The sequence below is a fragment of the Clytia hemisphaerica genome, unplaced genomic scaffold (assembly GCF_902728285.1).
Source record: "Clytia hemisphaerica strain Z4C2 unplaced genomic scaffold, Clytia hemisphaerica genome assembly, whole genome shotgun sequence".
Taxonomy (NCBI): domain Eukaryota; kingdom Metazoa; phylum Cnidaria; class Hydrozoa; order Leptothecata; family Clytiidae; genus Clytia; species Clytia hemisphaerica.
Genome location: NW_027104325.1, coordinates 69601 through 491132, shown reverse-complemented (window position 1 = coordinate 491132; position 421532 = coordinate 69601). Strand labels below are relative to the sequence as shown.

The following is a 421532-nucleotide window of genomic DNA, read 5'->3' as shown; positions in this document are numbered from 1 at the left end:
AATGATAACAGAGCTTAATACTAGTTTGAGTAAAGAAAACGATTTCAGTTAATTTCATACTCAAAGTTTCATGCCATCCAGGATGGCAATCTTCAGTGAAATCTTTGCTTGAAACTTAAGAAAAAAAGAAATTTTAGCTCCGCGCTTTTATAATTTTTACAGAACATTTAGGTTTCAGCCTCGCATATATAAAGCGTGTAACAGAGATCCGTTTACAGCAGTTTTCATAATCAAGCTTGATGGAATTTCTTGTCCTCTTATACGTCCTTTTTCTCCCTTTCCCACTCATTAGAGATATGGTCTGGCTTTGTCTATAACAGACCCATATCTAAATTTGTCGACTATCACACTTTTTTATTGAAAGTATTTTGGGCTGGGACTGGGACTGTTGGAGTTGGATTTTTTTTGCTTATACCAGTATAATATCACAATATAGGCAGACACTGTCCTGATATGAAATATGTGTCTGATATGAAACGGGAACACTTATGTAAAAATAAAACCTTTAATATACAGTAACTATTATCTTTACATTTTAGTCGGTCTTTGGTCATCCAGAGGTTGTTGGAAGATCAACGAAACAGAAACGCAGATCTCATGCGAATGCAACCATTTAACCAACTTTGCCATCCTATTGGATGTTACTGGTAAACAGAGCAATCCATTGGAATTGAGAATTATGACTTGGATTGGTTGTGGAATCTCACTTGCTGGATTGTTTTTAACGTTACTTTCTTACACCATCTTTAAGTACGTATTTAACCGCTACAGAAATTCCTTGTTTTTATTTCAGCCATATGGTCTGGTTATCACTTTTTATTGTCGATTTAATTCCTATAATAAATTAAGAATGATGCTCGTGTTCATTAAGTTTTTCTGTGGTGAAAACTTTTATAAATTCACTGATATTAACGTCGTCAGCTCTGGAACATTGCAAGAGCGTTATAGTGACTATATAGTTAGCTTCAAATAGTCCAAAATTCTAAATAAAACGTCAATGTATAATCTTTAAGTTTCATTTGATCCCTTCCGTTGCATAATTTTGTAGAAGTTTTTATAACACAGTGTTTCTTTTACCTTTCTCGAACCGAGTTAGTTCATTTTTCATGATTCTAATAGCGTTCACGAAACGATTGTACCGATCTCTATTAGTAAAATCAAAAAGTGATGCAAGTGGATCTGGGTACAAGATTAAATACATTAACCTTAATCTACTTTTTTTTTACCATTAGAAAATTACACAAGAAGCTACCTCCAAAGATTTTGATATCATTAGCACTATCTCTCTTCATCCTACTCATTGTATTTTTGGTGGGTGCAGAACGAGGTTCAGTTGTGACATCGAAATTAGGATGTCAAATTGTTGCTGGTATTCTTCATTATTTCATGTTGACCACTTTCTTATGGATGTTGATTGAAGCCATCAACTTGTATCGTAATTTCGTCAAAATCTTCAGATCAGGTGGTGATGGGAAATTCTTCAAGAATTCTTCACGCATAGCATGGGGTATGTATCTCATGTTTTATAATTTATCTTCACAACGTCTCACAACACCTCAAGGGCTTTTGATTCATAGTTCGAAATTTTTGGGAAATAAACTTTCTGACCCACTTTGAAATTGTATTTATATCAATCGCATATCATTTTCACTGGCTCAAGAATACTGATAATACAGTTGACACTCTCTAATTCGACGTTCTAACATTTGATACAATCCATTATTCGATAATATTGTAAGTCACCGTCAACAAGAAGCTCTCATAAACGCCGATCTATTATTTGATACTCAACCTTGTTCGATGAAAATCTAACGACCCTCGGAAATTGTATTAGAGAGCGTCAACTATGTTTGTCTTTTTTTCCCAGGGATTCCACTGTTGATTGTGGTGATCAACGGAGCTGTCGAACCAGATAACCTTGGAAACGATCAATTGTAAGTGAATTTCCAACTTTTTGTTTTATTATCAGGGACTGTCACAGAGTGAACTTTTAATTCAAAGTTGATTTGATGATGTTTTCTAGACTACAGTCTGAATCATTGCAAGATATCCTTTTTTGGGACCGTTGTCTCGTATGTCAGTTGATTTGATATTTTACATGATTTTACACCCTGAACTTTAACAAACTAGAAAGAACAAACATGTCATAAGAACCCTTAGTCTCAACATTGTTCTCATTTTTCTTTCAGTTGTGTCATTCTTGGCAACAGTTTCTATTTCGCATTGTTATTGCCAGTCGCTTTGATCCTGTTCATCAATTTCATCGTCCTCATCATGGTGTTACGTTCACTATCCAAAAACCAAGGCTCCAAAATCACTTCAACGCAAAAACAATCATTAGCAACTCAAACTAGAATCACATTGGCATGCGCTACACTCCTTGGATTAACTTGGCTTTTCGCATTGTTAGCTATTGGCGATTTGAGCTACATTTTCCAACTACTGTTCACTATTTTTAACTCGCTGCAAGGGTTCTTCATTTTTGTGTTTTATACGCTTTTAAACACAGATGTTCAAAAAGAATGGAAGAGGGTGTTTAAAATGAAAGATAAGGAGCAAGGGAACTCAAGTCAACCTGTTGTATCGACTCTAAATCGAGAGAAATATCACGTGAAAAGCAGTCCTAGGGTTGGCAGTAAGTATACCTACTTTTGATAGAGTTCTCAGGGGCAGTGGCGTGGTGGCAGGGGGGGGCAGGGGGCCAGGCCCCTCCAGCGGAGCCCTTTTGAGAAGGGGCGCCCAAAAATAAGGGACGCCAAGAAAAATTTTTCAGGCGCCCATATCGAAATTGACAAATAAAAAAACAAAAATGGCGCCCCTCATCACCTCAAAAACTCAAAATTTTCATGCTCGCTTCGCTCGCACACTACCTTTTTCGTGTTCATAATGAGCGTATAGAGAGGGGCGCCAAAAACAAAAAATCTTTAAAAAGGGCGCCATATTTGCATTGGCCACCCCAGAGCAATTTTCCCACCACGCCACTGCTCAGGGGTTCTTTATTATGAAGTAAAAAGATATCTAATTTTTGAATCAGATATTTTGACTCTCATTGAGCTTTCAGACAAGGTTTAGACTCTTTTTAAATAAGACTCGTGATGAGACAAACAAGAACATTTGAATCAGTGTACGAAATGAGGAAAAGTCAATACATTGGCCTCCCTCCAAATTTTAATATGTTTCCTGTTTAAATAAAAAAGGTCGAAACCTGGATGCAACCTAAAAAAATTCTAATTTAACCTGGTTATGAATCTACAAAATAGCTCTTTTTCGTTAGCTTTTATCATACTGTGTCTCTCATATTTTATCAACACCTTCTTAAAAGTAAGGTTTTCTAACGGCATCCCCCCATTTGCAATGTGATAATAAAAAATGACAATAATTCCCTTTATTTTTCAGTATACGGTAACAGCGATACTCCACCCGATGAAGAGATCGACCTTTGTAATTGTAATGTGATAATAAAAAATGACAATAATTCCCTTTATTTTTCAGTTTACGGTAACAGCGATACTCCACCCGCTGAAGAAATTGATCTTTCTTCGTCAACCGGTCATTTAATCAAGCAACGACAACATTACACAAATCCTACGTATGACCAAACGGACAACAGCAGCTTTAAGAAGTGATTAAAAGGTGCGTTTTTGTTGGGAATTATTAAGTGTGACATGGAATGAATGCTTTGAACGTCGGTTGACAATCGTTGTTTTAAGCTACGTTAGTTAAAGGTCGTGGTTTTTAGCTAGGTTACTATTAAAAGCCATATCGCCCCCTATACGTATATCTATATGTAGACTGAAAGAAGAATCTCAGATATGAAGCCTATTTAAAACGATTAGATTTTTATATATTGTAATTGGCTTATGGAGTACCGTTGTTGTAGAGTTTACACTTGGGTAAGTTCCCCCCGCTAATTAATTTTTCGAAAATTTTCCACACGGGACACCTTTATTCCAACCCCCCCCCCCTGGCCCTTGCTTATTAAGTTTTGAGATTTTTCCAACCTCTCCCCCACGCGGCTATTAGGTACCCGAGAGTAAACTTGTGACCTTTGCTGGTTATCTATGTTAGGTGTATTTTACTTTTTAAAAATGAGAAAAAATTTTTTATAGGATTTAAATATTTTGTAATAGATCATGCATGTATACAATATTTACATTAAAGAAATTACCTATAGTAAATTTCATTCAATCCCAGGCTCCATATTCTTGAAGTGTGTTGAACATCAAATACTGTAATATTTCCAAAATATGTCAATAAATTAGTATAACTGATTTTTCTTCTACACAAATGGCCAGAACAGACTGACATATAAACTACATGTTTTCTTTTTATAAGAACATCCGAAACTTTCGAAGCATTCGGATGTTCTTAACTTTTTGGGTTTCAAGCCTAAAAATTTTCTTTAAAAAGTTCTTATTTTCCTCATTTTGTGACAATTTTGACCCATTTTCCTTAAAAATTGGATGTTTTCGAGTCCACAAAGCCTTGTGTTCTTAACTTGTTCTTAGCATTTTGGCCATCGAAGCCTTATGTTCTTATATAGTTTGTTCTTATAAAAAAAGGTGTATAGCTGTTTTTCCTTAACTACACAACTGGCCAAAACTGGCTTACATATAAACTAGTGAATTAATTTTTTTAGAGAGTTAAACCATAGTTATTATTTTCTTCTCAAAATGATGTCATCTTCCATTGATTAAGGTTTCTTTGTAAAGGAATAACGTTCGTTCCATGGTCATCTTATGATCATTTCTTGATCTTCGCTACGCTGTGCTTGTGTTTCCTTTGAAAGTAAGATTAAAGTTATAAATTCTTTTGATAGAAAAAACATGGAGGTATAAAGAAAAACAGGAGTTGAATTTGTCGAATGGATGAATTTTAGTCTAGGTTTTTCCATGGAGGTATAAAGAAAAGGAGTTGAATTTGTTGGTAATTGATCGTTAAAGTCGTTTGATTTCTTTTATGAAATGTATCAAAAGAAATTCTAAGGCTTCGTATCGTATATTAGAAGGGTAGAAATCTTCAATACTGATAGTTATAATATTCAGAGTAAAGTCGAGTTCTACTAAAAAGTCGTATTTCATCGGGTAAGTCTTAGAATTCATTTTGATATGTTTTATAAAAGAAATCAAACGACTTTAACGATCAATTACCAACAAATTCAACTCCTTTTCGTTATACCTCCATGGAAAAACCTAGACTAAAATTCATCCATTCCACAAACTGGCAAAGTGTTGTTATATGTCAAGGTTACCAATTCTTAAAAGACAAATCATTTTCAAAGGGAAAATATTTGGACTTACCAAACTACTGTGACAATTGACAGCAGCAATTCCCAAAAGGGAACAAATCTTTATGCAGAATGAATTGATACAAGCTGCCACAACGCAGAAAAATAGTTCCTTTCTTTTTTGCTTGAACACTTGACAAGCATTATTGTGTCCATCCTCTTCTTTCAAAGCCATCACTATTAAAGGGAAGGTATACAGGGTGTCCGGAAACTACATATATAGAAAGAAAGTTCTTGTGTGTGTTTCACTAAATTTGCATTTTTATCAGTTTCTCTCTGTGTCATATTAATTTGGGAGTTTCTAAACATCGACCAGAAATGACGACCACGACCAGCAACCACGACCGGCGAACAGATAAATTTGCGTTAACGAGTTTATCTGCTCTCTCCACCGTAGAGAATGTCTAAATCAAGTCCTCAGAATACTAAAAAGTGACATTTGAAATAACTTGTCATTTTCTTGACAAGTGACACTATTTAACAAAAATATTGACAGGGCCATTAAGTATCATTTCTGTAAGTTTTGTAGCACCGAATATTTTAATTATGCTGATTGAGATGCCTTTAGTATGAATAGATAGAACTAGTCAGTAGGAAATAATTAGGAAGGCCAGTTTTAGAGATATGAATCTAATTAATTATTCTATTGTCTTTGTGCTGACAAAATGACTAATTTCGACAGAAATAACAATCTGAAGATGAAATACAAAGCTTCTCAAACCGATTTCAAAAATTTTGTGTCATTAATTATTTTGATGCTGATAATACAAAAGGATAGAAATTGACACCATAATCAAGCTCCAAGAGCGTCGAAATGGTTGTTTTAGGCATTGGGCACGTGGCTCTAAATAGATGAGACAGAGGTGAGGTTGATTTTCAATATGATATATTCAGGAGAGACGCTCTACGTTGGAGAAAGGGAAAAAACTCAATAACCCAAGTTTATCTGGTCGCTCGTCGCGGTCGCCGTTCGTGGGCGCCATTTCTTGTCGATGTTTAGAAACTCCCTATTAATTGTCATAAGACATCTTTTATGAATAACTTTTACATAAAACAATTCTCAATAACTTTAACGTCATGAAAATTGTAAAGAAAGTTAATTCTTTTTAATCATAATGACTGTTGTGAAAACAATTAATTGGTTGGTATATATTTTCTTACATTTTGTTAAACACACGCAACAACCTTCTACTCAAAATCATGTTCGTGATCGATACTTTTTTCCGGACACCCTGTATTTAAAAATGTATGGTAGGATAGCAAAACTTTCTCTTTTTTTTCTGTGTACAAATGCGTAGACAACACGTGAATGACCGCCTCACAAGTTGAACTCACTTACTCAAGGCTTGGGGACACGAGAAGGTGTAATGCAACATGCTCTATCGCCCCATTACCACCCTTAGAGTGACTATTTTCCCAAAATTTCAGCAAAAACTTTCAAGAATTTATTGATTATGGTAATTCTGAAAACCTTACAGAGATTCAATTACTTTTTAAAATTTGTACCCCTTCGAGGGACTTTCGAGGATGTGAAAAAGTGACCCTTATGGCTCGCACATTACCCGCAACCAATTTTTCCTAGGTACCCCCTCCCCTTCCCAGGGCAAAACTCACCTGTATTACTTGAGCATGTAGTAGAGTGAAAATCTCTCAGCTTGTGTGCCAAAAAGATATTAGACACAAAAATAGCTATGATCAGATATAACGAAACTCCGAACTGAAATTAAAAAGATATTTGTGGATGAAATTTATGACATAATAAATAAAGTCTGTCTCAATATAAATTAACTGCATTGGAGACAAAAAACGCTGTAACTTTTGATAGAATTAGAATTAGATACATTTTGTGTTCGTTAAAAAGATAATCCGGAGTGGAATATTATCAAAAAAGATTTTAAAAATGGAAATACGAAGATGAAAAAGGAAGAAGAAGAAGAAAATCAACTTCTTGTAGAATGATTCTATGATTTTCAATAAAACATCTAAGCTAATATCAAATAAAAAAATTCAAAAATTGATGACGCAATTAAAAATGACGTCGTTGTTTTTTGAAAAAAACTCACTCATCTTTTTCATATACCTATTTTAAATGTCAATTTTATCAGTATGCTAAAAACCGGCAATTATGTTAAAAGTATTCTTTTTGGCTTTCAGAAAATCAAAACAGAGTTGAAAAATCTTTATTCGTTCAACTGTAAATGCTATTTTAGAGTGCTTTTTCACTGGTCAGCGGTAATTGTAAAATTTTGTGATGACGTCATTAATCCAAATTTTTTTCTATGAATTCCTGGTAGAACATTTCTGCCAACTTCCAAGTCCATAGCTTTCCTAGATCGAAAGTTATGCAACGGTGGCGGGTTAACGACCCGGGGGGGGGCACTCGATCTGAAAACGACCATACGTTCGGCCCAAAATTTGGCTTCTAAAATCGGACCCTTACAGTGCAGTGAATTTCTATGAAAAATCATACCATTACAGTGCACTTTCTCAAAATTTCTCGCCCGTAAGGACGAAAACTTTTGCAATTTTCCAAGAAAATGTGGAATTTTTCATCCAAAATTGACCAATTTTGTGCCAATTTTACCAAAAAATTAGCCTTTTATCACAATTTCCTACCCTTACAGTGCAGTTCAGTGCAGTTTTGTAATCTCCTACCCTTACAGTGCACTAGCTGAGTTATGAAAAAGCTAACCTTAAGGACCGAACGTCTGGTAGGTCATTTACCTTGAGTGCCCCCCCCCCCCCCGGGTTAACGACTTACCATTGTCCTAGCTCGCTCATTTTGGTAACATGTAATGGCGCTCGTCACACCACTTATCAATAACTGGAAAAATTAAAAAATGAATGGTGAGATTTCTGGCTTCACATTTCTGGCTTTCACCTTAATATGGTTTGGATTGAATGATTAGAAAAATTTGTAATTTGATTAAAAGGTTTTGCTTTTTTATAAAAGAGTGATATCGTTTGCTTACTCATCAATTTTCGTTCGCAAGCTTTTTTACATTGAACTGACACGGATGTGGAGCAAAATTGGTCAAAAAGAGAAAACAAAAAACACTTTTTGCTTATATCAGCATAACATAACAATAGGCAGGCACTGTGTTCCTCTTTCTGACAACATCTTACTCCAAATCCGTGTCAATTCAATGTGAAAAAGCTTGTAAATTAAAATTGATGAGTAAGCAAACGATATCACTCTTATTTAAAAACAAAACCTTTAAGTATTCGTGGACTTACCAATACACAATTTTCGATAACGAGATAATCCAGTTCATGGAATACTACTTCGAAATACTTTTTGTTACGTGCATAAAGCACTATAAAACATATCGCAATCAAAAGTTGAGAAAATGCGAAAACTCCAAACGCAGATGCAATATTACTTTTTAGACTAGCCATTGCGTATCAAAATTTATAACCCTACTGCTGAAAATTCGTTATGCATTTCTTGAGTTGTTGGCTAGAATGAGATCTAAAGAATTTCGATCTTTTTAATTTATACGCTTTCCTTAGTTTCGATGGCCAACAATACTTGTAATAATTAAAATACTTGACATAAAAAGGGAAGTCAGGGCTAATTGCTGGAGATATAAGACTTGGGCAATACGGACAATATTTTTACAATGAAGTATTATAATTTTGATCCAATTAAAATAGATCTTTAAACGAATTTCAACCTTTGGATTCAATCGGTGATTCAATTCTTTTTAATCGTTTCCAAGACAGCGAGAGATATATATAAGAATGTGCTGAATAATCTTGGAAATAGAAAAACTTTGTTTTAATAACCTCTTGGAGTATTTTAAAATCAATACACACATACTGCTTGCCTTGATAATTTAAGAACGTTGTATTCCGATATATCGCATGGGAAATAGCTTTTCGATTGAAATAACTAGTATTTTAGAAACAAATTGCAAAATTTTGAATGAAACTCTTTTAAAAAATTCACCTTTTGTTAAACTCTAAGCATAAGGAAAACTTATTTTTCGTGCTTATGACTTGGACCTCAAAAAACAATCTATGTCTCGATGTCCTTTGGTGACCGTTCAATGAAATACTGGCTTGGCTCTAAATATTTTTAATTTTGAATGCAAGTGTTTTTCCAATTCTTGATATGCGTAAGTCAAGATGACGTCATATTTTTTAACGGAAGCACCCAAAAAAGCCGGTTTTTGACCTCTGTGTTTCTATTTTTAGTAACAGAGAGAGGTCAAATCCCGGCTTTTTTAGGGTGTTTCCGCTAGAAAAATGACTTACGCATATCAAGAATAGGCCTTTAATATTTTGGGTTTGATACAGGGGTGGAGCCCACAGATCTGTAAAGCCCGAAGGTCTAGATTTGCGGCTTTTATCGAAAAGTGAAGCCTAGGTTTGGAAGGATTTCCTACCAAAGTCACGTTACTAAAACATGCAATTTCACCGGTTTGAGAGATGTGAAATAGCGTCTGTCGGCTACTTTTTTTTATCTCGCGCTCCGAAAACAATTAAAATGTTAGATCCTATCCATCGGCACGAAATTTAAAAAGTCAAATTTTTGCTTCACTTTTTTTTGCTGGAGAAAGCTTAGTTGCCTATCTAGCCCTTCGGGCTTTACAGATATCTGTGGTGGAGCCTCACTATGTATTGATCTATCCATAAGTCTTAAAAAATGGAATCTTTCTTTCGATGTAAATTACTAAAGTGTCTAAGTAGTGTCTAAGTAGTGCAGTAATAGAGCATCCGACTACGGGGGTTCAACCCTTAGCCGGGTCATACCAAAGATTCTCAAAATGGTACTTGATGACTGACTCTCTACTTGAAGCTCAGCAATTAAGAGAAGGATCGAGGTTAAGTAGAGAAATCCCTGGAGAAGGACTGGCGCCTCCCCTACCTTCGGGTAGATAGCTATCGAAAGAGGAACCTTCGGGTCGACTCTTACTGCGGTCGCATACTTACTTACTAAAGTATCTAAAAAGTATCAAAATGTGGCGAGAGTTCCTAATGCTTAGAGGAACTTTACAAAAAAAAATTGGAAATTAGTAATTTCTTAATTGATTCTTATCTGATCATTATCACTAATTTAGTAATGGATATATTATAAAAACATTATAATAAAGGAAAACAGTAATACCATGCCTTTATAAATTGACTTTCACACCCCTGTCTCACGGCTCCGGTGGAACATTTTTCCTTAGTGGGGATAAAAATTACTATTTAATCCCAGTGGGGGTATAAATTGGGTATAAATTCTATTGTTCCAAGGTTAAAAAATCCAGTGGGATGGGTTTGGAGTGCAATTTTTAAACATTTAATTTCGAATGGGGATGAAATAAAAGACAATTTCCCAGTGGGGCTGAAATTGCAGGGTATTTTCCCACCGTGGACGAAATTGTTGCTAAATGTTCCAGTGGGGCTGGGGTCCTAGTGGGTCTGTGACACAGGGGTGTACTTTCTTTAGGCCAATTTTTTACTCTTTCAGTTCTAAAGTTTCTGAATTCCTCGAGTACAAATATAATGCAAATTAACTGAGTTATTTTCTTTACTACACTTTATGCAATTACCGACTGCTTAAAAATACTCTTTTAAAGTAGACAGAAAAGCTTATAAAGTAATGCTTTAATTTGGCTTACAGTAGTAAAAGCCTATAGAAATGCCTCCTTGGGAGACCGAAACTGAAAGGTATCTATGCTGATATATTGCTGAAAGAAGGGGAATCCTGTAAACAAAATAAAAACAGGAATCAAATGAATATCAAATAAAATACAAAGATACAAAGGCTTTGAAACTTGATGAGAAATTCTAGGGACTTTTTTTTGATAAGGTTATTTTTATAGCCTTTATAGCTAACACTTGATAAAAATGCTTAGGGACTTTTTTTGATAAGAGTATTTTTATAGCTTACGTTAACTCAACCTTTCCAGCACGCATTTTTTTTAGAAAAATTAATTAATTAAAATTAATTTCCTACTTTCTTTTTGAGATCTAAAATTTCAAACTGACATAAAATCATGTAACTTGAGAGTCAGACAATGGTTTTGGTACCACAAGACGGGTGTTTTTATACTCTTTCTGAAAGCATCCTGTCTACACCCTTTTAAATTAAGTGGTTAAAAGTTATAGTTTAAAGTCTGGGGCTATAAATATTTGAAAATTTCGAACGTGTAATTCGGGTTTGAAGGGTATATTCAACTCTTTTTTCATTGTTAGAATTATAATCATCCTAACTTGTTGGTTCCAAGAAGAATCTTTGGTGCATAAAGAAAAAACCCTAGAGAAGAATCTTTCACCTCGTGTCTCAGTGGCCATGCGAGAGTTTGCAGAATTTTTCTTTAGAATAAAGGAGCTAGATGTGAATTGGGATTGAGATCGCCTGTTTCGAGGGTGGGAATTTCAGGATATAATTAAACTTCTAGTTGGTGGATTCTCCATCTGATTGGGATAAGAGCTCATAATGGGGAAATTTTACGGTTGGGATAAAATACCAGAGTATTCTCTTGCTGGCGACAGTCGCAGTATTGACCCTCTTGAATCATTATAACACGGAATTGTCTTAATAAATGTATACATGGAATATCATATTCTTAGGATAATAATTTCATATCTTCTTCATCTTTATCAAAAATCTCATCAACAAAATTAAACAAATTTGCATCTTCTTTTTCTCGCCTTTCTTTCTTCATTTGTCTTGGATGGTTCATTGACGGAAATCCACGCCTGTGTTGTGATGGAGTATTCGATTGTTGATCATTGTCATTGTTATGTCTTAAGAAGCTGACAATCTTTGGTAAACATTTGAGAAGTGCTACACGGCAGTATTGGTCTGAGTCTTCCTTCTCCTAATTTGAAAAAAATTAAATAAAAAAGGGGGGAGATTATGTACACTGAAACCAATAGACGCGGGCAATAAATTACGAACATCACTGGCCTCGTATTCAAACTATTTCCATGGTGATCATATCCCTTGAGACATTAAATAATTTTTTTATGAACAGAAAGTAGTTGTATTGTAATAAAATCCGCTAAGAGTTAATCACCATGGCAATAATTTCAAAACGAGGCAACTGATGTTTGTGGCGTAATTTATGAAAATAGACCTGGAACCAAAAGTGTAAAAAAGATTAGAAAAAGCGAAAAAGTGGGAAAATATCGTCTTTTCTTCAGGACATTATGTGAAATTCCCAGCTAGTTTTGTTTCAACGTTTTTATAACATTGTTGGACAATTTAAACCCTTTTTTAAAAGACGTCAAAACAACGTTGCGTGTTAGCTGGGATATTTTACATTATTAAATTTCGTAAGATTCGTATACAAGGTATACAAGGTACACAAGGTATACAAGGTATTTCTCCAATGATAAAGTAGTTGCGATCTTATGTACAATCCTGCTTGGGACATTATAGTTTTAAATGCTATTACTAATTAATTTTGAAAGCTTTCTTAGAAAGTTAAACTCTAGGAACCACTATTCGTGGTTGTTTAACAATAAAAACACCTCTATGGAAAAGACCTGATCCTCCAAACCACTGGAAAATTTAGCTAAATTTTCGTCCCCTTTGGGAAAAATACCCTATGATCTCAGCCCCACTGGAAAATTGACTTTCTTTTCATCCCCATTTGAAATTCAATGGAAAAAATTGCACTCCAAAACTATCCCCGCTGGATTTTTTGGCCTAGGAACAATATAATTTGTATCCCCATTGGGATTTCGATAGAAATTTTCATCCCCACTGTGGGAAGAAGTTCCACCGGGGCTGTGAGACAGTGGTGTATAAAAACGTAGGTCGATTTTTGGCAATAGATTTTTACCTGAGATATGCGTTGGAACTCATTAATATTTCGTTTCCCATGTCCACCACCAAGAAAGCATGACGTCATTTCAATCAATATCAGGAAAATGACCAAACCAAATGAAAATTGATTTCTGAAGCTAATCAATGTTACCATAGCTCTTTTAGAATTTTGAAAGTGTTAGATTTTTCTGACAACTTAAAAAGAGCGAATGGCCAGATTATAAACTTAATATTTATACTGTATTTTGTGATAAATCTAGGCAAGAACCTATATTTACTATTGTATTCGTGTATTTTGGCAAGAACATTTTGGTAGGAATATTTTAAATAAACTCTCCAAGAGCGAGGGTTTAAAAAAAGTTCAAGTATTATTGGAAAGTTTTAATATTGTTATGGTGTACACCTATCATCACATTCAAGATTTTCTCAGCAAAAGAAAGAGCCGCAAAGATGAGGATAAAGATACCAAAATGACACAGTAGTAAATTGCAGTTCGACAGCCCGACCGAATATACAACTCTATGCAACTCTAGGTCACTAGTTCTTTGCAGTCCCCTATTATTTTTTAGTACCTACATAGTAAAAGTATAGCATAACCAAGATACACCAATACATAATTTTCAATATCTGAAGAAGACGTTTATAGTGCAACTTTCAGTATACACGGGTATTGATTTTTCAGGTGAGATGGAGTGTTCTTGTCACCTTATAAGGAACATTTTCAATAGGAGAGATTTTTGCGCTTCTTTTTATGATAGATGTCGAATCAAAAAAATCCTCTGTGTCCTTTTATAGTTCCATATGGAACCTGCCATTGATTTTCAAGTTAGTGATTTTTGAAAAGAGTTCTGTCAAAAAGTAAGATATATTATCTAAAAAAGTTTTGAAACACTTTTAATCTTCTTGAAGTCTTGTTTAGGGGATTCAGAGAAATCCTGATTGACATGGGCTTGACTTTTGGATTGTTTGAATGAGGAAATCTTCTTCTTTTCAAGTCTCGTGTTTCCTCTTTTCACAGTGTCTTCTTTTGGAAGGTTCTCAAAGCGATTGACGTTTATAACGTTGTCCGAAGGTAACAAAATTTTCCACCTTACCATATTTGGGAAAATATGTTTTTCTTTTTTTTTCTCCTGAGTTTTAGGTTCAGTTTTGGCCTCATTCTACATTTTATCGGAAGTATAGTGTGTAAAAAAACTTTAGGGTGTGGTTTTCAAGTTAGCGAGTTGGCGTGTAAACATAACTAAAATATATCATATTGTACCGGATAAAATGCTACACTTTTTCTCAAAACACTTTATTTTCAATATTGATGACTAAAATTTGACTAACCTCTTTCGAGGGAACCAAAAAATGAGACAATCAGGGAAAACATTAGGCCAAAAGAAATTGTTCCTCGCTCGAATTGAACTTTGTAGTTCATCTATCTGTCCAATCTTTTCAGTCACTTAAATAAAACCCTAAAGGTCGTGAGCACTGTCAGATTCATAAAAAAAGCAAGGGATAGTTGCGTTCCATCAAATTTTATTCTTACCTAGGCTGCTGGCATCCACTAACGGATTCGTGCTCCTTATAGACTACTACCTACTTATATACTACCTGGGATTTTGTAGAGGTCTGCGATTCAGACTAATTCTTGCCAGAATTCTTCATTTAAAGAAGTATTTGTCAGAACGTTTTGATACTTGATCCTTCAAGCCATCTTAAAACCTTTCAATTTAGAGATTTTACCGTATATGATTAACTATAACTTTAGGCTCATAACGTCCGTTTCAATTACTTTGTACCAGAGTGTATCTCACGTTCATCACTTCGTAGTACACTCTGTGCGCATTGTCTGTTTGATAGAAAATGTCCCGTACGGAAGACCTCTGCGATGAAGTATGATTTATAAATAACAGCACTTCTCTCATTGTATCCTCTCACTCACAAACACTCCATCGCAGCGGTCGGTTTGAAAAATCTCAAATGAGAAAAAATAATAACAGACCACCTCTACGGCGATGAATTTTGAAATTAGCCGTAGATACAGGGTCTGTGTACAGGCAACGTTCGAATGAGAACCAATGATATCTACCATTGATACTATCAATTCGGCTATGGTTGTTGGCTATAATAGCTATTGGTAATACTCCACCTGCTGGGCCGATCATTGTTATGTTTTCGTTGTGTTTATACGCTTTTCATTTGCTATGAAATTATACATTTAAGCAATTTAAATTCCCAAAAGGCAGACATTAACTCAAAAACAAAAGTACTTGAAATTCAAAATGTCTCATGAGGTGTAAACAAGACAATTATCATTGTGAATATGTGATTTTATAGCAATGAAATCTGTTTGAAAACGAGGACAACAATAAATTTATGCATCTCGAGAAGAGTGTATTGCCCGGGGGGGTTACTAGGGCAAGATGGGTTACGGGGATGCTCCGCTGGTCAGGGTACCTTTTTTAACCTCTACGAGTCCCAGGTAGGGTCGCAAAAACACCAAAATAGAAAAATCAGTCCCTCGTAGGGTGCCTATTTTTGGAAAATTTGGGGAAAAAGTAGAAAATTTGACAAAATTTTGGAATTTCAGTCCCATTCAGGGTCACTTTTTTCGCAAATTTCGAGTCCCACGCAGGGTCAATTTTTCGAACCTCAGCGGAGCACCCCCGTCGGTCAACAAGGGTAGTACCCCCCCGGGGTGTATTGGTCATTTAAAGTGATAGAGATGACGCGTTCTTTAGAAAAAGTAATAAGATTACTTTATTACATGTTAACGACCAACCAAATCAAATAAGAGCTTGTAAAAACTCCAGCTTGTCCCAAATCAACTTGGGTGGTTTGACAGAAATATAAGTTACCTTATTGGTATATATTTCCGCGTGTTACAAATTTTCGCGGGTACTTAATTTCGCGAGTTTTTTGGTCAATTTTCGCGAAATTTAATACTGTTTAAATTTTTCAAAATTACAAAATCGCGAAATTAAATACACGCGAAAAATTTTTTCTTAGTATTTTGTTAGTATTTTTACATCAAAAACGTTGTGTTTCAAGCAAAAACAGTCTTTTTCTTGGTTTATATGGTTTATATTCCCACTTTCTGAAAATACCTAGTATATAGTGAATCGCGAAATTTAATACACGCGAAACACGTTTTTTCGAAAAAATTTCGCGATTCGCGAAAATTTGTAACACGCGAAAATATATACCAATAAGGTAGTTTTGTGGTGATACAAACATGTAAATCCAGGCTAAATTTTGTATTTTCTTTGATTTTTTACATATCAAATCCTATCGTTTATTTGACATTTAATCAAAGATTAGACAATATTGGTATCATCGATGGATAGTAAAAATAATGAATTGTACCACGCTGTTCCATCAAAAAACCATACAGGGGAGTGGACGAACCTTCTCAAGTCGAAAAAGAAATTATTAAATGTGTCGATACCTCTGGAAAATGGCGAAATTTGCAAAAGTACCCTTGGAAGAGTTTTTTCGATACGTTATTGGTATTAAATTTCATGGGTTATAAAACTTCGCAGGTAAGTATACTTAATTTCGCGAAATTTAATACCGTTTAAATCTGTTTCAATCATAAAAAATCGCGAAATTAAAAGCACGCGAAAATTTTTCAAAATACAATCAAGGTCATAATATATTGAGAATTTTGGCTATTTTAACGTTTTTCAAGATTTAAAGTTCTGGCGAGAAAGTCGATTTTTGGCTATCTTTTTAATTTAATCGAATATTTCAATTTGGGAGGGGTTGGCAGACTTCCAGGCTATATTCTGAGTCTTATTGGACTATTTTTAAACTTTTGGATCCTCAGATCCTAAGGTCCTAAAACTCAGAGTTAAAACTCTACCCTTCCAACCTACTTTAGAGCACTTACAAATCGATTGTGGTTCAAAAACTTCCCGGTGGATTTCCCTTTTTTCTCAAATATTATGACCTTGATTGTCTTTGAAAATTAAAAATGCCGATTTCTGCTCTGCGGGGGGTCTAAAATTAGGAGAAAACCCCAAAAATTTGAAAATAACCCTTTTCCGACCATTTTGAAGCATTTTCAATAGGTCAAAATCAGTTTTTGGTGAAATATTTCACTTTTTGATAAGGTCCCGTTTACAGAAATCTAAAAATGCCAATATTTGAGAAAATTTCCAATTTTTTAAAAGTTTTTGGCTGTCAAACCGAAGAAAGGGATATTTTTAACCGGGAAATATGACTTAAGTTTGAAATTAGACCCCCAGCAGAGCAGAATTTGGCATTTTTGATTTCCAAAGACAATCAAGGTCATAATATATTGAGAATTTTGGCTATTTTAACGTTTTTCAAGATTTAAAGTTCTGGCGAGAAAGTCGATTTTTGGCTATCTTTTTAATTTAATCGAATATTTCAATTTGGGAGAGGTTGGCAGACTTCCAGGCTATATTCTGAGTCTTATTGGACTATTTTTAAACTTTTGGATCCTCAGATCCTAAGGTCCTAAAACTCAGAGTTAAAACTCTACCCTTCCAACCTACTTTAGAGCACTTACAAATCGATTGTGGTTCAAAAACTTCCCGGTGGATTTCCCTTTTTTCTCAAATATTATGACCTTGATTGTAGGTCGAAAATCGAAAATACTTGTTTTCCAAGTTACTATTTTTTGGTATGTTTACACCCAATACGTTGTGTTGCAAGCGAATAAATCAGTAATTTTTTTGCTTTATTTCCACTTTTGAAAATGGCCAATTTAGTGAATCGCAAAATTTTGTAACCCGCGAAATTTCCGTCACACTTTACATATTGCCATTTTCCATCAGTCAGTGTGCAAAATTTCATGAAAAAAAATATAAAATACAGCTCGAGTCAAAATAGTAGTCATACTATGTAATCTCTCCCGATGAGAATACTTTTTTTCGATCACAAATTAAACCTTGAGATTTGATGACTGAAAATATTTAATTAAATGTATCCGAAATTCGTACACAAGGATCGAAAAATTTAAAAGAATGCGCTTGACTTTCGACGACGACTCGATCTCGATTTCGGATTTTGCTTTTTTTGGCTGGAATTTTACGGATTTTCAGTATTTCCCTAAATTTATGCTTTAGATTTAAGCATCCCCTCAAGCATTTTTCAGCCTTATTAAGCTTTCGACCTAAGCATCTCTGAGCCTGTTTTCGGATTTTTGTATGCTTATAAAAAAAAAAACATGTAATATAAGCTTGGACCTGTATGTGGCATATTTATCCCATTATAATGGGATCTGTGGCTCTAGTTTTACGCGAGCTACTTACGAAGTCTTAAAGGTACGAAATTCTTTTACGTGAAATTGCCGAGATAACATCATAGATTTCGGTTAGGAACTAAGAAAATTCTGACTGAATCAGTTGAGCCGTAAATCCAACGTCGTAAAACCTTGCTAACGATGGATCTCTTTTTGACGGATTAGTTCGAATAATACAAAAAAATCAATAGCTTTTTAATTATCGTGAAAGATGTAAAATTCTTGTGCTGCAATCGAATCTTTTTTCATACTTTTTACAAATCAAAGTCATCTTTATATAAATGGAGTTCCTAAAAATAATGAAGTTTGTGATAATAAAGTGGTAAGTTTCTATCTACACAAAAATATACTAGAATATGAAAGAAAAACCGCTCTTAAAATCGAAGTAATCATTTTTGACTGTTAAGAGAATGAATATTAAGGGATGTCTTTCACAATCAAGACTTTACAAAGCGACAATTTAGATCCTGCATGTTTTTATAAAAACCTCAAGCCTCGGAATACTATTTCGATGTAAAATATGATTTTTCTTAGAAGCAAAATTCGTTCTTATAAAGGCCCGATATTCTTTTTCTGTTATCATGTCCGTTTCACTTTTCAGAACGTTATAAAGTTAATTTTAAAGCTGGATTCTTTTTTGTACTGAATTGTATAAGGAGTAGCAGGGGACCAGGGTCGTTGGAAGAAACCCTTAGAACTTTATACGATTTTCTGAGAAAGTGCTGAAATTCTAATCTCCTCCCTTTCAGGGAATAAATTAATGCGAGGAGAAATTAATGCGGAATTGATTAATGCGAATTTGGCCCTTTTTCGCAAAATTAAATCGACTAAAAACAAGATGAATAAATAAAATTATATTTTGTTGGAATTTTTTTAGTTCGTTCTGTATATATCTTGAAAAGGAAAAAAAAACATTCAAAACACTATTCCGAATTAATCAATTCCGCAAAATTCCTGGGCAATTCGCATTGATTTATTCCACAAAACATAAAATTTTTTAAGGGTCGGTCGCATTCATTTATTCTCGCATTATTCCCTTGAGGCGAGGCTTCTCTCAAGCAAAATAAGAGCGAAGAGCGAATGATCTTTTAAACCATCACTCCTACTCATAAAAGATGCCCGGAAAACCAAACCTGCGACGCATTACATCATTCAGGACAATTTCAAGCACAAAAGAAAAATCAGTATCTAGAAGTATTAGTTCCAAATTAAAAATATCATGAAATACTTTAATCCTAATAATTTAGAATTACTAAGCATACATTAATTTTTGTAATAATTTTAAGATGAAAACGAAACAGCAATTTATATTCAAGAAGTGCAAGTCAAGAAAATTCAGGGCAAAATGAAGTAAAGATCTTATGTGTCAAATCAGCACCTACAGTCCTATTTAGATTGTTATTATTTTCAGCAAAACTCTTTATGGGTTGCTTTTCAGAATCTCAAAATTATAAAATCTTAAAAGTGACGGTCGAACCACCTAATTTTTTCAAGTTAATCGAATACAGAGTTTATGAAGAATATATAAGTAGAATGAAATTAGGCAGTTCTACAGCACGTAATCATAAGCTAAGATTTGAGTTTCTAGAATTCTTGTTGACTCAAAATACAAGACCTAAAAATAAACTATAGTAATAAGATAATATCAAAGATATCTCATATCCAGTAGCTTTCAATGGGTAGAATTAATGTCCACAAATAACCAGCAACAAAACTCTCCAAAACAAAATACCAGTAATACCATAATACTGTCTTTTTTCTGAGAAGCAAAAATAAACGTCTTAGGTAGATGAACACGATGTAAAAGTGGTAATTATAGATTCGATATAGCAGCCGTAATAAACAAAATCATCAAAAGATATCAAGACTTCATGAAGTAGTTCCTTTAACAACAACAATTACTAAATGGTCTTCGTTCAAAGGATCAGCACCAGCATTTGGAGCGGCTTTCAATAATTGTTGCTGTGAAAATTCACACGGTGGAAAAGCATGAAGCATACCAGTCTCCTCAAGTTTTCCTTCTGGACCTTCAGCTGAACTCATTAGAATTACACCTGCTGCTTCTTTCTTTTTAAAGTAAGTCACCAAACTTTTCAAAGGTCTTCTTTGATACGATGCTTCAAGTTCAACCTCATCACCTGTGGGTAAAGCCAAAAGCATGCAATGGCCACCAGCACCTGACTGTTGCACACGTCTAGAAACTTCATCTAACTTGGGTTGATCTAATCTCAATCGTTGGGTGATGTTAAGAATCTTTATGGCAGGTCCAGCACCTGTACCAATGCCACGCAGGTAAAAGTTAGCAATATCAGGATTTCCACCGATCAAATGCATACGGACAGGGAATGCACTATTCTTTAATGCAAAAGCTCCTTTCCAAGCAACAACAAATCTCTTAGCAATATCAACTAAACTTTCTTGTGGTTTTGATGAATCATAAGGCTCAACTGAATTTGAAACTGGTTTCTCAGGTTTTTCTGTATTTGAAGATTTTGAAATCTCTGATATGGATTTTGGATGATTATCAATGGGGGTCTTTTGTGGACTGGCTCCTCCTGGTGGGGTATTACGTCCCCTTGATTCATTTCTGTCACCATTGATTGGGCTACGACTACGTGTCCTACTCCTCCTGCGATCAGAACGATCCTCTGAATCTCTATCCCGGTAATTATTACCATTGCTTCCTCCTCGCCCTCTGTAAGTAGTGTAATTGCTTTGATTTTCATTTCCATAACGATTGCCTCGGTTGTAATCACGGTCCTCATTACGATTATCAAAATCACGTCTATCCCCTCCTCGATCATCATTACGTTTGATTTCAGCATAATCAATCTTTATCTTACGTTCAGGGCCCCCCAAAGGAAATCCTCTCATTTCAGTATAAGCTGCTGAAGCAGCATCAATACTCTCAAATTCAACAAATGCATGACGGTCACCTTTAATAAAAGTAACATTTCGAAGAGCTCCAAATCTGTCAAACTCACGAGTTAGCATGTCAGCATTACACCAACCACCAAGGCCTCCAACCCACAAGCGTGGAGAGGGCATGGTTTTACCATAACCAACTTTAATTGGTCTACCTTTGATGTCACCGCCAAACATTTGGTTCTTAGCACAGGCAGCAGCATCAAGCTCAAGATACTTAATGAAAGCATAAGGAGGGATCCCATTTGGTGGTCTCTTAACATCAATATCATCAATGGCACCATATTTATCAAAGATTCTCATAAGCTCCTCTTTCGTAATATTTGGCTCTAAATTTCCTACAAAAAGAGTTCTGGTGGCTCTAGGATTGATATGATTATCATTGTTAAAGCGGTCTTTTCCAAAATCATTTCCTCTCCCTCCTCGGTTAAAATCATTTCTATCATTAAACCGGTCATTATTCCTGAAGTTGTTACGTTGAAAATTATCTCTATTTTGATAGCCTCCACGGTTGAAGTCTCCACCTCGGTAATCATTACCATCAAAATCAAAATGCAATGTTCTATTGAATGCACTAATTTTCATACGTCTCTCCAAACAAAATCTTTTAAGTTCTCGAGCTGCATCTTCTTCACCAAATGTGATATAGGCCTTTCGGTTTTGATCATGACCTCTAACAAGAACATGTATAATGTTTCCAAACCTTTCAATTTCTCTGAAAATTTCTTCCTTGATTTCACGATCAGTAGCGTCAAAGGGAAAATTTCTAGCAATAACTTCACTTTTATTGGATCGATCACGTCCAGAAAATTGTCTGTTGTTGTTGTAGCCATCATAGCGTCCAGAGTTTCGGTTTAGAGAGGAGCTCCTCCTATCTCTATCAAGTTCAGGCGACGACATAATTTTCGATTCTTAATAAGTTAAGTAAAATTATTTTTTCATCTAAAAAAGATGCACAGATTTTAAATTTATTCTTCCACTTTCACGACAAATCAAAGCTGAAAGACAATGTGTAGCTGTTTGTAGATCTTCCAAGCGAAGCAGGTCACTTTTGAAATTCAAAATGGCGGTACTCAATGGAGTATGGAGTTTACACACGGTCCGATTCGGGTAAATAGTTGGGAGAAAATAGTAATCGGTCAATGAACTCAACAGTTTTTACGCATGCGCATTTGTCTTATCTCTAAAATTGAAATGAAAATTTGAAATAGCTGCTAATGACAGACAAGAGAGACCTGACAAAATCATCCATTTAATCGAAGAACGCAATTTTAATGTCAAAACTATTATACTTTTTATCATTTCATTGTAAAAATAAAAGTAAAAAGGGAAAAACCAGGACCGGAACCACTTCTCAAAAAGGGTGGCATTGCATACTTTTAAAAACGTTTAAATTTAAATGTGATTCATTCGTATAGCCGCTGGCGCTGCATTCACTAACGGATTCGTGCTTCTTTCATCTTATATACGCTGGTAGAGGTCTACCACAAATCTTGTATCCAGCTACCTTGTACCACTGTCCTATTATGGACGTGATAAAATCGTATGTGCTATCAAAATCGTATGTGCGAACTAAGGGACTGGGGACGAGTTTAGAGGCCTGACCTTCAAGACTAGGTTTAATGAAACATTTAGCTGCTCTTTTGGGTCCTTTTGTGACTTTTTAAGGGAAATAAAAATAGCTTAGTAGGGTTGAAATAATATAAGTTCCAAACAATTCTTTACATGTTAACATCTTTAAGCTAACCCAGTACTCCAGGTATGTGGTAGATTTTTCCAACGGTAACTTAGATTTGACTGGAGATCACGGTTCAGTCTTAGGTCTTAGAGGCAAGGGTAAAGGGGTGAAAAGACAATACAGAGTTTACATCATCAAAAAAATTCTTCCAAGTTCAATATTGTACACAATAAACCAAATTATTATTCAATCGTTATTTTAAATACAATTTCTACGTTTTCTCCAAGTAAATTGGCGTAAATATTTAGTATTGAAATTTTCAAAGGCAAAAAAATATTCATTCAAATTTTAAAAGAAAATAAAAAAAATCTAAAAGCAAAAAAAAATTGATTAAAGGTCTAGAATAGCTATCATAGAATTATAATTATATGACAAGAATATAATAAAAAAAATGAAAATTTAAGAAAATCAATGCACAAAAATAACAAAAACAAACTAGGAACAAAATATTCAACAGACACGAAAAAAATATATAACAAAAAAATAATAAGATAAAATTTTGGTGAGTGACTAGCGAGTAAAACACGTATGAGTGACAAATTAAATTAAACATACACATATTCAACTAAACTTTTATTCGATCTGGTTAGTATTGTAGAAGTAGAAGGGTTTTAAGCCTAAAAATGTTCTAAACATGTTCTTATATTCACCATTTTTCGAGAATTTTTGTCCATTTTTTAAGACATCAGGTGTTTTAGAGTCCACAAAGACCTAAAATGTTCTTAACTTGTTCTTAAGATTTTGGCCATCGAAGCCTCATGTCCTTATATAGTTTGTTCCTATAAAAAAAACGTTTTAAAGTTAAGATGTTTCACAAATTAGTTTAGCGCATGACATGTGTTTAATTTGCTAAGTGCAATATAAGGGGAAGTGAAAAATAATATAAATTGTAAAAAGTAGTAAAAATAATAAGAGAAAAAAAGACAATTTGATAAATATCCTACAACACCAGAATAAAAGCTAAAAGATTACCAGCGATGATGCGCGCGAAAATGAAATACACGCTTTTTTTTATAAGAATGGTGTAAATCCATTGTAATTGACAATTTGATAAATGACAAATGCTTTAAAAATTGCATTCTTAGCATGAGTGGCAAAATTCCATGATGGTGATATTCTTAGCATATTCTTAATTTTTTGGCCATTTTCATCATGGACATTCTTATAAAGTGTATTCTTATAAAAAAGCGCTGAAAACGATTTAACTCTTCAAGCACTAATTAAAATCTTTGTTCACTCCCACTCCCGGAGATACAAACAATAGTATGGGTTAATAACTTCAGCATTTTACAAACCATGACGATAAAATGGGAGGGTCATTCGGGCGAAGAGGCTTTCCAGGGTGTTCCAGGGCCATAAACACACGAAGAGTTAAATTTTGTACCTAACATGAACAGTAATTTAAATTTACGAATGAATATTTGCTAAGGCTACGTTCAGATGTCGAAAATCGTTGTTTACTCAGATCCTTACTACATGTTGTGTCAATAAAAAATGTACGGTCCCAATTTTTCTGAACAGTACTGAACGAAAACCTTGCATCGGATTGTTTAACGATTCATAAAAATCCTTATTCATTTAAAAAGAAACTCCCGATTTTACATTAAAACATTCTTATTTCTCTAACGCAATATCATCTAGCATCTCATTCAGTATCTTGTTGTTTTTTCTTCGATTATGCCATCTTCAAGCACACCGATTTTTTTTTTTGAAAATTGTTCTAATCTCTTATTCCGTCATGGTATTTCTCCGTCGAATGTCTAACACACCTTGATCCATTTTCTCCTCTCTTTGTGGCAACAACAAAAAAAAACAAAAACCAAAACCAAAACTCCAAAGAAGTATGATGGGGTACAAGAAAAATGGGTTATGCGGTTTTTTTTGTACGTCGTTTTTTTTAAATTCACTTTATGTTTCGTTTGAGGAGGAAAGAGGGGTTGGGTTCTCCATCATATACTATACTTCAAGGTTTCGTAACTTCAGTGTTTCGACTAATGTGGAAATGTACGCATAGCCAATTGGAGCCTTTACGCTGCCAAACACGAGTTTCTTCGTTTTGAACGGTATACGGTTGATTGTTACTAAAACAAACAAGACAAAAAAATCATTATCGAAATCAGATAAACAGATCGAGAAAAGGCAGATGTGAAAACTATTTTCACCTAGGTCTATTTTCTTAAGTTCAATGTCCTGTAAAATGAGAAGGTAGTATTTAACGGCCTTGAAATTTGCACGATCTGAAATTAACACGAACTTTTCTGCTTTTCAAGGAAACAACAGCTGGTTTTAATTAAGATGGTTTTTATTAACAGGAAATTTTTCAATTCGTGTTAATAAAATGACTAGTAATATTCGTGTAACAAGGTATAACAAAATAGTTCCGAATGTGTAAAGCCCAAAAGTGCAACCCTTGGATGGGGGGGGGGTGAAGCAGTCGAAACCACCTATTTTTCCATTCAAAACGCGTGGTTTTCACACAAACACCGGATAAAAAGTCAAATATATCATAAGATTTCGAAAAATATGGGGCATGAAAACAAAGTGGGCCACTAGATTCAATCTGCAATTCTAAATGTGGCGCAAAATCTTAGGACGTCACCTTTTCTTGCTCTGGGAAGGTTGAAACCGTGGACACCTTTCCCCGAGATTTTACATAAAGTCTCTGACCGACTCAAGACAAAACCCCGATAGCTTTAAATGGTTAAACAAAATTACACGAGTAGACTTACTGGTCGATCTTTTGTGTGAGACGAATGTAACTGATACACGCGGACTCGTCCGAAAGCAAAATGACGTGCGGTGAGAGAATGGTCGTGTTCACAGGCGAGTTCGATGGTTTCAAAACTGTTAGAAATGTTAAAAAAAATGTTTCAGATGATGCTGATTTTCATAGACAAAATTCCCGACAATTTCAGAAATTGGGAAAATTTGAAAATTCCTGACCATTTCAAATTTCCAAACATTAACAGACCAAAGGTCTGATGCAACTTAATTAATACTATAATTGAGGGGCTTTAATTTGAGCGAGCAAATATCAACTCGAAAATCGTAAAAGGGTGAGATGTACATGGACGATCTCTAGAGGACATTTATAAGCAAAATGTTTTTCTCTCACCCTCATTTTTATGTCGTTAAAACAGGGAAGTTAAATAGGGGGACGCTAAGTACACGTCTCATAGAATAATTTCTCTCAAGGTTAAACCCGTAAAAAACTCAAAATANAAAATTTGAAAAATAAACCCTTTTTCCGACCATTTTGAAGCATTTTCAATAGGTCAAAATCAGTTTTTTTGGTGAAATATTTTCCTTTTTGATAAGGTCCCGTTTACAGAATCTAAAAATGCCAATATTTGAAAAATTTTCAATTTTTTAAAAGTTTTTGGCTGTTTAAACCGAAGAAAAAAGAAAGAAAGGGATATTTTTAACCGGGAAAATGATTTAAGTTTGAAATTAGACCCCCAGCAGAGCAGAATTTGGCATTTTGATTTCCAAAGACAATCAAGGTCATAATATATTGAGAATTTTGGCTATTTTAACGTTTTTCAAGATTTAAAGTTCTGGCGAGAAAGTCGATTTTTGGCTATCTTTTTAATTTAATCGAATATTTCAATTTGGGAGGGGTTGGCAGACTTCCAGGCTATATTCTGAGTCTTATTGGACTATTTTTGAACTTTTGGATCCTGAGATCCTAAGGTCGTAAGTCTTAAGTCTCATGTTAAAACTCAGAGTTAAAACTCTACCCTTCCAACCTACTTTAGAGCACTTACAAATCGATTGTGGTTCAAAAACTTCCCGGTGGATTTCCCTTTTTTCTCAAATATTATGACCTTGATTGTAAAGCCCTATTTTTTTCTGAGGATTTCAAATTCAATTTTTTACAGTTCAAAATATCAGACAGTCAAATTTATCTATTTATCTTATGTAGTTTTCGAATGTGAATCTGAAAGTATAGGTTCTTTTGCATAAGAACATCCAAAATTTTATGAAGCCTTAGAATAATCTTAACTTTTTTTAGTTTTAAGCCTAAAAATGTTCTTAACATGTTCTTATTTTCACCACTTTGTGAGCATTTCTTTCCATTTTCTTATGAAATTGGCCATCTTAGAGTTCGCAAAGCCTTGAAATGTTCTTTACTTGTTCTTAACATTTTGGTCATCAAAGCCTTATGTTCTTATATAGTTTGTTATTATATAAAAAACGTGTAATACTTACTTCGATGTCCATGATTGTTTGTATTACACCTGCTACACGAGCACACAGGTCCCAAACATAATACGATGGAACAATAACTATCTTCCGCACATTTCGGTTGACATTTCCCTGTAAGTCCTGGACCCCAGTAACAATTTGCTAAGAAATCGAAGGCTTCTGACGTGGCATAGAGGGTTGAGAAAACGATCAAAAAGAATAACACTTGTTTTGACATGATTGATTTTCAACTCAGGCAATATTCATCAAATTAATGAATAAGGATCGTAGGCTAGATTTGTGCTAATGTTTATCTTTTTAAAATCTCTTCTTTTATATGTTCCAAATGGGAAACCAGCATATGCTTTAATTCATAATATCAGCTTAAAATTTCTCTTGGAATCTAGAGTACTTTCCATTAGATTTTACAAAAGGGTGATATTCTGGCAAGGCTTAAAATCCTTCCTGGTTTTGCGGCTTCTAAAGAAGTCTTATGTGTTATGAAAAGTCTAGACCAATATCACCGGTGTCACATTAATTATTTCGGCTTAAGTCTAAAAACCATATTGATAATAAATGATAGCTGTCCTATTCTCATTTTAGTTTAAATACGGAAATAGGAGATTCGATTTCTTTGACTATAGTATAATTTTCCCAAAACAACAAGTAAAGTCCATTCGCACTGAAGTAAAAAAACTCCGTTATTTGATGATTTTTCACTCCAACGGCCAACCTTCTACCTCAAGGGCAGAAATCTTGGCGGGAATTTAATTTGGTGGATGTCGGATTTTTAAATCTGAAATCACTTCACTCTGATTTTGCTTCACATTGATATCGGGAGTAAATTGTGAAAAATCGAACATAAAAAGAAAAAAATTAAAATCCGCCGAAAATTGCTCTACCCTTCCAACCTAATTTGGAGCACTTACAAATTGTTTGTGGTTATAAAATTTCGTGGGAAATTTCTCTTTTGTGCCAAGTATTTTGGAAATGATTGTAGTGTAGAACTGGAACTTGTTACTTAGATTTAAAATATTGATTGAATAATGGTGAGTAGAAAAAATCACAAAATCTTCCACCGTTAAACGTAGGCGAATACGAGCCCCAAAAAAACGAATCTTCCCTTACTATTCCATTTATAAGAGCAACTTAAAGGTTTTGTTATTAAATAAGAGTGATATCGTTTGCTTACTCATCAATTTTAATCTACAAGCTTTTTCACATTGGATTGACACGAATGTGGAGCAAGATTGATCAGAAAGAGGAAAAGAAAAACATTTTTTGTTTATACCAGCATGATTTAACAATAGGCAGACAATGTCCTGATATGAAATATGTGCCTGATGTGAAACGGGAACACTTATGTAAAAACAAAACCTTTAAATTCAAGAACAGGTTGTTCCCAGATCATAATTATTAGGTGGTTAATTCAAACCTTCGGAATAAACTTTTAACCAATTTTAGTGGATCGTCAATCTTCTTTTTATATAAACAAGAGTAATTTTACAAATCATAATTTTTCCATTTCATCCATAAATTGGGCCATCTTTTGGAATCGCTTTGCATCTGTAATCGAACTTTCTTTCTTGGCTGAAAATTAGGAAAAAACAATGTACGTCAAATTCAAATACATCCGTCTTGCAGCTCCCCGAGGGTAAAAATTTCCATCAAAATAACCCCGCCGGGGGGGGGGGCAGTCAGGAAAATTGACCGACGGGTATGTGCGGCGATTAAGAGAGAAAAATTACAAACTTTTGCCCGAAAATCTTGATTTTTTGCTCAAATAGAGTTTAAAATTTGAAAAAATGCACTGTAAGGGTATAAATTTTACCGATTTATTTCTGCATTGTAAGGGTGCGATTTTAAAAGCTGATTTTTTCGCCGCACATACCGTCAGTTGGTAAACCCACTGCCCCCCCCCGGGCGAAATACCAATTGAGAGAAAAATTATATTGCTCCAAGCTCCATGAAATCAAAGTCAATCTTCTAGTGGGGCTGAAAATTTAGGGTTTATTCCCACCAGGGACGAAAACTTGAACAAATTTTCCACCAGTTCTGTGAAACGTGTTCAAATGGAATTTTCTTGGCTTTGGCTGAAGCAAAGTAAGTCATTTTTGGGTTCGTTGGAAAGCTCTTTCCAAGATTTATCTTTTCAGAGTGTAATCAAATTTGGCGGCTGCCAAAAGAGTCATTCATAAATGAAGGAAATTTAGCGCTGCGCAGTACTGAAAGAGTTAAGATAAACGTATCCAGCTTGCGCAATATACTGCGGTACTTTTCAAATAACTTTCAGAATCAGGATCACTTCACACCATTCCCACATAATGGCTAAGTGAGGGGTCTACAAATCTAATCAGTGGGAATAATTCCACAAAGGGTTCCCTTGGGTTGACCTTATCATGACCTCAAATTCATAATTTCCCCCTCGCTTTATAAATCAATACAATTATATTCTTAAGGCATAAAAAAGAAGAAAATTTCCATTAATTACGGGAATAACTCAGACTTTATGAAGAAATCAAAAAATTGCATAATCGACCTCTAGATCTTTCGAAAGTCTAGAAAAGGCTTAAAAACAGTCTAATATGGTACAAAGTCTATTTATTTTATGATAGTTGATGTAAAGGCTTGGGGACACGAGAAGTTTTTTTTCGCGTTGGTGAAATGCAACATGCTCCATCCCAACAACACAAGAAAAAAGTGCGTGTCTCATGGTTTCTTTTTTTGTTTCGTGGGACAAAAAGTGAAGGAAATACCCAAACAGACTCCAACAGACCCAAAAGACACGCTGATTTTGTCCCTGGGACAAAAGTGAGTGAAGGACAAATGTTATTAAAAGAAAAATGATGTGGAGACACGAGAAAGCGTTTCAGATTAGTGGGATGGAGCATGTTGCATTGCACCAATGCAAAAAAATTTTCTCGTGTCCCCAAGCCTTAAGTATTGTACATGTTTTTTTTTTATAAGCATAACGCTTATAAGCATATGAAGGCTCAGATTTGCAGAATTCCTAAGCATAACATGAGCATATATGTCAGCCTAAAATATTTTTCAAGTGGTCATTTTTATCTGTTTAAAAAAGGTTTGGTAGAGGTCAAGTAAAAAATAAGACATTCCACGACTAGCTACATTTCACTGCTCCCAAAATCTGAACAAATTTTTACAAAATTTCATTAAAAACTTGGCTCGGGGTGAATCATAAGCATGATTCTTAAGCATATAATAAGCATAAACTATGCCTGGATGCTTTGAGAACTTAAGCATACACGAGCCTGATCAAGGGGCATACACTTGCTTATAAAAAAAAACATGTATGGGGTTTTGTTATTTTGAAACCGTGATATCTTATGTAGGTTTACGCCATTTACGCCAGGATTATATTTTGTAAGTTTCGCAAGTTTTTCAGAAAATTCGCAAAATGTAATGCTCGCGAAAATTTTAAAACCGAAAGATTTTCGACCGATTTTAAAGGTTAAATGCGTTTTTCGTAGAAGAAAAATTTAAAATTCGCCGCTTTAGGTGAATTCACGGTGAAAAGCTGCAACCGAAAAAGTTCTCAGATTCTCACCGTGAGTGGAGATTTTCATCTCAAAAAAGTTGAGTTTTCTTTTAATATTTAGAGGTAAGTTTCTCAACAGAAGACGGCACCGGGCTGAACCAGAGGGGAGAGCAACTTTTGAATTTAAAAGTAAACTTACTCCTATGACCATGGTTATTCGTATTACATTTGCTGCACGAGCATACGTGTTTCCCCTCACTCTCACTCCCCAAACACAATACGATGGAACAATAACTATCTTCCGCACATTTCGGTTGACATTTCCCTGTTAGTCCTGGACCCCAGTAACAATTTGCCAAGAAATCAAAAGCCGTTGTTGTAGCGATTAGTGTGGATGCTACGAAGAATAAGAAAACCAACGATTTCATCTTTATTGATATTTCCTGTAGAGATAAATAGAGTCATTATATTTAGAGTGGAACGATATCATGCTGGAAAAGTGAGCGTAGGAGCGAGGTAAGCGTAGGAAGGTAATTTGTCGGCTTATTTTGCACTCTCCTACCAACTTTTTCTCGTTCTCTTACGCAGCTCCTATTTTGGTAAACGCCCGCCGCACTTACGTTCCAGCCCTCTGACACGATCAATTAACAGAATAGTTTTCTAGTCTACATTATTTTACGTGGATTACCCAGGAACCGAAAACTTTGATCAAGATTTTAAGACAATCTTTCGATTGCCTTTCAAAGGGTCAACAATCAGCTGTATCAGCAATGTTTGACTAGAGTGAAACATTTGCAGGAGTAGGGATTTAAATCGGTTGTCCTAGATTGTGGCAGTGAGGCCATTGGGTATATTCAATAAAAAATTACTCCAAGATTCGTGAAATGAGTTACAAAGTTAATTTTCAGTGAACAACCCTATCTGGTTAAAAGTTACCCCTAATAGAACATAATCTAAGACGAAGAGGAAAATACGCAGCTTTATAAAGACTAGAATTAAATGTTTTTTTCTTACCGTTGGCAAAAACGAAGTTGTTTCAATTTGTTTCGTCGTTTTGAAATGATATAAAAGAATAGTTGCTGATAAAGTTCTAACATTTCTAAATTTTTATTACCCCTATAAACTTAACTTGGTTCCAGGCCACTAAGCCAATTAAATTCTAAGGTCTTGACTTTAAAACACTTTTGGTATCAACGTAAGGGGAAGGAGGCTGGGAACTGAGTTGGTTTCTTGAACTGAAAGAAAATTTTACTCATAAAAATCTCGGGTTTCTAAGTCAAGTGTTTTACAGTTTACTGCTAAAAAGATGTCGCAAATATAGAAATTTAAGATTTGTGAAAATTGACATCTCAGTGAAGAAAATAGCTGAGGTTAAAAATATTAAAGGTTGACAGGGAATTTTTCATTTGCCTTTCTTATTAAAGCGAAATAAAGAAATTTTATCGGCGATCCAAAAAATATCTGAAATCTGATTGGTTAAAAAGAGTACAATATATTTTGTATTTTACATGTACAAAATATAAATTGCCGAAAAGATGTTGTTGCATTGTAGCGGTAGCAGCAATCTAACGTCACTTTTTCTCAAAAGTGCCCTGCGCTTTTTTCCAACACAAAAAGTGCATTTTTTAGGGCCACCGATTAACCAGCTATCAGACATTTGCTCGTACAAAATGGAAATATTTCACTCGTTCCGGATTTTCCGTATATTTTCTTCACCTAAAGGCTCGGGAAATATTGTACGGAAAGATCTCGGAACTCGGAATATTTCTCATATTGTACTCGCAACTGTATGTCCGATAACTATTACTTATCACACCGCCAGAGAAAAATTCCCGGGGAAAAATTATAGACCCATCAAAAGCCTTTTTCTACCCTAGGGAGGGGTATAAGAATATTTTTATATTTTGTTGAAAAGGGTAATCACTAATAACTTCTTCAACATTCAAGTTCTTTAAGTCTGTTACTTATTTTGATCAACACTTAAACACTTTTAAAATGCAGAATTCCCACTACGACAAAGGAAATGTTAGATTTTATCGTCCGAAGTGTAGGGTGATGTTTACGTCAAAGTTTCAAAAAAAAAAAAAACTGGAGTACATATTTACTCGACATATGTAAAACGTTTCAGGAAAATTTACAGTGTGAATTAACTAATGTTGAAATTACTCATAATTTAGTTGACTAAAAAAAAACTTTTTGAAAAGAATTTTTGAAGAAGTTTACCCAAGTCATTTTCCTCAAGAAAGCTCTTAAAAAGTCGCTAAGAATTGGATAATTTTTAAGTCGCTTACTCATTGGTTAGATAAAACAAAAGAAAAGCGCTGCGAATGAAAAATAGAATGCAATTATGATACATCTTATAAAAATTCCAGCCTATACATCAATAAGAGTGACGTCATATTGAGCCCTCATTTTCAAGTTTGGTGACCCCAAAAATGGGTAAATTTTCAGGGAACTGGCGCCAAGCAGGGTAAATAAAGAATCGTACGGGAAGCATAAAATACATACGACTGTTGAATGTCTCTTGATTCACTTCACTAGTTGCGAGAGCTTTAGAGCACATGTGGTTGTGGTCGGTATATTGTGTGTAAAGTCAACCATAATCTGTAATGTTCAAGGATTCAAATCGTATTTCTGCTGAAAAAGAAGACACAACAAACTAGACTCGTACCCAGTGCTGCTTGCACCACTTTTTGATTTTACTGATGATGGATGTTGGTACAATTAGTTCTATTTATACTGAGACGATTAATTTGTCTGAGACGAGCAATTTAGAAAATGAGCATTATGGAGGAGTGTACTTTTCATTCATGTTTCAATAAATAGGATCTCCTTCACAGATCACATATTTTACAAACTTCTCGTCTCAGACGATTTTTTCGTCTCAGTATAAATGGACTTATTGTTAGCGAGTATCTTTCGTTAGTCTGAATCGCAGACCTCGATAGATATACTACTAGAAACACTTTTCGCTAGAAGATGAATAAGGGCCATCAGAATTATCAAAAAGCGAGCTAAAGAAACTGGATACGAGTCTGACAGCAAACTAGACTTAGATTCAGGCACCAGAAATGGAAAGGAAGGCAGGGGTGTTGTCTCCCATAGGCTATTCACTATTTCGCTGTACAAGAGTAGGGAAGATAGAAATTCGACAAAAATAAATGGTGGTTTTTGGATTAATCTTTCAAAATTGAAGGAGAACAACTACCATTCAAACGCTTCTTATAATAAATCTATCAACCCTTAACCACCCGGTCAGCTTTTGAGTTGTCATGTATTTTACAAGGAAAATCACTTTCGATGATGGCATCAAAAACACAAGTGTACACTTTAGTTATTTGAATGCTAAAAATAGTTAGCATTCAACCTCAGAGATCGGGCTTTTCCAGAAATAGTCCGTGCCTCCCCTGTTGAGGATATCGGATATCTACTAGTAGGGGAAAAAAATACGATATCCAGGGGTAAGCATCTTTATAAGAGAGGATATCCAGGGGGTTGAGCATATTTTTAAGAGTGGATATCCAGGGGATCTTTACTAATAAAGTAGGATATCCAGGGGGTTCGATGCTTCGAAAAATCAATATCCTCAACAGTGGGGGTAAAATCCTTTTCTGGAAAAGCCCATTCAGGGTAATATCTCTCATATGAAATAGAATTTTGACGGGGATTTACTCAATTTACTTGGAGGAAACCTAAAAATACGGTGCGCCGAGAAAAAAATTCCCTTGTAAATTCATCACCAGTCCCCCCAACAATAACTTTCCTCCTTTTTTCATTGTAGATAATTATTCTTCTTAAACAATGGCAAACACGATATTTTCGGTGCTGGCTTTTATATTATGTTGTATGACGGTGACGTATGGTGAATCTCACTGGCAAAAAATGGCCAAGAAATTCGCTGAAGTATTAAACGATGGTAAGGTTTACTTTCAGGTGGTAGTTACCCGAAATTGAAAAATTACCGAAAAATTTATTGATTTTTGTTTTTTGGGTGTTTTCAAATCTACAACCCTTCCTGAGAATGCCCAAGTCATATCTCATGTATTTGGGTCACAGCAAGCATTTTTGTGTACCAGGTAGTCGAAAACCCCCTAGCAACCAAATTTTAATTGGTTGCCATGGTCTTATCGGTCAATATACTTGTGGCGTAGCAAAATAGCACGATAAAGAAAACTTTTTTAATAAAATTCATTGAAATAATATCATATCTACCATCATATCTAAATAGAAAGAATTTCTTATTAGACACTCAAGAGTGTATCTGGTTTTAAGAGTGCACACCAATCAGTGAGTGGGGCAAAATCCCGAAAACTTTTTATCAAAAAATTTGAAAAAGAAATGTGTCCAAAATGGGGCAAAACCGCGAAAATAATTTTTTTCCGACCACGAAAATCAATTCCTGCTGAAGTTAATTCCCTTAATGCAATGAAAAGACTTGCTTAAGACTTATAAGAATGGAGTATTACACCCCTGTGTCACAGACCCGTTGGGACCTCAACCACTGGGAAATTTAGCCAAATTTTTGTCCTGGTGGAAAAATACCCCGAAATTTCAGCCCCATTGGAAAATTGACTTTCATTTCATCCCAACTCAAAATTGAGCGTTAAAACTACACTCGAAAACCATCCCACTGGATTTTTTAGCCTTTGAACAGTAGAATTGCTATTGGGGTTTCAATAGAATATTTTAGAAAATTTTTTTTGCTGGGCCAGATAAATTTGATAAAAAAAGTGAAAACTAAAAATTTAATTTTATTCATTATTTGACGTTTCGGTGTCTTCTTTGCACCATGATCACAAGTATAGTAAAAAAAATCATGACACCGAAACGTCAAATAATGAATAAAATTAAATTTTTAGTTTTCACTTTTTTTATCAGAATATTTTAGGAATTTTTATTCCCACTGAGAAAAAAGTTCCACCGGGGCTGTAAGACAGGGGTGTATTAATAGATATTTGTTTGGATCTTACCAGGCTCTGGATGCAAGGATAGATACGAAGTTGGTCGTTGTCAATCTTACATGCACAATGGTTGGTGTGAGAAGTATCCCAAAGTACGAGCAGCTTGTAAAGCCACATGCGTCTGTAATCGAGTCTTGGTTGAGGAGAAGCACAAGGAATAGAAACAGAGATTGTCGATTGCCAGGATAACGCCAGATATGAAGTTTTATGTGAACGATTTGGTGGTGATTGTTCAACATCAGGAAGTTTGGGAAAATCGTTGAGAAGACATTGTCCAAGAACATGTGATTTGTGCTGTAAGTACCTTTGACTCTATTTCTTTCTAATTCTTCATTTTCTTCTAATTATACCAATCTTATTTCTTATTTCCCTCTCTAACGACCAACTCCCTCCCCCTCCAGCGAAGCTTTTTTGACTGACTAAATTTTACTTTCTGATTATTTTTGATGGCGTTCAGCGAAGTAGAATTTTCACTTTCGTTTTCAAGAATTATATAAAAATACCAAAACAATAAAATGTATTTCAAAACCATATACCATAACCAAAAAATAAAGTCTGCTGGGGTACTTACTCTTGTCTCCCGAATAGACGTCCGAATAAGCAGGAGGGGGTAGGAAAATTTTTTAAATTCTAATATGCGGGGGATGGAATAAGAGGGGGTGATTTGAAGACAGAATTTTTTTAAACTGATTTCAATTTCAACAAAAAAAAAGAAACTTTAACAAATGAACACGTAAAATAAGAACCAATACTAACAAAAAGGAAAATTTTAACAAGTTTAAGGTCTATCTACACTGTAATAAGATATTGAATTATTCGAATTTAATTAGCGGAGGGCGGGGGGTCTTAATAAGAACGGGGGGATGGATTTTTTTTTGCTTAACAATTAGCGGGGGGCGTCTATTCGGGAGACAAGAGTAATAACTATCAGTGTCATCCAGTCGTACCAAAAAGCCACATGTAGTCCCCCGGCTAAGTACCATGTGACTGATCAACTGTAATTTTTTTCTATTTTAGAACTTGACTTTGCTGAAAAATCAATAAATGGAATAACGTGGCTATGCATAAAATTTATCAAATGTATTTAATCTATCACATTTTTCTTACAAGATAATATAACTCAAGCCTCAAAGGTTTCAATATTTTCAAGTCTGCTAAATTACGTGGGTTACGTGCGTGTCGTGGGTTCGTGGGTTCGTGCCATCGTGGTTGTTTGTGGGTTAAAATGTCTCGTGGGTTCGTGGGTTCGTGGGTCCAAAAAAAATCACGTGGGTTGAGATTACTCGTGCGTTCGTGGGTTCGTGGGTCCAAAAAAATCACGTGGGTCAAAAAATTCCAATAATTTTCCAAAAATAAAAAATAAAAATTCATATGGGTCATCAGGTATTTTTTAGAGTAGTCGAAAACACTATCTACGACCTATAGTAAAGCAAAAATTGTAAAAGTTTAAAATTGAAAAACTTCCTCATTGTTTTTCGTTCTTCTCACCCTATAATTAACTCAATAGTTTTTATGAGAAGAAAGAGCGAAATGGAAAATATCAAAAAAACATTTCCAGCTGATCTGATTTTAATATTAATATTTCTACCGCTGACCTTAAAAAAACGACTTCCATCGAAAGCTTTATAATATATATAGCCCAATTAACGTCACTATGAGGAATCTTATTTTTATCTCCCTTTACGGTTTACCATGTTCCTCCTACCACACAATTAATACAAGAGGTCACAGTCTTTTAAAAGAATCGTTTAATTTATACATTTCCTGGGTATTTATAAAAAGTCATGTCTATTGGTTATAACATTAACAATTTTATTAACTTAGCTGAAATAGGGTCCTTCGGAAGGTAAAATTGCGCAAGGGTTTCAAATATCGAAACACGCGAATCGCAAAGAAATTTACAAAGGAAATAATTGAATCATTATTAAGTGTTTTAGGGTTTTAGAAGATGATGGATTTAAGAATAGATATAAAACAGCGAAATGTAAACAATGTTTACAGTTCTCGCTGCTTAAAATATCATATCTTATACGATCTTACAGTATTGGGATTTTTAGGGATTGGGATTTTGACCCACGAACCCACGAACCCACGAGACATTACCCTGAGTATCAGAGGTTAAGTTTTCAAAGAAAATAGTAACCTCTGAAGACAAATAATAGAAATTTTATCGCGCATGTGTCAATCTAATCACTGTAGAAAAAATCAAAGATGAAGAGCAAATATTACCATATTAATGTCTAGCAGACTGTATCAGTATGCAGTTTACTATTTACGAATTCCCCAGAAACCTCCAAGTGTAGTTGAAATGAGTTTATTTCGAAAGAAATCTTTTATATGATCCCCAAATGTATAACAGTAATTACTAAACTTTTAATCATGGAAATGTCACTTTAATTGAATCGAAATAATAGACAGACTTTATGTTAAATGATTCTCTATCACTGACTCTTTTTACAAAGCATTGATGACTCTTTGTAAGTTGTGTTTTCAACGACGGGAATAAAAATATCGACTATGACGCTCATCCAAGATCTTGGATGGTCGTCATAGTTACTTTTGTCTTCGCTGATTGCGCGATGAATAGAATCTCGATTCGTCGGCACAGCGTAAATATATGATTTTGAGCTGTGCTTTTCACGGTAACGAGACATTTCAACCCACGTGATTTTTTTTTTGGACCCACGAACCCACGAACCCACGAGATATTTTGACCCACGAACCCACGAACCCACGAGACATTTTAACCCACAAACACCCACGAGGGCACGGACCCACGAACCCACGAACGCACGACACGCACGTAACCCACGTAATTTAGCAGACTCAACATACAGAGACAAGAAATATGCTGAACAAGCATTATCATCTAAATATCATCTTTTTTGATTGTGTCCGGGTATTACTTTGCCTGTACCGGGGCCTGGAATTCCCTAGTTATTTTTCCGAGTTATTTTGCATGTGACGTCACAATTTCAGTTTTTATGACGTCACCACAAAAATGATAACTCGAGTTTTTTTCGAGCTTTTAACGGGGCTCCCCCAGGGCGGGCTGGTGTGACACGTGAATGAGCCTTTTTTGTGACGTGAATACGTGAATTGGACTTTTTTAGCACGGGGAATACGTGAATTGGACTTTTTTAGCACGGGGAATACGTGAATTGAGATATCAGCGTGAACGTGAAAATAAGAATTTTCAACCGTGAATTCGTGAATCGAGATTTTTAGCGTGAACGTGAAAAGCAAATCATTGTCTGAAACTCTAAAAATATATCTAAGACCTCGATACGCTCGATACCTAAATCTGTAAAAATTTCTTGCTTGTTTTGCTCGCATAGTCTTGGATTAACTTATTGTCATATTAAGTTATTGTCATGGTAAAGTCATTCAAAGGAATCAAAACTTTATAACATTAAAATTCTGAAAGATATAAACAAATATTTCCGTTATTTTTTTGAGGGCGTATTTTTTCATATGCCAGACCTGGCAGATCTGGTGAATGTGCAGTAGGAATTGGAGATTTAGGCGAATGTTATGGTGGAGTTAATGGTGCTGGTGAATGTGAATCAAAGATTGATGGTTCTGGAGGTTCTGCATCAGGAGTTGGTAATTCTGGTGAATGCAATGGTGGAGTTGGTGATTTTAGTGAATGTGCATCAGGAGTGGTGGTTCTGGTGAATGTGCAGCAGTAGTTGTTAGTTCACCAGGATTACCAGCTCCACTATTGTGGAGTTTTCAACTGGTTACCACTCGTTACCTTGTTACCACCTCGTATACCACTTGTTACCACCTCGTATACCACTTTTAATAACAATGTAATTGCACTATCACATGTGTCAAATATTTAGCTCTATTCCTTTCCTATCTTGGAACCTCTTCGGAACCTTGGGAATCTACCATTTATCACTATCTGTGTATATATGATATTTGTGTTCTATATTTCTGGGAACCTTGGGAACCTGCCATTTATCTCTATATGTGTATGATATTTGTGTTCTATATTTCTGGGAACCTTGGGAACCTGCCATTTATCTCTATATGTGTATGATATTTGTGTTCTATGTATCTGGGAGCCTTCGGAACCTTGGGAACCTGCCATTTATCTGTATCTGTATGTGTATGATATTTGTGTTCTATGTATCTGGGAACTTTCGAAACCTTGGGAACCTGCCATTTATCTCTATATGTGTATGATATTTGTGTTCTATGTATCTGGGAACTTTCGAAACCTTGGGAACCTGCCATTTATCTCTATATGTGTATGATATTTGTGTTCTATATTTCTGGGAACCTTGGGAACCTGCCATTTATCTCTATATGTGTATGATATTTGTGTTCTATATTTCTGGGAACCTTGGGAACCTGCCATTTATCTCTATATGTGTATGATATTTGTGTTCTATGTATTTGGGAGCCTTCGGAACCTTGGGAACCTGCCATTTATCTCTATATGTGTATGATATTTGTGTTCTATGTATCTGGGAACTTTCGAAACCTTGGGAACCTGCCATTTATCTCTATATGTGTATGATATTTGTGTTCTATGTATCTGGGAACCTTCGGAACCTTGGGAACCTGCCATTTATCTCTATATGTGTATGATATTTGTGTTCTATGTATCTGGGAACTTTCGAAACCTTGGGAACCTGCCATTTATCTCTATATGTGTATGATATTTGTGTTCTATGTATCTGGGAACTTTCGAAACCTTGGGAACCTGCCATTTATCTCTATATGTGTATGATATTTGTGTTCTATGTATCTGGGAACTTTCGAAACCTTGGGAACCTGCCATTTATCTCTATATGTGTATGATATTGTGTTCTATGTATCTGGGAACTTTCGAAACCTTGGGAACCTGCCATTTATCTCTATATGTGTATGATATTTGTGTTCTATGTATCTGGGAGCCTTCGGAACCTTGGGAACCTGCCATTTATCTTTATCTGTATGTGTATGATATTTGTGTTCTATGTATCTGGGAACTTTCGGAACCTTGGGAACCTGCCATTTATCTCTATATGTGTATGATATTTGTGTTCTATGTATCTGGGAGCCTTCGGAACCTTGGGAACCTGCCATTTATCTCTATATGTGTATGATATTTGTGTTCTATGTATCTGGGAACCTCTTCGGAACCTTGGGAGCCTGCCATCTCTGTAAACCAAATATATTTCATGGCTCAAAATTCGATTGCTTGTTTTAGGGGTTTCCACTGACTCATGGACCAATCAGAAGCCTCTCAAGTCTCAATACTCACCACTGGATGACCCACTGTCAGACTGTCAGCGTCAGATCCAGAAGTAACCTTGTGGAGCATCAAGAAAAATGTTCCAATCTTATTTAAATTTACATATGAGCTGCATTTCAGTTTATTTATTTCTATATTAGAAGCCATTATTTCCTAAAAAAAATTCTTTTTGAAAACAAGAAACTAAAAATGAAAGTGATTTAAGGTAGAATTTTCACTCATAAAGCTTTATGAAAACTTGAGCAAAAACTATAAGATATGACAGAATGTTGAAAAAGGTTTACAAATTAAAAACACTACAAAGTTTCTTTGGTTTGAAAGTCTCCTGACCACTAAAGCAAAGCGCAGTTTCTACCAAAACGGACAGACAGAAGGAAACACGGACAAAAAAATAGTGAGACTCTCTTTAAAGGCCCACTCGCTAGCGCTGGGCCAAAAACTAAATTTTTAATAAAATGAAAAGCTTATGCTGAAAAATATTTGTCGAAATGTTTTTTGAATCATAACTTTCATAATTTTTATTACAACATTTTTCGGTTCAGTTATTAAAATTTTCAACGAAAAATAACATTTCTGCCAATTCTAAAGTGCTAGGAAGCCAAATAAAAAATCAGTCTTTAGAAAACATCTTGAAAACAATCCTTTGCAGGGAACAATTCGGAACAACTCAGATTAACTCATAATTGCCACCGCAGGAAGCCTAAAGCTTCCGAGGATGGCATTCATAGCTTTACGCATTTAAGGAAGTTGGGCAAACATCTCATAATTTTGCGTTTGCGTTTGTTTGCGCGTTTTTCAGTATTTTAGTTCCGCTTAACGGTAGCATTCTTATCTTTACGGTCTCTCTATTGTTTTATCATCATCAAAAAGACTTTTCCGGAGTTATTTTGATCTGATTACCCATTTTGAAATCTCAGTTTGTCTTTTTCTTATCCCTGGAGGGTTAATGAATCTAAGGAAATTCCCTTTTCTGGGAAATTCCCTTTTTATACCACATGTAGTTATTAAGCGCTCTTCATAGGTTAAAAATATTACTCGACACAAAGTATCCGAACAGTTATGTTGCTAAACGTGTACATCTATATTATAATACGCTTAAATCGGACCTCTCCCATTCTCGCATGAGGCTTTTTCGCTAGCGATTTTTAAATACACGGCAATTTTTTTCGCGCCTTTTTGATTGTATATTCAATTCTATTCGCCAAGTGCACTTCCATTCAAGAGAGCACATTTCTCCTTGATGGAGAAACACAACTGACTGTGCAATAGCACTATCAGCATAATTTATAGTTTAAAAAAAAAAAGTTTATGTCGGTTATGAAATAATTTTGATTCACATGGGAATACGTCGAAGATAAAATTTGAGTTTTCAAAAAGACATCATATTTATGATTACCCTTGAGATTAATAAAGCTCCGATGACATTTCCCTTCTATTTGATACTCTGATAAAAACATTTCAATTTAATGGACTTGACAATATGAGAAAAGTTGATGACTTATTCCCAATTCAATTATGAAATTTTTTAATCAATGTTTGCTATTTTTTGTTCTATTGAGATAGCAAAATGAAAACGCTTTTACTTACGTATTGAGTTTAATTGTTAAATAATTGTTGAGAGGTATTGAAAAAAGGCACTCTTTATATTCCACCGTAAAGCACTGTGGTCTTTGGAGTGATCGGTGTTGCCAAGTACCTCTAATACTGAATTTGAATTTCTATTTGTTTTTTATCTTCATCCTTGCGTGAGGAAAATAATAGTCTTTCCTCTCCCAAAAACCCAAAAAAAAGCACGTTTAAAGTATGACCGATTTCTCGCGAGAAATTTTTAACTCAATTTTCACCAATATTTGCATGAGCATTATTTTTAGCGAGTCAAGAACATTATTGTTTGAAGGTTTTCAACAAAAGAAATTATGACAAATTTATACAATTTAATAAGGAGAAGAAAAATCAAAATTCAACTAAAAATATTTTCACCATATTTTTTAATGTGCATTAATTTTAGTGTCCCCTTAAAAATTTTAAACATCAATTTTTACGAAAAAGGCCTAAATTTAAGAACATTTCTTCTCGCAAAATAAGTACATTTGTATACAAATCCCTACAAGTTTCTGAAAAATAGAAAAGCGAGCGAAGCGAGCGTATTAAAAGGAGTAAGAAGTCGTCTCGGACGACGCCGGGACGGCTAGTTAGTAAAATAACATACCAAAAACCAGTAAGTCATATGACTCTGGCTGGGCTGTTCTTAATTTTATATATGAGTTTTTCAGGCTTAAATGTTAATATTAATGAAAATGGAAACCTGTACTTGTCAGTAATTTCTGAAATCTGAGGCTCAGAAGATTCTTCTTTATTTGTTCTTAGGTTTTGGTTTCAGCCTCGTATTCTTATGAAATTGTTCTTATGAAAAAACGTGTAAGACAAGGCACGGATGTCACTCTAAGTAGACTGTATATCACTCCCTTGACACATTTGTTAGCATTTGAAAGAATTTTGTCTCAGATGAGAGGTCACTCTTAACAAAAATTACTGTAGGGCCAAGATCATTCCTTTTGAAAGCAAATTCAACTCTATGTGTTCGTTTTGCTGCGGTGGCACTTTAATGAAAGTTATGGCTAGTTTTAAATATACAGTATATCGCTACAATTTCACATTTATACAACCACTTAAAATAAGTTATCTAGAATTTACGAGCTGAAGGAGTTATTACTCGGTGTTACATCTTTTGGCTTAACTCTTTAATGAACCAACAAAGACTAATTGTCCAATTGTGAGACAAATTTTGGTTACTGAGAAGGGGTATAAACAAACACAGTCCTTTAAAAAATATCGAAAATTTATCAGTTTTAAATACAACTCGGAATAACTCGGAGTAGGGACGAGATGGAGTTTTTACAAGCTCTTATTTGATTTGGTTGATCGTTAACACCAGTAATATAACAATTTTGTTACTTTTTCTAAAGAACGCGTCATTTTCATTACTTCAAATGACCAATTATTAAATGTATTAAAGGGCGCGTTTACACTGGAAGGTTTCCTTAACTAAATTCATCAAAGTTAAACAAAGACATTTATGATGGATGAATACACTAAAGTCTGTCCACATATAATTGGCAGTGAAAACAAAAAAGGCTGCAACTTTTGATACCTTTCGAATCAGATAGCGTTTTTGTTCTCGTTGAAAAGATAATCACGAGTGGAATAATTTCAAATAAAAAAATCTGATTTTATTTTGAAAAACGAAGATGAAAAATGAAGAAGAAAAAAATCAACTTCTTCCCTATTTGAGCTTTAAATACTAATTTCACAATAATGGAAATTTAATCTTAGCTTATCTTCATTGTGAAAAAAATTTTCAAAAATATTTATTCAGTCAAAAGATATTGACTTAATTGTGCAGCTCATTGACCTCAAAAAAGGTAACTTTTTGCTGTTTTTTACTGTTTTTTGGTCCCAATCAGGCCAAGACTTTTCTCCATAACTTTTGACTGAATAAATTTTTTTGAAAATTTTTTTGACAATGAAGATGAGCTAAGATTCACATTTTATTATTGTGAAATTAGTATTTAAAGCTCAAATAGGGAAGAAGTTGATTTTTTTCTTCTTCATTTTTCATCTTCGTTTTTCAAAATAAAATCAGATTTTTTTATTTGAAATTATTCCACTCGTGATTATCTTTTCAATGAGCACAAAAACGCTATCTGATTCGAAAGGTATCAAAAGTTGCAGCCTTTTTTGTTTCCACTGCCAATTATATGTGGACAGACTTTAGTATATTGAATAAACTAGTTATTACAGTTCTTCGTAGGTTCACGAGGTCTATTAATACAATAATGTAACGGTTTCCTTCAGCTTCAATAGATTTTTAGCGTTTTATCCAGGAAAAATAGCAAAATAAAGCGAAAAAACAGATGGATAGATCAAAAATTGTTATAATTTCTGACGTCAGAAATAAAAAATGAGAGAAATGATGTCAACACATTTTTTTGGATGGATATACATATAATAGAAATCAAATATATTTTAAGATGAAAAATCTGAAAAACAGTGAGCAATGACCAAGAGGAAAAAGAAAAGGCAAACATGAAAACTGAAACCCTGCAAAGACCAGTGTGAAAAACTCTAAAAATGTCCAAAAATACGTATTGAAAAAACGTGTCTAATAAAATATAGTAATAAAAAACACAAAAAAAAAAACGGAAAACTTATTGAAAACTTTAATTAAATATTACAAATAAAATTTGTGACTTCTGCGTCAGCAGTGGTGTTAACGAAAGGCGAGTGTCTCCGGTGCCTCCAGGACCTCGAGCCTCTCAAACACACCACAGCTGACCGAATCAGACTAAAAGAAATTTTTCTTTTTACATAAAAATATGTTTCCGAAAATGAAGATTTATTTTTCTCACATAGAAGCTCGCTCAAACGGGCGTAAAATCGCTTAGTTTCTGTGCTCATTCCACCGTTGGCAGAAAAAACGAGTGGTGTAAAAGTACCGTTTTCTTGATCGAGTATGCGATTTACATACTTTCTTTTCTTCTCTTTCTCCATTTGCTTCATTACACTAGCAAGATTTTGGTTTTGGTAACTTCTGGCTGAAGGGGAAAAAACCCTCACGTCAAGAAATGCCTTCTGTTGCCTCTGCCAAAATCCTCTTAGTGTAACATCAGCGCGGAGTTCAGAGTCATGATCGAAACGTTTTTGAAGAATTGGTTCCTTCTCAACATCTTTGCAAACAATTGCAGATAGATTAGCCGTTATGTTAACCAATTCATTGTGCCGCATGTGAATAAAACGACCAACCTTGCACTGTAGTGAATGCTCGACGCTGAATTTGGAGCCGCAGACACAGTCGCTCGGTAGATTTTTCATCTCCCAGTTATACCGAAGGTAGATTGCATCGAAGAATTCTCTTTTTGTCAATGAGAACTCTTCTGACTTGATGGGGAGTGACGACAGCCATGCTGATGCACCGTGTGCACTGGCGATTTCGATTGCTCTCAGTTCCATTGGTGATGAATTTAATTTCAAGAGTTCGAGTTTTCTCTTGTTGAACGACAGTTTTGATTCGGTATTTGGAATACTGGTTTCGGTTGATGTAATGATGACTTCGTTCTGGTTTACGATGTTACGAACAAGATTCTGAGTGACTTTGATAGATTGTTGAAATTCAAGATCGCACATCTCGGTGACATTGATTATTCCCAAGCCACCCATCTTGACAGGCAGAGAAAGAAGCTGTCTCTCATGATCATTACAGGTTCTTCCTTCACATAGAGCGGGGATAAAATGGTGTCGGATGATATTTTCTAAAGGTTGCAGCTCTTCTTTGATGTTTGGGATGGTTCGGTTGACATAGTTGAACTTATGTGCGAACCCTGCTGTAAAAGCACAGTATGCTGATTGGGGGTATGCTTTAGCGATCTCGGAAAGGACTTTCAGTTGCTTGACCCAATCTTGAGCGAACTTCTTAACGTACTCGGATTTGAATGTTTCGGTTCCAACAACTGCACCAAGATGACGCTTTCCGTCTTTTGTGATTTTGATGCTGGTATCTTTAAATATGACTTTAGCTAGTTCATATTTGTCCGGTTTTAAGACGAGCCAGGATTTTGATCCTTTTGGGAAGTATCCGAGGTATGGACCGACGTTTTGAAGCATTGTCCACCATTTCAGGAGGGATTTCAATTTACCAGCTGCTGTTAGATCGTCGGCATAAGCAACCTGGTTGATGTCACTCGAATTGATGTTTTCCAGTAAAGGGACTAAAGCTAGTGCGTAGAGGGGCATTGCTACCGGATCTCCTTGAGCGGTTCCTCTGAAGAAATGATTTCAAACCCACCGGAGAGGAACAATCGTGAATTCGATGAGTAAGTGTTGCCGATATATGTAGAGATTTGAGGGCAGATGATCTTGATGTTGTGGATCATCACCCGGCGATTTATACGATTGAATGCGTTATCAGCGTCCACCAATAGTATTCCATCACAATTCTCTTCTTTGAAAAGGATGCCCATGGCATGAACTGCAGCCTCACATCCGGATTTCTGGCCACCACATAGCTGAAGATCACCAACACTCGCTAAAACGTTCGGTTTCAAGACTGTCACGACGGATTTGCCGATCAACCGCCTAAGAACTTCACCGATTGCGATGGGTCTAACTCCAGGGTTCTTGTCCAAGGGGATCAATCTACTGGAAAGCAACGGCTCCAGCGAACCATCTTGCCAAAGTTCAGGCTCATGACATAACTTTCGCGACATTTTTGCGATAGCATCACAAAGGTTTAAACTATGGCTTCCGAAGGAGGCAGATGTCAGAATTCTTCTCCAGCCATCAGCGTCCAGTGTTGAAGGACCAGCTGCTCCCTTCAATTGACAAGCTAGCTTCTTTATCAAAGAGCCATCGATCTTCTCGAAAATGTACCCCTCGACTTTGTCGATCGGACCTTCCAGTAGGTATTCTTCATGACACTCTTGTCCATTTGGGTGTTTTGTTTGGAGCGTTGTCAGCGTTTCTTTGGTGAGGTTTAAAACGCCACTTGACTCGATGTCGTCGAGGAGGCGGAGTGCAGGAACGACTTTACCTTTGGTCATTAAATCGTGGAAGTGTTTCGCTTTTTCTTCAAAAGTACGGTTGCCTTGGCGGAACACAAGTTGAGTTTGGAATCAGAGCGTCGAAGACACCATTCTTCCATTGCTGAAATCTCCATTTGAGTGCATCAGAGTTATCTTTTGACTTGGAATTTCGACTTGGTTTTTGTAGAAGAAGACACCGCAATATCATTAGAATCTTAAGGGAAAGTTTCTTTTGTGGCGAGTCATTGACCCATTCGTGAACCAGACGGGTCATTTCATCGATGATATCGTTCCCAATTTTGCCTGATGGGAGCATAAAGAGGTTCCGCTTCCACTTTACGCACTCTTCATAAGCTGAATCGATGATTTGGGTTAGCTCAGAGTAGGTGTGGTCAGCCCATACTTGTGGCTCGTTCGATCTTACGATTAGGAATGACGTCAAATCTTTCGGCGTCACTACTTTTTCCGTTGACACTGGAGCGACTTCGTGTTTCTTCGAACAACTTTTTCGATGTCTTGTCCTGCCACTTTTGGTTCGAAAGATAGTCCCACATATGTCGCATGCATATTCCTCTGCAACCGGCGGAAGCATCGGCTGAGAAGTGGGGAGAATTTTGCCTTCCTTTGGTTCCTCTTCCTGTTGTACAGCATGCCTTGGGATCGAAAACATTCGGAAAAACGATTGTCCTTGATCCAATGATTTCGTCTCGGGGAATACGGATATCTCGACTTTCTTCTCGGTGTTTTTTGTTGGTGATTTGGTTGACATGTCGTCTTCGCTGCATCCACTGGCCATTTTCTGCTTTCGATGATGCCGGTAAAGAAAGAAAAGGCTGGAATGGAGGCAGCAACACTTCGGCTAAAATGGGTGGTCCCCCAGGAGCAAGTCCTAGTCTTCCAGCAGAGCCCGTAAGAGCCAAGAAGAATAAGAGTACGTTGATACAAAAGAGACCAGCTTACAAGAAAAAGAGGGTAAGCTTTACGGAGCGGTCACTTTGTATTGAGAGAGAATCTAACAATCAATTCTCTGATGATTTACCGATAAAAGCAGATCTTACAGCAGCGTCCGATAGTGATGATGAAAATGAAATCCAACCTCTGAAATCCGGCGTGGTTTTCCGTCGTTACGGAGTCGAATTTCTAAGATCTTCTTCGCATCTTCTTTCGCAGCACAACCGTTACCGCCGCCATCTTGTTAACACATTGTTCATTTTCCTTTGAAAAAGCGACGTCACAATGAATTTTCCTGACGACGGGCAACTCTGGGCAGTGTAGGCCCGTCGTCATGCAAAAAGAACCAATTGCATTGTGCAAAAAGCCGTGTAGCCCGCTTTGAAAAAGTAGCCCGTTAACAATATAACATGTTAATTGATTTTGCTTAAGGCTTCTCATTGGTTCATTTTTTATTGAGAGTTCTAATTTCGCCTGTGATTGGTTGATATTGATATACATATACATTACTGATTACTTGAAATCCGTAAACATAGTTGCTGTAATGGTTGTATTCAATCAGCCAATTCGATTGACTTCAAAATATGCCAATTTTGCCCTGTTTGCCAATTATTTTGCATTCGATTGACAAAAATTTGGCAAAGTTGGCAAAATTGGAGTGCCATAAATGCCTAATAAAAAAGAAGTGGTGAATCTGGCATTCTTGGCAAATTTGGAACTTACCTCCATACGTCTCCATACAAAACACTGTTCCCACGAGATCTGTGTTCTATTCGCTCCAATTTTGCCACCTTTGCCAAAGATTTTGAAAAATAGAAGACCTTCCAATGCTAAAGCAAAACAATGCGATCGGCAATTTTGATTGGTTAAAAAATCGTTCACTTTACAAACGCTGACAGAAAACTGCTGACTAAGCATCACAAAACGGAAATCATAATGGTGGCGAAGCGATGTACAAATTTGCCATGAAGCTGTGATCTTTTGACATTGAAATTGTGAATTTGGCAAAGTTGGTGAGTATGGCAAATTTGGAAGTCAATCGAAAGGGCTGAATATAACTGCATTCGCCTTACACATCAACAACACTGTTTGCACTGGTTGTGTTCAGACATGAAAGTTTAAGTTTAAGGTTTAAGTAGTACTTAGTTGATATGGGAATTAAGAAATGCAACGACTTAATTGTTATTTCATCTTTTAGATAGATTACATAAGAGAGGAATCCCCTTTTGAATGTCAAAACAACTTTCTTCTCTCTCTATCACTATTCATCAAAAATGGATTTTTTTGTTGCGGAGTATGGGAATCTCCATATATATCCATGATATTCTCATTAAAAGCCCATTAACTGCCTAAATTGCTAGAGACGCTCCGAGCGTCGCTAAGTCATAAATTTCACGTTCTCTTTTCATAATTTACAAAAGGAGCATGCTTTTCACTTGCGAATACTGATTTCGTCTATTCAGAAAACTGTGATAATATCGTAAAAACGTTTTTTTTAAACCAGAGGGTGATTCCTTTTTAAACTTTGGTTTAACTTATGAGGAGCGTGCTGCTAAATACTACGGTGGCCCACAACTGCCACGTCAAAAAAGAAAAGCCACGGTGAATAAAAAAATGTTCACGGCAAATAGAAAAGTTCACGGCAAAAAGAAAAAACGTTCGCGGCAAAAGAAAAATGTTCGCAGCAAATAGAAAAGTTCACAGCAAAAAGAGGAAAACTTTCACGGCAAAAAAGAAAGTTTGCGGCAAAAAAGAAAAGTATAAGAAGAATCTTACTAAAAGAATCTTACTAAAAAGTACACTCAAATAAAAATAAAGGAAATATAGAAAAAAGCTAGCTTGATTTCTTTTTTTTATTGCTATGGTCCAGGAAAAAATGGCCAAAAACCCACCTTGAACGGAACTTTGTGAACCATGGTTTTTTAGCTTCCTATGTACCTATAGATTACGGTTTGGGATGGTTTTCAGGCTGAATAGGTGATAAAACCCTAAAATTTGACTTAAAACGGGGTCTTTTGCTCAATCAAGGGTCCCCCCTTTACTAGTCGATTTTTCAAAGTGCTCAAAAGAACAAACTTTTGTGTTAATCTGATAGAGCTCGAAGTGCTGAGCAAGAAAATGGGGTCATATGTTTGGTTTTGAACATCCGTTGCGGAGCTAGGGACCGCCAAAGTCGTCAAAATGGCCGTTTTAGCCCTTTTTCTGCTGACGTCAGCATTTTTCCTTCGAATTTTTAGGCATTTCTGACACTTTCGCTCGATAGCCCTGAAAGAGTACTTCAAGAAAATGGTATGGTTTGTTGGGTTACAAATTGTAGATCTCGAGATAATCCAGTTGGAAGTTCTTTGAAAATTGCAATTTTTTGCTGACTCAGCACTTTTTATGGGATTTGTAAGATCTATAAATGGAATTATCTCGAGATCTACAATTTGTAACCCAACAAACCATACCATTTTCTTGAAGTACTCTTTCAGGGCTATCCAGCGAAAGTGTCAGAAATGCCTAAAAATTCGAAGGAAAAATGCTGACGTCAGCAGAAAAAGGGCTAAAACGGCCATTTTGACGACTTTGGCGGTCCCTAGCTCCGCAACGGATGTTCAAAACCAAACATATGACCCCATTTTCTTGCTCAGCACTTCGAGCTCTATCAGATTAGCACAAAAGTTTGTTCATTTGAGCACTTTGAAAAATTGACTATTAAAGGGGGGACCCTTGATTGAGCAAAAGACCCCGTTTTAAGTCAAATTTTAAGGTTTTATCACCTATTCAGCCTGAAAACCATCCCAAACCGTAATCTATAGGTACATAGGAAGCTAAAAAACCATGGTTCACAAAGTTCCGTTCAAGGTGGGTTTTTGGCCATTTTTTCCTGGACGAAAAGTTTATTCCATTCCAACGACCATTCTTGGCTGTTTCCGGTGTTGGTCAGGAATGATGAAGCCTTGTAAAAAAGCAGTAAGTTTTTTAATATTTTAGATTACAGTTTACATAAATGAAAAATCACCCAGCTTTTTTATCCCAATTAAAACAAAGCTTTTCTCCAATTGGAACTCGTTTGGGAAAAAATCACTCAATTTGTGTTTTAAATTCGGCATAATAAGGCATTTACTTCTTTTGAAGAAGTTAACGAAAACTATCAGGGTTTATTTGTCAATGGTTTGTTTCAATTTGAGTTATATCTATTGAGACAAGGTGAAGCGTGATGCTGCAGATCGAATCTGTGTTTTGACTGAACTCGCCAACCTTTATGATTATAAAGGATCAGTCTGTTTTATGCAACAATTATTTTTGAATTCAAAATCCCATGAATGTGCTAATGTTTTCATCTTACTTTATATAAAATCTTTGCTGTTATGAAGTGTTCATTACTTTCGAAAATGAAAAAAGAAAGGACGGAGCGTCTCATTTTTCATTCTTTTGAAAGATCGAAGATAAGCTACCGATATCATTTTTTGTAGAAATGATTATTTTCTATTTTTGTGTAGCTGAAAACATCCTGATATCTCGAGGTATCTTTTGGGTTCATAAGGTATGAAAATGTTACCAAAGGGATCCCAAAGGAATGAATCTGAACGGGATCTGAACTTATTGATCTGACTTCCACGTCAGTTCGGTATAGTTGCAAGGAAAACCGGTTAGCAAGTCCCCTGCTGACTAACAAAATCCTTCCGCTGGCCCATTTTCTTTTTCCCGTGAACTTTTCTATTTTTCGTGGCTTTTTTTTTTGCCGTGAAAGTTTTCTTTTAGCCGTGAAGGTTTTCTTTTTGCCGTGAGAGTTTTCTTTTTTGCCGTAGCTTTTTTTGTTGACGTGACAGTTGTGGGCCACCGTAAAATACAAAAGGAATATAAAAGAAACATGTAGACTTAATTACTTTAAACCTTGGTCTGAACACGACCACTGTTTCTAATTTTTTCCTCAGATCATTCGTGTTTGAAATAGTAAAACTTTTTGTTCATTGCACGTATATCCTTTGTTTATGCTTCCTTAATAAAATCTTTTAAAGGCTGCTCCTACCCTACCTTTAAGACAATGGAGCTTATGACTTTTAATTAAGAAAAATCAAATGAAAGTGACAAAGCAATGCGGTTAACCTTTTGTTGCGTGCACGCTTTTATTATTAAACATAAACGATTTTATTACTACAGTTTTACTAAGGAAACCTTCCAGTGTGAACGTGCCCAAAGTATCTTATACAGACTATCTCATCTATCGGACTAAGGGTGTAATTACAAAAGTGCGCAGCTCAAAATTACAAAAGTGCGCAGAAAAAATACAAGACTGCACAGAAATTACAAAGCGCTCCCAAAAAAATACAAAACTGCACATAACATGGGTTAATAAGGTTTCCATAATAGTTTATAATCGACAAATACATGTATTTGTAGATCACAAATCTACAAAATTTGATAATATTTTCTATAAAGTTTCCACAAAATTTCATCATCGCCAGCACTAATTTTCTTCATTTCTTCAATTCTTTGAATTTCATTTTTCTTCAAATTGACAAACGCTTGAATAAACTCTCCACCAAGCTCTTTGACAAACAGCTCGTCTTCTTGTAAACAACGCAATGCCTCTTCCAATGTTTTTGGAACATCAAAATATGGGCTACAATCGGGCTCATTATAGATTCCACCAACATAAGGAGGGTCTGTGAGCTGAAGATTCCTTTTCAATCCATCCATACCAGCGATTAGCAGACCGGCTGTGATCAAGTAAGGGTTGACTGCGTTTACTGGAGGACGGTATTCAATATAAGAGAAATTTTCTTTGTTAGTAATCTTGACACGAAATGCCACAGTACGATTATCATTCCCCCATGCATTATTAATGGAAATCGTTGGATTGAAACAATCCTGTCTTGGGAATTGAAAGTAACTGTAAGAATTGTATGTCGGCATGGATAAACATAACAACGCTTTTGAATGTGCTTTTAATCCAGCTAACCAACTTTTACCTTTCTCAGAAAGCTGACCCGGGTTTGCTGAATCGTAAAACACGTTTGTTTTCTCTGTGAGATTCCAGAGTGAATGATTGAGCTGGCCATTAGAGTGAAATCCGTTTATGAAAGGTGTGGTCATAAAAAGAGCTTCGACCCCCTCGTCTCTGCATATCTCTTTGACAATAGACCGGTATCGAATAGCGTCATCGGATCCTTTGAGTCCAAAACTTGGTTTCATGGTAATCTCATAGACAGAAGGTGCAAATTCCATATGAAACTTCTCTGGGAAGATCCCGATTTTATTCATCGAATCCATGATTCGGCTTCCAACGCCAAATCCTTTTTCATTATACAATGTGGCTGCATAATTATCAGTTGCATCCAACAATTGCAATGTTTCTCTATCTACAACAGAGAATTCATATTCAAATGCAGATTTCATTGTGAATCCTAATTGATTCAATTTCTCGAACTGTTGTTTGCAGATGGATCGCGTGTGAATGCTGGCCGCATTCAAATCACTAAGAGTTGTACTCAGATCACACAGAACAGACGCTGTACCACTTTTCCAAGGAAGTTTCTGGAATGTCGATAAATCAGGATACAAGGCTCCATTACCAAAATTCGTTCCCTCGTCCAAGACGGTGTTACTGACATATTTACCATCAAAATCGACGCAACCGATAGGCCCCAGTGGAAAGCTGAATCCTTCTTTGATATTTTCCATGAAATAATCAACATGGAGTAATACCCCCCTTGATATGCTGTTGATATCTTCTACCTCAAGACGGACGAATTGAATTTTCTCTTCTGCAATGGATTTTGAGATTTCCTGGCAAAATTCCTCCTTTGTTTTTTTTGTGGTATCCATTTTTGAGTTTGCTGTTTGAAAAAAGAGATCTGATAGCATTAGAAAAATATATAGTAGAAAAATCATATCATTAATGTTGATTTTAATGAGCTCCTGTTAAAAGTAAAACAGAATTTATTTATTATTTTTTTTATTTTTTATTAATTGTATTTCAGGCACTTCCATATATCTCAATGGCTATTCGTCCTATTTATAATAAGTAAACTAAATAAATAAATAAATTATTATGTAAAAAATTATATATAATTTTCAATTTGCAAAAATAAACGTACGACCAAAAGTTGATTCACTCAATTGAGATCAAAATCATAAATTGAAGCTTGGATAAAATTGTACAACTGCCCTATCTGGGCAAGTTGAAATACAGAGCTATATATCTCTTCAGTGAGGCCTATTCACTTCTAAAGATATAACTCTGCAGGCAAGGCTTTGAACTCGGAGAAATTCTAAATGGTGGAGACTAAGTATAGTATCAGACAGTATTATATATGAAATTAGAAATAATCATTGCTTGGGATATGGACAAAAGTCTCGTAATAATTTTGTTTTGTTCGTTATTCGTTCAAGAAAATATTGCCAGCAAACTACCCCAAACTATCCCAAAACAAATACTTGGGTGACGCAGTACAACCAACTTAGTCAGACGATGATGGCATCCAAAAGTAAGCAAAATTAAAAGTCAGCAGTCAGACTGAAATTTGTAAAGTTTCTCTCAAATCATATCCTTTCTTCTCAACATGAAGGTTTAGGATGGGTTTACACTGTAGGGGAGAATCGATTAACACTCTCTTTGTCGATAACAATTCAGAACATAAACGAAACAAAAGCTCAAAATCACTTTTACGAATTCTTTTATAAACATAATCGATCTTCCCCTCGTTATTGTCATTGTTAAAAGAGGTAGATTTGGGTACCCCTTAAGACAAAGGACGTGATGAAAAGATCCATTAAGTTTTGAAAAGAAATCGTGCAAACGATTTTTCCAATTCATTTTAAATATGTAAAAAACTGGAAAATAATTTAGATGACGATTATCCCAGCTGGCACACAACGTTCTTTCAACGTTTATATAATGTTCACAACATCCATATAACGTTAGATGAACGTTAAAACGACGTAAATGACTACGCAAATGACTTTTTTGATCAAGCTTTACTACGCAGCATGAAATTGTATAGTGTCCAAATTAGATTAGACGTTTAGATATAGAAAAACCATATTCGCATTCTATAATAAAATTTGAACCTATTAGAAAGCTTATGGAAAATTCATTAGGCATTGCGAAGGAATCGTGATGGAATCCAAAATAATTGTGGTATTTCTATTGTATTTCTTAATCTTATCTCTCCTAGATGTAAACCCACCTTCTCTATATAAAAATTTTTCTACATAAAAAGACAATACGGGGGTGATTTGCATGAAATTGTTCCAAGGGGTTGGCAAAATTCTCAAAAAAATTATTTTCAAAATTTAACTTCTTTTTGTGTTTTTGTATCCTTTAGGGGTCAGGTTTTAAGAAATAAAATAGTTTCACACTTTACAAGCTGTTTTCATGTTTTCAACTTCGCCCACAGGTTTTTAAATTTGTCCCCTCAATTTGAAGAGAAAATTGTAATTCAGAAACAAATAACTTTTGGGAAATCTTAACTAACCTTTTGACATAAATTTTTAATTCTAAAATAGGTCTATCAGAGTCTGTGTGGGTATTTGTAGTATACACCATTGCACTAGGGGGGAAATCAATCTTTAACTCTCAATAACTTTCATTTATACAACAAACTTAAAAAATCTTGGATATCTAATGAAGCAATATGGTGTAGATTTACCAAAATTTCAGCAAAAACTTTACATCTAGAGCCTTTCGGGCTTTATAAATCTATGGGTGTTTCCAAAATATAGATCCCTAAAGTTAACGCATATAAGACTCAAAACAAAAGAATTTCGTCATATCACGATAATTATGAAGATTTTTTTGATCAACAACAAAAGAAATCCATTAACTGAAACAAACTCCCTTAATGGTAAAGGACCTTGTACATGACGAGCCCTATTTCCATTGTTTTCAAGAAGCTTTTTGGTCAGCCTAAGCTGAGCATTCAAATAGGTAAAATTCGGTTCTTCCATCATAAGACGACAAAAAAAAAATCCGATTTTCCGATCTCACTTTTATTTCTAAACTTTCTTCCGATCGGGTTAACTTTTTGGGTACTTTTAGCGTGCGTTGTTTTTACAGATCATAATGTAGTTTCAAGATGGCGGCTCAAGCGATAGTCAGATGTGATAAGTCAGTGTAGTACCAAAGTATTTCTAGTGTAAATCTGTTGCAAGCTTCAATTTCTGTCATTTATTTTTTTAACTCGGCAAATCAAACACATGATTTTCATCAAGGGGATTCTTTTTCTACATCCTTTGAAGGTTTAAAGCCGTTTGCTCAAGTTTTTGTTTATGTTGAATTTTCTGATATATACTTTTTATTGCTGCTTTTTAATAGTTTTTGCAATAAAAACATATTTTTCTTGTTTGCCTCTAGGGGGATTGATGGTGTTATAATGTTATTGGGATTTGATAAAGTTTACAAAAGTACAGCTACTGTATAAATTTGATATAAAGACTGGATGCAATCGTGCTTTTTTGGACTTGGACGTGTTTGTGATAAAGTCGAATCGCAAAAAAATGTTTGGTTCCCGTCATTTCTACTTTAAAAAGTGGGAGTCGTTCGGCCGGTCAGTCGAAAATATTTTTCTGTTAAGAAGCAGCTATACATCTTGTTGAAAGGGAATTCGTGTGGACTGATCCGAATTTTAAAATTGAGAAACCGTGGATAAACTGGTGTTTTCGGTTTACTCTCCATTAGCATGCGGCTCTCTACTTCGATTTGAAAACTTTTAAACACAGAGCGTGCAGAGGTCGACAGTGGAAATCCAGCAAAGCAGCGGAAAAGCTTTCCGACTCTCCAGCTCTACCTGCTGACCGTAAATCAGATGACGGGAACCAAATGATGACATCACATCTCCTATTATTTGACTTGCAAAATTATGACAAATGGTCTTTGGAATTTGATCATTTATAATTATATTAATATTAATATATACAGTTCTTGTTGAAATTGATCAAACTATTTTTCACGCAGTTCCGGACGCAGATTGTGTTTTTCTAACCTTTTTTAACCTTGGCACACATTTTGACTGAATGATGGAATGGAATGAATGGCGATAACAGTTTATAGATATCTCTTATCAGACTTGCCGAAAGCGGGCTGCCGTCAAGTTACACAACATGCACACTCTCGCCACAACTTGCACAGCCATAACAAACAGATAAATCTGGTCTTCATTTAACATTGTTTTAAAGTTTAAACAAGATTCGCACAAATGCGACTAAATATTTCCCCCTTACGCTTGCAGATGGACTCATTGAGTTTAAAGCCCGAAGGGCTAGAGTTCAATCTCTAACCTTTCTCAGGCAAGAAAAAGTGAAAAAAATGCGCCGTACTTCAGTAACTTTCGAATTATTTATTATTTAAAGGTCTGATTGTAGCAGTTTAAGATTTTGAAAAAAATGAAAACTCGACCCCAGGCCCAAAAATCAAAATTTTCAAAAAAGAAATATGGTTTGTCCAGGGGGGGGGGGTCAAGCCTCAGGGTACTAAAGCATAGCCTAGAAAGGGTACTTATCTAAAAAAATTTTTGACTCATACCACCCACCCATATAAGTACCCGGGTACTTAATGACTTTTCCCTTCTAGACCCTATACCCACCCAAAAAGTACCCGGGTACTTAAGGACTTTTCTCTTCTAGACCCCAAACCAACCCAAAAAGTACCCGGGTACTTAAGGACTTTTCCTTCTTAGACCCTATACCTACAAAAAATAAATTTATTACTTATTAATCTTTCTCAATTCTACACTCATCAAAATTAAACCCACCCTTATAACTGTTAATTTTAATTTTCCTTTACTATTAGCCCAACTAATAAGCCAGGCATAATTTACAGTAATACATTCGGGTATATTGATTGCCTTATTTTTTAAACATGAAAACAGATGAAAACAATGTAAAAGCACTTTTTCACAATCTTACAAAATCTTAGAACAGTTTTAACAAAAGATCTAGTTTCTGAAATATCTGGAAATATAAAAAGTATAAACCAGAGTAAATTAGCAAAACTAAACATAAAATAAGAAACTAATGTAAACTAAATATAACCAGTTGCAATTTATAGACCCAAGTAAAATTCACTTTAAAAACGAGAATCTGTAACACTTTTAATCTAAACTCCATTTGTTATACTTCATTGTGCTTTGTTGTGAGTGCCCACCCAGAATGTCTTAGAGAAGTTATTATCAGGTCAAAGCATGCAATCAAGCAACCTATTGTGGTAAATAGAAACAAAATAATATAATACGAAAATGGCTAAAAAAACAAGAACGTTTCTAAACAGGTTTTTTTAATAAAGCTGAATAAAGAAGTAAACCCACAACTATACTGTAATAACGTAAGAAAGCTTTTGAAATAAAAGAAGCCAAGATAGGATATAAATCAGAATTTTTGAGTTTTCTACTTTACCTGGTGGTATCAAAGTGTAGAAATCTGGCCCATGTGACTATTTTGGCAGAATTTAGGTGACATTATCTCGAACGTTCTCGAACGTTCGAACACTTTGTTTTGTTATGATATGATTCGAAAGTACTTAGTGCTCTGTTTACATTGAGAGATCAACCTTGTTCTCAAGTGATACATTGTTTCTTTTTTCTTAACTAGCTACTCGGCAATCATAATGAATGAGGACTTAGGTATTCATCAAAATGTTGTACAGTTACAGTATACAAAAGGCAAAATATTATTTCCCAATTAAAACGCAGGAAAAGCCTCTTCAGGAGCTTTGCTTTCTTATGGGCTTCTGATTCACAAGCTTCTGATAAAAGATTCGAACGTCTAGGAAACTTTTCGAATGTTTTTGTAGTAGAAAAGAAAAAATGTAAGAGAGAGAGAGAAAATATATCAGTGAAAATAAACACTCAGAAGGAGTTCATTACATCACTATTTCACGTGAAAACATAATAGAATAGAAGGAAAGGGAAACACTCAGATGGAGCTCGATCAAAACAAACAAAACAGGACCTTGGCTTTCACTTTCACTAACACTACAAAACTTTTCCCTAAATTTCTTTTTCTTGGCAGGTCTTTTTATGTTTTGATATTACATCAACAATATAAAACAATTTAAAACTTTCTTTTCATCGATAATATTTTTATATGGCAGAATCATGTTTTTATTTGTTCTTCGGGGTTGGTCTAAAAAGCAGGGTAGCCAATTGGGGTAGCCAATTGGGCTAGGTTGTGGGGTACCTAAATATTTTACAGACCAGAATAGAAATACCGAAAATGAATGCATAGAACCACATTTTACTGCGACCAGGGAGCACAAATCTGATTGATACTTAGATTGATAATGTATGATTACAAAGATAAACAAAGATATAAATTACCACGTGTTAATGCACGAGGAGTAAGAAATAGAGCTTCATTATAATAGAGCTATTTCAAAAGACTTTTTGTACCTATTATAAGCTGCCATATTAAAAAATTTTGAAAGGAATTAATTGTTTGAAACATCTAAACATGATATAAATTAAACAATAGATTCAATAACAAAGGATTGTTAAGATATGACAAGATTAGAGATCATATGGCCCAAAGGCGATTCCAAAGCTATTATCATCGAATTACAGCTTCACGGAAATAACAATTAAAAACATAAATAAAATCTAAATCTAAAATATTAAAAACAGTTTTGTATATATTTTTTATTCGGGTCTGTAAATTTTCAAACGAAGCCAAGAAGGAAGACAAAATGGCGCCAGGTCTCTTGAGAAGTAACAAAGTTCAGTACCTTTGGAAAAAAGGCTATTGAGGCTGAAGTTCGAAAGGAATCTTAAATTTTATTACATGGAATCATTAACAAGATGTTGTATAGTTATTTCCACATGAAACCAGGTTTCAGATTTCAAAAGTTTAGGCAAAAAGAGGTACCCCATAACCTAGCCCAATTGGCTACCCCATTGGCTACCCTGCTTTTTAGACCAACCCTGTTCTTCGTGTCAAATTTTATGCTAGAAGTAACTTATTTTTAACCATCCAATGATGGAATAAAAATGTCACAGGTTTTTAACAATACTTAAGTCTCAAAGCCCTTAAATTATCTTGAAAACAAAATAAAACTCACCAGTACTCACCAAAATTGAGTCAAGGTACTTATTTTACAAAGAAAATTCACATAAGACCCACCCAATTAGTACCCGGGTACTTGTTTGATTAAACAAACTTGGCTCCCCACCCACCCAAAAAGTACCCAGGTACTTATCAAATTTTTTTTGGAAAAACACCCACCCCACCGGCTATGCTTTAGTACCCTGAGGCTTGACCCCCCTGGTTTGTCTCTTAGCCAATCAGATTGCTTATATTTTTCAAGTTCAGGAAAGGAAAACAAAATTGGAGTTATGGAGCCAAAAAAGGGGAACATTCGATATATGGAGGTTTTTTATATGAGTTTATTAGGAGATTTTCATGCTGCCAACGAATTTGTTCGAGTTAAGGAGACGTTCGAGTAATAGAGGTTCGAGTTATGGAGACTCTACTGTATTTAAAAAAGTAAGCTCATCTCCAGGATAAGATACTTCGAGCATTACGATACGCTTATAAAAAAGTGTAGGCTAAAAAAATAGAAAAAAGGGCTCGGTACTGAAAGGGTTAACAGCATACACTCTTTTTTTATAAGAACAATCAGGCTTAGACTGAAACAATAGGTCTATTATTCTAGACAATAGAAAAAATAAGAACAAGCTTATAGTAGGGGGAAATTTGTAAAATCGCTCGATTTTTTTAGTCAAAGCACTTGTTATACATTTTTGGAAAGCTAAGGGGTAGGGGAATCAAAATAACTTGGGTGCCAATTTTTTTTCGGACACTTTGGTGTGATTTTCGGACAATTACGACGGTCTAGGGCAAAAATCATAGGGTCAAAAATTAATGAAAATTTTAGCTTGAGAAAACGGAGACCTGTTGTATATTTTTGGAAAGCTCTCAAAAAATTAAGATTAGTGATATATTGCGAGTATAGGTGATTTCTTTACCTAACTCGAGATATTAATCCTTAAAAACAGTGTTTTACAGTGTTTTTCAGCCAGAAACAGCTGTTTTGTCCAGTTTTTGCGTTTTCGGGAGCTCAATATCTCGAGTTAGGTACTGAAATCACCTATACTCGCAATATATTACTAATCTTAATTTTTTGAGAGCTTTCCAAAAATATACAACAGGTCTCCGTTTTCTCAAGCTAAAATTTTCATTAATTTTTGACCCTATGATTTTTGCCCTAGACCGTCGTAATTGTCCGAAAATCACACCAAAGTGTCCGAAAAAAAATTGGCACCCAAGTTATTTTGATTCCCCTACCCCATAGCTTTCCAAAAATGTATAACAAGTGCTTTGACTAAAAAAGTCGAGCGACCTCAAAAAAACGAACAAATTTCCCCCTACTATTAGGCTTAACTCAAATTTCATGGTTCTTATAAAGAAAGAGCGTAACGAGGGTTCATAACAAGAAAATGTCAAAGTGAGGAACGTTGCATATTATTGTAGTCATGTGTTTTAAAAATTACATGTAAACCTCAGATTAAAAGCACAAAATGTATATTAATATATATATATGTATATAATGTATATTAAAAAATGTATAACAAAAGAACAGTAAAGCTAAGTTTGTTAAAAATCAAGGAAACCAGCACAAATGGGATAGGCCAAATCAGCAGTTTTTATTGGAATCATAAAGGCAAAGGTCAAACAATTGCATTGTGACCGTTTTGTCATTTTTTTGGCAATGACTTCTTTAAGAAGAGATGCTTTATTCTATCGACCTCTTTGTCAAGAATATATGTCAACCTGAAATATCGGACAATAGTTTTTCTATCGACTTCTTTTATTTGTCGAGAATGTAAATCAATCTGCTCAAGCAGAAAAGGTTTATATTTTTGCCGTGTACGAAATATCGGACAATAGTTTTTCTATCGACTTCTTTGTCGAGAGTGTAAATAATCAATCTGCTCAACAAGCAGACAAGGTTTGTTTTATCGACCTCTTTGTCGAGAATGTAAATCAATCTGCTCAAGCAGACAAGGTTTATATTTTCGCCGTGTACCTCTTTAGTGATCAAGCACTGTTGTTTACTCACACTGTTGGTGATCAATGCTTCCTTAATCACCAGCACACTGTATGGCACTTTTAGGAGAAAAAGAAAAAAAAAAAAATATTGCATCCAAAAATTTCAAAAATCCTTAGGAAAAAGATCCCTGAAAGTCACTTTTAAAGCTGTCTGACTGTCTGAAAAATAACCAGAGAGAAAGTTTCCAATTCCATCGAGTTGACAAACAAAACAGTCCAGAACATGCACCACATGGTGAGTTAAAAATTTCCTCAATAAAAATAGCACATTGATTAATCCTGACTAAAGGTTTTACACTATAGACAAGAGTTCCGCCTCACTGCACAAATCGATCGGGAGAGGCGTGGGCGTTATTAAAGGGGCAATCCGCCACCACATAACACGGTTTGTTATTGTTTTTCTAAAACTCGATTACTTTTAGGGTGCATAGGGGAATTTCCAGTTGAGGCGGAGTGATCGAGATAAAAATATCACGTGACTTTTGACGGGAAAAAAATCAAAACAAACTTATGTGGTGGAAGGCACAAAAAATTATCTTCCTTTCTCAGAAAAAAGCTATCATTTTGTTTCAGCTGAAGGTAACCTGATAACAGCTGTTCATAATTTTCTTACTTTTCACAACAAGAATCTTGTTGTGCGCCAGAAAGTCAAAAACTGATACGGCGCCCTATTCATAAACACAATCACGCAACTTTGTTGTCATCCCCAGTCCTTATAGACGAACGCGGTCCTTACGATTTTGAGATTGCATTTTCGTCAGATCGTATGTTTTCACCCAGTGGGTTCGACTGACAATTCCTGCATTAAAAGCCAAGATGCAATATGTTTATTAAATACACGCTCACAGTATCTCTAGTCAGAGAAAACAATCACACATTCAAAAGTGTCTTTAGTTTAGTCAGGAAAACAACCAAAACACGTACCAAAACAATCACACAAGTTTCAAAAGTTTAGAAAATCCACAAAACCTCTGACCTCATGAATGTAAGAACCAAGAATTAAAGACTTTGTTTTGGGGTCACTCGGTAAACAAATCTCATGTAACTTGTTCCAGAGACATTGTCCATATAAGAGTTTGTATTTCAAACCAGTGTGGAAATTACGGCTTGTGCGCCGGATATCTCCGGCGTAGATTCGAGATTTGAGATCTGCTGCCATCAACTTTTTCCAGTTAAGTTGGCGCAGCTCCGGCGTAACATTTCCCTTCTTTCCAGACTGGATTTCAAAGCAAAAATATTTCTCGTACTGCCCATTTTTCTCATCAATTCTTCAACTTGAACCAGTTTCACATCTCAATAGAATGTTAATACCATTTTGCCAATCATTTAATGTCCAAAGTTATGGGGATGTAGCGTTTTCTTCATGTCAAGCAAATGTCTCTGAAATCTTTAAGTTGGTTGGTTTGGTATTCGAAAGAGGTAATCCATGGATATCTTTGTAATCAATGATGAAAAACTCTTGAAATTACTGATGATTACAGTTGAAGTGTTAGCCTCACATTTCATGTAATTATTGGTCGCCAATTAGATGAAAATTGTATGTTTTTTGTTCGTCAGAAAAGAGTTATAACTTTTAAAAAGCCAAGAGTGAATTTTCGTCCATCTTGTATTTTGATCTGAATTATTCGTGTCTTGATTACTCAAAAACATGCGCGTAACATCAAGGTAAATCCGTGCGATTTTGTCTGAATAACTAAGGCAAATGAAAACAAAAACAAACTTCGCAATGTGGTGGCGGATTGCCGCCCCCTTTAAGGGCGCAAAAAGGGCGTAAGTAGCCAAGGATCGGAGAAAGGCCTTTTTAACTAATATTTCCCCTTATAGCGGGGAAATATTCAAAAACACTGCCAGTGCTTGGCACAGAAGAGAGGACTCCCAGTTGAAATTAATTTCTACACCGCTACCCTGTTGAATCTATTTATTATGGTTGTGTGTTTATTCCGCCAAGGCGGTAAATCAATCGCCCAAATTCATAGACCAATCAAAAGCGAGTTTAAAGCAAAACGGGGGAAAAATGAGCTTCCCCGCATAGTTATGAATTTTAAGTTTTTAGTGTGGTCGTGTTACAAAAATACAGGCTGTTTGTAGGAAAAAAATATGATCTAGCTGAAACTTTCTCCAGACCTTCTCTATAGGATACTTATACCTCAGGAAAAATTCCCCTAAAATCCCACTGGTGGAACATCCCTTTTTTGGGACATTTCTATTTTCCCCAGGCAAAATCCTAAGGGCGAAATTTTTTGAAAATTTCAAACTTATTTCCAGACAATATCATGTATACCATTCGAAAGCTCTCGAAAAACTATACAGAAGACTTTTAAACGGTTATAGCTGATTTCCTTACCTAACTCGAGATATTTCATGCGCAAGTTCCACTTTTCGCCACACTTTGGTCAAAATTGACCATAAACAGCGTCTTCTGCGTGAATTATCTTGAGTTAGGTAATGAAATCGGCTATACCCGTTTAAAAGTCTTCTATATAGTCTTTCGAGAGCTTTCGAATGGTATACTTGATAATGTCTGAAAATGAGTTTGAAATTTTCAAAAAATTTCGCCCTTAGGGTTTTGCCTGGGGAAAAAGGAAATGTTCCAAAAAAGGGATGTTCCACAAGTGGGATTTTAGGGGAATTTTTCCTGAGGCATAACCATCCTATAGAGAAGGTCTGGAGAAAGTTTCAGCTAGATCATATTGTTTTCCCGTAAATTATGCTAAACGACCCCACTATTTGCTTTCGATTATCATTTGCAAGTCTTCAAGATGGTTGTGTGCATGTTGTGTAACTTGACGGTTACTAAACTACAAAATTTATTTACCCAGACTGGAGGGGCCATCCATATAGTATATACGTAAACAGTGAAGGGGGGAGAGGGGGTTCAGCAAAAGCGTAAATCTATTGTTTAAACAAAGTCATTTCTATTGTTCTCTGCGTACAAGGGGGGAGGGGTGTCAAATATTTGGAAAATCTTTGCGTACGTACTATATGGACAATGCTAAAGAGAAGTATACTTTGAGCTTCTCGTGGGGGGGGGGTTGGAGGAGCTCTCAGGCTTGTTTTACATAATTTTAAATCAAGTTAAAATCAAATGTTTCACATTTTGTACATTATTCAACATATTTAGTCTACTCTGTTCCAGTGCATCTCTTACATCTGTTAACCCACTTATTAAAGCTATCTAGCTAAGCTCTATTGGCTGACCTTCCAGCCTCGGCTGGTTTATTTTCTCTTGAAACTTCGAGAAAATTGAGCTGAAAAGTACCACCGTGCTGTCTGTTATGTTATGATTCTCTATCACCGAATCTTTTTAAAAAGCATTGATGACACTTTTGAGTTATTTTTTCAACGAGGGGAATAAAAATATCAACTTTCAACTTCATCCAAGATCTCGGATGGTCGTCATGGTTACTTTTCTCTGCGTTAATTGCACGCTGAATAGAATCTTATCTGGCACCCGATGTAGAAATTTTCTTCCGACACGCTAAAGCTCTGAAGGTCGGGAAAATTTTCAACATCTGGAAGAAATACATTGCGGAATTTCGCCTGACCGCGTAATTTTTTAGAAAAATGGGCCCGAGTGCAATTTGGACAGGGAAGGTGTCATGGCCGACAAAATTTGGGTCAGAAAAAAACTTCAAAAGGTTTCACGAAATAAATTCAAATACAAAACTTTTTGGAGAGGAATCATGCAAAATATTATCATTCTTTTCACAAGGAGGGCATGTAGAAATACTCAAATAAGTATTTTTCCTTCTTTAAACTGATCACAGAAGCAAAAACAAAATAGAAATAACATTGTACACAAAAAAGCCTGAAAGAAGAGAAGAGTCATAATCAGCATCTATAATAACACTAAAAGAAAAACTAAAGCTATAGAAAATGAATATTAACCCTCAATGAACACTTTTGTGAAGTTTAATAAAGATTTTATCCAAAAAACTTCAGTTCTGGAACACTGAAGTTTGTCGGTTGTCGGCCAGTGGACAACAGTTATATTTGGAGGACGGTCTAAGATAGATAACAACATGAAAGTTACTGATAAAAGCCTAAGCCCCATAGGAACATACCTGCTTTAGTTTCTTTGGTCTTTGAATGGTATAAAATTTGAGAAAGTGCAGAAAAAATCAGCCATCATCAAAACAAACAAAAACAAAAGTTATGATTATCAACTTTTCTGTGGTAGAAACACATTTTTTGGGTTGGTGCACATACAGAAATTACACTGGATACTAAAACTAATATTCAGGGAGTGATAAGTACAGTTAAACTACAAAAAATCCATCAAAAGAGAAACCAAAAACAACCATAACAGCACACATTTTTTGAAAATTACATCAGCCATGTTGTTTGTAATTTTTGCCGACATACTCATGACGTGGTAACTAACGACAGTGATTTGACGGTCTTTTTGAGGCGCCAGATCTCAAAAAAACAATTTTTGAGCGTTCAGCACGGCCCCGAAAATGAGGGCTAAACTTATGTCGGCACATCAATGGATGACTATTATTTCTCTTCGATGGTATATTGGCCCGCTCCTTTAGAGCTTTAGCGTGGGCGGCCGCCAATACGCCATCGGAATATCAGATAAAATAGAATCTGGATTGGACGGCACAGGTCGATATATGATTTCGGCCAGTGCTTTTCACGGTATATCCGAAGGACTTTATCCTTGTTTGTATGTTTTGGTAATGATCCCTTTGGCATAGTTCTCACCATCTCTAAAATCTTAGATACTAACTTTCGAGAAATCTAATACTATAGGGTGATTGACTTGGTCCTCAGAGCCCTGAGGGTACTACCCTTGTCGACCGACGGGGGTGCTCCGCTGAGATTCAAAAAATGGACCCTACGTGGGACTCGAAATTTGCGAAAAAAGTGACCCTGAATGGGACTGAAATTCCAAAATGTTCTCAAATTATCTACTTTTTCCCCAAATTTTCCAAAAATAGGCACCCTACGGACTGATTTTTCTATTTTGGTGTTTTTGCGACCCTACCTGGGACTCGTGGAGGTTAAAAAAGGTACCCTGACCAGCGGAGCATCCCCGTAACCCATCTTGCCCTAGTACCCCCCCCCCTTCCCTTGGCCTCAGAGGTTGATATTTTCTTTGAAAACTTACTCAGGGTAAACAAGGACAAGTCGCGGGGAAATTAAATGGTCACCTCATGGAATTGGTGAGTAGTCATGGAGGTTGATAACTGGCAACTGTTACTTTCAGTGAGATCCCCTCCCCTTTCCCCATTGGACAAATTTACCAGTAGAGGGAAAAATATCCTGAAATTCTGATCCCCACTCGGAAAATAGCTTAAATTTTGGGATTTTTGACTTTTGAGCTTTAAGCATGAAAATGGGGATTTTTTCATTTGTACCAATGACTTACAAATATAATAGACCACCAAATTTTTTTTTAATCTATTGTTTTCAAAAAACTGCAAAAAAACATCCGTGTTATGTCTTTTCACTGGATGTATAAAAACAGCTATTCAATTACTTCGGTTCTCTGTCGGAGAGATTTTTTTCAAGGAAAAGCACCTTTTTCAATTTTCTCGGCATATAATATAGTGGGTAATTTTCATTAAAATAAAGTTGGAGACATCGAGGAGAGGGGATCAAGAGCGACCTTAAAACAAAAAATGGAGTTGAAGTATTGATTTTTTAGAAAAATGTGCTCTTTTTAACCTTACAAGTTGTGTTAGACTTTCCCTTTTATCTTTTTGTCTGATCGTGCATGAGACATGTGGATTGTAGAAAAGTTGACTGTTTTGGAAACACTAAATCCAGTAAATCCAATACGCTATCTTTATGATGCCTATCAAACTTTTGATTCAAAAAAGATTCCAAGTATCCAAGCTTTATAACTTGTGAAGACATCCATTTTTGCTTTGATTTCTGCTCAATCAATCCTCCTCGCGCGTGCCATATAATTACTGCCGTAGCGGCCTTAATTTGAAGGGGCTAAAAAAATCACAAATACCCATAAATTAGAAAAATGTAAGAAATTTTACAAAATGTTGCAAATATCTATGTCGAAAATACGAAAGGCCTGCTGCCTAAAAGTGGTCTCCAGAAAGGCTGAGATAGATAGAGAGACTCTAGAAAAGATAACAAACGTGGGTGGCATAAAGACTACCCAAAGTGACAAATACCTCAAAAAGGACACGCCAAAAATTAAAGGTAATGTGCCACTAGAAACTGAATGTATGCCAGAAAGGAAACCTTAACACTGGAAGAAATATAGGTTCTGGCTGGCTAGGAATATAAACGAAAATTCAATTGGAAAAATAGTTGTCAGTCTTAATATTTGTAAATCGTTGGATCATGGAGGTATAAAGAAAAACAGGAGTTGAATGTGTCGGTAATTGGTCGTTAAAGTCTTTTGATTTCTTTTATAAAATGTATCAAAAGAAATTCTAAGCTCGCCCGATGAAATAAAATTTTTTGGTAGAACTCAAGTTTGCTCTAAACATTCTAATTATCAGTATTGAAGATTCTAGCCTTTTTATATACGAAAATCAAATAAAACTAGTCGTATGCGCAGCGTCGCACGCTGTGTGTCCCAATCCAGTGAATCACTACACTAAAAAAACTCTAACGGAAGAAAGATAGCGGCCAATTTTAGGAAAATAAAGGAGAAAAAAGATAACATTGCATTGCAATTTTCAACCTCAATTAAGTAAATGGCTTAGAAAAGTTATATTTTAGATCTTCTTAGCCATCGTGGCTAGCCATCGTGGGTGGACATTCGAGGGTGACTTTGAAAAGTTTTGAAAGTGATAGGGAGCCGTTATTGTAAACATAAAGCTTTAAAGAGCATCTGAATAAGAATTCTTCAAAATGAAAATTTAAATTTGGGGAGAAGGTTGATTTTGACCCATCCAGCTCCAAACTTCCTGTATTGAAAATAGTATCTTGGGGTCTCAAAGTTAGTCTAGTAGTAGGATATCTATATAAGGTGCAAAAAGATGATGGTTCGACGGCATGAAGAGAAGGCTTTGTAGAGCTTTGTTAGATTTTCGAAAACTTTTTACAAAACGTTGTAAACACACACGTTTTAGCGTATTAATATATAGATTAGAGAGACAATTTCAAAGTGAAAGTTTAAAAGACCTTCTTACCACATACCCTTGAATGAAATAACCAATTTTACATATGTCACAGCATACTTCTCCTGTTTCTTTATACCTTCATGGTTGTATGTACTTTCTACTTCTGAGGCAGAGGTGTGCTTTCTATTTCTAAGACAGGGGCATGATTTCTACTTCTGATGAGAAAGGGTTGTGCTTTCTATTAATGAGAAAGGGGGGTGCTTTCTATTAATGAGAAAGGGGTGTGCTTTCTATTAATGAGACAGGGGTGTGCTTTCTATTAATGAGAAAGGGGTGTGCTTTCTATTAATGAGAAAGGGGTGTGCTTTCTATTAATGAGAAGGGGTGTGCTTTCTATTAATGAGAGGGGTGTGCTTTCTATTAATGAGACAGGGGTGTGCTTTCTATTAATGAGAAAGGGGTGTGCTTTCTATTAATGAGAAAGGGGCGTGCTTTTTATTAATGAGACAGGGGTGTGCTTTCTATTTCTAAGACAGGGGTGTGCTTTCTAATTCTGAGACAGGGGTGTGCTTTCTATTCACAGGCTCAGGTGGTGGAACTCATTGGAACTGGTGGAACTCACTGGTGGCAATGATTTGGGCATTGTTAATACGCATCTTTGAGCAAAAAATCAGCAAAAACTAATGATAAAATCTCGAGAAAATGCCTAAAAAACAGTTTTTCCGGCATATTTCCGGCATTTTCGGCCGGAAAAAATTTTTTCTCAAAAATCGGACTCGGCCATGTTTTGGGCATTGTTATTAGGCATCTTTGAGCAAAAAATCAGAAAAAACTAATGATAAAATCTCAAGAAAATGCCAAATAAACAGTTTTTCCGGCATATTTCCGGTATTTTCGGCCGGAAAAAAAATTTTTCTCAAAAATCGGACTCGGCCATGTTTTGGGCATTGTTAATACGCATCTTTGAGCAATAAATCAGAAAAAACTAATGATAAAATCAGATACGATATCTAGAAAGTCATAAAGCCAGCATCTCCGGAAGTTACCCATCTGCTAGCCGAAGAAGCTTATCATCCGCCAATGGAAGAAGAAGTGATCAAACCCAGAGCTGATGGCATCATGGTGGAGACTGAATTAAAGAAGCTTCTCATTGAAGAGTCTACTTTTCGAGATGAGATCACCGATGCTATCCAAGAAAATTCACCAGATATTATAAAGAACTCTTTACGGCTGATCAACTCAAGCACCGAAAAAATCAAAGAGCTACGCCTTCAATATCGGTCCATCCACAAAACCATTGCTGCATTGATGGATCCCAAGGTATACCAAACAAATTATCAACCGTTCTACACAGACATCACACATCAAGTGGTAGTGTATTTGCAACAATTGAACATTCTCACTGAGGCTCATCATTCGGCAGAGGTTTTTTGAATCTCAGCGGAGCACCCCCGTCGGTCGACAAGGGTAGTACCCCCCCCCCGGGCTCTGAGGACCAAGTCAATCACCCTATAGTATTAGATTTTCCAAAAATAGGCACCCTACGAGGGACTGATTTTTCTATTTTGGTGTTTTTGCGACCCTACCTGGGACTCGTGGAGGTTAAAAAAGGCATCCTGACCAGTGGAGCATCCCCGTAACCCATCTTGCCCTAGTACCCCCCCCCCTTGGCCTCAGAGGTTGATATTTTCTTTGAAAACTTACTCAGGGTAAACAAGGACAAGTCGCGGGGAAATTAAATGGTCACCTCATGGAATTGGTGAGTAGTCGTGGAGGTTGATAACTGGCAACTGTCACTTTCAGTGAGATCCCCTCCCCTATCCCCATTGGACAAATTTACCAGTAGAGGGAAAAATATCCTGAAATTCTGATCCCCACTCGGAAAATAGCTTAAATTTTGGGATTTTTTTTTAAGCTATTGTTTTCAAAAAACTGCAAAAAAACATCCGTGTTATGTCTTTTCACTGGATGTATAGTCTAGCATGCTAGACGACTTAACTCAGTAAAAAATAGGAAGTAGAAAACTTGACAGGAGCATCAATATAGTCGTCTAGAATATTTTGTGCACAAAAAACTTTTCATAAAAATTCTCTTTTTTCATGTTTTTGGAAAACATTTCCAGGGGGTCTTGTTGGTTTGTTTTGGTTTGTTTTTTTTTCTTTCACTTAGAAATTCTCATTGGCTGAAATTTGTATTTGTTTATATATTTTGTTGTATATGATTGTTTTCTCACCCCGCACAAATCTGCGGGCCCTGCTGGAACTCCCGTAAGCTACGGAAACCACCTTAGCCCAGTCGTTTATTTTAACCATATCCCGACATAAAAATTTCCCGCTTTCAACAAAAACGTTATAAACGACTGGATTCCCAGTCTACTGGATGTATAAAAACAGCTATTCAATTACTTCGGTTCTCTGTCGGAGAGATTTTTTTCAAGGGTGAAGTATTGATTTTTTTAGAAAACGTGCTCTTTTTAACCTTACAAGTTGTGTTAGACTTTCCCTTTTATCTTTTTGTCTGATCGTGCATGAGACATGTAGCTTGTAGAAAAGTTGACTGTTTTGGAAACACTAAATCCAATACGCTATCTTTATGATGCCTATCAAACTTTTGATTCAAAAAAGATTCCAAGTATCCAAGCTTTATAACTTGTGAAGACATCCATTTTTGCTTTGATTTCTGCTCAATCAATCCTCCTCGCGCGTGCCATATAATTACTGCCGTAGCGGCCTTAATTTGAAGGGGCTAAAAAAATCACAAATACCCATAAATTAGAAAAATGTAAGAAATTTTACAAAATGTTGCAAATATCTATGTCGAAAATACGAAAGGCCTGCTGCCTAAAAGTGGTCTCCAGAAAGGCTGAGATAGATAGAGAGACTCTAGAAAAGATAACAAACGTGGGTGGCATAAAGACTACCCAAAGTGACAAATACCTCAAAAAGGACACGCCAAAAATTAAAGGCAATGTGCCACTAGAAACTGAATGTATGCCAGAAAGGAAACCTTAACACTGGAAGAAATATAGGTTCTGGCTGGCTAGGAATATAAACGAAAATTCAATTGGAAAAATAGTTGTCAGTCTTAATATTTGTAAATCGTTGGATCATGGAGTTATAAAGAAAAACAGGAGTTGAATGTGTCGGTAATTGGTCGTTAAAGTCTTTTGATTTCTTTTATAAAATGTATCAAAAGAAATTCTAAGCTCGCCCGATGAAATAAAATTTTTTGGTAGAACTCAAGTTTGCTCTAAACATTCTAATTATCAGTATTGAAGATTCTAGCCTTTTTATATACGAAAATCAAATAAAACTAGTCGTATGCGCAGCGTCGCACGCTGTGTGTCCCAATCCAGTGAATCACTACACTAAAAAAACTCTAACGGAAGAAAGATAGCGGCCAATTTTAGGAAATAAAGGAGAAAAAAGATAACATTGCATTGCAATTTTCAACCTCAATTAAGTAAATGGCTTAGAAAAGTTATATTTTAGATCTTCTTAGCCATCGTGGCTAGCCATCGTGGGTGGACATTCGAGGGTGACTTTGAAAAGTTTTGAAAGTGATAGGGAGCCGTTATTGTAAACATAAAGCTTTAAAGAGCATCTGAATAAGAATTCTTCAAAATGAAAATTTAAATTTGGGGAGAAGGTTGATTTTGACCCATCCAGCTCCAAACTTCCTGTATTGAAAATAGTATCTTGGGGTCTCAAAGTTAGTCTAGTAGTAGGATATCTATATAAGGTGCAAAAAGATGATGGTTCGACGGCATGAAGAGGAGGCTTTGTAGAGCTTTGTTAGATTTTCGAAAACTTTTTACAAAACGTTGTAAACACACACGTTTTAGCGTATTAATATATAGATTAGAGAGACAATTTCAAAGTGAAAGTTTAAAAGACCTTCTTACCGCATACCCTTGAATGAAATAACCAATTTTACATATGTCGCAGTTGGCTTTCTGGTTCAAAAGAATACACATTCTTCAAAACGACCAGAGTTCAAACCGGGACAAAGTCCGGACAAAGTATAATATAAATATGTTTTGAAAAGTTTTGAAAGTGATAGGGAACCGCTATTGTAAAAATAAAGTTTTAAAGAGCATCTACTGAATAAGAATTCTTCAAAATTAAAATTAAAATTTGGGGAGAAGGTTGAATTTGATCCATCCAGCTCCAAACTTCCTGTATAGAAAATAGTATCTTGGGGTCTCAAAGTTAGTCTAGTGGTAGGATATCTATATAAGGTGCAAAAAGATGATGGTTCGACGGCATGAAGAGGAGGCTTTGTAGAGCTTTGTTAGATTTTCGAAAACTTTTTACAACACGTCGTAAACATACACGTTTTAGCGTATTACTATATAGATTAGAGAGACAATTTTAAAGTGAAAGTTTAAAAGACCCTCTTGCCATACCCTTGAATGAAATAACCAATTTTACATATGTCACAGCATACTTCTCCTGTTTCTTTATACCTTCATGGTTGTATGTACTTTCTACTTCTGAGGCAGAGGTGTGCTTTCTATTTCTAAGACAGGGGCATGATTTCTACTTCTGATGAGAAAGGGGTGTGCTTTCTATTAATGAGAAAGGGTTGTGCTTTCTATTAATGAGAAAGGGGGGTGCTTTCTATTAATGAGACAGGGGTGTGCTTTCTATTAATGAGACAGGGGTGTGCTTTCTATTAATGAGAAAGGGGTGTGCTTTCTATTAATGAGAAAGGGGTGTGCTTTCTATTAATGAGACAGGGGTGTGCTTTCTATTAATGAGACAGGGGTGTGCTTTCTATTAATGAGAAAGGGGTGTGCTTTCTATTAATGAGAAAGGGGCGTGCTTTTTATTAATGAGACAGGGGTGTGCTTTCTATTTCTAAGACAGGGATGTGCTTTCTAATTCTGAGACAGGGGTGTGCTTTCTATTCACAAGCTCAGGTGGTGGAACTCATTGGAACTGGTGGAACTCACTGGTGGCAATGATTTGGGCATTGTTATTAGGCATCTTTGAGCAAAAAATCAGAAAAAACTAATGATAAAATCTCAAGAAAATGCCAAATAAACAGTTTTTCCGGCATATTTCCGGTATTTTCGGCCGGAAAAAAATTTTTTCTCAAAAATCGGACTCGGCCATGTTTTGGGCATTGTTAATACGCATCTTTGAGCAATAAATCAGAAAAAACTAATGATAAAATCAGATACGATATCTATGGTATACCGGCAAGAAAGTCATAAAGCCAGCATCTCCGGAAGTTACCCATCTGCTAGCCGAAGAAGCTTATCATCCGCCAATGGAAGAAGAAGCGATCAAACCCAGAGCTGATGGCATCATGGTGGAGACTGAATTGAAGAAGCTTCTCATTGAAGAGTCTACTTTTCGAGATGAGATCACCGATGCCATCCAAGAAAACTCACCAGATATTGTAAAGAACTCATTACGGCTGATCAACTCAAGCACCGAAAAAATCAAAGAGCTACGCCTTCAATATCGGTCCATCCACAAAACCACTGCTGCATTGATGGATCCCAAGGTATACCAAACAAATTATCAACCGTTCTACACAGACATCACACATCAAGTGGTAGTGTATTTGCAACAATTGAACATTCTCACTGAGGCTCATCATTCGGCAGAGGTCAATGCTGCCACTCAGATCTCAGCCAACCAAGCTTGTCTTTTAATTGACGAAATTGATCGCACAATCACTTACCTCAACGCAAGCTGCACTTGTATTGCAACCCTCCTCAGTAATGAAGAACTCAAGCAGCGTAAATCACACATTGAGGAGCAATCCAAAGAGCTGAAGGAAATACCATCAAAACTTCGTGAACTACTCAGCCTTCGTCCGGATATGGAGAAATACAGCAGTTTGAAGACAAAGTATGAAGCACTCATCAAATCGAGAGCAGCATACCACGCACGTAAAGATTAATGATGAAGTCAAACTTAGAGAATTCGACAAGCTTGAATCGTTCAAGAAGAGCCGACTTAACATCAAACTGCCACAATTCACCGGGTATGATTCAAAAATTGACTTTTATACTTTTATTGATGAGTTTGATAAACTTCACTCCGATTCTGTACCCAAGTCGCTTCAGCCAGAGTTTCTCAAGAACAGTTACCTCGATAAACAACCCTTGGCTATTGTTAAAAGTCTTGACAACATCAAAGACATATGGGATCGCCTGAAACAAATCTTCGGTGATAAGGAGGTACTTTTACAACACAAACTCCACGAATTGACAAAGAATCCAAAGTTACTGAAAGATTCGATTAAAATCATAGACTCTCTGAGTAAAATAACTAATACAATGAGAGATCGCATGCAACTTGCTGCGAAACACCATATTGAAAATGAACTTTTTTATAGTAACGCATTTTCTCAAATCGTCAGCAATCTAGGAGATAGCAGAATGATGAGATGGCTACAACTTTCGTGCCAATCTCCAGAAACTGGGAAAAGAAAATGGAAGCAAATGATTGATTTCCTTGAAACTGAAATGGCGGTGCATCAGCAAAAGGCTGCCATACAGATTGCGTCCAACCAAGCTCCAAAACAACCTTCCAAGAAACAACCATCATCCTTTGGGAATCACTCAAACACTGGTGGTCAATCCAATGGACAATCTGGTCAACAATCAAATGGACAATCTGGTGGTCAATCAACTGGCCAATCAGGTCAACAATCAAATGGTCACCCTGGTTATCAATCAAGTGGGCAATCTGGTGGTCAATCAGGTGGTCAAGCAAATGGTCAATCAATCACTGAATGTTTTGTGTGTGGTGCTACTGATCACGTGCAAACCAATGGTCCAAATGGGACCAAACTTGTCCAATACTTTGCATGCAAGAAGTTTGTGGACATGTCATCTGCTGATCGTTTTCAATTTCTTCTTACAAATGGTTTTTGCTTCCAATGTCTCTACCCTGGCGCAAACGTCAACCAAGGAAAACATCGAGATGGGAAGTGTCAGCATCAGTTCGCTTGCAAAAACTTGTCACACAACAGATTCCCAAGAACGAAGCATGTTCTCGTGTGCGACGAGCACAAAAATGATCAGCACAACAAAGACGTGCTTGAACACTACAAAGCAAGATGCATCCTGAAACAACCACTTCCTACGTATTCAAAGAACATCAGCATCTCCCATTCGATCTTCAAATCTCAACTCATCAAACCTTCACCAACTGACGATCAACATGACGCAATTTTCATCCTTCAACCAATCAGGATTGAAAATTCCAACTTCACCATTTTCTACGATAACGGTTGTAGTGATTTTATCAGTCGTTATCAATCCGTGCAACGTCTTGGTCCATCAAGAGCAAAACAAGTTTACGATGGTACAATCCATATGAAAGGAATTGCTGGCATCTCAAGTCCAACCAATCATGGTATCTATGAAGTCAACTTACCTCTACGAATTGGGGGTAATGCACTGATGACTGGACCTTGTCTCGATCGAGTCACAAATACGTTCCCTATGTATCCACTCAATGGGGAAGTTTTCAACGACATCAAGACAGCTTTCATTACGAATGGAGGCAATGCATCAACACTTCCAACGGTTCCAGAGAAGGTCGGTGGTGATGTCGACTTCATCATTGGTATCAAATATCTACGTCATTTTCCAAAGCCCATCTTCCAAATGCTATCAGGTCTCACCATCTATGAGTCATCCTTCGAAAGTAACGATGGTTCCTTTGGTTTGATTGGAGGACCACATCAGGTATTCAATTTCATTCACCAAAATCAATTAACCAATTTTGTCACCAATCAACTCAGACTCTACTCCTTTGGATATCACGTCAATCCAGATGTCCGTCTTCTAGGCTACAACAATCATTTTGGAGATGTCCAAGACGATACAACAAATCCAATGCACTTCTTCAACTCTGTTGAGGAAGCCGGAAGCTCAATCACTTATCGATGTACCAAATGCAGAGACTGCTCAACCTGCAAAGAATCACCCAACGACATATGTAGCATCAAAGAGGAGGCAGAGCAAGAGATTATCAACAATTCTGTCACGGTCAACATCAAGGAGAGAAGTTCAACAGCAACCCTTCCTCTCATTGCCAGCACAGATCGTATTCAACCAAATCGTGGCATCGCTCTTCAAGTCTTCAATCAACAGCTCAAACGTCTGGAGAAAAACCCTGATGACAAAGCTGACATCATCAAATCTGAAGAGAAACTTCAATCATTAGGGTATGTTGATTATGTAAAAAACCTTTCTCAAGCAGACCAAGACCTTCTTCATCAATCTAATATCCAGAACTTCATCCCATGGAGAGCAGTCTGGAAAGAAAACTCTGTATCAACACCTTGTCGCGTTGTTTTTGATGCTTCGATGCCAACCAAGAGCGGTTTTTCCCTAAATGACATCATCGCTAAGGGGAGAAACAATATGAACAAGCTTCTCAACATCTTCCTTCGGTGGAGGGGATACAGATTCGGATTCCACACAGATGTGCAAAAGATGTACAACTCGGTCAAGCTAGACAAATCAAACTGGGTTCTGCAACGATATCTCTGGAACGAAACACTTGATTCTACCAAACCACCAGAACAAAAAGTTATCAAAACTTTAATCTACGGTGTCAAATCATCAAGCAACCAGGCAGAACGATGCTTACGGGAGACAGCCAAGCAATTCCAAAATGATCACCCTGACATCTACAGAATCGTATCAGAGGACGTTTATGTGGATGATTGCTTATCAGGTGATCAGACTCTTCCCAAGGTCATCAACACTGCAGATCGACTCGAAACTGTTGTAAACAATGGTGGCTTCACACTCAAAGGTTTCACATTCTCTTGCCAAGATCCAATCAAAAAGCTTTCCAAGGACAGTCATTCTGTATCAGTTGCTGGACTCAAGTGGTACCCAAAAGAAGACACCCTATCAATTGATGTTTAGGATCTGAATTTCGCGAAAGTGTATCGTGGTCGAAAACCAACTTCAATCTCTGACATCCCAACCAATCTAACACGCCGACAATGCTCATCCAAACTTGGAGAATTATACGACATCTCAGGCATCGTCACACCTTTCATTGCAACAATGAAGATGGATATGCATCAAATCGTCAAGCACAAATTTGAATGGGATGATACCTTACCTGACAACCTCCGCAACATGAGGGTATCACACTTCGAAATGATGAAAGAGATAAAGACCATCCAATACAAACGCGCTATTGTACCAGAAGAGGCTGTTAATCTCAACATCGAAACCCTTGACTTTGGCGATGCCAGTGAATATTTGGCATGTTCAGCAATTTACGTCCGTTTCAAGCTGAAAGATGAAACATACTCATGCCAACTCATCTTCGCAAGATCGCAAGTCTTAGAGGAAACAACCCAACCAAGAGGAGAGCTCATGGCAGCCCTTCTCAACAGTCATACTGGCCAAACAGTCAAGCTAGCATTTGGAGACCGTCATAAATCGTCAATCAAATTCACCGACTCTCAAATTGCTCTATACTGGATCTGCAACCCAAACCTTGATCTGATGAAGTGGACAAGAAACAGAGTCATCCAAATTCTACGCTTCACTGACCGGTCTCAATGGTTCTATGTCAAATCAGAAGACGTGATTGCCGACATCGGAACTCGCAGATGCTCATCTGTCGACACCATCAATAAAGAATCAGACTGGATCAATGGATACAGTTGGATGAAGTTACCTTCTACACTGTTTCCATCCCTATCAAAGGACAAGATCCAACTCAGTGCTCAAGAACGTCAATTGGCTTATAAAGAATGCAAGCCAGAAGCGAAGTCATTCTTTTCATCTTCAATCATCATAGCAGATGAGGTCGCTAAACGATACAAGCTTTCAAATTATCTCGTTGATACAAACGCCAGGAAATTTTCTTCTATTGTACGTATCTTGGTTATCATTCGAAAATTCATCAAAACTCATCTCAAGATCTCATGTTAATATCGCTATGCGGAAACGTCTTGGAATGTGGAAACCACTATAATATTCATAGCGTGATCAAATCAAATAAATAGAGCTATTGATGCGTTAAATAAACATGATCGTCTAATACTTTTTCTTTTTTCTCTCTCAGTCTCTTTAAACATTGTTGGTTTAAGCTCTTTTCACACTTGCCACTTTTGTTTCATGTTTTCCTCCTGTTAAAGGAAATATTGGTTAAAACGGCTTTTCTCTAACTTTTTCAGTGCTAAGATTTTCCAACCTGAGATCACAATAACGATCACTCTCTCTCTCTCTCTCTAATTCGAATGATTTTCTTTATTGATCGCTCTCTCTAATTCGAATGATTCTCTATACCGATCTCACTCTTTCTCTAATTCGAATGATTTTATTCTCTCTCTCTCTTTCACTAGTTTGAATGGTTCTTTTTGTCAATTGACCACTCCTTCTAATTCGAACACTTAGAATGAAGGTTTCCGCATTACAGAATAGCATATAGGAACACTTAGAATGAAGGTTTTCGCATTACAGAATAGCATAGGAACACGTAAGATGAGAGTTTCCGCATTACAGAATAGCATAGATATACTCAGAATGAAGGTTTCCGCATTACAGAATAACATATATACGTTGAATAATGGTTTCCGCATTACAAAATTGCCTGGAATAGTGGTTTCCGCATAACAGAATACCCTGAAATGATTTCCGCATAACAGAATAATCTGGAATAATGGTTTCCGCATAACAGAATAATCTGGAATGGTGGTTTCCCTATAACAGAATAACCTGGAATAGTGGTTTCCGCATAACAATAATATGAAATGATGGTTTCCGCATAACAGAATAACCTGGAATGGTGGTTTCTCTATAAAAGAATACCCTGGAATAGTGGTTTCCGCATAACAGAATAACCTGGAATAGTGGTTTCCGCATAACAATGATATGAAATGATGGTTTCCGTATAACAGAATAACCTGGAATGGTGGTTTCTCTATGAAAGAATACCCTGGAATAGTGGTTTCCGCATAACAGAATAACCTGGGATAGTGGTTCCGCATAACAATAATATGAAATGATGGTTTCCGCATAACAGAATAACCTGGAATGGTGGTTTCCCTATAACAGAATAACCTGGAATAGTGGTTTCGCATAACAGAATAACCTGGAATAGTGGTTACTGCGTAACAGAATAGCATAGATACTTGTAATAATGGCTTACGCATCATAGATGTACCTGGAATAACACACAATAACGGTTTCTACAGGATAGCATAGAAAAAGCCAAAAGGGATGGTTTCGATGTAAGAAAAATAGTCTAGACATGATCTGAAAAGGCTAGAAAATGTTCAAAAAACTGTTTTTGAATAACAGAATATGTTTAGATTATGTTCAGAAAAAAGGTTTCTGCATAACAGAATAGTCTAGAAATGTCTAGAAATATGGTTTCCGCGTTACAGAATAGAAGGAGGAAAGGAGAGTGGCTTAGAAATTCAGACCTGTTAAGATGTGGGATGTTAAAAACTTCCATCCACATATTTTTCCGACGGAAAAACAGGAGACTTGTAACTTGAAAAATCTCTCAGAAGGGGCCTAAGAAATTTACTGAAAACTAAAATATTGATAATTCGATTTTCACTCCACTTTTCAATGACTGTCACGAGATTTCTACTCCCTCAAACGTTCAAAGAAGTCTTTCGTGATGTACCGAAATTTTACTACTGAGACAGGGGTGAACGACAAAGGAAGAAAACAATCTATAACTGACTAGTGTAGATAGGCCTTTATGTTTCGTGATCAATCATGAGTGTTATTTACTTTTCATTATAAAAGGAAGAAAGTGTTGTGTAAACACAATTGATCTTTTTTTTTAGGTTTCCACATTCCATGGAGTTTCCGCGTAGCAATATTAACATCTCATCACTTCGCCTGAAACGTCTTCAAACAAAGATTCAAGATGATGACTTAGAAGAAGCAAGGAATTACCTCTTCAGAAAGGCAACATTGGAAGTCAACACCTTTGTACCTACGAACAAGGTGAAGAAAATCTCGGAAATGAAAGATGGTATCTTGTACTATACAGGACGAATTCTTCCAACAGATAACGTCACGATTCTTGGCAATGCAACAAATGTCATGAAGGATCTAGGAGCACTTCACTTTCATGTACCAATCATCGATCGACATTCACCGCTGGCATATGCCATTGTAAACGACATCCATTGGAATCATCCGACAGCCAACCACACAGGAGTCGAAACCACTTGGAGATATATCCTTCAAGTAGCATACATCATTGAAGGAAGATACCTCGTGAAACAGATTCGATCCTTATGCGCCAAATGTCGATTCTTGATGAAACAACAACTTGATGTATCTATGGGGCCCACGTCACTAGACAGTCTCAACTCCCTTGATGAAGGGAGTCAGCTTCTCAAGGGATGTAAGTCAATGCAACTCAACTTCCAAGACATCAAGGCCAAGATTGAGGCAAAATCATCTATCGAGTTCAGCACCTGCCCAGTTGGTGGACACAACTTCCATGGTCGAGTCGAAAGAAAGATTAGAGAAATTCGAAAATCATTGGAAAAATCTGTCCACCTTGAAAGACTCTCCTTGATGCAATGGGAAACCCTTGCAGCATCCATCTCCAACTCAATAAACAATCTACCTTTGGCAATAAAAAACAAAGGTGATTTTGAATTCGCAGACCTCATCACTCCGAACAGACTCATTCTCGGGAGGAACAATGACCGCTGTCCAACCGAACCTCTGTCAATATCAGATGATTCTGATAAAATCATCCGTTCCAATGGGAAAATCTTCAACGCGTGGTTTGAGTGTTGGTTAACCTCGCATGTACCATCATTGATGCACCAACCTAAATGGTTTAACACCGATCGTGATCTACAACCAGGTGACGTTGTTTTGTTCACAAAACAGGATTCTGCCATCGCTTCAACTTATCAATATGGTCGTATCAAATCAGTAAATCGTGGTCGTGATAATGCCATTCGTGATGTTGTGGTTGAATATCAGAATAGTAATGAGAATACAAAGCGTTTAACGACACGTGCTGTGAGGACTTTGATTTTGATATTGCGAGCTGATGAGATTGATTTATCAAAGGAATTGTTCAAATTGAAATGATTTGCAAACTTTGCAATTTAAATGAATCTTCAAATCCTAAATGTGATTTGCTGTTTTATGGAAAAATTCAAAAATAAAATAAAAATTATTAAAATTTAACATATTCAAGAAAAATTTATTTAATACATTTATTTCAATTAGTATATTTTCAAGTATTTTCAATACTCATATAATTTCTATTAGTATTTTTCATATCTGTTGGGGGAGTGTAACGGCTAAGCCTTTTCAGTTCAGTGTTTTGCTCATCATTTTTGGCATTCCCTCACATTTGTTCAGGTTTTCTCTGTGTTTCTCATTTTTCTCGGTTTTTCAGTTTTTCTCATGTTTTCTGCATTTTCAGTGTTTTTCTGTTCTCAGTGTTCACCATTTTGGATTCTAATTTGTTCATTTATGTTAATTTATTCAAAATATGCATTTTCCCAATTTTTGGTTTTGGTCAGTAATTTATACATTTTTATCATTTATCAACTTTGACCTATGACCTAGAATTTATCATTTTGTAAATTACACATTTTATAGAATTTGCTATTTAAGCAAGGACTTTCATTTTCACATCAGTTCAACAAAAGATTTCATGGAGTGAACATCAAATTTTTCTAAGTCAACTTCAAACAAGACTCAGTCACATAACTTATAAACTTTTCTCTCATCAATATGAGTTTAGTTTATTAACTTTTATCACACCACTGCCTGGATTATTCCAGCCTCACACTTCAGGCAAGCTGGTAAGTTTTTTCAGCCATTTTGTTTTTGTCGGCCATTTTGTTTTTTTCTTTCTTGATGCTTTGCATCATGAGGCATTAAGATTAGGCTACGACTAGCTTACTTTATTTCAACTAATACTATTCAATCAATTCATCAATCAATATTCAAATTTATACATTCAAACAGGCTTATACTTTAGTTTTTACTTTAGACTTAAGCTTTTTCCTTGTGATCAATATTTGGTATTTTTTCAATTTCAATTTTCAGTTTGAACATTATCATCACACATATTATAAACACTTGTGACCGCTTCCAATTTATTCATCCCCACTCCGTGAATCCCTACACACTACAACCCAGACGAAAATGGAATCAACCAAGACGTAACTTTGTCGTAAACGACGTCGTGCTCATCAAAGACGATTCGATTCAACGCAATGATTGGCGACTCGGTCGTGTTACTAGCGTAAAGACAGGAGATGACGGCAACGTGCGCAGTGTAGTCGTGCAAACGTCGAAGCGCAAAGAATACGAACGACCAATTGCAAAGATCGTTCTGTTAGTTGAAAGCAACGTAATTAACGAATCCCCGTCAAGGAGCCATATTCAATAATCTTTGTATGAGAAGTGAATGAACTGAAATTCACTAGTATTTATTGATTGCGAATGAACTGAAATTCGCTCACGATGTTGATTGATTGCTATTATGAATAAAAGTATGTCATAGAGGGCACATTGAACTTGAATGTTTCAATTGGTTTATGGTATACAAGAAAAGATAGTTATCAAAAAATTTTGTCAATACATTTATAGTATTTATAGGTGAAAATGAATTTGTCAAGATTTTGTAGAATCTTGAGGGGAGCCAGATGTTCCCGCATTGAGTGCGAGTAGGCCTCCACTCTACGCGGGAGTATATGGTTCTCCTCCGTAACGTATTTTATATTTCTCAATGTTTCGTGCGCTTCTATTGTCTTGTTTTATGTATTGTCTTTGTCTTGCCTTGTCCCTTGTGAATTTGTATTGTGACGTCACTTAATTGGATTTTATAGGCGTTTTAAAATGTTATTTCTCTGAATGTCGTTTATTGAACTGTTGTATGTTGTTGTGAGTGCTGTGAGGGTGAAGTGAAAGAACTATAGTATTTTAGTAAGTATTTTCTATGTTTGTGTACATGCTTAGTTCTTTGTTGGGCTTGCGTCTTCTGTGTGTGTTCCAGTGCTTCGTTTTCAGTGTGCTTCGTCTAGGTTTTGTTTGGGGGTTTGCGTCTTTTCTGTTTGCCAGCCTTTCGTTTCTTTTGGGTCTAACTTAGGATATTTTCAGTTTCTTGTAACTAGTTTATGGCAAGTTTTCTAACTTCTAATTTTGTGCATTTGTTTTAGCGTCCCTGAAATATATGGTCAGAATATACTCATCGGGGTCAGTGATATATTCCTCGCTACTGCGTTAGCAGTAACATTATCTAGTAAGGCTCATATTACAACATACCCCTATATTCGAATTTGAAGAGAAGATTAATTAAGAAAATTTGATCTCATTAAATATATAGCCCATTGCTTAAACATATACGTTTACTAAGCAAACATTTACTATAGTGATACCATCTGAACTATTGTCTCTATGGTGATTTCCGAATTCAAAAAAAAATTACTTTTTGAAGTATTATACACTTTGAAATAGTTATACCTGTATTTAATTTTTTGAGGCCGATGTTTAGTGATCAGATCAAATTTTGTGGTTAGCATAATAGTGTGGTGATTGAGTTTTAAAAAGTGTGACATATAAAACTTTTAAAACACAATACACGTTTTTTTTTATAAGAACATCCAAAATGTTTGAAGCGTTCGGATGTTCTTATTTTCACCATTTAGTGAGCATTTTTTGACCATTTTCTTAGGAAATAGGGTGTTTTTGAGTCCACAAAGTCTTAAAATATACTTAACTTGTTCTTAACATTTTGGCCATCGAAGCCTCATGTTCTTATATAGTTTGTTCTTATAAAAAAAACGTGTAGTTGAAACGAGCTTCATTTTAAGCCAGCAAATACGAGAAAATAAAAATTTAAATTCGACAAAGCAGTTTTGCAGGTTGCTTGGATAGTCTTAAGAATCCACAAACACAGAATATAAATACAAGAAAAAATTGAAAATATTCTTTAAAGAAGTCAAAACAAAATTGCGAACAAGTTGGCTAGTTAGTTCTTTACTTTATCCTCTGCAAAACAAGAAATACGTAGTCGGAAGAATAACTATTACTACTGAGACGATGAACATTAAAAAGATTGGTGTAATTATCGTGGAAGAAAACCCTGTTATTGGTGGTAGCAAAGAATGGTGGCAAAAACATTTCCAACCAAGATTCAATGAATTCAAATATATTAGTCAAATGGAGGTACTGTATGAGCCATTATTTGTTACTGAAAATCCGTCTATCCTTGGACAAATTCCCTTAGAAGATTATGCAGGATTTGTGATCACTGGTTCAAGTCACAGTGTGAACAAGGATACGGTTTGGATAAGCGAGTTGAAGAAATTCGTCCGAAAAGTGTTTGAATCTGGAAAAGGGAAAATTTTTGGAATCTGTTTTGGCCATCAACTGATTGGGAAAGCTTTTGGGTGTACCATAGGAAATTGTGATTATGATGGTCATATATTTGGAGGTGAGATGGTGAATGTCACAAAGGAATGCCAAGATATGAAGGCTTACAAAAACTGTTTTGGTGATCAAGATAGCTTTCTTATATTTGAGGCTCATGGGGAGGAAATACAAGATCTAAGTCGAGAAGATTTTGAGGTGCTTGGTTCATCTAAAACATGCAAATACGAACTAGTTAGATGGAGTTCAAATATAGTCTCAATCCAAGGCCATCCAGACTTCTCGGAAGCATTTGTCCAGGAAAGTGTACCAGATTTGATGCAATTGGGCTTCATAAATGAAAAGAAAGTCCGACATTTTGAAGAGACATATACCGATGTTGATCGTAAGAAGATTTTCAAGATGGTCGTACTATTTCTTATATCTGATTAGGCGAAGAATCGAATGTTTTCCTGTATACAAGATTTGTTAGAGATTTTTTTGGGGAAATTCAAAGTTTGAATTTTTTTAATTTTTTCGGGGGAATTTTAGATTTGGGGGTAGTTCTACATTTGGTTTCTTGTGATATCTTTAAGCTGCCAACATCCCAGCTGGCACACAACGTTGTTTCAACGTTTATTTGACGCTCACAACGTACATATAACGTTAGATGAACGTTGAAACAACGTTGTGTGTCAGCTGGGATATCTTTATGATATGATAATATTCTGTTGTAAAAGACCATGTCTATAATCTTTGTAAGTCTTTTGACAAATGGAAGTAGCCCGAAGTAGTACTTTATTCTTTTTTCGAAATTTTCATGAGGAATGTTTTCATGGTTTTTCTGCGTTTCGAGCTTCTACCGAGGGTTCTAAAGATTTTATATAGATCATATATTAATCTTTCAACTCTTATTTGAACATTTCGACATCAAGGGCCATTTTTTTTTCTCGAGTGTTATTTTTATCATTTATCAAGTTTGAAATATCTAGGGAAAGCTATTTTGATTGAAAAAAAAAACAATACAAAAATATGCCTATCTACAATATACGCCTACTCTCTGACTTTGATATTGACATAGTATTGACATTTAGTTTCAAGTTAAGATCATTCCTTAAATGTTTCACTGAAGCAAAAAATTTATAATTTTTTGATCAATATCCACTCTAGACTAGCTGTGAGTTTGATCATAATATTCACACTAGACTATAGCTGTGAGTTTGATCATAATACTCACTCTAGACTAGCTGTGCTCTAATCCAAAAGACAAATAAACCAGCCGAGGCTGGAAGGTCAGCCAATAGAGCTTAGCTAGATAGCTTTAATAAGTGGGTTAACAGATGTAAGAGATGTACTGAAACCAAGGAACTTCTATAAAAATAAAAATCTATTTTTATAGAAGTTCCTTGCTGAAACAGAGTAGACTAAAAATGTTGAATAATGTACAAAATGTGAAACATTTGATAACTTGATTTAAAATTTTTTTAAACAAGCGTGAGAGCTCCTCCAACCCCCCCCCCCCACGAGAAGCTCAAAGTATACTTCTCTTTAGCATTGTAGCACTGTTTCTATGACATCAAACAATTAAGCTATAGTTCATTACTATAAAATAAAAGAGAAGCATAGTGTAATTAAACTTTTTGTTAATTTCATTCCAGTCAGTTATGATACATTTTTTTCTGTTGGATGTAGACAATATCCATATCTTATCTAGAAATAATAAATAAGAAGATTGTTAAAACGTCAGAACCAAAATAAAGACTCGAATAAAGATATCCATCAAATATACATAGAAAATGTACTTTTTGTTTTACTTGATAAAACTCCAATAACACTTTCAACTAACAAGCTACAAACTTTAAGTCACAAAGCGCAAACTCCAGAAAAACACAATTTGCATCAAAAACTTTGCAAAACGTAATTCATATTTATAACATTTCAACAGGAACTGTATTTTGGTAGACTTGGTCAAATTACAGAAACCATTTGTCAGTTGTCTGCAAGGCCAATGAGGTACGTAAAAACTGACTGCTATTCAGTCAAAGCCAAAATTTGGCAAGGTCAGAAAAACATATTTGCGTCCAGAACTGTTGAACAAATTGTTTAGTTTTTTAATTATTCAAAGTCAAAAAGCCATTTGTTGTAACTTTCTGCAATTCCATTAAAAACAAGTGATACATTCTACCTGAATGACAAATGAACACGTGAACAATTCCTATGATTCAATTCCGAGAAAAGTTGGTAACAGACGAACGGACGGACAGACGAACGAACGCAGGTTAATTTATAGGACCTCCAGGTAGGGTGGTCATCGAAAAAATGCTCTGTTTGCGTCGCAACGGGTGTTAAAAATGCATGCGGGCGGACGGCCAGTCAAAAACATTCCCGGTTTTTTTTTAATCACGCCAGTAACTCAGGGGCGGGTGGTAACGCGAGCAAAACAATTTTTCGATGGTCGTCCGAGCAATTGAGAAAAAGCTATACTTTAAAAGAACAAATTGCTCTTCCCAGATTTTTTTCCACATCTCCGCACCGGAAAATCAGCGGAAAATTTGATGCGGGCGGGTGACGCGAAAAGAACAATTTTTCGATGACCGCCTACTCTTAGGTTCCTAATAAACGGGCCCCCCCCGCTTGTTAATTTTTGGAAAATTTTCCAACCCCCCGGACCTTATTAGGACCCCCCCGTTTATTAATCTCTAAGAATATTTTCAGCTGTCAAAGAGAAGGCCCCTTATTTTGCTCTAAATAGCCTGATTTTAGCCTATTTGTACCTTATTTTTGGGTTTCAGAAGTACAATTTCCAACCCCCCGGCAATTTAGGTCCCCCCCGTTTATTAAAATCTAGAAAATTTTCCAGCCCACCCGTTTATTCGAACCCCCCCCCCCCCGTTTATTTGGAACCTAAGAGTAGGTCCAAAAATGTGACTGATCATTGTCCTACTTTGCAATTGAAGCAAAATCACAAAATCTTGCAAAACACAATTTGCATCCGGGGCCGTCCATATAGTACGTACGCAAAGATTTTCCAAATATTTGACACCCCCTCCCCCCTTGTACGCAGAGAACAATAGAAATGACTTCGTTTAAACAATAGATGTACGCTTTTGCTAAACCCCCTCTCCCCCCTTCACTGCGTACGTACTATATGGATGGCACCTCCAGTCTGCGTAAATAAATTTTGTAGTTTAGTACCGTCAAGTTACACAACATGCACACAACCATCTTGAAGACTTTGCTGGTCGCAAATGATAATCGAAAGCAAAACTTAAAATTCATAACTAGCTCATTTTCCCCCCGTTTTGCTTTAAACTTGCTTTTGATTGGTCCATGAATTTGGGCGATTGATTTACATAACCACACGACCATAATAAATAAATTCAACAGGGCAGCGGTGTAGCAATTAATTTCAACTGGGAGTCCTCTCTTCTGTACCAAGCACTGGCAGTGTTTTTTAAACTTTGAAACAATGTTAAATGAAGACCAGCTTGATCTGTTTGGTATAGCTGTGCAAGTTGTGACGAGAGTGTGCATGTTGTGTAACTTGATGGCAGCCCGCTTTCTGCAAGTCTGATAAGAGATATCTATAAACTGTTATCGCCATTCATTCCATTCCATCATTCAGTCAAAACGTGCGCCAAGGTTAGAAAAGGTTAGAAAAACACAATCTGCGTCCGGAACTGCGTGAAAATAGTTTGATCAATTTCAACAAGAACTGTATATATTAATATAAATGTTCAAATTCCAAAGACCATTTGTCATAATTTTGCAAGTCTAATAATAGGAGATATGATGTCATCGTTTGGTTCCCGTCATCTGACCGACCCTGATTTACGGTAAGCAGGTAGAGTTGGAGGGTCGGAAAGCTTTTCCGCTTCTTTGCTGGATTTCCACTGTCGACCTCTGCACGCTCTGTGTTTACAAGTTTTCAAATCGAAGTAGAGAGCCGCATGCTTATGGAGAGTAAATCGAAAACACCAGTTTATCCACGGTTTCTCAATTTTAAAATTCAGATCAGTCCACACGGATTCCCTTTCAACAAGATGTAGCTGCTTCTTAACAGAAAAATATTTTCGACCGACCGACCGAACGACTCCCACTTTTTAAAGTGGAAATGACGGGAACCAAACAATTTTTTGCGATTCGCCTTTATATCATTTATCACAAACACGTCCAAGTCCAAAAAAGCACGATTGCATCCAGTCTTTATCAAATTTATACAGTAGCTGTACTTTTGTAAACTTTATCAAATTCCAATAACATTATAACACCATCAATCCCTCTAGAGGCAAACAAGAAAAATATGTTTTTATTGCAAAAACTACTAAAAAGCAGCGATAAAAAGTATCAGAAAATTCAACATAAACAAAAACTTGAGCAAACGGCTTTAAACCTTCAAAAGATGTAGAAAAAGAATCCCCTTGATGAAAATCATGTGTTTGATTTGCCGAGTTAAAAAAATAAATGACAGAAATTGAAGCTTGCAACAGATTTACACTGGAAATACTTTGATACAACACTGACTTATCACATCTGACTTTATCGCTTGAGCCGCCATCTTGAAACACTACATTATGATCTGTAAAACAACGCACGCTAAAAGTACCAAAAAAGTTAACCCGATCGGAAGAAAGTTTAGAAATCAAAGTGAGATCGGAAAATCGATTTTTTTTTTGTCGTCTTATGGAAAATTTTACCTATTTGAATGCTCAGCTTAGGCTGACCAATAAATACCACATTAAATTTAACTTTACTTCCTTGTTTATTTAGCTTAAATTATCTTACATAGTTGATTTTAGCGCTCCAAATATTTATCTTACGTCAAGTAGACGTCAAGAAAGCATATAAAAGCTTTCAAGTATTTAAAACATCACATAGCTTGTTGAAAATTTAGTTACTAGTTACACTCTGATACAGGTTGGGTTACACAGGACAGGTGGAACGGCCATACAAAATGAAGCTTTTAATTTTGATACTGATTGCAATGACATGTGTAAATGAAAATCAAGCCATAAGTAAGCTTTTTGTTAATAACTTTACGATGGACATATACTAGGTATCAGGTCGGTGTCTGATTTCGTGCTGAATAAACAAAAAATTGTTTTCTTTTTCTCTCTCTGACCAATCTTGCTCCACATCCGTGTCAATTCAATGTGCAAAAGCTTGTAGGTTAAAATTGATGAGTAAGCAAACGATATCGGTCTTATCTAAAAACAAAACCTTTAAATTGTCACAATGTTTTTTGACAACAAAAATCTTGAATGAATCGGATCAAATTTGACCCTTATAATCCACATTCAAAGGAAGAGAAACAACTTGTATGTCAGCTGAGCAGTAATAAGGTGCCCCTCCCGCAACCTTGTTCCCTGCGCATTATCAGCTTCTTTATGCTTTACTATATGACGCTAGAGGGTATTCTCTGGCGTCAATAAGTAACGTAAATAAAGCCTAGGATACACAGGGACGAGGTAGCCCCCCCCCCCCGTTCATTGAAAATCTTTCAAGAGCCTCCATTGCAAGGCTGTGTTATATGCGACTGACGGTTAGTTTGATTTGTCTGAATCCTGACTGGCTAAGGACGACGATAAATCAACACTTCTACCGTTCTCAATTTTGCAGGTCAGAACAGTTTCGTTTCCGTCACTCCGCCGCCCTCAAAAGGGCAGATACATAAACCTCACTATTAGGCAGCTCAGAGTACCTGTAACTAGTTATGAAATAAGTGCACGGAGGTAATATTTTCTTGCCTCTTTTTTATTCAGATTGCGCGGATGATAGCCGCTTCAAAGTTCTTTGTGATAGATTTGGGCCAAATCAATGTACAGGGAATGCACCAATCGTCAAATCGATGAGAAAGTATTGTCCAAAAACTTGCAATATATTTGCGTGAAAGATACAGCAGATGTTCCAATGGAATCTATTTTACCTTAACTTTAACTTCAGTAAGAGAATGTGTAACTAACGACGGAAGACGTTCTTCATAATGTTGGTTACGGACCGTTAGCTTTCTCTGCTACAGAATCGTTCATCTCTTCAATTTAATTTTATACACCCTAGCATTTGTACTTTAAAACAAGAAGCCTGTTGGCTTGAAGGCCCAGCGAAAAGTAACGTGTTGATAAAGAGCGTGCAAAACAGCAAATGTATGACCCTGTTGACATGGATCAAAGTAAAGACAGGGAAAATTTTTCCAAAATCACCGCTGTACTTCTCATTGGTTAGACGCTTGAAATTTTATTGAATGGTCTCCTACCAACCGGCGCATGTTCACCCGGTTGAATACTCTCAGGTACTGTGAGATTGGGTAACTTGCATCAGTAGAGGCTAACATAACATGCATAGCCCTCAAATGAAAGACCTGGCTGGTCACTAAAATACAACTATGCAGCTCCGCTCGCAGCTCTACTCTACCATTTTTGTTTTGATTTAATTTTGTATTTTAATGACCAGCCAGGTCTTTCATTTGAGGGCTATGCATGTTAGCCTCCACTGATGCAAGTTACCCAATCTCAGGGGGGGGGTGGAATAGACCTTTCAAAGAGGCCACCCCGGGGCCACCCTGTTGAATAATTATGTAGTCCAGCAGAAAAACAATGATAAAACCATTCATAATTATTACAATATGCATGATACAGTAATTATGCATGGCTCTATCATTGTTTTTATGGCTGGACTACATAATTATTCAACAGGACGTCCTCTTTGAAAAAAGGTCTATAAAAATGTCCTAGGTGGAAAATTTCCATAAATTATGTGCGCCCATAGAAAAATATTTTAAAAAACCCGCGAATATATAGTGAGTGGGCGCTTTTTAACCAATTAGGTGCACTCACATATTCAGGGAGATATATCCCTGCAGGCATGTTAGTTGGACCAGACAGTAAACCAGAAAAATAATCTTTAAAAAACTAGACAATAAAATAGTTTACGGTCTGCATATCAAGGCTAATAAAATTCATGAGATTTAATGTGAGTTAACAGTTAATGTGAGTGATAGATCCAGAAATGACCATTTTCACTGTTCATGCATTGTAACCATGAAAAATGTTTCAATCTAGTTCAAATTTACCCATGAGCTGCATTTTAGTGTCAATTAACAGATTCCAGAATCAGTTTATACTTTAAATAATTATGTGAGTCGAGTTTGAAAAATCAAGCCACCGATCGTTTAATGCGACAGATCCAGAAATGACCATTTTATTTAATATATGTGTAGAATCATGAAAAAAGTCCCAATCTTGTTCCAATTTACACATGGGCTCCATTTTAGTGTCCATTACCAAATTCCAGAATCAGTTTACTTGAAATAATTATGTGTTGAGTTTGAAAATCATACCACGTCCCACCACTGCTGACCACCGTTGTTTCTTGTTAACAGCCTGCTGAACAGCGACAGATCCAGAAGTGACTGTTTTCTTATGTAGCATCAAGAAAAAAGTTCCACTCTTATTCAATTTTACACATCAGCTGCATTTCAGTTTATTTATTTCTATATCAGAAGCCATTATTTCCTAAAAATTTATTAAGTCCTTTTGAAAACAAGAAACTAAAAATGAAAGTGATTTAAGGTAGAATTTTCACTCATAAAACTTTATGAAAACTTGAGCAAAGACTATAAGGTATGGCAGAATGTTGAAAAAAGGTTTATAAAGAAAAATAATTACAAAATTTCTTTGGTTTGAAAGTCTCTTGACCACTAAAGCAAAGAAAATGTTCAAGAAAGTATGAATCAACCTCCTCGCTTCGACTGCCATCTTGTTTTGTTTTGAAAATTGTTTTGAAGGAGCGCGGAATCAGAAAATATATTTTTTATAGCCAGTATCCGACTTTAGCAAGCTTTTCCCTCTCCAGACGGCAAAATTAAAAAGTGTGTTACTGGTTTTAAGCGCCGTTTCTACCAAAACGGACAGACAGATACACGGACGGAAAAGTGCTAATGAAAGGCCCTATTGCTAGCGCTGGGCCAATTAAGTAAATTTTACATAATAGGAACAAAACTGAAATTTTTCTAGGAAATTATTTTCTCTACCTTTTCCCAAAAAACCTTTTCACTTAAAAAGGATAAAAATGCCTAAAACCTTACACAAATCACATGTTTTGACTGCATTTATATAATTTTGCAACCCGTGCATTAAAGCAGTCAGGCCCGCTGCGCAATCAAATTGCTAGATGACAGAATAAAGTAAAATAGGGCCAAATTTGCAGGATCATGGATCACTCGTTGACCAGAAATGGTCAAAAAACAGTCAAAATCTCAAAAAAATGGATTTTTGTCAAATTTTTGCATTTTTTTTACTTTTGGCTTAAAATCTCGCTGGAAAGACTCACTTTTGATTGTTTTTTTGCTTGACCATAAAGCACAATCCAATCCCTACGAGCTAGACCAAAAATGACGATTACTAACACACACTGGACATTATAGCCCGTGTCCAATATACTTGACATTGGCACATAAAGGTTAAAATTTTCACTAAAGCAAAATGTTTTAACTTATATCTTTTAATCATAATATTCACTCTAGACTAGCTGTGAGTTAATCCAAAAGACAAATAAATACTACATTAAATTTAACTTTACTTCCTTGTTTATTTAGCTTAAATTATCTTACATAGTTGATTTTAGCGCTCCAAATATTTATTTTACGTCAAGTAGACGTCAAGAAAGCATAAAAAAACTTTCAAGTATTTAAAACATCACATAGCTTGTTGAAAATTCAGTTACTAGCTTCACTCTGATACAACTACACCGGACGGGTGGAACGGTCATACAAAATGAAGTTTTTATTTTTGATGCTGATTGCAATGGCGTGGGTAAATGAAAATCAAGCCACAAGTAAGCTTTTTGTTTTTCAATGGTGATTGCTTTAGTCATTAGATAAATTCTAAAGAACTTGGTACGACTTTGTTGACTACAAGTATTTAATCGCAACTTTCTCCCTCCCTTTAGAACCTTGTTCTGACAAACATGGCGAGCAACATTGTCAAAAATTAGAACGGCTTGGTTTCTGTGAAACGCGTGCTGCAATGAAAGAAACATGCACAAAGACGTGTAGAGCATGTCCTGGAATGAAGCCAGTTTCACAAATAAAAACTACGCCAAAACCAAGTACTTTAGGCGTACAAACTTTTGCGATTTTCGCGAAAGTAAATGTATTTGAAAATTCTTGAGAGGGTAAATCGCGAAAGCTTATGCTCGCAAAAAAAAATCTGAAAATAAAAATTTACTCAAATTTTCCTCTTTGACGATAACAAGGATAAAATTTAGTGTAAATATTATGCAAAAGTCAATCAAATGTGGTTTGAATACATTTGAACGATCAAAACTAGTTTTATGCACCAGTAACTTGGATTTCTACTAAAAATATACCTCATTTGCTGATAACTTTCACGATCAGGGTCCAATTTTGTTCTCTAAACCATTTTTTTTCGAAATTGACAGAAATATTGTTGTGACTGTTTTTCCCCGGCCGTTTTTTAGTCAAATCCTTAAAAAAGTCTTCAAAAGGCGGACACTTCAATCAACGGACAGTTTTAAATGTCACGGGTCTATGACGTGACGTCAGAACACATTGCAATGGTGCATATTATAAATAGATATAAAAAGTACGTTTCTTTTATAGGTGACGGGTGCCACGATAGGTACGGCAAAACACGGTGCGAGTACTACCAACATATAGGATGGTGTCGGAAACTATCCTCCATCAAAAGAAATTGTAGAAACACTTGTGTCTGTTTGGGAGGTGTCTCAAAAGTTATTGATTGTCGAAAGTCAGCATGGGGCTGTTGCAATGATAACAAAACGAAGAAACAAGATGCAATCGGTTTAAATTGTCCAGGTACCTTATCGGGGAAAAAATATCCTGATATTCATCACCCGACCAAAACTTTCCCCCGACCAAAACATTTACTATGTATTTTATACCCTAGCCGAAAATTCAAATTCACGTTTTTACGTCTTTTTTAACGAAACTAGCCGTCGGCAATTTTATCGGGTTGCAGTGACTAAATTGTAAATTTGGTAGTACAAGCCACGAACTTGAAATTTTGGTCGGGGCGAATCGTCTCCCCGTTAGCTTTTCCCTAACTAATTAAAACCTCAACTTTTCCCCTAAATATATTATTCAGTGTACCCAAGAGCCTGATTTTGTGGTTGTTAAGAAGTATACGGTGATTCAACGTCCATCTAATGTTCACAACGTCCATACAACATTAAATGAATGTTGGAGACAACGTTGTGTGTCAGTTGAGCAGTAATAAAGTGCCCCTCCCGTTCATTGAAAATCTTTCAAGAGCCTCCACAGCGAGGCTGTGTTTTATGCAACTGACGGTTAGTTTGATTTGTCTGAATCCTGACTGGCTAAGTAAGGACGACAGTAAATCGACACTTTTACTGTCTTCAATTTTGCAGGTCGTTTGTTTTTCCCAATCATTTCTGTCACTGGCCTTCCTCAAAAGGACAGATACATAAACCTCACTATTAGGCAGCTCAGAATACCTGTAACTAGTTATAAAATAAGTGCACTGAGGTAATATTTTCTTACCTCTTTTTTTATTCAGATTGCACGGATGATAGTCGATTCACAGTTCTTTGTGATAGATTTGCAAAAGAATGTGCAGGGAGTGCGCCAATCGTCAAATCGGTGAGAAAGTATTGTCCGAAAACTTGCAATATTTGCGTGAAAGATAAAACAGATGTTCCAGTGGCATCTATTGTACCTTAACTTCAGTAAGAGGACGTGTAACTACTGTAACGGCGGAAGACGCTCTTCATAATTAAATAAATTTTGTAAAATTTTGATATATTCAAGAACAAAACTGAAATTTTTCTAAGAATTTGTTTCCTCTTCCTTTTTCCCAAAAACCCTTTTGTTTGCCTCGGCAGCTGTTTGTAACGTTCCATCACATAAAAAAGCTAAAAATGCCTAAAACCTTAAAAAAAATACCATGTGTATGAAGGGATTTGCCATCGATTTCCCTTTATTGGTCCTAGAACCAACAGAAAAACACAGAATTAGGATTAGGAAAAAATCTTCAGAAAAGTAAGATTATTCTCTCTCATGAACGATTGAAAAATATTTAACTTCGCAGATGTGAGATCTATTTTAGGGAAAACAATGTTTACTATACTATAGTCAAAACCGTCATGACAACAACCATCGAACGTTCAACATCAAAACCATGTTTAACCAAAGTGTTTGCAGCTAGTTTAAACATTGCGAGCATCTAAGCATCTATAATTTCGGACAAAAATGTTTTATTAGACTACATGTCTTTTTATAAGCATAACGCTTATCAGCATATGAAGGCTCAGATTTGCGGAATTCCTAAGCATAACATGCAAGTTGTCATTTTTTAACTGTTTAAAAGGGTTTGGTAGAGGTCAAGTAAAAAAAGACATTCCACGGCTAGCTACATTCCATCGCTCCCAAAATCTGAACAAATTTTTACAACATTTCTGAAAATTCACTTGGCTCGGCGTGAATCATAAGCATGATTCATATGCATATAATAAGCATAAGATATGCCTGAATGCTTTGAGAACTTACGCATACACGAGCCTGACCAAGGGGCATACACTTGCTTAAATTGAATACGAGGCAAGTGATGTTCGTGAAGTAATTTATGAAAAGGTCTATTTAAAATTGATGAATACACGTTTTTATAAGAACAACTTAATAAGAACATCAATTAAGCTCAGTTTTGGGCAAAAGTTAAGAATAAATTAAGAACAAATTCAGTCTTGTATTTTAGATATGGCTAAGAAAATGGTTTTTAAGGAAAAAAAGCATTACAACATGAATAAATTGTGTAGATGATATTTCTTTGTCGGATGGAGTACGCTCGCCTGATGTTCCCCTTGAATATTGTAGGCGTTGTACTTAATGTCTTTACCAACTGTACAGGGTGTCCCTAATTAAAGTATCGAGTTTGAACATGCGATTGAGTAGAAAAGTTTGTGTGCGTTCACAAAATTGTATTTTAAGCTCTCCCTCTTTTTTCTTTGTCATTACGATTAATTTATACGTTGTAACTACCTTTTGTAATAAGCCTGTGTGATGGAGAACGTTCTTATATTTTAGCGATAACACACACAAACTTTTCTACTCAATCGCATGTTTAAACTCGATACTTTAATTAGGGACATCTTGTATGTTGAATCATGAAGGTAATAAAGATATAGGCTGCGTTTAGACCAACTGGCATTTGTAATTTGGCATTTGCTCATGAGGGATTCGATTTTAATAGCTTTTCCATTGTATTTTCTGTCATGGCATTTAAGGAATCGTCTTTTTAGAGTCATTACTGAAAAGGTGATTCCCTCAAGTTCAACTTTGACAGATCAAACAATGAAAAGCATGGAATTTCTCAAAAACTGCAGTCATTAAGACTGAAACTTTTTGCCGTAGGGCTAGGCTATGGCAAATCTTGCAAATTTTACAATCTATAGAAAGAACTGAATAAAAAACGTGCAAATACTTTAAAAAATCAAAAATGTCATTTTTTCTCTTTGTTTTGGTTCCTTTGTTTGATTTGAAATGCCAGAAAAGGGGATTCCTTTGCTCAAAATGGCATTTCAAATGCCAACGAAATGCCAACACGCTGGCATCATTAGGCATTTGACAAACCGAACAATTGCGCGGAACAATAGAATTCAAAAGAATACTGCAAGCAATTACAAATGCCAGGCTGGTCTAAACGCAGCCATAGATGGAGAAAAAACGTCTCGGTAATGACCTAAATGATCGTTGAAATCTTTTATAAATAGGGGTGGGGGTAAAATGGGGCTATCTTCAAATCATGCTGTGCTAGATTTTTTTTGATGTGTTTCTACCCAAATAACAATAATCTGAAAAAAATTTTCAATTTCATGCATTTTTCAGGAATTGCCGGACCAAAAGCTGCCGATTTTGGTCCCAAAACCTCAAAAATATCAATTTTTGTCATTTTACTGGTATTTATCCTTGTTTATGATCCCACATGAAGCCAATTAGTATTCAAAGTTGTTTGAATATAGTTTAGAAGTACTTAAGATATAATTTTGGTGCTTTCAACACCTTTTGGGACCAAAAATTAGGCAAATTTGGGCCAAAAACTCAAAAAAGGTAATTTTTATCAATTTTGTCATGTAAAAGTTGCTTAAATGCACGTTATAGGCCTAAAACTTGCCATTCGTTTCAAAGAAATAATTGATGCATCACAGGGAGTCAAGATTAGGGGCCTCTGGGTATAGAATGGGCTTTAGAGGCTTAATTAAGCTAAATAAACAAGAAAATCAACTGTATTTTCTATAAAAATGTAAAATATAAAGTTCAAATCTGATGCCGATTTAAATATTTTCAAATGAATTTTTGATTCATTTCGCTAAAAATTATTCAGATTTAATATATATTAATCTATAATAATTCTGATCGAGTCCATCACAATCGTGAAGTGTGTTGATCAAACGCAAACAAAACTGTTTTGCTGTTCATCAAATGAAAAAGTCTCTTTCTGGAATCTGCAGCCATATCCCAATCACCTTCCATTAGGGTAGATCTTCAAATGGGAAAGTCAAAAAATTCAAAGTGTAGTATTTTTTTGTGAAAATTAATCTATAGTAAGACATTTTGCGCAATTTCTAACCTCCTAGGTAAAAAATCAAGCATTCCCCAGGGGGGTCTTTGAATTGCACTAAAGCGAAAAATGAGTAAAAATGGCATTTCTTTGCCCATTTTAAGACTATAAAAGGCCAGAAAAGGGTCAAAATGGTTTCTAAATGGTGTCTTACACTAATATTCAACACAAAAAGACAAAAGAACCCCAGCGAGATCGCTTAATGTTTTAATTTCAGGCTAAAAAGGCTGATTTTCTCTGATTCTGGGTAGCAAAATGCACGAAAGCAGCATTTTTGAGGACCCACAACTTTTAAACTTTTTAAGGTACACACTTGAAATTTTCAGCAATGAAACACTTCAGAGAAAGCTCAAAAATGATTTCAAATGATGTCCTGAAATCTTTTGGAAGTATTCTGAAAATACTCTGGAAGAATCAAAATGGTTTGGGTCATAAATTTGCCCAAGTCTGCCATTATAGTATTGTATTTCCCACTAAAACGCGATGTTTAAAGAGTTAAAGTCTGATTTTCTCAGGCTAAAATCTCAAAAATGGTTTCAAATGGTGTCCTGAAATCTTTTGGCGTTGAAAGTATTCTGAAAATACTCTGGGAGAATCAAAATGGTTTGGGTCAGAAATTTGCCCTAGTCTGCCATTATGGCATTGCATTTCCAACTAAAACGCGATATTTAGAGTTAAAGTCTGATTTTCTCAGGCTAAAATCTCAAAAATGGTTTCAAATGGTGTCCTGAAATCTTTTGGTGTTGAAAGTATTCTGGATATACTCGGGGAGAACCAAAATGGTTTGGGTTAGAAAGTTGCCAAAGTCCGCCATTATGGAATTGCATTTCCCACTAAAACGCAATATTTAGAGCTAAACTCTAATTTTCTCAGGCTAAAATCTCAAAAGTGGCTTCAAATAAGGTCCTGAAATCTTTTGGTGTTGAAAGTCTTCTGGAAATACTCTGGGAAAACCAAAATGGTTTGGGTCAGAAATTTGCCAAAGTCTGCCATTATGGAATTGTATTTCATTCTAAAACACAATGTTTTGAGTAAGCTTGAGTGTTCTTCCTAAAGAAATAAATAAAAAAAGCCCATTCTATACCCAGAGGACCCTGGTCTTGACTCCTTGTGATGCATTAATGATTTCCTTGAAATGAATGGCAGTTTTCAGGCCTATAACGTGCATTTAAGCAACTTTTACATGACAAAATTGACAAAAAATTACCTTTTTTGAGTTTTTGGCCCAAATTTGCCTAATTTTTGGTCCAATAAGGTGTTGAAAGCACCTAAATTATATCTTAAGTACTTCTAAATTATATTCAAACAACTTTGAATACTAATTGGCTTCATATGGGATCATAAACAAGGAGAAATATCAGTAAAATGACGAAAATTGCCATTTTGGGGGTTTTGGGACCAAAATCGGCAGTTTTTGGTCCGGCAATTCCTGAAAAATGCATGAAATTGAAATTTTTTTTCAGATTATTGTTATTTGGATAGAAACACGTCAAAAAAACTCTAGCACAGCATGATTTGAAGATAGCCCCTAAAAAATGTTGATTTACCCCTACCCCTATTATAAATCTATTCAAAGCGGCTTTTCTTTTATGTACCATCATTGGTAGCAAAAAAATCCGAAATGTAAATTTATAAGAACAGAAGTGATAATGTTATCCTGATTGAAATAAACTTATTATGCAAAAAGTTCTTGTTCAAACGCGATACAAAAATAATTTTCTCAAAGTCAGGTTACAAAAGTTCTATGATTTCATATCGATGTATTTTTGGGCGAACACAGTGCTAATTTTGAGAGTTTCAGCACATTTTCCTTGAAAATTTCTTCACTAGAAATCTTTACGTCTAAAAGGGAGGGGGCTTTCAAATTCTGATGGATGATTAATTAAAAGGTTACCTAATCGTAATATAGAATTCTTTTTGAAATTTATCGATGATTTTATGAGAGGGGACCCTTAGAAATATAGGGTTTTGTGCTTGTTACGGCAACCTTTTTCTTATTTTGATCAACAAAGTTATTATCTCACAATAGAGTTGTTAAAAATCCAACATCTTTTTATTCAGTTTTTTATGAACTTAAATATTCCCACGAGTATACCCAAAATTAATCATCTTATTCCCAAATCAACCAAACAGCTGTTTGCTTCCGATGATAAATCAGAATAGAACAAAAGGCATTGACCATCTATATCTTTATTACCTTCATGGTTGAATAATTCCAAGAAAAAAATTCAATCAATAAGTCACGATGTTCACGTATCAAATACAAGAAGCAATTATCATCGAGTCATTGTATTGATTGCATTATCGAGGAAACGTAAAACTTATAATCAATTATCCAATTAACTTTTAACGTCATTTCAATCAAGTTTATAAGATTACCGGCACGAAAGCTCCAAAGATAAAGCTTGATTTATTTGAAATGACGTAATTACGTAATCATCGTGTATACACGTTTTTTTATGAGAACATCCAAAATTTTTGAAGCCTTCAGATGAATTTAAAAAAGAGCGACAAATTTCACCATCCACGACCCCGACCGACTGTAGCACTCCTGCGTATATATTCATTCCTCTTTGTGTTTTGCGTATAATAACGACTAACAGTATATAAATGCGCATGCTTTTTAACTTTGTTTTGAAAATGAAACAATAGATACGAAGTAGACACTTTCTTCATGTGATAAGCAGATCTAGGCAAAAATGACGCAACACTATGTCGTAACAAATTAGACAATGAGAGAATTTTCAATTAGTAATCTTCAGTAAAGATTTCTTTAGTAAAACTCATTTTCAAAGAAGTTTATCACAAACATACGTTGACCAGTGCTTGACGAGACGACGGCCCGGCGACGATCGTTGAAAGTGAACGAGAAGGCTATCCGCGAAAAAACACCAACTCTAAAAAAAAACACCAACTTCGTTTCATCTCTATAGTTGAATACAAGCACAGACCTGTAAGAAAGATTCATTACACTTTGAAGGGCTAAAGAAAAGCGAATTTGGTGACAAAGACAACAAAATGAAAAGGATATTGAACCTGGTGACGATTTGGCTTATTTGTAACGCACAGATTACTCGAAATACCACAAAATGTAAGTATACGTTTTTAAAGGAACAAGCTATATCAGAAGAACAAGACTTCAATGGCCTAAATTTTAAGAATAAGTTAAGAACATTTAAAGGTCTTGCGGAAACATCCTTTTTCTTACGAAATTATATAAATACCAACAATTAAAAACATTTTAATAAAGCTTAAAGCTCGTGTAATTAAAATTCATCCCCATCTTTACATAGAAAATATTATAATATGAAATGTTATCAAAAAGAAAATCTTTCTAGCTTCTCCTTCAGATATTCGTTGAAGCGGGAAAAAAGCCCCGAGAGTACACTCAGGCAAATTGAATGCCGGTCATATCCGGTTTAAAGGGTTTAAAGTCGACCGTCTAAATTAGGGTCTTGGCTGTGTAATGCTTCCATTCTCAATCTTTGGTTCATCTACACCTCTCGTTGTAATGACCTATATATACCCTGGACAAAGTTTCTCAATCCCTGCCAAGCAAAATCTTTGACTGGAGCTTTTTTTTAAAATGGTAGTACTACTCAATAGCGACGTAATGCATCGAGAGTGCTATATCTACACTCCTCGCATACTTTTGATGATATAGCGCCGTTAGACGTTAATTTTTGACAATGCAATGGCTTTGCGGGTATCTCACTTTCAAACAAGCTCCGATCAAAGATGGCGGATATAGTTTGGTCCAGGGTATATAAAGGTCAGTGGATAAGCTTAATTCTATTCTTTTAGATTGTGTGTTGACAGCATTTGATGACTTACATCGTATGGAGACAGCAATAATAGATATCACCCAATATTTATTTGAAGTGATCAAAGATAATTTTACTCACTTCGGTTTGAACCTTGTCTTCAAAGATATGAAGCTTGCTGGGAGCATCAGTGAAGGCTCTTTCGCAGCAAGATTGTTTCAAACTGATCCCGATTTCCCCGATTTTCTTCATCGTGAATTAGAACTTGATTTGGAAATGACTATGTTTGAGCTTAGCAAAGAATTTAAATCTCTTGAAAGACAGATAGAAGGAAAACCAGGATTTTTGAGAGTCAATATAATGGAGGATGACAATTTTAAAGTATCCAATGAAATCATAAATTTCTTCGAGTCAAAGACCACACCAACTAAACTACAAGATTACATCAATTTCGAAGGCTATCTTCTTTCAAATCGAATCAAAGAGGAATATAATTTGGACATGTTTGATGGCAAAATGGATCATAATCTAATCAAATTCGCCAAAATCGCAGCTTCGTATATAACTAAAACACCAATAAAACATATTTCGAGCCCTCCGTTTACATCGAAGTTCACCAAAGCGACTACAACGTTTGGTTTTGATATACATATAAGAAACAAGCTCCAATTGAAAACCTCCTCTGACTTTGCCTTCGTGTTGAAATTGAACTGGCCCCTGAAAAGTTATGGGCAATTACTTAAACGGTGGCGAAACACATCAATCGCGGTACACTCATTGGTACAAGAGCTCAATGTTGGTTACATCATAGCCAAACCTTCCAACAAAGATAGAAACGATCTAAATTCGACCGAGTTCCGCTACTCTTTCGCTCATATCGAGCGGAAACTAATCAAACTACAGTCCATAGAACAGCGAAAGGTATATCTCATTTTTAAATCGCTTCTTTATAGCGAGTTAAAACCAATAGATCCTGACGACATATCTTCTTATATATGTAAATGTACCATGTTTTGGTTCATAGAGAAGCATGGATCCTCGTGGAACAATGATCCTGACTCAATGCTCGAAGCCCTGAAACAACTTTTGAGAAACCTACTAGAATATTTCGAGCAAAAATTCATGCCGTATTATTTCGTACCTCAGATTAATGTTCTTGCTCATCTATCGAATCAAACGACAAATAAAGTCGTTGAAAAGTTGAAACTTATAGTGAAAGATCCTTTGACATATTTGAAGAAACCAAAAAAAATCGAAAGAGCAAGAAGATTCTTACAAGCTACGTTATCCTCGATGATTTTGGCTCAAAACCTTATAAGGGGAATTAAGAGAAACGGGCCGTACCTCTTTTTCCTTGAGAGACCAGACTTGTACACCTTGTTAAAAGATCATCATAAAGTATCACAACTAAGCTATCATCAACGAAAAAAGATTAATTATTGTCGACTGCAAACTCCGTTTGAGGAAGAGGTAATAGACCTCAACCGACAATGTTCTACCGAGAGACCTTTGAGAAGTAGGATATTTGAAATGTAATAACCGTCTTTTTTTTGCTTTTTGTATCGCATATTTCATAAACAAAGTAATTTATTTTTAGCGTAAAAATATTATTCGCACGTAAATGGAGAGAATCATTATGACCGAAGTAAAATAGCGTCCGATAAAATTATTTTAATATTCTTGTCTATATCTATCCACCAATGGTAGTAGGCCTGATTGGTGAAATTTGGACCAGACATGTCTAATACGCTATGGATTGATATTAGAAGCGCTAGCCCTTATTTCCAGATCCATTTAATGAAAACCTAGGCTACGGCCCAAAAGTCCAAGTTTTTGGAAATTTCAAAACCCAAAAAGCTCTCGAAGAAACTATATAGAAGACTTTTAAGCGGGTATGGCCGATTTCTGTAGCGAACGGGAGTTATTTGATGTAGAAACAGGTAGAAATATCAGTTTTTGATAGTTTTTGACCAAAATGGGGGGAAAATTTGTCTCTTTCCGAACGCAGGAAAAAGAGAAGCAGGAAAAAAATATAATTTCAAGACCATTTCCAAGGAATTCCTTGATGGAATATAGATTCTTCTATAAAACGATAATGTCCTAAAATTATAAAAAAGTTTCTTACGACCATTGCCGGTTCACATGATGGATCACCTACCAATGACGTCATTGTTCACCATTCCTCCAAAGAGTGAGGAGAAAAGATCATTTCTAAAAAGAAAAATTTAAGGACAGGCGAAAATAAAAAAAATGTAGTGTTTCCGGAAACTGGCCGGGTGAAAAGAAAAAATTTTCTGCCCCAGCCGCAGATTATGGGTTCATCTATGGTTCATCATAAAGAAAATCAAGTTGACCGTTCAAGCTATCAACGTTGTTTGGTTAGATATTCCCACTTGTAAATAAAGGTTTGCTCGTTAAAAATAGCAAAAAATAATTTTTTTCCGGCCGGCCGCATGAAATCTTTTTTTCTTTCACCCGCATTCCAGAAACACTACATTTCTTTATTTTCGCCCCAGGGTAATGTAAATTTTGAAAGTCATGATCAAATGAAAGAAACACGCTTTGCTTTTTAAGTAAGAGAAAATTTAACTCTCGTGCTAATCTCATTTTTAAGCTGAAATATTTTGTAGATCTTTGTTCTTTATATTTTCTTCATTTAAATGCTCAGTATTAGCTCTTTCTGTATTTCGAACAACGCATTGTTATGAAATTATTCGTAAATTTTGCGATAAAAATTGAGCTTTATGTTCGCAAGGAACTGTTGTGATAAAAGGAAAAGCGTGTCTAACTTTGCATTAAGAGTAAAAGCTTGGAGGGGGAAAGTCCTTTTCATAAACTTTAGAGCTTTAAAAACATTTTCCATTCGTAATTAGAAGCTTTGAGCCTTACAAACATTGGAGAAAATTGTAGTTTTTATTCTTAATTCTGGTTTAACTACTCGATGCAGGTCATCATTGTTTTAACGGACAACCCCAGAGTATTATAAATTGACCCATATCGAGTAAAACTACCTGCTGCAATACCATAAAGGTACCAATTTTCTGTAGACAGTCGAAATGGATCATGGGTAATCAGGACTTAGTGCGCCCTGATAACGGTTTCCGGTTGGTTAGACGCAAAAATCTTCAATTTTTTTCAAAACTTTGAACCAATAGTAAGTCTTTATTAGCACGCAGTGGTCCTGATTACCCATTACGCTTTGCGACTGTGAAATAGCCTTGGGTTAGGGGGTTAAAAGACAAGTCGATGATCAAATGACACTCTGTAAAGCATACCTAGCTTGATCTGACATGCTCCCGATCTCTTGCGGTGCCATAAAACTCACTAGTTTACTGTGAATGTCGTATCTAAAGACAAAAAGATAAAAGAATATGCGAAATAGAAAAACATTCGACTTTATCTAATTTGTTCTTCAGGGCAACAAGGATTTTCTTTGAATTTACTTTAGAAGGATGAGGCTGTTTGTATCCACTAACGGTTTAGTGCTCCACATATTACCTGTGGTTTTGCAGAAGTCTGCGCGATTCAGACCACCTAAGAATCCGAATTATTATCTTACAGTTTTCACAGAAGCGCTCCTACGTTTTATTTCCAATACCGTAGTCAGAAAAGTTCACTTGTTCCATCACCAGTACCCTTATAAGCTGACCTCACCGTTAACATTTGATAGGTGTATTACCAGTTATGGTTACGAGTCTCAAAGATTTCTTTAAAACTAGTTTTGGCGTTAGGGTTGCTAAGTGTTCTAACAAGAGCTATTGTTAGAAGACTTTTAGTCAATTTCATCACTATTATCTTTCAACATAAACTTACCTGACTTTTCGCCCTTTACTGGCTCTCGTGTCGACTTTACGCTTGGTCTTGGTGCGAAGTTTCTGAAGTTCAAGCCATCGTCTGAAATAGAGACGTTGATGTTAAAAATTTAAAGAGGCAACCAGCTAATTTTTTTGATATATTATTAATTTAATATTCCAGAAAAATTTGTACCCCAATGTTGAAGTTTTTTTTGGGAAAAGTGACCCACAGATTTTTTTCCCAATTTTTCAGGACCTCAATGGATTTTTTGCTCATTTTGGACCATCCTGGATTTTCGACATCGTTTTACTAACCACCCTGGATTTTCAACCTCATTTTACTAACCACGCTGGATCTTCAACCTCTATTTACTGACCACCCTGGATTTTTACACTCGAAAAACCAGACCCCTTGATTTTTTTACTTTCCAGACCACCCTGGACGTCACACCTCCACAACATCCGTAGAAAAAATATCGAATCATTTGACCCAATCTAAAAATTGATTTATTATGGTTTTCATGTTGAGTTTTGTTTTCAAGTCAAAATTATGAAAATTTCAAATTTTAGGAACAATCGGGTCAAAAGATAAAGGAGGTTTTGCTCGTTGATGAGTTTTATAAATCTCAAAACATTTGATGAGGATCAGGAGTAAACGGAATTTGTAGAGGAAAACAAATATACCTTCCGCTAGCTATAGGATCATCTTCATTACCGTTGGTCAAATTTGATTTCCGCTCAATTAATTCCTTTAACATCTGAAGAAAACAAAAACAAATTTAGGGTTAAGGTTTACAATGCTTATATAGATATGGGTATGGGTATGTCTTCTAACAGTGGCGCTTATACCACAGCGATGGTCATTAGCCCGGGCTACACTTAAAGCTTTTTTCATAGACTGGTTGGCGCGATTTAGTGGCCCGGTAGTATAACCAGTAATTTGCTTTTGCTTAGGCGGACTGTAAAACAGTCTGCTATATTTAAGTTGTTTTTTGAAGGTAAAAATAGGATGAAGCAATGTTTTTATTTGCTGTTTGGATTTTTTGTGTTTTTCTTCGAAATGGCGACTTCGTCAAATCCCCTAGTCTACTTCATTGGACTCAGCGTCATCAAAGATCACCAAAAAGCAAAGTTCAGCCAGAAGTAGAGTAGTCATTAACCTCAGTTGCTGCTCAAGCGACTGACCAATGTTAATTTTCGATTGGAAGGATAAAAAAGTTTCTACTTCAATTACTCGAAGGAAATTCCTCATCTTAGCCACGCTATGTTTTTTCAACAAGTCTACTGTGGTACGCATAACTTCGGTTAAACGCAACTTGTTTCAAACGCCCTCTCAAATAAACTTTTCCTCCTTTTAAACGCCCCGCCCCCCGAATAAAAGCACAGGGACGATTGAATATCGGATATCGGACCCTCTTTCACGTCACAAAATAAGTGTTCTTAATTTAAAGGTGGACCCTGAACGGTTTGAAGAGTATAATACCTCATGATAAAAGTCACTGTCATCAAATATCTCCGCATCGTAATTTGTCAAATGAGAATCAACCTGAAAAAGAGAACCGTCTTACACAATCTGAAAAGAACACCGAACTTTAGAATAAAGACAGGCGTGGGTATCTCTAAAATCAACTTCCGTTTTCTTTTGATGATAGCCAGCCTGTATCTCAAAATGGTTGACATTTTTGTCTGGAAGATAGCGTCATGTGTCTCAAAATGGTAAATGGAGCTGTGGAAGTTGCTCGTAATCTTTGACACATTTTTTATAAGAGCAAACTTTATAAGGACATGAGGTCTCAATGGCCAAATATTAAAAACAAGCTAAGAACACTTTAAGGCTTTGTGGACTCAAAAACATCCGATTTCTTAGAAAAATGTACAAAATTACCCACACAATGGTGAAAATAAGAACATGTTAAGAACATCGAAAGGCTTCAAAATTTGTTGTTGTTCTTATAAAAAGACGCGTAATAAGTCCAGTGATTACTTTAGAGTTCGAGGATGACGATAGCCAAGTAACACATTCGCTTCTAAAATTCATGTTAATTGTCTACATATAATCAACCATCCTCGTCTGAAGCAAGAGGAACGAAGAACAAGGATTTGTTGGCAGGTCTATCACAGTGATTTTGAGTTCACTAACTTTGAAAAGACAATTTTGAACCTTCTACATTTTAGGCGTCAAAAAGAGAGTACCTCCTCCGCTGGGTTTGCTTCTTCTTCAGACTTTCCAAGTATTTTGTATTGAGTTCGTTTTAACTGACATCTTTTCATCAGACGATTCTTATCTGACAACACCTAACAATGAAATAATAAAGTAGAATGTGAATTCTCTTGCCAATTGAATAGAGTCGATTTTGAAACGGAGCCAAAATACAGTACCCATTCTTCTTTCATCGGCTGACATTCGAGTTAGCTAATCTACATCCTACCCTCATCCCCATTTTTATCCTAAGAAAATTTTATAACAGGAAAAATTCCTGTGATACCTATAAACTTGCTCTAATGAAAGTTAATCAACATTCAAAACAACCATAAGATAAGTATTTACCTTTACTTGCTAAAAATACTAAAAATACAGAGATTAATGCACCATTATAATAGTTTCCTCTAAGAGTGCTTCAGCTCGTACCATATGCTTATTTTGGTCATAACAGTTATGTAATACTACAACCTATTTGACCAAAAAAAATCGCAGTTTAGTTACCTTAACCTTAAGCTTATTTTACAATGGTGAAGGACAACGTTTTTGTACCTGTTTGATTTGCTGTAACGTCGATGTTTCAAATGCACTGAATCCCTAACAATGAAAACAAACAGTTTATTTTAGCTGCTGGAAAAACTAAAGGACAATTCATGATATGCACCATTGCAATGTCTTCAGATATTACATCTACAGCCCAATAGCTGATTCAATACGTCACTTTCAACCAATCAGCTGTTGGGTTCGTGGAAGACATTGCAATGGTGCATAATTATCATGAATGGTCAAGTTGCAGAGATCCCTAAATGGATTATTACTCAGCGACCAGCAATAGATACCACGGATATATTGTTTCTTTGCATGCTAGATAGTTTTTTTATAGATTTTGACGAGTAGATTACCATGTTTTTTTTTGAAGTGAATTTCGGAACAGTGAATTCCATTTAAGCTAGAAATTAAACAACATTGTGGTCTCAAGTAGTTGAAGGTACCTTGTTCATTTTACCGGTCATGAGTCTTGTTTTGTCATACCATTTGAGAATGGTTGTGTCTCGATAACCACAAAAAGCTTTATGTCTTTTACTCAATTCTTCTTCGTAATCATCGAGACTCTGCATTGAAAACAAAACTAGATGAGCTAATTATTTAGCCCGTGTTTCAACAAGGTTTCAAGCACTGTTTGAAACTAATCAAAAAAGCTGACAAGAAATCTGAAAAAAAATTTATGGGCTGTCATGGATAAAATAAAATTCTATCATTTTCCTTCATAAAAATTCAGAGTAGGTCTGCAGAAAGTTCAGAAAAGAGCCGTGAACAGGTTATTTGTTAGAGGATGCCTACCGATCATAAATTTTTCATACAGTTATTTGAACATAGTAGTAGAATGAGAGCCTGATAAACAACTTACAAGGTTACTTTTACGTTTAGATGGCAAATTCAATACATTTCCTTCTTCAGTCGAATTTTCTGCGTCACTTTCACTTTCGATTTCACTTTCGTCACTTTTGTTCGCTTCATCATCTGTATCACTCGGTATTTCTTCGTCCTCGTCTGTAGGAAAAATTAACCATTTTTTACAAGATCCAGGAAGTATGGGCTTCACCACAATTTAAAATAAAGAATGGAAGTAACATCTGCAAATTTTTTTTTTGTAAAATCGAAAATTTTCCACACTTCGGGATGTACGGAGGTCCTATTTTCGTTATTTTCAAAGAATGATGAGGTCATCAATGAAGCCAAAATTTTCACCAAAGATACTCATTCATATTTGGTGTAGACCATATTTGGTCATTTGGATAAAGATTTCAAGATTTATCACAAAATTTTTCCGAAATGCTCGAAGAGATAACAATACTAAATTTGCAGGAACTAAATTATCCTGGTGATTCACGAAATTGAATTCTAATTCGTAAATTGTCTTATGAGAGTTCTGATATTAAAAAAACAACTAGCCGGTACCCGGCGTCGCACGCCGGTTTAGCTGTTGCTGAACGCATTTTAAAGTCCTTTGGATGTTGGGAAGCTGGCTTAAAATACGATGAAGTCAAAATTAAAGGGAAAAATTATCTTCAAAGTTTGATTCTGTCCCTCCCAGGTCACGTATCTTTTAACCATATTTTGAAAAAGATTTTTAAATTGTTGCAAAAATGATCAGAAAGGGCGTTATTCAAACTATACCATACCGGCGACCTGCGACGTCCGAAAAGGCTTTGCAATTAGATTTTTTTCTCGCTTCGCTCGCTTTACATTTGCCGTACTTGTTGATGATTAGGAAAAATTTGATGTCAAGATAACAGGAGTGAAATTATAGACATGACACGAGATACGGAGATACGTCGAAAAAAGGCAGCCCGTGGGTACTTGGCAAGAGAAGGATACGGGCATGAGCCGTTCTTAAGGATGCCTTTTTAAAAATGGCAGTCCCTGTAAGGGTTGGAAAAATCAGAAAATCAAACTTCAGTCCCACTAAGAGTCGGTAAAAATAAGGGAAAAAATTTAACTTTTTACCCCCAGAAAGATAGAAATTTAATCAAATTAGTCCCAATAAGGGAAGTAAACTTCACAAAATTTCGCTTGTTTCTTCTTCTCTCTAGTCTCGCTAAGGGTCCAAGGGCCAAAAGTCAGGCAGCTAGGCACCTTCGTCATAACTTTTCGAATTCAACAATGAATGACTTAGATTTACAGCAATATAATTATCGACATATTGTTTATAAGTCCTTTTTTACGAAGAAAGATCTCTTGTTTTTACCGCCTTTCGAATGTATTGTTAATGTTGCTTTTTAGTTGTTCCATCAAACTTGTCTTGTGATTCTTATGTTTTAAATGTTTTAAATTTGTTCTTTTCTAAAACAGATTTTGTTTGAAAGATTTTTTTTTGTTTTGTTTTGAAACGAATTCGAATGTCTCAAATCAAATAAGGTCGTTATACGTTAATTACATTCGAAAACATAAAACAAAAGAATAGAGAGAAAAAAAGAAAAAAACATAAGAGGCGGGCTCGGGCACGTCTGAGCAGATATTATAATCTATCAATCAAAACAAACTTATCGAACAACTCAAAGTCTTTATAAAACGGCGCGAATCTGATTTAACACATTTGTGGAGCAAGAAGCAAAAGTCATCTTTTAAAAGAACAAAACATTGCTTGCGAAAACGAAAGTGACACACAAACAAAATGACATACAGACTACGGCTATTAATATATAGACTCATATAATACATGATAGGTACCACTGCAATGACTTCACGAAATTATGCGACTTTTTTGTTTTTTTCCACCCATATCACCACTTGCAACCAATCAGCTCTTTTACAAGTGACGTAATGTCAGAAGACATTGCAGTGGTGCACATCCTGAATACCCTCCAAACCAACCTATCTTCTTCTTCTTTCTCTTTTTGGCATCATCAGCTGTTGATTCACTGCTAAGTAATTTCTTTGTTTCATTTGTGGCCTTGAACAGTTTTTCTTGTAGTTTCAACAAGTTGTTCAGCATCCCAGTCAATGAAGCTTTGGCTGGACGAGAGAGGAGTGATTATTTTTATTGACACAAAAAAGTATGAGCATTGAGAATCACTTTTCCATCTTAGATAATATGCAAAAAAACAGTTGATCTTATGTTAGTTACTCTAACAAAGCTACTCCGAGATGTTTTAGTTTGGGAAAAGTTCGTCATATGGCAAAAAAGTTTTGCCAGGAAACATTAGGTTATTATCTCCAAAAATTAGTCACTTAACCTGTTTTTCCCCTGATAAAACATAGCCTTTTGAATAAGCCTATACTTTCTACCGGGTGTGCCACAAATAAGTTACCCTCTTTGATTTGATATTGTAGGCAGTAGAAAAAAGATTTTTCAAATATTGCTTCAGAATCATTCATAGGAAAGTTAAAATTTGATGTATTACTTTTAAATTTTACTTCATTGGTTCAAAAGTTCAAAAAATTTAAAATGTCAATTTAAAAAAATGTCAAAAAAGGCGAAATGCATGGCTCAACTTGCTTGAATTGTAATCTCAATAGACATCATACCTTCTCTATGTGCCTCTTGTATCTGCGGTCCACCTTCTTTCAGAAAGTTCTTCATCTGATTATTCTGTGGCAAAGTGTTTGTTACTTGCATCGATTTTTGAAGACGAATCCGAGATTCAAGAAGTTTATCCAAAATATCTATATTAATGAAAAAAGGACACAGCTGAAATTTAAGTCAACTTTAATTGTTTAGATATTACTTGAACGAACAAAAAAAACAAATTCAAAATGAAGGCATAAAAATTAAATACGCACGTTATTCTGAAAGGTTTTTTTCAATTTTGAACCAATGAACTCATTCTCATACTCAATACCCTTCTTTGTTTTTATTGCTCTAGACAAAATAAAGAAAATAAAGAAAATAAGCAAAGTAAAGTGGTTTTCTTTGTACCTAACTGGCTTCTGGTAGCTTCGCCTTTCCTCTTTTCACTGGATTGATTGATAGCCATGAAATTATTAATATCTTCTTCTTCATCTTCATCCGCAATAAGTGTAGCTTGATCTTCTCTGAGTAATTCCTTCGGAATCTTACTGAGGTCTAGATTCATCATACCTATGTAAATATAATGAAGAAATAGAATTACTACGTGCTCAAGAAGGATTGAAAAAAATCGAGCAAAATATTGAGAAATAGAGAGCTAACTTACATTACTACACAGTGTTTCATGCTGGCGCATTCTTCAGGCAATGCAGTGTATTCTAGATTTTATTTTCAATCAAATTAAATTGAAATACAACACAAATAAAGAAAGATAAACTTCCTTGAACAGAAAAATAAGGATAAAAGTCAATCTATCCTTCAAAGGAATTCCTCTCACCTAATTTTTACACCCCTGTGTCACAGACCACCTGGATCCCCCACCCAATGGAAAATTTGCCAAAAATTTCGTCCCTGGCCTGGTGGAAAAAAATACCCAATTTTTATTCTCACTGAGGGAAAAAGCTTGTGAGACAGGAGTGTATTTTTGAAAGGTCCCAAGAAATTTGAGCCTCAATTATATGACTTCATACCATCATCGCCATCTTCAAAATCACCATCATCATCTTCATATTCACTGAGTGATTCCTCGTTTTCTTCCTGTTCTTCATTTCCAGATTCTTTGTTTTCTTCATTGTCATCATCATCAGCCTAAAACAGCAAAAATTAAAGATTTTGTATGTGGGTTAAGGTAATAAAGTTTACATTTATTTGGCGTGCCAAACTAATTTTGACGCAATATGTTTTAACTTTTAGGGATTAAAATCATTTAAAAGACCTAGTTTTAGCCATGGGGTTATTACTAAAATCCCAGACATCATGTTGTTTAGTGACGTGGTGATATACCCCAAAAAAAATCCTTTAAGTACCATGGGTACCAAAATACCAAAAGGCTGATATCCAGGAAAAAATTTTTGTAGTTTGGTACTTTGGCTAAAATTTGTGATTCTTATCTTTTTCAGAATCTTTTTCAGAACTTTTAGTAATTTTTTCGGAAAACATTTACAATTTTCCAAAGAAGGAATATTAAAGTTTTCTCATTTTAAGAAAATAACCTATATTTAAAATAATTTTTCTTCACAGTAAAATGTCTTAAAGTTTGTGTTTGCTCAATTCATAAAGTATCATTGGGCTCTTCCAGAAAATGTCCGTACATGGGGGGTGGAAGATATATTGTTCGGGGGTAGCGAAAAATCATCAAAATTTGCCTTGTCCAAGGGGTAAATTTGCTTTGTCCGGGGGTAATTTGGGTTGTCCGAGGGCCAAAAGTCACTTTGTTTGGGGGGTAAATCACTGAAAAATACTGAAAAATATCCTCCACCCTCCATGTTCAAATTTTTTCTGGAAAAGCCCAATCTGTGCAAAAAATGAATATTCTAATTAAGTATGCATTATCATTTCTTTGTGAAAATACTGAAAGATGTTGGTTACTCAGGGTAGATAGGTTTTACAAAAAGGCAGGATTGTAATTAAAAGAGAGGCAGAGACCTCTCTATACATTATGACTCAAAGTCATCATTTGATAAAAAGGGGAATCAAAAATTGAGAATATAGCTTTAAAACCACTCTGAACCCTCCAAAATAGAAATATCCCAAAACATTGTCAATATATTATTTTGAAGTTGATTGTAGACGAGCATTGTAGAACAAAAGTTTCACCTACCAAACTATTTTCAGCTGAATCTGATTCATTGTCATTTCCACTGGCATCAGACATATTTGCTTCATCTTCCTCAATAGATTCGTCTTCACTCTCTGAAAAAAAAGATTTTCTTTGTAAAAAATACAAATTTTCAGAAAGTTTCAGAACTTACTTCGGTAATCGAATTTATCAATTAGTACGGTCTGGTCTTTTGGAAAATCATTCATACCAGACCCGATCAGTCGAACTTGTCGAACCAATCGAACAATCGAACTAATGAAACTCCATCGAACGATTAAAGGTCGATTAAAAAAATTGATCGAACCTAATCGAACACTCGCAATTTTCAAAGCAATAGCTGTTCGATTAGTTCGGTCAGTAAAAACTTTGATTAGTTCGATGATATTAAATCCTCATATCTTCCCTCGCTTGCAAAAACTTTATCTTGGACGATTCCCGGACTTAACAGGAAAAGTCAGTGTAGCTGGAACCTCGATATTCCAGGATTAGAAAAAGCTATACCTGTTATCTTTTTTCTTTAAAGAATCAACAAGCCATCAACATCAATAAATTACACACATTTCCTCAGAAACGTTTAAAATTATCTGCCATTATGACTTTCTTGAAGCCGTTCCGAAATTAACCAATCCGGTTAGGTATCGGAATTTGTATGGGAGTTCTTTTCCAAGATTTGTAAATTAGCTAAGTCGGCAAAAAAACTTTTCCCGGGGGGTTTGAGGAATAAACAGAACTGTTATCATTCATTTTTTATGCAACCATACAGTATATTAAAATTGGCGCTCAAAAATACTTTAATGAATAAGTTAATAATATTCAATATACTATTTGTATCTCTCAGAAAATAAACACTTAATGAACGACATAGTTTATCATTTGGAATACCCCCGTGTTTGGACCATTCTATCGTGGGCGCAAAATTGCTGCCTCATCTTTAATCGCCTGTGCAAAAACGCAAGCTAATCATTTTTTTCTCGCACACTCAAGGGGAAAAGGAAAGTGATCAATATTCTTTGAAGAAAAAACGTCAGAAACAAACCCAAAGTCCAAAAGATGTATTTTGTTGTTGAGAATCGATCCTGTGAAGATTTCTGCTATGCGTTTTTTTCGGAACGCTGAAAAACTCTAATTTCGATCTTCCTTTAAGGTAAAGAGGTTGCGAGGTTTGGGCTTAGCAAGGCAAAAATCGCTAAAAAACTGGTAAAATCGTAATCCTCAAAAATCGAAGTTCCAGCCTCACTGAAAGTGTGTAATCCGTTATTGGAAGTAATTTCCCGATTTATATACATTCCGAATTTGGCTTTGAAAAGAAGCTAATAGACAGTGGTGGAGCAGCACAGACTTGTCTAACAAAATTGGTTTATCGAACTGATCGAACCGAAACCCATTGATCGAATTTAATCGAACACTCACAATATCTTTTAAAAATCTTAGAGTTCGATTAATTTTTTAAATCGAACTTTAATCGTCGATGCACGATGGAGTTCGATTTTTCGAGTGGTTCGACAAGTTCAATTGTTCGGGTCTGGTTCATACCGTTCAGAAACATAGAAAAAAACTCTCAAATCCAAGTCTATGAAAAGTAAGAAAACTTAGAGACTGAAAAGCCAAGGCTCGAAATAACGATTTCAAGTGGTACGGACAAAATGTCCGATCAGGGATGCTTTAGCCCAGGCGGTGTCAATCGAACTGTTCGATTATCGATCTAATCGAACTTAAACGAACCTTATCGAACGATAGCTGTTCGATTATCGAACCCAATCGAACACCTATCGCTATCGGACCGGGAAAACTTTCGTAAAGTTTGATGACTGTTCGATTATACGATTATAGTTCGATTGCAGTTCGATGAAAACGATTGAGGTTCGATCAGTTCGATTAACAGCCTAGACAAATGTTAAATTTTGTTTCCGCGCAAATTCGTCACATTGTGTCTCGATAGCCTCATACCTACGGAACTTATCCTTAGAGGCAATCGAGCAAGAACAATAGAAAAAATCTTTATTTGGCTCTGTAGAAAAATTGCAAAATAGAAACTCGCTTAAATTCACAATACTGATTCTTTACCCCAAAACGAAACTTTTCTATTTTGTAAATCTTTCTTACACTTCCCCATACGTAAAATATAGAGTACTTTCGTTTTCCCCCCAAACTTACGAGGGAAAAAAGTTAAGACCGCGTGTTGTCCTCGCGGACTTCCCCAGCGTAATTTATTTGTGTGATGTCATAATGTTATTGTTCTCTTTATCAGATTATTACTGACGGCATTTCAATCGCTTACGGGATTGGACAATGGTTGACAATAGATCGTGACGTATAACAATCCAATGACGCGCGACGAATGAAAGTGGGCGTATTGGCGGCCGCCCACGGGCCATTCTCGCGGGCCATCCTATATCTATCCTATCGGATGGGACAACCTGGAGCTTTTACAAGCTCTTTGGTCCTTAATTTGTAAAAGAAAAAGATTTTAATTTTTATTACTTTCTTTAATTTAAAGAAAGTGTCATCTCTATTATTTCAAATGAGCAATAATGAGTGGATCATACGGTGCCTGTGTTTTGATTAAACAACCTCGTAATTTTTTGAAAGGTAAAGAAAAGTAGAATCAATCCGACACAATCATCGAACCACATCGAACTACGACCCACGGCATGGCCCGGACATGTTCGGGCCTGTTCGGACCATGCTCGGGCCACAAAAAAGTATTATTGAATCGGCCCGAACATTTTGTTCGGACCATGTTCGGGCCATGTATTTACAATTGATACGGATTTGCTCGGGCCAGTAGAATTTAATTTTATTTACCTTTCGTGGTTTATCATCATCCATTGTTAAATATTTTCATTAGACAAATTCAAAGTTCCAAATACCAGTTTGATTTACAAAGTTGTATAACAGAACAAAAAACGATCCAGAAAAATTCTGCATCGAATAGGAGAAGACCACGAGAAAAGGGAACGGGATAAAGAATAAAAAGAAGACCAAATTATGTAAGATTCAAATCATTCTTTTTAATAATTTTCCTAACTTAATTGGAAAATAGATTATTAACTGTTATATTTGAACAGTATATATTTGAATAAAGATGAAGATTTTTAAATTTGTTTGCTAAAATAAGGAATTTAAAATATAAAATATTGGGTCCTGAAATTACACGCGCGATCGTAGCAAGTTTTAAAAAATCTGGCCCGAACATGGTCCGAAACTGCGCGGGCCCGCACGGGCCACACGCGGGCCATTTTTAAAAAGTATTAATTAAGAGGCCCGAACATGTTCGGGCCATGCCGTGGGTCGTATCGAACTTTCATCGAACCACATCGAACTTTCATCGAACCACATCGAACTTTCATCGAACCACATCAAACTTAAATCGAACTCATCGAACAACAATCGAACTTCATCGAACAAAGAACACTCATCGAACTAAATCGAACTTATCAAGAAATTTTGGTAAAGTTCGATAGCTGTTCCGATCGAGTTCGGTAATGGAACAGCTATCGTTCGATTTTGTTTGATAAAGTTCGATGGTTCGATAACGAAAATTGGTTCGATAGGGTTCGGTTGACATCGCCTGGTTTAGCTTGAAAATTATGATTTTTAGGTCGGACATGAAGCTATTTGGGTTGGACAATGTCCGATGTCGGACCGTTATTTCAAGCCCTGAAAGCATGAAGAAGCCAGGGGAGTTGGACCACATTTTCACAAAGACAGCCTTGTTAAAACTAATAAAATAAGGAACAAGGTTTATACCTCCATCATCACTCCACTGCTCAATATTTTTCCGTGAAATTTTATTTCCAGAATATTTTGGTTCAACTTCGTCATTTTGGAAGGCTTTTTTCCTCAAATTTCCGAAACTTTTCACATCAGCAAGGTCTGTATCTTCGTCTGTGAGTTCTGTTATCTTGGCTGCAGTCAATTCATCATCAGAATCCTCAAAATTGATAGCAGAAGCAGGATTTTCCAATTCTTTCAACGAGTCTCTCAAACTTTTCTTGGTCGCCATCTTTGTTGTTTTGATGTAACATGTGCGCTAAAGCCGAGTTAAACTAGTTATTCCGAGTTGTTCGGTCAGATATATCGAGTTATTACGAATCCCGCGCGAAAACGTGCTGGAGCTCGGAAGATTGGGCCCCAGTCACGTCACGCCTATTCTTTTATACTTTTCGAACGTTTTGTTATGACAATTAAAAATGTTGCAATGTCCGAAATTTTAATAAAACCAGAGAACATTCGAATTTCAACGCAGTTCAGAAATCTACGTTCGACAGTCAACACACAGCAATAGACTCTAGTTTAAATTTGAGAAAAAACTTTTGAAGTCAGCTTGCAGGCTCATGTTGTATTTCGTTAAAAAGTTTAAATATTTAACAGTTAATTTCGAATTCTCGTTGATAAGTCTTTGAAGGACACCAAGAAGTTTTAGTTTGTTATAACATCCTATCTTACACATCACACCAACCATGAATCCACCAGATGAGAAACCTATGACTGGTGCAGTTGAAGAACAACTTCCTCAAGAAGAAGAAATCAAGGAATCTTACGTTCCAAAAATGAAACCAGGAGATGTAGAAATTCCAAACCGTGTTTTTGTGAAAGGTTTCCCGAGAGAAGCCACCGCAGATGATTTGTTCGTCTTTTTTGAAGATTATGGGAAAGTGCTGGAATGCAGGATCGTTGCAGACCGATATGGATACAGTAAAGGTATCAAAAACTTTCTCTTATTTCACTCTTGCTAAATTAGTCTCAGATTCATAGTTAAATGTTGTATGCGATTAAAATTCCGTTTGGTTTGTTAGTATAGGATTTCCTAGGATTTTTCGCATGAATTTGGTAACTACAAGATTTTCAGTATTTTTGGGATTTTGTGAGACATTCAAGAGAGTTTTTAGGGATTATTTTTTATAAGAACATCCAAAATTTTTGATGCCTTCTATTCAGATGTTCTGAACTTTTGAGTTTTAAGCTTGAAAATTTTCTAAACATGTTCTTATTTTTGCCATTATTTGAGTATTTTTTTGTCCATTTTCTTAAGAAATCGGGTGTTTTAGAGTCTGCGAAGTCTTAACATTTTGGCTATCGAAGACTTACTTATGTTTTTATATAGTTTGTTCATATAAAAATGTGTAAGGCTGGACTTAAGTAAGTCTGCGACCGCAGTCGGAGGCAACCCGAAGGCTCCTCTTTCGATAGCTATCTACCAGAAGGTAGGGGAGGGCGCCACTCTTTCTCCCTGGATTTCTCCACTTACCCTTGATCCTTCTCTTAGTTGCTGAGCATCAAGCAGAGAGGCATCAAGTACCATTTTGGGAATCTTTGGTATGACCCGGCTGGGGGTTGAACCCACAACCTTGCGAACCGTAGCCGGATGCTCTACCACTGCACTACGGTCGCTCGGCTGGACTTAAAAAATTGTTGGTTTGGCGTCACCCGACCGACCCTACCTTAAAACCTGTCGAGCCAAAAAAAATTATTGCCATTTTAAAGAAGAAATTTTTTTTTCTTCTAAAACTTCAAACAATCAAATCAAATATTGTTGCTTTACTATTTGATAACCTTTAAAAGCTACGAAAGAGTCTTCTTAACAAAATTTTCACATCATGTTTCAGGTTATGGTTTCATCACATTCGATAGTCAAAGTGTAGCTGATAAAGTCAAAGAGATGGAGCGTATAAAGTACAATGATGAGATCGAACTTGCCATTGGACCAGCACGCATCCGAAAGAAGCGATTCTATCTTTTGCCAACACCCCAATATCAACAACCGCAAGCGTATTACACTCAAGATGGAGCTGTCTTCTGGGCCACCTGTGTTCCACAACAACAGGTCATGCAACAACCACAAATCGTATCTCCAGTTCAAGTTGTACATCAATCACCTAACCCACCAAGCTATCCATCGCCGCAACCAGTCTCCCAATCGTACGCACCAGTGACAGGTCAACCAGCTTACACGAGCCCAATGCAACAACAGCAATATGCGACACCAGTTCAACAAAGTTTCACAACACCGATACCTCAACAAAACTTTGGTACTCCAATGGGACAGAATTATGGAACACCAGTTGTTTTCTCTGTTGTAACCAGCGAACCTGGAAACTCACCAAGCCCATCAACACCATGCATGTATCAAAGTAAGTAACTTCTTACTTAAGGTAGCTTTTGGGATTTGTCTTTTTTGTCTTTTGTCTTTTACTCTCCCACTTCTACTGTGCACACAAGTAAGCCCTAAGTTTTCTTAAAACGTTGCTTCTTTGTAAGCTGAGAAAGAAAACTTTCAAAATCTTGAAATAACCTCGGCCAAAACTTTAATTTTGATTAGGTCTTAACTGCCTTTAGGGTAACTATAAATTTTGTTGCTATTGTGCTTCGAGTTTACTATACCACGAGTTTACTAAGATTCTTCTTTACTTATTTTGTAGGTAACGGTCCAAATATGAACACTTTGGTGGAGAAGGTTTCCGGAATGCAGATCTCACAATCTCCGATCTCCATGAATGATGATGCGATTGTACCGAATATGAACTATGTCGATATGCAATCAACTCAACAATCAATGAGTGTAAGTAGAATTGTGAAATTATCTCTTCATCAAAGCGTAATTTTATTGATTGGCGACGATTTTGTCACTACAATTTAATCGATTAATGAGAAATTAGCTCGAATTACAGAGGTTTAAATTAAAGAAAGCATTCGTTGATAGCTGAAATAATTAAAACTTGTTGAATTATTCGCTACCAAATTGTTGGGTTGTACTTAACCCTGTCTCACAGTTTCATTGATTTTGGAAACGATTAGATTTGTATTTTTTCTGGTTGTTATTTAACCATGATTATTTTTTCATTTTACAGACTCCAGAAGCTATTGTATACCACAACCCAGTTGTATCCTTTGTTCCTCAAACAAGACAGATCCAGTGAAGTGTTTGGAGAGATTGGTACGGTTGTGTAGGCCTACGAAACAAGTGAGATCTTCTTAAATCTAAACGAGGTTCGGGTGGCATATTTATTTATATTTAATTCAATCCTTCATACAGTGTAAAAATGAACGTAATTAACACTTTTCATTCCCAATAAACAATTATTTTGTATCAATTTTTGTATCTACGGCCGTTCCTAAACTCTCTGAATAGTTTTGTCCGCTTTTTGTTTGTGTTTGTGTTGTTTGTCTCAATTTAAAACATTTATCATATGTGGAAAGCTACTTATACATTTTTGGAATCCTTTTACAACTTCGATAAGATTCTTTTCCGTTGTGTCTCTGTGTCTCTGAATTTTAGGAATGGCCATAAGACTGCTTTTCATACCAAATTTAACTGAACAAATCTTAACTTATTGTAAATAGTCACAAAATTCTTCTTATAATATAATTTATTTCTTATTTTATTTATCATTATTATGTAACTTACACCAAAAAAATATTTTTATCTAATATATATATAAACGACGCGGAATTATATTTTATCAAAAACTGTTTCATATATCGGTTTTTTTCTCTTCACGGTCAAGGATTTCCCTTAGCCTCATTCTTGTCCCATGTTTTCGTTTAGTTTTTGTGTTTTTATTTTCGTTGTGTGTCCGTCATAGCATTACTTTTGAGCCATTAAATCTTACATAAATCACTCTGAAAAATAATAAGCGCTTTTAAAGTACTTTGTTGTTATTAATTTTTACTTTTGATTTTTTTAATTGTAATTATTTACCTGAAAATGATAAAATTTGTAGACATAACATTCTTATTTTTTAATATATAATCCTTATATTATCATATTATTTTTTATAGATATATATATTGGTTTCTAAAATATTCCAATTCTAATGTTCAAGAAAACTATATAAATTTGTTTATCCTTATTATTGGTTTAAATTCATAATTTATTTTCATTCAATATTTATTCATCAATTATTTATTCATCTTAATTATTCTATTGTTCAATTCAAAAAAAACAAACAAAAAAAACAGCGGATTAAAAATCCCCAAAAAAAACTTACAACTTGAGTTAATTCCTTAATCAAGCAAACATGGATATGATGACATGGTATAATCAACAAAATTTTTCAAAAAAATATCATGTTCTCGCGAATTAATTTTGATTCCTATTTACTCTTAACTTCAGTTGAGCTAGAATCTGAGAATGTCTGTCTGTAGACTTTGGGGCAGCATGAACACTTCAAAAATGGTCGGATTTGGTTAAAATTTGTTCCCTGATTAAATATTTTTGAAAATTTTTATTTTTCATTTTTTTGGGCCAGGGTAACAAAGTTTGAGGGGCTAGAGAGTAATCTTCAACCTTTTAATAAACACACGGGTCACGTGTTCTTGATGAGAAATAAGTGGTTTCATTTCCTATCCAAGAGTTTCGGTACCTCGAAAAGCACAGGCCAAAATCATAAATTAACCCGTGCCGACCAATCGAGATTTTATTCAGCGCGCAATCAACGCAGAGAAAAGTAACCATGACGACCATCCAAGATCTTGGATTAAGTTCAAAGTTGACATTTTTATTCCCGTCGTTGAAAACACAACTTGGGTGGTTTTTCACTGAGACTGTCTGGCGAAAATCGATCAGCTGAAACAAAAAAAATTGATAGGAAAGCATTACTGACTCCCAAAACAGTTGTCAAAGCGTTTACAACCCTATTAAAAATCATCAACTCGCATATCAAGGGATTTAGAATTACAGCCTTCTAATGAACATTTTCTGTGAACTCTAGGGGCTGAGTTAGGTCTCGTATGCACATCGGCGTATAGTCATTTTTACTTTTGATCATGAAAGTATAGTCCTTGAAGAGTCAGAAAACGTGTGTGGCGTTATTTGGATCAGGCACAAATTTCCATAATGGCGGATTTTAGATTTTCAACCCTTTTTAGCCCTCTTGCTTGAAAAAAAATTTTTATTAACTTTAAACATAGACATATTATATACCAATCGATCACAAATTTTATGCTGATTAAGAAAAATGTCAGAACCATGGTCTGAAAATTTTGCTATCTAAAGTTATGAAGCACTTTCGATTTCGATTTTTTGAAATGACTACTTTTGGTTCCAGATTTGCGTGGCTGTAACATTTGATTGGCTTACTTAATTTACTTGAAATTTTCGGAGGGTCTTGCCTACTCTTCAAATAATAAAATTCAGTAAAAGTTTTTTTCCTACATGAATTTTGAAATCCATAATGGTGGATTCAAAATTTTCTTTCGTCACATGGGCTCTTAGGCTCTGCTAGCCTAAACAAAATGTTTTTTGAGCTTAAAACCCTGCATATTATATACCAATCGATCAGAATTTTATGCCGATTAAGAAAAAGGTCAGAACCATGGTCTAAAAATTTTGCTATCTTGAGCTTTGAAGTACTTTCGTTTTCAAAACTTAGAAAACGTAAGTACTTCGTATCTCTTGATAACGAAATTTTCAGACCATGGTTCTGACCTTTTTCTTAACCAGCATAAAATTTCTGATCGATTGTAAATAATTGTAATAAAGTCTCTCTAAGGCACTGACCTTTATATACCCTGGACCAAGCTTCTCAATCCCAGCCAAGCAAAATCTTTGATCGGAGTTATTTGGTGTAAATGCATCGAGAGCGCTAGGTCTACTTTTCCTCAAATTCTTTTGATGATGTAGCGACGTTAGACGTTAATTTTTAACATTGCAATGGATTCTTCTTCTTTGGGTACCAATTCCCAAAAAACTTTGATCAAAGATGATGGATATTGCTTTGTCCAGTGATATATAACGGTCAGTGCTCTAAGGGTATGATCAAAAAAAAATTGTAATAATAAAGTCTCTCTAAGGGTATGACTTTTTCAAAAATCGAAAAAAAAATTCAAAAAGTCTCTCTAACCTAAGGGTCACCTTTTCAGCAAAAATCAGTCTCTCTAAAGGGTCGGTTTTCGGAGGTCCCGTCCGCACATACCCCTCATTCGCCAACCCTAGTACCCCCCCCCCCGGGCTTGCCAAACACTGCGGGGAGGCAAACAAAATAGTAAAATTGGCAATTTGGTGCCCCTTAGGGAAAAAAAGCGAAGCGCAAACATTTTTTCGACATATCTCCATTTTATAGGGCTAAAAACTGCCGTTTGTTTGTTAGGTAAAAAGGGGAAAGAGGGGCGCTGAAATCAGTGTTTTGTGAAGAGCCGAATTTTTTTTCGAAAGGCACGAACTTTTTTTCAAAACAAAAGGCACGAACTTTTTTTTCAAAGGCACGAACTTTTTTTCGAAAGGCACGAACTTTTTTCCAAAGAGCACGAACTTTTTTTCAAAAGGCACGAACTTTTTTTCAAAAGGCACGAACTTTTTTTTCAAAGGCACGAACTTTTTTTCAAAAGGCACGAACCTTTGTTCGAAAGGTACGAACTTTTTTTCGAAAGGCACGAACTTTTTTTCGAAAGGCACGAACTTTTTTTCAAAAGGCACGAAGGGCACGAGGCACGCAAGGCACGAAAAAAATCACACTCAAATCAATACAGATGAAAGTTTGCTCTTCAACCAAGGATTTATTATACACTGGATATACAAGCAACAGATTTTTGCCAATTTCTCGTGTAACTAGCTATGTCCGCAGTAATGGTAGTATTGTTCACTCTCCTTCCCTCATTAAATGATTTTTCGAAGCATTTTTATTGCATTTCTTATCGAAAATCACTCATCCAATTCCCAAAAGGGACTTAAAACTTTCCTGTGAGAGTCAGATTCTTCCACTTAATTGCTAATTATAAGTCGTTATGACGTTTCAAGCTGTGAGAAAGATGCAAAAGACGTGTTGTGTATAAGAAATTTAATGTTGACACCGGAAATTTTCAAACTTCAACCTCAAAAAAACCACTTTGCCACCACGTGCCTCCAAAGGATTTTCATACCACAGTGGAGCCAAGACACTCAAGTCTTATGTATGTTAATTTCAGCTCTTCTGGGGACAGTGTTGGAAAGATACTTCCAATTGAAAATTTCGTGTCACTATAAGCATTTTGTCTGAATTTCTTGTCTAATGATGTTTTTCTCACATTAAATTTCACAAATGTATCCAACTCGGAATGCTAGCCTTACTTTCAATTTTTTTTCTGCAAATGTACAAAAAGAAAGAGCTAGAGAACTTTTTAAAAATAAGACTGATAAACATTTTTAAAAATCAGACATCTTCGAGTCGCCATGACAGTTGTCCTTTGCGGACAAAGCTAGAACATCAATTGTTTTCTGAAACAATGAAAATACAATGATCGCTTTCCATCGTTTTATGAGTCGTTTATCCAGTGTATAATAAATCTTTGCTTCAACTCTATCGGGAAAGAAAACACTTTTCCCATATAAACACCATTTTTTTACAAAAGAATCCCACTGCACATTCTGCTACTTTTATGGCAACCAATTTATTTATGCTGCCTTTTTCGCTTAATCAATTAATTATTAAGCCAAGAGAGGTCTGCCCCTCTCTTGGAGAACAAAAGGCTTAATGACCAATTTTTGACGTTAAATCTGGAATGCTGATATGAAGCGATCAAAATCTGATGTTAAGCACGAATCTTCATTGTATATTTTTTACAACCCTTAGAAATTTATGAAAAGGACCGTTGATGAGAACCACTTATCCATCTAGCGTAGTGAATAAGCAACCAATGCTTTTCAAAAAGAGTCAGTGATAAAGAATCATAACATAGGGTGTTTTTCCACTGACAAAATCAAGCTAATATACTTAATGAAATAGTTGTTAAACTGTGAAAAGGTTAATTCTATAGTTCGTAAAAAGAAATGAAAAGAAGCATGCAACACGATAATGGTTTCTTTTCAGAGGAGGGCTTTAATTCCCACATCAACATCAGGCTTTGATCGTAAAATCTTTTGTAACTTCATACATGCCCCTGAGCAAGTTTTAGTGGATTAGCAATAAATAGGACAATTTCTTTCACTGAAGTGTCATATGTATGCATATGTTCGAAGATGGATCAAAGAGCAGCATATCAAGATTTTTTGGTATACTTTCATCAAAAATATGGCTATATTCGACCTCCTTCTTTTGAAGAGTGGGTGTACAATCATTCTTATCCACAACTAATTGGAAGTCACAGGCATCAGGCTCCCAACCAAACATTTTTTCAACAACTGAATACACAAGGTCAACAAATGAATTCTCAGAAAAGGCAGGAACGGCAGCAAGAACCACATCAGGGCGAACGCTGTACCTGGACCGCCGGAGAATCCGACATGTTGGTGTCAATGTGGAGAAACAACTACGGTAAAATCTTGAATGACGCATTTTACAACAACATAGCACAATCAATAAGCCAAAGTGGACCGAAAATTAAGACAGCTCAGCAATGCCGAACAAAAATTAAAAACTTAAAGGAAGCATACAACAAGCATACAACAAGGCCAAAGAGCATAACAACCATCAAACTGGGGGAGATCTTCAAACGAGTCCCTATTATGAGGTATTCGATGAAGTTTTAAGTGACCGTGATCCGCACAGACTGCCTTATGTTTTCCAAGTTGGCATTAATCAAAAAGGTGAGAAGTTACCATCTTATAAGTTTTCTACCTAAACCCCTTCTTTACCATAGAGGTTTTGCACTTCAGAAAAAAATCACAACTTTTCTGCCTACGGCTTACGCATGTGGAATTTATTTCGGCGAGATAATGAAATTTCTAAATTTGGCGAGGATTTATTTTGGTAACGAAATTGTAAATTCGACGAAACGATCTATAAACTTAGATTTGACCGGAAACCCCTTAAGGTAGCCTCTGTCAAACAAAAAAGTTATCCCGTGGGTACCTTCAGTTCCCAACCTCTACGGACTATACACATTTTATTTTTTATAAGAATTACATAAATTGAGATGAGCCTCATGATTTTTTCTACTTGTTTAAAATATTTCAATTTATATTTTTCTGAAACTTCGAACTTCGCTGATTTCGAATATGTATTCAGATTTGTCTTATCTTTCTTTGACCAAAAGCTACAGTTCTCCGAAGTGGGTCCATTTAGCCTGTTTTTGCCCATTTTTGACCGTTTTAAGCCTACTTTGCAGAGAGCTGTAGCGTTTGATCGAAGAAAGATGTGAAAAATCGGAATACATATTTGAAATCAGCGAAGTTCCAAGTTTCAGAAAAAGATAAATTGAAATATTTTAAACAAGTAGAAAGAATCTTCATTTTTTTCTTCTTCGTTTTTCATTTTCACTTTTGGATCTTTCGAAAATTTTTAAAAGTTTCTAATCTTCCACTCAGAATTATCTTTTCAACGAGGTATTACTTTTGATTATATCTTTTTCCTTCAAGAGGAATTGACCAAAATGTGTGGACTGCCAGAACTTTTGGAATAAACTATAGGATATAGAACTAAAATGTATCTAAATATCGGGTTAGGAGATCTCTTTGTTGATCGGATGTTTGTAAATTATTTATTGGGTTAACATATTGAGGATTACGATTCCTCAAGTCTCTAATTATTTGTTGCAATAACACATTATCATCTTGATCAAGTTCTTCATTGTTTTTCTGACATATGTTATGTAGGACACAGCATGCCGTAATAATAGCCGGAATGTGTTGAATTCCTTGCTCTAGTGCCTTTAAAAGACATCTCCATCTGACTTTAAGCATTCCAAAACCTCGTTCGACAACTGATCTGCTTTGAGAAATAATCCTGTTGTACTTTCTTTCTTCACGTGTTAGTTGTCTGTGACGCGTGTATGGTTTAACTATCCATTGCAAAGGTTGATATGCACTATCACCCAATAAAAACGGTTTCACTGTATATCCAATTACTTGACATGACGGTTCATTCAGAATAGAACCGTTGTTTGCATTGTGGAATAATGAGGTGTTACGTAAAACTCTTGCATCGTGCATACAGCCCGGAAATCCAGTAGCCACATCTAAGAACATAAGTTTCCCCCAACAACTGCTTGTGTATTTATTGAATAATACTGTTTCCTACAAAAGTAATCGTCTTTGTTTGGAATTGATGGGCATGTAATTTCTATGTGTGTTCCATCAATGCACCCCACCACTTGGGGAATGACAGTGCCAGTCATATTCTTGAACTTGAGAATTTCCAATGAGGTTTCAACTTCTGTAGTGGGAAACCTTATATAATGTCCAGACATTATTTTTAGGGTGTAGCAAAATTCTAACAATATCACATGTACACTCTTAATTCCGACTCCGAAGGCTTTTGCCACTACTCTGTAACTATTACCAGTAGATAAACGCCAAATAGCAACTGCAACCCGTTTTTCAAGAGGAATGGCGTCACGTAACATTGTGTTCTGTCGTATCATGGGCCGTGTTACTATGTTAATGATTTCTTGAAATGTTTGTGGACTAACACGGAATTCCTTTTTAAATAATTCAGCAGCAATTTGATTATTTCGTATCGCCCAAAGATTCCTAAACCAGTTTTGATCATAACAGGTCATCCAATATCTCCTTTGAGCCATTCTTGAGGAGAGAAGAAATAATATCAGTTGGGTTTTCAGTTTACTACGTCTGTAGTAAAAGTACAAGTTTTGTAAAAAATTTCGCCGACGCCTTTCTCTATTGCCTTGAAAAACTTTACTTGCTGCGTACATTGTTAAAACATTCTCCATTTTTGTCACAGAACTGTCATAACAGGCTTCCAAAGACAAGTTTTCGGTTACTGAGGAAGAGTTATTAAATAGTTGCTACGCAAAATTTCACGAATAAAACAATGGGAGATTAACGATATTTCAATTTGGTTTAACTTTCAATGGATAGAGTTTGTGTTTCCAACATAATCGTGATTTATTTAATTGATTCTTTTGTTGTCGAGTTAACGACTTCGGATTATCCTTCTCTAATCTGTCAGTGGAAAAACACCCTTGCCTATTATTTCGATTCAATTAAAGTAACATTTCCATAATTAATGGTTTAGTAATTACTGTTATATATACATTTGGGAATCACGTAGAAAATTTCTTTTGAAAGAAACTCATTTCAATTACACTTGGAGGTTTCTGGGGAATTTGTGAATAGTAAACTGCATATTGATACAGTCGGATACAGTCTGCTAGATATTAAATATGATAATATTTGCTCTTCATCTTTGATTTTTTCTACAATTGATTAGATCGACACATGCGCGATAAAATTTCTATTATTGGTCTTCAGAGGTTGATTATATTCTTTGAAAACTCAACATCTGATACTCAGGGTAGAGTTTCGGCAAAAAGTACTGGTTACTTTGAAGTCAAGAGGCATCGAAGTTCATGACAGAAGAAAAATTTTTTGTAGCATGGACAGTCCAATCTAGATTCTGTACACCCTCTGCATTTCCAGGGTGGGTAATCCTAGCCGATCGACGGGGTTGATGTTCCTAATTTCCCCCAAAGTAAAGAAAGCACTCTCGACGCAAAAGAGACTGGGAGAAGCCACCTGCAGATTTTTGATTACGCCATCACGTCGAAAGTCGAGGGCGCTTCACTATCGAGCTCTATAATAGTATAAATGTACCGTTTGGGTCCTCGTATTCACGCCAAAGCGACGACGGAAACGAGTGGACAGAAGCATTAACCAACCAAGAGACATACCAGTAGTAAACACTTTCGATACTATTCATACTATAATTCAAACCCTGCAATCTAAGGCTGGCTTTTGTGCAGAAGTGCAGAACAGACCTCTGAAAACTGACTTTCTAATTCTGATTTCCGAACTACCGATAAATTCTGTGTCGCTCTTTTATAATTCCAATACTCAGGGTTGTATCACGTCCATCATCAGTAAAATCAAAAGTAGTGATACAACTTAGTAGCTCTGGAGCACATACGAAATTGCAAAATTAAAAATTAAAAATGAAATACCCCCGTACAGTTAGACTCCCGGTTATTCGAACCTCTACTCTGACTTAATCGAATATCGAATAATTCGGTTATTTTAAGTGAGATGGCGTTGTGGCGTTACAGGAAATGACGCTGTTTGTAACTTTTAATCTTTGATTGATATTTTGTTGATGTGTTCAAACTGTAGAAATAAATAACAAAGGTCTATGAGTATTGTGTTTATAAAAAAATAAGTCTAAGTTCAAAAAATGAAATGTCTGAATTCAATGAAAAAAGTATAAGTCTGATTGAAAAAGTTAAGTTCTTAAATGAAAATAAGGGCTTGAATGAAATACTAAACCTATGAATCATGTCAAGGCAAGGCCCTAATCTATCAGTGTGAACTGAAAGAACAAAACAAAATGGCTGCCTGAAAGCAAAAACAAGATGGCTGCCAAAGAACAAGAACAAAAAATGAAGTCTACCAGGTAGCCAATATAAGAATACTGTGAATGAATTGACTATTGATTGACTTGAGTTGAAGTTGACATTGACACATTGAATTACTTTAAAGTTAGAGCCTTATGAATTATGATGCCATTATGGTCAGTCAGCATGACATGACACGAAATAGTAGCTCTGAGGTTTGACTGAAGTGAGGCCTTAAATAGACTGAGTTCACACTGTGACATGATACTGAAAATGAGGCCATGGAAACCAGGTGTGCCTAACATACTAAAATAAAATAAATGAATAAATATAGCCTATTCTAGCTAGCCTAGCCTAATGGCACACAAATGAGATAAGTTACAGTAAGTATATAATAAATAAACACTAATTCCAATGTGCAACAAATTTTTTGTTTCATGATTTATAAATTAAATTTTGTACTTTTTATTTTTGTTTTAGAAATATATTTTGATAAAAGTCACTTTACAGGCGTTCCCCTTGGATCTGCTTACCCAACTCAGGCAATAACATTCTCAATTAACTTCGAAACTTCGAACTTTCAGTTATTCGAAACAATTTATATTCCTATCTATATTGGCAAGAGTCTCGGGGCCAATTATAGGCTAAATTATAGGCAGTGATTCTAATTTTTCGTATTCGGAGATCATCGAGGTCGTCGAGTGATTTTCTGCGATTAAAACACTTTTCTGTTGAAAATTTGTTCAAACCCATTCTTTCTTCAGGCAGAGGAAGCAAAAATTATTTTTGCGTTTGGTTATTGTGCTCAACTGAACCACGATACCTTGTCGAATGGACCGGGAGTCTATATTAAACATCATATACTATATACCCAGGGGGGGGGGTACTAGGGTTGCGAGCTGACGGGGGGGGTGCCACCCGACTTTCGAACTTTGGTCCCTTACAGGGACTAAAAAGGAGAAAACAAAGAAAAATCTTGAGAATTTTGCGACCCTTAGCGGGACAAATTTGACCAAATTACCATCTTTCAGGGGGTAAAAAGTTGAAATTTTCCTATTTTCCCGACCCTTAGTGGGACTGAAATTTGATTTTCTGATTTTTCCGACCCTTAGCGGGACTTTGGATATCCAAAAAAGGTACCCTTAAGGGCGGCACATACCGCACCCTCCATTTGTCTAAGTACCCCACCCCCGGGACTATATATAGGGTATATATAACAAAAAGTCCTGATACTGAACCAATTATCATATAATAATATGTAATGATAAGAATATAAACATTTTGAGAGTATGCTATCTTTTCCGATACACCCGAGCGGAATAAACACACATCAAATGTTGATAACTTGACACTCAATTTCCTCAATTCGCTTTTTTTCAGGCAAAAGCATCTAGTGTGCGCAGATGGTCAAGACGATAGAACCACCGGGGTCTTGTCCTCGATTTGTACATATACTCAATCGGTTTGCGCGTAACATTTCAAAAATTTCAAGCAGCTTCCTGCGCTTGCCTTGCAGATAGCTGAAGAGAAGCTGCGAAGAAGTCAGCACTGCCACTGAACCAAACCTGCAGAAAAAACAATAAGTGGATCCCAAAAAGCTGTTCACAGTAAAGTAACAACCAACCAGCGAAGTTAGCACAGATGTCTCTTGTGAGATTTAATAAGGTTTTTACCAGAGGATATGCTAAGGTGAGCTAATGCCATTCTTTTTCTGTGATAGCAGGTACGACCCACGGCATGGCCCGAACAATTGTATTTACAATTGATACGGATTTTATTTACCTTTCCTGGTTTATCATCATCCATTGTCAAATATTTTCATTAGACAAATTCAAAGTTCCAAATACCAGTTTGATTCACAAAGTTGTATAACAGTACAAAAAACGATCCAGAAAAATTCTGCTTCGAATAGGAGAAGACCACGAGAAAAGGGAACGGGATAAAGAATAAAAAGAAGACCATATTATGTAAGATTCAAATCATTCTTTTTAATAATTTTCCTAACTTAATTGGAAAGTAGATGATTAGCTTTTATATTTGAGCAATATATATTTGAATAAAGATGAAGATTTTTAAATTTGTTTGCTAAAATAAGGAATTTAAAATATAAATATTGGGTCCTGAAATTACACGCACGATCGTAGCAAGTTTTCAAAAATCTGGCCCGAACATGTTCCGAAACTGCGCAGGCCACGCACGGGCCATTTAAAAAAAATATTAATCAAGAGGCCCGAACATGTTCGGGCCATGCCGTGGGTCGTTAGCAGGTAGTCAGCAGTCTGTTCCTCTAAAATAGGATCCTGCATTGTAACACGCATGCGTAATTTGTCGTTCTTTTAGACCACATGTAGTTAATTCCTGTGATAAACGAAGGGGAATGAATCGCTAGGGGTGGTACAGTCACTTTCGGTCGGGGTTGTGGATGGCGAAATATGTCGTTTTTTATGAAATTTGTCGTTCTTTTTGTCTATTTTTAGTAATGCGGGATTCTTTAGATAAACCCCCTCCAGTCAGGGATATCCCTCAATATACCAGACGTCTGCGCTCGATAGGAGCTCGATGGCGGATCGATATGTGATCGATGGATTACTTAACGATCCGGACAGGAGATCGATGGAAGATTCAGCCATTAAAAAGTCTTGAGTATTGATCCTTTATCGAGGTAGTATTTCAATCGAGTATACCGATTCGTCATCGATCGTTAATCGATTCGTCATCGATCGTTAATCGATTCGTCATCGATCGTTAATCGATTTGTTATCGATCGTAAATCGAGTATGAGTCGATAGGGTCGATAGGGTCAATAAGGCGCGAACTTGTGTTCGCGTCGTCCGACCGGCTGATGATTTTTCCTAATTTTCCGACTTTTTTGAGTCGGAAAGTCAGAAAAACGTCTGATTTTTATTAGTACCGTGAGAATGGGTAACTTGCATCAGTGGAGGCTAACATGCATAGCCCTCAAATGAAAGACCTGGCTGGTCATTAAAATACAGAAATAAATAAAAACAAAAATGGTAAAGTAGAGCTGCGACTGGAGCTGCGTAGTTGTATTTTAAGGACCAGCCTGGTCATTCATTTGAGGGCTATGCATGTTAGCCTCCACTGATGCAAGTTACCCATTCTCACGGTATAATATAGTCCCAGCTTTATCCCACTTTTAGTGAACCTTCCTATACCTTTTGTCCTTCAGAAAAGCCAAAACATTAGCCTTAATCCTTTGCTTGCAGCTCCTGTAGCCAGTAGTGTGACCCCCTATATTATTCACTTTAATTCTCCCTCGTGGTTTTTCAATTAGAGATACCACTTTTCCTGCCGCCATCTTGAATTTATGTCACTTTCGCTTTCTCTAGTCCAATAAGACACGGCAATTTGAGTCACGTGAGTCAAATCGCGTGTCTTATTGGACTAGAGAAAGTGAAAGTGAAATCACACGATCTAATTGGATGAAAAAATTATTGTGTGAACTGGGGCTGAATATAATTCTCATTTTAAATTCAAGATGGCGGCAAGAAAAGTACGTCTTTTATTATTATAAATTATTGTGTGAACTGGGGCTGAATATAATTCTCATTTTAAATTCAAGATGGCGGCAAGAAAAGTACGTCTTTTTGCTTTGGAAAAAATGTTGTAAATTCTGGTTGATTTTAAGGTTTTTTCCTCTCTTCTCTCATTTACTTTGATTAGTATAAGGCTTCTTCAATGTTTTGGGAAGGTAAGTTTATAAAAGTTATTTGTTTTTCGGTGTGACTGTAGCGTAGCTTTTCAAATTTCCGATAGATTTGATTTTCGCCTGACTCATGGTTTGAAAATCCATTTTTCCGACGTTTTTTTGCCGACCAACCGACCGACTCGTTTTTTAGACCTAAAAACGACGCGAACACAAGTTATTTGTGATGCCCGCCTAAGATCGATAAAAGATCGATGATAGATCGATAAATAATCGATAACTAATCATAAGCTTAAAAGAATCTTGAGTATCGATCCTCTATCGATCTCCTATCCGGATCGTTAAGTAATCCATCGATCACATATCAATCCGTCATCGAGCCGTTACAATGATCGATCCTATCGAGCGCGAACGTCTGGAATAGTTGGCAGACAATATCATACTCAGGATGCAAGTGAAATTTTTCAATCCGCGGACCTAGACGGGGGTTCGGTTATTATCAGTTATGGTTAGGATTGGAGCTCGAGAGTCACAATATAAGGCCGGAGGCCTTCTTAGGGGTATTCATAACCCTGTGACTTAACTTAGGATCTCGTAGGGATCCTTGTAGGGGCACCGGTAGTGTTGGGAGCTTTCTTAATTAAGGTCTGTAAATTACACGCTATAAGTATTTGGGAATGACAAATTTCTGCCGTGTCTCGTTGGCGTAAGCGGTTAGGCGTTGGGTTTGTAAACAAAGGTTGCTTGCATTTGGTGGTTCGAGCCGGGGTCGGAGACCTGTTTCACCGGTACGGGCAAATTTCAGAAAAATACTTAGAAAACAGTTAGAAACACTTGAGAAAGACAGAAAATCAGGATAGTAGATAGGAACGAGAAAATAGGGGGAAAATAAGAGACGATGCATCCTGGAGTATGATATCGTTTGCCAACCGTCTGGAATATACTGCAATTGGAGTATAAACGTCACTTTTACATTTTTCATATACTGCAATTGCAGATTATTAAAAAAAAACAGAATTCGAGATTCAAGGAGAAAACAGGCAATTTTTGTACATAATTGACCATATCTTTTTAACGCACAGGCAAAATATTTTTTCCGTAGATCAGATTCCTTCAATAAAGACAAACTCTCTTCTCGTATGATTTTTTACAGTCGATGTTTGTTTATCTTTGTCAACCAGCGCTATACGTACCTGTTATAAGCCTTTGCAGGCTAACCACGAATGTAAACTACTGCAATTGCAGTATACCGCAATTGAGGGATATCCCTGACTGGTAGTGCTGCCTGCAAGTAAGGAAGTTTCAATTGGCCGTTACTTTTGGGAGCATAGCGAGAATAATCAGTCCATCACAAAGTGCCATGTAAACAAAACTCAACATTCTCACAAAAATTGTCTTTTTGATTTCCCAAACATTCGTCTTAAGCGTTCACTTCCACAATAATTTATGTAATTGCATTTTCGGTCAGTCCACAGTCGGGTTCAATATATAGGCGTTCTTTTATTCACGTGACTGAAGTGCCTGCTAAAACAATCTGGGGGTAAGTGGCAAAGCAACACAGCAGATTATTCGTAAAGTAAAGATATATCTTTTGGTCAAAAAGGTGTTTAATTTTGCATAAATTAATGCAGATTGTGGGGAAATTCTCTGTTTTCCATCAGTTTTTTACCACAAATAGGCCAATAAATTTTGATCTAGAGAAGTTGGGACTTTGGTGTAATACACTTTTTTGCTCAGTTTGAAGAGCTCTATCATGTGATATAGGTCTTTTTTTAATTTGAAGACCCCCAAAAAATCATGAATTTCCAGGCCTTGCAATTTTGACTGGAAACGCAAAAAATGGTCTAAAAAATCTTTTTACAATTTCTTAATTAGTGTAGTTAGCCCCCAGAACTTTAGTGCCCCTTCAACACCTTGAACTGACTACCCAATTCCCCTCACATGGCATGGGTTGACCCAGGCAAAGGTTCATTCATTTGCCGCCCAACTGAACCGCTGCAAGTGGGAATGGGACCTCAGTTGCCTGTGCAGCAACCAAGATCAATGATCATTATACCACAGCACCTATGTTACTCCACACTTCAGTAGATGTAAGTAAAACAAGTGAGGAATTAGATATTACCTATAAAAACGTATTGTTCAATTTGGCAAGCTAACATTTTCAGCCATCGAAATAAGGGATAGAAAGTGCATCGCAATTTTTTGATAAGCATGATTTTGCATCCTAAAATGGATCAATTTTAAATTTTTAGCTTACAAATTGCGAAATCGATACGCTAATTCGATCCCTGATTTTCCCGAATTAGAATGCGATAATGCAATGTTAACGCTACGAATCTTCCCAGGGGACTTTCTATAAATTATTAGCTAGAGTATTAGGGTTTTTTTTCTGCAATAATCTGGATGGCCCGAATGGATGGAGTAATTCAATATGAGGAACTGAGTCAATATAGTAAGTTTTCGTGTTTCTCCCAAACAACTACCGTGAGATCAGGTAACTTGTATCAGTGGAGGCTAACTTGCATAACCCTCAAATGAATGACCTATCTGGTCATTAAAATACAAAGTTGGATCAAAACAAAAATGGTAGACTAGAGCAGTAGACCACCGGCTTCCCAGTCTATTGCCCTATCTACTTGGCCACACGGACATCTGTCTTCAATTAATTTGCCATGACCTGATTGATTTTACCCTGTTAAGGTATTAACTTCTTAAAGAAATTATTTTAGATTATTTCCAACATGCGAGAACCAATCACTCATTGGGATTTTCAGGGCTCTTTAGTTGAATAGTGACTCTTATTCCAATTTAGTAAGGGGACTGAAGCAAACAGGTTGTAAACCCTGCCATAAAATTAGAAATTTCTGACTGAGGGGTTAGGACACTCTCAAAAGACTGAAGAGAGGTGCTTGTTCTTGCATACAATACCCATATACAGCAGACAGAGCGTACACGTGCGGGTCAAAAATACCCGTGAGCAATCTCGTTATTTATCAAAAAGTGCTGCAAGTGGAGCTGCGTAGTTCATTTGTTTTTAAGTTGTGCTGCTTTGATTGGTCAGTCATGTGATGGTTATGCAAATTTCCCAGCTTTTTAGCGATTGTTGCCTCGCTAACCCAAATCTTGCAACGTCTTTACCTTAAAGGAAGATCGCAATTAGAGTTTTTCAGCATTCCAAAATAAATGCATAGCAGAAGTTATTTCATCTCACAGGATCGATTTTCAACAACAAAATACATCTTTTGGTCAATGGGTTTTTTTCTGACGTTCTTCCTTCAAAGAATATTGATCACTTTCGTTTTCCCCTTGAGTGCGTAAGAAAAAAATGACTAACTTGCGTTCTCGCGTGGGGGAATAAAGATGAGGCGGCAAGCTTGTGTTAAGGGCGCTACTTAGTTTCCGCCTTATTTTGCGCCCACGATAGAATGGTTTATATGTCGGGGTGTTACAAATAATAAACTATCTTATTTTGTAAGTGTTTATTTTCTGAGAGATACAAATAGTATATTAAATATTATTAACTTATACAGACTTATATATTAAAGTATTTTTGAGCGCACATTTGAATATTATGGCTAAATAAAAAGCAAATGATGGCAGTTCTGTTTTTTTCTCAGTTCTGTTATTTTACAAATCTCGGAAAAAAACTCCCATAGGAATTCAGATAATCTAAACCGATTGGTTAATTTCGGAACTGCTTCAAGAAAGTCCATAATGGCAGATGATTTAAAAGTTTCTGATGGGGAAATGTGTGAAATTTGTTGATGTTGAAGGCTTGTTGATTCTGTAAAAAGAAAAGAAAACAGGTATAGCTTTTTCTAACCAAGGAATATCGAAGTTCCAGCTGCACTGAAAGTTATGTTCGTGGAGTAATTAGACTGTTGCGTTCGCCAAAACATCTATCGAATAAGTTTGAAGGAAAATCGCCATCAAACCAATCAACTGTGTATAATCGAACAATTGCAATTCAATTGTCAAAAGCACTCGAATCTTAATCGAACGACAGATTCCTGGGTAATACTTTAATCGGATTAAATCTCGTGAGATTGAATTTTGCGATTTTTTCTTCTGGATTTAATTTTGCAAGTTAATTTAGCTAATAAGCTTGAAAACAGCTGAAAAAAAGCCATTTTTTTGCCACAAATTGAGACTTGGACTGGTTGCTCCCCCAAAAATATGATTTATAAAATCTTGGTGGATTTAATTTTATAGTCGCGCGGCTGAGGTCGAAAAACGTTTCATTTCGTAATACATCTTTTAGATTCCAAAAAAAACAACGGAAACTCGCGAATTAGTATGTGTAGATTACAAAATCAAAAAGTTTCCGCGATATTATCGTGCAAGTAACGAGTAATTGGCGATTTTTTGCGTTTCCAGGCAAAATTGCAAGGCCTGGAAATTCATAATTTTTTGGGGGTCTTCAAATTAAAAAAAGACCTATATCACATGATAGAGCTCTTCAAACTGAGCAAAAAAGTGTATTACACCAAAGTCCCAACTTCTCTAGATCAAAATTTATTGGCCTATTTGTGGTAAAAAACTGATGGAAAACAGGGAATTTCCCCACAATCTGCATTTATGCAAAATTAAACACCTTTTTGACCACAAATAGGCCCATAACTTTTGATCTAGAGAAGTTGGGACTTTGGTGTAATACACTTTTTTGCTCAGTTTGAAGAGCTCTATCATGTGATATAGGTCTTTTTTTAATTTGAAGACCCCCAAAAAATCATGAATTTCCAGGCCTTGCAATTTTGACTGGAAACGCAAAAAATCGCCATTTACTCGTTACTTGCACGATAATATCGTGGAAACTTTTTGATTTTGGAATCTATATATGCTAATTCGAGAGTTTCCATCGAAAAAAGTGGAATCTAAGAGGTGTATCACGAAAATCATTTTCTAGCCACTTTTTTCGACCTCAGCCGCGCGACTATTATGAGTCAGGAATCTCACGCGTTTTTGCAAGTTTTGATTAGAAAATGGCAAAAACTTGCAAAACCGTGAAATTTAATCTCACGAAAGGTAATCTTATTAAAGTATTATATTAAATTGCCTTTGATTGAGATTCGATTCTGTTTAATTAGTTCGATTACACTAATGCTCGATAAGATTGATTGCAGTTAAATTAGCCCACCCCTGTAGAGCTTTAGAGCTTAAATGTGGGCGGCTGTCAGCCCATTTTTCATGCCCTTTAAGCGTCCGGTCCCCTTTTGAAATTACTAAAATGTTGGTAAAAACAGCCTTTTAAGTGGAAAAACACTAGAAAAAGTGCCCTTTTTGGCAACCAACCGGCGCTGCCTTATCTTTCTAAAATATGGCCCGGCTGTTAATACGCCAGTGGAAAATCAGATGAGAACGAGCATGTAAGTACCGCACGAGACGAGAGTAATTAATAAAAACAAATGCAAAAATTGAATTCAATTAAAAGTAATCAAAGCAATCAAAGGCCAAATTCTGGGTATTATTCAAATGTAATTCAAATACGTTCAACAATCAAATGGCAAATATTCAATTGTGTTCGATTGTGCTTAATTGATTTTGCGTTCAATTCGTTTGATTGACACTGTCTATTTTTTTAAATAATAACGTCATGTAATTGATTTGTCTTTTACAACTCAGCTGTTATCCAGGTACATGATAATTTACCCTGTTTATACTGGCTGGAGTAATTTGTTATTGAATAGACTGTTGCGTTCACCCCAACAATGTAATCAACATGATTAAAAATTAGGAAAGAAGCATATAAGTCTATCTTACTTGTGTTACTTGTGAAAAAGTAATCTTCAGAATGACCAGTAGAAACTAGAAAATTATTACTATTTGAGGAACTGGATAGCCAATGTGCGGTGTTTTAGAAAAATTCTTTTCAGCAGGTGTTTGCCAATACAGCAGAGCCTACTCTCTCTGTCTGGTTTAGTTTTGCTTTCAACTGTTTTTTAGGAAAACAAACTGCAAATAAACATATTTAGGACATTTAGACTTTTTACTTTTGAAGAAAAAATGGCCCTGTTCTGCTTTGCTTTGTATTTTTGAAGGAGAAAGAGACTGATACCCAGGGATACTTGATTAAAAATGGACCGTACATGCATCCAAAAATATGGCCTCTGAAATCAGACCCTTACAGTGCAGAGAAAATTTAGTAAATTTGACCAAATTTGGGTAAAAGATGGACCATCTTGGTCATCTTTTTGAAAGTTTTTTATCTTTTTAAGTCAAAATATGGTCAGATTTTCCAAATTTCACACCCTTATACAGTGCACTTTTGAAAGCTTGGAAAATCATTTACATTATTTGTTAACGTTCATATTCTTCTTATCGTTATAGGCTAGTATATATTAATATTAGCATTTGGTGTGGCTGTGGGGCTTTTATATTATTCAGCGTTATTGACTTTTCATGGTAGCAGAAAGTGGTTCAAAATGGCATCATCAGAAAGTTTTCAAAAGCCCCCAGCCTTTGGAGATGACAAACCTTATACGAGATATGTGGAAGAATTGCGTGCTTGGACTTATGTCACAAACCTTGCCAAGAAGAAGCAAGGATTAGCGGTAGCGTTGTCTCTACCAGAGGATGACAAATCCCAAATAAGAGACAAAGTATTCAATGAAGTTGATCTTGATGATCTAAAAAAAGACGATGGCGTAGAAACTTTGATAGCGTTCTTTGATACAGTGTTTAAAAAAGATGAGTTGGCGGAAGTGTACGAATATTACGTCAATTTCGATCGATATAAGAAAGTTGAAGGCGAAACAATGGATACGTACATACTTGAATTCGAGAAGCGTTACAATAAAACAAAAAAATTCAAAATGGAGTTGCCAGAAAGTGTCCTGGCATTTAAACTACTTGAGAACTCAGGGTTGCTAAATAATGATCGTCTTATGGTTCTGACAGGAGTTAATTATAATGAACACACCACGTTATATAAACAAATGAAAAACTCATTGAAAAAGTTCTTTGGACAACAAGCAAAACCCATCGCAACCGAACCATCTAAAAGCATCAAATTGGATATCCATGAATCGAACCAGGAGGAAGCTAACATCACTTTCAAACAGAAATTTCCCAATCGCGGTCGTGGCAGAGGACGAGGCAGAGGACGTTTCACCAACTACCAAAACAGACCGTTCAACAGAGGAAGAGGTCAATCCACCAGTCGCAAAACGAACCCATTGGATGGTGATGGAAACATACTCCGCTGTATGGCATGCGATTCAACATTACATTTCGTGAAAGATTGCCCTCATGCTTATGAAAATCTTGAACATTCATTCTACATAGAGACTGAACAATTTGCTCTGTTTACGGGCCAAAATAATGATGAATGAAATGACAGTGTTGTTAACAGAATCTACCAATGCTGCCGTTCTCGACAGTGGATGCTCGTCGACAGTTTCTGGACAAGATTGGATAGAGTGTTTTATCGACTCACTAAGTGACAGTGAAAAAAGTGAGATTATTTACAAAGATAGTGAAACTATTTACAAGTTTGGAGGTGGGGAACGACTCAAATCAAAAGGTAAAGCATTGTTGCCCTGCTACCTTGCCGGACAAAGATGCACCATTGAAACAGATATTATTGATAGTGATATTCCAATGCTTTTAAGTAAAAATGCAATGAAAAAAGCAGGAATGAAACTTGATTTGGTGAACGATAAAGCTGAAATTTACGGAAATGTTGTTAACCTACAAAGTACATCAGCAGGCCATTATTGCATCCCTTTGAGAGACACATCTATTGACATAGAATGTTGCTTTACCGGTGTCGAAAGCGATAAGGAAATTTCCGCAGTTGTCACAAAACTTCATAAGCAGTTTGCTCATCCGTCCCCGAAACGCTTAAAAGGTTTATTACGAGATGCAGGAGTTCTGTCGCCAGTTTGCTCCAAAGTGATTGATGCTATTTCAGCTGATTGTCAAATTTGTCGTAAATTTAAGAAAACTCCTGCAAGGCCAGTTGTCAGTTTACCATTAGCCACCACCTTCAATGAAGTCGTAGTGATGGATCTCAAGAAGTGGGAAGACGGTAAATACATTCTTCATTTAATCGATGCAGTTACAAGATTCACCATGTCCAGATTTATAAACGATAAAAAGCCGTCGACCATTGTAGATAAAGTCATGCTTATGTGGATCGGATCAGGATTCGGTTGTCCAGTGAAATTTCTAGCAGATAACGGTGGTGAATTTGCAAATGAAGAGTATAAGGATATGTGTGCTAACCTTAATATCGAAGTCAGAAACACTGCAGCAGAAAGTCCATGGCAAAATGGATTATGTGAACGTAACCATGCCGTTGTTGATGAATGTTTGCAAAAGGTCCTTGAAGAAAACCCAAAAATGAAACCCGATGTTGCCCTAGTATGGGCAATTCATGCAAAAAACTGTTTACAAATGAACTCTGGCTACAGTTCCTATCAGCTTTTGTTTGGACAAAATCCTAATCTTCCATCCGTGATCGTCGATAAGCCACCAGCTTTAGAGGGTACAACAACATCTGAACGTTTCTATCAACATCTTAACAGTCTACACTCAGGGAGACGTGCATTTATACAAGCTGAATCATCAGAGCGAATCAGGCGTGCATTGCGACATCAGTTACGAAGCCATAGCGAAATTTTCGAAGTCGGTGATGCTGTATACTACAAACGAGAGTCTAGCAACAAATGGAAAGGTCCTGGAAAAGTTATTGGTCAGGACGGAAAAACTATCTTTGTCCGCCATGGAAGTGTTTATGTAAGAGTTCCCAGTTGTCGAATCCTCAAAGTCGGAGAAGAATTCAACCCAAATCCAAACAGTAATCCAACCAAACGTATTAACTCCAAAGTTACAGTCCCAACAGCATGTGACAAATCGGAAATCATCGATACCGGATCTACAGAACCGATTGACAGCCCAGAGTGACAATTTCAGTATGAAGATGATGCTCCTATACCACCCACCTCAGATCAAACACATGTAGTACCACCACCAATGCCTGCAGCTGTATCAGAAAGACAACTTTTTCCTAGACTACAGGACATTGTGCGTATTAAACAAAATAACTCTGAATGGGAAACTGCCCGTATCATCAGCAGAGGAGGTAAAGCGACAGGAAAGTTTGCATCGTGGTTCAATGTCGAAAATGTAGAAAAATGGTGAACATTCATGTCTTGACTTTTCAGCGATTGAATGGGAAAATACCAGTGAAAAGTGTCAATTTCAATGCTATATTTCATCCCACAAATGACCAAGAAAGAGAACTTGTCAAAGAAGCTAAAGAAAAAAGAGCTTCTTAATTGGAAGTCATTTGACGTATATGAACCGGTTGAATTCGAAAAACCAACCCTTGATTTCAACAAGATGGGTAGTGACTGAGAAAAACAACCCAAACCTAACCTTACAGTTAAAGCTCGACTTGTAGTGAGAGGATTTGAAGAGACATCAGATATACCAAGTGACTCTCCCACAATATCCAAGGACTCTCTTCGCACATGTTTTGCTATTGCCTCTACAAAGCAATGGCCTATCGAAATGATTGATATTAAGTCAGCGTTTTTACAAGGAGAAGACATCCATCGTGAAATCTATGTCAAACCCCCCACTGAAGCAAAAGTAGCTGAGAAACCTAGTTTGGAAGCTACGACGAAAAGTAGTGTATGGGCTCAAACGATGCATCCCGTAATTGGTATTTTACGATTCGAGAAACACTACTAAAACTTGGATGCGTACAATCAACCATCGACAAAGCACTGTTCATGTGGCGTGATTCATCTAACCAGCTTGCAGGAATGTTTTTTATCCTACATGTTGATGACTTTTTGTATGCTGGTTCACAGACCTTCTTAAAGACTGTTGTGAAGAAGGTGTGTGAAATTTACAAAGTTGGTTTCTAAGGGAACTGATATTTTCAAATACATCGGATTGGAAGTTTCGACCAACCAAAATGAAACAACTTTATCGCAATCGATCTACGTAAAGTCAATGAAGGAGATTCCAATCACGCCATCGAGAAAAGAAAGTTACGAAAGAACGATAAAGTGACATCCGAAGAGGAAAAACTTTTGAGAACAGCAATCGGTCAATTGAATTGGGTCGCAACACAGACACGACCAGATCTTTCATATGACGTTCTTGAACTGAGTATGATAACCAATCGAGCCACAGTAGATCATTTACTTCAAGCGAATAAAGTCATCAGAAAGTTGAAATCTGAAGCGTTACAAATCAAGTTCCCACGTCTTGGAGAACTGAGTAATCTTAAGCTAATGTTATTCATGATGCATCGTTCGCCAATCTTCCTGACGGAACTTCCAGTACTGGTGGTCGAGTTGTTTTTCTCTTCGGCGAAGGAGATAAATGCTGTCCCATTTCCTGGTCGTCTACAAAGATTAAACGTGTCGTGAGAAGCACCCTTGCTGCAGAAACATTGTCACTTGCTGATGGTTGTGAAAGTGTTTTCGTTATCGGATGTCTTCTAACAGAATTGATTTAGGGTAAATCTGATCAACAGAATCGAATCCCCATAAAGTCATTTGTCGACAACAAATCTCTGGTACAAAATGTTCACTCAACAACTATGGTATCGGAGAAAAGGCTACGCATTGAAATGGGTGTCATTTATGAAATGGATACACGATAATAAAATGTCCATCAAGTGGATCGAAGCTTCGAAGCAATTAGCTGACTCCCTTACGAAACGGGGAGCGTCTTCCAGTAAATTAAATCAAGTTCTTGTTTCTGGAAGGCTACGTCCTCCATGAGAGGATGTTGTTAATGTTATTCGATATTGGTATTTGATATGTTGATTACATGGTGAGATATGTTTTGGTTTATATTGATTAGAATGGTATTTAAATAGTTATGATGATTTTGATTTATTGAAAGTTTCTGGTTCGCGATCGATTATTGATGGATATATTTGTTCCAGTTGATATTGGTTATGTTGAAAATGGACTTTTTATACAATGACCATTGGTCTTTGGTTTTGATATTTGTTTTATTGGTGTGCTTTGCTTGGCTGGCATGATGAAATGTTTTGATAGTATATTTTATTGATCACCTCATAGACAGAGGGGAATCTGTTAACGTTCATATTCTTCTTATCGTTATAGGCTAGTATATATTAATATTAGCATTTGGTGTGGCTGTGGGGCTTTTATATTATTCAGCGTTATTGACTTTTCATTATTTACCTTGAGTGCACTGATATTCTTTGTACTTTTGACAGAAAATGAAACTGATGTTTTTTACAGTTGTACGGGGGAAATGAGAATTGAATTGGTATTCTTTGTATTTTTGAAAGTAATTGTAACTAATATTTCGTGTACTTTTATTAAAGGAAAAATGAGAACAGTATTTTCATAGCTGTTAAGGAAAATGAGACTAATAACATTTGTACTTTTGTGGGAAAATGATAATTGAATTGGGATTGTTCGTATTTTTAAAGGAAGATGAGAATTATATTCTATGTACTTTTAAGAGAAAACGAGAATGATTATTCTTGTACTTTTGAAGGAAGATGAAGCTAATGCTTTTTGGTCAGCCCCGGTGACCCTTCAAATCCCTTTCACAATTTTTTTCTTCGTTTAAGACTCAACTTATAATGCTGTTTTCGGATTATTTTCGAAAAACAAGTTATCGGGAAAACTTTGGCACGAAAAATATTTTTTCTTGGAAGAGAAAAGGAACATAACTTAATTAAAAGATTTGTGCATAATAATAAAAGAACACTATAATTGAAAAGAAGAAAATGAAAAATAATTTTTTTTGTTTATTCAATAAATTGAAAGAAGCTATTGCATTGTAAATAAATAGAGGGTGTTAAAGAAAGTTTTTTATGATTGGTTTTGAGGCTTTCTTGTCTGGAGAGTTTTTGTGTGTAAGAAAGGAACGTCAAAGTGTGGCGTAACATAAACTTAGAATCGTCATAACTTTTGATTGAGTTATCGAAACTGGACGGAATTTCCTAAGCAGCTTCCTCAATATAAAATGCCCCTATTCATTCACATTATATATACTAGGTTCAACACGCCAGATGGCGGAATCAATTGACTATTCTTTTCAAGGGATTACTCAACAGCTAACCGTGCCCCGGGGGCAAAATTGGGTATGGGGACGTGCTGCTTGTCAGGGTTCCTTTTTTAGGCACTGAAGATATCTGACAGGTTCCCAAATTTACTAATTTTCATGATGTGTATCTGACAGGGTCGATTTTTTATTATTTTGGACAATTTTCAGGGTGGGAAAGGGAAAATCTTTCAAATTTTTGTCTACTTTTGCCAAAAATTCATATCTGACAGGGTCCACTTTTCAAACTCTCCAGCGGCACGTCCCCTGTAGGCTGTCAAGGTCAATGCCCCCCCCCCAGAACCGTGCATACTCAACTATAAACAAGGGCGGCCTTGACTGGAGAAAAAATACATAAATGAACAGAAAAATGCCAAAAATGAACAAAAGTGACGAAAGCCGCAGTGAAAATATTACATAGCGGCCGCCTAGGATAGTCTCTCAGAGAATCAAGAAGGTTGCTTTGGACAAATTCAACTTTGTGTTTAACTTTTTTTTGTCTGAAGTTTAACCAAAATGAGCTTTTCAACCTCTTTGGCTTTAACATTGAATTAGGTTTCTTGATTGTACTTCCTTCTAATCGTTTTAAGCTTATTGGGATGACCTTCCAGCGCAGCTGGTTTATTATACTTTTAAAGGATGACAGACTTTTAAAGGAAAATGAGATTGATGTTCTTTGTACTTTTGTAGGAAAATGAGACTTAATTTTAATGAGAACTGGTATTTATGCACTTTTGAAATAAGATAAGACTGATTTTTCTTGTACTTTTAAAGGAAAATGAAACTGATATTCTTTGTATTTTTGAAGGAAAAACAAAGCCGACCCCAATATTATTTGTATTTTTGATGGAAATGACCCTGTACTTCTTCTGAAAAAAATATATTATAAAAAATTCTATGTATTTTTGAAGGATTATGACATTCTATGTTTTAAATATTATTTCCTTAAAACTTTTGTATTCTTGAAGGAAAAAAGCTTATTTTCTTTTGTACTTTTGGAGGAAAATAATTCTAAAGTCTATTCATGATAAGTGTGCACTCTTTTTTCTTTTACCTATAACTTTTGAAGGCATTCTTCAATCTTTACAAATTTGGTATCATTGGAAAGATATTAGTGAGTGGAATTTTTTTGAAAAAATTCTAATAACAAAGATGAAAATGAAGAAGAAAAAAAAGAAGATCTTGTAGAAAAGTGCTATAACTTTTATCTTCACTGGAGAGATTATTTGATCTTAGGAGGTCATCACTTTGAAAAAATTTCACTAAAATATTTATTCAATATAAAGTTATGATACAAAGTTAATAAGTGATTGACCCCAAAAAACAGCAGAAAACAGCATTTTTAGACGTCAATCAGCTTATAACTTTGTTTGATATCTTTTGACTGAATGAGAATTTTTGAGAATTTTTTTCACAGTGATGGCGTTCAATGATTAAGGATTCACATGTGTGAAAATGATAGTTATAGCACTTTTATACAAGATCTTCTTTTTTTTCTTCTTCGTTTTCATCTTCACTTTTAGAATTTTTTTAAATATTTCTTTATTTCAAATTGTTCCACTCACTAATATCTTTCCAATGATACTAAATTTAAAAAGATTAAAGAATTCCTTTAAAAGTTATAGGTAAAAGAAAAAAGAGTGCACACTTATCATGACAGGCCATTTTCTAGAAAGACAAGGAAGCGTCAGCTTGGAACCAAAAAGGGCATTTTTTCTGGTGATTTTCTAACAAAAAGGCAATTTTTGCTACAAATTTCAACATATTTGTAACTTTTTGTTGGGGCAGCGACCCTTAAAAGGCATAAAAAATGGCCTGCGGGAAATAATTTTTGAAATAATTCAAGATAATTCCAATATTTTATGTACCTTGCTGTTCTTACACAATCTTTGTATCCTTATTGTATTTTCATTAAAGATTCTTTATCTGTTGTAAGAAAATGAGTTCTGTTCAGCATTTTCTCTCTGGCTATTACTATTGAGAAATATCCCTTGCGTTCAGCGCAGGATTTATGTTTAATATTGATGGCTACGAAACAAGAGTTTCCAATGGGTGTAGAGCAAAATTTACGGATATCCAGGGGGTCTAGAATAGAATACTTCGATGTCCACCTGTAGAAGATAAAATGGATATCCAGGAAGTACAAGACAAAATGTCTGAATATCAGAAATTAGTAATAGTTATCACACGGTACCGAGTACAATATGGGATATATTTTTCGAGTTCAGATTTTTTCGTCATATTCAAAATATAGAAAACTCTGAACGAGAAAAATATATTCTATATTGTACGAGTAAAAGTGTGATAACTGGTTTATCAACAAACTTTTCTCTCTCCATTTGAGTCTCTCTCTTGTTTTGTTTTTCTCTTTTAAATTTTATTTTTTTACATTTATGAAATCAACATCAAAACATTCGAAAAAAGAATCGAATGGTCATTAAAAAGATCAAAACATTATTTTCATAAACTCTTTTGGTAATTTGTTGTGTATTGGAAGCGAAGAGAAAACCTTTCTAATCATAAGATTGTACGAAATATGATCTCTTGCTTACCAGACCCCTTTTTTAAACCTTTGAACGCGGTCTTGTATTTGTACGGTACAGAAATGAAATACAGCATTTATGTACGCGTTTTTAGCCAACCAGATTGCTCATATTTTTCATGTTGATGATAAGAATCACCAAAATGTAATTGAAGTTAAATTCATTTATCATCAATACATATCCTTTATTTATTTATCTTCAAGTAGAATGATTGTAACCAAAAATATACCAGAAAATTCAACAAAATCCTTGTTTGTATAGTTTGTCAATTTTTCAAAACCCAATTCAGGATTTTACCCATAGAAATTGAAATTTTTCTTTTTAGGCTGCTTTGAGGCAAACGGCACTGTTCAATCTCCATGAGAAATATGGTGGAAAGATGGTTCCTTTTGCAGGTTGGAGCCTTCCTGTAGACTACACAGATCAAACCTTAATTCAATCACACCACCACACCAGAAATAAAACTTCACTATTTGATGTTTCTCATATGCTTCAGTTCAAACTTCATGGTATTTTTGTTCTCTTTTGTCTTCTTTTTTTTGACTTGGTTGCCTAAAAACTGGGATTCCATAAACTGTTCTAAACATTTCTCTTTTATATTTACTTTGGTTAGAGACCCAGGAGGAGATCTCACAAAGTGCTTTTTCTTATAAAATTGAGTTGTAGGGGTACCCTGGATCTCTCAGATTAAAAAGAGAGAGATGCACACTGGCTAGAGGGTTACAGACATGGACTTGTATCCCTAATTCAGTGAGTGGCCTTGTTCTATGTTTTAACCTAAAAAGCTCAAACCAAATATCCTTAGGGAACTAACTTCAGCAGTCTGCTAAAATTATCAAATAATCGTCTAAGTTTTCTAACTGGTTTTGACAAAAGTTTATGAGACAAAAAATAGAGACAAAAAACATTTGAATTGTCTACTTCTATATTTACGATATGAGTTATGTTCTTTACCAATTCTTATTTTCCAAGGGAAAGACCGTGTAAAATGCATGGAAGAGCTTGTTGTCGCTGACATTGCAGGAATGGCTGAAAACACAGGTGGCCTTTCTTTGTTTACAAACGAGAAGGGTGGTATCCGAGATGATTGTATTGTCAATAATGCAGGTGATTGTCTGTATATCGTTTCAAATGCTGGTTGTGCTGACAAAATAGCTCCTATAATGGAGGTATGTAATAACAAGAATTCCATGTTTGATCCGCCATATTTATTTACTGATAAACATTCATTTTAGGACATACAGTTGGACCTCGTTAGTTGGAATTCTATCATTCAAGTTTTCCTGAATGAAACCTTTGTCCCCATCAACATGAAATAGGATTTCACAAGGTGGTGCAGACACTGACCTTTATAAACCCTGGACCAAGCTATATCTGCCATTTTTTGATTTTTTTGAAAGTGGTACCCGCAAAGAAGTCATCATAGTGTTATAACTCTGTCTAACGACAAGCGGCACTACATCACTTGAATGCAAGCAAAATTAGATCTTGCGCTCTCGATGCGGTTACCACTTATCAAAATACTCCGATCAAATTTTTTTGCTTGTACGGGATTGAGGAACTGCCTCCAGGGGCTTTGTAAAGCTCAGTGGGTGCAGATCAATCGGATGATTATTTGATTTTACAATTCAAACTTTCTCATTTGATCAAAATGTAGGCTTTTATTGACTGATTGTCAATTCTTGTCTCTAGGCACATGTTGCTGATCGCAAAAGTGAATTGGATGTCTCATTGGAATTTCTCGAAGACAAATCTCTTGTTGCTATTCAAGGTTTTAACTTTAAGTTTCATCTATACAGATCTAGTAGGGGGCTGTCCACATAGTACGTACGCACTAAAATGTCGAAAATCGAGCACATGGGGGGGGAGTAGGCGTACGCAAATGGTTATACCCCCTGCTAAGTACGTACTTTTTCATTCACCCTCCCCCCATCGGTTGAAGAAAATTTCGAATTGAAATCGTTTGGTTCGGACCTTTATTTCATACATGAAACTCAATGTTTATTATAAGAAACTTTTTCTATTCCTTGATGTGTATAAGATGCGTAAAAGTCGACAAAAAAGCAAGCAAAAAGGGGCTATGAAAATTTTTTCTGTGTACATACATTTTACTTTGGCCCCTCCCCCCCCTGTACGCAAGCATACGCATTTGAGAAGACCCCCTCCCCCCTTAGTGCGTACGTACTATGTGGATGGCCCCTACATAACAGAATACTTTAACGGGATCAATTTTCGGGATTAAATTTCGCAGATTCGGTTGTCATCCGCGAAAATGGAAATCATTCAATTAATAGTGCACAGCCTCGCCCTAATCATGGAGATTTAATGATGTCCGTCAATCTGCTCATTTCTTACACCCCTGTGTCACAGACCCGGTGGACCCCCCGCCCCGGTGGAAAAATAGGCAAAAAATCGTCACCGGTGTAAAAAATACCCTACATTTTCAACCCCACTGGGAAATTGCCCTATGATTCTATCCCCATTGAAAATTGAATGGAAAAAATTGGACTCCAAAACCATCCCCACTGGAATTTTTGAGCTGGAAACAATAGATTTTCTATCCCCATTGGGATTTCGTTAGGAATTTTCATCCCCACTGAGGGAAAAGGTTCCACCGGGGCACAAAGACAGGGGTGTTTTCTTTTTTATTTAAAACATAATGGTACAATATACCTTATTAAAAGACTACCTGGTTTCCTAGCAAAACTAAACTGGCCTTTCTTTAATTAAGTAGAAATTTTTGAAATTTTTGATTGAGTTCTTTCCTAAATGATAGTCAAAAAAGAAAAAAAATGTCTCACTAGATGATTCTAATTTTCCTTTCAGGGCCAAAAGCTGCCGAGATATTGCAGAAAGGGGTTGATACAGATCTTTCAGTGTTGAAATTCATGAATGCTCGTACCTTGAATGTCTTTGGTATCGAAGGTTGTCGAGTTACAAGGTGTGGATACACTGGGGAAGATGGCTTTGAGGTATAATTCTAACCAGAAATCGTGTGTCCTTGTCTCATATCCGAAAGTCTGTGTGAAAGGGGGGCTTTTTCGTCAATAAACAGGAATAATTTATATTCAGCAGTTTCTTAGTATTACGATCAAATTAAGTTAACTTCTGCCCAAATATCTTCCCGTAAGCTAAAAAAGTGTTCATGTAATGGATGTAAGAATTTCTGAATGAATTTCGGTTATAACTCTAAATGATACATTTCTTTTCCCCTTAGATATCAGTGGATTCTTCTAGTGCAGAAAACTTTGTAGAATCATACTTGAATGTCGATTCTGATGCAAAGCTTGCAGGTCTTGGAGCACGGGACACATTGCGTCTTGAAGCAGGTCTTTGTTTGTATGGAAATGATATTGACGAGACTACGACACCAGTTGAAGCGACTCTCCTTTGGACTATTCGTAAGTTCAATCAGCAGTTGACTTTCAGCCTAAATTAAAAGAGGACACTTATGGAATTTTCAAACAAACTGCATGCAGCTGGAATTCAAATCAAATCAGATGTCACAAAAACAAATTAAGTTATTTTTGATAAGTTTGATAGTAGCAGTCACAAGTCAGGATGGCAAGGTGATTGTTAATCTCACAAATCGGATGCTTCCCAGGGTCAAATTCTTGCTCCTTTTATATAATAAACTGTTTTGCCTTAGAATTACTTGTCTTGACTCTCCAAAGGTGGTTTATAACAATTTAATTGGGAAAACTTGTTTTTTTTTTCTTTCCAGCAAAGCGCAGAAGACAAGAAAGAAATTTCCCAGGTGCTGAGATTATCCTTCCACAGATTAAAGCAAAACCGGACCGAAAGCGTGTCGGTATCACTTGGAATGGCCCACCTATAAGAGGTTAAGCAAATTTAAATTCTTGATATCCATAAGGGTTTCAATCATAGAAACAAGCCAACTGTGATATTTGATGAAATTTTATTACATCTATTAAGGATTCCAGAACACGACACATCATTAATACGATAAAAGCCTGTAATATAGGGGCTCTAGATTGCTCTAGATTGCTTGTAGATTCTCAAATTAACTTTTATTTTGTCTCGAACAGGTGGAGCTTCAGTATTCAATCCAGATGGTGAAGAAATAGGTGAGTTCAGGGCCTAGTTAGGATCCAGATACCAAGAAACCAAGGACCACAGGGTGTTGTCAATACTTTTTTAATATTGGGTGTGTATAGGTGTGGCCAACGGTTGGTTTAAACATACTAAACCATATATTTTTCTGAAAGCCCATGATCAGGGCTACATGATTAAATCATCGACGTTCCAATTTATCAATCTCAGTAAAAATGCTGACGTCATCAAAATCGTCATTTTTTGGACTTTAGAGGTCATATCTTGGGACCATGTGGTCCAAATTTCAAAAGTGACCCCATTTTCTTTATTTACTCATCGAGAGGATTCTCCCTGTATATCTATTTTTGACATTTGAAAACCATTAAAAATCAGTTATCAAGGGTCCCCCCTTGATTAATCGTAGAAAAAGTACCATGCCCGCCATTATGGATTTGAGGGTGTTCCCGTCTTCCTGGGGGTGGGGCTTTTTTTTGGTGATTCCTGACATGTTCCTGGACCTATGTGCAAAATTTCATCTCTACACCATTTTTGTCCCAGTTTTGTTGGTTTATGACCTAATTCTACCTGACTAATTCGATACGCTCCCTCATTCGATTTCCCATTAAAATTCGAATTAGAGAGCGTCAACTCAACTGTACTTTAAAATCTCGAAAAGTCAGGCCGATAGCCTGGAACCTGAACCCCTTTTCGCTTTTCGTATCTTATTTCTTCGCTATACCCATTTGACGTTTAAACTCGGTCTAAAAAAGCTTATTTTGACACACTGGACACTTTTAAGTTATAACTCCTGACCACTTGAGGCTCAAGAAGAAAATTCTAAGGCGCTGACCACTATTTTTCTAGAATGGTAGTCATGAGTTGGTCAATGGGTGGGGAGCATGAGATGAAAATATTTTGGGGATTTTTCTTGGTACAGTTGACTTGCACTATTTCGCAGTCTATTTCGTGACTTTCTGGGATTTTTGGGATTTTTTTCCTGCTTTTTATTAGGCTTATTCTTCTTTTTTTTGTAATTGTGATAGGACAAGTGACAAGTGGTTGTCCTTCACCAACGCTCGGTGGCAATGTAGCTATGGCTTATGTTAAGAAGGGTTTTGCGAAAAATGGCACCCCGTTGCTTTTCAAACGTGGCAAAAAGGAGATTGAATGTCAAGTCAGCAAGATGCCCTTCACACCTGCCAACTATTATAATTGATATGGGTAATATTGAACTTAGGATATTTTATGGCGCCTTATAAAGGGATTTAGCTAAGCTCGTGTTTTTAACCCACCGTCTTGGTTTATATAGTTGGTTCTCGTCATTTTCGATAACATGACTTGAAGATTGCTAATTCTGTATCACATGCGAAACTTTGAGTAAGAAAATTACTTGACTCGTTTTTCCTTTACTCAAACTAGTTTAAGACCCTGTTATCATTGACATTAGCAATTTTCCGTCTGTAGACAGTAATCTGTCCAGTTGAGAAACAAACAGTAAACACACGATTTCTGCTTGGCTCCTTTATTGGTTTTCGCTTCCGAAAAGAATAACACGACTTAAGGAAATATTTTTAGAAACTGACAATTTCCAATGCTCTATGCCTCTGAGGATTTTTTCTGATTGAGATTGCGATATTCCAGTCTATCTTTGAGATATTATTGGGGAGGTGACGATCATGGTCTTAAACATTCTTTGTTTTTTACTAATCATTTCAAGTGGAGGATTTGTCTTTCTGGATACTTTACTTGCAGTCTCTATTTTGTCTATACAACAAGTCAGTCTAGGGCAAGATCAGAGAGAGAACCCTTCTTTTAGTTTTTTTTCACCGTGCATTCTATATTTACCTTATTCAAATAAAATATTGTTTTTTTTGGTTATGGTTTGTTTTTTTACGTATTTATTACTATTTAGTTTAAGCATTGTTACAGTTTTCCAGTTTATTTAAAGCGATTTTTTTATATCCATGGTTGTGAATTTTTTTTAAAAAGGTAGTTTATTTCAACAAAATGCGTGTAGAAAAGTTTGAATATATTTTTAAACATTTTTAGTCTTGAATTTTATTCTGTTTTACAAATATATTATTAAAAGTTGAGATATGACCTCAGCTCAAAAATTCTAGCTCTAGAAAATTTAAACATAACTCAAAAAGCCAAGGTACATGAAAATCGTCACTAACACTACCTGTCTGGTTGGTATTGTAGACCAGAATGCAAAGTTGACTAAAATCATGTATTGACTGTGATTGACTCCTTCGATTTGACTGAAATCTGTTCCTGAAAGCTGATTTGTCAAAAGAGACTAGTAACAGAAAGAATCTAAGACAGTGTGCAAAATTTCACATGTAATTTATATCGACATACTGTAGCGAGATAATATTTATGTCCATAGAACATGATAAAGATAATTGATATCGTCATATTATATTAATAAGATAACCTTTTTATGCCGACATAATGAGATAATTTATATCAATATACAAGATAATTAGGTATAATATAAGGTAATAACATTTCGATTTAACAAGATAAACGAAGATATAATCATATCAATGATAATATTATGATAACATTATGATACTGATAAATTAATATCATGATAAATTTATCATAGATTTATGATAAGTTTATGATAAATATGGTAAATATTATGTCAATGCGGAGGAGTGTTATATCGATAGCGGAGGAGTGTTATCGCGTTATATTGACTTAAATTATGATATAAGTTATCTTGTTAGACTCCTTATCTTGTTATATAAATGTTGTTTGATAAATTATCTCGTTATGTTGAGATAAATTATCTCGTTATGTCGAGATAAATTATATTATACCGGGTGCGCCACAAAAAAGTTTCTCTCTTTGAAACTGATTTTCTCGAAATCTAAAAATAAAATAAAAACAATTCCTATTCCAATTAGAAAGAAGAAAGATAGACTTAAATTTTGATGGATCATTTATTAAATTGGATTTATTAGATCAAAAGTTATGCTCAATTGAATAAAAAAGTGACTTTCAGAACGTGCTCGAAAACGTTAAAAATCGACATATCAAATTTTATTTTAAAATTTGCAATCAAAATAGACTTTACATGATCAAGACCATTTTTCAGTAATTTTAAACATATAAATTTTGAAGCTGATGGGTTCAAAAGGTTTTATATCAATTTTTAATCTATATCAAAATCATTATAGCTTACTTTTACCAAAATTTTAATCAGATTTTTGGTTCTGGACTGGATAAAGTCTATGCAAGGCTGGGTGTACCTCGAAACCCATACTTTAATGGGATAAACTTTCGCAGAAGGGCGTAATCCACGAAATATTTCGAATCAAAACTCAAAATATGTCAAATAAATACTTTTTGAATAGTTACTTGCATCAAAAAAGCGCAAATAATGTGTATTTCAACAACCAATATGCATGATTTGACAGTAAAAGTCACAAAATGGTGAAAATATTGCCACCCAATAGTGCCAACCGCGAAATTAAGTCCCCGCGAAATTTTTGAATTTCGCGGATAGGCCCAACCGCGAAATTTAATCCCAGCGGAAGTTTATCCCATTAAAGTATTTGATGTATTTTAATGTATTTTACCAGATTTTTTGGCTTTTTTATCGACGAATTTTCTTCCTTTTATTGAAATTAAACCTTCCTTTATATAACAAAAGGTCATTTAGACAGCTTTTTTATCATTTTTAATGACTGAAACGAAAATACTGATGCATCATGTAATTATACTTCTGTTTAATTTGATAGGTCGATTTTTAACGTGTTTGAGCACTTTCAGAAAGTAACTTTTTTATTCAATTGAGCATAACTTTCGATCTAATGAACTGAACTTAATAAATGACCCATCAAAATTTAAGTTTATCTTTCTTCTTTCCAATGGAATAGAAATGGTTCTTTTAAAATCTTTAGATTTCGAGAAAATTAGTTTTAAAGAGTGAAACTTTTTTGTGGCGCAACCGGTATGTTGAGATAAATTATCTCGTTATATCGATATGAATATCTCGTTATGTTGATATGAATTATCTCGTTATGTTGATATAAATTATCTCGAACTGTTGATATAAATTATCTCGTTATGTTGAGATAAATTATCTCGGTATGTCGAGATGAATTATCTTGTTACGTCGAGATAAATTATATCTTGTTATGTCGATATAAATTATCTTGTTATGTCGAGATAAATTATCTTGTTATGTCGACATAATAATTATCTTGTGTTTATGCTATTACCCCCGATTAAGTGCTGTTTTATAGCATGTCATATATGGGCCACGGTAGTAACCTTGGGCTGTTAAGGTAAGAAATAAGGTAAAAAGGGAAGGGGAAAATTGACCCTCTGTTCCAAAGATACATGTCACGTAGAGTTGCCTCGCAAACATTGTGGCATCATTGATGTCGAAATTTTCAGCAAAGATGCCAATTCTTATTTGGTGCACACTTGCAAAATTTCAAGATAATTGGAATTAATTGGAATTAATATTTCTAAAATTCGTTTTCTGTTTTTCGGTGGGGGGCTCTTTGCACCCCCTAAGATGCTCAAAGGGTTGTAAGTCGTTATTTACAGCTAATCCAACCCAGAAATTTGTTATCTTTTCAGAAAAGCAATGTAAAAAGACTAATATGGTAAAAAAGAATAAAAAAATGAAGAGAAGGAGATATCAACGGTATCCACTTATGGGTGGAAGGAATCCTTGTTGGCGAACGATATTCGATCAAAAATGTGCCGAGTTCATCACAATGCTTTATTCTGAACAGATGTCTAATATGGTTGACTTCAATGATTCAATCGCCTTGATCTCCCAAGTTTCTCAATGAAGATTGGATGAATAGAAACCATGCTTTTGTGGATCGTGCGTAAGTAAGATTATGTTATAATATTGTCCATGTCCCATGATCAGGGGGTGGTACAGCCACAGGGAACTAACCCTAATTTTAAGAAACATTTAGGCACAATCACTACCTCAAAATCTGGAAAAGTTGAAAATATGAAAATCAAAAAATATATTTCCTTTGATTTTTTTTGGGAAGTTTTTTCGGTAAGAAAACTAAACAGGCATAAAACGTTCATTCCAAAATGATGAATCATCAATTTTTCCAATTATAAAAAAAACAAAGTCGTAAACCTAAACCGAAGATAAGAGCTCTTTGATTATTTTGGGGGTGGGCGTGACACTTCAAAATGGTAGTCTTGTTGCACGAAAACAATGATTTTCGAATTTCGTCATTGACATTGGAATCTTTGCAGGAATTCGAACGTTTGAGTATTCGAACAAACGGAGATTCGAACGTTTAAACAATTTCGAATGTTTCAAAGATTCCAAAATGTTGAGCTTGCTAATGTCGGTCAGCTCTCAGCCCAGCACACGAACGCAACTTCGAATGGGCAACATTTTTCTTGACAAAGAATACATATTATACAACAACAATGGATGCAGAAGCGGATTTTGAAATTGATACAAATCTGTTTGGTCGAAGCCTTCCATTTGATATGATACGAAAGACAACATCCCCTCCGTTACCGAGTAATCGAAACCAACCAAACGAACATCGAGGAAAATTCCAAGCTGATTTTCAAAGGATGTCAAGTAAGATTTTTCTTTTTTATTACGAGATACAGCATTTCACGTTTGAACCTACGACCGACGACGTATTAAAAAAGCTTCGTTTTTTGACCTAGAGCTTTTTGTGTTAGTAATTTCTTTGAGGGCAATTTGGGAAAAATTGCCCGAGGATTATTTTGACGTTTTTCTTGATTGCCGGAATGAAGTGACGGGCAACTTTTCTAAAAACTCAGGCAAATAAGCAGTCGGGTTAGACATACTTCCGGGCTGATCACATTTTGTCTGGACTCGCACTGTTTTGTTTTCGGAATAGAAAATGTCGAACTTGTGAGATTTATACAAAACATATTCCTTATGTCTCATGTTTTCAGATGCAGCTGCTCTTCCTAAATCAAATGGTCCTCTCGTCAACGCACCTGCCAACCCACCAAGAAACAGCACGTCGACGATACAACCAAAACCAATTATTGTCGAGGATTCGAAAATTTCTCCTAAATGTGCTCGCTGTCGGAATCACGGTGAAGTAACATCAATAAAGGGTCACAAGAATAATTGTCCTTGGCGTCTCTGCCGTTGCAAGAAATGTTTAGCTGTTTTAAACAGACAACGCGTAATGGCAAAACAAATCAAGACACGCAGAAGAGCAGCCAAGCTTAAAGCTAAATTTCTGCTCAACCCAGGTAATTCATTTTGCTATTTTTTGATATTTTGTAGAAAGTCTGATTAGATCTTCAAAGGATTTATCTGGATTGGAATACCACAGGAGTAATCATTCTAGGGAACAATATCAATTATGTTGCGCGTAGATTATTTTTTTGGGGACTTTTTTTAGATCTGAGATGTTTGTCAGTGATTTCTCAGGAGATGCTCAGGATATTTTAATTTTTTTTGAGGCCAAAGATTTTATACATTTTTTCGGAAATTCTTGGAATATTTTGGAGGTTTCAGGGATTTACTTTTTTTTTTTGAAAGAGTGTTGGTTTACATTTTAGAAGAATCAAAAGCAAAGGGTTAAAGCTTGAAACTCTCTAAAACAAAACACAAAATTGTCAGAGTGGTAAAGTTCAAAGTAGTAGTATCTCACGTTTATCGCTTCGTAATTTTGAAATTAGCCGTAGATACTATACTGGGTCTGTAGCGAGATTCAGGAGATTATGTATCTGGAATTCTCTACGGCTTCGGCTCTACTGCTAAAGTTTTTTTTTTTTTTTTTTTTTACTTTTTTTTTTTTACAGGAGAAATATTTTTTAATAGTAATTAAATATTAAATTAAAACGTTACAATATATAAATTGCTTAAAATACGTAGAGCTAGGAAATTCAAAGTTAAATAAAAAATTGAAATCACGACACAAACAAAACTGAAAACTGAATCGAAAAGTACGGCTAAAGTGGCGAGGGAAATGGCGAGTAAGGCAAGTAATGGCGGGTGAAAGCAAGTTCGATATTTGACGATACATAATCTCGCTTGTGTAGAGACAAAACCTGCTATGACGTCACACACGTTTACGTGACTTACGCTCTTGTCACACCACATGTTCGAAAAGTTATTACATTTCGAATGTTGCAAAATTCGAACGACCTTCGAGAATTTTTTTCGGAAAGTGCAGACGGTTGTTTTCTTTTGGTGGGTGTGGTCCGGTGTTTGCTCCAAAACTGAATGTTATAAAATTTTGAAAAAATAAACTAAACTAAGTTTTTCTTGCTTGTTGAGTGAGTATGTATTTGATCCCCAAATGTTTTAGGTATCTAAATATTTTTGTAGTTTCGAAGAGAAAGGTTTTATTATTGCGGGCAAGAATTTTTTATTCTGATTTTCACACTTTGTATATATTTAAAATTCTTTGACAGGGCTAGGAGTCCACAAAGGAAGGGGGAGGAAAATGTACATAAGGAGTAGTCTTTAAGTGTCCAGATATTCTTGGGATTTTTCCAAAGACTTAATTTTAGTGTTTGAAATTTTATCAAGATTTTCTTTTCGGAATTTTTAAATTTTGTTTGGGATATTGGAATGCTATCTTCGAGAAAGTCAGGGAAGAAATATGCTCGATTTTTGGGGAATTTAATATTGGATATTTTAATTTTTGGGCTTGTTCTGGGCTCTTCTTGAAGTTTATATGGATTTCTTTGGTATGTAAAGGTTTATTTCAGGGCGTTCAGGGTGACAAAATGGTAGCAACAAAGGCTAATAAAAGTCAAGGCTACTTTACAATTAAAAAAAGCCAATCTTATGTTGGCAGCTCATCGTCGCTGCTACTGAGGCTAGATATTGACAGCTTTTGGTTGGCAAAGTTTTTGTTTGTTTTTATCAAACGAAGGTTATCTGTTCTGGGACTTCCTCTCACACGCCAAATGAAATCTCCATCACATTCGGAGTTCCATTTCTTAGCTTTTTTGCACATATTTTTGATTTTTCTCCTTTCATTTATGGTGAAATCATCGGTGATAATATCCAAACCACTCCAACTTTATTGTCGATATCTTTGAGCAGATCTACAATTTCCTTTTTATCCTCTTCTTGATCGTTTTCTTTAGTTTCTTCAATTTGTTCAGGGAGTCCATGTATTATGATGTTTCTTTTCCTTGATTCGATATCTTGTTTTTCTCTCCTCTCCTCTTCTTTTTGTTCCGCAACAACAGATTGAAAAATTTCCTTGTGTGCTTTGGTTATACCAGCGTAGGTTTTACTGGATGACTCTTTCATAAAATCTTTTGTCTGTTGTATCTCTTCTTTTTCCTTGTTTTAGGTTCTAAGCCGTTCATCTTTTCTGTTAGGATTTTGTCGATGTCGTTGTTGATTGAGTTTTTTGATTTCGTCGCCTTTCTTAGCAATCTCCTTTTGCATGATGATATGGTACGTGTTTTCTCCGATTTTAAGGATCTCGTTATTCGCACACATATTGAATATTATAATTAGTGTTAGCGAAGATTTGCTAATTTTTCATTGTCTTTGAAGAAATTGCACATTGTTGAGCACGTTTAATTTTTTTTGCAGTATTTAGGAGCATGAGTCTGGTAATGTCACCCAAATAGGTGAAAAAATTTGGAAAAAATAAAGTTTTGAATTTCACTTTTATTCCTGGATAATTCTTTTATTAATGACTTCAATTATCAGAAAACATAAGTATCAGGGCTTAATCAAACTGGCTTGGTCCATAAATTTAACCTAGAGTAGTTATAATCAGACAAATTTGGCAAAAAACTCTTTGTAGTTTACACTTTATTTGAGATAAAATATGCATTATCTAATACTTGTCTTAGATTTCAGTTCATGGCTAATATATTAAGCTGCATTGAAAAGCAATTTTTACCCTCCAGTATGGCATATTTTTCAAATTCTGACACTTTTTTCAAAATTAAATCTAAAATACTAAAAAATATTCCCATAAAGTTTGACTTCATGAAAAGAAAACTGGCTATGGTCAGGTAATTTCATTCTAGATTTGAAGGACTCATCACAAGGCTTCCAAAAAACCAAAAGTTTGCTATATTTCAGTTAGCCAATAAAAATTAGAAAATGAAACTTTGTTGGTTGCGGACATAACTTTTTGTTAAATTTGATTTAAAATCAGCAATAAACATTAAATTGAGTTATTATTTGGCTTTTAATACTTTGCTGTACTTGAACCAAAACTTAATCATTGAAATTTGTTGTCTTGAAAGGTCTTTGTAACTATGATTTCCTGAAAATTGAAGATTTATTTGTAAAAGAGAATCCAATCATACATCATTTTTTGTTAAAATCTAATCTTAAAAGTTAAGATTTGAGCTTGACATCAACTGTTGTACATTTTCATAATCATTAAATATGATTTTTCCTTGAGAGTCACTAAACTTTTTCAATAGAAAGGGTTAAATGTATAATAATGCTGTGTTGCGGACATAACTTTTTCTTCTTAGGGTAGAACCATAGAACATTATACATCATTAATTAAAGATTTTGGAGTGTCTTTTTCTATTGCCAAAATTTAAGGAATATTATAGAGACTAAATCAATATAAAACCAAAAGATTTGGTTTGGTTTGTTTTCAGTTTTATTACATGTTTTTCTTTGAAAAGAATAAAAGAAGACTTATCAATGATATTAGAACTTTCTCATATTTCTAATAGAAGAACGACCCTCTAGAGGACACAAAAAATTAAAAAAACAAGGAAATGCATGGTTTTTACAAATGTAACTATTTAGTATTGTCCAAGTGTTAGCATAACTGCTTAAGGGGGTCAAAAATCTGATAAAATACTTTAATAGTTATGTCCGCAACATACAACTTGCTACAGAACATGACTCTGTTTTGAACTATTGGAGCAATTCTAACCAGTCTGTAAGTGAATGTGTAGTAGATTATGTTGTGTGAACACTACACAATGAATTTAATATGCAAATTAATGCATGATTTATCCTTTATTCAAGCTCGCAGGCTCAGAACCATCATTTTCAAAGAAACAAAAAGGTTATTTTTCTGTTAAAATTTTAATTCTGGACCTCAACTTGGCATCAGAGTATTTGTTTTCTATTTCTAATAGCCTAAGCATTACTTCCATATAATAAAACATCATGCCAGCTTGCAAATACACTTTATCAGCAACATTTTAGATGAAATAGTTATGTCCGCAACATGAAATACATATGATATGAGGTGAAAAAACTGAAATCTTGCCAATGGAAAATTATCAGACTTTTTTCTGGTTTTAACCAACTTATAATGACCTCAAATGCAATAATTTGTCAAAGAAACCTAAAAATGGTGTTTGGGGGCTGAGAAAACTTCATGATTTGTTGCGGACATAACTTTTTGTTGCGGACATAACTAATTTTTGGAGAAACTATTTTCTTTCACCGTCTCCCAACAAATAGCCTTTGGGACTTCAAATTTGTATAAAATGACCCCAAATATGACCCTTGATATAGAAAAATGATTCAGTTGAGTAAGAATAACTCCTTTGAAAATTTAAAGGATAAAATAATGTGCGGACATAACTCAAAATTGTGAACGGAAATCGTACCCTGTTCACTTCAAAATGGAATATTTTTCAATGAAGGACAACTGGTATTTTAGTGTTACTTGGTTTGGTTCTCTAATGGATGGGAAGGGTTAAAAATCAAATAACTATAGATATTAACACTTCCACTTCTCTAGCAAATCAATTGTGTGCGGACATAACTTCGTGAACGGAAAAAGTTATGTCCGCAACTTTTTGCATTTATTCTGTGAAAAACTTTATTTTGAAAAATCTTTTTGTAGATTTTGTTTTTCATATCCCTTGGCTGTAAAAAAAGAAAAATTAAGTATGATCAGACATGATTGGCCTAGATTATTAAATAATGAACTTAGACAATTTGCTAAAAACCTCATTTTCCGTTCACATTCTGATGTAAAAAGCTGTCCTGAAAAAATTGTGTACTTTGTAAAGTGAAAAAAATGACTGTTTAAGCTTGCCAGTATCAAGACTGATAAAAAACATCAGCTGGTATCATTATTGCATGCACCTAGATTTTTCACTGGAGCCTTAAAGTTGAAAAGTTAACAAAACCGAAAATGGGTGACATTAGCAGACTCATGCTCTTAGGTAGAAGATTGCTAAGAAAAACAGCTAGAATCAAGGTTCTCTGGCATGCGTTTAAAATGGATCTCTATTGTTGTAGTTTTGAAAAAAGCTGCATAATTAGTTTTGTGGTTTGGTGCAACGAAATTCTTTTGTTTTTAGGCCTAATTATACGAAAATGATGGGTACACCAGACTTAAATTCGCAGAAATTTTTTCGAAATAAATTACATCAATTTTTAGGCTACAAATTGGTGTGAGATCTGGTGAAATTATTTACTGAATACTAAAAGGGCTTCATCGTGACAATTCCGTGCACTTACTAAAATTTCATTAAAATACGACCAATCTTGCCGTCCACAACCCCAACCTTACCGGTTAGTTTGTCCACCCTACGATTTCATTCCTCTTCGTTCATTACAAAGATTAACAACTTGTGGATTTAAAACACCCCTTTGTAACAGCCTACTGTAAAGTTTGGCAAAAATTTCGTCCCCGGTGGAAAAAAACCCTGACTTTGATTTCGTCCCCATTCGAAATTCCATGTTTAAAAATTACACTCCAAAACCATCCCACTGGGTTTTTTAACCTTCGAATAATAGAATCTCTATTGGGATTTGAAAAACGTTCCACCAGGGCTGTGAGACGGGGGTGTTTTAAAGAACGATAAAGTACGCAATCGTGTCACTAATGCAGGGATTGTCAGTCGAACCCACTGTAATAGTTCAAAGAAAAATCGACCGAAATGAAAAGCATCAGCCCACAAAAACAGCAATTTATATTTTGTTTTAAGAATTAATTTATTTCGTGATTTTTTATTTTATGACTTAAATTAACCTCAAATATTTCCGTTCCAGTTTTTTCAGTGAAGCTAAACGAGAAAGCGATGGCTACAGCTCTCCATCCCGCAGAAACAACAACTGATCAAAGACCTACAATCCCTCTCTCAAGCCAACTTCTAACAAACGGCAGCAAACGTCCCTCGTTACCTCTCAAATATACTTTCATTGACACACAAAACAAACGTTCAACAGTTGATGATTTATCTCCCAAATATTCCACACCCGTAATGGCTTCAACACCGTCATCCAGCATGGAAACAACACCAAACCCTAACACATTTTTATCTCCTAAAACTCAAACTTATTTCACACCTGTGGCCACTTTACCTTCCACCAACAAAGTCACACCTTTGAAGAATGTGGAAAATCTGGCACCATCATCTTCACTCAATAACAATCAGTATCAGAAAGCCAACGATGTACCATCAAATAAGATGCCACATTTATCACCTCCAAAATACATCTCTCCAGAAGACTTGCAAAAAGCGTTACCATCAACCGCTCATTTTGTACTCAAACAAAACCACTTTGACCAGTACCCTCCTCAACACAAAGATCGTGTGATACCTTCTCCAACTTTTAACAACAATGCGCATGCGTCAACATATTTTCCTGCCAAAGATAACCTTTACTCGACGCATCAAACACAACGCCAAAACATTAACGCCCATTATCGGGCGCCCTATCACCGCAGGAATGATGAGAGCAGTAACCATCAGCAACAGACCACATCACTTCTCTCCTCGCATAACCATCAAACTACGGTTCCTTACGATTCTAATTATGATCGTCTTATGGTATGTCTACGTTTTATTTTTTGCCATTTCTCTGAAAACCTAATATCTAACGTTTTATCAGACGTGCAGTATGATATCACGACTGCGTTGGAATGTCTCTTAAAGTATGAAGGCATACGACAACATAACGTTCAATTACGTCATGCCATCACATCCACTCAACCACTATCACATTACCAACAACTAAACCATCAATATAGGCCAGCAAATGTTCAGCAGCAAACAGTTAACAATCAACACCCTCCTCCGCTATTACGTCAACCGCCCTATCCATTACGTCATAATACATCAAGTCCTCCACCCTCACTGACGCCCTATCAGAATTTTCAACGACAATCTCAAACGCCCTGCACATATACGCAACCAGCAGTTAACGCCATCTCACAGCCCTCTCAAACAACGTACTTAAACGAAGAGCACTACAGTGAAACTTCCAGTGATTACACTTGTTCCTCTTACGAACCGCCCTCGAACGCCCTTGACCCTGGACATGGACCTACCCGTTATACAAACACCCTTCCAGGTGCAGGGCAGGAATTAAACTCCCTGGAACCATCGCAAGTTGGGCATTCGTATTATTGATCAAAACAGCATTTGGTTCCTTCGCTCGATCTTTATTGTTCGTTATGTTCCTTGCTAAACACCACTTTGGCTTAATATTATTTTATTGGTTGATGCGATGAAATACTTCTTATTTTCATGACCAAAAATTGTTCCCTTTGCTTTGGATTTGTGGATTATGCCTGGAACGTTCTGATATCGTCTTATAAAATTCAACAAAAAAGGTATTTATTTAAGTCTGGAGTAGGGTCTGGGGGAAATGGATCGAGTCGCGAGTCCTTTGGTTTTTATTTTTCGCCTCGTATTATTTCACTTTCCACAGATTCCTTAAAAGTATTTTGCATTTGTTATTATTTATCAATTTTTTGATATTATTTATCAATTTTTTGATATTATTTATTGAGTTCATTCACTGTCATGGATTCAAGCATCATTCATTCATTCATTTTTTATACTCATTCGTTCATTGTTTTTGTTTTGAACAAAAGCCCAGGCACTGGATTTTTTAACAACACATTTATTGGGTATTGATCTTAAAATATATACATGAATTTTATGGTGAAATTTTAGAAAATTTAATCCACAGTCCATCACTTCTTAAACTTTTTCTCACACTAAAATCTCAGCCTCATAATTTTATTTTAGCGTCTGAACATTATATTCTATCTATGTTATTATTTGTTATCTTTTAGATTATTATTGGATCTTGGAATTTCTAGAACAATTTATTTTATCTTTCCACGGTATACTTAGCTTCGAGTCGCATAGATTGTTGACACACAGCGTTGTTTCTAACGTCGAATGAAAGATTTAATTTAAACTTCTTTTTGCATTTTTGAAAAATAATTAATTTCAATGTAACCTCATCGCGGCAATCTCTACAGAAATATCTTGATTGGAAATTCTTTATGTCTTACCAGGTTCAATGAAGACCGATGACATTTCCAGAAATATTTTTAAACAATTTAGCATATAAGCTACAAGCCTTGCCCTTCGATGAAAGCTTTTCTCAAAGAGATGAATCTCCCTCTCTTCACATGCTGGAGGATTTAAGATAGAAGAACTATTGATTAAACTTTAGTAACGATTTCTATTGGAAAGATTTATAATGAATTAGTAATTACGAGATTTTGATTCCAATTTTCATTTTTGATTTTCAATACTTTTTTACTATTTCCGAATATTTTCCAATGATTTTTTGTAAGACATTTGATGTAGTGTAACATACGCGTATTGCTATAACATTTAATTCCTCTGCATATTGCAGGTATGTCAAATTGGATGTTCAATTGATTTTTTGAGTTTTTTTTCCCAAACGGCGCATGCTTTGACCGGGGCTGGCAAAGAAAAGGGAAACTTCTTCGACCTCTTATCACGACTTTTGAAGATTTAAATACCGAATCGAATAGTATCGATCTACCCAGGACATTTCGATTTTTCACCCCCTGGAATCGTGTTTTGCTTCTGGACAAGCATAAAATCGACCCCTTGGTAACCAAAATTCACCCTGAATGACATGGTAGATTTCTAGATTTTTTTCGATACCCTTGGACAATACACTTTTTTTTATAAGAACCAGTAAAATTTTTCTGAGACTCAGCTGTTCTTATTTGTTGGTACTTTGAGCCTCAAATTGTTCTTATTCTGTTCTTACTATGGGGTGTAATTTAGGTATTTTAGGAGTTATACCCAATTTTTACTAATGGAACCCCTAAATTGCTTGAAATTGAGTAATTTCAGGCTCAGCATTGTTCCTAAATTGTTCCTATTTTTTAGTGTATATCTTCCTCCCCTATGAATAGATTTTTTTTTGGAACAGCCCACTTTTTTATCTCTTAAATAAATTTTCACCGTTGACGTCAAGAACTGTAGACTGTGGGGTTCCTGAACTTCGCCGCAGGGGTCGTCGTAATTTTCCAAATTTCTCAACTTAATAAACATTCTGAAAGAATTTGTTTTACTTCCCTTGGGCCTAATGGGTGGTGATAATTAACTTTACTTTGCTATTATTTTCACTAAAAAAACCGAAATTAAATGCCTTTATGATTTTTTTTTATGTGAGAGAATACCACGGACCAAGTTTTCTTTTTGGTCGAAATCTAATTTGATTTTCCATTCGAAAAAAATGTTTCCCTTTTTTTATCAATTTTTTTTCAATAATATGAAAATCGAGTTTGTTTTTCTATGATTCTATAATTTTTATTTCCTTTCCATCAATTCTGTTATTTCAGCTATATACGTCCATCCTTTTTTTCTGTCTACCCAGTTCCTTTTTGGATTGAGAAGTTTCCTGGAGACTTCGCCCGCATATTCGATTCTGTGATTATTGCTGCGTAGAAGAATGAGATTTTGTTATTGATGATCATTTTTCGTTGCAACTGACAATTTGATGTCCGGAAAGTTTAACATTTGATCAGGTATGTTTTTATTACAGTTGACCCTCTTTTATTGGAAATCTTTTTTGATCGAATAACAAGAGTTTCGAATTACAAAAGAATTACATTCTATTTTGTAGGGGGCTAAGATTTTGTTCGAATTATAAAAAAATTCGTAAAATTGAAGTTTGAATTATCGAGAGTCCATAGTTTTATATTTCTCAATGTGCTCGTGTCTTCATAACTAGTGACTAAATAGGAGAACCAGTCTGTTTGCATTAACGAGAGGTAGTAATAATCGAACACTCTCTCAATAGACATTTCCGATAGTCCGATTTATGAAGAGTTGACTTACTCTTTCAAGATTATTCATAATGTTAAAAGCCGTAATGTCGGGTCTGGGGTGTTTGTTCCTGCCTTGACCGGTAGTCAAAAAATCAATTAAAAAGAGCTTTACAAGAATAATTTTATAAAAACAAGGAGGCTAATATCGCTCAAAATTAGAAAAGTTTAATATCGAATGCTTCGGAATTTCAAGCGGTTTAAGAGTTAAAACAGTAAATATTGAGTGTAAAGCTAGTCTAGCAAGCTAGACGACTAATTCAGACGTAGTAAAATAAAGCAAAAAGTAATGGAGGGAACAATTTTAGTTTATTGAAACTAAATCCCGTAACAATAATCGTAACACGCATTATAAATGACTTCAGTCTAGTATAAAGCCTGACTTAAAGGGGACGTCAATTTTTGCCATACATTTTTTGTTACATTTAGAAAATTTAGAACAAGACGATCAAAACGAGCTATATATTATTATTATTACGTTTTTTTCTCAATGCGTAATAATAGACGTTTGAAAATGTCCCTTCTTTTTAAATCTGTGACGTAACAAAAGTGCTTCTCCACTTTTTTTTCATCGTAGGTATCTATTCTAAAAAAATGGTAAAAATGATATTCCAAAGCTGACGTCCCCTTTAAATACATCAATTTCGGTCAAAAAATAAGAACAGGATAAGAAGATTACGAGTCTTAAAATGTTAAATTGATAAGTACAATTAACTTAAAACCAAAGTTGATATTAAAAAAATCATTTTTAGCTGGTTAGATTTTCTGGTCTGTAAAGATTTGAGAAAGTGGCTCTATTTCCTAATTTTCCAAGATCGGGAGAGAGAGCTGACAAACTCTATTTAGTAAATCAAAATGAATACTAGGAACTTTTGGAACCCCAACGCTATTTTTTAAGAACAAATCTCAAATCTAGATTTCTGTCCTTCTAAAGATATTTTCATAGTATTATCTCTAATGCTACCGATTGCTTTTGAAAATGATATGCACTTGCAAATAAAATTTGCTAAAGTCACATTATTAGCAATTCTAGTCTATAGCGGGTCAGTTTCGATTTCCTTTTTGGAACCTGTTTAATATAATCTATGGCCCTCGCTGTATCTAAATTTCAATTTATTTTTCTCTTTTTTGGTCAGCCGTGATGACCCTTTAAATCTCTTTTTTCATTTTCATAAGACGACAAAAAGTGAAGGCGTTTATTCGCCTTTTTTGGTCGGGCGTGGGCGGAATTGTGCACAGTTGATGATTGTTATCCGATCGGGTTAAGTTTGGTTTTCCGATCTGTGTATTTGCTCTCCAGCTTTTTTCGGGCAGCGTTCCGGTTGGGATACGCTTTCAATTTATCCAATCGGGCTAAGTTTGGTTTCCCGATATGTGTCAAAAACAATTCAATATGGCTGCCAAAGCGGTGCTTTTTCGTTCGTTCTGTGTTTATCTCTTGCCAGCTTTTATTTATACAATCATTATATCTTGTTGAAATGGCTTTTAAACTTATAACTAAGGAAGATACAACACTGGAGTTAGATTATAAGGATGTTCTTTTCTTTAAAGTATGAAGATTGTAACTTATTTGCTCAAGTTTTTTCCTGTATTGTGAGTTATTTTTTTACCTGATAGACCTCATATTTTGTAGCATGAAAACATATTTTTTCACTTTGGACTTGAATATAGAATAACCACCAACAATTACTGGAGTGTATATATACTACAGTTCACAGCTTAATTATCTGATTATTCACAAAAATAATGTTTTCTTGAACTTGGTGTTTTCCTTTTGATTTGGGTAGACATTTTATATGCTTGTTCTTCTGGACTTGGAGATAATATTAACAAAGCGTAAATAGCAATTGATCAAGTATATTAAAGTACCGCTCCTATGTGAATTTGAGAAAGACCGAAGCTCTTCATCAAATTATTGACACAAAAATGATTTTTTTCTAGACTTGTGCGTTTTTCACTGGCAGTTATGTTTTTTTTTTGGACCGACGGGAGATAATTATGATAAAGCGTAAATGGAAATTGATCAAGTATATTAAAGTACAGCTCCTATGTAAATTTGAGAAAGAACAAAGTTCTTCATCAAATTATTGACGCAAAAATGATTTTTTTCTAGACTTGCGTTTTTCACTGGCAGTTACGTTTGTTTTTTTGGACCGACTTGGAGATAATTATGATAAAGCGTAAATGGAAATTGATCAAGTATATATATTAAAGTATTGCTCCTATGTGAATTTGAAAAAGACTGAAGTTTTCATGAAACTACTGACGCAAAAATGATTTTTTTCTAGACTTGCGTTTTTCACTGGCAGTTTGTTTGTTTTTTGGACCGACTTGGAGATAATGATGATAAAGCGTAAATGGAAATTGAACAAGTATATTAAAGTACCGCTCCTATGTGAATTTGAAAAAGACCGAAGTTCTTCATCAAATTATTGACGTAAAAATGATATTTTCTAGACTTAAGTTTTCACTGCGATTTGAAAGCAGACACTTGCATTTGTTCTTTTTGACTTGGAGATAATTATGATCAAGCTTAAATGGAAATTAATCAAGTATATATATTTAAAGTGCAGCTCCTATGTAAATGACGGTGATTTGATGGCGGACACTTACACATTCTGGACTAATAATGATAAATAATAAATGTATATAAATGGGTTAAATATTTTTAATAGATAAATATTGCACTTTTAAGCATATTTAGGCTCAGATTAGGGAAAATACTGTACAATAAACAGTCTTTTTGGGACGACATCAGGTATGCTAAACATAAAACTTTAAATTTGAATAAATTTTAAATAGTATTTTGGGTGTCGGTGTAAACCTTATTTTGAATTTTTCATTGTTTATTATAAAAAACATGAAATTTTAAACTATTTCTCTGGAGTTAAGATGAATAAGAATGACACCATTTTAACTTTTACTGATTTACAGCTTCTTTGTTTTTGAAACTTTTTTGATTTTTTATCCAGCTTTAGCTTGAATATAATTATAAGTCTAAGCTTAATAAAAAATGAAAAGTGTATAACTTTTTTGTGATTTTTGATGCCTTGCATTTAACTTCCTTGCAACGATTTTTATTTTCTTGAATCTGTTGTTGATGTAGCCTTTTGTTGCTGTTCATCTGTATATCTAATTTTTATTATCTAAATATCTATCCTAACTAAGAGACGAATAATTATTCTGTCATACAGATTGTAACATGGCATATTTTCGTTAATCCATATTGTTTACAAACGTAAATTTAATGATTTTTTTACTCTCGTTTTAGTAAATCATATCAATTTTTAACAACATATCTTTCTAGTCATATTAAGCAATTTAGGCTGACCTTCCAGCGCAGCTGGTTTATTTTTATCTAAATTTTCACTCGATTCCCCATGTGAAAAACCAGTAAAAAATAAAATAGTTTTTTGTTTGTTATAAAATTTATTGTTTATTTTCAGTCTTCCTACTCAACGTCTTTTTTTTATTAGAACTTTTGAATATTAGTTTTTTTTTTTCATTTTTGATTCTCACATCCCTTATCTTTATTTCACTATCAAGCGTTAGTTGTGTACTTCTTACAATCTCGGTCAAAATATATTGAGAAATTTGGGTATTTCCTCGTTTTTAGCAATTTAAAAGTTCGGGCGAAAAAGTCGCTTTTGGGCTAATTGATAAATCTAATCGAATATTTCAATTCGGGAGGGGTTTATAGACTTCCAGGCTATATTCTAAGCCCTATTGGACCATTCTTGAACTTTTGGATCCTGAGGTGCTAAGCTAATTCTTAAGGCTAGTGTTAAAACTCTACTGCTCTCTCTAACCTAAGTTAGAGCCTTTTTAAATCGTTCGTGGCCATAAGATTTCGTGAAAATTTTCCTTTTTTTCTCAAATATTATGATTTTCATTGTAGGCCCCTCATATCATATTCTATAGACCTTAAAAAGATGTTGTGTCCAAGACTTCTAAAGATGCTTTTCTCGTTTTTTGTTTCCTATAAAAAATCTAATATTTATCTTGTTTGCTCGAAAATGGAAGATACTCGTCAGAGCCAAGATTTTTCAAAATTTACTTTTAATAAGTATATACTTTTCAATCGGTTGTAATATTGTTTGTGATACGGTTTTAATTTTATGACTAGTGTTGGATTTCATGAAAAGATAGAACTGCTGGGTATAATTATCAGCAACTGTTGAAGGCCAGAGAATCCATGATGCAAAACAATATTTAAAAAACTGAGGTAGAAATATTTGGAAGCAGGAAAATATTAATTTTTATGGACAGTTGAAACTATGTATTACATCTGTGGGTACGTACCCCTTCCAGGGACAACTTCTAATAAATGGGCTAGATAGACGATTTCTTGAGTTGATGGGCTACTTTGAATTTCTTGCTTTGAAGTTGTTCCTTACTGTTTAACGCGCATGTGTGCTTGACCTTGCTCACTTTTTTATGCCCTTTCTACACTGGGCCAAGCATTGACACACCCCCTTCTCACAGACCCACTGGGACCCCTTCCCACTGGAAAAATTGGCCAAAATATCGTCCCCGGTGGAAAAGTATCCTCCAATTTTTATCCCCGCTGAAAATAATCAAATTAAGCAATCCTCACTGCAAATAATTTACTATTTTTACCAACTCCACTGAACTTTCTGACTTGAAAACGAAAGAATTGAAATCCCCATCCATAAAAAATATGAGAACATCAATCCTCATCGAGTTTCAGTCCGTTATTTTTATCCCCACTGGCTGAAAAGTCCTACCGGGTCTGTGAGAAGGGGGTGTATTGACATAACTGAGAGATCTTAAAACAATTAACCGTTACTCTATTGCGTTACTTTCCTGTGCTCAGTTTTACCTTACGCAATCGCTGTGATATCCAACAATAATTGCCACTGTTGCCACGCTTGCCACGAGAACTTCAGCTATAGGCCCCCGTGTACTGTGGAAAGTAGTACAATACTATTATAACATTATATGATTATAATGATGTCATTCTTTACGTAGTTGGTGTAATGTAATGAACTGAAAATCTTTAATACATATCGACACTTTTTTCAAACGCACGACAGTCCACTTCAGAATGACGCGAAAAAGAACGGCAACTCCAGAACACACGTATATCGTGACTTAGCCAAAACTTTTGTTAATTTGATCGGACTTTTAAAGAAAAGACTTACACCAGATTTTCAAATCATAGCAAGGGTCTATAGTTTTGAGTTTTAAAAAATTAATGGGCCTCCGATATGTTCCTAACACTAACATTTCTTTGTTGATAGAATGACCTTTACAAAATATTTTTAGCTAAATAAGCTTTCTGAGAAATAGTTTTAAGAAATCTGTCTTGATGGCACTACTAGAAGATGACAGCCGTTTATTAGATTTTTTTGATTTTATAAAGTTGAGAAAATTTAAATCATGACTTTAACGCGAAGTAAAATATTTGTAAATTTTCGAATGACCAATTAAAATGGTTAATTTGTGTAATCTGTGTATACTTATTAAAAAGATTATAATTTCGAAATGGCGATGATAAGTAACCGAACTAAATGTATCTCTTTTCAACACAGAAGGAAAAATGGTTGCGCAGGGTAAAATGTTCCGAGTGTTTGCTTTTTATTCTTTTCACATTGAATTTCAGTTTAGTAGTTAGTAGCTAGAAACTTTAAATGTCTTATCACTTGAGTTGGTTAGTGTTTGATTTGTTCGAGGGTCACATTTAAAATATTATGATCAAGAAGGACACGTTTTTTTATAAGATCATCCATTTTGAGTTTTAAGCCTAATTATGTTCTTTAACCCTATTAGCCCCAAGCTTTTTTTATTTTTGTATCTACCACCCTCGATTATTTTTTATCTTGGAGAGCTACTCTCGGGTGCCTAATAAACGTACATGTACGTTTATGAATTTCAACAAACATATTCCTCAATTTCAAGTCCCTTCTTGTGTTTCTTAAGGCTAAATATCCTTCTTTGAATATGGAGGTTTTATCTATTTGTCAAATGAAAGCGGAATAACCATTATTTACCCCCTAACCGAACCTGAAAAGACCCTTCAATTAGGTTTTTACACCTCTATTTTCAACCCTGTATGTTTATTCGTTACTGTACGTTTATTAGGAACTCGAAAGTACAGTCATGAAATTTGGTACAGATGTTCATGAGACAAATTTCCTGGAACAAAAAAAAATTTGATGACATTCGAAAACCGATGACGTCATCCCAAAATTTCCACCTGTCGGCAAAAAGCCAAAATATATGGTTTACAAAAATGTCTATTACAATCGAACCAATAATGATATTTAGATTCTGTTTGAAGATTCTGAAAGATAAAAGGCTGCCTTTTAACATAATTGCAGGTTTTGCAGTTTCCATAAAGATTTTATCTTAAATCTATGCTGAAGATGAGTAATTTTTTTTCAAATTTGATGACGTGACGTCATAAATGATGACATCATCATTTAAAAATTTTTTTTTCTAGTTTTTCAAATTCATATTGTCAATACCTATCACGTGTCAAAATTTGAAGATGATTGAAGAAATAGTTCAGAAATTATCAGCACTTTAAAATTTTGAGTTTTAAGCGATCTTAGCTGGATTTTATGTCATGTTTCACAATAAAGTCATAAAACCTGATCTGGACAAGCTATAACCCTAAAATTTTGCACAAATACTCTTTAATAAGATTTTGTTAAAAGTCAGAAAGTTTCAAGTCGTTTAAAAAGAATTTCACCGAGAAATACGCAAAAGAACACCAGCGTGGTAGATTCTACCCCCCCCCTGGGGCTAATAGGGTTAAATGATCTTATTTTCACCACTTTGTTAAGAAATTAGGTATTTTGGAGTCCACGAATTTGGTTTGAATGAAAAATCATATTTTCTCGTTTCCAGGATGACGTTCAATCAGTTGGACACTGACGACGAAATTACCGAGAATGACCGACTTTTAACGAAGAAAACTCGCAAACAACGACAATCACCTAAATCTCAACGAGATATCGAATCTCCTAACAAAGATGCCTCAAAATGGGAACGGATTACATCAGCCATTAGAAAGAGGCTGAAAAAAGATGGCCTTAGGATGGTCTTACTTATTATCTTGAATGGATTTTACCTCTACTTTGGTGGAGTGGTATTCTATTTGCTGGAGACGAAACCAAAGTTTGTCGTGGATAAAAGGAAACACGTTGAAATGCTGTTCAACACTTTTAAGGTTAGGTTCATTACAAGTTCAATCTGACGTTGCGTCATGTGGGATACTCCAAATTGTCACAAAATACACGTTTTTTTTAGAATAAACTATATAAGAACATGAGGCTTCGATGGCCAAAATATTAGGAACAAGCTAAGAACATTTTAAGTCTTTTCAGACTCTCTAACACCAGATTACTTAGGAAAATGGACAAAAAGACTCAGAAATGGTGAAAATAAGAATATGTTAAGAACATTGTCAGGCTCAAAAATTTTGGGTGTTCACATAAATAAAAAAACGTGTACCTCGTTATCACTTTCAAAAGAGTGGCGCCCTCCCCTACCTTTGGGTAGATAGCTATCGAAAGAGGGGCCTCCGGGTCGCCTCTGACTGCGGTTGGAGACTTAATTAGTATGATAGATTGATGGGGAGCTCTACTTTACCATTCTTTTCCTTTTCGTAGAGTTTACATTTGACCGCTGACCACATGATGATGAATATCAGCAATATTTCAACACATGACGTCAATAAAATATCATCTGTTCTGCAAAATATTCATTCTGAATTTTCAGAAAGTGAAAGTGAAAGCTGGACAGTCACGAATGCTGTCTTTTTTGCATCAACTGTTGTTACTACTATAGGTAAGTTTTCGTTGCATTTACTGTTTTTCATGTTTGGTGGGGCGAGACCAGAAATAGGTTGCACGCATCCTCTCTGATATATCACAGTGAATGCGTGTAGCCTGGACCAAAAACAGAAAATTTTTAATTAGAAATGCTGTATTTTTTGTTTGGGAAAGCCAGACCATTTTTTTTTGTTTGGGAAAGCGAGACCAGCGATTTTAATTTCACTTTTGGTCTATCAAAATTTCAAAATTAATTTTCTTCGAAAATTAAAACTTACTACAATCTGTTTCACACTTACGCGAATTGGACATTCCATTTTATATCCATACAGGGGGTGGACGAACATTTCCAGAGGGTTATCCGAGAAAGATTTCCAGGTGTGTTGTTTCAATTTCCAAGGGGGTAAAAAGTTATTCTAAAATTTCCAGGGGGTAAAAGACTGATTTTAATTCGTCCACCCTTATTTAAGATATGAGAAGAATTTTTCCAAGGGAAATTTTGCAAATTTTTGCCCTTTTCTAGGGGGTATCCACACATTTTCAATAATTTTCAGGTTCGGTTTTAGGTTCGTCCACCCCCCTGTGTGGTTTTTTAATGGAACAGCCCAATGTATCGTCCGAACTGACAAAGAAACATCATATAATTTTTCCTGTGAAAATGTCAACAATGTCAAAGGAAAAATTATATGATCTTACATACTTTACTTTTTCGACAATTTCCCTGCATCCACTCTTATGCTAAAGTAAAAAAATTATGCACCGTTGGAAAGATATCTTGGGGGAGAACGATCTAAAATATTTTAGACTTAGAGGAGGTTTAAATATTCTAAGAAGTGTCAGGGTTTAAGAGATTGAAATTGTTGAAAAATTTAGTGTCCACATACATTCGAGATGACTTTAATTCTTTATTATTTAGAAGGATAAGCTTTTAAATTAGGTTGTCCATTGTATCTCTGAAATTAAAAAAAATAGCTTCCTTCATTTTTTAGCAGATTCACTACTTAACAGAATTTTTTTTTCGTTACCTAGGTTACGGTAATATGGCGCCCGTGACAACAGGAGGGCGTTGGTTTTGTGTATTTTACGCCATCGTTGGCGTCCCGTTGACTGTCATGTTACTCGCACTTGTTGGAAAGATAATTTCGAAATACATCAATCACTTGTGTAACTTCATTGTCAAAACGCTGAGGGAATATCTTTATTCCAAATATGAATATGAGCAGTAAGTTTTTCTTTTCCTATTTATAACTCCGAGGAGGGATATCCAATAGGGTATATTCCGTAGGCGAGTGCGTTTTATTTTTGCGCACGTGTTCTATGCGAAAATTAAGGTATGGTAACAGTGGTCTCTAATGTTGCACTAAAGTTGTAATCTAACAGCCAATTCAATTGACTTCAAAATGTGCCATTTTTGCCCTGATTGCCAATTATTTTGCATTCGATTGACAAAAATTTGGCAAATGTGGCAAAATTTGAGTGCCATAAATGCCAAATAAAAAAGTTGTGGTGAATCTGGCATTCTTGGCATTTTTGGAACTTACCTCCATACGTCTCCATGCAAAACACTGTTCCCACGAGACCTGTGTTCTTTTCGCTCCAATTTTGCCACTTTTGCCAAAAAATAGAAGACCTTCCAATGCTAAAGCAAAACAGTGCCGATCGGCAATTTGATTGGTTAAAAAATCGTTTGTTTCCAAACGCCGACAGAAAACTGCTGACCAAGCATCACAAAACGGAAATCATAATGGCGGCGTGGCGATGTACAAATTTGCCATAAAGCTGTGATCTTTTGACATTGAAATTGTAGATTTGGCAAAGTTGGCGAGTATGGCAAATTTGGAAGTCGATCGAATTGGCTGTAAATCTAAAGTTGCACTTTTGATTCCTGATCCGAACGCTGTTGTTGGTTGGAGCTTCTCGTTATTAGAATGGCGTATCAGGCAAAATAGCTCTTTTCATAAATTACGTCACGATCAGCGCTTACCTCTTTTTCAAAATATTGCTATGGTAATTGATTCGCAAAGGAGTTCATAAAACGTTACTCTATTTCTAGAAGTAATAACTGGAGACTCAAGGGGTTAAATAACCTATGGTTTCCACTGACCTTTATATATCCCTGGACCAAGAAATATCCGCCATCTTTGATTGGAGTTTTTTTGGAATTGGTACCAGAGAGGAATTAACGTCTAACGCCGCTACATCGTTAAAAGAATTTGAGAAAAAGTAGACCTAGCGCTCTTGATGCATTTACACCACTATCAAGTAGTGCCGCCATTAGGGTACCACTTTTCAAAAAACTCCGATCAAAGATTTTGCTTAGCTGGAATTGGGAAGCTTGGTCCAGGGTATATAAAGGTCAGTGATGGTTTCCAATTGGACTCAATAATATGGCTGTTTTTCGGCTTGAAAATTGAATAATGCTGCATTCGAAGCTATTGAACTTTTCAATCCATTCTTCTTATTCACCAGGGTTGACGAAGGAACAGAGCTTCGAGCACCAGTCTGGTTGGCTCTTCTCTTCATGCTTTTGGTGACTTCGATATTCGCACTGATGTTCATGAAGATGGAACAGTGGTCATTCTCCAAATCACTTTATTTCATCTTCATTACGTTTACCACGATTGGTTTTGGTGATATTGTACCACATAATGATAATGTAAGTTTTTTTCATTCCGATTTCCCCGATTTTTACCACCTACAACATAGATTTTTCGCTCAATTTTCTATTCTAAAACCATTTGCAAACGTGTTTTACTGCCATTGCGATTTTGCCATGTCTTTGGCATAATTGCCATATAGAATGATTTCACCGATTAAGCAGAGTTCGTTCGTACTGACAAACATTTCTAAGAGAGAAACTTTATCAAAACTATTTTTGGCAACTATGGCTTGGACAAACACTCTCACTCTTTCATAGACCTTTATTAAGTAGACTATTGTTTCAGTTTTAAATATAGTAAGAGGTAGAATAGCAAAGAGTCATATCACTATATTTCATTCAGAGTAGAAATCAATTCAGGAACTCCCAAAGCTGCACTCTTAACTACACTGCTCAGCACACTAATATTTCACCCAGAGTAGAAACTTATCCAGGAACTTTTCAAAGTTGCACTTCTAAGTGCACTGCTTAGCGCGAGGCTCAGCGCACTAGTATTTTAACCAGAGTAGAAATCAATTCAGGAACTTTTCAAAGCTGCACTCCTAGTGTACTCTCTCAGAACACTAATATTTCATCCAGAGTAGAAATCAATTCAGGAACTTTTCAAAGCTGCACTCCTAGTGTACTCTCTCAGAACACTAATATTTCATCCAGAGTAGAAATCAATTCAGAAACTGTTCAAAGTTGCACTCCTAAGTACTCTTCCAGCACAACTAATATTTCATCCATTAGTAGAAATCAATTCAGGAACTGTTCAAAGTTGCACTTAAGTACACTGCTCAGCACTACTAATATTTTGGCTGGAGTAGAAACTAATTCAAGCAGCATCAATGATTACAAACTACCAACACACCACAGTAAATGAAAAGTCTAGAAACTATAGCATTAATACAAACACCAGCAAACACTACTAAAAACATACACAAACTGAAATTCTTAATTCAGAAAAAGAATTTAAGAAAGTACCGTATTTCTTCGAATAAACGCTACTGGCGTTTATGAAATTTTTAGGATTTTAAAAGAGGCGTTTAATTCTGGGGGAGTTTAAAAGAAGGGGTGTTTATTGAATAATTTTCAACCAAGGTCACTTTGATAAAGTTAAGTGGAGATTCGAGCGGGAGGGGGGCGTTTAAAAGAAGGGGTGTTTATTCGAAGTAATACGGTACACTGTTTTTCTTTATCAGGCAATTTGGTTTAATGTCACTTTCCTTTACATTGGACTGGCTGCATTGTCCATTACCATAAACCTCTTGATTGCAAATATCACACATCAATATCGAAAACATAAACAAAAAATTAAGATTGTTCAGAAAATCGAAGAAGAACTAGAGGACTCGGACGAGGAAACTTTACCGGCAGACGAAAATGGTGACGTCACCGAAATGGCAGATTTTACTAATGGTGGTAATGGTGGCGGTAAAGTGGCGGGTGATTCCCTGCGACGTTTATCGAATACACCCGTTGATAATAATTCGAATAACAACGAAAACAATAATGATAAAAATCTTCAAAACTTTGGGGATGGACTATAAACGTTAATAGTTTTAGGCAGTCTGTGCCACTAACTCGATCGGGAAGATTCTTCCGAAATGGGAAGAACCTTCCCGAATGGGAAGAACTTACTCTAATTTTTCTCTGCCGGTTTGGGAAGATTCTTCCTCTTTGGGAAGTTGAAAATTGACTGAATCTTCGGTGAAGCTGTACGATGACCGGCGAAAGTTGAAAACTTTTGGAGGTGAAAAAGCATCAAATTTTAAGGTTTTTCACCGAAAGAAAAGTAGGCTTTACTGTAGAAAACTTGTTAGATTGTGAAAAAACTGCGTAAACTTCCCAAACGGGAAGTTCCAACCCGATCGACTTTTCCTTATTTTCCCGCTTCTTCCCGATCTGGAAGTCCGTTTTTTAACTCTTACCCGTTTAGGGTGTCAAGTTAATTTCTCATTCGGGAAGGTTCTTCCCATTTCGGAAGAATCTTCCCGATCGAGTTAGTGGCACAGACTGTTAGGTGTGTTGTATTAGTGCGATTATAATAGTATGTCTTTTTATGTCCTATTACCATGAGTTTCACCTTAGCTGGTGATTAAGATATTCACAGCGGTGAATGGTGAATTTTTTTGTCCCTCCGTCTTCGCCAGACCAAAATACAACCCCTGTAGAAGTTAACATGCATTCAGCTTTCAAAACAACACCGAGGAAAATGTAGTCACAGACAATGTAGTTTGAATCGCGGCCCTCTATAGATAAACTCCCTATACACGTTTTTTTTTTTATTAGAACACCTAAAATTTGTCTGAGCCTGGATGTGCTTATTTTTTTAGCAATTTTCAGCCTAAAATGTTCTTAAATGCGTTCTTAATTTTTCAGACTACTCTAAATCGACAATATGATACAAAATAAAGAGCACTTAAATTTGGCAAAATTTGGACAATATTTGACTCTCGACTTTTGAAGATCCACCCCTAAATTCGGTTAAAACTGCTCAAAAAGAGGAAAAAATTGTAGTTTCTTGTCATTTTTTTCCAAACTGAGGCTGGGCATGTTCTTAAGATGTTCTTAATTTTTCGACGAATTTCAGCCTATATGTTCTTATAAACTAGGTTCTAATAAAAAAAAAAACGTGTATAAGAATCTTTTCACTAGTGGATGAGCATAGAACTCTAAGGAACATGATTTGAACTATTGATGGCTAAATTTAAAGCTAAAAATAAAAATAAATTTATTCGATGATTGACAGACTTTGAGTTTTATAAGTAAGAACTTCAATGACTGGGAAGCCAGTTTTCCATATACTAATACTCCATATTAACTATATTTGGTTTTCTGCGTTCCCTTCCCCTTGTTTTTGTTCAGCAAATCATTTATACAGAAGCGTTTCGATAAATCGATTGAGTTATAGAGAAGAAAAATTAATCAAAACCCTCTTGAAAGAGTAAGTTAGGTGAAACTCGTTGTTGTATTAGTTGCTGGAAGGACATTATAGCATACACTGCTTTGAAAAGAATGGGCTGTTTTCCATTAAACTCCCATACAGAGGGTGGACAAACTTTTCAAGGCAAAGAAAGATTCTTAGAAATATTAAAATGGCAAAATTTTCAAAAGAACCCTTTGAAAATTATTTTCATACCTTAAAAGTGAGGGTGGACGGACTAAAATCAGTTTTTTGCCCCCTGGAAATTTTAGAATAACTTTTTACCTCTTGGAAAAATGAAAACTCTTCTCCGATTACCCCCCGGAAATGTTCGTCCACACCCCTGTATGGATATAAAATGGAATGACCCATTATTGTTGAAAGGCACTTGCGGGACTTTGTTTTTATTTTTAGGTGGGATGCACCTCATATTATTTTTTTGTAGATAAGTCTTAAAATTATTATATATACATATTATTACATATTCTTTTTATTTTTTAATCCAGCGCAGCACTTTTTTAAATCACGGAATACATGTCACACAGCTTTGAAAAAAAGATTCTTTTTCACCAAATTTTTGAAACCTGAAAAATCCCCTAAATCAATATTTTTGAAAATTGATAATCTTTAATTGATATGAATTCAATGAAGAAACTATATTCTATAAAACTTGAATCCGAAGCAAAAATATGAAATATTTAACGATTAATGAGAAAACGATTCAATTTCGCTAAAAAAAGAATTATAAATGAATTTTTAATTCCTTACACATATGCTAAATATGCTACTTGAGTTTTGTTTTTCATGTTTTAGTTTCCGTGACTATGGACCAGGACTAAAAACAGAAAAAAAAAGAATTTAAAAAAAAATAGATAAAATTTTTCATTTTTTGATTGCTGGCAAAACGTGCACGGGAAGGAAAAATATTACTCGACAAAAAAAATTTTTTTTTGTTACAAATTCATATCAGAATTTTCATTCATAATGAAGTCCTATAGATCGCTGTTGGTGACTGTATTATTACTGGTAATATCAAATCTATCACTTATATGGGCCACCCTTTACGAGCTCGTCTCCAGCTCCAGCAAACCAACCAAAGATCCAATCAGAACGTATGAATCTAAGTTCGAGCAACAGTGTATCAGTATCTGTGCCCGATGGGACGATTGTAGAGCGTACGCTTTCACGCACTCAACGGTTAATGGGAACTCGCTAATCCGATGTGATTTTTATGACGCTATTATCTCACTGCAAGATCTACAGCGCGTGGATGGAGTACGCTTCTTTATGGAGAAGAATCTTGATTGTAAAGATTTGTATGATAGAGGGGCAAGGCAATCTGGTGTTTACATGGTTAACTTGATGGGGCGGCAAAAGAAAGCAGTAAGGTGCAATATGGATGTTGAGGACGGCGGCTGGCTCGTTTTTACACGTCGAACTTCACAAAAAATTGAAAATTTCAATCGCTTATGGAATGAATATAAAAATGGTTTTGGGAATATGGAAACTGAATTTTGGCTTGGTAATGATTTGCTTCACGAGCTAACAAAATGGAAACCACACCAAGTGTTTGTATGGGGCATTGGTATGAATGGTCAAGAAGGAATTTCGATGCATCGAGACTTTAAGGTGGGTAGCGAGGATGATGGTTATCGTTTAACTTATGATAGAAGTTACATTGGACTGAAATCTTTTGAGAAACCAGGAATCCTAGATAAAAGTCATTACAACATGCTTTTCACAACCCCGGATCGAGATCAGGATCCATATACGACCACACACTGTGGTGAACGAGAAGAAAGTGGGTTTTGGTACTCCCATTGTGGTCCTCTTAAATTATTTCGACCTACTGGGATAATTTGGAGTGGGTTTCAAACTGGTTCAACAATCAAAGAAGTTCAAATTATGATCAAAAGACAAGATTGAATGTTTGTCGGAAAATAGAAAATTAAGGGAACTTGCTTTAGCGAGAACTAATTTGGCGAACAGTAAAAATCTTGAAATTTTTAATGTTGGTGAAACTTATTTTGGCGAATGACAGGCTAAACTGGCCAATTCGCCAAAATTAGTTCTCGCCAAAATAGATCCCCTTAATGTAAGCAAATTAAAGAAGAGACAATTTGGGTCGAGTCACCGTGTTACTGTAAGTCATACCTCATTAATTTTGAAAACCTGGAACTACTGTGGCTGATCTGGTATTTCAAAGTTTTTAGTTATTTTGCTTTTGGCGGCCGCCTTTTTAAGAGGCGGCCGCCAGTTATAATCCGCGGCCGCCTTTTACAAAGAGCGGCCGCCTTTTATAATAAGCGGTCACCCTTTTCCTTCGAAAAAGGCGGCCGCCCTTTATAACTGGCGCCCACTCTTTATAACAGGCGGCCGCCCTTTAAAAACACGGCCGCTATTTATAAAGGGCGGTCGTCAGTTATAAAGGGGGGCCACGTTTTATAAAAGGCGGCCGCGTTTTTTACCGCCTTTTTCATAATCTGGTCTGTGAAATGTATTGGCAAAACATAAACAAACATGGTAGCTACCCATGTGATTTTATGTATGTGGTGAGTGTGGTGAGGAGGATTTGACTAGGTCAGTCACACCCAAGTTGATATCTCGATTACAGTACTGTACAGTACTGTATATTGTATATTATATTATACTGTGTATATATATTTACACTCTAATCCTATCCACACCACGCAATTAACATTGACGACTCTTGTATTTCACAGACCAGATTATGAAAAAGGCGGTAAAAGACGCGACCGCCTTTTAAAAAACGTGGCCGCCCTTTATAACTGACGGCCGCCCTTTATAAATAGCGGCCGCGTTTTTAAAGGGCGACCACCTGTTATAAAGAGTGGGCGCCAGTTATAAAGGGCGGCCTCCTTTTTCGAAGGAAAAGGGTGGCCGCTTATTATAAAAGGCGGCCGCGGATTATAACTGGCGGCCGCCTCTTAAAAAGGCGGCCGCCAAAAGCAAAATAACTAAAAACCTCGAAATACCAGATCAGCCACGGTATGGAACTGTTTTTAATCAACTTTCTCGCTAATTCCAATCATTCTGTAATTCTAAATAAACATACTAGTCAACAACTAGTCAACTTAGCTCAGCTGGAATGAAGAGTTATATATGACCTGTAAAAAATTGAATCTTTCTCTAATTTAAGAATTTTTCTAGCTGTGAAGATCGAATTAGAGAGAATCAACTATAGATACTTGAAAAACTACTTTTTAACGGCGTTCGACGGCATGTGCCGCCAAAATGTTTACTTTTAAAATCGGACCCTTACAGACTGACAAAAGATTTGAGCTAAATTTTTTTTAAATCATTTGGTTTATTTGTCACAAAGTGGATCTATGGCCCGAGTAGGGGGGCACTCGGTTTCTGAACGACGCCATGTGCCGCTAAAAAGTTAGCTTTTAAAATCGGACCCTTACGTTACAGTGCATTTTACCATACCTTTCTGACCCTCACAGTGCAGTTTGATTTCATATCTTATTTTAAACGAGCCTTTGCCGTCAACACGATATGCAAAGCAAATCAGTCCACTCAATTAAAAGTACACCCTTACAGTGCATTTCGAGGCTCTTAAAAACCTACCCTTAAGTGCGGCACATGCCGTGGGTCGGACTATATGAGTGCCCCCTTCCTCGAATCTATGGTAAGTTTAAGTTTTTATAAACAACTTCTTATTCACATTATGCAAAAACATTGATTTGTATACGTTTAATCTAACTACCAATCATATCGCTAGCCTACGGTATACTTTTCACAATGGCAAATTTTTGAATTTATTTTATTCACAGCATAAATACTACCTTAAGGGCAGAAATTTTGGCGGGAATTTAATTAGGCGGATGGCTGAAAAAGTTTTTTCGTAGGGGATTTAATTTGGTTGATGACGGATTAGGGTGAAAACATTGATATCGGGGGTAAATTGTGGAAAATCGGACATAAAAAGAAAAAAAATTAATTTGGCGAGAACTTAATTTGGTGGAATTGTCTGAAAAAATTAGCTTTTTCCCTGATCTAATTTTCTTCATGCCAAAATTTCTGGATTATGCTTTTTCTGAAATTTTATTATTAATTAAATTATGTAAATTATTTGAACATGCAAAAGCATATGATTTTTCTCTGATTTTTCTCTCGAATGAAAATGGACAGAGAAAATCTTCAGCGCATGAAAGCGTTTTATCATTAATTAAATTTTTTATTCTGTATCTAATTTTAATCTAAATCTCTGGTAATCTCTGTTAGCCAGAAATCATGTAAATACCACCTCAGTTTGTACAGACTTCATTACTTGACAAAGACAAACGTCGAAATATTGTACACGTGTGTGTGTTTTTTCTGTGAAGCTAATTTTAATCTAAAGTATTGTTTTTGTATTTTTGAATTATGTAAGTTATTTAAACATGTAAAAGCATAAAATCCTTTTCTCGAATGAAAATGGACAGGGAAAATCTTCAGCGCATGAAAGCGTTTTATCATTAATTAAATTTTTTATTCTGTATCTAATTTTTTTAAAGTATTGTTTTTGTATTTTTAAATTATATGAATAATTGCACGATGAGTTATTTTTTCTTCTTTGGCGCCCCTTCAAAGAGAGCAATTAATCGTTAATTGTATCCTGTAGAGAGCAATTAATCGTTTATCACACTCTTCAATGAGGCGCCATTGTTAACAAAATTGATTTTAATGTTTTTTCTTACATTTTTTTATCGAACGTTTTAATTGCATTCGAAATTCATTTTTTGAGAAAGAAAATCTTTAAGCAAACAATTAAAGAAAAACATAAAGAGAAGAGAAAAATGTAAAACTTTCAGTTTAATTTATTTTTCTGACGGGGAAAAAGTAGTGAAAAAATTGTGCGATTAGCTCGTAATCACATAGTAACTCGTACAATTCGAAAATTGCACTCGTGATTTTTTTTGTTTCAAATTTTCCTCGTCCTTTCGGACTCGGAAAATTAATAACAAAAAAATCACTCGTGCAATTATTCTCGAATTGCACTCATTATCATGTGATTACATACATGTTTTTTCTTTTATAGGCATAACGTTTATAAGCATATGCAGGCTCAGTTTTTGGTATCTAAACAATGGCTCTATTGTTTGAGAACAATAGAATGCTAAGCATAATGCGAGCCTGATGTAGGGGCAGACACTTGCTTATAAAAAAAAAAACATGTATACTTATTCAAACATGCAAAAGCATATGATTTTTCTCTCGAATGAAAATGGACAGAGAAAATCTTTCAAATTTATAAATTTTTATAATATAATGAAAAACTTAGATAAATAAAATACATTGTAAATATATTGTTATGTAAATAGGGTGTAAATACATTGTAATGTAAATATGGTTTAAATATATTGTAATGTAAATAGGGTGTAAATATATTGTAAAACACTAGTTTAATATACATGTTTTTTCTTTTATAAGCATAACGTTTATAAGCATATACAGGCTCAGTTTTTAGTACATGAACAATGATGGCTCTATTATTTCAAAACAATAGAATGCTAAGCATAATGCGAGCCTGATATAGGGACAGACACTTGCTTAAAAAACATGTATATTTCTCTCCAGTCATCCAAAATAACAAAAAAATACTTATTTAATCCAATTTCAACTTGCATTGCTTATATATGCAACCTCTGTTTTACAGACTCGGTGGGACTCCTCCCTACTGGAAAACTTTTCTGGAAATTCATCCTGAGGCAAGGCCAATTCAATTTGTTTACGGGCCAAGCTACCCAAAAAGAGGGTCGGTCGGTGGGCGAAAAAATAAAAATGAGAGTAGAATTTCACTCAAATAATCACCTAAAAAGGCAGCAAAGATTACTACATCTTGACAAAAATGTGAAACATAAAATAAAAGGACACAAAAACCTTGATAAAATGAAAAATTGAACATAGGATTCTCAAGCCATTGGAAAAATTACCAAAATTTTGAAAATTTGACTGTCTTTAAAGCAATGAAATAAAAATGTTCTACTACAAAATCATTTTCATTTCGATTTTTGGGTCAGTTGTGCCCACAAAACAACTAATCAAATAGGTCTCGTTTAAGTAAGAAGAAAATCCGTTTCTATTAGAAGACTACAATCTTATTCTTAACTTGAAAAACCTTAACTCATTGGATTTTGAACACGTAAACAATACATTTTAAATATCAAATTCTTCTTCCCCTATATTGGGGGCTTCATTTTGTCCGAATTTATTACCAGGTCACTGGAGACAGGTGGTAACATTGAAAGATTCTTGTTGCAAGAAGTCATGGTGGGATCCATTTTTCTTTGGGTGTTGTTCAGACAAACCAGTCTAGAATTGAGCATGTTTCTCCTAAGAAGGCACATAAAGATGTACGTTTATAAGAATGCCCCACTCCTCCTTCTACATCTAAGAATTCTTCAACTTTATGGTCACAAATTGAATTTCCGAGCTCATTTTCACCACTGATTGCATTTGCATTTCCACTGCTACTTGCTTGTTCAATTTCTGCATTTTCATATTCACTGTTTCCACTTCCAGCTCCACTTCCACTTCCGAGTTCAGTTTCTACAGTTCTGTTGTAAATTTCCGTTCCATTTTCTTCGGTCTCGATAATTTTATTTCCACTGTTTCCATCCCTGGTTCCGTATCCACTTCCTCTCCCATTTCCATTTCCAGTTCCGTACCCACTTCCGCTTCCAGCTCCATATTCACTCCCGCTCCCACTTCCGTATCCACTTCCATTTTCCGTTTCCGTTCGGTTTGCTCTGAACCTCTCTACTTCCTCAGCTTCATTTTTCAAAATGTTTAAAAATTCATTCAAAAGCTCGACCGGTGACAAAGTCTCATTCAAAAAACAATTTCGCGAATCTTTTTCACTGATCTCAACTAAATTCCCAGAGAACTCCATACTGAAATATTGTCGATCCAAGATATACATCATGCAATAACCAGCACCTCTCCCGCATCTTTTATTATCTGGATTGCAGCAGCTCCCCGTAGTCTGATCACCACCACATAACTCAAAAAAGACATTATTGATTTTTTCTTTATCCCAACCAATTGAAACACCATGTTGTTCACTCTGCATACGGTAATTTTCCGTCAAACATCTTTTCCGTTCGGAAATGACATCGGAAGCTTTGTTCGGGTACGGAACAAACAAGCACCCAGTCGTAAAATTGCCGATAACTGCTTTATTTGTGGTTTGATTACGGCAATAGTCAATCGTAAAAGTATTAGTATTCGGGTCTGTAAATTTTGAAATTATGAATCCGTCGTTTTCTTCGATGCAACGATCAGCAGTGATATTTTGCTGACCCATTGCAAAATAACTTTCAAATCCTAACCAGATGGCGAAGCCGGCTGTTAGTGTTTTAAAAACATCCATATTCTTGATCTCGGAATCCGGCATAGATTTCCACAAAGTAAAAGTAAAAATCTGATAAGGAAAGGAGATATAAATTGTTTTATATTTTTTGATGATTTTCCAATGTGTTCAACAACTTTTATGAAGAATTTACTTCCTAAATTTCTCTTTTCACTCTTGATGATGATACAAGATTGTTCAACTTAGATTTCCAAGTATACTTCTGTACTATTTATAGTATATCATATAGTTTTTTTTATAAGAACGGATAAAACACGCGGTTAACTTTTTAACGGTTAACCTACTGTGGGTAAAAAATCACATTCGAAAGTCATTCAGTTTTATTTAACATGAATTTTGCTCTATATGGATTAACTTTTGTAGGTTTGTAAGACCATGTTTAGATATCACGGTTCCGTATCGCTCCGAAACGAAACGGCTCCGAAACAAGTGTGAACGTCAAAAATTTGAAAAGAAGACGAAACAGTTTCGCTTTAGTATTTTCATCGGAACGGAACTGCTCCGTTTTCTTGCTCCGAAACGTTCCGAAACCAACATGAACACACTCGATCCGTAACGGAAACTTTACTGGGGCGATTCGAAACCGTAACGTCTGAACATGGTCTAAACCTTTGATTTATCCAAAGATATACTGAGTTATAGATTAAAATCTGTTGTATATCAGTTGTCCATTCGCTTTTTCCGCTGCCAAGTGAAAACCATGTCAGAGGCCTGGTATGGAGAGTGGTTTCTACATGGAACTTTAAGTTCGCCTCGATCTTGATTAAGTAGCACGTAAAGGGGTTTATTTCTTATGAAAAATTTCGAAAAATATATGGGAAATAGCCATTTATTGAATAACAATTTTACATTTTTAAGTGCAATCACTATAACTCAATATCAATCAGGAAAATTCAAGTGTATATTGTATACATCATAATTTTCTCAATACAAAAACTTTACTTTATGTTCTTGGCCACTCCCATTTTTAAAATAATTTTTTCACTAATGAGATTGTTTTGAAACTGTTGAGTTTTTTAAACCAAATGAGGCGAGGTCGACTTAATTAGATTTTTTGCAGGCCCGATCGACCTTAAGCCTTAACCCTATTCGTACTTGGGGGGGGGGGGTGCTTTTTCAGTTCGGTGGTGATACTAATGTTAATAACTCCAGAAAAAATAGAGCTTTTTACATGAAATTTTCTGTAAATTCCCAACTTTTATTTAGCTTAAAAAAACAACTTTGACACCTAAAAAAATTCTCTGACAGTAAGGTGTCTTAAAAATTGACACATTTCCAGTACAAAATTATTTATGTGAAATATATCGCTCAAACCGTAATTTATTGAATATTTAGGATAAAATAAGTATTTTAAACTCGGGGAACTTTTTTTCTAAAGCCTTTGTTCAAATACAATAGCTATATAAAAAGGATAAAGGAAATTTTCGGTTTTTGCTCAATTTGGACACGATGAGTGATGTCATCATAATAATTTTATGAAAAGTTACCTTACATGACAAGGATTTTGTTTGCCAAATTTCATCAAAAAAGACCCACTAAATCAAAAGTTAGGGGTGGTACAGGAAAAAACCCCTTCCCCTAGTTCTGAACCCCCCTAAAAGCCAAATACAAAATATTTGAGACAAAGGGGATTTCCCTGCAATGTTTTAAACCACAATTAATTTTTAAGCGCGTTAAACTACAGTTGGAAAGTAGATTTTTAGCTTTAAGTTCTAACATGAGATATAAAACTAACGACCTTAGGATCTCAGGATTTAAAAGCTCAAATTTGGTTCAAAGGTTTGGAATATAGCCTAGAAGCCACCGAACTCCTCTAAAATCGAAATATTCATGAAAGAAAGTGGAAGTGCTAGAATAGCAATTCTCGCCCGAAGTTCAAATTCTAAAAACGTTAAAATACACTGAAGATCTAAACATTTCGACCATGATTTTAGTGTGAATAGGGTTAAAGGGATTAGCAGATGATTTTTGATATTTGGCTTAGGAGCCCCCCCCCAGCGGCACCCCTAAACACGCCATCACGCAAAAAAGTTTTCTCCATCACGCATCACGAAAATCGCTAAAATTTGTCATCACGCAAAAAATAGCGAAAAATAGCCCAAATCACGCATCACGCCAAAATCTTGATCACGCCATCACGCCAAAAAAGATCTCTAATCACGCAAGATCTCTAATCACGCAAGAAAAAAGTCCCAATCACGCCATCACGCAAACCGCTGGGGGGGGGGCTCGCTTAGAGATATCCTTTATGGTCCAGAGAGACACATCTAAATATTTTGACCCAATATTTTTTCCAAAGCTGAGATATTTGACTATTTGACTTATTTTCTGATAATCCCTTTAAAGATTTGATAAAATTTGAAATTACACTTTTGCCAAGTTTACTCATAGTTTAAACTTACACAGTGATCATAATACACCTTTCCCGAATTGTTTGGTATTTTTCGAAGGTCTGCAAACCATATTGAAAACTATATATTTGTATTCCTCCTATAAAGAGAAGTGCATGCTGAAAATTTGAGCTCAAAAGGTTCTTTCTATCAATTTTTATGACTGTTTTTGTTCACGGTGAAATCACTTATAAAGATTAAAACATACAGCCTGCTCTCGTTTCCATGTAATTCTATTGTTTATAAAGAAATTTTAAATCAAAATAACTCAAAAACCGGAAGTGCTTTTTCATAATTCTTTTTTTATTTGTTTAGTTTTGCGAGATACAATTTTATGGAACTAAATAAAAACAACCAAACACTAAAGCAAAAAAGTCAAAAAGCCTAAATAACAATTCGAGGAAAGGTGTATTGACTTTGATTATTTGCCTACTGACTAAAGTCTGTCTCAATGTAATTCGCAGCGGAGACAAAAAGGCTACAACTTTTGATAGAACTCGAATTTTAGATAGTGGTTTTGTACTCGTGAAAAAGATAATCCGTAATGGAATATCATCAAAAATCATCTTCTTCTTCATTTTCAATCTTCATTTCATTTTCCCATCTTTTTTGAGTTTTTCTTTATGATAATATTCCACTCCTGTTTGTCTTTTCAACAAGCATAAAACCACTATCTAATTCGAATTCTATCAAAAGTTATAGCCTTTTTTGTCTCCACTGCAAATTATATTGAGACAGACTTTAACAAAGTTAGTTTCTTCTTCAGCCTTCTCATTTCAAGAACGCCCTCCCTTAACCTTTCTTTACCCTGAAAAGATGGTGAAAATTGGGCCAGAAATCGACTTTAACCCTTTAAGTGCCAATATCGTATATATCAGACATGGGCTATGTAGGAGGGCGAAGCCCTCCTGTAATGCCCAATTTGAGATAGAAATCGTCATTTTTGGTCTAACTCGTAGGGATTGGATTGGACTTCAAGGTCAAGCAAAAAAACAATCAAAAGTGAGTCTTTCCAGCGAGATTTTGAGCCAAAAAGTCAAAAAAATAAATCCACTTTTTTCAGATTTTGACCGTTTTTTGAGTATTTTTGGTCAAAGAGGGATCCAAATACCCCCAAATTTGGCCCTGACTGCTTTAATCTATCTTACCAGACTGATGATTTTGCAAATTATTTAGAGAGAGACTTTTTAGAGCTACTCTGTACTTCTCTCATTTAGGATGAATCTCACTGAAAGGCATTTTGAGAGGATTAATTTGGGTCTAAATGACTGTTTGCTGAGTTTACTACTTGCCTTATTTTAATTCCTCCCTTAAGTGGAGCAGTGAGTGGTTAGTCCTCAAATTTAAATAGATTGAATCTGAATCTTGTACATGAGAACTACCAAAAAAGTATTATTAAATTATTTCAATTATGTAAACTGCCAAATAGTTGTTTCTAATTTGAACAATTTCCTTACGTAAACAGCAGATGTAACATACACGTTTATTTTATAAGAGCATCCAAAATTATTGAAGCCTTCGAATGTTCTTAAAACTTTTGAGTTTTAAGTTTAAAAACATTTTCTTATTTTCACCATTTCGGGAGTGTTTTTACCCATTTCCCATAATAAATCGGGTGTTTTAGAGACCCCTAAAACCTTTGTGGGTAGGTCAGTCGTTACGAGAGTTGGTAAAGCATCCCAGCAGGCACACAACGTTGTTTCAACGTCCATTAAATGTTCACAACGTCCATAGAACGTTAGATAAACGTTGAAACAACGTTGTGTGCCAGCTGGGATTCACCTTACAATATAAGGGTTGTGGTTTCGATCCACGGTCACCGCCAACTCAGCAAATAAGTAGCATAGATTGTGTAATTTGAACTAGGCGGTAAGTTATTGGGAGCTGAGAGTACAATCTGCGTCGAAGTATATTGAGAATTTTGGCTATATTCTGAGCCTTATTGGACCATTTTTGAACTGTTGGAGCCTGAGATCCTAAGGTGTGTCTTAAGTCTAGCGTTACAACTCATAGTTAAAACCCTACCCTTCCAATCTAAGTTTGAGCGTTTCCAAATCGTTTGTAAGATTTCGTGGGAATTTCCTTTTTTTCTCAAATGTTATGACCATGATTGTAGGTGTGGCGCTCCACCTCAGCATTCGACCTCTCAGGTTTAACGCAAATAGAAAAGGGGATAAATTCCCTAACTCCCGGTTCCGCCGACAGCCACAAGATGGATATACTTACTCACAAAGCCTTACAGTGTTTTTAACTTGTTCTTAATATTTTGGCATTTTTTATATCATTTTTTTGTATAAAGAAACATTTTGAACAAAGAACATATGTGTTTTCCTTGACTACTTTACGCCCCGACTGTTTTATCAATCATAACGACTGAGAAAAATTTCATTTTTTGTAATTTTAATTTGATTGGCCCCAACTTCCTTGATATGATATTTTTTAGATTCTAAACAAAATGTGACTAGCGTAAAGAATGTTCTACCACCTATGCAAGTAAGAGATTTTTTTAATTATTTAATTGTTATTTTGTTTTACATTAAAGGAAGAAATTTAGGTGGGAATTTAATTTGGCAGATGGCCGAAAAAGATTTTTCAGAGGGAATTTAATTTGGCGGTTAACTTAAGAAATTAAATTTGGTGGGAAGGACATTGTTGTCCAAAAAACGCCATCAAAAAAGGAAAAACCTGTTTTAAAGCCTGAAAAAGCACACATTTGGGGAAATGAATAGAGCAACTTAAATTTTGCGGGAATTTTAATTTGGTGGATGACGGAAAAAATTAAATTTGGCAGATTTTGACCAAATCCGCCAAAATTTCTTCCTTTAATGTTATTTGTATTTGGGAATAAATAATCAAAAATTCTTTCGATTTATTTGAAAATGAGGCTCTTAGATGGTTTTATATATCTCTCGCAAGTCGATCACTACTTTAATATCAGGAAAAAATCACGTCCGGGATAAATTTCCGCAACATTGCATTTTTTTTCAAACAATAAGTTTCATAAGCTCACCAAAGTTAGATCATGTTATAACATGTTTATGTTCATGTTATAACGATCAAAAAACTGAAATTCAAGTTATAAGACATTGTGTCCGTGGGATTTCTGTTTACGAACAGCCCAAGCATTTTTTAATTTGGAATTCAATTTTGCGAATTTGCAGTCGTTATTCACGAAAATCGTAAATCGTTAAAGTGCTCACTCTTTATTCAATACTCTTTATAATCGCACGATGTGTTATTTTTTCTTATTTGGCACGCCCTCAAAGAGAGCAATTAATCGTTAATTGCATCCTGTAGAGAGCAATTAATCGTTAATCACACTCTCCAATGCCATGCCAATGTTTACAAAATTGATTTTAATGTGTTTTTTTACATTGTTTTTACATCGAACGTTTTAATTGCATTCGAAATTTTTTTTGTGAGAAAGAAAATCAATAAACAACAAAAAGAAAGACATAAGGAGAAGAGAAAAATATAAAACTCTCAGTGTAATTTCTGTAATTTACTTTCCTAACTGGGAAAAGTAGTGAAAGCCATTGTGCGATTAGCTCGTAATCACATAATAACTCGTACAATTCGAAGATTGCACTCGTGATTTTTTTGTTTCGAATTTTCCTCGTACTTTCGGACTCGGAAAATTAATAACAAAAAAATCACTCGTGCAATTATATTCGAATTGCACTCGTTGTCATGTGATTACATATACTAATGACCTCCCTGGGTCCAAAATTTTTATTCGAATGAGAGAAAAATTACAAATTACAGAGATTAATTGAAATCAATTTCCAGTTGAGGGGACCAATAATCTAGTTTGAATTACATTTTGTATGTAGCTGATGATTGTATGCATGAAACTTAAAGTACTACAAAAAATGAAGTTTTTAAATTTTTGTTTTATTATAAGGCTTCCTTCTGGTAAAGCACTTTGTTGTTGTTGAAAATCATTTTCACCATTTTTGATAGTTCGAATCACAGTTAGATTCGATAAAAGAAGCGTTCGAATTAGAGCGGTTGATCCTAATCGAAATCATTATCGGTGATTGCATGGCTTGCTGTCGTCTGGTTACTCATTCCTTGTGACGTAATCGTTAACGCGAACGGAGCTGTATTGTTAAAAGGTCTTTGTGTTGTCATTGTGCTGTCTCCAGGTTGTGCGATCGTCAGGCTCTGTTGTGAAGGCTTTTCTGTTAAACCTTGACTTTGTTTCTCAGTTGGTTTGATCATTTTTGTATTTTGCTGCATGATATTTTCAGTTTGGCTGCTTTGTTTCTCTGAAGGCTTAGTTGAGTTAATGGTTCCGGCTAAAGGTTGTTTTGTATCTTGCGGTTTGTTTTGATTCAATGAGTTGTTGTCAAAGACAGTTTTGCTTTCCGATTGATGAGCTATGTCTTGCGTTTCCTTCTGCTCAACGCTGGCGGTGCTTATAGCTTTCGATTCCATCATTGCTTTTGTGGGTTGCTTCATTGGTTTGGTAGGTGATGTTTTTTGACTTGTCAGATGATTTTCTCCGAATTGTATTGGTTGTTGTTGCTGATGTTGATTCCATTTGTGCTGTTTAGATTGCTTTTTGCTTTTATTGCTTTTAGTATTTTGTTGTTTTTGTTGTTTCACGTGGTTATTTTGACTTGTTTTTTGGAGAGGCCATTCTGGTGAAGAGAAGTCTTCGTAATGTTGTTGATGATTTTTGGTTGGTTTTTTGGTGTTTTGGGCTTGTTTGTTTTGGTTCTTTTGTTGTTGATCATTGATATTGTTGTTGTTGTCAATATTAGCATTGACTTTGTTGCCGTTATTACTGACATTAGTATTGGCTTTATTGTTGTTATTGACGTTAGCATTGACTTTGTTGTTGCTATTGTTGAGATTGGTCTTGATTTTGTTGTTGCTGATGTTTTTGTTTACATTATTAACATTTTTGTTGTTGTTGCTGTTGTTGAGTTGGTTGCTATTAGCGTTTTTGTTAATTTTGTTGTTGTTGCTATTCGTATTGTTGTTGTTGTTAGACTGTTTTTGTTTATTGTTGACATTATTGCTCGAGATGGTTGGGTCATACAGTGGAGCAATATTTTGTGTGAAAAGATTAGGATTTTTCTTTTTCTTCGGTTGCTTCTTGTGTTTCTTATTCTTTTTTTTATGACCACCTTTTCGTCTGTTTTGATGAGATAGCGAGGGTGTTGGTTGAGGACTGGGCGGGGAGGTTGGCGGGGAGGTAGTTGCTGTATTTGTTGGATGTGTTTGTTTCTGTGTTGGTTTTTGCTTATGTGTTGGTTGTTTATGTTTCCGTGGTGCAGGGGTGGTGGTTGTCGTTGTTGTGGTGGTGGTTGTTGTAGTAGTAGTGGTCGTAGGGATAGGTGTGGTCGTAGGGATAGGTGTGGTCGTTGCTGGGGTCGTTGGGGTCACTGTTGTTTTTGTTCCAAATGCAGCTTGGTTGAATTTTCGCTCTTCGTCCACATTTTGTGTTTTGCTGGCGCTGTTCAACTTTTTGTTGTTCATACGAAGTCCTTTCAGATTGGTATTCTTTGCCTTGTCTTTGCTTGTGACTTTCAACACTTTTTCTCCACCTTTATGAGAAAATTATTAGATATATTATTTGAATTTCAATTTTAAGATTTTTTGATGTGGCAGATACCTTCAAAAGTGTATGTGATTTGTAGTTTATTTCCCCTGTGTCTTGAGGCTTATTCACAAATCTTTAAAATGACACTAAAATGTTTATTTGTTCCTTTTGTAACCTCTGAGCATCCTTTAGCTAAAATATTTCTTATACATTATAGCAAGTATATCTATAGAGGTCTGCGATTCAGCCTATTTCGTATTTTTGTTATATTCTACCTTGCCGGAACTCTGTCTGTACCGAAAGCCCATGGGCGTGTCTTTTTCCACGGAGAAGAGTTCGTTACATGGTGTACTGAGCCAAAGCTTTATATTAAAAAAGACAAAATTGTTGCTATCAAGTCATACCTTTTGGAGTGTAAGGGGTTGGCATAACAGGGGCGTTAGGTGCAGAACTCTCATCCTCGGAGGGTGTATCTTCAGGATAGACAAGTTCACTTTCTTCTTGGTTCTTGCATTTCATTGAGACATCATTAGCCGCTACAAAGCTACCCGAAAATTTGATCTCGATTTCTTCCAAGGAAGATAATTCCAATCCAGGATTTCGCTCTTTTGGGATTTTGACCAGCCAAGTTGAGAAAACAGTTGGGCTTCGAAAAACTCCTGAAAAACTGCGATGTATGTCTCCACTATCGACAAAAATGACATCCTTTCCCTTCCTGTTTCCTATTTTCTCTTTAATATCTTCAATCGAAGTCGTCAACGCGGTGAACTGTTCTGCCGTCACCGCGCGCCTTGCGCGGCCGCCCGGTAACCGCATTTCAGCATCTTTAGAGTAATAAGATAAACTTCTTAACCATTTTTCACCAATGAATTTGAAGCAATGACCGTCGAATTTATCTTGCGATATTCCAGTAGTTTCCACATTAATTTCTACTACTCCAGTGTCTGTCTTTGCTCCTTTCAAAATAACCTGAAATAAAAACCGGTATCAAATCTTAACGTTCTCATTTCTCTATTTGTATTTATCATTGATTTCGGAAACGGAACCTTCGGAAACGGAACCTTACCGACCAAACTTGATCTACCTTTTAAGGGAAGAAAATTTGGTGGATTTTACGGATTTGACCAATATTCTACAGTGATTAGATTGACACATGTGCGGTAAAATTTCTTTACTTGATCATCAGAGGTTGATATATTCTTTGAAAACTCGTTCTTTGGATACTCAGGGTATGTAACTAAACGTTACATTCACGCGCTCATACCTCAGGTTTTTTGACCTTTTCTGCAGCGATTTTAAGAAGCTTTCATAAAAAATTGTCTAGGCATACTTAAGCAATTAAATTATTTTGGTCTGAAAGTTTCAAGCAAAATCTCCGAGGATTAGTCACATTTTGGCGATGAGCCTTTCCATTCAATGTTCTAACTATACAAATATGAGATCAACTGAATAATACTTGTTCAGATCATGAATTAAGTTATGAATAACGAAGAATTTCAAAATGTTCACGATTATTCATTATCATACATTTCTGGCAATCTCTCGATTTAAGCATCTCCGAGCCAGTTTTGGAATTACTGTATGCTTATAAAAAAACTGTAGCAGAAGTACTTAAGCGAATGGAAATAATTTACAAAAGTGTTACCTTAACTTCATCAACTCTCACTCTTTCATGGAATCTAAAAATGGGATGGTCCACTTCAACTTTATAAATGAATTCCTGTTTCTCAATTGCTTTTTGAACGATGTCGTTACCACATTTCTCCATGCGTTCATTCATCAAACGATGCTCTGTTATCTGCATTGTATCATCCTCCGGAGATTTTTGACGCGGGAAAGCAAACCCATCAATGGTCAAACATTCTTTCGCCTTATCATACAAAGCATCAAGTTGAACACGTCGTACTGCTTCCTGTGTGTTTTCCGTTGTTCTCAAACTCTCGAATTCTTTGAAACAACTACAATGCTTTACCTGAAAATTGATGATGAAAAACAAGACTAGAAATGTTGGCCATAATATTTTGCATGAAGGGAATTTTCTTGCAAAATTTTAATTTTAAGTGTCTTAACTTGGTTGGAAAGGAGAGTTTTCACTCTGAGTTTTAAAATGAGACTTTAGACTTTAGACTAAGGAGCGGCAGTTTTTAGGCCTTGAGTAGACACAAGCAATTATATTGAGAACATTAAATCATAGGTTATGTAATACTCTTTCGGGATATGAGCAATGCTCTTGTTTTGAATATTGAAATTTTCCGAATACATCGCATGTGCATTGAGGTTTAAATAAAACAATAGAGAATTTCGAAACCTAAGCCAATCAGCTGTCTTTTAAACATTCTTTTATTTAAAATCTCTATTGATAAACTTGTTTTGTTTAAAATTTCAATTATATTTAATCTTGTTAAAAAGCGAATTCCTGTTGGGGGTCACTAGTGGCCGCCCACTGCCTATAGACCAAGAGTAAGGCCAAAAAGCCTGGAGCTGTCTATAGTGTAGTGTAGACTAACTTAATCATAGATATCGTCAAAAAATAAGAAAATTAGCCAAATTTGGGCTAATTTTCTCATAAAGCAACATATCAATACCTTTTTGATAGTGATAGTACGGTCTGTAAACGTCTGGGGGGCTGGGTTCAAATCATTTAGCCTCTGATTCGATTGGTATAACATCATGCTTTGCATCATAAGTACTTCCTCCAGGCTATTTGATGGATCAATTCTTAAATCAGCCTGGCATTTTTCCAAATGGAAATAGAAATAAGCATTGCAATATTCCTCATTCAAGCGAACCATTTCAAGTTTAATGGCCAGAATTTCCCATTCGATATCCAACTCGATTCCGACACGTTTCTTTTTAGCAAGTTTTTGAATTTCCGTATCAGAATCACTTTCTGACATTTTTTTCTGGATTTCGTCTTCTGTTTCCGCAATTCACGCCCGGCGGCCACGGCCTCTTGGAAATATAAATCCCATGCGTATTTTGATGCGGCGAATTTTGTCTCTAAAGCTGCTCTGTCAAGAGATGCCTGAGTTCGCGTTTCACCTAAAATGATTAAGTGTACAAGTTGTAAAGTAATTGACTCTCTGTAATTCGATCTTTAAAGAACCAAGAATTCTCTTCGAGTTACAAAATAATTTCTAGCTGAGGGGACAAATATTTTAGTTTGAATTACAGAGAGTTTCAAATTACAGAAAATATTTTATAATATTTCTGGCTTAGGAGACAAATATTTCAGTTCGAATTATAGATTTTGGTTTAAAAGGATTCAGGAAGAACTATAAGTAGTTTCATCTACCTGTGGTGATCAATTTCAGAAGGGCTGTCCGATAATTAGTTGCTTCTGGAACATCGTCCGAAAGTGTTGTATCAATCATTCCTGTCACGTGTTCTTTTGCGATTGTCCATTTGAATACGTCTACCGCACTCAACTCGTTTCCTGAAGTAAAGTGATGAGTGTAAAAATCCAGGGTGGTCAATAAAACGAGTTTGAAAATCCAGGGTGGTCCAAAAAATGAGAAAATAAATCCAAGGGGGTCCAAAAAATCCAGTAGGTCACCTTTCCCAAAAAGAACCCTCTTGATATAGAAGGTACAATTTTTTTTCTGGAACACTTAGTAGAGACTATTTAAAAGGATCGAGTCCTTTAATTTTGAAGTGTCCGTATTTTGGACTGTTCTCTAATCAGTAGATATCACTGAAAAGATCATATTATACATTCAATCATACCAATTCATATTGCCGCTTTCAAATCTTCTCTTCAAAATATCGAAACTTTAAATTCAAATAAAGGTCAAAAAGTTTGTTCCAAAATTAGAATTAAATTTGTGAATGAGAATGCATTTTTTACGGACCTTTTTCAGCAGCGTCTTTCGCCATTCTGATTTTAAATTCGTCAACGGTTTCTTTAACTGTTGCTAAGGGCTCGTTACCAATAGTTACAGCTTGGGTTGGGTTTCCAGGGTCATATCTAAGGAAATATATAACAAATCATTTTCCATTTCGCATTTTTTAGCTAGCAGGCTTTCACAGCCTTGCTTATTTTAGCTTGACTTGCGCTCTTTTTAAGTAAGGCAACAAGGCGGAAAATCGACCGTCTAGAACAGAGCTTTGACGTGTAGTCCATAGATTTATAAAGCCCGATGGACTAGATGTAAAGGTTTTGCTGAAAAGTGTGCCGTGGTTAGGTAGGAAATCCTACCTAAGTCACGTGACATTACAATAGAATTTCAGTGATTGACGAATCAGAAGCTTCGTTGGTTTTCGAAAACAATAGCAACAATATCTTTTCCGATATTCACTTTTTTTTGCCTGCGATGGCTTAAAGCCCGACATCTAGCGAAAATCGCCAAAGTTTCTGCTCGCGAAAGTTTGTACGCCTAAAGTACAATTAAATCAAATTTCAATGAGGATACATACCCTATTCTTACTGTTCTTTCAGCTTTCAAGAAGTTGACAGTATTGGTAACCATATCTTGTGTCGAGTCTAAAAATTCTGTACCAGTCTTCACTTTATCAGCCAAAGATTGTAATTTTTTCAAATCCTTAGCTTGCAATTCAGATAACTTGTTTCGTTGAATCCAATCTTTGACCAAAGATTTTTGTCTTGTGAAGAATGTTTGATACTGTAATTTTCAATGATTTGTATGTTGATTTGATTTTTTTGAACATAGTTCCTAACAGTTTTCGATTTTTGATCAACGCTGCTATTTTCTTCATCACTGTGACCAATTTCTTCATCTTTTTTGCCATATCGGCTGCTTTTCGTTGCAGCTTTCATAGGCACCGACTGGATTAAAACCTCCAGTGAAATATTGACAGTAACCATATTAACAGCTTCAGCAGCCACCTCAGCGTACGCTAAACCCATAGCAAATTTTGCACCTGTAAATTACAATTGATTTGAAAACCATGTCAAAATGTATTATACAGACCTGTTCAGTCGCCAGCACTAGCTAATTGGCAACTTTTGCCTTAACAAGAAGTATTTCTCCAACGGGAAAGTGGAAAACTTCCCAAAACGGCTAAAGTTTCCGATTCAGGCAGGTGAAAAATTTCCCGGTCGAGAAAATTGTCGTTGAACACTCTGGAATTGGTCATGGAAGATAGAAGATAAATGATTATACCTTCTTGTTAATAAGGGAAAATAAACAGCAGTAGTTAGAAATAAATTAATAATGATTTAGGAGCAGCTATCACCCAGTTTTTCCATCCCTCTCATTGACCGACTTAGCCATCAAAAAGGATTTAAAGTTCCGGCGAGAAAGTCGATTTTGGGCTATCTCTTTAATTTAATCGAGTATTTCAATTTGGGAGGGGTTGGCAGACTTCCACTATATTCTGGGCCTTTTGGGACTTTTTTTGAAATTTTTGAATTTCAAAACTCCCGGTGAATTTTTTTTTTTTACCTTGATTGTAACTTTACTTTAGAGAAACTTTCTAGTCTAGACTTAGCCGTTATAAAGGAATTTAGTTTGGTGAAATTTTGCTTGGAAGAACAAAACTCATTAAGAATATCACTCAAAGCCCATGTTAAGAATATAAATGCAAAAAAATGGTACCTGCTTGAAAGTTCTTGGTTTCTGTTTCAACTTCGACAGCAAACTTATCAAACTGCTCCGTCAGATGATCCATCAATTCTTGGCTTTTATCAATCTCCTTCAATCAAGTCTTGTTGGCGTTTCAATTCGATATTTCCAAGTGATTCTGATTTAGCTTTTGATGCTTGGAGAATAGCAATCTTTGAATCTGCAATCGACCCTAATGTTTTCTTCAATGCTTCATTTAGTTGCGATCCAACCTGATCAACACTAGCCAGTGTCTCCAAATGTTCTTTTTTCCGGAGTAAATCTCGACCTGCTTCGCCAAGAATCTGCATATTCTGTGATTGAACTTGTAATGATAGTAATGGTACTTGAGCTACATCGGAGATTAAATTTTCACGCCATACTAAATACTGTTCTAAATACTTGTATGAACTATCCGTTCTAGCGATTTCTAAATCTGTATACGTTTCTCCACGATACGGTCTAGTTTGTTGAATAAGTGTGTACCAACGAGACAATTGCTCATTTTTCTTCAATAATTTGGTCGGTGACGCTTTGTTAAATTCACCAATATTGACTATCAAGCATGTTGCCAATGCCCGCATGAAAATTGGGTCCGGTTCTTTACAATTACGGACATGATAAAAACTGGTATCAAAGGAAAACATACCAAAAGATGAACTGCGGATAGTCCCAGATTTCAATCCGGTTGTTACGGAATCTCCAGTTGTTCCGATATCAACATAATAAACCTCAAATGTTTTATCCGGGAAATGTTTTCCACTTGGTTCGATATCGATATCTAAGTTATAGACATATGCACGAACGCGCTGGGCTTCTTCGAACTGGTCACCAGTCTTGGCTGCCTTGATGATTTCAGATAATTTCATTTGAAATCCACGTACAATGACCATGGGTCTTAAATGATGCTTTTTGGTCTCTACTTCCAGTCTTTCAAATACACCTTTCCCATAATGACAAGCGGAAAAATCGAATTCATCAAATTGCACTTTCTTGAGATCGAGATAAGGTGCTTGGTATGCTTGACTATTCCAGCGGTCCAATTTGATAATCAAATGGTCTTCAATTTCCATCTCATATAATTTCGGTAGAACCGTATCAATGTCAGCTCCGGATATTTCGATCTCAAACCTTGTCTTAATGTAGGGTAATTTGAATTCATCCAATGACATTCCACTCAATTGATAGGCATAGTAATCAATAAGAACATCGGTGAATTCTGTATGACTGAAGATGTGTTTGACTTTCATTTCTGGTGTATCATCATCACCGACAACTTCATCTCTTTTGACACCTTGACAACGTTCTTTTGCTAACATTTTAACCTCATAATCGTCATCGAACACGTCGTCGTCATTTTGATACACGTCGCCGTCTGCGATCGCCGATCGTTTGTTCCGACCTCTCGTATTAATTGCAAGCATATCGATAACCTGAAAAAAGTTTTACGCGCTTTTTTTAAGAACATTAGAACTTTCACAACCCTGTGTAACCCCCAGTCCCACTGGAAAATTTGGCAAAATTTTCGTCCCCGTTGGGAAAATACCATGGAATTTCAACCCCTCTGGGAAATTGACTTTGATTTCATTCCTCACCCGAAATTGATGTTTAGAAATTGCACTCCAAAATCATCGCCACTAGATTTTTTGACCTTGGAACGATAGAATTGCTATCCCCATTAGGATTATTCAATAGGAACTTTTATCCCCCCTGCGGAAAAATGTTCCAACGGGGCTGTGTGGCGAGGGTGCTCTTTCTTTTTCCTTTTTTAGGTTTTTTCATGCTTTAAGTTTCTTACTTTGCCTTATCGGTAAATAAGTTAATTTAAATTCGTCGGCAAAAAGAAATCCCGTCAGAAAGCAATTTTCTCGTCGTTTTTCGTCGTTTTTCGTCATTTTTACCGATAAAGTCAACTTGACAAGGTATGCAACAATTGCTAGACTTTCAGAGTTTTTGCTCAAATTATATCATTTTGCTTTTAAAAATTCCTTGTATATATTTACGGGTGATTTTTTCATAAAAAGGAAGAAAGTCATAACCTGTTCACTGAGACAGATGTGTAAAAGCTTTGCGCACGTTTTTCATCAGAAAAGTGCCCGGGGGACTCAAGGTAAATGACCCACCATACGTGTGGCCCTTAAGGGTATATTTTCCCAGCTTCCCAAAGTGCACTGTAAGAATCGAAATCAGCAAAGATGAAAAAAATTGCACTGTAAAGGTGTAAAATTTCGAAAATCTGACCATATTTTACTTAAAAATGGTCAAAAAATTTCAAGAACATGTGCACTGTAAGGGTAGATTTTTCGCTCAAATTTGCTCAAATTTTCTCTGCACTGTAAGGGTCCAATTTCAAAAGGCATAATTTTGGGCAGCACGTATGGTCGTTTTTGAATCGAGTGTTTTTCCATTTCATTACTGATATTCATCCTAAAATGTTCTTAAGGTATTCTTAGGTTAGGGTCCAAATTCCAAACTTTTTTTTGAGATAGAAAGATTTCTTAGTACACATTATTGTAATACTTTTTCTTTAAACAAACACGTATGTGTCTTTAAATTGCAAAATATTGTATTTTCTTATTGTATAGAGGTCAATAGCCCTTCTATAGTAGCCCAACCCTAAATAAGTAAATAAAATTCATTTGTCACTTTAAAGCCTTTTAATAAGTGACAACAAACTTGAACATACCTTAGGTAATCTCAATTTCCCGTACAATTCAAACCCAGACTTCCTACCACCACGCTGTTCATCAAATCTCAATTCCAAATGTTTCAAACCTTCTGGATTGGTCAAACATTTATCGCCACGATACGCGCAATACAGTTTCACAACACTTTTTTGTGCATTGACATAAAATTGCTGTAAAAAGGATAATTCAGTTAGCGCCATTTTGAAGTTTCGCCGGTGTGGACTTATAGTTAAGACACGTAGATTTGGAAATAAATGAAGGACGGGTTCTTCTCCGGTTCCGAAAGATTTGATTTTACGTCCCGTCACGTCAAGCCGCGTCACCCAATTTAGATCCTTTCCATCACCAGAATTTATGCACCTTACTGTTGTAGTATCTTGACATTCAGCTCGAACTTCTTTCACACTGTCATCTGAAATCTTTAAGAAAATACACATTTTTTATAATAAGAACTTCCAAAATTTTTGAAGTTTTAAGCCTAAAAATGTTCTTAACATATTCTCACTTTTTCACTATTTTGTGAGTATTTTGCAGTGAGGATTTGCTTATTTGATTATTTTCAGCGGGGGCAAAAATGAGAGTATAATTTTCCACAAGGGACCTTATTTTGGCCAATTTTTCAAATTTGATCTATGAGAAGGGGGTGTTTTAAGAGAGTCGTCTGTAATCATGTGTCATCATCATCATCGGCCGCCAGAGCTACGGATACCTTTCTATTATGATATAATTTACAAATCTTTTTGTATCTCAATACAGTAAAAATTATATACCTTCAAAATAAATTCGGCGAACGATCGTCTCTGGATATCAGATTCTGCATCAATAATACCTAGCTTAGCATTCAACTTTTCTTGAATAATCTCATTCATTTCTATAGGGTAGGAGATGGGCTCCTCTGTTTCTCCATATTCATCAGATCCATGATCCGGTTCATAGAGCATGCGTTTATCCATGGCCACGAAAGCTCTTAGATTCTCAATCGATGTACATTCCATCTCCAATGATGACCAAGTAATTTTCTGATCTAATGGTGCATTTTGACGGTGGTAATGTTTCATTGGAACAATGACATCTCGATTTTAAACAAGCATCAAAAATCTTCTTTTGGCAAGCTCCTTTCGAATGGTTAACTCGATCTCCAAAGCTTAAACTTATTGCTGCTAAAAGCAATAATTTATAAAAGAATACACTCCAACCCATCATTTGACCCTCAAGACAGTGTAGAATTAGCCATAATTCATTTTCATATACACCTCCTGTTTCCTTCCTTTTAGCTCTTTCTTTGTTGAGGTTGTTAACAAACGCATCAAACACTGTTTTAAACTGATAAACATATTAAACGAAGCGTGAATTATTGGCTCTTCTTTTTCAATCTGTTTGATTTGTTTATTGTTTTTGAAATTTCTTCTCCGCCTTCTTTTTCTTTGAATGCATCTTTTCGACCGTAGCCGCCAATTGCCGCGCAGGTATTTTCTGTCCGTTTTACCACCCTAAAACCGTCCCAGTCTTTTTTCGCACCTATAGACAATAGAAAAAGGTGTAAAAAAGTATTAGATCGAGTTTAGGGGGATAATTAAATAATAAAGTGACACGTGCCTGACCGCACGACTACGGCCGAAAAGGTGTATACAATATTCATTATATTTTAGCGCAGCTATATTTCTAGGATCGACAAGGTTCATAAATATATGCTTGTCTCTCCTAGTGAATCAGCCTATTAAAATTGTCATAGTGGAATGGCTTAGAACAAGTTAATATTAGTTCATGCTCGACGGCTCAGTCAACTTTTTGGAAATTTCTGCTTGGTCCCTGAGTCTGTTTGCTTATTCTGCAAAAACATTGCACATCTCCAGTGTTGAATCGAACAATTAAGTTACGTCACGCGCTATTTTTTGTTTTGATGATTGGTTGAATAACTGCAATAAGTGTAAGTCCAGCGTTTTTGAAGCAGCGATTTAGACTTTAGAAAACATAATGTCAATCTGGCTTTAAAGTATACTTTACGTGAATTTTCTTCCAACACGTTAAAGCTCTGAAGGTCGGGAAAATTTTCAACATCTGGAAGGTTTACATAGCGGAATTTTGCGAGACCGCGTCAAAAATTTTGCAGCGGGAGGTTTGGTAACTCAACCCTCGTTTTCGGGGGTTGGCGGGTCCAACCGAAATATTTCTAGGTTTACGGGCAAGGACTGTTGAACCCGACTGAGGGAGCGGCACATCAAAGGCCGACTATCATTCCTCTCCGATGGGAAATTGGCCCGCTCCCTTTAGAGCTTTAGCGTGGGCGGCCGCCAATCCGCCATCAGAATATCAGATAATTGCTGAAGCCTTCGCCATCAATCAGAAGGATCGGATTTTGCAATTGTCCTTCTAAAATTATTGATTTTGTATTTTTATTGATGTGTTTGAAGTTATGGAATTTTTTTTTTGAATTGAAAATGATCCCTTTTTAAACATTACTTCTTAAGAAAATCCAAGAATTATTAACATTTTGATTTTATGCTGACGACAGCTTTATTTAGATAAAGAGTGGGCCATATCCTAGAAACCTTTATGAAAAGTGCAAACGGAAGAGCAAACCAAACACATCTTTTTTACAAAAAAATCCAAAATTATTGGAAGCCTGCGAAACAACTTCTTGAGTTTTAAACCTGTCATTTTTGTGAGTATATTGGTACATTTTCCTGAAAAAAATACACAAAAAAAAATCTGAAGGAACGAAGAAAAAATTGGCTGTCATGTCAATTCTGATCAATCTATTTCTTTGCACAGGTCGAAACTAAACGTTTTTTTATAAGAACAAACTATATAAGAACATAATGCTTCGATGGCCAAAATCTTAAGAACAAGTTAAAAAATTTTAAGGCTTTGCAGAATCTTAAACAACCAATTTCTTATGAAAATTGACCAAAATACTCACAAAATGATGAAATTAAGAACATGTTAAGAACATATTTAGGCTTATAATCCAAAAATTTCAGAACATCCGAAGGCTTCAAAAAATTTGGATATTCTTATAAAAAAACGTGTAGTGTCTGGTATTCGTTTGTACAATGAGTGCCATTGATCAACCTTTTTGCACGGCGATACATTACCATTTCTAAATTTAGTGAATATTTCTTTATGACGGTGTCATTTTGTCGCAAAGTAATGGAACTAAAAAAATAATGGAAATTAATTTTCACGAAAAGTAAAATAAAAAAAAAGTTTTTTGCGAGAACTCAATTTAACTCAATTTTTTTCAGCGAGTGCGCTAAATGAAGTGTCCTACGTACCAACGGCCCCTCAGTTTTGTGACAAGATTACGTGCCCTGGCGATGCCTCATTTTATGACTTTAGTTGAAATTTTAAAAGGGTTGAAAGCGGTGGAACATTTATACGGCATGAAAAGGTATGGTATCATTTTTATAATGGGCTTTTCCAGAAAAAAAACCGTATACCCCCTGTTGAGGAGGTCCATCCCTCTGTGGCTGGAAATCCTGTAACCCCCTGGAATTTCAGGTTTCAACCCCTCTGGAATTTTGTATTTTAGTAGGATTTAAAAAGCTACCCCCATGGAATTCCAGTTATTTTTGACCGATTTTTCCTCGGTCGAATTTCCCTATGGAATTCCGCCACATATCAAACCTTACCCCCTTGGAACGGAAATGGACCTCCTCAACAGGGGGTATACGGTTTTTTTCTGGAAAAGCCCAATTGTCCAGTTTTTTTTTAGTAAGGGGCCACTCACATATCGATTTTTTCCACGACTAACGACAAAATGACGTCCGTATCGTAATTTTTTCTATTCACAAATTTACAATTAAAAACTCATGTTAACAGTTACGAGGGTAATTGCTTTCATACTTCACTCATTAAAACACTTGCTTCTCACAGACACGGTAGGATTTTTCAACCAGTGGGGATAAAAATAACGATGGGGATTGATATTCCCATATTTTTTGTGGCTCGAGATTTCAATCATTTTGTTTTCAAGTCAGAAAATTCAGCAGGGATGGGAAAAATAGCATAATATTTTGCAGTGTTGAGGTTTATTTGATTATGGGGTAAAAAATTGGAGGATAATTTTGTACCGGGGACAATGTCTTGACCAATTTTTGGGATGAGCTGGAGTTTTTACAAGATGCTTAACTGATTGGTTATTTTTAAACAATAGGGATGACGTGTTCTTTAGAAAAAGTAATAAAATCGTTTGTCTCAACATTTAACGACCAACAGAGTCATCGAAGAACTTGTAAAAACTCCAGCTGGACCCCAATTTTTCCGGTGAGAAGGGGTCCCAGTGGGTCTGTGAGAAGGGTTGTATTAAAGTTTTTCTTCAACGATAAAAACAAAGCATCTTTTTTATACTTACGAAACAACCAACTTTTTTTTGAAAGTTTCGAAAATTAATCGGCTCGTCTCGTCTCAACACCATTTTTTTGTGTAAAAACTATCAAAAATAGATGTATGGTACTAATGCTTTTCTAAATCTCCTTCAGATTGCTACAGTTTGGTATGCAATATGACCATATGTTTTGAGTCGATTTTCCGATTTTACTAGCCACTACCATAAATAAGCTTTCAGATATAACTTTTAGTGACTTACAATTTCTTTCGGGTCTAACCATGAAGAAGAAAATTAATTTTCATACCTACCATAAGTATAGGTACCTAAAAAGTAAAGGTTTTGTGACCTTAAATTCAATTGTTTGATCTCTAGGTCCGAAAAACTTGATTTTTTGAAGGAAATTTTGATAAAATTTTGAATTTTACGACAGTTTGCGACTTTGGAATTCTTGAAATTAGGTATTTTATGAAAGTGCCGGGTGGGGGGGGGGGGTACTAGGGCAAGGTGGGTTACGGGGATGCTCCGCTGGTCTGGGTACTTTTTTTAACCTCCACGAGTCCCAGGTAGGGTTGCAAAAACACTAAAATAGAAAAATCAGTCCCTCGTAGGGTGCCTATATTTGGAAAATTTAAGAAAATTTTTGAATTTCAGTCCCATTCAGGGTCACTTTTTTCGCAAATTTCGAGTCCCACGTAGGGTCCATTTTTCGAACCTCAGGGGAGCACCCCCGTCGGTCGACAAAGGTAGTACCCCCCCCCGGGATGAAAGTACATTTATAAGAGGTTGTAAAAAGTGAACCATACAATATCAAATTAAGTTTGGTGGTTAAGAAAGCCCAAAGTGCAACTTTGTAGGTTTTAGCGGCATGTATGGTTTTAAGGAGTATCCACTGGTAAATATATGTTAGTAGAATATTTTGAAATTTGAAATGTATAAATGTTCAAATCTTTTAATTCAATGCAAGTTCGTGTTCATTGTTTGACGTTTTTGCCACCCTTAATCCTATTCATACTATTCTAGTCTTTGAGGGGCGGTTCAAAACTAGGTTTGGGACTTTTCCTGTACAATACCCCTTAACTTTTGATCTAGTTGGTCTTTTGGATGAAGTTTGGCACACAAGATCCTTGATCCTTATCATATAAGGTAACTTTTGACAAAGATCTTTTTTGATGACGTCACACTCAAAGTGTTCTAATAAATAGCTATTGTATTCTAAAAAAGCTTTAAAAAAAAGTTCCCTGAGTCTAAGATGCTTATTTTATCCTAAATATTCAATAAATTACATTTCAAAGGATATATTTATTGGGAAAGTGTAAGTACGTCAATTTTTGTGACACCTTACTGTCAGAAATGTCATCATGTTCAAGGTGTGAACATTTTTAGATGTCGAATTTGTTTTTATTTTGAAGCTAAATAAAAGTTAGGAATTTAAAGAAAATTTCTTGTCAAAAGCTCTATTATTCCAGGAGCCATTAACATTATTTTTCCCCCGAACAGAACCACTCTCTAGTGCGAATAGGGTTATAGGGACTTTCCCCAAAAATTTCAGCCAAACTTTCAAGAGCTTACCCTTTGAGGGAGTCGATTTTTGATTTTCGTAATCTTGGAACCCTTACAGAGACTTGCTTTTTTATGGTTTTTGTACGAGGGACTTTCGAAAAAGGGACCTTATGGCTCGCACATACCCTGCACCCATTTTGCCTAAGTACCCCTGTTGACTGGAGTCGCTTATAATACGTGTAATACTAATAACACTAATACTAATAATAATACGGGATTTACTTTGTATAAATTGTTCCCTCCATCACTTTTTGATTTATTTCTACTATGTTTGAATTAGTCGTCTAGCTTGCTAGACTAAAGTACCCCTGGACAAATCCCTTTAGAGAACAGCATGGTATACGATTATCTGATATTCCGATAGTGGATTGGCGGCTGCCCACGCTAAAGCTCTGAAGGAGCGGGCCAATTTCCCACTGGAGATGATTGATAGTCGGCCTTTAATGTGCCGCATCCCCAGTCAGGCTCAACTTCCCTTGTGTTTAAACCTTAAAATATTTCGATTGGACCCGTCAATCCCCGAAAACAAGGGCTTGTGTTATCAGGCACTCACTGCAAAATCCTTGACGCGGTCTTGCAAAATTATGTAATGTAAACCTTCCAGATGTTGAAGATTTTCTCTCAAAGCTTTGCTTGTCGGATGAAAATTTCTGCATCTGGGTGCCTGATGAGGTACACGTTTTTTTTTAATAAGGAACCTTAACTTTGCTCTGAGTCTGGAGTTTTTTGACCATTCAGCCTCGACCTCGAGTTCCTTATAAACGTGTTCCTTATATAAAAAAACGTGTATGCAAAGAATGGGTAATTCCTGCACGACGGAAGCTTTTTAAATATGGTACGGCGAATGAGGAAATTTAATCGATTTTACCGATCAAGAGGAAAATTTCGGGATATTTTATGAAAATCTCGTACTGGGGCCCGCCGTACCTGCTGTACCCGATGTGTGCGTTAGAGACGTTAGACCAGCGGCCGAGGTAGTGAATTGTGTCACTTCGTAGGGCACCCCTTAGATCAGGGCAAATCTTTTATATATGCCCCTAATAGGGTGTAGAATTGACAAAAAAATTTGCCCCACGAAAACCATTTTTAAGGCATTTTCTAAATCTTGGTCGCTGGTCTACGTCGTGCCTGTGATCTGTTATGAAATTAAAATCAACTCGCCTGATATAAAGGGGAAAACCTTTAAAGTCACACGATATGATAGAAGGGAATCGTCTTTCTTTCATAAATTATGAATGATGACGTGAATATAAGCACGTATATATGGGATTCCCTTAATTGGGAAGAGAAAAACACTCATTTGAGAATATACTAAAGACGAAAACTGAAGTGAAAACCCACCAAAACATGAACAAACAACTTTTCGTAGACTACTGTTGATTACTTCCTTTCTTGCTTGTTTATTAGACTGTATTCGAACAAGTGAACGGCGCCTAAGGAAGAAATTTTAACCGCTTTTTAGTTCTCTTGTTATATCGTCAAAAATGTGAGGTATTTGCAGAAAGAGAAAGGGTCGTGCAAATTTATGCCCTGTGTAGATATATAAAAAAATGTATAATCAAGACCGGAATAGATTCTGATTGGAGTTTAAAATGTTATGAAATTAAAATACGCTTTTTATAATTATAAGAATGTACTTTTTAAGGCTATAGTCCCCCCCCCACTTTTTTGCAAAAAAAAATGAGAGAGAGAAAGAGAGGGCGAGAGAAAAATAGAAAAAAAGAAAAAGAAGGTGGTAACTTTGTTATCTAATTTAATTACCAAATTACAACAACTCTTATCCTACCCTTTGAAAAGAATACAGATAGTGCGCATGATATTCGAAAAAAAAACGAAAGGAATAATTTCATTTTGTTGACTTTGGTGAATGTAAATGTGTCAGTTATAGTCGATTGAAATCTGTAGATGTTTAGTAGTGTTTTTTATATCTTTGTATATATTAACTTATCTTGTGTTGCTACCTTCTTTGATTTTTTCATTCCAATAACTTCATAAAAATTAAATTTAGACCACTTTTAAGCCAATGTAGTGTACCATAATTTCAAAAAATTTTCGCCCCATCGGTCCCAACCATGGTGGGGCCTCCTTAGTCACTATATCATTTAGCCCCCTCACTTTTAAAACCGATTCGCCGGCCCTGTGTTAAATTTAAGTTAAGCCATGGTTAAGACGTTATTGTTAAAAATATTTAAGGATTGTATTCCCCTCAAAAATTAAAAATACCCATGATCATCGACTGCTGAAGACAGTTGTTTTACCGGTTCGGATAAAAGCAGAATCTCTTAGGTGATTGGTTTTGGATTTCAGAATCAGCACAGAGAATAGTTCAGTTTTCAAGATAAAAATGCCCAGTCTGAATCGCAGACCTCTATAGACATGAGAAACATTTTCCGCTAGAGATGAGCAAAAGCCTGAAAAATGCCAACCTAACGAAGAAGTTGGTGTAAAAAGAAATTCGGTGGATTAAATTTCCAACAAAAGTTGTTTTCCCGCCGCCATCCGCCAAGTCCAATTTATCTCTTTGTACCATTTCGATTGCTTTTTTTAGCCAAAAATATCATCAAATTAAATTCGATAAATTTCTCGCCAAATTAATTATTACATCATACGTGCTCTCGATGTGTGATTGGGAGTTGTGAAGAAATAAATCCCTTGAACCTGAAGATCCGCATGCGGTTAGCACGATGGTGTGATAAAGATTCTAAGGGGGGCTCCTTAGAAGCCAGTGGACCTTCAATTCACGCAATCACGCAGTTTTCACGCATTCAGGCAAACCATTGGGGGGGGGGGCTTTAATCCAATGCGTAATAAGAGGGGCTGTAACATTGACTCTGGAGCTACATATCAAATTTCCTAATGTTACCTTACACACCCACTCCGAATTCATTAATAAATAAATGAAATGTAAATAAGTAAATTTTACTGTTTGCATTTTGGTCTGCAAATTAATGGAAAATCCTTTATCATTCGAATAACTTCGGGTCTGTGTTTTACACGGATCCGGTACCTAAGAAAGAGAGTTTCGTGAAGGTAAAATTGAATTTCTAAAAAATACTTCGGAGGTTTTGGTGTTTTCCTAAAATGGCTGACCAAATTTTGCTAATATCATTTTCAACCTGTTATGGAAGAGAGGAGTACTGAAGTAGTCAAGAAACGAAAATCAAAGAAGAGGTAATCCCATTTTTGTATATGAATTGATATAACTCTAGGTTTTTTGGTCGATGATGTAACTTTAGAATGATTTCAATATCTCTATCTACATAACTTTGAGTTTCAAATAATAGCATAAACATAACTTTAGGTTTAACAATAAAATATGGTTTTCCCTTCTCCTTCATTCTCAACAGCCTATTGTACTACTATGAATAGCTGAACTGCTTATTTGGGTAGTTTTGGGGGTAGTATCTGGCAGTACACTTTAGGTTCTTCCCCTAGCCTGAGCTGAGAGATGTAGAGCTTTAAAAAGTTTAAACTGGTGCTCAAAGTTCTTCCAGAAAGATTCTCAATTTCCTTCTGAAGACATCATAAAATTTGACGAGTTTCCTTTTTTGTGATATCGTGATATTCTGATTTTTGTGATTTGAGTTTCTGTCTGAATTGATTGAGAAGTCTGTATGAATTGACACCGTTTAATAGTCAGTTCTGTGGATATGTATATGGATAGCATTTTTAGCATTTATTTTGCATCAAATGCATAAGTAAAATTAACTTCAGTACTCTCCATCATTGTATGAATTGAAAGTAACCCTGAATTTATATAACATCATCATGGTATGTGCAAGGGACATCAGTGGTATCACCAATTCATGGAGATTTAAAGTGATTTTAATCAGTAAGTTACTTTTAGTATTCAACTGAGATGAGCCTTTAAAAGGAACATTTGATAAGTATAGTTATCTGGGATTATCACGGGACAATTTTGACTTATATTTGCAGCCGGGTTGAACTAAGTAAGTGACCAACTATCGATTTTATCGGTGATTGAATACTCACTCGACTCCAGATTATGGCATTTTCGATTTGTTCAATCATTTCGATTACTTTTCCATTATTTGATTGTATTGACAATATTGAGTACTTTCCAGCCTTCATTTTTATCAAATATCTTTCTAGTAGCAGTACGTCAAATAATCTGAAACCAAGTTTACTTCGGCCAATTAAAACACGCAATTCAACGCGTGAAAACCTTATCGAAGTTATTGAAGTTGACAAAGTTATCGAAAGTAAAGGGTTGTTAAGAAAGTGATTGAATACTCAGAATTTTTTTGAAAATTTGGTACTCGACATGTTCGATTACTTCGCTCACTATCGATTATTTCCATCAGGATTAGAGAAGGAATAACAGAAAAGAATTACTGATTGAAAATAATTTTCTTTACTGAGCAATCAGTTGAGAAGTCCATATCAGTGATTCCTAGCTTCCTATTATTCCTATCTCTAGAGAAGGATGTTGAAATTAGAAGAGGAATGTTGACATTAGACAACTTACGGTAGTATATACTAAGAGGTCGTAGTATGCTAAGAGATTGATGTCTTAGTATGCTAAAAGCGTGACGATTTTCTCAACTACGAAGACTTAATGGGAGTTAATTAAGAAGTCTTTTTAATTTAGAATTACCTCTAATCAATCGTACTGGTCAGACTTTTTGCAATCAATGGGTATAGTAGGCCAACAGTGTGACAGTAGTTTGTTAGAGTAATTCATTCTTTACGCTGCTATCCTTACTTACACAATGGTCCTATATCGCATAGTGTCCTCCAGGGTTTGTTCCCCCCACCAAATCCTTGATTTTTTTTAATCTCCCCCCTCTTTTTTTTCCCCCTATGACTTTTCGGTTTTTTTAGTTTCCCCCCTCTTTTTTGCTTTCCCCCAGAAAATTCTGAAAATATCAGTTCCCCCCATATACCGATATAAATTTCTCAAATTTCAACCTGACACAAACTTAAAATTTTGCTGCAAAAGGAATACTAGACAAAATAGAACGAAAATTGGTTAATTTTTCAGTCATGATCTAATCACATGATATCATGTGGACTGACCTTGGTTGCTGAGATAAAGTTTAAATGACTTCACACTTCCCCCCACCAAATTTGCCAACTATCGATGTTTTCCCCCCTCTTTTTTTTCCCCCCTTTACTATTCAAATTTTCATTTTCCCCCCTCACCCATTCAAAATTGGAAAATTGGTTTCCCCCCCCCCCTTTATAAAGGGGGGGGGGAGGACACTATGTATCGGCATCTTTTAATGAGTAGCTCCTAATTAATTGGTCATTAGAAACAAGGTAATGGTGAATTTTTCTAAGGAAACAGTAAATTTTTAGATTCATGACTGCTTTTACCCTTAAAGGAATAAAAATTTGTGGAGGGGCTTTTTCCATTGTTGAGGAGCCTCTGGAAACTTTTTTATGTGAATTTAACCTTACAAAGATGTTAAAACAACGTTGTCTTAGAATGATACTAAGATTTTGACAAGGTCGACTGCCACAAGTGATACTAAATTTATTACACGCGAAAATTTCCAGAAACTCGCAATGGGCTCTTCCAGAAAAAATCCGTTCATGGGGAGTGGAGGATTAATTGTCCAGGGGTATTGAAAAAATACCAAAAAATTGCAATGCCAGGGGGTAAATTCCAATGTCCAGGGGTAATTTTTTGTGTCCACAGGGTTGATTTGCATGATGTTTGTCCAGGGGTATAACCCGTGTCCAGGGGGTTAAAAATCAAAATGTCCAGGCGAGGGGTAATTCATGAAAAAAATAATATATCCTCCACCCCTCATGAACAGATTTTTTCTGGAAGAGCCCAATCATGAAATTTAATACACGCAAAGCACGTTTCCTCGAAAAAAATTAGCGAATCTTGACATTGTTGTAACACGTGAAATTTAATACCATTTAGGTATTAGTAAATCTTCCCAAAATTTATTTCAAAGTTGTCCCGTAAATACCCCTTAAATTAGTGATAGTGTCATTTTATAACTGGCCTTTAATTGCCTCGGATGACATGTTGAAGGGTGAAAAAGAATGCTGCTATTATAGTTTGTTTTTCCCCACAGGTTTTGGACCCAGTTTGATCTCAAGGGAATGATATTTCCATAGAAAAAATGTTTTTATACAAAATAGGTTGGTGTAAATTGGGCCATCTGATAACTTGAGTTTGGTCGAAAAAGAATGTGTAGATCAGAATTCACACCGGTGCTTGTTGGTGGGTATTTTGAAATCGTTCATTGATATTTAGAATGTCCCAGTGCTTTTTGAGTTAGATGTGGATAGGTAAAAAAGTTTGTACGTACTCTCGGGTACCTAATAGCCGCCGCCCCCCGCTAATTAATTTTTCAAAAATTTTCCACCCAGGACATTCTTATTCCAACCCCCCCCCACTTATTGATTTTTGGGAAAAAGTTTTTGAAAGTTCCCTCTTTTGTCCTAATTCTGCTGCATTAGCCTCCTTTTCAAACATTTTCCAGCCAGGACATTTTTATTCCACCCCCCCCCCCCCGCTTATTAAGTTTTGAGATTTTTTCCAACCCCCTGCTTATTCCAAACCCCCCGGCTATTAGGTACCGAGAGTACAAATTATGGGGTAATTTCGACTATTGTTCGCCAATCATAGCGTCAGCCCCCCCCCTGCTGGTTGGGGGGGGGGTTACACCCTAAATTTTTCCCAAAAAAGAAGGGGGCTGGAAGTAAACCACTTTTTTGGGGGACCTATGTACTTGGGGGGAGCTAAAATCTCATCACTTAACGCAGGGGCTGAAATAATTCAGCTTAATAGTTGGCTTTAATTACTCAAATTGAAGCTCATGAATCTGAAAAATATTTTATCTTAAACTTAGAACTGAACGCAATTTACATTGGAAAACCCTTTTTTACTGGATCAATTTTTGAAAGTGTCTAGGGTCAAAAGTCCTGGGGGCTAACAAAAAATTCATAAATCTTTGGGGGGACTTAAAACTCAGGGGGGGACCTAATTTTTGCCTGGCACCTAAACCCAGGATGACGCTATGCCAATGTACGCTTTGCTAGTAGTCTATGATAGGATAAATGCCTTGTTTTCCAGACTGGAGCTTGAGTGAACTTTTTGACCAAAATTTTAAGAGGAGGGTTGCCGCAATAATATTTATGACTCATTAAAAATCTGAAAATATTCACAACTTTGGGTAGGACCTAAAATCCATTCGCTTTCAGTGAGCACTAAAGTTTGTTTTGCATTCCAATTTTCAACCAACTACTTCAACAATAACAAATTATTAAAAAGATAATTTAAAGCGAGGCCCGGAAAACCTGAGTTACAAAAAACTGATTACGACAAGGTAATTTCTTTTTTATTTTCTGGTTTATGGACATTTTGAGGAAAAGTATTGGACAGGAGGATGGAAAAAAATAAAAATAATTTATGTTTAAATTTTTTTTTCTTTTCTTTTTTAAAATCTGAAATCTGAGGAAATAATAAAATAAAATAAAATACGTAGTAACTAAAAGGTGAAACATCAGAGAAACGGGTGGAAACAGGTGGAAACGATACAGAAACGGATGGAAACGATACAGAAACGGGTGGAAACGATGAGGAAACGGGTGGAAACAACATGGAAACGGGTGGAAACAACACGGAAACGGGTGGAAACGACACGGAAACGATATGGAAACGGGTGGGAACCAGTGGAAACGATATGGAAATTTATGTAACGCTAGCTCAGCATTAAGATACATCTCCGTCTATCACAGGCTTCGCATAACCGTGAGAGTATAATATACGGATATAGGTAATCTATGAAAAAGTCGTTGCAGTGCAAATCTTTCGCAAATTTAAAAACCCACTTTCCCGTGGAAATAATTACGTTTTTTGTTTTTTTGGGACCCTTGGGGCATAAGCTACCCGTTGACCACAAAAATTCCAAAATTCTTGAATTGACAACATTAGAACGGGACCCAATGACGTCACAAGTTTGGGAAAAACTTCAAAATGCGTTATCTCGAGTTTGAAAAGGAGTTGGGAGGTCGTTGACCCCTCATTGGATCGATAATTTAAATGGAAAATAAGTTAAGAGGGGTAAGAGTAGGTATATATAGAGACTTTCGAAATTAAATATATTCAAATTGAGGCATCTTAGGTCCGATGATGTCATCAAAAACTGAAAAATACAATATCTAGAGTTTGAGAAGGATTTAAGCAATGATTGACCCCTCTTTGGATCGGAAATCATCATGAGCATATATTTGGTCAATGAAGAAATAGTTACAGTAGAGTGAAAAGTTTATTACACATTCGATGACATCATTTAGAGCCCAAATGACGTAACAAAACATAAAATTTGTCATATCTTTAGTTTTAAACCATTTTAAGTGGTAATTTTTCGTTCTTTGGGATTAATTCAGTTAAAATTTGTCATATCTTTAGTTTTAAACCATTTTAAGTGGTAATTTTTCGTTCTTTGGGATTAATTCAGTCTATAGTTTCCCCTTTACTATCAAAAGGGCTTATGATGCGTTCAGCTTATCTACACGCTTTTTCTTTTATAAGAATAACTTCTATAAGAATATCAGGGTGAGATTTCGGGTTTAAAACAATAGGCCTATTGTTTAGAACAATAGAAAAATAAGAATAATGCTCACCCTCAACCAAAGTACACTATTCTTATAAAAAAAAAGCGTATATCTACTCTTCGGCGAGTTTATGAAAAATTTCTCAAATTTTGCCAAGGGGTTGATTCCAGTATGAAAGAGGGATTTCGTGCAGTTTTAAAACAATAAATCTTATTGCTTTTCGAAAATGCAGTTATTATTTGGTCTTCTAAGGCGCGTCATGTCAACCTCAAATTCGTAAATACAGCAAGCAACATTTTTTATATATCCATTCTTACACACTGATGATATATTGACGCTCTCAATTTGACGTTTTACTGCTCAAGTCAATAAGTTCCGGTTTTCGATTAAAATTAAATTGAAATCGCTTTCAAACTTACTGAAGAAACTCTCACAATTGAAGATTTATTATTTACTAAGCTTTTATTTACTATTCATTTACTATTTCTGGTGAAGAAGTCCCATTCTATCTCTTATTCCATTTGAAGCATAAAAATAATTTACGATATGATATGTACTCCTGTACTCCCGTGGTTGATGAAAACTTATTTGAATTCCCCTAAAAAATAAAGTTTGAGAGCATCAACAATACCATCTTTATCATCCTAAGGGCTTTGCTAAATCGGCGTTTGCGATGACGGGAACCGACTAATGATACAACAAAAGCTTTGTTCACTGTTGGTCGTTTACCCGTTTCCAATCGTTTCTCCTCGTTTCCATGTCGTTTCCACCAGTTTCCCTGTCGTTTCTCCCCGTTTCCAGGGTGATTCCCCCCTTTCCATATCGTTTCCACCCGTTTCTCTGACGTTTCACGTTTTAGTTATTACGAATAAAATATTATGAAATTTTGTATCGATTAGTATCAATTTTTCAAATTTAAAGACAAAAGAATAAAGTTTGAGCTTAGGTACATTTTGTTATAGATAAGATTCTATGGTAAAAAAACACTAAAAATAAACTGAAACATAACTATACACATAAAGACTGATATTTGTATAGGTGCCCAATTAGGGTTTTCACTTTAGGTGCCCACTTACCACTTAGGGTTCTCACTTATGTTCCCTCATCCCACTTTTCATGTTTGCCTATTTTTATATCTACTCTTGAATTTTAACAATCACATAAAGGACTTTAATAATAAAAACGATTACAAAAGAAAGAAAAAAATGAGGAAAAGCACTTGTGTACACTACTCAAAGAATTATATAATTTAGTTTGAATTTTGTGGATAGGAAAATTCCATTGGGAAGTTCCCTGACATTAAGGGAAGGATAAAAGTACCTTTACATTGGTAGAAAAGGGTACAGCTGTGTTGGATAATTTAACCCCTCTCTTTTTCTCTTCTTTTCTTTTCTTTTTTTTCCTGTTTAAGTTATAAGTAAAGGTTGCTTATTTCTCTCTTCTTTTTTGAAGGTCTGAGGAGAAAAAGTAAATATGAGTTTTTGAAATCTATATTTTATTTTTTTCTAATTTGGCAAAAACAAGGTCGGCGGATCTGTCAACCAATAAATTAAAAAGTATTTGCCTAAGGAGACTTCTTAACTCAAAACAGTATTTTCTGTCGTTATGTAACTCAAATTGTTTTTTGTTTTAGAGTTATGTAACTTGAACAGAGAAATGTAGAATAATTATTCAAGCTACCTAACTCGAAAAATTAAGTTGCAACATTTTTATTCAAGTTATCTTAGAGAGTGACCAAGTTGGCCAAAAGATTTTTTGAAAAATCTTTTTTCGTTCCCAAGATACGGGCCTTATGGGCCTTTAAAATTTGGGCCCATTTGGCCAAAAAAGTGCACTTTTGATAAATCTTTGACTTCAAGAGCAATTTTAGACATGATCAAGCTTATAAGATTCATTTCAATCTTATTTTCCTGGAAGAAATCCATGGGTACATTGAACAATAGCACTTTGAGAAGATTTTTCTGACCCCTTGGCTAGAAATCATTGCCTGAAATCAAAACATTTCTAATTTTGAATAGATTTTAGAGCAATTAGCTGGCTTGGCCACAAGTGTCACATTGATATTTTTGTATATTTCTGAAGTCTTTCTGGTCATCTTTAACTTTCATTTAAAATCTCCATGTGACATTTTTTAAGGCCACGCCCTAAAATGGCGGTTAAACATATCTTTTCGCTCAATTATTTAGTATTTTCAATGAGCTTTTAAAGCCATGGCCCTAAGTTCCAACGAGAGACTTTGGGTTTTTCCTTAGTGGTGAAATTTCTTGTCAAAAGCCTCATTTCACCTGCTAAAAGAACATTCTATGCTAAGTACCAGCCACTCTCTTAGTATTTCCTCTGCAATAATGAATTAGAATCAATTTGATTTGACTCAGGGTTTTGCAACAAGCCTCAGCGGAAGTTGCTTCCTCGTTACCTGTTGGGGTTTGCTATTTTTTGTCCCTGCAGCCCTAATTTGCCCTAAAATTCAGCGAAAATTGTTACCCAAGACTTCGATATTGCAATCGAAGACATTTACCATGGTCTGGAATCACTAGGAAAGGAAATTTTGATAAGGCTGGAAGCCTGGTTGCTAGGGAAAAACAATGTGTTCCTAAAGCTTGGTTCCCACTGGGCGATAAGAAGCGATAGAAAGCGATAACTTCTCAAAATTAAAGCGATAGAAAGCGATAGCAAGCGATGGAAATATGAAAAAACAGATGTTTTTGAAGAATTAGAAGAGAAAAACTTAAACTACGAGCAGAAAGAAATCAAACGAATATCAAAGCAAATCTAGGAAAAATTGCAAATTTTTGCTCAAAAATCTTGATTTTTTTGCTCTAAAAGAGTTTAAAATTTGAAAAAATGCACTGTAAGAGTATGAATTTCACCGATTTTTTTCTGCACTGTAAGGGTGCAATTCTAAAAGCCATTTATTTCGCCGCACATACCGTCAGTTGGTAAACCCACTGCCCCCCCGGGATATGGATTCATCATCAGAGGAAGAAGCCATTCTTTCATATATTTTAATTTTTTTGTAGTAAGCTGTCGTTTGGTCATGTCTGTTATATTTTTATTCGTTGCAGTACGTACTCAAATAGCAGAACAAAATCAAGAGAAACTCTCATATCACACACTTTTGTTTTGAAATTTTTTTCACGAAAAAAATCATTACTTTGAGAATCTATGTTCAAAAATTGTCGGAACTCTTTTATGTTAGGCAATAGAAAGCGATAGATATGAAAACTTTTTCATCTTTTTATTCTGGCGATAGAAAGCGATAGAAAGCGATGGAAAGCGATGGAAGGCGACAGAAAGTTATCGCCATGTTTCCATTGAAAATTGAAAAAAAATATTTTCCCTCACTTTCTGTCACTTTCTATCGCTTTCTATCGCTTCTTATCGCCCAGTGGGAACCAAGCTTAAGGGAAAATTGGCTAAGTCTTGATATGACTTAAAAAGATTTTTGAAGATATAAATTGTGCAAAAATGGTATTAGAGCATATTGGTTTGATTCTGTTTGATTTTAGGATTGGGTAATACGGCCAAAACACTAACTAAAAATCGTTTGTTTCAGTGGTAAAATCTGAGGATATCACTTCCTCGACCTGCCTGATTCTGCCTGATTTACAGAAAATGGCTCTTAAAACAAATGCTTTATTAAGTAACACAATAACTGCTTATATTACTTTTTGAATGGTTTTGTTTAAAACCGTCGTTATGACGTCTGTTCTTTTATATTTTCTGCTTTGTAAAATAATTAGATTATTTTGAATGCTGTTTCTATCATTTCCGCTTTAGATTCAAAAGAAATCTGAAGTGTCTTTTCTTTTGTGATCATCTAGAAGTAGTACTATAGTAGCTATATTTTCCTTTATACTATAAATTTTGGATTTTTTGCCAATTTGGTTTCGTCTAATAAGATAACTCAAAAGCTCAAGTACACGTTGTTTTTTTTATTAGAACACCTAAAATTTGGCTGAGCCTGGATGTGCTTATTTTTTCAGCAATTTTCAGCCTGAAATGTTCTTAGATACGTTCTTAAATTTTCAGACTACTCTAAATCGACAATATCTTGCAAAATAAAGAGAACTTAAAATTGGTAAAAATTTGGACAATCTTAGACTCTCGATTTAGAAAATCCATTCCCAAGTTTGTTTAAAACTGCTTGAAAAGAGGAAAAAATTGTAGTTTCTTGTCATTTTTTTCCAAAACTGAGGCTGGGCATGTTCTTACAATGTTCTTATTTTTTCGACGAATTTCAGCCTCAATGTTCTTATAAACTGGGTTCTAATAAAAGAAAAAACGTTTAATGTATCAAAGTTTCCAGTTACGCAACTCAAAAAATTAAATATAAAACCTATTTTCGAGTTACGTAACTCGAAAACTAAAACCTGAAAAAAAAGATAAGATGGATAAACAAAGTTAACTTTTTCGAGTTACAAAATGATATATGTGGTTATAATATGAGACTTATGACGTCGCATTTATCGTAACTCAGGTTTGTGTAGCTTGGGTTTTTGTAACTCTAGTTTTTGTAACTCCGGTTTTCCGGGCCTCATTTAAAGCACTATGAGTTTTGTGAAAAATTAAAATTTTTTTGCAGGGATTAATTTTTGTGGATTTGGGTGTCATTCTGCAAAATTAAGTCCCAATAGAAATTTGGAAAGGTCTCATCTGCGAAATCTTTTTTTAAAAAAACTCAAAAATGTCAAACAACTACTTTTCAAATGTTAACTGGTTTCAAAGACTATAATGCTATCCAGGGTTTTGGTGGCATGGGAAGATCTATCCCTATGGCACCAATTCCCCTGAAAGCAGACAGGTTATCCTTTATCAATTTAATTACCAGTAGTAGGTTTGTTAAAAAATAAATATAAACAACAAACAGGGTAAATAAAACAACAAACAGGGTAAACAAGGGAGAGGGATCCAAAGTGGAGAGTTGTAAAACAGAAAAAATATCTAAGTTTGTGCTGCTTGAGAAAGAGTCGAGGAAGTATTCTTGGGGCAGTATTCTTGGGGCTGCTTGAGAATGATAGTACAGGAATAGCTTGAGCATATCTAGGAGCTGAATTTAGAAGGTGTACTTGGAACAATGTTTTGAAGAAAAAGATGAGATGGTGATGGGCTTTGAACCACGATCTCTTGGAGATGTCAGACGAGTATGTGAAATAAATCACTACATGGGACTATGGGCCTTAGTACAAACTATGAAAAGGTATGGTTTTATTGATGACACGGAAATGTTATTTTTGTGTGGTTTGAGTGGAGACAAAGTCATGTGAATGGCGTTAAAGGAATAGAGTTGTAGACGGTTGTCTAGGCGAGAAGAGGCGAGAAGGCGAGAAGAGGAAGCATTCAGGACTTCACCTAGAGTTAGGTGTGCTAATAATGCGTATTCCAACAACCGACATGTATGATTTGGCAGTGTTCTATCAGGCGATCTAGAAAAAAGTAAAAAGGTTTGATGATTAACTGTGTCCAAAATAATGTGAATCTTTTAGTAAAATCTTTTTAATTGTCAAGAGGAAAGGCACACTTAACATTTAGCATATAGTTTTTTAAAATTGGTACTACAGTGGTTCTGGAAGTTATAATCTTTTGAAGTCAAAATTCATTTTTGAAGAAGTTCAAAAACACATCAAAATGTCATTTTTTAACATTTTTCACTAAAATTTTGTTATAACTTTTGTTGTTCAATCTCAATTTTGTCAATAATCTCAATCTAAGATTTTCAGAACGCATCATCTCTATCACTTCAAATGACCAATTAGTGAAGTATCTTGTAAAAACTCCAGCTCATTTTGTTTTTATAGTTCATGTAATAAAAGTTTTTATGACTATTATTGTATTTTTATATGTAGCGAAATAGGCCTTCGGGCCTGATGTTACTTGTTACCTGCTAGTCTGTAAGCAGAATCGTGAAATAGCAACTTTACTTAACCCAGTTAAGGTGAATGGGGTTCTTATACATCATTGGAACATAAATTTTGTGCTGATTATACATAGGAGCCCAGGAAAACAAAATTGCAAATGAGGCCGAAGTTTGCACTCCTTTGTGGTGTTTTTGGTTTCACCTGGTTTCACCTGTTTCAGAAAAATGCTTACTGTCAACCATGTAAAAATTTATAACAGAAAAATGTTTTTGTACTTATTTTAACACAATTTCAGTGTTTCATAGACTAGCTTTTGACAATTTTTAAGTGAAATTACTGATTTGGGCTATTAGTTACTAAATTTTGGCTTCAAAAACCAGTGAAGAATTTTCAGCACTTTATGTCAGAATAAAACGAATCTAATAAAAATACAGGATTTCAAGTCGTAGATAAAAAAGAACTGATATTTTCTTCGAAAATGCCCAAGATCTTGTTTCGTTAAGAAAAACAGCAAAGGAGGAGTGCAAAATACAATTTGAGCCCATTTTTCTGAATTTATTATATATATTCTTTCTTATTCTTTTGTAGTATTTTTAGTAGGAAAGTGTTTTTGGACTGATTCTGATACAATTTCAGTTGTTCATCGATTAGTTTTTGATGAATTAAAAGAACATCATTTTTTTGCAAAAAAACCCAAGATGGAGTGAAAGATTCTTTAGATTTTTTAGATTTTTGGATTTTTTTCTGTTAATCCATTCTATTTACAACATTTTGCATAAAAAATTGAATCTTTAAAACCCTTTACATTGCTGACAGTAAGCTTTTTTCTAGGGCAGATAAAATCGAAAAAAAACACTGCAAAGGAGTGGAAACTCCATCTTTGTTTGCAATTTTGTCCAGCTTTTCAAGGCCCAAGGTTTCTATAATCAGCATAAAATTTCCACTTACCCCATTCACCTTCTCGACTAAGCAAAATCGTCTATAACTCGAGATATTGAATTCTGCTCCCAGACTAATGGGACCTAGGTCCAAGGTCCAATTGAAGTATCTTTTTGAGGTAAACAACAAAAAACACAAGAACCTTTTTGATTAAGTTTACTGTTTTTTTTTTTTTTTTTGCTTTATAGTAACTTCACTTAGATTCATTTAGAGGGATTACTAAAAGAGCAAACTGGATGGAATTTTGCATCGATCGAACGGCAAACATTTTTATAAAACTAATTTTCTTTCATACAGTCCCTGGCCCACAAAATGCAGGTGTTTTTTTTGTAATGCGTATTCTAACGCATAAGAGTATGGCTATGAAAATTCTTTTATATATCCTGAAACTTTTCACGATAACAAACTTTTACCGCAGGTTCCTTTTGATTTCATCTTCTTACCTTTTGGAAATGAGAGTGTCAATTTTACGGATAAATTGCCCCACAGAATGCAGGTTTGGTTTTTTTGTGGATAACGTTTTACTATGCTGCTTAATGAATTGCATGCTTCAGCTTTTGAAAATATTTCTGCTGTTTTCTTTGTAGTGTTTTTTTGTGATCTTGTCGTTAATGAAAATGGAAACTGTACCACAAAATGCAGGTTTGTAGCCCACAGAATGCAGGTCCAATCGGCAAGAATGATAGTGATTTGTGGAATATAGAGCAATAGATTTTTGTCTGAAAAGATTAGAGAGATATTTAGATGTCCTTAGAAGAGCAAAATAGCATAACTTTTAGCGCTCGAAATAGGAGGCCATAATTCCGAAGCTTCTAATAGACTTACAACACTTTCAATTAGCGAACACTTGCTTTCTCGTGTATTTTTTAGTATTTGCCCGACAATTGCAAGTAGATAATTATTTCCTTTATCAAAAATGCAAGTTTCCAAATAGTTTTTGAATAAGAGTGATATCATTTGCTTGCTCATCAATTTTAATTGACAAGCTTTTTGATATCGAATTGACACGGGTGTGGAGCAAGATTGGTCAGAAAGAGGAAAAGAAAAATATTTTTCCTGATATCAGCACAATAATAACAATAGGCAGACACTTGTCCTGGTATGAAACATGTGTCTGATATGAAACAGGAACTTTTATGTAAAGATAAAACCTTTAATCGCGCACGATGGTTTATTTTTTCTTATTTGACACGCCCTCAAAGAGAGAGCAATTAATCGTTAATTGCAACCTGTAGAGAGCAATTAATCGTTAATCACACTCTTCAATGCTGCGCCAATGTTTACAAAAATGATTTTGATGTTTTTTCTTACATTTTTCTTGCATCGAACGTTTTAATTGCATTCGAAATTCATTTTTTGAGAACGAAAATCAATAACTAACAATAAAAGAAAGACATAAAGAGAAGAGAAAAAATATAAAACTCTCAGTGTAATTTCTGTAATTTACTTTCCTTACTGGGAAAAAGTAGTGAAAGCCATTGTGCGATTAGCTCGTAATCACATAATAACTCGTACAATTCGAAAATTGCACTCGTGCAATTATATTCGAATTGCATTCGTTATCATGTGATTACATATATACTAATTACGTATCTTGTTCGTTTTTTTCAGTTCGCCATCCATTTTTACGGACATAAAAGACGTGCACACGGCACGCACACCTTCACGGAGCGTTCTCTCTGAACCTTCCAAACGGCCAAGGTATGTTAAAGTTAAAGCACGTTTTAAGTTTAAAGGCTGAAGGGATAGAGAGGAATCTAGTGGATGGGAAATGTATCCAATTACTCTCCCATCCAAGACGTATGATTGAAAGTAAAAAGTACTGCAAAAAAAAAAACAAAGAAAGCACTAGATTCAATCTGTCATCTATAATGTTACACAAATCTTTATGCTTTACTTTTCTCGCTAGCCTTTAAACCTGATAATTCTGGATAAATTCCAAAAGTCTACCTACAGCTTTCCATTCATTTTTATTGACCAAACTTTCAAAGTGCTGATTATGTATTCGAAAAAATGAATCTCCTAGTCCTAAAATTTGAGTGGACTATGCAATCAAGAACCAATATGTGCCGATTGCACACATACTTCCTACATTTCTCCACATGTTTAAACAATACACCTTTTCATAAATTACGTCACGAACATCACTTGTCTCGTTTTGAGATTATTACCCGGCTGATGTTCTATTCATAAAAAAATCATTTAAAGCCTTAAGGGATGTGATCACTATTGACATTTTTTGAATAAGAGTTTAAGATAATTTTCCGTATTATTATAACTTTAGGTCGGAAGCTGACATCACTGAGAACGCTAACCGAGAACAGTCGTCTCCAACTGTCTCCGTTCAAACACAGGAGGAACGTAATAATAACCCACCGCTACCCAAAGTACGCAAATCAACTGCAACCCCTACATCACCATTTCTTCAGAGAACATTTTCAACAGCTTCATCTACTGTTGCTTCAACCTCGGATCTCGGTAAGATAATTCTTTCTAATTTACAGTAGACTCTCTGTAATTTGAATCTTTCTATAATTCGAACTCATTCCTACTCTTCTTCAAGGAGAAACCTATGCTTTCTACAATTCGAATCTTTCTGTAACTCGACCAAATAAGATTCCCCTTTCCAGTATAAAGCTTGAATAAGATTCTACTGTACTATGTACCGATAAAGCTTCATGCAGCACCATGTTGGTTTCTTTTGCGACCTTTAACGTAATATCATTCATTGTTATAGAAAATGACAGTTTTGCAACCCTCGACTTATTGAAACTAAGAAATGCTCAACAGCGTGGTACGCGCCGAGAAAGTGCTTCGTCAGCATATTTCGACGAATCGTCGTCCCAAGATGAACGCTCCATCGGCGATTCGTCGTCGTTTTCCAATCGAAAGTCGCGTCCGTCCTCGTACAAGTGAGTTCCCCACACGACGTTGTTTCAACGTTTATTCAACGTTCGCAACGTCCATATAACGTTAGATGAACGTTGAAACAACGATGTGTGCCAGCTGCGTTTAGTAAACTTTTACTGCCATGTAAACTATATCCAGAGCTAGTGGTTAAGTATGGTATTAGGTAATATGTTACGTTGCGTCGATTTATGCATAGAACTTGTTACCCTGCATCAAAGAATCTCACGCGTCGATTGTTTCAAAAACAGTTGGTTGGCGTGAGATTCTTTGATGCAGGGCAACAAATCTATGTAAAAATCGGTGAAGGACATTTCTCGCCTTCTAAAATACAGTGTCCCACAAAAATTAAATTTGAATTAAAATTTGAAATTCCTCGTTGAGTGGAAGTTTTTTTACGTGACACTCTGTAGTTAAGCTTTACATACTAAACTACAAAGAATTACGTTCAAAGTGTAAGTGTCAAACTATCTGATCTTCCCTTTTATTTAACCTTTTAACAGAGCGTACCATCGACAGATTGAGAAGAGACGACGCAACAATATCAGTTCATTGATTAATGAGATCGGCTCCCTGGTGCCGATGTGTATGAACGCCACACATCGGCTGGACAAACTTTCCATGCTTGAATTAGCTGTCCAACAAGTTCGGATGTTAACACGTATGTCTTTCTCTCTACCGCCCAGTTACTAAAATAAAGACTTGATTAAACATCTCTGTGACATATTGAATCCCATGATTACTTTGTTTTATAGCCTTTTAAGGCTTCCTAGGCCCTATATAATTTGCAGATAATCCTTTTTAAGACAAAAATTTGATTTCACAGCTTCAGCTATCATTTTTGGACAAAGTGCAATATCTTCCAAGCAGCAAAGGCTGCCATTCACTTTTTAACGGAAATTGTTATGGAGACATGTCCATTACAGCCCTTAAGTTATGACTTTGTGGACCATTGTAGGACCTAGTTCATTGCGACTCCATAAAGGGAGCTGCAGACGTCAATTTTGGCAACCTGATTTAAAATGTTTTCCAGTTTTTGACCCCTCTAGATTAGAAGCCAGTCAAGTTACAGCTTCAGTACATAGAATATTTCAATCCTGATTTTTTATTGCGTTATTAGAATCACTTGGATAGATTTATCTGAATTTTTTTAGCTGGAAAAAGTTCTTTCAAACAGTAAGATTAGTTTTTCGTAAAATTTAATTACCACTGAGCTTAAAGAGGGCTGTAGAAAGGTTGTTCTATGATGAGGGTCTACCAAATAACTTGTTTTTTCTTGTTCCAGGGAATACAGATGAAGGAGATTCACGTTACAAACCGTCCTTTCTCAGTGAAGAAGAAATGAAATATTTAATCGACCAGAATGGTTTCTTGTTGGTCATGAGTTGTGATCAAGCACACATTTTGCACGTGTCCGATTCTGTTAGTAATTGCACCAATCATGAACCAGTAAGTTCCCGCCTTTTTTTTAATTCAAAGTCTCGATCATTTCCAATATTACAATACCTTTTTTGCCGATTAAACGGGCATGAAAAAAATTCGCTCTCTAAAAGGGTTTTAAAATCGCAAAAATCGAAACATTTTTTACTCAAATTTACTGATTTTCAAAATTGTTAATAAAATCGAACAAAACGTTGGTAAAATTTGTCTCAAAGATAATGAACAATACAACGAGGAAAATGATTTCGTGAATAATGCCTACTAAAAACTGGATGTGGTCAGTTGACGTAAAGTAAACAATTCTATTTTGGTTTCGTGTTAAACCACCAATTCTTCTCCGTGTTACGACATAAACTGATTTTTCCTCGTGCTCGTGATTAGCGAGGAAGTCCTTGAACCTGAAATGTCTGATTTAATAGCCTTGTCGCCTTGTCATGTTCTGGCATATTTTACTGACCATAAATTGACGTGGCTTCTCTAAGCACAAGGCTACTTAGTTCTTTCCTTCGTTCAGAGCCTATAACTGATTCTATTATGGTCTGAAGGTTTCGAAGCTTTTTCTATGTCTACAGTGTAGACAGTATAGCTGCATTAATGGTCTCGGAAATGGACCCAATAATCAGACCTTAGGTTTGAATAGAAGCTTAACTTTTTGGCGTGCATGTTCACGTGCAATTCCTCCTCATTTCTTACATAAAAACATAAACCAACCGTTGACTATCATTGATTGCATCGAAAACTCTTATCCTGCCACTTTGAAATATTTGTGTATTTGTGATGCAAACAAATGCATTGTATCTTGTAATCAACAAAAGTGTTATGTCAGGGAATCACCGATACAGCAGGGGGGGGTGAAGCAGTTAGTACAAGACATCATGCCGGTTAGTACCGTGGTGGTGTGCCATATGAATTGGATAAAATCACTTAGTACTCAGGTGTACTAACTGCAAAAAAGGGTGGTCCCCTGCTAAAAATTTGCCAAATTTTGGTACTAACTGTGTAAAAAATAGGATTTTGTGAGAAAATTTAAAAAAAAAAGACCATATTTTACCAAAAAAATCTTTTGGGAAGTAGATTTTTTTTTCAAATTTTCGAAATTTTTTTTTTAAATCTTAAAAACAATTTGCTGGTTGCAATAGAAATTTGACTTTCTAAAATGTTGTTTTTTCCTATTGAAAGCTATGGAAAATTGAATCATTTTTAAGATATTAAATTTTATTTGATTTGATTTTATTGAATTTATGAAGGTCAAAAGCCTTTTTCAAGGCTAAATTCAGTTAGTACTAACTGTACTAAGTGTACCAAGGTGGTGGTGTTACTAACTTCTTCCGAGAAAGCAGTTAGTAGGCATGATGTCTTGTACTAACTGCTTCACCCCCCCCCTGGATACAGACTGGACTTCAAGGCACTATTTTCTTACTTACTTGTTCCATTGAATTATATAGAAATTTCCTTTTACCAAATTTATTTCGCAAAATGCAAAAAAATCCAACATAGTTTTATGAAAGTAAAAGATCTGCGAAAACCACCAAGTAATGCTTAAAAAATCAATCAACACTAATACGGCGCCTAGCGTCGTTTCGTTGGATGTTTCAGGGGTGCACTTGCTATACAGTGTGTCCCGGAAAAAGCGGACACATTTTCATATAAAGTTGAATTAATCATTCATGTCATTGCACCGAAAAAACTCAGTAATAAAGTTTTCTCTACATAGTTTGCACCCCCCCTTTTTAATAGGGGGGGATGTCAACTTTCTGGAGGGCCTTTGTAGGGGGGGTACCGAGATCTGCCGAAAAAACTAGGGGGGATGGGAATGTAGGGGGGATCAAATAAAAAAGGGGGGGTTTGGAAATTTTGGTCAATTTTCTAATCAAATACAAGTAAGTTAGTTATATTCTGTCATTGTTGGCTCGTGACTATAATACTTCATACTCTTTCTTGTTGATAATTTTGCTGGTAGGTGGGAAAGCGAGTTTCCTTCGAAACGGATTTTCTGTAAAAAAAAAGGGGGGGATAAGATTTCATTACAAAAGGGGGGGATGGGTATATAGGGGGGATGAAATAAACCTAGGGGGGTTCATACCATTGAGTTTCAAGCCCGAAGGGCTAGAGGTCAATCTCCTTGGTAGGATTTGAAGCCAACAAATCCTACCAAAGTTGCGCGGCCTTGAGCGACCCGCCTGGTTTTTACACAAATGACAGATTGAAGCTAAAATTGACCGCTTCATTTTTGAAAAATATATCACTCGAAAACAAAGGAATTGCTAGATTCAATCCGTCATCAAAAATACGGCGCATATTTTAAGGCTTCAATTTTTCTTGCCTGAGAAAGGTTAGAGATTGACCTCTAGCCCTTCGGGCTTGAAACTCAATGGTTCATACCCCTCTGCAAACTATGCTCTATCATTTCATTTTCAGACGGAACTTCTCGGACGCAGTTTGCTCGACATCATCCATCCGAACGACGTTGACCTAGTAACAAGCATGTTGAAACCCTACCCGAACCTACCATCCGTCGGGTCCGTCTCTATGTATACGGGGAAGTTGATCACCGGAGCAAGGCGTTCATTTCATTTCCGTTTGAAAACGACCAAACAACCGGCCTTCGATCCTGCGGAATCATCCGGTTCCAACCGGTACTCTCATAAGATAAACGGGACAGCAACGATACCAGGTAAATAGTTATATACTTATGTCTATCTTTCAAAAAGTTCATTTAACAATCAATCACGCCAAAATGACGAAAATGGGTATAGTACTTTAATCGTAGAAATTTTAGCGAGACTAATTTTAGCGTTTTAGCGAGTTTTCCCTATTTTCGTTAAAATAAATCTCGCTAAAACACGCCGAATCGCCAGATCGCTAAAATTTATCCGCGCGAAATTTCTGGTTATATTACCTTGATACATTTTTATCAATAGGAAGGGTTTCAGTGCAGAGAAATGCTAGAAAACGAAAGCAATCAATAATGTAATACGAGTATTCGCTAAAATTTATCAACGCGAATTTTTTTGAAATCGTGATTCGCTAAAGTAAAACCAAAAAAAATCAAGATTTTCCTGACTCACTAATATACGCTAGAATAAGTCTCGCTAAAATTTCTACGATTAAAGTATCTGATATTATTGAGGTACAGCTACCTTAACTTAATCTTGTTTATTTCCGCACGTCTTTTATTCTCGTGCAATCGTCTGCAATTAAAAGTTGGGGGCGAAAACGTAATGTTCTATATGAGTAGAAATACCAACTCAACACTCTTGGGTGTAAGATCTCTCACTTTGCTTTGCTGATATTTAATTTGCTCTTCGTTTTTATTTTACTACACGTTTTTTTCTTTTAAGAAACTAGTTTTACCAAGCAGCCTCAATGTTTCTTAAGAAATCGACCTTTTGAGCCTTAAATGTTTCTTACATGTTTCTAAACTTTTTGACATAATCAGCCTATTTTTCATGTTTTGATTGAAAGGTTCTTAAAAAACGAATTAAAAAATGTCATTTTCTCATTTTCAGCCTCAGCATGTTTCTTAGATGTTTCTTAGTTTTTAGGCATTTTGAGCCTCATGTTTCTTAAAAGTGTGTTTCTTAAAAAAAACAAACGTGTAGCTTTCTACGTACTTCAACATCTAACTTTCTCCATAATTTGTAATGTTTTTTGCGCGAAAGAAAAGTAGCTTGAAAAGAAGACATTGTGGTGCATCCTGTACAAAACAACCGCGTGCTAAAAGCTTTAAACTTTCGATTTTTAACTTTCTAAACAGATCATTTCTTCGTTTTAGTGAAACTCACTGGCTTCTTGAAAACATGGCAAAATTTAACGAAAATAACTCATCCAGTCCCACATCGAACTTGAGTTCTTCAAACGGCCTCGATGAGTCTGGCCCCTCTATGGTTAATGGGAACAATATACCAACCATTGACCCCGTGAAACTGGCTCCATTTACGTGCTTCATTTGCCTGGTCAAACCAGTCGACCATCGGGACCAAAGGACAGAGAACGGCAAGCCTTCGGATGAATACAGACACTTCTCATCTAAACATTCGGCTGATGCTAAATATCTTTCCGTCGACCAAATGTAAGTGTTTGTACCGATTTTCTTAGCCTTTATACGGGCTTAAGACCTATATTATAGAAAATAGTAATAGTTGGTCGTTTTGACGTTACGACAAATGAATGTCTTCATTTTTTGCGGACACGAAAGAGAGAAAGCTAATCCCTTTTTCCGCAAATATACAGTGGGATCTCCGTAGCTCGAATACGCACTCGGAATTTGTTCGAATTAAGGAAATTTCGAGTTTTAACTGACGGAGTGAGAACATTTTTTCGAGTTAAGGAAACATTCGAATTTTAAAAGTTCGAGTCAAAAAGGCGATTGCTATCTTCTTTGAGAAAAATTGAAGGCTCTTATTTTTCAACTTATATGCTAATTTCTTTGTATTCTTCTCTCCACAGGGCTTTTCCTATATCTGGCTATTTACCGCAAGAACTGATAGGGAATAGTGAATACAATTTCGTACATAAGGATGACATCAAGTCACTGAGTGACACCTATAGACAGGTCCTCGCAAGCAATCATGAGGAGTTTGTAAGTCTTTCATTTCTTCCTTATTTTAATACCACCGTAATTGTTGGTTTTATGAGGTATACAGTAAAACTCAGCTGATGCCTGGGTTGCTTAGCAAAATCTGCCGTTTTGGATTAGTACGAGAAACATAAATTAAAAAAAAGTTTTTTTTTTTTAATATATGAATTAAGAAATATAACTGGTAAAATTTAATGGATAAAAAAAAAGGTGTGTACGTAATGAGAAAAATGGGCTCACGGCCTAAATGGGTTGGAACTCGGGAGGCGGGAGACGAAAAATAAATAACAATAAAAGCTGATAAAACTGGTACTAAAATAACAAATATAGAAAAAAACTAGAGAATATATATAACCACAGCAGATTAAAACTATTTATTTGAGCTTCAAGCATGCTTGAAATTAAGTCGATACATATTGTTTTCACCTCCATGAAGATTTATTAGAGCAAAGTTTTATTTAATTTTAACGGTGTTTTTAGTAAGTGAGATTTTTTGGTCATATTTTCTAGTGTGAAAATGGCCTCGTGAATCTGTGATACAAGGTGTAATAACTGAAGTAAATGTAATTACTGCCATGGATGACGTTTCTATTCACTTTCTTTCAGGTTGTTTCGGATATCTATCGGTTCAAAATGAAACACGGTGGTATGTTACCAATGCGGACGGTTGCCTCGAGTCTTTTCAACCCCTTCACACATGAATTGGAATTCATTACGCATCAAAATTACGTCATTGGAGAGTAAGTCATACCTTGATTCCTTTAAAAATCAAGCACTCATGGTCTCAGTTTTCGGTTTGTTTACTTTTAATTTTTTCGTGAAAATTATATGAAATTAAAACATTAACGTTACAGTCTGTTCCTCTGAAAGAATCCTGCATTAAAACACGCATGCGTGATTCGTCGTTCTTTTAACCATATGTAGTTAATCTTCTTGATAAACAAAAGGAATGAATTCGTAGGGGTGGACAAATCGGGTCAGGGGCATGGACGACTAACTTTGTCGTTCTTTTTGTCTATTTTTAGTGTGTGTCTAGTGTTTTAATGTGGGATTCCTCAGATTAGCCCACTCGTACAACCTTCAAGCACATGTTAAAAAATCTAGCGCCATCTCTTTTCTCTGATCAATTTTAGGGAGGAAGACAGACCGATTGAGGAACAGATGACAGATCTCGATCACGATCAACCAATCACAGATCTTCATCATGCTTCTCCCCATCTTGGTATGTATTTCATGACGTAATCTTTTATACAGTGTGTCCCAATTCATGATATGCACCACTGCAATGGCTTCACGAAATTATGCAACTTTTCTGTTTTTGTTCCTTCCAATACGTCACTTTTTCTATTGTTTTTTCTAATTGACGACCTTTATATACCCTGGATTCTCAATCCCAGCCAAGCAAAATTTTTTTTAAAAGTTAATGTCGGCACTCGGAATACTCTCCAGTGGTGCATATCATGAATTAAAGCGAACACATTTTTATTACAAAGTAAAATTCTCATAAATTATGTGGCATTTTATGACTTGTATACTCGATATTTTAATCTATTCAATTATATTGGGAATTGAATATCAATTGATTGAACAGAGAATTCTAATCTTTTTTGAATCATTCCAAGCCTGGTTAAGATGATGAGTTTTGAAGATTTTACTCTATGTATAAAAATTTGTCCGCTTTTTTGAGACACACTGTATGGAAACCCCCGAAAAAGATTGTAATTGAGGCTTAAGTAAACGTACATGCTGCTTATTTTTGTATTGTGTACCAAATTAAGTTTTCTATACGTTTATAAATTTTAGGTTACTTTCTTCACTGTGCGACTAATTTTTCAGGTACCTTATCAGGGAAAACTTCTTCGGGGAAAATTTTCGTCGGAGAAAAATATTCGTAACTTGCTGGTAGTTGGTAAACGGCGAAAATTTTCGTCGGGGAAAAATATTCGTCACTTGGCCAAAATTTCGTCACTTTTCCCCGACTAAGTTTTCCCTGATAAGGTACCTTCCTCTACGCATATGTTCAATGAATTCGAAGAATGTTTATGTTTTAATTTTAATTTTTCTTCTAATGTATGTACGTGTTATTTGTACCACTTAGAAAGGAATTCAAACAATGTGATGGTGATCTAGGACAGAAATATTGTTTAAAAGAAAATCATCATAAATTATCTCTGTACGTAAACGTCCATGATCTTGTACGTTTATTCATTTAAGCTCTGATTTGCAGTCTGTACTTATGTTACAGACTTTTTTTCTATGAACGTTTATAGTAGAGACTCGAGGGTTGAGTTCGAAAAAATTCCCTGTCGTTTTTTGTGAGCTTTCGACTTGTATAAGTATTAAATGTTGTTATTTTCGTCTAAACATAAGGTTCAGAGCTATGCCTGTGAAAAGTAGAAAAATATCCTGTGACGTCACAGGGTTGTGATAAGTTTTGTTACTGCTTGGAATTTTAATCTCGTACAGTATTTGTTTCTAAAAACTCCCGGACTATTTACAAAAATGCTACTAGCCTACTATTAGCTTTTTGAGTTTTTTTTTCTCGAAGAAGTTCAGGTATTTCTATTCAAGTTCAAATTCAACACTTCTCAGGGCCAGATGGAGACATTGTCTATTGATATTTACGCTTTAACACGGAAAATAATGTGTTCTTTCGATCATGTCCAAAAGGCTTTCTAACTGTGAGGAATGAACCAGTTTCGAGAACTGAATCTCGAATAATTGATGAAGTTCGAATAACTTATGAAGTTCGAATAACTTATGAATTGTTTTCCTGAGTTAGGTCAGTAGATGGACAACAGATCCGAGAGGGATGACCATCTTACTTTAAAAGTTTCGAAAGAGCAGTCGTCAAAAATCTCCTCTTCTAATTTAAAATTTTTCAAGAGACGAAACACGCGGCCACCTTTTGAAAAAGCACTGAAAATTTCTTTATTTTCAACTAATTTTTGTTTTCTTTCAGCAGCATCGTTAGCAGACTCACCGAATACGATATCTGTTCTCCGTGATGCTGGTCTTAACCCCGAACTCATATCAAGCCTTGTAAATATCCAACGCGTCTCATCATGTATCCCATCAGCAACCTCCATTTCTCATCAATTGAGTGACAGTTACCCATCTTCTGTCGGTTCGAACTGCAGTATTAATAGCTCTATTCAAGGTCGTCCACATGAAAGGAAATCGAACTCTTCTACCAGTGGTTATGCCTCTGGAATGGATATTGAAGAATGATTTCACATTTGGGTTGAAATTTGTTTTTGAGGATGCTTTAAATTATTGACCAAACATGAGAGATTTATCGTTGAAAATTATGATTATAAAAGTAGTTGTTAAATAAAACTTGTCGATTGTAGATATTACTGATGTTCCTTAAAAAAAAAAAGAAATTGGTATGGACTTTTTTTTATGGATGGCAGCGGCAGCGGCGGCGGAATATGGATGGCGAAATATTTTTCTTTGGTTTTTGATGAATGGTGTGGTACTATTATCCTTTGGGAGACCTTTTCGTCATTATCAGGACTGTTATTTTTGTTTAATGTTTTTAAGAAGATTTTTATTTAAGTCTTTTATCTAGATTTTATTAAGTTTTTTAGAAGAGCGCGCATAGAGTTATATATGGTTGAAAAGTCCATTTCTAATAAGACTTAATATTAAGGGGGGGATCTGCACTTTGCAAAACCATGCAATATTCCACTGATCTTTTTAACAAGAATAAAATGGCTAAATAATTTGTAATCTATCCAAAACGACGAAATTTATTTTATTCTAATATCAGCTATATTGAAAATGGACTTGGAAGTGTGAAGGTGACCCTTATGGTTAAATATGTTCCTATTGTAAATGGGAAATATATTTTAGCCGAGTGTTCGTTACTATAAATGATCCCCAGAATGCCGATGAAAATAAGCTTTGGCTCAAGTACCAGCTCAAGTTTCAGTTAAGTTAGATTTTTCTGAGGAGAGTTTTCTAATAAAGTAAAGAATTTTGAAAATTTGAAAAGTCATTTTATTTTGATTTTTTAAAACAATTTCTGTATTCAGATTTTTACCATCCATTTTGTTAGAGATAAAGCTGCCAAAAAAGATTGACATTTTTATCCCTAAATAGAGAGTAGCTAAGCTCAATATATATACCGCTCTATTCAAGCTCCTTATTCCAATATATTGTTAATTAATTGTGTAGTTTATTAGACAATAATGTATATTTTCTTTGTGCTTAAAAGAAATGGGTTTTGGGCTTCTTTCTTACTGACAAGGTTGTTCATTTCCTTGTTTAATATCATCCCATGTATTAAGTGCCATAACAGTAGTTTTTTTAGCCTTGGTTAAAGATTCTTGCCATCGTTAAAAGTGTTCAAATTTGAAATTAATAATTGTCTTTGAAACGTCATTTAAAATTTCGTCAATTTTGTCCTTTGACGAATTTTTGAAAGTATTTTCACGTAAATTCGAGGTCTCTGTAAAGACAAAACATGAAGTTCATAGCACCAAATCACGGATTCTACCAGTTCTTTTATTGAGTTCGAAGCTGAAGGCTTTGACTTTAATGCAAGAAAAAGTGAAACCTTGAGATTTCCACTGCTTTTATAGGGACAAGCTGGAGTTTTTACAAGCTCTTATTTGATTTGGTTGGTCGTTAAGATGTAATAAAAGAATCTTATTACTTTTTCTAAAGAACGCGTCATCTCTATCACTTTAAATGACCAATTAGTGAAGTATCTTGTAAAAACTCCAAGGCCTTCTTTTATAACGCTCTTCTCACGCAGTGCAATTTTCGGAACCCGGCGATAGATTCGAATTACAATGTCCCACAAAAAAATAAACTCAAAAAAGTAAACTTTCAAAAGAACTTTAAACTTCTTCAACTTAAATTTAGATTACTTGAGGCACATTTTCAGCTTTCTACGGTACAACTTGCATTCCGAAAGTCTTTGTTTTAGAAATATGAAGCTTCAAAATTATTATTGACTAAACTTATTATCGTGATAGAAAGGAAATTTAACTCATGGTAACGTAATTTGGAAATTTTTGCGTGATTTAAAAGGTGACTGGTGGGGGGGGGGGGGATAATTTGAAGCTAATGAAGTTGATCCCAGTGCTTTGCGCACGCGAAAGGAATGAGCACGCACGAGCTTCTTAACCGACTCACGTTGATTTGTTGATGAGTAACAATAAAAAAGAAGAGGGTTTTTCAAGTCAAATCGAGTTGGCGAGAGCCTTCTGTAATAAAAATGGTTTCACGCAGCAGAAATGTGGAAGGAATCAAATCATTATAATTCCCTGTTAAAATATATTCATTAAAAAATTTAATTTTTATGTTTGAGTTTTTCTAATCAATTCCTATATATTATTGAAAAAGTGATGATCCATGCAATAATTTTCTGATGAATTAAAATCAAAATCTATAATTATCAATTGTTATTCATTCATAAAATAATATAATACTAATATTCTAAAATGGTAGAAAATTCAAACTTATTACACTTTTACAGATATTTCAGTAAAAGAATTTTCGCTGTTAAAAACAATCTTTCTTTTTTAATGTTTCCCGAAAATTTCTCAGTGCCTTTAAATAGTCCTTTGAGTTGTAGGCAGTTCGCTAGGGCACAGTATCGGGGTAATTATAATTTCGGATAGAAGACTTCGAGGACAAATGACTATCAAAACTACCCGAATAAATAGGGTTTATAAAACCTGAAACAGAAACACTCTTGAAAATATAATTTATGTACAAAATCGTGATAAAAGAATTTCTCCTACCAAAAGTCGCCCCAGAAGTTAAGTATAAATCAATGCACTTTCAAAAGATCAGTTTTAAACCCAACTGACATGAAACGTCAAATGACTTTCCACATAAAAGTTCAACTCTTCCCAAGTTGGGAAAGTTCAATGACAGTGAATAGGATTTCGGATGCTACTTTTACACAGATAAATACAGTTTGATCAGACCTTTGAAAATAGTAACGGGGCGATTTAGATTCTAAAAAGAGCTATGTGGCTAGCCAAGAAAAAAATGTAGAGACGAAAGTTCGTTATTTCTTGATGTGTTTTGGAGCATCGGCGAACACAAATTTTAACCGATACGCTTCAGCAACTAGAAATGAGACGTCATCGTCCTTCCAATCTTGACACGGAAGGTTCTGTAGAAACTACCATCAACGTCTAGAATGGAAAATAAAGATTCTAAATAACTGTGTCCGCTTCAAATGTCTATTGATATCGGCTGCGATCAACTTAACAGTATTCATGATATGCACCAATGCAATGTCTTCTACGGATCCAACATCTGATTGGTTGAAAGTGATGTATTGATTGATTTTACGTCACTTACAACCAATCAGCTCTTAGGTCCATGATGTAATGTCAGAAATCATTGCAATGACGCATATCATGAATAAAAACTTAAGGTGGTCTTACGATCTTAGTAATTTCTAAAATCTGAAGCTTGAGTTGTTCTTGATTTGAACCTAGTTTTTGGAAAAAAATTTAGCTTCACGCGCGTTCTTATAAAATTGACCGAGTGCGAAATCGTTATTCAGTTTATTTGATTTTTCAGGCCAGTTGACCTAGATAGACCTTTTCATAAATTACGTCAAAACATCACTTGCCTCGTATTCAAACAAATACCACGGTGATAATGTCCCTTGAAACACTAAATGATTTTCTTATGAATAGAAAGTAGTTTCAATAAAATCCGCTGTGAGTTAATCACCTTGGCAATAATTTCAAAACGAGACAAGTGATGTTCGTGCAGGTTCGTGACGTAATTTAGGAAAAGGTCATTTGAGCAGTGAGAATGAACAAGCTTATAAGGACCATGAAAAAGCATAAATACCTGAAAGTCTTCCTTCTCCATTATTTCTTTCGAAAACAAGGTGAGAAGTGCAGCGCAGACGTACAAATGAAAAATTGCGAAACCGTCTGGCTCAGACTGAAAAAAGAGAAAAGGATATTAAATTTTCATTTAAGGTGCACAAAAAGATAAATGAATCGGGGCAACCGTGGTTCGGTCGGGAAAAGCTAACCCAATGCAAAACCGGGGAAAGCCTTAAAATCGAAAAAGTAAGTTCTGTCTTAATATAATCTGCAGCTGAGATTAAAAATTTACTCAGGCAAAATGGGTGCTGGGTATGTGCGAAATTTTTTGCTGAAATTTTGGAGAAACAGGGTGACAAAACTTTCGAAATTTAGTCTCTCTAAGGGTCGATTTTCGAACTTTAGCATGAAAATACCCGTCATCTCGTAAACTTAGTACCCCCGGATGTCAATTCTTACCCAATAGGTATCCCATAGCCGTATGGATGCACGAAGCGGTAATTCTCGCATCAGTAGATTATTCATCCATCGGAAAGTGAATTGCAAATAATCGATACCATTGTTCAAAATGTGTTCATGCATGCGATCTATAAAAAGGAAGAAAGAATACGTTGTAAAAGTGAGTTTATAACACAACATCGCCGGTGAGAATTGATCTTACGTGTTTAATATTGGAGAGAGCTGCAGTTCCCGTCGTAATATTTAGCACGCACAGAGAATTCCCTGAAAAGTTTTTAGAACTGCAAGTGTTCTTTAAGTGCTTTAAAGTACGGTTGGAAAGTAGAGTTTTAACACGAGACTTACCACTCAGGACTAAGACTGAGAATATGGCCATTTAACCCCTTCCAAATCGAAAATACCCAATAAAATAAAATGAAAGTACTATGCAATGCGATTCTCACGCTAGGGCAAAATTTCCTAAAATAGCACATTGACGTCACGAATGAAATTTTCATGTACACATAATGTGTACGGTCTTGTACTCTTTTGTGACGGTCTTGTACTCTTTTGTGCTCTTTTCTACGCTGATCCAACTTTTTTGAGCGTACAGGAGCGCACATCTCAATCGATAATCTTTGAACCAATCAAGAAAGAGAGAAACTGCTGAGTAAACAAAAAAAATGTAAACATACATATTGTGTTCGAGCCCATCTCTTTGTTGATGGAAACCAAACATTGATCGCGCGGAGTGTGCGGTCAAATCTATTTTAAAAATTTTGAACTAGCGTGCACACTCGCGCGATCGATGGAAACAGGCCTTTAGGGTACTTACTGTCGATTCTCATAACGAGGTTCTGTAGTTTGTTGACTTTCATTTGTATACCAGGTTGAGCGAACGTGTAATTATCTTGTATACCATCCAGCAGTTTGGACATGCACCAAAATGTATCTGCTTCCACCATGTCTAACACTTCTTTGGGCACGTTGTTGATGTTGTACGTTTCCACGTCTTTCTCTGTTGTTGTTGTGAGGTAAAAAGTGAAATTAATCATGAAATTTCGCCCTTTGTTTTACAATGAAGTGAATACAGTTGCTCTCATGTTGTCTTCTGACCAGCCACCAGAACCGTTGGAAAACAAACGGATCCGGCGAGACTCGAACTCACAACTATGTCATTCGCGGGCATTGGCTCTACCATTGAGCTACGGGTCCATGTGGAACCCGAGGACATTATGGCATGGTTATGAGTTCGAGTCTCGCCGGATCCGTTGGTTTTCCAACGGTTCTGGTGGCATGGTTAGAAGAAAACATGAGAGCGACTGTAAACACTTCATTGTAAAAGTGAAATTGTTTGATACCATAGACTATATCAGGCCCACTGGCCGTTTCTTAGATCCAGAAATTGAGTTTTAACCAATTGCCTACGATGTTTTATAGACCCCCTCATCGCAACCGGACCTTCTGTTTATGTAAAGATGTAAAGAATTAAAAAGCAACAAAACTTAAAAACTATAATAGAATAATTATATGTTCTTTTTATTTAACATTGATGCAGGGAAGAATTGTAGAACTGAACATTACTATTTTTTGTAAAAGGTAATAAAGCGAAAATAAGTCTCAGCAAAGTTATTAAATTGATTCTGCGGCGAAAAAACTTTAGTACCGAAAAAACAACAACTCACCTATGTGTTCGGAGAGAAAAACAACGAAAAAAGGGACCACCAGATCGTTAATCCCCTGTACATAACCACTTGCTGGATGTCGAATCGCCCATATGAACAAGATACGCTCGAAAAGCTGAAACAAGAAAATATTGAAGATAAGGAGAAATGTCAGCAAGATTATAGTATACAGTAAACTCTTGCTTATTCGAACTTCTATTATTCGAATCTTTCTATAATTCGAACTTGTTTCCAGTCCCCGTCAAATAGAAACTTTCGTAAAATATTTTCTATGATTCGAATCTCTCTGTAATTCGAACAAATAAAATTCCCCGTTCGAGTCCGAATTAGTGAGAGTCAACTAACAGAAAGATTCGAATTATAGAGAGTATTTTACGAGGGTTACCATTTGACGGGAACCAAGAATCAGTTTGAATTATAGATAGATTCGAAAAGTAGAGATTCGAATTAAAGATGGTCGATTGTATTGTCTCAAAAATCCATTAGAGGTTTTGTATGGTTTGTTAAGTTACGTAACTTCCGCAATTATGGAAGCAAACGTTCGATTTGTGTAAGGGATCACGTCTATAGATTCGAATGTTGGCTTCCATGATAGCGAAAATTACGTAACTTAATAAAACATGAAAATCATCTTATTATATTGCCTTCAGATACCTACCGGGTGCGCCACAAAAAAGTTTCTCTCTTTGAGACTAATTTTCTCGAAATCTAAAAATTTTAGAAGAACCACTCCTATATCATTGGAAAGAAGAAAGATAGACTTAAATTTTGATTGGTCATTTATTAAATTCGATTCATCAGATCAAAAGTTATGCTCAATTGAATAAAAAAGCTAGTTTCAGAAAGTGCTCAAAAACGGTAAAAATCGACCTATCAAATTTTAACTTTAAATTTGGCAATTGCATTAGCCTTTACATGATTAAGAGCATTTTTCAGTAACAAAACACATAAATTTTGAAACTGAAGGGTTGAAAGGGTTTAAAATCTTCATCAAAATCAATTTAATTTAGTTTTACCGAAATTTTCCTCAAAATTTTGGTTCTAGACTGGATAAAGCCTATATATAAGGCTGAATCTACCTCGAAACCCATATTTGATGTATTTTTATGAATTTTACCAGATTATTTGGCCTTTTTCGACGGATTTTCTTCCTTTCATTCAAATTCAACCTTCCTTTAAATAAGAAAAGGTCATTTAGACAGTCAGCTAATTATCTTTTTTAATGACTGTAACGAAAATACTGATATATCATGAAATCATGCTTATGTTTAATTTGATAGGTCGATTTTTAACGTTTTTGAGCACTTTCTGAAAGTAGCTTTTTTATTCAATTGAGCATAACTTTTGATCTGATGAATCGAATTTAATAAATGACCAATCAAAATTTAAGTCTATCTTTCTTCTTTCCAATGATATAGGAGTGATTCTTCTAAAATTTTTAGATTTCGAGAAAATTAGTCTCAAAGAGAGAAACTTTTTTGTGGCGCACCCGGTATATTGCCTGTACTGTTGCAGGATGAAGGGATGTGATAAGCGGAAGAGATTGGTAATCCAGTAGAGCTCATTTAGTGGGGCAGGAAGTTTTGGATGCTTTTTGGGTGATTGTTTCAAACAATTTTGAAACTTGAACTATCGCCTTACTATTAAGCGCAAAATAGTACATGTAATCAAAACCTAATACTTTTCACTGTGGATTGTATCTTTCCACATACCTCTTGTACAACTTCTTGTTGAAATATGGGTATCAGTGGATTCGTTCGTGGAATGTCGATGTGGATCTGTGAAAGTGAAAGGAGATTTCGATCAATACACTGAAGAACTAAGAATTTTGCCGGCAAAGGTGGTAAATGAATTTTTTTTTTAAATTTAGGCAGCGTTAACCGCTTTAAAAACGAGTCAAAATTAGTTTGAATACTAAAAGAATACACTTATTAAAACACATTTAAGTTTTACTCGATATGATTCTCCCTTTCAGCCTCCCTTAGAGGTGAGGAGTTTATTTTGAGGGGATCATTTATTGAAAATTTTTCCTTTAGGGAGGAGCGTTTATTCGAGGGGGCGTTTTTATTCGAACATATCGTCAGCCCAAGTTTAGGTCCCAGGCAAAAATCAGGTCCCCCCTGAGTTTTAAGTCCCCCCAAAGATTTATGAATTTTTTGTTAGCCCCCAGGAGTTTTGGCCCTAGACACTTTCAAAATATTGATCCAGTAAAAAAGGTTTTTCCTTCAATATAAATTGCGTTCAGTTCTAAGTTTAAGATAAAATATTTTGCACACTTTCAATAAAAATTTGTCAGATTCATGAGCTTCAATTTGAGTAATTGAAGCCAATTGCCTATTGAGCTCAATTATTTTAGCCCCCACGTTAAGTGATGAGATTTTAGCTCCCCCCAAGTACACAGGTCCCCAAAAAAGTGGTGTACTTCCAGCCCCCTCCTTTTTTGGGAAAAATTTAGGGTGTAACCCCTCCCAACCAGCAGGGGGGGCTGACGCTATGTCGAAGTAACACGGTACTGATGATACACGCATTAGACCACAGGTGTGGCTCCTCAAGTAATAGGTTTTTTCGAAATATGAAAAGGGTTCAAAACAGATAATGGTTGAAATTTAGCAAATAATTTTAAGAGAAAAATAAATCATAATGGAGTGAGCTGGATGGGCTATAATGAGATAACATCGTGATTTTTCCACCATCACGTGATCTTTATTCGGCTCATTGATTGGTGAACAATAATCTGTGAGTGTGATACATTTTAAATTAACCTCCATACAAGCAACCCCCTCGAAATAAACATTTTAGAATAAAACAAAGAACGGGCCACATTACCTGCCGGTAGGTCTCTTGGTGTAAAGGGTCGTGACGCGTTGGATAATACTGTTGGACGAAATTGTGATATTCCGCTTGTTTTCGTTCTAAAGTTGCTTGACGTCTGTCGATTGTTGGTGGTAGGTAGCCCTGGAAACATGAAATGAAGATGTTTGTTAGATTCGACCATTTAGTGATTTTTCGATTATTTATTGAATTTCTCGGCATTCTTCGGTGGGATAGACTGTAGTCTGCCATTTTAAGGCGGAAAAGAAGAATCAGGGTAATCGATACCATAATCGATATTCTTTCTTATAATATTCAACCATTTTGAAGATTTTCGATCCGATTCTAAGGTGGAGTCGTTCGAAGGAAATGTGATCATAACGAAACCTCTATCGATTAATTGATGCCGAGTTTGGAAGAATAAGAATTAAAAGTGGTTGAATGAAAACAAATAATGCTTACGGATAAGAGACGCCATGTTGTTCCACGTAATACGTTTGATACGCCGTTCCACGTCATCTTACGTAATTGATCTATATGTTAAAATGTGTTCAGGTTATTCAGGCTCATTTCATTTTGGTTTATCTTTTAATATTGACACCAGTTTCACTTCAAATTTTCTTAACAGTTTTGCCAATGTTCAACTCTCGGTTCAACTTTAAGAAATATGTCTCTGCAGAAAGTTTCGCTAGGACAGTTAAGCCATTCGCATTTTCAAAGGCTTTGTTTTTAAATAAGAGTAATATTGTTTGATTGTACTCGTCAACTTTAATTTACAAGCTTTTTGACATTGAATCGACACGGATGTGGAGCAAAGTCGGTCAGAAAGAGGAAAAGAAAAACAATTTTTTGTTTAGTGAGCACGATATAACAATAGCAGATACGAAAATGTCCGTCCTGATATGAAATATGTGTCCGAGATAAAACGGCAACACCTAAAAAATAAAACCTTTAAGATTGAAAATTAGGAAAAAGTTGTTACCCCATACTAAGTATAACCTTACCTAAATCGGTCGTTGGCCCCGAAAGCAGTTTCCCAAACTTTTCAAGTCTCGAATTTTCCTGGTCTTGCAAATCAGAGATATTTGACATTCGAATGGGCGAGTGAGGTTGAGGAGCGTGAATGTAATTTTCGCCTGAAAGTTGTCGTTGTGGCGGTGCTTGTGAGAGGGCGGCGGGCGTTGTTTGTTTTCCTCGATTACCTTTCCCTATAAAAGGATAATTAACAACAAATAAAATGATTAGTTGTGCAGGGGATTGCTTTGATTTTGATAGGCTGGAACTCCGGTGAATTGATAGCGTGAATATGTACTTGAGGTGGCGAGCCGAATTTTTAAACCCTCGAATTATGATTTCTTTCGTGACTTGGAGAATGAACTCGGTGAATTTCACCGGGCCAAAATAAGAACCTTGGTGATTCGCAGTATTCAGTAAACAATAGCACTAAGCTTTGGACAGGCCCATTGAATTTAAAGCCTCGAAGTGGATAGAGTAGAAACTTTTGGATGGGAAATTAAGCTACTTTAAAATTTGCCATCTAAAACGCGCGCGCGTGGTTTTTACACAAACACCGGATTGAAAGTAAAATCTATCGCAAGATCTAAAAAAAATACAGTACTCAAAAACAAAGGAACGACTAGATACAATCCATCTTCATGATCGCAGCGCGTTCTAGGCGCGTTCTGGATGGGAAATAAGTGGATTTACTTTTTCTTGCCTGGAAAAGGTTAGAGATTCTATTCTAGCCCTTCGGGCTTTAAACTCAATGGACAGCCCCCTGCTGAAATGCTATTTTCTTCCCACACAGTTAGTTTATTCCAGGCCATCTTAATTATCCAACCGATCAAAGTTCGACCGAACTTCGTTTATTGAACCAAGCTTACTCAAGTCTGTCGAACTTTGTGGAACTAAATATGTCGAGCTTTGTCGAACAAGTATATTTGTGTAGCCTGAAGAACAGAATGCTACAATCGAAACAATTAGTCGAACTAATCGAATTCTCATAATTTTAATGATTTCCACAAAAAAATCGGTTTATCAAAAGTTCAATTGTCGAACTGATCGGATGATGGGGCCGAGTTTGTCAGAATAATTGTGTTATTAGAAGCAGACGTGAGGCACAATTTATATTGTATTCATAAACTGGATTTTTTAAAGGAATTTTTTAGCAGTTGCAAGATATTTTAGGCTAGAAATTGATGGCTTGTATCAGTAAAAAAAACACCTTTAATAATAGCATAAAACTGGCCCTAGGTACGGTTGATTTTTAAAAGAACCCCAAAATCTTTTTCCAGCCAAAATAGGTTTCACTAGGTAAAAGTAAAAGCAAATCAGCCCATGTAAAAAAAAATCAACATACCTAATCGTTCGCTGAATTTCGATACCATTGCATTCTTAAGTTGACCAGCTTTACTCGTTTTGCCACCACCGCCACCACCGGGTGCCGCTTGTGGATGACGTTCTGAACTTTCCTCTGTACTGGATAAATGTTGAAGTGGAGGGCGTACTAATTCTTCCGCTTTTTGCTCATTGAATGGGTGATGACCGACACCTGCTATGGTAAAATAATAAGACCGTGTTCAGACATTACGGTTTCGTATAGCTCCAAAACGAAACGGTCCCGAAACACATAGCTGTTTTCTCTATGCAATTAACGTCTATTCCACTTTGCGATTTTTTCGAATGTTTTGAGCCCGGGTTTTCGGGCTCTAAACATTCAATTTTTTGACGTCACTTTAAAGTTTCGAAGCACCTGCAGTATCAAAATTATCGAATTTGCGTCAAAGCACTTGAAAAGCTTCTATTTTTCGAAAATGGTCAAAGTGGAACTCACTAAGAAACGAGATGAAAAATCCCGGTTTTTAGTGAGGTGCTCGCTACGAAACACTGTGTGAGCGTCAAAATTCGAGACATCAATAAAGAAGACGTTACAAAGCAAAACAGATCGAAACGTTTTTGCTCCACTATTTTCAAAGGAACGGAACTGCTCCGAAATCCGTATGAACACTTCCTATCTGTAACTCATACCATACCGGGACGGTACGGAAAAACCGTAACGTCTGAGCTTGGTTTAAACCACGATCACTACTCAGACCACTCATGGGTAACTAAAGTCCAATGTGTTGGTTTCTATTTTAAAATTAGACATAGGGCAGCAGTTACGAACGTAAGTAAACATTCGAATCCTGAGGTTGTAATCCAGAAATAGAAACATCAAGGCAAATTAGTGGTGTCCATAAAACAAGAAACACTTTCGTTTGAATACCCAATCGAGTAAAGGAAATAAAGATCAATGCCATCATGTACTTCACTTATGATCTTCTTATCAAAAGGTCAAAATAGAGTTACAATTTGAATAGAAATTTTCCAATTTTCTGGCAGCTTTACGTATGGCATGGAAGAAAATTCACAAAAATGATGTCCTTTATTTTGGCATTGACTCTGAAAAAGTAGGATTGATGATCCAAAAGATTTGGCGAAAGATTGACCATTTTTCATAATCCAAAACTCTTTGAAGTCTAGAGACCACGGTTTTATCTTACACCAAGATTTTAAAAGACTTTCGAACCGCTCGTTAGTTAGTTTATCAAGCTTTTACCTGTGTCGGTTGGTGTTTTAGGCGGCGAAGCGAGCGCAGGAGTGACTTGAAGCGGATCATTTTCATCCTCGTCCCATGCATCGAGAGTGGAACCTTCGAATTCTTGAAAAGATGAATTATTCTTCTTGTTAGCCGCGCCCTTCCCTTTGATGTATGTCGCCAAGTGTGCACTGCGGAGAGAAAAAGAGCTAGTTTTTAAGACTTGGAAATAAAAATGATCTTTCTTATATACAGTCAACTTTCTCTAATTCGAACCTCGAATTTTTCTCTGATTCAAACTAAATATTGGTCCCCTCAGCTGTAAATTAGTAGAAAATACTTTCTTCTGTAATTCGAATCTTTTTCTAATTCAAAGAAGATTCTTGGTCCCTTGAAGATCGAATTAGAGAGAGTCAACTGTTTGCACAAGGAAAAACTGAATAGCAGGTCCTTTATTAACAGAGGAAACGCTAAAACAAGTTCGATGCTTATTATAAAAATTCGATAAAGACTTTTCCACTGCAGCAAATGCAAATCTCATCCTCTGATAAACTAAGAATAAAAGTTCCCGGAAATGGAAAACAAAATAAAAACCTTGTTAACAATCTCATATCCTACCAAATGAAGTATCAAAAGTCCCCGGACAGTAAAAACAAGTATCATTGATAAATATCTATGTCCAAAAAGTTACTCCTGACATAAAGAGTCAGAACCTATGATTAGTTATCTCGATATGGTTAGATCTTCATCATCTATTATTAATCTAAATTAACAAACCACATTATACGAGCTGATATTGGCTGGTCAAGCCGATAGGCTGAAATTCACTTGTAGATCAATACAGAAATTTGTGAGCCTTTCTAATTTTTGAATTTAAGCTGCTCAAAAAACTAGCGTGACCTCTGAATTATGAAGAGCAATAAAATCTTAGATTTAAGGTTATGATCCCAGCTGGCACACAACGTTGTTTTAACGTCCATCTAACGTTATATGGACGTTGTGGACGTTAGAAAAACGTTGAAACAACGTTGTGTGTCAGCTGGATGATGTTATATGAGAGAAAGTTCATCGTTCATAAACATCAAGGATGTTTTGACGAGAGTAATTGATTTTCTTGCATAACGACCAAACCATTTATTGCTTGATAGCTAATTTCGTGGTCTGATGTCATCTCTTAAATTGATTTTCTTTTTGAAAAACAGATGATGGCTTATTTATCTTTTATGAAAATTCCCAAGACCTTTAGATAGAAGCTGCTACAAATTTTTCTAAAAACTCCCAAAAATTTTAAAATCACAAAGAAACTTGTAGGATGGTTCACTTAGCTCGACGTGAAAGGGAGAAATAGATCACAGGTTTGATTTTATACTAGATGAACTACATTATCGTTCGAGAAATGCAATGAACATAATTTCGAACTATTGTCTGAACAAATGTCTGGGAAAATATCTAAAGCGGTACTTTGATATGCTCAAGAATATCGAAACCTGCTGTCTCGCACATAATCTTATTTTGGTTTTCTGCCTACGTTTGAGATTATACTTTGAAAAAATTATTGTATCAATTAGAGAGTCTTTTCCAATACAGTAGACTCTCTCTTATTCGAACTTCTATTATTGGTGGAACCTCTCTGTAATTCGAACAAATAAAATTCCCAGTTTGAGTTCGAATTAGCGAAATCAACTGTAGTAGTAGCTTGTTATAATTAGCAAAAGCCCGATATATAATAAGGCATTCAAATTTCAAACTATCAAGCAATGAGTCAAGAGAAACATTCCTATGCAATAGATTATCTATCAATTTCGTTGAAATAAAATTGTCGTTTCGTTATAATTGCAAACGTAAAATCAAAAAAGTCCGAAAAAAGCCAGATATCATATAAAGTAAAATCATCAAAACTCATTATCTCGTCACTAAACATTTTCTATGCAATAAATAGATATTTCATTTACAAGGTATTAATGAAAGTAGGTATTTGAAAAAGAAACTGAGCAATTAGGTCATTAAAATCCTCATAAAGTATACAAAGATTTCAATTCATGTAAATTTTTCTTCGCTTTTTTTATGGACACACTGCTGCACAATGTGGAACCAAGAAACTTAAATAAAAGAGTTTTATTGTTTTATTATAAGTTCCTTGGTGGAACCAAAATATCCTCAAATAGAACTTTGATATTTTTCATGTTTCGTGGGCTCTCCCAGAAAAAAATTTTACATGGGGGGTGGAGGATATAACAATTTTTAGTGATTTACCCCCCGGACAGGGTGACTTTTGGCCCCCCGGACAATAGGTTTTACCGGACAAGCATCTGCTGACCCCCCCGGACACACCGAATTAACCCCGGACAGAGCAAATTTACACCCCGGACAAGGCAAATTTTGATGATTTTTTGCTACCCCCCGGACAATATATCCTCCACCCCCTATGTAAAATTTTTTTTCTGGAAGAGCCCAATCAATGAGACAATAATGTCAATAAGACTATAATACACTACTAACAGAACAGTACTTAGTGCCTACTTAAGAATGGATTTTCTGAAACATTTTAGTACCCAGTTGACCATTACAGTCACGACAAACCACTTTGGATGCAATAAATTTTTCAATAAATATGCTAACATTTACAGGCAACAAAAAAACGTACCTCATATTAGCCTTGTTCTTTTCTTTCACAACATTGTTATGGTTAAAAAATAATTTCAATCCTGTCATTATGATCTACTGGTATCTAAGCAGTACTAAAGAACTGTGAGTGCTTTAATAAAAACAAAAGACATTAATAATAAAATCATATAAAACGACTAGTCGCACTGCTAGGCTATAGTAAGTCGAAAAGAGAAAAAAAACTCTTTAGCTAGAACATAGTAATTAACCGTAAGACAATTAAAAAATTGCATGAACTGTTTCACAACAAATATATTGTTTTTATAAGAGCAATGAAAAGTAATGATAACATTTCATCAGTTACACAAAACTAGACGGAATAAAGACATCCCAAGCTACACTAACACTACATAACGTAAACAGTTTTCCATCTAGACAAAGTCGTTAGCATGTACACAATAAATCTGGTTAAGACTATTCACGTTGAGTCTTGCATAAGATTATAAAAGGTCTTATAAACAAGTGCAAAAACACTTTTCTTTTAAAAAGCATTGAAAAGAATCTCTGACAAGAAAATGACAAAGGAATGCCCAAACAGGAAATCAGTTGTATTTTGTTACATAATTACTACAAAATAAACTCCAGTTTAGCGTACGTACGCTTTTTCTTTTATAAGAATAGTATATTTTGGTTGAGGGTGAGTATTATTCTTATTTTTCTAATAAAAAAAAGCGTGTATGAACTAAGAGATCTGTGATCAGGAACAAGTTGATAGCTACGATAGGATGGTAGGTAGTCCATAATAACTAGTAATTATACATTTTCAATAGGAAGGTAGTTCATAGTTACTAATTGCACATTTTTAATCCTCAAAATATTTCAATACAGCTATCAGTCGCAAACCTACACTATAATGCTGTAATAGCACTATATACTGACTATTTAATACTAAAGATATTAGCAAAAAAACTTTGCAAGTTTGATAATTTGAATTTTGAAGTTGTTTGGTTCGGTATTATAACAGAGCGCATCGTAAATTACAACTTGACAACACTTTAATCGATAGAACCTTGTTGACAGGTTAGTTTTGCTGCAATAGATAGAAATTCCACAAAAATTACACGTTTATGTGACTTTAGAAATTGTGGGAGAATCAGTTTTCTGGAAATCATCACTAGAAATCATTAACTTTATAAGGCCATGGACAGACTTGGACAGGAAGAAGACTCTGGCCTTTATTCATGGTCTGGTATAAAAAAGAAACCTGATATAATGGGACCTAAAAAATAATATAAAATAAATATTATTCTCAATAAATTTTGAAACGTTTTTGTTTCGGGCTTAAAATGATGGGTATCGTTTCATACAATGATGAAAATAATGTTATTAAAATGTCAAACATTTTTTTATAAAACATCCAAAATTTTTGGAGCCTTCGGATGTTCTTTACTTTCAAGTTTTATGCCTAAAAATGTTTTTAGCATGTTCTATTTTCATCACTTTGTGGGTATTTCTGTCCACTTTTCTAGGAAATCGGATGTTTTAGAGTCCGCAAAGCCTTAAAAAAATGTTCTTAATTTTTCGGCCATCGAAACCTTATGTTCTTATATAGTTTATTATTGTAAAAAAAACGTGTACTTACTCTGCAGCGTGTAAAGGAGGGTGCAAAGCCTTAAAATGTTCTTAATTTTTCGGACATCGAAACCTTATGTTCTTATATAGTTTGTTCTTGTGAAAAAAAACGTGTACTTACTCTGCAGCGTGTAAAGGAGGGTGCAAAGCCTTAAAATGTTCTTAATTTTTCGGACATCGAAACCTTATGTTCTTATATAGTTTGTTATTGTAAAAAAAAACGTGTACTTACTCTGCAGCGTGTAAAGGAGGGTGTTGTGCACCGTACACCAATCTGGAAATGGAGTGAGTTAGTTCATTAATGTGAAAAGATTAGTACTTTTTTATGAGGTTGAAAGACAGTTAGAAAATGATAGAGTAGTAATTATAGGGAAATATTTAATTTGATAAGTATCAATGCTTCAGCCTACCTCTACGAAATGATCCCGGCACTTAAATTCTGAACACTATTTTAAAGCACCAGATTATAGGGGTAAGTAGCTATACTAATTAATTACTGAGGTGTAGTAAAGTTGTTAGTATGTTATTTTGGTGACAATAATTGTTATATATGTTTCATACCTTCCAGGCACTTTACCAGAGTTTTTCTTCCAAAATGACATTTTGCTCCCTCCGCCACTGCTCAATGTTGGTGCATTTGGATTCATTGTACCACTTTCCAGTTGTTGATCATTACTAGTATCTTTGTTAGCATGCTCGTAGCTTGCAAACCGAGCACCAACTGCCAACAGACGATCCTTTGCAATATCTGACATTTTCACTACTTTTTCTGGTATTTTTTTCTAGTTTTCAATAAAACATTTTTTTTCAAGTCTACAAAAAAGAAATTTAAGTATTAAATAAATTGAAGAGTAATTTAAAGAAACTTGACAAAGACAAGTAAGCATCGAAATATTGTGCAAAAAATGTGTTATGTTTTATTCTAATAAGGTTACACATATTATGGATATATCTTTCAGTGTATTGAGCTGTATATTCTCATAGTGATTGAGTAAAAGATGGGAGCCCTCAGATACCTATCTATCTGGAAGCTTTTGGGATGCAAATCACAGTGCTGAACAGAAATTTGAGAGCTACCAAGCCATGGTCATAGTTAGGAGAATAAGCAGAAGTAATAATGAATTTCATGAATGCTAGGTACATCCTATTTAGGCCTGATATATATTTCCCTTCTGTCAACTATTTCTCTCAGTTTGAACCACAAGTGAATTTGTGGTTTAGAGAAGCTGGCTAAATCGATCTGCCAGGATGCAGTACACAGTACTGATGTGTCCTAATAAGGACGAAATACATACACCTGCTTTGCCACCCAAATCTCTTGAAAGAAGATAGTTAAACAAAAGGTCTGTATATCAAACTCTTGATGTAAGAGATCGCTATTCCAATCAGTGATAAAATGAATCAACGAAAGAACAAAATACAGCTGGATGAACTAGACAAATCTCACAGGACGACTTATTTTTGTTTTAGCCGATTTCTTGATAGAGATGTAAATACCCATCCATTCTTGTTCTGAAAAGTATTGTTGACAGCCTTTCTGAATCAGCAAGAAAAAATTCAATTTACGTTGGAAAAACTGGAAATTTATGAAGTCATATGTATTGTTTTAACCGTTAAATTATTAGAGTTAAAACGGTATCATGATTAGCAAAAAGTCTTTTAATACAGCTGGAGAAGTCAAAAACACCCCAAAATTTTTCAGCTAATCCATTCTGAAAAAAAAAGTTTGAAAGTGTAACCCTCGTCTCTAAATCAGAGAAGCTCTGCACGAACATTGCTATATAAATCAAATACGTTATCGAATACGATATAACCCTCTCTTCTTCCAGAGAAGATAGATAAAACTTGATAGTAGAAATTTCCTCTGGCGCCTGCAGCCATTAGAGAAGTCAATGTAATAGCAAAGTAGTTTTGCTACATTGTGTGCATTTATTGCCTTTAACAAATAGCAAAAATTTAGCTTAATTTACTGTACTAACTGCATTTTGCAAATTTGAAAAATGGACCCACCACGGTACTAAGTGTCATGGGTGTCGTGTACTAACTGCTTGCCCCCCCTGTCTGTAGGGGATTTATTACAATGAAAAACTACAAAATATAAAAAGCTAACACCAAACCGTTCACCCTGTATCGCAATTTTAGTCATTGTGGGATCTGAGGTACTAACAGTTAAAATTTTTCAAACTTCAGGTACATATTTAACACATTGAAAATTAAAATTTGAAGTTTTTACCCCCCCAGGAAGAACTTTTGTGATGCTAATGCACCATACCATCTACCTAATTTTACAGCCATTATAGAATTAGTGTTAAATGAAATATAAGGCCTCTGAACCAATTTAAAGCAAAATATTTTTTCATACTCAATAGGATGCTAATTATGTGACTAGATATACAGTAGATTGACATGTTTTAAAACGATTAAATGCTGCAAGATAGTGGTTTTAGAGATATGAGTACAATTACGTTATTTTTATCAAAAATTCATAATGGTAGGTGGAAAATATTAACACATTTATAAAGTACCATCTTTTTACGTTATTATCCATTAAAAATTATATTCATACTCAAGGTGATGGAGGGGATATAATGAGATATGATTTAATAATAGTCGTACTATCATTTCCTTGAGAAAGCTTGGTTTTCAGGTGATGGGTATTGTAATATGTATATTACTTACGTATAACATATAACATGCATATAGCGCTATATTGATATTATAAGCTTGTTATATGCATGTAATATGTTGCGGTGTTTTCTGGTCTGCATTGTACACGACGTAAACTTCGAAAGCACGTGGAAAGCAAGTGGTTAGATTTTGACATTTAAATAGTCATACGTGGATAAAGTACCTTAAAATTGATTTTTTCGATAATTTTTAGTGTTTTTAAAACATTTTCTGTTTAAATTACTTTGATCTGAGCTGCCCCGCACCCCGTGACCCGTGACCCGTGTTTCGAACTAGCCGCATTTTTTGTGCTCAAGGTTTTCTTTGCAAATTTTCGCATTCCTAAACCAAACGCACGTGGTTGATCAGGTACCGTGAGATCAGGTAACTTGCAACAGTGGAGGCTAGCATGCATAGCCCTCAATCAAAAGACCTGCATGTTCATTAAAATACAATTTTAAATCAAAACAAAAATGGTAGAGTAGCAGAGATTAGAGCTGCGAGCAGAGAGCTGCGTAGTTGTATTTTAATGACCAGCCAGGTCATTCATTTGAGGGCTATGAATGTTAGCCTCCACTGATGCAAGTTACCCGATCTCACGGTATGTTTTTATTCTATCCGAACTAATGTTATAAAAGACCAAGGAGGCCCTGACTGGTTGTGTCAACTTGTCATTGTTGTATTGTTGTAAAGGAAAAGATAAAAGAGGTAGGACTAGCCTAGTTTTTCTAATCCTGATATAGGAGTTTAAGTTTAGACTGCTTAATAGTCCAGACCGGATCAATCGAACTTGTCGAACCAATCGAACAATCTAACTACTCGAACTCCATCGAACAATTAAAGTTCGATTAAAAAAATTAGTCGAACCTTTAGGTTCGAATCGAAGAATCGAACACTCACAATTTTTGAAGCAATAGCAGTTCGATTAGTTCGGTCAGTAAAAAAGTTTGATTAGTTCGAAAAGTCCTCATATCTTCCCTCGCTTGCAAAAACTTTGTTCTGGCACGCGATTGCCATTTTGACAGTTTCCGGACTTTACAGCTTGACGTTTATTGTACCCGGATATTTGTCTATCCGGAATAAATTCTGTAGCCCCTCTGTTGCGATATCGCGCACGGCCAAGTGGCGGAATACTACGCCCCAACAAAACGCCTCTGGTGCTAAAAGGATACAGGAAAAGTGTGTAATCCGTTATCGAAAGTAATTTCCCGATTTACATTCCAAATTTGGCTTTGAAAAGAAGCTAATAGAGTCCCCTGCCCAGTTGGCGACCGGTCTAGTTGGCGACCGAATGTCTTTGAACCCAGAAAAGTCATACAAAAACAAACCTCTGGAGAATTTCATTTGGTAGTTATCTGCCTTGACCTATTTCCCGTACTGTGTAAAAAAAGTTCTAGAAAAGAGCGAGTAGAATCCGAAAGATCCAACTTTGCACGGAAGCACACTAAAAACCCGGTTTTTTCGAAAAAAATAAAAAATGGCTACCTGTGGACAAAAAAGTTTCGTAAGAAAAAACGCTTAAACTCCCACTCCAAAAAATACTTTGTCCAAAACAATGAGTATGTTAGAAAGCATTTCTGTAAAAATCAGCTTGATACAGTTTCCTTCGTGTGAAATATTGATAAAAAAGTTGATGCAATCAGCTTCGAAATTTGACGTCCAGTCTGCGACCGACCAAACTCAAAAAATGAAAAAGAATACTCTACACTGCAATCAAAACATTCCAGACGCGAAGAGAAAAAAAGAAGACTTTACATTGCGATCAAAACATTCAAGGGGCATGTCTGCGGTCTTTAACTTGACAGCTCCAATGCGAAGTTTCTAGCTCTGGATTGAAATATTCAGTGACAAGGGAAACCGGTATATATATTGAATATCCGGGAAGACTGGAAGACATAAAAAATTCCTGCGTTTTTATCAAATGAAGACTCTCCATAGACTGCCACTTTCAAAACAAAACAAAAACAAACTTTAGTTAGAAAAAAATGGCGACTTGAAGAAACATTCTGCAAAAACATGCCAAAGAATGTAAGGAGCTATTTTAAAACAAAAGAAGGATGTAAATAAGTTTGCTACGGAAGCTATGAGTTTTTTATCATCCTGATCAATACGCACCGGAAAATCAGCGGAAATTTGCGCGGGAGGTGACGCGAATCGAACAATTTTCGATGACCCCTAGCAAACATTGTTGAACTTAATTGGTTTCTCGCCTGATCGCTCCGAACCCATTGAGAACTAAGACACTACATCTTTTAAAAATTTAGAGTTCGATTAATTTTTTTAATCGAACTTTAATCGTTCGATGGAGTTCGATTAGTTTGGTTGTTCGATTGGTTCGACAAGTTCGATTGATCGGGTCTAGGGAATAGTCCTAGTCAGTTAGCCACACTAGCGTCCCGGCAAAATTTGTATCAAAGATTAATGCTGCGAAAGCGCTATATCGTTTACTTGACTCTCAAGCAAAAAAATGCACCGCAAAACTTCTAAAGGGATTCATGAAAAAATAACCCGGCGCTTTTTAATGAAATTAACATTTTCAAAAACTTTGAGAAATTGCCTAAAATTTGAGCCATATGAAAAAATTTGAGCCAAGCCAACCTGGAAAACTAATTTGAAGATCAACTTCCCAAGAAAAAGATCTACGGGGGAGGCGGAACCCACCAGATCCGCGCACTGCCGATAGGCTTATCCCCGAATTTTGCCGACCTCAAACAATGACCCATTTACATGTGCGTAATTGTTTTTACTTTAGCGTATAAACAAGGCCTTAAAAATCGAAGCGCTGTCTCGGGATTTGAATGACAAATTTTGGTTGTTTGATTTTGGCTGCTGCATGTTTTATTTTGTTTCCAACTTTCAAGTTTTAATTAATATTGTCTTGCGAACTTGATTCAGGTAACTCTCATCCTTGTTGTTGAAATGTATCCTGTAGATGACTGATGTTGTTTTTTCTGAAAGCTAGATTTCCTATAGTGTGACTAACTGCTAGTGTGACTAACTCAGTCTGGGAAATCCTCTCAATTGCACGCTTATGTTCCGAGGGTTGCATGGTTATAATTTACGCCGTGCGTTTGGTTTGGGAACGCAAAACACGAACGCAAACTACCCATGTCTAAACTTTTCAATATATCTCCAGAACTAACAGATTTTTTGAAATTCTGTAAAAAGGTCTAAGTTCCTGAATAGTTTTACTATGTTCTATGGAAAAATCATAAGCATCAGTCAAATACTCGTTCATCTATTTAAGATTGAAGACAAAAATTTGCGAAGAAAAATATACCTTGAGCACAAAAAATGCTTTTTTAAACACTTTTTTCCACCAAAAAACAAATAACTTTTACAGACTTACCTTCCCCAAACATTGAAGAGGCCTCTACTAATTAAAGTAAACTAGCCGGTACCCGGCGTCGCACGCCGGTTTAGCTGTTTGCTGAACGCATTTAAAGTCCTTTGGATGATGGGAAGGAGGCTTAAACACGATGAAATCAAAATTAAAGGGAAGAATTCTCTTCAAAGTTTGACTCTATCCCTCCCGGGTGACGTATGTTTTAACCATATTTTGAAAAAGATTTGTGTGGCAAAAATAATCAGAAAGCAGAAAGGGCGTCATTCCCAAAGTACACCATACCTGCAGTTTGAAAAATCGAAAAATCAAACTTCAGTCCCACTAAGAATCGGAAAAATAGGAAAATTTCAAATTTTTGCCCCCAGAAAGATAGAAATTTGGTCAAATTAGTCCCAAAAAGTGAATTAAAATTCACATAATTTCCCTTGTTTCTTCTCCTCTTTATTCTGCTAAGGGTCCTAGGGGCAGGGTCGAAAGTCAGCTCGCAACCATAGTCCTCCCCGGAAGGCAGCTAGGACACGCAAACAAAAAAGCGTGATAGCGCAATTTTATGTTGCTTTTTATAAAATAACTTCATCATAACTTTTCAAATTCAACAATGACTTAGATTTACAGCAAAATAATTATCGACATAGATGTTTAAAGGTCCCTTTTTACGAAAAAAGAACTCTAGTTTTTACTGCATTTTGAATGTATTTTTAATGTTGCTGTTGTTCTAACAAACCTGTCTTGGGATTCTTATGTTTTATTTTATATTTGTTCTTTTCTTTAACAGATTCTGTTTAAAAGATGTTCTTTTGTTTTGAAAAGAATTCGAATGTCTCAAATCAAATAAGGTCGTTAATTACATTCGAAAACCTAAAACAAAAGAAAAGAAAGAAAAAAAAGAAAAAGTCTAATCTATCAATCAAAACAAAGTCTTTAAAAACGACGCGAATCTGATTTAACACATTTGTGGAGCAAGAAGCAAAAGTCATCTTTTAAAAGAACAAAACATTGCTTGCGAAAACGAAAGTGACACACAAAAAACAAACACACATACAGACTACGGCTATTAATATATAGACTAGCCGGTACCCGGCGTCGCACGCCGGTTTAGCTGTTTGCTGAACGCATTTAAAGACCTTTGGATGTTGGGAAGGTGGCTTAAACACGATGAAATCAAAATTAATAGGAAGAATTCTCTTCAAAGTTTGACTCTATCCCTCCCGGGTGACGTATCTTTTAACCATATTTTGAAAAAGATTTTTGTGGTAAAAATGATCAGAAAGCAGAAAGGGCGTCATTCCCAAATTACACCATGCCGGCGACCAGCGACGTCCGAGACGGCTTTGCAATTAGATTTTTTTTCTCGTTTCGCTCGCGTTATATTTGCCGTAGTTCTTGATGTTTAGGAAAACTTTGATGTCTTTTGAAACATGGCAGTTTGAAAAACCGGAAAATCAAACTTCAGTCCCACTAAGAATCGGAAAAATAGGAAAATTTAAACTTTTTGCCCCCAGAAAGATAGAAATTTGGTCAAATTAGTTCCAAAAAGTGAATTAAAATTCACACAATTTCCCTTGTTTCTTCTCCTCTTTATTCTGCTAAGGGTCCGAGGGGCAGGGCCGAAAGTCAGCTCGCAACCATAGTCCCCCCGGAAGGCAGCTAGGACACACAGACAAAAAAGCGTGATAGCGCAATTTTATGTTGCTTTTTATAAAATAAGTTCGTCATAACTTTTTAAATTCAACAATGACTTAGATTTACAGCAAAATAATTATCGACATACATGTTTAATTAAAGGTCCCTTTTTACGAAGAAAGAATCGGGAAAGAATTCTAGTTTTTACCGCCTTTTGAATGTATTTTTAATGTTGCTGTTGTTCTAACAAAATTGTCTTGTGATTCTTGTGTTTTATTTTATATTTGTTCTTTTCTTTAACAGATTCTGTTTAAAAGATTTCTTTTGTTTTGAAAAGAATTCGAATGTCTCAAATCAAATAAGGTCGTTAATTACATTCGAAAACATAAAAGAAAAGAAAAGAAAGAAAAAAAAAAGAAAAAGTCTAATCTATCAATCAAAACAAAGTCTTTATAAAACGGCGCGAATATCGTTAAACTAATTTGTGGAGCAAGAACAAAATAAAAGTCATCTTTTAAAAGAATAAAAACATTGCTTGCGAAAACGAAAGTGACACACAAAAAACAAACACACATACAGACTACGGCTATTAATATATAGATGAGATAAGATAAGATAAAACCTTAAAATCAACCAGAATTTACAACCTTTCGTCCAAAGCAAAAGACGTGCTTTTCTCGCCGCCATCTTGAATTTAAAATGAGAATTCTAGAGAATTCCATTCGTTTCCAGCTCCCGCGGTCTTTTTTCATCCAATCAGATCGCGCGATTTCACTTTCGCTTTCTCTAGTCCAATAAGACTGCGGGATTTGAGTCATGTGACTTGTCTATTAAAAAACCCGCGTGAAATACAGGGGGTCAAAAATAGAAATACAGGGGGTCACACTACTGGCTACAGGAACTGAAAGCAAGCAATTAAGGCCAATATTTTTGGTTTTTCTGAAGGACAAAAGGTATAGGAAGCTTTACTGAAAGAGGGATAAGGCTGGGACAATCTATTTAAAAGATATGGACATGTATTTTCCAAAAATCAAAATGTTAAAAACATAACTAAAAGTTTCATGCACTTACGTACAATCATCAGATGTGCACTACAACTGTATTGTGCACTCTTTGGATGTTTGCTACGCATTATTCATTGATAAAAGATATGGACATAAAAAAGGCACTTTTTTGGGTGATAATTAAGATTTTACTTAGAAACTTTAATTCTCTTACCCCCGGCTCGGCCCCCCCTGATATGAGCAAGGAAACCATGATGGCCACCCCTACTGAAAATTTCAGATCAAAACAAACAAGGAATTAATTCCTGTAACTCGAAGAAAATTGGAAAAAACTGGTTTTTGACTGTTTCTGATCCTAAAGTGCTATTTTTTGGTAAAAGCTATACAATTTATGTTTGGATTTCTAGAAAGCTTACCCATTCATTGTTAATACATTTTTTATTTGAAAGTAATCTCTTCATGGAATAAAAAGATATAGTCAAATCTTGTAGGGTCATTTTTCAAAATTTTTTTGCCAAATTCGATTTTCGCATTTCGCCATTTTACCCTACGCAAACGCACGTGGCCCGCTCCCGCCCGGTTGAAATTGCTTAGGGATTTCAAGGGGTTCAGAATTCTCTAATTCGGGCGAAGGCATGGTTTAACGGGCAATCCATTTTTACGGAATCTTCTTCTACGATAAATTTTGAGTAAAACTGCCCTAGGCTTTTGAAATTCAACAGAGCTTTCGGAAGGACGTCACGCTTACCGCAAAAGCCGTCACCCGTCAATCTTGCTTAACGCTTACCGCCCGTTTCAGAACAATTTCGATAAGCGTGTATAAAAATTCTGCCATTTTGATAACCGTGCAATTGCGCGCTTACGGCGCGCTTTGATAATGATAAGCGTGCAGCAATTGAGAGGATTTCCCAGACTGTAACTGGCATCGCTCTGAAACCTTTAAACAATACAGCTAGTTACCACACAAACTTCTTATCGAATAAAAGCAGCAGTTTTAAAAGTCTGTTCAACAAAAATTAGTTCACTTACACGTTTTGTTTGTGTGAGATAAATCTACACAAAAAAAGGATGAAAAACATCATCACTTTGGCCGCCATTTTGTTTTTTGCTGAGATCTCAAAACATTTTTCTTCGAAGAGTGCACTTTTTTTGCATAAGGGAGATAAATACTATGGAGGTAAACTAAAAAAGCAGCGATATTCTTGCGGTGGATACCGTCGTTTTGCACTTAAGATTCTTATCACTTTCCCGGAATCTTTCCGCTATTTTCCCCCGGATAACCTGCATGAGATGGGAAAGGGTTTGCTTATTTGGCTTATAAAGGTGCAGAAAATCTTAAGAATCTTGCGTTTCTTACGAAACTGCCTTACTTTCTGAAGCTTATTTTTCAACACTACCCGACCAAGTCCTGGTCTTTTTCCACTAGAAATGAAAAGTAACAATGGAATTTATTAGTGCGGAAACGGGAAATATTTTAAAAAACGACGGTATCAAGGAACCATTCTGCTCACATCTCCAGAATTTATTTTGATGTAGGGGATGCTTATCGTGTATGAAATTCCCGTCCAAGAGTCCACAAATTCGGGGTAACCAAAAGTTGCATGAATTTACATCATTTCGTAACATCCAATCAAAGAAAGAAAAAAATAAAGTTGTTTCCATAATTATAAATTTTCATTCGATGAACAAAGAAAAAAAGAAGTCGTTGCATTGCTGTGGTGTATAATAAAAAATAAAAGGGGGAAAGACAGTTGGGGCAGGAATATTGTGTAGACGATACTAACGTATCCCCTATATCAAATCATTTCAGAGGGATTGCTTGCAGCCTACGTACTCACTCAACCTGGCATCAAATAAAGCCTGGAGGATACAACTTCCCTTCCTCGAAATCCAAAGAAAAATGGTATCTAAGAATCCGATCAATGTTTACGTTGAGTGACGTTACACATTTCTAAAACCACCGCCCTATTAACCAAACCCTGTATTTAACCGATTACTTTTATACGTCATTTCAACTACATGTAAAAGTGGAACCCAATTCTCTTTTGGCGTTAGGATTGGTATGTGTATTTATGGATAATATTTTAAAGCGAGACTTTGACTGTCTCAAAGCGCCTCAAAGCCCTGATACGAAGCAAAACTCTTATCTTAAAATTAAAAAACAGGAGAAAAAGCTAGAATAAGCAAAATATTAGTATTCTTAACGGAGGTGTTTTTTACTTCTTTTAAGAGGTACTATATATTATTAACGAAATAATAAACAATGGAAATTGCATCAAATTGATCTATTGTGTTAAGTTAAAACCTTGCAACCTAGTTTCGATGTACAACACGTATATAAAGTATTTTATCTGTTGCCCTTTATCGCATTAAGAGACTAAAGTAAGAAGAGAAATCAAACTTTTATCTTTATTTTTGTTGTATGCATTCTTCCTTCAGTTCACTTAAGAGACATTCATTTTCACTCAATTTCGATTAATAAATAGTACGGTAACCTCGCTGCGGCAATGATTCTATATGGCAAAGTAGTTAACTGCTCTAAAAACAACTTCATAGACATCAACGATAAAACCAAAAATATCTATCGTGGTACAGAGTCCTTCATTACACTTTATTCACTCTTTGCTTTTTCATGTCATGTTTTAATACTAAGAGTTGTTTATTTAAAGAAATTATATGACAGTATTGACGAGGTCCTACGAGCTTGTTTGGGTGTATGTGATTGCTTAAGATGTATCGTGCTGATTATGAGACAAATGTACCTGCTATCTATGACCTTTAGAGTTGTGAGTAACGCTATCGAAAAATGTACATTTTACCTGATTTTAAGCGGAATTCATTCATTCTTACACGCAACTATAATATTGGTATTGCTTAATACGGTTTTCCAGTTATACTTGGTGATTGTTAGGCCATTTTCTTCCTTCACCCAATGGAATCAAAGATATTACCGACAAATACTTGCAATACCAGTTACTGCATTCTTTTTGCTAGAAATCTTGGTTCGGCCCTTAAGGGCTCTGACCATAGTCCAAAAATTGATTTTGGTATTTGAACATAAAAGTTATATATCAGGTTCCTTAACACTTTTAACAAAGAATTGCGTTTATAAATTGCTTTTTAATCGAATTCCTTAAGAGTAATTAAGAATTTAATTGCAAAAATGACGTTCTGAACTTTAAAAAGATGTTAATAATATGTTGCATCACCCTCTTTTACAAAAAGTGCTTAGTTTTAATGGATAATTAACTTTTTTGTTTCATAACTTCTTTACACTGTCCGCAAAGAATTGAACTATTTTAAATTTTGCGGAAAATTTTTCTAAAAATATGTGTCAAAAGTTATGACTGTTTTTTTAAGCAAAATCCAGATGAAAAACTGATGAAAAACCACTATTTTGCAGATTTCGAGACAAAGAAGTATTTACAAAAACTTTCCGCAAAAATTTTTATTGTTTGGTAAAAGATACACCATCTTTTGCGAAAAGATTTTCAAAATGTTTTTTCTTCGTCGAAACTAAGCTCTTCAAAGTTGAAATACTCTTCCTCGCAAAAGTCTTCATTTTCTTCTTCATCAAATTTTTTCAATGTAATTTTTGAATTTTCAGATTCAGGAATAGTTTGTCTAACAGAAAATGTATAACACGCCATAGTTTTGTTGGCTACATCAGTCAGAAAACACATTTTAAACACGGCAATTATGAAAAATTCACTATGGTCAGAGCCCTTAATTCAAGACCATTGGAAATTTATCGGAGTGTATTACTTGGTTTTTATCATTGCTTTCTTAACAGCTATTTGGTATTTTTATTTTAAGATTAATCGCGAGCAGTTAAGAATGTCGCAACGAGTACAGTCAGGTCATCATCAAGAAGAAATAGCACAACTTCGATGTCGTAAAAAAACTAAAGCATTGATTGCCTCAATAGCTCTAGCATTAATGTTTTGTTCTATACCATCACTCCTGTATTTATACCTACTGCCATATTTTGATACGAGTTCCATTATCGTAGTACTCATCACAAGGATAATGTTCCAACTACCGAAAATGAATACTTTACTAGATGCCATTATAATATACCGTAGAGTCCGAGTTATTCGAATTAATATTAGAAGGATATTCTATTCAACTAACTCAGTGCTGCCTCAGAGACCTCAGAACGATAATAAAATAGCTTCAATTTTCCAAGAAGCAGGACCATCAAATATTATGAATGTATTGAAAGATAAGAAGGTTGTTGATCAAGGTTGGATGGAGCTTCAAGTTCGTGAGAAGATTGACGATGAAATCGAGTATTGCCCAGTTAGGGAATTTCATTCTGAATAGATACTTTCTCAAATTCGATGTTCAATTCGTTCGCTTAAAGCAAACAAGTTTATCGTTCTACATCTTCAATTTGAGTTGATATCTTCACCGATATATCTTTAACTTCTTAAACCTATATTTGCGCATATGATGGAAATCGAAATTGTTTCCCGTTGGCACACACAATTATAGTCGCACCTACTTAGCCGTCACTATATTTTCGACCCCTTCTACTTTCCAAATCATGTCGTGGACCCTGCGTGGTAATTAAAAGTCATACAAGCCAGATAAACATGAAGTTGATTTTTTTTTATAAAAGTTTCATTACCATTCTTGTATCTTTAGATACAAATATAAGAGATTATAAGAATAAAAATCATAAGAATTATTACAATGTACAATAATTAAAATTCTTTTATTTACATCATTTCATATTTATTCCGAGAAATTCACCATTGTAAATTATTATAACGCTACTTGGATCGATTTTGGAAGAAAGTCACATCTTCTCAATTATTTTTTAAATACCAAAGGCCCCCTTCCCCCAGCGTTTTGTGTGAATGGGCTTTTTCACTTGCGTGAGTGCAAAAACTAAAAAAAAGATTGTGTGAATGCGTGAATTGGAAAGCTTTTCGTAAACAAAAATTGCGTAAGTTGCGTGAATTTGGGAAGAAAATTTACGTGATTGCGTGAGTTAAAGGTCCGCTGGGGGAGAGGCTCACTAAAGAGGTACATTTTCAGCATTTTGATTTGAACACTTCAGCATAGAGCGCGTTTTCACAGCCATCTCCATCACTCTCTTTCACTGTTTTATTATCCTCTATTCCTGGTCGATTGGATGTGTGGTTAACCTCTTGATAAGTATCAGAGTTCAGTCCAGGAGTAAAACCTTCTGGTGACCTTTTTTCCATTGAAGGTTCGGCTTCATAAATATTATTCAGATAAGCACCCTGGTCCACTGGATTCGTTTCGTGATAATTATTACCTGTCTCTGGAATGGGCCTTGTCTTCGAAGATGAAGCATTGCCTTCTTCGTAGATCAGGTTCATCTGAGGGACATTGTCAGCAGCAGAATTTGTTGCATAGTAAATGTTATGTTCTTCTTGACCCGCCTCTTTAGATGAATTCGGAACAGGTTCGCTTTCATATATATTATCCAGGTTTGGGTTCGCATCATTAGAAAATGGTCTTTGAGAATCATAATAAAGGTTCTCTTTAGTTTTTTCAACAGCCATCAAAGCATTTTTGGAGATTGGTTCACTTTCGTAAATTCCGTTTTCTTCCACAATGTTTGAAGAAGTAGAGTCGTAATAAATATTTTCACCAGATTTGTTTTCTTGTTCGTTTGGAACATGTTGATTCTAAAAGAACATGATAAGATGTTTTTGTTTAGTTTTCTTTTAAAACTGGGGAAAGTTTACCTTATCGGGGGAAAACTACGTCGGTTAAAAGTAACGAAATTTTGCCCAAATGACGAATATTTTTCCCCGACGAAAATTTTCCCTAGTCCATAATGCGTTTACCAACTACCAGCAAGTGACGAATATTTTTCCGACGAAATTTTCCCCGATAAGGTACCTTGATGTAGTTTACGGAATGACATAATATTCTTATTCAGATAAATATTTACACTTTTTTAATCCAGTTTATCGTGGTGGTACGCCACCACAAGGACTGTTAACACCAAAATACAGTCAACAACAACAAAAGGAAATTGATACTTTGAAATCCTTATTCTATCACCGCATGACACTTTTTACACAGAAACAGCGACACATTTCTCTTCAAACACATAAAGTTGACTCTCTCTAATTCGATCTGCAAGGGACCAAGATTTCTCTTCGAATTAGAGAGAGATTCGAATTACAGAGAGTATTTCAAGCGACTTTCGACATGAGGGTACCAGTAATTCAGTTCGAATTATAGAAAGATTCGAATAGCAGGGGTTCGCATTAGAGAAAGTTGACTGTAGAAATACCGACGGAAAAAAAGACTAATATCTTTAACCAGCATTTTAAAACTGCTCACTAAGGGTCTTTAAATCTCACACTTCTTAGAAACTATTTTTTCTTACCGATGTTTGAGCTTTCTTGTTTGATTGGTCCACTGGAAAACATTCATTGTAAAGCCCTAAATGACGATGACAAAAACCTTTTTAACGAGATTTATAAAAGGGGAGACAAATCTTTATGTTATGATTCTCTATCACTGACTCTTTTTTAAAAGCGTTGATGACATTTCTGAGTTGTGTTTTCAACGACGGGAATAAAAATATCAACTTTGAACTCGTCATGGTTACTTTTCTCTGGGTTGATTGTGCGCTGAATAGAATATGAATTGGTCGGCACAGGTCGATATATGATATCGACCTGTGGTTTTCACGGTAGGAAAGCCAGGGAGAGAATTATCCGAAATTGGTGTATTGCCCCCTCCCCAAGAAAGATATTTCTTGAAGAATTTTGCACGAGTCAAAAGAGCATGAAATCTTAAGATATTACTTCCTCTTTTGACTTAAAGTTGCTAATTTTAGGGAACGCAAAAGAAAAGGAGCGCCAAAACTAGCGAAAAGATGCACTTTTTGACGCCTCGTCTTTTGTGCTTCCCAAGAGAGCGGCTTCGTACAAATGTTTCGGGAAAGTTTTCGTATTGGTAAAAATATTGGCCCGTTAAAATATTTCTGCCTTATTTTGAAAATAAATCAATATGTTCCATTACCTTCATTTTCTTGGCCGCCAGCTATTTGCGAGTACGTGACTGTATCTAAAAAAATGAAATAAATAACAAACCCGGTAAAGAATGGTAATATGCTTCTATTAACCAAACCTACAATCATGGACAAATTATTTTAGTCAAAGGGGATTTACCTGCGAAATTTTAAACACTACAAATGATATTTAAGCTATAGTTGAAAATTAGTGTTTTAACTCTGAGTTTTAATATGAGACTTAAGACTTACGACCTTAGGGTCTTAGGATTTAAAAGCTCAAATTTGCTCCAATATGGCTTAGAATATAGTCTAGAAGCCAACGAACCTCAACGAACCCCTCCAAAATTCATTGTTATATTTCTTACCTTTCTGTTGGCTGATTGTCACATCTGAATATTGATTAACTGGAAAAAAAATTGAATTGTTTTTCATTGAATCAATTCTTCTAAAATCTATTCGGTTCAACCGTAAAACAGGCACCGCGGCAGCCTTGCCCCGACCACATTTTTTCAAAGCAAATAAAGAATTTACTAATCAAGCTAAATTCTGTTTGATAACCTTAAAACAGACCTGTTTTAAGCAATCTAAAAGGGCTAAAATTCGAAATATTTTGCCCGTCGGCCCCAACCATGGTGGCGCCTCCTTATTCAGTATATTGTGGCCCTATCACTTTCAAAGTGGAGCCGCAGCCCCTAAAAAGTGGGTAGGCTGTAGGCTCAAAATGAGATAAAATTTCTTCTTTAGTGTGGTTTCCACATGAACAAGCATAATACTTGTTCAGACGTTCCGGTTTTCGTATCGCTCCGGTGTGATTTTCGTTACGGCTCGAGAGAGTACATATTAGTTTCGGAACGTTTCGGAGCAAGAAAACGGAGCAGTTCCGTTCCGATGAAAATAGCGAGTTTATGTATGTGTGTTTTTCAGCGACGGAGACGGTAAGGTTCTAATTTGAGTAGATCCTGACCAGCTGAGGACGACGGTAAATCAGCACTTTTACCGTCCTTGATTTTGCGGGGCGGAATTGCGGGTTTTTCCAAATCGCTTCAGTCACTCTACCGTCCTCATACATGCAAATACATAAACTCGGTAAGAGTTGAGCGAAACCGTTTTGATATGTTTTTCTTTGTAACGTGTCTTCTTTTTTGACGTTTCCAATTTTGACGTTTACACTGTTTCGGAACGAAACGGAACGCAGCGTGTGAACGTGGATTTAAAGTAAATGGACTTTTCCATGAATGATCAGTAAGCAAGTATCAAATATTGACATAGTCCTAATGAAAATGCAGTCTAGGTAACTATATCAGATTCCCCTTAGGGAACCTTACCTCTTTTTTGATTGACGGTAACATCTGAGTATTCTAAAAAAGCAAGAAACGAATATTTAAAAGTAAAATCGGTTTTACTGGTATCAAAGCACTGATGATGTTTAAGTAGCAGTGCCGTAGACACAAATTATATTTTAGGGGGGCCTATAAGTTTAGTATCTAAGGAGGCCCCACCGGTTGGGGCCGATGGGCCAGAAAGATTTTTGGACTTCATACCCTCCAGATTGGCTAAAACTGCCTCTCCGAAAGTCAATTTTTAGCAAAAGGCAAGTAGAAATCGCGTGCATCATAGTATATTTTCAAATCATAAGACTATCATCTTAAATAGTTAGTGTATTACATTTTTAGAAAGTAAATATACAGACAACGTTGACGAAATTTACACCTTTTTCAAAAAACACCATAATCTGAAAATCTTTTTGCCGAGTCCAAAATCTTTTCTTGTAGGGTAGCCCAATATTTTTCATAGTGGGCGATACTGCGTCCAAATAGATGGTTTATTATCCGTTCATCGCTAAATTTGGCGGATTTAAGACAATCGAGCAAATAGCTTCCGTGATGGCTATATATTCCCAAATTGACGTCACACAAAGAATTTGATGACAATTGCGCATCTTCATTTTCTTCTCTTTTGACGTTATACGTCACAAAGGAAACAAGAACACCTTCGAAAAAAAACTACCAAGAAACCATATTCATGAGCTTATAAATATAGGAATTATACTTGATAACATAAACATTACCCTTCGTCCAATAACTGTTCAGTGTATTTACCAAATTATTCAAAATAATCTTACCAGAATATTTCATTTTAGAGTCTACGGTAGCATATTCTGTACCATTATCATCTAAAATTGGAATCGAACAAAATTCTAAGAAACCTTGTTTAGAATCAAATGATATAGATATTATATATATTTCAAAGCTCTCTATCAACCCTTAACCTTTAACCTTAACCCATCCAGAAAGATTTTTAGGAGACTGGTAACAATAATCCAAGGAAAAGTCTACTCGAAGAGGGTATCGAAAACCCTTCCATTGAACCAATAAAACGTCAACATAGTTAAGCTATTAAAATGCTAAAAACACTCTCAAGAGTTTTGGCGGGAATTTGTTTAGCCTAAAAATGTCGTGCGCCTTAGAACAGATCTTCTTGTAAATTCCCTTAAAAAGCCGACTGCGGCGCTAAGGATTAGAAGGTCTATTGTGCGGCACAATGAAGTCGAATGGATCTAAGTTGAGTAAGGGATGGATACACACAACGAAAATACCCAGAAAGTAGAAAGGTTCTGAAAGTTTATAAGAAAACGCTTACTTGAGTATACCACTGGAGCATTATCTTTCAATCTAAAACCGTATGAAAAGTACTTTTAGGTTCTTTGGCTCTCAAAACGTCTAAAAATTTTGCTGTTGAAATCAATATCCCTCCAAACCTCCCAATGCGAGATCTGTTGGGGGAAAGGGAGATTCTGTAATCCAAACTTTCCAGATATTGAAAATGTTCGCTAACTTAGTGCGCGTCTGAAGAGAATTTCTATATCAATAACAACAGGTGAAATAATGTGAATTTATGAAATTTCTCACTTGATGAGCTTTGGCTTCCTTCTTCTCACAATGAAACAAACAACAGCAATGATGATCAATATAATGACAACACATGATATAACCAATGGGATGAGTATCTATGAATTAAAAATTGAGGTCTGTCAACTCTTTAGTTTAATTTGTCTGTCTTGCCTCATGTTTAATGAAAATCGGCGCAGATGAGATGGAGTTATAAGATATACTTTAATAATTGGTCATTTGAAGTAATAAAAATTATGCTTTGAAAAAAATGATGTATTTACTTTAGGAAAGTAACAAAATTGTTTTATCACTGGCTAACTATCAACCAAATCAAATAAGAGCTTGTAAAAACTCCATCTCGTCCCAAATCAGCAGAAAGTGAACTATGTATCAAAGACAATGCAAAGGATTTTCTACCGTCTTTGTTGAGACAAGGTAGCAAATAAGTCATTTTAATTAAATCTTAAGGGGACATAAAAGTAGTAAAATATAAACATTAGGCGAACCGCGTGTCATTAAAGAGAACACAATTAAAATCACGTGTCCAAAACAAACTTGTAAGACAATTGAACAATCAAAATTAGCCATATTTAGTTTGATTTTTTATTTTGACATATGACATTTGTTTTGATTTTGTATCCGCTGCATACAATTTGTTTACAAATTTCGCAACTGTTATATCCCTTTAAGTAGTGCGATGGGTGATTAAACTTTAAAGGGACATAACCATCGAGTTTAAAGTTCGGGCTTGAGTTCAATCTCTAACCTTTCTCAGGCAAGAAAAAGTGAAGCCTTAAAAAATGCGCCGCATTTTTGACGACAGATTGAATCTAGCAATTCCTTTGTTTACGATTGATATTTTTTTCGAAATTTAGAGGTAAATTTTAGTTTCAATCTGTCATTTGTATAAAAACCAGGCGAGCCGCTCAAGGCCGCGCAACTTTGGTAGGATTTGTTGGCTTCAAATCCTACCAAGGAGATTGACTTCTAGCCCTTCGGGCTTATACTTCATTGGACATGTAAATCACCGATTAAGCGCCCGGGCGCTTATTTAATTTTTCAGGCTCTGAGAGGGGCGCTTATTCAAGCGGGGCACTTATTCAAGCGGGGCGCTTATTTTTTTATTTCAGAAATTCGTATATCAACAAATTCGGAATCTGCTTAAACTTAACTTCAAAAAAGGATGAATAAAAGAAAAATCCAATAAGAAACAGAAAAAAAAGAAAGCTGAAAGACCTTGATTTTTATTTTTGTTCCAATTTTTTTCGACTGTTAATCATCTGAAGAGAAATTCTTATCCCGGAAATTAGCCTAAGCCACCAATTCGAATAAGCGCCCCTCCCTGGAGGGGGGTGCTTATTCAAAGGGGGGCGCTTATTCGAGCGGGGCGCTTATAAAATTATTTTAACTAAATGGGGGGCGCTTATTCGAGCGGGGCGCTAATTCAAGCGGGGCGCTTAATCGGTGATTTACGGTACTTGCGAAATTTGGAAACAAACTGTATGCAGCGGATAGAAAATCAAAACAAATGTCACATGTCAAAATAAAAAATCAAACCAAATATGGCTAATTTTGATTGTTCAATTGTTTTACAAGTTTTTTTTTGACACGTGATTTTAATTGTTCTCTTTAATGACACGTGTTCGCGCAATGTTTACATTTTACTACTTTAATGTCCCTTTAAAGAATAACCTTACCTTGTCTTTCTTGTTGTTATCTTTTTGAGCTGATGATACTGAAAAATACGAATTGTATTGAATAATCATAAATAATTCTAAAATTACTCGCTAAAAAAATTATCACTCAACTTCTTCATGCTTTAGCAATGGAATATTGCATTGGGTTATTCCAGAAAAAGGAGGCTGAGGAGGTGTGACGTCCAGGGTGATTTAGAAAATAAAAAACCCGGGGAGTCTGGTTTTTCGAATGTAAAAATCCATGGTGGTCAGTAAAATGAGTTGGAAAAGTCAGGGGGGTAGTAATATATGGTTGAATTCCAAGGTGGTCAGTAAAACGAGTTCGAAAATCTAAAGTGGTCCAAAAAAGAGAGAAATATTGAAAAATAATCCAAGACCTCCTGAACATAGGGGGTACATATTTTTTTTGGAATAGCCCAATAAAAGATTTACCTGTACGTTTTTTATCTTGGCTTGTTGATGTTGTTATTGTGGTAAATAATGTTCTCGAAGTTGCTGAGGTCGTGCGCTTTGATATCGAGAAGGTTGAATAGGTATTATGTTTTGCAGTTGTTTTTGGTTGACCAGTGGCTGTTGTTATTGAGACTGAAGTACTTTGTAAGGTCGTAGGCGTGTGTGTTGTTTTCGTAGCTATTGAAATGCTTGTTGTTGATCTAGTTGTTGCTGTTTCCTTTGTTGAAGTAGCAGCAGTAGTTGTAGTAGTCGTAGCAGTTGATACAGTCGTAGCAGTTGTTTTAGCTGTTATTGTTGTTTTACTGGTTGTTTTAATTGGTGGAGCTAGAGTTGTATTCCCTTCAAAATTAAAATAAAACTCTTGATGAACTAGACACTCTATTCAACAAGCTTTCACTAAACTTATACAAACCCCGGGGGGGGTTACTTAGACAAATGGAGGGTATGGTATGTGCCGCCCTTAAGGGTACCTTTTTTGGACTTCCAAAGTCCCGCTAAGGGTCGGAAAAATCAGAAAATTAAATTTCAGTCCCACCAAGGGTCGGAAAAATAGGAAAATTTCAACTTTTTACCCCCTGAAAGATCGAAATTTGGTCAAAATTGGTCAAATTTGTCCCGCTAAGGGTATCGTAAAATTCCCAAAATTTTCCTTTGTTTTCTCCTTTTTAGTCCCAGTAAGGGTCCAAATTTCGAAAGTCGGGCGGCACCCCCCGTCAGCTCGCAACCCGAGTACCCCCCGGATACAAACGCCTGATTGCAAACAAATCTTTGTTGTGGCTCGTTCCCGGGGGGGGGGGGTGGGGTACTAAGGTTGGTGAATGAGGGGTATGTGTGGACGGGACCTCCGAAAACCGACCCTTAGAGAGACCAAATTTGTGTGAAAAAGTGACCCTTAGAGAGACTTTTTCGAAAAATTTTCTCTGATTTTCAAAAATTTCCTACCCTTAGTGAGACTTTTTTGTAATTTTTTCTCTCAAAATCAAATTTTTTTTCTAAAAATCGTGATTTTTCCCACCCTTAGAGAGACTACTTTGAAATTTCCTGATTTTTGTAACCCTTAGAGAAACTTTGAAAGGTGAAAAACCCGACCCTTACCGTCCGCACATACCCAGCACATATTTTTGCCTAAGTACCCCCCCCCCCGGGGGCTCATTTTCTGATAGTTTTCATAAAGCAGGTACTTTATAAATCACCGTTAATAAGCAGATATTCAAATATTGGGTATATGTTTTATTATATACCTAGAGGCAAAAACAAAACATAAATTATGTAAATAGTCGAAAGATTCACATACATAAAACACTCCCATAATCGAACGTTCGAATGTTTTTCTTTTTTAATAATTTTCTTAATTACTTTTGAGTCATAAAATTTGTTCATGAAATCGACAATAGATTTATTTCAATAAATTTCTTTGATAACAAGAGTGACAAAAAAATAAAACTTTGAAAGTAAAATTTGAAAAAAAATCTACCGTGGCATAATTGCCATGGTATAATCAGGAATTATCAATGTCTGTTTTTGCCTACCGGTATATAATAATACCGTTTACAATGCAGACAATGGCAAAAAAAGATAATATACACAAAATGCTACTGATGGGGGGGGGGTACTTAGGCAAAAATATGTGCTGGGTATGTGCGGACGGTAAGGGTCGGGTTTTTCACCTCTAAGGGTTACAAAAATCAGGAAATTTCAAAGTAGTCTCTCTAAGGGTGGGAAAAATCACGATTTTTAGAAAAAAAATGTGATTTTGAGAGAAAAAATTACAAAAAAGTCTCACTAAGGGTAGGAAATTTTTGAAAATCAGAGAAAATTTTTCGAAAAAGTCTCTCTAAAGGGTCACTTTTTCACTAAAATTTGGTCTCTCTAAGGGTCGGTTTTCGGAGGTCCCGTCCGCACATACCCCTCATTCACCAACCCTAGTACCCCCCCCCCCCGGGATACAGCAACAGTAACTTTGTGTTATAAAATATCTCTACTATAATATAAACTTTCAATCTTGTCAAATTCTTACTTTTTGTATGAAAACACCATGGAATATTGGACTGAGAAAATTTTGCGGTAGTTGGAAGAACCCAGCAGCATCCTTTTTCACGACACTGTGATTCAGTTATTCCAGGATATCCACAGTCAAGTTTATTTCCATTTTGTATATCACACTCACCTGGTAAGGGAATAACTTTCAGCCGTGAAACCAGCAAAAAACTTAAAGCTCAAAGTGAAAATCCTAAATAGGGGTTATAAATCAAAGCTAAATGCCATATATAGAGCATCAGGGAGGTTTGGGGGGAAGGGAAGAGAGTTCAGTTCAGTGTATTTTCCCAATCGCGACGAAATTTAAGAGTATTTATTTACACTGGGATAATGTTTTGGCCTGATTTTTGAGTGTAAGAGGATCTTACCGTATTTAGGATAGAGGAGTTTCGAATAAAATGCAATCTACTGAATGCAATAAAATAAAAATGATTATCTCATGCCAGAATTTTGTTACCTTTAGGCTGGTAGCACCAATTATGACCTTGTATAACATTCCAGCAGCAACCTCTTTGAGTGCAATCCTGTTTGTTAGTTCCTTCTTTCCCACAATCCCTTTTCTCATCTTTTAAGAGCATACACTGATCTATAACAAGTGATACTTTTATGGACCTACCTGGTTATGCATTTAACACATATAATTGATATCTACGTCAGCACGACTGTAAACAATGATTCAGAATACAAATAGTGACGATCTATTAAAATTAGTCGTTTGTTTCTTATAAAAAAAACGTTTAGAAATCAAAATTTTATGCTCTTTAAATATTCTTTCATATTCAAGACTTCGTGAGCAAAAAAAACATCTATCTCATTAAAGAATTGAGTAATTTGGCTAAGATCATTGATGTATGCTTTTTAATAGTGATTCTTATAGATAAAGATGCGTTTTTTGAGTTGAAAAATTCTTTTTTTTACAAAAATCTGCCTGAGCCATCTTTTACCTACTTTCATGCAAAAAATCAGAAAAATACAATAATCCAATTTTTCACAAAGTCCAAAAAACTCGTTTTTTTAGCCGTTTTTTGGCCCAAATTGGCCCAAAAACATTTTTTTTCGAAAATCGGGCTCTGTCACATTCGAGGGTTTATAGTTATGCAACTTTGTGCAAAAAATCATAAAGAATGAAAGAGCCAATCTCGAGAAAAGCTAATACCTACGTAATTGATAATGTGCTTATAAAAAAATATTTAATTTGGTCAGTTTTTTTATAAAAACACGCCAAACAACCAAAATTTCCTGTCCAAACACACATATTCTTCAAAAGTAAGCCCTCATGAGCAAAAAAAAACATCTATCTCATAAAAAAATTGAGTAATTTGACTAAAGAACATTGATATATGCTTATTAATAGTGATTCTTATAGATAAACATGCGTTTTTTGAGCCAACAAAATTTTTTTGCAAAAATCTGCTTGAGCCATCTTTTACCAATGATGCTAGCCTACTTTCATGCAAAAAATCAGAAAAAATTAATGATCCAATTTTTCACAAAGTCCAAAAAACCCGTTTTTTAGCCGTTTTTTAGCCCAAATTTGCCCCAAAAAATTTTTTTTCGAAAATCGGGCTCCGTCACATTTTGGCCACTACTATTTTGCACCTTTGTACCAAAAATCAAAAGATTCCTATGATTCAATCCTGAGAAAAGTTGGTAACAGACGGACGGACGGACAGACGGACGGACGGACGGACGAACACAGGTTAATTTATAGGACCTCCAGGTAGGTCCAATAAAAAAACATTACAGAAATTTAATTCATCCATAGCATAAAGAAGAATGGAAAAAATCAAAATGTTGTCATTTAGCCTCGTTACAAGTAGCGTGATGGCAGTAGGCCCGGGGGGGGGGGGGTACTTAGGCAAAATGGGTGCCGGGTATGTGCGAGGGTAAGGGTACCTTTTCTAATTCCTCAAAAGTCTCTCAAAGGGGTACAAATTCAAAAGTTAGTCTCTGAAAGGGTCCCAAAATCACAAAAATCAAAAATTTCTCTCTCAAAGGGTCACGATTTCCAAGAATTTTGACCAAAATTTGGTAAAAATCAAACCAAAATCTGGAAAAAATGGACCAAAATTTAGGAAAAAGTCTCTCAAAGGGTCCTAAAATCCCCAAAATTTTGTCTCTCAAAGGGTCGATTTTCGGCTCGGACATACCCGTCACCTCGCAAGCCTAGTACCCCCCTCCCCGGGGCAGTAGGTAGGTGCCCCCCAGTTGCCGAATTTTTTGGGGGTGCTGAAAGAAAAGGAAGGGGAGCAAAACAGATTACTAATTTCAGCGCCCCTTTGATTCTTTACACTTTAGAACTAGCAGTTTTCAGCAAAAAAATAGAAAACGACCCGAAATTTTCGTGCTCGCTTCGCTCCCCTAATTCTTACAAACATATTTCAATTTAAATAGGGGCCATCAAAATCCCAGCTTTCAGAAATTGCATATCATATATAATTAAATATCAATAGAGAGTTACTGCGGGGGTTATTGAAGGTAAATACACATTTCACACAGCTTTGACGGCCAAAATATTAAGGTTACCAACATTTTCAGGCTTAAAAATCAAAACAGTTAAGAATAACCGTATGCCTCAAAAATTTTGGACTTTCATGTGATTCAAAATTACATATATTATCATATAATTATAATTCTCCGGGACAAGTTTTACCTGGTATCGCTGTAGATGGATTTGAAGGTTGTTGTGTTGGAACATTAGTGGTTGGAAGTGAAACATCAAGTGTTCTTTTACCTTTAAAAACAAAACAAAAATTATATACGCTACATAGGCTGTCAGTATAGTTGGTATAAAAAACCCCAGTCTGGAAGCCTTTTATTCCTTTCCATTGTTTCTTACTTGAACTTGCATTTGAGAAATGAGTTTATTTTGCTCACTTTTGATCATGTTATTACACGTTTTTTCTTTTATTAGAACCCAGTTTATAAGAACATTGAGGCTGAAATTCGTCGAAAAATTAAGAACATCGTAAGAATATGCCCAGCCTCAGTTTGGAAAAAAATGACAAGAAACTACAATTTTTTCCTCTTTTCAAGCAGTTTTAAACAAACTTAGGAATGGATTTTCAAAATCGAGAGTCAAATGTTGTCCAAATTTTACCAATTTTAAGTGCTCTTTATTTTGCATGATATTGTCGATTTAGAGTAGTCTGAAAATTTAAGAACGCATCTCAGAACATTTCAGGCTGAAAATTGCTAAAAAAATAAGCACATCCAGGCTCAGCCAAATTTTAGGTGTTCTAATTAAAAAAAAAACGTGTAAATCTTAAACCAATCCCAAGAGGAGTACTTGGTAACGTGATCAAAAACGGAGCTAATCGATTTTCATCTTTTGGGGTATAACAAAGGAAAAGCTAATAAAAAGTTAAAACAATAAGCTTCCAGACCAGTGTTTTTACAAAGACTTTGGTGTTAGTATCTCTCTCATTAGTTTTGTAGATGATATGGCCTCAACAGTTAGTTCCACTAATGAAATTTAAGTGATCAAAGTTAAACACACCCCTAACTCACAGTCCCAGTAGAACTTCTTCGAAGAGTGGGGGATAAGAATTTCTATCGAAAAAAAGTATTTTTGTGGGGTCAAAAAATCCAGTGAAGCTTATGGTTTTGAAGTGCAATCTTTTTTATTGAATTTAAAATAGGGATGTAAGTGTTTTAAGTATACCTGATATCTTCAATAAGAATGTCTTTGTTATATTACGATTGTGATCATCTCTGCATATAAATGTAAACTTGATGAGAGATGCTGGATTTGGGAAGCGATTGCATGCTCCACCGTTGTTTTCACACTAAAAGATTGAACGAATTCATTGTAAACGACACACACTACAATTTGTTATACTTCACACTATTTTTATAAGCACAATTTTGTAAGAAAGACGCTAGAAACTAGGACAAAGTAGAGCCTGGAAGTGCTAAATTTCAAGAAATTTAAATAGACGAAATAGCAAAAGTTTGGTAAAAAGTCAAAAACCAGGCTATCAGGATGAGAATAATTTGACACTCAAAGTGCCAAATAAATAAGAAAAGCCTTAAACAAACCAAAAAAAGAGATACATTTTGTGTATAGCCTGAATATCCAGGCGATAAACTATTTCACAGTCTAGTTTTTGATATTTCATGTTGTTGGTTTTATACCACCTGGTCTTCCCTAAAGCGATTTGCATTCTCAAATCAGAATGCAGTAAGCTTTCTTGCGCCCGCTTCGCTAAAGCTGTAAGGCCTAATCTACATGACACTGAGAAATTATGTATTAAAAACAGGGTTATTAAAGTCTATTCACGATAAGTGTGCACTCTTTTTTCTTTTACCTATAACTAAGGAATATTACTATAAGGAATTCTTCAATCTTTATAAATTTGGTATCATTGGGAAGATATTAGTGAGTGGAACAATTTGAAATAGAAAAATCTTTAAACAAATTCTAAAAATGAAGACGAAAATGAAGAAGAAAAAAAAAGAAGATCTTGTAGAAAAGTGCTATAACTTTCATTTTTACTGGAGAGATTCTTTAATCTTAGGAGATCATCACTGTGAAGAAATTTCATTGAAATATTTATTCAATATAAAGTTTTGATACAAAGTTAATAAGTGATTGACCCCAAAAAAACAGCAAAAAACTGCAGAAAACAGCGTTTTTAGACGTCAATCAGCTTATAACTTTGTTTGATATCTTTTGACTAAATGGCTATTTTTGAGAATTTTTTTCACAGTGATGACGTTCGATGATCAAGGATTCACTTCAGTGAAAATGATAGTTATAGCACTTTTCTACAAGATCTTCTTTTTTTTCTTCTTCATTTTCATCTTCATTTTTAGAATTTTTTTAAAGATTTTTTTATTTCAAACTGTTCCACTCACAAATATCTTTCCAATGATACCAAATTTATAAAGATTGAAGAATTCCTCAAAAAGTTATAGGTAAAAGAAAAAAGCGTGCACACTTATCGTGAATAGACTTTAGCCATAATTTTCAAACGTGCACGGTAAACAACTAAAGGCGCCCTTTAAAATCAACCCCAAGAGTGCTAATGTCGAGTATATTGGACATGGACATGGACATGGACTATTTTAGGAGGGCGAATCCCTCCTGTAAATGCCAAGTGTGAGTCAGAAATCGTGAATTTTGGTCTAGCTCGTAGGAATTGAATTGTTATTCATGGTCAAGCAAAAAAATATTCAAAAGTTAGTCTTTCCAACGACATTTTAAAGTCAAAAAGGTCAAAAGAATATAAAAATTTGACAAAAATCCACTTTTTTGAGATTTTGACCGCTTTTTGACCATTTTTGGTCAACGAACAACAAGTGATCCAAGCACCTCCAAATTTGGCCCCCTGTTATACTTTATTTTGTCCTCTAGCGAATTGATTTTGAGTTTTACCACTGGACACCTTTCCGTCATTCATTCAGGTCCGCCGCCTACTTCATTCAACCCGGTCCACCCCGCCGAAGGCACCCAAAAGAAAGAAGAGACTCTAAGCTATCCAACGAGCTATGAACGAACTAGAGATTTTCTTAAAAAATTTAGAAGAAAAGGACCGTGGTACTTAAAGGGTTAACCATCTGAGGAGAAAAAATCACTTTCATTACAAGAATCACCCTCTTTTTAAACACAATCGTGCAACTTTTTTTGGCATTCCCAGTCCTTTGAAACGAGTGCGGCCCTTCCAAATTGGAGATCGCATATTCGCCAGATCTTTTGTTTTCGCGCATCCCTTTAGAGCTTTAGCGTGGTGGGTAGAAATCAATGATGATCTGATCTCAGGTTATAATAGGGGGGGTGAATACACAACTCACTAACTCAGTTGGACTTGCCTGTAAACAGTTTGGTTTATTTAAATCATCAGAAGCTAATTCCCATGTCGGGTTACTATTTGTGATATTGATAAAAGAATCATTCTCCATATCAAAGGATTCAAGTTTTTCTATCCTGCAGCTGTTCTTTTGAAATGATTCCAGACCTATTTTCCAACAACCAGTAAACCACTCAACCGTTGGTATTACGTAATTTTCACCAGCATTTTTTTGTTGATATACTAACAAGTTCTCTAAAAATAAGAGAAATATGATATCTAATCACTATGAAGGGCTCCAGGGGTGCTTAGGCAAAATCAAACCTTTTAAGACCAATGACGAATACATTCGACATGGGGTGTTAAAGAAGGTGGCCTTCATTTAACCCCCAGTCTGAATACGGGATAAAAATTTCGACTTAAATCTCAATGGGGATAAGAATTCTATTGCTCCAAAGTTAAGAAATCCAGTGGGGATGGTTTTGGTGTGCAATTTCTAAACAATGAATTTCGAATGGGGAAGAAATCAAAGTCAATTTCTCAGTGGGGCTGAAACTCTAGGGTATTTTTCCCTCCAGGGACGAAGTTTTGCCATATTTTCCAGTGGGGCCAGTGGGTCTGTGAAACAGGGGTGTAATTTTCAAAAAAGTTGGAAAGAATAGGCTCGCTCGCTAAAGCGTTTAGGTAATACCTTATAGGGAGGATCTTCTTCGTTCTGCACGTTCGGGAAGTTCTTCGCAATTTGTAAGATTCTTCCCGTTCGGGCTAGAGGAAGGAGGGTAATCAGTGTGCTTTTGCGGCCAAATCAAATTCTCAACTTCTCTTCTCTGCTTCTCAAAATCTCAGACACTCTCCTTCGTAGATGCTTTGGCAATTTTTGATTTTGCACAATTATCTTCATTTTTAGACATTTTCAGGCATGATTTTTTTTTAATCATAGCCGTTTTGATACAATTTTGCTAGTTTTAAGCCCTATTAACATAGCTCTGAATTTAAAATTTGAGCTCTGAGAAGTATATTATCAATAAAGCTAAGGTAAGAAGCAGATATACAGATCTGAGATGCGGAGTTTCAAGTCTTTGAGGCAGTAAGATTCATATTTGTGAAGCAGAGTTTTAGATCTGAGAATGTGAGAAGCAAATCTCAAAAGCTGAGATGCAGGGGTGAAACTCTAAAAAGTCATTTGGCCGTAAAGGCACACTGGGGTACTCCAGTAAATTAAAGATAAAGAAATACCTTTAAAGTAACCAGATGTTTGACATCCGCTTTTGTATGATAAGAATGTCTGCTTTGTATCAGGACAGTAACATTTAGTGCAAGGTTGAATACATATTGCATTCAATGAAGAACAAAACGTTCTGTTTCCGGGTCTGATATTCTGAAATTGATCTTGTGATGTGCAAAACACGATCTGCTTTTCTAGCCATGACATCTTTTCTCTGAGAAACTCAGCTTTCAAGGTATTAACACTTTGATAGATGGTTACAATAACAAATACTGCATATATTTTGAACCATCGTAGATTCATTTTGGTACGATTTCCTTTAAAGTCGGTGTTTTTTTACAATGTATCTAAAACAAAAAATCATAGTCCAAAGCCTTTAATGATGAATGTCACAAGAATCATTTGTTACTGCTTGAGTTTTAAACAACCCTTCAGTGTCTTCAGGTACTTACAATTCTTTTTTACTGCTTATACAAAGTGTTTATCATTTTTGAAGCCCAATAAGTAGTATTAAAACCTGCTTTACCTACCAAGATTTTCGAAAGATTAAATTTCTTAGTTCTGATTCTGCCAAGTCTAGTTCAATTTCGCAATAATCCTTCTAGTAGTATTTTTTCAAGTTGATCTTAAGAACACTAAAACTAGTTATCTTTACAGGAATTTGACTTACGCTTGTGCACAAAGTTTGATTAAAGATCCCGGTCTATGTCTAATCAATCATTAAAAAGTGAATCTATAACTCTAAATTATAAAAAAATTTATAATCGAGTAACGACTCGTACAAAAAAAGAAGCAACGAAATGATCGAAGGTTGTCTGTAATTTTGTAAACTTTCCAAACCAAATTCTTCTTATAAGTTTGTGTACACTCTATCAGCAAGTAAACATCTAGCCTAAACATGTTATGGTACTATAAGTATCAAATAGCAAACCTTTTGTTTACACTGTATTCAAAATAGAAGTTTTAAATTACATCCAAAATAACTTTAAAAACGAAAGTCATTAGTTATTCTATCTGGAAAATACCATAGATTTCATGACGACAGGTCATCCATTCTGCGCGTACCACGTACCACGTACCACGGGGATGTGCTGCTGGTTAGGGTACATGGGATACCTTTTTTTAACTCCATGAGTCCCACGTAGGGTCGCAAAAACACCAAAATAAAAAAATAAGACCCTCTTAGGGTACCTTTTTGGGAGAATTTAGGAAAAAGTGGGAAATTTTGAGAAGATTTTGGAATTTCAGTCCCTTTCATGTTATTTTTTTCGCAAATTTTAACAAAAATTTTCTACAAAAGTCCCACGTAGGTTCGTCGGTGGGCAAGGGTAGTGCCCCCCCCATGGGACAAGAGGGATTAAAGTAAATGTGATGATCTGATCTGCTTGCTTACCCTAAAACCTGAAACATTCAAAACAACTCTGCCTTTTGCCTGAAAAAGTGACTGTGTTCTAATGTTTATATGATATTGATGCGATTGTTTCCTTTAGTTACCTTTAGCCTTAAAAGCTAGTTTGATAACAATTTCAAACCTTGATGAAAGTGGTCCACCAACCTGGGTAGGTATTTTAGGTCTTACCATGACCTCATGAGTATACATGCCAGTGCAGAGTAACAAGAATCTATGCATAAAGAAACTAATCCATACGACACCCCTGCCCCGGTGGAACTTTTTTTCTCAGTTGGGATAAGAATTCCTATTGAAATCCCAATGGAGATATTTGGAGAATTGGAGAAATTCCTTTGTTCCAAGGCTAATAAAGTTCAGAGGCAATGGTTTTGTGTTTTGAAGTGCAATTTTTAAACATTGAATTTCAAATGGGGATGAAATAAAAGTTAATTTCCAAGTGGGGCTGAATTTTAAGGTATTTTTCCACCGGGAACAAAATTTTTGTCAATCTTTCCAGTAGTGCTGCGCTCCCAACGGGTCTGTGACGCAGGAGTGTCATAGAGTTGGAAACAGAATCTCATGATCATTACTAATTTCTTTCTAAGTACTCCACTGGCATATGTTAACATTTGCATTCATTTTCCCAGGTAATGAACTGATAGAAAAAAATAATTAGATTTTTGATTTATTACAATGCACTTAAATATAAAAAAATGTACAATTTTGAGAATTTATGTGTAATATCTTAAGAAAACTAATTTTCTCGAAATAAATCTTTTTTTGATTAGAATTTGTGAAAGCTTTTGAAAAAATGATAGAATTCTGGCTCAAAAAGGATGTCAAATCGCGAAGAATAACTTTCACAAAAAGCGTCGAATTTACCATACCATTCTACCTTCGAATACCATGAAAACTGTTTCACATGAAAATTAGTCACGTTAGGTATTTAAAAAAGAATTAAAAAATCTAAGATCTTTTGAAACCATTTGCGTTTGAATAGTTAACTGAAAGAGTAAATCTCTAAACTATCTGTTAAAGTGTCTTAAAGCTACCCGTAGATAGGGTTTATATGTGTGTTTGGCGAAGCTGAGCCAACATCAGGTTCAGTATAAATGTTATCATCTGACAGATCCTGGTTAAGAAGACCATCTTTTGCATAATAACTATTTTCTTGTTGTCTTTGAGCCAATGGCGACGGTTCTTTTTCATAATAAAAGTTCTCTGTGTCTGATTGGAGAAAACTTTGAGCGGCAGGCGAAGGTTCAGTTTCGTAGTAAATATTCTCATTTTCTTCGCGTAAAAAACTATTAGCTGGCTCGTAAGAGGCATTCTGTTCTCTTTTTATCGTCACTCCAGGTAAATCGGACACTTGACCAGAACTTTCTGGTAAATCAGCAACCTCGTAAGCATTCAATTTTCTTGGTGATTGTGGCTTTTTATGAATTGGATTCGGTGTATCTGCCTCTTGATAGATCTGCTCATCCAGTACGGGTTTTGGTTTTGTTGCGACATCTTCGTATTCGTTCAGAGGTAGATTTGAGCTCGAGTCTTCGTATATCAGATTTGGTGTTACGAATCTTGGGCCAGTGACTTCGTACCCTTCATTATCTGCTGGATGCGTTTTTGATTGCTTTTTGTTCTTGTTTTTCTTTTTCTTTGGCTTCTGTTCGACATATTCGTAGTTGTTGTTGTTGGGTATTTCTTTCGATACCTACAATAAACGTTCTCATTACTATTATTTTTTGAAAAGTCTTGGAAACAATTGTATAGACATCCTGAAAGAACTTGGAATACTTGAAACATACCCGTCACTTGCTTTGCTTAAGAAGCCCCCCTCCAGACCTGTTCCTTTTAACCTAAGCTAACAAAAACGTAGGAAAACTTGAAAGTTCCACTTTTTATGATGTCTCAGCGGTTAATAAATCTTCACACAATTCATTTGCAATTTGTAATACAGTCAATTTTCTCTCTTAGCTTAACCTCTATAATTCGAATATCTCCATAAATCGAACCAAAACATTGATCTAGCCATCGGGGGAAAGTAGGTATAAACTCTCCATAATTAGATTCGTACTTTAACTTTGAAGCTAATTCTTTGTTTGTCTTGATTTTGAACCTTTTTATATAAAATCGAAATATGTCACCAAAAACACAATGTCACAATTATAGGTTCAATTCCAAAATCTTCCAAATGTAGTAGGGGGCCAAGCCTGAGATCCCGTGCAACCTTTTTACGATCGAGCAATTTTTAAAAATGGCTAGTTTGTAAAAAAGATGTCACGAGAACCCAGGCTTGGCCCCCCTACTAATGCCAACAAATAACGTAAACAGTGTACCTGTGAAAAGTCTGCATAATCATATGTGTTGTCGGCACTCTTTTGTCTCTTTATGGTCCCTACGGATGAAAAAAATGGCTACCAATCCTTGTTTTCAACATCGTAAGGTAAATAGTAGGTTTGAAGCATTAAGTTTAAAGCCAGAAGGGCTAGAGTAGAACCTCTAACCTTTCTCGGGCAAGAAAAAGTGAAGCCATTTATTCCCCATCTAGAACGCGCTTAGAACGCACCGCAATCATGACGACGGATTGTATCTAGTTCCTTTGTTTTTGAGGCCTGCTTTTTTGAAATCTAGCAGTAGACTTTACTTTAGATCTGGCTTTTGTGTAGAAACCACGCGCGGGCGTTCTGGATGGGAAATTAAGTAGCTTCTTTTCCCATCCAGGAGTCTCGAGTCGAGCCGTTAGGGCTTGGAAGTCAATGGTTTGAAGTACTTAAAATTATGGGAATTGGTCAAACAATGGATAACTCCAAAAACATTACATAATCTTAGCAACCAATAAAGATAAAAATCAAGCACAAAGATATTGGTATGCTATTAGCGTTATCTACTGACCTTTATATACCCTGGAGAAAGCTTCTCAATCCCAGCCAAGCAAAATCTTTGATCGGAGTTTTTTGAAAGTTGGTACCCTCATGTCGGCACTACTCGATAGCGGTGTAAATGCATCGAGAGCGCTAGGTCTACATTTTCTCAAATTCTTTTGATGATGTAGCGGCGTTAGACGTTAACTTTTGCATTGCAATGCCTTCTCCTTGGCTACCAATTCTAAAAAAACTCTAATCAAAGATGGCGGATATTGCTTGGTCCAGGGTTATATAAAGGTCAGTGGGGTTATCCTGACGCCAAGATTAGGCAATGTTATGGAGCCATTACATAATGTTTTCGCTGGGAATTTTCAGAGTCAAAATGGTATCACGTCCTTCGAAAGGTGTATACACTCTTCTTAAATTGCATAAAATAATTAATAACCTCGTTGTTATAGACTTGCCGCTAACGATACACCAACGTCGTCAGACATGATTAATGTTTGCAAGAGTTTGCGGTTTTGTATCAAAATCGAAAAAAAAAACAAAGCCCGTAATGCTGTTGAATTACCTCGAGAAGTATCTATTAGGTAGCCTGTGCCAGCCCAGGTACAATAAAAAACTTTGAAAGAACTTTGTGTTATCTTTTCAGTCAGCGAATAAGAGTTTGGTGCCGGCTACTATTATGTTAGTACCTGGTATTTGGTTGTTTGCATACAAATCATCTTCATCTTCGTTGTCTTCGTTACCAAATGACGATGAAGAGGTGGAGGAGGCTAACGAACAGAAAAGATAAAAGCATTCAATCGTATTTCCCTGGTATTTTTTTTAACTTAAGACTTTCTTTTAGGTTAGGCTAAAGAGAAGAGGTTGTTCATTGTTGAATGTTATTTCATCTGTTATCCTAGCTCATCCTTTAAATTACATATTTTATTTACGCGTTCAAGTCGGATAATCAGATGACTTTAGATATCTAGACTATTATGTTATTGTTATGTTATCTACTTGTAATGTTCCTTAGAAAAATCCTCCAAAACTTGGTGCGTAACTTTTTTCCAAATTCGACTTTCAGCATGCAAATAATGGAATTTTGATGTAACAACTGTGTAAGCCCATTTCTGATTTTTCAAATTGTGATAATATAGTTAAAAATAAAGATTTTGAGGATTTTACTTAGAAGGAAATTACAGCCAAAATATCAAATGATTTGATTAGCCCTTCATATTAAATAAACTTGCAACAGACATACCTTCTAGTTTTCGCATTGAGATTGATCTTTCGTTGTTATTCCTGGGATAAATAACAGATCAAGGTACATGGTTAAAGCAATTGTTGGTGAACCAATTTGTTGCCTATGTTGAGTATAGCTCAAGTGTCTGTTTGAGCTATTCAGCATCTTGATATGAAATAAAATCCAATTACGATTCAATTTATTGGTCTGCGTTTAACACAGATTAGATATACCTCTAGGCCAGTACCTAACAAACAGTCAAAAATAAAATGATCGTAAGATTCATTAGAACAAAAGGAAATTGATTTACTTTTGTTTCTTTTGTTTTCTGAAGAAAACAAAGATAAGCAACGTCACCAGAACTATGAGAAACACGGCTATTACTCCAACGATGATCAAAGTTTGAGTGTCATCTCCAGTGCCACGTGATTGACCAGTGATGGTTTTGTCAGGAAGTACTATTGTTGTTTGGTTTCTGTGGGTGGTTGTATGTGGTAGATTCGTTATCGTTCGAAGATTTGTTATGGTTTTTGTTGCTTGTGTTGTGAGATTGGCAGGACCTTCGGTTGTATTTGTGGTTGGTGTTGTAATCTTTGCTGCAGTTGAGGTTGCAGTTTTCGCTGTGGTAGTCGGTGTTGTGGCTGTTGTTGTAGTTGTGGTTGTTGTGGTGGTTGTTGTTGTAGGGGTTGTTGTCAAGCATTGTCTGTTTGTTGGTTCTCCAGGATATTTTGGCCCTTTAAATACAGATTGAACATTGGTTTTTAAAGTTGGTTTTCTTCGGGTTATAAACATGAAGACATAAAACATCTATGATCTGGTCGAGAAATGATGATTCTGTTCTATTGGAAACAGATGAAGTCATCAATAATTTTACCTTTGTAAGTGCCAACAATTTTAAAAATGAAGCAAGTCTTTTGGATGGGGTTTGAATAATGTTTGCAGTCAATGTTCACTAATAGAATTCTACCAGAATGTTGAAGGAATTCGTCTTTTGATGCAGTTTGTGTTGCCTTTAATGAATAAAAAAGTTGTTAAATTTAAAAATCTCCGTGTCATAGACCGACTGGGACTTTAGATTCACTGGGAAATTTGGACGCTCCTGTTGGTAAAATTGCTCTACAATTTCATCTCCACTGGGAAATTGACTTTGATTTCAGCTCCACTTCAAATTCATCAAGGGAAAATAATTGCATTTCATAACTATCCCCACTGGATTTTTCGACCTAGGAACAATCCTTATTGTGATTTTGATAAAAATTTTCATCCCATTTTCCACTGAGGAAAAATTCTAAACAATGCTTTCCGATGATTTTCAAAAGGAAAATGTAATCTCTTTTTGGGTACGAAACGGAGAGCAAAATAACGCACATTTTTTACATAACTTGGAATTCACCTTAATAAAGTGTCTTCCATCATTATATGATAAAATCCGTAACTTTGCTTGGTTGTAATTACACCAAAGGAGATTCCTTTTTCCATTTAGATCGATTAAGTAAACTTCTTTAGCCCAACATTGAGATGAATTAGCATCATAATGTACTGTGCTGTTTTGCGTAGGGATTTCATAGTATGTCGTTTGAGGGATCAATATAAACCATTGGCTAAACAATTCATCCACGGTGAACATTGGGTAAACTTGTTGGTTATTTTGAACTCCGAAGCACATTTGTCCTGAGACTATCAAATGGATTAAAAGAGATAATTTATAGGAGAAGAAACTTTTAAGAATGGTAACATTTGCAACAAGTCTTGGAAAAAGGCGCCTCTGAATAATGATTTTGATGCCTCTTTGCTTTTTTACACACAAAGGTATTTTACTTTTTAAAAGGGGCGCCAATAAAATCCCAGCTTTCGAATATTGTCTCCCTCTTCGGTTGACGCACCACGCTACTGGTAAAGATAGATTAGAAAAACAAACCTCGTTCCCTGCGTATTATCAGCTTTCTGATGCTTACTGATAGCCTCAATCAGTAACGTAAATAAAGCCTGGGATACACGGGGACGAGATTACAAAACTAACCTCCCAGAATAACATCAGCATCTCTTCTATCCTTGCATCCATCTCGATACGAAACAAAGGTCATCATATCCTTGCAAATACACCAACTGCAAGTGCCACTGAACAATCTATCACAAACGGCATTCTTACTCAAACAATATTCCGCACTATATTCACCCTTGAATCGATCCAATCCATAAAAAATCGATCCTTTAATCCTGTCAAACGATATACTCGCTAGCTGTTGACTATATCCTTGACAAAAGTGCAACATGGATTTCACCAGTAAGATGAAGGCAATATTGTACTTCATTCTGTATGCTGTTTAATTTTAGTTTTATTCACTGAAACGAAACAATTATCGTGAATAGAGCTTTAGCCTAACCTATGTCGACGTTCTATAAGAGATTTACCACGCATGTCTCAATCAATCAAATTACGATTCAAAGAATCAAAGATGGAGAGCGTATATCCCAAAGTTAAGTTTAAGTAGATTATATTAAGGCTGGTCTCCACTTGCGCGCGCAGCGATCGCTCCTTTTGGCTTCAATCCTTTTTGCTTGGAAAAAAGATTACGTCATGAAAATGTAGCGCGCGCTCGGCCAATGGAATTGCTTTATTTTTCTTTTGACGTATAGCGTGAAAGTTTTGCTCGAAAAAATGTGATTGCAGCGCGCGTAAGTTGAGACCGGGCTTTATTGCGTAAACAGTATCTTCAATCCTCTAACCGATCTTTCTGATTTAAATACTGGCGATGGATAGTGTCTAAAGACAAAAGGATGTTCCACAGATGAAATGATAAACATTGTGTCACTGTACATAATATTATGGGAAGGATCGTGTAGGTGTTATCTTGCTCTCTTGCCAACAGTATAACAGAAAAGAGTCAGAGTCTGATTCTTTGGTTATCGAAGACCCTGGATTATTACCAAGGCGATTTAATTGTATTCGAATAATGCACGCTGAATAGAATCCTTTATTTGTCGTGACAGTGTCTGTTCAAATTTCAACCCAATAACTTTTTCAGTGTATTGAACTTTTGCCCGCTGTCAAAATCCAAACGATTCAATGAGATGATTCTAAGGGAACTTTCCCAGCGGTGATAAAATTTCGGGGTATTTTTTCCACCGGGGACGATTTCTTGGCTAATTTGTCCAGTGAGGCGGGGATTCATCGGGTCTGTGACACGGGAGTGTATTCAAAAAATTGTAAGAAATATAGAAATGAATGAATAATACAGCGCTGCTAGATCCAGAACCTTTTTAAAAGCAAGAGTTCTTCTATGGCCAAGATATACCGTATTACTTCGAATAAACATGGATGGATGGATGGTTATTTATCTTTTTTTTTTAGTTTTTAGGAGAGGCGTTTAATCGAGGGCGTGTTTAAAAGAAGGGGGTGTTTATTGAATAATTTTTAAGTTGGAGCATCACTTTGATAAATGAATTGCTGGAACCTTGCTTTGTCTTTGGGTTAAAATTAGTTTCGGGAATTTTTCCTTCAAGGAGGGGTGTTTGTTCGGGTGGGGTGTTTAAAAAGGGGCGTTTATTCGAAGTAATACAAACCAATAGTATCAATAAGTTAACCCTTAGACCAAGAGGGACGCGTATATGCGTTCAAAACAAGCCAAAATACTGAGCCTTAAACTTTAAACCATAGCTCCTGACCACTTGATTTAAAGGAGCATAAACCAATGCTTTTAGAAAGAGTATAAAAATAGTTTTCCGTTGGTAGCAAAACCATTTTCTAAATCATTTTGTCCATTTATACATCCTTAGAAATCGGGTGTTTTAGGGCCTGCAAAGCCTTAAAATGTTCTTAACTTGTGCTTAATAATCTGGCTATCTAAGCCTTAGGTCCTTCATAGTTTGTTCTTGTAGTATAGAAAACGTGTATTTGAAAGGTTTGTGGAATCATATTTCAGTAACTCTTAAACACCCCTGTCTCAAAACCCGGTGGAACTTTCTTCCTCAGTGGGGATAAAAATTCCTATTGAAATCCCAATGGGGATAGAAATTCTATTCTTCCAATCTCCCAGTGGGGCTGAAATTCAAGGGTATTTTCCCACCGGGGACGAAATCTGTGCTTAATTTTCCAGTGGGGCTGGAGTCGCAACGGGTCTGTGACACAGGGGTGTTCTTAAAGAGACTTTTGAAAGTCTTAAAAGTTGACTCCTTCTAAGAGATTATACCTCCTTACCATCCAGTCATACAATTAGAAAAGAGAAGATAAAGTTATACTGGAGTCATTTATAATCCATGTAATACAGTATTATTGGTGTTATATGATGATTTTAACGGCATAATGTCAGCTTGGATCCTTGGGGGGGGGGGGTGCACCAGGATCACCAGGACTAAAAAGGAGAAAACAAAGGAAAATTTTGTGAATTTTACGACCCTTACCGGGAAAAACATTACCAATTTTGACTAAATTTCGATCTTTCGGTGGGTAAAAAGTTAAATTTTTCCTATTTCTTCTACCCTTAGTGGGACTGAAATTTGATTTTCTGATTTTTCCGACCCTTAGCGGGACTTTGGAAATCTAAAAAAGGTACCCTGAAGGACAGCACATACCGTACCCTCCATTTGCCTAAGTACCCCCCGGGAATAAATCTATTCCTACTATACTGTTATCTTTTGCTTATTTTCTAATTTGTGTGAATTAGTCGTATAGCATGCTAGACTATAATAGGTTAGTTGATATTACAAGTTATAATGGGTTAGTGGGGGTTTCTAAGGAAAATTTATTGGATATATATTTAATTCAAAAAATAATGTACAAAGTATTTTAGCATACAATTCATAGTAATTGCTAATGTGTTGAATAAAAATAATTACATACAAATTATTATGGGTGGGTTTACATCTAGGAGAGAATCGATTAAGAAATGCAATGGAAATAGCACGATTTCTTTTGACTTCGCCGCGATTCCTTTTTAAATCATAATTGATTTTACCTAAGCATTCTCCTTGGTTAGGATTGGACATTTGTAAAAGACTACGTAAAAGTGATTTCGAGCTTTTGTTTGGTTTAAATGTTCTGCATTGTTATTAACAAAGGAATGGTTAATCAATTCTCCCCTTCAGATGTAAACCCACCCTATGAAACAGTGAAAATAATTGTGAAAACCCCCTGGAATGGTTGTTTCAATAGGAGTGGGAGTGAAATTACAGATTATGTATTTTCTTGATATTACATCAAATATTGTGGAAAGGATTTTGGAACCAGCCCGCCCTATCCGTTAGCGTAACTTTTCTTATGGCCTCGTTTTTGTCATTTAATGATTTACTCACCCCTTTTATTAATTACTCCGAAATATAAAATATATATTCAACCCTCAGATTTAATGTTAAATGAAATATAAATATAATATTTAAAAACTTTGCTTCTTCTTCTTACCCTTATATGCTCCTTCTCGGGTCTTACTGAGAAGCATTCCTTGAATGTACTTGCTTTCATCAAATGAGTCTCTTGGAGAAAGGTTAACATTACTTGATTTTCGGCTGTGTAAATTGGGTGTTATCCAGTTAATCTGTCATTAAAGTTTCATTGGAAGACAGATTTATTGGTCTTCCCAACATTGATATTACTACCAAGCAGAAGTACTATCAACTCTCTATAATTCGAACCTCTACTATTCGAATCTTTCTATCTATGATCGAATGTTTCTCTAATTCGAAGGAAATTCTTGGTCCCTTGAAGATCGAATTAGAGAGTCCGCTGTATTACGCCAAACAATTTTTTTGACGATTTGTGATCGATTTTGACCAGCTGATGGATTTACCATTTGGTTTATATATCTTGTTATTTCCTCGGTAACGTATTTATACGATCGTATTCATTCATCATTTGTCCGAAAAAATCATCATTAACTAATGAGCCACTCAGAGATGGTAAGGAAGATCCACTGATATCATGGACCATTGTTTTTGCATCTTCATCTTTATCTTCATCTGACTGTCTAGTTGAATTTCCTATCGGTTCTCCAATCTCTGAATCTGAATCGTTATCATCGTTGTCATCGTTATCGGGAATATGAATTACAGTATCGTCAGGTATTAGAGTCTCTTCAGTGTGATCAAGTGGGCTATCTACAGTATCATTAGAGATCTGCGTCTCCTGAAGCTGATCAAATGGGCTGTCTACTGAACCGTCCTTAAGTGGTGTTACTACATGCCCATTTGAGATATTGTTTGTCTTAGGAGATTCCTTAAGCTCGACATCTTCAATTTTAGGGGAATCATCTTTTTTGATACTGCCATTATTATTGTTATTATGAATATGATTAGTTGTATTGTCTTTGTTGTTTTGGTCATTAGTCGATTTGTTAGAGATGGAATCCTGGGAAAATTAAAAGGTCAGTATGTCAATAGTATCGTTTGATTGGAAAGAACAAAAGTTATCAGCAACGATAGAGTAGTCATAATGACGGATTTTAGAGGGTTCAAAATTGATGACGGAGAATGTTTCATAGTGGGCCATACTGCCTATTATAAGGGAACGAAGAATCTCCATCATACAGTGCCGTAGGAAGCACTCTATATTGGGGGGAGGGTTGCTGAAATTTAGTGACACTGCGAGGGCCAGTCATAGTTTTGCCCGATTTGAAGATTCGAAAATCAATGAATGGAATGGAAATCAATGAAAAACCATTTTAAAACGTTATTGGGAGGGTTAAACCCCCTAGTTCCCCCGGCTACTGTCATAAATTTTGAACCCCCCTAAGATCCGCGAATAGTAGATGAGTTTTTACAGCTCATGAAACATTATCAAAAATATGTATACCATCACTCAACCCTACTCTTGATTATTGAAAACAGTCAAAAGTTTTGAAATAGCAGCAAACGTTAGTAGAAGAATTAGCGGTGAAAATTTACCTTGTTTGCGTAAAGATATTGCGCAAATATTAAATACAAGGAACTTTTTGCATAAACATCAATAATTAAGCGGTGTATGTAATTTGAGTAATTAATTTGGTGATATTAGTAGATTAGTGGAAATTACGGATGATGTTTCCTGGTTACTAGACGATGAGAGAGTTATAGGCGGTCACTCACTTAATGAAGGTTGGCTCACAAAGTTCAATGCTAAGTAACAAAACAGACATAATAACAAAAATATCAACACTAGGAATCGAATGGAATGGAATAAGTTACTTATGGTAAATACTTTAATTGAATTTAAAGGAAGACATGAGACAATTTGTGCACATTATCGACCCTTTTTACGCCGGTATCTAACTGTATCCATATTCTGTAAACCTTCAATCGTTAAGGCCGTAACCAAAAAAAATAACTTCTTTTTTCTTCCGCTCGCTTCTCAAAAGTTAAAACTTAAAACCCTATTAGCCCCAGGGGGTGGGGGTAGAATCTACCACGCTGGAGTTCTTTTGTTTATATCTCAAAGAAAAATTTTTTAAACGACTTGAAACTTTCTGACTTTTAATAAAATCTTATTAAGAGTATTTGTGCAAAATTTTAGGGTCATAAGTTGTCCAGATCAGGTTTTATGACTTTATTGTGAAACATGACATAAAACCCAGCTAAAATCACTGAAAACTCAAAATTTTAAAGTGCTGATAACTTCTAAACTATTAATTCAATCATTTTCAAATTTTGACACGTGATAGGCATTGATAATACAAATTTAAAGAATATAAAGAAAATTTTTGAAAATGATGACGTCATCATTTATGACATCATCAAATTTTGAAAATTTTACTCATCTTCAGCATAGATTTTAAGAAAAACTCTTCATTGAAATTGAAAAACCTGGGGATACAAAAGTCAAAAAAGCTTGGGGCTAATAGGGTTAAAAAATCTTCCCTACCTCTTCGTCTTCGTCAAAAGCTTTGTTGTGATTGGCTAATGCATCGGCTTTTATGGAAATTTCGTTCGGTTGTTCGTATAATACGTCTTCACTGAGTATCGTCACCGTTGACATTTTTGCTGAAGATTCATGAAAAATTAAATGTTAAATTATTACTAAAGCAAAAACTATTTTGAAAAGATATTCGATGCGCTAGGCGCCGTGGTATATATGGGAGTAGAAATATTTCAAGTAATACATACCAGCACTTCTTGCTGCATGATTCATCCAGCCGGGTAGCGGAGCTGAAATGATTGAAAAATCGTATAATACAATAGGCCTATAGTAAATCGAGTAGTAAATATCTTTTCCGAAAAGGTCAAAACATAATTTTGACTATATACTGTAGAATATATGAATAATCAATAGAACGAAAAATCGGACATACCTTGTGCTTCAGATATCTTTCTTTCTTTCCTATGAAAAAATAAAAGGAGATTTTAAGTAACATAGATTTAAAGAAAGGCTTACCAGTCAAGCTTACGATAAGTCTTAGTCTTGCTTATTTGGTGCAAATACCCTAAAATTGGTTTTGAAAATCAGGGTTTTTGAAATAATTTAGTTTTTGTTTTTTTGAGTCAAGATAAATTTCGCAACATCGAAGTATTATCGATTTTCTCTAATTAACTGGCTGGCCATTTTTTTTTAACTAATCAAGAAGTCGATTTAATCAATTTTCTTGGTTAGAAATCACTATCGGAAGGAAGTATGACGTCAATGCACCTCATTAAAAAGATAAGATTCGAAAGTTTGTATACAACAACACATGTTTTCTGTATTTTACTAATTTGAAAATTATGTATCATCAACTGATAACACAATTCTATCTTGAATTCTTCTTCTTTGACCAACGTTTGGCTTGAGCACACGTAATCAATAACAATAATTTATTTGGTATGCTGGCACAGTATTGGTAAAATACTTTGAATTTCTAAATAATTATTAGTCCAATTCGAAAATGAAATACATGACAGGCTAGATTATGCTATATATTTCCTTCAATACATCTACAGTCAACTTTCTTTAATTTATACCTCTGTTATTCAAATCCTTCTGTAATTCGAACTAAAATATTGCTTCCCTCAGCTGGAAGGTTGTTTAAATCACTCTCTGTGATTCGAAATTCTCTCTAAATCGAAGAGATTTATATCTTTGAACATCGAACTAGAGAGACGCTCAACTGCATTCGAAATCTAGATGAGCAATTTTAACAAAAAACAAAATGATTTGAAATGTCCAATTTCATTAATCTTAATAAATGAAAATTTACTTACTGTTCCTTGATGTATTTCCTTCGTTTGTACATAATGTAAACAAAAACACCAACAAGAACTAGAACGATGGATCCAACGATCACGACTGGTTTTACGATGTCCATTATATCGTCATCGTCATCATTCTATGGAAGAATTTTGAAACCAATTGAAAAAATTTCAAATTCTTTTGTTTATAATCTACAATGGACTTTGCTGTTAAAAAAATTCTAGAAAATGCTAGGAAAACAATTGAAAGGTACCCCTCCCCCGATTGCCACTGGAAGCTTATATTCTACTCTTGTCTCATCATTTTCGTCCATGATTTTATCTTCAACCAAGCTGACGATCCCATTGTCAAAACACGTGTGAGCCCTTAAAGCGTGAGGAGATTGAGTCAAATTTAATAGGTAGGATTGACATCAAATCTCTAAAGTCATTGAAAGACAGATTCTGACACCATTTTCACTCTTGTAAACTCTTGATTTGTATCTTTTGTGAGTTGAAGGGCTAATGTGTATACTAAAGGTAAATTACGGTGATTTAGAAGTGTGCAACCTTAAGAAAAGCCACGAAGTTGAAAATAAGTTTGAACAGTTAAACATTGAAACTTTAAAAAAATTGTCAAAAACTCTTATACGAATAAAACTAACCCGTACATTTTGTTGTGGCTTAATTGTTGTCATGATTACCACACCAGAAGAAGAAGATACACAAAGAGGACACAACTTTTAAAAACCAACTACCTATCCCAAACAACACTAAACAACTAATGCCAAGAAACCTTTCCTGATGATTGCGTTATAAATGTCTTTTTTTTCTTTTTTTTTGAGCTAATTGCTGGCCAACCTCATTAACATACGTCGAAAACCACACTTATAATTATGGAATCGAATGATATTGATATCAAATACGGGATTTTTTTTGAGAAAAAATAACGAAGAGGGAAAGTCGATGTTCGTCATTTCAATGACTAGTTACAAATAATTTTTGTTTGGGATGACGAGAGTCCCCACCAGCCCCTCCCCCCCATCACAGCAGAGTCCCTGATCAATAGCCCTCTCATAACAGATCATCCATTCTGTGCATACTACGCTCTGCTCCGAGGGGTTATGGCTCTGACCTGGGCCGATTCTCTTATCTTACAGAGCCATGGCCTTTACAATAAGTGCCATGCGCGCAGTATCAGAATCTGCTCGGAGATTACATTGACTCTTTCTGTCTTTCTGTCTTAACGTCATTATCCTCACTTCTTGAAAAAGATAAGAGAAAAAAGAAAAAGGAAAAGTTTGAATTATGTATGCAGAAAGAGATACTGCCTAGGATTTTGAAATCACCAACAGGGTCCAAAAATCACCAAATTTCTTTCAATCTCTAAAACAGGAGAAACCTTTTGTCTATTTTATTTTTAGCTTGTCACTTCCAATTAATGCTCGAAAACGTTTCTTTTTGCCCTTTAAGTTTTAAGGAGTGACTTGGAAAAAGGGAACTTTTAATACGCTGGCATGTGTTTGTGTTCTTCTAAATTTGATGGTAAGTTGTGACTGAATAACTAGGCAAACTTAAAATGCGTAAATATAAAAAAAATCTTTAAAGCACCGAAAACGCTATATTGCCATTAACCGTGTGTCGTAGCCTTGTGAATACGGGCTTAGTTACCTAGGCTAGATGGTTATATGCATGGTTGCAACGATGCTTTCTTAATTCGATGTTTTGTTTCTGTTCAAAAGGTAGGTATGCTTTACTTAAACATCTTATTAATTAATCATAATTTTAATCCTGTTAATGATAAAAGGGATTGTAATCGAATTTAGCAATATATCTACTCGAAACTAAACCCTGTCCCCCTTTTTAAAAGTTTATGTTCAACGAGAAAGCCCTTCTTCAACAGAAGAAAGAAAATGAACGAAAAAGAGAGACAATAGAGGACAAAGGACAATGCCTTCTACATAAGAATGCACTCAGAAGCAACCAACATGGTTCATCGTCATACACACCCCTGTCTCACAACCTTGGGGGAAATCTTTTCCAAAGTAAAAAAATTCTTTTTGAAATCGTAATGGGATAGCAATTTTATTGTTCCAAGGTTAAACACAATCCAATGAGGATGGTGTCCAATTTTTAAACATTGAATTTCGAGTAGGGATGAAATCAAAGTCAATTTAGGGTATTTTTCCACCGGGGACGACATTTTTGCCGAATCTGGGGTCCAAGCGAGTTATGGTGACACATGAGTTTGACGAACCACCGACAGGCTTCAAAGTGATGACACACAGCTTAACCAGGAATATATTAAACTTAAAAGTCTGGTATTCTACATTCTTACAAAACCGTCAATCGAACAGGAATAAGTGGCTTAATGACTGTGGTCGAAGCGGTATGCTTGTCATTTAGGTCGAAAAAGAAGAAAAAAAAGCGACAAAGGAACTAGTAATTTTTCTAATTAAAGGAACTTATTTATTTTTGGTTTGAAGTTTTCTGTTTGCTATTATGACCAAATTAGAAGCAAGAAAATTTGAAATTGAGAAAAGCAAAAAATAAACGAATGACAAAGACGAAAAACATTTAAAAACAATATGTTGATGTTATACATAGTGTGATGTAATCAAGCCAGCATATGTAACATAGTACAAAGCTACTAATTTTAGGCCTTTTGTGGTGATAATCAATATTTGATCGAGAAAATTCACTCTTAAATATACTCTGATGAATCGAAATATCAATGTAAGCTATGTAAGAATCTAAGTAATAAAAATATCATCAAAGTTTGCGAGATCCGGCAAGACCCGGCGATATCCTAGTTCGGATATCACATTGTAAGACGTTGAAATTTAATAACTAACAAGAAGCCGGAGCGGCGTGAAGGTCCAGCTGACGTGGCAATAACCGAATGTCGTTCGTACCGGGTTCCTTAAGGGACGCAAAAAATTTTCTTCCCATCCTCCACTCTGAGCTTCTATTCTTTGACACTTTCTTTGTATCGCCATGTTTTGAAAGGTTTTGATGCATTTCCCGAAATTTCTAAACTTTTGCCGCTGATGGGATTCGAACCCACTATATACAAAGCACCTATGATTAGAACGCCAGCGCCTTAACCACTCGGCCATCGAGTCACAACTGCATTGGGGAGTTCAAAGTTCCTTATAAACATGGTATTTACTCTAAACTCTACCCGGGGACTAAAACCCTAACCAGGGGTTGAATCCCATCCCCAACCCTAGCCCTAACCCTACCTGACCCTACCTGAAACAACCCTTTAATCTAACTGGGAAATTTGACTCTACTACCAATTCAATCCAAAACATAGGTCAAACATCGCGCGGGTAGGCAGGGTAAAAATTCTAGATCGGTGGTTGGTTTAGCCTATGGACTTGTTAATTTATTGCGCGCACAGGCCCCGACAAAGACAAAATCTTTTCGATCAGTTGCTTTTTAAAGGTCCATTCTGCTGCGCGCTGGACCAATTAGAATATCAAATTAACTACTGTAGGCCTTAAAAATTTGACTCCTCTCAAAAAATTCTAATTACATATTAAGATTTGAAATGGAACAGGTTTCGTTTAGTCCTATAAAAGTTGCCACGGGACCTGAGACTTGGCCCCCTACCGGGTGACCCACGAAAAAGTTCAGACGTTTCCCTACGTCTTGAGGCCGAAAAAATGTCCCAAAGTGCTTGGAGTTTGATATTTAGAAAGTAGATATCCTAACTTAAAATTTGAGCTATCACTTTTTAAATTTGACCAACTTGTTCTATGCTTATGAGCTTTTAAATTCAAAATTCACTTTGCGGAAAGTGTAAAAAACACGTAAAAAAGGGGTATCAAATTTGGTATTTTTAGACGTTTTTGATATACAGTTTTTGAAAAAAAATCTAGAAAAGCGCCAATTTTTATAAAAATTAGTCTTGTTTTAAACAAAAACTACTTTCAAAGGTGTTTTTATTAATTATTAATGTCATAAAACTCGTTAAATAAGTCAATTTGTAAGTGATTTTCTAATTGATTGCATGAATTTAATACCTCTTTTTTACGTGTTTTTTACACTTTTCGAACAGTGAATTTTGACTTTAAAAGCTCATAAGTAAAGAACAAGTTGGTCAAATTTAAAAAGCGATGGCTCAAATTTTAAGTTAGGATATCTACTTTCTAAATATCAAAACTCCAAGCACTTTGGGACATTTGTTCGGCCTCAAGACGTCGGGAAACGTCTGAACTTTTTCGTGGGTCACCCGGTACTAGTAGGAGTCTGAGTAAAATTGGTATCAGAAAAAAATCATTTTACGAGATCCCAATTTGGAGTGATGCTCTTGAAAGGATTTCACATTGTAGAACATTGAAAATTTTATGGTCTTGAAAATCAGTTTAGACGCAGTCGAGTTAATTAGACATGGACCAGCACTTGTATCAACAATCTCTCCTTACACTACTGTCTCATAGCACAGTTTTTCCACCAGCGGGATAAAAATTTTTATCGAAATCCCAATGGGGAAGAATAAACTCTATCGTTCTAAGCTCAACAAGTACAGTAGGTTTTGGAGTGCAATTCTTTTAGATTGAATTTCGATTGGGGATGAAATCATAGTCAATTTCTTAGTGGGACTAAAATTTTAGGAAATTTTCCTATCGGGATGATATTTTGGCCAGATCTGTGACACAGGGATTTATTCATTAGCGATTTTAATGTATTCGAGATAAATTGAAGGAGACGGTATAAAGCAAAGTTGGAATGCTATCAAAAGGCCATCCACATTGCTCAACAACGGTTAAAAAAAGATGAGCAAAGGCGATATAGAGCCTTACATCGACTTTGTTTTGCGTTGGTTTCATTTACCGTCGCCCTCGATATCATCCGATACAGAAACTCAATATTACTTACATCGTCCGGTTCCTTTATTGGTAAAGTGAGAACTGAAAATGAAGCGAAAAAACCAAAAATCAGACAACGAAGAATATTGTATGATTGTATAGACTATGTTGTCAAACACAATTTTCAGTTTTTGACTTTAGATGCTTAAAGGTTTTGTTTTTAGCAAAAAGTGATATCGTTTGCTCACTCATCAATTTTGATATTGAATTGACACAGAGGTGGAGCAAGATTTGTTAGAAAGAGGAAAAGAAAAACCTCTTTTTGCTTATATCAGCACAATATAACAATAGGCAGACTCTGTCCTGATATGAAATATGTGTCTGATATGAAACAGAAACACGTATGTAAAAAGAAAACCTTTAAAGACCGTTAGTTGATCGGGAAAATGCACTTTCAAAAAGACTTAAAACCCTATCCTTTAGGGTAGCACATTCAAAGGTTTCTTTTCATAGAGTGTTCTTCCTTGATGTCTTTTCTAACCAAAATAATTTGAGTAACTGAATGGTTTAAGATAACATAGATAGAGTCGGTTTATAAGTGGATAGACTAAAACCTTAGGCTTTTAGACAGACTTTTGATTTTTTTTCATGGGATCAACGATTAGCCGAAGAATTGAACAGCAGGGATGGAGTGGAGATTCGAATAGCAGACCGCTGGTTTGACACCTCGGGGAATTAGCCATCACCCCATAAAGTTTTAATAACTTAATGATTTCAGATTCTAACAAATTGCATGTTTTTTTCTTTTATAAGCATAACGTTTACAAGCATATACAGGTTCAGTTTTTAGTTCCTAAACAATAGCTCTATTGTTTGAGACATAGAATGCTAAGCATAATGCGAGCCTGATATAGGGGCAAACACTTGCTTGTTGAAAAAACATGTAACTGCACTTACTTTCCAGCTCTTTGATGCCAGCAACTTTGAAAACAAAACACGTGGATACGTTTTGAGAGCCTTTTGTACAACTAATTTCCAGCTTCAGTAGCATTCCACTTAACATCGATGACTTGGTACTATTGGTAAACTATAAGAGAAATGATGAAAATGAAATATTTCTGATGTACTGATTGAGCAGCCCATAAATGAGGCAAAGAGTGGTACCACGAATCATGCCACCACGCCAAATTTAATGTTCTCATTACTGCCTTTTATTTACCCTGGACAAAGATTCGCTATCCCGGCCAATCAAAATCTTTGATCGGAGTTTTTTGAAAGTGGTACAATCAGTGACAAAATACTTGGCACAAAAGGGAAATTCACCGGGGTGTTTTGAAACCAAAATCGATTTGTAAGTGCTCTAAAGTAGGTTCGAAGGGTAGAGTTTTAACTCTGAGTTTTAACGCTAGACTTAGGACCTTAGGATCTGAGGGTACAAAAGTTAAAAAATTGTCCAGTAGGGCTTGAAATATAGCCTAGAAACCAATAAATCCCTCCCAGATCGAAATAATCGATAAAATCAAGTTGAAAGCCTAACAATTGACATTCTCACTCGAACTTCAATTTTCGAAGAATGGTAAATTAGCCAAAAGTGCCAATATATTGTTGCACTGATTGTACCTTAATGTGGTATCACTACTCAATGTAGGCGAAAAATTATTATACGGAAAATTTCATTGAATTATGAATGGTCTCACCATCAAAGATGGCGGATGTATCTTGTTCCATGGTATAAAAAGGTCACTTTTTCTCATCATGATCGCGAGTATAGTAAAATATTACATTGAAATTTCTTCATAAATACGTCTTAATCACGCATCACGCTTAAACTTTGGTTACATAATCGTGCTAAAATATATGAACGTAGCACAAACTACTTGGTATGACATGAAAAAATAAAGCCTTCGTTACATCGACAGAATATCGACACAGTAGGTATCCAAACCTCGTTCCCTGCGTGTTATCATTTTTTTCTGTTTACGGTCAGATATTCTCTTGTGACAATCAGTAACGTAAAAAACCCGGGATACACAGGGATGAGATTGAGTGTATCTGAGGCCCGAGGGAGTGGTTACTTAGGCAAAATGGGTGCCATGTATTTGCGAGCCATAAGGGTCCCTTTTTCAGACCCTCGAAAGTCTCGCTATGGGGTATAAAAGCCATTAAATTCCAAAATTACGAAAATCAAAAATCAAGTCCCTGAAAGGGTCATAAATTCTAGAAATTTGGGTTAACATTTGAAAACTTTGGCTGAAATTTTGGAGAAATAATTTCTCTAAGGCTAGCAAAAACGTTAAAAAATGGACAAAATTTTCGAAATTCAGTTTCTCTTAGGGTTTTCAAACTTTGGCTCGGACATACCCATCATCTTGCAAACATAGTAGCCATAAGGCCCAAGGATCTGAGGAAACTGGAGGGAGGATGGCTTTAGTTTAACTTTGATGTCCCTTTACTGATGCGAAAACATAAGTAGTAAGTAAGTAAGTCTGTGACCGCAGTCGGAGGCAATCCGAAGGCTCTTCTTTCGATAGCTATCTACCCAAAGGTATGGGAGGGCGCCACTCTTTCTCACTGGATTGCTCCACTTACCCTTAATCCTTCTCTTAATTGCTGAGCATCAAGCAGAGAGGTAATATTTTATATTTTATTTTATATATTATATTCAAGTAATATTTTGAGAACCTTTGGTATGACCCCGCTGGGGGTTGAACACACAACCACACCAACATAGCCAGATGTTCTACCATTGCATTACGGTCGCTCTAAGAGAGCGAAAACATACCTGTAAAGTTTTGTTTCCATTGCTGTTTATCTTGATATCACTTGCAAAACTCTCTTTCAAAATGATACTCCCGTTATAAACCCAAACTACTTTGTCCGTTTGGCAACTCCACGAAACATTCTGAATATCATTGGGTAAATTTGAAGTATCATGGACGTAAAGAGGTAACGTAGTATTCTCTGATATGTTTTCTTGAACTGTGGGTACCCATGATGCATCAGTTGAATGCGTGAAACACCTTTCCCCTGTAATAGAAACAATATAGGTGTTACACTATTGAGGTATTGTACACAACGACACAACCACGCAAACTTTTATGCATTTAAACGATTGTGGAAATTGCCATAATTTGGCAATGGCTTATTTGTGAATGTGAAAGAACTCAAGCATTCAACACATAACCCACACTTAAAGCCAAACATGAAAATAATTTATGCTGAATCTTTCGACGACGTAAGATTAAAATAATTATATTCCCGTTAATTATATGGTTGATTACATTTAGCTTAGATTTGTAAAGGACGAGCGGGGCGATAAATCCGTAATAGCCCCGCTTTTTTGTAATCGCCTTGATATAAATTATATTCCCGTTAATTATATGGTTGATTACATTTAGCTTAGATTTGTAAAGGACGAGCGGGGCGATAAATCCGTAATAGCCCCGCTTTTTTGTAATCGCCTTGATATAAACAACAATTTCTATTGGTTGAAAGAAAAGTATCGTACAATATTTTGATTGGTTAATCAAAATAAGAGTTTCAGTCGAATGGTTTTTTATAGTTTCGAATGTTTTTATAAGTTTCGAAAAGAATAGCGATTAAGTGTTCTTCAATTCTTTTTTTGACCATATAATTAACGCGGAATTTCTCGGATGATTTTGTATTGATAACCCCTCGTTTCATTGAATACACTTCAAAATAGCCCTCACTACGTTCAGGCTATTTTGAAATGTTTTCAATGAACCTCGGGGTTATTAATCCCAAATCACCCTCTAAACCATGTTATTACTAGTACAAATAGGTGGCCAGGGGGAATGGTCCACACACTTTTTTACCGACCGAAATTAAGTTTTTTATCCAATTCAATAGCATTTTATAGTGTTTGGAAGGCGCAAACCACTCTTCATCGCCCAACAATGGTACAGAAAAACTATCCCAAGGATTTTACCCCCCCCCCCCCCCTTACTTCCAACGGATCAAAGAAGATCATAATAATGCTTGTCCTGGCACTTTAACCATGTCGCAAATCATTTAAAGGCACAAAAGTCGTGAGTCATTTACACACAGATTTAAGTTTGGGATAGGTTAACATAACCCTTCACACAGATCCACTGGGACCCTTTCCCACTGGAGAAAATGGCCATAATACCGTCCCCAGTGGTAAATTATACTATAATTTTTGTCTCAGCAGTGAATAATTAGATAACCAAATCTTCACTGAAAATATTGTTTTATTTTTTTCATCCCACTGAATTTTCTGGCTCGGAAAGTATAGAATTCAAATGCCCAGCCATAAAAGAAACATGTAAATATCAATCCCCGTCGAGTTTAGGTCTTTTACTTTTACCTCCACTGGCTGAAAAAATCCTACTGGGTTTGTGAGAAGGGGGTGTTTTAACGCAGTCGAATTTAAATTTTGGTAAAATAGTCAAGTTTTACTGAATTTATGAAGACAACATGTAAATGGGACGAGATGGAGTTTTTAAAGCTCTTATTTGATTTGCTTGGTCGTTAACCAGTAATAAAACAATTTTGTTACATTTTCTAAAGAACGCGTCATTTTCATTACTTCAAATGACCAATTATTAAAGTATCTTATAAAAACTCCATCTCATCTGATGTAAATTACCATATAAACTTTGATTTCAATATGCTTATAAAGATAGATCAGTGGCAGTGTAATTGCATTATAATTTAATGAAAAAATGTTTTGCTATTCATGGATTACCTTTATCTCCAAATAATCTCATCAGCACTGCATTGTTTTAAATCGACCTTTAGGATTTCGAAGGGTTAAAAGAAAAATGGATGGAAAGGCTATTATGAATAAGTGGCCACAACTATTTTGCAAGACTATTCACGTTCTAAACATCGGTGTTTTTTATAAGAACATCCAACATTTTTGAAGCCTACGGATGATCTTAACTTTTGGAGTTTTAAACCTAAAAATGTTTTAAGAAGTTCTAATTTTCGCCATTTTTTGAGCATTTTTGTCCATTTTCCTAAGAAATCGGGTGTTTTAGAGTCTGTACAGCCTTAAAATGTTCTTAACTTGTTCTTAACATTTTGGCCATCGAAGCCTTATGTTCTTATATAGTTTTTTCTTATAAAAAACGTGTATCGGTGTTTTGTTTGATAAAGAATTTACTGAGTGAAGTGTTCGACCTTGATTAAATACAGGAAGTGCAGCCGATGAAAAAAATCAGAACTAAAAACAAGATAAGTCTCGCTAGCACACTTTTAACGACTTGTTTTAATGGATATATTCTACCATTTAAGATGGACAGATATTTAAAACTTGACTTTTAATTCCCAAAATGCACGATTTCACAATTCAAATTTGGGGCTAAATCTGGGGGGGGGGCACTTCAGGTAAGTGACCTACCGGACGTGCGGCCCTTAATGGTAGGTTTTTTAGACTTTGGAAAGTGCACTGTAAGGGTTGATTTGTGAGCAAGTGGGAAAAAGTGCACTGTAAGGGTATAAAATTTGAGAAAATACTAAATTTTGAGGTAAAACTGAAAAGGGCAAAAAAATTCGAAAAATTGCACTGTAAGGGTCCATTTTCAACCAAATTTTTTCTGCACTGTAAGGACCCGATTTTAGAGACTTGATTTTTGGCCGAACGTACGGTCGTTTTCAAAATCAAAAAGTGCCCCCCCCCCCGGGGGCTAAATTTTCTCTGCATTGTAAGGGTCCAAGTTTGAGTCCGCTAGTCCGGTATTTTTCTGATCAAGTTCTAACCATGGGTGAAAATATGACTGAAACAGATGAGGCTTAAAAAGAGACCCTGACCAGCGGCAAGTTCCTTAACCTTTTCCCCGAGCAAAAGGCGTTACATATAACATATTTCACCGAAAGAATTGGACAAACCATTAGTAATGTTATACAAATATTGTTGACCCTTGCATCCTTGAGTATAATCCAGCCATATGAAATCCTTGTCACACCGACATTTATCACAAATTTCTTTATGGACACAAGTTGCATTCAAACTGTTACAGAAATCTCTATTCCCTTTATCTTTGTTTGTAAAAAAGTCTATAGATGAGGTGAAATGTTTTTGGTTTTCTGGTCTCCTCTCATTGATGATGTGCAATTCATTGCCACAAAAAGATAACGTTATGAAGAATGCAAATTGCAAAAGCATCAACCATGTAGACATGCTTACTGCCTAAATCATAGGCTCGACCCTTGTCTTGGGAAAATGTTCACACTCCACACATTTATATTTAAAGTTCTTTTTTGGAATTTTAATCTGCTACAGCAACCAGAAAACCATTCTGTTTAGATGTTTACGCTAATTTCACCTAAAGAGAAATACTTGAATCAAAATAAAATAAAGGTATCATGTTTTTCTGAAGTCAAACTAAAATAAATGACCGTCTGGTTATAATCTGATTTGTATGAATGTCTACATCATAATCTCGTTAACGAATTTTCCAAATTTCTAAATATATCTCAGTTTTACTTAAAATACAAAAAAGTTTTACAACAGCTATTAGCTGAAGCAACCAATTAAGAAATTTTGAATTCTAGAAAAAAATTCTCTCACAAAATTTGCATCTAATCTCAATTTCGGTAATCAATCAAAAATCTAAATATTTAAAGATCAAACAAGATCTTTTTTTCTATCAAACTATTTTCTAAAAAATCTCAATATTGATACACCATGACCATTATAATAAAATGCCATAACATGACTCTCTACATAGACAACAGTGATCTTACTATTCTCCTATTGACTTCCCTTAACAATGTTCTAAATGCTAAAGGAATGCCAACAGCAGTAACTCAATCAAAAAGATTTTCTTGTTTAGTAATGGCTCACACTGTCATTCAATTATCTTTTAAATCAAAATAGCCTCGTTCTGTTTTAATTAAGCACAATTCATGCTCTAGTGGTCTAAACACCCTTTAAAAAGCTATTTTGAAATCAAAAAGCTTTTCTTTACTTTAGTTTAATCGTTAAGTCATCTTGTATCGAAACGTCCTCACTTTTATTGAACCAAAATTCTAATGATGCAGCATCTAACATACAATCTAGGACTATAGCATTGTTTTTGGGCTCAGTAACCACATAAATGTCCCATACGATTAAATTTTATCCAAATATATAGTTAGACATGCTGTAGATTCTTTGAATGTACTTAAAATCATTAACTTGCGCTCTTCAAATTGTACCAGGCTAGAGTGAGAGAGTAAAGAGACAATTTTTCAGTAATTCAGTAATTCTCTTCCTCTTTAGGGCTTTATAAGTTTTTTTAACATATAGTTCCCACCATTACTTTAGCTATTAGATATTACTACAAAGCTCACATTTTCTTATCAACTGGAGAGCAAATTAAAATTAACAAAGTGCAGAGGCGGTGATTGTGTTAAAGCACTACTTGTTCAATAGTCAGTTGAATAGACTTATAAATCAATGACGATCGTGCGTAGACGGAGCTTTAACAAAATTTAAGTACCGTTGTGCTATAAGAACATATAAAGTGCATAGGGTCCAATATTCGAATGTTTGGAAACATTCTATCACAAGTTTTTTATAAGAACTACATGAGAAAGTCTTTGATGGCAAAAATATTTAGAAAAAGTTAAGAACATTTAAGGCTTTTTGGACTCTGAGAAACAAAGATACTCAGAAAGTGGTGCATAAGAACATTTTCAAGCTTGAAACTCAAAAGATTTAAGAACGTTTGAAGGCTTCAAAGATTTTAAATGTTCTTATAAAAAATGTTTAGAATATTAACGGTGTGATAGTGATGGGATAACTGGGGGATAACTGGGACATTTTACGGACTAACAGGAAGCCTAAAATCACTTTCGAACATTAGTTTGTTAGGTGTTAAAGGGGCATAAAAGTACTGACGAAATTTCCATACAAAGCGTATGCAGCAGGACACAAAATCAAAACAAATATCACATGTCAAAATGAAAAATAAAAACAAATATGACTGATTTTGATTATTTCAATTGTTTTACAAGTTTGTCTTGCACACGTGATTTTAATTCATACTGTAATTGTTATCTTTAATGACACGTAGTTCGTCTTTACATTTTGCTACTTTTATGCCCCTTTAAAATGAAATTTTCAGTGTACACAAATACAGTTAGATATTTTAGCCAATTGGGTCAACTATTACTAATCATCAGCCTTCACAGGGCACCTATTACATGATATTTGCAGGAGGAAATGCACAAATAGTGCCCTACAAAAACACTAATTTTAGCCACCTCGTCAAAATTTAGTCACTAAAGGCCGACTACCTTAAGGGAACTTATTTTGGCGGGAACTAATTTTGGCGAATGACGCGTATTTTCGCGCAGTCGAAGATAGAGCGAAAATTAGTTTCTCCGCGATCTCGTACTCTAATAGTAGGGCGCCGGGGCGCGATAAAGAACGGGTGGTCGGGCGTCTGAGAGATCTGGGTACGAGTACGCATGCTCAGAAGAGACATGCGAGGGTTTTAAAAATGGTAGATTTTTTCCAAAGTAACATCTCGGGTCGAGGACTCTGGACATTAACCTTTACTTACATATACTTTATAATTTCTTCCATGTGATGTGACGACGATAAACGGAGAAAACAAGACACGAAGCTCGTAGCCGATCCAGCAAACTACTAACGATCAAATGGGCGAATCGGATATACGAAACCCAACGATACACGAGTCATCACCGGAACTTATACTCCAAACGATATGATAATATAACAGAATGTGGACAATTGAGGTTCAATATTACTGTACCACTAAACAAACTATTGAGATATTGTTAATTACAAGAGACTTAAGAATAGTGCCTTAACCCTCGAGGATGTGACCGTGCATTGGGACGAGGAATATGTATTTCCTCTCATGAAGGGGTTTGTGGCGCATCCAGCCGGTTCGTAATCACTATTCATTTTGATGAAACAACAATGACATTCAAGCTAGAAAATTTTTATACTGTACTCAACGTCAACGAGCAAACGCCTTGTATTTTATTCGCTGTCCAGAGTATCCTCAGTGCTAACAAAAGAACCCGAACACCAACATTTAAAGAAAACACTGTGTCTCTTTCTTTTTGTGAGTAAGGGCGTTTTAAGGGTACTGTTGGGAGTTACTATGGTTCAGAGTTAGAGGAGAAAGCGTAAATCTGTTCTACTTTCCTTATTTTGAGCAATTTTGATGAATTTCAGGGGTTATTTAGACAAGGAAACAAAAAATTTAATTTTGGCGGGAACTTATTTTGGCGAGTGAGCAAAATATTTTTTTGTGTGAAAAGTTACACTCCAAAACCATCCCCACTGGACTGGAAGCCTATGGAACAATAGAACTCCTATCCCCATTGCAGAGGCGTAGCCACTAGTTTTTGTTTTGGGGAGTGAGATTGTAAAAGTTTTTACCTATTTTAAGGGGAAATTTTCGAAAATCTCAAATTGCTTTAAAAAAAAGGCATTGGAAGGTCAAAGTTAGCGGGAATAAGATCACAAAAAGTACAGAAAACACAAAATTTCATGTCGCAGAGAGTTTTTTTTTGTAATCTTGGCACCACAGGCGAAAATCTTGGTCTAAGAAATGTCAGACAGCTTAAAAGAGATCTTAAAAAAGTCAAAGGTAGATAGAAAAAGGTCACAAAAACTACATACCCCTTCACATTTTTTAGGGAAAACTTTAACAAACTTTAGCTTTTTGGTTTTAGTTCAATTTTTAAGTTTTGGAGTTGACTACCCACCCTTCCCCTCTTTCTATACGCCAGTGCTATTGGGGCTTCGATAGAAATCTTCATCTCCACTATGGGAAAAGTTCAACCGGGGCTGCAAGAGACAGAGGTGGCCCATTGAAGATGATGTCGCTAAGCATTTTTGGTGGGTTAGTTTTTAGGGATTTGAACATACTCAAAAGCGTATAAAATAAAAAACACACTTGATCTGGTGGTGATAGCCTGCATCAAACTCTACTTTGAAGGAGAGAGCCACAACACACGGTAGGGTTTTCTAAAAAAGGCAATGATCGTCTGTGTTAGAGTTGGAACGGGCAGTTCGAATACTGGAAAGAAAATGTAAGAATAAAAGAAGAAATATCTTACCTTTTCTAATTCTTTCTCACATTATCCCCAAATGCACGCATCTCCATCTTCAGTTAAATCTATCAAAGAGTTATCCTAAAGAAAACACTAAAGATGCCCTACTTCTATATAAACTGTACCACAAAAGGCATTTACCGAAACAACTTTTCATCTCATGAAAAAATAAGATTAAAAACATCCATTTTTAAATAATTCAGGTATTGCATTAATGGTAGGTTTGTTTCCATATAAGGGGCTCCCCCAGGGGCTGACGTGACGCGTGAATGACCCTTTTTTCTGTCGTGAATACGTGAATTGGACTTTTTCAACGCGTGAATACGTGAATTGAGATATCCGCGTGAACGTGAAAATAAGATTTTACCAGCGTGAATTCGTGAATCGAGATTTTGAGCGTGAACGTGAAAAGCAAATTATTGTCTAAAACAAAACTGAATAAACCTAAATATGTAAAATTTTCTTGCTCGCTTCGCTCGCATAATCCTTCATTATCATATTGACCTATTGCCATTGTAAAGTTATTCAAAATAATCAAAAATTGAGACAGAAACAAATATTTCTTCCTTATTTTTCTAAGGGCGCATTTTGTGATGCAAATATTGCATCCAGCGAGAGTGTTTCGAGCCAAAACAAAAAAGTCTAAATGAGAAAATTTTCTTCGTCGCGGCGCTAATGATGGTCGTCTTTCTGTAATCGCTTATATTGTTACTAAATGCAGTACACAAAATGATACCGCATGAACTTGGAGACAGTGAAGGGTATTTGATTCTTCGATAATTTACAAAAGTAGGTAGATAGTTCTAAAAAAATTTATATGATTGCATCATCGAACATTCAGAAAAAAACTCTTGGGGCACCGCACCGTATAAGGCAGGTACCTCACTCGCCGTACCAGATTTGTACCAGTAAACGGTCAGTGTTGAAAATAATCAAAGATTATGAATGAATTGTTTGACCAAAAAAGGCCTATTAGGGTAACAATAGTGTGCTAAGGCCGTTTTCCCAGCAATGAAAGAGTAAAAGTTGTCAAAAAATTTTCGCGCTCGCTTCGCTCACTTTTTCCTTTCCACAGCTTTTCTTCAATGAGACAGGGGGTCAAACTTTGGAATTTGCGTCCACTGATTGTACCACCTCTTTGAAGCTCGCGACTTTCCAGACCATGAATTTGGGCCAAACCTCGATTCTAATTTATTCTCAAAATAAAATATATTTAGGGTCTGTGACGAAAAAAATTCGGGGGGAAACCTTAAAGCTAAGACTTAAATTTGCACTTATCTCCCTTAATAAGCAAATTCAGGCAGGGTCTATACCACCGTACGCCATAGAGGTAGTTTTTTGTAACTTTGGCGTGATAGACGTGATAGACAGACCTTAAACATTGCCCTATGAAAGTTCCAATAATTGTAAGAGGTCTTAAAAGGTCGATGCTGTCGAGAATAAGGTCAAAAAACTGCAGAAAACTTTATGTTGGCCATAAAAAGGTCAAATTTAGCCCAATAATGTCACAATCGTTTAACAAAAGAATTAAAGGCAAAATCAGCGCGTGAACGTGAAAATGGTTTTTTTTCGCGCGTGAATACGTGAATTGGCAAAAAATTTTACGTGAATACGTGAATTGAGGGTCGACTGGGGGGCCTCATATAAGGCATGTGGGTCATTGCAGCACGCACCTTCCTTTACTTTAAATCTTCTTCCATATTCCTCAAATGATAGAAGCCCTGCTATAACACTCTGTAACTCAAAAACATCTTTCCCATATTCTGACACCACACATAATATGATTCCTGTATGATATAATGTTCCCATTATAGGATTATGAAAGAATGCAAGTTGGGGCAAACTAGCATAAAATCATATGATGGTACATGTTTGAGAAATGTTGGTTTGGTTTTTGTTTTGTTTGTATAGGTTTATCACTGGCTGTCATTTTGTGGGTATCTTCAACAAATAGAATGCCCACGAAATATCGAAATATTTTTTATAACTGACGCTTGATTTGCATATACCAGACATGATTCATAGATGTTGCCGTTTCTCTCACTAAAGCTTATTTAAGATCATATAAATAAAATAACACTTTCAGGTACCACAAACCCGGTGGGGTCCTCTACCCATAAAGATTAGCCGATCGAGGAATTGCTCCACAATAATTGTAATAATTTGCCCTCCCTTTTAGTGTCCTTATATGCCCTCCTCTTTATTCGATTATAAAAGAATTCCAGCGACTCGCTAAGATTAGCAGCTGATCATTTACCAGGAAAGAAAGTAAAACTCTCTCAAACAGATCAAATGATGACATTGCCCTAGTCAGCAAAAGAAAAAAGTTGAATCTCGCTAATTAGAATTCGAGATGCATAAAATCAAAAATAGATAAATTAGAATAATGACAATGCCCTAGACAGCAAACAAATAAAGTTGACTTGGAGTTAGGAGTTTTATTTGTTCGAATTATGGAAAGATTCGAATAATAGAGCGGTACATAGAGATTTTATCACGATGTTATATCCGACTTATTAAGAGGTTTTATGTATAAGGACAACACTTCCGTATTTAGGTATCAGTTTTACTTACTTAAGAGTTTGTTTAAAGTATCAATTAAGTCTTCCAAGGATCATGTGATAATGATATCCTTTACTAAAGTAAACATAAGTAGAGTCAAATACCATGCTTGCTTCACGTGCATCACTTCCTGATGTTAAAGATTTCGGGAAGTCAATGGGGGACATGATTTGATTTTATGTTAGGTATGTAATTGTTCTAGTAGTACGATATTCAACATGTGCAATAGCACAAAACTTTGGCAAATGAAAGTGCTAGGTATGCGTTGACGATAGGGAGCAGTTCTCCGCAGTCAAAGTCTTTCTGGGGATTCAAAAACCTGAAAATTCCAAAGTAATCTTCTCGGACATTTGGAAATTGTTTTTAGTTGCGAGAGAAAACATTTTTATTAATGATACATGATAGGAAATTTTTTTTGAATAGAAACTTTTCTGGTATGTTTTACTGCATGTGAATTGCTAGTGAAGTGATATGAACAACTACATATTTAGTTCGATCGAAGTATTAAAATCTGTTTTTTGGATATTTTTATAATTTTAATTTACAATTTAAAACATGTTTTTCAAAAGTCATACAAAACTTATACAAAAGATAAACGGAATAAATTAACTTAACAGAATATCAGTGATCAAAATAGCTTGAAAGTTTGTAAAGTCCTAAAAGATTTCGTCGTCTTTCGGTCAAACCAATCGTCACAATCTTTCAGCATAACATTTTATATGATCAAATGTATATTTTCATTTCAATTCAATTTCCACATTCTTTCTCGAACCACTTCGATGACGGCGTACACCAACAAAAGCCAAAAGAGAGCAAACGAAAGTCAACATCACCAAGACGATTGCAATAAGAATGATATTGCTCGTGGTTTGAAAGAATTTATCATTTTTGGATGATGCTTGGCTATCGTTTCCAGCTGGGACATTATCTAAGAAAAAGAAATACTAACAAAGTCAAACAAACATGGTAGATTTTACTGTCACAAAGAAAAATACCCCAAAGTTTCGTGGATTTTAAAAGTTACATTGAACACTTGCTTCCACTGAGATTGACTGTAATATCAGTCAATCTCTATTGGAATTTTGTTGAAGTGTAAACAACAAACACCGTGGTGTCACAGATGCGGTCAGATCCCACTCAATTGAAAGAATACCCTACAATTTCGGCCAAGATAGGAAATTGACTTGCATTCCAAAACAATATCCGGTGAGGCAGGGGTATAAATAAAGATTTATAAATCCCAAACTTTAAAAAGATTTAAGATTTCCCTTGTTGTTAGTTTCAACGCATTCAAACTTACTTTGAGAGTTTTCTGTTACAATAATTAGTCCAGTTCGAATGTCATAATCTTTGGATAAATCAGCATCAACTGGCATCAAAGCATTATCTTCCACTGAACGTCTTCGTCGTCTGCTATTCACATCACAACCGAATTGACATTTTGTGGCGTTACTTCCTTCCAAGCAGACGTGAGCTGAGCAATGAATGTAGACCATACCATTCGAATTTTTGAATCGAAACACGTTCAATGAAAATCTGAATTTCTTTCCATTATCAGCTGCAGTTTCTTTTTTGAAAACATGGTCAGCATTGGGACATCTAAAAACAATGAAATAGTTTAGTAGAAGAGGTTGCTTAAAATTAGACAAAATTGACGTTCAAAAGATATATTTACTTGTAAATATTATTTTCTCCAATCAAAAAAGATCAAATAGATGTTAGCTGTAGTTACTTGTTGAACCTTGCTTTGGTGGACAAAAAGAATGAATCTTATGACTTCTTGGCAGTTGTATTTGAAAAGAGTTTAGAGAACATAAGGTTTATAAGAGCACCCCTTCTCACTGATCCACTGGGAACCCTTCCCACTCTAACTTTCTGACTGGAAAGAAAAGAATTTAGGTCAATAGAAGATCAAAAGAATCAATCCACATCGAGTTTCAGTCTGTTATTTCTATCCCCACTGAACGAAAAAATCCTACCGGGTCTGTGAGATAGGGGGTGTGAAAGTAAACCGATTTGTTTCGTAAAAGAGACTTGACGTAAATATCTTAAAAGTAGACGGAAAATACCTATGGCAAATGAAATTGTTTAATTACCCGTCAGTAACAAGAGCTTCCCGAATGACATCATCTCGACTTGAAGTTGAAGTACCATGGCAGTTTCGTGGAATAATAAACAGGTCAGCAACAGTGTCAATTTCTATTTCCAAATTAAAACGTCCCAATCTATCAATGACTGCAGGATATTTCAAAGTTTCATTGAATTTTGTGTTTTCATGAAGATTCATCGAGACAGTGAATTGGTCAGTCGAACCTAAAATTAGATTGATAAAAGTGATTTTAATATTACTTGGAAGGGACCCAAAACATTTGATTCAATGAATTTAAACCTTAATTTCAAGTAAAATTGTATCGTCTTCCAAGATCAGTAATTATGGATTTTCCTCGAATTGAAAACACATCTTAAATGTAATGAGGAAGAATGGGTTTTTCTTTCTGAAAGGGTCCAAATTTTCGAAAATTTTAATTGAATTTTGGGAAAACTTCACCTGAAATTTTCACAAAAATGACAAATTCTCTCAAAGTGTCTCAAAAATTATTCTTCTCTCAAAGGGTCGATTGTCAATTTTTTGGTTCAGGCATACCCTTCACCTCACAAACCTAGCCCCCCCCCGTCGGTCTCAAATTCACTAAAATCAACTTCTCAAATGTCTGCTTACTCGATACACCTTCCACCAAATCAGTTTTGGTGATATTGGCTCCATGTTCGTGTGTTACATTCACACCTTGTGGGATATTGCATTCAACGGAATATGTAGCAAATGTATCGATCCTTTCCAATAGATCGTTTTTGTATGCGTTTGTAGTATTTAAGTTGACCGAGACCTGAATATTGAATGCAAGTTCATTACACTATTCCCATATAGCGACATTTATTATTTAGAAAATGTTCAAAAATTCTATTGTACAGTACAGGTTACCAATCAATCTCTCTTGGTGTGATTTGAAGCTCTCATTTCATAACCTAAGTTTGGAAAAGCTTGAGGAATTAATTTTCTTGCCCGGAAAAAGGTTTAAGATTCACCTAGACCCTATCCACACCTAATATGCTAAAACAATGTTTAATTTGAGCGTGCTCAAGAGAATCTAGTGCATCTGGCAAAACCTTTCCCTAAAGGCCCTAAAGAATATCCTCGGATATTTATCCAAAGCAAAACTTTTCTCAATTCATGAAGCCTTGCAATGTCTTCGCGCGTAAAGTTGCATGTTGGGTTGAAAAGACCGTGGAGGAAACTTTACCTGATTTTTGAATGTGACGTCATTTCCAGCGTCAATAGCCCGAGTTCCACATGAAGAATAACCAGCCTCCAAAATTAAATATGTTTCATTGGATTTGTCACTTGGTCCACAAGTAGGATCATTCCATGATATGTTGTATTGAGAAAGATCACTTTCAGGGACTGAAATTGTGTCTTTCAGAATGTAAATTGTCATCTTTTGTGTGTCACATTCTATTGTGAAATCTATTAATGAAAGACAATGTTTATTACAAAAGTTAAAAGTCCCAAAATTCAAGAAATCCGAAGGAGCCTTAAAGCAGCACTTCACGTAAACAAACTACATAAGAACACGAGGCTTCGATGGCTCAAAATATTAAGAACAAGTTAAGAAGATTTTAAGGCATTTCAAACTCAAAACCCGAATTTGGAAAAATATACATCTTATTTCTTTACCCATTAATTTATGGAAACAAACTTACTTGATTCGGCTTTAACGATAACTGAGAAATACAAGATACAAATGGTTGCCAACCATAAAACATTGATGTTTCTAAAGGAAATATAGACGAAAAATTGTCTTATTTTGCACTTTTAGATTGTAAGCCCGTGTAGTTTTTGACGCTTTAAAGCGCAGTAGTTTTGAAAATCTAGAAACATTTTCCAGATTTTTCTTCTAAACTCAAAAACTTAAAAATACATTAAAGATTGTAGCCTACATTAGACAATGATTGATAATTTCCCAATATAGATAATATTAGTATTATTCTCACTGAATTGATTTTATTTCAAATATAATGTTCTTACCTCGAGTTCGACATATTAGAAGTTATCGGTTTCTTAATATGTTTCTAACCACGATTTTGACACTACTCTTCCACTCTTGTTTAACTCTTGTGAGTTGAAATGTGTGATTTTGAACTTCAAAACATTTTGAATTTATAGTTTTACTGCCATCGAATCGATAAGATTTTGATGTCCCATGAGATTGTCTTTTTATAAAAGTGAATTATTTTGTACTCTTTTGTTGTTGATATCATCTTTAATCTGGCATTTTGCATGTCATAATTGGTTGCAAGGGAATAGTTTTGAAAGTGTTTCTTTTGTTAACCACAGGTTTTCGTTTGTCCACGGAATCATTTTCCCTTAATCCCTTGTCAGAGATTTATTTCGAGTCACTTGAGACAGAAGAGACAAAGAAAGTATACTTGAAAACAACATTAAGATATTCCAAATTTGATCCAGTGTCAAGAGAATTCTATTTCCCTTAGAAAAAGTGTTCCTCTATACCTTAAAGTGAGTGTAGACCACAGATCTGTTTTGCCTACCAAAGCCTACTTTTTTTTTTTGATCTCGCGCTCCAAAAACAATTAAAATGCCTTCACTTTTTTTTGCTGGAGAAAGCTTAGAGTTGCATATCTAGCTCTTCGGGCTTTACAGATCTGTGGTGTAGACCAACTAAAATAAAACTTTTCACCCTTGGAAATTTCAAAATAACTTTTAACCCCCCTGGAAAATTCTCTTCAAACCGTTGGAATATACATGAGCTCATATTCGTCCCTGGAAAAAGGAAATGTAGATAGAGGAAGTTTCGTCATCCAACCCCTTGGAATGAAATAACTTAAAGTCTGTCTCAAAATAATTTGCAGCTGAGACAAAAATGGCTGTAACTTTTGATGATCGACAAAAGACTGTTTTTTTGTCATTTTTTACGACTTTATAGAGTCAACCAGCAATAAACTTTGTTTGATATCTTTGGATTGAATGAATATTTTTGAAATTTTTTTTCACAGTGATGATGATCTAAGATTGAAGAATTACTCCTGTGAAAATGGTAATCATACCACATTTCTACGCAAGAAGTTGATTTTTTTCTTCTTTATTTTTCATTTTCATTTTTCTTTTTTTTCCCAAATTTTTACTTGATAATATTCCACTCACAAATATCTTTTCAACAAGCACAAAATCGCAACTTGATTCGAATTCTATCAAAAGTTACAGCCATTTTTGTCTCAGCTGCAAATTATTCGGAGACAGACTTTATATCAAACCCGAAAATGCACAAGATTCTCTGAGGCTTTATACTCCTTGTAATTTTATACTTTTTGGACCCCCTGGAAATGCTTGTTTGCCCCAAAAATCGACCCTTACTGTGCTTTTTCTTGAAAACTTTTGACCATTTTCAGGCGATATCGTATGATTAACATACCAGCCCTACCCAAGCTTTAAGCTACCAACCAGGCATAGACTGGCTCAGCAGTTTTAATTGTACTACTGGTGAAAACTCAAAAGTTCCAGTAGTTCTTGAATTTCGAACCGGCTTGTAAAGTACCAAATGTTTATGATGAAACAAAGTTTCTTTAGTTTCTGGTAAGTGCTCTTATTCGACAAACTAACCAAATTTAGTCAAATTTTAGCTCTGGTCTTTATAATACAGGTTAGTTTATATAGGAGTTTATTTAGGTTAATGAAAGTTGAAAAATTCGATTTGGTAGTTTTAACGATCAACTTTTCACACAATGGAAGAATGAAATGCCAAAATCAACAATCTGGCTGATAATCGAAGTATCGCTTGACGTCAAATAAGCTTAGTAAAGCTCAAATTTCAGGTGTTTTCTCTAAGAGCTTTGATATCCAAAAATACTTTGGCCATCATCTAAGGTCCGCTAATGTCACCGAAATAGGAAAAATGAAAATCTAGAGTCTGGTTTGAATCTCTTGTTAGAGTTCTGTAGCGATCAAAACCCCTCATATCGCTGCAGTTTGTCATATTTTTGATAATATCATGATTTACATAATTTAAGTGTCATTTTGTCAAAAAAATTGGGGTTGAGAATTTGTATAAAATTCAGCAAATGTCTCATAGACCGTACAATGAAGTTCTCATTGGAATTCTGACAGTTTTTCTTGAGCATTTTTCACATATGGTGATTCTTGAAAATCTCCAGTGCCTTCTCTTAGCGCTTTGTTATTGATATCCAAAACCAATTGCAAATACTTCCTTTCTTTCAAAGGTTTTTGTAAGTATTCATAGAACAATGCCAAACGGTGACACATCTCAATTTCTTCTTTAACTTCCAGTTGGCCTTGGTGAAAAAGTTCTTCTACTTTCTGGAAACAACTTTTCCATTCGACTTTGTGATCTTGAGCCTTTACCTTATCTATCCCCAAATAGAATTTGAATGCACTAAAATGAACAACACCCAACATTGTGACGTCATACATTTTCGAATTTTCCAGATCATTAATTTGGTTAGAAAGCTTTACCGATTTCTTCAATTCAGATTCATGTCTCGAGCTTTTCCACTTGTGAAAGTAGGTATTTGCAAGGCCACGTAAAGCTTTCATTGATTTAGGATCCCGTCTTCGGCATTCTTTGTAAAGTCGTAATCCCTTATCAAGATAGTTGTCCATCCTACTATATAAAGCTCCAATTTCTTCCAAAATATTTAACCCGATTCCATTATGGTCATTACTGTTATGTATTGGATCCACAAGATAATTAATCTGCGTTACCAGCATCTGGGGGAGATGAGCACCGTTCTGGTTACTTCTTTTATGCTGATCCAACAAACATCTGGCCAGTTTGATTCTCGCCATATCATATGTGGGATCCAATTTGATGGCTTGTTGCAAAAGTCTTTGAATCTCCTTATTATCGACTGGGCTTAATCGCCAATAGTCCAATTGCAATTTTGCCAGAGCTAAGCCAAACAACCATTCGGGTTTTTCCATGGCTTTCAAGGCTTTCTGATACAAAATTTCTGCTTTTTGCTGCAAAATCTAAGTGACTGGCAGTGAAACCTTTCATGGCCAACACTGACGGGTGTTCATCGACTGACAAACCATGACTTATCAAATCATTGAAAGCATCCTTATAATCTTCGACATTCTCGTTTGGCCGATATTGATGCAAATTAATAAAGTCAGCATAGATGACCAATCGATAGCCATTGGCTTCGTCTTCGTCTTCTTTCGAAATTGAATTACATTCTTTCAAAGCTTGATTGAGACAGGATTCAGCATTTTTCAATAAACGATCTTCATTTTCATCTTCATCTTCGTTTTTGTTGCGATACAGCAACACATTGAGGAAAGCTTGAAGCGATAAAAGTTGTGGATAGTTTCGTTTCTTTGATTTTCCTTCGTTTTGAGACTTGATTTCTTCTTCGATTGTGTAAATTCGGTCCCGTAAGAATCGATTTCTTTGTAAGCTTTGATTCGCGATTTTCCAAGTAAAATGACAGCAATGAAACTCTGATAGTTCAGCCATTTCTATAGGAAACATAACGATTGAGACTTAAAAGTATAGAAAAAAAAACTGGTAAATGGTTATCAACTGGCGATATTAAAATGAAAAAATAAAAGTAACTTCGCTACTTTCAGAAATTCAAAATAAATCTACTCCTGACCAGCTTTTCGGCAAGATTGTAGTTTTCCGAAACGCATTAACTTGAAGTTCCACAAATGGTGATGTCATCTAATCTTTAACTCAACCTTAAAACGGAAATAAAAATGCAATGAAAATAGTTACCTTCAGAAATCGTAATTTGAAAATTAATAGTTCAGCACAAAAAAATCTAAATTTAAGAGTATGAAAATATATATTTTTTTAGGCTATTTTAATACTGTAAAAAGGGAAATATGTAACGAACAAAAAATTAACTACCGTACCATACTGGTGTTCATATACAATCTCTAAATGGTTGCCATGGATACCAAACAAACAGTGTGAATTTCTCCGAATTCAATAGTATGGTTTTTTTATAAATAATATATTAAAAAAGCTTTAAACCTTTAGACACCGCTGTTTTTAAAAACAGCGCGCGCTGCTGCCGCTGTTTTTTTCATGAAAATGGAGGTTTCGCGGAAAATATCATAAAATCTGAACCGGTAAAGCTTAAGTAAAAAGTAAACCCATTTTGAAAAGCTAAGGATCTATTCTTTCAGATAATACCAAAAAGACGCCTCATCACCCTTTTAAACCTGACCACACAGCCTCAAATCAAAACAGTAAAAATTCCATGTTTACGATTTTTTCACTTTTTTTCTTTTTTTTTGACAAATTGAATGAAAAAAGTGGGTACAAGGTAAAGATTGGTCCCAGAAAAATTATTTTGTTTTAGTTTATGTTATAAGCCACCATTGTGTGAAATTTCAGGGCTGAAGAAGCTCATTTCATCTCAGAATCTAAGTTTCGGTGAAGCACACTTTTCCACCAAAATCGACACTCTGGCCACAACAGGTAAATTAAGTGGTCCCGTTGCTCTAAAATTGGCCCTGCACTTACCCTAAGCCTGTAAAATTACTACAATAATCATAACAGACTCTCTATCATGTAAATTCAAGCAATAAAACACCAGAATAGTGGAAAAACTGAGGCAAAACAGCCCTGAGTTGTAGGAGCTAGAGATAGGCATGTATGTCAGGAAATACCCCCTAAACCCCTTGAAACCACATAGAAACTGCCAATAAAGGTTCTCTATCTCATATAATGATATTTATATGCTGAAACCAAGAAAAAACCAGACATAAACATGACTTTTCAGTCCAAAAATCCATCAAACACCCTCTGTCCACCACTAAAACGATGTTTTGTTGACATTTGAAAAATACACCGACATTGAGTTCCGATATCTCGAGATGTATAAAAGCAGGACCCGCAAAATTTTGAATGAATGAACCTTCGCCCCTATCCTGTCTGCGAAATTTTACAGAATAGAAAAATTCAAACTGGTCTTTATTTTATTAAACTTTGAAAGGACCCCAGTATCAAAACGTACGTGGTACGTCTCTCGGCCTGTATATATATATGACGTACGTGGTACGTCTCTCGGCTGCTAAAGGTTAAGCTTTTTTCAAATGTACGTAAACTTTACTTTAGACCTTAAGGAAAATCGTTCGCAATTGGGAATTTCCCCGGCATTATGTAGAGTTTTCGATTAAGCTTTTTTCACATGTACGTAAAATTTTAATTAAGACCTTGAAGGGTGGGGGATTTCCCTAAGCTTACGTAGTGTATTAAGGCCTTATGTAGAATTTACTTACGTTCAAAAAGTTTTGAACGGAAGGAAAAGTCACGTAAGACTTAATCAACGAAAACTTTACATAATCTCGGGGAAATTCCCAAAAGGCAGCCTTGCGAGCGATTTTCCTTGTACATGTGAAAAAAGCTTAAGGTCTACATAAGGCCTTAAAAAACTACGTAAGCTTGTGTTTTGGACACGTATGATTTTAATTGTTCTCTTTAATGACATGTGGTTCTCGCAATGTTTACATTTTACTACTTTAATGTCCCTTTAAGACTTTTCCTTCCGTTTTAAAATTGACGAGTAACCAAACGATAAAAAACGTCCTTTTAGCGTTAGATGAACGTTGAAACAACGTTGTGCCAGCTGGGATAGACCTTTTCCGCAAACTCAAGTTAGGAACTAAACATAATCTCAAGCAAGCAGTTTGTTCCTAACTGACATAAGTGAATCTGTAATTTCACCCATAAAATAAAGACGAATACAAAGCAATACGCAGGTCTAAACACCACTTATGGCTGATCGTGGATGAAAATGACGTCACATGAAATCGGTCTATTTTGATCAAGATTATAGTGTGATTCGTGATTTTGCGAAGACCCGTGTTGAGTGTGATTGACAAGTGTCTAACAATACACGTGTTTCCTATTAGTGGATTCATGTTAAAAAGTCACGAAAAACGTCGAGAAAGTCTCTGATTGGCTGAAATATTACATATACAAGCATATTTTTTTCAAAATGTCCAGAGTATGAGGTAATCTTTGCACCTCCACCAATAAAAAGTTTGTTTACTCGACGTTTTTTCGTGACTTTTGCATGAATCTGCTAATAGGAAATAGATGTATTCATTGTCTCGTAGTTGAGATACACGTTCTTAAGTACAGTGGAGTCTCCATAACTCGAACCTGCACAGGGAACACAAATTTTTTCGAGTTAAGAAATTTTCGAGGTCCGTAATCTAGGGAGAAGCTATTCTCACCTGCGGATAGGCCCCGTAACAGATGAGTGTTTTTTCCCCCTAGTGATCTATACCGGTCACTCCACTTGTACATATTTGAAAAACGAAAACTTAGATATATTAGGGCTCTTTATTATTTTTTTAAATGTAAACACTACTTAGAGACTATTTTATGATTACATTGATTATATACGATAATGTTTGGTGATAAAAGAGACGATAAAAAAAAATAAACATAAAGACACCCCCTTCTCACAGACCCACTGGGATCTCTTCCCACTGGAAAAATTGGCCAAAATCTCGTCCCCGGTGGAAAATTATCCTCCGATTTTTGTCCTCACTGAAAATAGTCAAATAAACCAATCCTCGCTGCAAAATATTATGCTTTTTTCCCCATCCCCACTGAATTTTCTAACTTGAAAACAATAGAATTGAAACCCCCAGCCATAAAAAATGTTGGAATATCAATCCCCATTGAGTTTCAGTCGTTTATTTTTATCCCCACTGGCTGAAAAAATCCTACCGGGTCTGTGACAAGAGGGTGTATAAAGTTAACCTATGACCACCACGCACCAGGACAGTTATCAATGCAAATCTCAACATACATAAGCTTCATAAACAAATATGAAACATTCTCCATTTTCCTGATCTGATAAACAAACTCCCTCTCTTCCGACACAGCTTTGCATCCAGGGTTCCGATTTCTAGCATAAGCTCGATAGCATTTCTTGAAGAAACTTTTGACGCACTTTCCGAAACCACGATGGAGCATTATCTCTGATGGATCAATGCAAGCTTCTCGAGCTTCATTTTTGCACAGCTTTTCAAACATTTTGTAATAGCTACCACAGACGTTGGAAATCAAAACAATAAAAATGAGACAGAAAGAACAATGAAAGAAAAAAGAGCTTCATCTTGACTTTGCTGCTTTTACAAATTTAAAAAAAACGTCCCCCCCCGGGGGGGTACTACCCTTGTCGACCGACGGGGGTGCTCCGCTGAGGTTCGAAAAATGGACCCTACGTGGGACTCGAAATTTGCAAGAAAAGTGACCCTGAATGGGACTAAAATTCCAAAATTTTCTCAAAATTTCTACTTTTTCCCCAAATTTTCCAAAAATAGGCACCCTACGAGGGACTGATTTTTCTATTTTGGTGTTTTTTGCGACCCTACCTGGGACTCGTGGAGGTTAAAAAAGGTACCCTGACCAGCGGAGCATCCCCGTAACCCATCTTGCCCTAGTACCCCCCCCCCCCCCCCCCCCCCCCCCGGGACGTCCCCTTCAGTTAGTCTTTAATAGAAGCCTACTGTACTGTGAAATTTAAATTTATTCAAACTTTTCAAGCTTCAAGTACCTTTTGGAAACCAACACTATTGTTCATCATGATTCACAAAAGACTAATATCATCCATGTGAAGTAAGACCAGAGATTTAATCAAAACTATTAAAAATTATATGAAAAAGTTGTTTGGAAAGTACTGAAATGTGATAAAAAGAGGTTTAGATGGGAACCCAGCCGACGCACAACGTTGTTTCAACGTTTATCTAACGTTCACAACGTCCATATAACGTTAGATTAACGTTTAAATAACGTTGTGTGCCAGCTGGGATTACAATGTGACGAAAAAAGGTTTAGGTCGGAAAAGATGGGAAATTAAAGTCAATCATTTGCCATGTTGGCCCTTCACACAAATGAAAAGTAAAATTTAACGCCCGATATTGAAAAAATGTTTCGAAAATAAAATGACTAATTATCGATTCTATTTTGAAAATATCAACCCAGCCGGCACACAACGTTGTTTCAACGTTTTTCTAAGGTTCATAACGTCCATATAGCGTTAAATGAATGTTGAAACAACATTGTGTGCCAGCTGGGAATGTTTAATAACCGATTATACGTAGGGGTGTACATGGTATCGGTACATTGGCATCAGCCTTTTTTCAGATTGTTATATCGGTATTTAGGGAAATGAATGATCGGTAATCGGTAATTTGAGCTTTTTTAATTTCGCTTAGCGAAAGTATTACGATAGCCTTTCTGCGGCGGCGGCGGTGTCATCGGAAAAAAAAATTAGAAAACGAAAGTACTCGATACGGTGGACGAACTTACTAAATTTAATTTACACTTTACACGTTCGTTTAGCCACGGACGATTTTCGCGCGTTTTATAGTAGTCTGACAACTGTGGAGATAATAAATTATATCAAGCCTTTTTGACGACTGTATCATTAGCTCCACAGTTTGGAGCGTACGGCTCCATAACTTTCTAGATAATTAAAATAGCGAGATTATGTATCTGGAATTCTCTACGGCTACCGCTAAAGCAGCGAGGGAAATGGCGAGTAAGGCAAGTAATGGCGGGTGAAAGCAAGTTCGATATTTGACGTACGGCATTATGTCGACTTTGCTTATACGGTCTTTTTTTTTTTTTTCCCGTACAGAGCAAAGTAGACAACGACATGTCGCCTTTGTTGACGACCCGTACAGGCAGCCCCGCAACCGTAGCCGTAGAATATCTCCGATACATAATCTCGCTAATTACGCTATGCAAGAAGGGTAACCAAGCATTTTTGTAAACATTCATCGTGAGAACTTTTTAATGGCTGCTTTTGAAACTTGCTGCTGCTGTATCAATTTTTATCATGTTTTCTGGCCTTTTGTAGAGTATTTAAAGTGGTTTATTATTCGTTTACAACTAAGTATTTTATGTTTGTGTAGTTACTGAATACACCAATAAATTGATAATGCTCAGTAAGTAGAATGAAAAGAGTTACTTTTTCACAACAACAACATAAAACCCTGCCTCTTCTTCACTAAAACTACAAACAGCGCAGGTATGATCTTTTTTTCCTTTTTTCACCAGATAGTAATGTGTTAATAGTGAAACCAGTTGTGACAAACAGTCAGTTTTAGCAAGTATTTTTTAGAAATCAAGTTAATTGAAATTCAGAGATCATTTTCGTAATCGAACTGTCAAACTACCGTACGAGATCGGGTACTTGCGTCAGTGGAGGCTAATGCATGTTTTGTAATTTTGATGGCTATATGTAAGTTTCCCTCCACTGGTGCAAGTTATATACCCGACTTCACAGTATCCATCGAAATCAAACGATAGCTGTTCGATTACCCAAACGATAGCTGTTCGATTACCGAACCTTATTTGGTAAGAAATTTTTTTGATTATATAAGTTTGATGACAGTTTTTTATCCGATGAAGTTTGATTGGTGTTCGATGGGTTTGGTAAGTAAGTTTTTCCAGCTTTTCCTCCCCAATAGGATGATAGATATTGGCCTGCTTATGGTTTAGCGTGGGCGTCTGCTAATAAGTCGTCGGAATGTAAAAAGAATAAGCAACAAGGTAATAAATCAAACTAATCGAGCTGCAATTAAACTTCACCGATCTCGATACACCTTTTGCCAATTTGGATTTTCATTTTGATATATAAAAAACTCCAGTGGTACCGTTGTTTTGTATAAGATTCCCATTTCCGTACTAAGATTCTTGTTGCTTTTCTGGAATCTTTCCCCTATATATTTTTCACGGGATAACCAGCAAGAGACTGGGGAGGGTTTGTTTAATGGGATGCAGTTTAAATAGTTACCGTCAACTGCTCTAACTTAGGACTATCTGACAAAACATGGGACGGCAATTCGGCCACCATTTCACCAAACCTCCAAAGTCATTTGATTTGAGTTAAGGAACGGCGTATTAAAAAATACAGGATTTCTCTTTCGATTTTACAGTAAGTGAAAATACAGACCAGATATGCAACAGTCCCATTTTTCGACCAATCGTCCCAAGAGCAGTGACGGTCCAAAGGAGTCATTGTTGTGATTTGCTTGAAGGGCCATTAATCGACTACGTATAATATTGATTCTTTTACTGTTTTTAGCACTTATATACTACTTTCACTTGTGTGTAAACATTTATTTTATGATTTTGTAAGGTTTACGGTCAACCTAGAATAAGTTAATTAAATAATTTTAAAGGTCTATTACATCATCAGAAGAATAATTGCATTACTTCTTTATATGTGAGGTTTAAGTCAATTTGTATCTGGTGGGAAAATTTGAGTGACAGTGGTAAATAAATCTTGACCGAAGTCTGTATCCTTAAGTTACAAGCTTTTCTTAATATATTTTCATATGGATTATTGCATTGAGATTTTGGAAAATTTTGGCAAAAATAGCCAAATTTAAAAAAAGTGAAGATTATAGTATACAACAGATTTTTCTGACAAGCCATTTTCTCAATTTTAGAAAATTCTACTGTTTATAGAAAGAAGTTGATATAAACTTTGCCCAAGTGAAGCACAAAATGAAGTTTCTGGCCTCATTTTCAAAGAATTTCAAAATTGATTTTCTCAAGTTTATTACAGTTCTTTGAATTACTCATCTGAATTGAAAGATTTTTTTACGCTTATATATAAAAAGGAATTTTTTAGTCGCATTTTTTTAGGAATCTTTTTGTTCTTAATGGATTAAGATTTTTCATAAGAAAACAGGGTATTTACGACCTGTATGTATAGTCTGGGAGCAGAATCACAAAATAGCAATTTTGCTTAACCCAGAAGGTGAATGGGGTTGTTATACATCGTTGGAACAGAAATTTTAAGCTGATTATGGAAACCCGGGTCTTAAAAGTCTATCCTGGACAAAATTGCGAACGAGGCTGGAGTTTGCACTCCGTCGTGGTGTTTTTTCGAGTTTACCTGTTTTAGAAAAATGCTTACTCTCAGCATAGTAAAGGGTTTTAGAATTTCATTTTTTTTGTGCAAAATGCTGTTTTAAATAGGGTAATAGAAAACAAATTCAAAATCTCGAAAAGTTTTTTTTTGCACTCCATCCAATTTTGGCGAAAAATTGATTTTTTTTTCTTAAAATTCGTCAAAAACTAGTCTATAAACCACTGAAATTATGTCAAAATAAGTCCAAAAATACTTTCCTGCTAAAAATACTATAAAACTGAAAATATAACAAAAAAGAAAAATCGGCTCAAAACGCTATTTGCACTCCCCCGTTGTGTTTTTAATGAAAAAAATGGATTTTTGGCGTTTTTGAAAAAAATATAATATTTTCTAGCTTTTTCTTTGATCTACGACTGGAAATCCTTTCTTTCTCTTAGAATCATTTTCATCCAACACAAAATGCTAAAATATTCTGAAAAATGACCCTCCTTCACTGGGGTTTTAAGTCAAAATTCAGTAATTTTAAGTCAAAATTCAGTACTTTTACTTAAAATTCATCAAAAACTAGTCTATAAACCACTGAAATTATGTCAAAATGAGTCCAAAAATACTTTCCTGCTAAAAATACTATAAAAGAATTAGAAAGTATAACAAAATAAAGAAAAATCGGCTCAATACGCTATTTTGCACTCCCCGTTAGCGTTTTTATTGAAAAAACGAGATTTTTGGTGTTTTTTAAAAATATATAACATTTTCTAGCTTTTCCTTTGATCTACGAATGGAAATCCTTTCTTTCTCTTAGAATCATTTTTATCCAACACAAAATGCTAAAATATTCTGAAAAATGACCCTCCTTCGCTGGGGTTTTAAGTCAAAATTCAGTATTTTTACCTAAAATTCGTCAAAAACTAGTCTATAAACCACTGAAATTGCTGTCAAAATAAGTCCAAAAATATTTTTTTGCTAGAAATACTATAAAAGAATAAGAAAGTATAACAAAATAAAGAAAAATCGGCTCAAAACGCTATTTTGCACTCCCCCGTCGGTGTTTTTTTAGATTAACGAGATTTTTTGGTGTTTTGCAAACTAAATTTGAGCTTTTCCTTTGCTCTACGACTGGAAATCCTATCTTTATCTTAAAATCATTTTCAACCAACACAAAATGCTAAAATATTCTGAAAAATGACCCTCCTTCGCTGGGGTTTTAAGTCAAAATTCAGTAATTTTAAGCCAATTTACTTAAAATTCGTCAAAAACTAGTCTATAAACCACTGAAATTGTGTCAAAGTAAGTCCAAAAATATTTCCCTGCTAAATGTTTTTAAAAGAATGAAGTATAGAAAATATTAAAGTGGGCTCAAAACGCTATTTTGCACTCCTCCGTTGGCGTTTTCATTGAAAAACGAGATTTTTGGTGTTTTTTTAAAGAAATATAACTTTTTAGGTTTTCCTTGATTTACGACTGGAAATCCTGTGTTTCTCTAGAATTTTTTTCCAAACATATGCAAAAAATATGAAAAATCGTCTCCTTCGCCTGGTTTTAGGACTAAATTGCTATTGAGAATTCTTCACTTCCAGCCAATTGGAGGTGCGGCGCTTATTTCGAAGCTTAAACCTTAGTTACAGCGCTACAAGAGGGTGGTATGGCGGCGCTAATGGAGGAATAAGGCGTTTAAGCCCACAAATATTGTTGAATAAGTTTAGCATTAATAACGATCTGCTGAGACTTTCAAAAAGAATGAATGTGGGATCGAATGACGTAATGTCGTAACCAAAACGTAGTAGTAGTATAGTAGTTTACTTTTCCGATCACAGCATATGGTAAAGAAGATTTAATTTCGACGTACAATTAGTATCGCGGAACTGAGGTTTTTCGTGACGGAGGAGTCGCAACCGTGTTTTCGGGGAAGGAGAAAATTTTTCGATTTTACACCATGTTTTGACTGATTTTTTATGAAAACTAAGTACCGTCAACGCTACTTTTTGGAATCTTTGACTTAGTTCTCATTAGTCATTGGGGGAATGAGGCCTGGAAAATCATCATTATACACACCCGAATTTGGAAACCCAGGGCCTGGGAATGGCCATTTACCAGTGTAGTTGTTTCACTTTTCAGGGCAATCCAACCCGAAACGGACATTTCCCACCCGAAATGGCCATGTTCCAGGCTGGATTTTAAGATTTTTTCCTGTGCCACACATTCGTTAAAGTTAGTACAAAAACTTAGCAAACAACAAAGCTTTCACTTGTTTAAGGACAATGACGGTTGGATAAGTATACAACGGGGACGTGCGGGCAAGTGCCAAACGTATTTGAAACAGGGGGTGTACTAGTAATTTCTAAATTTGAAGATAGTTTAGCGCCGCAGGCGTGAAGAATTCATGAATATAGTTCAGGAAGAGTTACGGAAATAATACCTAGATTCCATAGGTAAAATACCGAAATGCCGAAGTTTTATGGGTATATTACCATCACTAGCAGCATTTTGAATATAAATACCGTACATATTTTACAAAATACCGAAATACCGAACAGAAAAAGGCCGATACCGTGTCACCGAAAACCCTGAAATTCGCATTCGCATTGTTCCATTTGGGTACTCTTTTGTACTTTTGTAGTAGGGGGGGTCAGCGTAACACATTGATCTTGTTGTCCTAGATTACGTAGGATCTTCCCCACATTGATCAAGATATTGTAGACTTCATCAGCATCAGTCAGTGATGCAGGGAGTGAACGACCATTCCCGATGATTGTTGGAGGAGACAGTTTCAGTGGCAAAATTTTCCAGCAGCCGGTCCAAGTTGGAACATTTTGAACCTCTGTGACTTTAAAAAGCTCACTTAAACTTGATTTCAATGGATGATAACTAGTTCTTAATGAAATTTAAGCAAAGATACTAAACTTTGGCCTAACACCCAGCGAAGGAGGGTGATTTTTCATATTTTTTTGCATATGTGTTGGAAAAAAAATTCTAGCGGAAAACACAGGATTTCCAGCTTCGTAAATCAGTCTAAATAATGTTATATTTTCTTCAAAAACACCATAAATCCCGTTTTTCAATGAAAACGCCAACAGAGGAGTGCAAAATAGCGTTTGGAGCCATCTTTTATATTTCCTATACTTCATTCGTTTATAAACATTTAACAGGGAAATATTTTTGGACTTATTTTGAGACAATTTCAGTGGTTTATAGACTATTTTTTACGAATTTTAAAGAAAAACTGAATTTTGGCTTACAAAATACCGAATTTGACTTAAAACCCCAGCGACGGAGGGTCATTTCTCGGAATATTTTAGCATTTTGTGTTGGATAAAAATGATTCTAAGAGAAAGATAGGATCTCCAGTCGTAGATCAAAGGGAAAGCCAGAAAATGCTATATCTTCTTTAAAAACACGAAAAATCTCGTTTTTTCAATAAAAACATCAACGTGGGAGTGCAAAATAGCGTTTTGAGCCGATTGTTCTTTATTTTGTTATTATTTCTTATTCTTTTATAGTATTTTTAGCAGGAAAGTATTTTTGGACTTATTCTTACATAATTTCAGTGGTTTATGACTAGTTTTTGACGAATTTTAAGAAAAAACATCGATTTTTTGCCAAAATCCTCCAAGATGGAGTGCAAAAAATTTTTTTTTCGACATTTTTGAATTTTTTTCTATTAACACATTCTATTGACAGCATTTTGCATAAAAAATGAAATTCTAAAACCTTTAACTTTGCCGACAGTAAGCAATTTTCTAAAACAGGTAAAATCGAAAAAACACCACGACGGAGTGCAAACTCCAGCCTCGTTTGCAATATTTTGTCCAGGATGGACTTTTTAAGACCCGGGTTTCCATAATCAGCATAAAATTTCCGTTCCAACGATGTATAACAACCCCATTCACCTTCTGGGTTAAGCAAAGTCGTCTATAACTCGACATATTGAATTCTGCTCCCAGACTAGTACAATACAATGTGTGTTTTTTGTGTAACGCTTCATTCAAAATATATAATGCATAATGCTGATCGTTTATGTTCAAATATTATGCGAAATTTTCGACTTTAAGTCGTCTTGTTTTATTTTCAAAACTATCCGATATGTTTTATGTACGCTCGACCATGCATGAATCGTATTACAACCGGGTTGTGCTTTTAGTGGCTTCGAAATATTCTAAGGGATTAAAAACATAAAAAATCAAAATTTTTGCGATCGGATGTTTTAAATGGGAAACAAAAGCCAATAATTTTTAAGGGTCCGCACGTCAAATTTTACGCCCGATACACGTTTTTTTATAAGAGCATCCAAAATTTTTGAAGCCTTCGGATGTTCTTAACTTTTTGAATTTTAAGCCTTAAAATGTTCTTAACATATTCCTATTTTCACCATTTTGTGAGTATTCTTGGTCATTTGGGTATTTTAGGTGGGGGGCATCCGAGGGTCTAAAATCCCGAAATCCCGCTGATATTTTCACCAAATCCCGGTCCCGTTACAATTTTTTTTTCAAGGAACACAAACATTTATAATGGACCGTAAATGTCTAAATATCTTGTACAAAATACCTCTTAAACTAAAGAGAGAAAAAGAGCTGAATCTAAACCACATATAGCTTATTAGGCTTTTAGGAAGAACTGGATATTAAAAATTGAAAAAAATAGTATTAGCAGATTATAAGATATTTATTCACTGAATGCGTGGCTATGACAATAATAAATGCCTACCGTTAGCGGATCTAAGGACAGTTCAAATTAACGAGTGTTGATTTCCATGCAAGGGATGTGAATAAAAGTCTTTTCAAACTATAAACCATATTACCAAATAATGAGGGGGCTCAGAAAACTCTGACGAACGAAACAAAAAATAAAAGATGCAAGAAGAAATAAAATTAAATTATGATAAAATACCTAAATATACGAAATAGAAAATTAGTCCAAATATCAGATAAAAAAGTAAGTTAAGATACAAATCTGTTGTTGACTTTTATAGCTCTCCCAAATCGTTACTGACGACCAACTAAAAAAAAAGCTTGGGAATCAAGTGTAGTAACATTTTCATTGGCATTGTCACCCACTGCAAGCGAATCAAGTTCGTCTACAATGTCATCAATTTCTTCATCACTTGATGAGTCATATTCGTCATCAATTTCTTTTTTATTCTGAGCGATCGTGTTTACCTCTGGTTCTTCTCTATTCACCGTTACTTCTTCTCTACTCATTTTGTACGGTTTGCTTTTATTTGCCATTTCATTCATAGCATCATCTGAACTGTATAAATAATGTGGTAAGGTACCGGTTTTATACATTGTTGTCTCCTGACGAACAGTGCGTTGACGAACGGCCCTTCCATAAGTTGAAGCCCACGACTGAAGATCTTCCTCTTTCGATTTTTCGATTTTATTTAGCTGGATCTTTTTCGGGAGGAGGGTTATGATTTCTTGCAACGACATTGAATCTTCGACGGGAGGGTACCAGCTGCCCTTTCGGTTGGTAAAATGATATGTAGATGAGGAGAACTTTCTTTTCAAAGATTCTTTAATGGTAGTCATAAAAGATCTCGAGTACTGCAATTGACTCATTAACACCATTGAACATATAAACGACTGGACATCTATCTTTTATTGTCTCTTTGAAGCGAGCTTCGTTACCGCCTGTATTTCAAAACTAGTATGAAAAATCCGACAATATTCCGTCATAATTTTATTTCTTTGAATTATTTAGGTGAAAGGATTGTTAGAGCTTGAACATTACTCCTAATGCTCAAAAAAATTATTTTTGAATTTTTTCACAAGTTTGTAATATATTTTATCAACATTTTCAACTCTAAAATGCAGAATTTCAACTGCGTGTATACTTTCGAATCCCTTTTGTCACTCCAATAAATTTTTTTATGACTTGAAAAAAATAGCTTGCCAAAGTTAAGAGCCTGTGTCATAAGAATATCGAAATTAGAATGTGACACTCTCTAAAATTATTGGACACTTTTAAGTCAAAATTTAGAAATAATAGTCGTAGTTTTGACAAGCTGACGATGATCTTGCCTCTGTTATCTTTGTTATGATATAGATAAACGACTTGAGAAAAGTAGAACAACAGAGACTTTTGTCGAAGTTTTGACGTTGTTAGCAAGGTACTCCCAGAAGGTATATCATCAAAATCTTTTGTTTCATTTTATGCTTTTAACGAGGCGGCAACGAAGCTAGCAGCCTTTTCTACAAAAAGACAAAGGAGATGGATGTCCAGTCGTTTATATTTTCATGTTAACACTTGCTTGACGTGTGTCGTCGAATGGAAATATTCGATACATTGAGTCATCATGCTTAAAAGATTTGTTTTCAAATAGCTGTTCGTAGCTAAAAAATCAGACAGGCGATTCAAGGACCATTCTGTAAGCTCCAGAGAGACTCTTGACTTGGTGGAAATAAACCCGTGGCTACCATTTAGGGATTTGGGTAACTTGGCATCAATTTTTCGAATGTCGTTCTCGAAGCTTCTGATAATCGCTAAGGGATTTGCCAACCATTTCTTTAGCTTCTGGTAGTGATCTTAACTTGTAACTCCCTAAGAGAAAATAAAACTATTCATGATATGCACCACTACAATGTCTTCTGAACACCCAACCAGCTGATTGGTTGCAAGTGACGTATTGACTGATTTTACGTCACTTGTAACCAAACAGCAGTTGGGTCCGTGAATGTCAGAAGATATATATGCATATCATGAATCAATTAGTAATTTTAGAGACTCGAACATTAATTTTGAATCATCTACAAAGTCATTTATTTCATAGTTAGATCTGCATTGTTGTCAGAATTTAGATAATCTCGTTTTGAACAAATGACATGAAAAAGTAACACTTGATTGTAATTGTAAAAAAGTACCTTTCTTTTAATGGATTGAAAATAGTTAATTGATTGGAGGAATCTAACGGTCTCTTTCATAGTTGAAGCAACCTTTATGGGGAAGATGTACGTGAATCGCAAAAATAAACAACATGACCAAATTCCACACATATCCCTGTCGGCTGAAACAGCTCACAATCAGCTGACCTGCCATCAACATTACCCTCTTTGCCATTACCAATAAAGGTTAAACTCCCTCGCTAGAATTCCATAAACACAACTTATGTTTTTCTGGAACAGACATCAAGATTCCATTTTTAAACGGTATAATTGTATGGGCACCAAAGTCGAACAACGTTTCACATTCAATTTGACCTGGTGAAAATATGAGAATGGATCAGGTACACTAACACACCCCCGTGTTGCTTCAGACCCGGTGGGACCCTACTCCACTGGAAGAATTGGCCAACTGAAACAACAGATTTCCTATCCCCATTAGTGTTTCAATAAAAATTTTCATCCAACTGAGGGAAAATGTTCCACCAGGCCAATGAGACAGGGGTGTACTATTTCCACTTCATTAGAATAGGTTGGCAAACGATATCATGCTCCAGGATGCATCGTCTCTTATTTTCCCCCTATTTTCTACTTTCCTATCTTCTATCCTGGTTTTCTATCTTTCTCAAGTGTTTCTAATTGTTTTCTAAGTATTTTTCTGAAATTTGCCCGTACCGGTGAAACAGGTCACCGACCCCGGCTCGAACCACCAAATGCAAGCAACCTTGGTTTACAAACCCAACGCCTAACCGCTTACGCCAACGAGACACGGCAGAAAATTGTCATTCACAAATACTTATAGCGTGTAATTTACAGACCTTAATTAAGAAAGCTCCCAACCCTATCGGTGTCCCTACAAGGATCCTTACGGGATCCTAAGTTAAGTCACAGGGTACGAATGCCCCTAAGAAGGCCTTCGGCCTTATATTGTGACTCTCGAGCTCCAACCCTAACCCTAACTGATAATAACCGAACCCCCGTCTAGGTCTGCGGATTGAAAAATTTCACTTGCATTCTGGAGTATGATATCGTTTGCCAACCATTTAGAATAGAAAGGACACTTCTCGTATCTTAAGATAAGGTGGCGCGCTGTAAAGTTGAAATTTTGTCAGTTTTAGGTTGACTTGTTGTTTAAGTGGAATTTTACAGACCAGAATGTCAAAATGGCTATAATAATAAACGTGCTACAAGAATTCATTTGGTGATTAAATTGTATTTGCTGTTGAATATCGGTCAGTTTTCAATCCAATGCTCACTTTTTGCTTAACCACTGGTCTGATTTCGCTAGATATTTTGGTTGGACCCACCAATCCCTGAAAACGAGGGCTGGGTTTTTTCCCGATCTTCAGAGGTCTAGCGTGTCAGATGAAAATTTCTGCATCTGGGTGCCAGATAAGCTTTATTACCAATACATAACACTTGTGAAAATTTCAAGTCGATCGCATATTTTAAGTTTTGAAAAATTTAAATTTTATTGGCCCTAAATATTTGGATGGATCTGTAAAATGTACATATTGAAAAGGTGGCAAAAATTGAGCCTGTGCCCCTTATTTATAATGCAAGGGCATTTACCACACAAAATTTGAGAAAAAATATAGAGAGGGTTAGAGGGAGTCTCATTTTTGGACATCAGGTGAAAAAGACGTCTACGACGACAAAATTTTGTCAGTAGGCGTCAATGGAAAGGCGAGAGGTTGAGATGTGCAAAATTTTGAATTTTAGTGGTTTTTTTGTTCGACTTGTGCAATTCGCGATTCACATTTCTTTATAAGAACAAACTATATAAGAACATAAAGATTCGATTTTCAAAATATTGAGAACAAGTTAAGAGCATTTTAAGGGCTCTGACCATACTCAAAAGATCGAATACGCAGATTTCGAGATAAAACTTTTGTTTTGAGTTCCTTGACATTTTTAACAAAAAATTGTTCTGTGCAAAATATTGGGATGAAAAATTGGTCAAAAACCACTATTTTCAAGATTTTGAGACAAAAAAGCTTTCACAAAGAATTTCCGAAAATTTATTATTAGTTTGGTTAAAGATACACCATCTAGTACAAAAATCTTTCTCAAAATTATTTTTCTTCGCCAAAAATAAGCTCCTAAAAGTTGAAATACTTGTCTTCGCAAATGCCTTCATAATTTCTTCTGCATCAAATTTTTTCAATGCAGTTTTTGAATGTTTTGCAGTTTTGGAATTTGTCTAACAGAAAATGTATAACATGTGCAGCTCTCGTTTTCAGGGATTGGTGGGTTCAACCAAAATATCTAGCGAAATCAGACCAGTGGTTAAGCAAAAAGTGAGCATTGGGTTGAAAACTGACCGATATTCAACAGCAAATACAATTTAATCACCAAATGAATTCTTGTAGCACGTTTATTATTATAGCCATTTCGACATTCTGGTCTGTAAAATTCCAATTAAACAGGAAGTCAACCTAAAGTTTTATATATGACAGCGCTGACAAAATTTCAACTTTACAGCGCGCCACCTTATCTTAAGGTTACAGATAGGTCAATTTGATTATTTTTAAAAAGTATCATTAATTGTTTAGCATCCTTTTTTGATGAAATTGGACTGGAGTGGTTAAAGTGCAATTCAATGGCTTTCTAAATATGTAATTACTTTTTCGACATATTTTTCTAATTTGGAATTATGACGCGATTTCAAAAGACGAACTTTGAACTTTGACGAGTTATTCTTCAAAATCTACTGAATATTTTTCAATGAAACCTTTTGTATTCAAAAGCCCTTGTTCTCCCCTACAAAACTTTGCTCCGCTTTATCATTTACACGCCCCATTCAAAAGATATTTAACTTTTCATGATATGCAATGTTAAAAAACAGGTTTTTCACGTTTAAAGCGAGTTTTCTCCACAACAAAACCTCTAATCAACAATCGGAGGCACGGTTTTGCTATTCAACCTTTTCTGAATAAAATGACGTAGGTTTCAGAAATATCGACCAACCAGATCTTGTAGAGTAACCTTTCAAAGTTGGTATGTACACTGGATTTTTGAAGAAATTGTGATTCTGAGATATTTCAAAATTTAAAATCTTTTTATCTTTACCGAAAAATTCCCCCTCTTTTATTGAAAAGTAAAAAGACCATTATTCTATTGTAAGACTTTATAATAGGGATATCGAAAGAAGCGTCGCTTTAAACTTCCCTTTACAGTTTTCTTTTACAATTCCAATAAAAGGCTCAATCAATAGGGATTATACATCGATAATGTTTTTAGCATTTTTTGAAATTTTGATACACTTTTAGGTTTAGGGAGATGCATCATTCGATGGTCTGTAAAATTTTGAATCTTTTACAGCAAAAAAAAAATTTTTGATGTAAAAAAAAGATTTTCTTCAAAGGAGCCCTATCTGTAACCTTAAGATACGAGAAGTGTCCTTTCTATTCTAATAGTTATCAGTAGGGACAGTGAAATAATCATGAAGTCTCCAAATTACATGAAAATGTCGTTACAAGTACTTACAACAGAATAAACTGTCGTTTTTTCGTCGAAACCGATCCTTCAAGCTCATTTTCGTGTTTATTAGTCTTTTTAACGGTACAAAATAAAAATATTGAATTTTTAGATTTCTTTGAAAGTGTGCTCTTCAAATTGAATTATCCTCGGAATTATTTTTGGCTTTGGAAAGAGTAAAATGGGTTCAGTTTGGATCTCCTTGGAAAGCTCTTTTTTATATCGGTGGCAAATTTTGAAATTTCGTTAAGAATGAAATTTACGACAGCCGAAAGAAATCACGACAAAAAGCATGAACTTTTGACATGACAGTATTGAAAGAGATGGGTTTGATCAAATATTCAAAAGCCCAGCAATCATTACTCGCAGATCTAGTAATAGCCACTTAAATTAAAAAATGTTTAACGAATATGATAGTCTATTTAAAATTCGTTTCATCGACAAAAATGGTTTGACTCATCAGATATTTGCTTCCATCTTGAATTCAACACTTATCAATATATCTTGTCAGCCGCAAAAATTTCTTTCCCTATTTGTCTCACAAAGCCAGATAGTGTACAAGTTTCTTTTAAAAGAACATCCAAAACTTTTGAAGTCTTCGGATATTCTTAACTTTTTGACTTAAAATCTTATTTCCACCATTTTCTGATTATGTTTGCCCATCTGCCTAAAATTCAGGTGTTTCAGAGTCACCAAAGCCATAAATTGTTTTTAACTTAGTTCTTCATATTTTGGTCATCGAAACCTTATGTTCTTATATATTTTGTTCTTATTCAATGAAACGTATATCCAAAAGATCACTTTCACAAGAGAATTGACTGGTTACAAAGAAAGTTGATTTGTATCAGTTAGATAGCGAGTCTGGTATGTTTGATATGAATATCTGAAAATTTCAGATACAACTTCAGATTCAGTTGGATTTCTGTTTAGTTTGTTGGCTTATCTGTGATGCATGGGAGTGTTTTTGACACGACTCAACTTCAAATCAAAATTTTTTCAAACCAAGCAGATTCATCTTTTAGGGCGTATTCAATCCATTCACCATTGCGATGTCTTCTGACATTACATTATAGACCTACTAGCTGATTGGTTGCAAGTGACGCGCCGGCTGATAAACTTGTTCAGAGATATAGTATTTTACTTCATGATACTGCTTTCCCTAGCATGAAGGTAGATTATCCGGTTGCAATGCGCTAGATTGTTATAGTTCGGACCCAAGTTATACCAAATATTCCAAAATGGTACTTGATGCCACTTTTCTTGATGCTCAGCATTTGGAGATATTTATCAAAGATAAGTGCAGTGGAGAAATATAGGGAAAGGAGTGGCGCCGACCTCTAGGTAGACAGGGTTGTATCACATCCATCAGTAAAACAAAAAAGTGTTGCAAAACGTCAAATGGTCAAATGGCACTGACTGTACGTACTTACAACCAATCAGCTATTGGATCCATGATGAAATATGTCAGAAGACATTGCAACACCCCCTTCTCACAAGTCTGGTAGGAATTTTTTAGCCAGTGGAGTGGAGGGGAGGGTAAAAATGATGGACTGAAACTCAGTGGTGATTGATATTCCCATTTTTTTGACTGGGGATTTGAATTCCATTGTTTTCAAGTTAAAAAATTCAATGCCAATGTAAAAATTTGCATGATATTTTGCAGTGAGGATTGGTTTATTTGACTTTTTTTCAGCAGGGACAAAAATTGGAATATAATTTTCCAGTGGGGACGATATTTTAGCCAATTTTCCAGTGGGAGGGGACCCCTACGGGTCTGTGAGAAGGGGGTGTATTACAAAGTTACATATCAGGAATACAACTATCAAGCTTTAAACTCTTAAACCCTGAGAAACTAGGTTGTATTTTCTAGAAAGGAATAAAAGACTCTCCTCTGACATTATGACCACAGAGTTGCTATGGTAGTGCTGTTTTCAGTTTTAAACTTCCCTAGGCAGGGCACATAAGTGAATGCTTTAATAATGCGTCATTTTATTGAATGTTTGTATGCTGTATGCATAAACAGGGTGTAGAGTACGATTTCAAATTACAGAATGTTTGTTAAAAGCCGATCCTACTTTACCATGGTGATAAAGAGCCAAAGAGATTATTCCTCTCTTTAAGTAGTTGCTTAATAGCTTAATAGATTTGTGTAAATTGTAGTGCTAGTAGATGAGAGTATTGCTTCTTTAACTTCATTAGTGTGTTCAGTAGAGATGTCATATGCAAGAATTGGGATGGTTGTATGATGGTATGCAATGTCGGAAAGAAGAACAAGAATTTTTTTGTGAAGATAAATATACCGTTGTTTTGTATAAGATTCCCTTTCCTGCACTAAAATTATCCCGACTTTTCCGGGATTTATCCACTATTTTACCCGGGATAGCCGGCATGAGATTGCCCTTATATTTTGCTTGTGACGTCATCAAATACGAAAATAATTTCGGACGCGTCCGGTAAGTATTTTCAAACTATCCGGTTGATGATTTTGTGTTCAGAAAGGTCATATCTATTGAAAACAACTGTTTAAAGTTTGCTCACAAAATTTGTAACTACTGCACTTTTTTATGTGACCTCAGCTGCCTGACTATTATTTCACGCCATAAGAGTCGGTGGTAAAAGGGCATTCTTCCACTCTACCTTCTTTTGAGATTCCTCAAACACCACGGGAGTATAAGGTTTGCGAGTAAGTATGTAATATAGTATATCCATTGCAAACTTCAATGATTGATTTTTTAGACTTTTTGGCATTTTCTGTGACCCTTAGATGTTAACCAAACTAACACAAAGGGTGTAGTCTTTTTATCCAGTGAGTTCATAAATCATGTGACTCACATATGTGAGATTTGCTATGTCTGACTCACTCGGATAGTATTCACATTATATCACTGAAAACAAGGAGAAATGAATTTGGGTTTACATTATTTATTTTACACTATTACAAAGTCAACATAAAATTCATCATTGACAACTATATAATAATCTTTAAAAACAACAAACAAAAAGTTTTATAAAAAAACTATTTCTCATTGGTTGTTCTTGCATTTTCAAATTATCAAAAAGGTCGAACCTAGCTTAAAGGTAAAGAATGCAGCTATGGTGCTCCAAACCCCAACCGGGTTATACCAATGATTCCGAATTCCAAAGTATAAGTTGATGCCTCTTTGCTTGATACTTAGAAACTAAAAAATATGGTCAATGGTAAGTGGGGAAATCAACGAAGGAGTGGAGTAGATTACTAGGGTTTTAAAGCGTGGAGAATGTCCGGTAAGTGTGGACTGGACCTTCCAACACTACCGAGACTTACCGTTCATAAATAACCTTCCAAGGTATCACATCTTTCGTTATGCGTGAACGTAGGCTAAATGATCGATCGTTCAAATATGAGATGGTTGGTATCAATTATAAATTTCTGATTCCATGAGCATAATATACGCTTCGCTTATATACTGCATATGTAAAATTGTTTATTCATGATAAGCACCATTGCAATGTTTTTTGAAAGTACATTCCGTGATGTAGGGCATGTAGCCAATAGCTGATTGGTTAAAAATGTTTGTAAAATCAGTAAATACGTCACCTCTAACCAATCAGCTGTTGGGTCCATGGAAGATATTGCAATAGTGCCTATCACGAATTGCTTTGCTGGCAATCTTCTTTAACTTGAGTATTCACAGATTCTAAGGACACCTGGATATTAAAGTGGCCACTTAAGCCGACTCGTCATGTCACGCTCCGGGGGGGGGGGGGGGCAACTGGGCAAAATGATGGGGCCTAAGGGTACTGATATTTGAAAATTGAAATTGAAAATTGAAAAATCTAGATATTTTTCCCAATGCTGCAGTTTTAAACTTTTTTTGCACGAAAAGGATAAAAAATTTTGGGGGAATATGCACTCTAAGGTTATAATTTTCACCGATTTTTGCTACACTGTGAAGGGTGCAATTTTAAAAGTCAATTTTGTCGCGCACACACCGTCAGCCTGCAAACCCAGTGCCCCCCCCTTGGTCACGCTTCACAATCGTGAAAATGTCGAAGACATTGAAACCGTGTTCTTATATTCTTATAAACAGTAGTGTTCAATGTGAAAAATTAATCTTTAAGACAAATAAACAACCAAGACCGCACGTCTTAAGAGCTATCAAAATTTCTTCTCATCACCATACAAGCTTAAAAAAGTCTAGCAAAGAGATTGTAGAAATTCTCCCTGATTTATATTACACGGTTTTTTATAAGAACATCAAAATCTTTGATGCTTTCTGATGTTCTTAGGTTTTTGAGTTTCAGCTTAAAAATGTTCTCAACATGTTTTTATTTTCACTACTTTCTGAACATTTTTGTCCATTTTCCTTAGAAATAAGTAAAACTAAAACGAGCCAGCTAGTTTTTAGAGCCACACCCAGGCTCTTGGTTGTATCGTCACGCCAAAACATATTGTATATCACACAATCACGTAAAACTCTAAAGAACACCATTTCGCGTTTTTTATAAGAACAAAGTATTATGAGAACATAAGGCTTCAATGGCAAAAAAAATCGAGAACAAGTTAAGAACATTTTAAAGCTTTGTGGACTCTAAAACACCCGATTTCTTAAGAAGATAGACAAAAATGCTTACAAAATGGTGAAAATAAGAACATGTTAAGAACATTTTTAGGTTGAAAACTCTAAAATTTAATACTAACCGAAAATTTGATATTCTTATAAAGAAACGTGTGATTTTTCCTTAATTTTGAGAATGCACGTATGTTTTGACTTTTGGATACCTGGTGTTGGAAAAAGGTGCCCTTTCTAAAAATCTCCTCGAAACATTTTTTCACTGTTCGCAATAATAACATAAATATCATCAATCATTAGATCAAAATCACTCAAACTTTGTTTTTTAATTCCGATTTTTTTAAAACGTGATCTTCTTATCAAAATCTGGGAATGTCTTAAAAATTTCTTATCGCGTTGTTGGCTTATCGATTATCGGAATAGACATAAAGCCTTAATATAAAAACAATCTCTATGGTTGAGGTCTAACAGTTTCTTTAGATGATGCTTGCCAAGTAGAAAAGATTCTTCTACGCAGAGATGAATGGACTAAGAGCTTGAGTGGAATATTTGTATCAAAACATAATATCAACGAAATTGGCCTATGTTACCTTGACAATAGATTATTAATCTGTTATTTTTTGTCTCGTTTGGATTGGGGCGGTTTAAGGAATGTATGTTTTCATTATTTTCTTGTTGACGAAGTGAGTGAAGTGAGTTGTGAGTAGCTCTGTATGTCCATAGAAAAAAATTACTTCAAAAGGTTTTGCTTAGTGGTGATTTACTATTTGGATCGTGGGTCGTGGATCTTTAGCATTTTTGAAAATCTCGTACAAATAAATTTGGGATTTTCTTTGTCCGTTGTGGATTTATATCCTTTTCTTTTTCACCTAAGTTTGTTTTGTTCTTTAGTTTTTGGATGGAGATGTAGATTGCATTTTATTGGGAATGCATTGTGATATATTTCCCGTCAGAGATTTTTTTGTAGTTTTTGTAGATGATACAGATTTAAAGGATTTTATTTGATGTTGGTTTAAATCTTCAACTTGTTTACTAACAGTTATACCGGTTATAACTAATCAATAGCATATTTTAGACGCAGGTACAATGGTGGAGAGAATCTGTTGGCATTTCTGGATATTTTATCGTTTTGCAGAATTTGAAGCTCAGATCGAGAATGACAATTTCAGGCTTTCAACTTTTTTTAATCGGGTATTTTGATTTGGGAGGGCTATATTTCTCACCCGAGTCTGACCATTCAGAAGCTTTTGGATCCTCAGATCTGAAGCGTGTCGGCTGGTTGCATGTCTAATAGACTGTTGCCAATTTTGCGAGCTATTTAAAGGTTAAATTGGGGTCGACACATTGTTTTTAAAGAGAAGATTAATTTACTTAACGACCTTCTAATGCCTCTCTTGCACATTGCCATTAAAAATGTCATGTACGTCAATATTCCAGGACAGTTCCGTAAAATAGACTTTATGTAGTTTTATGGATGATCAAGCCTGCTTTCTCTAGACTTTTTAGAGTGGCCGTTGATTTGTTCTTCGTAAATACAGAGAACTATTTGACTGAATACTATAACTCGAATATTACCATAAACGTGAACACATTGTTAGTCTTGTTAGTCCTGGTTCGCAAGCCCTTATAATTTCGATTTTCTCAACAACACGTAATGAAGACAAAACTTGCGTAAATATTCGACTCATAGAGAGTGAAATTAACTCCTTCTTAGGTCACACACATTATAATAAGGATTTAATGTTTTGTTTTTGGTTTGGTCTTTTAACGTTTCCTTTGTTTTGATTGTAATTTTTTTCCGATGCAAGAGGAAATGCGTCCTACGCTTAAAACACTGTGTTAAAGGGAAGTGACCACTCTTTACATGTATTGTGTCTTTTTGTTTTTGTTTTGTGGCTCTAAACGTTTTGCAGGTTACTGTAGAATGTATCTTACGAAACTATACCGCAATTCTTGAAATGTATCTACCATTAGAACCAATGATCTTCATGGCGGGGAAGCTATGAAAATATTGGGGTATAAAAGTATGTAAAGAAAGAGACTGAGTATATACTAAATTATTTTATATGAATGGTGAAGGATGGCTTAAATTAGTTCCATTATCTATGACACCCCTTTATTTTATATGAATGGTGAAGGATGGCTTAAATTAGTTCCATTATCTATGACACCCCTGTGTCATAAGGCCAGTGAGGTGGGGCCACTGGAAAAATTTGCCAAAATTTCGTCTCGGTAGAAAAAAAATACCCCGACCCTTTCAGCCCCACAGGAAAATCTTTTCTTGAAAATAATAGATTATTCTATCCCTAAAGAAATTTCGCTAGAACCTTTCAGAACCACTTGTGGGAAAGAAGTCATACCGGGGTTTTGAGACAGAGGAGACCTAGTATACAGTGATTCAGAATTGACCGCGGACCATCAAGCATATACTTTTTTTCGATTAATACGGTAAGACAAAGCACCATTAGGTATATAACCACGGACATACACTTAAGTATCATTATCAACAAAGTAATTCCGCATTATAGACAAGAAGTCTAACACGGGGAGAAAGGATTTTCGTGGTTATTCTTCTATCAACAATTTACATGACATCCATATCTAAAAGGGGCGGTGGCTTTTTATATTACTATATCAAGAGGTCATCAACTATGGATTAGATATGATTAACAAAGATTTGTATATTTGTTTTATAAGAATAAAGGTATTGCAATATTTTGTAAGCCCAACAACATCAACAAGATACCTTTGTATAGAGAGTTAAACTTTTGAGCTCTGTCTATGTTTTTATTCATTGGAACCTTCTTGGGCGCTTATTCAAATAAGATTTGCGTTACCGAATCACAATTTAGAGATTCAGCTAAAAAGGATTGAAAAAGCGATTGTGAAGAAGATCTGTGACATGCGACGTAAATTTTATAAATTGCAAAAATGTGTAAGAATCTTAAGTACGGCTCTGTAAGTCAGACTTGGAATTTATACACTGGATTTCTTTTCTAGAATATATATGTAGTGTTAGAAGCTACTCGTTAACCACGGCTCACAATAACAGGTGCAAGTCTTCAGGGTTAGTAGGGTAGGGTTAGTAGGCAGAGTATGTGCCTTCGGATTATTTGTTTAGTATCTATATATGTATATCTGACAGTGATGAAACTTCGCTAAAAGTGCCACGACTTCTTTTATATTTTTACCAGTTTACCGTATGAGAATTAAAAAACAAGTTCGTTTTTTGGATCCAAGCAGCTTCCTTATTGCATCTACTTAAATGAAATGTCTTAAGTTAGAATTAAAATCTAAGAGAGTCAGACCGTTTTTTAAACTTCAGTATAAAGCATCCAGTTTGCTACGGGTTTCTTCTTATCAAAATGTAGGGGTATTTTGTTGAAGTGATATTTGTAGTTGCAGAATCTTGTTATCATCTTTGAATATTCTTTTTATAGAAGCACAATCAAATTCAAGATATTCACACAGTTATGTTCTCATATAAAAAATGTCAAAACATAATTAAATTCTAATTACCATCTTTTCATGATAATAATTGTCTGCAGTTCATTTGGAATGTCATTAAAAAAATTAATGGGTGTTGAAATCTCCAAGGAGAAAAGTCATGTTTTTGTTATTGACTGATGTCATTATCGAGAGCGTTATAGCTTCAAAACAAAACAAAAAAGCGCTGTCATTTTGTTTGCAAAAGCACTTTGCTTATCTTTCAAATGTCTCTTTTATGTAGATGAGCCTTTTTGGTGAAGGCGGTGAAGGACCGCGTGGTTAGAGTGAATTTCAAACATATTCTTATTCGTTTAACGGGTATTTTGGGGCACAAATTCATAGGCGTAGCAAGATACCCTACAAAATTAACGAGGGAGTGTAGACGTTTATGACATATTCATTATCTTTTGATAAAACAAAGACAATAATTACAGTGTCGTAAAAATTGCTCTCATACATGAATTTTGCAGGGTATCTCACTACGCCTATGTAAAATTTGTATTTGGCGATTCTTTATCGCTTTTTAAGACAAAATATCATCGTTTCGGTTGGTTTTGGATACTGTAGAAATGAATGATTTTCTGTTTACGCAAAAAATCAATCTACGCATGTTACATACAGCAGTAATAGCGTGTTAAATTGACACAATAATCTTGCTATTTTCTTCAAAACATACTAAAAATGTTTTATAATGTTTCTTCTTAAATATTTACTCGATACATTACATTATAATTTGTTTCTTCATTTTTAGATCAATTTGTATTGTGATATTTTTATAAAGCACCATTATAAAAATTCACAAAAAAATCTGTGTATATGACTAAAATATTGAAGTAAAATTCGAAGAAGCAGAAATAGAAAAAATTGTTGGGAATTAGAATAAATGAATCACTGAAAACAACAACTCTACGATATAAAGATTACGATAACGACGATACAAAATGGCGAGCAGACAATTCAAGAAGTTCAATATCGGAGTATCGGGGTCGGGAGGTATTCAATTCCAAGTCCAACAGAAGAAGATCAGAAGAAATCGGGAGAACCCGCACAAAAGGTTTGTTCTCTTTAAAAAGTTGGCTCGGAAATGTTTAGACCGAGGGATTAACAAGGCTAACAAATACTTGAAGGATGTTGATATCTTAAGCAATCTTTTAGGAAAATTTCAAAATCCGTAAAATTCCAGCAAAGAAACTTGGGCTCAAGCTAATGCTTAGTATATGCTTAAACCGGCTTAAACTCGTGCTTAAACATATAACATATGTCAGTCATTTTGACTGGGTGTCCCCATTACACAGTGGAGTTGCATACTTTTCCTCTCTGGAGTGTATTGTAAAGCTGGAACTTCAACTTCTTCCAGGTTCAAAAGACAGCTGTTTCACCTACAAGCGCTAAATCACCCGACAGACAATACAAGAAGTTTCATTTTGACCCATCCACAGGTACGTTTCTAAAAAGGAGCTTCAGTTCCGAAAGGTTGAAATTCCGGTAATTAAATCTTTTCCAATATAGAGGTTTTTCATGTTTGGCTAGGCGACGTGATTTCCACCATTATGGAGACGAACTTTCGATTTGCGTGATGGATCTCTTTGGCAGTCCCTTATAATACATCTAATTATGAATGTTGACATATATTTAAAGTTATTTCCTGGAGCCGGGTTAACTAGTATAATGGGTTTGTTCAAGCAAAGTGAAGTTCAGAGGAAAGATTGACGTTGTCAAGACTCTTTTTTAACACACATTTGAGGAAAATGAGATTGATCTTTGTAACACTAGCGAATTCTCAAGGTGTGGAAAATGTCATCTTTAATCATCTTTTGTTTAAAATTTCACAGGCTCATCGGCTGTTACCGTTAAACTTGAAGCACCAAAATCACCAACAAGTTACGGAAGCTCTCCGGTATCACCGAAATCACCATGGTCTGGCGGATCCGGTAGTGTTAGTCCAAATTATGATGCACCTAAATATAAAACTGAAGTAGTAGAAGAAGTCACTTTCGATACGTCAAAATATGCACCAGTTGAGATCGTTGAAGAAGTTGTCATCCCCTCATCTCATCTTCAAGTCGAGGCTGACCGGCCCCGTCTTCATTCAGTTGAAGATGAATTTGATGAAGCATCATCTAAAAGTGTTCATGATAAATTGAAATTATTTGAAGATGGTAAGTAAGACATGATCGCCGACCCCGGGGGGGGGGGTACTAGGGTTGATGAATGAGGGGTATGTGCGGACGGGACTTCCGAAAACCGACCCTTAGAGAGACCAAATTTTAGTGAAAAAGTGCCCCTTAGAGAGACTTTCTCGAAAATTTTTCTCTGATTTTCAAAAATTTTCTCTGATTTTCAAACATTTCCTACCCTTAGTGAGACTTTTTTGTAATTTTTTCTCTCAAATCAAAATTTTTTTTCTAAAAATCGTGATTTTCCCACCCTTAGAGAGACTACTTTGAAATTTCCTGATTATTGTAACCCTTACAGAGACTTTGAAAGGTGAAAAACCCGACCCTTACCGTCCGCACATACCCAGCACCTATTTTTGCCTAAGTACCCCCCCCCCGGGTCGCCGACATGATCATTTTCGATTTCTTTGATGATGTCGGAATTTGCCGACATGGGCACTTTCCATTTCTTTGCCGCAAAAGGTTTTGTATTAGATGGTTTGAAATGAAAAAAGATAATAGCTAAAAGCTTTTCTATGTTGAAAAATGGGCTCTTCCAGAAAAAATCCGTTCATGGGGGTGGAGGATGAATTGTCCAGGGGTATTGAAAAAATACCAAAAAATTGCAATGTCCAGGGGGTAAATTCCAATGTCCAGGGGTAATTTTTTGTGTCCACGGGGTTGATTTGATGTTTGTCCAGGGGTATAACCCGTGTCCAGGGGGTTAAAAATCAAAATTTCCAGGGGTAATTCATGAAAAAAATAATATATCCTCCACCCCCCATGAACGGATTTTTTCTGGAAGAGCCAAATCTTTGTCTTCATTTTCTTTCAAAATACTACTTTTCCTCTTCCAGCGGCGCATCTACCGACTGGTGCACCCAAGAAGGAACCAACGCCACATCGACCACGATCAAGGGCCAATTCACTTGAAAACATTCTTGAAAAGCAGAGGGTATGTCAATTTCTTCTAATTCCTTGATTTGGTCTCATTATATCTAATGAATCATTTCTAAACCCAATTTTAAGGGTTTTTAGGATATTACAAAAGATAAGTAATCGCTCAGACATTTAATTGCGGTAGCGTTTTTCATCAAATTACATAACTTCAACCAAGACTAAGATAGCTGTTTCTGCAACGGGCTGGATCACGTTTTTGCGGTCTGCTGAGATATCTTGATAAACGAGTTCCAAATGAACTTTCTATCATCTCAGATCCTATTTTTGATGAATTATTTTCATTCTGCCTGGGTCAAACGCGCACGTTACAAAACCAATTTCATAAGATTTGACACCAGTTCAAAGGAACCATTTTAATTCTGAAAACGCTTAGACGCATTTCATATTTTTATCATTTTTTTTGTTTGAAGTTGATCAGAAACTTACATATTGATTTGTGTGTGTGTTTTGTTTTTAATAAACGTAAAATTTTGAAGCAAAAACCAAGGCCATGCGATCCTATGAATTTCTCGATTTGTCTCCAGTTTCCTGATATCTGAAAAGGCTGAAAAGCGTTTATTGACGTGACTACAACTTGCTGAACCCCAATCTAACCAGCACAAAAGGCTTCTAGAATATAAATCTATTGGTGGATATCAGGAGTTTTGAATGTATTTTTATATTGATTTTTCTGGAAAACTATATTCTCAGTTATCTTTTGTTAAGATTAAGTGTTTAATTTTGCTTGCTATTTTGTATAGGAAGTCATTTCTCAAAATTAATTCCTCGAAGGGCTGTTATTATGGTTGTTGGGAGTTTCCTGTCCCGTAAAAGATTAACCATCGAATTAAAATCACCTAATTACATCATTTCAATCTATTATCCAGCCAATTCCCACTACCCAAATTTCACCCTATTTCAGGGGATAAGGTTTTCAGGTCAAATTATCAAAATTTGAATACTTAGAAATGCTTCTTTATCATAAGAAAATATTTCCAGCTAGAAGCGCTCTAGATCCTCAACTGGTCAAAATTACATTTCTGGACATTTTAAAAAGACAACAAACTCAATCGAAAATTTTTAGTTTGTCAGTAAAAGAAGCTTTTTCAATCAAAAAAAGAAAAGAAAAGATGTATAAAATATTTTGAACCACAAAAAAATGTTGATCTCATTTGTAAACTTATGACTTGCCAAACTGTACTTAAAAAGTTTTTACATAGAATCAAAATCGTAAATTGACACAGCGTGAAAATGTGTCAATTTTCGGCCTCTTTTCGCCACAAGTTAATGTACTGTAAATCATTTAAGCTTTCTCATCTCCGGCACACCGGCACATCATCCCGAGCGCCACTAGTTACAGCAGAACAAGGTAGGGGCGTACGGTATTTCGGAATGCTGAAATAGTTTCAGTATCGGAAATCCATGAATTTTTGTTCCGGAATTTCGGTATTATAAAGTTTTTATCCCCCTTTTTCGGAATTCATACATGAAAAATCAAATTTGATGAAAAATTAGTCAAAACGAGGAAAAATACCTAAAGAGATCAGTATCGAAATTGCAAGTAGTTTTTTACGGAATCTCGGAAATTTTAGCAAAATTATTCGGTATTTCGGAAATCGCAAACACCGCACGCCTCCCGCAAAAAGACCAAGACTTTTTTAGATTAGGAAGCAGCTTCAATATGTTTGTAAATCATAAAGTCGACGAATAACACTTTTTCGCCCAGCAAAAGCAGCGGAAAGATTCTTGCGCAAGAAATGAATTACTGGTAAGGAGAGAATCAACCTGCGGTACCATGAGCCCCCAACAAACCTGAAATTCACGTCATTGCACCACAAAAAACTCTCCTCCATCACGCCATCACGCTAATCGCTTCGGGGCCACTACCGCGGCCAATTATATGACCCATTTGGTGTAGCCACGGAAGGATGTAACGAATGCTTTTCCCGACTAAGATAAATCTGTTCTTGCAAACAAAATTTTCCTTTCGTAAAGTACCAGTAAAATTAATTTCACATCCAAGTCTCTTAATCATTTTCCAACATATTAACATTTTAAGGGCTCTGACCATAGTCAGAAAATTGATTTTAGTATCTGAACATAAAAGTTATGTTTTAGATTCTTTAACACTTTTAACAAAGAATTGCCTTTATAAATTGCTTTTTAATCAAATCCCTTAAGAGTAATTAAGAATATAATTGCAAAAATGACGTTATGAACTTTAAAAAGACGTTAATAATATGTTGCATCACCTTCTTTTATAAAAAGTGCTAAGTTTTAATGGGTAATTAACCTTTTTGTTTCGAACTTTTTTCAAACTGTCCGCAAAGAATTGAACCATTTTAAATTTTGCGGAAAATTTTTCTAAAAAGATGTGTCAAAAGTTATGACTGCTTTTTTAAGCAAAATCCAGATGAAAAATTGATGAAAAACCACTATTTTGAAGATTTCGAGACAAAGAAGCATTTACAAAAACTTTCCGCAAAAATTTTTATTGTTTGGTAAAAGATACACCATCTACTGCGAGAAACTTTTCAAAATGTTTTTTCTTCGCCGAAACTAAGCTCTTCAAAGTTGAAATACTCTTCCTCGCAAAAGTCTTCAATTTCTTCTTCATCAAACTTTTTCAATGCAATTTTTGAATTTTCAGATTCAGGAATAGTTTGTCTAACAGAAAATGTATAACATGCCATAGTTTTGTTGGTTACATCAGTCAGAAAACACATTTTAAACACGGCAATTATGAAAAATTCACTATGGTCAGAGCCCTTAAGTCGTGATAAGCCCCTAGCCATGAGCCCCCTAACGAATCCGAAATTCGTGCCACGAAAAACTACCATGACCAAGTGTATGAACCATTGTTTGAATTGGCCAATCAACGGAAAAATTCGGCTGTTTTCTCGGGCTAAGATAAATGGCTTTTTGCAAACAAACGAAATTTTTCCTTTCGTACACTACCAGTAAATTAAATTTACATCCGAGTCTCTTAATCATTTTCCAACATATTAACATTTTAAGTCGTGATAAGCCCATAACCAGCAAAACCAAACTTTATAAAAACTGTCGTATTATTTTTAGTAGTAATGTTTTGCTCAAATATAAGAACTTTAATTTTATAAGAAACTCTCATAATTCAAGAATTTCTAATGGCGTCTCTAGAGTCTAATTTTGAACGTAATTAGAATATCGTTAGCAAAATTTAAGACCATATTATCTAGATAAGGTTCAATGGACTGTTACTACTTACTGGTTAAGGAATCCGATCTATAAAGAGCTTAATTAGCCGTTAAAATCTTTTGACCAATTTTCAGGAGATGTTCCAATAAAATGTCATCGACCTTAAAAGAATTTTTTGTTTCTGCCTTTACCTAACAGACATATTCTCTTTTTAAAAAAGTTTTAAAACAATTTTCCACAAAATTTTTTAAGTCATTTAGCTACTGATTGCAAAGCTAGATATCACAAAGCACTCCCATTTTTTGATGTAAAAATAGTAAACTACACCTTATAAAATCAAACTGAAAGATAGTGGGTGTTTTGAGTATTGTTTTAATTTGTGGAGATTAATGGAAGATAGTAGTACAATGTACTAAGTATTGATACAAACTTTTATTGAGTTTTGGACCGTACTTTTGGGCCGAGCTTTTATTGGTTTTGGGCCGTATTAAGCCACGTGCTGGTCTTTCAAAGATGTTTCTTATGAGAGCCTTCATGGAGTATGATGAGGTATGTTAAACCACGGTTTATCTTTTAAATATTTCCGCTAGTATGTTAAGGCATAGAATATGGCTATAATTTATATACGTGTACTCCATACCTTACACTGCATCTTAACGGTTCTTATCGGGACCACTTTGATCAGTATTAGAGACATTTTTATCCAATACGCTGATATTTAATTTAGAATTGCCGGTATTCCGGTAGTCACTTAGTCAAAATCTTTTAATAATCAATAACAACAGTCAGTTCAAGGGTCTTTAAACCAGTACAAATCTTGAAAATCAATTCACAAGTTTCATCGCGGTACATCTTTTTTCGGTTTGTTTTGATAATTTTAGAGGTTTTATAGCTTCCTTTAGCCTTTTAATTATGGAGCTAGTTAGCTCATCAAGGCTAGTTTGGTTTCCCTTCAATAAAGTACTGCCAGGAGCTTAATTGCACTAAATTTTAGGTCAAAGGTTACTGTTCTACTGGTTAAATATTTTGACCTTTATTGAACGTTTCATAGCTATTTTCATCATGCTATCCTGACATATCATTTTACGTAGTATATGTTTATGAAAAAATTTCGAAATTTTTCTTGTAAGAACTTTTTTAATATGCTATTCTTCAAAAGTAATAATTGTTTTTCTCTAGTTCTAGTCCACTATCCTGAAAATTTTCGTCAAATTCTACTTTTTATTTCGAACAATAATTTCAAATCAAAAAGAGTTTGTCAAATGTAATGTTGGAACTGTCAATCGATTCAAATCGCTTTTTATAAGAAACATATAATATTTGATGCTTATAAGATGTTTATACGTTTCATGGGGTTGCTACTTACATAGAATAAGTTGAATAAACACAAAAAAACAAGAAATGAAGAAGCCATGCTATAAAAACCTATAGGATTGACTGTTGATATTTCAACAGCTAATAAAAGTGTGGTGATTGGATGTATGAGCTGTTGGAATGGAAAATCTTGTCCCAAGGGTTTTACAAGTTTTTTTTTCGAGATGTCATTGAGAAGTTATTTATTTTTGAACTTCCATATTGTAAATCTTTGGCTAGTTTTTCATTATTTCAAAATGTGTGTAGTAAATTTTTTAGCTGACACATAACAATACCGATCTAACGGTCATACATTCCTCAATGCAAAACATTAGAAGAATCAACGTTAGAAGAACTAACGTTAAAACAAGGCTATTTGAGGGTTATGTGCCATTTAAGTTTACACAGTGTATACGCCAGTTGAGTTTGTGCTGGTTATGTGCCAGTTGAGCTTGTGCGGGAAATGTGCCGATTAAGTTTGCACGGGTTATGTACAAGTTGACCTTCTGGGGGTTATGTACCATTTGAGTTTGTGCGGGTTATGTGTCAGTTGAGTTTGTGCGGGTTATGTGTCAGTTAATTTTGTTCGGGTTATGTGTCAGTTGAGTTTGTGCTGGTTATGTGCAAGTTGATTTTGTGCGAGCAATGTGCCAGTTGAGTTTGTGCGGGTTATGTGCCAGTTGATTTTGTGCGGGTTATGTGCCAGTTGATTTTGTGCGGGATATGTACCAGTTGAGTTTGTGCGGAAAATGTGCCAGTCGAGTTTGCGTGGGATATGTGCCAGTTGAGTTTTTGCGGGTTATGTTCCAGTTTTTGGGTAAAAAGCTCGAAACGAGCATCTATTAACGTTACTTCAATGCTTCGGTTGGATCGATATTAAAACGTCCTGTTAGTGTCAGCTGGGTAATTTGAGGCACATGACCATGGCTTATGGCGATACATTGAAACTACGATTAGCTTTATACCTCAAGAATTTAATTTGTATGTTTAAAATGCCATATTCAAATACTTTTCAAATCCATTTTTCTTATTAAATTGATTTTTAAGTTTGATGTTGAACAAAGCCTCTTATCGCTTTATCTCATTGAAGACCTTTCTCTATCTCTCTCTTGCTTTCTTGAATGAATTGACTTTATGATAATTTATAGCGTATTCCCATTGGATTTGGAAGAAAAAGGTTTCTTCTCACCGTAAGCATTGTTGATGTGTTTTAAGGTGCATGTTTTTTTTTATAAGCATTGCACTTATAAGCATATCTAGGCTCAGATATGGGGAAAAATTAAGCATATGGCAAGCATTACTTGAGCCTACGAAAAATGTGTTTTCCTGATTTTGGCGGTTTTTGGCTGAAATTTTACAGATTTTCAGTATTTCCCTAAATTTATGCTTTAGATTTAAGCATCCCCTCAAGCATTTTTCAGCCTTATTAAGCTTTCGAACTAAGCATCTCTGAGCCTGTTTTCGGATTTTTGTATGCTTATAAAAAAAAAAACATGTATTCAGCTGTACCATAGACTTGAAAAATCAAGAGACCAAAAAGCCTGAGAAGATCATCTTGTAGAGCCCCAGCCTTTTAAGAGCTCATTCGTGCCTTGTACTCTAAGAATACTCCTTGTATTCTTAAAAATTTTTCGAAAAATTAACGAGCCTGGGGCCCGGTTATTTGGAACCTAAAAGTAAGGGGTAAACAAAACCTGTTGAGGGAATCAGTGCATAATTTGAAGTAAAATGAGCCTAATGCAGTGTCAACCAGTAAAAAAGAGAGACAGTAAACTTCATTATAAGAAACTGAGAATGGAATAACTTTTTTAGTCTCTCAATTGTCACATTTTTTGACAAAACTAGATATGTTGTTATTATAAGAACAAAATTTTAGATAAGATTCTTTGATACCGACCGAGAATGTAAAGCGGTCATAGGATATTAAAAACAAAATGAGACAACTGGCCATTGAGTTTTGTGTTTAAAATCGAACGGCTTCTCTATGGTGGCCCAACAACATCATTCGAAAAATTATAATGCATTCGAGGAAAATGTCTTTTCCAGATTCACAATCACTTTCTTATAAAAAACTTGAAAATTAGAATATTTAGAGAGTCGTTGACACAGAGCCATCATTGTTTCTGTTTCTTTTTTATGTAAGGTTAAGGTATACGATTCATACAATAGCTGTTCGAAAATTAATGCTAAAAAGTTTTGAATAAATATGACATTTTTTTTTACTGTGCTGTAAAGAATTAAAGATAAGGGGCGACTACACATTTTTAATATAAGAAACAACTATATAAGAACAAAAGGCTTCGATGACCAAAGTATTAAGAACAAGTTAAGAACATTTTAAGGCTTTGCGGAATCCGAAAAAAATTTTTAAGGAAAGATATTCACAAAATGGTGAAAATAAAAACATGTGTTAAGAACATTTTTAGGCTGTAAGCTCAAAAACTTAACTAAGTTAAGAACATCCAAAGGCTAGAACTTTGGATGTTCTTATAAACAACGTGTTCTCAGCTATAGTCTGTTCATGTGGTGATGTGTTGTTAATAAAAGACACAAAAACAGAAAAATCTTTATCAAAAGATAAAATAGGCGTGTATAGTTTCTAAAACTTGTTTGAGTTACATGCACTCATTCGTTTTGTGCAGGCACACTCCGTCAACACTTATCTGAAATTTGGAAATTTTGTTGATCCAATTTTTAAAATTTGTTATTTGGATTATGATTGAGGAGTTGCCTTAGACATTAAATCTTAAAGCTAATATAAAAACACATTTACGACCGACGAACTGATTTATAAGGAGAGCGAGAGAAGATTATCGTCGAGAAAAATTTCTTCTAACATTGCGATTTTTTAGTTGGTGGGAGTGTAAACGATTTTAAAATTGGCTTGTTATTTTGGTAAAGACAAATCGAGAGACAATATTTTTATGTCTTAACTGGCTTTGTCACTTTGATAGTCAAGGAATTGGAATTTGCTTCACAATTTTCAAAGAACGATATATTTCTCCCAAATCGGGAAAGCTGTAAAGAAATTAAAAGGTAAAATTTTATGGTGTTCCAGTTAGTATACTCCAGTCAGTTGAGTATTTTTAAGCTTTTTTTTGTGTAACCCTGCAAGGACCGAAGTGTGCTAGTTTCATATATTCAAATGTGTACACCTCTTTCGAATTAGACTCTCTAGCATTGGCGGTAGTTTATATTAGCCAGACTGCAGTGTTTCATATCTCATGAATTCCAATATAAAATGCGACACGTTGTTTTTGACGTAAAATAAATACTTTTGTAAAGACACGAAAATTAATTTAAACGATTTATTATTAATATGGAGTACAAATCTGGATTAAGCTTTGCAATAAAGAATTCGCAAGTATAACAGCGTTTTATATATTTTTTCTCAAACATTTATGTTTTGATCCAGGTTTAGAATACCTTTGCAAAATGCAATTCTTTCGTGTTCTAAGTAACAGAAAAGTAACCGCAAAAATTACAGGTACAGGGGAGGTTTAATTTCAATCCTATAATCCATTAAGTGCAATTAGCTTCATATGAGATCACTTAACTAATATAAAAGGATCACTCAGTATTTTCCACTGCTCAAATGAAACCCTTAGCCGGGTGTGACAATATTTTGGAGCATACACGTTTTTTTTTTATTAGAACACTTAAAATTTGGCTGAGCCCGGATGTGCTTATTTTCTTAGCAATTTTCAGCCTTAAATGTTCTTAAATGCGTTCTTAATTTTGCAGACTACTCTAAATCAACAATATCATGCAAAATAAAGAGCATATAAAATTGGTACAATTTGGACAATATTTGACTCTCGATTTTAGAAAATCCATGCCTAAGTTGGGTTAAAACTGCTTGAAAAGAAGAAAAATTGTAGTTTCTTGTCATTTTTTTCCAAACTGAGGCTGGGCGTGTTCTTACGATGTTCTTAATTTTTCGACGAATTTCAGCCTAAATGTTCTTATAAACTGGGTTCTAATAAAAAAAAAAACGTGTATACGGGAAAATTTGTCGCATTATGTACTGGATCTTAATTAATGGGTTAAAATGGAGGAAGTTTGGAGGCTAAAAGTATTTACATGAAAGAGAGAACTTGTTTATAAGAAGGACCTGAAGCCTTTCCTGTATCTCAATCTAAAAATGAGAAGGTCCGAATAATAGTTCACGCTGTTTTTTCACAAATATAGAAAAAGCTACTTAAAATATTTGCTCCATGTTTCATAATACTATGCTTTAATATAATACGGCTTATAAAAGGCAAAGAGGCTAGTTTGTAGCTGACAAAGTAAAGCGTCTAGAAACGCTGTTTTAAGATGTTAGAGCTTAACGTCGATTTAACTTTTTCTCTTGTTGGCTTTTGTTTATTTTATGTCTCTCTCAGTCAGATCTTCGTCTGAATGTCTCTGTCTTACTTATTCAGTCAAAAAATTAACACCGCTGATTTAATATTGAGTCGCTATAATCCAGGCCTAAATTAGAAGATCTAAGACTTTTCAGCTCGAAAAAGTCCTTTTTATGCGTACTATTGATGATAGCAAAAAAGTGGGGAAATCGGGGAACTTCGGGTTAAATAGTTTCCATTTGAATGGAAATTTAATAGTATGGAATGAACACCTTGAAGTAATAAGCCACAAAGTAATGTAATAACGACCAACCACAATTTTGACCGAGCTCATATAGAAAAATATTTTTTATCAAGAGTCGTATATTATCACATATAGGGTCCCCTTTATTCTTAAGCTTTGTTGTAAACGACGTTACAAATCGTTGTCTATTATGAAAATCTCATTTCTAACATTCTTGGGTGTAATTTTTAACAATAAAGTAAGATCAGATAAGAATTTCTGTTACCAATACGTTTAGTTTTGATCGCTTTGGATCTGGGGGGGGGAGTGAAATACCAAAACATACCCAAGTCTCGCAAAATTACCAAAACACTACATGTCATATGTACCTTATTTAAGTATCGTTTTCTTTTAGTTCGAACCAGTAATTCATTCTTAAAGGTTTTCAATTAAAAATTACATTGCTCGCAATAAAAGTTATGAAACTTTGAGGTTTTTACATCCCACTTTTTTAAAGAAACTTTTATGATTTAAAACTAAGATGAGAAGTACATCTGAATGTCATTTTGCGGTCTTTAAAACGCCCTGTGTCCTTGCTTTGACTTACAGTACATTAATATTGCATAATTCTTAATAGTTTCGGTTTCAGTTACTCGTAAGGCTGTCAACCCCATCTTTTGGTATTAGAAAAGGATATAAAAAAGAGAATGTTTTCATGATCATTGGTTTTGAGAAAACTAAAAGGTATATCTATTGGAAAACGATTCTACGATTTTACATTTCTCTAATTTTCCTTCAAGAATACACGAAATTCAAAATACCACACTCAAGATGTTAAGAAAACGCAAAAGCCAAAACACCATGACATGTTTATTTTCCTTTAAAAATACACAAAATTTTAAATACCTCAAAACACTAATTTTCCTTGAAAAATACACAAAAACCAATTGGACAACGGTTTTATTTTCCTTTAAAAATACACTGAATTCAAACTACAACGAACTGCTTATTTTCCTTTAAAAATACAAATGATTTATGTAGTATAACGCACTGGTATCCCCGAAAAACAAACAGAAGTCAAAATACCAAGACAAGCTTTTTTTCTTGAAAACACAAAGAATTTACATTACCACGACGACCAATTTCCTTGAAACATACACAGATGTCAAAAATACCATGCAACACATTCCTTGGAAAATGCAAAGAATTTAAAATAAAACGACAAGTTTACTTTCCTTGAAAAATACAAAAAATCTAAAATTCGAAAAGGATGTTTTTTTTTCAAAAGGAAAACTCAATGCTTATGTGTTTTTTTTCGGTCTTTAGTTTAAGTTGTACAGTTTCAATCATGATTATTAAATTCTTTGAGGAGGTCAATTTTATTATGAGACTTCACTTTCAAGAGGCTATAAGTCGTTCTGTAATGGTGATTTCAATAATCTATGTATTTTGTTTTAAGCCCCACTTACATAAGCAGATATTTTTAACTTTTGACACCCTCTTAGCACTTCAAAAAATTGATACGGGTGTCAAGCTACTTTGAGTTATTTTCTTGTTAATGTTTATCCACAATAAATAAATACTTTCTCACGATATTATTTGACAATCATATTTGGATAGATTTTTACTGGCTTCAATTCATTCCAAAGTATTTTATATAATCTCACTTAGATTTAAAAGAAGTTAACTTCCAGTTCTATACTCGCCGAAAGATAATGCCCTTCTGAGGCCTTTCTGCTCTGTGATTGTACGTCACATGTACAAAATCTATTTGGACTGTCTGTCACATTGATCCAGTTATAGATTTTGTCCCGACTAATAAAAATACTTGATTTCAAAGTAATGACACTACAAAAACAATACTGTAACTAAAATCTGTTTCATATGACGAACATGTTGACAATTTTATAACAAAAGCGCCGTGAAAAAGAGTTTTTTGGTTGTTATCCACACTGTGGAGACTTATAAACAGAATGGGTTGTGTCAAATGCATTACAATTTTTCTATATAAGATCCAGTAAAAGGTTTTGCTGAGGTTCGGCTGTTCTTATTTTTCGGCACTTTGAGCGTCAAATTGTTCTTATCTTGCTCTTATTATAGGTTGAATCAACGGATTAGAATAGGTGGATTAAGAACTCATAGAAAACACTCCTCGTTAGGTTATCAAACTTTTTTACGAGTTTGCTAGCAATTAAAACTTGATAAGTTGTAAAAAAGTTGTAAAAAATCATTACTTTCAACATCTTCATTGGTCATTACGTATCACGTGGTACATTTTAAATAAGAAAATGCACTTTTTTAGCCCTTTCTATCCAATGCAGAAATTAGCCAAATAATAGACCTTTTCATAAATTACGTCACGAACATCACTTGCCTCGCATTCAAATAATTACCATGGTGATTATGTCCCTTGAGGCATTAAATGATTTTTTTATGAATAGGAAGTAGTTTTAATGAAATCCGCTGGGAGTTAATCACCATGGCAATAATTTCAAAACGAGACAAGTGATGTTTGTGACGTAATTTATGAAAAGGTCTATTTGAAATTTATTTTCCTAATTCTAAATACGGGGCCCCCCCAGCGGTTTGCGTGAATGCGTGAATGGGCTTTTTTTGTTGCGTGAATGCGTGAAAATTGAAAAAAAATTGCGTGAATGCGTGAATTGAAAAAACTTGCGTGAACGTGAAAATCCGTATTTCTATTGCGTGAATGCGTGAATCTGCCCTGTTTTTTTGCGTGAACGCGTGAATTTTTCCTTTTCACAGTTTGTAGAAAACCCCAAGGTGCGCACCTATCCCAAATTCAAGGGATGCCAGGTGAAGGTGCACAAAAAAATCAGTAACTTTCAAATTCTCTATTTTATAAAACGACTCATGATTTAGATGCGCTTTCTAGCAATCTAGACACCTTAAATTTCCAGATTTTTTCGCTCGGGCCAAACATGTATTGGCCCTCGAATCTTAAATAACTCTAATTTGCCCTCTTGAAAGTGTTTGTTTAAGATAAAACCATGGTTATGCATGATGGAGTGATCCAGGGCCAGGGCCAGAGCCACTGGGGGCAAGAGGCGGCCATGACTTCACCACGTTTTTGCAAATAAAAAGAAACTTATTTCAAAAAAATCTTTACCCATGATGTAGACTTTCGATAACCTGATTTCTTGGCAAAATTAGTCTGAAATGGAGTCGTATTTAAGCACATCAGAGGGTTAAAATAGAAATTTTCTCCTGTCGGCGCAAAACATGGTTGCGCCTCCTTAGTCACTATGTTTTCGGCCCCTACACGTAGGAAATTAATTCGCGAGCCCTGATTAAAACCTTTCTTTTTAATTTTTTTTGATCGCCTCGCTCGCAACAAATGTTCATTCTTTTACCTCATTTTACAAGTTATCAAGCGATCGTACCTTGCCTCTAACGAATTTAGACTACATTCTTTTTCAATGGTGTTAAAGAGAGCATTTTTAGCCAAACAGAAATGCAAAAATTTCCTCTCTGCGTAAACAATGGTTGCGCCTCCTTACCCCTGAGCTAAGCATCATGGTGTCATACTCGAGTTTTTTTACCTATTTTTGATAATGTTTAAGCTATTTTTTGTACAAAGATTCGCCTGCGGCGCATATCTTTTCACTTACTATCGCGGTACGTTAACTGCAGAAGCTTCACCTTCTCCAAACGATCGTGACAAGCTTTTAACTTGTCACGATCGTTTGGAAAAGGTGAAGCTTCAAATATTTTGCGTGATGGCATGTGATTAAAGTTGAAAAATTACGTAACGCTTTCTATTTGGGGGCTTCTTATGACGCTACCAAACACGGTGTTTTATAGTCAGGTCTACATGAAAAAATCACTACTGAGTTAAGTTTTTCTCAAGTGTATGACCATGTCCGGTCGAATAATATCTCGAGTACAGCCTTGTCATACTTTTTTATGCAAATCAAACGTTTTACTGCATAATGGCGGAAATTACGTAAATTACGTAACTTAGCGAAATGTGCAAAACCCACAGATATCTAAGCCCGAAGGGCTAGATAGGCAACTTTAAGCTTTCTCCAGCAAAAAAAAGTGAAGCAAAAATTTGACTTTTTAAATTTCGTGCCGATGGATAGGATCTAGCATTTTAATTGTTTTCGGAGCGCGAGATCAAAAAACGTAGGCGGCAAACACTATTTCACATCTCTCAAACCGGTGAAATTGCATATTTTAGTCACGTGACTCTGGTAGGAAATCCTTCCAAAGATGAGCTTCACTTTTTGATAAAAGCCGCAAATCTAGCCCTTCGGGCTTTACAGATATCTGTGGCAAGACCTCTGTTTTTGACATTTTCCCCGAATTTTCCGAAAATTTCCCCGATTTCCCAAAAAATTGGGTTTGCGTGAATTCCGAGAAAAACTTGCGTGAATGCGTGAATTGCGAAAAAAATTTGCGTGAATGCGTGAAATTTGGGTCCGCTGGGGGGGCCTCAAATACAGTCTTCTTTCACCAGTATGCAACCCATTCGTGACCCATCGATAGTTTCTTAGTTATAGACCATACGTTAATTTTCACTTATCTGAAGATTGCCATTGACAAAAGATTAAAAATTTACATTAAAACTGGTCTAGCGTTTGTTGATGCTAAAACTTAAGTGCAGGATTTAAAATATTTGCAAAATCATCAAAATTGATCGAATCATAGGACAAATTCGTTTTCGAAACTGTATAAATTGGAAAATTGTTCTTATAAAAACAATGAAAAAACTAAACGAGGAGTGCGCAGAGTCATTTACAGATTTTTCTTGTAACAATGAGAAGACAATGGATCTCTCTTGGGAGCAACGAGAGAAGTTAATCCACCTATTCTAATCCGTTGGTTGAATTGAGGTATTTCAGGCGTTATACCCAATTTCTACTACTTTGTCCCCTGAATTGCTTGAAATTGAGTAGTTTCAGGTTCAGTATTGTTCTTAAATTGTTCTTATAAAAGAAAAAAGTCTAGTCAAATGTATTAAACCGTAACCAGGTGTCACCAAAAATCATAATTCCACCTTTGTGTTTAGAGAAGGATATATTACATTTTACATGTTTTTACAAAGTAAACATTTAAAGATTAAAATGCCTTGTGGTATATCTTTTGTTAAAAGGTTTAAAATGTCTCGCTTTTACTTAGCAATCCTATCCTATCCTACACAACGTTGTTTCAACCTTTAAATATAAGGTTCACAACGTCCATATAACGTTAGGTGAACGTTAAAACAACGTTGTGTGCCAGCTGGGATTGGGCTGTTCTATTAAAAAACCATACAGGGGGGTCTGGACGAACCTTTTCAAGTCAATGTGTTGGTACCCCCTGGAAAAGGGTAAAATTTCCAAAGATACCCTTGGAAAAGTTGTTTTCATACGTTAAAGTGAGGGTGGACGAACTGAAATCAGTCCTTTATCCCCTAGATATTTTAGAATAACTTTTTACCCCATTGGAAAAATGAAAAAACACCTCCTGGAATTGTTATCGGATTACCCTCTGGATATGTTCGTCCACTCACCCCCTGTATGGATATAAAATGGAATGGCCCATTTCTCTCTTCGTTATTAAATCTCTGTTTCAATAAGCTTCCACACTGTCACCACTGGATTGCGTAAGCATGCAAGGGGATCTGCTCAGCTCAAGAAGGATATTGTTTATAAGCCTTTTTATAAGAAAAAAGTCGAACCAATTACAACACGTGAAGAGAGGTAGATTCAATCTAAGTAAAGGATCGAAGAAAAATTCCTGATAAGATTATCTAACACAAAATATTTTCTTCAAAAATGCCAGATGCTTTGTGTTAATTTAGTATTAAAAGAGCTTTTGTAATTTTTAAAATTTAGGAATTGTTTTACAAATACTGTAAACTCAAAAATACATAATTTGGGATTTTATACTGGTGCGAGAGATATTTTAGATACTGGTTTATTCTCGGAAACAATCATCAATCAAAAGTCTCTGCAAATTCAGCAATAAAGGTTGTGATGTATATTATACTTTTTTCGGCTAAAAAAATTTCCTTTGATCCTTTGATAAATGTTGAGATTATGAATGTTTCAAAATTAATCTTTTTGATGACATCATCATGACTTTGTGTTTAAATGAAGAAAAAAAGATTGCAAAATTGTGAGATAATTTTTGCAATGTGTTTCTTGCGGTCTAATAAAAACTCAATGAATTTCATCTCCAAGGTGATTGAGGCCCTGATCGCCACAGGAGTTTCTAAAATTTACATCATGCTACTGAGAGAGACTATGGATTTTCTTTTTGCAGTTATCTTAACACAATTTTTATCTTTTGTTATTCAGAATACGCAATTGCGTGATAAAATGTAGCGAGATCTAAAAGCCAATTTCTATACAGCCCGTTCAACTTCAAAACGAAATGAAGCCGTTCTATTGGTCTTTTGATAGTCACGTCACTTCAAACCAATAAAATTGGCTTTAACTTATCTCGAAATGACGTGGAGCTGTAGAAAATATAATCCCAATCTATAGTCACGAGTCTTCGTACACAGTTCTACAACTTAAGCATATTCGAACGTAGATCTAATCGATCTAAACCGACACTTAGCAAAATGAGTAATCACCCGCGTTAGGCGTGGTAAAAATATATTTGGGCGTTCACCATATATTCATGTATCATTATACCAATACCGTTATAAAATTCTATTCATATGCAGTTATATACTACATAGAATGCTTCCAGTATTCAAAGAATGCATTTTAGTAATAGAACATAGAAATAGCAGCACGTTTGCAAAAGGTTATAAGCTTAAGGCGTTGGTTACTAATCTAATGATGACATCATCAGTTTGGCATTATTAATAAATTACTCTCCTTAAATTAAAAAATGAAGCTTTTTTAACAGAAAAATTATAGGCTCTAAAGGCAACTTTGGAGTTAAGAAATTTTTGAAACGAGAAATTCATTCAAAAATGCTATTAGCTAGATTCCTCGTGCGCGCATGCTATCTAATTAAAAATCCTTTTATGCTTTTATACTTGCCAACTCTGATGAGAGTTTGGGATCGAATAAAGGTCTTTTGAGTTTTGGATTTTACGAAACTACACGTTTTCTTTTATAAGCATAACGTTTATGAGCATATACAGGTTCGGTTTTCCAGCAATTTAGAGGCCAAAACAGTGAAAATTGGATATAAATCCTAAAATACCTAAATTACACCTTTTAAATAAGAACAGGATAAGAACAATTTGAGGCTCAAACTACCAAAAAATAAGAACAGCCGAGTCTCAGCAAAGTTTCACTGGTTCTTATAAAAAAAGTGTACTCGGTATAGCTTTTAATTAGCATGGACTTTAAGCTTGTTTTAAATGCCTCTTTCGATGACAACATGAATAGCCGTTTCCAAGGTGATAAAGTAGTTTGCACATACCATATTAAATTATTAAATATACTTTTAAGATTCCATCTATTGATTATTAAGCTCAAAGAGTGCCGTGCATATTTAAACAAGCTGAGATTTAAAGACGGTAGACTACTGCTATGAAGTGTGTCTGGGTTGGATGTGTTCAAATCACATAACGAATAGTTCGTATCGGGGGGGTACTAGGGCAAAATGGGTCAAGGGGATGCGCTGCTGGTCAGGGTACCTTTCTCAACCTCGACGAGTCCCAGGTAGTGTTACAAAAACACCAAAATAGAAAAATCAGTCCCCTTGAAGGGTGCCTTTTTGGAAAATTTGGAGAAAAGTAGAAAATTTGAGAACATTTTGGAATTTCAGTCTCATTCAGGGTCACTTTTTTTTTCTCGCAAATTTCGGCAAAATTTTTGAAAAAACGAGTCCCTCGTAGGGTCCATTTTTCGAACCTCAGCGGAGCACCCCCGTCGGTTGGCAAGGGCAGTACCCTCCCCCCGCCGGGGTTCACATACATTAAAACTTTGTTGCGTCTGTATCTTAAATCTCAAGTTTAGGCTTCCTGTCTGTTGATCAATTAACACTCGAATTAACAAGTACTCGGGCCTCCGTGGATAAATGAATTGGTAAATTGTCAAGCTTTCTTCTCAGCTTCTTTAGTCTTTCCATTGAGGAAGAATGTAGCAGGGCTAGAAGGCTGAAATCTTAATAAGGGGACGTACGGGTTTGACTGTGTGTCGCTATTTGCACTTTTTCTGTCGGAGGTGTTTCAGTATTACGAGTCCGTAAAGCCTTAAAATGCAAATGTAATAAACTTTTCTTAAGATTTTGGCCGTATAAAACCTTATATTCTTACATAGTTTGTTCTTATAAAAAAGCACCCCTTTAATATCAATCAAATTAGTTTTAAAATAGCATACATCTAGCTCTGTCAATGGGTTTGTATTTTGCCGAACACATTTCTAACATTCTTTCTGCACACAATATAAGTCAGTTAATTCCCTTTTTGATGATGGTGATCTTATTTCCATATTAAAGAACAATCAATTTTAACAATCAATGACATAAATTAAAGTAAACCAGGGGGGTCAGGTAAATTATAAAATTTCTTTGCATCATGGTGTAATTGACAGTGATATACCTTGGCATTATTTATCATGGTAGACTCAGGATTAGAAAAGTAACGCAAGAAAGCATTTCAGACGCTCATATAACCAACCTGGCGGCTTTAGACCAGTCGAGCCCACCCTACTGTAAATAATTGACCAAAAAAGTGTCATCGGCGGTGAAAAAACCCTGAAACACCTTCAACGTTTTTGGGAAACTTCTCTTTCATTTAATAAAGTTACTTATTGTAAAAAAACCATTACCAAGATGAAACTGGACAGACGACACTTAATGTCTTATCCATCCATCGAAACTTCCTGGTTTACTAATGTCATTAACCAAAACACATGACTTTCACGGCGTAAAGTGTTTTCTCATTACTATTGTCAAAAAGCCTTTAAGAATAGAAAATCGGCTTCTATTTATTGATTTTTTCTCTTCAAAGTCAAATTGTGGTCTGTACACACTAAAATATTAGTAAGGGTTTGAAGTATGCCACTTTCACCCACTTGACCCACTTAGTATTGTCATAAGGTATTTTCAAGGAAATTTATATGTAAACATTACATTGTTTGATTTTTTGTCACGGAACCTAGAAATGACTTCCGTTAATTTACGACATCGATATTCAAATTATGGCAGACAATTGCAAAGAGACAAGTTCATTGACCCAGGCTAATAAGCTACTCTCGTTATAAAAGTCTAATTAAGCTACACACTTTGAAACAGCGAAGTTTTTCTTTTTGTTTTGATTTCACACCCCTTTCTCGGCCTGGGTTGACTTGGCATACCCGTCTTTTATGATGCACTGGTTTAAATTTAATCGTTAAGGATCTAACTAACTTTTTGCTTTGATTATTTTCTAAAAATACATCAATTTTTTCTTGAAATTAAGTATATGGTTTAAAGTAGACTTTGACTTTTACATACGAAGACACGACTACGCAGCCGTTATTAGATCATTAAAATGTTTTTAGAAATTTTAAAAAGCGTTCTATTAAGACCTATTAATGCTCATTTGAAGTCCTCTTTTCTAATATTTGAAATATCTCATAAAGAAAAGCTTAATAGTAAATGAGATGTTAATCTCGGCTCCCAGCGATTAGTATTTCCCGACTAGTTTAAGAATCCTTTTCATATTGTTGACATTTTATTAATTCGATTGTCATTCTTTTGATTCATTTAAGCCATTCTCACTATTTTCATCTTTCATGAATGGCGAGCTGTCTACTATGATTTCGAACCAAAATAAAAAAAGGGAATCGCGAAAGACGCGTGTACCCCTAGCTTATGAACGATTAGCATATTTATCCTCCCTTATTTTCGAAGGGAAGGCTTTCAACATAGTTTATTTTTTTTGTTTGTGTTTTTTTCAACACATTATTAAGAAGCTTTTGTTTTGATTATGTGATAAGACCCTTTTTGGAGCGCTGACTTGATTACAAAAATTGACAACGGGCGATCTTATGATTTTTTTTTTGACGGATAATGACTCTCCCTATTGCATTAAATGTTCAAAATAATTCTTACCTGACCAATGGTTTGTTCAAAGGATTCACTGTTTTTTATAAGAACGATTTTTTTAAGGACAATGAGGCCCAGAATTGAATCAAAATAAGAATAGTTTTAGAACAATGTTGTAAGCCTAGAATTGCTGTCAAGTAGTCAGACTCAGGTATAAAATGTCTCAAAAACAAAAAGATGCGCACAATTTGAGGTTGTGTCAAGCACCAAGAAAATAAAAACAGCCGAGCCTCAACAAAAAGTCTATATATTTTCCTTGCATGTAATTAACCCTTTCTTGGCGAATAATACCGAGTTTATGTATGTGTGTTTTTCAGCGACGGAGACGGTAAGGTTCTAATTTGACTAGATCATGACCAACTGAGGACGACGGTAAATCAGCAGTTTTACCGTCCTCGATTTTGCGGGTCAGAACTGCGGGTTATTCCAAATCGCTTCAGTCACTTTACCGTCCTCAAAAGTGCAAATACATAAACTCGCTAATGTCAGCTTGCAATGAGTACTTTTTAATTAGTTCCCCCAATTATGTTATCTCATTAACCTCCAAATTGCCACATGAAATGTGCTTTAATTATTTTGCGAAGATAACATTTCTTTCCTTCTTCGATTTTAGTTCAGCGTTTGGATGGAGATTACATCTCTCATAGATGAATATTAAAGGAAGATTAATTATATGTTTTTTTCTTTTTTGCGGTTTTATTTAAATTACGGAAAATTGAGCTCCATAAACGCTTGAGTTTACTCCATGAAAAATGTTTTCCCGCAAAAATTTCTCAAATCATTTATCAACCACCACTACAGAGGTTACTTTACGCAGAAATGACTTGACTTTACGTAAAAATGGTTTAATAATATTCTTAGCAGGGAATAATTAAAACCAAACACGATTTCGGTGTAACTAATTTTGATGATAAAAATAACATCTCTTTTATATACCAAGCGCCCTTTCAGTGACCTTAAGTACGGTTTTAAAATATTTCAATTCGGTTTATGTTGAAAGCTTACAGTTTATTTATACATTCAAAACAAAAGTAACAAAAGTGAAAAGTTTAGACAGAAGCTAAATATTAGGACAACAAATTTTAAAGTCTATGAAAAAATATTTAATGAAAGCTACGAAATACACACAAAAGACTTCAAAAAACACGTTGTTATTTTCGCAAGAAAGTGCAAGAAAAAAAATCTTAGAAAATTTTCACTTCGAAAAATTTATATTTTGTAGAAGAAAATACTTTGTAAACGATTAAAGTTTTAATGAAATTTTAACCTTGTACGAAATTACCCCTTTTTGAGTTGTTAGAGTGTGTCATCAATGTCATTCGAGCTACTGCATTAAAATGAAAACAACTTTGTTTTTGTATAAACTTGGACGGACAATAAAACGCCCCCTAGAGACATGACAACCATATTGATTTGCATAAATTATGCTAATAGTAAGAATGTCTTTTGTTTCAATATATGATTCATTGTTTCTTTTGTTTTTGCATAAAAGAAATTAATTTCAAGCTCGTTTCATAAGAATTTTATGAACGTAGAGCTATCTCTATTAACAAGCGTAAGGGTGAAAAAAACGTGGATTGAGTTTGTGTGTGTGTAAAAAAGCAAGATTGCACCGTAACATAAAAAAGGCGTTCACTCAATTCGCTCGCTTGCGAAAAAAAAACGCTCTTCAAGAGAAAACTACAAAAATCGAATGTTATAATTACTAAAAGTCATAAAATTTTATATGGTTGTTATTACTCTGATGTTGTCCCTTGAGGGAAAATATTTTTGATCAAGATATATTCGCGCACTATTTGAGTTGCAATAAAAAGGGCGCAAAAACACAGTGTTATATATATGAATACTTGAAAACAACTGAGCCGATAGTTGAAAGAGACGATACATTTTTACAAGATAGCAAATACAGTAAAGAAGGCGTTTACTGAACTCAAAACGTGTTTTTTTTTACACAAGATAAATTGTTGATTTGGTATTTGAAATTGTTGTTTTGATTTAATCTTTGATTTGAAAATGCCTAAACGAAATTCCAAGAGAAAACCAGGAGGCCAAAACCGAAAGAAAAATCAAAATCAGGTATTTTTTTATGTTTTTTTTCTCAAGTGTGATTTTGTTTGATTGAATCTGACTGTATAATTTGGATAAGATTATGATTCGGGTTAAGGATTTGCTTATTACTGGTATAATTATTTGGTTGTAGTCTTGTGTGTTGGGGTTCTAACGATTGATTGATTTTCAAGATACACGAACTTTTGGATTGAACTCATTGGGGTCGGTTATATGAACTTATCCCTGAAAAGGTGTTTACTTTTTTTTTTGGTAAACCTTTTTTTTTTAATAAGAACAAACTATATAAGAACATAAGGCTTCGATAGCCAAAATATGAAGAGCCAGTTAAGAAAATTTGAAGGCTTTGCGGACTCAAAAAAACCTTTTCTTTTCTTAATTTCTTAGGAAAATGGTTAAAAATACCCACAAAATGGTCAAAATAAGAACATGTTGAGAACATTTTTAGGCTTGAAACTGAAAAAGTTAAGAACATCCAATGGCTTCAAGAACTTTGCATGTTGTTATGAAGGAAAAAAACGTACACGTTTTTTTTTTATAAGAACAAACTATATGAGAACATAAGGCTTCAAGGCCCAAAAATTTAAGAACATTCTAAGAACATTCTAAGGCTTTGGAGACTTAAAAACATGCATTTTCTTAAGAAATTACATCAAAATGCTCAAAAAAAGCTGAAAATAAGAACATTTTAAGAACATTTTTAGGCTTCAAATCCAAAAAACTAAGAACATCCAAAGGCTTCGAAAATTTTTGACGTTCTTATTAAAAAAAAACGTACTGTATCTCAACCTGGTTTGATTAAGATATGTGTGGCGATAGGTTTAGCGTTAGAAGTGTGTCCCCAATCAAAACTTTAATAATGCTTTATAGGTAAAGGAAACATAATTAACGTATTTTGACTAATACAGTAAACAAATGAGCTACTTGACTTTTAAGATTGCTTTTACAATTAATTAAATGAAGCATTAACAGAAAAAAAGTTAAAGTTATAAATTAAAGTTATACACGGTTACTAAACCGATGAGTTTAGCATTTTTCATACCCATTATATTTTATTATTTTTCTCTTCTTCTGTTTTTGTTTACAGGGTAGATTGCAGTAAAATGTGCAACGAAAATAGAAATAAATATTAGATTTTTTTTATGTGAACTTTGGTTTACAGTACTTGACTAAAAAGTCGTTTAACGTTATATAGGCTCTGCTCGAATGAAAAATAATGAATCTTTGAAAGAAACTTTAGGGTTACTTCTGAAAAATCTACAAATTTTGTTTAAAGAAGCTTATAACATTTACATTAATATATAGATAGAGAAAAAGTTACACGTTTGCAAAATCTACATTGAAAATAACAGATTTTTAATCACAAAAATTGAATTTTCTGAAATAAAGTCTAATATTTACATCATATAAAAAATGTACATTAAACTATTGGGCTCAGCAGCTTAATTTTAAAAGAAACGAAACTTGTCTTTTATAGCCTGTGTCATTTACTACAGGACTTAAAAAATCACAAAATAGTATCAAAAAAACTTATTATCTATGTAAATTGAATTATAATAAGGGCGTCTATAACACTTTCACATCAACCTCCTTTTTACGACGTAAGTCATAAGGACGCATAATGTTTTGAAATACATATATTTCATAATAAACTCGGCGTGTGTAAGGTCGAATAAGGTGTGTTTTGAAATTATTACATACTTTATTCTCCTCAAATTTTTGTTTCCAAAGCACTATGCAAGTATTCAAATTACATTTTTTTTCGTGAAATTTGAAACTGTGTTTCCTAACCTTTGTCGTTATCAATTACGTCACACTTAAAAATATGATAAAAGTCTTTTTTTGTCCAATAATGTCTAACTCGTGCAATAAATGTTTGTTTAAGGCCATTGTTACCTAGAGGATATTGTTTAAAAATGTTCTCAAATTTACTTTTTTGCTAAGATATAATTCATTGTAAGATCTAACGCTATTGTCTAGTAAAAGGGGCCTTGGTCCTTTTTGAACCCATTCATAAAAATCTTATTAAACTTATATTACATCAAAACGTTTGCTTTCAAATGCTCTAGATAGGCCTAGTATGAAACACTATTTTGCATGAAAATATTAACACTTTCTACATATGTTCAGTCTGACCCTTGAAAATTTAAAATTCAATGGAGAAAATTGCACTCCAAAACCCATTCACATTGCAATTTCTGAGCAGGGAACAATAGAATTTCTAACCCCATTGAGTTTCGATAAGAAATATCATCACAGTGATGGAAAAGCTGCCACCGGGGTTGTGGTTGTGAAACAGGGCTGTATTATAGTATCCTTTTTGAAAAAAAATTTGGTTTTGTCAACTTTCTATACAACATCGCATTTCTTAATCACTGCGGAAATACACGCTTTTTCTTTTATAAAAATAACTTCTATAAGAATATCAGGGTGAGATTTCGGGTTTAAAACAATAGGCCTATTGTTTAGAACAATAGAAAAATAAGAATAATGCTCACCCTCAACCAAAGTACACTATTCTTATAAAAAAAAAGCGTGTACTTTCTTTACGAACTACACGCTTTTTTTATAAGAATGGTGCGAAAATCATCCAAAAATATTCTTACGGTATTCGTAGGTTAAGATCGAAATTGGCAATGTACAGGTTTAAAGTGCATTAAAAATGGCATTCTTAGGTTCAGTTGCTAAATTCCATGATGATGATATTCTTACCATATTGTTAATTTTATGGCAATTTTCATCATAGACAATCTTATAAAGTGTATTCTTATAAAAAAGCGTGTAATTCTAATTGCGTTTTATTTGGCAATTCCTTTGTTCGAATCATGCTCTAATGTGGAATAACGAGTAGCAGTTCTCGTTAATGACTTTTTTAATTAATTCGTTTAGTAACAGCGTTGCTATGGTCTTAATTACTTGCGTTTTGTACATGATGTAGCAAATCATCTACACGAAAATGAATAAATGAGATACGATTTTCCCAAATTCTCCATAGAGGATTTTAAGGGTAAAAGGAAATCTGTGCTATACATTGTTGTTTTTATAAGAAAGTCAAAACGTTTTGAAAAGCATGCGAATGTTCCAAACTTTTTTGTTTTATGCCATCATCTCTTAAGATATCCCTATTAGCATTTTACGGGTATCTGTTGCTTGATTTTTTAAAACTCTTTGCCTTAAAGCCTAATGCTCTCAACAGAACATCTACTTAGCTTCAGCTTCACAGACAACATTTTTATAATTCATCGTTTTCTCGCTTACACAACTCGGGCTGTTTTTTAATGAGAAACAAATGTCCTCATCAATGAAATTTACCACAAAATATGACTTTCGCTGATGTTATGGTGTACATCTTAAAAATTTGAATGATAAAATTATACGACTTGAAACTGAAGGTTCATCTCAAACTAAATTCTTCAAAATTTTACTCCTTCTCAAAGAGTTGTCAGAGCTATCACTGTTCCGGTTAAAAGGCAAGTTAAGCTTTTTTCCTATCAGAAATGGTTCAAAATAAGATATGCAGGAAAACTGACGTAATTTTGACTTATAAAAAAGCTTTAATGCAAGCAAATTGTGCATCTATTTTATATACTTTTTATAAGAACATTCCAAATTTTTGAACTCTTTTTATGAGGCCCTCTAGTGGACCTAAGATTCACGCATTCACGCAAATTTCTTCGAGTGTCACGCAAGCCAGAAATAGACGGAGAAATATTTGGAAATTGGGGAAATTTGCACTTAATCATTGAAAAAACAAATAAAATTTCACAATTTACACAAAAAATAGCTCAGATTCACGCATTCAAGCAATCCAAAAGTGAATTTTCACCTTCAAGTTTTTTCAATTCACGAATAAAGTCAATTTTCACGCATTCACGCAAACCAACGGGGGCTCTATTAAATCTCAAAGAAACGTGTAATTTGTTGTTAGACTGGAATCTTATTTTATCCTTTTGAACCGCAATACGGTGAGTTTTTTCCGGATCATTTTTTTCTCGCCAAAGTTGCTTACTTGACTCATTGAAATCCAAAACTGACATATCGGATTTTTGTGCGTGAAATATTTCACTGATTTCAAATATCAATCGATTGTTTTTGTATCGTCTTTTCATATAACGTTGAAATAATTCATTGCCCCTTATTGTGTAACAGAAAGGTCACATAGAACACACGAAAGTCAAGATATTTAATGAAGCATTCAGATGTTTTTAATTTTTTGAGCTAATTTTTATCTAAGGGTCTTTTGGCCTAAAATGTTCTTAAAATGGTTCTTATTTTTGTCCACTTCATTAAGAAATCGAGAGTTAAGAATCCGCAAAACCTTAAAATGTTCACGTAAGATTTTTGCAATCGAAGTTTCATGTTCTTATGTAGTTTGTTCTTATAAAAAGCATGAAACTAAAAAAATATGGTACATCAAATTTTCTTCAATAAAAAGAACAATTTAAGGCTTGAATTACATTACCTGAAATACCAGTTGCAAATTAAATCATTGTATTTTTATAATCCTCTTACGCAAGCGAAAGTCGAATTCTGTCTTTTTATACTTTAACTTATTTCTCCTGTCAAGCTCTAAAAAAATTAAGAAGCAATTTTGGAAGGCTAGATTCCAAATTCATATATTTCCTTGGTTTTGTCATTTATCTACTCAAAATTTTGTTTTTTCGATTCAGTCTCTATTGACATTTCAAGTATATTACATGCTTATTTTATAAGAATTACTTTGTAAGAATATTCACAATGAAAAGAATATCACCATCATAGGATTTGGCTACTTAAGCAAGCTAATGCCATTTTTAGAGCAATTTCAACTATAAATTGCCAATTACCCCGAAGTAAGACTATACTACTTTCATAAAAATCCTAACCAAAGAATGCTGTAAAAATATTTGAGGATGATTTTCATCATTATGAAATGAACCATAAAGGCATGTCAGCCTACACGTTTTTTATAAGAACATCCAACATTTCCGAAGCCTTCGGATGCTCTTGACTTCAGTTTTCAGTCTAAACATGTTCTTATTTTCTAATTTTGTGAGTATTTTTGGCTATTTTCCTAGAAATCAGGTGTTTTAGAGCCCACAGGGTAGTTTGGCTAATGGAAGTCTTATGTTCTTATAAAGTTTGCTCTTATAAAAAAAGTAGATATTAAAGCGCTTGATAATTTAATGATAAAAGCATCAATCTTTTATATGAACGAGCTTTAATAGTTAAGGTCCACATGAAATTATATTAAGGTTAAAGAAATAATTAAGTTTAAGGTTAAGTTCATGAATACGGCAATTCTCCACAAATTAACGATGAATGTTCACTCATTGTACCACTTGGATGAAAAATCGATTTTGAAATGAATTTCTTATAAAAAAAATTAATGAGAAGCACATGTTATTTGATAGTAACCCTTAACATTTATCATAACGCATCTAAATTACTCTGTGCTGTTGTTGCTATGGGAATTTCTAATTACCTTATCAAGAGAAATGGGATGGGTGAAAATTGATTTAAAATCACATACATTTTATTTGAAGTCGAGAAATTATTTTGTCGTGATGTTTGTTTGTTTTTTCGACTAAGATAGATATTTCTGAAAGGAATTATTTGTCATTTAAATTACAGGAGACATTTATATGTTGAGTGGTACGCGGTTGGCTTTTGTTTGTTGATAAAGATTTTAGAATATTGCCTGGTGGTTTTCAGAATTTGCGGAATTTTTGCTAAACCATCGTCTCCAAAATAGTTGAATTCTATTTATAGAACTTTCCCTTATTATTAAATTTCTTTGTTGATTAACGTGGCTTTAATTACCTGTTAGAAATTATATGTTAATGACACGCGCCATGTTTAAGAGCTTCTTTTATAAAGAGAATATATGATAATTATTTTTTTAATTATTTGATATTTTTCAACATTCCAACTTTTATCCGTCATACATCTCTCGATTCACTTAAGGGAGTTTCGTTTCACACTTGAGACACGCGAGAGTGTGAAAACGTTTTTCACCTTGTAGTTGTTTACGCCAAAAAGTTCTTCATTTTGCTTGGAAGCTGTTTTTTTGATTCTGTGTTTTCAATCTGAAATATTGTTAAAATGGTGTTGCTGTGCTATAGAATTTTTTTGTGTTGTCGAAGCGTTTATTTTGAAACTTTGAAGATTGTATACATTTGGGGGATCTTTTGCTTGGTAGTGAAAAATTGATACGCGTTTGGGTTGGGAGGGTTCATGAGGTTAAAGGAATTTATTTGGTTCGCAAGTTGCGTTACAACAGGGCTATTGAGATAAAGTAGTTATCTTTTTTCATGTTATTGTCGTGTTGATGTTAACAATTTGGTCTGGACTTGTGTAAAAACATTTCATTTTCTTTCTTCTGGAAGAGTATTAAAAAGTAGTTTAAAAACATCTGCCTGTGAAATTTGGAATTGAGTTTTTTTTGAAAGAGAATCAAAATGGCGCAACGATACTCGACAAAGATTGTGATACCGGAGAAAATGTACCGTTCCACTGTGACGGTGACGCGAACCGTTGGCGTTAGAGTAAGCCTTGACGCCTTTTTTATGGAAATGTCATATATAGAACAATATGGTTTTCAATAATTTTTACATTTGCACTCTATCTTAGTAAAGCAGCGACACCTTACACGTCTTTAGTTTTAAGTACGTCAAAAATTTTTGAAGCGTTCATATTTTTCAACTTTCGGTCTTAAGCCTAAAAATAGATTAAAAGTGGTACTTAGTTTTGATTTCCTAAGAAATTAAATGCTCCACAGTTCGCAGTCCAGTGGTTCTAATCGCGTGTCTGATCATTTATTTATCAAGCCGTTTCATAAAGGATCAGCTTTATGGGATTACAATTAAGGATTTAAAATTGATGACGAATTTTAGTTGTAAAAAGTTGTCTGATTTATCCCTTAAACCTTTGACAACCTAATTTCAAATCTTATGACTTTTCCCTGATCAATTACGGGGAATCTTTAGCTTTTAAGTTCTAAAGATCGTTAAAAGCTCTTTTATAATGGTTCATAATTTCTTATACATAGTTTCAAGTAACTTAATAACTTAACCCTTTCTCCCTCTTTATAGGCTAAAGCTGCTGCACCACAGCCAGAAGCCTCTGCAAGCGCCGCAACCAACGGCGAAGCCACAGTTGAAGTTACACTTGAAGCACCAAAAGTCGAGGCTCAACTTGAAAGTAAATATTTTTTAGTTTTTAATTCAAGAAATTAAGTGAAAGTTGAATACTTATTTTCAAAACTGGGCACATTAGTAACCCTTGAAAACCGTCTTTTTCAGCCAGAAACAAACAGCTGTTTTGTCCAGTTTTTGCACTTTTTGAAGCTCAATATCTCGAGTTAGGTACTAAAATCACCTATACTTGCAATATATCTCTAATCTTAATTTTTTGAGAGCTTTCCAAAAATATACAACAGGTCTCCGTTTTCTCAAGCTAAAATTTCATTAATTTTTGACCCTATGATTTTTGCCCGAGACCGTCGTATTTGTCCGAAAATCACACCAAAGTGTCCGAAAAAAAATTGGAAACACTGTAATTTCGATTTCTCTAAATTATTCTTACATTTTTATGTTCTTGATTAACTTAGTTTTTTAACTTAAGACTAAAAAGTGGCCTAAACTTTCTCAAACAAATGATGAAACCAAGACATTCAACCTAACATTTCCATTTTTCAATAGCTGCACCAACCATGGATTTTGACGCTAAAGTCGATTTAAACGCCGAAGCAAAAGCTGAAGCAGAAAAAGTTGAAAAGAAGAAAGAAAAGAAAAAGAAGAAGAAGAAAGGATTCTTCGCCAAAGTTGGAGATCTTTTGGATGGTTCCTCCTCCTCATCATCATCCAGCTCCTCTTCGAGTTCATCATCTTCCAGTGATTCTTCTGATGATGAAGATGATAAAAAGGTAAAAAATATTTTGTTTGTTTTAAAATTCAAGAACCTTAACAGTACGAGAACCTACTCTCTCGGTTAGACCAATCATTTTTTCATCATCTTCCAATGATTCTTCTGATGATGAAGATGATAAAGGTAAATATTACAGCACGAGAATCTACTTCATTATCTTCCGGTGATTTTGATGTTGGAGATTGAATGAGTAGTTTGACTTATATTCTCACTAGATTACCTTTTTTATCAAGTACGTAGTTTATCATCATTTGAAGAATCTTCCAATGGCTAAACTGTTATCATTGTATGAATACTTAGAAACCTAGAGGCCTTGCGAAATTGGAAATAATTTACAAATGAGCTATGTATTGATAATTGAATATCATTCTTCAAACTTGTTCAACGGCCATAACTATATTGATAAAGTCTGTCCCGTTTTTTCCGAGCACACTGTATCACCCATACATTTTTGAATCTATTTTCAGAAGGAGAAAAAGAAGACTAAAAAGAAATCAAAAGCCAAAGCATCAGCTGGTCTATCTGCTGGGATCGCCGCACCATCGTTCTCGGTATCTGGAGACAGCAACGCAAATGCTGACTTGAACCAATCTGGAGGAGTATCCGTATCCATCCCATCTTTCGGAGGAGGTCTCTCATCCGGGGGAGATATTGGTCTACCTGCACCTGAAGTATCAGCTGAAGCACCATCGGTTGATACTAACGTAGACACACCATCTATTGGAGGAGGCCTTGGTTTTGGAGGAGGAATCAAGGCACCTGAAACTGACACAAACGTGGAAGCCCCATCAATTGGAGGTGGTTTCGGTATTGGAGGAGACATCAAAGCACCAGAAGTCGACACCAGTTTTGAAGCTCCCTCGCCATCAGTGGGTGGAAGCATGGGTGGAGGTTTCGGTCTCGGAGGAGGTATTGAAGTACCTTCCGCAGATATTGAAGTACCAGAAATCCCAGATATGTCATTCTCAGGGGTAAGAGACTTTACGATCTCGCATTACATTGTTGTCAACGAATACTGGATTAAGCATAACGAATGAGAATGTGGCTCCTTTAGTTAAAGGAAGATCATATAGCCTAATTTGGAATCTAATATCTAGGGGTCAAACAATTTTCCTCGTAGGTTTGAAACCTTAAATTCAATGATTATTCGATCTTCATTTACAGAAAATTATGATTAATTTCTTCTGCTTTTTTAATAGGATGGGGATATTTCTGGTGGTTTATCGGGCGGCTTTGAAGTTCCTGACATTCCAGACGCTGATATAACGGTTGAAAGTGTTCCTGAAGTCCAATCAGCTCCAGACATCCCACCAATCGATATTGAAGGTAAGAAATAGTATTTCATCCCATATCTACACCCCCTTCTCACAGACCCTTTGGAAACCCTTTGGAAATTGGCATAATATCGTCCCGGTGGAAAATTTTCCTTCAATTTTTATCCCCACTGAAAATAATCAAATGAATCAATCCTCACTGCGAAATATTTACTATTTTTCTCATCCCCACTGAATTTTCTGACTTGAAGACAAATGAGAATATCAAATATCCATCGAGTTTTAGTCCGTTATTTTATCCCCACTGGCTGTTAAAATCCTACGGTGTCTGTGAGAAGGGGATGCAAAAAACCTTGTTTCAACCTTCATGGAACTGTCATCTGACATTGAACATTCCAACATTCTTTTAACGATAGTACGTGAATCGGAAAGCTTTCACGTTTTTTATAAGCACAAACTATATAAGAAACTAAGGTTCCGATGGTCAGGAATATTAAGAATAAGTTAAGAACATTTTTATATTTATATAAAAAGTAAAATCTGTCAAACTCGAGGTTTAACCCTGAAGATTGCAAGTCATTAAATTTATCATAAGTTATGAGGGACACACACTGTTTGTCAAACAACGTCCATGATATGCTCATTAAGCTGTTAAAGGGTATGTTTCCAATAGGAATGGTATTGTAATCCAACTACCACATATTAATAATTCTCAGGAGAAAGTGATTTGGGCCGTATTGATATTAGATGCATCAGTAATTAGCGTGGATTCGGCAACGTGTCTCAAATTCGTTTCTTCGGTACAAGGTCGAATCGTTCAGAACGTTTTGTAATTGTTATACAGTATTATTTTTTGTGACTTAAAAATAATCAAACTTCTTTTATTTGATCATAGCTGACATTGTCATGCCATCAATCGAGAGTGAGCAAGAAACTGTACCCTTCTCATTCGACGATGAAGTCATTGTTCCTGAAGCAGTTGCCGACGTTGAATCATTACCATTTGACGCTAAATTTGAAGCTGAACTTGAAGCACCAGACGTCAGTGATGGTGGAAGCGGTATCATGGGTGCCGTTGGTGGGTTCCTATCAAATACTTTCGGTTTCGGAGGATCCAAGCCAGAAGCAAAGGTGGAAGTAGAAACACCAAGTGTCGAAGCAAACATTGACACTCCATCAATCGGAGGTGGTATTGGAGGAGATCTTAGCTACGGAGGAGAAGTTAAAGCACCAGAAATCGATGCAAACATTGACGCACCCAAGGTTGACATTGAGACACCATCAATCGGAGGTGGCTTTGGAGGTGGCTTCGGAGGTGGCCTCGGATTCGGTGGCGGAGCTAAAGTACCAGAAATTGATGCTAACATTGACACACCCAAGGTCGACATTGACACACCATCAATCGGAGGTGGCTTTGGAGGTCTCGGATTCGGTGGCGGAGCCAAAGCACCAGAAGTTGACGCTAACATTGACACACCCAAGGTCGACATTGACACACCATCAATCGGAGGTGGAATTGGAGGTGGCTTCGGAGGTGGCCTCGGATTCGGTGGCGGAGCCAAAGTACCAGAAGTTGAAGCTAACATTGACACACCAAAGGTCGACATTGACACACCATCAATTGGAGGTGGCTTCGGAGGTGGCCTCGGATTCGGTGGCGGAGCTAAAGTACCAGAAATTGATGCTAACATTGACACACCCAAGGTCGACATTGACACACCATCAATCGGAGGTGGCTTTGGAGGTCTCGGATTCGGTGGCGGAGCCAAAGCACCAGAAGTTGACGCTAACATTGACACACCCAAGGTCGACATTGACACACCATCAATCGGAGGTGGAATTGGAGGTGGCTTCGGAGGTGGCCTCGGATTCGGTGGCGGAGCTAAAGTACCAGATGTTGATGCTAACATTGACACACCCAAGGTCGACATTGACACACCATCAATCGGAGGTGGTTTTGGAGGTCTCGGATTCGGTGGAGGAGCCAAAGCACCAGAAGTTGACGCTAACATTGACACACCCAAGGTCGACATTGACACACCATCAATCGGAGGTGGAATTGGAGGTGGCTTCGGAGGTGGCCTCGGATTCGGTGGCGGAGCTAAAGTATCAGATGTTGATGCTAACATTGACACACCCAAGGTCGACATTGACACACCATCAATCGGAGGTGGCTTTGGAGGTCTCGGATTCGGTGGCGGAGCTAAAGTACCAGATGTTGATGCTAACATTGACACACCCAAGGTCGACATTGACACACCATCAATCGGAGGTGGCTTTGGAGGTCTCGGATTCGGTGGAGGAGCCAAAGCACCAGAAGTTGAAGCTAACATTGACACACCCAAGGTCGACATTGACACACCATCAATCGGAGGTGGAATTGGAGGTGGCTTCGGAGGTGGCCTCGGATTCGGTGGCGGAGCTAAAGTACCAGATGTTGATGCTAACATTGACACACCCAAGGTCGACATTGACACACCATCAATCGGAGTTGGCTTTGGAGGTCTCGGATTCGGTAGCGGAGCCAAAGCACCAGAAGTTGACGCTAACATTGACACACCCAAGGTCGACATTGACACACCATCAATCGGAGGTGGAATTGGAGGTGGCTTCGGAGGTGGCCTCGGATTCGGTGGCGGAGCTAAAGTACCAGATGTTGATGCTAATATTGACACACCCAAGGTCGACATTGACACACCATCAATCGGAGGTGGCTTTGGAGGTCTCGGATTCGGTGGAGGAGCCAAAGCACCAGAAGTTGAAGCTAACATTGACACACCCAAGGTCGACATTGACACACCATCAATCGGAGGTGGCTTTGGAGGTCTCGGATTCGGTGGAGGAGCCAAAGCACCAGAAGTTGACGCTAACATTGACACACCCAAGGTCGACATTGACACACCATCAATCGGAGGTGGAATTGGAGGTGGCTTCGGAGGTGGCCTCGGATTCGGTGGCGGAGCTAAAGTACCAGATGTTGATGCTAACATTGACACACCCAAGGTCGACATTGACACACCATCAATCGGAGGTGGCTTTGGTTGGAGGTCTCGGATTCGGTGGAGGAGCCAAAGCACCAGAAGTTGACGCTAACATTGACACACACCCAAGGTCGACATTGACACACCATCAATCGGAGGTGGAATTGGAGGTGGCTTCGGAGGTGGCCTCGGATTCGGTGGCGAAGCTCAAGTACCAGATGTTGATGCTAACATTGGCACACCCAAGGTCGACATTGACACACCATCAATCGGAGGTGGCTTTGGAGGTCTCGGATTCGGTGGAGGAGCCAAAGCACCAGAAATTGAAGCTAACATTGACACACCCAAGGTCGACATTGACACACCATCAATCGGAGGTGGAATTGGAGGTGGCTTCGGAGGTGGTCTCGGATTCGGTGGCGGAGCTAAAGTACCAGATGTCGATGCTAACATTGACACACCCAAGGTCGACATTGACACACCATCAATCGGAGGTGGTTTTGGAGGTCTCGGATTCGGTGGAGGAGCCAAAGCACCAGAAGTTGACGCTAACATTGACACACCCCAAGGTCGACATTGACACACCATCAATCGGAGGTGGAATTGGAGGTGGCTTCGGAGGTGGCCTCGGATTCGGTGGCGGAGCTAAAGTACCAGATGTTGATGCTAACATTGACACACCCAAGGTCGACATTGACACACCATCAATCGGAAGTGGCTTTGGAGGTCTCGGATTCGGTGGAGGAGCCAAAGCACCAGAAGTTGACGCTAACATTGACACACCCAAGGTCGACATTGACACACCATCAATCGGAGGTGGAATTGGAGGTGGCTTCGGAGGTGGCCTCGGATTCGGTGGCGGAGCTAAAGTACCAGAAGTTGATGCTAACATTGACTCACCCAAGGTCGACATTGACACGCCATCAATCGGAAGTGGCATCAGAGGAGGCCTTGGCTTCGGTGGTGGAATTAAAGGTGACGCTGATATTGATACACCAAAAGTTGATCTTGATACAGATATTAAATCTCCCGACGTTGAAGTTGGCGATGTAGATTTAGATGTTGGTATTGGTGGAAAGAAAGATAAAGGAAGAGGAAGTTTTAAATTTGGCCTTAAAATGCCTCATTTCGGTGGAAAACACAAAGATAAGCATGATTCCTCCGACGATGAAGATAAAGACAAAAAGAAGAAGAAGGGATTTAAACTGAGCTTCAAAAAACCTAAAGTTAAGGGTGATCTTAAAGGAAAAGGAGACATAGATGCTGATGTACCCGATGTTGACATCGATGCTGGAGGAAAATTAGCAGATGTAGATGTAAAGACTCCAAGCGTTGATGTAGACCTTCCAGACACCGATATCAAAGTCGCAAGCGCAGATGTCGATGTCAATGTTCCAAAAGGCGACGTTGATATTGAAGGACCAGATGTGGACCTCAAAGGAAAGAAAGGAGGGTTTGGTTTTGGTTTCAAAGGACCAAAGATGCCCAAGTTCAAAGGACCACACTTCGGAGGCAGTGGAAAGGGAGACATTGATGTTGACGCTCCAGATGTTGACATTGACGGCAAAATCAAGGGACCAGATATTGATATCGATGCTGATGTCAAGGTTCCTGACGCAGATGTTGACGTAAATATTCCAAAAGGCGATGTCGACATTGATGGACCAGATGTTGACATTGACGGAAAGAAAGGAGGATTTGGATTCGGGTTCAAAGGACCAAAGATGCCAAAATTCAAAGGACCTAACTGGGGTGGAAGTGGCAAAGGAGACATTGACGTCGATGGGCCAGATGTTGATTTCGATGGTAAAGTCAAAACACCAGATGTCGATATTGATGCTGACGTCAAGGTTCCTGACGCAGATGTCGATGTTGACCTTGAAGGACCAGATGCCGACCTCAAAGGAAAGAAAGGAGGGTTTGGTTTCGGTTTCAAAGGACCAAAGATGCCCAAGTTCAAAGGACCACACTTCGGAGGCAGTGGAAAGGGAGACATTGATGTTGACGCTCCAGATGTTGACATTGACGGCAAAGTCAAAACACCAGATGTCGATATTGATGCTGATGTTAAGGTTCCTGACGCAGATGTTGATGTAAATCTTCCAAAAGGCGATGTCGACATTGATGGACCAGATGTTGACATTGACGGAAAGAAAGGAGGATTTGGATTCGGGTTCAAAGGACCAAAGATGCCAAAATTCAAAGGACCTAACTGGGGTGGAAGTGGCAAAGGAGACATTGACGTCGATGGGCCAGATGTTGATTTCGATGGTAAAGTCAAAACACCAGATGTCGATATTGATGCTGACGTCAAGGTTCCTGACGCAGATGTCGATGTTGACCTTGAAGGACCAGATGCCGACCTCAAAGGAAAGAAAGGAGGGTTTGGTTTCGGTTTCAAAGGACCAAAGATGCCCAAGTTCAAAGGACCACACTTCGGAGGCAGTGGAAAGGGAGACATTGATCTTGAAGCTCCAGATGTTGACATTGACGGCAAAGTCAAAACACCAGATGTCGATATTGATGCTGATGTTAAGGTTCCTGACGCAGATGTTGATGTAAATCTTCCAAAAGGCGATGTCGACATTGATGGACCAGATGTTGACATTGACGGAAAGAAAGGAGGATTTGGATTCGGGTTCAAAGGACCAAAGATGCCAAAATTCAAAGGACCTAACTGGGGTGGAAGTGGCAAAGGAGACATTGACGTCGATGGGCCAGATGTTGATTTCGATGGTAAAGTCAAAACACCAGATGTCGATATTGATGCTGACGTCAAGGTTCCTGACGCAGATGTCGATGTTGACCTTGAAGGACCAGATGCCGACCTCAAAGGAAAGAAAGGAGGGTTTGGTTTCGGTTTCAAAGGACCAAAGATGCCCAAGTTCAAAGGACCACACTTCGGAGGCAGTGGAAAGGGAGACATTGATGTTGACGCTCCAGATGTTGACATTGACGGCAAAATCAAGGGACCAGATGTTGATATCGATGCTGATGTCAAGGTTCCTGACGCAGATGTTGATGTAAATCTTCCAAAAGGCGATGTCGACATTGATGGACCAGATGTTGATATTGACGGAAAGAAAGGAGGATTTGGATTCGGCTTCAAAGGGCCAAAGATGCCAAAATTCAAAGGACCCAACTGGGGTGGAAGTGGCAAAGGAGACATTGACGTCGATGGCCCAGATGTTGATTTCGATGGTAAAGTGAAAACACCAGATGTCGATCTTGATGCTGACGTCAAGGTTCCTGACGCAGATGTCGATGTTGACCTTGAAGGACCAGATGCCGACCTCAAAGGAAAGAAAGGAGGGTTTGGTTTCGGTTTCAAAGGACCAAAGATGCCCAAGTTCAAGGGACCACACTTTGGAGGCAGTGGAAAGGGAGACATCGATGTTGACGCTCCAGATGTTGACATTGACGGCAAAATCAAGGGACCAGATGTTGATGTCAAGGTTCCTGACGCAGATGTTGACATAAATCTTCCAAAAGGCGATGTCAACATTGATGGACCAGATGTTGATATTGATGGAAAGAAAGGAGGATTTGGATTCGGCTTCAAAGGACCAAAGATGCCAAAATTCAAAGGACCCAACTGGGGTGGAAGTGGCAAAGGAGACATTGACGTCGATGGGCCAGATGTTGATTTCGATGGTAAAGTCAAAACACCAGATGTAGATATCGATGCTGATGTTAAGGTTCCTGACGCAGATGTTGACGTAAATCTTCCAAAAGGCGATGTCGACATTGATGGACCAGATGTTGACATTGACGGAAAGAAAGGAGGATTTGGATTCGGGTTCAAAGGACCAAAGATGCCAAAATTCAAAGGACCTAACTGGGGTGGAAGTGGCAAAGGAGACATTGACGTCGATGGGCCAGATGTTGATTTCGATGGTAAAGTCAAAACACCAGATGTCGATATTGATGCTGACGTCAAGGTTCCTGACGCAGATGTCGATGTTGACCTTGAAGGACCAGATGCCGACCTCAAAGGAAAGAAAGGAGGGTTTGGTTTCGGTTTCAAAGGACCAAAGATGCCCAAGTTCAAAGGACCACACTTCGGAGGCAGTGGAAAGGGAGACATTGATGTTGACGCTCCAGATGTTGACATTGACGGCAAAATCAAGGGACCAGATGTTGATATCGATGCTGATGTCAAGGTTCCTGACGCAGATGTTGATGTAAATCTTCCAAAAGGCGATGTCAACATTGATGGACCAGATGTTGATATTGACGGAAAGAAAGGAGGATTTGGATTCGGGTTCAAAGGACCAAAGATGCCAAAATTCAAAGGACCTAACTGGGGTGGAAGTGGCAAAGGAGACATTGACGTCGATGGGCCAGATGTTGATTTCGATGGTAAAGTCAAAACACCAGATGTTGATATTGATGCTGACGTCAAGGTTCCTGACGCAGATGTCGATGTTGACCTTGAAGGACCAGATGCCGACCTCAAAGGAAAGAAAGGAGGGTTTGGTTTCGGTTTCAAAGGACCAAAGATGCCAAAATTCAAAGGACCCAACTGGGGTGGAAGTGGCAAAGGAGACATTGACGTCGATGGGCCAGATGTTGACATTGACGGCAAAATCAAAGGACCAGATGTTGATATCGATGCTGATGTCAAAGTTCCAGAAGCTGATGTCGACGTAATTCTTCCAAAAGGCGATGTCGACATTGATGGACCAGATGTTGACATTGACGGAAAGAAAGGAGGATTTGGATTCGGCTTTAAAGGACCAAAGATGCCAAAATTCAAAGGACCCAACTGGGGTGGAAGCGGCAAAGGAGACATTGACGTTGATGGCCCAGATGTTGATTTCGATGGTAAAGTCAAAACGCCAGATGTCGATATTAATGCTGACGTCAAGGTTCCTGACGCAGATGTCGATGTTGACATTGAAGGACCAGATGCCGACCTCAAAGGAAAGAAAGGAGGGTTTGGTTTCGGTTTCAAAGGACCAAAGATGCCGAGTTTCAAAGGACCCAACTGGGGTGGAAGTGGCAAAGGAGACATTGATGTTGATGGTCCAGATTTTGATGGAAAGATCAAAGGACCAGACGCTGAAATTGATGGGAAGCTAAAAGGCCCAGATGTTGACCTTGATGCAGACCTCAAAGCCCCTAATGCTGATATTGATGTTAATACTGCTGATTTTGTCGACATTGATCTACCCGATATTGATGCAGAATTGCCGAAAGGATCACTGGACGCAGATGTTAAACTTAAGAAAGATAAAAAACGAAACAGCTTTGGCTTTGGTATCAAAATGCCAAAGTTTCATTTGGGAGGTGGAAAATCTGGCAGTGTTAAAAAACCAAATATTGATGTTGATGGCAAAACCAAACTTGACGTTGATACTCCAGATGTTGATGCAAAGCTGAAAGGTCCTAGTGTTGACGTTTCAGGTGGCGTTGGCGGTGATATAAAGTTACCAGACGTTGACGCAGACGTTAAGGTTCCAGATGCAGACGTTGATGTTAGTCTTCCAAAGGGTGACATCGATATTGATGGACCAGATGCTGATCTCAAAGGCAAGAAAGGAGGATTCGGTTTTGGCTTCAAAGGACCAAAAATGCCAAAATTCAAAGGACCCAACTGGGGTGGAAGCGGAAAAGGAGACATTGATGTCGATGGTCCAGACTTTGATGGCAAGGTCAAGGGACCAGATATTGATGTTTCTGCCGGTGGTGATGTCAAACTCCCTGATGCTGATCTAGACATTGACGGTAAAGTCAAAGCTCCCGACGCTGATGTCGACGTCAATCTTCCCAAAGGAGACATCAAAGGTGGAATGGGTTTCGGTTTCGGAGGAAAGGGCTCGCATTCTGACAGTTCAGACACTGACGATGATGATGACAAAAAGAAAAAGAAGAAAAAGAAAAAGAAAGGCAAAGGAGGCTTTGGATTTGGTTTCCATCTTCCACATTTCGGTGGTGGAGCCAAAGGAGGAGTTGACGGACCAGATCTTGATGTCGATGGTAAACTTAAAGGACCAAATGTTGACGTGTCAGCTGGTGCTGGTGGAGATATTAAACTTCCAAGCGGAGATGTTGACGTAAAGGTACCAGATGCAGACGTTGATGTAAATCTTCCCAAAGGAGATGCCGATATTGATGGACCGGATGTCGATATTGATGGACCAGATGTCGATATTGACGGAAAGAAAGGAGGATTTGGATTCGGCTTCAAAGGACCAAAGATGCCAAAATTCAAAGGACCAAACTGGGGTGGAAGCGGTAAAGGAGACGTTGATGTCGATGGTCCAGACTTTGATGGTAAGGTCAAGGGACCAGATGTTGATATCGATGCGGACGTCAAGGTTCCAGATGCAGACGTTGATGTAAATCTTCCCAAAGGAGATGTCGATATTGATGGACCAGATGTCGATATTGACGGCAAGAAAGGAGGATTTGGATTCGGGTTCAAAGGACCAAAGATGCCAAAATTCAAAGGACCAAACTGGGGTGGAAGCGGAAAAGGAGACATTGATGTCGATGGTCCAGACTTTGATGGTAAGGTCAAGGAACCAGATGTCGATATCGATGCTGACGTCAAGGTTCCAGATGCAGACGTTGATGTAAATCTTCCCAAAGGAGATGTCGATATTGATGGACCAGATGTCGATATTGACGGAAAGAAAGGAGGATTTGGATTCGGCTTCAAAGGACCAAAGATGCCAAAATTCAAAGGACCAAACTGGGGTGGAAGCGGAAAAGGAGACATTGATGTCGATGGTCCAGACTTTGATGGTAAGGTCAAGGGACCAGATGTTGATATCGATGCTGACGTCAAGGTTCCAGATGCAGACGTTGATGTAAATCTTCCCAAAGGAGATGTCGATATTGATGGACCAGATGTCGATATTGACGGCAAGAAAGGAGGATTTGGATTCGGCTTCAAAGGACCAAAGATGCCAAAATTCAAAGGACCAAACTGGGGTGGAAGCGGAAAAGGAGACATTGATGTCGATGGTCCAGACTTTGATGGTAAGGTCAAGGGACCAGATGTTGATATCGATGCTGACGTCAAGGTTCCAGATGCAGACGTTGATGTAAATCTTCCCAAAGGAGATGTCGATATTGATGGACCAGATGTCGATATTGACGGCAAGAAAGGAGGATTTGGATTCGGCTTCAAAGGACCAAAGATGCCAAAATTCAAAGGACCAAACTGGGGTGGAAGCGGAAAAGGAGACATTGATGTCGATGGTCCAGACTTTGATGGTAAGGTCAAGGGACCAGATGTCGATATCGATGCTGACGTCAAGGTTCCAGATGCAGACGTTGATGTAAATCTTCCCAAAGGAGATGTTGATATTGATGGACCAGATGTCGATATTGACGGAAAAAAGAAAGAGGATTTGGATTCGGCTTCAAAGGACCAAAGATGCCAAAATTCAAAGGACCAAACTGGGGTGGAAGCGGAAAAGGAGACATTGATGTCGATGGTCCAGACTTTGATGGTAAGGTCAAGGGACCAGATGTCGATATCGATGCTGACGTCAAGGTTCCAGATGCAGACGTTGATGTAAATCTTCCCAAAGGAGATGTTGATATTGATGGACCAGATGTCGATATTGACGGAAAGAAAGGAGGATTTGGATTCGGCTTCAAAGGACCAAAGATGCCAAAATTCAAAGGACCAAACTGGGGTGGAAGCGGAAAAGGAGACATTGATGTCGATGGTCCAGACTTTGATGGTAAGGTCAAGGGACCAGATGTTGATATCGATGCTGACGTCAAGGTTCCAGATGCAGACGTTGATGTAAATCTTCCCAAAGGAGATGTCGATATTGATGGACCAGATGTCGATATTGACGGAAAGAAAGGAGGATTTGGATTCGGCTTCAAAGGACCAAAGATGCCAAAATTCAAAGGACCAAACTGGGGTGGAAGCGGAAAAGGAGACATTGATGTCGATGGTCCAGATTTCGATGGAAAGGTCAAGGGACCAGATGTCGATGTTTCTGCCGGTGGTGATGTCAATCTCCCTGATGCTGATCTAGACGTTGACGGTAAAGTCAAAGCTCCCGATGCTGATGTCGACGTCAATCTTCCGAAAGGAGACATCAAAGGTGGAATCGGATTTGGTTTTAGTGGTAAAGGACGAAAAGGGTCGACTTCGAGTTCGTCAAGCTCTGATTCAGATGATGACAAGAAGAAAAAGAAAAAGAAGAAAAAGAAAGGTAAAGGAGGCTTTGGATTTGGTTTCCATCTTCCACATTTTGGTGGTGGAGCCAAAGGAGGAGTTGACGGACCAGATCTAAATGTCGATGGCAAAGCCAAACTCGACGTTGATGCTCCAGACGTTGACGCTAAACTTAAAGGACCAGATGTTGACGTGTCAGCTGGTGCTGGTGGAGATTTCAAACTTCCAAGTGGAGATGTTGACGTAAAAGTACCAGACGCAGACGTTGATTTAAATCTTCCCAAAGGAGATGTCGATATTGATGGACCAGATGCAAACCTCAAAGGAAAGAAAGGAGGCTTCGGTCTTAGTTTTAAAGGACCAAAGATGCCGAAATTCAAAGGACCCAGCTGGGGTGGAAGCGGTAAAGGAGACGTCGATGTCGACGGTCCAGATTTCGATGGAAAGGTCAAGGGACCAGATGTCGATGTATCAGCTGGTGGTGATGCTAAACTCCCTGATGCTGATCTTGATCTTGATATCGACGGTAAAGTTAAAGCTCCCGACGCAGATGTCGATGTCAATCTTCCCAAAGGAGACGCCAAAGGTGGAATCGGATTTGGTTTTGGCGGCAAAGGACGCAAAGGATCGACTTCGAGCTCGTCAAGCTCCGATTCGGAGTCTGATGATGACAAAAAGAAAAAGAAAAAGAAGAAAGGCAAAGGAGGCTTTGGATTCGATATCAACCTTCCAAGTTTCGGGGGTGGAGCTAAAGGTGGAGTCGACGGACCAGATCTTGATGTCGATGGCAAAGGCAAAATTGACGTTGATGTTCCCGATGTTGATGGTAAACTCAAAGGACCTGATGTCAAACTTGAAGCAGGTGCTGGTGGTGATATAAACTTACCTGACGCTAACATTGGTGGTGGCATCAAGGCTCCAGAGGCGGACGTTGACGTTAATCTGCCAAAGGGAGACATCGACATTGATGGGCCAGATGCCGATCTCAAAGGAAAGAAGGGAGGTTTCGGTTTTGGCTTCAAAGGACCGAAGATGCCGAAATTCAAAGGACCCAATTGGGGAGGAAGCGGCAAAGGAGACGTTGATGTCGACGGTCCAGATTTCGATGGAAAGGTCAAGGGACCGGATGTCGATGTATCTGCTGGGGGTGATGTCAACATCCCTGATGCTGATCTTGATATCGACGGTAAAGTTAAAACTCCCGACGCAGATGTTAATCTTCCAGATGCAGATGTTGATATGAAGGCACCCAAAGGAGACGTCAAAGGTGGAATCGGGTTTGGTTTTGGTGGTAAAGGACGAAAAGGATCGACTTCCAGCTCTTCAAGCTCTGATTCAGATGATGACAAGAAGAAAAAGAAAAAGAAAAAGAAAGGCAAAGGAGGCTTTGGATTTGGTTTTCATCTACCACATTTCGGTGGTGGAGCCAAAGGAGGAGTTGACGGACCAGATCTTGATGTCGATGGCAAAGCCAAACTGGATGTTGACGCTCCAGACGTTGACGGTAAACTTAAAGGACCTGATGTAAATCTTTCAGCCGGTGCCGGTGGTGATGTGAAAATTCCTGACGCAGACGTTGATGTCAATCTTCCCAAAGGAGATGTTGAGATTGAAGGACCAGATGCCGACCTCAAAGGAAAGAAAGGAGGAGGAGGATTTGGATTTGGTTTCAAAGGACCAAAGATGCCCAAATTTGGATTAGGTGGTAGTGCTGGCGCCGATGGACCAGACGTCGACATTGATGGTAATGTTAAAGGACCAGATGTTGATGTATCTGCCGGTGGTGATGTGAAGGTGCCAGACGCTGACATCGATGCTAATCTTCCCAAGGGAGGCGTCTCTGTAGGTGCTGGTGGCGACGTAAAACTACCAAGTGCTGATATTGATGTTTCTGCTGGAGGAGATGCCAAACTTCCAAGTGGTGATGTTAACGTCAAAGCGCCTGACGCAGATGTCGATGTTAATCTTCCCAAAGGAGATGTCAAAGGTGGAATTGGATTTGGTTTTGGAGGCAAAGGAAGAAAGGGGTCGACGTCCAGCTCTTCCAGTTCTGATTCAGATAGTGGCAAAAAGAAAAAGAAGGGTAGCTTTAGCTTCAAACTTCCTAAATTCGGATTCGGTGGAAGTGCCAAAGCTGATGTTGATGCCGACTTGCCAAAGGTTGAAGGAGGTGTCGATATACCTTCTGTAGATGCAGATGTCAAAGCACCCGGTGCCAAACTATCTGCTGATACACCTGATGTCGATGCCAATCTTGACGCCGACATCAAAGGTAAGAAGAAGAAAAGATCATCAAGTTTCAAACTTAACTTCAAAAAACCAAGTTTCCGAAAACCTAAATCCCCGAAGGTTGATCCACCTAGCCCAGAACTGAATGCTGATGCTTCTGCGCCTAGGTCAGATTTATCAGGGCCATCGGTTGGGGGTGATGTTAATGTTCCTACTACCGTGCATGCAAATTTGTCCTCTGATGTAGATGCTAACATTCCTGACGTTTCTGCTGGTGTAGGTGCAGACATCAAAGTACCAGATGTCGATGCTGGTGTAAAAGGACCTTCATTATCTGGTGATGTGAACGTACCCAAAGTTTCTGGTGATGCTGATATTAACTTACCTACAGCTGACGTTGATATGCCATCAGCAAGTGCAGATATTGAAGGACCGGACGTTGATCTGAAGGGAAAGAAACACAAGAAAGGCAAAGGTTTCGGAATCAAATTTACAGGCTTTGGAAATCTCTCCGGAAAGAAACCTAAGGGTGATGTCGACGTGAAAGCTCCAAAAGGTGACGTAGATGTGAATCTTCCAAGTGGTAGCATAGATGCCGACGTTAAAGGACCAAGCGGAGATGTCGACGTGAAAGTGCCGAGTACCGACATCAACGTGAAAGGACCATCTGCTGATATTGGTGGTGGTAAGCAACATTTATTTTCTTATTTATTCTTGTGACCTACACTATCATTTAATTGCACTTTTAAATTGTAATGATTAATGGCGAAGCCTATGGGCGCTATTCGCCATCGATTTCTGACAAAGGTGTCCTAACGGTCATATGTCAATCATTTTCATTTCACATACAACTGGTCACAATCCTTTTAGTAATTTATGATAACTTTTTTGTTAGACGCACTTCAATGTCATTTGTAGTTTGTTCGAGTGATATTAATTGTATCAATATATTCTTCTTATTTTTCAGGTGCAGATGTTGATCTCCCATCAGGTGGCGCATCAGGAAATGTCGATCTTCCATCTGCTGATGTTAATGTTTCAGGACCTGATGGTGATGTCTCAGGACCATCAGGAGACGTTAAACTAAAGAGCTCTGGATCCTTCCTTGGCAAATTCGGATTGTTCGGTAAAGGTAAAAAAGACGGCGATAAACGTGCCAAGAAACGAAAGCATAAAGGTGATGTTGACCTTAATGCTGATGTCAATTTACCAAGTGCAGATTTAGATGTCGATGCGTCTGGAAAAGCTCCTAGTGTTAGTGGTGAAAGCGATTTCATTGTTGTCGATACACCAAAGATGCCAAAGAAAGAAGGAGATATTGATGCTGATATCGATCTTGGTGGTGATGCTTCAGGATCCATTTCTGGTAAAGGTCCAAAATCGCCGTCTCTGTTACGACGTATTGGAATGTTCTTCCACATTGGTGGCAAATCAAGTTACAACGTTGAAGGTGAGAAGAAAAAGAAAAGGAGGAAGGTTTCAAGTTCCAGTAAAGATGTTGATTTAGATGCTAACGTTTCCGTCAAACGTGATGATAGCTTCACGATACCGGAAGCAGAATTATCAGCTCCATCCCTTAGTCTTGGTGGTGGTGCCGGTACTGGTGTAGATGCTTCCGCAGATGTATCAGCTGCCTCTAAGGTTGAAGCACCGTCTGTAGCTGCCTCTTCTGCGGTCGAGGTACCATCTCTTGATGCCGATGTCAAAGGCGCTGGATCTGCAGCCGCTGAAGTAGAAGCTCCATCAGCTAAAGCCAGTGGTGGTTTCGGTTTCGGACTACCATCAGTTGATGGTAAGAAAATGTTTTGAATTGTTTAATTTGCTTAAGTTGTGATTAGCTTATTTATTGCAGCTTTACTCTTTCTTTTCTGTGTTTACCATTGTGCAACGTCCATCAACGTCTCCGTTACATAAGAAATCTGTTATGATTAAACTGAAAAGGCTGGAGTCAAGATTGCCTTTAAGTGCTTCAAATCTTGCAGTAAACTTTTGAATAGTTTATGATTATGATCTTTCTTTCTAGTTTCCATACCATCTGTATCGATCGAATCTGACGCCAATGCAAACGAAAGTCTATCTACTGGTGTATCTGGTGGTGCTGATTTGTCTGACGGCGCTGGATTATCGGGTGGCGCTGGATTATCTGGTGGCGCCGATCTTTCCACAGGAGCTGATCTCTCTGCAGATGCTGGTGTCAGCGGTGGAGCAGCTGTAAGTGGAGCCGCAGATGCAAGTGCAAACACTTCAGCTAGCGCATCTGGTGATTTAGGAGGTTTCAAAACTGATTTAGGAGGAAAATCTTTTGAGGTAAGTTCTAAAAAGTTCTGAAAAGTTTTAAAATCTAAATCATTTGTAACCAACTGTTGAAATTATTTATAGTAAGGCTTGGGGAGCGACTTTGAAAAATACTTCTTTTGTGATAACTGATAGCTAGCAGTGGTAATTGTTTGTTAGTTCTTTATTCCTCGATATCCAATACATCAGTTTTTCCATTTTATCACCATCGATTTCTATTTCAAAAAATTCTTATTCATTTCATTTTTCTTCCATCTCTTTCAGATCAAAATGTCGTTTTAAGTTACAATCTGATGGCATTAATTTTTTTTCGTCAAATGAGGGACGAATGGAATGAACGAATGAATGGAAAGAAGAACGACAATTTCGAATACATACACACACGCTACATATGTTCTTCTCCGTGAAAAATGTTCAAACGTGATGAAAGAAAATTTTCGTTGAAGCGAAATACAGCAAAAGAGACATTACAAAACCAGAAAACAGAAAATGATTGATAGAAAAACGTTCTTGAACATTGATACTGTACTGGTCCAGTCTTGGTAACAATTAAGACTTGGAGATGTCAATATTCTTGCTATTTACGTTTTTATATATTTATTGAAATGATGATCGAATCCGACAACAACAAGAAATTGGATTCGATATAATAGAGAACATATTTTTGGCATTACTATGTTGTGAAAATGACCAAAATGAGAAAGAATTACACTATGAGACAAAATGGTAGAATCTCATAGACATGGCTTTAAAAAAGTTATTAGAATACTTTATTATTTTATTTTTAGAAAAACCATATTTTTTTTCTTTCTTTAATGCATACATTTTTAGGGGTATATTTACATTCTGGTTTCCAGCAACAGTCTTTAAGATTTGGAACAACATAAAATAAAAGTTTTGAAATTGATTTTAATAGACTCGTCCTTTATCGTAAATAAAAACAATTGCAACATCAGGACAATTTTCAAATTTCAACAAGTTTGTCATGTATTTTTTAGAGAAAAACAAAAAAATTATCAAACGGTTTTTTGTATGCTTTAGGAAATTTTTCAATACCTTTTTTTTTGTTATTTTTTAGTTTTTGTGTAATGAATGATAAAACAAATTTGATGCCAATTTTAGTTCATACTTAACTGGTCCATAGCAATATACTCTTTGAATTTCTTATTCATAGAATATTTCCAATCATTCTATATGACTTGCCTGGAAAGTGGTGCGTCCGGGTTCTTCAAAAGGGATGTTTCGGTATAAATTTTATAGGATAGAAGTTAAAAGATTTTTATATTTTCATATCCTAGGAGTTATCAAATGGGAAGTTACAAGCATTCTGGATTCTGAATATATTTTTGGTGCTTAAAATTGTTTTTTCCTCATCCACACTGCTGTAACTTTCCAGTTGATATGCTGTCAGGATAGTTTAATTGCTTAAGGACGGTTTTTGGTGCATTTTATTTCTTGTATGAAAACATTTTGATGGCATTGAGCAATATTCCTACGAAATTTGTTTGTTTTTGATTTTTTGTTTTTCTTTTGTCGGATTTCGTTATCTGTCGTGTTTTTTATGTGTCAGAAAAAATTCCTTATCTTTTCTATATTATTTTTTTGTAATCAAAATACTGTTGTAAATTTAACATAAGATAACAATAATTTTTTAGGTTATATCTAGTTTTTTTTTTCTTTTATCACTATATAATTTTTCGTTAGTTTGTATGTTTCATTTTAAAATTATTTTTTTCAAAATTTGAATATACAAAATATGTACAAACTCAATAAAATTACCAAATGCTTCGAATTTTGTTTTATGGAGTCGACTAAAATTGAACCTAAATGATTCGGATCCAAAAGTAGAATTCACGTTTTTTATACAGAACCAAACTATATAAGAACACGAGGCTTCGATGGAAAAATATTAAGAACAAGTTAAGAATTCTTTGTGGACTCTAACATCAAGAACATGTTCAGAACATTATTAGGCTTTGAACCTGAAAGTTTAAAAACATCCGCAGGCTTTAAAAGTTTGGACGTTTACAACCTCTTTCCTATATTCTTGGACATCAATTAGTTTTCTTAGGAAATACAATGGCAGATCTAAAATCAACACCTTCTCATCTGAATAACTTTAATACTTTAATGGGGTAAACTTTCTCGGGGATTAAATTTGGCGGATTTCGTGGGTGTCATCCGCGAAAAACCGCGAAATTAAGTCCTATTGGAAATTTGGAAGGGCCTCGTCCGCGAAATATTTCTAAACAATATTCATATGTCAAATAAATACTATTTGAATGGTTACTTGCACCAAAGAAGTGCAAATAATGTGTATTTCAACAACCAACATGCATGATTTGACAGTAGAAGTCACAAAATTGCAACCCAATAGTGCCACACGCGAAATTAAGTTCTCGCGAAATTTTTGAATTTCGCGGAAGCTCAACCGCAAAATTTAATCCCCGCGAAAGTTCATCCCATTAAAGTAACTGGAACCTGCTAACAACATTCTCCATCCCACCGACACGAGGAAAGTTTATCTCACATCCCGTACAAAATTTGTGAAATGGTGGATAAGACTCGAAAGCAATCCGTATTTAGGAAATCGGAAATTTTTGGGTCAAGCATTTAATTTGATTTACAGTATGTGGCCCCCAAAACGGCGATCAAATTTGAAATTTCTCTCAAATCTAGAGGAAAAGAGATTTTACAAAATTTTTTGCTGCATGAAAACCTTTAACATCTCTACTTTATTTCCTGGAAGTTCTTTTTCAAAATTTTCAATTTCAACAATATTTTTCAATCGCTTAAAGATAGGTAGCTTTTTTCTAATGGCCCCCAAAACGGAGGTTTGAAATTTTAGCGATTTCTCGAGATATCTTTGAGATATGAATACAAAATTTTGACCATAGTTTTGAAATATGATTTAGAGGGTTTTGGGCATAAATTTATTTGATAAAATTTTTACAGTATACCCCTGGTTGTCAAAATGCAGGTTTGGGGCCCCCAAAACGGAGGTGTAGTCAAAATCAAATTATTAAGCCCAGTGGTAATAGGGCGAAAAACTATGAACATATTTGTGTTTTCCCTTAAATTTACGACCCAATGGATGTAAAATTTATGATTTTTATGAAATATTTCAAGATTTTCAATATTGCAAAGTCCAAACTGAAAAATTAGAAATTTTCAAAATGACAATTTTGATTTAACAACGTCTTAATTAAGTTTTTGAAAACAAATCTCTTTTGAAAATAGTTCCAGTCATGTATGCAATAAGCTGTGAAAATTTTAGAAAAAAAGCTTAACTGAAACTGAAAATATTAAGCTTTAAAGATATTTTTCTCCTATATTTTGCAAAAAAATTACATTTGCCGTTTTTGCTGATTCAGCGAAAAATTTTATATATAATGTTAATTTTTTGTTATAAACTATTAACTCAAGGTGATAGGAATAGAATTCCAAGATTTTTTGCTTTTTCTCATATTTAGAATTTTTGGTTTTGTCAATGCTGATTCTAGGGCTCCAAAATACTGCTTGACCTTCAAGATGCTATATCTTTTACCCAGCCTCTAAAGTCACAGATGTATTTGCATTTTCTGAACGGCATTAGGTGTAGAAAGTTTCCTATACCCCGTTTTCATAACTTATTTTCAATATCCAAGGAGCTAGAGTGAGTTATATGCAATTTTTATCTAATTTTGGTGTTAAAATATTTCCTTTAGACGCAAATATGTTATTTCGAATCTGTCTCAAACCATCAAAAACATGCTCATTTTTTAGTATAACCATCATTCTTTCAAAATAAACAAAAATCGTTTAATTCTGATAAATCTACAAGTCAGAATCTTCATTTTAATGAAAACCTCCGTTTTGGGGGCCGTCTCCGTTTTGGGGGCCATATACTGTAAGGATTTTTCGGACATTTTTCTCAAATTTGTCTTTCTGAGGAGCCAATGACGTGGACTGAAAGTCCATTTTCTTTATATTTTTTGTTGAAAACTGCTCTAGCTTCGTCGTCGGCACGTTAATATCATAAAATGAGACAATAAATTTTCTCTAATGGATACTCTGCTTACATCGTCAAAACGTCGACTCAACGATGTAAAAATAATAGATAACCAACTTGCCTTGATTCTCAAAAAACATCCGTGTTATGGTTGTAAAAATATTAATGACATTTTGCATCGTAAAAAGTGCAATTAAAGAAAAACTTTCTTCATTTGCAACCTCCTACTGGACAGAATCGATCACGTGATGTATATTTTTCCAAAATTTGGGTTAGAAAAAGTGTATTTTCCTATAGGCAGCCTCACAAATGGAATTTTTTAATTAGATATTATTGTTCTATAAACATTCATCTGTTTATTTTGTATCAGGCAACCTTCATGCACTTTTCATTCGTGAGATATCGCAGTTCAAATCACACATATATTTTTCAGATAACAGCATTTTATGAGCGTTTATTTATCCAGATGAAGATTAAGTGGTATCAGGCCGATCCGTATTTAATTTGTCTAAAGATTGGTACCTTTATCTTTTGAAAAAAAATCCCAAATTTGCAGTAAATAACAATTCAATTTTCTATCAATTCAGTGGATGTCAAAAAGTGTGTCAAAATCTAGCTAAAAGCATAACACGCACTGCACACAGAGCTTTTTGATAGAGTGCTCATTTCAATAGGAAAACAATGGTTGTTCTCTTGGGAGAAGTGCCTTCTAGAGGTAGTTGGTTATCTATTATTTTTACATCGTTGGTCGACTAAAGTCTTTGTTGTTCTACCCATTTCAATTCTTTTACCTATATCACAACAAAGAAAACAGAGGCAAGTTTTAAATTTTGACTGAAAGCTTTTGAATAATTTTAGAGTGTCACATTCAAACTTTGATATTCCTACTGTACAATCTTTCAGCTTTGGCATACTATTCTTTCAAGTCATAAGAAATTATTAGAGTGACAAAAAGTAATTAAAAAGTATAGACGTACAGGGTTCCCAGCAGTTCCCCAGAATAATTTTCCCTGACTTTTGCTTTAAAATCCACCCTTTTTTCCTAATAAAAGTGTTGAAAAGGATAATTTTTCCCTGACTCAAGATGAAAAGAAACCACTTTTTTGCCTGACCAAAAACGGCAAATTTTTCGTGTTGTAGTAAAAAATTTATCTCGCTCGTCAAAAATAACCCGGTCAGCTTTACAATTGTCAAAGTGTGCTGATCTTAGTGGTTAATGTGATAATTTGGAGGATGCACCATGGTTGGGTCCAACAAGAAAAAATTTGAAAAATGGAGAATCAAAGATTGGCTGAAAACCATCAAATTCAAGACATTCTGGAAAAGAAGTTCCCGCTGGGAACCCTGACGTAGTTGAAATTCTGCATTTCAGCGTTGAGAAATATCGATAAAATATACAAAGTTATGAAAAAATAAATACAAAGTTATTATGAAAAAATTAGAGAATAATTCTTTTGTGAATTATGAGTAATGTTTAAGCTTTATAATTTTTTTTAGCTAATTTGTTCAAAGAAATAATATTTTGGAATAAAGTCGGATTTTTTAGACCAAATTTGAAAAACAGACGTCTACGAAGCTCAACGAGACAAAAGAAGATGGACGTCCAGTTGTTTATATGTTAATGGTAAAATGAAAAGGTTATGCCCAATGAAGTATAATCCCGAAGGGCTAGAAGTCAATCTCCTTGGTAGGATTTGAAGCCAACAAATCCTACCAAAGTTGCGCGGCCTTGAGCGGCTCGCCTGGTTTTTACACAAATGACAGATTGAAACTAAAATTTACCGCTAAATTTCGAAAAAAATATCAATCGTAAACAAAGGAATTGCTAGATTCAATCTGTCGTCAAAGGCTTCACTTTTTCTTGCCTGAGAAAGGTTAGAGATTGAACTCTAGCCCTTCGGGCTTTAAACTCAATGGTTCTGCCAGTGGAGATTTTCATGATCTTTTAGATAATCAGTATTCTTATTCTCAAAAACCTATTCAAAATTCTCGTTTGCAGGGGTTCGTATTGAAAAGCTTTCTGAAAGCGGAGGATGTAACCGTAAAATACCCAAACGTTTTCAAGTAATTAGGACCCAGACCCATAAGTTGTACCATGGAGGTGTTAAAAATATAGATGGAGAAACCACTCTTAATATTCTATTGTATTGTATCGTTGGCAGAGAACTGTTGCTTTGTTGCTTTGGGAGAACGCCATTAACTTTACTTTCACTTATGGGAAAAGTCGAAGAGAATTTGAATAAAATAATACTACATTTTTTTAATTTGTTCATTGTGTGATGACAGTTTTGTTGACAAAACATAAAGTAACCTTGCAAGAATAAGCACAGAACATCGAATTTGAACTGTTCGCTCCTCAGGGAATCCTCGGCAAATTTTATTAATTTTTACATATTTACTAATGTCAATCTTTCAATTATATTCTATCAACATAGATCTAAAGATGTTTATGGCAAAGAAACTTCCACAAACAACAAAGAATAAGCAAAATTTGAAGAAGTTTACCTCTCGAAAGTTTCCCAATAAAATGAAACACTTCTTCTTAAACTATGAAGACTCGCATTTTACCTAAAAATAGGAATAACTTTAGTTTAGTTCTTATAACCTATATCTTGACTGATCTTTGCTATCAATGATTGGTAATCAAAGGAAGCCGATTTGAAAGAAATTTCTAAAGGGTTTTATGACTTCTTTGGCTATTACAGAAAAGTTGTTACTCCATCTAACTTTTATTACCTCTATGGTCAAACTAACGCACTTTGTAATGAAAACTGACACACTTTGAAATAATTGACCTCTTCCACTAAAGTATAAACTAAAACATTATGGTTTGATTACCATATGTAATCATCAGCACTTCGAAACATCCGAATATGACAATGTTTTTTCAAACTGTCCAGAAAACTGTTTTAAATTTTTCGGAACAATTTTAAATTGATACATCAAAAGTTATGGCTGTTTTTCTATGAAAAATTGGGATGAAAAATTGGTCAAAAAGCACTATTTTCATTTATTTTTAGTTCGGAAAAAGATACACCATCTACCGCAATAAAGTTTTCAAAATATTTTTTCTTCGCCGAAAATAAGCTTTTCACAGTTGAAATATTCTTCTTTGCAAAAGTCTTCATTTTCTTCTTCATCAATTTTTTTCATTGCGATTCTTAAATTTTCAGACTCGAGGATTGGCCTAACAGAAAATGTATAACATGCCACAGTTTTGTGTGCTACATCAAGTAGAAATTTGCATTTTGTACGTGGCAAATATTAAAAATTCACTATGGTCAGTTTAAACGATGTTTCGAGGTTTCGCAAGTGGGTTAATTAACGAAAGGATTATGTTTCGCAAGTTGAGCGAGTTTTTACAAAACTTTGCGAAATTTGATATGGCGAAAAGATTTTAAAATCATAATTTTTGCAAAATTCCCTTCGGAAAATAAAAGGAATAACGTAGGCTGCGCGCATCCTCTCTGATATGTCTTGATAAGTGGGGTACTAATCGTGTAAATGATAGTATTAACCTCTAGCTATTCAAATTTTTAATTCAAGTTAATGAAATTTAAAGATCTTTCATATAAAACTTACTAATTAGCTATCAAGTTTCTCAAACTCAAAAACAGAAAAACGGGGGTTACTTTCGGACGGAAATCTTATTATATTATAAAAGAGGCTGATTCACCAAATTTCATCACCGCAAAATTTTCATTTTCCGTGCTCACGAAAATAAGATTCGCGAAAATTAAATTATTTTTCAAAAAAAAATCGTCTGTTTACATGTGGAACCTTCGATTTTTATGATGTAAACCAAGGCAAATGGGAGTCACTAAAAATATCCGATTTTTTGAAAATTTCCTGAAAAACAGCTATTGCGCCACGACGATGCGTAAAAGTTTTTTTTGAAAAATAAATACATAATTGACCTATCTCGATAAGATATGCAACTAAAAAGGATTGACTTGTTATTTCCCATACATATATTTTTACATGTTCTCTTTGTCAACAGCCTTTAACATAATCTACTATTTTGTGAAAAACAAAATCGGATTTGAAATTTGTTGATAACTGTGCTTATAGAAACATAAATATTATCGTAATTTCAATCGATTAAAAGATAACTATTGACCCATTCAGCCATTCTAATTCACGTCGGCATTCGGCTATTGCCGACGCAAATACCGACGTAAATTTGGCTATTGCCGACGTGAAAGTGCTTACTGTACTATAGAACCCAGAATTTTTTGCCGACGCAAATAAATCTGAATTAGAAAGGCTGCCCCCTTGAGTAAATATGTGACTTTCGATGCACCAACTTGCTTCCAACTGTTATGTTGGGTTGGATTTGAACCAACAATCTTTTGACACGTTTTACTTAAATTTTCAACCCTTTTAGAGAAAAAAAAATTCTTGTTTTTTTTCTTCCTAGATTTACTTAAATTTCTAATTTCTACCCTTACAGTGCATTTATAAAAAAAAGTCCACCAGTGCGTTTCTGCTCTTGAAAAAACAGACTCAGCCGAACAACCGTTAAAGTGGGGAGGCTGAAAGGTGAAAATGAGATAAAATTTGCTAGGAATTTGAGGCCTGAAGTCTCCCCAGTCTCTCCGCCTTCAGCGGGCCTGAAAAAACACACTAAGGATTTAATGGTTGTTTATTCCGAAGAATAGTAGTAGGAGCAAAGGAGATGATGACACTGTTACAATAAAAAAAAAACTCACCAGACAGCTAGTTATTTCTTGGATTCATTCAGTGATACTCTTATATCATTGGTGGTACTTTTCTACAAAAATAAAAATAGATTTATAAATAATAACAGTCTGGAATAAAGTGGTCAATTTCAATACAAAAGATCCTCACGATTCATTGTTATAGCTGGGGAAAGGCAATTTAAAAGCTACTCTTTTATTCTATTCAACACTTTCCAAAGATAATTTTAAAATGACTGCAATGGGCTTTTCCAGGAATTGTCCGTGCCCTCCTGTTGAGGATATCCCATTTTTCGAGTTCCACAGCCCCTGGATGTCTAGCTGAGAAATAAAGGAAAAAAGAACAGAGCCAACTTTCAAAAAATCACCCCCTGGATGTTCAAGTGAATAGAAGGGTTGAGGATATCCATACATCTTTACCTGTACCCCCCTGGATATCCAAGGTATTTTGTCCTTTACTCTGATTCAGACCCCTGGACATCCAAGCATTCTATTCTAGACCTCCTGGATATCTGTAAATTCCACTTTACACCTACTGGGCATTCAAGACTTCTCTCATCAAAATGGCTATGGCAAATGTGAACATTGTACCAAACGATACTTCTTAATAGCCTTTCAATAAGACAGAAACGAAAAGCTAATAAGAAATTATTTTCCTACTACAGATAAAGGATCTTTAATGTCAATACAATAGGGATAAAAAGATTGTGTTAAAACAACACGATACATGTCAATCAATATCATTTTCTTAAACAAAGAATATCAAAGAATATATTTTCCTTCAAAAATATACAAAGACTATCGTTGGCTATTAGTCGTGGGCCAGTTAAAAACATGAAATATCGTCCTTCAAAAATACATATAATATAATGGACAAAAAAGAATAACAGCATTTTAAAAGAATAGATTGTATAAAGGTCATTTTCCTTCAAAAGTACAAGAGTATCAGTCTCATTTTCCTTAAAAAGTACAAGAATACCAGTTTTCATCTTCTTTCAAAAGTGCAAAAAATATCTATTAGTCTCATCTTCCTTCAAAAGTACAAAAAATACCTTTTTTCATTTTCCTTCAAAAATACAAGAAATATAATTGGTCTCATCTTCTTTCAAAAGAACGGAACTTATTTGTTTCATTTTCCTTCAAAAGTAGAGATAATTTCGGGACTATTTTCTCATAAAAGTACAGAGAATAACGTTAAATCTTCCTTCAAAAGTACAAAGAATACCAACTTTAACTTTCCTTTTGTACAAGAAATATAAGTCTCATTTTCCTTCATAAGGACAAAGAATACCAGATCTTAGTTTACTTCAAAGTACAAAGAATACCAGTTCACAATTTCCTTTAAAAGTACAAAGAGTACCCGTTCACAATTTCCTTTAAAAGTACAAATAATTTAATTCTCATTTTCCTACAAAAGTACAAAGAACATCAATTTCATTTTCCTTCCAAAGAAGGCCCAGAAAATCGAAGTTACAAAAACCTGAGTGACAATGAATGTGACGTTATAAGTCTCAAATTATGACGTCATTTGTTATTTTGTAACTGCTGTAACTTAATTTCTTTATTCTATCTGACTAGACGTTTTTTCCGGTTTTAGTTTTCAAGTTATGTAACTCGAAAATAAATATCATAATTTGAGACTTATGATACATCACATTTGTCGAAACTCTGGTTTTTGTAACTTGAGTTTTTTAAACTCTGATTTTCCAGGCCTCCTTCAAAAGTACGACAATTAATCAGTCCAACTTCCTTCAAAAGTACAAAGATTATCAATGTCATAGATATTTTCAAAAGTACGAAAATACCAGTCAAATCTTAATTAAAAAGTACAAAGAATATCAGTTTCAATTTCCTTCAAAAGTACAAAAAAAACCAGTCTAGTCTTATTTCAAAGGTACATAGAATACCAGTTCTGCTTACCCTACAAAGTGCAAAGAATACAAGTTCTCATTAAAAGTACAAATAATCTAAGTCTCATTTTCCTATAAAAGTACAAAGAATGCAAGTCTCATTTTCCGTTAAAAGAACAAAGAATATCAGTCTCATCTTCCTTCAAAAGTACAAGGATTATTGGTCTCATTTTCCTTCAAAAATACAAGAATAACAGTTCTTTTTTTTATTCAAGGTACAAAGAAAGAACATCAGTCTAGTTTTCCTTCAAAAGTAGGCCCAGAAAACTGAAGTTACAAAATCTTGAATTACAAAAAACCTGAGCTACAATAATGTGACGTTATAAGTCTAAAATTATGACGTCATTTATCATTTTGTAACTTGAGAAAGTCAATTTTGATTATCTATCTGACCAGAATTTCCTTTTCAGGTTTTAGTTTTGGAATTATGTAACATAAAAAATCAGTGTCCTCTTATTTCAAAAGTACATAGTATACCCATTCTCCTTTCCCTTCAAAGTGCAAAGAATACCAGTTCTCATTAAAATTACAATAATAATTTAACTCTAATTTTCCTACAAAAGTACAAAGATAATCAGTCTCGTTTACCTTCAAAAGTACGGAGAATATCAGTTTTATTTTCCTTCAAATGAACAAAGAATATCTATCAGTCTCAACTTCCTTCATAAATACGATAATACCAGTTTTCATCTTCCTTCAAAGTACAAAGAATATCAGTCTCAATTACCTTCATAAAATTAGGCTCAGAAAACTGAAGTTACAAAAACTCTATGTAACTCAAAAATAAATGTCATAATTTGAGACTTATGACGTCACATTTGTCTTAACTGGGGTTTTCGTAACTGGGGTTTTCATAACTCTGATTTTGCAGGCATCCTTCACAAGTACGAAGATAATCAGTCTCATTTTCCTTCAAAAGTACGAAGAATACCAGTTATACTTTCGTTCAAAAAAACAAAGTATATCACTCTCATCGTTTTTCTAAAGTACAAAGAATACCAATTCTCAATTTCTTTCAAACGTGCAAATAATTTAATTCTCATTTTCCTTCAAAAGTACAAAGAACATCAGTCTCAGTTACAAAAACATGAAAGTACAAAAACCTTAATTTTATTTTTTTTCAGGTTCTTAGTTTTCAAGTTATATAACTTGAAAATAAATATTCTAATTTGAGACTTATGATGTCACATTTGTCATGACTCAGTTTTTGTGAATTTGCGTTTTTGCAACTTGAGTTTTTGAAGATCTGGTTTTCCAGGCCTCCTTCAAAAGTACGAAGATCAACAGTCTCATTTTCCTTCAAAAGTAAAGATAATATCAGTCACATCTTCCTACAAAAGTACACAGATTACTAGCTTTCATTTTCCTTAAAAGATACAAGAAATATTAGCCTCGTTTTCCTTCAAAAGAACATAGAATACCAGATCTTAGTTTACTTCAAAGTACAAAGAAAACCAGTTCTCAATTTCCATCAAAAGTGCAAATAATCTAATTCTAATTTTCTTTCAAACGTAGGTCCAGAGAACCAAAGTTACAAAAACTGGAGTTACAAAAACCTGAGAAATGATGAATGTGACGTTATAAGTCTCAAATTACCACATCATTTATCATTGTGTAACTGGAAAAAGTTTACTTTGTTGATCTACATGACTGGACTTTTTTTCAGGTTTTAGTTTCCAAGTCATGTAACTCAAAAATAAATCTCATAATTTGAAACTTATGATGTCACATCTGTCATAACTCAGGTTTTTGTAACTTGAACTTTTGAAACTCTGGTCAAAAGTTTGAAAATAATCAGTCCTTATTTCCTTTAGAAATACTAAGATTATCAGTCTCATGGACATTTTCCTTCAAAAAAATTGGTCTCATTTTCCTTAAGAAATACAAGAATAACAGTTTACATTTTCCTACAAAAGTACAAAGAACACCAGTCTCATTTTCCTTCAAAAGTACAAAGAATACCAGCCTCTTTTTCTTCAAAAGAACAAGAAAAACCAGTTTCATTTTCCTTCAAAAGTACGAATATTATCAGTCTCACCTTCCTTCAAAAGTACAAAGATCATTGGTCTCATTTTCCTTAATAAATTCAAGAATAGCAGTTCTCATTTTTCATCAAGGTACAAAGAACACCAGTCTCATCTTCCTTCAAAAGTACATAGAATACCACTTCTCATTTGCCTGCAAAGTACAAAGAAATGTCAGTCTTGTCTTTCTTACCAAGTACAAAGTTCTGATTTTCTGAGAAGTATACAAAGAAAATAAGTACCATTTTCCTTCAAAAGTAAAAAGATTATCAGCCTCATTTTCCTTTAAAAGTACAAGACTATCGGTTCTCATTTTCCTTCAAAGTACAAAACAATAACAGTCTCTGTTCTTTGAAAAATACATAAAAGTCCACTACTGTACTCCTTCAAAAGTAGAATAAAACCCCTTCCTAGCCTGCCTATCAAAAATGAAAATTTAAAAGTTGAGTTTTCCTTAAAAGTTTGATGCTTCCCAACGAAATGCTAGGGATTACTTGGTTTGGTCTCATTCAAACTGTTACATTGTTCATATATCACTCTTCAAAAAGTTTGTTTATTTAGCATGCTTTCTGGACGGTTAAAAGATCAAATAAATAGTGTTATGCATATTAAACAAATCATGAAAAGGACCAAAGTAAAATTTTTCTCGGCCGCCCCATGACTTTTTTTTCGTCACCCGGTTGGACCGGAAAACGAAAATATTTTTTAGATTTAGGGTTGGCCTAAATCCTCAGCCATAAAAAACATGGAAATATCAATGCTGATCCAGGCTTCAGTCAGTAATCCAGGCTTCAGTCAGTAGTTTTTTTACCCCCAATGGGTGAATAAAACCCACCAGGTCTGTGAGAAGTGGGTGTGTTACAGCCTATGTGCTCTCATTTTATTAAACTGAAACTAATTAAAAGCTCAGCTGAATAGAAAACAGTGTTGATCAACGGTACAAAACCATAACCCAATACTTTAATAAATTCTATAAGCTCATTGTCTTACAAAGACATTCTAGCAGTCTAGGACTACTGAGAACCAAATGATATTGCTCCTCTCTAGACATTACTTTAAATTTGTTTTTCTCTTTGCAATATCATATTTTCTAGCTCTACCACCAGTAGATTTCCCTCTGCCTTGTGAACAGTTAAAAATCTCATTCCTTATATCTTATATTCTGATTTCCTGACTTTCTCAAGTGTTTCTATAACTTTTTTCTTTTTTTTACTGAAATTTGTTTGTACTGGTCTCCAAACCTCCATGGTTTACGAACCCAATGCCTTAACGCTTGCGCCATTGAGACACGGCAGATTGTCGTTATTTACAAATATATACTTAACAGCGTGAAATTTACAGACTTTGATTAAAATAGCTCCCAACCCTACCAGTGCCACTACAAGGGTCTCTACCACAGCTGTTCAGTGAGGATCTTATCGCGATTCTCAGATTTACGGAAAACACCAGCTTTTTGCTGAATTTTGCCTCGATTGCCCAAAACCCGTAACCTTTTTAGCTTGAGGGAAGAAAAAAATTAGAGTTTTTGGCTTTGCCAAAAAAACCCCTGGTCAAAATTTTTTCATCTTCGCAGGATCCATTCCCAACCTCAAAATACATCTTTCTGTCTAGGGATTTGTTTGGCAAATTCTTCCTTCGAAGAATATTGATCACTTTCTTTTTCCCCTGAAGACCGAGAGAGAAAAAATATTAGGGCCCGCGCTCTGGCGGGCGGCCTAGACTCACTTTCGTTTTGTATAATTTTATAATGACGTATAAGGTAGCGTAATTCATGCAAAAATAATATGATATTTTTGTTTTTATTTTCAGGTATGCCGCCAAACATTGACGTCATCGTGTATGGATTTAGCATGAACAATAGGACCGACAGACTCGACAAGAGGAACAAACAATAAGACGACCCGAGAATCTTACGATGAGGGCGTTTTGTCTAGCTGCCTGATATCACGCCCACAGAAGACGCTGTTTAAAAAGCGGGGGTAAAAATAGTAAGTAATAGCTTTTGTAAGTGTTTATTTTGTGAAATATATAACCATTTTCTAATATGGTCTACAAACTAGCATTTCTAGAATTTTGATAATGGAAACTTAAATATATATTGAAGAAAAAAACAAACCATTTCAATTTTATTTATACGTTTAACCCCCGGAAAAATTATGTATTACCTATTACATAACTTTCCATTTCCCGACTCGCTAACTCCAAGAGGAATTCCGATTGTAAACCCGATTGGTTAATTTCGGAACATCTTCATAATGGCAGATAATTTAGAAGTGTCTAGTGGAAAGGTCGTGTGAACTTTTTGATGTCAGTATTAATTTTGTTGGTTGATGGCTTGTTGAATCTGGCAAGAAAAAAGTAAACAGGTATAGCTTTTTCTAACCAAGGATCTGAGGAATTCCAGCAACACTGCTGTTATAGTTTTGATTCCATTGAAGCCATTTTTTTACCATTCTACAGAAATCCCCACTTGAAAATCTAAACATTGATGAGTAGTCAAACTTGCTTATCTTCAACAAAGTAAAACACAGGAAATTATTTTGTTTCAAACTTTCAAATTTTAATTAATAGTCTTGCGAACTTCATTCAGGCAGTTACATCAAAATGCCTCGAAAATGTCAATATGAAAATTGCGTAATCAGAGAACGTATGTCTCGCTCATTATAAAAAGGCTGAGACAAACTTTCAATAATTGGATTGTAACAGTCTCTTTTGTTAAGTCACCAGGGGGTAAATAAAACAGACCTTGATACATTTATCGTTCGTTTCAACTAGACGATTCGTTTAAAACTCAGCCACCTAAATATTTGGGGTAGGTAAAATATGTACAAAGAAATTCATACTTTTCCAACCCGGCGAATCTTTAAAAAAGAAGCAAACAATAAAATATAATTACCCTTTCCGAAATTAACCAATCAGTTTTACAGGTGCCGTGGTACAGTGGTAGTCGACCTTGGCTTCTGTGCAGGGGCCAGGGTTCGATTCCCACTCACGGCAGTTCACTTGGCAAGTGAACGTTCCTTCGCCCGGGTCAACCCATGCCATGTGAGGGGAATTGGGTAACGTCAGTTCAAGGTGCTGACGGAACGCTCATTAGTAAGCGTCTATAGTTGCGAGAATAGGCCTCTAAAGCCTCCTGCAACTCAACCAAATAGAAATAGAAATAGAAATAAACCTCTTCGGTGGCGAGCGTAGTCTATTCTGAATATTTACATTCGTTGTAATGTAATGTTGTTTGGGGAATTATGAAGTTCTCTGGAATTTCGGTTTTATTTTTTATGACTTCTTAATGGTACTTTTTCTAACGAGTTTTATTACTCTGTTCTCACACTTATGTCTTTTTTTTTCGCGTCCTTTTCCGTGATTACTTTTATTTATATTTTTAAAGACAGGTAAGAAGGCATATTGATGTAACTGTCAGGTAACTCTCATCCTTGTTGTTGAAATACATCCTGTAGTGTGTAGATGACTGATGTTGTTTTTTTCTGAAAGCTAAATTTCCTAGTGTGACTAACTGGTTGATGACTGATGTTTTTTTTTCTGAAAGCTAGATTACCTAGTGTGACCTAACTGACAGAATGCTATGGGCCATTCCAGAAAATTTTTGTTACCCCCCGTCGGACGACGTGCATTTTTTATTTTTTTCTAGCCTGGGAAATAATTTTTCTTTTCCAGTGGTGGTCGGAAATTCCGATAAAAATCCATGTACTTTTGCAAAATGCATCGGAAATTCCACTCTTTTTTGCCTTTTTTAATTCAATTGCCTTGGAAATTCATATATTTTCTTCTCTCCCCTCGGAAATTTCGAATTTTGGTGAAAACTTTTGCCCTCGGAAATGCTGTGTCGTCCGCCCCCCTGTTACAGACAAATTCTGGAATGGCCCTATAGGCTACAGTTGATTTTTTTCCAAGCATTTGCTTAAAATAAAATTTCACATGTTATAATTTTTCTATTATTGTGCCATTTGTTTGTTATCATTACTTTTTTCTATTCCACGAAGGAGTACAGTGAAGTCCGGGTAACTTGCATCAGTGGATGGAAACTTGCATAGCCATCAAATGACTGACCAACCATGTTTCATTTTTTGGCAAGACCCCCATTAGGTACATAGTTTACTGTTTTCTCATTGATAAGGTATCACCTCTCTCTTTTCTCTTTCCTCTTAATACCTTCTCTCTCTGTTTTTATCCCCCCTCCTTTTGTTATGCCTATAAGAAACAAGAAAGGTAAGAAACAACGTAACATAAAAAACCCCTGTGGAATTTGTAGTAACCCTGTAGCAAAAAATCATAATGCTGTATGGTGTGACCTTTGCAACCTTTGGATTCACATCAAATGCAACAACACGTCTCTGGATGTCTACCACCGACTTCAAAATGATGAAAACTCATGGTTCTGCCAAAAATGCTACAATCATGCAGTACCATTTGGAGACATATCCCATGAAGACCTAAAACTCACATTACAAGGTAAGAATTTTGATTTCTTTCTCGATCCTCTTAATGATATTAATGTGCAATTCTACAGAGATATAGATGAGGCTCTTGACAGCGGTGAGACACAAGAATTGGGTTGTCCTTATTTGGCCTTGAGTGAGGTTAATGAAAAGTACGACAAAAACAATCCCTGCTTAGCTTCAATGCACCTCAATATAGCATCACTTAACTTACATTTTGATGACCTCACAACTTTACTGGGTAGCTGTTCCCTTCCTTTTAACTTCATTGGAATCACTGAAACAGGCTTCAAAGACTTGAACAAAGCCAAAAAACACTCTTCTAGCTTGATCAATTACAATCACTTTGACTGCTGTACTGCGTCTAACCGAGGTGGAGCCAGAATCTATATCTCTGCAGGATTTGACTCAACCCCAAGAGACGATCTGGTCCTTTATCAAGAAAATGAGATTGAGTCAGTGGTCCGGGAGATTGTGTATGAAAATGACAATAACTTTATAGTTGCATGTATATACAAACATCCAAATGCTGACTCTGAAAATTTCCTTTCTCTCTACTCAAATCTTCTCGACAAAATAATTTCAGAAAATAAAAAAGCAATTATCATGGGAGATTTCAACTTTGATTTACTGATGGCTGATTCAAAACAGCCCACTGAATGAGTTTCTCACTACAATTTAACTCACTGTTTCATTCCAACCATTACCAGGCCTACCAGAATTAACTCCTCATTCAAAAACTTTGATAGATAACATTTTTACGAACTTCATCACAGCAAAACCACAGGCATGCAATCTCATATGCAGTATCTCGGACCATCTGCCTCAGTTACTTAAATTGGATCTGAAACCATCTAAGTCTCTTCAAGTCAAATCGTCTAAGAGAGATTTCAGAAATTTTCACCCAGAAACGATTTCTTGATGGATTTTCTCTCTATCGACTGGGCAACTACTCTTCATGGGAAATCTCCTTCTGACAAGCTCAATACTTTTATTACTAAAAACCAATTCGGTTATAGATTCACATGCCCCTATAAAAACTACTTGGAAGAAGGCATGCATACCAAAAAAACCCTGGATCACAAAAGGTCTCCTCAAATCAATCTCTTCCAAAAACAAATTATATAAGAAATTTATGAAGGCAAAAGATCAAACCTTAAAGCACTAAAGCATGACAAGTTCAAAAAACACAGAAATTTACTTGCTAAATTGCTGCGAGCTAGCAAAAACTTATATTACAAAACCTTTTTTTCTGAACATAGTAATGATCTCAAAAAAAAGTGGAAGGCTGTAAATGAAATAATAGGTGTAAAATCATCCACAGATCCTTCCCCAAAACTTATTCTTCAAGACAATGTACATATTAACAATGACAAAGACATGGCTGAAGTTTTCAACAATTTCTATGGGTCTATTGCAGAGAAAACAAAACAACAAATCCCTAGGACTGCTAAAACATTTTCAGATTATTTAGGTGTTCAGAAATTATACTCTATTTATCTCAACAGGATTACTCCTGAATCTGTTCTTAAGTTGATCAATGAACTTGACGGACTTAAAGCTTCAGGCCCATCCAGTATCCCAACTTCTTTCCTAAAGATGATAGCTCCTACAGCAAGCACTGTCCTTGCGCACATTTTTAATTTTTCTATACATGAAGGAGTTTATCCAGACTGTTTAAAGAGAGCAACAGTCAAACCTCTACACAAAAAAGACTCTAAACTTGATGTTGGCAATTACAGGCCTATTTCTTTACTTTCTAATATAAATAAAATCTTTGAAAAACTTCTACATTTTAGACTTTCTCGCTTCTTTGAAGATAATAATATTTTTTCATCTAAACAATTCGGCTTTAGGAAAGGCCACAGTACTAATCATGCTGTAGTTGCTCTCACTGAACTGGTAAGGAAAGCTTTGGACTTGGACAGATTGCTGCAGGGTTTTCATTGATTTAAAAAAAGCATTTGACACTGTTGATCACGATATCCTCATCAGCAAACTTGAAACACATGGAATAAGAGGGGGCCTGCCCTAAATATCTCCAAATCATACCTATCAGGTCGAGAATGTGTGGAAATCAGAAATACATCTTCAAAATACATACCGATAAGACATGGGGTGCCTCAGGGCTCTGTCTTGGGGCCTTTACTTTTTATAATCTACATAAATGATCTCCAACTTTCTCTTGAAAATTCAACAGCCATTCACTTTGCAGACGATACAAGTCTGATCTGCTGCGACGAATCAATTAAACAGCTTAACAGAAAAGTTAATCGTGACCTTGCGCTCCTTGTTCACTGGTTAAGGGCAAACAAAATCAGCTTGAATACATCGAAAAACTGAACTTATTTTATTTCGATCGTCTAGAAATTCTTTCACAAAAAAACTTAATTTTAGACTTAGTGGACAGAAGCTGCTTCCCACAACAAAGGCTAAGTATCTAGGTATAATTCTTGATGAACACCTTTCATGGGACTATCAGGTTCAAGACCTAACTAAGAAACTTTCACGCACAGTAGGATTCCTGTCTAAATTGAGACACTTTGTTGATTTTAAAACCCTTTATCTATTTAACTACGCACTGTTTGGTCCCATGTCAGCTATTGTCTTCAAACTCTTGGTTATATAACACAACATCTCTTGAAAAAATCGAAGTTCTCCAAACAAAGCTTTAAGAACCATTCACTTTAAGAAACCAAGACAATCTGCTCGTCCTCTGTTTATCAATCTGCAATCCTACCATCAGTAAACTTCTTAAGGTAAAAAATTGCCTCCTTGCGTTTGACTTGTCAACAAAACAATACCTAAACTATTTTTGTCTTGATTTTCTTAGATTAAACACGAACCAGGAAGCAACACGTCAATCTTCTTTGCGTCTTGAACCCCCTACAACAACGACGGTAAGATATGGATCCCTTAGTGTAGCAACTCTAGTCACAAGGGACTGGAATGAACTCCACACTAAACTAAAAATCACAGACTTTAAATCAATTTCTAAGTCTACCTTTAAGTTACACCTTCAACGTTATCTATTAACTAAACTTGCTGAATCTTGATTCTGGCTTATCACCCCCCCCCCCCCTCCAATAAATCACCCTTTCTCTTCCTCGGGTTTTTCTCTTTCCATTTCTCACTCCTTCCTTCTTCCTTTTCTCTTCATATTTCTTCTGTCTCTCTGTACCTCGTCTCGTTAAAACGAAACATACCATCTCCCTTTAAGCTACTCTGCATTTGTTTGCACTTGTGAATACTAAACCTTAGGTTACTCCGAGTCCACTGGTTCTCTGAACTATTCTTCGTGTGTTTCCCTCCGTTTTCTCATTCACTGACTACTAAACTAATTAGGGAAATATTACTTTACTTATTTTTATCAGCACATAGTATTATTAGTACATATAACTTGAGCTAACATTTTATTTGCATCGTCAAAAGAGACATGTACATATTTTATCTGTCACCCTGTATATATTCAACAGTAAAGTATAAACCGGTAAATATATTTATCTATCTATCTTATCTATCTATCTAATCAAAGCAGCAAAATCTCAAAACAAATGAACTACACAGTACACAGCTCCACTTAATGCGGGGGAAATTTTTCTAAGACTTCACTTTA

At 35.6% G+C, this 421532-nt stretch overlaps 20 protein-coding genes and 6 long non-coding RNA genes across 30 annotated transcripts in view; 11 read left to right on the top strand and 15 right to left on the bottom strand.

Moving 5' to 3' along the window:
• LOC136817648 (uncharacterized) overlaps positions 1-4087 on the top strand; it is a 13866-nt gene extending 9779 nt beyond the window's left edge. The window contains exons 14-18 of the mRNA XM_067073970.1: positions 540-750; positions 1233-1507; positions 1868-1934; positions 2190-2635; positions 3493-4087. Of these exons, the coding sequence (XP_066930071.1) occupies positions 540-750; positions 1233-1507; positions 1868-1934; positions 2190-2635; positions 3493-3626 (1133 nt within the window). The 3' untranslated portion in view covers positions 3627-4087. The remainder of the gene's footprint in view (positions 1-539; positions 751-1232; positions 1508-1867; positions 1935-2189; positions 2636-3492) is intronic.
• Positions 4088-4436: 349 nt separating this feature from the next.
• Positions 4437-8732, bottom strand: LOC136817666 (uncharacterized). The gene is made up of 5 exons (XM_067073988.1): positions 8525-8732; positions 8049-8111; positions 6902-7004; positions 5301-5464; positions 4437-4780 (listed from the first exon to the last, which is right to left on the bottom strand). The coding sequence occupies exons 1-5, from the start codon at positions 8684-8686 to the stop codon at positions 4733-4735; spliced, it is 540 nt and encodes a 179-aa protein (XP_066930089.1). The 5' UTR covers positions 8687-8732; the 3' UTR covers positions 4437-4732.
• A 3119-nt stretch (positions 8733-11851) lies between these two features.
• Positions 11852-13343, bottom strand: LOC136817671 (uncharacterized). The gene is made up of 2 exons (XR_010848133.1): positions 13075-13343; positions 11852-12105 (listed from the first exon to the last, which is right to left on the bottom strand). It is a non-coding gene; the product is annotated as an uncharacterized lncRNA (long non-coding RNA).
• Positions 13344-18529: 5186 nt separating this feature from the next.
• Positions 18530-22310, bottom strand: LOC136817665 (RNA-binding protein spenito-like). Its single transcript, XM_067073987.1, has one exon. It carries the CDS (start codon positions 22138-22140, stop codon positions 20185-20187), a length of 1956 nt encoding a protein of 651 aa, XP_066930088.1. The 5' UTR covers positions 22141-22310; the 3' UTR covers positions 18530-20184.
• A 793-nt stretch (positions 22311-23103) lies between these two features.
• On the bottom strand, positions 23104-26166 carry LOC136817663 (uncharacterized). The gene is made up of 2 exons (XR_010848129.1): positions 25708-26166; positions 23104-25059 (listed from the first exon to the last, which is right to left on the bottom strand). It is a non-coding gene; the product is annotated as an uncharacterized lncRNA (long non-coding RNA).
• A 2458-nt stretch (positions 26167-28624) lies between these two features.
• LOC136817656 (uncharacterized) lies at positions 28625-31766 on the bottom strand. Its single transcript, XR_010848127.1, has 3 exons — positions 31680-31766; positions 30865-31108; positions 28625-28756 (listed from the first exon to the last, which is right to left on the bottom strand). It is a non-coding gene; the product is annotated as an uncharacterized lncRNA (long non-coding RNA).
• Positions 31767-34450: 2684 nt separating this feature from the next.
• Positions 34451-36822, top strand: LOC136817669 (uncharacterized). Its single transcript, XR_010848132.1, has 3 exons — positions 34451-34581; positions 35639-35922; positions 36644-36822. It is a non-coding gene; the product is annotated as an uncharacterized lncRNA (long non-coding RNA).
• Positions 36823-52801: 15979 nt separating this feature from the next.
• Positions 52802-54220, bottom strand: LOC136817647 (lengsin-like). The gene has a single exon (XM_067073967.1). The coding sequence runs from the start codon at positions 54218-54220 to the stop codon at positions 52802-52804; it is 1419 nt and encodes a 472-aa protein (XP_066930068.1).
• A 31314-nt stretch (positions 54221-85534) lies between these two features.
• LOC136817646 (uncharacterized) lies at positions 85535-86296 on the top strand. The gene has a single exon (XM_067073966.1). The coding sequence runs from the start codon at positions 85535-85537 to the stop codon at positions 86294-86296; it is 762 nt and encodes a 253-aa protein (XP_066930067.1).
• An 8237-nt stretch (positions 86297-94533) lies between these two features.
• On the top strand, positions 94534-96628 carry LOC136817667 (uncharacterized). Its single transcript, XR_010848130.1, has 3 exons — positions 94534-94675; positions 95463-95678; positions 96400-96628. It is a non-coding gene; the product is annotated as an uncharacterized lncRNA (long non-coding RNA).
• A 4401-nt stretch (positions 96629-101029) lies between these two features.
• Positions 101030-402609, top strand: LOC136817659 (neuroblast differentiation-associated protein AHNAK-like). Its single transcript, XM_067073984.1, is given in 16 exon segments — positions 101030-101033; positions 352727-352780; positions 353084-353165; positions 353559-353885; positions 354740-354837; positions 383069-383177; positions 383678-383901; positions 384371-384874; positions 385103-385229; positions 386073-388208; positions 388317-388652; positions 388768-395502; positions 395505-399224; positions 399507-400331; positions 400563-400846; positions 401099-402609. Coding segments are annotated over 10 exon segments (14898 nt in total). The 5' UTR covers positions 101030-101033; positions 352727-352780; positions 353084-353165; positions 353559-353885; positions 354740-354837; positions 383069-383177; positions 383678-383688; the 3' UTR covers positions 401117-402609.
• Positions 105268-119439, bottom strand: LOC136817657 (protein AATF-like). The gene is made up of 15 exons (XM_067073982.1): positions 119135-119439; positions 115385-115476; positions 114255-114372; positions 113635-113796; positions 113244-113381; positions 112590-112730; positions 110623-110765; positions 110207-110326; positions 109767-109811; positions 109208-109309; positions 108498-108560; positions 107699-107772; positions 107034-107114; positions 106496-106567; positions 105268-105431 (listed from the first exon to the last, which is right to left on the bottom strand). Exons 1-15 carry the CDS (start codon positions 119388-119390, stop codon positions 105371-105373), a joined length of 1668 nt encoding a protein of 555 aa, XP_066930083.1. The 5' UTR covers positions 119391-119439; the 3' UTR covers positions 105268-105370.
• LOC136817658 (protein boule-like) lies at positions 119763-122550 on the top strand. Its single transcript, XM_067073983.1, has 4 exons — positions 119763-120088; positions 120994-121518; positions 121807-121946; positions 122236-122550. The coding sequence occupies exons 1-4, from the start codon at positions 119848-119850 to the stop codon at positions 122302-122304; spliced, it is 975 nt and encodes a 324-aa protein (XP_066930084.1). The 5' UTR covers positions 119763-119847; the 3' UTR covers positions 122305-122550.
• LOC136817655 (aminomethyltransferase, mitochondrial-like) lies at positions 133060-156001 on the top strand. Its single transcript, XM_067073980.1, has 9 exons — positions 133060-133276; positions 150174-150357; positions 150821-151017; positions 151541-151619; positions 152675-152820; positions 153066-153249; positions 153573-153689; positions 153898-153936; positions 154948-156001. Exons 1-9 carry the CDS (start codon positions 133229-133231, stop codon positions 155118-155120), a joined length of 1167 nt encoding a protein of 388 aa, XP_066930081.1. The 5' UTR covers positions 133060-133228; the 3' UTR covers positions 155121-156001.
• Positions 158505-183177, top strand: LOC136817654 (potassium channel subfamily K member 16-like). 3 transcript variants are annotated; one of them, XM_067073978.1, is made up of 7 exons: positions 158505-158763; positions 169479-169629; positions 176806-177127; positions 177570-177747; positions 178761-178953; positions 180201-180387; positions 181575-183177. In XM_067073978.1, the coding sequence occupies exons 3-7, from the start codon at positions 176807-176809 to the stop codon at positions 181920-181922; spliced, it is 1227 nt and encodes a 408-aa protein (XP_066930079.1). In that variant the 5' UTR covers positions 158505-158763; positions 169479-169629; position 176806; the 3' UTR covers positions 181923-183177. The 3 variants fall into 3 exon arrangements, with proteins under 3 accessions (XP_066930079.1, XP_066930080.1, XP_066930078.1); XM_067073979.1 differs by lacking the exon at positions 158505-158763 and adding an exon at positions 168164-168479; XM_067073977.1 differs by lacking the exons at positions 158505-158763; positions 169479-169629 and adding an exon at positions 175269-175505.
• LOC136817652 (uncharacterized) lies at positions 159209-167738 on the top strand. The gene is made up of 3 exons (XM_067073976.1): positions 159209-159494; positions 159842-160150; positions 165870-167738. Exons 1-3 carry the CDS (start codon positions 159335-159337, stop codon positions 167231-167233), a joined length of 1833 nt encoding a protein of 610 aa, XP_066930077.1. The 5' UTR covers positions 159209-159334; the 3' UTR covers positions 167234-167738.
• On the top strand, positions 184283-185224 carry LOC136817645 (ficolin-1-like). Its single transcript, XM_067073965.1, has one exon. It carries the CDS (start codon positions 184283-184285, stop codon positions 185222-185224), a length of 942 nt encoding a protein of 313 aa, XP_066930066.1.
• LOC136817651 (basic helix-loop-helix ARNT-like protein 1) lies at positions 195528-240316 on the top strand. 3 transcript variants are annotated; one of them, XM_067073975.1, is made up of 12 exons: positions 195528-195562; positions 229717-229806; positions 230390-230583; positions 230843-231017; positions 231516-231673; positions 232298-232461; positions 234871-235126; positions 236228-236524; positions 236902-237034; positions 237638-237771; positions 238165-238253; positions 239997-240316. In XM_067073975.1, exons 1-8 carry the CDS (start codon positions 195543-195545, stop codon positions 236299-236301), a joined length of 1131 nt encoding a protein of 376 aa, XP_066930076.1. In that variant the 5' UTR covers positions 195528-195542; the 3' UTR covers positions 236302-236524; positions 236902-237034; positions 237638-237771; positions 238165-238253; positions 239997-240316. The 3 variants fall into 3 exon arrangements, with proteins under 3 accessions (XP_066930076.1, XP_066930074.1, XP_066930075.1); XM_067073973.1 differs by lacking the exon at positions 195528-195562 and adding an exon at positions 210117-210265; XM_067073974.1 differs by lacking the exon at positions 195528-195562 and adding an exon at positions 215790-215935.
• On the bottom strand, positions 196776-205479 carry LOC136817650 (myb-like protein I). The gene is made up of 8 exons (XM_067073972.1): positions 204182-205479; positions 203040-203504; positions 202475-202590; positions 201919-202059; positions 201209-201665; positions 200269-200595; positions 199028-199592; positions 196776-198627 (listed from the first exon to the last, which is right to left on the bottom strand). Exons 5-8 carry the CDS (start codon positions 201518-201520, stop codon positions 197087-197089), a joined length of 2745 nt encoding a protein of 914 aa, XP_066930073.1. The 5' UTR covers positions 201521-201665; positions 201919-202059; positions 202475-202590; positions 203040-203504; positions 204182-205479; the 3' UTR covers positions 196776-197086.
• Positions 242434-257402, bottom strand: LOC136817644 (TBC1 domain family member 22B-like). The gene is made up of 13 exons (XM_067073964.1): positions 257155-257402; positions 256826-256867; positions 252379-252548; positions 251140-251334; positions 249785-249988; positions 249243-249313; positions 248796-248924; positions 247682-247747; positions 245970-246084; positions 245120-245302; positions 244306-244433; positions 243866-243961; positions 242434-243179 (listed from the first exon to the last, which is right to left on the bottom strand). The coding sequence occupies exons 1-13, from the start codon at positions 257346-257348 to the stop codon at positions 243063-243065; spliced, it is 1710 nt and encodes a 569-aa protein (XP_066930065.1). The 5' UTR covers positions 257349-257402; the 3' UTR covers positions 242434-243062.
• Positions 269828-274412, bottom strand: LOC136817661 (uncharacterized). The gene is made up of 6 exons (XM_067073985.1): positions 274368-274412; positions 273571-273603; positions 272611-272649; positions 272254-272298; positions 271613-271668; positions 269828-270899 (listed from the first exon to the last, which is right to left on the bottom strand). Exons 1-6 carry the CDS (start codon positions 274378-274380, stop codon positions 270276-270278), a joined length of 810 nt encoding a protein of 269 aa, XP_066930086.1. The 5' UTR covers positions 274381-274412; the 3' UTR covers positions 269828-270275.
• LOC136817660 (uncharacterized) lies at positions 274886-277625 on the bottom strand. The gene is made up of 3 exons (XR_010848128.1): positions 277266-277625; positions 276834-276871; positions 274886-275252 (listed from the first exon to the last, which is right to left on the bottom strand). It is a non-coding gene; the product is annotated as an uncharacterized lncRNA (long non-coding RNA).
• LOC136817643 (uncharacterized) lies at positions 288710-291088 on the bottom strand. Its single transcript, XM_067073963.1, has 3 exons — positions 291055-291088; positions 290067-290125; positions 288710-289441 (listed from the first exon to the last, which is right to left on the bottom strand). The coding sequence occupies exons 1-3, from the start codon at positions 291086-291088 to the stop codon at positions 288779-288781; spliced, it is 756 nt and encodes a 251-aa protein (XP_066930064.1). The 3' UTR covers positions 288710-288778.
• LOC136817642 (uncharacterized) lies at positions 291172-292632 on the bottom strand. Its single transcript, XM_067073962.1, has 3 exons — positions 292136-292632; positions 291844-291884; positions 291172-291370 (listed from the first exon to the last, which is right to left on the bottom strand). Exons 1-3 carry the CDS (start codon positions 292630-292632, stop codon positions 291243-291245), a joined length of 666 nt encoding a protein of 221 aa, XP_066930063.1. The 3' UTR covers positions 291172-291242.
• LOC136817649 (uncharacterized) lies at positions 297572-312057 on the bottom strand. Its single transcript, XM_067073971.1, has 9 exons — positions 311625-312057; positions 308533-308777; positions 306708-306837; positions 305821-305852; positions 300967-301091; positions 300081-300109; positions 299896-299937; positions 299654-299772; positions 297572-298165 (listed from the first exon to the last, which is right to left on the bottom strand). The coding sequence occupies exons 1-9, from the start codon at positions 311914-311916 to the stop codon at positions 297629-297631; spliced, it is 1551 nt and encodes a 516-aa protein (XP_066930072.1). The 5' UTR covers positions 311917-312057; the 3' UTR covers positions 297572-297628.
• On the bottom strand, positions 319096-322560 carry LOC136817662 (uromodulin-like 1). The gene is made up of 7 exons (XM_067073986.1): positions 322462-322560; positions 322137-322207; positions 321677-321900; positions 321097-321262; positions 320474-320690; positions 319678-319976; positions 319096-319305 (listed from the first exon to the last, which is right to left on the bottom strand). Exons 1-7 carry the CDS (start codon positions 322473-322475, stop codon positions 319115-319117), a joined length of 1182 nt encoding a protein of 393 aa, XP_066930087.1. The 5' UTR covers positions 322476-322560; the 3' UTR covers positions 319096-319114.
• Positions 402610-421532: the final 18923 nt, after the last annotated feature.

Excerpts from the sequence above, each read along its gene's own strand:
- LOC136817645 (XM_067073965.1), top strand. The coding sequence starts at position 184,283 with ATGAAGTCCTATAGATCGCTGTTGGTGACTGTATTATTACTGGTAATA.
- LOC136817661 (XM_067073985.1), bottom strand. Across the intron at positions 272,299-272,610 it reads GACAATCAGCCAACAGAAAG|ATACAGTCACGTACTCGCAA; the intron begins GTAAGAAATATA and ends TCATTTTTTTAG. Across the intron at positions 271,669-272,253 it reads TGGCGGCCAAGAAAATGAAG|GGCTTTACAATGAATGTTTT; the intron begins GTAATGGAACAT and ends ATCGTCATTTAG.
- LOC136817651 (XM_067073973.1), top strand. The coding sequence starts at position 210,132 with ATGAAGTGTCCTACGTACCAACGGCCCCTCAGTTTTGTGACAAGATTA. Across the intron at positions 231,674-232,297 it reads ACAAGTTCGGATGTTAACAC|GGAATACAGATGAAGGAGAT; the intron begins GTATGTCTTTCT and ends TTCTTGTTCCAG. Across the intron at positions 232,462-234,870 it reads ATTGCACCAATCATGAACCA|ACGGAACTTCTCGGACGCAG; the intron begins GTAAGTTCCCGC and ends TTTCATTTTCAG.
- LOC136817646 (XM_067073966.1), top strand. The coding sequence starts at position 85,535 with ATGAACATTAAAAAGATTGGTGTAATTATCGTGGAAGAAAACCCTGTT.
- LOC136817654 (XM_067073977.1), top strand. The coding sequence starts at position 175,438 with ATGGCGATGATAAGTAACCGAACTAAATGTATCTCTTTTCAACACAGA. Across the intron at positions 175,506-176,805 it reads AGGAAAAATGGTTGCGCAGG|GATGACGTTCAATCAGTTGG; the intron begins GTAAAATGTTCC and ends TCTCGTTTCCAG. Across the intron at positions 177,128-177,569 it reads TGCTGTTCAACACTTTTAAG|AGTTTACATTTGACCGCTGA; the intron begins GTTAGGTTCATT and ends TCCTTTTCGTAG.
- LOC136817649 (XM_067073971.1), bottom strand. The coding sequence starts at position 311,916 with ATGTCTACATGGTTGATGCTTTTGCAATTTGCATTCTTCATAACGTTA. Across the intron at positions 308,778-311,624 it reads TTTGTATAACATTACTAATG|GGGAAAGGTGTTTCACGCAT; the intron begins GTTTGTCCAATT and ends TTTCTATTACAG. Across the intron at positions 300,110-300,966 it reads AGGAAATACATCAAGGAACA|GAAAGAAAGAAAGATATCTG; the intron begins GTAAGTAAATTT and ends ATTTTTTCATAG.
- LOC136817655 (XM_067073980.1), top strand. The coding sequence starts at position 133,229 with ATGTCTCTTGTGAGATTTAATAAGGTTTTTACCAGAGGATATGCTAAG. Across the intron at positions 150,358-150,820 it reads GCTTCAGTTCAAACTTCATG|GGAAAGACCGTGTAAAATGC; the intron begins GTATTTTTGTTC and ends TTATTTTCCAAG. Across the intron at positions 153,690-153,897 it reads GAATGGCCCACCTATAAGAG|GTGGAGCTTCAGTATTCAAT; the intron begins GTTAAGCAAATT and ends TGTCTCGAACAG.
- LOC136817644 (XM_067073964.1), bottom strand. The coding sequence starts at position 257,348 with ATGTCAGATATTGCAAAGGATCGTCTGTTGGCAGTTGGTGCTCGGTTT. Across the intron at positions 248,925-249,242 it reads CAACATGGCGTCTCTTATCC|GGCTACCTACCACCAACAAT; the intron begins GTAAGCATTATT and ends TCATGTTTCCAG. Across the intron at positions 243,180-243,865 it reads TGGAGAAGGAAGACTTTCAG|TTTCTACAGAACCTTCCGTG; the intron begins GTATTTATGCTT and ends CGTTGATGGTAG.
- LOC136817665 (XM_067073987.1), bottom strand. The coding sequence starts at position 22,140 with ATGTCGTCGCCTGAACTTGATAGAGATAGGAGGAGCTCCTCTCTAAAC.
- LOC136817666 (XM_067073988.1), bottom strand. The coding sequence starts at position 8,686 with ATGGCTAGTCTAAAAAGTAATATTGCATCTGCGTTTGGAGTTTTCGCA. Across the intron at positions 8,112-8,524 it reads TTATCGAAAATTGTGTATTG|TTATTGATAAGTGGTGTGAC; the intron begins GTAAGTCCACGA and ends TAATTTTTCCAG. Across the intron at positions 5,465-6,901 it reads TACATGCTCAAGTAATACAG|TGATGGCTTTGAAAGAAGAG; the intron begins GTGAGTTTTGCC and ends TCCCTTTAATAG.
- LOC136817650 (XM_067073972.1), bottom strand. The coding sequence starts at position 201,520 with ATGTCAGAAAGTGATTCTGATACGGAAATTCAAAAACTTGCTAAAAAG. Across the intron at positions 200,596-201,208 it reads GTACTATCACTATCAAAAAG|GTAAAGCATTGTAGTTGTTT; the intron begins GTATTGATATGT and ends ATCAATTTTCAG. Across the intron at positions 199,593-200,268 it reads TGAGAGTTGATGAAGTTAAG|GTTATTTTGAAAGGAGCAAA; the intron begins GTAACACTTTTG and ends TTTTTATTTCAG.
- LOC136817647 (XM_067073967.1), bottom strand. The coding sequence starts at position 54,220 with ATGGATACCACAAAAAAAACAAAGGAGGAATTTTGCCAGGAAATCTCA.
- LOC136817662 (XM_067073986.1), bottom strand. Across the intron at positions 321,263-321,676 it reads ACGTCACATTCAAAAATCAG|GTCTCGGTCAACTTAAATAC; the intron begins GTAAAGTTTCCT and ends TTCAATATTCAG. Across the intron at positions 319,977-320,473 it reads GAAGCTCTTGTTACTGACGG|ATGTCCCAATGCTGACCATG; the intron begins GTAATTAAACAA and ends CATTGTTTTTAG.
- LOC136817658 (XM_067073983.1), top strand. The coding sequence starts at position 119,848 with ATGAATCCACCAGATGAGAAACCTATGACTGGTGCAGTTGAAGAACAA. Across the intron at positions 120,089-120,993 it reads CCGATATGGATACAGTAAAG|GTTATGGTTTCATCACATTC; the intron begins GTATCAAAAACT and ends ATCATGTTTCAG. Across the intron at positions 121,519-121,806 it reads AACACCATGCATGTATCAAA|GTAACGGTCCAAATATGAAC; the intron begins GTAAGTAACTTC and ends CTTATTTTGTAG.
- LOC136817652 (XM_067073976.1), top strand. The coding sequence starts at position 159,335 with ATGGATGCAGAAGCGGATTTTGAAATTGATACAAATCTGTTTGGTCGA. Across the intron at positions 159,495-159,841 it reads TGATTTTCAAAGGATGTCAA|ATGCAGCTGCTCTTCCTAAA; the intron begins GTAAGATTTTTC and ends TCATGTTTTCAG. Across the intron at positions 160,151-165,869 it reads TAAATTTCTGCTCAACCCAG|TTTTTTCAGTGAAGCTAAAC; the intron begins GTAATTCATTTT and ends TTTCCGTTCCAG.
- LOC136817657 (XM_067073982.1), bottom strand. The coding sequence starts at position 119,390 with ATGGCGACCAAGAAAAGTTTGAGAGACTCGTTGAAAGAATTGGAAAAT. Across the intron at positions 114,373-115,384 it reads ATTCAGCTGAAAATAGTTTG|GCTGATGATGATGACAATGA; the intron begins GTAGGTGAAACT and ends TTGCTGTTTTAG. Across the intron at positions 105,432-106,495 it reads AGCATGTCAGATCAAGCTAG|AAATGATCTTTTCTCCTCAC; the intron begins GTATGCTTTACA and ends TTTTCTTTTTAG.
- LOC136817642 (XM_067073962.1), bottom strand. The coding sequence starts at position 292,632 with ATGTTTTATGTCTTCATGTTTATAACCCGAAGAAAACCAACTTTAAAA. Across the intron at positions 291,885-292,135 it reads AGAAAACAAAAGAAACAAAA|GAATAACAACGAAAGATCAA; the intron begins GTAAATCAATTT and ends TATTTATCCCAG. Across the intron at positions 291,371-291,843 it reads CTCAATGCGAAAACTAGAAG|CCTCCTCCACCTCTTCATCG; the intron begins GTATGTCTGTTG and ends TCTGTTCGTTAG.
- LOC136817643 (XM_067073963.1), bottom strand. The coding sequence starts at position 291,088 with ATGTCTGACGACGTTGGTGTATCGTTAGCGGCAA. Across the intron at positions 290,126-291,054 it reads TGGTGTATCGTTAGCGGCAA|GGACCATAAAGAGACAAAAG; the intron begins GTCTATAACAAC and ends TTTCATCCGTAG. Across the intron at positions 289,442-290,066 it reads ATTATGCAGACTTTTCACAG|GTATCGAAAGAAATACCCAA; the intron begins GTACACTGTTTA and ends CGTTTATTGTAG.